The 501,460-nt window shown below is 38.7% G+C and overlaps 32 protein-coding genes, 1 long non-coding RNA gene and 5 other non-coding genes across 62 annotated transcripts; 20 read left to right on the forward strand and 18 right to left on the reverse strand.

Moving 5' to 3' along the window:
- The first annotated feature begins 42,522 nt into the window (after nt 1-42,522).
- Nucleotides 42,523-50,131, forward strand: LOC122976023 (polyunsaturated fatty acid lipoxygenase ALOX15B-like). The gene is made up of 14 exons (XM_044344270.1): nt 42,523-42,672; nt 43,039-43,243; nt 43,365-43,446; nt 43,563-43,685; nt 43,777-43,880; nt 45,237-45,403; nt 45,649-45,792; nt 46,000-46,203; nt 46,457-46,543; nt 46,758-46,927; nt 47,069-47,190; nt 49,075-49,175; nt 49,435-49,605; nt 49,732-50,131. Exons 1-14 carry the CDS (start codon nt 42,523-42,525, stop codon nt 49,909-49,911), a joined length of 2,010 nt encoding a protein of 669 aa, XP_044200205.1. The 3' UTR covers nt 49,912-50,131.
- Nucleotides 50,132-51,867: 1,736 nt separating this feature from the next.
- LOC122976616 (hydroperoxide isomerase ALOXE3-like) lies at nt 51,868-55,664 on the forward strand. Its single transcript, XM_044345196.1, has 8 exons — nt 51,868-51,876; nt 52,651-52,854; nt 52,997-53,083; nt 53,185-53,228; nt 53,782-53,903; nt 54,001-54,101; nt 54,363-54,533; nt 54,710-55,664. The coding sequence occupies exons 1-8, from the start codon at nt 51,868-51,870 to the stop codon at nt 54,887-54,889; spliced, it is 918 nt and encodes a 305-aa protein (XP_044201131.1). The 3' UTR covers nt 54,890-55,664.
- Nucleotides 55,665-66,648: 10,984 nt separating this feature from the next.
- Nucleotides 66,649-73,063, forward strand: LOC122976022 (polyunsaturated fatty acid lipoxygenase ALOX15B-like). The gene is made up of 13 exons (XM_044344269.1): nt 66,649-67,238; nt 67,378-67,459; nt 67,570-67,692; nt 67,784-67,887; nt 68,802-68,968; nt 69,199-69,339; nt 69,547-69,750; nt 70,002-70,088; nt 70,303-70,472; nt 70,617-70,738; nt 71,300-71,400; nt 71,523-71,693; nt 72,449-73,063. Exons 1-13 carry the CDS (start codon nt 67,010-67,012, stop codon nt 72,626-72,628), a joined length of 1,881 nt encoding a protein of 626 aa, XP_044200204.1. The 5' UTR covers nt 66,649-67,009; the 3' UTR covers nt 72,629-73,063.
- Nucleotides 73,064-80,215: 7,152 nt separating this feature from the next.
- On the forward strand, nt 80,216-87,301 carry LOC122976021 (polyunsaturated fatty acid lipoxygenase ALOX15B-like). Its single transcript, XM_044344268.1, has 14 exons — nt 80,216-80,408; nt 80,795-80,996; nt 81,130-81,211; nt 81,322-81,444; nt 81,536-81,639; nt 82,557-82,723; nt 82,968-83,111; nt 83,319-83,522; nt 83,774-83,860; nt 84,075-84,244; nt 84,389-84,510; nt 85,072-85,172; nt 85,867-86,037; nt 86,783-87,301. Exons 1-14 carry the CDS (start codon nt 80,229-80,231, stop codon nt 86,960-86,962), a joined length of 2,037 nt encoding a protein of 678 aa, XP_044200203.1. The 5' UTR covers nt 80,216-80,228; the 3' UTR covers nt 86,963-87,301.
- Nucleotides 84,327-90,688, reverse strand: LOC122976025. Its single transcript, XR_006400786.1, has 3 exons — nt 90,525-90,688; nt 90,293-90,450; nt 84,327-84,516 (listed from the first exon to the last, which is right to left on the reverse strand). It is a non-coding gene; the product is annotated as an uncharacterized LOC122976025 (long non-coding RNA).
- Nucleotides 90,689-91,689: 1,001 nt separating this feature from the next.
- On the reverse strand, nt 91,690-98,312 carry LOC122976617 (1-phosphatidylinositol 4,5-bisphosphate phosphodiesterase delta-1-like). Its single transcript, XM_044345198.1, has 13 exons — nt 98,194-98,312; nt 97,674-97,806; nt 97,082-97,310; nt 96,168-96,369; nt 95,385-95,529; nt 95,131-95,283; nt 94,840-95,020; nt 94,522-94,659; nt 93,744-93,860; nt 93,452-93,603; nt 93,190-93,322; nt 92,515-92,664; nt 91,690-92,323 (listed from the first exon to the last, which is right to left on the reverse strand). Exons 1-13 carry the CDS (start codon nt 98,310-98,312, stop codon nt 92,232-92,234), a joined length of 1,944 nt encoding a protein of 647 aa, XP_044201133.1. The 3' UTR covers nt 91,690-92,231.
- A 1,963-nt stretch (nt 98,313-100,275) lies between these two features.
- On the reverse strand, nt 100,276-123,788 carry LOC122976595 (rho guanine nucleotide exchange factor 7-like). Of its 2 annotated transcripts, XM_044345162.1 has the most exons (22): nt 123,371-123,788; nt 120,960-121,043; nt 116,750-116,834; nt 116,226-116,350; nt 115,749-115,953; nt 113,503-113,594; nt 111,026-111,120; nt 110,648-110,743; nt 109,661-109,783; nt 109,382-109,520; nt 109,101-109,160; nt 108,474-108,620; nt 108,218-108,304; nt 107,580-107,658; nt 106,911-107,047; nt 106,555-106,779; nt 106,317-106,410; nt 105,839-105,928; nt 105,159-105,317; nt 103,695-103,791; nt 103,435-103,489; nt 100,276-103,014 (listed from the first exon to the last, which is right to left on the reverse strand). In XM_044345162.1, the coding sequence occupies exons 1-22, from the start codon at nt 123,533-123,535 to the stop codon at nt 102,892-102,894; spliced, it is 2,562 nt and encodes an 853-aa protein (XP_044201097.1). In that variant the 5' UTR covers nt 123,536-123,788; the 3' UTR covers nt 100,276-102,891. The 2 variants fall into 2 exon arrangements, with proteins under 2 accessions (XP_044201097.1, XP_044201096.1); XM_044345161.1 differs by lacking the exon at nt 105,159-105,317 and having other exon boundaries at nt 123,371-123,786.
- Nucleotides 123,789-126,647: 2,859 nt separating this feature from the next.
- LOC122976649 (protein-tyrosine kinase 2-beta-like) lies at nt 126,648-143,756 on the reverse strand. Of its 2 annotated transcripts, XM_044345228.1 has the most exons (30): nt 143,472-143,756; nt 143,024-143,375; nt 142,222-142,400; nt 141,783-141,870; nt 141,564-141,643; nt 141,363-141,425; nt 140,818-140,872; nt 140,543-140,683; nt 140,207-140,278; nt 139,962-140,063; nt 138,647-138,764; nt 138,378-138,420; nt 137,995-138,026; nt 137,781-137,828; nt 136,782-136,876; nt 136,567-136,648; nt 135,137-135,237; nt 134,809-134,924; nt 134,402-134,502; nt 134,141-134,230; nt 132,358-132,562; nt 131,691-131,790; nt 130,895-130,942; nt 130,147-130,272; nt 129,782-129,814; nt 129,357-129,381; nt 129,048-129,088; nt 128,795-128,929; nt 128,522-128,602; nt 126,648-127,914 (listed from the first exon to the last, which is right to left on the reverse strand). In XM_044345228.1, exons 2-30 carry the CDS (start codon nt 143,225-143,227, stop codon nt 127,687-127,689), a joined length of 2,832 nt encoding a protein of 943 aa, XP_044201163.1. In that variant the 5' UTR covers nt 143,228-143,375; nt 143,472-143,756; the 3' UTR covers nt 126,648-127,686. The 2 variants fall into 2 exon arrangements, with proteins under 2 accessions (XP_044201163.1, XP_044201164.1); XM_044345229.1 differs by having other exon boundaries at nt 143,024-143,756.
- An 818-nt stretch (nt 143,757-144,574) lies between these two features.
- LOC122975992 (inosine-uridine preferring nucleoside hydrolase-like) lies at nt 144,575-154,844 on the forward strand. Of its 3 annotated transcripts, none has more exons than XM_044344213.1 (8): nt 144,575-148,273; nt 152,226-152,406; nt 152,654-152,833; nt 152,984-153,095; nt 153,182-153,318; nt 153,576-153,653; nt 154,138-154,254; nt 154,343-154,844. In XM_044344213.1, exons 2-8 carry the CDS (start codon nt 152,227-152,229, stop codon nt 154,493-154,495), a joined length of 957 nt encoding a protein of 318 aa, XP_044200148.1. In that variant the 5' UTR covers nt 144,575-148,273; nt 152,226; the 3' UTR covers nt 154,496-154,844. The 3 variants fall into 3 exon arrangements, with proteins under 3 accessions (XP_044200148.1, XP_044200149.1, XP_044200147.1); XM_044344214.1 differs by lacking the exon at nt 144,575-148,273 and adding an exon at nt 148,282-148,499; XM_044344212.1 differs by lacking the exon at nt 144,575-148,273 and adding an exon at nt 150,981-151,096.
- Nucleotides 154,845-156,652: 1,808 nt separating this feature from the next.
- Nucleotides 156,653-159,462, forward strand: LOC122976659 (inosine-uridine preferring nucleoside hydrolase-like). Its single transcript, XM_044345247.1, has 7 exons — nt 156,653-156,851; nt 157,100-157,279; nt 157,426-157,537; nt 157,624-157,760; nt 158,018-158,095; nt 158,584-158,694; nt 158,781-159,462. Exons 1-7 carry the CDS (start codon nt 156,672-156,674, stop codon nt 158,931-158,933), a joined length of 951 nt encoding a protein of 316 aa, XP_044201182.1. The 5' UTR covers nt 156,653-156,671; the 3' UTR covers nt 158,934-159,462.
- Nucleotides 157,218-165,274, forward strand: LOC122976657 (inosine-uridine preferring nucleoside hydrolase-like). Of its 4 annotated transcripts, none has more exons than XM_044345246.1 (8): nt 157,218-157,279; nt 161,196-161,380; nt 161,467-161,646; nt 163,496-163,607; nt 163,697-163,833; nt 164,021-164,098; nt 164,191-164,307; nt 164,534-165,274. In XM_044345246.1, the coding sequence occupies exons 2-8, from the start codon at nt 161,201-161,203 to the stop codon at nt 164,684-164,686; spliced, it is 957 nt and encodes a 318-aa protein (XP_044201181.1). In that variant the 5' UTR covers nt 157,218-157,279; nt 161,196-161,200; the 3' UTR covers nt 164,687-165,274. The 4 variants fall into 4 exon arrangements, with proteins under 4 accessions (XP_044201181.1, XP_044201179.1, XP_044201178.1 ...); XM_044345244.1 differs by lacking the exon at nt 157,218-157,279 and adding an exon at nt 159,621-159,695; XM_044345243.1 differs by lacking the exon at nt 157,218-157,279 and adding an exon at nt 159,932-160,448.
- A 205-nt stretch (nt 165,275-165,479) lies between these two features.
- On the reverse strand, nt 165,480-169,860 carry unc50 (unc-50 homolog (C. elegans)). 2 transcript variants are annotated; one of them, XM_044345249.1, is made up of 6 exons: nt 169,744-169,860; nt 167,858-168,132; nt 167,502-167,622; nt 167,187-167,326; nt 166,504-166,611; nt 165,480-166,127 (listed from the first exon to the last, which is right to left on the reverse strand). In XM_044345249.1, exons 2-6 carry the CDS (start codon nt 168,123-168,125, stop codon nt 165,991-165,993), a joined length of 774 nt encoding a protein of 257 aa, XP_044201184.1. In that variant the 5' UTR covers nt 168,126-168,132; nt 169,744-169,860; the 3' UTR covers nt 165,480-165,990. The 2 variants fall into 2 exon arrangements, with proteins under 2 accessions (XP_044201184.1, XP_044201183.1); XM_044345248.1 differs by having other exon boundaries at nt 167,858-168,129; nt 169,740-169,859.
- A 425-nt stretch (nt 169,861-170,285) lies between these two features.
- Nucleotides 170,286-177,578, forward strand: LOC122976487 (NADH-ubiquinone oxidoreductase 75 kDa subunit, mitochondrial-like). Its single transcript, XM_044344992.1, has 18 exons — nt 170,286-170,414; nt 171,585-171,661; nt 172,187-172,278; nt 172,762-172,869; nt 173,031-173,107; nt 173,235-173,316; nt 173,554-173,684; nt 173,836-174,021; nt 174,230-174,364; nt 174,482-174,596; nt 174,712-174,857; nt 174,994-175,122; nt 175,249-175,378; nt 175,464-175,624; nt 175,736-176,066; nt 176,175-176,309; nt 177,024-177,096; nt 177,303-177,578. Exons 2-18 carry the CDS (start codon nt 171,589-171,591, stop codon nt 177,392-177,394), a joined length of 2,196 nt encoding a protein of 731 aa, XP_044200927.1. The 5' UTR covers nt 170,286-170,414; nt 171,585-171,588; the 3' UTR covers nt 177,395-177,578.
- Nucleotides 177,579-178,642: 1,064 nt separating this feature from the next.
- Nucleotides 178,643-187,237, forward strand: zgc:110699 (uncharacterized protein LOC325371 homolog). The gene is made up of 9 exons (XM_044345000.1): nt 178,643-178,799; nt 178,915-179,028; nt 179,802-179,858; nt 180,001-180,074; nt 180,714-180,852; nt 181,326-181,419; nt 181,792-181,863; nt 182,418-182,548; nt 186,226-187,237. The coding sequence occupies exons 2-8, from the start codon at nt 178,977-178,979 to the stop codon at nt 182,524-182,526; spliced, it is 597 nt and encodes a 198-aa protein (XP_044200935.1). The 5' UTR covers nt 178,643-178,799; nt 178,915-178,976; the 3' UTR covers nt 182,527-182,548; nt 186,226-187,237.
- A 4,152-nt stretch (nt 187,238-191,389) lies between these two features.
- On the forward strand, nt 191,390-229,161 carry creb3l1 (cAMP responsive element binding protein 3-like 1). The gene is made up of 13 exons (XM_044344997.1): nt 191,390-192,589; nt 204,164-204,296; nt 206,191-206,277; nt 217,117-217,271; nt 217,390-217,471; nt 218,059-218,261; nt 218,826-218,972; nt 219,434-219,492; nt 222,279-222,347; nt 224,984-225,086; nt 225,291-225,453; nt 226,551-226,719; nt 226,813-229,161. Exons 1-13 carry the CDS (start codon nt 192,479-192,481, stop codon nt 226,847-226,849), a joined length of 1,518 nt encoding a protein of 505 aa, XP_044200932.1. The 5' UTR covers nt 191,390-192,478; the 3' UTR covers nt 226,850-229,161.
- Nucleotides 229,162-229,560: 399 nt separating this feature from the next.
- Nucleotides 229,561-233,026, reverse strand: harbi1 (harbinger transposase derived 1). 2 transcript variants are annotated; one of them, XM_044344999.1, is made up of 7 exons: nt 232,930-233,026; nt 232,169-232,334; nt 231,841-232,043; nt 231,531-231,618; nt 231,196-231,403; nt 230,930-231,105; nt 229,561-230,325 (listed from the first exon to the last, which is right to left on the reverse strand). In XM_044344999.1, exons 2-7 carry the CDS (start codon nt 232,331-232,333, stop codon nt 230,125-230,127), a joined length of 1,041 nt encoding a protein of 346 aa, XP_044200934.1. In that variant the 5' UTR covers nt 232,334; nt 232,930-233,026; the 3' UTR covers nt 229,561-230,124. The 2 variants fall into 2 exon arrangements, with proteins under 2 accessions (XP_044200934.1, XP_044200933.1); XM_044344998.1 differs by having other exon boundaries at nt 232,867-232,968.
- A 120-nt stretch (nt 233,027-233,146) lies between these two features.
- On the forward strand, nt 233,147-241,343 carry atg13 (ATG13 autophagy related 13 homolog (S. cerevisiae)). 4 transcript variants are annotated; one of them, XM_044344993.1, is made up of 18 exons: nt 233,147-233,293; nt 234,060-234,140; nt 234,498-234,578; nt 234,744-234,863; nt 234,947-234,993; nt 235,629-235,772; nt 235,904-235,944; nt 236,366-236,462; nt 236,623-236,730; nt 236,899-236,992; nt 237,167-237,265; nt 237,747-237,830; nt 238,705-238,814; nt 238,896-239,049; nt 239,223-239,300; nt 239,411-239,518; nt 239,676-239,804; nt 239,918-241,343. In XM_044344993.1, the coding sequence occupies exons 2-18, from the start codon at nt 234,072-234,074 to the stop codon at nt 239,993-239,995; spliced, it is 1,641 nt and encodes a 546-aa protein (XP_044200928.1). In that variant the 5' UTR covers nt 233,147-233,293; nt 234,060-234,071; the 3' UTR covers nt 239,996-241,343. The 4 variants fall into 4 exon arrangements, with proteins under 4 accessions (XP_044200928.1, XP_044200929.1, XP_044200930.1 ...); XM_044344994.1 differs by having other exon boundaries at nt 235,632-235,772; XM_044344995.1 differs by lacking the exon at nt 237,167-237,265 and having other exon boundaries at nt 233,148-233,293.
- Nucleotides 241,344-242,810: 1,467 nt separating this feature from the next.
- kpnb3 (karyopherin (importin) beta 3) lies at nt 242,811-256,730 on the reverse strand. Its single transcript, XM_044345084.1, has 26 exons — nt 256,555-256,730; nt 253,822-253,902; nt 252,815-253,007; nt 252,475-252,577; nt 252,290-252,386; nt 252,101-252,205; nt 251,027-251,149; nt 250,658-250,778; nt 250,452-250,539; nt 249,939-250,045; nt 249,476-249,600; nt 249,168-249,257; nt 248,864-249,037; nt 248,562-248,780; nt 248,281-248,364; nt 248,058-248,190; nt 247,185-247,306; nt 246,919-247,015; nt 246,445-246,617; nt 245,886-245,997; nt 245,597-245,652; nt 245,314-245,436; nt 244,831-245,050; nt 244,484-244,712; nt 244,230-244,371; nt 242,811-243,913 (listed from the first exon to the last, which is right to left on the reverse strand). The coding sequence occupies exons 1-26, from the start codon at nt 256,630-256,632 to the stop codon at nt 243,827-243,829; spliced, it is 3,282 nt and encodes a 1,093-aa protein (XP_044201019.1). The 5' UTR covers nt 256,633-256,730; the 3' UTR covers nt 242,811-243,826.
- Nucleotides 256,731-257,558: 828 nt separating this feature from the next.
- LOC122976541 (semaphorin-5B-like) lies at nt 257,559-298,119 on the forward strand. 5 transcript variants are annotated; one of them, XM_044345088.1, is made up of 25 exons: nt 257,559-260,031; nt 270,196-270,251; nt 279,720-279,908; nt 283,437-283,536; nt 283,773-283,818; nt 284,223-284,285; nt 284,410-284,508; nt 285,534-285,747; nt 285,846-286,131; nt 286,224-286,359; nt 286,643-286,850; nt 287,052-287,259; nt 287,994-288,111; nt 288,290-288,474; nt 289,065-289,208; nt 289,426-289,573; nt 290,123-290,348; nt 291,979-292,200; nt 292,306-292,476; nt 294,571-294,720; nt 295,041-295,076; nt 295,600-295,811; nt 296,001-296,113; nt 297,715-297,776; nt 298,034-298,119. In XM_044345088.1, the coding sequence occupies exons 3-24, from the start codon at nt 279,764-279,766 to the stop codon at nt 297,731-297,733; spliced, it is 3,249 nt and encodes a 1,082-aa protein (XP_044201023.1). In that variant the 5' UTR covers nt 257,559-260,031; nt 270,196-270,251; nt 279,720-279,763; the 3' UTR covers nt 297,734-297,776; nt 298,034-298,119. The 5 variants fall into 5 exon arrangements, with proteins under 5 accessions (XP_044201023.1, XP_044201024.1, XP_044201020.1 ...); XM_044345089.1 differs by lacking the exon at nt 298,034-298,119 and having other exon boundaries at nt 297,715-297,777; XM_044345086.1 differs by lacking the exons at nt 257,559-260,031; nt 297,715-297,776; nt 298,034-298,119 and adding exons at nt 264,981-265,245; nt 265,330-265,438 and having other exon boundaries at nt 296,001-296,165.
- LOC122976543 (voltage-dependent L-type calcium channel subunit beta-4-like) lies at nt 297,889-333,218 on the forward strand. 4 transcript variants are annotated; one of them, XM_044345090.1, is made up of 15 exons: nt 297,889-298,132; nt 305,967-306,259; nt 308,195-308,278; nt 316,148-316,318; nt 316,589-316,711; nt 316,872-316,999; nt 319,539-319,615; nt 320,105-320,124; nt 322,351-322,431; nt 323,556-323,614; nt 324,097-324,206; nt 324,475-324,626; nt 326,305-326,400; nt 326,969-327,154; nt 327,412-333,218. In XM_044345090.1, exons 1-15 carry the CDS (start codon nt 298,018-298,020, stop codon nt 327,673-327,675), a joined length of 1,959 nt encoding a protein of 652 aa, XP_044201025.1. In that variant the 5' UTR covers nt 297,889-298,017; the 3' UTR covers nt 327,676-333,218. The 4 variants fall into 4 exon arrangements, with proteins under 4 accessions (XP_044201025.1, XP_044201026.1, XP_044201028.1 ...); XM_044345091.1 differs by having other exon boundaries at nt 327,415-333,218; XM_044345093.1 differs by lacking the exons at nt 297,889-298,132; nt 305,967-306,259; nt 308,195-308,278 and adding an exon at nt 311,065-311,476 and having other exon boundaries at nt 327,415-333,218.
- A 3,137-nt stretch (nt 333,219-336,355) lies between these two features.
- LOC122976798 lies at nt 336,356-336,474 on the reverse strand. Its single transcript, XR_006401056.1, has one exon. It is a non-coding gene; the product is annotated as a 5S ribosomal RNA (ribosomal RNA).
- A 365-nt stretch (nt 336,475-336,839) lies between these two features.
- Nucleotides 336,840-336,958, forward strand: LOC122977962. Its single transcript, XR_006402175.1, has one exon. It is a non-coding gene; the product is annotated as a 5S ribosomal RNA (ribosomal RNA).
- Nucleotides 336,959-338,737: 1,779 nt separating this feature from the next.
- LOC122976379 (OX-2 membrane glycoprotein-like) lies at nt 338,738-341,602 on the forward strand. The gene is made up of 5 exons (XM_044344835.1): nt 338,738-339,077; nt 339,551-339,715; nt 339,819-339,848; nt 339,954-340,025; nt 340,535-341,602. The coding sequence occupies exons 1-4, from the start codon at nt 338,771-338,773 to the stop codon at nt 340,001-340,003; spliced, it is 552 nt and encodes a 183-aa protein (XP_044200770.1). The 5' UTR covers nt 338,738-338,770; the 3' UTR covers nt 340,004-340,025; nt 340,535-341,602.
- Nucleotides 341,603-344,112: 2,510 nt separating this feature from the next.
- Nucleotides 344,113-344,231, reverse strand: LOC122978283. Its single transcript, XR_006402450.1, has one exon. It is a non-coding gene; the product is annotated as a 5S ribosomal RNA (ribosomal RNA).
- Nucleotides 344,232-344,649: 418 nt separating this feature from the next.
- Nucleotides 344,650-349,151, forward strand: LOC122976368 (OX-2 membrane glycoprotein-like). The gene is made up of 6 exons (XM_044344818.1): nt 344,650-345,794; nt 346,531-346,872; nt 347,363-347,653; nt 347,730-347,759; nt 347,866-347,952; nt 348,128-349,151. Exons 1-5 carry the CDS (start codon nt 345,737-345,739, stop codon nt 347,913-347,915), a joined length of 771 nt encoding a protein of 256 aa, XP_044200753.1. The 5' UTR covers nt 344,650-345,736; the 3' UTR covers nt 347,916-347,952; nt 348,128-349,151.
- A 5,048-nt stretch (nt 349,152-354,199) lies between these two features.
- Nucleotides 354,200-354,318, reverse strand: LOC122978401. Its single transcript, XR_006402562.1, has one exon. It is a non-coding gene; the product is annotated as a 5S ribosomal RNA (ribosomal RNA).
- A 365-nt stretch (nt 354,319-354,683) lies between these two features.
- Nucleotides 354,684-354,802, forward strand: LOC122978516. The gene has a single exon (XR_006402673.1). It is a non-coding gene; the product is annotated as a 5S ribosomal RNA (ribosomal RNA).
- A 162-nt stretch (nt 354,803-354,964) lies between these two features.
- LOC122976339 (ETS translocation variant 5-like) lies at nt 354,965-363,964 on the reverse strand. 2 transcript variants are annotated; one of them, XM_044344773.1, is made up of 13 exons: nt 363,861-363,964; nt 362,121-362,186; nt 361,909-361,993; nt 361,454-361,501; nt 361,216-361,266; nt 359,647-359,755; nt 359,291-359,554; nt 358,922-359,199; nt 358,686-358,751; nt 358,528-358,596; nt 358,233-358,384; nt 357,747-357,848; nt 354,965-357,154 (listed from the first exon to the last, which is right to left on the reverse strand). In XM_044344773.1, exons 2-13 carry the CDS (start codon nt 362,166-362,168, stop codon nt 356,921-356,923), a joined length of 1,506 nt encoding a protein of 501 aa, XP_044200708.1. In that variant the 5' UTR covers nt 362,169-362,186; nt 363,861-363,964; the 3' UTR covers nt 354,965-356,920. The 2 variants fall into 2 exon arrangements, with proteins under 2 accessions (XP_044200708.1, XP_044200709.1); XM_044344774.1 differs by lacking the exon at nt 363,861-363,964 and adding an exon at nt 363,283-363,484.
- Nucleotides 363,965-370,161: 6,197 nt separating this feature from the next.
- Nucleotides 370,162-372,841, reverse strand: LOC122976618 (gamma-crystallin M2-like). The gene is made up of 3 exons (XM_044345199.1): nt 372,824-372,841; nt 371,212-371,454; nt 370,162-370,501 (listed from the first exon to the last, which is right to left on the reverse strand). The coding sequence occupies exons 1-3, from the start codon at nt 372,839-372,841 to the stop codon at nt 370,229-370,231; spliced, it is 534 nt and encodes a 177-aa protein (XP_044201134.1). The 3' UTR covers nt 370,162-370,228.
- A 3,629-nt stretch (nt 372,842-376,470) lies between these two features.
- Nucleotides 376,471-381,437, reverse strand: LOC122976382 (gamma-crystallin M2-like). The gene is made up of 3 exons (XM_044344839.1): nt 378,588-381,437; nt 378,220-378,462; nt 376,471-376,921 (listed from the first exon to the last, which is right to left on the reverse strand). Exons 1-3 carry the CDS (start codon nt 378,594-378,596, stop codon nt 376,646-376,648), a joined length of 528 nt encoding a protein of 175 aa, XP_044200774.1. The 5' UTR covers nt 378,597-381,437; the 3' UTR covers nt 376,471-376,645.
- A 311-nt stretch (nt 381,438-381,748) lies between these two features.
- Nucleotides 381,749-383,994, reverse strand: LOC122976380 (gamma-crystallin M3-like). The gene is made up of 3 exons (XM_044344836.1): nt 383,541-383,994; nt 383,144-383,392; nt 381,749-382,077 (listed from the first exon to the last, which is right to left on the reverse strand). Exons 1-3 carry the CDS (start codon nt 383,553-383,555, stop codon nt 381,799-381,801), a joined length of 543 nt encoding a protein of 180 aa, XP_044200771.1. The 5' UTR covers nt 383,556-383,994; the 3' UTR covers nt 381,749-381,798.
- Nucleotides 383,995-384,084: 90 nt separating this feature from the next.
- LOC122976377 (gamma-crystallin M3-like) lies at nt 384,085-385,160 on the forward strand. Its single transcript, XM_044344834.1, has 3 exons — nt 384,085-384,237; nt 384,469-384,735; nt 384,827-385,160. Exons 1-3 carry the CDS (start codon nt 384,229-384,231, stop codon nt 385,103-385,105), a joined length of 555 nt encoding a protein of 184 aa, XP_044200769.1. The 5' UTR covers nt 384,085-384,228; the 3' UTR covers nt 385,106-385,160.
- Nucleotides 385,161-387,205: 2,045 nt separating this feature from the next.
- LOC122976621 (gamma-crystallin M3-like) lies at nt 387,206-388,982 on the forward strand. Its single transcript, XM_044345202.1, has 3 exons — nt 387,206-387,217; nt 387,472-387,714; nt 387,889-388,982. The coding sequence occupies exons 1-3, from the start codon at nt 387,206-387,208 to the stop codon at nt 388,159-388,161; spliced, it is 528 nt and encodes a 175-aa protein (XP_044201137.1). The 3' UTR covers nt 388,162-388,982.
- Nucleotides 388,983-390,549: 1,567 nt separating this feature from the next.
- LOC122976383 (gamma-crystallin M2-like) lies at nt 390,550-391,437 on the forward strand. The gene is made up of 3 exons (XM_044344840.1): nt 390,550-390,598; nt 390,765-391,007; nt 391,108-391,437. Exons 1-3 carry the CDS (start codon nt 390,590-390,592, stop codon nt 391,375-391,377), a joined length of 522 nt encoding a protein of 173 aa, XP_044200775.1. The 5' UTR covers nt 390,550-390,589; the 3' UTR covers nt 391,378-391,437.
- Nucleotides 391,432-395,239, reverse strand: LOC122976381 (gamma-crystallin M2-like). Its single transcript, XM_044344837.1, has 3 exons — nt 393,588-395,239; nt 393,240-393,482; nt 391,432-392,019 (listed from the first exon to the last, which is right to left on the reverse strand). The coding sequence occupies exons 1-3, from the start codon at nt 393,594-393,596 to the stop codon at nt 391,744-391,746; spliced, it is 528 nt and encodes a 175-aa protein (XP_044200772.1). The 5' UTR covers nt 393,597-395,239; the 3' UTR covers nt 391,432-391,743.
- Nucleotides 395,240-395,365: 126 nt separating this feature from the next.
- On the reverse strand, nt 395,366-402,813 carry LOC122976355 (protein boule-like). Its single transcript, XM_044344797.1, has 11 exons — nt 402,618-402,813; nt 400,746-400,910; nt 400,462-400,553; nt 399,964-400,018; nt 399,786-399,861; nt 399,326-399,486; nt 398,901-398,972; nt 398,731-398,766; nt 398,550-398,645; nt 397,916-398,008; nt 395,366-397,498 (listed from the first exon to the last, which is right to left on the reverse strand). The coding sequence occupies exons 1-11, from the start codon at nt 402,636-402,638 to the stop codon at nt 397,358-397,360; spliced, it is 1,008 nt and encodes a 335-aa protein (XP_044200732.1). The 5' UTR covers nt 402,639-402,813; the 3' UTR covers nt 395,366-397,357.
- Nucleotides 402,814-422,921: 20,108 nt separating this feature from the next.
- LOC122976330 (DNA-binding protein SATB2-like) lies at nt 422,922-456,003 on the reverse strand. Of its 5 annotated transcripts, XM_044344745.1 has the most exons (14): nt 455,920-456,002; nt 453,930-454,066; nt 451,733-451,922; nt 442,632-442,877; nt 440,040-440,225; nt 436,521-436,647; nt 435,977-436,100; nt 434,693-434,795; nt 432,232-432,282; nt 430,882-431,414; nt 430,566-430,778; nt 430,230-430,382; nt 428,142-428,333; nt 422,922-425,630 (listed from the first exon to the last, which is right to left on the reverse strand). In XM_044344745.1, the coding sequence occupies exons 4-14, from the start codon at nt 442,831-442,833 to the stop codon at nt 425,004-425,006; spliced, it is 2,511 nt and encodes an 836-aa protein (XP_044200680.1). In that variant the 5' UTR covers nt 442,834-442,877; nt 451,733-451,922; nt 453,930-454,066; nt 455,920-456,002; the 3' UTR covers nt 422,922-425,003. The 5 variants fall into 5 exon arrangements, with proteins under 5 accessions (XP_044200680.1, XP_044200681.1, XP_044200683.1 ...); XM_044344746.1 differs by lacking the exon at nt 453,930-454,066 and having other exon boundaries at nt 455,920-456,003; XM_044344748.1 differs by lacking the exons at nt 451,733-451,922; nt 453,930-454,066; nt 455,920-456,002 and adding an exon at nt 449,846-449,934 and having other exon boundaries at nt 442,632-442,844.
- Nucleotides 456,004-456,691: 688 nt separating this feature from the next.
- On the reverse strand, nt 456,692-494,887 carry LOC122976327 (potassium voltage-gated channel subfamily H member 3-like). The gene is made up of 15 exons (XM_044344735.1): nt 494,559-494,887; nt 482,472-482,705; nt 482,191-482,322; nt 480,386-480,531; nt 479,271-479,529; nt 478,088-478,245; nt 475,976-476,183; nt 473,993-474,370; nt 473,379-473,578; nt 472,056-472,305; nt 467,635-467,849; nt 461,532-461,806; nt 459,291-459,400; nt 459,035-459,087; nt 456,692-458,008 (listed from the first exon to the last, which is right to left on the reverse strand). Exons 1-15 carry the CDS (start codon nt 494,632-494,634, stop codon nt 457,220-457,222), a joined length of 3,483 nt encoding a protein of 1,160 aa, XP_044200670.1. The 5' UTR covers nt 494,635-494,887; the 3' UTR covers nt 456,692-457,219.
- Between the last annotated feature and the right edge of the window lie 6,573 nt (nt 494,888-501,460).

Genomic DNA, 501,460 nt, shown 5'->3' on the forward strand with positions numbered 1-501,460 from the left:
TCATGTTCTGAAACTGAAGGCACAGAAAAACCGTTTGTGTCCAAAATCCATACTACAGTCTACTTCTAAGCAGGTTTTGAGTATGTAGTGTGAACTGCAAGACATTTTTAATAAATTGTGAGTGTTGGTGAGACAAGTCAGACAAGAAGAAAGGAAAAGAACAAAATAAGTATTTAATCTTTCGACAGATATTTGGCTTTTTGTTGAATTGCCAGTGATTAGTTTAACTGTATCATATCCAACATTTCTGAGGTGGATTAAGACACCAGTATACTCTGATAGACGTGCTTGTCGGATGGTCGAACAGCGTCTGAACCGCACCCCCCCACCCCCCCTCACACACACTTCCCCGACGTCAGGTCCAGTGTGTGGAGGTGAGAAAGTTGGCGGGGTTTAAACTTCTCTTCCAAGCTCTATTTTTTCATTTCCTACTCAACCCTTAATTGGTCCAAAAGTACTTTTAACACCATTTCTGATACGGCGTCGGAGCACACACGTTTACAAAAAGATCCTATAATGCCCTGACTCTCACACACACACAGACAGATCCACACAAACAACCCCACACACACATACACCTGTCAGCTGTTAAATATGCCGAACATCTATCTTCCTCCAGCCCCATCACAGCCGTATAGAAAGCAGGCTAATAGACCCATGATTACAGAGCACATCGCCCCCCTTTCTTGCTCTCTATCAGTCTCTATTGCTCTTTTTAAACCCCTTCACCTCCCTCTCTGCCTCTCTCTCTCTCTTCACATCTTCATTAGGAGTCAGACAGATGCAGAGTTTCTATACTGATAGTTTCAACTGAAGCTACAGATGTTGAAGCCTTCAAGTCCTCTATGTCCTGTCCTTTTCCCACAAATCCCTTTTATCCTCCACACCCAGAGATTCAAGTTGTCATAGTTATCTTCTGGAAGAGAGACATTCGGACCAATGTTGACAGGAAGAGACATCTTAAGAAGTAATAGAGACGTGTTCATTTGATCAATTGATGACATGCATGTTCTTGAAACTGGTTGTTATTTCTTGCTGTTCCCAGACTGTGAACTATTGAATGCTAAGTGAGATTAGACTATGAACATATGTGTCAACTTTAAAAAAAAAAAATCTACAGTTTTCAGGATGGCATTTTTATTGTTACAATGTTATGTGTGTTTGTATGTGCACATATATGTGATGTAGCATGTGTAGGAAGATATTTACTGTGTGTATGTCTATATATACTTACATTGTTACCTTGTTATACATCTTTAATCTATTATTATATTTGTTCTTGATTTTTTTTAGTGCTGTTGTCTTAATATTGCTATTGTCTTTACTTTTGTTTCATATTTTTATTGCCTTGTGAAGCACTTTGTAACATTTGTTTTGTGTGCTTTATAAATAAAATGTATTATTGTTACTATCACTGCTTTATTTTAGTTTTAATATGTGCTTTGGCATTTTGTTTAGCAGCACAGAAAGCTAATGCTAAGAAGCTCTTAACAGGGTGTGTGCGCGCTCTCTCTTAAGCGCTGCTTTGGGAAACGCTTGTTAAACCCTCATTGAGAAACTGGGCTCTGGTTGATTTGATGACACCTGGTTACTGGTTGTAAAGCCAAGTGCATGTTAAAATCAGGTGTTACATTCATGATGACACATTTACTGACCATATTGAGCAGCAAACGCTTCCCCGTATTCAATGTAAATACTGTTACATTGAATATGAGCGTATATGGATATGAATATAAGGTTCTCTCAGCAACAACTGCAATACTGCACTGAGGTTAAGGCCTTCTCTTTCAATTGACGGCCACCATTAAACTCCTCATTAAGAACAAACTGCAGTACATGAGGTGAACCTCACTGACTGGCTATTTGATTTGTGATAAAAGGCTAAACATCAGCTCACAGAGCAATTTAACACTCCAACTCCAGAGCCTTTATCATTATTTCTCTGACATCTCTGGGTCACTGAAGTCTCCGTGTAGTGATGTGTACTCTGTGGCCTTGCCTTGACATGAGTCATCTGGATAAATGCTGGTGTGAAGGTTTTTTTTTCTCTTTCTCTCTCTATAACCTGTAGTTTGTTCTTTTGACTGAGCTGATCAATGCGAGCACAGCTGCTCTTAATCACAGAAAAGAAGGTGAGAAGGTTATTATTTCAGTCATCATGTTCACACTAGATCGGCCCTCATTGTCATTTTTGTTTTGTGCTGAGATGTAGTTACTTTCTAAAAGGATTTGTATTGTATGGTAGTCTGTTGGATTTAGTCAAAAATAACATGCTAGTGCTTGCTAATGAGATGGATATTCAGCTGCAAGTCAGAATATTTTTGCAGAATCATAACTGAAAAGGTCAGACCTTTTAAAACAGCTGATTTCAAAATATTTACATAACATTAAGTCAGGTGGACATTTAATACCCAGAGGGGACATTAAGTTATCACAGGAGCAAATGTGATACACATAAAACTTTACAACAAATATTAAAACACCTGAACAAATGACTGACAAATGCAGTGTATGAATGAAAAGTGTGGAAAATATTTTGTTTTTCTTGCTTTATGTGTCTATAGACATGAATTGTGTGATCAACAATCAGCGGATCTCGTTCTGTCTTTGTAAAAACGTTTTGTGATGCAGCAGCAAAGTCTTTAGATTCATTAAAGTATTACAAGCAGATAATTATGGAATAAAAATCCCATCAGATGTGATAATGTATTCATTGTGTGCCACTCTCTGATAAGGCATACAGTTTAAGTAATGAATGTTTAATAAATCATTTACTAATTATTATGAGTAATAAGACATTCATTAAGACAACTTCTGGGTTTTCATGTTTTCAACAACTCCATTGGTGGGTGTTTATTCACATGTGGAATGAATAGCTTTGTCTTTTTTATCTACCTTAGCTCTTTAATTTCTCTCTGCTGAGAATCTGAACAAAAACCTGTTAATTAATTAATTAATCTATCTATCCATCAGCTTTGACAGCTGCAGAGTAGATGGCTTACTGACTTTGAACAAATACACAAGCCAAATGGTTTTTTCATAAATGTAAAAATGGATACCAAAAATGTTGTTCTTAGTGGCTCATAATGGGTGTATTTACATGAATAAATGTAATCTTGTTAACTGTTATCAACCCAAACTCAAACCGGTTAGTTAGTGTAGTTAGTTTAGTATAGTTAGCAGTTAGTTTAGGTCCACAATTTGGAAAACAGCTTATTACAAAGTGGTACACAATTTTTATATGTATAAACATGAATAAATTATTCACTAACGGTTAGTTAAGTATTAGTTCCAACTCAAACCTCATAAGGCAGACAGTCACTATCAGTACACAATGTGGAAAGTTTACTTTGTTGACTTTATTACAAAGTTGTACCCAGGTATAACATGGTATAAACATTACTAAATGATTACTAAAATGCAATTAACTATTATATAAGGCATTAGTTACAACTTAAACTCTTTGGTAGTTACGAGGCAAACATCACTAATTAACATGTGCACATCGTGAAATTTGTTGTGGCACCAAGCTTACATGTTGGCTGATTCAAGTGTCATATGTACACACACTGTACTACTTTATGGCCAAAATATAAAGCTTTCTGAGTGATGTGTTACAGTGTTACCCATATTAAATACAGCACGCTGTAGTTAACTAAATATAAAAAGTACTTAGTCAAAGCAGATCCTTTGATGCCAACACCGTTACCACACATACGCACGCACGTGCACACTCGTAATTACCATATGCTGTTGTGGCGTCTTTGTATTCAAGGCCTAACCTGTATAATAGGTGTCACATTAGCAAGACAACAAATCAAACCGTTCTTCATTTCCCAGGCCTCTCCTCTGCTCCACAGCTGTAGGCCTCTCTTTGTTGTCAGGGGAGTTTCTAATTAATATGATAAATAAGATGGCGGGTTCGACTCCCCGATGCTTTTTAATTGGAGGAAGCCTTGAATGGCACACGGGCAGAGGCAGAGATTAGCGGGTTATTTGTGAGTGTTTTGTAAGAGGAGGGGAGAGAAAGAGAGAATTTTTAGCCTCGCAATGATTTCCTGCCTCATTGTGATACTCAACTCAATGCTCAAACGCACACACACACACACACACACACACACACACACACACACACAGCAGGATTTGATAGACAGCTGACAGTCTGGTTGCATGAGCTGCCATGTTAGCGCTTCCTGACAATCAAAACCACATTCACGTAGTTCCGTTTCCCCATCGGCTTCAATAACACACACATCATTTACTCAAATCCAACATTTTTAGACCATCTGCAAGTGCGCCAACATGCAAAAAGTGAATATTTACAAGAATGTCACAGAAAGTAAAGCATATTTACTGACTTTGACTACTTTTTGTTCACTTTTTTTAAGAAAGAAGACAGAATTTGAACACAAAATTTCAGTAAAATTGGACATTTTCAACTTTTACTTTTGTTTTTCGTAATTTTTTTCTGCAGTGCATGATAAGTGTGTGTGTGTGTGTATATCCTTCATGGTATACTATACACCACCTACGGAACAAGAAAATCAGTCGAATATCTGACAGCTTTGCCTCGAGCGTCTACGTATCACCAGCCCACTTCTCCTCGACACACACACACACACACACACACACACACTACTCTGATCTCCTCATCCTCAGCTAATCCTGCTCCATCTAAATCAGAGCAAACAGCCCGGAGGGGACTAACCGCTGTGTTTTTTTGCGCCCATCTAATCCTTCTCTCCATCATTCTCATCTCCTTCTTGTGTCTGACAAGGCTCCTCAACATCAGTGGAGATCAACAAAACCGCGTAAGTGTTTGTGTGTGTGGAGACAGAGAAAATGGTGAAACAACCACAGCGATCCAAAGGGATTTAACTCCAGTTTCTCCAGGCCTATTTTTGTGTCGCGTGTCAAGACTCAACAACTAAGAAAATCCTGTCTGGCTGGACAGTCAAAACCTCTCTATCTGTCTCTTTCTGAGAAATTAAGAGCGTGGATCTCCAGAATAAATTCCTCTTCCTGGCACCGCTGACGGTGTGAGAAAAGGAGGAAGGAGGAGAAAAGGAGGAGAAGGGGCTGAGACAAAGAAAGCAGACGAGTGGGGAGAAGAAGATAGGAAACGAGGGGAGATTATTGGATGAGAGAGGAGATGTAAGAGAGCATGTCATGAGAGGAGAGAGGAGGCCAAGAAAATGGAAGAGTGGAGAGAACAAATGAGGAGAAAAGGAGGATGAAGGAAGAAATGGAAGAGGAGGTGATGGAAAGACTGGACTGGAGAGGAGATGAGAGGAAGAGATGATAGAGAAGTGATGAATATGGAAGGAGCGACAAAGAAAAGAAGAGAAGAGATGACGAGATTATTGGACGACGGAGAAAAAAGGAGGTGATGGAAAGAGAGAGCAAGAGGGAAGAGGAGAGGAATATAAAGAAAGGAGAAAAGGGAGAGAAAATGAAAAGAAACGGAGATGAAAAAGGAGGAGAGGAGAGCTTTAATCAGTCCTTTAAACAAAATTACATTAGGAAACTTAATGATTTCATTGAACAAAAAGACAAACAAGCATTTGTCTTTTCATCAAGAACACAAAATGAGTGATTCTTGAACTACACTAAAGTACATCTCCAAGTCTCCAAATACAAACAAATTCACCCAGCTTAGACAACATTTCATTACATGCATGAGTTCAGCATCAACAGACACATTTGGATCCTTTTAGTGTGCCGGATGCTATAATTTTTTTACCAGGCCTATTAGGAAATTGACTCAATAAACGAGATACTTCAGAAAAGTACAAGAGGAGAAGAGAGTCAAAGAAGAACAACCTGTGAAAAACAGCTGACAGAGGGGATGTAAGAGAGGAGGTGATTGGAGGAGAAGACAGAAGAAGGAAAGGGGAGGAAAGACAAAAATGAAGAGACAAGGGGAAGTTAAAAGAGAAGAGGGGAGGAGGAACAAACAAAGAGAAAAGAAGAGAGATTATTGGATGACAGATGACGATGTGAGCAAAAAGAGATAAAAAAAGAAGAGAGGACAAAAAATATGAAGAGGAGAAGAGAGGAGAGGTAATGAGTAGATAGTGAGAGAGGAGAAACAGAAAGAGGAGAGGAGAGACAAAGAAGAAGTGAGGACAGGAGAGAACTAGGTGAAAAGAAGAGATGAAGAGATACTGGGTGAAGGAGAAGACATGAGTGAGGAGCTGATGGAAGAAAGGAGGCACGACAAGAAGAGTAGATAAAAAGCAGGGAGGAGAGGAAGAGAGGAAACAGGAGGAGAGGAGACACAAAGGAAAGATGAGAAGAGAGGAGGAAACAGAAAGAGAGGAGAGGAAACAAGAGGAGGCAAGAAGCGAGGTGATGAGAAAAGAGATGAAGAAGAGAGCAGAGGACGTAAAGAGAGGAGAGGAGAAAAAAAGGAAAGGAGGGAAGAAGAGAAGAGGGGAAGGAAAGTAAGGAAAGACGGAAGAGAGGAGAGGAGGAAAGACAAGAGGACATGAGATATAAGGAGGAAAGGAAAGGAAAGGAAAGGAAGGGAGAAAGGAAAGGAGACATAAAGAGGAGAGGGAAAAGACACACACACACACACACACACACACACACACACACACACACACACATATACACACACGCACACAGTTGCCACTTTGCCACAGCAGCATTTAAAGCTGTAATGACAGGCCAGAGAGTGATAAGAGACTCTGAGTGGAGAGGCCACTATAGCTGCTCTCCTCTCCCTGCTAACAACTGTAATTATCCAAACTCCACACTCACTACTATTGATCTCTCCCTCTCCCTCCACCCTCCTCCCCCGGCCCGAATGTGTGTATGTGTGTATGTGTGTGTGTCTCTCTCTCTCTCTCTCTCTCCCTGACAGGGTGACAGTAGAGTGCGTCCCTCTCAGCACAAGAGTTGTTCACACCTGCTGCCGGTAGATTTGGAGAGCAGCGACAAGGACTTGGACAAATACGTGACAGCCGCAAAACACAAATGTTGGTCCGACGTTCCCCTCGCCGTGTGTGTTAAGCACGAGTGTGTGTGTGTCTCTCCATCTGTCTCTCACACCTGGTTTGGAGAACGTGGCTACGGCTTAGCAACAACGGTGTCATCACATACAGCGTTGTGATGTGTGTTAATGTGTGTGAGTTTTTCCAATCGAATGTCCTCACAAGGATAGAAAGATTAAGGATGTGGATAGTTCTTGTTTCTAATTTAGCTTGTGTTTAGGGTTGAGATATGAATGACAAAGTTTTAGTTTTACATATTGTCTCGTGAAGGTTAAAATAATAAGTTGCTGCATGAATGAGGATCAGTTTTTTCAACTGCAACATGATGATATTTTGTGATTTGGAGCCCTGAAATGCATGTTACAGGATTACACTCCAATTTTCATCTCATTTATGACCATTTGAGCCACAAAAAAGTATCATTCTTTTCCTGAGCTTTCAACCGTATTACACAATCTTCATCATGAGATGGATTTTGCTCAGGGTTCATGGAGATCAATCTGCTGAAATACAAGATCAGTAGCTGCAATGATCCTAACCATAAAATCCCCAGGGCGTGCTGGATGTGCTGGCCTACAAGTCAAGCATGCAAACTCCATTCACTGATGTGATATATTTGACAGCCACGGAAAAAAAGCTAGTAAGTGAACTGTGAGTTTTGTCAAACTACTGTCTCTACAGTCATGAGAGAACTTTGAAGCTTACAGAATGGCTCCATGCAGTTTTATTACACTATATATGCAAAAACAGATCAGATTGATCTCTAACATTGTAACATAATGTTCAGAGGGTGTCTTCAGCCATTAACCTGACTGTACGGTTGCACTGTTGCACTGGGAGACATGTTCCTTCATTACGAAGAGTTTGGGCACATTAGTTTGTTTAAAAACGGCTCCAAAGACTAATAAACATTGATCACATTTTCAGTCTCAGAGAGTAGTTCTGTTTACAGAGCTTCACTGGTTTGCTGTGCTTACATATGACAACCTCTGACTTTGTGCAATACATTGTAAAAAACTTTAGTAGCAGTCACTGGGACGGTTTGCAGCTGAATGTGAAGCAGTCGGGATAGAGTCAGCATCTCCAAATCTTAGGACATAGTGCTCTGCCAGAAAAAGGTGGACTGCTCCCTCTGGGTGGGGAGTGAGTTGCTGCTAATGCTCCGCTAACGTAACAGTGGGGGTGGTGGGCAAGTAATGTAATCAGTGTATGCCCGAAGACCGTGTAACACCCGTAACGTCAACTACCACGACAAGCCTACCTGAAATTAAGAATTGCTGTGTTTTCGTTAGCTTAGAATGAGCCCTTTATATCTAAATAGGGAGCGGGTCCTCTTCCATGGAGCCCTCCATGTTGCACCGCCATGTTTCTATGTTAGTACAGAGGGGAAAAAAACCAAACACTGGTTCTAGAGAGGGTCTTTTCCCCTTTCAAACTGTAGGTTCTCCTGCATGCTTGGAATGGGAGGGGAGATGTATTCAGTTGGTTGCAACCTCACCGTTAGATGCCACTAAATCCTAAACACTGGTCCTTTAAGATATTGTATTTCCTCAGGTTTGAAATCAAGCCCCAGACAATGCCTTTTTTTTTTAAATGACCTAGAACTTTTTTTTTTTTTTTTATCAGTTTCTTTTAGCCCATCAACATTCAAGATACAAATGGTGCTTTTATTAGGTAGAGTTTCTATAATCTATAATTTCTCCTTTTTAGCTGCTTCAGGGTCAAGGCAAACCCCAATAGAGATCCAAGACATAGAACATAACCAAATATGACATAGACAATAGGACACAAACAAACAAACAAACAAAAAAATCCTCACACATACCCTTGAAACTTCTCCACACATGCTTCATTGAGCTGATTACTCTGCTCCCCCCCACGGCGTAAACAATGGCCATGAAGAATCACATACCAATGGTGTCCAACATTTAACAAGACAATCTGGTACTTCATCAACAATTTCATCATAATTTGATAATAAAGTTGAAATAAATATAAAGGGAACGAGGAAAAGGGAAGAGAAAAAAGAGAAACAAGTGAGAAGGAAGGGTGATAGGTTTGAAATAAATAAAGTATATATAAAGCACCTACAGTATACACATCCTCCCCCAGTATCTCATAAACACTAGGACACATTATCCCGACATCCTCACATATCCGCTCCGTTACCCACCTGTCCATACACCCACACACATACTCACCCAACACTCTCCCACCCACATATCCCCATCGTATACATTTTCATCCATTCTATTGCTGTCCCTCCATCACGAACCTACAACCCATTCATACTCCTCCTCCTCATCATCATCATCTACCCCAACCCCTGTTAGGATGTCTGGGCTTAGAAGACGAGAAATAAAGAAGATAGAAAAGGGATATCCGTAGACCTAACAAAATTGCCTTATAATAATGGGCCAACTTATTTTATGACTTCCACGGTTTAAACATAAAAAAGGTCCACAGTTAACTTCTCAGCCTATTACTTTAATAATAATGTCCTTACTTGAATCTGATGTTTTTCTTGCATTTCTTCATCTTCAAACTCTTAAGGAGGGGACAAATGTTTCTTACGGAGCTCCAGTAGGGCCTCCTGTGGTGTTGCAAAGTCCATTCTCTCCTCATGAGAGGTTTTAGACACCCTGGTATCTAATGGTAATGCACTGTGTAGCATGCTAAAGCTCCAAAATCATTGAAATCAGGAGATAACAAACTACCTCTCTGACACTGACCAGAGATAAAGACAGTTATTTTTATTAGCACTTAAGGAGAGACATAAAGGGAAATTAATTTTTTGTCAAACCACTATAACCTTGTCAAATCCTTCACATGAGCTAAAATATAATCTGTTCGCCAGATTTGTTAAGTGGTTTGACCACCTGCTGTGCTTTTCTTTGGTTTTTCCTCTTTTAAAAAGGACACTTTCAAATTTAATGAAACATTTATTTTACCTTTTGATTTCTTCTTCTAAGCACATTGAAAATAAGTTTACTATTACTAATTAGAGAGGTACTCCCCTAACTAAAAAAAACAAACAAAACAAAAAAAAAAACAACATAAAAACAACAAAGCTTTCATGTTGGCTTTTAATGAGGAACGCTAAAACACTAATAAGTCATTATTAGAGGAGATAAAGGTGTACAAAATGTATTTCCCGCTGAGACAGACTGGAAGAAGAAAAATAACAGTGAAATTGAAAATGTCAGGGATTTAAGTGTTGAAACTAATCAGGCGAGCTGTCATTATAAAGGCAAGGTTAATAGCTGCTGACAGAATCACCTTCAGCAGACACCAAGATAAGAAAAGGTCTTTTTATTAGCACAACTGGGGCACACACACACACACACACACACACACACTCACCCACCCACCCACACATATACATACAGTATATATAGTTGTGTATCCGAGCAGCACACATAAATGCTCCACACATTCACAGAGGATCGATGTGGGAGCTCCAGTGGCCGTGCATCTCCTGTTGTAGCCATATATGCACCGTCAGATAGCGCCATTCAGCCGGGGGAAGGATTTACAAGTCGCGCTGTGGCCTCGACACCCAGACAAAACCCCTCTTTTGTTCCCCCATCACCTGTTCCAGATTTATGACGTCCAATTACAAGCGCGGATGCTAACAGTATTCCCCATTAGCCTATCAAATGCTTTAGTGGTGGTTCCCTCAAAGGGTTATCTGGCCTTTCAGCAGGGGCATAACCAATTTATGGCCCCCCCAAGAAGATCTGAACAAAAGACCTCCCTGGCTCTGCTTTTTGTTTGCCTGCACCGCTCCCCAAGACAGGTAATTAACAGGGAAGGAGTTTGTGGTTAATTTGTGAGATAATTATCTAAATTAAACTGCCTTTCGTCACACGGGGCTCTATCTCTCTCTCTCGCTTCTCTTACTCGCCTGTAATCTCTCTCTATCACTTGATGAGGGTGGTCAGGGTATTGTGCCGCTGTAGAAACAAAACCAGTAATGACATGTTCTTCTTTCTTTCCTTTTGTTTTCCTTGCTTTGTTTTGCTTTTTCTTTGTTTTTTAGTCAGAGAAGGAGTAAATGAAGAGGGTAAAGGAGCAGAGAGAGAGAGAGAGATATTTAGGGACACAGAAAAGAGCGAGAGATAACGCAGAGAATCAGTTTACTTACAGACTTTACCAGATGACAAAAGAGAACAGTGCCATTAACACACACTATAATCTGATCTGCGGCGGCTGTTATTTATCAGGTAGCTCTGAATAGCGGCGCTGATCTGTGAGGCACCGTTTGCCTCTCAGGAAAAGCTGGCTCAGGAGATCAGATTACTGAGGCAGGATCTGGAGTGGAAATCCAGTAACATCCAACAATTATTCAAGTTTAACATTTCGACAGCTTTGCATGACTGATGATAGTCCTGTTAAAACCCTTAAAAAACCATTGTGTGCGCCCACATTTGACATGAACTCTGCGACACATTTACTGCATATGTTTTAAGAGCTTAAAGTGTCCACTGCTCACCTGGCTGAAAGAGTCTCCACACAGTAGAATCGGACCTCTAATTAAATACAAGCTTTTTCATAGCATCATTATCTCTGAAGTATCGCAACTGTGAGTATTTTTAGCCATGCTAGTGTCATAAAGTGTTGCCAGGAAGCGAGTGTTTTACATGTTATTTTCACAGTGTAGCCTGAATATTCTTCAGACTGTGGTGTTTTTCTTTTGGTTGTCTTTTTCTGCTTTGACTGGCAGGCAATCAAGACACTCCCCAAATACACCTGAGGCGCATCACACAATTAAGAGAGACGCGTAGGACTGGACGGGCACTGATAAGCGTTCTGCTCGGGCGAGAGATGGGCTGGCGAATGAGACCGGGACCTGGTCATGGAGAACAGTGGACAACCACTTGGATGTCTAGCACAACAAACAACTGGGCTGGCGTGGACAACACAGCCGGTGACTCAGAGGAGAACAAACTATCAGGCAATAAGGAGCATGGACCAAGGACATCTGAAAGGATGGGCATGCCAGCAAGGGGACAGTCTCCCCAACCAGGAAGAGTGTGCTGGTAAATGGACAACATCGACGACGCCCCCACAGGTTGCCCCTCTATTATTGCTTGTGCAAAAGAAATTGTTAAATTGTTGCTGCCTCTTTTAAAGACATATAAAGACACTTTTACAAACAGAACTTTGCTCTTTGTGTGTGTGTGTGTGTGTCAAGACTGGGGTCTTAAAAGTAATCAGGTAGTGTCTACTTTTCGACACTAGTGACATGCAATGTTGGATGTCTGTTTGTCAGTCTACCACTTTGGGCCAGACTCAAATATCTCCACAACTATCAGATGGATTGCCATTTAATTTGATACTGACTTTTCCTCTAGTGCCAGCATTAGGTTGACATTTGTGGTTTTAAGTAAAATGTCTCAATAACTATTGATAACGACTCATTTATTAATCATTTCAGTCATTTTTCAAGCAAAAATAGCAAAAACTTGATGGTTACAAGCTCTCAAATGTGAGAATTCACTGCTTTTCTTGGTCTTACATTATAAACTAAATATCTTTGGGTTTTAGATTGTTACTCGGACTAAAGAAGACATTTGAAGACCGTAACCTTGGAGTCTGGGAAACTGGGATGGACATTTTTCATAGTTTTCTCATGTTTTATAGACCATTAATCAATTAAATAATTGTTAGTTGCAGCCCTGCATATTTTTGCATGCTAACAAAATTACACATGCTAAACATTAGCATGTCAGCATGTTTTTTGTGAGTGTGTTAACATTAGCATTTAGTTCACAGCACTACTATACAACTCTTAGTCTTGTTTAAAGATGTTTCCTCTTTCTCACTGTCTCATAAATTACATCCCTTATCCTGCTCCATAAGGCTACTTTACCCTTGAGTGTGATCTTGTGTCAGGAGTACACTAACAGTTTCACATTGGGGCTCATAACTGGAAGACAGATATACATTTAACTTTCATTCTGTTTGCCTGAAGGCAGCCTCTGACTGAAAGCTGGTATCTAATTAAAGAGTGTGGAGATCCTTGTATGAAGAAGTTCTTTGTTGTATTTACACAGAACTCAATATTTTGTCATGATTGTTTCATTTATCATGACCAGCTGTGTTGACTTGACCCTCCACACTCTATATATGTGAGCAACTATCATTACATGCCGACTGAGCTGGTAAAGCTGAGCTCTTGCAGTCCATCCCTTATTCAAACACATACATGAACTCTGTTGATCGCTTAGCCAATTCTTGAAATACAAAAGCATAAACCTGACCAAGAGGCAGTGGTATCAGATCAGAAAATGGTTTTATTTTTGTAACTTCTATGTATTACTGTTTTGGGAAAATGATGTTGTCTTGCCGATATTGGGCACCAGGTCAGGAAACACTTAGATGTGTAGTTCTGGAGGACAAATACAAACGTGTTTTGTCAATTAATTTGAATGACTTGTTGGGGAGTTAATGAGCAGAAGTCTGGACAGTTTGACCAAATTTGTCAGTATTTCAGACAGTGTTGAAGATGAAGAGAAAGAAAATAGAAGGCAAATACTGATAAAGAAGGAAACACACTGAAGTTTTCAATAATAACTATCAGTGTTAAGTGCAAACTATTCAGTGTTAAGCACTGAATAGTCAAAATTCTCATTTAATTGACAAGATTATGTTAGTTAGTAGGCACCCATGCTAACTGCACCCAACCTCCTCATCCCGATGGGCTACTGTACATTGTTAAATCCCCAAGAGTTGCAATGTAATGTAGAGAAAGGTATGTGGAAATTTACACATGCATGCTACTAACTTTTTCCTCTGCAAACCTGTTCTAAAATACAGATTTCCTTATTTACACTGCAGCTACGACATATCTGAAACCTTGAATCTGAATCAGCAATTTACCCCTTGATGCAAATCAGAAGCAGAATCGCCTTTTTGTGAAAGCATTACGTGTGAATAGGAAAGAAAAAAGTAATGTGCTTTCATTATTTTTTATCCATGTTTTCTTGCACGACATTTTTGATAATGCAAAAGCGTCAGACCTTTCTGAGGTAAAAGTCTACAGTTGGTAAGCTACAACAAAAAGTTTGCAACAGGCTTAGTCACGCTGCCCCTGACTTCTTCAAGTGTACTTTATGCTTTAACATGTGGCCACCAGAATCACACTGAAGCTCTAAATGGACACATAAAGCTGCGGGTAGGGTGTTATTGCATTTTAAGTTAAGTGACCTTTTGATGTTGGAGAAATCACTTGACAGGATTTTAATGAACAAACTAATGGACACATAACTACAGCAGGAGCCCATCTGGGTGCAGCAGCAGTCCATCATTGTCGAGAAATCGGGGTGGACAGATCGCATCAGCATGTATTTGAAAAATGGATTTCAATCACAGTTTCTCAAATCAAACTTCAAGGCTGGAGTAAAAAAACTTTTTTTTTTTTTTTTTTTGGAAGAAATTTTCATTAGAATTGGCTATTTCCATGCTGCTTTTCAAATTCGATACATCATAATTTGCATAAAAGTGCCTGGATGGAAACCCAGCTAGTGTGTCTGTGTGTCTGTCTTACTCTCTCCGTCCTCATCCATCCCTCCTCGCTTCCCCTCTCTCTCTCTCTCTCTTTCTCTGTACTGTATGAAGGAGGGATGATCGCTCCCTGTCACATCTGTTGGCACGTTGCCATCAAGCCTTGACAGGAAAATAACACTCTTCAGGGAAAATAATACACTCGTTCTGCCGTCGGCGCTCCCAGACACATGCCTTGGCGTGTGTGTGTGTGTGCGTGCGTCTAAAAGCCCTCGTCGCTGCTGTCAACCTGAGTACAAAGGATCACTTTATATGATTAGTATGCATCTCTGAAAAACATATTGAACAAAAAGCCCTGCCCCGAATGCTGCTCCACGCCAATTAATGGATTAAGAAATTATTTTGAGGCGAGGCTTGTTGTGAGACAGCTATGATACGTGGCTGGAGAGGCATTTCTGTTATGGTTATTGCCAGCTATAAGGCCCGAATACATTTTGATCATACAACAGCAACATATACAACCAGATATTTGTCTTTACTGAGTGACAGGGCCTATGAAACACCCCTCGGCTCTATTTAAAGCTATGAAAAATGACTTTGTTCCTCTCAAAAGGTTGTCCTTTCTGACATTAAACTCCCTCTTGAAAAGCAGTATTCGCAACCCAGTATCACGGCAGTTTGTGAAATAGTCATGAAATTTTGTCCATATTTTACATGGACATGAATTTTCCATTTTTTTGTGACACTCAGCAAGACTTTCAAACTAATGTATTTCAGTTGGAAGTATCTTTCATGTCTCCACCATGTTTTTTAGGACGTCATTTGTCCGTGCTTTCCAAAACTGTTATTAAAAAATAATTATGTTTTATCGCGTGACAACATTGTGGTTAAGGTTAGGTTTAGGTACAAAAACCACTTGGTTAAGAGATGGGAAAGATCATGGTTTGGGTTAAAATTGTCACCTGAAACGTGGTTGGAAGCAGGAAGTGAACAGTGGTCTCCTGCAGCAAAGTCCACTAAATCCACTTTTTGCAAGTTACGTCTATCCATCCACCCAACCCGCCACCTCTGAATATGGAAATATGTCACCTTATATAGACTGAGTGTGAAGAAGAAGAAGAGCATGTAGCTCAAAACGTCACTTGTGGATGTCCCATGAAACTGCATCTAAGGAAAAAAGGGGAGCTACAGTGTGAAGACTTTCTTTTTCACCTTATATAGACATCATCTGAACTGCGCCACTTGACAGGCTCTTTGAAAGTTGTTACGAAAGTGTCATGAAAAAAATGGAAAATTCGTGTCCATGCACACAAATCTATAGATTACATTTCATGACTACTTCACAAACTGCTGTGACACTAGGCTGGTACGCGAGCTACTATGTAGATTCAAACCGGCAACCTTCCAGATCACTTCAGGCTATGCCGCGTCCGCCACGCATCACCATCATCCCAGCACCTTTCAGAGGACAAAAGCCACTTTGACACGGCAGTTAACCCAAGCCTGACAGAGCCCCGGACCCCCTTTAACCCTCTGCTCATCCAGCTCTCAGTCCTGTGTTAAGAGCTGCGTTTATAGATTTTGGAAAAAAGCTGAAAATAGAGATTGAAATCGACTTGGCCTCGAGAATGACATTTGATTTCTTACTTAGTGGCACTCCGCTTTAGGTCTGCATGTGAGCGTGTCTGTCTGTGTGTGTATCAGGTGTGGGGAGGAGGGGATAAGTGCTGGGTTTGGTGTCTATTTAAAACTCAGAAATGTAATCAACACATTTTTCATCATTCATTTATCTATCAATTATTTTTTCTATTAATCATTTAGTCAATACAATTTTCCCAGAGTTCAAGGTTACATCTTCCATTTGCTTTATGGTCCAAGCGACAGTCCACAACCCAAATATACTCAATGTGCAATGATATAAAAACACAGAAAAAGCAGCAAATCCTCACATTTGAGAAGCTGGAACAGGAGAATATGTGGTAATTTTGCTTGATAAATGACTTAGACTATTTATCTGTTGTCAAAATTGTTGATGTATTTTGTTTCGCTGGACAATTAATAAATCAGCTCATCATTTCAGCAGCAGTTTGTGCAACATCAAAAAGAAAGTTAAATGTAAAAAGTCAGAGCAAAATTCTGCATACTTAAAACACAAATCCAAAAAGGATTATTGTGTTGCTCCACTTGAATATTAAACATCAAATCCACAATCATCAGTGCAGACCAGGAGTTCCAAACTGTATAGTATAGTAATATAAATGTAAATTTACAAAGGATACTAACAGTTGGCAATGAGGAGTTTCTTAACATATTTATTTAAAAAGCTTTGAGAAAAAGTTTACAAAATTAGTGGGAAGTTAATCCCAGATTCTGGGACCTCTCAGAGAAATTCAGAATTTTAAGTTGTAGAAAATGCAGGCTGGTCCAGGTTTGGTAGTTGTGAATGGTGCTAAGAGATAAGAATTTTTTTTAGCAAATTTCAGATCAGACTGGAAAAGATATATTTTTTTAAATTCAAAACTAGTCTGTAAAATGATACTTAAGCCACCCTGCTTCTTGCAGTAACTCAGATCAAACAATCATGTGTTATATTGTGTCCTAATAAAAGAAAATAATGGACCAGGAGTACCATTATCTTCTATACTGGAATACCTGAGAGTGCATTATTGCTCTTATACCATAGCCACTTTAAAAAAACTGTCTGTTTGAATACCAGTATTGATTCTTTAAAATATTGCTTAAATGTTGCATCAGTTATAGCTTGTATAATGTATTTCTGTGTGTCTGTATTGTAATTACTCTGCTGCTACTTCTGTCTGCTCTGTAGAATATGAATGAATATGCATGTAAATAAGCATAAAAACCAACATCAAGACACGGTCTGTGCTTTAGTTCTGAATATTCACAAACATGCGCCTATTATTTTGCACTCTTTGCATATCCTTAAAGAAGGATCCTTCCTCTGTTGTTCATCTATGTTTAAGGTTTTTTTTTAATTCATGTCAAGGGTCTGAGCACTCTGTACAGATTGTAAAGCCCTGTGAGGCAGATCTTTGGTTTAACTGTTTTAACGTTATTAACATACGCAGCATAAAAATATCAGTAACAGTACTTGTTGCCTACTGCAGATTGAGTATTGATTTAGGACCGTGGTTAAACTGTTGGCTAGAATTATCGTTTGATGTGTCTTCATATTCTTCCAATCAGAAACTTTCCATTATAAAGCAGTTTGATCCAAATCGCACCACCAACCACACTGCCCTTTTTTCTACAGCACTAACACACAGGATAAAAAAATACATCTGCTCATGTAATTAGAAATGTATTTGAAAAGACTTTCTAATGGTGTAAGTGCACGATGTGATACCTGGTCAAAAAGAGAGCGTGTAGAGTTACATCAGCCGGCTGATTGGTATTCTATCCATTATAGACCCTGAAGAGAGCTCAATTCTCAATTTCCACCCAACAACATGGAAAATGGCAGTCCATTTTCCTCCGCTAATGCAAACAACATAGCTCCTCTAAAATCAATGTAATTGGCTCGACCATTTAGTCTGACTGAATATCTTGTGTAATGCTTGTAGTGGTGTGATGATGGCAGGTAGTTCCTTCATAGTGAGGGGGTCTGAGTGATGGGGGGGGGGGGGGGGGGCACTGACGCACGGCTGGTTGGGAAATCTATTTAAGTGTATACAAAAAACAGATTTGCATTCATGATGCTTGTCAACTGGGCAGCTGGGAAGTTGACGTGTCACTTAGCAGATCAACTTGAATCAAGGTTGGAAGTTATTTGTTTTACAGTTAGAATAAATGTCAGGTTTTTGCCAGTTTACACACAATATTTACTTAACCGAAAGCTTTTACATTTACTGCTAAAGACACCAGAGGAACCACAACTAACCATTATCTTCAATATAGATTAATCTGTCAATTATTTTTGTGATTAAATGCTAAGTTTAAAAAAAAATCTTCAAATCTTCAACAGGTTTGTTCGACCAATAATCTAAAATCCAAAGTTATTCAATATTCAATTATATAAACCAGAAAAGAAGCATTCAGGAAGCTGGAACCAGCAAATATTTGGCTTTTTGCTTGATTAAATGACTACAATGATTAACTGTCAACTGTTTATCAATTAATTTTCTGTTAAGCGACTAGTCAGTTAAAATCAACTAATTGTTTCAGCTCTAAGGTTAAGTTTCATAGTTAGCATGACTGTAATTAGCATAGTTAGCATAATTAGATAGCAACTATGACTAAAGAGTCAAAGAAAAAGAAACTTAAACTTAAATCAACAGATGCTCTTTGATCGACAGGTGATTTCTGTTCTGCTAAGTGCACTGGAGAAAAAAAAATCCCCACAATGTGAGAGCTTCAACCCAAAAATGGATGCACACAATTAATAAATCAAAATAGTGATCCTGAGTGTGACGCCTGTACAGTACAGGGGAGCACAAACAAATAGTGCTTGTGAATGAGGCTACGTGCCCTTTCGATGTGGTCTCATGAACACTTACACCTTACTCTTGCTAATAAAAACACTGACTGTATATTTTCTTGTTATTTGGGGGTTGTGATGACATTAGCATAAGTTTACATTGTACAAATGACATAAATCTGGTGAGTTTTCTCCTTCTGTTATTTTTTAAGAGTCAAGATCCTTAAATTTGACTGTTTTTAGGCTCCTTGGTCCCAAAAAACATAATTATATTCTGGCACTGCAAACAAGATTCTGAATATTAGAGAATATATCATTTAACAGAGAAAATGAATGGACGTAGAAAATAAGACATTTTACAGACTTTTCTGACGGTTGGGGGAGATTTTCCACAGGTTTGTTTTGGATCAGGTCCAACATTTTGTTTCCCATATTTTAAAAATCCTAGCTACTCTGCTCTTGTTCATACTGAGTCTATTTTAACAACATACTGTTGCTCTTAAATACAAACAACTCATCTTCCTGCCAACCAGCAAGTTCAACCTTGATTTTTCCACACAACAGGAAAAACTGACCATGCACACCTCATATGCTCATTAGTGTTGGAATTTTCTTTCAAGTGCACTACAGAATAAAAAAATTAAATCATCCAGCTGAATAACCAATAAATGCTGTAAAGTAGATGTACAATAAACTAGCTAATTATGAGTCATGTGACTTCTTCACAAGCTCAGATTGCGATTAGACACTAAATATACCACAAACAAAAAAATGCAATAAAGTGACCTTTTCCACTTCATCTGAGAGCGAAGAAAATACACAGAATACCAGAAATAGAAGAGGAGTGAGTCACTTACTTTTAGGAAATTGCCAAAATTGGGTTAAGGAAAGTGTGTATGCCTCCTTGTGTGTGTTTTACATAAAATGTACTTGAACCCAGGCTATATTTGTCGATGCATTAGAGGCAGAGAGCGCCTGAGCGGCTGCTCTGTGCTGCAGGCCCTCTCACCAGGATCTGTTTGTCAGCTCCCATGTTTACTGCGTGGAGAATGAATGCAGAATGCTGGATATCCATCACATTAACGCGGTTTGATAGCAGCCTGGCACTTTGAGGCAATTCAGTCCACAGGAAGGCTCTCGCATCCCACTGGTCCCTGCTTTTTTTGAAAATGGTTTAAAATGCTGCACGCCACTTATGTTTGCAGCTTTATTTTTAAAACAGTTTCAGTGTAGTCGTGTTGGTGGTAGATTTTGCTGTTATACTGAATTCTGCAGTAAAGCTGTTTGTTTTGGCTTTGTTATTGCCCTTACCTCTTTAGTGAAATATTAACGTGGGCCTACAGAGCTGCTTTTAACATGCATTTATCTAAACATGAACTGGATGAAGTTAGGGCCAATTAAAAATCTCATCTCTCATCTTCTTGATTCTGAAAATCTCAAGTCTAACTGAAGATGCACAAACTGATGACTTTCTGCAGGTGAGGACATCATCAGTGACCATGAACCAATTAACACTTTCTTCATTGTACCCGATGTTGTCAACACCCAGGTTTGCATTATATTAAAAAGCAACTATAATAACGGAATGACTTTATTTGTATAGCACAAAGTGCTTTATAAGGAAAATAAAATGCAAGCAAAAACATGCAAAGAAATCATAAAGATGTTGCTACATACATGAAAAAAAATGGCAAGAGTGCAAGGGTAAAACTAGAAGAAATATTAAATATTCACAAAGACCTTCTCACAAAAGAATGTCTTAAGAAAAGATTTCAAAGAAGTTAAAGATATGTGTCGAATCTAGAGCTGCAACGATTAGTCGATTCATCGATTAAACAGAAAATTAATCGGCAACTATTTTGACAATTGAATAATTCTTCTCAAATGTGATCTAGGGGCTTTTTAATCGCAAAAGTCCCCATTAGTCAACAGCCAAAACAATAACCAGCAGAGTTTTATCCTATGATATACGGGGATCCACAAGCACAGAAAGAATCAACAAATCAGTGATTTACAGTATTTTGGTGCAAGGCCGTTAAACAGATTGAAAGTCGGCAGTAAAATTTTACAACCATCTTCTTCCACTTGGTCATCTTAAACAGATCTGCATCAAAAATCACACCAACATTTCTTTCTCAGTTTGCTTGATGTTTTATTTCCTGTAGCCTACCCTGCTGTTTAAAAAGCTGCTGAAACTTGCTGGTTTAATGTTATTAAACTCTAGGACATTTTTGGGACATCCAGCATTTGGTATCATTGAGGAAGGCTTGAGGTTCGCAGTGAAACATCCAACAATTTTTACCTTTGAGATCTCTATATTTAACAAAGGCTCTAATCTGGATTAACCTCATTTATTAGGCTAGCCAGTTCACATAGAACAGGTTATTATGTGAATGTAGAACATGTACAGATCTAATATTTGACATCTAGGCTCTGACCTCTTCACTCCCCACCAGGAAACACCAACCTCAGCACAGCTGGAGCGAGGAGTGATGATATTACCTCTGAGGAACTTCACTACAACAACTACATCACAGGCTCACTTAGTGAAAGGACAAAGCATGCAGGATATTTTCTGCATGTTGGCTTAATTCAAGTTTAACATGATACAACTTTAAAATGTTCTACAACAAATTTTACTATTACTTGTTGATTTTTCTGGAGTATACTAGAATGCAAGAAAACCACTTTCACACCTTCACTTGTCATGCTATGTTATACACTCTATGTTTTTTTTCATTATGTTAAATTGATTTCATCAGTTATTCAAGGCCTGAGCAAACTCCATCCTCTGATGAAAACCATGAGATGTGGCTGAAATCTTGTGCAATCATATATATGTGTTTATAAATTCAAAATTTATAAGCAGAGTTACCAGTTTGCAGATTTTTTCCAAATATTATATTATTCTTCAACTTACTTCCAACAGGAACTTGCTTTAAATAAGCTCATATTTCCGATCTTTTTTGCTCCTGATCTGGTAACTCAATGGACTAATATGTGAACATTAAAAAAAAAAGAAAGAAATGTATCACAGGACAATAGAACACTTTTCTTAACAGATAATCTAACAGCAAAACTGTTCACATTTTTCAAGTCTTGTAGACTTTTTTTCCCTGCAGCTTTTTGGGGTGACAACCATCTTATTTTTCTCCTCCTGTCTTTACACCCAGTTAACCTTAGTCTCTGCAAGGAGTGAAAAATACAGTCTAACAATCGAGTCACATTTGAGAACTGAAGCTAATGGCGCATCAACAGGTTGAGACTCTGAGCTCACATAATGGCAGTCTTTATTCCACTCAGGCTCGTTTGGCCATTATGGTACAGTTAGTCTAAATAACAGCTGAAGAAATGGCATAATGTGCGCATAGTGAGAGCAAGTGATATTTCCAACCTGCTTATTCATATTTTAATCTCTCTGCCTCTGGAAAAAAAACACCCATACAGTGTGTCGTGGAGGCTGTTTGCTTTGTTTTCAGTGTGCGACCAGAAACCAATAGTATGCATGATTAATAGTTTACAGTATTTAACTGTAGAGTAAAGCTCAGTGGTCCTGCGGTGTGAACATGAACATTTCTCAATTAATATTCAAATCTTTTGCTCTGGGTTGATGCACATAGAGCCAATAAAAGCAGGAAGTTATTGTGTTTGTAAACTCTGTTTTATGATATTAAAAAAAAAAGTTTATGGATGCTCTGATTTTCAGGTTTTTGACATCAAAATGAACCAAAATTACAAGATTAATCAGATCATGTCGCTAATTTTGTGTGGGTGTTACATTTTCTGCATATTTCTGCAAGAGATGTTATTGTGAAAATTAAAATATTGTCTCCTGTTTACAATTTTTACAAACATCTATTCAGAAAACTGAATCAGATATCAAATTATTGCCAATCATATCAGTCTTAAAATATGAATTATCTTTAAAAAAAAAAACCAACATTCAATAAACACACGTCAAATGAGAAGGAGGGGTTTTTTTGGTCTCAAATTAAATATTAAACTACGGTTGCTTACTGTACGTTTAATTCATAAACTGAGCAAAGTAAACAACACACTAAAAGTACTCAAACGTTTGACTCGCCAAGTCTCACACAGTATCACAGACATCCTCCTGATGTGACATTATTATGTCCTCCAGCTGTATCCCACAGAGGCACAACAACCTGTCAACCGATACAGTGAAGTGGGACAAACGATCACATCACGGAGGAAATCAAGAGGCTTTGATTCTTCTGCACACGGTCAGTTAGTGTCGGTAAGGGGGGGGACTGACAGGAAAACTGCTGTTTGCAGGAGTTTATACACACAGGGGTACAGTTGTCAAGGCTTCAGTGGCCTCACTGTGGTTTAAATGAGTGGTTTTAAGGTGGATATCAAGCTTCCTCTAGTGGAGAGTTTCCAAAGTGTCTTACTGAACGAAGCCCTGCATTTCATTTACTGCAAGTCACTTTCTCAAGTTACAGAAAGAACAATCTTGAGCACAAATATCTGTTTATCCAGCTACTGTATGATGAAACCTGTAGCACTGTGATGAAGTTTGTGGGCTTATTACTGGTGTAATATCAACTATGGAGGTCTGACCGCTTACTTATAGTAGATTTATTTAACTTAAGTTGTGTTTTTACAGCTGATAGTCTTCAAAAATGGCTAACAAGTTATATTTGGACTTCTAGTTTGTTTGTTTTTTATTTTCAGCTCGTCATGATATTGTAACTTGGCCAAATGTACAAGGTTGACAGTGATTGGTTGGTGGTCAGTTCTTCAATAAAGTTTGGTTAACATGCACCTCACATCTCTGGTGTCTTGGTTATAGTAAGAACACAACATGGCGTCAGAAGTGAGTGGACTGCAGTAATATGACAAAATGCAGAGTTAACAACCACCCACTGGACTTGACTTTAAGTCGGGTAACATTTCGGAAAATTGGGGAAGATTCAGACAGAGGAAAAAGATGCTTAGGTACATTGTTTTTGCATGTTGTCACAGAAGAAGCGCTAGAAGTGTACAACACATTCTCCTTCACAAATCCGGATGAAAAACAAAATTTGGCGGCCGTAATGCAAAAGTCTGAAGCGCACTGCAATCTGAAGAACTTAACATATGAACGATACATGTTTTTCCACATCTGTCCAGGAAGATGTAACTATCAGTCACTATGTGCCTGAACTCAAAACATGAGGAAAGCTGTGTGAATTTGGTGTTTTGGAGGCGTCCCTAATCAGAGACAGAATATTGTGTGGGATCAACATTCAAACATCTTAGACATTGCTGAGGGAAGTGGACATCTCTCTGGAAAAAGCCATAAGCATTTGTCAAGCATCGGAAATGACCAAGGCACAACTGAGACAGATGCGTGAGGAAGACAAGCATGCACAGGAGAGCAAATATGTGGATGTAATAAAAGAAAAACACAAAGCACAAAAGACAGTCAGACGGAAGGACAAAAGACATGCAAATGCAAAAGGTGTGGAGATGAACATGCACTACCAGCTGTCCAGCATTTGGCAAACAATGCAAAAGCTGTGAAAAAATGAACCACTTTGGTAGGATGTGTAATGCAAAGAATGTGCATGCAGTCACCATAAGTGTTGCTAGTGATGAGGAAAAAGAGCTCTTTACTAGTTAAGTTCATTCGGATGAAACAGACAAGAATGACACAAAAAATAGATGAGTGGACAGCAAATGTGAAAACGGAGAACAAAAGACATGAACTTCAAACTTGACATTGGTGCTTAGGCAAATGTCAAATCATTCAGCCTGTTTAAAAAAAGCTGAGGAGAACACAGACAATGAGAAAGACAAAAGTCAGACCGTCAACCTACGCCGGACAGAGAATTACAGTCAAAGGAAATGCTCACATTCATTGTGGTTAAGAGGATGGTAAAGCCAATACAAGGCCTGAACGCCTGTGAAGAAATGGAGTTGAAGCAGTCAACAAAGATGTCCACACAGATGATTCATTCTCTGAATATAAAGATGTCTCTCAGGGCTTGGGCTGCCTAGAAGGACACACAGTAAGACTATAAGACTAAGAGTGGGGATTTCGACACATCACATCAAGCCCATACTATCCACAGTCAAATGGATCGGCAGAGAGAGCAGTTCAAACTGTCAAACTCATGCTAAAGAAAACACATGCAGATGATGGAGACTACTACTTTCCCTTACTGAACCTCAGGGACACACCATTAGATGATGTAGGAGCATCATTTCAGCAACTAAAAAACAGTTACTTCCAAACACAGTAACCAAACCAGAAATACTGAAACAAAAACAGTATTATGACGATGGTGTGAAACTGCTGGAGAAGCTCTCCACTGGATACAGTGTGAGAATGTGGCAAGAAGGAACCTGGACTCGTGGAGAAGTGAAAGGAGCTGCTGCACCAAGTCATACTTAGTGCAAACTAAAGTATGACTAATGAGACACACACACACACACACACACACACACACACACACACACACACACACACACACACACGAAGAATGAGACTGAGACTGAAACTGAAAGCATGACACAGGATCAAGATCCTGACAATGTCACAAAAAAAAGTCACCTGTCAAACATCAAGTGGGAGAATAATTAAGAAACCTATAAGATGGAGAGATGACTAAATGTTTGTATAAAGGTTACAAAACATAAGGAGAAAAAAGTTGTGTTCCAAGTATTTTGTTCCGCAAAACAAATAAAAAAGTCACGAAAGACAAGTGTCACTTTTTTTTGTTTTCTTTTTCTTTTTGTTTCTTGTTTTCTCTGAAAAGTAAGTTGTTGTTTGATTGTCTTTTTTATTTTTTTTGAAAGAAGGGGATGTCATGATAAAGTAACGCTCTGCAGAATAATGATATCACTCTTCCAAATAAACAAGGTTGTCAGTGATCGGTTGGTGATCAGTTCTTCAGTTTGGTTAACATGCAGCTCATGTCTGTGGTGTCTTGGTTATAGTAAGAACACAACACAGCTCACTTAAATTGGAAAGAGGGGGACTTGACCTCAATATCTGTCCTTTAATCCTGCAGATTATCTATACAAGTCAGATTGATTATATTTACCATGGGTAATATGTTTCAAAATTGTATTCCAACCTTTAAAATTCTGCACTATATTATATATATATATATATATATATATATATATATATATATATATATATATATATATATATATATATATATATATATATATATATATATATACATATATATATATATACATACATATATATATATATGTATGTATATATATATATATATGTATATATATATATATATATATATATACATACATATATATATATATAATTTGTACACAAACTTGTACACAATATAAAACAATGCTGTAAAGTGTAATTCAAATGCAACAGATGAAATTCAAAGAGAGAAAATATAAATTCAAAGAGAAAAATTATAACTTGTTCAGGTCCAAATTTGCACTTACATGTAGGAGAAGTGAAGGGAAAAAAAAAAAAAAAAAAAGACATTTGACTGTCATGGCGGCACCACCATCACTGGCTTCCTGTTTGCTAGACTGTGCTGCCATCTAGTGGAGAAATCAGGACTTGCATTTTTTTTTCTCATCACTGTTTTCTACTGTAGGATGTCAATCAGGGAAGAAGTGTCAAGTCAATTTGTTGAAGCCATTTGTATTCATCTAGGATTGTATATACGTACCGTTTCTACATTTACATTGAAATTAATTTTGTCAATTTGTGTTTTGATTTGATTAGAAAGACAATGAATCTCATCATGGAGCAACTAGATCGTTGCAGAATGAACTGAATGAAATTGCTATGTTTAGTAAATACATGAGAAGTCATGACTTTAAATGATCTAAAACATATATATGCATCAGCAAACGAAATCAAAAGTTACAAGAAGCATCCATCAGTAAACAAATGTTTGTTACATTAACATGTAGATCAGAACAGCTTCAACCTTGCAGCCACAAAAGACTCTTTTAGTCCTCTTACTTCTGCCTCTCATTATAGCAACAGGTTCTGTTGTTCAGAAGCATTTAACACTCATCAGTCTGATACTGATAAATTGTAGGGATTGTTTGGAGCGATGAGGTCTGGAGCACACTGTTACAGTATTACAAAGGAAGTTAAAAGGGTGCAGCAACTAACATTTGAAACTTGCAGCAGATCTTCTGTGGCAAAGTTGCACATCAGAAGCTAATCATATATTATCCTGGAGAAATTGCTGGTCTAGCAGCTGGCAGCTGTCACTTCAACAATGTCACGGCGATAGGTTAGAGAGGATTTGATCACATGAAGGGTTTCATACAATCACTATTATTAAATCTGTGAAAATTGCTACTCTACAAACGTTTTAAGATTCTAGTGTGAAATAACAGAATAACTATCAGGTTGTTCACATGAGCAGTGACAGCCGACATGGCTGAATAGAAAAGACCTCCACCTACAGAATAATCACTACAAAATAACCACTTTTTGCACAATTGCATAGAAGAAGAAGATGAAGCCCGTTTGGAGGAGAGATTCAACAGTTACAATAACTCACCCTTGTTTGAACATCTACCATTCGTAATCTGATAACTGAGAATCAACACTAGACTAAACAATCAAGCAGTTATCATCTTCTCCAGCATTTCCACCACCAGCAGCACCACCCGTATACTTGGAACTGTTAGTTTGTCAAAAACATCAAATCAAACCTATTGGAAACAATGAACTTGTTCCCTAGCTGATTTTCACCATGACGCAAGTGTTCAGTAAGATGCTCGACTGTCATCAAACTTCAAAAAAATTCAGATTGTATCAACGCAACAGCAAAACATGAACTAAAAACGTTTGCACATCTACATCTGCAAAGTGGGAAATTACAGGACTCAGAAAAAGAAAAGATGGCTACAGAAAGCATTTTGTGATTCATCAGACAAAAATTTGAGAGTCGCTAAGATCAAAAACGTCAATAATGAAACTGGAATCAGAGTCATTTGACTCCTTTCACTTTGACTCACACAACAGCAACAATAACAACAACAGATTGGTTTGTTCAGTCTAATGCAGAACAGTTAGTGAGCAGCTCAACATCCCATCATAAGATGCTAGAGCACAAGGTGAGGTCATCAAACCTCTTTTTGTCCAACCAACAGTCCAATACTCCAAAATATTTAATTTACTATAATGTAAGACCAAGAAAAACTGCAAATTCTCACATTTGAAAACCCAGAACCATCAAACATTACGTAAACAACTGATTATTAAAATAGTTGCCGATTATTTTTCTTTCAGTCCAATAATCGATTAATCGACTTATCGTTGAAGCTCTAAATGTTCCTTTCTTTTATAAATTGAAAAGGTCCAAAACAAACCACTTTTACTCATCCAAGCACTGAACTGTATTGGTTTTATTAACTGAATATTATACTTATAATAATCTCTCCCTCTTTGTCTTTCTCATTCAGCAGGCTGGGACTGTAGTTCTTTTAACTATAGTTCAAAGTAGCAACACATAATTATTCAAACTCATTTATCAACTTTAATTTCATAAAAAGGACTTTCCCCTGAAAAAATGTTTTTTTTTAATTTTGTCTGAGTGGAACAAGTTTCTGAATATTGAAGGGTAAATTGTGGCTGAAATCACACATTAATGTCAGGGGCTTGTTGGGTTTTGCTACCTAAAAAGAACCTCAAGTCATATTATTCTAACAGCACATTTACTGTTTTAAACATTTGAGAACAGAAATTAGAAGAAGTGGAAAACATGTGACTTTGTATTTTCTGTAAGGAGTTGGGTTGTGGGAGGGTTGCCATGGTGTTGTGGAGCCAGCAGACGAACTGTCTCTGCCAACATGTCTGCATTAAGAAGGGTCAAACTCATTCAAAGACACGCCCCCACACAACGGCATATGCTGTACGTCACATGACTGAAGAGTGCCGGAGCAAGAGAGCGCATAACTGCATATAGATGTACTCGCAGGGGTGCTGTTAGAAATTCTGGGCACCAGACAACAGCACAACAACAACAGGCTGACACCTTCAACCTGACAGCTACCCTACAGTTTCTACTTATCTGTACTACTTTAAATCTAAACATGAAGTCTCTCATATCTTTATGTCAGTCATACTGTGTTTTAAGAGTTTTTATAATTGTTTGTGTTTGTTTGAAGCAACCCTGTCTCAATTACATTATGTTTTTAATAAACAAAATGAGCAAAGGTGCAAAATTTTCACCGACAGCGTATTTCATTAATAATATCCAGGAAAATATAATAATTCCTGTCCAGGAGGCAGTTACATTTCCTCCTAAACATGCTTGGCAAAAACAAATTTGTAAATATAAACTTAATTTCTTGGAGATAGGTTTGGTTTAATGTCATCTGATGACAACCTATAACCTGATATGAGGTTAACATCTGGAAAATAAACGTCATAAACCGTGTTTCGTTGCGCACGTTTACAATTTCTCTTCATCTGATTTCGAGGAATATGAAACTTCCCGTCTGTTTTTCTTAGCCACCCCTTTTCTTTTATTCCTTCTTAGCATTAGCATGAACTTGAACAGTCTAGTCTTCTATGTTATAAGGAGTTTTAGAGCCCCATTATGGTCTTACTCTGACAAGAGTTGTTATGTTTGTTTGGTACGAACAAGGTTGAATTACAAATATCCAGAAATATCAGTGCTGGCAGTAGCCTGGAATTTTTGCCCTCAAATTAAACATACTTCTCTGCTCTCGCTCTCTCTGGTGACTAATGACTGAAAGTAAAGTGAGGAAATACTCACGAAATATGCAAAAAGCAGCACTTACATCATGTTGGCTCATCCACATTTACTGGATGTAATTATCCGTATCAAATAGCATGTCAAATGTGCCCAGTTTTCATCCGCAAAGTTTGGTCCGGAGGGTGCACCATATGACAATACAAGCGTGTCAATGTCGACAGAAAGTGTCTTCTTAATCAAGCGCCTGAATATCAGCTTCTTAAGCCTGATCACATTTCACCAGGCTGATTTCCAGACAGCAGTTTGGAGCTCCTACCATTATCACATCTACCTCTTTCAAGTGTATCTATGCAGTGATATTCATATTTTATGTAATAAATGTACAATAAAATGTGTCATTGGGTGACACAGACATCCATTAAGTCCAGTGATGACAGCTGTTTCCATCCTCAGTCCATTTCTGTCCTTTCTTTTGGTTAAAGGGTTAAACTTTGCAGACAAATTCCTCCTCACATACTAAAGTGTTGCTTCATTGAAGTTAGCCAGCGCAATTTGAGCAGAAAACATTCAGGTATCCATGACTTTGATAGGAAAGAGTCCTGTTTTTGCTCAGTGATACTTTGGTGTCATCCCATCATGCTGCTGATGTTGCAGGTTTGTTGTCACCTCACAACCTGCATCACTTGTCATCCAGCGTGTATCGTCTTTTTCTTGTCATCCTCCAATGTTTAGTAGGAAATGGCATGAGGAAAAATGTCTCGATCATGTCACATAATCTTCTGAAAGAAGGAGAAAATCTTTCCCTGGTAAGGCAAGTGTGCTGAGAAAAGTGATCCATACACACCTGTTGGTCAGCCAAGAAAATCCAATTGAAGTTTGACTTTTTTGCTGAGAAAAAAAGGACTGAGAGGTGTGAGAGTTTCAGCAGAAACAGAGATGAGGAGGTTGACGGAGAGAACAGAGACAGAGAGGTGGAAGATGGAGAGTTGAGGAGCATCCTGCCGTCTCTCAGCCAGGAGGATGAATGGAAAGCCTGCCTCTCTGCCTCCTTTTATATTCTCTCTTTCTCTCTTCCCCTGCTGCCTCGCTTTGGCTTTTACCCTGGCTTCAATGTGTGTGTGGATGTGTGTGTGTGTGTGCATGTGTGTGTGTGTGTGTGTGTGTGTGCGCAGAGAGAGACCTCTTTCAGAGCAGCAGGAATATATTATAACCCAAACAAAAGGAGCTGGCTTATTGTTTATGAATTACCAGCCTTCCAAAGCCAACAAAGGCCCCTATTTTCATAGAAAACTCCATTTTCATTTCAGCTCCATTTGATTACCAGAGCAAAGAAAATAAAAAGGCCTCTCCGGTCGCAACGTCCCAAAGGGATTCATTCCTCCTTCTCCCGCTCATTCAACGCCACTGAAAAGGTTTCTTTATTGCTTTCTTTTCAGGACCAACGTCAAATGGGCTTTTAGGAGTAAACCAATGACAAAAAATTATTGCTTGGCTATTTTGTACAATAACAGGGCCGGGGGAAGAGAGGAGTCCTGTGTTGTCTTTGTCATCTTTCTTTCCCTTTTCTTTTGCTCCTTTCTGCTATTGGAGAGGAAAATTGCAGAGGCTGGAAATTAATGGCAAGGCTTTGAAGGGAAAGAGAGAGAGAGAAAGAAGAGGGAGACACAATGCAACAATACAAGTCAAATCTAAATTATCACTAGCTATTGAACACAGTGAAGAGACAGAGAGGTACTGTATGGCTCAAGAGGACTTCGAGTGTGTGTGTGTGTGTTGTGGGAGTGATTGTACCTTTCACAAAACAGAGACACCTGTTGGTTCCATGGCCAAAAACAATTCAACCCCAGTGACTCGCTGTCATTTCATTTACAATGGGCCTGTCAATAGAGAGTGTGTGTGTGTGTGTGTCTCTGTGTGTGTGTGTCCCATTCACCATTTCCAGACCTTTAGGTGTGTGTAGAGATGCAGACAGACTCAATTACTGGTTCACTACACAGTTCAGATCGCAGATCCTGGCTCTGATCTTCTCACTAACATTTTATACATTATTATAAGATGTTAGATTCTGGCTCCACAAAGTCTGACTCCCATTCAAAAAGCGTCAACTTCTCTCTAGAAATACTAAGTCAATCAATTTTTTCAACGAGTCATTATGGTCTTAATCACTCAATTCAGGCCCTCTAATAAGTGTGCTGGTGGTCATTTTGGAAATTATTGCTCCGTTAATAAGATTTAAAGACTTTTAGTAGCTTTGATGTCTGCCATGTGTGCGTCGACGGCTGTGATTGCCACTTCGCTCGCCTGCTGCTCTACACAGCTCCAGGACTCACACTGAGATGGATTTTCGGAGCTTTTGTTTAAAGAATAAACTATTTTTTCTGCAGAAATGCTCTGTTAGCACAGTTTAGCTAAAGTAGCTAACGTTAGTCCGAATGCACACCACTCTGTGTTCCAGTAAGCTATCGTTCACTTCCGATCCAAATTTGCTTTTCAGTCATTTCAAATGAATTTAATGTTTACAACCCTGCCCACATCATTTCCTATTTCTTAAATGAATCTATCAAATGAGTTGAAAGGTCATCAAAATGTCTGCTCTTTCAATCAAGTCTTTCTTCTAAAAGAAACATAAGTAGAGCCCATAAAACCAGTAGTCCAGTCGTAAACCAGGTACAATCGAGATAACAAGAACACTTATTAATACCACATATAGTACATGCAAAGGCCTGATCAGATATAATTATCCAGATAACGTATCCAGACTTCCACAGTAGCCGCTGCTCAGCATAATTACATAGTCTCGCTTTAAACACTGGTGCTTACTCTACGCTGATTCTCTGATTGGCTACCTGGCTAAGTGGTTCATTTTGTAATATTTTACCAAAAATACATGAATCTGGGATGTAATTATTGTATGTAATCAAGTTTTGATATCGTTTAGATTTTTGCATTTAATTTGAAATATCCACAACTGCTTGTCCAATGGGCAGATGACAGAAAAACTGAAGCCTGTATGAGCACTGAATAAATTGTAAAATATGAGGAAAAAAAATTTTAAAAATGAAAGAAAAAAGATGAACAGTGTCGGCACAAGTTGACTGTAGAAGATGCTCTTTCATCTTTTGCTTTGCCTCCTTTTTTTTGTCCGCCTGGATGAATATTTGGCTCGAGACAAAAGGTGAACCAATCAATTATTCCTCTTGCAGAGCCCCGGTGCTGTTGTGAAAAGCGTTGACATTTGAGCTTTCCAGACGACATCTGCAAATTTATATGCCTTCCATTGTGCGAGGCAGCCAGCCCTGTATCAAAGGCTGTAAAAGGCCTTGTCAATTTAGTAAGGACAACTCCACAAAGACTCCTTTCTCCTCTGTTGTTATGGGAATAATGCTTTTCACTGGTGTCCTGCCAAAACCTCCAGTTGGCAATTTGATCATGTGATGTTATTGATTGCATTGATAACAGACATCTACCATGGAAACCATCAAACTGTCTAATGCATTTTTGAAATGTTTCAAATGCATGTGTGGTGATCAGATTCAACAAAAACTTCTGTGGAGGCTTTGCAATTAATATGTACATCTTTCAACATACTGTAACTGCCTGAAACCATTGGTAATCATTGTCAAAATAAATTATCCACTTCCTGTGCATTGGTAAAGCAGATAAAAACAATAATATAGTTGACATAGTTGACTATTTTGTCATCCTTTTTTCCATACTGTAATTTTGCTATCTTGGTCTATTCTGTACACACTATTGCATGTCTGTCTGTTCTGGAAGAGGGGTTGCTCCTCCTCCTAGTAATGTACAATATTTCCCTTGTAATGAAGTACAAGTATTAAGTATGAAGTTATTGACTGATTGGGCCACAACACATCACCTCAGTTGTATGATTAAATATTACAAATGCTGTGTACCATACCAAAGGCATAGATATTGCACTATGGAAAAAAAGAAACAAAAACCTGTCATGACCTGACAGGACAAACAAGTCAACTACCTCTCACTCCTATTTTGGAAAGCAGCATATGAGGCTCTTATGGGTCCATTTTTCCATGAAACTTGTGCAACAGTATATCACAGGAACATATTGAGTAAGTGAGGGAACTAAACTGACAGTTAACGGACAAGGAACAACGAAATTAATCACAAGAAAACTGAGTAGGATACAGGTGAAAGACTGCAATGTTGATTCATTTGAGAACCTGAAATCATCCACTAAAGTCAATAACCTATAAAAAGTTATTCTGTTTGTGAAAAACAGTCTTCTAAAAATTACATATAATTAATTTGCATCAGCAAATTAATTATATGATCAGATTCAACAAAAACTTCTGTGGAGGCTTTGCAATTAATACGTACATCTTTCAACATACTGTAACTGCCTGAAACCATTGGTAATCATTGTCAAAATAAATGATCCACTTCCTGTGCATTGGTAAAGCAGATAAAAACAATAATATAGTTGACATAGTTGACTATTTTGTCATCCTTTTTTCCATACTGTAATTTTGTTATCTTGGTCTATTCTGTACACACTATTGCATGTCTGTCTGTTCTGGAAGAGGGGTTGCTCCTCCTCCTCCTAGTAATGTATATAATATTCCCCTTGTAATGAAGTACAAGTATTAAGTAACATAAAATGGGTAGTAATACTCAAGTACCTCAAAATTGTACTCAAGTACAATACTTGAGTAAATATACTTAGTTGCTTTCCACCACTATGTAACTGTAACCTGATCATTCCTCAGTTTGTTGGCACATTACAGTATTGTAGCAGCTGCAGCCTGAACCTTTTCCTCATTTTTTTGGGCTAGACAGTAAGAATGTGTCAATAGTGTATTACTGTGTGAAAACACACACTTCACAAATGTAACACACCCATCAAATTCTTCTTCCAACTCCCAACAAAGTTGTTAATAACTTTTCTACTATACCATATCATCTAGTTGTAGACATAAAAATTAACCAAGACTAAGTAACTTTGCTCCTCTGTAGCGTTTTTTTTAAAACTAATTTTACTGGTATCTGAGTTCCTTGAATTATATACACGTCTTCACCTGCAGAGAACAGACAGATCAATGGAGAGGTGCAGTCTTTGAGCAACAGCAGCTTCAAAGTTTGATTTTAAAGTCTAAACATTAGTTAGCAAAACTTGCTATATCAATCTTGTCATATCGCTATTAACCATTTCCTCTTTTTTAAGATATGACCAACCACATTTACTGTAGCTGCGTGATGAGATTAGACTGGGTGAATAGCACAATATAGGTAAAAAACTTCTCACTGTTCCCTGTGGGGTGATACCAGATACATATTTCATTGGCTTATGATGCGTATACCCTCGGTATGTCTGGTAACTAGCTTGAAGAGTGCTGTTTTTTTTTTTTTCTTTCTCCAATAAACACTCCAAAACAATCTGATACATCCACATGACCTGAAACCTTTTCTGTAAATCACATGAAGTTATTGACTGATTGGGCCACAACACATCACCTCAGTTGTATGATTAAATATTACAAATGCTGTGTACCATACCAGAGGCATAGATATTGCACAATGGAAAAAAAGAAACAAAAACCTGTCATGACCTGACAGGACAAACAAGTCAACTACCTCTCACTCCTATTTTGGAAAGCAGCATATTAGGCTCTTATGGGTCCATTTTTCCATGAAACTTGTGCAACAGTATATCACAGGAACATATTGAGTAAGTGAGGGGACTAAACTGACAGTTAACGAACAAGGAACAAGGAAATGAATCACAAGAAAACTGAGTGGGATACAGGTGAAAGACTGCAATGTTGATTCATTTGAGAATCAGCAAATCAGCAAATTAATTATATGATCAGATTCAACAAAAACTTCTGTGGAGGCTTTGCAATTAATATGTACATCTTTCAACATACTGTAACTGCCTGAAACCATTGGTAATCATTGTCAAAATAAATTATCCACTTCCTGTGCATTGGTAAAGCAGATAAAAACAATAATATAGTTGACATAGTTGACTATTTTGTCATCCTTTTTTCCATACTGTAATTTTGCTATCTTGGTCTATTCTGTACACACTATTGCATGTCTGTCTGTTCTGGAAGAGGGGTCGCTCCTCCTCCTCCTAGTAATTTATAATATTCCCCTTGTAATGAAGTACAAGTATTAAGTAACATAAAATGGGTAGTAATACTCAAGTACCTCAAAATTGTACTCAAGTACAATACTTGAGTAAATATACTTAGTTGCTTTCCACCACTATGTAACTGTAACCTGATCATTCCTCAGTTTGTTGGCACATTACAGTATTGTAGCAGCTGCAGCCTGAACCTTTTCCTCATTTTTTGGGCTAGACAGTAAGAATGTGTCAATAGTGTATTACTGTGTGAAAACACACACTTCACAAATGTAACACACCCATCAAATTCTTCTTCCAACTCCCAACAAAGTTGTTAATAACTTTTCTACTATACCATATCATCTAGTTGTAGACATAAAAATTAACCAAGACTAAGTAACTTTGCTCCTCTGTAGCGTTTTTTTTAAAACTAATTTTACTGGTATCTGAGTTCCTTGAATTATATACACGTCTTCACCTGCAGAGAACAGACAGATCAATGGAGAGGTGCAGTCTTTGAGCAACAGCAGCTTCAAAGTTTGATTTTAAAGTCTAAACATTAGTTAGCAAAACTTGCTATATCAATCTTGTCATATCGCTATTAACCATTTCCTCTTTTTTAAGATATGACCAACCACATTTACTGTAGCTGCGTGATGAGATTAGACTGGGTGAATAGCACAATATAGGTAAAAAACTTCTCACTGTTCCCTGTGGGGTGATACCAGATACATATTTCATTGGCTTATGATGCGTATACCCTCGGTATGTCTGGTAACTAGCTTGAAGAGTGCTGTTTTTTTTTTTTCTTTCTCCAATAAACACTCCAAAACAATCTGATACATCCACATGACCTGAAACCTTTTCTGTAAATCACATGAAGTTATTGACTGATTGGGCCACAACACATCACCTCAGTTGTATGATTAAATATTACAAATGCTGTGTACCATACCAAAGGCATAGATATTGCACAATGGAAAAAAAGAAACAAAAACCTGTCATGACCTGACAGGACAAACAAGTCAACTACCTCTCACTCCTATTTTGGAAAGCAGCATATTAGGCTCTTATGGGTCCATTTTTCCATGAAACTTGTGCAACAGTATATCACAGGAACATATTGAGTAAGTGAGGGAACTAAACTGACAGTTAACGAACAAGGAACAAGGAAATGAATCACAAGAAAACTGAGTGGGATACAGGTGAAAGACTCGAATGTTGATTCATTTGAGAACCTGAAATCATCCACTAAAGTCAATAACCTATAAAAAGTTATTCTGTTTGTGAAAAACAGTCTTCTAAAAATTACATATAATTAATTTGCATCAGCAAATAAGATTTGTAGAAAAATAATGCTGCACTGATCATGTTTTTTAATCAACATAACAAGGAAACATTTATTCTGAACACGTAAAATGTTTAGTCAACATATTTTATTTGTTCCCTCTGTAATATCCACTTGTAGCAACTACAGCATAATTTTTATTGTTATGCTGGGGCACCTCAAGGCACTTGGCTAAGTTTAGGGAAAGCTTGAGGTGTTGGTGAAATATTGAACAAGACTAAGTCAAAACCTAGTACATGGCTGGACTGTGTACGGTCAATGTGTGAAATCCCAGTCAGTGAAAGGGAAAGTCAGTGGTAGTGTCTATAATGTGAATTCCTTTATATTAAATGTTCATCTGCAGTTTTCTGTGGTGGTCCCAGTAATATTTGCTGGTAAAGTGTCCTGATGTAGCATCACATGACATGATTAAGCAACATTTGAGTAAAAAAAAAACAAAAACGTTAAAAACGAAGTTGGAAGAACAATACTTTCCACTCATATCTTGGGATGTTTAATATGAAAGAGAACTTATTTTAATTCTAACTATAACTATTCTAATTATCTATTAACTCTCCCTGCTCGGTCATCTGTTTCTCTCTGCGGATGTGTCTCGTTTGTCACTCTGCATTGAGTGTTTTGTCAGAGTGATTGTTATTTGGGGTGCTTTAACTGTGCAAGCACCTTTTTTTTCTACCTCTTTCCCAGTCGATGATCATGGAGGCTGCAGTGGAAATTACAAATTAAGTTTTGACAGCATTTTGGGTGCAAATTCAGGAGGCTTATCTATGCCCGGTTACCACAGTTACAGTCAAATCAAGTGCACCTTCAGAGCAACCGCCCCACACTAAACTGATTTAACAGCTACATGAGTCGCATGTTTTACCTGTAAGACTTGTGTTTTAATGCTGTTGTTCATTGATTGTGATGTGTGAAGTGCTTCTGACTTGACACAAGGATTATCTGTGGCTCAGGTAGTATGAAGGACATTGCATGAAGTCAACCTTTACGGACGACGTCCAAAAAGAGAACCATTGCTCACAAAATGGCACAAAACTGCAAGATTAAACTTGACCAAAGAACATGATAGGAAGCCTGGCAGTATATTCTTTGGTCACATGAAATCAAAATAAATTAATATGGATCAGATGGGGTCCAGAATGTTTGGCATGGACCTGGCCAGGACCACCAAAGTGACTGCATAGTGCTGACCGTGAAACATGGAGGTCGGAGTATGCTGATATGGGGCTGAATGAGTGCAAAAGGTGTAGGAGAGATGACATTTATAGATGGCACTATGAATGCAAGTTTGTATATTCAAATACTGAATGAAAAGATGACTCCAAGTCTCAGGGAGGATTGGCAGGAGAGGAATTTTCCAACATGAAAATGATCCCAAACACACTGCAAAAATCACATAAGAGTTTTTAAAGGAGGAAAAAGTGAAAACTATGACCTGGCCAAGTACGTACCCTGACCTGAGTCCAATAGAACACCTTTGGAGTATTTTAAAGAGGAAGGTAGAGCAACAAAACCACTCCAGCAAAGAGCAGCTGAAAAGAATTATCTGTGAAGAATGACAGAACATCTCTCCACAGATTTGGGAAAGACTGGTATCATCCATGCCCAGGAGGATCCATTCTGTCATCAAAAATAAAGGCGGGCATACAAAATGTTAAAAAAGAAAAGAAAAAAAACAAATGCTGCATACCATACCAAATGCATATAAAACAAAAAATCCGATAAATAAATCAAGAAACAAAATTAATCTAAAGGCCTAAACGCACTGGAAGCGTCTGAAGTACACCTATTGTTTTTAATGGCCGAACACGCACTAAAAGCGTTATGATACTCTACATTCTAAATAGAATGTAGAGTATCTGGGAAATCTCTTCTCTTTCTAATAAACCATTTTTAGACACTTATTTCAAAAGTTAATTAGTAGTAATTAGTACTAATTTTATTTAAACTGACTACAAGTTTCCTTTTGAGCATCCATAGTCTCAACTTCAGTGATAGACAATCTGGTTTGTGGGAAATGTTGGGCACATGTCCAACATTTCATAATTATGATTGACAACCGTAACCACCCCCATAAAAATGTATGTATAAAAGGAGAAAGTAAAGCTCATTGCCATCACTGTAGAAACCTCATCTCAAGGAATCTCGTCATCACACAAAAAGAGGTAAGAAATATGCTGCTGTTAATAATTTCATATAATAATAATTTGTTGTTGTTGGAGGCACTTGAATACTAGGAATAATATACACCTACTGTACAGTGTTTATGTTGTTCAGATCCATGGGAGAGACATGGAAAAAAAAAAATTACACAGGAGGAAAAAAGACAGACTTTTGCATTGGTTTGCAAGGTGTTTGATATAAATTGAAAAGTAGAAACTTCAATATACAGTCGATAAGTTACATAAAGTACTAATAGCTCAATCCCAACACAGAAACAAACCTCTTTTTAATCAATCTTATGGCAGTCTTTTAGGAACACAGACAGCCCCTTCACAAAACAGACACATGCTGCTGTTTTGATATCAAAAGTCAGTAATTTTTTGCACAGTGATACTGTTAGCTGAAAGCTGCGTTAACAAAGATGGGAAATACTTTAAACTAAGTTAATCACCTCAAGCATCATCTAATAATGTACAAGGTTTTTTAAACTGTTCAATATCATTGTTTATTTAACTTTTCCCTTTTTTGTGGCCTTTAACAAACATAATTTCCCACAAGCCCAAGACCCTTGCAGGTTAACGTCACCCACTTGACTGACAGCTGTCCCACTGCTAAGAGGAGCCGCCATGGAGAGGTAAACCAGTCATGCCATTGGGTGAATTAAGTGGGCAGACACCTTCTTTTAGTAATCCTATTGTTTGCAATTTCACATACTAAGGGGTCTCTATCTATCCTTCTCTTGACAAATTAACCACTAACAATTACAATACAGTCCTAAATGACATTGATGGCAATTTAAAGAGATGGGGCATGCTCCCTACCTCCTTTCAGTCTTTCGGACTTTCACTCATTAAGACGAATGTATTGCCTCATATCAGTTTTATCAGCTCAATGATACCTCTAGTCCCACTGGATGGCTACTGGAAGAAGATGCATTCTGTTATCAGCACTTTTTTGTGGGACAAAAGAAAAAAGAAAAAAAAAACCCGAATCAAAGCTTCTACTTAGCAAAGACAAATTATCAGGAGGTGTTAATCTGCCTCATTTTGAATGGTACTCACAGTGTTTTGCTCTGTGTCCACTTACTACCAAGCTTACTCCAGAGCCTTGTGTGTCATGACGCCCTATTGAAGAACAATTAACATATCTACACTACCAAATTTGACATATTCCAACATGAGATAGTGAAACAGGACTGTATAGCATAAAGTCCAGCAATTTACGACAAATTATTTCCTCAATCGCAAATTTTTCATAACTATTCCAATTTTCCTTCCACAGTGGGGTGACAAAGGTGTTCATACTCTCCAAGACAATTGTAGGGCAACAAAGTCTCCATGAATTCCAAGATTTACAAAAGTCCTATAACCTCCCAGGAACTTTTTTCTTTTTTTTTTTTTTAATCTAGTTGTGTGCAGCAATGCGTGCTCAATGGGGCACTGATTTGGAAACTCACCCCCTTCATTTAATACTTGGCACCAAGTGTAAAAACAATGGTATTGTCTCTGACTTCTATACATTTATAACTGAGGCCTCATATAAACCTTTTCCACTTAACAGACTCTGGAAGAGAGATATTAATTCCTCAGATCTGGATTGGCACACTATATGGTCAAATATATCCCTGTCATCCAGAAATCACAGAAACCAACAAAAACCATCAAATTATACACTATAAATTTATTCAGAGGTCTTATCTCACACCTCGAAGATTATAACAAATTAAACTCAGAGCTAATCCATATTGTGACTTTTGTCTAGACAATACCATTGGCACTTTTCTTCATATGGCTTTGCAGTGTCTGGAGGTTAATAGATTTTGGCAAAATGTCTCAAGTATTATGTCTATTGTTATTGAGAGAGCTATCCCTTACTCACAGGGTGTGCTTTTACTTAATGACACCTCCTCTTTGGAGCTAACTACAAATGATAGGCACAGCCTTTTGTTAGCTGGTCTCACAGCTGCTAAAAGAACAGTACTTGTTGCTGGAAAACACCACATGCACTGATGGTGAGGGAATGGCTCTCTTCTTACCAGGCTATTGCACAGCTGGAGCTTTCTACAGCACAATTACATTATGCCAAAACACAAAATAATATTTGCCGGTCAAAGCTACTAGATAAAATTAAGGCAAAAGAAACTGTTGTATTGCACTTTGTGTCACTTTTATGATTGTAATGGTGCTTCCCCTTCCTTATACAAACAATAAATAAATAATTGATCAGAGAGATAAACAAGCCAAAACCAACTGGTAACTAGCAGCTACAGCTGGTAGTGAATCACAAATGAAAATGTACATTAGCGTCTTCCATCAGAAACTGCTGCGGTCACTCAGCTCGTCTGAAAGAGGTTTGAGGGTGGCTGTCAATCACAGCTGTCAATCATGATGTCACACCCCCTTTTTATACCGTCAAATAACTAATTAAAAACAAATTCATCAGAAAAATGAGCACTTGAACATAGATTAGAGCGATAAGAACTACCTAAAATGACAGAAACCATCTTTCAGAAAAATCTAACATGCACTTTAATTTTGTAGTTTGACCCGTGACCCATCCGCTCACATGATGGGGGCAGGACATATGACCTGTCCTGCAACCTGCCACAATGGGGAATTCGAGACATTTTGGCTTCACTTTTGGGGAGCTGTCATAACGTCCATCTTCATATACAGTCTATGGTAAGCATTTTTATTTGGTATTTAATACCCACTATTTATATACTGCTCATTTAGTGCATGGACTACTAACTTGGGTCAGAAATGAAGATGAAAAGGAACTGTACATGGGACACTCTCAGTTTGAGGGCCTGTATTTTTTTCTACTCATATTTGACATATAAATTGCACATTTAGGTTTTGTCAGTCTGTAAACATTTGTGGCACTTTCATTTCAAATATTTGAGACAGGACTCTTACTTTTGTTGCTGCTGGTGAAACACAATCAAAATATTTCTCTGGATAACTAAAAAATGTTCTCGGCAAACTGATTTGTTTTTGTTTGTTTTTTCCTGCCCACATTAACCGTGTTCCTCCATGTCCCGTCTGGTGTGCTGTAATGTTTGGTTTCATTGCACATTACTCCTATCTGTCAGATTACAAAAATAATAATAATAATAAATAATAAAGATTTAACTTGTATAGCCTTTTCCTGATGAAAAGAATTCAAAACCATACATGTAATGAACATAATCTGTGCTGACATGAGTTACTGTAAGTTTTTTTTCATTCCCCACCAGGTTTCAACTGCGCTCCAGAATGGAAATGTATGAATATAAAGTGAATGTAATCACTGAAAACATAAACCATGCCAACATTTTCAACATCTACATCAGGCTGATTGGAACAAATGGACAAAGCTACCACTCCTGCATCTGCAACCATAAAGGGTTGGTACCCTTCTACAAAGGAGCTGTGAGTCCTGAATTAAGAAGCAAAATTGACTCATTTGGGGTATCAAGGGTTTCCAAAGTAAAAAGTACCTTTGGAACCTGCAACTCTAGTATAGTGTTTAGTCCCTCTCGGTGAGGATGTACTGGTGATACTGCTGGGCGCATGTCATGACTTTTGACTTTTCCCATAGCTACAAGGTTACACAGTCTTTGCCACCATTGATCCGCCAATGCAGATTTCTTAAATATTTACCATGCATAGGAGAGAAGTCCTCTGAAACTGAATCTTTTATAAGGAATCCTTTGTAACATCAAAGCATCATAAAAAAAATAGGAACACCAAGCAATCAATTCAAACAAATTTTCTGTTTTTATACTCTTTCTCCAGGTGTCTTTCTCTGTGTCCTCTTCTACTTCCCTTGGCAAGCTGCTCATGATTGAGCTAGAGCTACAGAAACAGCCTGACCCTTCATGCACTGAGGACTCCTGGTTCCTCTCTAAGGTCCAAGTCAACTCTCCAGAGGGAGACATTTACAACTTTCCTGCCTACCAATGGATTGATGACAGAAAGATTTACCTCAGAGAGGCAACTGGTTTGTGGAAATCCACTTTGTGTCCTCACTGACAACACCATTTCAACCACTTTAAACCTTGGCTTGGTTATACTGTTGAAATGTTGCAGTCATTTCATATGTATATTCTCTTTTTCTTCAGCTCTGAAAGACTCTGAAGACATTCATCATCTTAGCGGGAAAAGTAGGAAGAAGGAGCTAAAGCAGAGAAAGGAGCACTATCGGTGAGAAGTCTGACTTTGCAGCATTGGAGTATTGTAGCACTATGAACCACAGATTTAACATATACTAAACCTCCATACCACCACTCATCCATGTCCTCCTCTCTACTGTCTCTCAGCTGGGATGTATATTTAGAAGGAATACCCCACTGTGTAGAAGCAGACAGCCCTCTTTGTCTGCCCTCTGAGGTCCGTTTCTCCTTCACCAAGAATATACAGATGAGATTCAATGCAGTCACAGGGTGAAGTTCTTATATTCTTTCCATTTATTTATCTGTCAAAACAATTTTAAAAAACATTGAAATAGTGACCCCCTTTGTTTATGTTATCTAGGATGATATGGCTGAACCTGGAAAAATGGTCTAACTGCAAGGACAACTGGACTAGTATGACTTATATTAACGAAGTGTTCGATTCCAGTAGGACGGATATATCAGGTACTGTACCATTAGGGATGGTTAAAGGGGACGTATCATGCACATTTCCAGTTCTATATCATTATTTTGGGGCTCTACTGGAATATCTTTGCATGATTTACAGTTCAGAAAACTCCTTATTTATCTTATACTGGCTCTTTATGCAGCCCCTCAGTTCAGCCTCTGTCTAAAACAGACTGTTTTAGCTCCTGTCTCTTTAAGGCCCCCCTCCCAATGAACCCACTCTGTTCTGATTGGTTAGCTTCCAAAAGTAGCTGCTCAGGGAGACTTCCACCAGCTCTGGAGACTTTGTAAATAAACTATAGTAGTAGGATTTAACTTCTTTTTCTTGATCTTCACTTAAGATGTCAGCTTCTCAAATAAATCTGTACATGTTAGAATGGAAATCTGATCCGAAATATGCGAGTAGACAACATGAACAATCTTAGCGACAAAGACAGAACAGCAGGTGTTTCACATCTTTATAAAATGCAGCAGAGACGATTAGGGATGGGGTTTATGGAGTATTTTATCTAATCCCAATCCTTTTAGAATCTTCAACAATTCCACCATCTTAGCTGTGTGATCATTAAAGTGAATTGAATTTAGCTGAATTTGCGACAGTCAGCTACAAATGAGAAGCTGCCACCTACAGTAAACTGTATGTCTTTCTATTGTTCTTTGCTTATAAAAAAGAGTGAGAGGAGAAAAAAGGTTAGATAAGAGAAGATAGATTTGTTAGCGTCAGAGCTGAACAAATCTGGGTATTTTGCTGATCACAATCCAAAACGGAACTGACTATTGAGTCATCTCTAGAGAAGACAGTCAGTGTACATATAAAATTCAGTTTCAATTTCAAATTTAAATTTGCTTGGCATGAATATCACAACAACATATTATATATATATATATATATATATATATATATATATATATATATATATATATATATATATATATATATATATGCACACAGTATATCCTACGCATATGTGTGTGTGTGTATGTGTGTGAGAGTGAATGCATGCATATTGGGCAGCAAGACATACCCTGTCTCCTTCTACTGGGACTATTTTTCATTTTGAGAGGTCATTTAGCTCTTTGAAATCGGAAATGACAGAGTTGACCCTCTTAAAGTATATGTTCCTTATTTCATTGAATGTTTTACATTGTAGAAGGAAGTACATCTCTGTCTCAACCTCATCTGTTTCACAGTGACCACATATTCCATTTTCTTTTGGTTGCCATGATTTTTTGTGTCATACTTTTTTGATTGCCAATTTGTGGTCACTGAGCCTGTACTTGGTTAGGATATAAAACAGGACCTTCAAAGAACCTGATAAACTGCCAACTGTAATATATTACATTATATTACAGACCGTGTTCAAAAGCTTTGGAGGACCGACGCCTTTTTTGGCTACCAGTTCCTAAACGGTGTCAACCCCATGATGATCCAGCGTTGTACAGTCCTGCCTGAGAACTTGCCTGTCACTGATGACATGGTTTTCCCCACTGGTCGGTGGACATTAGAGGATGAAATGCGGGTGATTACCTCTTACAACTGATTATTTTTCATTAATTTAATTATTCATTAATAGAAACAATAGTGACATTTTTAAGAGACAAGCAACAAACCTGTTCCAGTTAACAAAACATCAAATTACTGTAACCCTAATTGACCCTCACCCTTTCACTAGACCTTTATAGTGGATCTCAGTAATTCATCATCTTTACTAAATTTATTCCAAGGTGTTGTGTAGGATGACAGTTATTCTGATATTTCCAATAGAAAGGAAACATATTCCTGTGTGACTACAAGCTTTTGGGTGGAGTGAAGACAAACGTCATCGATGACAAGAAGCAGTACCTGGCAGCTCCCCTTGTCTTGCTCCACAGAACTGATGATGATGAGCTGATGCCCATTGCTATTCAGGTGAGTTGGAAGCTTGGATCTCCTGGCTTGCTCAGTATTTATTAATTACCCACATGGGAATCATGACATCATATCCCTAAAATATAAAACATTTTTTAAAAAGCAAACATAAACTACTGTAACATGAAAAGTTCTTAAAGCATTGTTATGGATTATATAATCAATCAATTTAATGAATCAACCATGTTTCCCTTTTGTTTCCTACAGCTGAAGCAGAAGCCAGCAGAAGACAATCCCATCTTCTTGCCTACTGACTCTGAGTATGACTGGTTGACAGCCAAGATTTTTGTGAGAGGCGCAGACTTCAACATGCATCAACTCAACGTGCACCTGCTGCGCACTCACCTGCTGGCTGAAGTTTTTGCAGTGTCACTGCTGCGCAATGTGCCCAAAGTACATCCACTGTACAAGGTAAATGAGATGAGAGACTGAACTTCTGGTGTTCTTCCACGAGCCAGGTGTAATCTGTTTTAGCTGCACCATGGCATGTTGTGCTATGATCTAATGCATGCTGTTGTGCTCCTGCTTCCAATTATTTCCACTTGTTAATGTGTCTTCCCAAGTTGAAGCCAGCTGTTTTTGTGTTTATTTTGCATGTGTAAAGAATTCTGTCTATGCAAAACAGACAATTCTAAATATTAAGGAATATCCATTTTTTCCTCAGCTCCTCATTCCTCACACTCGTTACACTCTCCACATCAACAGCTTAGCCCGACAACTACTTGTATCGGATGACGGAGTTTTCACAAAGGTAAGAAAACACCAACTGTACACATCAGTGCGGACGAGAGAGCTCATCTCGCAGCAACGTGAAAAAAGTCAAGCTAATGAAGAGAGCATCTTGACCAACTGAAAATACTGAAAACACAAACATGTTTTAGACTATTGTTCATTGAGCTCTCTGGGGCATATATCACCTTCTGTATTTGCTCCCAACAATATTTACACATTTTGCTGTTTCCTAGTTTGCAGCTTCTGGTGGAAAGGGTATGATCACAATCATGAAGAGAGCACAGTCCTCACTGACCTACAGCTCCCTCTGCATACCAGATGACATCGCTGAGCGTGGACTGGACTCTGTACCAAACTTCTACTACAGAGATGATGGACTCAGGCTGTGGGATATCATCCACAGGTAGTGACAGGGACTTTTATTGTCGTTTCACAGGTGGGGTCTGACACTTATCTATGATGAATTCTTATTAGGGGGATTGAATTGGAATCATTTATTGAAGTAAGGATGTGATATTACAAACCGTATCAATGTGTCTTACAGGTTTGTGCAGGGACTGCTCAAACACTACTACAAGAGTGATGCTGAGGTCCGGGAGGATTCCGAACTGCAGAGCTGGATTGAGAACATTTTTGAGCGTGGATTCCTTCTCCAAGATAGCACAGGTGCACCTAAACAAAATCCTGACCATTATACATGGTCTTTCCTGCCTATCTAACTCAAAAGGTGGGCCACCTTTGTATTAATGGCCGCCACCTTTGTTGAAAATTCCAGCACGTGATGTTGACAGAACAAAAAAGGCGGGACTCAGCTGCGAGGGCAGGGTTGATTTAATGACTAAATTTATCAGTTTATCAGATTTGTGTAGGAGTTGGGAGTTTTTTCTCCAGGGAAAGGCCAAAGGTGCACTTGCAAGGTCCAGGTTTTCTATGTTGGGGGGAAATTGATGCACCATCTTTCTTTTTTAAGTTGGAAAAGAAACAGTACATAGTGTACTGATGGGTGGATAACATCTGTGGTGTGTGAAATGCGGCAGGGAGCTGCTAATTTTTACAACGATCTGTATGCTGCTAATGTGTGTGATTGTGTGGATGTGTTACTTAAGGATATCTCTAAGTTTGTATGGAGCAAAGGACTGAGCTGGACTCTCCTGTTACCTTTCAAGAGCTGACTTGGCAGTCCCTGAAATGGCTTCTGATCATGCACAAGGGGTTGATGGTCTGCCTGTGACTGGTGTATAGACAGGTCAACCAGTCATACTCATTTTGGCCGATTGCCGATGCCAATTCTAATATATGCACATATTTTTTTCCACTTGGCTGAAGAGACATTTACACATGCAATCATAGATTTTACTAAGTGCAATCAAGAAAGAAAGAAATAACAATGTATGAAGGAAGAACTTAGGAAGATTGGTGTTCAGGAGCTCAGCATTAAAACTCTAGTGAACCTGCCTGTGGGTTGAGCAGTAGAGTTTTCTTTGAGTTTATAAGACAGATTGATTAATGGGTAAGATAGAAGGTGGCGATAATGCACCTACTACGCTGGTTGCACACTGCCGTTACAAACCAAAAAGGAGATGTTTTTTCAAACAGATTGGTACATCTTGTCAGCTGAGGTGTTTCCTATCTGTGCAGCCGAATACAGCAGGTCCTCTGCAGACTGATTTCACCCCGACGGTCTCGGTGCTTCCTCTGCAGGCTCCACTTCACTCAGCTGCCTGAGAGACCCGCTGCTTCTTCCCACTTTAACCCGAATAACAAACCGGAGCTCCGTACTCTGGTTGGATCCACACAGAGCCAGGGCTAGCTGGGAAGCTAGCGGAGGCTAGCTGGCTTTGCTTCCCTCCGACCATGCTGCGGTTCTGTCGGGCACCTGAGTGAAGTAGAGCCTGTGGGGGAAGCACCAGAACCATCAGGGTGCTGATATTACCATGAATCCCTAACTTATAGTACATACCCTCATAAGCTTCTCGTGCAAAAAATAGCCTTCAACGCCTACAATAAGGATTGCTATACAACACAGCTTATAAACAAGTCATGAATGACATTTTCAGGACCAACCAGCAGAGCTTCTGCACAAGCCCCAAACAAATACAAATCACAGACAAGCAGCAGCAACACAACAGCTTCAGCATCCAGACAAACAATAAACAACAAGCTCCAAACCATCAACAACAACACAGCAAAGAGTTAAAAACACACAGAGAGCCACTGCAGGACAGGACAAGTTCATTTTCTGTCATTTGTCGTTTTACCAGAGTGTTTCTTTTACCAGAGAGGTGTGTCCATTCACAGTTTTGTTGTGCTATGACAATGCCCACATCAGAATGATACTTGCTCATTTTTAATCAAAGGATGCCAACTTTCACCTGGTTTACCTTCTGTAGGCGCTGTTTCACTCATTTCAGGAAGCTGTGAAATTGGGGAAGACGGTCTCAAAATTGAAATAGACAAGTATTAAATCAAAGCCTCCTCCACCTTGGGGAGGCACTAAAAGGTGTATTCTGTTCTGTTTAAATAATGTTATTTATTCTCATGAATCTTCAGGAATTCCCAACCATTTCAGCACTGTTGCTGAGGTGGTCAAGTTTGTCACCATGGTGATTTTCACCTGCTCAGGCCAACACTCTGCTGTCAACTCTGGACAGGTGAATCCTTTCATTCATACCATGACTAATTATAATGGCTTAATTATTGTGAAATGGTTTACTGAACTGAGGAGGTTTGTTTTAGAAGCGTTAATGTGAAAATACATAAAAACATGCTGCATTTATTGTCCTAGTTTGTCATATAACATGACTAAATTAATAATATAATAACTATCATTAATTGACCAGCATGATCATAGTGTTACCTTTCAAATAATCATTATTAATCAGCCATTCATCAATCATGCATTTGTTGCAGTATGACTACGGTGCTTGGATGCCCAACACTCCTACCTCCCTTCAACGGCCTCCACCTACCAAAAAAGGGACAACAAGTGAGGAGACCATGCTGCAGACGTTCCCTGACATCAGCACAACAGTTAACGGCATGAGCACCATGTGGCTCCTCAGCAAGCATTCCACTGACTTTGTAAGTGTCCACAGCTGAAAATGTATATTTGAAATCATATTTATGTGTTTACAGTACTTTCAATGCTTTGTCATTAGAGTCAAATTCCACCCATTCCACTATAACCTTTAAATGCTTAATCTGCAGGTCCCTCTTGGCCATTACCCAGAGGAGCATTTCACTGAAGAGATTCCCTGCAAGTGGATTCGTGCTTTTCAAGAAGACCTTAAACATTTAAGTAAAGATATCAAAACCAGAAACAAGAGTCTGGACATCCCATACACATACTTGGACCCAGCAGTGGTGGAAAATAGTGTGGCCCTTTGAATATCAGAGGGTGTGACCTCTGGATTAGCTGTTGGTCAAATTCAACCTCACATTAACAATTAAGGAGGCATGATAAAAATTAAAAAAAAATCTTTTTAAGCGTCTTACAAGTAATTAAACTTAATACTATATACTTATGAGTTTCATTTTACCATTTTTCTTATTCTTTTCAGTGTCAACACAAGAATCAATAAATCATGTATTTTTTAACCTCTATGAATATTTTGTAGCTGCATTTAACCAATACAAATAGCATGATCTGTATTTGAGCCTGTCTGTTCTGAGTTGTACAAAACTAGAAAAAAAACAACAAAAAAAAACAGTGGTTTGTGCATTTGGTGATTTCATGTATTTGTATTTATCTTTTTTGGTAGTGGTGTTCACTGTTTAATTTCAATTTAACTTTTTCAATTAATATATCTACCTTTGAATATCAGAGGATGTGACCTCTGGATTAGCTGTTGGTCAAATTCTTAAGTGGAAACAAAAATGTTTTTAATGCAGCCTCATTAAATTGTGATGAAAAATGACAAGCTGCATTAAATAATAATCCTCTTCAAGCCGCTTACATACATATAAAATGTTCTTACAAAAACAAAACCTGGTATTAATCTAAGTACCTGTGCGCTATTATATGTGCTACATAGTCATCCTTAAAAACTATAAACTTAAACGGTTAATGATATAAGAAATAAGCATGCAAAAAGGTAATATCAATGTTAGAAAAATAGCATGTTCTGTACAAAACGACATAATGCTATATTATTAAATAATTAAAACATGTAAAACAGAAGCATACAATACAACGCGCAAGCAACACATACTGTACATAAATAACAATAATGAATTATAAGTAACTGGTGATAGCAAGATAACAAGGTGATGACAGCAAGGACAGACCGTTAATGAACCATGTGTTTTTTTAACCATTAAGAATGTTAGATCATTTTATCATTTTAGGAATAGTGTGTACTCTTATGTGCTAAGGTACAAACGTGTATTGTGCGTGTCTGTTCTGTCATGTACCTATGGAGATTATTGTGTGTACCTTGTATTTTTCTATATGCTGCCCTTCAGGGACAATAAAGTATATCTTATCTTAACCACCAATAAAGGCTAAGGTTTGCTCTTTTGTACATGTATGAAGTAATAGTTCATATTATGAATGTGTTGTGGCCGCCTGCAATATGCTGATCTAAAAATAACTATGCAGTATGTTGTAAATTTACACTTTCAGTCTTTTCACATGACATGATTTACCCTCTATCAGGGTTTCTGCTTTCCCCAAAACATCACAGACAGCTGGAGTCTCAAAGAGAGGAGAGAATGCCTCCCTTCTGCTTAAGAATTACAGTGTGACCTCAAGGTCCAGGCTTGACCCAATGCAACGAAATTTGTAACCCCTAAAGATGGAAAATACCATAACAGGAACAAGCTTCCAGATAAAATTACATCTGTCACAATAAAACTGAAGAAGATGATAAGTGAAAGACACGTACTCATTTGAGATCCTGAAATCATCCACTGATTTCCTAAATGCTGTTGCACTGATTATGTTCTTTAATCAACATAATGAGGAAACATTTATTTTGCAATTATTTGTTCCCTCTGTAATATCTGCTTGTAGCAACTAAAGCTTTTGCATAGTATCCTGCTAATGCTGGCCTTACACCACACAACTTTTCACACGATTTCACTGTTGCAGACAAATTTTCAATGTCTGAATAAAATCATGAGAGTTTTGCCAGAGTTGTGGCGTCATCTCAATCATTTGATGTAAGGTGGTCAAAAAAACTTAGTGTGAGTTATCTTAAGTCAGTCTTTTTCTTGTCTTGATGTTCAGATAAAATCAAACATGTATAATATTATCATATTATCACTAAATATCTTTAGTCATCTGTATTCATTTAGCAGTGGTGTACCACTACAGCAAGAACATTACCACCACTGCAAGAGATGAAGACTGTAATTTAGCCTTAATGTTATCTAAAACTCAAATGTAGTCCAGATGCTTTAGAAGTAGTGATTATATAGCAATTAAAAACATTTTTACCACTAGAGCTTCAACTTTAAACACATCTGCTTAGATCCAAACAGCGACAGATATGGGACAAAACTAGAATTATTGCTCAAAGCACAGCTGTTTTAAAATTACAGAGGAAACACTGCATTCTGCATTTCTTTCATGGATACTAACAATTCAACTGGGAGGTAAAATATTTGGAACAATCTTCCATATAATGCACTCCAGTACACCACCACCACCCACTACAACCTAAATAATAAACATAAAATAGAATTTTCACCTTTCTGACAATGTCAATAAAACCTGAAAATGTATAAGCTTTGTAAAAGTAGAATTAATGGTAGAGCTGTTGAATTGGATTGCATTAGATTGCACAGGTGTTCCTAATAAAGTGCTTAGTGAGTGGCAGCCATACAGTCTAGTCCAGATTTTTAAGCTAAGAAAATAGTTCATGCTAAAAAAAATAAAAAATAAATAAAATGCTGTTTTTAGCAAGCAATCACTTTCTGAAAGGTAACCGAGAATCAAAATATAGAACAGACAATAATAATAAATTTCTTCCCAAACATTGAAAGTCATTTCATTACTATTGCCAGTATGCCTCTTCATGTTGCTTCCTCTTAATAATTTCATCAATTCCTCTTACATACTGGCCTCTTCTCTCAGATACAGTATTGTTCTCTCTTTCTGTTCCTGTTCATTTTCTTCTGTAGCTGAAGCAGAAGCCAGCAGAAGACAATCCCATCTTTTTGCCCACTGACTCTGAATATGACTGGTTGACGGCCAAGATTTTTGTGAGAAGCGCAGACTTCAACATGCATCAACTCAATTTTCACCTGCTGCGCACTCACCTGCTGGCTGAAGTTTTTGCAGTGTCACTGCTGCACAACCTGCCCATGGTACATCCACTGTACAAGGTAAACAGGATAGAAGATAACTGATTCTATTGTAGTTTTCTATTTTTTCAGTGCAATACAGTATTTTATCCTGCTTATGTTTGTGTCTTTCCAAATGGCAAAAATATAAGAATTGTTTTTAAGATTTCCCTCTTTTCCTCAGCTCCTCATTCCTCACACTCACTTCACTCTCCAGATCAACTTCTTAGCCCGACATACACTCATATCAGAAGATGGAGTTTTCACAAAGGTAGGAAAATACCAACAAACTGATTAGACCTATTTTATATGATTTTATATCACCTACAGTATTTCCTTCTAGCAATATTTACACATTTTACTGTCTCTTAGTTTGCAGCTTCTGGTGGACTCAGGCTGTGGGATATCATCCACAGGTACAGCAGTACAGGCACTGTCTACTGTGCGTTATGTTGATTTATAAAGATATTGTTACAAAGTCCTGCTTGTTTTAGTGATGCGTAGTTGTCCTACTATACATTAGTATGGTGTATGTATGTAAAGAATACCACCCAGTTAAAATACAAGCAGTCTACATGTATTTAAACATTTATGGGTTCCTGACAAGAGAAAGACAATCTGTAATCTGTAAATTGTTAAGGATGACCAACACGACCGACAAGAACACTCCTCTTCAACACTACCATAAACATATGATGAAACAAACAGCCACAGCCCCAAACACACAGTGCAAACACTTTTTTTTTTTTTTTTTTTACTTTCATCAACTGCTGAAACACTCTAAATTTAATCCTCTATAACCTATCTCTCATTAATTAATTAATTCTTACAACACAAGGAATGGTACTGGTACAGAGGAAGTGGGCTATTAAATTGTCCCAGGAAAGACTTACTACTACAGTGTCTGGTATTAAAATGCATAATTCAAGTAAGAATGTGATATTACAGGACTTATCCATATTCTTAAAGGTTTGTGCAGGGACTGCTTGGACACTACTACAAGAATGATGCTGAGGTCCAGAAAGACTCCGAACTGCAGAGTTGGATTCAGCAAATCTTTGAACATGGTTTCCTTTCCAAAGATAGTGCAGGTGCACTTAAACAAAACAACAATAATGAAAGTGCATTTTGGTGTTTACATTAACATTATGCATTTAATTGGGTAAATTTATTCTCTTTAATCTTCAGGATTTCCCAGAAATTTCAACACCGTGGCTGAGTTGGTCAAGTTTGTCACCATGGTGATTTTCACCTGCTCATGCCAACACTCTGCTGTCAACTCTGGACAGGTGAATTCTTGTAATTTATTGCAGAGATGCCTTGATGACATTTAGTCATTTTCTCTAAACTTGAGAGAGATGAACTGAGAGGTGAGCTGTGGTCAATAAATGACATTGGATTTTGAGGTTTGTTTGGAATCCTTGATATAAAATTACTACAATAAAAAAATAACATGATGACACAAAAGCTGACCAGCATGATCATAATGTTTCCTTTCAAATGATCATTATTAATCATCTATCAATAATGTATCAATGTATTCATTGCAGTATGACTACGGTGGTTGGATGCCCAACACTCCTACCTCCCTGCAACAGCCTCCACCCACCACAAAAGGGACAACGAGTAAGGCCACCATGCTGCAGACGTTCCCCGACATCAGCACAACAGTTCACGGCATGGCCACCTTGTGGCTCCTCAGCAGGCAGTACTCTGACTTCGTAAGTGCCCACAGTTTAATGAAAACAGGATACCTTAACAGGAATTACATTGAGGCTCTAGTGGTTTCACTACAGCCAGTTTACTTTATTTAAATGCCTGGAAAAAAAAGCTTTGCCTGTAAATCTTCCTTTTTTCACATTATGATTTAAACATTTTTGAAAAATTTTGTATTCAGATCCCTCTTGGCCATTATCCAAATAAGCACTTCACTGAGGAGATTCCCCGCAAGTGGATTCATGATTTTCAAGAAGACCTTAAACGTTTGAGTGATGATATCAAAGCCCGAAATAAGAGTCTGGACATCCCATACACATACCTGGACCCAGCAGTGGTGGAAAATAGTGTGGCCATTTGAATATCAGAGGGTGTGACCTCCTGATCAACTGTTGGTCTAATTCACTCACATTAACAATAAAGGAGGCATGATGAAAAAATCTTTCTTTAGCTTGAGCTGATATTAAGATGGAAAGCAAAAATGTAATGTCATGCAAACATCATCATTGTATGCCATTTTTATGCAGCTGTATTTCATTGTGGTGTAAAATTCTGTTTAAGCTTCTTACATGTGAAATCTTCTTACAAGAACTAAACTTGGCATTATATACTTATGAGTTTCATTTGACCATTTCTTTAATTCTTTTCAGTCTCAACACAAGAATCAATCATTCATGTATTTTTTAGACCAACCTCTATGAATATTTTGTAGCTGCATGTAACCAATACAAATAGCATGATCTGTATATGAGCCTGTCTGTTCTGAGTTGTAGAAAACTAGAAAAAAAAACAAAAACAAAAAAAATAGTGGTTTGTGCATTTGGTGATTTCATGTATTTGTATTTATCTTTCTTACAAGCCATGTTCACTGTTTAATTTCAATTTAACTTTTTCAATATCTACAACAAAAATCTTATTAAAATGTCACATACAGATTTTGATTGAAGGGTTTCACATTTTTCAAATAAATGTTGAAGTCAAATAAACCAACTGCTCAAAAATTTATGTCAGTTTCACTTCTCTCCTGTGACGTTGTCCATGGTCCTGACACATCATCATGTAATATTTATTGCCACAAAAACACTGAGCTAAACAAGTCACAAGCTTTCTTTTGAACTTGAACTCATAGAAGAAGAACATTTCAACAAACAGTCTTCTTGAAGAAAATCCGGAATATAAAGCTGCTGGACACCAGACGTCTCCTACGTCACTGTAAAGTGTGTGACTTTCAGACGAGCTGAGATGTCACAAAATCATGCTCGTACCTACACATCTTAAACTCTGATTTACAATGAGCAAAGAGAAACTTTCCCCCATCAACAGATGTATGTGAAACAATCTTCTTGTTTCAAACTCTGCAGATTCATCATTCTGCATAGTGAAGGTCACACATCCAAGTGAAGTAACAACAAGAGTTTTGAATGGAGGGCAACTGTGAAGAGCATGCAGGCTTTGTTCCATGATTCTGCCACAAGATGGCACCCTTTCCTTATAGGAGCAGTGTCCTCAATGATTATGTATGTTTGTATGTATGTATTAGTTTGTTTGACTCTATGAAAATGTGATTCACCATTTTCCAAGTTTTTTATTCTATGTAAGCATTGTTTAATGGACAGAAGTATGTCATGACATCATTTGACTCATCTCAGTTTAGAGTAAAGGTGGTGTCTTACAGTAGTTTCCAGCATGAGCAACAAGCACCAGATGACAGCGCTTTCAGTTCAGCGGCTCCTCTCTCTCTAAATGGTCAGCCAAATCAAGTCCTACTCTCTCTCTCTCTGCGGCTGTGCAGACCTTACATCACCTCTGTGAAGCTGGTTTCTCCATACCACTGAATGACAGGAAAGATTTTGTTTCAGAGATGGTTCTTAGCAACAGAAAACAAAAAGTTATCTGTTGACTCTCTTCACCTGCTCTTCAAGCCAAGATTCCAGTCAAACATGACACTTAAGCTGTGAGCAGAGGGTTAATTATAGGCAGCTAGAGAGCACAGCTCTCACAAGAAGTCAAATAATCACTTTTATATTGAACTGAAAATCTAATAAACTATTCATTTGATTGATCTCAATCAGTCACATCATCAATTCAAGAATTTACCATTTTTAATTTTACAACACATGTTGATTGTTTTGGGGACATAATGCATTTATAGGAAGTGAAATCAGTTTGGGAAGGGGCAATAGGGAGCTGAGGTGAAACTATAACTTCCAGGAAGTAGTAAAAAAAACCAAAAAACTCAAAATCACTTTGAAATATGAAATAACGCAAATTACTACAAATCTGTCACTGGAACAAACTCAACAATATGTTTTGTGGATTCATTGATACATGTTTTTTTCCACTGTCCAATGTAATTGTTTATTTAACTGTTCCCTTTTTTGTGGTCTTTAACAAAAAATTTCCCACATGCCCAAGACCTTTGTGGCTTAATCGTTACCAACTTGACTGACTAAGGCCAGTTGAGTGGCTACAAATATAAAAATGGCTGTACTGTGAGTATTTTTATTTGCTATTTAATACCCGCCATTTTCATACCACTCATTTAAAGCACAGACTATTAACTTGGCTCAGAAAACTATTGGAAATATTACATACACCATTTTAACTAGAGGCTACAAGAGGACACAGTGCAGGTCAGGACCAGTTTTCTGAAACAATGGAAAAGGAATTGTACATAAGACACTAACAATTTGAGGGCCTGTATTTTTTTCCTACTCATATTAAATGGTTTTGACATATACATGTAATGAACGTAATCTGTGTTGACATGAGTTACTGTCATTTTCTTTTCAATTCATTTCTTCTCCCCAAGGCATGAATTTGCTACAGTTGACTACAACTGAGAAGCTGCCACCTACAGTATACTGTATGTTTTCTATTGTTCTTTGCTAATAAAAGAGAGTGAGAGGGAGAAAAAAAGGTCCGATAAGAGAAGATAGATTTGATAGTACAGGTGCACCTAAACAAAAACCAGACCATTATAACAATACATGTGGGTATTAAGAACTAAGATGTAATGCAACATAAAGGTAATTTTACCAACAAAGTTTGATTCAATTAGTAAACTTTAAGCAGGTATTTGTTCAGAAAAAATTCCAATGCATGACTAAGACACATTTCTTATGCATTTTCTCAGCATACTAAAATATATAGCCTACTGTACTACAAAGTTCTGATACAGGTACAGTACAGATCAGTATTGAATACTGAAAAGATTGAATTCTACTAGGACTACAAATAATGATTATTTTCATTATTGTGTGTAGGAAATCATAATCAGAAGTGTACTGTTGGAGAAAAGACTGTATTATTATAATAATGTTTTGATGATTATTAATCTAGTATAGAAATGTATTTCAACTGATCAATTTATGTCCTTAAAGAACATGACTCAGTCTTGACTCTGTCTATTGGCCTTTAGCCTATATGTTGTAATCACATTATTCTCTTTTTAAGCAAGATGTCTCACCCGGACGTGTCACCAAGACGTCTCACACCTTGTTCGTGTAGGCAATGTCTAGTTTGTTAGGAAAGAAGGAACAGAAAAGGTTATCTTTAGATACACAGTGACCCTGATTCTAAGAAGTGATAGTTGAGGAAGGGGAACTAAATGCAAGAACTGGAAGTTGTACAAGACGGGCATGACGCCACATATGGAAGTATTATTAATTATCTTTGAGGAAAGCGGTGTCTGTAGACAAAGTATGACTGCAAACAAGGTGTTTGTGTGATGGTTGTGTTGGGCGGAGGCTGAAAGTATAAAATGTTTGTATGAGTCTATCAATGTGCTTCTCCCTTGCTACGGAGCTTGGGAGGCCTATATGCATATACTTTATTAAATCCAGTTGGACTGCAGGAAAATACTGCATCTCTGGTATTTAATTGCCTTTGTCACCTGACTAGACAGGCTGACTTTTCAGCTGCAGAAATGTATTAATTGATTGTTGATTAATTGTTTAGCCTATAAAATGTAAGATGAAAGTGAAAGATGCCTGTTGTAATTTTCCACAGCCCAAGGTGACTTCTTCAAATGTCTTGTTTCTGACCAACAGTCCAAAATCCAAAACTATTCAATTTCCAAGCACATAAAAACACAGAAAAGGAGCAAATCTTTGCAGGTGGGAAACTGGAACCAACAAATATTTGGCATTTTTGCTTTAAGAATGACTAAAACGATTAATCAATTATCAAATAGTTGCCGATTATTTTTCTGTCGAACGACTAATCAATTTATTGACAAATCTTTGCAGATCTAAACTCTGTAAACACACACACACAGATCTAAAACCTTATGTTCACATCATAAAATATCAATAAATGTATCAAATGCATGACTTACACACCTTCATTTATATGCTTGTCACTGAAAAAATATCCCTCAAGGCCTGCAATACTATAGTTATTAAAATTCATGCAACACAACCTGACAAGAAGTCGTGAATAAAGACATTTTCAGGACCAACCAGCAGACCTTCTGCACAGGCCCCAAACAATCACAAATCACGGACAAGCAGCAGCAACAGGTGATTTAACAACCAAAGGGGTTTTCTGCTGTGTTTAAATTTATACAGTAGAAACCGCTTATAGTGATCACGGTTACAGTGGTCAACTGCTTATGGTGATCAAAAAGCTTGGGACAGAATCATTCCTCTACAAAATTTATGCTGTAAGCGTAAAATATATGCTTACAGTGTTCATTCTGGGTCTTTTCATATGACACGATAAGCAGCTGTGACACCATTATTGCCTCATGGTAACCGGCAGTAACCCATCTGCTTCCAGCTGGCTACCCGAGGCTGGTGCTGTGTGTACACTGAAATCATGATGGAAACAGAAAGTCATTTTCTCTCATTGACAAACGCAGTCTCCTCGAAGCTTATGACAATAAAAGGGGGGAAAGAAATCTAAGGAAAGGATCACTGCTCTCTTCACCTGTTCAGCTGCCAGGGAAAAGAAGGAACTCGTCATTGACAAAAGTCAATCAATGCTTCAAAAATTTGTGCACACTGCATTTGAAGCAGCTGTACTGTAGTTTGAGACAGTCAATAAAATTCAGCACATCGCAAAGCTCTCCATTTCATTACTTTATATTCATGTAGGCTAATAAATATACAAATGTCAATTAGATGGTATTCTGCATGAGAAATAAAGAAAAACAAAATTGGTTATAATAATCATCCTAACTTTTTACATACCCTACCTGGTGGTAGACATAAAAATTATTATTTTTAATGAAGACTACATAACTTCTCCTCTGTAGCGTTTTTTTCAACTAATTTTACTGGCATCTGAGTTCCCTGAATTATATACACTTCTTCCCCTGCAGAGAACAGAAAACAGAAAATATTTATCTTGTCATAACTATCCATTTCCTCACTTTTTATATGTGACCAACTCCATTTACTGTAGCTGCATGATGAGATTAGACTGGTTGAATAGCACAATATAGGTGAAAAACTTCTCACTGTAGAAGCAGAAGAAGAAGAACAACAACAACAAAGAAACAAATCAGCTGCTTCATTTCCTTCAACACATATTCCATGAAACCTGTGACAGGGTGATGTGCAATAAGTTAGTGAACTAAACTCACAGTTAAGGAACAAGTTACAAGGAACAGAAACCCACCTTCCAGATAAAATTGCATCTGTCACAAGAAAGATCATCTGTCACAAGGAGATGATGAGTGAAATACAGGAATTTGAGAACCTGAAATCATCCACTGAGGCCAATAAAATGCAGAAAGTTATTCTGTCCTCTAAAAGTTACAACTAATTTGCATCAGCAAATAAGTTTTGTAGAAAATTATCATGTTCTTTAATCAACATAATGAGGAAACGTTTATTTTGCAATTATTTGTTCCCTCTGTAATATCTGCTAGTAGCAACTAAAGCTTTTGCATAGTATCCTGCTAATGCTGGCCTTTTCAAACGATTTCACTGTCACAGACAAATTTTCAATGTCTGAATAAAATCATGAGATTTTTGCTAGAGTTGTGGCATGCTCCTGTCATCTTGATCATTTGATGCAAGGTGGTAAAAAAAACTTAGTGTGAGCTTTCTTAAGTCAGTCTTTTTCTTGTCTTGATGTTCAGATAAAATCAAACATGTATAATATTATCACTACATATTTTTAGTCTCGGCTCATGCAAATAGTGAAGTTCAATGATGTGAATATTGGCAACCAACAAGGGAGCACTCTCTCCAGCAGCAAATGGGAAGCAGCAAACTGGGTAGTTACTGTAATGGCTGAAAAAACTCCTCAAATGCCATCACACACACACACATGATAGACAGTGATCTAACAATGTTATGATTTGGTGTTTAATTCGGCGTGTATCTGATCTACCAACCAGCGCGTATTTTAGTGAGAAATTTCACTTTTGTAACAGTTCACCTCTCATTCCCACAGTCTTCTCCCACTAAAACAGCGCAGCTGACCAACGGAGGCTGATAGTGAGTTGAGGCGACAAAAATCCAAAATAATGTTCGTACAGAAATACAGTTTATCTTGATAGATTATATTAATACCAAACTGACAAGAAGACTGTCGACATATGACACCTTTTATCTTGTGTTTCTAGAGTTGTGTGTTTTTGTGGACATTTAAAGAATTGTTAATATATCATATTTCTTAAAGGGAGTTTGGTGTAATATTTTCCCCAAAGAGTGAAGGGAGCTTCAGTTTAATTCAATATTGCTAATATTTATATTTTTTAATGTTTTGTCACCACTACGGAATCACTAGCTAACTGCTAAAGTATGATAAGGTTGTAGTTATTGTTTTGATTAATGGTTTACAGCCTAATAATGTGTGTTTGTATTGATTACTGATGGTGGCTGATTGTACTCACTTTCTCACAGCAGTATACAGTAAATGGTTGCCCTTTGTGGGTGTGTTTTTAAAGCATTCTCGTTCTCCATCAGCTTCCCTTTTTAGAACAACTTTTCAAACGATTCCACTCACACAGACAAATTTTCAATGTCTGAATAAAACCGTGAGAGTTTTGCTAGAGTACTTTCTTAAAAAGATGTGCTTGATGGTTTTATTAATTACTCGTGATGAAACTTGAAAGCTCAGCATTCTCATTTCCTTCAGCTTCCCTTTTTACAAGGCACATGAACAGTTTTTCATCTTGTAAATTTCCACCAGAAGCAGGATGGGAAATAATCTCAAAAGGAATCTAGTTGTAGTTTTGCAAATAGTGACCCTGCAAGATCCCCAGTCTTTGCAAAATCTGAGTTTATGACTAAAAACTCAGAGACTTATGACAAACTTTAGTCCTCTAAAAGTCTTTTCAAAGTCTTCTAGTGTATGGTTGGCATAACAGACACCCACTTGGCAAAGAGGTCAGTTTTGGGTCCAGGAGTGAGGCACTCTCCATGTACTCATTCACCTACGTAATTTGAGATTAAAGAAGGGTTGTTTTATCCAAGAAATTAAAGAAAGAGCTGCTGTGTGTCTGCAGTGTATTTACTGGTTTTTCACGTATGATTTCATGCTAGTTGGAGGAGTTAAACCTGTGACTTTCTGCCTTTGTCCAGGCTGCTGCTGTTTCTACGGTATTTCGTGCAGTTTGCGCGTTTTCAAACAGAAATACTCCAACATCCAGCAGTTGAAGGTGCTGTGTCCAGTTAATGGTTGAAGGTGGTTTCTGTAGGCAGCTGTATAAACTGTGAAGCTGTTTTAAAGGTGTAAAAATACAATTACAGGACGACACTGTCTGAAATGTGATTGTCTTAGTTGATATTATCTAAGAAACGTTAACCCAAATATATTTTTATTTGTAAAAAAAAACCAAAAAAAACGTTAAATGAAAATGAGTTAATAACAGGAACAATCGGCATGTAGTGTCTGTTGTTTCTCTTCACAGTTGTTGTTGTTCAGTTATAACTGAATGAATTAATTGATTTACATTTTCTTTTTGGCTGTTTTTTCAGAACAAACCACTGCACACACAAAGGCAGCTGTGACCAAAAGTGGCCTCTGTTTCTGCTCCATTGATTGGTGTTTAATTCGGCGTATAATGTACTCAGTTTCTCACAGCAGTATACAGTAAATGGTTGCCCTTTGTGTGTGTTTTTTAAACTACCTTCCTAGAAAGATGTGCTTGATGGTTTAATTGATGACTCCTGGTGAAACTCGAAAGCTCAACATTCTTGTTCCCCTTCAGCTTCCCTTTTTAGAAGTCACATTAACATTTATTCACCCAGAAAAAGGGAATAAGGCGACGCCTTTTATCTTGTGTTTCCAGAGTTATGTGTTTTTGTGGACATTTAAAGAATTGTTAATATGTCATATTTCTTAAAGGGAGTTTGGTGTAATATTTTCCCCAAAGAGTGAAGGGAGCTTCAGTTTAATTCAATATTGCTAATATTTATATTTAGTAGTTAGCTAGTGATTCTGTAGTGGTGACAAAACATTAAAAAAAGTATGATAAGGTTGTAGTTATTGTTTTGATCAATGGTTTACAGCATAATAATGTGTGTTTGTATTGATTACTGACGGTGGCTGATTGTACTCACTTTCTCACAGCAGTATACAGTAAATGGTTGCCCTTTGTGGGTGTGTTTTTAAAGCATTCTCGTTCTCCATCAGCTTCCCTTTTTAGAACAACTTTTCAAACGATTCCACTCACACAGACAAATTTTCAATGTCTGAATAAAACCATGACAGTTTTGCTAGAGTACTTTCTTAAAAAGATGTGCTTGATGGTTTTATTAATAACTCGTGATGAAAGCTTGAAAGCTCAGCATTCTTGTTTCCTTCAGCTTCCCTTTTTACAAGTTACATGAACAGTTTTTCATCTTGTAAATTTCCACCAGAAGCAGGATGGGAAATAATCTCAAAAGGAATCTAGTTGTAGTTTTGCAAATAGTGACCCTGCAAGATCCCCAGTCTTTGCAAAATCTGAGTTTATGACTAAAAACTCAGAGACTTATGACAAACTTTAGTCCTCTAAAAGTCTTTTCAAAGTCTTCTAGTGTATGGTTGGCATAACAGACACCCACTTGGCAAAGAGGTCGGTTCGGGGTCCAGGAGTGAGGCACTCTCCATGTACTCATTCACCTACGTAATTTGAGATTAAAGAAGGGTTGTTTTATCCAAGAAATTAAAGAAAGAGCTGCTGTGTGTCTGCAGTGTATTTACTGGTTTTTCACGTATGATTTCATGCTAGTTGGAGGAGTTAAACCTGTGACTTTCTGCCTTTGTCCAGGCTGCTGCTGTTTCTACGGTATTTCGTGCAGTTTGCGCGTTTTCAAACAGAAATACTCCAACATCCAGCAGTTGAAGGTGCTGTGTCCAGTTAATGGTTGAAGGTGGTTTCTGTAGGCAGCTGTATAAACTGTGAAGCTGTTTTAAAGGTGTAAAAATACAATTACAGGATGACACTGTCTGAAATGTGATTGTCTTAGTTGATATTATCTAAGAAACGTTAACCCAAATATATTTTTATTTGTAAAAAAAAACCAAAAAAAACGTTAAATGAAAATGAGTTAATAACAGGAACAATCGGCATGTAGTGTCTGTTGTTTCTCTTCACAGTTGTTGTTGTTCAGTTATAACTGAATGAATTAATTGATTTACATTTTCTTTTTGGCTGTTTTTTCAGAACAAACCACTGCACACACAAAGGCAGCTGTGACCAAAAGTGGCCTCTGTTTCTGCTCCATTGATTGGTGTTTAATTCGACGTATAATGTACTCAGTTTCTCACAGCAGTATACAGTAAATGGTTGCCCTTTGTGGGTGTGTTTTTAAAGCATTCTCGTTCTCCGTCAGCTTCCCTTTTTAGAACAACTTTTCAAACGATTCCACTCACACAGACAAATTTTCAATGTCTGAATAAAACCATGACAGTTTTGCTAGAGTACTTTCTTAAAAAGATGTGCTTGATGGTTTTATTAATAACTCGTGATGAAAGCTTGAAAGCTCAGCATTCTCGTTTCCTTCAGCTTCCCTTTTTACAAGTTACATGAACAGTTTTTCATCTTGTAAATTTCCACCAGAAGCAGGATGGGAAATAATCTCAAAAGGAATCTAGTTGTAGTTTTGCAAATAGTGACCCTGCAAGATCCCCAGTCTTTGCAAAATCTGAGTTTATGACTAAAAACTCAGAGACTTATAACACACTCTCTTTAGATGTGAGAGGGTGTCAAACTTTAGTCTTTTAAAAGTCTTTTCAAAGTCTGTTCAAAGTCTTCTAGTGTATGGTTGACTTAACAGACACCCACTTGGCAAAGAGGTCAGTTTGGGGTCCAGGAGTGAGGCACTCTCCATGTACTCATTCACCTACTCAATTTGAGATTAAAGAAAGGTTGTTTTATCCAAGAAATTAGAGAAAAGGCTGTAGTGTCCTACACAACAAACAAAACTAATCTAATTCTCAACATTTAATATAAATTGCTGCAGTTACAAACTGCTAACAAACCTGACAGGACTTGGGTATTGTCTAAAAACAGATAACATGTTGGTCCACCACTTTGGTGGACTGACCAACCAACACTGTCATCCCTATAGCCATGCCGCTAACTTTTAAATATTACACAAATGTCTATGCATTCCCAGTGACTTGGGCATTAAAAATCAAGGATTAAGGTAATTTTCAATTTCTTTCTGCTGTAAATTGTGACCTAGATGTTTTGACCACAGAAAAAAAACCTACTGTTCTACTGTGTAAATTAAATAGAGTGTAGAGTATCTGGGAAATCTCTTCTGTTGCTAAGAAAAGATTTTTAAGTTCCCTTTTGAGTATCAATGGTCTCAACTTCAATGGTAGTAAATCCATTTTCTAGGAAATGGCACATGTCTGTGACCACTCCCATATAAATGCATGTATAAAAAGAGCAAGTAAAGCTCATTGCCATCACTGAAGACACCTCATCTCAAAGGAATCTCACCATCACACAAAAAGAGGTAAGAAATATACTGCTGCTAATAATTTCGAATGATAATAATACTCTCATATATTTATTCAAGACACTTGAACACTATGAATAACATACATTTACTATGAGTGTTTATATTGTTCAGATCCATTGAAGGGACATGGAAGAAAACATTTTATATTGGAGGAAAAAGACAGACTTTGCATTGGTATGCAAGGCGTTTGTGTTTAAACACAGTAAACTTGGGTGATATAAACCATACTGATTGCAATCGAAAAGTAGAAACTTCAATATTAATCATCACCAACTTGACTGACTAAAGCCAGATGAGTGGCTGCTAATCCAGATATGGCTGTACTGTAAGCATTTTTATTTGGTATTTAATACCCACTATTTACATACTGCTCATTTAAAGCAAGGACTATTGACTTGGGTCAGAAAAATATTGGAAATATTAAATGCACCATTTTAACTAGAGGCTACAAGACGATACAGGTTGATACAGGTCAGGACCGGTATTCTGACACAGTGGAAAAGGTATTGTACATGGGACACTCTCAGTTTGAGGGCCTGTATTTTTTTCTACTCATATTAAATGGTTTTGACGTATAAATTGTGCATGTAGGTTTTGTCAGTCTGTTAACATTTGTGGCACTTTTAATTTCAAATATTTGGGCCACGAGTCTTATTGTTGTTGTTGCTGCTGGTGAAACAATCAAAATACTTCTCTGGATAACTCAAAAATGTTCTCGGCAAACTGCAAAAGTTTTGCAAGACAACACACAAGTAGGTAATTTTTTCCCCTCCCACCTTTAATATTTTCCTCCATGTCCCGCCTGAGGTTCTGTGATGTTTGGTTTCACTGCACATTATACTTATCTGTCAGATTACTAAATAATAATCATAAATAATGAAGATTTAACTTGTACAGCTTTTTCCTGATTAAAATAATTCAAAACCTTTATTTGATGAGATACATGTAATGAACATAATCTGTGCTGACATGGGTTACTGTAATTTTTTCCATTCCCTACCAGGTTTCCATTTCACTCCAGAATGAAAATCTATAAATATGAAGTGATTGTAATCACTGAAAACATAAACCATGACAACACTTTCAACAACATCTACATCAGGCTGATTGGGACAGGTGGACAGATAGACACACACTCCTCCCTCCGCGACAATACAGAGTGGGCACCCTTCAACAAGAAAAACAAGAAGACAGGGTCAAAGGTAAAAACTACTTACTACTGGAACCAGCAAGTCTACAGTATATCATACTATATGTTTAAATGTTTATCACTTACCAACACTTTTGTGACCGTGCAGTTTAGTGTTTAGTCTCTGTTGATGAGGGTGTACTGGTGATACTGCTGGGTGCATGTCATGACTTTTGACTTTTCCCATAGCTACAAGGTTATACAGTCTTTGCCAATGACCCAACAATGCTGATTTACCATGCATAAGAGAGAAGTCCTCTGAAACTCAATCTTTTGTGAGGGAGCCTTCTGTAACATCAAACCGCCATAAAAAACAAAGAACACCAAGCAGTCAGTTCAACCGAAAAAATTTCTCCAGTAAAGATCATCTCACATGTATTTAAACTCTCTCTTTCTCCAGGTGTCTATCTGCTCTGTGTCCTCTTCTACTTCCCTTGGCAAGCTGCTCATGATAGAGCTACACAAACAGCATGACCCTTCATTATCTGAAGACTCCTGGTTCCTTGCCAGGGTGCAAGTCAACTCTCCAGAGGGAGACACGTACAACTTTCCTGTCTACCACTGGATTGATGACAGAAAGGTTTACCTCAGAGAGGCAACTGGTTTGTGGAAATCCACTTTGTGTTCTGTACATCCTCACTGACAGCACAATTTCAATCACTTTAAACCTTGGCTTGGTTATTCTGTTGAAATGTTGCAGTCATTTCATGCCCATATTCTGTATATTCTCTTTTTCTTCAGCTCTAAAAGACTCTGATGACACTCATCATCTTAGCAGGAAGAGTAGGGAGAAGGAGCTAAACCAGAGAAAGGAGCACTATCGGTGAGAACGCTGAGTTTGCACATATTGTTGCATTATCAACCCCAGATTTGACATAAATCTAAACCTCCGTACCACCACTCACCCATGTCCTCCTCTCTACTGTCTCTCAGCTGGGATGTATATTTAGAAGGAATACCCCACTGTGTAAAAGCACATAGCCCTCTTTGTCTGCCCTGTGAGGTCCGTTTCTCCTTCACCAAGTGTATACAGATGGGATTCAATGCAGTCACAGGGTGAAGTTCTTATATTCTTTCCATTTATTTATCTGTAAAAACAATTAAAAAAAACATTAAAATAGTGACCCCCTTTGTTTATGTTATCTAGGATAATATGGCTGAAACTGGAAGGACTGTCTAACCGCAAGGACAACTGGACTAGTATGAATCAAATTGACCGAGTGTTCCACTCCAGGCGGACGGATATATCAGGTACCATACTATTAGGGATGGTTAAAGGGGATGTATCATACACATTTACAAGTCTACATTTCTATTTTGGGGCTCTGCTGGAATATCTTTGTATGACTGACAGTTCAGAAAGCTCCTTATTTATCTTATACTGGCTCTTTATGCAGTCCCTCAGCTCAGTTCAGCCTCTGTCTGAAACAGGCTGTTTTAGCTCCTGTCTCTTTAAGGCCCCCCTCCTGATCAACCCACTCTGTTCTGATCGGTTAGCTTCCAGAGGTTGCTCCTCAGGAGTAAATAAACTGTAGTAGTAGGATTTCAGTTATTTTTGTCGTCCTTTCCACAAAATGTCAGCTTCTCAAATACATCCATAAATTTTCGAATGGAAATCTGATTCGAAATATGTGAGTGGACAACATGAACAATCTTAGCAAAGAAGACAAAGACAGACCAGCAGGAGTTTCACATCTTTATAAAATGTAGCAGAGAAGATTAGCGATGTTCGATAGAATTTTATCTCATCCAAATCCTTTTCAAATCTTCAATCTTCAATTCATTAAAGTGAATTGAATTAAGTTGAATTTGCGACAGTCAGCTACAAATGAGAAGCTGCCACCTACAGTAAACTGTATGTTTTCTATTGTTCGTTGATAATAAAAGAGAGTGAGGGGAGAAAAAAGGTTCAATAAGAGAAGATGTATTTGTTAGCGTCAGAGCTTAACAAATCTGGGTATTTTGCTGACCGCAATCCAAAACAGAACCGGCTATTGAACCATCCCTAGAGAAGACAATCAATGTACACTATATAAAACAGGACCTTCAGAAAACCTGGTAAACTGCCAACTGTAATATATTACATTTAAGTAACAACAAATAATATCATTCCATAGCCGTGACTTGGTGTAACACCTTGAGGTTCAAATTTGTTCTTTTTCCAGACCGTGTTCAACAGCTTTGGAGGACCGACGCCTTTTTTGGCTACCAGTTCCTAAATGGTTTCAACCCCATGATGATCCAGCGTTGTACAGTCCTGCCTGAGAACTTCCCTGTCACTGATGACATGGTTTTCCCCACTGGTCGGTGGACATTAGAGGATGAAATGCAGGTGATTACCTCTGACAACTGATTATTTTTTATTTAATTATTCATTAATAGAAACAATAGTGACATTTTTAAGAAGAGATAAGCAGTTAACAAAACATCAAATTACTGTAACCCTAATTGACCCTCACCGTTTCACTAGACCTTTATAGTTGATCTCAGTAATTCATCATCTTTACTAAAATTATTCCAAGGTGTTGTGTAGGATGAGAGTTATTCTGATATTTCCAACAGAAAGGAAACATATTCCTGTGTGACTACAAGCTTTTGGATGGAGTGAAGACAAACGTCATCCATGACAAGAAGCAGTACCTGGCAGCTCCCCTTGTCTTGCTCCACAGAACTGATGATGAGCTGATGCCCATTGCTATTCAGGTGAGTTGGAAGCTTAGAGCTCCTGGCTCGCTCAGTATTTATTAATTACCCACATGGGAATCATGACATCATATCCCTAAAATATAAAACATTTTTTAAAAAGCAAACATAAACTACTGTAACATGAAAAGTTCTTAAAGCATTGTTATGGATTATATAATCAATCAATTTAATGAATCAACCATGTTTCCCTTTTGTTTCCTATAGCTGAAGCAGAAGCCAGCAGAAGACAATCCCATCTTCTTGCCTTCTGACTCTGAGTATGACTGGTTGACAGCCAAGATTTTTGTGAGAAGCGCAGACTTCAACATGCATCAACTCAACATGCACCTGCTGCGCACTCACCTGCTGGCTGAAGTTTTTGCAGTGTCACTGCTGCGCAATGTGCCCAAAGTACATCCACTGTACAAGGTAAATGAGATGAGAGACTGAACTTCTGGTGTTTTTCTATGAGCCAGGTGTAATCTGTTTTAGCTGCACCATGGCATGTTGTGCTATGATCTAATGCATGCTGTTGTGCTCCTGCTTCCAATTATTTCCTCTTTTTTGTGTCTTCCCAAGTTGAAGCCAGCTGTTTTTGTGTTTATTTTGCATGTGTCAAAAATTCTGTCTATGCAAAACAGACAATTCTAAATATTAAGGAATATCCATTTTTTCCTCAGCTCCTCATTCCTCACACTCGTTACACTCTCCACATCAACATCTTAGCCCGACAACAACTGATATCGCATGACGGAGTTTTCACAAAGGTAAGAAAACACCAACTGTACACATCAGTGCGGACGAGAGAGCTCATCTCACAGCAACGTGAAAAAAGTCAAGCTAATGAAGAGAGCATCTTGACCAACTGAAAATACTGAAAACACAAGCATGTTTTAGACTATTGTTCATTGAGCTCTCTGGGGCATATATCACCTTCTGTATTTGCTCCCAACAATATTTACACATTTTGCTGTTTCCTAGTTTACAGCTTCTGGTGGAGAGGGTATGATCACAATCATGAAGAGAGCACTGTCCTCACTGACCTACAGCTCCCTCTGCATACCAGATGACATCGCTGAGCGTGGACTGGACTCTGTACCAAACTTCTACTACAGAGATGATGGACTCAGGCTGTGGGATATCATCCACAGGTAGTGACAGGGACTTTTATTGTGGTTTCACAGGTGGGGTCTGTCACTTATATATGATGAATTCTTATCATTGGGGAGATTGAATTGGAATTATTTATTCAAGTAAGAATGTCATATCACAAACCGTATCAATGTGTCTTATAGGTTTGTGCAGGGACTGCTCCAACACTACTACAAGAGTGATGCTGAGGTCCAGGAAGACTCTGAACTGCAGAGCTGGATTGAGAACATTTTTGAACATGGATTCCTTCTCCAAGACAGCACAGGTGCACTTAAACAAAAACCTGATTATTATAACAATACATGTAGGTGTAAAGAAAAAATATGTAATGCAATGTAATGGTCATTTTACCAACAAAGTTTGATTCAATTAGTAAACTTAAAGCAGATATTTGTTTAGAAGAAAACAATGCACATATAGATACATGACTTACACGTGTTCTTTGCATACAAAAATATATACAGTACTACAAAGTTCTGATACAGGTATAGTACAGGTCAGTATTGAATACTGAAAAGGTTGAATTCTACTAGGGCTGCAAATAACGATTATTTTCATGATCGAGTAATTGTTTAACCTATAAAATAAGTTAATAAAAGATAATAGTGAAAGATGCCTGTTGTAATTTTCCACTGCCCAAGCTAACCTCTTCAAATGTCTTGTTTTGTCTGACCAACAAAATCCAAAATGATTCATTTACAAGCATATAAAAAACACAAGCAGTAGGCTAAATCTTTGCATCTGAGAAACCAGCATGAGTGAATGGGGCACTAAAATTGTATTATGTTCTGTATAAGTAATGTTATTTATTCTCATGAATCTTCAGGAATTCCCAACAGTTTCTGCACTGTGGCTGAGTTGGTCAAGTTTGTCACCATGGTGATTTTCACCTGCTCATGCCAACACTCTGCTGTCAACTCTGGACAGGTGAATCCTTTCATTTATACCATGACTAATTATACACTCTATCATTAACTGACCAGCATGATTGTAGTGTTACCTTTCAAATAATCATTATTAAATCAGCCATCATCATGCATTCATTGCAGTATGACTACGGTGGTTGGATGCCCAACACTCCCGTCTCCCTTCAAAAGCCTCCACCTACCACAAAAGGGACAACGAGTGAGGAGACCATGCTGCAGACGTTCCCCAACATCAGCACAACAGCTCAGGGCATGGCCACCATGTGGCTCCTCAGCAGGCAGTCCACTGACTTTGTAAGTGTCCACAGCTAAAAATGTATATTTAAAGTGGAAATAGACAACTTTCTTGCTATAACTTATCATTATAAAGGTAAATGTTGATTGCTCAGTGAAATGGCTATAGAATATTGACACCATCGCCGTTTAGATTGGTTCCCTATAAGCCTCACATTCACTATGCAATCCTGTCTCCCACCGGGTACGATCTCTCGAGAAAATGAAGGCTTGATTATGGCACAAAGGAAGTGCATAAACCATTGCGCAACCAAAAGAGGAAGAGGATAGTGCTTTTATTTTCCCCACTAGCTATGGGTAACTATCATCAGTAGAACATGAGCCAGGAGCTACAAGGAAGCCAGGACCAGCCAGAAACATCTATCGATATCATCAATCTATAAAATATCTAACTATGTTTGTTTTTGGCTGCTAGCGTTGTTGCTAATGCTAGCTATGCTAGCTAACACTAACATTAGCAGCCAGAAACAAACAAATGATCCATTGTCCATTTGATAAACTAAACAAAGAACATGCTTTCTTGCAGTGACCTTTCTAAAATGAGCAGTGGTGAAAGTTGCTACAGTATATTCTGTTATGATCAAGGAGTTGATAAGCAGACAGACGGTTGTCTTTGCATGCAAAGTTGTCTGTTTCCACTTTAAATCCTATGTTTTCAGTAGTTTCAATGTTTTGTCATTACAGCCAAATTTCAACCTCTTTTGCCTTTAAATGAGGCTGAAATAAATGATTGTAAACATATTGTTGATCTGCAGGTCCCTCTTGGCCATTACCCAGAGAAGTATTTCACTGAGGAGATTCCCTGCAAGTGGATTCATGCTTTTCAAGAAGACCTGGAACGTTTAAGTGTAGATATCAAAGCCAGAAACAAGAAGCTGGACATCCCATACACATTCCTGGACCCGGAAGTGGTGGAAAATAGTGTGGCCCTTTGAATATCAGAGGGTGTGACCTCTGGATTACCTGTTGGTCAAATTCAACCTCACATTAACAATTGAAGGAGGCATGATGAAAAAAAAATAAATCTTTTTAAGCGTCTTACAAGTAATTAAACTTAATACTTATGAGTTTCATTTTACCATTTTTCTTATTCTTTTCAATGTCAACACAAGAATCAATAATTCATGTATTTTTTAGACCAACCTCTATGAATATTTTGTAACTGCATGTAACCAATACAAATAGCATGATCTGTATATGAGCCTGTCTGTTCTGAGTTGTAGAAAACTAGAAAAAAACAAAAACAAAAAAAATAGTGGTTTGTGCATTTGGTGATTTCATGTATTTGTATTTATCTTTTTTGCAAGTTGTGTTCACTGTCTAATTTCAATTTAACTTTTTCAATATCTACAACAAAAATCTTATTAAAATGTCACAGATACAGATTTTGGTTTAAGAGTTTCACATTTTTCAAATAAATGTTGAAGTCAAATAAACCAACTGCTCAAAAATTTATGTCAGTTTCACTTCTCTCCTGTGACGTTGTCCATGGTCCTGACACATCATCATGTCATATTTATTGCCACAAAAACACTGAGCTAAACAAGGCGCAAGCTGTCTTCTGAACTTGAACCCATAAAAGAAGAACATTTCAACAAACAGCCTTCTTGAAGAAAATCCGGAATATAAAGCTGCTGGACACCAGACGTCTCCTACTTCACTGTAAAGTGTGTGACTTTCAGACGAGCTGAGATGTCACAAAATCATGCTCGTACCTACACATCTTAAACTCTGATTCACAGTGAGCAAAGAGAAACTTTCCCCCATCAACAGATGTATGTGAAACAATCTTCTCGTTTCAAACTCTGCAGATTCATCATTCTGCATAGTGAAGGTCACACATCCAAGTGAAGTAACAACAAGAGTTTTGAATGGAGGGCAACTGTGAAGAGCATGCAGGCTTTGTTCCATGATTCTGCCACAAGATGGCACCCTTTCCTTATAGGAGCAGTGTCCTCAATGATTATGTATGTTTGTATGTATGTATTAGTTTGTTTGACTCTATGAAAATGTGATTCACCATTTTCCAAGTTTTTTATTCTATGTAAGCATTGTTTAATGGACAGAAGTATGTCATGACATCATTTGACTCATCTCAGTTTAGAGTAAAGGTGGTGTCTTACAGTAGTTTCCAGCATGAGCAACAAGCACCAGATGACAGCGCTCTCAGTTCAGCGGCTCCTCTCTCTCTAAATGGTCAGCCAAATCAAGTCCTACTCTCTCTCTCTGCGGCTGTGCAGACCTTACATCACCTCTGTGAAGCTGGTTTCTCCATACCACTGAATGACAGGAAAGATTTTGTTTCAGAGATGGTTCTTAGCAACAGAAAACAAAAAGTTATCTGTTGACTCTCTTCACCTGCTCTTCAAGCCAAGATTCCAGTCAAATATGACACTTAAGCTGTGAGCAGAGGGTTTAATATAGGCAGCTAGAGAGCACAGCTCTCACAAGAAGTCAAATAATCACTTTTATATTGAACTGAAAATCTAATAAACTAAATTCATTTGATTGATCTCAATCAGTCACATCATCAATTCAAGAATTTACCATTTTTAATTTTACAACACATGTTGATTGTTTTGGGGACATAATGCATTTATAGGAAGTGAAATCAGTTTGGGAAGGGGCAATAGGGAGCTGAGGTGAAACTATAACTTCCAGGAAGTAGTAAAAAAAAAACAAAAAACTCAAAATCACTTTGAAATATGAAATAACGCAAATTACTAAAAATCTGTCACTGGAACAAACTCAACAATATGTTTTGTGGATTCATTGATACATGTTTTTTTCCACTGTCCAATGTAATTGTTTATTTAACTGTTCCCTTTTTTGTGGTCTTTAACAAAAAATTTCCCACATGCCCAAGACCTTTGTGGCTTAATCGTTACCAACTTGACTGACTAAGGCCAGATGAGTGGCTACAAATATAAAAATGGCTGTACTGTGAGTATTTTTATTTGCTATTTAATACCCGCCATTTTCATACCACTCATTTAAAGCACAGACTATTAACTTGGGTCAGAAAACTATTGGAAATATTACATACACCATTTTAACTAGAGGCTACAAGAGGACACAGTGCAGGTCAGGACCAGTTTTCTGACACAATGGAAAAGGAATTGTACATAAGACACTAACAATTTGAGGGCCTGTATTTTTTTCCTACTCATATTAAATGGTTTTGACATATACATGTAATGAACGTAATCTGTGTTGACATGAGTTACTGTCATTTTCTTTTCAATTCATTTCTTCTCCCCAAGGCATGAATTTGCTACAGTTGACTACAACTGAGAAGCTGCCACCTACAGTATACTGTATATTTTCTATTGTTCTTTGCTAATAAAAGAGAGTGAGAGGGAGAAAAAAAGGTCCGATAGGAGAAGATAGATTTGATAGTACAGGTGCACCTAAACAAAAACCAGACCATTATAACAATACATGTGGGTATAAAGAACTAATATGTAATGCAACATAAAGGTAATTTTACCAACAAAGTTTGATTCAATTAGTAAACTTTAAGCAGGTATTTGTTCAGAAAAAAATCCAATGCATGACTAAGACACATTTCTTATGCATTTTCTCAGCATACTAAAATATATAGCCTACTGTACTACAAAGTTCTGATACAGGTACAGTACAGATCAGTATTGAATACTGAAAAGATTGAATTCTACTAGGACTACAAATAATGATTATTTTCATTATTGTGTGTAGGAAATCATAATCAGAAGTGTACTGTTGGAGAAAAGACTATTATTATAATAATGTTTTGATGATTATTAATCTAGTATAGAAATGTATTTCAACTGATCAATTTATGTCCTTAAAGAACATGACTCAGTCTTGACTCTGTCTATTGGCCTTTAGCCTATATGTTGTAATCACATTATTCTCTTTTTAAGCAAGATGTCTCACCCGGACATGTCACCAAGACATCTCACACCTTGTTCGTGTAGGCAATGTCTAGTTTGTTAGGAAAGAAGGAACAGAAAAGGTTATCTTTAGATACACAGTGACCCTGATTCTAAGAAGTGATAGTTGAGGAAGGGGAACTAAATGCAAGAACTGGAAGTTGTCCAAGACGGGCATGACGCCACATATGGAAGTATTATTAATTATCTTTGAGGAAACCGGTTTCTGTACACAAAGTATGACTGCAAACAAGGTGTTTGTGTGATGGTTGCGTTGGGCGGAGGCTGAAAGTATAAAATGTTTGTATGAGTCTATCAATGTGCTTCTCCCTTGCTACGGAGCTTGGGAGGCCTATATGCATATACTTTATTAAATCCAGTTGGACTGCAGGAAAATACTGCATCTCTGGTATTTAATTGCCTTTGTCACCTGACTAGACAGGCTGACTTTTCAGCTGCAAAAATTTATTAATTGATTGTTGATTAATTGTTTAGCCTATAAAATGTAAGATGAAAGTGAAAGATGCCTGTTGTAATTTTCCACAGCCCAAGGTGACCTCTTCAAATGTCTTGTTTTGTCTGACCAACAGTCCAAAATCCAAAACTATTCAATTTACAAGCACATAAAAACACAGAAAAGGAGCAAATCTTTGCAGGTGGGAAACTGGAACCAGCAAATATTTGGCATTTTTGCTTTAAGAATGACTAAAAGGATTAATCAGTTATCAAATAGTTGCCGATTATTTTTCTGTCGAACGACTAATCAATTTATTGACAAATCTTTGCAGATCTAAACTCTGCAAACACACACACACACAGATCTAAAACCTTATGTTCACATCATAAAATATCAATACATGCTCCTGTCATCTTGATCATTTGGTATAAGGTGGTCAAAAAAACTTAGTGTGAGCTTTCTTAAGTTAGTCTTTTTCTTGTCTTGATGTTCAGATAAAATCAAACATGTATAATATTATCATATTATCACTACATATTTTTAGTCTCGGCTCATGCAAATAGTGAAGTTCAATGATGTGAATATTGGCAACCAACAAGGGAGCACTCTCTCCAGCAGCAAATGGGAAGCAGTAAACTGGGTAGTTACTGTAATGTTGTGACTTGGTGTTTAATTCGGCGTGTATCTGATCTACCAACCAGCGCGTATTTTAGTGAGAAATTTCACTTTTGTAACAGTTCACCTCTCATTCCCACAGTCTTCTCCCACTAAAACAGCGCTGCTGACCAACGGAGGCTGATAGTGAGTTGAGGCGACAAAAAAAACAAAATAATGTTCGTACAGAAATACAGTTTATCTTGATAGATTATATTAATACCAAACTGACAAGAAGACTGTCGACATATGACGCCTTTTATCTTGTGTTTCCAGAGTTATGTGTTTTTGTGGACATTTAAAGAATTGTTAATATATCATATTTCTTAAAGGGAGTTTGGTGTAATATTTTCCCCAAAGAGTGAAGGGACCTTCAGTTTAATTCAATATTGCTAATATTTGTATTTTTTAATGTTTTGTCACCACTACAGAATCACTAGCTAACTGCTAAAGTATGATAAGGTTGTAGTTATTGTTTTGATCAATGGTTTACAGCATAATAATGTGTGTTTGTATTGATTACTGATGGTGGCTGATTGTACTCACTTTCTCACAGCAGTATACAGTAAATGGTTGCCCTTTGTGTGTGTTTTTTAAACTACCTTCCTAGAAAGATGTGCTTGATGGTTTAATTGATGACTCCTGGTGAAACTCGAAAGCTCAACATTCTTGTTCCCCTTCAGCTTCCCTTTTTAGAAGTCACATTAACATTTATTCACCCAGAAAAAGCGCCTGACACCTTTTATCTTGTGTTTCCAGAGTTATGTGTTTTTGTGGACATTTAAAGAATTGTTAATATATCATATTTCTTAAAGGGAGTTTGGTGTAATATTTTCCCCAAAGAGTGAAGGGACCTTCAGTTTAATTCAATATCGCTAATATTTGTATTTTTTAATGTTTTGTCACCACTACAGAATCACTAGCTAACTGCTAAAGTATGATAAGGTTGTAGTTATTGTTTTGATCAATGGTTTACAGCATAATAATGTGTGTTTGTATTGATTACTGACGGTGGCTGATTGTACTCACTTTCTCACAGCAGTATACAGTAAATGGTTGCCCTTTGTGGGCATGTTTTGGGTGTGCATTCTCGTTCCCCGTCAGCTTCCCTTTTTAGAAGTAAAATTAACATTTATTCACCCAGAAAAAGTGAATAATTCTCTGTATACTATGACGTCCTCTTCCTGTCAGCTGCTGTGTGTCTGCAGCGTATATACTGTTTTTTCACACATGATTTCAGGCCAGTCGGAGGAGTTAAACCTATGACTTTCACCTTTATATAATTATCCAGGCTGCTGCTGTTTCTACTGTATCTTCTGTTATCAAACAGAAATATTCCAACATCCAGCAGCTGAAAGTGCTGTGTCCAGATAATTAATGGTTGAAGGTGGTTTCTGTGGGCAGCTGTATAAACTGCGTAGCTGTTTTAAACTTAAAACAGCTACAAAAATACGAGTGCAGGACTACACCTTTTGAAATGTGACTGTCGTAGCTGATCTGATCTAAGACACATTAACGCAAATATATTTTTATTTGTAAAAAAAGAAAAAAAAGTTCTTAAATGAAAATGAGTTAATAACAAGAACAATCAGCGTGTAGTGTCTGTTGTTTCTCTTCACAGTTGTTGTTGTTCAGTTGTAACTGAATGAATTAACTGATTTACATTTTCTTAGTTCTACTAAAAACTCAGAGACTTATAACACACTCTCTTTAGATGTGAGAGGGTGTCAAACTTAAGTCTTTTAAAAGTCTTTTCAAAGTCTGTTCAAAGTCTTCTAGTGTATGGTTGACTTAACAGACACCCACTTGGCAAAGAGGTCAGTTTGGGGTCCAGGAGTGAGGCACTCTCCATGTACTCATTCACCTACTCAATTTGAGATTAAAGAAAGGATGTTTTATCCAAGAAATTAGAGAAAAGGCTGTAGTGTCCTACACAACAAACAAAATTAATCTAATTCTCAACATTTAATATAAATTGCTGCAGTTACAAACTGCTAACAAACCTGACAGGACTTGGGCATTGTCTAAAAACAGATAACATGTTGGTCCACCACTTTGGTGGACTGACCAACCAACACTGTCATCCCTATAGCCATGCCGCTAACTTTTAAATATTACACAAATGTCTATGCATTCCCAGTGACTTGGGCATTAAAAATCAAGGATTAAGGTAATTTTCAATTTCTTTCTGCTGTAAATTGTGACCTAGATGTTTTGACCACAGAAAAAAACCTACTGTTCTACTGTGTAAATTAAATAGAGTGTAGAGTATCTGGGAAATCTCTTCTGTTGCTAAGAAAAGATTTTTAAGTTCCCTTTTGAGTATCAATGGTCTCAACTTCAATGTCAGTAAATCCATTTTCTAGGAAATGGCACATGTCTGTGACCACTCCCATATAAATGCATGTATAAAAAGAGCAAGTAAAGCTCATTGCCATCACTGAGGACACCTCATCTCAAAGGAATCTCACCATCACACAAAAAGAGGTAAGAAATATACTGCTGCTAATAATTTCGAATGATAATAATACTCTCATATATTTATTCAAGACACTTGAACACTATGAATAATATGCATTTACTATGAGTGTTTATATTGTTCAGATCCATTGAAGGGACATGGAAGAAAATATTTTATATTGGAGGAAAAAGACAGACTTTGCATTGGTATGCAAGGCGTTTGTGTTTAAACACAGTAAACTTGGGTGATATAAACCATACTGATTGCAATCGAAAAGTAGAAACTTCAATATTAATCATCACCAACTTGACTGACTAAAGCCAGATGAGTGGCTGCTAATCCAGATATGGCTGTACTGTAAGCATTTTTATTTGGTATTTAATACCCACTATTTACATACTGCTCATTTAAAGCAAGGACTATTGACTTGGGTCAGAAAAATATTGGAAATATTAAATGCACCATTTTAACTAGAGGCTACAAGACGATACAGGTTGATACAGGTCAGGACCGGTATTCTGACACAGTGGAAAAGGTATTGTACATGGGACACTCTCAGTTTGAGGGCCTGTATTTTTTTCTACTCATATTAAATGGTTTTGACGTATAAATTGTGCATGTAGGTTTTGTCAGTCTGTTAACATTTGTGGCACTTTTAATTTCAAATATTTGGGCCAGGAGTCTTATTGTTGTTGTTGCTGCTGGTGAAACAATCAAAATACTTCTCTGGATAACTCAAAAATGTTCTCGGCAAACTGCAAAAGTTTTGCAAGACAACACACAAGTAGGTAATTTTTTCCCCTCCCACCTTTAATATTTTCCTCCATGTCCCGCCTGAGGTTCTGTGATGTTTGGTTTCACATTATACTTATCTGTCAGATTACTAAATAATAATCATAAATAATGAAGATTTAACTTGTACAGCTTTTTCCTGATTAAAATAATTCAAAACCTTTATTTGATGAGATACATGTAATGAACATAATCTATGCTGACATGGGTTACTGTAATTTTTTCCATTCCCTACCAGGTTTCCATTTCACTCCAGAATGAAAATCTATAAATATGAAGTGATCGTAATCACTGAAAACATAAACCACGACAACACTTTCAATAACATCTACATCAGGCTGATTGGGACAGGTGGACAGATAGACACACACTCCTCCCTCCGCGACAATAAAGGGTGGGCACCCTTCAACAAGAAAAACAAGAAGACAGGGTCAAAGGTAAAAACTACTTACTACTGGAACCAGCAAGTCTACAGTATATCATACTATATGTTTAAATGTTTATCACTTACCAACACTTTTGTGACCGTGCAGTTCAGCGTTTAGTCTCTGTTGATGAGGGTGTACTGGTGATACTGCTGGGTGCATGTCATGACTTTTGACTTTTCCCATAGCTACAAGGTTATACAGTCTTTGCCAATGACCCAACAATGCTGATTTACCATGCATAAGAGAGAAGTCCTCTGAAACTCAATCTTTTGTGAGGGAGCCTTTTGTAACATCAAACCACCATAAAAAACAAAGAACACCAAGCAGTCAGTTCAGCCAAAAAATTTCTCCAGTAAAGATCATCTCACATGTATTTAAACTCTCTCTTTCTCCAGGTGTCTATCTGCTCTGTGACCTCTTCTACTTCCCTTGGCAAGCTGCTCATGATAGAGCTACACAAACAGCATGACCCTTCATTCTCTGAAGACTCCTGGTTCCTTGCCAGGGTGCAAGTCAACTCTCCAGAGGGAGACACGTACAACTTTCCTGTCTACCACTGGATTGATGACAGAAAGGTTTACCTCAGAGAGGCAACTGGTTTGTGGAAATCCACTTTGTGTTCTGTCCATCCTCACTGACGACACAATTTCAATCACTTTAAACCTTGGCTTGGTTATTCTGTTGAAATGTCATTTCATGCCCATGTTCTGTATATTCTCTTTTTCTTCAGCTCTAAAAGACTCTGATGACACTCATCATCTTAGCAGGAAGAGTAGGGAGAAGGAGCTAAACCAGAGAAAGGAGCACTATCGGTGAGAACGCTGAGTTTGCACATATTGTTGCATTATCAACCCCAGATTTGACATAAATCTAAACCTCCGTACCACCACTCACCCATGTCCTCCTCTCTACTGTCTCTCAGCTGGGATGTATATTTAGAAGGAATACCCCACTGTGTAAAAGCACATGGCCCTCTTTGTCTGCCCTCTGAGGTCCGTTTCTCCTTCACCAAGAATATACAGATGGGATTCAATGCAGTCACAGGGTGAAGTTCTTATATTCTTTCCATTTATTTATCTGTAAAAACAATTTAAAAAAACATTAAAATAGTGACCCCCTTTGTTTATGTTATCTAGGATAATATGGCTGAAACTGGAAGGACTGTCTAACCGCAAGGACAACTGGACTAGTATGAATCAAATTGACCGAGTGTTCCACTCCAGGCGGACGGATATATCAGGTACCATACTATTAGGGATGGTTAAAGGGGATGTATCATACACATTTACAAGTCTACATTTCTATTTTGGGGCTCTGCTGGAATATCTTTGTATGACTGACAGTTCAGAAAGCTCCTTATTTATCTTATACTGGCTCTTTATGCAGTCCCTCAGCTCAGTTCAGCCTCTGTCTGAAACAGGCTGTTTTAGCTCCTGTCTCTTTAAGGCCCCCCTCCTGATCAACCCACTCTGTTCTGATCGGTTAGCTTCCAGAGGTTGCTCCTCAGGAGTAAATAAACTGTAGTAGTAGGATTTCAGTTATTTTTGTCGTCCTTTCCACAAAATGTCAGCTTCTCAAATACATCCATAAATTTTCGAATGGAAATCTGATTCGAAATACGTGAGTGGACAACATGAACAATCTTAGCAAAGAAGACAAAGACAGACCAGCAGGTGTTTCACATCTTTATAAAATGTAGCAGAGAAGATTAGCGATGGGGTTCGATACAATTTTATCTCATCCAAATCCTTTTCAAATCTTCAATCTTCAATTCATTAAAGTGAATTGAATTAAGTTGAATTTGCGACAGTCAGCTACAAATGAGAAGCTGCCACCTACAGTAAACTGTATGTTTTCTATTGTTCTTTGCTAATAAAAGAGAGTGAGGGGAGAAAAAAGGTTCAATAAGAGAACATGGATTTGTTAGCGTCAGAGCTTAACAAATCTGGGTATTTTGCTGACCGCAATCTAAAACAGAACCAGCTATTGAACCATCCCTAGAGAAGACAATCAATGTACACTATATAAAACAGGACCTTCAGAAAACCTGGTAAACTGCCAACTGTAATATATTACATTTAAGTAACAACAAATAATATCATTCCATAGCCGTGACTTGGTGTAACACATTGAGGTTCAAATTTGTTCTTTTTCCAGACCGTGTTCAACAGCTTTGGAGGACCAACGCCTTTTTTGGCTACCAGTTCCTAAACGGTGTCAACCCCATGATGATCCAGCGTTGTACAATCCTGCCTGAGAACTTCCCTGTCACTGATGACATGGTTTTCCCCACTGGTCGGTGGACATTAGAGGATGAAATGCAGGTGATTACCTCTGACAACTGATTATTTTTTAGTTAATTATTCATTAATAGAAACAATAGTGACATTTTTAAGAAGAGACAAGAAACAAATCTGTTCCAGTTAACAAAACATCAAATTATTGTAACCCTAAGTGACCCTCACCCTTTCACTAGACCTTTATAGTTGATCTCAGTAATTCATCATCTTTACTAAAATTATTCCAAGGTGTTGTGTAGGATGACAGTTATTCTGATATTTCCAACAGAAAGGAAACATATTCCTGTGTGACTACAAGCTTTTGGATGGAGTGAAGACAAACGTCATCCATGACAAGAAGCAGTACCTGGCAGCTCCCCTCGTCTTGCTCCACAGAACTGATGATGATGAGCTGATGCCCATTGCTATTCAGGTGAGTTGGAAGCTTAGAGCTCCTGGCTCGCTCAGTATTTATTAATTACCCACATGGGAATCATGACATCATATCCCTAAAATATAAAACATTTTTTAAAAAGCAAACATAAACTACTGTAACATGAAAAGTTCTTAAAGCATTGTTATGGATTATATAATCAATCAATTTAATGAATCAACCATGTTTCCCTTTTGTTTCCTACAGCTGAAGCAGAAGCCAGCAGAAGACAATCCCATCTTCTTGCCTTCTGACTCTGAGTATGACTGGTTGACAGCCAAGATTTTTGTGAGAGGCGCAGACTTCAACATGCATCAACTCAACATGCACCTGCTGCGCACTCACCTGCTGGCTGAAGTTTTTGCAGTGTCACTGCTGCGCAATGTGCCCAAAGTACATCCACTGTACAAGGTAAATGAGATGAGAGACTGAACTTCTGGTGTTCTTCCATGAGCCAGGTGTAATCTGTTTTAGCTGCACCATGGCATGTTGTGCTATGATCTAATGCATGCTGTTGTGATCCTGCTTCCGATTATTTCCTCTTTTTTGTGTCTTCCCAAGTTGAAGCCAGCTGTTTCTGTGTTTATTTTACATGTGTCAGAAATTCTGTCTATGCAAAACAGACAATTCTAAATATTAAGGAATATCCATTTTTTCCTCAGCTCCTCATTCCTCACACTCGTTACACTCTCCACATCAACAGCTTAGCCCGACAACTACTGATATCGCATGACGGAGTTTTCACAAAGGTAAGAAAACACCAACTGTACACATCAGTGCGGACGAGAGAGCTCATCTCGCAGCAACGTGAAAAAAGGCAAGCTAATGAAGAGAGCATCTTGACCAACTGAAAATACTGAAAACACAAACATGTTTTAGACTATTGTTCATTGAGCTCTCTGGGGCATATATCACCTTCTGTATTTGCTCCCAACAATATTTACACATTTTGCTGTTTCCTAGTTTGCAGCTTCTGGTGGAGAGGGTATGACCACAATCATGAAGAGAGCACTGTCCTCACTGACCTACAGCTCCCTCTGCATACCAGATGACATCGCTGAGCGTGGACTGGACTCTGTACCAAACTTCTACTACAGAGATGATGGACTCAGGCTGTGGGATATCATCCACAGGTAGTGACAGGGACTTTTATTGCGGTTTCACAGGTGGGGTCTGTCACTAATATATGATGAATTCTTATCATTGGGGAGATTGAATTGGAATTATTTATTCAAGTAAGAATGTCATATCACAAACCGTATCAATGTGTCTTATAGGTTTGTGCAGGGACTGCTCCAACACTACTACAAGAGTGATGCTGAGGTCCAGGAAGACTCTGAACTGCAGAGCTGGATTGAGAACATTTTTGAACATGGATTCCTTCTCCAAGATAGCACAGGTGCACCTAAACAAAAACCTGACAATTCTAACAATACATGTAGGTGTAAAGAAAAAATATGTAATGCAATGTAATGGTCATTTTACCAACAAAGTTTGATTCAATTAGTAAACTTAAAGCAGATATTTGTTTAGAAGAAAACAATGCACATATAGATACATGACTTACATGTGTTCTTTGCATACAAAAATATATACAGTACTACAAAGTTCTGATACAGGTATAGTACAGGTCAGTATTGAATACTGAAAAGGTTGAATTCTACTAGGGCTGCAAATAACGATTATTTTCATGATCGATTAATTGTTTAACCTATAAAATAAGTTAATAAAAGATAATAGTGAAAGATGCCTGTTGTAATTTTCCACTGCCCAAGCTAACCTCTTCCAATGTCTTGTTTTGTCTGACCAACAAAATCCAAAATGATTCATTTACAAGCATATAAAAAACACAAGCAGTAGGCTAAATCTTTGCATCTGAGAAACCAGCATGAGTGAATGGGGCACTAAAATTGTATTATGTTCTGTATAAGTAATGTTATTTATTCTCTTTAATCTTAAGGTATTCCCACCAGTGTCCGCACTGTTTCTGAGTTGGTCAAGTTTGTCACCATGGTGATTTTCACCTGCTCATGCCAACACTCTGCTGTCAACTCTGGACAGGTGAATCCTTTCATTTATACCATGACTAATTATAATGGCTTGATTATTGTGAAATGGTACTGATCTGAGGAGAGGAGTTCGTTTTGGAAGCCTTAATATAACATAAAACATGCTGCATCTAACTTAACTAATAATATAATAACTCCATAGTTCAACAATAAGGCTTGCCTGATTGCCCGATCAGGCAAGTGTGACGCATGAAACAAACATTCCTCAGGTTTATGTGAGCACTGTCAAATAGAGGAATCAGGTCATTTTTCACTGCCATGAATACTCTCGAGAACGAGAAACATTAAAGAGGGAAATCAGTAAGCTTGGAGTGGAAGAAATGAGTCTAAAAAATGTATTTTCCATCAGATTAGGGAGTCTATTCCATTATTTGAAAGAAACAGTCCAATGTCCTTGTTCTGATTCATTTACTTAAATAAAGAGAAGATTAAACATGACAATTAACTTCAGTCTTTGTTATCTTTGTTATTTGATAACTACTATTAAATAAAACTATTTGTATAGGGGCAAGTAAAAATTGCCTTCAGGCAAGTAGATTTCTGACCAAGTTGCTGGACCAGGCAAGTGGAAAAAAAAAACATTAACTTTGAACCCTGCACTCTATCATTAACTGACCAGCATGATTGTAGTGTTACCTTTCAAATAATCATTATTAAATCAGCCATCAATCATGCATTCATTGCAGTATGACTACGGTGGTTGGATGCCCAACACTCCCGTCTCCCTTCAAAAGCCTCCACCTACCACAAAAGGGACAACGAGTGAGGAGACCATGCTGCAGACGTTCCCCAACATCAGCACAACAGCTCATGGCATGGCCACCATGTGGCTCCTCAGCAGGCAGTCCACTGACTTTGTAAGTGTCCACAGCTGAAAATGTATATTTAAAGTGGAAATAGACAACTTTCTTGCTATAACTTATCATTATAAAGGTAAATGTTGATTGCTCAGTGAAATGGCTATAGAATATTGACACCATCGCCGTTTAGATTGGTTCCCTATAAGCCTCACATTCACTATGCAATCCTGTCTCCCACCGGGTACGATCTCCCGACAAAATGAAGGCTTGATTATGGCACAAAGGAAGTGCATAAACCATTGCGCAACCAAAAGAGGAAGAGGATAGTGCTTTTATTTTCCCCACTAGCTATGGGTAACTATCATCAGTAGAACATGAGCCAGGAGCTACAAGGAAGCCAGGACCAGCCAGAAACATCTATCGATATCATCAATCTATAAAATATCTAACTATGTTTGTTTTTGGCTGCTAGCTTTGTTGCTAATGCTAGCTATGCTAGCTAACACTAACATTAGCAGCCAGAAACAAACAAATGATCCATTGTCCATTTGATAAACTAAACAAAGAACATGCTTCCTTGCAGTGACCTTTCTAAAATGAGCAGTGGTGAAAGTTGCTACAGTATATTCTGTTATGATCAAGGAGATAAGCAGACAGACGGTTGTCTTTGCATGCAAAGTTTCCACTTTAAATCCTATGTTTTCAGTAGTTTCAATGTTTTGTCATTACAGCCAAATTTCAACCTCTTTTGCCTTTAAATGAGGCTGAAATAAATGATTGTAAACATATTGTTGATCTGCAGGTCCCTCTTGGCCATTACCCAGAGAAGTATTTCACTGAGGAGATTCCCTGCAAGTGGATTCATGCTTTTCAAGAAGACCTGGAACGTTTAAGTGTAGATATCAAAGCCAGAAACAAGAAGCTGGACATCCCATACACATTCCTGGACCCGGAAGTGGTGGAAAATAGTGTGGCCCTTTGAATATCAGTGGGTGTGACCTCTGGATTAGCTGTTGGTCAAATTCAACCTCACGTTAACAATTAAGGAGGCATGATAAAAAAAAAAAAAAAAATCTTTTTAAGCGTCTTACAAGAAATTAAACTTAATACTATATACTTATGAGTTTCATTTTACCATTTTTCTTATTCTTTTCAGTGTCAACACAAGAATCAATAAATCATGTATTTTTTAACCTCTATGAATATTTTGTAGCTGCATGTAACCAATACAAATAGCATGATCTGTATTTGAGCCTGTCTGTTCTGAGTTGTACAAAACTAGAAAAAAAAACAAAAACAAAAAAAACAGTGGTTTGTGCATTTGGTGATTTCATGTATTTGTATTTATCTTTTTTGCAAGTTGTGTTCACTGTTTAATTTCAATTTAACTTTTTCAATTAATGTATCTACAACATTAATCCAATTAAAACGTCATATACAGATTTTGGTTGAAGGGTTTTGCTTTTTGCAAACAAATAAATGTTGAAGTCCAGTAAACTGACTCTGCTCATAAATTTATGTCAGCTATAGATTTATACAGGGGAGGAACATTTTGTTTAGACAGTGTTTTGGGGTTGTTGTTTTTTTTTAACAAAATCAACAAGCAGCAGCTCTGAAAGATTCTGATGACACTCATCATCTTAGCAGGAAGAGTAGGGAGAAGGAGCTAAACCACAGAAAGGAGCACTATCAGTGAGAACGCTGAGTTTTCACATATTGTTGCATTATCAACCCCAGATTTGACATAAATCTAAACCTCCGTACCACCACTCACCCATGTCCTCCTCTCTACTGTCTCTCAGCTGGGATGTATATTTAGAAGGAATACCCCACTGTGTAAAAGCACATGGCCCTCTTTGTCTGCCCTCTGAGGTCCGTTTCTCCTTCACAACTATTCAGATGGGATTCACTGGAGCCACAGGGTGAAGTCTTCAAATTCTTTCCATTATTTATCCATCAAAACGATAAAAAAAAGAAAAAAGAAAAAACACGCTAAAATAGTACCCCCCATTGTTTATGTGATATAGGATAACATGGCTGAAACTGGAAGGACTGTCTGACCGCAAGGACAACTGGACTAGTATGAATTATATTTACCAAGTGTACCGCTCCAGGCGGACGGATATATCAGGTACTGTACCATTAGGGATGGTTAAAGGGGACGTATCATGCACATTTCCAGTTCTATATTTTTATTTTGGGGCTCTGCTGGAATATCTTTGCATGATTTGCAGTTCAGAAAACTCCTTATTTATCTTATACTGGCTCTTTGTGCAGCCCCTCAGTTCAGCCTCTGTCTGAAATAGGCTGTTTTAGCTCCTGTCTCTTTAAGGCCCCCCTTCCGATGAACCCACTCTGTTCTGATTGGTTAGCTTCCAGAAGTTGCTCCTTGGGAGACTTCCACCAGCTCTGGAGGCTAAGTAAATAAACTATAGTAGTAGGATTCACTTATTTTTCTTGTTCTTTACTCAAATTGTCAGCTTTTCAAATACATCCATACATGTTTGAGTGAAAATCTGATTTGAAATATGCAAGTGGACACCTTGAACAATCTTAGCAACAAAGATAGACAGAACGGCAGGTGTTTCACCTTGAGGTTGAAACTTGTTCTTTTTCCAGATCGTGTTCAACAGTTTTGGAGGAACGACACCTTTTTTGGCTACCAGTTCCTAAACGGTGTCAACCCCATGATGATCCAGCGTTGTACAGTCCTGCCTGAGAACTTCCCTGTCACTGATGACATGGTTTTCCCCACTGGTCGGTGGACATTAGAGGATGAAATGCAGGTGATTACCTCTTACAACTGATTATTTTTTATTTAATTCATTCATTAATAGAAACAATAGTGACATTTCTAAGAAGAGACAAGCAACAAACCTGTTCCAGTTAACAAAACATCAAATTATTGTAACCCTAAGTGTCCCTCACCCTTTCACTAGACCTTTAAAGTTCAGTAATTCATCATCTAGGAAAGAAGGAACAGAAAAGGTTATCTTTAGATACACAGTGACCCTGATTCTAAGAAGTGATAGTTGAAGAGGAGGAACTAAATGCCAGAGGTGAAAGTTGTATAACAGGAAACGGGTGTCTGTACACAAAGTATGACTGTGCACAAGTTGTTTGTTTGACTGTTGTGTTTGGTGGAGGCTGAAAGTATAAAATGTTTGTATGAGTCTATCAATGTGCTTCTCCCTTGCTACGGAGCTTGGGAGGCCTATATGCGTATACTTTATTAAATGCAGTTGGACTGCAGGAAAATACTGCGTCTCTGGTATTTAATTGCCTTTGTCACCTGACTAGACAGGCTGACTTTTCAGCTGCAACAACTGATTAATTGATTGTTGATTAATTGTTTAGCCTATAAAATGTCAGATGAAAGTGAAAGATGCCTGTTGTAATTTTCCACAGCCCAAGGTGACTTCTTCAAATGTCTTGTTTTGTCTGACCAACAGTCCAAAATCCAAAACTATTCAATTTACAAGCACATAAAAACACAGAAAAGGAGCAAATCTTTGCAGGTGGGAAACTGGAACCAGCAAATATTTGGCATTTTTGCTTTAAAACAATTAATCGATTATCAAAATAGTTGCTGATTATTTTTCTGTCGATTGACTAATGGATTCATTTACTAATCTTTGCAACTCTGAACTCTGAAAACACATACAGACAGATCTAAAACCTTAACCTTAACCTTAATGTTCACATCATAAAGTATTAATGCATGTATCAAACACATGACTTACACACCCTCATTTATGCTTGACATGCAAAAAATATCCCTCAAGGCCTGCAATACTATAGTAAATTACTAAAGTTATTAAAATGTATACAACACAGCTTGAAAACAAGTCATGAATGAAGACATTTTCAGGACCAACCAGCAGAGCTTCTGCACAGGCCCCAAACAAACACAAATCACAGACAAGCAGCAGCAGCAACATGTGATTTAACAACCAGCAAACACAACTTATTCAAAGCCTCGGCGGGCTCCACAGACAGCAGCAACAACACAACAGCTTCAGCGTCCAGACAAACAATAAACAACAAGCTCCAAACCATCAACAACAACACAACAGCTTCAGCGTCCAGACAAACAATAAACAACAAGCTCCAAACCATAAACAACAACGCAACAGCTTCAGCGTCCAGACAAATAATAAACAACAAGCTCCAAACCATCAACAACAACACAGCAAAGAGTTAAATACACACAGAGAGCCACGGCGGGACATTTAACCAGCAGGAAAGAAACTGAAGCGAGCGAAGAGACAAATATACAGACACAAAGATAGAGAGGGTGTATTTGACTCACGTTTTTGAAGTCCATGTTCTCGTCTTTCACAGGAATGAAGTTTCATGAATGAATGAATGAATGTCCCACTGCACTTGTTGTTTTGACAGTCTTTTTGTTTGCTTGTTGACAGACGTCCTTCATGTCCTCTCTTCTGTCCGTTTCAAACGGCAGGTGAGCTGGTGGAAAACAAGCTAACTTAACTTTGTTTTCTGTTTAAATTAAGTTAAATTTCTATTGTTTGTCGTCTTACCAGAGTGTTTCAAGCTTCACAGTTCCGTTTCTTCTTCCAGAGACGTGTCCATTCACAGTTGTCGTCGTGCCATGACAATGCCCGCATCGAAATGTTTGATAGTTGGCTCATTTTTAATCAAAGGTTGTTAACTTTCACCTGGTTTACCTTTCTGTAAGCGTCGGTAAGGGTGAAATACTCTTTTTGACCGCTTACACTGGCTAACATGCAACAGCCGTTACAACCCAGAGGGGCGCTGTTTCACTCATTTGAGGAAGTTGTGAAAATGGGGAAGACCGCCTTAAAAATTAAATAAGAGACAAGTAAAGTATTAAAAAACTGTTCTTCTTTGGGAAGGCACTAAAGCTGTATTCTGTTCTCTTTAAGTAATGTTATTTATTCTCATGAATTGGCTAAATTGGTCAAGTTTGTCACCATGGTGATTTTCACCTGCTCAGGCCAACACTCTGCTGTCAACTCTGGACAGGTGAATGCTTTCATTTATACCATTACCAATTTTAATGGTTTAATTGTTGTGAAATGGTATACTGAACTGAGGAGAGGGGTTTGTTTTGGAAGCCTTAATACAAAATACAGACCCCCTGGGGTCAGCTGAGAAAAAAAGATCCATTAGATTCATAATCTGTGCCCTCGAATTACGAATCCATGTCCACGGATTTGTAAACTGTGCCCTCGGATTTGCAATCCAAACGACTTTTTTCTTCAGATAACATAGATATAAATAATTTTATTTCATTAATTTGTGGAAGGTTTCTTTCCACACGCAATCCCACTTATGAACACTTAAATCAGACATTTGATGACAGGAATAACCATGTAGGCTATAAAAATATTCTGCACAGTGAAGCTAAAACAACAGAGGGAACAAGAAGGAAAACACATTTTTGTGTGGAGGAAGGACACTAGGTAATTTTATTCTGTGGAGCAGTTGAAGTGACTCAGCCTGTGTGGGTGGTTCAAAGTGGTTAAATTTCCTATTGCATGCACTGCAGACTATTAAACTTTGTTATGGCATTGTTATATATTATTGAACAGATGTAATTACTCGGTACCACTGGATTAATAGCCTAAAAATTAATCTAACAATAAAACAGATTGAGACAGGTGTTCATGTTGAAAACTTTTATCTTCATCTTGATTCACGAAAAGATAAATAAGTAGTCATTATGATGTTACATGAAAAATGATTCATACTTGACTAAAAGTACTGATTAAAACAAAGCACATAGTTTATCCAGAATTCATAAACTGGTCATTTGAATAAAGAGATTTTAATACACAATATGTTAACTGACCAGAAATGAGGGACACATGTTGTCTACAAAAAAAAAAATCAATGCCATCACTAGTGCAACTCATACAAACCAATTTAAAAAAGTTTGAATAATAGTTCCTGTAATGTGATTCATATGCAGCATTGTGAAGTGTGTGTATGTACAGTATTTGCATGCATGTACCCACCTACCAACACTACTAATATCCAGTTGTAGATGGAGAGTTTTAGTTTAAACTGACACTACTGTCCCATGAGAAGAATGTAATCTTTCTGCTTAAACTACTGGATTAAGCCAACAAGTTAATTATGGACTACAGCTAAAGAGCATTTAAAAAAAAAAGAATACAAAATTCAACTAAAAATAGCTAAAACATAGCTATGTGATGGAAGTCCTAGTGTCCTGCAACGAGACAAAGCTAGGCGGTAACATTTTATTCAACATCGAGGACATTGATGCGCACGAAGAGTCCAGCTGAGGGGAGAGGGTCTCCGTTTTTATCAAGCAGAGGCACATGTCTGTATCCTGTATGGGAGCACAAAGTGGATGCAGTCAGAAAGGTGAATATGAAGAGCTCTTTGCGCAGCGAGTTCTCTATACTTGAGCAGAGAAGAGATATCTCTGATAATTTATGAAGTAAGAAAACATGGAGCTATTGATGGTTTTGTATATTTGGGTTACAGTGTGAAAAAGGTTGCAAATGTCCATGAACTCACCCATTTTTAAGCTGTTGAATGGAAGTGTGTATTGTGCAACAAACTCATTAGCAGACATGGAGTCATGGTCTTTCACAACAAAGCGCACCAGTGCCAGCTCTGGCACGTGCACATCAAACTGGAATTTTGTGTTCCACTTTGGGTTAAAACCTACAATGGAAAAGAGTAGAAATATACCGTCAGTAATCTGACATCTCATGGACGTTCTGTGTCATTATTTTTCTCATGTTTAGCGCATTCCAGGAGTTATTTTGTGCTTCTTTAACCTGCTTCGTCTACCTCAGAGGCTTCCCATATCTCCCAGAATGCCTTTCAACTACCCCCAGAAGGCGAGCCACAGTCACCTGACTCAAAATGCAACATTTGTTTTGTGTGCGCAATTGCATTCTGGTCCATTGAGGCTACTATTGGTATATGACATGTTCAAGCATGGCTCTAGAAAGAAACCATGCTGTTAAATTCTAAGTCATATGATATTTCCAGTTCATGTTTCAGAAAAATATTGAACTTCACTGTAGCTGTGTTGTGGCTATGTTCAGCTAAAAATCAGCTAGAATTAGGAAAATACTACAGCAAAAGTATAAAATGGATGCAGGAACACAAAACGCGTATATGACAATTATCTGATTTCGTAAGCTGCATTGAAAAATAATGTTTTAAAAGTGAAGTAAGTACCATTGTTTTCAACATGACTGGTCTCTTGCACTTGTTCATCATCTGGCACTCCGTAGACCTCCACTTTAACCAGCGGGTCAACAATGGAAGATTTCTTCTGGTTCACTTTGGGGAGCTGCTGGGCTGATATAACCTGGTGACAGGTGGAGATGCATCACATCAGATAATATAGATCCTTCTCGATATGAAGTTTTTACTGAATAGGACACAAATGCTTGGGAATAACACCTACAGGTGTATCTCTTCACAGTGAAAGCCTCACCGTGATATAGAGCATCTTGTGCTTGGGGTTGAATTTTGTGGATCTGTCCCTCATATAGGCTGGTTTCAGGATGTAGCCGCTTTTCCCATTGATCAGGAATCTGCCCTGGTTCAAATCCATGTTCTTGCAGGTCGTCTGGAAGTTTAAGGCCACTGGGAGGGAATAGATAAGATGATGCATGGACAGTGTAAAATACATAATTGTCTCATTTTCCAATGGTGATTGCTGGATTATCAGACAGGACTGTGTATGTGACAGGTTGTAATCTCCTCTATGTGTCAGCATTATGTACCGATTTGGCAGCCAGCGTTCCACAGGGGTACTGGGTTGTAGTTGGACGAGTTAGTCCTGGTGCCTTTTGGATAGATGCGGCTCAGCTTGTCCACATTATGATGGATGTAGGCATTAGCTGTTGAAAACAAGACCAAATAACAGAGTTTCCACTTTCTATTTGGTAACACAAGATACAGAATACTGACACTTGATCCTGAGAAAGATACCATTATAACTGGAATCACAACAGAAGGACAACAACTGTTTATGAGTGTTTCTTTCTTGAGTATATTTAGAGTTAATGGTGTATGAGTGGAAATAGGATGAGTTGAAGTAACATGACTTGATATTTCTCAAAATAGCTCTACAGATTTTTTTGTTTTTAAATGAAAATGAGACATTTAAAAGTGTAAATTTGCAAATTTAGAATAAACTTCCACTTATATATTATTAGAAGTGTTAACACATATTTAAACAATTAGGCAGGTTTTTAAAATTTAGATTTCCCATACTGTAGATTACATTTTATTGTTGTGTAACTATATTTTAATTTACTAAGGGATTAGGCCAATATCTTGACTAAAAGGTAATTGTTGCCATGGAAGAAATTGTGTTTACACGGTTGTTTCCAGCTCAGCCATATATGTGAGCTTCATAATAAATCAAAACGAGGCTTTCAAGAGACAAATTTACAGGAATTTTACAAAGCACCAATAAGAAATCTACAAAATATCCTCACTGGTATCTTCTTAAAATAAATCATGACACTAAAACACCTGTCACAATGTTTTCCTCACCCCATTTCTCTGCCAGATCCATGGCCTTTCCTTCCTGGAAGGAAGACATCTCGTAGAAGCTCTGGTTCTTTCTGGCATGCTTAAAGCCGTGGAAGTGGACGCTCTCACAGTAGATCACCAAGTTGGACAGCTCTTTCGCTAGATTCTACACATTAAATGGAGGCAATACAAAAATAAATATCTGATAGTTCTAAAAAAACATGTTAACTGAGCCAATTCATTAACGTTCCCTTGATGTCACCCCCACCTTCCTCTTTTCTTCCTCCTCCAGTTCATCCTCATCACTGAACTCTTCCTCCTCCTGTTCATCCTCATCACTGAACTCTTCCTCTTCCTGTTCATCCTCATCACTGAACTCTTCCTCCTCCTGTTCATCCTCATCACTGGACTCTTCCTCCTCTGTCACATCGGTGTCCTCATCAGTGGCCGCCTCAGTAGCAAAGCAGGTCTCCAGTTTGTTTAACCTCTTCCCTTTAATCAGGAACTTCCGCTTTAGCTCCTGGAGGTAGGCAAGCACATGGAAACATTGCAGCTCTGTGAATAACTGGTATCATCTCAACCATCTTTCAGTCTTGACAAGTACCAAAGGACAAAATAAATAAAGAAAACCTCAGGAGAAGGGAAGTTTGTGGGCATTCCTTCCCCCAAAGGAGAGGTGACGAGTGCACTGCCCAGGATGGAGGTCATATGGTGGGCCATAACTCTCTGCTGCTTCACACTGCAGTGGTTCTCCAGGGAGAGGATCACTGGGTAATCGGACGTCTGGGACAGGAAGACCAGACACACGGAGAGAGCAGAGGAATATTCACTGGAAATTTTATGATAATACTTGAGACTACTGGAAACTATAAAGATAAACACACCTTAAAGGCATACTCCTTGATGACTTCGATCACGTCTTTGAAGAGGATCTTGGAGGTGAGTGTGTGGCCATGAGAGATCACTGGCTCGTCATCTGATCCGTCCCAGCAGTCCAGCTCCACACAGCGGCAGCCCTTCTTCAGAGCACTGAGAGAGTCACAGCTAGCATGAGGTGACTGAATATCTGAACCAAAAATCGTTCTATATAGTGATCAGCATTTTTACTCTACTGACTTGATTTTAAGATGCATTATGGAGGAAATTTCATCTGACTACAAAATAATACTGCACATGCATAAAAATGCTTAAAAAGTCAGTGTAAATTGCTTTAATTTAAATCATATAAAGCTCAAATCTCATACTTTGTTCCTATTGGTGGAATACAGAAGTGGGTTTTTCTGCATCTCAGTCTTCATCTTCCACACCTCCATTGTGCAAATTTTTTTTTTTTTGGGGGGGGGGGGGGGGTGATGCAGTGGTTTGTTTCTGACAGGCATATTTTTTTACTAATTCTGGACATTTCTGATGTGAACATGTTGAAATGCAGCGCACTCCTAATCATTAAAAGACATGTGTTTGCATGAACTTAACAGCATCCTCAATCTGCCTAAGAACAGGTGCTCAAACTGAGACATCCTGCAGCTCTCATCCTCCTCCCACAGAGTGAAATGTTGGATAAATATCTGCAGACTGCAGTGATTTTATCAGTATATAACAGCTACAGCAGCTGAAACGACTGGGGGACTTCACGGACAGATTCTTAAAGGTGCAATGAAAGCTGTTACTTGATATAAGCCTCGGTGCTGCTGGGCCCTTTGAGCTGATCCTCCATGAGATAGGTGTTATGCGAGGAGGAGATGAAGTAGTGGTTGAGAGGCTGGCTCATGTCCTGGTACACCTTCTTGTGCTCTGGATTGAGGACCAAGGCCTCAGGATTTTGCAGGTACATGAGGAAGCCATCTTTGGACAGCAGCTTCTTCTCTTTGGCTGAATGAGGACAAGGCGGGAAAATAGTAACAAGGCATTTATCAAAGAATCAAAGTATGTCAGAGATATAATGACTCCCTTTAGAGGATGTGATTTCCTCCTGTGCTCATTTCATATTGGAGTCTAAGCTAACAGATCCTTGTTGAAGAGACAGTACGCACTAAAAAGTGAAAGAGCACAAGAGGCTCTGCAAACCCGATTTAACATGTCGTCATCATGTATGTAAAACAGAGATCTAATACATTACTTATTCCTAAGAGCACTGCTGACATAAAATACAGTGTTATCATTCTGTTTTGCATAGTTTTTAAGTTTATCTTGAAGGTTAAAATTAATAGCTGCCATTCAAAAGTCTGGCTGGTTAGCTGGCTCCTCAGTGTTATATTTGACTTGGAAAATTCTTTCTTACAGTCAATTTCTAACTTGTAGTAGCACATTAGCATTTACCTACTGAAGTTACATGTTATATAAATTTTTTGTGTTATAGAAACCGGTGTTTAATGTAGAATTATTTACATTTTTTGTTTTTTAGACACCAGATTGATGCTGCACACATACACAGAGGGAGACAAAAAAAAGAAAAAAAAAAACCCACCTAAACAAATGATTCTAAATTTCTAAGAATTGAAATACAAATGCAAAGAAAACACAGTCTCCATCACTTCCTTACAACCAGAAACAGAAATGTGTCATCTCAAAATACGTTTCTAACCTCTTTCATCCGGCTCATGCTTCTTAATAATCTTGTGTGCGTCAGCCAGCGTTGTTTTCTCTCTCTGTTCTTTCATCAGGAACTCCACCAGGTTTTCAGGGCTCATGAAGCCTGTGGTTGTAGCATACCTTCTGTAGAGCACCCCAATTTCCTTCCGTTGGGTCAACAGGTCATAGAAATGTTCGATCTCTTCTGCAGACAAGTATCCAGATTTTGATTTGTTGGACTCCTGTATGATGGAGATGGACTATGGAAGTCAGTTCACACTTCATATTTAAATTGCTATAAACTTCATATTAAAAGGTGACACACACATTTATTTTTTTATTGCAGAGAACTCTTGATAATTACCACATTTCACCCAAAATATCAACTTAACAACGGTTTTCTTTTCAGTGAGAGCTCTGCCTAGCCACTTTCAAACAGATTGGATTATTTTAGTTTAGGTGAGAAGACTTAAAATGTAATTTGGTGTTAAATTACATCCACTCACTGACCCTGCTGCAATGACTTATCTGTTTTTAGAGCTCCTTGGGACATCTACAAGTGATTTTGATCATTAGAAACCATCAAAAAGCTCTGAGGGCTTCACCTTGAAGAGTGTTTCTGCATAGTTGTCGTCCACTTCGATGTTTATCAGTTGCAGGAAGTTCTTGACCTCTGACTGACTCCACTTGTCATCTTTGTTCTTATCTGACTTCATCAGGCCGGGTCGTCCTCCATACCTGACAAACAGGGAGAGAGAAACAGCAGAGAGTAACGTTCAACAGGTTATACGCTAGATTTCTGCAAAGCTGAAACCCATTTTACACGATCCATATGTCAGTTGACTCAAACATTACTCTCTTGCCTCCTCTTTAACCTGCATTTATCTCATCAGACAATTCAGAATGAATGTCAAACCATGCCATGTTTTGTCAGGTAAATGCAACCATGGCAGGCTGATCAAAAGCCCCACACCATGCAAAGTTTCAAAGCATTAAACATGAAAACAAGTCGAGGTCTACGCTGTGACAACAAAGCATATAGCCTGACCCCGCACAAGCTTATGGTCACATCTGCAACAAGATGTGCAATCATGCAAGTAAGTGCTGTGCAGCCTACCCAGGAACTCTGCGCTCATGTCTATCATCGACTGGCTCCTGGCAGGGGAGCCCGGCTCCTGGAGTCCTGGCTCCTGGAGTAATTCCACAGATCTGCTGGTTTTTTTCTTTCTTTGCAGACGTTTCATGGTGTCCTCAGGTGCTGAAACACTACCAGATTCAGACCAGTGCTCATAAGGTGCTGGGACTGACCAGTGTGTGGGAGGGTGAGTACTCTTCATCTGTGTCAGGCCTCCTTTTATTCAGTCAGCTGACAGACAGACACAAACTAGAGCCACTACATTTTGTCAAGTGTGCGTAATGCTGGAAAGAGTGGTTTAAAACCTCCTTTATCTTAAATGGGATATTACCAGTTGAGAATTAATCGATTAGCCTACGTCTAGGGCAAATAATCTAATAATCAGTTATTTGGTCTATACAATGTCAGGAAATTGTGAAAAAGTCTCTCAGTTTCCCAAAGCTCCAGATGCAACCTAAAATGTCTTGTTTTGTCCCGACCAATAGTCCATAACATAATAAAGTAATAATCATAGAGGACTAAAGAAACCAGAAAATGTTCACATTTAAGAAGCTAGAACTGTAGAATTTTTGCATTTGTTCTTAATTACCAAAATAGTTGGTGATTCATTTTCTGTTGATCAACTATTCATTGCAGCTTGAATTAAATCGATTAATTATACAGTATATACAAATCACATTCAGTTTATATATCGTGCAATAAACAAAACTGTCAGTGACTGTACATACTGGACAAATTTGTGTACATATCTACATGTACTGTACATAACCAACTATTCACTTAAAGTAACTTAGTACATTACCAATAGTATTTGTGCTATATACATAGTTCACTGGGATAGTTTGACCTGTATAAAGACATCCGTGATTCGAGGGCACAGATTACAGTTCATAAACCGCACACACTGATTTCTGAAACGAGAATACAGATTTACACGTGGATCTTTTTTATCCCAGTTGAACCCAGTGGGGGTCTGTACAAATAACATAAAAACCTGCTACATTTAATGTCCTAGTTTGACATGTAACATGACTAAACTAATAATACAATAACTCTATCATAAACTAACCAGCATGATTTACTGTTACCTTTCAATTTAATTATTATTAATAATCATTAATCAGGCTCCTCAGCAGGCATTACACTGACTTTGTAAGTGTTCACAACTGAAAATGTACATAAATCATATTTATGTGTTTACTGTACTTTCAATGCTTTGTCATTAGAGCCAATTTCCACCCTCTATAACCTTTAAATGAGGCTGAATAAATGATTTTAAACATATTGTTGATCTGCAGGTCCCTCTTGGCCATTACCCAGAGGAGCATTTCACTGGGGAGATTCCCCGCAAGTGGATTTGTGATTTTCAAGAAGACCTGAAACGTTTAAGTGAAGATATCAAAGCCAGAAACAAGAGTCTGGACATCCCATACACATACCTGGACCCAGCAGTGGTGGAAAATAGTGTGGCCCTTTGAATGTCAGAGGATGTGACCTCTGGATTAGCTGTTGGTCAAATTATAAAGTGGAAACAAAAATGTTTTCAATGCAGCCTCATTAAATTGTGGTGAAAAATGACAAGCTGCGTTAAATAATAATCCTCTTCAACCTGCTTAAATATAAAATGTTCAATGAATGTTCATGAACACACCATGTAACCAGCCTCCTTTGCACATCTGGTTTTCACTTTTTTATAGTTTTAAATCTTTTAAATATGCTGTGCCACTTTACTTACCACAGATCATTGTGTTTTATCATGTTCAATGTCATGTGCATATTGAGATTATGTGCCTATATTATGTGAACCTTATATTTTTCTATATGCAGCTGTATGCAAAACTTGAGCCCGAGACCAATTCCCGTCAGGGACAATAAAGTACATCTTATCTTAACCAATAAAGGTTCAATGTTTGGTTTGTGCAACTGCTACTTGTATTTACCCTTTTTATAATATATAGAAACATTATTTACAAACAAAATATATGTCTTGAATTTTAGTGTTTTTTTGGTATAAGTATGGTTTGAATGTTTGTATATTTTTATCTGAAGAGAAATATAGATCATGAGATTCATGAGATTCAACATTTTATTCACAGACAGACAAATGGGTGAAATAAATAAGAGGGGGGGATGATTCTTGTCGTTGTAACTACTGTTATCACCTTCATCACCGTAACATTGAAACACACAAAATATTTACTGTACATCAGTCACTTTCAGTTAAATACATAAGTTAGAGTCATACTTCATTCTATAGCTTACAATTGTGTGGTTTCTAATTTCAGTGACATTTAATTTGCAGGTAAAGTCATTAGGCTTAATAGCTTTAGCAAAAGAATATTTCTTCTCCCCAAGGCACGCCTCCTGACGTTCATGAGAAATACGCTGCATTTCTGTACAAATCATCTGTAGTGTGATCAACCAGGTCAAGTATAGAAAATAACAAGTGTTATAAATCAAAAGCAGTTGTTAAGAATAAAAACACAATCACAAATATAAAAATAAGAAATCATTCTGCAGTAAGTTGCATATTGACATCATAAAAATCATGTGTTGTATTGCTTGGACTTTGGTCTTGAAAAAGAAAAGAGCATCGAGCTGGCGAACTGTGAATATTTTGTTTAGCTCCTGAAAGTTACAGTAAGAGGAACTAAAAATGCACTACGATTGTATCTTTATACCATTTCAGTGACACAGTGCTCTCTTCCTATATAACGCAACACCTCAGTATCAGTTCAGTAAAACCAAACTGGCCTTGTACATATTGTTTTAAAAACGTATTAGAAACTAAAAATGCTATTTGCAGATTTTATTTAATGACATATTTTTCTGATCATGTATTTTAAGTTGTAACTGACAGCAGGATGTTACATTAAGAGTTTTTATTACTTTTATAATACAGTATGCATATTAGAAACTGCTACAAGACATGACCCTACATTACTTCTGACATGTTTTCTTGTATATTTGATTGTTAAAGTTTTCCCGTTTAACTTAAAGCTACAAGAAACTCAAAATTGTTAATTGTGTTGTTTCATTACTTAAATTAACTATATCTTCATCCAACAAATTGCCGGTAAAGAAGTTCAGTTCAGGTCATTTAATGGTTCATCTGGATTAAACATACAGTTTATGGGAGGAAGATTCCTCTGTTAGTGTTATGTTGTGTGCCATGTTTGCATATTAGCAACTTAAGCCATGTGGATTTGTTGTGGTTTGAGGCTTTGAGGTCATCTGCATTATTTCTGTGGTTTTCTAGTAGTAGGGTTCTCTCTTTAATCTCTCTCTATCCTGGCATCTGGACATATTACCTTTTATTTTATATTTTCTCTGACTTCAAATGCTTTGGGAAGTATGTCACATGCATAACTATATTTGAAAATAGTGCAACTCTAAATCATGTTTCCTGCATCTTTAAATATTGCTTTGAGGGTCAATCCGCAAGAATATGAAATCTGAAAGTCGAGACTAATTCCTGAGAAAATCTCTCTCCATCTTCCTTTGACACTAACAAGATTTTCCATTTACTCCACATTTAAATCATCTACACTTTTAATTAGATCAGATCATTGCCGAAAGTCAATTTATCTTTAGCTTTAGTCTCCACACAATCATTTGTATGCAGAAGTGGGGTAACTGCCACAGTATAATCAAGAAATTAATCAACAAGGATGTTCAAATTTAGTCCAGTTCTCTGTAACAACTCACTTGTAGTTCATCCATCGGGGTTTAAAAATAAAAATATATATATATTATTCAAAATAATTAAAGAACAAAAAATCTTTGCTGCCTTCTACATATCATATGAAGTCTTGCTTTGGCATGTGAATCCATAAAGTAATATAGCAGTCTGTTTAATCGTAGCTGTTATAATGTTCAAACCAAAATGAGAACTTCTGTTTCAACCTGAAAAACACACAAGGTCGCTCACAGTAAGTGCTGGTAAATTTAGGTTTAGTTTAAGATGTAGCGACTGAGCATGCTCACTGAACTAGAAACACAATGCCCTGTTATTACATTTTGTATTTATACCAATAGATTCTGCATGTAAGCATGTATCCGAAAATATATTTTAAAAGATGCGGATTTAACATAAAGTATCACATTTCAAATTGAGACAAAATTGCTGCTATTGACTGTGAGAAGTGTGAAAAAATGTATATTTCAATTTCATTCACATAGCGCTCTGATATCTTTCTGAAATGTATAAACACACGTAGCGTTCTTATTCATGCACCAGGTCAGTAAAATAATACTGAAATATTACACTTTATGCTCATAATCACGATGAGGATTGAAAGATGACGTTACAAGTAAACAATAGAAGTGATTCTTCTTTCAGTGTTCTGAAGATTGAAAAAGAAATGGAGACAAACAGGAAGTGATGTCGTCATGCCTACCAGCTCATTTGGTTTCACAGCTTTACGGTCAGTTGGGATGGTTTTGCTGATGGCTGGCAGGCAGCTTCTCTTGGTCCACACTTTGGTACACAGGTCACTGAGAAGGTCAAAGCAAGTGGAAATGGTGAAGAGATGTTGAATAAGGGCATGAAATATTGGCAGCTTCTGTCCATAAATATCATTATTGGCCATCAGATCCCACATAGGTGGAACAACGGTTCATTAGTCATTTGGTCATTTAAAAGTCAGAAATTGGTCTTGTCCATGATGATCAGATGTGTATTGATCTCAGAGGTTAGTCTCATCCCAGGTTGGATCGTTCATGTTCTTCAGAACTCTCCTAATGATCCTCTCCAGCTCTTTCCTTGCTCGCTGCTCCTCCTCTAGCGTCCTCTTCATCCTCTTGTTGTCCTGGAGGAGGAGAGGGAGTGAGAAGTACAAAAACTGAGTATATATTTGTAAACATACAGGCTGGTGATGAAGATAGAACCACAAGTTGACTGTGGGCATACAGTATCAATTAGTGATGTAACATTTCTGCAAATGTATGTTTTACTTGTTTAAAAGGTGTTTGCTAAATTGCTCATACTGTGTCCTTTACAGCTGGATTTTATTGCACTTATAGCAGCAAGAATTGTCATCATCAATAACGACCCACTCACTGTACATTATCCCTTACTTAATTTATAATGCTGAGATGGTTAGAGATGCATTGAAACCAATAATATCATCCCTATCAACACCTCTATGTGCTCTTGGACCTCAGTTTGAACCCTGTAACGTCGGACATTTGAACAGCAAACTCAGGTTAGGAATAAATTGCAGACTCACCTGTTTGAGTTCCTGGACCTCATCTTTCAGACTGTACACCGTGTCCACCAGACTCCTGCAGGATCAGAACAGCTCTGCTTTACTTTAACACACACATACTGCAGCACGATATTGACAGAGTTGTACCACTGAGTGCTGTATTATTTTATTTTTTGTTCTTTGTCCCCCCAGGGATCACTATCACGGCCTAAATTATCAGCGTTTACACACATTAAGTATACACCACACACTGAAACACACCTTCATTTCTCGTCTCTCACCTCTCCTCCATTACAGTTTGTCCATTGCTCCTGGTCTCCTCCACGATAATCTTCTCCTCCTCTGGGAACAACATATGAACATCCTTCCTGCTGGAGCCTGATCGAATAATGAAAACAGTGTAAGTTATTAACCCTCCGTCACACACCACACGACAAATACACAAACACATACACAAGCACACAATCATACAATCATTTCATTTGATGAACACAGGAGTCAAAGAGGAATGACGTTACAGAGGGGCTTAGACACTAATGGGGTGCCTGACAAACTACAAGCAAGCCAACACCGGATGATACTGAACAATGCTGCTCAGAGACAAAGTAGAACTTTAGTCAAAAAAAATGGTCAGTATGAACACTTTTTCTGAAGCCAAGTGCAGACCAAGAAGCTGTACCAGAACAAGGAGGTCTGAGATCAGTTCTAGTCGAACTGTGGTGCAGTTTGTGTGTGTGTGTGCATGTCATGATAACATGACTAAGCAGATAAGTTGCTTTAGTGACGTATGAGCAGAGAATTTGGTGCCCTGCAATAATTTACCTCCTTGAGAATTGTTGTTTCAGCTGTACATACGGTGCCTTTGAATTGTTCAGTATTTATCCTGCATTCATCAAAACGGTGCCACCACTGTTTCAGGATGATGGTGGTAAACGCCTTCATTTTTGATGGGGGAAGTATTATGCTAAATGTAGAGCTGCAATGATTAGTTGATGATTAATTAGATCGTCAGAATATGAATCTGCAACAGTTTCGATTCATTGTTTAAGTGATTTTTTAAGCAAAAATTCACTGATTCCAGTTTCTCAAATGTTAATATTTTCTGTTGTTTTTATTCTTCTATGATAGTAAATTGAATACTTTTGGCTTTTGACTTTTGTTTGGACAAAAAAATAAAAAGTCACCATAAGCTCTGGGATCTTGTGATGGGCGTTTTTCATAATCAGCTGATATTTTATAGACCAAATAATTAATCAATTAATCAAGAAATTAATCTGTAGATAATGTTGATAATCATTAGTTGCGAACTTTAAGGAGAGAACCAGCAGAAAAACTGAAAGCTGATATGTGATAATACACAAAGAGGATTTTATGTATAAGTACATGTCGCTGCATGTTTTGTTAGTGTTGGTGCTATTTTATGGTTCACTTGCTCATCACTCTGTATGTTAAATAACTGGTAATCAGACTATCCTGTTATCTTTGTCCACCTGCTTGTTTTGTTTGCATGCAGTCGAACACACAGCCATTAAATATACTGCTCTATGGGGCAAATGCTTACTGAAGAGTGAATCTGCACTGGCTGAGACACAAACACAAACACTATGTATGCACATAACACACACATATACACACAGTAGGTGAAAGATGCGGACCAAAATATGGATATAGAGTATACATCTATCCCTACTTGTGAGCTAGCTGGTTTACCAGTATGTCTGTGGTTTGTGACACCAATATCTTACGAGAAAATGAGGCAGTCCTGTAACTATGGGCGGTCCACAGACTGTCATAATCCGAGTCTTCTGATTGGTCAGAACATGGCAGGTTTCCAGGGAAACCAGCGACGGTGAGGCTGGTGTCAGCGAGCACATGGTTGTGCATGAGGTCAGTCCCTTGCCAGGCTGTACCATAAAGTAACCAGCAATAAATGGGGGTTGGAACAAATCAAATTCAATGGCGTGATGGGAGGAGTTCAATACATATTGAACGGAAGTTGGGGTGTGGGACAAACCATATTAAAATGTGGACCGAAAAATTAAAATAAAAATAATTTTGAGATTCAAACCAAATACCAAACACAGAAGGAAAAAATGGTTGGGTGGGATAAACCATATTGAATTTGAGAAAAAAATAAAGAGATGCATGTCAAGCCACACAGGAAATCAGTGAAAGATGTAAAGATGTGAAGAGACACGTTGGATAAAAAAAAGAAGAAAAAAGAAGAGAAACAGGAATGAAGGGATGACATAAAAAGAGAGAAGAGAGAAAAACATTGTTAGAGCTGAATAAGAAACAGTGGTTAGCAACAAGACAGATAGCAGTGTGTGAGCATGTGTGTTCATGACGACGTGTTTATGATGCTTTTATATACAGTATAAATGTACTGATGTGTGTGTGTGTGTGTGTGTGTGTGTGCACTCACTGGAGTTGAGAGTCTGCCGTGTCTTGGCGCTGGTACAGTAGGCCTCGATCACTTTCAGTATCTGAGCGTCCTCCTCTAGAGCTGCTGTACCTGAGAGACAAGAGACAGGTGAGATGGTATAAAAAGATGGAGAAAAGAAAGCGTTCAAGTCTCCGTAAATGCAGCCAAATGAGGACTTACACACCCCTTGGCAGTCATATTAGATTTGTACAGTGTTGGATTTTTGTGGAAGTAAAGTACATATATTATCTTTTAAAGCCTGGATTTCTACTGTAGACCTATGCAATTTGGTATTTAGCCTGCTAGTGAATATTTGAGGTATTTTAATTGTTAGATTTGTTGAAAATGTGACTAGAATGGACCAGTAGCTGTCTTCAGTCTGTGATATGAATTTTTGCAAACTTTACCAGTTTCATTTAAGTTTATTATGAAATGAAAAATAAAATAGTGTATTTCAGTTTTTGAGTTGCCTACTTACTCTTTCTGACGGTGAAGTCTTCTTCTGAGGGTTTCCTCTCCGGCTTCCTCTTAGGGAGCAGCTTCTTCATGTTCTTAGGACTCTTACTCATATCCTACAAACAAAGACACATAAATGTGTAAAGTAATTTTAATTCCAATTTCATAGAACTCAGAACACAGATAAGATTTCAGCACAACATACAGTAAACCATAAAATATAAGTTTGATTCAGTTTTTAGTATGCAGGTGAACAGTACGTCTTTGTTGCTGAGAGCAGCAGAGGGCCGTAGTGGAGGCGCTGGGCGAAGGCAGCTCAGGCTCCAGGGTTTGGGGGTACTTGGTGGCTCCAGGGGCCCCCACATGGGGCTGCTGCTGAGGGTTGTCCCAAATGATGAAGGATGGGGAAGGGTGTGGTAGGCATTTCCACTGCTCCCTGCACGAGACTCTGAGTGTCTGGAAGGAGTGACGGGGTGGGAGGGCAACTGGGAGGAAGAGAGGAGTGATTAAAGAAAGAAAAGAGGAGTGAAAAGGGAGAGATAAGGGCGTAGTAAGGTGGATGACGATCAACTGACTAACTGGTCAACTGACTTCTTTAGAAAAAAAGAAGACTTACTGTGTGACAGACAGACTGAGTCCTGTGCGAGTGTCTGTGCGTGCCTGAAGTGTGTGTGTGTTTGGTGAGAAGGTCCAGCCAGTCTTGTAGATCCTGCTGACTGTTGCACGCCACCTGCATCCGCTCACACTGGCCGCCTGCACAACAACACGCACACAAACAAATGTATAAATGTACACGAAAGCAGGCACAGGCCACACAGACAAACACACAGCTGTCACATGTGATCAAAAGACAAAAATGGGCAAGTTTGGCAAGACTTTGTTTGTCCAAAGACTATTTCTCATAGTAAGCTAGTGATTTCCTACATTTCCTGTAATGCCTTTGCACAATATGCAGAGAAAAGACATGAACTTCTAGCTTGTGGTCTAGCTCGTGATTGATGGCAATGATGTAATGTTTTTACCTCATTGAGATGTTTTCAGGTGGGGTTTCTTACTTGACTATTATGTTGCACTTTTAACAGCTACAGATTAAATTATAAAGAAGTATAAATTTAGGCCAATTGGACTCTGCCTGAAAACCAGTTCAGCTAGGAACCTTGTAGGCGTTCAGTGTGAAGATACTAAAATCATAGTGATGTGATCTTGTCTTTCACAGCGGGATTCTATAAATGAGCTCAGTAGGAAACGAGAGGGGTCTACAAGCTAAATGAGAGCGAGGGCTGACCGGATATTTCAAAAGCATTCCTCAGGTTTTCTCCGTCTTCTATTCTGGAGATGAGCATTCCTGACAGAGGCATCTTCCCCTACAGAGACACAAACACACAAACACACAGCGTTAATTACTGGACTAAAGAGCAGAGCTAATAATGCACACACATAAAACTTTTCCATATCTACAGTGTAAACATGATTTGTACTGTATGTAACTAAAGTGAACATACAATGGTGTCATTTCCACCAGGACATTTCTTTGAACTTTAACAGTTTTAGTTTGATTTGCTGACTAAAATCTGTCTAACATTGTCCTCGGACTGTCTAGCTGCTAAAATCCAGATGAGACAAGAGAGATAAACATATTGATATGCATATCTGGGTCATCCTTCAAATATTACTGTGTGCTCACGGCAATAATCTTTAATGGCAGCAGCGAGAAATTTACAAATGCTTTACTGACTTTTTTTTAGGGCTGAAAAAGCAGTTTTGCATCTTCTGCATGTTTGTTGGGTAATTTAATCTGTATTTTGATTTACAGCACAGTTAAGGTTCTCCAAAAAAGATGCTGGAATTGAACATCAATCACAAAATAGGCAGTTTTTGAAGACCTTCTGACTTGATCTAAGTTTCACCTCATGAAAAACGTACCTGGTAGATGAATCCGCTCATCCTCAGGCTGGCAGAAAGCACGACTAGAGTGTGAGGGAAGAGCACGAGGTAGCGTTCATTTAACTCCTAAAAGACAAAAAAAGTATCTCTTACGTACTCTTCTATGGTCACTCGAACTCAACAGTCTTGTGTATAAACAAACACGCCCTCTGATAAGTGTGTCTTTTATCTCATAGACAGTATGGATTTGAGAAAGATGGTCTCAGTGTGTAATTGAAGTTGCTGTGATCAATACCTGACAGTTCTGAGTGTGGACTGTGGCCTGGGACATGTGGAGAACAGGGCCGAGGGTTTTGATGTCATCCCCCTCCCAGTTTCTGATTGGCTCTGTTAAAATCTGTAACTCCAGGTCCTTCTTCTTCCTCACCTCCTGGCACTGAGCCTGGAAACACAAACAGAAACAATCAAAGAGACATAAATGCACAGAAAGTCAATGTGATATTTCTGTTGCCTGTTAGCTGGTGTGATTACACATAAAGGTCCGGACGCAGGTGAATTTGAACATATTACTATAAGCTACTGTCAATAATGCTTCATTGAAATAATAAAGGAAGTCGTGCCTTGCTCTATGACATACAAATGTCTTTCCACACTATTCGGGAACAGTTTTCTTTTGTTTCAATACAGTTACCCTCGTTTCTAAAGAGTTCCCTTCACATTGGTAGTTACCAGCAAAAGTTCTTGTTTTGGCTTTTAAAGAATAAATTCTGATGTTTTATAAGAGCTAAATGTGGTACAGTAGGTGGTAGTGACTGTGAAACAAAAAAAATATTTTAAAAGCATATTTAAAACCTCATCTGTGTGTGTGTGTGTGTGTGTGTGTGTGTGTGTGTGTGTGTGTGTGTGTGTGTGTGTGTCTTACTGCAAGGGTTTTAAAAGAGGTCATAGAGGCGTGGAGGTCAGCTCTGTCAGGGTGTTGGTCCTGAAATGAAAACAATATAACAATAAAACATGAAAATGAGTCCTACCCCTCACGCCATCATGCTTGTTCAGAAGAAACGTAACACTCATCAGTTGATTGGTAAGTCTCTGTCAATTAATTTTTATCTGTGGTTTTCCTGGATAACATCAGTCATCAGTTTTAATATGCAGTACTGGAGTAAACCAAAGGAGGCACAGACAGACAGAGAGATTCTGGCTAACCTCCATGTGTCTGTCCAGTTCTTTGAGCAGGGTTGGGTATCTCTCCAATCTGGTGAAGGGTTTACTCAGACTGGTGGTCAGAGTCAGGATCCCCGGACTGGACGCCCCCTTTGACTCCATATACTCCCCTAGCTCCTCACTATGATGCACACACACACACAGACAAGCACACAAAATGCTGTATATTCAGACACATATGTTTTTATTTTCTCTTTTGGGCAGAGAGTTTTGTTTTAGTGGTTTACACAACCTGCACACACACTATTTCTGTGACTGTACCTGTGTTGGGTGAGTACATTGACAGCAGCTGGATGGGTGGAGCAGTAGGCCACGTAGAGGATCTTCATCTGGGGCATCAGACTCAGGAAGAACCCCCCTATCCTCTGCTGGCTCTCTGGAAGTCTGCACACACACAAGTGACATGTTACGCTCGATTGCAGCTGGCATATTTTATTACACATATAAAGATTTGAATACATGATAAGTGTGAGGATTAATTTAGTCCTCCAGGATTCAAAATGTATAGAATGAAAAAGCAAAAAAAAAAAAATCACAGAAAGGCTGCATTTAAGATTATCTTGGTTCTTCTTCTACTACATTGATAATTTGGTGACTAAAATCAAATAATTTATTATAAATACTAAATAATATTTGTGTATATTTTCTCTGTTTGTTGACCATCTTTTAAATTTTCTTTACAAATTATCTTAAAAACTTTGTTGCCTGATCTCTGCTGCCCTTTGATGGACTGCACTGCACTGACTGTGTTACTTCACTCTACCACTAGATGTCTCTGTTGCTATAATAACTGACTACATTCACACTCAAAGTATTGTTAGGTAAACAGGATGTTAGCATTATTGTGTGGGTTTAAGAGGGTCAAGTTTGGGACTCTTTCAGATAAGTGAACGGAAAGCCAATTTGTATTTGTAAGAATTGTAAGTGTCCTGAGACAATTAATGTGTCAGATAAAAGGACAAAATAATTGCTGGAGTACTGGAGTGAAACTGTATACATATACTATTGACTATGCTCTATACAATATTTATCTATGAGTTACACATGTAGTAGGAAACCTGTTGTTACTATATCACAGTGAAAAGCTTCTAAGAGAGCTTCTAATGTTTAATATATCTTATGAAAAAAATGTTAAGACTGTCAGACTGACTTTCAGCATGCAAATTTATAACACATTTCAAAAACGTCCTGTTTTAAGCAGGTACTGTAAGTGAATTTGTAACAGACAAAAAAGAGGGGTGTACTGACTTTGTATGCTCCTCCAAGGACTGAACCAACATCTGCTGGAAGGTTGAGATCTCCTCCAGATTTCCCTGAATGTGACTGATGTCAACACTGCTGAGTCTGCATTGACAGCGGAGAGCAGCAGAAAGAATAGTACAAATAAATCAATATATTTGCCAAGCTGTAATATATATGGGACAGTCATTTGTGTACAATGAATTTGCTATTATGTGTATATGTACTAGTATATAATATCCAGTATGCATCTGAGACTGTATATTTGTGTCTGACATTCTGTGCAAGTTGGACAGCTTCTATTGGTATTACAATAGATATGCTGGTGTGTGTACCTCTGAAATCCTATTCTGTTGAATAAAACAAATGGTGTAAAAATAACTCCACCTGTCTGTCGGGTGGAGTGAGCGCAGGTATGATCCCAGGAGACTCTGTAGCTCCCTCGAATATTCACTCTCTGCTTCCAGGATGTTCTGTAGGACCTGTCAGAGACACACACACACACACACATACACACACACGCACATGCACGTATGCACACACGCACACACACACACACACACACACACACACACCCACACACACACCCACACACACACACAGTTCTATATTATTTATAGCGGATGATGTAATGCATGAGTAATGGAAAAGGATATAAAAGCAGTTTTACTGTGTATTTTTATCCATAAAAATCTATCTTCCCATAACAACAAAATTTATTTTACAGGTCTCATATTTCCCTTTAATTTCATAGAAAATAGCTGGTATTTAAGAGTTTTGACGGTAAGAAGTAAAGCTGAAATTAGTTGATTAATCGATGATGAGTGATGGAAAATTAACCTCTTTTGATGATCGCTTTACTGTTTTACTGTCTTTACTTTTAAAGCAAAAATGCCAAAAATGAAAATAAAATGAAAATTGTTTTATATCACTGTAAACTGAATATATTTGGATTTGGACTGTTATTCGTAATTTTATCATTACAGAGGAATATATTAATCTTAGAGTAACAAGTCCTACTTATAAATTAAAATGGGTTAACAGACTCTTCTACTGGAGATTTCCATAAAATGTGTTAAAAATGTGAAATGTCATGAACTTGGTTATCAGCTTGACAAAAGCAACCTCATTGTCAGCCACTAACGTCACAACAATCTATGACAACCTATGTCAGATAAGACCCAAACACAACATCTGGTGAGTTGAAGTGACTCCATAAACTGTTGATTTGTCACTGGGTGGTGTATTTTGTAATAAGCTAATGGAGACAGTGATCAGATCCTGTTGGGGCTGTAACACTGGCTCAAGTAGCTTTCCATGAGTTGATTAGACAGGCTAATTGGCTAATTGGCTCTCAACAATATCAGAAAGCTCTGATAATGCGGTTTCTGATAATGAATATAATATGTAAGTAAAAGCTGAACAACTCCAAACACTTATCTATAATTCATTTGTACATATTTATTTTTGATTTAAAATGTGTATCTCTAAGAGGACACAGAGTGGATGTGAGTGCAGGCATGAGCAACAAGAATATTGTGAAAACATGAGTATTTTCAGACCTGAAACAAAAGCATACACAGACCACACACACACACTCACAAATAAAAAAGCCCAAAAGCCTAAAGCATGCATCTTATTTTTATACGTGCTGCTGTTGTGAAGCTTTTTGGGTAAAATCCATTGAGGGAAGGCAAAAACGCTTTTATTTATAACTTTTTCTTTGACATTTCTGTCTGGGAACAGCTCTGACTTCAGGCGGGGTCTGTCTGTATGTGAGAGAGACTCAGGTACCCCAACCAAAGATGGACTGCCTAGGGAGATTGTGGCAGCTTGTTGCATTATTAAAGCACACACACACACACACACCAACAGCAGCAACCCTGGGGCAAGGCTGCCCCAGAAACCACTGGAATGGAAGAAATAACCTACATTACATCTGCTGCACTCTCACACACACACACAGACGGGGAGCCATGCATGATCCACAAATTATAACATGCTCACACACACACACACACACACACACACAGACATAGCAATCTAGTGTTCCCCGGTCATTAATTGGATGTGTGGATGAAAAATAATTGATTTTAACAGTCTAGAAAAGCAGACACACATGTGACAGTCATCCATTAACTCGGTTCACTCCATCAGTCTAATCCCTAAAACTGTGCCAGGAGACATTGAAAGTGTCTACAGTAAAATGGAGATATTCAACTTCAAAGTTCACACTGTTACCTGTGAATTTGCCCTCTGCATTTTTAACAGCTGAAATAAACCAGGCACGGACGCAAAGCATCACGTAGGCGGGGCGGAGCGGTTTTCTACCTGCTACACCAACTCTGTCTCCATCACCGCGTGCATATTGAATTTTGCCGAGTGATAATGCAGTTGGTTATGCAGGATTTGGAAGTGTAGGGTCTATTAACTGGTACTGCATTAATTAACTAGATTGTTTTAACTGCATGATCATGGATACACATTGATTTGATTGATTTATTTTAATGTAAACCCCGCAAGGTTCCACTGCTGCATCATATTGTCTCTTGTACAATGAGGTATACCTCATTTAGAATGAGGTATGTAGAAAAAAAAAAAAAAATAGACCAGCTGCGTAAAAATAGAGATGAGCTGCACTGAGCTGCTCCTATGTGTATGCTGACCTAAATTTATTTCATATATTGAATCCTAATTATAAGAGTAAAATTAAAGTGAGAACCTGTAGATTTTCTTCTTCTTTCCTCACTTGTTTTGGATCATTTTTGGTCATCATAAAATAATAAGCACAGTACACACACACGCACACACACACACACACACACACACACACACACACAGTATTTTAAGAGTGTGATGCTCACCACGTTGTAGTAGGTTTTACTGATGATAGTGGTGTCAAAACCTTTAGGGGGACTTCTCAGTGTCCCAGACTTTGGCTTGTCTGATGACTTGTCTGCAAAGCAAGAAAGAGGGAGAGAACAATTCAAAGACCATGAACAGATGGACACAAGATCAACATGTAAGATGTTACATCAAGTTATACTGAATGTCTTCTGGTTTGTCGTTCAGAGTGATGTTTTGATTTGGTTTGGAATAAAAAAAAGTACTGGGAAGTCAGCTTGAGCAGAAGAGGCGAAGGTAAGTGAGCAACCTATAAACCTCAGACTTTATAAAAAGGATAGCATAATTAGCTACATTGTGTTTTTTAAAAGGAAAAACACATCTTTGTGAAGGTTTTTTCACTGTCAGACAGAAATATAAAAACGATACTAGATTTAAAATTGAATGAAAACAGAATACAATAAAGATTAAAAAAAAAAATACATTAATACAATTTCCACTGTACTGTGGTGCACTGTTGTGTCTCAGAGCAGAAATCACAACTCATTACAGCAGCTGAACTGTCATCTGAATTCAATAAAAGACAAAAAAAAAATCTCTCATATAAAGTCCTAACGTTTTTTAACTGCTGGACAATGTTGTGGCTGTTACATCTACTGTATGTAGGACAGCCAATGATTGAATGCTTTAATTTACAGACTCCACAATGTCACATCATTTCACTGTCCTGGTTATTGTTATTTCTGCATTGTTTGGCCAATAATGACACATTCTGTCATATCCTCCAGTTCACTATTGTCCTTTGCAAACATTACAATGTAAAGCCAGAAGACTAATAAGCATTCTCTACATCATGGGAAGCTTAATGTACTTTTTAGATCTATCTGACTGAGTACATAAAGTAAAGAGACATTCTTTTCCTTGCTTTTCTTTTGATTTTAACTCAAATTTCAGTCCTGGAAGGTAAGCAATTGGTTCTTCAAATAGGAGTGCAACTGCTATATATGCTATTGTTCTTTGCTTTCTGTCGTTGTGACAAAGGCTCAGTCTCAACAACAATGATTTGCGTCAGTAACCCAAGATAACAGACACGTGCTGCCTCCCATTCACCACTATTAACCTGACAAACAACCACCACCATCATACTGTAAGTTTGGGTTTCTCAAGTGCAAATCCGCTATCTCACACATCAAACAACTCCCACTGGCCATATGGATTTGCTGCCATTCCTCAGTGCACTGGTTGTTGTTTTCATCTCTAAACTTTAGGTCAGGAAGTTCCTTTCTATACAGCAGCTCTGCAACTTCCTGTCTTTGTGTGCTTGGGAAGCTTCCTTCCTTCTTTCCTGCGTTCTCTCCTCAGAAAGCTGCACAACTAAGCAACACAATCAAACAAGCCACAAGGATATGGCTCGTGCAAACACAGGGGGCAGCAGCTAACACCCTCATGGACTCACAGTGGTCAGTTTGAGGTCAGACTGAGAAATAAATCTAGCTTTTCAGTACTTCCCTCATAGTTTATATGAATCATTAATAAGATCTAAAAAATAAGAGGAACAACCTTGCAGATACCAACCTTTCCATAAATATGTTACTCAAGTTATTACGTCGAGTAAAGCAATTATCTCATATTTCTGGTGATAACATGTGGTTTGTGCATAATATCTTGTTTTCTTATCTTTATTCACATTGTAAACAAACCTAATACTTGACAAAAATCCATCACAAAGGCTTAAAAATGCCTTCTCTGCATCTTCTCTCAAAGTACCCACAGACTCGTGGGTAATATAAACTCAAGGTCTTCGAATATAATGCTTCAAATTTCCCTTCATTTGCAAGATTAGCGGACAGGCTGCTTCAAACAGCCTTTAATAAAGTTAATTAAAATCTGTAATCCTTCATTCACATTTCTGATCTAAACTTACAAGCAAAAGCTGCACACAAATTAGCTTGTGGCGAATTAGCAAATTAGCTATGTTTCAAGGATGTGTTGGCCAGTTTTCTTCCTTAAGAAATCATATTACAAGTAAAAGAGTTCAGTGAGTTATTATCTGTAAGAATAGACCTGCAGGAAGTCTGTTTGTTTATGTGTATCTGTGTGCGAGTTTTCTCTGTGACACTTGCACATTTTCAGAAATTCATATAGAATGATATGGAGTTTATTTTAATATATGATACAGTATCCAGTGGTATGTGCTTTATCTCCCTACTGTTTTGAACAATGACAGTGAAAATACTGATGCTGAAGGAATAAGAGCTGCACCCACCGCTTCCTTTCAGCTCCCGTACATAGTTACTGGGAAACCACCCAGTCTTGCCATTGAACGAGCCCTCCCACCAGCCCCCCTCCTCCTGCCTGCTCACACTGATGATGTCGCCCTTAGAGAAAGAGAGTTCGTCCTCATTGGTCTGCTGGAAGGCAAAGCGAGCCTTAACCAACAAATGGCCACACCCACTGCCCTCCGACATGTCCTGGGGGAAAAGGAGAACAGGGAAAACAGAGGTGACTTAATTTGTGCATAATGTACATGCAGGATATATGAAAACAGATAAATGTCCGTTTATTTACAAGTTGTGGTCAGAGAGGAGCAGCGCTCTACAAGAGCATGCTCCTCAGAGGATGATATCTGAGTTTTCATAACAGACTAATATCAGCTTTGTCTATATCTAAACCTGATCTGTGTTTGCCTACAGTGCTGTCATTACTTGTGACATGTGTTGGTGTCGTCACCATGGTAACTCACCAGGCTGCGGTACTGAGGCTGCAGCAGTTTGGAGGAGCGACTCTGAGTGTTCAGAGAATCAAATGACTTGATCCTCAACGTTGAGGAGTGTGGCACGCACACGCTGTCTCCAGGACCACCTGATTCTGCACACAATGATTCAATTGTCATCAACAGTCTAGTTCAACAATTAAAATATCTTGATGATATTTCTTGATGAAAGATACTAACAGTAAACCTAAAGAGCATTACTGTATTAAAAGAAAAAGTATCCTGTATAAAATAAACTATAATATTTTCATTAGTTGTCCATATGATACTAATACATATTAATTAATATTAATATTAATCAGAATAAAACTATAAACATAGAACAAAAACTATGTAAGGTGGACAAAAAATGGACAAATTCCTAAAAAAGAAAAGAACAAAAAAGACTGTAGACATGAATTTTGAAAAAAAGACAAGACACAAAAAATATAAACATAAACAAATACACACACACACACACACACACACACACACACACACACACAAAGTGTTACCTTCAGTCGCTTTGTTAAGGGCAACCAAGGAGTTTAGGACCTTGGAGAAGTTCAGTCCCTGCAGGAGGTCATTAACCTCAAAAGGCTAAAGGAAAGCAAACAGAATAAAGAATATGGAATCAATTTTGGAACAGCAATAAAGCTTTGAGGAGGGAGAGAAAAGACGAAACACCTACACACACTCATAATAAATTTATAGAGCGTGACTTCCTGACATTTCCATGCGTGCATCTCCCACAGAGATGTGCTGATGAATAGAAAAGGATGTGACGCCCACCACTACATCACTGCTTTCTGTTTGGAATAATAACATTTACTGAATGCATTAAACCAAAAAAAATCATATTTTTTTAGAAATGATGGTTTTGTTTCTTCTTATTTCACATTATGTAGATGTACTTCAGCCTGAAAATGAAGAAACCCTGAGTTTAGTGGGGGTTTTACATCCTTGCTCCAACTGCAGTCTGGAGCAGGATTACTCAAAGTCTGAGCTCCCCCTTGTAATCTCTCCATCACACACACACACACACACACATGCACGCACACACACATAATCAAAATACCTCTGAAGCCCCTAATCTTGTGTATACAACACATTGACAGACTTCTACATTCCCAAGGCGTGAAGTTGGAGCTATTTGGGACATAACAGTCAGTCAGGACATTTTTAATCAAAAACTATTTCACATTAAATGGCGAGAGCAGATAAAAATAGTAAATCTACACTTCTGAACAGATTGGATTTCTTAAATTTAACGACAAAACTACACTGTTCTTTGATGTCGCCTTCCTTTCAAGCATCCACTTAGTTTGATTTAAATACACAGGCTGATTAGTATTCAAAGCAGTATGGACCCAACTGTGTACAGTAATACACACTTTCACCTCTCCAACTGGCACTAAACCAAAATACATGATGACTTTGCTGCAGTAGAAAAGTACCAGTGCTGATTCGTTCTTTTACATTAGCTGCTATCAAGGTACAACAACGTATCAATGGTCTTGATCAATCCTGAAATCTGAAACCATATGTGGCATGTCAGAGAGGAAAATAGCTTCTTACATAACAATCTTACAGTAATAGCTCACTAATGGAGCAATAGTGCATTTGATATTGAAATTTAAGATGGAACTACATTGATTCCTGAAATAAAATTGGTAAAATTTTGTGACATATTTATCATTATGTGAGCAATGACCTCAAGAAGCCCAGTAAGACAGAGGACATCTCATCCTATGCATGTCTCTACTTCAGCACATAAATTAATCACAGTCATCAGAGTCCGATATTATAATAGATTATTTATCATGAAGATTATTTCCTTGTCTTTCGGAACAAATTTAAATGAAGAGAAGATACTCTCGTCTGCAGCTGTGGGAAGCAGGGAGCACAAACTGTAATCACAGCATGCTTGAAACAAACGTCTGTGATTGGTCAGACACCTTACCTCATAATAGGGAGCGCTTGATTTAATGCTGCAGAGAAGACATCCCACCCGATTAAGTTTAATTATTGGCGGAAGCCAAATTCAATTGTTATCTGATTAATTGTGCAGCCCTCACAGAGTCAGAACTCATCTCCAGTCTTACTGGCACTTGTCGTCCACTCTGTAATCCTCCTTTATTGGACGGACAGCCTGGCTCGCCTCGGCTTGTCCGATGACTGTCTGGGAGAATTACTACGCTGATGTCGGTCAGCCTGCTGGTAATGGAGGCCTTGGCTTCTAGCTACATGGCTGACATGCCTCTAATCAACCTGATTGGAAAATCCACTGGCTGCCTGACGTGTTGCATTACATCAGCCCACACTTCTCCTGTCTCTCTCCTATACTATAAATTCAAGATTTTTGTTTTTTTGAAGAGCCATCCATCATGGAGCTTTTCGGGAGGTCCAAATAATTTTCCTAGTTTGGAGCAAAACCTTGTTAAAAGCCTGCAGCCCAGAACTGTGTTGCATAATCTGCTGTTTTCCATTATGATTTCATGGCTTTTTCCATGGCTAAGATCAATAGTGTGTGTGTGTGTGTGTGTGTGTGTGTGTTTGTGTGTGTGTATGTGTGGTGTGATTTCATACTACATTACTCACAAGTCCTCTCTTCACACCCGCTGTCGGGCAGGATATGACCTGGCTTGACACACTGTAGTGCAAACACACACACATACACACACCCTGATATGTGTTATTTTAGTCTGATAACAGTATCGGTATTTTTTAAATAAACATGCAGCAGCCAAACATTTTGTACAGTCCTGCACTTTGATTTCAATATCCTCAAGTTGATAACAACTCTGCAAAGTGTTTATTGCTTCCTGCAGTGATTTGCCGTTATTCAAGTCAAAACATTTTTGCAAGAGCATTCAAAACATAACATGATATTAAAGCTCTAGTGAAAGCAAGGATAATAACAACTACAGCCTATAATCATTACCATCATCAATAACAATATTCATGCACAATATCATCAGCCACCTCAACAATGTCCCTGCAAAACTGATCGAAATATCTCATCCAAATTCATTTTAGTCACAAGACTCCCATAGACGACCGCAAATCACAAATAAGCTTGTAACAAATAAACAAACTGTATCGTATCTCTCATCTCAGAAAGGCAGTGGACTATATTTATCTCAAATACAGGGACAACACCTACCAAATATATTCTTGGGAAATGAAAAAAACAGCATGTCCATGCTTATCTCTGCCTCTTGTTTCCATAACTACAAGTGAACCATAACTGATCCTCTGGCAGCTTTAATACATTTATGCCTGCAGTTTTGAAAACAGACGTACATCTTTTTTGAAAAGGCAACTAAATAGTGCAGATTGAACAAAAGCTTTGTATAATAAATTCATATTAAATACAATAATTTGTAGTTTCAAGCTTATGTTGCCTAGAGAAGACTCTTCCTTATCTTTATGGTACCACTCTCCACTAAGGTAACATTTATACAGAGATAAAATAATGGCTTTATTATGGATATTAATGCATAATAGATAATTTATGAGCCATTAATAGGAACAACTGTTGGGTTGCTACATGGGTTGCTTTAAATGCTAAATAGAGAGATAGGGCAGATCTTCACAATATGGCAACCCAAATGTTGTCATTTTATGCATTTAGCTGATCTATAAAGCATATTGTGTACTTATCATTAATAAACCCATTAGTTACAGCTTATAAACTCTTTATACATGTTAGAAAGTGATAGCACAAAAACTAACATTTTTTGTAAAGATAAAAGTAACATTGGCTTATATTAGTGTCTATTTTCCATATGAGAATCATCTGAAGCCTCATATAAGCGTCACATCAACTTTTAATTGCATTTTTAATTGCATTAATTTGCATAAAATGACTATGTGGACACACACCATCACTTAGATTGAAAGCACATTTGAAGGGGATCTTTTCACACCTGACTGTTGTTTTAACCCTTACATACTGTTCATATTCTGACCCAGCTTAAGTATTCCTTTATAATTAGTTTCTATACCTAATATTGAACCACAAATGTATTTTGCATCCATAGATATCTTGTCAGTCATTCATAAATGGGTGATTGATCCTTCATTAATGTCTCAGAGGGCAGAGAGAATGTTTTCTTTAGGTTTGACACTATTCCTTTATAGAGACAATACAATCACAATCACACTATATTATCATGTTATCTAAAACAAGAGAACATAACAGTCATAATTATTTCTATTAATTGAGATATATATATATATATATATATATATATATGCTGTCATTATGTTACTTATGGATGGAATAATAGTGATAATAAATGATTCTCCTTTTTTCTGGGGACTCCCCTCAAAGACTACTAGGGGTCCCCGAACCCCACTTTGAGAAACACTGCTTTAAAAAGTAAAATGACTGAAACAACTAAACACATCCACGTTGTTTGTATTTTAATGGCTCAGTCATAAATAAATTTCCCGCCACAGCTACATTTACTCTTAAATGTGACTTCTCCAGGTTGCTCGTGAATACAACTGTTGCTGTCTCGTGCCGTTGAATGGACTAACGGCTAAAGAGTATCAACAGGTGTAAAGACGTCACTGATAAACAGTTGGCTTCATAAGCTTTAAGTTAACCAATGCTTTAAACGATAAATAAACAAGTTTAGGTATTATGTCATCTGTTTTCTAGGCTTCATACCGTCTAAGTGCATTAATAAATACATTATTGATAAGTCCACTCACCTCTACACCGAAAGCCCCGCAGCCGTTTATAAACTCGGTAATGTTCCTCTGACACTCGCTGTCGCTCCTCGGTTCCTGGAAAAACTACACACAAAAAGTGACAAAAATGAGCTGCAAACACTCAGCCGACGTGTCAGCAAACTGTCGATGCAGGAGGTTTAGGATTTTCCCGCAGGAAAACAACCTGACGCCGGGCGTTGCTGACTGTTGCACTTGCTGCTGCTTAACGTCATCAAGCCTGCCAGAACAATACGTCACACTTCCGGGTTCAACTTTCAGATTAAAACTTTAATTAAGCGGCGCATTAATACATTTTAATTTCAAATTGTTCTTTTTCCATAAAATTTCATTCATATATTTTTTGTAGTTAGTAGTAAAATGAATTGAGCAGTTACAAAAAAAACCCTCCTCTGTGTCTTCATTTGTGCCAGTTACCTCCAAGTCTCCTGATAGGGATAGTTTGTATTTTTCGAGGTGAGTATTACTTGCAGTAGATGGAGATACTGTATTACCCCAAAGCAGCACTTTCTGACCAAACAGCTGAACCACAGCATAATACAGTGCTCGGCATGTGTAGGAAGATGAGAAGATGTAGTGCCAAAGGACAGGGCTGTCTGATGGCAAGGTAAAGTGGTGAAAATATTCTAAATATAGCGCACTCTTAAACTGATATTGATTTTTTTTTTTAGGTGGGGCTTTATTTAGGGGGCTAAAATATGTTTTGCTGCTGGCCCCGTCCACAGCAGTACATTGATTAGCTTCTGTCTGCTTCTCCAAACTGGGAGCATGCAGACCCAAATCTACTGCAGGTAATACACTGACTATGTAAAAGTGCCTCAAACAATCCCACTTCAAAAAATACAAACTATCCCTTTAAGGTGGTATATTTTTCATTTAGTCTAACAGTTGACTAACTGTGAATCTGTTACTATAGAGGTAAAATCAGAAGTATGATGTGTGAGCCATACTGTAGCAGCTGGCATGTTAATGGCCTTATTTTGAAAGCAGCATTGTGTCATTGTGTGTTGAGTCTTAGCTGACAGAAGATCTACAGTCTCCAAGGGAAGCTGGATAAGCCTTAAGAGGATATGACGTTTGCAGGTTCATGGTCCTGTGTGTGTGTGTGTGTGTGTGTGTGTGTGTGTGTGTGTGTGTGAGAGAGAGAGAGAGAGAGAGAGAGAGAGAGAGAGAAATAAAGAGGACCATCTCTTTGGCACAATCTACTTCCATCACTACAGTCAACAACAATTATCATTACTCAAAAAGCATCTGAAAAGGACTCTAATTAGCAAAGATTTATAACACTTCATTAGTTTCATTGTAATGTATCACAACTTGTTGTTTTTTTCTTTTTTAAAGTATGACTATTGATATCTATATAGGGGACGTATCTTCATAAGCCATTTTTGGCTTCCAACCTCTCCTGCACAATGTTCAAACTTATAAAATACTCTGAATAATAATGTGTGTCTGTCATGTTTTTTCCACAAAAAAAGTTAAATTATCTTGTTAAAATCCTTAAAATAATGTTCTCCTTCTCCATTATTAAAAACTGTAGAATCTAGAAAAATCCATTCTCAGTGTGTGCGCACATCACACTTGTTTAAGTTAAATATTGGACCAGGATTGGCTCCAAACGAGTTGTGATGTCACAATGTGTGATGGCCCAACACTCAAAAAGAGATTTTTTAACTTTCAGCAGATGAATGTGAAAACACTCCTCTAATATCTAACATCCTTCTGCACAGTGAAGCTCACACATTCAACTGTAGGAACAAGAATAAAAACACATTTTTGAGTGGAGGGGGTTTTGAATTCAAATTTTTGGCATGCAAAAAAGCCTATATGAGCCATGGGTCTAGCTATGGACTGATTCAATAAGGTAGCAGGCTATTCACACTATTAATCTGGTTACCAATTAGTTCTGGTGACCAGTGGACCAAAACATACAGTCCATTCAGTCATAGAATGAATAAGACATTAAATAGAAGTAGTTGTAATACAGTAGTCCTTTTAGCATTAGCACAGAAGTATTGTTGTTATACAGTAAATAGTACGTCTATCAGCATAGACTTATAATACAATAATGTAGAATTCACCCTTTGACTTTAGATTTATTGAAATTAGAAGAAAACACGTTGTCAAAGTAGAAAAAACAAGTCTGAATATTTGCTAATGAATGATGTTTGGAAATTGAGGTTTTAATAGCCATCTTTGTTATTATTTGTTATTCTATTATTATTGCAAATACTATAATCTAAACCTCTGGATCCTTAAACTCCGTTGGATGAACAGGCTGATTGGATTTATATATTTCTCATGAATTTTATCTTCTCTTCAATTTTTTATATACTGAATATATTTTTGATCTTGTTTTTTTCCCCCCTTTCCACATCCCCCCATCCACTTACTTTGTCCAGCGTCCCGGGTCTGAGTCGCTCCAGCAGTCTGCACAGCACGGCTCCATCCTGTAAAGACGTTTGGAGGAAAGCTTCTGGATCAGAAATGCTTTTCTTGGGAGACTCCAGGACCCCCAGTGTTATGAGCCATGTTACCGTCTGTTCGGCCGAATTCATGCCTGGGTCTCTAATGTCATAAACAACAGCAGCAGCAGCAGCAGCAGCACTCTGGATGTCTGCGCTATCCTTCTTGTGGTGCGTCCGAAATGAGACAGGAGAGTCAGCCCCGCCTTGTCTGAACGTTACAATCAGATAGAAAAAAATAGCTATGGATGTGGAAATGAGAAATAAAGGTGTTTCCTTCCTTTGACAGCTCCGTATTGTCCCGCACTGCTCTGTCTCACACTGCTCTCCCTCTCTCAGCGGATGTTGGCATCACTTTTGCACAACTGTAGCAGAGGCACTAGTGTCAAGTCAGATACTGCAGAATACAACTTCCTTTAAGAGATTTCACAACTAAAAACCTGCTCGCAAGACCATTGTTTTCTTATTCTTCGTCCACTATTTTTATTTTCAGTGGTGGAAGAAGTACTCAGATCCTTTACTTAAGTAAAAGTACAATACAGAAATGTAAAGAATACTCCATTACAAGTAAAATTCCTGCATAAAAAAAATCCCATTCAAGTAAAAGTACATTAAGTATTAACAGCAAAATGTACTTAAAGGATCAAAAGTCAAAGTAGTCTCCTCATTATGCAAAATGGCCCAATTTAGAATGTCATATTTATATCTATTTATCATACGTATAGTTTATACTGTATACATGTTAACTGATTAATTGATGTGTAGCCTACATGTAAGCCATTTATGTTTGCAAAGTAGAGCTAATTTTCACGCTGTATACCGTTTAATAGTCTAATCTATAATAATGCATATATATAACAAATTGATCATATCTTTTACATATAAAATCTTCATCTGAAAAGTAACTAAAGCTGTCAAATAAATGTAGTGGAGCAGAAAGTATAATATATCCCTTTGAGTAGTGGAGAGGAAATATAAAGTAACATCAAATGGAAATACTCAAGTAAAGTACAAATACCTCAAAATTGTACTGAAGTACAGTACTTGAGTAAATGTACTTGGTTACTTTCCACCACTGCTTATTTTATATGTTTTGGCAAAACAAATGTCTGTACATGGCATGCCAATAAAGCAAATTAAAACTGAAATTGAAGAAAAATAACTCAAATGTCATATACAGCGTACAGTGTTCAAAATATATATATTCTTTAATGACAAAAGGCATAAAAGGGCTAAACAAAGGAAACTTATGGTTTACAACACTATTGTAAAATAAGTCATATATTATTCATGGTGCCATATAGGTTCGTAAAAAATATTTTTAGTAATATAAATCTATGTATTCATCAATTTATTTAACAACATTTCTCCTCCATACATTACAGCAGTCTCCTGAATCAGAAAATAAAGAAAACTTGTACCCTATATGTTAAATGTTATTTTTATCATTCATTAACAATAAATGCACTAAAAATTAATTAAAGCTTTGGCCAAGAAGGTTTTGCATAAAACACTCTCAGGGAAATTTGTGAAGAATCATTTTTTAAATTTTTTATTCAGTCACAGGTATCATTATCCACGATGCTAACAGAGGATGGTCTGTTACTCAGGCCTGCAATATTAGAAATATGATTATTATAATTATAATTAGCACTTTTGTTCAAAGGCGGTCATTTTTGCCCTTTTATCTTGAAGGCAAAAGCGTCCACTTCCGTTTTAAGCCTGGCTATTTTGATGAGTTTGACTCAGTAACAGCAACACATCACAGGACCGTCCCATTGATGACTAACAAGCTAATTAAACCATACAGCAGGCTAATGACAGACGACAGGATCTTATCTGATGAAGTCATAGATTGAAATAGACCATTAAAGTCCCAAATGGCTTTAAATGAAATACATCCAGCACATTTATCTCCATTTCCATTGACATGTGGGGCTATTGTTTTCAATGGCTGAAGACACTAATTCAAGTACAAGTACTTATTAGCATGAAGTAAAATAAAATTAAATAATGAAATTACAATTTTGATATATTTAACTGTTTTCTACTCTTCCTCTTTATGCTCTTTCTTAACTATTGTCATTTTCTCATGTCTGTTCTGACCATTTCTCACATTCATGTGAGGTAACAGTCAATGAGTGTAATACATATTTTGGTTAAAATAGTATGATTCATGTGTGTCCATTAGTTTCATGTCTCACCCCGTCACACTAATGTATTTCTGCACCAAAACACTGTACTGTTCCTTTAAATGACATCACTAATAGGAAATGACATCATTTAAGAGTTTGAAGAAGACATGCTGGTGAGTTTTGATTTTCTTTCGGAACATTGTTTGATGCATTTTTCTTTCAAAACCTTCTCCGTCAAGCATGACATTTCTACCTCATCACTGAAAAAACATGGGGGACAACAATTTTTAACGAAATTTTCAAAGATGTATTTGTATAAAACATGATTTCTTCATATTTTTACATATTCTTCATGCTATGAAATACAAAATTCTCCGTTTGGTTATGATCAAAAATCTTAAAATTTCAAGGTCCAATCTGAACAGTTTCCATGGAATGACCCGGACATATACGTGCAAACTCCAGGCTGAACTCCATTAAAAAATATACACAATTAAAATATGTGGCTGATTTATCCACATGGGAGGCCTGAATCTTATTACATCAGTCACTTTACAAGAATGTATTTTCCATACTATTGTACGTTATTAGGCTAGATGTTCATTTCCTTAGTGAAACAATGAACAATGACAAAGACGGAGTGTTTTACGTCTAGGAAGCACTGTGTGATTTTATGGAAAATCTGTGCATGATGAACAAGTGTTCATACTGTAGGATGAGTGATAAACAATGTTAATTCACTTTTTGCTACTGGACTAAGGACGCATCTTGTATTATACACTTTGCTGCAGAAAACATGTGTCTCAAGAATTAAAGGGTTGTTTTAAGTGCTCAGGACATGCAGCTTGGTTTTCCAGTTGCAACACAAAGAAATGTCCCTGCAAAATGGTAAAAGAACCAGACGCAAATGATTCAATCTATTTAAATCAGTCTTGCAGTGTCATATAATGAAGTCAAGCAGGAGAAACAACCGTCAAAAGACAAGTAGTTAAAAGCAGTGACACTTTGGCTGTTACGGAGGAACAGTATGTATGTATGGGATGGATTATTATTATTATTAAGAGCCACTGCATTTTTGAGGGTGTGCTTTTTAATATTACTAAAAATAGAAAAAACAAAATAACATTTCACAGTAACATAAAATTAGACAAGCAAGCACACAGTGCAGAGAAAGACACATTTATTTTCTCTGCTAAACAGTAATTTTCATGATGACATTATGGACACATTTTTAAACACCCCTTTGATCCAGACTCAAATATCTCAACAAATAGTGATTAGATTGCTATGAAATATTGTACAGACATTCATGAATGTTCGTTTCTTTGGTGATGCCCTGACTTTTTCGATCATAATTGATCATTCTTATAGCACTCAATTGTTTTAATCATATTGTGATTTAAAAATCCAAATTTTGATATTGATATAGGCCCTATAACAGATTTGGATACAATATCAAATAACAAACTGTTACAGTTCTTTGTTTTTCCTCCTTCCTGTCTGTGCAAGAAATTATCGTCTGTTTAAAGAGTTTCTTATCACTCATAATTCAAATTTAGTTTGAAGTAATCAAAGAATCTTGTTGACCTCACTTCTCACAAAGTCATATTTAGCTGTTGCAGATAGTGCAGACTGAAATGTTTGAGTTAGTCCATCTTTGAATAAATATCATTAGACACAAACAGTGAAATTAACTGAAAATGTCACTGGATACATAAATGTTGACACACTGTCTCAGAAATAACAACAGAGGTACCGAATGTTGTAGTAAAAATAATAAAAACAAAGAATTAACAGTAATAAAACAGTAGTAAAACTTTACTACGTTTATACAGTTCGATTTGTTTAGCTTGTAAGAAACGCTCAGTGTAACTTACCATGATTCATTTCTTTAAGAGAAAATTCACATATATTATATTATCTTTTATTAGCATGAATACAGGGAAGCGCTGCAGATTTTCACAGGAACAGATCTGATGTTAAAACCACAAAACCTTCTACTTGCTTTTCTTACTTGAAGAAAAACAGATGCATCCTCCTGCTGTCCACGGTAAATTCCACATCCATTTGATCACCAGTGAACTTGTTTGCTCCTCATTCCTCTGAATTTTATGTATCTTCAGAGTCTGGTTTGGGCTTGGCCAGGTTGGCTCTGACTCGAGCCTGGTCCACTGCATCCAGCAGGTTTTTGGAGTCGAGTGCCAGAGTGTGACTGGCTGCCAACATCTGCCGCTGGCACTCCTCCTTCAGCGATGTGACGGAGTTCTGCTGGGCCAGTCGCATCTTATTGATGAGCTCTCCTAGATCCTTGTTCAGCAGTTTCTTTGTGCCCTCGATCTGAAGAGAGAAGGAGAGAAGATCACATCACAATCAAACTTCAGTTTCTCTGTGGTAGGAACAGCTGGAAAAATGAAAAAGACTTCAAGTACATAAATGCTGCATTATTTTTGTTTATCCTCTGATAAAAATCCATCTTGATTTTCATGCTGGTTTTATTTGTGTAGCCCAAAATTACAAATTTGCCTTTGAATGTAAGGAGGCTTTACATTCTGTACAGTATATAACATCCTTATCCTTAGACCATCAATTTGAATAAGGAACTCCCCCCCCAAAAAAAACCTTTAATGGGGAAAAAGTGGAAGAAACCTCAAGAAGGATGTTGTGTGTATAGAATAAACAAAATTGAAGAAACACAACACAGAAAAACAGGATGACAAAATAATAGATGGACTGATAACATTTGAAGAATCTGATCAGGGCGACGTCAGGTGCCGCTGAAAAGACACTAATGTAACTGTGTTAAGATACAGTATTTGAAATGCTTTTCTGTGTCCTAAATGAACAGACAGCAGGTACTGTTGGCTGCCTGCATGCATGTACATTATCATAAAAAAAAAGATGGACAGATAATAATTGATACAAAGAGAGATGAAGTGAGGCTTACCTCTGTTGTAACAGAGCTGTGCAGAGAAGGCAGGATCTCATCAACACTTTGAATCAGGCTACGAAGAGTGATACCCACCGCCTGAAGGTGGACGAGGGAGGGAGGCAAGGAGAAGTGGAGGGTGAGGCAGAGGGAGGGAAGACAGGAGGTGAGGATGATTAGAAACTTTAAAATGGAAACACCCCTTAAAGCATTAATCTATTATTAAATATTCTCACTCTCTTCATCATAAACTCTGCACACACACACACAAACACACGGTGATAGACATACTTTGACGGCGTTGGTATACTCCGAGGCCGGGAGCCTGTTGACATCATTCTTGAGCTGGACCACCTGTTTCACCATCGCCATGACGCCAGTGTAAACCTGATCACCTGATCGGTCCAGCTCAGCTGTGGCCTGAGACTACAACCCAACACAACACGACCAAATTTAATACAGAGCTCCACTTCAGTACAAAAGATGACAGCTCTACAAAACGTTTTCTGACCAATTTACAGTAGAGAAGTCTTTTTTATTTTACCTGTGTGTCTGCAGAAGGCATGGGAGGCTTCACTGGAGGACCTGACACACACAGACAAAAAGAAATACATACAAAGCATTTGGTGAAAATGATGCATCGTTGCTTCTTTATAATCTAATATTTCTTTCACATTGTAAACGTTTTACAGTTTCTTATCTTGAAATTTTCCTACATGGCACCTACATGCTGTAATTCATATTTCAAAAGGGTTTGTTGTGGCTTAAACATTACAACTACAAGAGGTTAGACATAGTAAAGCATGTTTAAAAAGGATTTCAGCTGACGTTAGGCCTCTTCAACTGGACTCACCATTGTTTGGGGTTTTCTCAGGAGGCTGCAAATAACAGAGAGAGAGAGAGAGAAAGGATTTATAACTTTAGTAGGTTTCAGTCTCAAACTTCAAGTCAGGTCAGAGGTCAAGTTACTGCTGTAAATTGCCTTTTCTGTAGTGGAAATGCTGAAGACATTTAGCCATCTAACTGAGTGAATCAATTGCGTCTCAGACTGGTTAATTGTGGTATAAAATCTTGAAGCACAGCTTTAAATGTTGAAAAATATTTAAATGATGCTGAAATGAAACCTTAAAAGAGGTTTTTCTCAAGTGTTTCTTGACTAATTTAGGACATACAGTATATTAACAGGTGTTTTCTGCCCTCTAGTGGTCAGAAATGTTTAATACAAGCTATAATATATCTCAAATTTGCACAAAAGGAAATAAAAAGACAATAATGTACCTTGGCGCATGAATCTACTCGCACCACAGGATCCTACAGAAAAACACAATGTCACTTACATGTGAAGTTTACAGTGAAAGCAGAGTTCAGCATAATGTACTGTATGTGAAGAAGTCATTTCAGTAAGATATGTGAGTATGAGTATTAATATGAGTTCTGTCATTGTAACATTATTGAATATTTCATCATATTTAGTCAAGCACATGATCTTTACACATGTCACTTTCGCTGTTTCATCACACTCATAAGACCACAAACAACTTTCTATACTTCCTTTGCCGTGCAGAGGAAGACATGCTTTACTGCTCTGCTGTGTGTGTGTGTGCATGTGTGTCTGTGTGTGTGTGTGTGTGTGTGTGTCTCACCAGTTGTTTCTCCTCCTGCTCCAGCCACTGTTTATCCATCAGCATCTCTTTTCTTTGTCTCTGTAAAGTGTCCTCAACTCGCGATCTCTCTTTTTCCCACACTGGCCTAGTATCCCTGTCTGCTGCCTACACATACACACACACACACACACACACACACACACACACACACACACACACACGACTTACAAAAGGAAGTTTTGAAAAGCTAAAATATGTGCTCATATTCAGTCATTTTTATAATATGTAACAGTATATCTTGGTGGTTTGTATAATCTATTTGGATTTTAAAATCCTCCTCTTTGTTTAAAACATGGAGTGGTTTGTTCAGCTTTTACTCAGTTTTTAAGAAATTGTTCCACGTCCAGTTTTTACACTCTGGCCATGAAGGCTGTAGCTGCAGCTGACGTTGCAGAACGTGACTCAACAACAAACTTCCTCCTTATGTTGTGATGTTATCTCGAAGGTTCAGTCATTGTTCTGTATGTACAATATACTGATACTGGTATAAAGTGATTGTGTGCCAGCATTTTCACCATTTGCAGTATTATTCAGCATGATTTCTCTCTGTAAGGGTGCAGGAAGTCACAGCAGTGGGTTCAAATAGCTCAGTTACACCCACCCAAATTTGATCAGTTTTTATGGCATATGTCCTTGTTTGTATGTGTGAGTGCACATTTATCTTTACGCATTTATTTATGTCTGCTGTGTGATTTCGGGTGTGTGTATGAGAGAGTGTGAAGCGCACCGGTATGCGTGAAACCCGAGGAAGGGTGTTGCCTTGTATTCTGGATGGCTGGTGAGAGAGAGAGAGAGAGAGAGAGAGAGAGAGAGAGGATTCATTTTTTTATTGTAATTTATTAAAGGAGATATGAGGTGGAAAAAAAAAACAATTAGAGGTCATCATTGCCAGTATGGTTGTAAAAAAAATCATTTTGATCTTTATTTGAAACTCTTTGGTTGAATCTTAACTTCCTCAGAGGTAGTTGCAAATGCTACTGGAGTCCACATTGAAATAAAATAAACATGTAAATGAAAAAAGAAATTGAAAATGAAAACAATCTGAGCATCAAACAAACAAAATGTTGACCATTTCAGAGTTTAATGCACATAATGTTTACTCCATCCCGATCATTTCATAATTCTTTGGTTAGATAATTTGCTTGCCTGCTAACTAATAAGGTTGTCAAATCATCGCTGTCTTTTAATACAGCTAGTGAACAAACAAACTAAACTGGAATTAGAAGTGAAATTAAATACTGAGGATCATTGTGAAATAAATATATGATGGCTTTGTATTTCTAGAGAGAAAGTAAAGTCACTTCAATACAGTCTGAGTTGTCTTGGAACCAGCAACGAGTGACCACAAGAAGAACTGCATCTAAAGTCACTTAAGCGTATTCCCACATTTAGATGTGGTGGTTGTGTGCAATGTAAAGGCTTCAGTGTATTCAGTATTTCAAACATACTGTGCAAGAACAAAAGGATATCTGGTATTTAACTGTAGAGCTTGACTGAGTTGCACCTAATAGTGTGTGTATTACCTTGGGTGGAGGCTCTGTGTGTTTGGGGCTGAGCAGAGATGGGTCGGAGCGTGACATATCATGCCTCGTGTCAACCTCCTGCTCCGTTCTGTGGATCTCACTGTCACACACACACAAACACAGACATCAGTTAGTGTGTGTCCAAGTGTCAAATGCATAAGGAAAAATAATATTTACAGTGTAAGAATATATCTTGATTTCACTTTTGCTTTCTTAAGAGGAACTTCTGTATTAACTGATGACATCTGGCTAATAAAAACACTGACTTATTGGTTGTATTTCATTGGTGCAGCACATGATTGGTTCACCCTCCATTATTATATTGAGCATGACATGAAATCCCATCATGCAAAGCTAAAAGAGCAGATTTGAGTCTCTGAAAGTGGCTATTTAAATCTCAGAAATATGTGTTCAGAAACTATGACTTTAAACTTTCATACCATTAGAAGCATTAAACGTCATGAGAATGAAACAATTATTACAGACTGACAACTTTGAACATTCCTGTTTTTTACTTTTAAAACCACAGTTTTACCATCAAAACAACTTTAAAACTTTCAAATCTTAGTGGAAGAAGGATGAGAAAAAAAAAGTGAAGATAATTGCAGGTAAGATGGGTATTTTTGCAGCAGTGATAGTGTGTGTGTGCAGGTACACGAGTGTGTACCTCAGGGAGCAGACGAGCTCGCTGAAGCTGGGCCGGGCTTCTGGCCTGTAGTTCCAGCTGTGGGTGAGCAGGGAGTAGATGGTGGGCGGGCAGAGCTGCGGTTTTGGGAGTCGGATCCCCGACTCGAGCTGATTGATCACCTGCCCGTTCTCCAGCCAGAAGAACGGCTGCTGGGCCATCGAGAAGATCTCCCACACACAGACACCTGGGTGAACACACACAGGTGATAAGCTGTATTGGCTTGCATCATAGTTAAACAAATCTTAACAGTTTTGTCTACCCTCATTTATGTACAGGGGCGGATTTAGTGATTTGCCCCCGGCAAATGCCATCTTGCTTTATTTTCACCCTTTCTCTAACTGGGAATGTTGGTATTGGCTTTGGTAGAAGAAGTACTCAAAACTTTTTTCTAAACTAAAACTATCAATAATAAAACTATTAATACCACACAATAAAAGTACTGTAAAGTCCTGAATTCAAATTTTTACTACAGTTATGTGTTTTGGGGGGCCTTTTGTAAGATATTTTGGGGTACAATGAGTTAGAATAGTAACATAATTAAGTATTTTTCATATATAAACATCATAATAAATCTACAGCTGTTTGGGGCCCTTTTAGTCGGGAGCCCCAGGCAGTTGCCTACCTTGCCTAATGGTAGAGTCCCTCGTTGTTTATGTATGGAGTCTAGAGAGTGCCAAAAAAACAAGAAACTCCTAATTGCTAATTCCCCCTTAGCTTAGTTACTGTTGCTACATATGAAAAGGGTTTCAATCTAGTTTAATACCTTTGCAGTTTACAGTGATAACAGTGGCAAATTTATTACACCGCTTGAGATTTGTAGTATTATTTTGGTACAATGAGTCTCTGATTTCACACAGAAGTAAACAAAAGCAGGCTGCTCATTTTTGTCAGCAGTAGCTAATGTTAGCTGCTGTCTGAGTTGGTGTAAAATTGGTTTCCGGCTGACTTTTTCATGTTTCCTGCTAACTGGTTTTAAAACCACAAAAACTAAAAGACATGCTAAAAATCTTGAAGCTAAAGCTACATGTCCCATGCAAGAAGTTAGCATCCTCTCCAGTTGATGAACATAACACTGTTTTGAAAAAAATATTTGAACAAGCAGAAGAGAAGTTAGATTGATGCTTTGCTGTTCACATATTAACACTGTATGTTTTATGAGAGAAAAGACTTGGATGAGGATTAAAACAATGTGTCTGTCAAACATGACACTATATCAGGGAACATTGGCTGCGATTGCTCTACTTCCCCAAAACTAGATAAAGATCAGGACAGAGCCATAAACTCTAAACATTACTCTAAACTCTGATATAGTGTTACCATTTTGGCTCCTACTAGGTGGATGCTCCAGTCCTGAATGGGGCTTTTGGGTTTTGGAAAAGCTAAAAAAACAACACCAACCTCCAAACTCTTCAGATACTGAAAGTCCATAATACTTCATGTATAATCTACAGTCTATGATTATTCTGGTGGTACATACATTTTTTTTTAAAACACTTGAACTACCGTTGGATGTAATGCAGTTCACCAAAACATACAACCTCAAAGTCATGAATAGCATTATATTGTCCTCAATGAAGGATCACAGGTGTCAAAATATGTTTCTGTTTCAGATACAGAAAAGACTGAAGAAAAAGACACGAGAAAAAAAGTTTCTATTTTTATCACAAGAATCTAGCCTCCAACATGCAGGCCACAGTAGCTTCCTACAATCACATATAAGATGTGCATTGAGAACATTGTTGAAAACAAATGTTTTTCTCACCAAACATCCAGACATCACTAGCTGTGGTAAAGCGTCTGAAGTTGATGGATTCTGGTGCCATCCATTTGATCGGTAATCGACAAACCGAGGCTGCACAGAGAAGAGAAATAGACAAAAAAAAAAAAGAGAGAATGGAGGATGTCTTTATGGTATGCATGCTGTATGCAATTACACCCAAAATAAACTTCTACCTCTTTAACAAAGGTGCTGACCTGAAATGTTGACCACAAACACTGTATGCAATTGTGAATGTTTTTGTACCTTTGTAATACTCTTGATCATCAACATAGCGAGACAGACCAAAGTCACCAAGCTTGACGCACTCAGAGGACGCCACCAAGATATTTCTAACGGCTATATCTCTACAGCACACAGACAGAGCAGAAACCACAAACACCAACATTAAATATCACTATATACATAATTAGGTCAAATGTTACATATTTCAATAAATATTTTACTCTCTGCAGAATAACAAGGCCATCCAAGGCCTATTTTGTAAATACACTGGGACAGAAATGGCAACAGTAACTTAATGATACAATACTTTCTTTCCTGAGATGCCCTGGCTTCTACTTACAGTGAAATGCCTTTTTTTTTCTTTTTTTTTTACTTTTTTCTTGTAAAAAATGTATCACAAATAAATGAGGTTGCTTGTCTTCTCATACCTGTGCACCATGTTGAGGCCCTCCAGGTAAGCCATGGCTTTGCAGATTTGTAGACAGTACAGGATTAACGTTGTAGTTGAGATGATGTACTGCTGCTGATTGAGATAGTTCCCCAACTGCCAGGATGCAAAAATGTCTACTTTAACAAGATATTTGACTATTTTAAAGTGGATTTTTCCTATGCATGATATCACCATCCCAAACTATGTCCACACAACTACCTGCAAATTGAGCATCTAACATGAGCAGTTTAACTATTTTATGATGACCTTGTTTTACACATATACAAATCAGCCCTACACACACACACACACACACACACACACACCTCTCCAAGTTCATAGAGCTCCATGATGATCCAGACAGGATCAACCTCAATGACTCCGATTAGACGCACAATGTGGGGATGATCCAAATTTTTCATCAAGCCTACAACAGACAGAGCAATGCACCACATTTTTATCATTCATTTATGAGACAGAAAATAAATGAAGGTTAACTGACAGGAGACAAAAAGGAAAAGCTAAAAAAAAAGCTGCTATAATCAATATTTTTATTTTAACACTGAATTAAATGACTGTCGCTCATAGTGCTAAAACAACAGAGACTTATCACCAAACTCTGTAATTCTCCTCAGCTCTACAGTGCATTGTAGCCTCTTCTAGTTCATTTCTGGCGGTGGTTTTGCGGCACATTTACTGATGGGTTCTGTTTCACAGCTCTCATCAACCTCATTTAGCAGCAGCAGGCAGCTGTTGAGCTGTGAAACTGAATCAGATACGCTATACGCTACCTGACCACAAGGCAGACAGAGCAAAGTTAGTGACTATCTAGCTTCAGTAGGTGAAGAAAGTGAAGCACTTTGTTGCTAGGGCCCAATATCTTTTTGCTCAGGAGTCGATGGGGACCAAAAATAGCCAAAAAGAGAGTGAATACTGGACTTATATTCATCAGTTATAGAAACACTACTCAAAATGAAAGCTAATGTTGTTTGCTAGGTGTGCAAAATTCTTTAATGCAGCTTTAAAGTACATTTCTGTGAGAAGTGTAGCCACAACTAATGACCGTTCTTCTCCACCATCAGACCTAACTGTTCACTTTTTGCTCAAGAAATTTCAAAATAAAATGACCATAAAATTTGAACCGAGTGCATGAAGATGTTTGATTTTAACTGTTCAACGGCTGCTAAAGCTCTGAGAAAAGCAAAATCATCAATACAATTTTCATTATAAGCCACGCCTGTCTTGATTTTATTTCAAAGTTTTCAAAGTGACGCATATTATTGCATGTCTTGCTCGAGGGCATTACAAACTGTGTCACACAAAATTACTGGCAACTTCAGCTAAAATAACTTCTTTCTAGAACTAAACTATGCCACTCACATAGGAACGATTATGTATGACTCTTGTCTAGCCCGCAGCCCCCAGTCTGACTTTTTTCATGAAGCCACAGGCAACAGGAAGTCGATTACAGCAATCTTCTGACTAATGCAACATGCAAAACCCAGAAATGTTTCAAACGGAGATATTGCACTATGCTATATATTGTACTTTGATATTGCTTGTTTCTTTTTTTGTATTTCCTGTGAATAAAACAATGGTACACTAAGTAGTTTGCTACTGCAGTGATTTAACTTGTAACCAGTTAAGGTTTCCTGTTATGATCCTCCATCAGGCTTTGCAGCTGTTTCACAAATCTTTATACAAACCCTGATGTGCACATTAGTGGAAATAATCACAGCAACAGCTACATACTCACTAGCTTCACTGAGAAACTTCTCCTTCACATCAGCTGAACAGTCCTTGCATGTTTTAATGGCCACACGGATCCTCTCCCCTGTCTGCAAACACACACACGCGTGTACATTACGTGAACCACGACTGGGCACTATTCTGTGCATTTAGTAAATGCAGAGGTGACAGATTTTATTTAGATCCCTACAGTGATGTTTGAGAGTGAACAGGTGAACTCACTGGGCTTTTATAAAATCCATCATGAACCTCCCCGAAGAATCCCTCGCCCAGGATGCGACCCACAACAACATGATCTCTGGAGATCCCGTACTTCTCTGAACATACAAACATAAAGAAACTGAGGGATGGGTTAAGTGGATACAAATATGTTCACATTTTTGATGAAACTTCTAACTATCCAAGTAAAGAAATCCTTAAAAAGGATTTAATTTGTAAAAATGTGTTTCTCACATTACAATAAAAAACACCAGTTTAACACCAACCATAATCTTTTTTTTTAATCAACACAACTATAAATGCAGCTGTACAGGTGAGTGACATATGTTAAAGCTGGTAAATTAAAGAAGAAAGAATTCAGGTTCAGTGTTTGGAAATTCAAAGTATCTTAAGTCATTGACAGGACAGGTTCACACCTTCTGTATCACACTCTGTATTTGTATATGTTGCAAATGCATTTTTTGTAAATTATTTCTGAGGAAAGGTTCATCAGTATATATACAGCTTTAGGTTTCCTGTCTGCTTCATGTAGGCAGTTCTTCAAAATGAAAGACAAATGTTGTGGTTGAAGCTGAAACCTGGTGGCAAGCATGACAGAATGAACATTATGCTTACAGACAAAAAACCAAAAGCTACATGCAAAGTTTTTTTACTGACTGTCACGGGGTTATTAGTTAAATTCCAGGGTAATTTTGAGTGCAGTTTTGAAAGTTTAAACTTTCCACTCCTGTTAATTTAGAAAATTCCAAATTTTGTATTGTTTGTCATATGTTGTAATGATTGTTCAACACATTTCTTTCTCAAAGAGGAAGAGAGCAACATGAAGATGATTTGGTCCTGTTTCATGTTTTTTTTTTTTTCCATTACACCTCATCACCTCATCTGATAACCAAAATAACATAATCACTGAAATTTCTTATCTGATTGCCTGGTCAGGAGCATTAAGTAACAGCAGATATGGGTTTCTGAAGTATTTTCAGGTGTCAGTAAAACATGACTCACCAGAAGAGTCTTCTGTTTTCTCTGGAATCTCAGCATAAATATCTGAATCTGAGGTTAAAGGGGGCAAAAAACAGAAGAAGAAGTTGATTAGTCTGCTAAAATTAGCAGGATGTAGAACAGCAGAAGTAAAAATTAAACATGCATACTGAAATGGAACAAAATGACTCAAACGCCTACACCTGATGCATCTGTCAAAATCAGTCATTAGACTTACTTGTTCCACTATCAGGAACACTGGAATCACCACTGGAAGAGAGAGAAAGACTTTTAGGGAGCGTAATGTAACAGCTTAATACTCTTAAACCAATAATATTACCAATAAACAGAGGAGTATGTGCTCTTTGAGTGCAACCTAACCAGAAAGCCAATTGCTATTTATTTGTGGCTGTTTACATTTCTCCTTTATTATAAAGCAACCAGTCAATGATCAGCATTATTTAAACATCTGTGACCTTTGGTCCAACAGAGGGAAAAAATAACTAGATCACAAAGGGTGTGAAGAGGGAGGGTGTGAAGATAAAAATATGTTTAAGAGGAATTTACTTTCCAATATGTTTCATTTTTTTAAATGTGTTTTCAAAGACTGAACACACTCACTGTTGTGTTGGGATGGCAGGCAGTTTTGGTCTTGTGTCTCTCCCTGTAAAAAAAACAACCCTTTTGTTTATCTGAAGTTTTTGCACTTACGTCTCCAAGGCTTACTAAATAGAGAGACTAGAAATTAAAGGAACATTACAGATTTTTATAACCAGGGTCATATTTTCATATTGTTGGGCATAAAAACTGCTGGATAGTTTAGCATCTTCTGATTGAAAAGAGCATATTTCCATCTTTGTTACCAGGAAAGCACATGATGCAAAGTGTACCTTTGCTGGGCCTGACAATGTGCGAGGTCTCAGAGCCGCTTTCTAGCCGACAGTAGCCGTCGATCAGGTCAGCCATGTTCTCTGCTACAGCTAGGGACGAGGTTTTCACCGACAATGGCTAAGAGGTTAAACACAAAGGATATTCATATATGTGCTCAACTCACATGTTAACCTCAGAAGTGCAACTCTGAGGCCAGAGCATATTACTGCATATGAAAAGCATCTCCTGACTGTGTCAGTCAAACACATAAAGGCTTGCACCTGTCGGGGTATGCTGATGGCTTATTTTAACCACATAATTCTTTTTTATTTATGAAGTCATGTAAATCAACATTGTGCCAAATCTCACACCTGCAGCTATCAGATCGGTCATTTCTGAAGACATTGCACTGACACCAATACGTTTTGCAAGCAAGAGCGAGAGACATAAATGAGAACATAAATTAAAACTCATAGATCCATTGTTTTATAAATGTAAATTAATGGCTAAAGGCTGGCATCCTGTGGTGGATTTGCAGGTGTTAATGAAGGAGGCTGTTTGTATCACAACCTGATTAGCATGGTGAAATTTTTAATGAGCAAGATTAAAACCTACTCTCTTAACAAATGAGGCTCAAACCATCTGCAGATGTATATCTATGAATATTTAACATTATGGTTTTGAACTGATGATGAGACAGGATATGGCTAAAAGAGAAAGTGACGAGAGTAATCATAGATAGGTACGTATATAAGTGTTTGACTAAAAGGTCCAACACAGCTGAGCCTTGGTAGCCCCCCAGTCCCAATGATGGTGCCCAGAGTTCCAATTTCAAGACGGCCATTTTTGGTCATTTTCTTTTTTTAACACCTCCTTTTTTCTTTTGCTTACTCTTACTCTTCCTTCCTATTTCTGTATTTTCTCTTTCAGTTATAAATACGCTCATATACATACACACTGCTATTGGCAGCTATAACTGGCTTGCATTATAATATCTGTTGTTATCACTATTAATATTATACTGTATTTCTTTCACATTTTCTTGCTTTATGTTTCCACCTCTGTCTGTGATTATGTACTGTCACTATGCACCAATAATAAAAAAAAAGAGTAGGCATAAGTAAAGAATTAGCACTAAGGTAGTTTGAGCTTCATTTTCCCCTACAGTGTTTTCAAAAGAACACCCTCGGTCACTCTAGCTTTTTGACAGACATCTGCATTTGAATGGGTTAAGGTTCAAGTTAAAGGAATAGAAGATTGATACCACTTTTATATCTGTATGTTAAAAAAAAGAAGCTACAACATACTGAAAACAAGGGGAAACAGCTAGTTTACCTGTTTGGATCCCTCTATTTGGACGGTGAGCAGAGCCTGACCGTCACTCTCTGCAGAGGTAGAGATACTCTGCACCTGAGAGTATTTAGCCATACAGGAGGGCTGGAAAACAGGCAGAGACAAAGATGTTAAAAGTAGAAATAAAGCAAGAGTAAATGGCAAATGGCTGTAGAGTAAATGCAGTACAAAAGTTTATAAAATCAAGAAATCTCGGAAAAGCTGAGAGAAAGAGAGAGTGAGCTCACGTTTAAGTCTTCACTTTGTTGACTGATGCCGTTAGGACCAATGACCAGTTCTATTGCTACATCCCAACCAAGCTATGGGCACAAGAAACACACACACACACACACATGCCTGGGTAAAATGTCTTATTTTGACATAAGAATACTATTAGTAAAGATATCTCAGGAAATCATTCAACTTTTGTGGAGGGATTTAACTGCAAAACAGATCAAAGTCAGAGTGGTCAGAGGAATTTCCAAACTTTACTAGAATACAATCTGGTTGGAAATGCTGACTGCTTCAATAATACTAAATTTAACAAGAAAACTAACGTGTGCACGCATCAAACTCTCACTCACCACTAGCTGGCAGGCGAAGTTCTCCTGTGTGTAGCTGCAGAATTGAGCCAGTGTGCTGAAGAACTTGGCAATGCACTCGTCCTGTTTCAGAGTGGAGTAGCCCTGGAACGTGTCCTGGATCATCCGACGCAACCGCTTAGGCTGATACACGTTGCACAAAGACAAACAGCAATCATTTAAAGTTCATTGTAAGAACTTTAACACATCTTTAGGGCAGAGAAAAGAGACACTCAAAACAGGAAAATTACTTTACAGCAGTTGTTTTGACTCTCTACCTTAATATTGTTGATCAGCTCTTTGGGAAAGAACAAGTCCAGCCCCACGTCCTTCCTAAGGGAGGAAAGTCAGACCACAGTCATGAAACAAACACCCCTTTCCAAAAGCATACAGAGCCAGGATTCAAACCCTCTTATTGCAAAGCTTCATTGCTAACCACTGAGGCACTGTGCTGGCCATCAGGTTTGAAGCTCTCTCATGAATGTAAACCAGCTGAATGGCAGAGATGCTCATTTGTATCTGCTTGAGTATCATCCAATCTATGTTGGTTGTCATTTTAACCACAGACCACTTCTGGTCAGTTCACTCTTATTTCTCAGGCCTGTGATTCCTCTCCGTATAGATATCTTTGTGGTATACACACAGTGGTTAGATAGCTACTGAGATAAAGTATGTGTGCTGCAGTGGATGTCAAAGGTTTCTCTTCTGTTGTTTGATGATGCAGTGTAACGGAAGTTTTATTACAACAAAATATATATAAAAGGGAAATTGCCTAAATGGAGGGTTATGCAGGCATACAGTAGAACAATCATGCTTGACTTACTCTAATAGTTCAAAGTTGGACTTTTTCTCCAGTCCATTTGGATTCATGTCTTTGTAGAATCTCCTGTGGGCAAAATAAGTGAACACAGTGTTTATGAATGACTCAAACACTGCTCACAAAGAGACCATTTCCAGTTGTTGTTCTATTTTCTTGGATCTGGAACACTGAGAGAACAAGGGTGAGGTGGTGGTTGCTCAGTACCTTATTTCCAGACAGCCAAGCTGTAGGGCCATCCCCTCGCTGACCTTAGAGGCGTACCGCTGCATGTATTCACTTCGCACCTGTAGATAAAACAGTCACACATCTGCCGCTCACTACAGCCGTTATCTAACTGACTTCACTTTGCAAATATGTTCTCACCCACAAGTTCTAAAACTTTGCAAAGGTTAATGTACACACACATACTGACGTATTACTGACCTGCTGGTAAAAGTAGAGCAAAGTGGTTCTGTCATCATCGAATTTCTTGGTGAAGTCTGATGGGATGTATCTGATCCTCAGGTCATATCTGGACAAACAACCATCACTTGATCTCTGTTGCCATAAGTCTACATTTACTTAATTACATAAATGTCTTGTATACAAACACAATGTGCTATGACGATTAGTACTATATATAGCACATGAAATATTAGCATGGACATTATCAAACTAATGGCTGGATTTCTTTTCAGTTTCTCTAAGGACATTCATGGCCCACAGAGGATGAATCCTAGTGATCCCCTGCCCCTACCTCTAGTGTCACCATCAAGAAGGTCATTGTAGACAAGATATTGGACTATTCAAAGTAAAAATATGATATATTTCAAATATATGTGCTGTAAATGAAGCGCGACCAGACAAAGACAGAAGTACTGACCTCCACTCAGCCTCAAGGTGCTGCTGCTCATAGCGCTGGGTGAGTTCAGACACAGTCAGGTCTGGGTGTAGCCAGTGTATCTCTGAGGACTTGAGGTGATTGAGGAGGAGGCCATAACAGTGGTTGTATTTTATCTCTGGACCCACACAGCCGCTAGACAGCACCGCATTGATGATAGACTGGGACATAAGAGATTATACGGTGAATTTGAATAAAAATCATATTGATAGTTGCAGTATTAAAGCCTCATCTACCTAATATACTGTTTTCTCTGCAATGTCTGTGTGAGTGTTAGTAAAGTGAAGTTTAGTACAGTGGAGTAAAGTGGAGCATATAGCGGTATATATAATGCAGTGAGGTACAGTAGAGTACAGTTGAAACAAGACTAGTAGGAAAATAAAATACAGTACAGTAAAGAGTGGAGTGCAGTGGTGTACAGTACAGTAAAGTACAGTGGAGAACAGTAGAGTGCAGTATAGAGTAGAGTATAGAGTACAGAGTAGAATACACTAGAGTACAGTAAATAGTACAGTATAGTACAGTAGAAAGCAGTATGGTAAAGTACAGTAAAGTACAGTGGAGAACAGTAGAGTGCAGTATAGAGTAGAGTATAGAGTACAGAGTAGAGTACACTAGAGTACAGTATAATAGAGTTGATTACAGTACAGTAGAAAGCAGTATGGTAGAGTTCAGCAGAGTACAGAGTAGAGTACACTAGAAAGCAGTATGGTAGAGTAGAGTACAGAGCAGAGTATAGTACAGTAAAGTACAGTAGAGTACAGTAGAGTATAGTAGAGTATACCCTGACGGTCCATCCCTCTACACAGCGGACCAGTTTGAAGTTCTTGCCCAGGTTAGAGTTGTTGCTAAGGAAACACACTTTGATGATCTTCGTCGGGAAGATGTTGTCCCTGGAGAAAGTTGTCGTGGGAGACGCGTCCGAGAAGTCTGGCTGGCTGGTAGGAGACATGCTCCTCCAGGACAGGGTGCTTGTGTCCCCAGACATCACATACACTCAACACACAGTGTTGCTACGGCATATATACATACACGTTGTCACGCCCACACACACCATTTCATTCGCTATCTGTTCCTTCTCTCTTAGTCACATCATATAAGCACATAAAACACATATATACATGGACACATCAAAGCTGGAGACAGACAGGAAATGGACACAACATGATCATGCTGTTGTATTTGAAGAATGTTCAAATCTCAATAAATGATCCGACGTCTGCTGTACTCACCAATCTTGCACAAGCTCCCCCGCTAAGCACGAGCAAAGTACTGTCAGTCTTTAAAACTGAGGACAAGTCGATGGCAGCAACACACAGCCTTCATTTAACTTTGTAAAGTGCGGATTTGATCGTTTGTTCTTTCTTTGACAGCTTAACCGACCCAAAAAAACGTATCTGAAGCTGTACTCTTGAAGAAAAGACACATCAGTAACTGAAAGAGGAAATGGTACTAAGGGAACAAATAAGGAAGTTGAAGCGCCGCTAACAGAAAAACTGATAGGACTGATGCAACTACGGTGTCAACCCCCCCACCCCCCCGCCAGTTTCACATGCAGTGGCACAGTCCAGCGAAACCTCATTCCACCCCCTCCGCTCAAAGATGGGCATGGTTTACAGAACTCTCACTTCCTCTCCCAAAAGTTTTGATGCGCAAATGCAAAATACAGGTGATTTTCTTTCTCTTTTTATATCAACTCCTTTCAGTACAACAAGCACAAAATGGAAAAACAAAATACAACCATCCTTTAAAATCTAAATTAATATGTCGATGTGGTAAATTTCACATGTTCTTTTAAATATGGCTAGCCCAGCTGTAGGGATGGAAATGTTGGTTTGGTTCAGACTGAAATATCTCATTAACTGTTGAACTGAGTTTGATGAAATTTTGTATAGACATGAATGGTGTCCACAGGAGCATTTTCCGTCATGTTTGTTTGACCTACTTCTGACTGTCTATGTCTGTGTCATCGTGTGGCGTGAAATAGTGAAATATGTCTATGATCATCAGTTTATTTTGGATGTAATGTAACAAAGACTTTCGCTATGAGAAATACTGGCTGGGAGGTAAATCAGCTGAGCACGCTTGGCCTGCTAGTGGATCAAAAGGAGACCACATTCTTGCCTCCCCCGTCAATGCTAGTCACTCGTTGACATGCAAGAGCTGTCTACATCGAACTGAGATGTGTACTTTTCTCTCTAAATGCACTTTAATGCACTGTTCTAAGTGCTAGTTCTTTTTTTTGTTTTTTTTCTCTTGGGATTTATATGTTTTAATAATTTTTTTAAAGGGAATTTTTAGATAAACAGTATATCTTTATCCTTTCTGTTGTTGTTGCATTGCTGTGGGCTGGAAGGAACAGCATTTTGTTTTTTTGTGTATACAAATACACAAGAAAATGACAAGAAACTAAATCTTGAAATCTTGAAATCTTGAAATTTTGTAGTGGTCAGACTAGCATTTGACACAACAAGTGCATAATCGTAAATTTAAACTAATTAGCTTGGAGAAATGTGATTTTAGGGTTATTTTGGGTCATACAGTCCCAGATAGCATACGGAAGTGGGCCACTTCAGGCAATGATGTGGCATCGCTGGCCTTCTTCTGGCCCAGATGAAAATGGATGTGAGCCTCAAATGACCCACATGTAAAATAGCAAATATGACCTAAATATCCCAAATCAAATGTGAGCCTTTTTTGGTAAAGATGCGGTGCTCTCAGGTATGTTTATTATGGATGTGGGCCAGTTCTGGTCTATCTGGTCTGTTCTTGGTTGACATATGGCTTGCTAGTGGCCCAGATCTGGGAAACAGGAGTGGATCACCCAACTAAGTGGCATCATTCCACGCAGTATGTGGGCCAGGTGAAAATGCCAAAAGTGTCAGGTGTGGGCCGGATCTGGGCCATATCAATTTTGTTATCTGGGGTACTATCAAATTCTTGTCGTTACTCTGCACTGTGTGGTATTCCTGAATTAAAAATGACATTTCTCTGAGATGGAAAGCAGTTATGCAAAAATGTGGCCTACATTTAGTCCCCCAGACTCATGTGACATCAACTTAACCTGTTCAGAAGTAGTGAGACATAGGTGGAAGTCTGACCATGAGGCCGTTGATGGAAAATCCCCTTTGGCCGTCTGGTTTCAGATTCCACCTCAGTGGTTTTGTTTTGCTTTTGTTAAGTTCAAAGCAGAGTTAGTTTGAGCACTGTTTGAATGTGTGTGGTTTGTTTTTGGGTCATGAATGTAGAAAAAAATGAACACATGACAACAATAAGCACTCTGTCATTTTCAGAAAACAGCGTATCCTCCTCAAAGTAGTCTACTATCTATTAGAAAAATGAGAAAGGAGAAAATAGAACTACATTGTTCATCTGGTTACCCAATTAGTGACTATACATTTAATTTTTGCTAACATTAAATTGGTATAATCTTAGCAAGCACCTAACAGCCACAAGAGAGCATCCTTCACTTGTGCTTGCAAGTCAGGTTTAAAGATTATTTTTGGATGACTGTTTTCTCTTGAATTACACATCAGTGAATACTAGCGTTAGTCTGGCCTGGTCTATACCTACACCTTGTTTATCCCACTTGCATTTCATGATAAATAATGGCCTTCTATCTAAAGCACATAACAATTGAAGTTTATTCAAATATGTAGACAAGTTGATTAAGATATGTTGGCTGCTGAGCCCCAAAAGACAGAGTGGTTATGTTGGTTATCTTAGCTCAACCCAAGTGTGTTTCTAAGCTGTAGGTTGCTGCAAATATACTGTATTTTGTTGCCAAGCTGTACTAAAACCTGAGACATAATAGATGATTTGTTACATGCTGTTTTCAGGTACTTTTTTGTGATAAACCCTGAGAGGAGAACAATGGCCAGTCAGAGGAAAAAATGCCCAAAGAAGACAAACAAGCTGACCGTGAATCCCCATCACCACGCAGGCTTCATAAAGGGAAGTTAAATGTCCTTCTTGTTTAAAATTTTTCTCTCTGTCATTCAATTGTTTCTCTTTATCTTTCTCTCACCCTGCTCAATTTTCATGCTTGTTTCTTTCTCACTCAGGACATTTGTGTTATCCTGCAATCTGTTTGTTTGTGCTTTTATATTTTTTTAAACAGTAGTTTGCAAAGCAGCTGCTGTTTAGACTCATGACTAAGTTTTGCTGGCAGCTCAAGATATTATAATTAACAGATTTACATTGACTCATATTGAAAGGGCATGAACCTTCAGAATTAATTTTTCAAATACATACTTGAATATATTTGGTATATTTGAAAGCTTCTGAATAAATTTTCAGTTCCATAAAGCTGTTACTTGTCATATCCTCTTTTGTGATAGATGTTAAGGGTTACGTGTATCAGACCAGGCGTACACGTGTTTTTCTAAAGTGATCTAAGGGTGATGTGATGAGGTGGAAATTATATAAGCTGAGAGACAGAATCTTTTAGTAAAACATTGTTTGATTTGGTTGATAACTAGCAGCACTTATTGTGTGTGTTTTTATGCGTTTGGTGACGAAATGTATGGAAAGACTTATGGTGAGCAGGCTGACTTGCAATTTGCATACAGACAACATAGAGGCACTGATGATGCAATCAATAGCTTAGTGCATATGGTCACGTAACACCAGGAGAAACCAAAGGCCTATGTTAGACTATTGTTTGTTGATTTCAGCTCTGCATTCAATACCTTGCAGCCACACATATTACTCAACAAATTAAATCAGTTCAGCGTCAACCCATTCATCATTAGGCGGTATCATGCATTTCTTACCAACTGCACCCAGCAAGTCAGAGTGAACATAACTGTCTCTGAGCTCACAACCATCAGTACTGGAGCGCCCCAAGGGTGTGTTAGCTCACCTGTGCTGTTCACTCTCTACACAAATGAATGTACCAGCCATACTGAAAATGTACACATTATTAAATTAAATCTGATGACAATACCATTCTGGGGCTCATGCAAACTAATTCTGATGTTCAGATGTATAAGTCTATCATCCATAACACCATCTTATCCTCAACACAAAAAAAAACACAGAGGAAATGGTGGTTGACCCCAAGTCTTTCAGTGATCATTCACCAGTGGTCATCCACGACCATATCATGGCGCAGGTGGACTCCTAAAGGTACCTGGGCATCAAACATGGACAACAAACCAGAGGCTGCACTTCCTGAGAAGGCTCAGAAGCTTCGGTGTGACCCAGGAAGTGCAGCTTCTCTTCTATCATGCAGTAGTAGAGAGCCTCCTGCACTATGGTATCTCTGCATGGTTTGGTAACTTGACAGTTCAGTCAAAGGCCCAAATCAACAGACTAATACAGACAGCCATGAAGATTATGGGAGTTCGTCAACATCTCAGTCTTCAGGATATTTTTCAGCAAACCATAATCAGACAGGCACAAAAAATCATCTCAGATCCAACTCATGTTCTTCACCCTGACATCAGCTCCTCCCATCAAACAGACGGTACAGAGTTATCTTAAACAGGCACAACCCTTTCAAACACCCATTGATTAATCGTTTTTGTGTGATTCATTTTATTATTCTACATACAATTATTAATTTACATAGGAGTCAACATTGCATAATATTATTCTTATTTGATCCTTAGTTGTGTTACATCTTGTAAAGTTTACATATGAGAGATACAAACTAATAATTGATTATACATATCTGAGATATCACTGCCGACGATGGTTTACAGTCCAGTGATGAATTATTGATATGGATGCTGTAGAGAGCCGCACAGCCGCGCGTAATGACTGTTTTGGCTGTTTGAGAACCTCACCGGTGCAGCACAATCTGTGAAACTGCGGTGCAGCGAATTGATATGAAAAAGGGCTGATTAAGGGCGTGTCTTTATCCATTCATGGCTCATTGTAGGAGTGTAAATGAGGCTCGTGCACGTGCGCCTAGTTCCACAATGAAAACACAATTTTATAAACCTGACAAAAAGAGTGTGTCTGCATATTTCTGGCTTTGTGCGTGCGTGTGAGTTTTACGCACGTGTAAACGCCTTAATGTTGCAAGGTTAGTGAGTGTTTTAAAGTCTGTTTAAAATGAGAATGTTGACGAGTGAAAAGGAGTCCAAAGCGTCTCTAGTTACTGCAGAAATAGAAAATGTCAAACTGCCAAATACCACTGTGACAAATGATCAGGAGCTCAATAAGATAAAAAGGCAGTCTTATAAATGCTAACTGCCGGAGAAAATATTTTTTGACCGCTTCCAAGAGCCTGTTAGGAGAGTGTGGAACTGGTAAACTTAAAACAACGTGTATTAATACTTACACTGTACGGTGTTCAGCTTCTTGTGCTGCTTATCACATAGCGCTAATTGTCAGTTAATGTTAGTTAACGGGTTATCTGTTAATGTACAGATAATCTGTTATCTGTTAATACAGCCTTTATTGCTTTATTGCTATTATTGTCACACATTAACTTTATTGCGGGGGCAGGAGAAATCTTGCTGATGTCCTGCGTCATGACGGAGACACCGGGAAATGTCGTGTCTGTTTACATGCTGCGTCACAAGTAGTTTTAAATGAGGAAATCTGCAACTTCCTTTTAAGGGTACAACGTCCAGTTCAAAACAGGGCATGCCAAACTGTTTGGCCGTTGTATAATCCTTGCCCTTTTTGGCTTTTTGTTACAGTTCAGAAAGTTTGCAATAACACAATAAAGGACATATGACAGTAAGCAAGGGGAGAGGAAAATATCATGGAGAACTGAGAGGTCTTAACACTTGTTTTACTGAAAAACTTCACACATCAAAGGGACACGATACTGTATATGAATGCCTAGTGTGATATCCTGTTATTCTTAGCGCAGCATATCAATTTTTCTCACGTACAGCTCAACCCCTTGAGCATAGATGGCAGAGCATTGTTAAAATTTGATAGAATAAGGTTGCGTGTAAAGACTAGAAACAGGGTGCAGAGGCAGTTTCCGCTCACAAAAATCCAAAGATCCTGTTTTCATGAACGAAGGCCCAGACACCTTGACGCATGACTAAATAAATACCATAGTTGCTGCATTAGTGGTTAACATTAACCCATGAAATCAGTTCAAAGAAGAGCACTGCTGCACTACTGCATATTGTTGGCTAGTAGGCTACTCCTAAATATAGCTTACAATTCCAATAATACATTGGGTTTATGTGGTGTCCATTAGTGAAAAGTGAGAATATAATGATAGTATAATACATGTCCGCTATGATATTGCTTTAATGACCTTACAGTATTCTTGTTGGGAGTTATCCTTAATAATTTTTCCAATGTTCATGCAAGGAATTTAACTTGAATAAAATTTTGCAGGCTATGCTACGTAGTTTCCAGAAACATTAACAAACTACTCTTAACTATTTCTATCAGTAAAACCTATGCAACCTGGTATCACACCAAAGCATGTAATACACCTGCTGGTCCACTGTATCAGTGACTATGTTTACACGCACAAAATATTCAGGTTTTTGCCCTTATTCCAAAAAGGACAATATTCCCACTAAGCTGTTTACATGGCTATTGAAAATGAATATTCCACTAATATTCCCGTTTACATGCAGCCGTGCATACTCTGATCAAAATAGGAATAGGAATAGGTATGTACAGTATGTAAATAATATGTGATCTTAGCTGTTCTGAGCACAGTTTGTATACAAGTGAAGACACTGCACTTTGGTCTGGATGAGACACTTGTTGTATATGAGTTGTGCGCTGACTTTATATGTCCTGTGATTCTTAAATAGTCTACACAATTACAAATTTTGCCTTAAGTGTTTTTTTTTCATTATTTATTTAACCCTCTGGCATGTTTGAATGTCCAGTGGAAGGGGAGGGACTTTGCCTCTCTATACATGCCTGTACTTTTCATGCCTAGACAAGGCAAATGTGACACTGACACAGTGTCCTCTAGTGGATCAACAGGTGTATTACATGTTTTGGCATGATACTGTTACCTGACGTGCTAGATGTTATGTTACACAGAACCATCTGATAAGTCGTCCTTGGAAACTGTTTGGAAAAGGGCAGGCACTTTCAAAAAATACTCGGCAGGCGATTGGATGAACCATCTGTCTATCACCGTCTATCACCATCTTACACTGCAAGGCAGCTGAATTCATGAGATAACGAGATCAGCAAGAATCCTCAAAGGACACTGACAGTGGTTCGGACACATTGAAGCCTAACAAGATGGATTCTCGCATGACCTTGTAATGTCATGATCTCAAGAATCCAACTGCCTTGCAAGCTAAATGATACTGGTCTGACCTGTAAACTTGAGAGTCCAGCTGAGGGCGATACAGCCCAGTTTGACAAAGTGGACGATAAAAAGCTTTCCCAGTCAATGAATTAATAATGACATGTCCCTGCAGTCACTTGATGAAATCAATTTGAGATGGGAGTTATGGGTCATTGAATGAATAAGTGCATTAACACAATTTAGGCTCACTGCAGACTATTTCTGAACAACAATGAGCCACTCTTCAAACTGTAACTTACTAAAGTAACACTACTTAAATCAATAGTATATTTACCTGATTTGCCTCTTCATATAATGAAATATTTTTTACATCACATTTTAGCAGTTATAAAACTTAAGACTTTATGTAAACTTTATTGAGACTAAACAAATTATTTTGAGTGTTATGTTATGCTCTTAAATTTGTTTTCAAATGGAAACATGGATGGTTTATCAATGCTTTTTAGAGGGCAAGAAAACAACCATTGCACACACATGCATCAGGGTGTGCCTGTGCCTGTTGGGCAATATCTGGTCTTTAAAAGAAGGGAAGTCTGCAATAACTGCTTCACTCTCAAAGCAGACAACAGACATCTATCGCTGTCCGCTCAACAGGTGAGGATTTTACATAATTTTGTAATTTCAGACCATTTTGAAGACACAGACATTTGACATTGTGGGTATCAAGATGAGTTCAAGTACTGAGAGGGTTCATTTAAAAGTATAATCCAAAACAATAGTAATAAACAGCTATTTCTGTCATCTGATAGCATTATAAAAATGTTTCAAATGTCTAACTGCAACTCTTATATATGGTTTGAATTACTTAAAAAGGTCTTTTAATTTATTTTTTCTTGGAAGGGGAGGGACTTTGCCTCTCTATACATATACTTATTAACAGCTTATTTACAGTGGCTGAGAGAGCTCAAGGCACCACAACTTAAGAAAACACAGGAAAATATATGTGTTGTGCATCATTTGACACACATTATTAATGCATTTTTAATGATAAATTGATAGTGTTATTAAATATGTCTCATTAGAAAGTCATACCTATAGACTAAAGGTAGATTTAGTAAATGTATGAAATGTAAAAATGTATGTAAAAGTATGATTCAAAACAATAGTAATAAACAGCTATTTCTGTCATCTGATAGCATTATCAAAACATTTCAAAAACATGTCAAAACATGTCTAACTGCAACTCTTATATATGCTTTGAATTGCTTAAAAATGTCTTTTAATTTAATTTTTAAAAATCAATTTAATCTTTTAAGCAATAAAAGAATTATTTATAACTCCACAACCTTGCTGCATGTCACGGTAGGTCAAACATTTATTTCATGACAAATTAACATAGTTCAAAACCACAGTGCGGTACTTTCCAATCTGATGTTATGGTGCAGAGCCTCTAAGGAATAATTAATTAACTACAAGGATGTGTTGAAACAGATTCTTATGAGGCATATTTAATAACACTATCAATTTATCATACCTGTGTTTTCTTAAGTTGTGGTGCCTTGAGCTCTCTCAGCCACTGTAAATAAGCTGTTAATAAGAACAGGTTCAGCTGGTGTTCATCCTCCTCCAGCATGTCACTTCTTTTGTCCTTTTGAGTAGCTCTTTATCAGATAGACCGCTTCAATGGACGGCAGAGGTTACTGTCGTGGAAGAAAGTGTGCGGTGTGCTTTATCAGGAACTACACCTCTACAAGTGTGACTCTTTTTGTGTGGTTGAACATAGGATGAAGAAGAAGTTGATCCTTGATGTAGACACAGGGGTGGATGATGCTATGGGCATCATGGTGGCCCTTGCCGACCCCAATACGGAGATTTTGGGGATCACCTGCTGCCATGGCAACACAATTCTGGAGAACGTCCTCAAGAACACTCTCCGAGTCCTGAAAGAGTGCAACAGGCTGGATGTAAGTAGCCCTTGTACATGGTTGTATCGACTGCTTGGTTGTGATTGGCTGATTTGATTTAGGGGGTTTGTTGGGGTTAATATTAGGGTTAACAACAAGGACTGGGTGACATCCCAGTACATAAGCAGTCCAGTATCTATATGCTGGTTTTCTACTTTTGGTCATTTTCCTGATTTAACTAAAGCTTTGGAGATATGACCCATACATGATGCTACTGTATATAAAGCCAACATATCATACTCTACAGATCCCTGTGTATCCTGGCTGCTCATGCCCACTGCTGGCCCGTAAACAATATGCTGGAGATTTCCACGGGAAGGACGGGCTGGGCGACGTCCCTGATCCAAATGCTCCAGGCCTGGAGCTGCTGCAGAAGAAGAAAGCTGTGCAGGCCATGATCGATATTGTCAAAGAGAACCCTGGAGAAGTGAGACAAACATGAAGACAGTCATTTATAAATGAATAAAGTGAATGAATGATATTGACTGCATTAGATACACAAGACACACACACACACCACGCCATTAAAAGATCATAGAAGAAGAAATATGTGTTGATTTGTTGCTGCTGTCTAAAGGTGACTCTGGTGGCCACGGCCCCTCTCACTAACCTGGCTGTCGCAGTGCAACTGGACCCTTACTTCCCTCAGAGACTGAAGGCACTCTACATCATGGGAGGCAACACTGAATGTACGTTACCTGTCAATCACTTCAAAACATGCTCTCAATCTGTTCGTCTGGATGAGTCTTTTATTCTCCTTTTGTGTGATCTGCAGCCAGAGGTAACACCACAGTATGTGGAGAGTTTAACTTCGTGGCTGACCCCGAGGCTGCCTACATTGTGTTGGACCGCTACACCTGTCCCACCTACATCGCTACCTGGGAGTTCACCTGCAGAATGAGCCTGCCGTGGGTGAGGCTGAACACACAACTTGAAGATCTTTAAATATAATTATACACAATCAGCATTATCCAAAGATTAACCCAAAGTTGGTCCAGATTGATAAAGCAATACAGTTTCAGCTAAATAACGGGGTAAAGACCTCCTTACTTTACTATATATATTAACACAGAATTTATGTTTAATATATCATGTGAAAATAAATCAAATAATTCCCTTTCAGAGAGCCTTTATTTGCATAGTGAACACTCTCTGTTTTTCCTCCTCAGTCTTTCTGTGACCAGTGGCTGGCCCAAGACACTGAGAAGGCAGCCTTTCTGAAAAAGATTACAGCCCTATCCTTCAAGGTAAGAGATTATAATGATATGAGGGGGGAAACATATCATTTACCTTTCTGACAATTGTCAAGAAGCATCAGAAAATGTCTGCTTTTAATACTATGTCATTAATTATAAGGTAGCAAGCATGGAACCTCAATCTCAGTAGGGTTACTATGCAATGACTATTATGCAGTGTTTTTACAGCACAACTTCAAGGTACCCAAATGTTCAAAACTCCATTAAAATTTGCTTTCTATTAAATTATGAATATACAACATCTCACATGTGTTTACAAAGGTCTTTTTGGGGCTCAAGCAGAATGCCCCCAGCAAATTACAATTTATTACAACTAAAATCGTGAAAAGTGCAAACAAACAGGACATATTGCAGCAGATTTTGTTATGGGACTCACAAATTCAAATTTCTGGGCACCGCTGTGGTGCTTTCAGTGTCATTTGATTCTGTGTCACAACATGTCTGAATGTCTCTTCATGATGTATTGTTACTGCAGAGAGCTCAGTCAAAGGACTATCAAAAGGAGATCATAGCAGGCAAAGGGTTCAACTCCTGTGACACCTACGCCATGGCTGCCGCCATCGATGACACACTCATAACAGAGAGTGAAGAGGTGAGAGACAACTGCTTTTTATCTGTTTACATTACAAAACATATCAGTTCAGATCATTTTCCAACAAATTCTCATGTTCCTCCTCCAGGTTGCAGTGTCCGTGGAGTTGGAGGGGACCTACACCCGAGGCATGATGGTGCTGGACTACATGGAGCTGCTGAAAAAGAAACACAAGGCCTTCATCATGAAGAAAATTGACTCGGAGAAGTTCAAGCAAATGTTGATGAATTCATTGAAGTAGAAAGATATTTTAACAAGCGAGAGCCATGAATTTTGTTCACTAAAAGAAAAAGCAAAGCAGCATTTTTTTCCTGTTTTCTTTCTTTTTTTTCATTCATTTTTCAGCATTTGTAATGGTTTTATCATTTTGTCTACAACTTGACAGGTGCATTTACAGTCAGCGAGAATTATGTGAGAAGTGAAAATGTATTTCATTTTCACGACTACATTTAGAGGTTTGGTTAAAGCAGTTTCTATATCCTCATGGGATGAGGTCTAAAAGCAAAATGAAACTTGTGGAAATAAATTGCTTCCAGACAGCCCTTTTAAGTGGTTTGGACACAAAAGGGAACTTGAAGCCTGACAAGTTGGATTTTCACATGACCTTGTAATGTCATGATCTCAAGAATCCAGCTGCCTTGCAAGCTAAATGATACTGGTCTGACCTGTAAACTTGAGAGTCCAGGTGAGGGCAATACAGCCCAGTTTGACAAAGTGGACGATAAAAGGCTTTCCCAGTCAATGAATTAATAATGACATGTCCCTGCAGTCACTTGATGAAATCAATTTGAGATGGGAGTTATGGGTCATTTAATGAATAAGTGCATTAACACAATTTAGGCTCACTGCAGACTATTTCTGAACAACAATGAGCCACTCTTCAAGCTGTAACTTACTAAAGTAACACTACTTTAATCAATAGTATATTTACCTGATTTGCTTCTTCGTATAATAAAATATTTTTACATCACATTTTAGCAGTTATAAAACTTAAGACTTTATGTAAAGTTTATTGAGACTAAACAAATTATTTTGAGTGTTACATTACGCTCTTAAATTTGTTTTCAAATGGAAACATGGATGGTTTATCAATGCTTTTTAGAAGGCAAGAAAACAACCTTTGCATCAGGGTGTGCCTGTTGCACTCGCAATATCTGGTCTTTAAAAGAAGGGAAGTCTGCAATAACTGCTTCACTCTCAAAGCAGACAACAGACATCTATCGCTGTCCGCTCAACAGGTGAGGATTTTACATAATTTTGTAATTTCAGACCATTTTGAAGACAGACATTTGACATTGTGGGTATCAAGATGAGTTCAAGTACTGGGAGGGTTCATTTAAAAGTATAATCCAAAAAAATAGTAATAAACAGCTATTTCTGTCATCTGTTAGCATTATAAAAATGTTTCAAATGTCTAACTGCAACTCTTATATATGTTTTGAATTGCTTAAAAAGGTCTTTTAATTTATTTTTTCTTGGAAGGGGAGGGACTTTGCCTCTCTATACATATACTTATTAAAAGCTTATTTACAGTGGCTGAGAGAGCTCAAGGCACCACAACTTAAGAAAACACAGGAAAATATATGTGTTGTGCATCATTTGACACACATTATTAATGCATTTTTAATGATAAATTGATAGTGTTATTAAATATGTCTCATTAGAAAGTGATACCTACAGATTAAAGGTAGATTTACTGGTAGAATTACTTATTGCGCAGTGCTCTCATTTCCTGCTCTGTATGGCAATATTTTCATACACATATACTCTGTTTCAACACGTCCTTGTACTTAATTAATTAATCCTTAGAGGCTCTGCACCTTGAACTCAAATTAATCTTTTAAGCAATAAAAGAATTATTTATAACTCCACAACCTTGCTGCATGTCACGGCAGGTCAAACATTTATTTCATGACACACTCATTTTGTGCAAATAAACATAGTTCAAAACCACAGTGCGGTACTTTCCAATCTGATGTAATGGTGCAGAGCCTCTAAGGAATAATTAATTAACTACCATACTGTGTTTTGAACTATGTTTATGTTTATTTGCACAAAATGAGTATATAATAATAATAATAATGAATTCTACCAGTAATTCTACCTTTAGTCTATAAGTATCACTTTCTAATGAGGCATATTTAATAACACTATCAATTCATCATACCTGTGTTTTCTTAAGTTGTGGTGCCTTGAGCTCTCTCAGCCACTGTAAATAAGCTGTTAATAAGAACAGGTTCAGCCGGTGTTTATCCTCCTCCAGCATGTCACTTCTTGTGTCCTTTTGAGTAGCTCTTTATCAGATAGACCGCTTCAATGAACGGCAGAGGTTACTGTCGTGGAAGAAAGTATGCGGTGTGCTTTATCAGGAACTACACCTCTACAAGTATGACTCTTTTTGTGTGGTTGAACGTAGGATGAAGAAGAAGTTGATCCTTGATGTGGACACAGGGGTGGATGATGCTATGGCCATCATGATGGCCGTGGCAGACCCCAGTGTGGAAATTTTGGGGATCACCTGCTGCCATGGCAACACAATTCTGGAGAACGTCCTCAAGAACACTCTCCGAGTCCTGAAAGAGTGCAACAGGCTGGATGTAAGTAGCCCTTGTACATGGTTGTGTCGACTGCTTGGTTGTGATTGGCTGATTTGATTTAGGGGGTTTGTTGGGGTTAATATTAGGGTTAACAACAAGGACTGGGTGACACCCCAGTACATAAGCAGTCCAGTATCTATATGCTGGTTCTCTACTTTTAGTCATTTTCCTAATTTAACTAAAGCTTTGGAGATATGACCCGTATAAGATGCTACTGTATATAAAGCCCAACATATCATACTCTACAGATCCCTGTGTATCGTGGCTGCTCACGCCCACTGCTGGCCCGTAAAATACATGCTGGAGATTTCCACGGGAAGGACGGGCTGGGCGACGTCCCTGATCCAAATGCTCCAGGCCTGGAGCTGCTGCAGAAGAAGAAAGCTGTGCAGGCCATGATCGATATTGTCAAAGAGAACCCTGGAGAAGTGAGACAAACATGAAGACAGTCATTTATAAATGAATAAAGTGAATGAATGATATTGATTGCATTAGATACACAAGACACACACACCACGCCATTAAAAGATCATAGAAGAAGAAATATGTGTTGATTTGTTGCTGCTGTCTAAAGGTGACTCTGGTGGCCATGGCCCCTCTCACTAACCTGGCTGTCGCAGTGCAACTGGACCCTTACTTCCCTCAGAGACTGAAGGCACTCTACATCATGGGAGGCAACACTGAATGTACGTTACCTGTCAATCACTTCAAAACATGCTCTCAATCTGTCTGTCTGGATGAGTCTTTTATTCTTCTTTTGTGTGATCTGCAGCCAGAGGTAACACCACAGTATGTGGAGAGTTTAACTTCGTGGCTGACCCCGAGGCTGCCTACGTTGTGTTGGACCGCTACACCTGTCCCACCTACATCGCTCCCTGGGAGTTCACCTGCAGAATGAGCCTGCCGTGGGTGAGGCTGAACACACAACTTGAAGATCTTTAAATATAATTATACACAATCAGCATTATCCAAAGATTAACCCAAAGTTGGTCTGGATTGATAAAGCAATACAGATTCAGCTAAATAACGGGATAAAGACCTCCTTACTTTATTGTATATATTAACACAGAATTTATGTTTAATATATCATGTGTAAATAAATTAAATAATTCCCTTTCAGAGAGCCTTTATTTGCATAGTGAACACTCTCTGTTTTTCCTCCTCAGTCTTTCTTTGACCAGTGGCTGGCCCAAGACACTACGAAGGCAGCCTTTATGAAAAAGATTTCGGCCCTATCCTTCAAGGTAAGAGATTATAATGATATGAGGGGGGAAACATATCATTTACCTTTCTGACAATTGTCAAGAAGCATCAGAAAATGTCTGCTTTTAATACTATGTCATTAATTATAAGGTAGCAAACATGGAACCTCAATCTCAGTAGGGTTACTATGCAATGACTATTATGCAGTGTTTTTACAGCACAACTTCAAGGTACCCAAATGTTCAAAACTCCATTAAAATTTGCTCTTTATTAAATTATGAATATACAACATCTCACATGTGTTTACAAAGGTCTTTTTGGGGCCTCAAGCAGAATGCCCCCAGCAAATTACAATTTATTACAACTAAAATCGTGAAAAGTGCAAACAAACAGGACATATTGCAGCAGATTTTGTTATGGGTCACAAATTCAAATTTCTGGGCACCGCTGTGGTTCAGTGCTGATATGATATGATGTTTCTATGTCACAACATGTCTGAATGTCTCTTCATGATGTATTGTTACTGCAGAAACCTCAGTCAGAGAACTATCAAAAGATCATAGCCTATGATTTCAACCCCTGCGACGCCTACGCCATGGCTGCCGCCATCGATGACACTCTCATAACAGAGAGTGAAGAGGTGAGAGACAACTGCTTTTTATCTGTTTACATTTCAACATGTCAGTTCAGATCATTTCCCAAGAAATTCTCATGTTCCTCCTCCAGGTTGCAGTGTCCGTGGAGTTGGAGGGGACCTACACCCAAGGCATGATGGTGCTGGACTACACGGGGCTGCTGAAAAAGAAACACAAGGCCTTCATCATGAAGAAAATTGACTTGGAGAAGTTCAAGCAAATGTTGATGAATTCACTGAAGTAGAAAGATATTTTAACAAACGAGAGCCATGAATTTTGTTCTCTAAAATATGATTTTCTTCGATTTTTTTCGTTCATTTTTCAGCATTTGTAATGGTTTTATCATTTTGTCTACAACTTGACAGGTGCATTAAGAAGAGTTATTTCATTTACCATAAAGGGTTTGATTTATTTGGTAACATGTCCATGTGAGGAAAGGGAACTTAAAGGAAGGAGGGATAGTGCAATATAAAAATAATATACAATGTAAAAATGAGACCTTTCCAGCTCTAGCACATTTGAATGCTGAAAACATTTGGTGAATAAAGCATGTATACTAGAGAAAACTGTCATGTGGACTTACAGTGAAGCTCCCACCTCGCTGTGTTTTGTCTATTTTTCTAATTTCCCATCCTCCATATCAGTTAACCACGAGCAAAACGCATAAAAAGCCTGCACAAGTAGTCTGCACAAAACAAGAAAGGAATTAATATAGATTTTCAGGTGGCATTCATATGTTAAAATCTTCGATGAATGCAGTCTGAGGAGTCAAAACATTGTTATGTAACTTAAACAAATCACATTTTATCCTTTAAACTTTTTTTAAGCATGTTTGCTTTGACCAAACAACAGCTTAAAATGTTCAAGGACAGATGCTTGTGATCATTTGTGTGTTGCATAACCTTCCCACACTTACCAGACTTACGCAGCGAGAAGTTTAACTTTACACACAAAAACACACTTGGAAAAGGGATAAACCTGCATGTGGCTGAATCTTTTTTGACCGGTAAGTTCATCTCTTTGTGCTCTGCCAGATTAATTTAGAACTGATCAAACAAGTCTGCTTGTGTGTTTGTCTGTATGTAGCCTAACTGTTTTTGTGAGTTTGCCACGTATCATAACATTTGGCAAATCCTTGTAAACTTAGTCACTGACTGGCACAAACCAGTACCTTCTCCAATCACTTCGGCAGCAGAGGGAGGAGGACAGGGTGGAGGACTACCTGCACAGAGAGCAGCTGCACACACACGCTGTACAGTGCCAGAAACAAGTTGTGATGAGGACAAGGAAAAACTATGAAATCAGGAGATAAACGGGAATAATTATCAATCGGGATGACTCAGCTCTGACCATGTAGATACACATGATAGATACACGCTCAGGTTCTTAAACAAAAACCAGATATCCCTTTAAACAAAGTGATAAACTAATGCTTTCAGACCCAAGTGTATCAAAAGGGATTGTTCAGTAGGTCATCCACTAGTTTCCAGCACAGGCATCCCTCTTTCAGCATACTCACAGTTTACATGCAAAGTCTGTGACCTTGTGCACCAAGTGCACGTTATCAGAGAGTGTCAGGATTCTCTGCACACATCAAAGACCTCCCTTCAGCTCCCCTCAGCTGTCTAACAAATAGGGTGGAGTGTCTGGCCAGAGCTGATTAAGAGAAGTTTATGGATTGTACTTCACTCATTGCTGTAGTTTCTGGACTCTTGTTTCATGTTTGCTGGTTTACTCTTTCCTGTACGTCCATGAGAATGTGAGTAATCAGTTATTATTTTGTTATTACAATTAGTGTTGCAGTAGTGATATAGTATTGTACTGTCTCATGTATAGTGACGGGACTGGAGCCTCATTCACTCATCATGACTGAGGTCTCATGTTTGGTATTAAGTAAACCAACACCTCCTTTATAGGGATCTTCTTAAGTCGGAGCATGAAAGTTAATTTTTGACTTTTGATTTGTGATTTGTAACAGTTTCAGAAGGTGTCAAATGATGTTGTCCTGCTAACAGGGGCTTAAGGTCAGAAAATGCTGACTGTATACACTATATGTCATTCTGGAGGGCAATTACAAGTAATATACTTATTTAGGTGTTTAATTTGGAGGACTTGTTGAGGTTGGGGGGACATATCAGCATCACTTCAGTGTCTTGTAGATTTTCACATCAGCTCTGGTAACAGCTAATGAGGATCCAAATAAATAAACAACTAGTCGACCCCAAGAAACAATTATGGAGCAGGTGTTGACTTAAATTAAAGCCCTTGATTAATTTATGTGCTGCAGCTGCGTCTGAGTGTGCTGGAGGACGACATTTACAAATGTAAACTCACAGCCAGATGGGTGATTTGGGTCACGTTCAAAGAGGAAACTGATTTATGTTCCCGTTTGAAGACCTGGATTATTTATCATCTCTCAATTTGAAGACTATGTTGTGTGCAAAACGTGGGAATATTGAAATTTTATCATCTTCTTTATAAAAATCCTCCCTTCCTTTTCTTTCAGATAAGATGAAGAAGAAGTTGATCCTTGATTTGGACACAGGGGTGGATGATGCTATGGCCATCATGGTGGCCCTGGCAGACCCCAATGTGGAAATTTTGGGGATCACCTGCAGCCATGGCAACACACCCCTGGAGAACGTCCTAAAGAACACACTACGAGTGCTGAAAGTCTGCAACAGGCTGGATGTAAGTATGTTCTGGCTACAGCTTGTATATGATACAGTGATGACTTCCTGTGTATCATGCATCATGAAGTGAAACCTGTAATACAGATCCCGGTATACCGCGGCTGCGCAGAGCCCCTGCTGGCCGGTAAACTCCACGCTGGAGATTTCCACGGGAAAGACGGGATGGGTGATGTCCCAGATGCAGATGCTCCTGGTCTGGAGCTGCTGCAGAAGGAAAAAGCCGTACAGGCCATGATCAAGATTATCAGTGAAAACCCTGAAGAGGTGAGTAGATAGTTGCTTGTTGTCATTTTCTGTTTTTGTCCTTTTGGATATTTGGGACAATATGGATGTCGCTACAATTTATTTAATATCTGATAATATAGGGGAGAACGGGGTAACATGAGCCACTTTTTACATTTGGTGATTTTACTGCAATAATCAGTGTTGGTACTTGCATATACAGCCACATGCATCACAATCATCCCATAGTCATCACCCTAACAGTTATTTTTAATTAATTCACTGCTGAGAATTAAGAGTTCAAGGCCAAATCCTTATCTGCCTATCCTCCCTGGACATTCCCTCTAAGGTTACAGTGACTGAGTCCCACACCTCACCTTTGATAGTACCTGTTAGGAACATTTTCACACAGGAAGCAGAGATCATAAAGTCTAACAATGAGCTTTTGACTATAAGTCAGTGTAACATAATCTTAAGACAATAACATAAGTGTATATGTTTCCATTTCAATGACAACGCCCCCATGCACAAGGCACGAAGGGTCACTGAATGGTTTGATGAGTGTGAAAATGATGTGAATCATATGCTATGGCCTTCACAGTCACCAGATCTCAACCTATTTGAACACCTATGGGAGATTTTGAACCGATGTGTTAGACAGCATTCTGCACCACCATTATCAAAATGAGGGAATATCTTTTGGATGAATGGTGTTCATCCCTCTGGAGTGAGAGGGACTTGTAGAATCAATGCCAAGGTGTATTGAAGCTGTTCTGGTGGCCCAACACCTTACTAAGACACTTATTGTTGGCTTTTCCTTTAATTTGCCACCCATCTGTATATACAGTTTGTGTGTGGCTTAAACTTAACATCAGTCAACAATTACGTATTTATTCATCAACATTGTAACAATTGTAACAGTGATCAAACATTTACATGAACAGGGTCTCTAGTCTCTAGAATATCAGAATATAATTTTTGGGGGTAAATTGAGCCATTGACTCAACTTGCCCCAATGTCACTGGCACGTTTTACCCCACAACTTCCATTTTGACAAAACTGTTTCATACAGTGGCTCAGATCCACAGTTATGCTAAGTTTATGACCTTGTTTTGTACCTTACACTGACTTACTCACTTAAATTAACATGTAATAATGTCCAAAAATGTATATTTTTTAATTAAGATACAAGACTGATAACTTTAGTAACATGATGAATTCACTTGGCATGACAAAAATCTTTTTTTTGCTCTGTTTTGCTGACCACTCTCTCCATGTCCAAGATGGATTGAGTAATGTGAACTATACTTTCTTAATTTGTGATCACATGATTACTTTTTCTTATGGTTACCTAGATAAAGGGGGTGGCTCATTTTACCCACTGGCTCTATTTACCCTGTTCTCCCCTATTGTAAGATTTATGATTAATTGGCCTTTTTGCCCTTGTTTCATTTTCTATGTTTCTAGTCTTTGCTATATGCTCTAACCTGGATGGTGATGTATATTCTTTGGGTTAGTTAAAGGTGCTCAGGTGTGCAGAGACTTTTTTTCAACTTTTTAAGCAGAATATTAACAGTAAATTAAAATATAGATTTCTCATTTAACAATACTGCAAGTATGGATTGTTTAGTGATTTTAGCTACTCAGTGGTTTAATAATCTGTTCTCTTTTCCCATATGAAAGTTTAGATGTTGTAAAGGGTAATTCTTTTTCATATAATGGTATCCATTATTTATATATTTAGTAAAAAGAGCATCTGATTTGGATTAATCTGATTGTTAACTGACTTTTCTCTCTTTTGTCTCTTTGCCTCACCAACTACTACAGCAGATGGTACATGATCAATACATTTAAAAGCTGTACTATTCTTTCTTGTGTTCTCTGTGTTCAGGTGAGTCTGGTCGCCACGGCGCCCCTCACTAACCTGGCCCTCGCTGTCAAACTGGAACCCTCCCTCCCTAAGAAACTGAAGGCGCTTTATATCATGGGAGGAAACACTGAATGTATGTTACCTGTCATACATTTTAAAACAAGTATGTTTTCTTTGATTCAGAATTATGACTGTGTGTTTCTTCTCTTGTGTGATCTGCAGCCAGAGGTAACACTACAGTATGTGGAGAGTTTAACTTTTTGGCTGACCCTGAGGCTGCCCACATTGTGTTGGACTGCTACACCTGTCCCACCTACATCGCCACCTGGGAGTTCAGCTGCAGGAACAGCCTGCCATGGGTGAGGAGGTTACCACACATCTGTAATTTAATGATGATGACCAGAGACACCAAACCTGAAAAAGCATAGAGCCAACAGTTTGAAACTGATAAAATAGACTTTAATAACACATAATTTCCTTATTTTAGTGTTGTGAGTATGAAAAACTGCTTCATTTATTTTCTGTCTTTGTCTTTTTCCCCCTCAGTCTTTCTGTGAAACTTGGCTGGCTCAAGACACAGACAAGGCTCGTTTCGTGGAGAAGATTTCCCGGCACACCAGGAAGGTACGAGTCTCTCCTAGGTGTGATATTTCAACAGACTGAGCAAGAATTTAGAAGAAATGTGTCCTCTTCACGTTGAATTGTTGTCTGTGCAGATGGTCCAAACTGAGCGGTATCAAAAGGAGCTGGTGGCAGGACCTGGGTTCAACTCCTGTGACACCTATGCTTTGGCTGCTGCCATCAACGACACTCTGGTGACAGAAAGCGAGCAGGTCAGAATGCTGCTTTTATCCCTTTAACATCAGATTTCTTCTTCAGATATGTCTCGATAAGATGTGACAAAATATACAGAATCTGATCAACACACTCCAGATGTGAAAGTATGACTAAATAGTTAAAATGCAGCACAGGTTTTCTGCTTCCACCAAACTCCATGAGCAGAAAAACTAAAAAGCCAGATGTCTCAGTCAGACACAACTTCCTGTGTTCCTCCTCCAGGTTGCAGTGTCAGTGGAGTTGGCGGGAACCCACACCCGAGGCATGATGGTGCTGGACTACATGGGCCTGCTGAATAAGAAACACAAGGCCTTCATCATGAAGAAAATTGACTCGGAGAAGTTCAAGAAAATGTTGATGGATGCACTGAAATAGCTTCTCTGAGCCACAGTATTATACTTTTTGCAATATACTGTTCATGCCACTCTGAAATACCCAAAATACAGTATTATGCCATTAATATATGCAGACAACATAAACAAGTGATACTGCATTCACTCTGTAGCATATGTATAACACACTATAGAAATGGGAATGTCTGTCAGTCCACCACTTTTTTCCAGACTGAAAAATCTCAACAATGATCACATTGATTGCCATGAAATATTGTACAGACATTCATTCATTCATTCATCTATGTCCCCCTGAGGATGAATTGTAGTAACGTTGGTGATCCCTTAACTTTTCATCTAGCACCAATGTCTCATTTTTTCGATTGGTGGTTGTTGTCTGGAAGTCAACAACTGCTTATGAACTCTATGCAACTATAAAACAACTATACATTCTCCAGTTTCTTTCTTAAAAACTTAGATGAGTCAGTACATGCTATGTGTACTGTCTCACAACTCAGAATGTTGTGGGAAATTTGTAATGGCTTCCAAAAAAGCTCTTAATTATGTCAGACCTTTTTTCAGGTATAGATGCTTCACCATGAATCTGCATCATAATGTGAAACAAACATCACTGTAATCCTGTGATATTCTAGCACTGAGGATCAACAGTGACACTGTCAGACTTAAGCATGTTACTACAAAATCCAATAAAGAACCATCCCTACAATACAAAAAACATCCAGATCTTTTAAAGCAAGGTGTGTACTGCTGGGAGGTTGAAACAATGCAGATTGGACCAGCATTAGGAAAGCATGGATCAGATTTATTTCACAACATAAGTTAATAAAACTTTTTATTGAAAGTGCTTTGGAATGTACACTTCAAGAAAAAAAATAAAGGAAAAAAAGTCTGTATTCCATGTTCCTCCACTTTTTTAAGAAAACTTATTGAAACAAAGCATTTTTTTTCCTCTTCAGAAACAGTCCTCTGTGTATATATTACAACCTGCCAGAATACTATTTACAAATCATACAAAAAGAACTACAATAAAAGCTGTAATCCCGTCTGTCCCCTTGTTTTCTGCAACCAGTTCAAACACATCACTGTTTACTGACTTTGGAGCTCCAGCTCAACATAAAAGCCAAACAGAAAATCAACAGAGTCAACCAGCATCAATCAACCCAGTGTCCCAGTTTACTGAGAGTCAACCAGAGGCCAAGTCCTTCTCAGCCAGATGTTGACTGACAGCATTTGGAAACTGATTTGTTGTCACCTAGATGTGAGTTGAAAACAGATATTGAGTCAGCCTGGAGCCAACGAGTGTCCGACTTCAGAGACAAACCGGTTCTACTGGACTCTGTACTTGTAAAACCAGCAGAGGCCTTGAGTGAAATTCCAGCCCAGAGAGACGGAAAGGACGTAGATGAGGATGAGGAGGGCGAAGGGGTAGAGCAGCACCACTGTGTTCTGCAGGAAGGGTAGAGCTGTGTAGATAAACAAACAAAAAAGACTGTTTACACAACCCTTCTGACAGATGGCAGATTACATTACGCAACTATTCAATTTCAACATTTACTGGCAGAAAAACATAATTACACTCATCTCTGTTGATTCAAAGTTTTAATTCTGATACACTTGTGGCCACACCTGCTAGCAGTGTATTAGTTCAAGAATGGTTTTGACCACTAGAAGCAGCATTATCAGCCTGTGTCCAGCTTCTCTCAAGATATATTCCCTGAGTTTCAATTAAAGCACTGCACTAACAAGGTGACATACTAGAAATTGTCTATTCACTGGAATATTGCTATTTCTAGAAAAAACTTCAAAAGTAATGTAACTTTAAATGTGACGGGGACTTACCGTTGTACCCCAAGAAGGTGATGTAGAGATAATAACCAATGGCTATCAGCCACAAAGTGTTGCCTACAAAGTATCCCAGGAACCAGTCTGAGTTAATCACCACGACATCTGAAAGACACAAAACAACAAACTGTAAACAGAGACGCCAACATCTGATAAGTTTATGATTTTGTTTAGAAATTTTGTTACATTTAGTGATTTCTCATTATTGTTAAGTTTTAGTCTTCTGTTGGTTGACGAAATGTAACAAGGCACTGTTGGTGTATCATAGTGTGACGGATACATTTACGCTTTTGGTTGATTAAAATTGCAGCAAAACACACTGCAGTTGCTGTCTGGTTGGTTTCAGGTGTTATTCTCATCTATCACTTGAGGAATATGACTCCAGGTAACTGTTCTGACTCCAGACCATCCGTGCATCCTTAGTAACTTTTCATCTGATTACTTAATCTCTTTAAGTATCAGTTGTGAATATTAAAAAACATTTAAAGTTTGAACGAACCATGTAAAATAAAAATATATATACACACACAATAGTTGAAGTAAAATACTGGTCCAAATAACATTTTAAGACCTAAAATGTTGAATTTAACAACAAAAAATGCTACAATTATATATTTATATATCTATTTATTTACTTTCACACATGCTGATAAAACTCAACTGAGACAGAATGTACTCACGGTTGATGAAGAAGAGCTGCAGGAAGTGCAGGATGACTAGGAGCGGGTAGAAAGCATTGAGGTGAACATCGAATGCATAGCCCCACTCGACATCAAAATTCCTGCTGGGATGCTTCAGCAGGTACTTGTTGCTGATTACCCTGGAAAAGACAAAACAAATAATTTTTCACATGCAGTGAAGAGTCATACAAGTCCATACAAGTCTGAGTCAAAGAAAAAGACTTAAGTATGCATCAAAAAAACCATCATCTCAGTTACAGTAAGTGGAGTAAATGTCATTCATTTCTTCTGCAAGCAAACAAACCTCCTACTCACCACATGAGGGTTGATATGAGCAGACCGACTCCTATGCAATCAACAAAGACCACCCAAAGTAGCAGCTTCAGTGTCTCCAGGACTCCCATGTCCAGCACCAGACCAAAGCCTATTGTCGACACTGCACAGAAACACAGGGGGGGAAATCATAACAAATCCATGCTCACACCTGAAGTTCAGTTATCATAGGATCAGGATTTGACGACATTAAGACCTTAACAAATGACACGCACTATGCTGTTTAAATGGGAAGTAGAAAAACCCTGAAAGAGAGGAACGGAAATGAATAACAAATATCATCATGATTTGACCAAAATGTGTTTATTGACACTGTCATATTAAAAAAAGTGACTCACCGCATAGCCAGATGCTGAGCACGACCAGGAAAGCAGGATCGTCCCTGGCCCACTGGTCCTTGGTCTGTTTCCTGTAGTGAAAGTTGCGGTAGACTCTCTGCGGTGACGTAAACAAGTAAAGCATCTGCCACAGGGCAAACTCAAAGTCCATCTGTCTGAAATGGAGCAGCCGCCGCAGATACTTGTAGCGTTTGGCGCCCGCCGTGTGGCGTGCAGCATCCCTGGAGCCGAGGGCGCCGTTGCTCTGCTGCGTAGTGGTCGGCAACATGGTGCTGAAAGTCAGATTAGAAGTGTAAAAGGAAAACAGGGAGGTGAGAACTGATGAAGGTGAGAGCATGGGAGATGAAGGAGGAAAAAAAGGCTGTAGATTGATTTATGCATCCTGATGAAGTAGAGCAAAAATAATCTGAGACAAAATGCAGATAATCTATTATAACTACAATAAAAAAATACACTTCTGTGTGATAAGAACATTTGGGGATTGTAACAGCATTTCTACAGCATTACATGTGAAAATGTCTGATGTTCATGTTGATGTTTTGTCCTATTCTAACAGTAATATTACCCCAAATGTCTTTGTAGCTGAGCTTGTAGAAGAGCAAACCAATCTTTACAGTGACAAATGACAAATATAAAACCACAGTGAGTACTGTACACTGTCATATTTAGTTAAATCAGGACAGCAAAACAATATTTCGTGTACTTGTTATTATATCTCTATTTTCATTCTTTTAAAGCACCTTAATTGTTATGTATTATGTATTTGGGCCATATATTGACACAAAATGGGTTATAGGATCATGTACAGCTTTATTTCCGGTGTCCAGGTTAATGTCAAAGGGTGATTTGAGTTTTTGCTTTACTGGCACCTCACCTCTTCCAGTTAGTGTTCAGTCTGCTGACACTGTTTCTGCTTTTAAATCCTGTCTTAAAACACATTTTTATAGACTTGCCTTCTCATCTGATAACTAGTCTTAGTTGTTTACAGCTGTTGTGCAACCACACGATTCTCAGTTTATTTTAATACTTTCACTTGTTTTACCTTATTTATTTGTAAATTTCTTTTATAGTCTTTTAATGGTGTGTTGTACTTTGCTGTTCTTGTGTTTTTCTTTTTTATATCTGAAATTGTCTTTTATGTTGTCTATAGAAAGGACTTTGTGTTCCTAGCTTGAAAAGTGCCATACAAATACTACTATAAAATCTACTTTATGGACTGGCGAACATTATTTATAGATGTTTATGGTTCCCAGACAATGAATCTTACTGTCTCAGTCTCATGCATGGGTCGCAAGTATGTTCTTTCATTTTATAAATTAAACGTGTAAATTCTGCTTGTTATTATATGGTGCTATTGAAAGATTTTATAAAATTAGGAAAAAAACCCAAAATAAAGGAAACAGCGGAGATACAGACTAAACAGTGGAGCTAAATTACTATCATACAAAACCAGTCCTGCTACCTATATATATCCAAATGATGCAGTCCTGTACCTGCATTTTTATGATATCCTTTTGAATTTGTATAATAATATAATAATATCAGTAATATGAGTTATCTCCAACAGCAATGCCTAACGTTACTTAGCAATAACAAACTGACAACACAGGAACAGAAACTGTTACATGCTGTCATGTTGCCTGTGTTAGAACCTTCATATTAGGTTTATTCATAAATAAACATATTAAATAATCTCAGTTTCACGTCAGTAAACGTTGATATATTTATTTCCTTTCGCTGTGTTTTCTGCCAGCCACAGTTAGCATAAAGCTAACCAGTTTAATAATGAGAAGGCCTGGTCAGTCTAATTTGAAACGGACTTGAAAAGCTGAACAGCTGAACAGCTAAACAACAAAATGTCTTATTTCTGAAGAGTATTTACCTGTTTTTGCTGTACTCCTTCACAGGAGAAAGCACCAACTTTTCTAGCTCGTTTATGTAACTTAGCTGTTTGTAGATGCTTCCTGAACAGAACTGAACTGTCGCGAAAATGAACACGTAGAAACTTCCGGTAACGCGCGGTTCATCTTGGGAAATGTAGTTGATGTTGACAGTAAAAAAATACAACCAAAAAAGCAAAAGGAAAGAAAGAAAGAAAGAAAGAAAGAAACAAACAAACAAACAAACAAACAAACAAACAAACAAACAAACAAACACACACACAAACAAACACACAAACAAACATTGAAATATTAAATAATAATAATGGTAATTCCATTATTACTATCTTATTATTATAACTTCAGATATAAATGACTTTTAACTGCATTAAATTGTATTGTGGTTAATGGCATGTTGACAACACTTCAGATATAAATGACTTTTTTTTTTACTGCGGTTAATATGTCATTTATATCTGAAATGTTGTGAACCACATTAACCACAATACACTCTTGTACAGTAGGTGGCGGTATGTATGCACCTTAAAGTTGTTTCTGATGTGCCAGCAATACGAGGGAAGAAGAAGAAGTGTTACTTCCGCTAATACGCAATAGCCATTTTACTGGTAGTAAGTAAGATCACCGCTGTTCTGGTCCAGAAGGCCAAATAGCGAAAGGTAAGAACCAGAAACACATTACACACTCATAAACGTTTAAGTACCTGGTTTATTTAATAAGTAAGATAAGTGGAAAATGATTTGTTGGACGTTATAACCCGCTGCAGCGCCCGTGTCCTTGAGTAGTACTCTGAGCTAACGCTGCTAGCTTGCAAAGCAAGGAGTCCTCACTGCAAGGTCCGTGCTAACTTATATAGTATCTCCTTCTCCCATACACTGTAATGACATAACATTTATATCTTATAGATGTTTCATAAATTATGCTTTAGTTTTCTGCGCGTTATCGCCTTAAAACGCATCTTGATTGAGTGAAATTAACACTATGTTATTGTTGATTGTTGTTGTCTATCTATCTATTGCAATTTTTGGATAGAACTGTAACAAATAGTCAAATCTATTTGACATTTAACAGAAAATCGATTGCAACAACTCTGATAATTCATGTATTGTTTTTGTCATGTGTTAATGCCAATAAGTCACTTGTTCCAGCTTGTTAAATGTCAATACTTCCCTTTGTCTTTTCTCTGTTGGTAAAAGAAATATCTTTGTGTGTGACTGACTGTTGGTTGGACAAAACGAGACATACAGAGAGGTCATGTGCAAAAAATCCAAGAGTTATACAAACCTTTGAAGAGCACTGTGTATTCTCTGCAGGACAGAGTTTATGTGAGGACAAGTTGACAACATGACTAATTATGGGGAGTGCTTAAACGAATAGTTGATTAATTAATTAGTTCATCCACAGACAATTGATTGATACAGTTTTGACAGTTGATGAATTGTTTTTGTCATTTTTTATGCCAAAAAGTCACTGGTTCTGGCTTTTAAAATGCAAATACTTGCAGGTGTCTTGGTTTTTTTTTATGACAGTATAAGACTGTTAGTTGGATAAAACATGTTGATGTCTGAGAAATTGTTGGAAATTGCTGTTGCTCTTGTTAATCAATCATTTGGTTTAAATATTTTTAGTTTATTGTAATGAATAGTGTTTGGTTTGAATACTGTTTGGGTTCAGAAATACATTTTCTGAATTGAAGATTTGGTCTTCAAGTGTCCCAAAGCCAACTCAGATTGCAGGTTTTTGAATGGCGTTTGGTACATGGCATGTCAGAATGAGGCATGTCAGAGCTCATGTATTGATTGTTTTCATTGTCTGTTTTCTTCTCTCAGCATCATGTTGCGACTGCCGAATGTCGGCCGAGCTCTAGCCGGAGCCGCCAAGGGCAACCTGGCTCCCTCCAGCACTGGTAAGACCTGAGTGAGTGATAGAGAGAGAGAGAGAAAGAGAAAGAAAGAGAGAGAGAGAGAGAGTGAGTGAGAGTGTGTGTGTGTGTGTGTGTGTGTGTGTGTGTGTGTGTGTGTGTGTGTGTGTGTGTGTGTGTGTACACACATCTGTGTGTATGTGTGTCAAGGTCAACAACAGTTATTCTTTTCAGTGTGACTGAGCAGGGTCTCTGTGTATTGTAGTTTCGGAGTACATTTTGAAACTCATAGTTTCACAGAAGTATTATTTTTATTATTCTTTTTGTAATGTTTTGTTGCAGTATTTTAAATGCAGAGTATTTGTATTCAAAATCACTAGTTCTAGCATAGAACAGTGTTGATTAGTGAAAATTTACCCAAGGATATTCATACATGTAGTTGCAGGTCTATATCATTTCAAGAAATATCTTGGTTACACTTTTGTGGAAGTATGATATATTGTTAACAAATTCTGTTGGCGGAGGTTTAGATTATTTCAGTAAACTTGGCCTTTGTGCATTTAATTTCAGTGCGTACGTCAGTGCGTGCTGCCAGCAACATGTTGGAAGTGTTTGTGGATGGGAAACCAGTGGAGGTGGAGCCCGGAACTACTGTCCTGCAGGTAAAAACAACAGATTATTTTACTGCAGATACTGTCCACACAGTATTGTATTAGTACTGACTCTTAATATGGTCCCATGTTATATTCTGTTATCTATGCATTCAACAATAGGAGCTGTTGTGTTGTCCTGCCAATAATTTAGTGCAATAATGTGGACACAGCCAAAGATGTTACATCTAAACCTGTTGTGTATTTTGTGGTCTTGTCTGCCTTATTTGGTCTTTTTAGGATTTCCCACCACATCTTGACATGCTTTATAATCATTGTAATCAACATTAATGTCTTTGTTAAACATAATTTATTTAGTTTTCACTCTTAAGTTTGAGGACCTGGCATTACCAAGGCATAATACAAGGCGTATTGTGTCATGGTTGACAGTTTTTGCAGTTGTGTGTGACTATGTCAAATAAACTAAATTAAATCTAAAAAAACACTCTTGTTGTTTTCTTGTTTTGGCTGACATCTGTTTTGTTTCCCCATCAGGCCTGTGAGAAGGTGGGAGTCCAGATCCCCAGGTTTTGTTACCATGAGCGCCTCTCGGTGGCGGGGAACTGCCGCATGTGTCTGGTGGAGATTGAGAAAGCACCAAAGGTAATAGAGTGCACCTGATCAGTTAGGAGGCAGATAGGTTGAAAGATCATCAAACTTAGCAACAAACACTGAGATAAGAGTAGATGCTGTAGGGCAGAAATTGCTGTAAATGCTTGCAGTACTACTGTCTCATTAATGTGTGTGTTGTCATGTGCCCTCAGCCGGTGGCAGCCTGTGCCATGCCTGTCATGAAGGGTTGGAACATCCTCACCAATTCAGAGAAGACACGTAAAGCCAGGTACAAACTTCAGCGCTCACCATCTGGTTCCATCCAAATTCAAATTCAAACTTTAAGCAAGATTTCAAAATGTCACAGAAGTTATTGTAAACAGGCCTGATGAACATGTGTGTTTGTGTGTCATCAGAGAGGGAGTGATGGAGTTCCTGTTGGCCAACCATCCACTGGACTGCCCCATTTGTGATCAGGGAGGAGAATGTGACTTGCAGGTAACTGTGGACAACTGTACAGAAATAACCCTGGTTTAGGATAAAAAAATTATAATCATGACTTGTAGATTAAAGGGACAGTTCACCCAAATTACAGTCCCACATCCCCTTAGTGTTATCTAACCATGCACATAGTTTTCAAGGTACTTAAAATAGAGTTGAATGGAATTTAGTTTGTGCTAATTACAGTTTTACATGTTGTTTACCTCGTTAACACTCCTCCTGCTGTGCTCCTAGGATCAGTCTATGCAGTTTGGTTCAGACCGCAGCCGTTTCACGGAAGGAAAGAGAGCAGTGGAGGACAAGAACATCGGTCCGCTCATCAAAACCATCATGACACGCTGCATCCAGTGCACACGCTGCGTCCGGTGAGAAAGAAACAAAACATTCTTATTTATACCCACCAGAATAATTGTGATAATCAGATAGCCTGCTGACAAATGACAAATACTGAATTTAGATTAAGTATTAGACCCTCTAACAGTGTATTTGGGCATATCTGCATGTGTTGTTTTGTAGTTTTGCCAGTGAGATTGCTGGTGTTGAAGACCTGGGAACGACAGGACGAGGAAACAACCTGCAGATCGGGACGTACGTGGAGAAGATGTTCATGTCTGAGCTGTCGGGCAACGTTATTGATGTCTGTCCTGTCGGAGCACTCACCTCCAAACCCTACGCTTTCACCGCACGACCATGGGAGACCAGGTAGGGAAAAAAAAGTGAAACCACAGATAAACTAATATAATAACTGCCATCATCATACAAATATCTGGGTTAAACAGGGTTCCTACTAGTCATCGAATTTGTGATCCTGAGCTCTTTTCCACACCAGGAAATATGAGTTTCAACAGAAAAGGCACTTTCAGATTCTTAATTCGTTCATCTATTTCTCCGTCTTCTGCTCTCTTTGTAGGAAAACCGAGTCAATCGACGTGTTGGACGCTGTGGGCAGTAACATCGTGGTAAGCACGAGAGGAGGGGAGGTGATGAGGGTGATGCCCAGGCTGAATGAAGACGTCAATGAAGAATGGATCTCTGACAAGACCAGGTAAGACACAAACAGACCCAAGTTAGAAAAAGTGGTTTTAGGAGGTGCCATGTTTCAGATTGAATTTAAAAAGTGAGAATTCTGTCTCACTAGATAAATAATATTCTGGCTTCTCAGGTTTGCATATGATGGTCTGAAGAGGCAGCGGTTGACTCAACCACTGGTGAAGGATGACTCAGGTCAGCTGACTCCGACTTCCTGGGAGGATGCTCTCACTCGTGTTGCTGGAGCAGTAAGTCTGCTTCTTTACTGGATCTTTCTGTTTAGGCCTCTTTCTATTAATGACTCTGTTCATTTGTGACATCTGAGGCATAAATCTGTGTGTGTGTGTGTGTGTGTGTGTGTAGCTGCAAGGTGTGCAAGGCAATGAGGTAGCAGCCATAGCAGGAGGGATGGCGGACGCTGAAGCTCTTGTCGCCCTCAAAGATCTCCTCAACAGACTCAACTCAGAAAACCTCTGCACTGAGGAGCTCTTCCCTATGGCGGGGGCAGGGTAAGACTGTGTGTGTTGTTATAGCGATTTATGAGTAAAACAAAGTATATGCTGTACAGTCACCCACACCCACAGTCTCTTTAGTCGTGCAGGGTGTCTCCAGATTTATCAGCTGACAGTTTTTTTCTCTCTGCAGCACTGACCTGCGCTCCAACTACCTCCTGAACTCCCGCATCGCCGGCATCGAGGAATGTGACCTACTGCTGCTCGTAGGAACCAACCCGCGCTACGAAGCCCCACTTTTCAACGCCCGAGTCCGCAAGAGGTAAACTCACTTCATATTTATTATTTCATTTCCCCTCTTGGAAACCTTTTTTTCCCTAGTCTTTGAAAAAGTTGCAGAACGATTTGTAACTTGCCTTCCCTGCTCCTCCTCCTCTTCTTCTGTCAGCTGGCTCCATAATGAGCTGCGTGTTGCCATGGTGGGTCACCAAGTTGACCTGAGTTACACATACGACCATCTGGGAGAGGAGACCTCAGTACTGAAGGAGCTGGCGAACGGCACACACCCCTTCTGTCAGGTAATGGACAGACAAGTTTTAGTTTAGAGAACCTTTTTGTGCTGATTTCCTTCTTTAATTGTTCCTGTCCTTTCCTTGTCTCTAGGTACTTTCATCTGCGAAGCGTCCAGTAGTGGTCGTGGGCAGCAGCGCTCTGCAGAGAGAAGACGGAGCTGCCATTCTGGGCGCCGTCTCCACCATCGCTCAGAACGCCAGAACCAGCAGCGGAGTGGAAGAGGGGTGGAAAGTCCTCAGTGTCCTGCACAGGTACAGTCACTGTCACAATGACTTGATTGGGAGAAGCAGCAACTTGCTGAAATGCTTTAATTTGAGCTTAAGCTTTCACTAATGTGTGTGTGTGTGTGTGTGTGTGAGCAGAGTGGCCAGTCAGGTGGCTGCGTTGGACCTGGGCTACAAGGCCGGTGTGGACGCCATCAGGAAAAACCCACCCAAAATCCTGTTCCTGCTGGGAGCTGACGGCGGCTGCATCAGCAGAGCCGACCTGCCTAAAGAAAGCCTCATCATCTACCAGGGTCACCATGGTGACATAGGAGCACCAATGGCAGACATCATCCTGCCTGCTGCTGCTTACACCGAGAAAAACGCCACTTATGTCAACACTGAGGGAAGGAGTCAACACACCAGGGTGGCCGTCACCGCTCCGGGAATGGCCCGAGAGGACTGGAAGATCATCAGAGCCATATCTGAGGTGAGGAGGAAGTCACACAGCAAGAGCATGTACCAATGTTCATACGGCTTATTTAAAATTTACCAAGAGCTCAGTTATCGACAGGATCGTCTGTGTGTTTGTTCTCAGCTGGCAGGTTTGTCGCTGTCCTACGACTCCCTGGAAGAGGTGCGATCCAGACTAGCCGAGGTGTCTCCTAACCTTGTCCGTTACGACGATGTGGAGGGGGCAAACTACTTCAAACAGGCTAATGAGCTTGCCAAGGTACACACACACACACACACTCAAATTTCCACACAGTCATAATTTGGAGTTGTACAGATCACAACGTCACATTTCATTTCAGTCTGAATGGTCAGTTAAAAAGCGCACCAGTAAAGCAAGAGATAAGTCAAAAATTACAAGTTGAAATCCACATTTACACCCTGACACTTTTTCTACAATTCTGGTTCACTGTAGAGTCGTTGATGCACGTCTTTTTGAACATTTGTATTCATCAAAAATATATCTTTTTGCATTTTATTGATGACTATGTATTTGTGTTTTTCACTCGTTTCTCCGTCTCCGTGTGCTGTGCTGTTAATTTTCAGTTACATATGATGGTGTAAATCAAACCAAGCGTGACGATATTTGTTAGTTTTTAATATTAGAATGTAAATATGATTTCTTGTCCGCTTTGGTGTGGCCTTTTTTGCTGCAGTTCGATCTTTAAAACCCAAGTAGCAGACACAAAAAATACATCTTCCATTACATCCAATAAAAAGGGTGAAATCTGTACCTGCCCTGCCTGTTCAACTTTAGATGAATAGGAGGTTACTTAGTATTCAGAGGGTTCAGTTCTTTTTTTGAAACAATATTACTCATATAGTAGTCATAGCTGCAAAATCCTGACTGTTTTTGAGGCGGAGAGTTACATGAGTCGAAGTTAATAAGAAGAAAATCATCATTGTCTGTTTCTCCTCACTCTGTTCTTCTCAGGCTGTGAACCAGGACCTCATAGCAGCTCCCCTGATCCCTCCTCAAATTACAGCAAAGGACTTCTACATGACAGGTATTATTTACATTAGAGATACACTGACATCTTGTTAATAAATAAACATGTTAAGCTTGCTCAGCTGACTGTATTCAAGCCAAGACACATTAAATCTAAGCTTCAGTTCTCCTTTTAACTCAAGGTTGCATTTTAAAGGTCTTAAAATGTTGAATTTGTAGGTTTTTTTTCTGGTAAAATATTCTTGTTTCCCTCTTTGTGTTCAGACTCTATCAGCAGGGCTTCCCAGACGATGGCCAAATGTGTCAAAGCCATCACAGAAGGAGCCGCCGCCATCGAAGAGCCTTCAGTTTGCTGAACAACCAATAACACCCACATACATTTCAACGATTAACTCCTCGTTGTTCACTTCTCTCTAATTTAAAGTTGTCCTTGATGCTTGTTGTATACACTTAAATCGTTTTCACTCCTGAGAACGTGCTTTGTTGAATAAAGCTGAAAAACGTATGAAATATGAATAAAATCTTACTGTCTTTACTCCAGTTTGAGTCATATTCGTTCATTGTGTTAAATATTTAGAGTTTGTGCTTATAGTAAGGGCTCACAAGTCATCTCTGTTCTTCTCTCTGAGTAATAGGTTTTGAAATTTCTGATGTTAAATGTCATGTTTTTTGTTAAATTGTTCCTTTCATCCCTTTAGATTGTTTAGCTTCAACACAAACATCATTTTCAGATTAGATGTGATAAATTAACAAGTTAACTTTGCAAAAATGCGATGTGTGTGTATATAAATGGGGACAGACTATTTTTAGTTAGACTATTACTGCTAGTTATGTTGGCTCTGTTCTATCATCACCTGATATCTTTATAAGTAGAAGCAAGGAACACAAACAGTCACGCTCACTTAGCTGATTTACCATTTCTATTCTTTAAGGCTAAAGCTAAGCTGGCTGGCCGAAAGCAGTATCAATTTCATGCAACTAAGTAAGTGTATTCCCTTAAATGTGGAACTATTCCTTTAAACTTAAACTCACTTAAACTGCTGGTGAGACTCTGGTGTCCTAAACTCAACCCAAATACTTTCAAAAACACCTCAAAGAAAGAGTTCAGCTCCAGATAAACACAACTCAAATTCACAGGCTTTCTGTTGAGTCTCAACCCAAATTTTTTAATATTTGGAGGCGATATTGGGTCCAGGATTAAACATAAGCCTTCCATGAATGGTTGTAAGTCATAAAAGATACTTTTATTGAGCTCTATGGCTCATATACAGACGTTGAGTCAGATTAACCGTTATAAAGCCAAATCAAATAGTCAAACAAATGTGAAAAAATGTCTAAAGAAAAAGTGGAACATTAATAACAAAATAAACTGAAAAGGAAATAAGGGGGGATATAAGGATAAAAGGCAACAGAGTCTAGGATAATACCACGCTGTCACCTTAACCCATCAAATTCCTGGTATCGAATGATTATAAGTCATCGAAAGTCCCCAAAAGACTATATATCTGTGTCCAGACTGGATCCAGAGTGTGATACTGGTGTCTGGAGTTGGACACACTTCCTCCAGACAAATGGCTCTTGTCATGGGGAGAGAGAGAGCGCTTTTAAGCAAACAGACGCAGAGAGGTGCACACACTTATACACACACAAAAAGAAGACAGTCCCATCTCTTCCTTCCTTGTGTGCTCGGTGTCTGAGACTGAACACAGTGGGTTCATTATTTTACTCCTCTCCATTTCTGGAAATTATTTCCACTTAAAGGTCAGTATAATTGCAACCGACAGTGTAGTAGTGCAACCTAGTTTGTGCATAGTTTTATATTTCTGTTTTGAGTTGTTTTGCAACTTAACTCTACCTCCTCTGCTCTTCTCTGTAGGGTTTTCATGCGGGGACGGACAGCAGGACAGACCGTGGACTGATAGTGAACCCAGCAGGAAAATGGTTCCAATTAAACTCCTCATTCTGGGAGCTCAAAACACTGGAAAAACAGGTAGACTACAGACTGCATGCAGATGCAGAAAATGCACAGAGATCCAGGCAGAACAACACAGGTGGAGAAACAGGATGGGAATGTGTGTGAAAAGCTTGGATTATGCAAGAGTATCAAAAATTCAACATATTCTCACATCTGTTCAAAGAGTAAACAGGATGTCAGGTTTGGGGTTGAAATATGGTCATGGTTTATAACTTTTCGCTAAATAAGGAAACCTTCCACAAGTCTGGAGTTGACCCCTTGACATGAGCATTGAAGTGTATCCAGCCACCGCTTGTGACCTCCACTGCTAAGCTTTAATGTCAAACTACAGCCATGTCTCCATACGCATCTCATCAGATCTACTCGAGAACAGCTTTTTCATAGATGTGGCGTGTTTTTATTTTAACATCATTTCAAAATATTTGACAAGAACAGCCTGATGTGTTTAAATGCTCGAGCAAGCTGAAATAAACCATCAGTTTGTCCAGCATAAAGGAAATACAGTTAGCCCTCGTACACCAGACACAAAGTCAAACAAACACATCCAGACTCTTTGCACCCAAACACAGAGAAAGCAGCTGTGGCATTTTGTTTGAACAAGGCAGGAAACATTACTATGAGGATAATTTTCAAAGTGGCGATGACTGTGAAGGAAACATGCTGCAGATCAGATGCAGATTACGGTGTAACTCAAACTTCATGTGTGTGTGAACCAGCAGTGAGGTGGCTGAGAGAAAGTTTGCTGTGTTTCTGGCAGTTCACTCTCCATGTCTGTTTTCTGTCTCCAGCACTGTGTGTTCGTTTCATTACCAAGCGCTTCATTGGTGAATACGACCATAAAAAGGGTAAGACTGCAGTAAGTATTTATTGCAATAAACATTTCTGACACTGAAAAAAATAATTAGAACAATCATTACTGATATTACTGCATCATTCTGCCTCTCATTGACATGATAAAATGTGTAAAATGTGGCTGTTTTACCACAGAGGTGACATACAGATGCAGTCGGGTGGTGGACCAGGAAACTGTTGATCTGGAAATTTTGGATATAACTTGTAAGGTAAACTTTTAGCTTCTGTTTGTAGCTTTGTAAGGTCACAGTACACAAAAGATATCTTTCAATAACAGTGTTAGCATTAAAGGTGCAGTGTGTAAGATTTAGTGGCATCTAGCAGAACGGACATGGCAGAAATGGAATATAGTATCTATAAGTATGTTTTAATTAGGGTATAATCACCTGAAAATAAGAATTGTTGTGTTTCGTTAGCTTAGAATTATCCCTTTATATCTACTAGCCTAAAACAGACAAACCAAACAACATTTTAATATAAACATATAAATAAACATATAAACATATAAACATGGATTACAATGTGTTAATTAGTAAAGGTGCTGATATAAATATTTTTTAACTCTTAAGAGAGCCAGGCTAGCTGTGTCCCCTTGTCTTCTGTCGTTATGCTAAGCTAAGCTAATTGCCTGCTCGCTCTGGCTTCGTATTTAGCCTACAAGCATGAGACTGGTGTCAATTCTCTCATCTAACTCTTGGCAAGAAAGAAAATAAATGTGCTTCCCAAAATGTCATACTTTTTTTGTTTTTTGTATTTTGTTCACGCTACAAAATCTGGTGAGTGATCTGACATGAGTCAGCGTTTTCCACATCGTCACTGTATGATACATCAATGAGGTTTCTTGACAGGAGAGCTGTGTGGCTTCTCTGGAGTCGTCTATCCGCTGGGCTGATGGTTTCCTGCTGCTGTACTCCATCACACAACGTCTCACCTTCCAGGAGGTCCCACGCCTCAAGAAACTCATTGAACAAACCAAACAGAGTCTGGGTAAGGAACTAACTTACTAACTTACTACTCACCAGACAGTTACGCAGAAAATATAATGTCTGCATCTAATTATACTGTATATTTGTGTAATACTCTGTGTAAAGATGACTTGGAGACAACAAAAACAGGACTACAAATAACTACCATACCAGAATGACTGAACCAGCATGATATTATCTCCACAGGGACAGTGTGTTCACTATGTTTGCTCTTAAAGTCTAGTGAGTCTCTGTTCTAACTCTAAGTCTGACATCTGTCTATTGTCACCTTTACACACACGCACACACATACACACATACATACACACACACACGCACAAATGGCTGCAGACATGTATTCCATGTTTGGTAGGCCATCCTATGTTCTGTAGGTAGCATGTTAACAGCAAAATCCCTGCACACCATAACATCATCGTTTAGGTTTATTGTCACTTCATTTAACTGCGTGTGTGTGTGTGTGTGTATGTGCGTCAGTTGTTCCTACAGTGCTTGTAGCCAATAAAGCAGACTTGGAAATCGGCAGGGAGGTGACAACAGAGGAAGGACAGAGACTGGCCAAGGATTTAAGGTTTGTTTGTGTCATCGGTTGTGATTATTAGCTTAGACAAATACAAATGTGTAATTCTTTCATTTCTTTTTTGTATTTAATGTACTGTGCATATTGAATATTGAATATGAAATTTGAGACAGATGTCTATATTACTACCAAATGTCTTCACAGTATATATGTTGATGAATGAATTACATATTGTATGTTTTGTTACTGTTATTTAGATGAAGATGCCAATGTTACGGACGACATGTACAACTAATTACCTTCTGCTCAGTTTGGAGTTACAGTTATACTATATATGGTTTAATATGTGAAATACTGTAAATTAAACTAAAGTGAATGTGTGTGTGTGTGTGTGTGTGTGTGTGTGTGTGTGTGTGTGTGTAGGTGTGGTTTCAGGGAGCTGTCGGTGGCTGAAGCTGTTTTAGCTGTGGAGGCAGCAGTGCTTCAGCTCATTAGGTTTGATTCAGCAGCGTTATAACTTACTTCACACAGTTTGCAATATGTATAAGAAAAGAATCCACACACTCTGGTCTGTATAATACTCATTTATTGACGCTGGATGTCAGGTTTCGCTCCTGGTCTAATTATTTTTAAGCAACCAGAGGCTGCATGCTAACACTTAAAGGTACCCTGTGAAGTTTTCTTTTAAACAGTTTCTCACCAAAACACATTGTCTGCATCCTTGAGGTCCAACAAATGCATTAAATGTATTTGATTCCTCATCAATTATTTGAAAAGCCACTTCTTTGCTGCAACCACCTGTAGATCAGCAAAATAGCATGAGAATTGCTCCAGAGCACTACAAGTGGTCAAAAACTCTCCAGGGTACCTTTAAGCACACATGTGCTCCTCTAAATTCCATACCACCCTAATTCAAAGCAAATTTTTAGTGTTCACATTGAAAAAAGGACAAAATTAAGTATATTCAAGACAGTTTCTATGCTGTTGATGAACTAAAGCATGATGATAAAGCGTGATGTTTGTGATGTTTTGCTTCTTGTGTCTGATAGGCTGGTGTTGGATCAGCAGCGCCCTCTGCCTGACCGTCGCTCCTACATGCTGACTGTTCGCCACGCTCTGACAAGGAAGCTGACCCGCTCTAAAACCATGCAGTGGTGACCACAGCAATCAGACAATTAATGTTGGTGTTGTCTTTTCTGCTGTTTCATTTCTGTTTCATGATGATATAGCCATTGAAACATAAAAAAGTAGATTTTTATACCTCTTATCATCATGGATACAGAGGAAAACTATCAGTGCTAAACAGTACCAATTTAAACTAAATTCTGACAAGGTTCAAGCCATTTTCTGTATATATGGACCAGTTGTGGTGTTTTCATGCAAGGCTGGCCTTCTGGTTACATGGTGTTTTGCCCTTTTTGGTCTCCAAAATCTGAGGCCTAAGTTTCACAAAGGATTGTGCAAGAAAAGTGCACATCATCACAAAAAAAACCCTGCCAAAATGAGTGCACTGTTGATCAAAAATAAAAGGGGCTTTAGGGTGCAAGGTGCCTGCACTGAGGATTTATTTTTGTTAAATCTACTGTAAGCACAAACGCTGGGAACAAGAGCATATCGGTAGCCCCTGAGGTGCAAGTAACACCCTGTCTAATCCAGAAGTAGTCTGGAAAAGAGGGTGAAGCAGGATGAATAAATTAGTTATTAGTCTGAGTAGTCAGAGTTGGGAGAGCTTCAGTAATGGCCCGTCACATCAGATCGTCTCATCCAGATGGTTTTATGGACCCAGAGAGTCCAGGCCGGCTTTTTCTTAGGAGGCAGCTGTTGTTTTCTGAGAGGTGCAGAGTCCCAAAGTGCAAATTTACAGCAGCTCAAATATACTTTTAAGACCAGATGATGTTCCTTTGAGTTCAGACCCTAAAATCCCTGTCACCTAATGATGCACACTATTCTATTTTAGAAGAAAATGATATCTGTGCAGCTGGGCTACAAATAAAATACCTGTAAGTACAATAAAAGTATGTTTGTTATTTTATCTGTATTAAGAAGAACAAATTATACCCAAGCGGCAACCTACGGGGCTGAAAAATGAAGGCAATGCGGAAGTGCTAAAAACCTGCATTCTCTATAATGACCAGCAGGGGGCAACTCCACTGGCTGCAAAAAGAAGTCCGATTGTATGGAAGTCTATGAGAAAATGACCCTACTTCTCTCTTGATTTATTACCTCAGTAAACAGTTTCCTTATGAGTTTATGGTCTCAATCGCTAGTTTCAAGTCTTCTTCAATACAGCATGATGTTCATTTTGTAAATTATGGTCCCATTTAATTTAAATTTGACGATAAAACAGGGTATGCTTTAGGGCGTGGCTACGTTGTGATTGACAAGTCGCTACCACGGCGACAACATTGCTTACGTAACGTAACCATTGCATATAGGCGAAGCTGCTGCCATTGCACAGTGTGTTTTTAGTTCACTGAACTTAATTGTAACATTGTGGTCAATTAAAAACAGTCTTGTTCAGCGTTTGGTTGTAATAAAAGACCCATAAATAAGTCGGATGATCAGTTTTTTCGGTGAGTACATTTTGTTTTAACGGTTTTAGGCCTGTTTTTCGCTAGCGAAAATTAGCATTAGCATTAGCATTATCACTGTTAACCATAGATTGTAAATGCACTGTGCTAACCAAGCTAGCGCTATGGTCAGCTCCACCCTCTCGTCCGTATATGGTCACTTCTGGCTCCAAAAATCAAACATGGCGACGGCCAAATCCAAGATGGCGATGGTCAAATCGCTACACTGGAGGCTTCAAAACAGAACGGCAGTTCGCAAACCAAACGTCACGGTGACTACGTCCATATTTTTTTTACAGTCTATGATAACACCCCACCACATTTGTTGCAACTCGAACCACTTGCAGAAAATGTAGATATGGTGCAGTATTTAATATTTTATGGAGCCTCTAAGGAGACGAGCCAAAACCACAGGTTGCCGGTGCACGCAGGATACAATCGGATTAGTTTCAGTTGCTCATGTTGGAATAATATCTCGTGCCCTAGTTTGTTATGTGCTTCGCCCTCCAGTAGATGGAGGCACTCACTATCATTTCATCAGGTGCAACACAGACTCACAGTATATCAGGTCATACAAAAGCTGTGAGCTACCTTATCATTGCAAGTTTGTTTGTATAATTTGACTGTTTAAACTATGATTTATACAGAGATAAAAGAAGAAATACTAAGGTGGTCCGTCTGTTGTCCAGTAGGTCATCCAGCCACTCAGTCGTTAAGTAAACCAGTTAAATTTGCCCTTGTTGTTGTGTGTAGATGATGTAACAGAGTGTAAAGAAAGAGGCTGGCTTTGATTACAGTCTTGGCTTTCCTCAACTCGGTCTCTGTGTTTCTCCCCATGTATCTCCTTTTTCTCTGAACTTCTGAACCTTATGATCAACGAGAGGCATTTTGAAAAACAGAGACAGAAAAGGCAACAGAGTGAGAGACAGAAAATATGACAGGCTATAACAGGGAAGAAAAACATTGGGATACTTTGGCAAAATACATCTTATGTGTATTATGTGGGGAACAGAGAAAGAAAAAGAAGAATAAGTGCTGCTTCATTTCAGCCACACTGAGCCTTGACTACACTACAACCCACTGCTCTATCTCCAGCCACTTGTAAAGGCATAATGGGAAAATTGACTGTGTATTTACTGTCCACCGCCCCCCACACTCTCCACTCCCCACTGACTCTTATTATACATCACATACTCCACCCAGCTACCACCAACCAACCACAGACACCCCATTGGGCTTTATGTAGAAACACAGGGGAAGATTTACGATCCATCAAACCCCATTTTTGATTATATATTTCACCACTAGCCATTTCATGTATTTGGATTCTGTGATTGCCTTCCAATATAGTGGTTTTCATTGTTACTGGTATAGTCCACCTGCTCCACATGGGATTCAAATTGCATAACCACACACACTTCTTTAGTCTTCTTTGCTGCAATTTATCCTCTCAGTCTCCCAGCTGGTCAATACACGCATTTTGAACAGAACTCAGGTACCTGTAGTTTTAAAATGCACTTGCTGTTATGCACCAGTGTCACTTAATCAAGCAGGATTGAAAGCTTAAAGGATTTGTCTGGTGATTTTCTATATTTTTCTAATTGTCAAAAGCCTGATATATCTTATCCCCCTGTGCCGCAGACCTCCGTTGTTGTCCAAAAACTATTAAAAACACATCAGTGTGAGACACACTGCTGCACTGTGACATGTCAAAACTCTTCATGGCAAAGGAACATGTCACCCAGCGCAGCGGTGTGGCTCATTGATGTGTTTTTAATAGCTTTTGGACAACAACGGGAGGTCTACAGCACAGAGGAATAAAATATGTCAGGCTGTGGATACACAGGATGGTTTGGCACTGCATATGAGATTTCTTGACAGTATGAAAAATATAGAAAATTTGCTAGTCATATCCGTTAAGCATGATAATTATTAGTAAAGTCATACCTTTTTACCACAAAAAAAGGAACATGTTGCTTACATTGGGGGGGTTCCTGCTTTGGGCTGCAAAAAGTCTGGTGTTGTCCTTTAATGTTAACAGAGTGCTTGGAGGTAGGAGTCATTAGGATCAAAGTATGAATTTATATTCAACATCATGAATGGCTGCTACAGTGAATATGCTCCAGCCTCTTAAGCAGGGAGTGAGAAAGACAGATGACGTGAGGACTTAATTGTCTGGTGTGTAATTGTGTGATGGAGAGTGAACCCATCACTGGTTCACACAGACACACATAAACCGTCTGCGTTCTCCACCTCAATGCTTTGATGTTGCCGCTCTTCTTAACAGTCGTGCCAGCAAACCTGAGTGGATGATCTGTGAGCGACAGACGGACAGAGACAGAAGAGGATGATGACAACAACGACGAGAGGCGATGACATCACATCGGTCACCAAGGAGATGAAAGGTCAAAACCCCAACTCAACCCTGAGAATAGAAGATGAGTCATACCTGCATCACTACACCAACAGCCAATCAGAGAGCCCCCCTGTCACAACCTGCATCAACAGATGAACAACCAATCAGAGAGCTATTGCATTCATACCAACAAAACTCTTCTAAGTTTCAAGTTTATGAAATAACACATTAATCTCAAATCCCGGTCTTATTCAGAATTATCACTTCATATACAGAGGATGAAGAAATAAGATTAACATCTGTTTACTATGTAACAATAATCCTGGACTGTGTGTTGTGTCCAAGAGGAGGTGGACATTCAACTTTCCATAAAAGCTGGCTGATGTTTAGATTTGCTGGTCAATGCCAGTTTCTAATTAAGTTCATGCTACCTTGCAGGCAGCTGTTTGTTTCCATTTAGTACACAACAGTTTGAAACTCAAGTTGATTTCATGCTTAAGTGACCAAAATATAAACTGATGCTGGCCTTCAACACTATTCAACAATCTAAAACTCATTAAATACGTCATTTAAAAAAAAAGGTTCAGCAGTAATTTAAAGTGCATGTGATCTGTAGTAGATCATCGGAACAGATATGCTCTTTAAAACTGCAATAATCAGTACTTTGCTGTTGTTGTTTGATTACTATGTGTAATATGAAACCCACAGTGAATTATCACCACCTCTGTAGTCCCGTCAGCTCTTTATGGCATTTTAGTATCTTTTACATCATTGATCAGAACAACTTAACTGTTTTTGTTTACTCGCACTGCTCTCATCAGCCCTGTTTCCAGCTGCAGCATGCAGCTGCTTCCAGTGAAAAAGTTCTCATAAACCAACTGTTCACTATCTACCCTGCAACAAACTGTAGACAGACAAATAAAACAACATGCTGGTGGACATAGGGAAGCTGTTAGCAGCTAAAGAGCCATATTTTTGTCAGGTGTTGATGGAGAACAAATAAGAGTGAATACACATTTTACTGTAAGGTGGGCAGACACGCAACTCCAAATGAGCTAATGTTGCTCTGTGTCTGCTGATCAGGCAACTTAAAACATTCACCATAACAACTTTATATGACAATGATATGTCAGTGTGTTTACAGCTTACTCTACTGCCCCCAAATGGCCAAAAAAACAAATCAATTAATGCAGCGTTAAGATTTAATTCCAGTGGATTTGGCGACACCTGTGGTGACTGGTAGTAACTGCAAGTGTGCTTTAATAGATAAATAATATCCAAAATGGGGTTTGATATGATAAAAAATCTAAAGGATCATAACTTTAACATTATATTAGTTTTGGGTTTCATTTTAAAGGTACAATGTGGTGTTTTCAGCAGAAAACGTTACGGTTTCGTTTACATTCAACATTTCCTTCTTGTGCAATTATTGATGCATTTCTCACCTTATGTAAAACCTTTACAAAGCCTTTTTGAATGTTCTGAAATCGGCATCGTTTACATCAGCTCATTACATCAGCTTACAAACAATGTTCAGTGGTTAAAAATTCCTCAGGGTACCTTTAAATTTGAAATATTGTAGTCAATGGAAGGTCACCACAGTTATACAACATGTGTGTGAGAGAAAAACAGAGACACCCTGTCCCCTGGCGTGGGACACCTCTGTAAACTGATATCTGGAGGGAGAAAGGAGACAGAGAAGAGGAGGAATGTATGATAAGAAAAACCAGGAAGGGACTGAGAAGAGGTCAGGTGGAAAGAGGTTGTAAAGTAACAGGAGAACATTACATAACAGTCAGTGACTATTGTAAGATTAGGAACATAAAACATAAAACACACGAATACCTGATGTTAATCACTGTTGTCCAGTATGACAAAGGAGTACTGTCTCTTAACCTCCACCACACCCTCTCCGCAGTGACCCTGATTTGAACAATACAGCCAGAAGTAAATCCATGACAAGATCCAGCAGGCCTACAGCCTGGACACTGTCCTGAACGTCTGCCCTGTTTCCAAACAACATTCTTGTCTTTGGGTTTGTGAAGGGGATCAATTCAAAAGGCTCAAGTCCAAATGAAGTCACCGATGTTAAACTGTCAGGTTAAGGTTGGAGGTGTTTTCTGATTTTATCAAGTTAAATCTGAAGTCATCAACTTTGTGAGTCCAGCAGCAGTCCACTTGCAATCTTTGTCTCGTCTTAAATTCTGGGTTGAAATAATAAAATCCTGGTCTGAATTCAGTCATTGTAGCAGCTCTGTGAGGCTGCACTTAGGCACAGCAGTTTAGCAGATATACTATGTTTACTATCTAGACTATCTTGGTGGTAAATGAAAAGTCATTGGGATGCATTGTCAGGGAACCTTGACTGTCTGTACAACATTTTGTCTTGATCCATTTCATGTTGAGATATTTCACTGAATCAGTGAAAACTTTGACCTGCTGTTGCTAGAGGAAAAGCAGGTAAAAGAAGACAGCACCAAGTTTTTATTGATGCAACCTTTTGACCCGCAAGCTCTTAGGAACTTGCAAACATCAGTGGGTGGACAGCCTCTCCTTTTCCTTTGTTGCTCTTTGTCTAGCATCTGCACCATTCTAGTGTTGGATGTGCACACTATCCATCTTTTTTGAAAGTCAGAACGTCACCAAAGTCATTAGGAGCCAAACTCTGGACACCATGAATATCTTCCAAATTTCATGCCAATCCAGACATTTCACTAAAACACAAAAATATCAACCTCAAGGTGGTGCCAGAGGAAAAGTCAGGGGATCACCAATGTCAGTTAGGCTTCATCTTCTGGGGAACATGAATGTCTTTACAACATTTTATACAGTTCAACAGTTGTAATATTTCAGTGAAAGTGAACCAAAGTGGCGGACTCATCGACCGACACTTGAATCTGTTGAACCTCTAGAGTAGCTAAAAGGAAATGAATCACTAAAAATACTTGGAAATTCTCTTCTTACATGTCTTTTTCACTGAAATCTACCCAGATTATATAACAGGTCAGGCACGCACACACATACAAACGCACGCACACACACACACACACACACACACACACACACACACACCTCTGGTACCTACGACACAATGGACAGGGTTGCTCTCTTTCAAGATTGTCCTCTTTCTCTTCTCTCTGTCTCTTGTCTCTCAGAAGAGAAACAATCTGGTGCAGGATGAGAGGGTCGAGCAATCAGCAGAGAAAGACATATCCATTTCATTCCCACTTTCCTGTGAGTGTGTGTGTGTGTGTGTGAGAGTGTGTGTGTTGTAGCTGCAGGCTATCTCAGGGTGTCAAAACAGTCTCTACTGTGTCTTGTCTTTTCTTTTCACAAACAAAAACACATTCTTCAGCATGGACACCTATCACAATACGTCTTTCCCAAAGCTCAAAGGTGGATCACAGACTCAACCTCATGTTTTGTCATTAATAACAAGCTAAATGTGTTCAGTCTCTCTTAAGCTACATTCAAAGTATTTTACAATCTAATCCCATAGATTAGATTTCCATAATATGATAAAATAATTCAAACGGCAGTGATTCCCTCTGGCCTGCAGGGGGTAACATTACACCCCCGGCACCATCTGCACACTTGTAAAAACTCCAGTGCCTGTCGGACAGCTGACTACTGGACTTGTCTTAGCAAGAAAAGCCCAGGTGGAACTAATAACATTAACGAGGGCTCAGTTCCATTTTAGTGTCCCAGGAAGCCGAACTGCTGAGCAAATGAACCAAACATGGCAGGTGATTTCACTCACAAGTTGGGCTAGGAATTACATGAAGCCACTCAACTCTTATAAAAATAATAGCAGGAGAGTGACGGAGATGTACACACCCACACAGTCCTGAGAGGACATCTAATTAGACAAAATAATTCAAGTCACCTGTGTGGGTTCACCTACAGGGCTTTTAATGCAACAATAATCCAACAAATTTCCACTTAACAAACTACTGTAATGAAATTTAAATGTAAACCAGACAACAGTGTGAATGAAGATGTCATATTACATAATAATAAGTTGAATTTTCATTATTTATTGTTTATATTTTTCTGTATTTTGATAGATACTTTGTTACATAGTTATATACAGAGGTGAAAAAAAAGGAACAAGATATTTTACTTATAACATTGTGCAAATAAACTGTTACAAGTAATATTCCTGCATTCAAAACTAAATAAACGTATTAGTATTATCAGCAAAATGTTCTTTAAGTATCAAACGTAAAAGTGATAATTATGAAAAATGGCTCCACTCTACTTTATATCATATTACTGAATTACTATTACAGATGCATTAATGTGTAAACAGCATTTTATTGTTGTAGGTAATAGAGGTGAAGCTAATTTGACTGAACTTGTTGGACACCCTCACAAATCATCTTGTTTTTAGAGCCTGATCATATGTTCTGTATAGAAAATGTGAATCTGCAAAGTAACTGTAGCTGTCAGATAAGTGTAGTGGAGCATAAAGTACAATATTTCCCCCAGAAATGTAGTGGAGTTGAGGTAAAAAGGTGCATAAAATTGATTTTTTTTAGTAGAAGTACCTTAAAATTATACTTGAATCTACTTGTGTAAATGTACTTTCAACCATAGATAATATATTAAGATAGGATCTGACAAAAAATTATATCTGCATATTTTATTTTATTTACTAAGCTTTATTTAACAAACTAAAGTAACTAAAATACAAAAAAACTAAATACAAAAACTCAGACATATATAATATACAATAAATACAATGAGGGGAAATTGCTGAAAAAAGAATTAGATGCTAGAGACTGTGTGATGCTTGGCGATGCTTTTTCAATGTGCTTCAAACATTCTTGACCTCTTTATCAGGTCTTTGATTTCAATGTATATTTTTAATAAGATAATTCAAACAAAAAAACTTGAAATGTGGGGTAGATTTGCAAAATTGCCTAATAATAAATAAATTAATCATATTTTATGGGAGAAAGGAATACTGCCTCTAAATATTTCTCCACATCTTTCCAAACTTCAGCAAAAATTCACCACAAGTGTATTAACTCTTCTTCTTTCTTTCAATAAATGTTATCTAAGTCAGTAAATCTTCCAGTCATACTGTTATATTCAGTCAGTCTGCATTCTCTGTTAAAGCTGCACTAGAATGAAACTCCATCCCAGCGACTATTAGAGAACTGGACACATCTGGTTTATTTAGAGCTCATTTAAAGAAATGGTTAATTAGTACTCAGCTCTGTCAGCACTAAAACTCAATTGCACCTTACTGTCCTCAGTCTGCCTGTGCTGAACTTCCCTTGCTGTCTGCTGTCACCTGTTGCTATCATACTATTGCCAGCCTGCCCTCATGTAGCTGCATGTATGTCTTATGTCTGTTATTCCGCTTTGCATGTTTCTGTTAGTGTCTAATAATGCGGCATAATGTGGCCTTATTGACATTAATATTAATGTTTATTTCATGTTTGTTTGTTTTTCAAATGGTCAAATCTATTTAACAGTTAAGTCGTTTTTTTATTAACTATTCATTAAAGTAAAGATTGTAGATTCCTTACCGGCCTAATTAGCTTACAACCATGAGTGACTGTCCCATTTTACCTTACCAGCTGTCCTATTTTACTTGAAGATGTTATCAGAGTGAGGTCCTGGTTCTTGATGTGTTTGAAGGTCCAGAGTTTCTAAAGTATTTTATTTGACAACATATTTTCTTTACAGAAATATAGCAGAGATACATAACAAATCCTAAAAGTAACACTTAAGCTAGCTTTCAGAATTCTAGGGTTTCTTGGTAATCTACCAAAAAGTGTCCCACATTACTTAACTTCATCCATTATATTTTATGTTTGGGGCGTGCTCGTTATTTGACGCCACGGGGGCGGGGCTTCACTGAATATTCATTGGCGTGCGGGAGAGACACCGCACGCCAGGAGAGAGGCTGCTGCTGCTGCACGCACACAGCTGGATGGATAGCTGCGTCTCCGCCGAGAAGGATGTGAATTTTCCGCATTTTCAAGTTTGTCACTATAAGAAAGCAGCGGCTGGACTCGGCTCGACTCACGGGTGGTGTAAATAACGACTGGACCCTAAACACAGCACGTCTGAAAACAAACTGCTTCGTTTTAATGAGCTGATTTTAAGAGATTTGACCAGAGAGCGACTGTCCATCCGTCCGGTGAGCTGCAGACAGACACAGACAGCAATGATGGAGTCTATCTTAGACAGTTTAACCGCAGAGAAACTCTATCCGTCCGGAGGGACCAACCTGTTGGACCTGGAGGAACTCAGCGACGGAGATTTCCTCACTAATGTGGTGAGTCCCTGCGCTAATTGCATTCATTTACCCACCTTGTCTTTTGCTTTTCATTCATTGATAATTGATAAGTATAAACTGTCCAGCCGTGCTGTCTCTCTGCTGGAAGTCAGCTGTTTGGATTTAAAGTCAAAAATCAAACGAACCTCTCCTGCCTGTTCCGCCCGGAGCCGGACCTTAGGAGGGCGGTGTGTAAGAGATCCTGACTGACATCCGGGGCTCGTGCCCTTTGTGCGTATGTGTGTGTTTAATTACGTTATGGGTGAGACTGGGAACACTGACTGGCGAGTTACTGGTTAACTTGTGTGTGTGTGTGAGCTGACAGGTGTTGCAGTCCTCACCTGTGTGTGTGTGTGTGTCCTGAGCAGAATCTGGCTTGTGCACAGCTGGTGTGTGTGCATACACTAGACTATTAATTGACCAGTGTGCAGTAAATACAGTGGCTATTAGTCTTTCTTACTTTTCAATTAACTCTTCAAGTGTTTGCTGTACTTAATTGTTTAATACAGTTAAGGCACATTTCTTAATTTTGCTTCCAATTACCTCCTATAATAATGAATGTTTTAATCAACTCAACCTGTAACTAAAGCCTTAATTAATACTGGAATCTGCTGGATAATTGAATATTTTAATTGACTTAAGCTACCTCACAGGTCTAGTAGGAAAAGCACAGGTGTTGCTAATAACATTAACAATGTTTCAGCCGTCCCAGTGAGCCAGTATAGACCCTAAAATTGAAGCAGCTAGATGGAATTCAGACATCATTAATTGTATTATTGACACATGTGCTTTTCCGACTATGACATATCAAAATGTCTTCGGTGAAAAAGGCCTATTCTTGGAATTACATAACTAACTTTTAGTTAACTCTTATCAAACTCTATCTATATAAAATGTGTCCTGGCAATGCGCTGTCAAATCGCAATTATGCATGCCATACTTACTGCTGTTACCTTAATTAAATCTTGTTCAACTAGCTGAATGCTGCTGCAAAAATAATCTCTCTCACACACACACACAGCTTGTTCACTTATAACTCGGTTTTGCAGTTTAAAAAAAAAAAAATCTCCCAGAGTGCAAAGATGGAGGAGACACATACAAACTGAAGAAAATGTTAAGATAATTAAATCCTCTCTCTTTCTCTCTTTTCGACATCACTAAATCCCCCTGAAAAAACCACCTGTTTCCACCAATCCTCTGTCCGTACCCTCATCCAAAAACAACAGGTTACCGGGGGCAACAGCTGCATGCATCATCCCCCTGTTGTAGCACCTTGCGTCTTTTAATTTCAGCAGAGGAAGACCCTGTGGCTGTAATGACACAGGATGTGGTTGACAAGAATCATGCTTGTTCATCAGTGTTAGACAGGAAATAAGTATTTGTTAAAGAAGAAAAGAATCATCATGGAGAATTGACAGTTTATTGCCAATACAGTGACTATACTGCATGTAAACACAGTCAAATCTAATTGCAACGAGAGGATTGGTACCAGCCCTTAATTTATGCATTCCTCTTCATCCCACCCTATTTCCAAGTGTGCTGTGGGTGTGTCGTGCCCCTCCAGCCACAAAATGCCAAAAAGTACAACGACTGTGCCCTCTGTTGCACGGCATGCTTGACCGAGCTTTGCACTCTTAATTTACGGAAACAGGGAAGACAGACTAAGAATCATTTCATTGCAGCACACCGAGAGGTTAATGATAAAAATCACAAAGTCAATGGCTGTTAGCAGGAAGTATACTCTTGTCTTACTGTTCTATCACTCGCTGTCTCTTTTTCCACTCTGTGTCACTCCCTCTTTTCTTTTCTTTTTTTTTTTTTAAACAGTGCAGGTTTTTAAGCAGACCTCTATTTTAGTCAGTGAGTCAGTCGAGCAGTCTGCTTGTGGTTTGTACCCCCACCGTCTCTGTTCTAAATAAAGTTGTCCACTCTGCTGTGAAGCCACTAGGCTGGGCTGTACCACTGAGGACATGGGAAAGTATGGCTGATTGGCCATACTGCTGGATGGCATGCTTATACATACTTTCATGCCGTGACTGGACCAAATTTAAATGTCTCCTTCGTTTTAAATGTGTTGTATGGACAGATGCCGATCATGTACAGCATCACAGACCTCCCTCTGTCACCAAAGTCTATGTTACTGTGATAATCTGTGAATTTCTCTTTCTCCATCTTCAGTTTTGTGTCCAACTCTGGTGTGAAGCTTTCATTGCAGTGGTATGGAGGAGGATTGGGTGTTCATGGGAGCGCAGTAGTGGCTCTCAGCCTCAGCAGTGGACACTAGCTTGTGATCTACTTTGGCTTTTTGACTGCAGACGATGTCCTAAAATTAAATTACTTGCTATATGGCTGGCAATATAATATACACACTTTCTCATTCAAGTAAACTGGAAGGTGTGGTGCTGTACATGCATGACATTAGCCCTAATACAAGGAGGTAAACATTTATTTGAAGTCTTGTTTCTTGATTATCACTCTTAGCTCACATTGAGTTTATCAGAGCTTTTTTTTTGGTGCAAACTGTCACTGCATCTAGAAATGATGCTAATAAAAGCCGTGACAGTGACTCAACCCGTAAAGAACCAAAACAATGAGCTGAAAAACACCATAAAGTAGAGTCTGGTGATCATTTTCTGGTTGGTTTGCCACTATGATCGACCCCTTTAATGTTCACATAGTCATTTCATCCAATGTTGATCTACAATTGTTGATTAAAGCAGCTTCAATTTAAGGAGAAAGAGAAAAATAGAGAAAGTAAATTAGAGTAGAATAGAGAGAATGTCGATATGAATCTGGCAGATGCACAGATGAGTCGAAAGTACTAAAGTTGGCGGAGACCACTGCCACACTGGACATCAGTTTTTTATCATGTCTTTGATCCACAGACAGTTAAAAACTGGTGGACACAGTGACATTAGCTCAGTGGCACAGTGCAGCAGGGATTTACACACTTCCTGCTCTGTGTTTTGTTTACATCATGTGCACCAGATGGTTTGAACAAAATATCAAGGATCACGCATGGATAACATCATTCACCACATGCTGGGAACTTCGAACAGGTTGGAGCAACTCTGCAGCTCTCTCCTTCATCCTGGAGTAACTTCCCACATTGAGAAAGTTTGAAAAAGTCTAAAAAGTAAGAAGAAATATGGGTCAGTCAGGACTGGTTTCCTGCTCCAAGATGTTTGATAAATACAAACCCAGAGTGTGTAATCATCCTGAACAAATGCAGAGGCAAATGCCACGGTAACCACGGTAACCACGACTCATTGCATTGACATTTCATTAACTGGAATGAGAATTACTTTGAAACGCATCTGAGGGCCAATTTCAAAACATGTTGAGTATGAATGGAACAAAAAGATCCACATGAATATTGGAAAGCTTATTAAAACATGTGTAATGAATGTTAGCGCATTCATTACAGGGCTGCAACTAGCAATTATGTTCGATCAATTAATCTGCCAGTTATTTTCTCGATTTTATTGTTTTGTCTATAAAATGTCAGAAAATAGTGAGTTCGGAGTTATCCAATCAACAGTTCCAAGCCACGTTATTAAAAACACATTTGACTTAGAAATTCTGCAAATTCTCACACATATCTCACTGAAATCAGAGAATGCTTGGCTTTTTTGCTAGAAAAATAACTTCATTATTAACTTTCTATCAAAATATTTGCCGGTTAATTGATTAAACATGTAATTGTTACAGCTCTAATTCATTATATATTGAATATATTAGGGATCAGTAGGTGCACACACACACACATTTAAAGACACATGCACAAAGTGAGGTCAAGTAAGGACAGTGCAGTGAGTTCAAGTTGCGAGGTAGTCAGCATGTATTCTATTTTATTCTATTCTACATTACTCTAGCTTACATGTGTATAAAAAGCTATGGGGGGGAAGTTAGATAGATATTTCGGCTCTGCAGCTTTCCGCTGATGCACACAAACACACACTTTCTTGTTCTCCATCTATTTTTTTTTTATACACTTCCTACTCTGCTCCTTCTTCTTCTTTTCTTCAATCTACTGTATTCTTCGTCCATATTCTATTCTGTTCTATTTTATTCTATTCTACTCTCCGTTCAGACCCTGTACTCCAGCTTTAAAGTGACACACCCATCTCATTTGCATGCTGCTTGCAGATTGGCCGCTGAGCTGCCTGAAGGAATGTGAGCAGGCATGCAGCAGCGAGTGTGTGTGTGTGTTTGACTGTGTGAGGAGGAAAAATACTTCTTCTTCTGTTTTACTGGGAACTGTAGCTCAGTTCACTTCTGTCTCAAGACACACACACACACACACACACACACACACACGAACCACCTCCCTCCTCTCTCACTTAAAATGTAGCTCAAGTGAAGCCAAATACATCCAACCCACAGCAGCCACTATTATAGCGGCTTGTCCTACCTTTTTTTTTCTCAAGTCGCCAGCCAGTGCGGAGACGGAAGGGGAGTTCAGACGCACGTTCCAGTTCAAAACACACAAACAAATTCCTTCCAGTATTTATAATCCACAAAAAAAAGAAATAGGAACTAATGTCCTTCTGAATATAACTGAAAAAAATAGATGTGAGTTCAAAGCATCAATGCAATCCTACAAAATAATGTTCCTAATAATATTCTCTTTCATGTCTTTCTTTATTCTTTCTTTCCTCCTATGTGACCAACGGGTTCTTGATCTAAAAAAGCTTTACTTGGCTCAAGAATCAATCGTGGTTTAGAAACCGTCCTCATTCAGGCTTCCAGTTATAAATCCCTCCTTCATGTAGGCCTCACTTCCTTTTATTAGGGGTCCAGTATCATGTGGGCCTCTGCCAAGTAGCTTAACCTGAGTGGAGGGGGGGGGGGGGCATATATCAAACTGAATAAATATAGTAAATTGGCTCTAACAGCTACACATCACCACATTGCCATTTAAAAAAATCTGTGGCAGTCAGAATTGTAGGATAATGATATTTTCAGGTCTCTCACAATTGTACTTTCACTTTTCACTGCAAAAAAAATCTTCATCTTAACCAGTCATGTCGTTTTTTATTGACTTTGAATGTCTTATTGAAAACCAGTTGAAATGTCTGCCAGTGGAGCCTTAAGATCACATCAGTGTTGCATTTTGCATATTTTAGCCTAATTTACTATTGAATGTGAACTGTTGAATGTGTGTCTGCCTTTCAGGAAACAGTTGATTTAAGGTCATTGAGCCCATGATATGAAAGTGAACTTGGTGCATGGAACGATGCATTGCCAAAAACAATCATTGTGATGGAGAGAGTTCAAGTCTGTATTGACTGATTGACTTCTAAAGAGTGAAATTCATGGGTGGTTAATATAAAAACATGTAAAACACTTGTACAGTCTTTTAAGTGTAACCGATATTGACACTCATTTATAGAAAAGTCCTGAAACAAGGGAGAGAAAGTCAGGAACAAACTTATTTCTCCACTGGCAGAACATTTACTTCATCAAAAAAAAAAAAACCTGTTCTAGCTAACTATTCAATTCAATTCAGTTTTATTCATAAAGCGTCAAATCACAGAAGTCAGGGCACTTTTCACACAGAGCAGGTCTAGACCGTACTCTTTATTTTACAGAGACCCAACATTCCCCTGTGAGCAAGCACTTGGCGACAGCGGCAAGGAAAAACTCCTCTTTAACGGGAAGAAACCTCAAGCAGAACCGGGCTCTAGGTGGGCGGCCATCTGCTTCAACTGGTAGGGTAGAGAGAGAAAGGGAGAGGGGGACAGAGACACAGAGAATCACAATAATAACAATTAACAAAAATAATAATAATAGAAATATGCGTAATAAATGATGTCGGTCCCAGCAGCCATGGTCCATGGAAGTCTGCGATCCATAACTAGGGGTCCATGACCCTTATATTCATTAGTGTAGTGTTTATGATATGGCAGAACGAAGCTATTGCTTAAGATTGTGGCTAACCTTTACAAAAGACAGCAGTGATGCAGCAAATATGTGAAAATCATTTCATGTAGAGAGGAAGTCTGTCTAACATAATGGAGCGTTTCCTTCAGTCTGATATAAGAATGCAGCATTTTGATTTCTCCAGTTGTATTCATAGTGCCTCAGAATCACCACATCTTCAGTAACTCAAGTTAAAGTCTAGTCCAAACAGTTCACATTTAACATTTGCATGGAAAGTAAGCTCACATTTTTCTTTATTTTACCTTTTTAGAGTCATAAAACACCTCCATAATTAATGACAATCACAGCTTATGGCAGCAGAAATTTTACTTGAATAAAATGTACCCCCGAATCGGAAACCAGCATTTAATAGCAACCAGAATCACAAGAGATTAAATCCAAATGTTGCATGATGCTCTTAAGACTGAAGACACTGTGCTATTGATGCAGTGATGCTCTCTTTCCAGTTGACTCCTGTTCATTGCTGTATCAGTAAATGTTCTTCCCATGCATGTGAGCACACGATCCATCAGCTGTATGATTGTTAAGGAGCAGGAGGTGGTTCCTCTCACCAACAGATTATTACTCCACTGGTATGAAGGGAATGACTGCTGCAGCTCATTGGCAAACCTGCAGGTGTCTCTTAATTCTTATGATCCTCCAAACTTCACATGCAGACCAGTGTTGGTGATTTGGTCTTTTTCTGCATATTTCACCTGAACTAGAGCAGCAGCCAGATGAGTAGAGAAGAGAGAGATGTGTTTAGACTCAACACTGTTAATTACAGGCATAACTTAGTCACTCCCTGCATTTATAATTACTCCTCACGTCTGTCTTTCCCAGCTCTTTCTCTATGTGGTTTACACCTCAGCCCCATCCCCCCCCTAACAACACAACAGCACTGAAATACTCTATAAAAACCGTCAACTGTTTTCCTTCCCAATACGACTCTTTTCCCAGCATAGAGGGAAGTGTTAAGGTAATGAAAGGTCTGGACCTCCGTTCCTCTGTTCACACTGACAGCAGCTGTTCCAGCATCTAACACTGAACCACCCTGAGCTCATTAACTCTCTGTCCTAATAATAACAGCTCCTATTTCTATCTCTCTGTTTATCTCTCTGTTTCAAAGCTGTGCTGTAGAGGGGCAAACATGATGCAAATATAGGTGTGATGTGGATTAGTATCACAATGTTCTCAAACAAGAAGAAAGTCGGCTGGATGCTGACCTTCTCTCCGAACAATAGACTGGTCAGAAAATCATTTTATCTGCCTACATAATTAGACTGAGCATTCATAGTCTGTCTGATTATTCAACACTGCAGCTACCACAGCAACAGTTTCATGTGGTCAAGTCATCCAGTGCTTTTCCATGAATGACTTTTCTTATAATATTATGTCATTGTTAAACCCTTAAAGGAGACATATCAAGCACATTTCCAGGTCTATATTTATGTTCTGGGGCTCTACTGGAATATCTTAGCATGATTTAAAGTCCATAAAACTCCTTATTTATCTTATACTGGCTTTTATGCAGTCCCTCAGTTCAGCTTCTGTCTGCAACAGGCAGTTTTAGCTCCTGTGTCTTTAAGGCCCCACTCTTGATGAGCCCAGTCTGTTCTGATTGGTTAACTCCTGGAAGCCTCTGACGGCTCAAGAGGCTACGTAAACAAACAGTAATAGTAGCATTTCACTTCTTTTTCTCTTTCTTTACTCAAAATGTCAACATGTTTGAGCCCAAATCCAATCCGAAATGTGTGAGTGGACAATGCAAACAACCTTAGTGACAAAGATTACGTAACAGACAGCCATTTGTGGGCATGCGTGAACGATCTGACGTCAGTTCAATGGGGAAGTAGAGGTAACATTGCAAATGGAGCGTTCAGAGCAGGCTCAACTCCTGGCTTTTGACTTGATGGCAGCATTTTTACATATAATTACCTCAGGTTTTGGGGCTTTCACCATATTTAACATAGACATCTGACATTATAACTGTATAAAAATTACAGAAAATCACAAAAACCATGTTATGTCCCCTTTTAATAGCTTTTTATAGACTGAATCAGCCCTTGAGGGGCTCCTCATGGCTTAGGGGTTAAAATGCAGACCATAAACTGCAATGTCAAAGTTTTGTGTTGCATATCATTTCCCTTCTCTTTCCCCTCATTTTCCTGTCATCTCTCTACTGTCAGAATTGCAAAAATTCAACCAGACCGTGATCGTTTGTGTATTAAATACTTGAATGGAATTGCCAGGTGCAGTCATTTTTTAAAATTTCTGTTGCATAAAGAAAACGATTTATTTTCGAGGCCTTATCAAGGAAAAGGTTGTACATAGTCGAGTGACAGACAAATGACTGCGGAGGGGGAGGTGTTAATTATAAGGTAGCAGGAATGTTGGGAACGTCTGATCATTTTAATGATTTCTTTTTTGGCTGTTATGGTAACAGACACAGAGCAGTCCTCCTCCAACTGATGGCTTCAGTGCATGGTTTGATTTCCAAAGAGAGATACAAGAGATGCCAAAACTGTAAAATAATAAAAAAACAAAACATGTCTTAAATCCATCAATCAATGCCTTATATCTCATATTTAGTGCCTTTAGGGTTTGTCTGCATGAATCAGTCGACAAATTAGCAGAATTTCTAACTGACAGATTTCTCTCTGAGTTAATGAACTGAAACAGGAGAGTCTGGGAGATGTCAGTGAAACTGTTTCTACATGTCTAGTCCTGAGACTAGATATTCAGCCAGAATAACTGAACATGCCTGCATAGGTTTAGAAAAATATAAACAGCGCTATGGGTACACGCCAGGTGATGGGGGGGAAAAGAAAAAGATTAGCCACAAACTTGGCTCTGCGAGATGTAGGTGAGAGCTATATCACAGGAGTGAATAGCTAACCAGAGCTAACATGACACAACAGGATCACTAATAGTACAACTGGAGCTAGAGTTATATAAGTCTATGCAGTAAAATGATAATAATACAGTAAGCAGAAAGCAGCATAAAAGCTAATACTGTGCGGCTACTTTGAGCTTATTTCAGAGCATTCATAATTGTTTCAATTACGGACCTTTCTCTTCTTCTTCTCTTCCCATATGTCTCCCATCATTATCCCAATTTCACCCACATTTCTCCACGTAGGAAACTTTTCGCTGTTTATTTTTGGGTAGCTCAGTTTAAATGTGACCTATATTCCTTAATGGAGCCGAGTTAAAGGGGTAGTGTTAAGGTTATTTAAAGAGCTATTGTTCCAGCATTTAGTGAAAACAAAGCTGCTTTGTCAGTATTATTTCTGTGCGTGTGGGTGTGTTTGTTTATAATTGAGTGAGTATTCACTTATGTGTGAAAGAGCAAGTGAATGCCGGAGCGCTGAGTGTATGTGCAGAGCACACACCTTTTTGGAGCATTGTGAGACTTTGTTCAAATACAAATATAGATATGGCTCCTTTCCATCTCTGTTTGTGGTGAAACACCTCATAGTTGTGGAGTTGGATAGATAGTTTTTTTCTATATGGTTAATATAAGATTGCATAAAAGATGGATGCATGCATGAAAAGGATGCGAATACAGAGAGTGAACAAAATGACAAGAATAGTCTGGCACACTGTGCAACTTAATGGATTAATAAAGCCATAAACTGTTTCCTTAGCTAAACTAGCGTAAAGCTGCCATTTTTAAACACTACATTTCATTTTATTAGTATTATTATTGTTGTTTAATTGCTAAATAGCTATTAATCCTCTATTAGTTTTCCTAATTAATTTGTTGCAAAGCTTTTTGTGGTTAAGCCCTAGATCTCAAACTTTCCTCTCATCTCACTGTTGATATTTTCAAAACTCACCACAGTTCACAGCTGAGTTTCATAACATCATCAGTTCCTTATGTCATGTGCTTCTGTTATTTTAACCCCCATCTGTATGTCTTCCATATGTGTCTGTATGTGTGTGTGTGTGTGTGTGTGTGTGTGCGCTTTCTCCATGTGCTTTCGTTAGACAGCTGTGTGTGTCCCAGTGTGTCACCGCAGACACAGTTGACCTCCTAAAGATAGTCACAGAGGCGCACACACACTCAAAAACACACACGCACCAAAGAGCAGGCACACGCTCTAAGATAATGCATGTGTGATGGTGTGAATGTTATTTAAAGTCGCCTTGTTCGAACGCTATTTCAAGAATATACACACCAGCAGTGATCCAGTGACTCACACCTACAGAACGTATAGTCCTGTACGGTTGAGCCAATACAGTTTGTTATTTTTTTTTTTTTAGGGAATCTCCTTTTTCCACGGATAGATTTTATGTATTATAGTGATTTATAAGCGCTGTGGTGCTGGGTAGGTAGCGTGCAGTGGGCTTATCAGAGCGTTGTCACTGAAAACAGCTGTTTTCTGCTTGATAAGAGAGGAGTTTATGTGATAGAAAACCAAAACAGAGTTGACTTCTTTGGTTGATTCGTCACTACGAGCAACGCCTTTTACATTACTTCCACATTTGATCCATAGTCGATATAAAAAATCTTGTCGTTAGCTCTTTATTTATTGTCGCAGTGGTGTCTTTACTGTTGCTACTGGACTGATTTAATCCTCTGTGACATTTCATGCAGTTTTTGGAGAAGAGCTTAAGCTAATTTCCTGGAATAAAACATATAAATCATTTTTTTGTATTTGTTGTTAATTAAATCAAGTTATTTCTGTCATAGTGTCTGTCTGAGAAGCCTCCAGTGGTTGGAACTCATTACTACTTGTGCAGTAATGGGTTCCAACCAACCCATCTGTGTGTGTGTGTCTGCTTTTGTACTGCATTGTGCATGTTTGCTTAAGACCAGGGTGACTCATATTGTGTGTGTATGTGTGTTTTTTGTGTGTTTAAACCAGTGAAATCAAAGCACCATGCTGTCCCAGGCTTCCAGAGCACTGTCTCTCAGCTCAGTGACTCATTCATCCAGACTGAGGATGAATCTATCGAAAGACCAGCTCATCAGACATGTCGACCCATTTTCCCTCTTATCTTTTCATGTCGCCACGCCATGCAAAACCGTGTATCTCCAAAACGTTCACTTTTCGTGAGCTAAGGAAAACCAGCTTTTTTTTCCAGCTTTGTGGCAAAGCATTTGTTGATAATCCAATGGGTTTTAAGGGCGGAGGTGCTTCCTGTGTTATCTTTACTCCCAGTAACAGTCCAATGCACCTGCAGAGCAGCAGATCCACACTAAGGTCCTTGCATGTCAAGTCAACTCGTGTACCTTAAAGACTCGTTTTAATGTCTCTTGTCCAGCATCTGTGATGTTAAAAACATCAGATTTTCACGCAGTCCAAGAAATACAAGGTGTGCGTCAGTTAGTTCCGTTATATAATCCTCTCCTGCGTGGCTGCGGAGGCAATCACAATGGACAGCAGAACAGGAGGATCCACCAGGGTCTGGTTCAAAAGTAGTTCATTAGTTCATTGCTAGCACTAAACAATAGAGATGAGAGTGTCCTGCTGTCCCACGTTTCCATCACCCCTCTATATTTCCATTTCTGTTAGTTTTGTAGTCAGGTCATTTTGAGGCAAGTTTGGAAAAGTTTTCTAGCTGAATGTGCTGTTATCCCGTGTTTCTGTGCATACAATGACGCAATGATTTCTCCATGTTTCTCTTCATGTGTTCCAGCCTTTCTCAGGTGACCAGATGGACGACTTCAGCAGCGAATTATTCAGCAGTTTCTTCGAGGACCATCTATTAGAGCGACCCCTGCTGGCAGACAGATCTTCACTCTTACACATGGACATAGACAGCAGCCCAGGTCACTTCTTCTTTCTTTCTTCTTCCTTTTTATATTAGGAAAAATGATCATAAAAAGAATATACAGTATGTGCCACTTTCAACACAGTTCCCCCACAGTATTAAAAAAAGGAAAAAGTGTTAAAAAAACAAAGAATAAGTCTGAGATGTTACTGTTCCTTCCAATAACATCTCATCTGCCATTTGTTGCCAACCACTGTCTTGAAGATGTTTGCTTTGAAATGGATTTAGACCCAAGAAACTCTGAGTTTTCCTCTCCACCACTCATAGTCACATCCAGATGACCCTCCCGTTTCCTTGGATAACCTCCAACAGTGCAGCAGCCAGTCTGGGTAGAAAAGACCCCAATCCCATTATTTGGTTTTATCCGAAAGCCAACTCTACATAGAGACCAACTGTATCAATTTGTTCCTTGGTTTGTACCCGACTCAGGATTCTGTCAGTCGAATCAGATTTGGCTGTTCAATATGAAGATTCAACTATTTGTTCCTTTTTTTTTTCATAAAGACTATCTGGCTATCTAATATCCATTGGCATGAGTTAAAGTGATAATTTCGACCACATTAACATAGTCAAATGCAACAGAGTCATGGGAACATATTTTTGAGTATTTAAAAATCAATAAAAGACAGCTGCATATGATACAAGATTTGACTTGCGGCCTATTTGAATTGCTGACATATAATGTGAGGTTACCATATGGATCTGTTGGAATAATGAGACAAGCAGCACACATGTATTTCTGTTTAAATCAAGCTCTTATAGGCTATATTATAATTTCTCTTTAAACATAAAAATGAATAAACATGGGTACATTTTTGCATTTTTGTAAGCTTCTATCTGTTTCATCTTGTTATTGTAACGCACACTGACTGCTGGACTCGAAGAATCTCAGTCAACTGAGGGGTCTCCGACAGATGATTCGTCTCATTGAGTTTTAGGGGGAGCAGCCTTAGTCATCTCCTCAACTCACTGACTTCCAAAAATCCTGTCTTTTAACCAGCAGGAAACACACTGGGCTTCTTCTACCTCTCACATAGCAGGTGCTGAGTCCGAGAAGAGTAAGACTGGCAAGTGGCAGGTTCAGGCTACACCTGACTGAGCTACCACTAGGCACTCACTTTCAAACAGAAGCCAGAGCTGCAGGAGTGGGAACTATTATCCCGGCTCAGAGTTACTGTTGCTTCTCTCGACTGTTTAGGCTGTCGTAAAGGTCTCGTCAGGCTCCTCGCTTCCTGTCAGGTGTTGCCATGGTCACTAGTGCAGCAAAGACCCCTGCAGTGAGATAGTTATGATTGTAGGAAGCTGTAAAAAGATTATTTACATTCATAAATGTTTATGTTTGCACTGTGAATGAGCCAGTTGAGGAGATTCTTCTCAGTTCTGCCTCCCTATTGGCCGTTTTCAACTTTTATCCAGGTCAACTGCATGGATGCAATTATAAATATTCAGGAAACCGTTTCACATAAAGTTAATGTCTTGTCATGTTATGCTTGTGCACCGCTGGGCATCATAAAATAGCCAGCAGATTTTTGCTATCTAATAACAACAAATGATCTAATTGGGGAGAAATGTTTTAGGGAAATTCGATATGAGGAGCAGAGTTTTCCTTGCACTCATGGCGGTCATTAATTCGGGCTTTTATGGCAAAATATGTCATAAAATGAATCATTGATGCATCCTGTGAGAGAACAGACTTTTCTTCCTTCATATCATTAAACTTTTCAACTCTTGTGGCTTTTTCCATAACTGTCCTGTCATGTCTAAATAAAGCTGGAAGCAACGTTTACATCCGAATGACAAAAAAGCCGTTATTTTAAAAGTTAGATAAGAAATAGATAAGAAAGAGCGACGTTTCCTATTCCATGTCTGAAAATGGCTTTTTAATCTTACAGATATTCAAGCAGAGCACAGCTACTCTTTGAGTGAAGACTCCGCCCCCCAGAGCCCAGCCCTGTCAATCAAAATGGACCAAGAGTCCGGTAGGTCACTAAGTTTCATATTTACATAATTTCGTCCTAGCTATTGTAGTTTATGCTCCGTTGAAAAATGCTCAGTCAGCCAAAACTCTGCTGCGGGTGTTTTGTCTGGCTCCTTATCATGATGGCTGGCCTCAACATTTAACATGCAGTTTGACCTCTCTGTCTGTCAAATAGTATACAATCTGATTGGCTGACTCCTCTGTCTGCTATGCAAAATGTGCGATAATAGGCCTAATTTGTTATATATTATATTGCATGTAAGACGGGCCTGTTGGAGCAAGTCGCTACTGCAGTGCAATATGAAAATAGAGAATATTTCAGCTCCTGCTTTGCTTGTCTGTCTTTCTCTTCCTCTCTGACTCATTATCTCCTCCTGTCTTCCTCCTCTCCGTCTGTGTCTCTACCAGGCTTCCTCTCTCTCCCTCTACCTGTCTCACTCGCTGTCTGTCTGTCTGTCTGTCTGTCTGCATGCTCCTCTGTTCTCCGTTTGTCCCGGGGATCCTGCTGTCTGAGCAGCAGGATCACAGTCTGAGCAGTTTTCCTCCAGCTAAGCCCTGCCCACCTAACACACACACACACACGCAGACACACACACGGAGACTCACACTACGCTATGACAAGCATATGGTTTTGAGTGTGCAGCTTTAGCCGAAGCCAACGGAAACTCTCTTTCTCTCTTCTGTCAGGTTATCTCTCTCTCTCTCTGTCTCTCTCTCTAACTGTCTAACTTCCTATTTTCTATCTTTCACTCCGTCTCCCTTAATCCAATTAAATCCTCTTTATTGGCATGAATATCAGATTACCTGCATTGCCAAAACACCACACCGAGCAGAAAAAAAAAGCCTAGTTCACATCAAAAAACAACAGTTTGGCTTGTGTACTGGCAATGTGTTGTATGTTTGCAGTTCAAAACTGTGAACTGGAATGATTCTTCTTATAATATTTTGTTTCTTTAGAGATAATAAAATGAATGTCAGACTGTGTTTAGAAAGAAAAAAACCAGTGTAAGATAGAATCACTCCAATGAATGTAAATATACAACTTAGTTTTGATTTCATGTAATTTTTGTCTGTCTGTATTTACATAGCTGTCATCTCAAGCTCTCATATGGAGCATGTATATCATACCAATTGTACCCCATTCTCTTTTTCTCTCTCACACACACACACACACACACATACACTAGAAAACACACAACTCATGTATTTGAATCTATTCCAGCGTATTTGATATTGAACTTAATCCAAAATTCTTGACTATAAACTTTGTGATAGTTTTTGATAGTCCGCTAGATTCTCTTCTCTACTGTCGTGTATCTATTGCGCAAACGGACCATTATGTATTTATATATTTGCACTGACATGTAGTTTTATGAGCTATATTTATGTTTGATTTACGTTTGGTGGTGGTTTGAGGAGCACTCGTGCATGAATCGTGTGTACACACAGGTTTGATCTTGAATTGTGCATGCAATTTAACAATTATAGAACCTGTGTGGCATTCATCAATACTTGCATACTTCCGCCTTGTTCTTAGGTAAGATCAAAAAGTTTTAAAGCACCTTAGATCACATGTAAGCCAATACGCACAAAAGCAAACCTGCGTTTTGTGCTGTGAAATATTAATAATGATGATGAAAAAGCAATTTACTTTATGAAAACACAGAAGAAAAATGTTCTACAAGTATTTATTCATTTAATAATTTTAAATGTTTACACTTATTATAGATAATTAGGTCTAGCCTAACAAAATTAGCACACACACACACACACACCTGTCCAATCATTAATTATGATAGCACATGCCATTAATTATGATCGGTCATAATATATAAAGTAGTATACAGCTGTGGTCAACCGACTCCGCAATTGCTTATTTGCTACTGCATGATGCGTTGACCAACCAAGCCTCGAGAAGAGAGCGAACATTTAAAGATCGAGCAGCTTTGTTTACTGACAGTGATGAGTGGCTCATGAGGCGTTTTCGATTACCGAGGCAGATTCTTCAAAACCTGTGTGCCGTTCTGGAGCCTCAATTTAGATCAGAGATAAAACGATCTAATCCCACTCCACCTCATCTGCAAGTACTCACCATTATCGGTTTCCTGGCTACTGGGACCTTCCAGACAGAGATCGGTGATAGGTCTGGCATACCACCGTCAGTCGTGTGCTCCCCGAAGTTCTCCAGGGTATCATCCAGTTAACACCAGTACATTCAGTTTCCATATACCGCTGCTCAGCACACCCAGATAAAAAGGGATTTTTATGTCGTTCCTGGACTGTCCAGTACTATTGGAGCAATCGACTGTAGAAAACAATTGAACTCAATCAAAGGTAAAATTCAAGTGTTTTTTTTTTTTAAATGTGGAACTAAATGAAGCAATCAACTTAATTAAATTAAATTTAATTAAAATGGATTGATGCTTACCATTGTCCTCAGAGCTTGCTAGTTGATTCTGGGGTATGCTGTCTGGTGCTGACGGGATGTTTCCTGGCTGTGGTAGGTCACTGTCCAGCAGACTATCAGACTGCACCCCCGAGAAACAAACCTCTCCAATGATGGCTCCAATGCGCTCATCCATGACTGTTGTTTTGACAGATTCCTGGCCATCTCCTGTGGCTGTAATAGTACGCCTGGAAGCAGACAGTCGTTTTTTGGTGTCTATTTTCAGATCAAACCATTTTCTGTTTTTTTTTTCGCTAAGAGTTCTTTCTTCTGCACATACATCATTAATTGCACATGTGATCCGTTGCCATGCGTTGCGCTTTTCTGGACCTGTGACCTCACTGCTCACACTTGGACATAAGATTTTTTTCTCAACGAAACTTCATTTAGTAAAGCTTCTGTCTCTGCAGAAGAAAAGTTTTTCCTTCTGCTGCCCTTAGATGGCATTTTCCTTTCTTCTTTTGTCTGAGTTTAACGTTACCTGTCAAATTGCAGTGGTTTGTTGTTGGTTTGTGGTTTGCACACCGCACTTAAGTTTGCTGCCTTTACATAGGTTTATTGGGGCGTTTCCTTATGCTAATTGCAAATTGCCTGGCATGCGCATTTAAGATCAAATGCAATTCATGATTCATTTACTCAGGTGGGTAAGAACAGACTTGGCTGTCAGCACCAGTTCATGGATCCCATGTGGGATTTTCTTATTTTCCTCTCATTGCTTGGTGCTAGAACAAATATAAGCGAAAAATAAGAAAACATTCATGCATGAGGCCCATTGTTCCTGGACTTAAGTCCAGTCTCGACCACTTGAATGCTGCAGCGCTCTCTGATTTGAGGATGGAGGACTGTATGTCTGATTCCTTACTGCATAGTTTCATTTTCAAAATTTCAGATCCACTTCACTCACACTTCTTCTGATGGATTTTTAGCGACCGTTCTGGCATGGGAAGTATTTATGCAGCTGTAACTGAGAATCTGATGGCACTTGATTGTTGTATGGGACCCTTAATAGGGTTTGGAGAAAGCAGCTTTGTCTCAGTATATGTACCGAAAACACAGGTATTCAAGTGTAATCTCCAGAGGAGCATAATGCAGACTTGAGAAGAGAAGAACGCTCTGGCTGAGGCCTTTTCAGCATCCACTGAGAGCACCACAGTGAGAACAGCTGCTTGTTTGTCATGATGAGTCAGGTTAATTAACCACCTGGGGATATTGGAAGTTGTTGACCTTTCATAAACACACTCTGCTCAGAATGGAGGAATTTGTGGATGATGGTGTGTTTTGTTGGACACGCACATAGACAGCATATTAAAATGTATCCCAAGTAGAATTGGCACTAATCACTGAATGGTTCCTAGTCTGTTTACAGGAAGCTGCAGATAAAGACCCTGCAAAAGCTGCCACTTTGTCCAATAATGAATCATTTATTTGATGATAACATTTTTATACTCCTACAATAGTTGATAAAACATGAAAATTAAACCCTACCCATGGCCAGATTAACTTGCCTGAGGGCCCCTGGGGCAAAAATCTGTTGTTGGGCCCCTGTTGCTGCCAAGTTTCCATTGAATACAGAACACACAGAGACCCAGAAACCAATCAGTACCCATACTCAAATACTACCTGACCCCATTATTCAGGAAAAGGCACCGTGTAAGCACTATATAAATTCAAGTAATAACAGTGAAATGAAAATAATAACATATGTAATGCCAATTCCCAAACAAAATTGTTATCAGAGCACCAGAAAGCATCTGCCACACAGTGCACCAAGCGTTTCTGGGACCCCTGGAAGTCTCAGTCCAGCCTTGTGTCCACCAGGGCAGAGGAGCTGGAACAAGGATAAACATGCGTGCAGCCAGAAATACTCCAGTAATCGTGTATGTTTGTGCAAAGTTGATACTACTGGGCTTGTTCTTGATGTTAGCGATGGAGAACATAAACATGGTGCTGACACTAACAAACCGGACAGCAGCACAACAAACCAGTGGACATTTCACAATAGCAGAGTACGGAGGTCTTCTCCAGCCATTTTAAAAATGCTGATTTGTGTGTTTTGTAGCACAGATTTACATATTACTGAAGTTTTGAGTCATGTCTCCTTTTCTTTTTCTGTCTCAGACTGTCTCCTTCTCCCTCATGGCCTGTGGTCTTTACACACAAGTCACAGAGATGCTGTTTTTTTTTTTTACTACAGCTCCTACTGCGCTGCTCCCAACTATTGTTTTAATACAGCTGCTGTCCCACTGAGATCAAACACAGCCGCCACCTCTCCTCCATTAACCCCCTGTGACGACTTCCAGGAGCCTTCGGTCATTAACCATCACTTTTTACACCATCGCCAGGACTTTTTTTTTTTACCTGAGTTTACATCATTTTACCTACACAGGCACACTTTCTTTTATTAACAGCATCCAAAAAGATAGCAATATGTACCATGAGACTGTCAACATCCAAGGTGAAAGAACGTGTACCTTTTAAATTTGAATGGTTTGGTATGTGACTGCATCTTCCTTCACTTCATTGTCTCTCATATCATTGTAGAAAATGTCTCCTGCTTGGCCAAGGAAAGGAAAAAGGAAAATGATCAAAAACTTGTATTCTTTTTAATCAAACTTCTCCCCAACTCTGTCAAAAGTTGTGTCATTCTACCTTTTGATGAAACCACTAGATGTACGGGAGAATCTCCCTGTCCATTAGCCAACAGCTTCTGGTACTCATTAAAGAATAGTGGTAGAGGGCTTCCAATCAAGCCCTGGCTTAACGAGGGCAGGAGGCTTAACGAGACTCAGCCTTAGCAGCAGGACAGACCTCATTATGGGAGGCCTCTGAGGGTCTTACTTTTAGAGAGGATGAAGGGAAATAGGTAAGTGGTGGATCTACCCCAAAACTGAATCTACCTGTTACTTCCCTTTTTGAACTTTTTTTGATCTTAAGTCCGTGATTTTCTTCTTAGTAATAGATTTCAGAGTCACCATGTTAATCAGCAATGTGTCAGAGTGATCTGAGTCATTGCAGAGAATTGGAGGATGAAATGAGTGTAACTTACTTCATTCTGTGGTCTGGGATAAGTGTTGTGTATGGAAAAATTTGGATTAAAGCAAAATTGTAGCCATTACAAATCTGGTATCGATGAGCTGTTTGTTGTTAATACCCCACTGAGAGTAGGTCCCCTGGAAGCTGATGTGGTTTTTCTCCCTTTGTTTATTCAGCGTTTTCATCCAAAGCAAGATATCTTGAAAGTTACTAACTAGGTTGCCATGATCATATTTGACTCATCATCGCTGACTCATTAGCTTGTTTGAATCAAAAGAGCACATGATTATTTTATCAGCTGCAGCTGTGATTCTCATGCTATGACACTGCTGTATTAGATCACAAAACAATGAAATGATTAAGAGGATAATCGTCAGTTTATTAGCCAGGTAGATGCTAGGTAGTTGTTGCAACTTCCTGCAATTCAGTTGACTATATAGTCATTTACTACCCGCTGGTCTAGGAACTGAGCTGAAACGAACACCATAAATAGTAATAATTTTGCTAACACTCACTTTGGATTTTAGCAGGATATCACCTGTCATACATGTGGCCTTTGTGCTCTGGCTATTGAGTTAAAATAAACAATACAGCTGATACTAATAGATTAAAAACAGCTCCACTGATCTTGCAAATCGACTCGGGACTTCTCAAGTAACCACCACAACAGTTACAATCTTGAGATCAGTGTTTATTTCTCTTGCCGGCGGCACAGATTTGTTTTAGGATGTTTTTTGGATGGATTCTCTCTGTGCTGATCCCCGCCGTAGTGATGGACAGGATAACGAGAAGAGCTACTGACTCTGACGGGCACGCACCTCCATCCCCCTCTGCTTCCACCCAACACACACACACACACAGCTTGTAAACTTCAGAGCATTTTACCAGTGCAATGTTGCTAGGAAACCAGGAGGTGATAAAAATGACGTTAACTCCTAACATACACGCGCACACACACACACACACACACACACACACAAACAGCAACACAGCAATCCTTGTCTTGTTAAACTGCTACTGCTCTCTTTCCATACACCATGGGAGCCTTTTGTATATTTATATATGTGTGTGTGTGTGTGTGTCACAAACATCAAAGTGTCTGGTCTGGTGTTCGTGTGTTATTCCACAAAAAAAAAAAATGCTGACTTGATGAAAAATCACACAGTCCTCCTTCTCCACCTGCACACTTTAGTTGTAATTTACCTCTAAAAAGTTACGACTTAGATCACGGCTTCACTTTTGAATTTAAGGTTAAAGATGAAGTTAAAAAACTCTCATATAGACTGTTTGGTGGACTAATGAGGTTCCCTTGGAGCAGTAGCTAATCAGCTCACCTTTTAAAATGGCCTTAATTCAAAGCACACATAGTTAACCTTTAACTCTGGCAGACCAAAGACTATAAACTCCTACTATGAAAAACTTTATTTTGAGGAACAATGTGTAAAAAAAAAATGTAAACAAGGTACAATTTACACTAAATAATGTGCAAGATATCTAGATAATTTCCATTTGATGTAATGGTGCAGCCATAAAACATGTTGCCTGATGAATATGTACATATATATATATATACAGGGCTTTATCCATTTAGTATTGTTGTTCGACGAATGTTCAAAATTGATCCTGAATTTTAGAACAGAGTATGAGTCAAACTGCAAAAAATTCTGGACCCTACAATTCCCAAAAGGCAACTCGATATCTTTGCTCATTTGACCCTGTCCTCCGTGAAAACACCCACATTTTTCATAACTCTACACGTCCAATTTCTGATGAAAAATGTCTCAAGTCACCGCTCTGAGATTTTCTCGCGAAAATGAATCTGTAAGGAGGAAGGCCACCTGGTAAGTTATGAAATGCTGTTGATTGCAGGATTCTGTCTCATCAATGGGAATTAAGTTAGCTGGATAGTGTGCCGAGTAAAACATGAAGTTAATCTAATCTGAAGCATGGATGGGAAAAACAGCTGTTCTAGCTGACTAACCGCGGTTAATCAGCTAACTTGTAATCCTGTTTAGTGAGACATGTTGTAGGAGACATGACCCTGTCTTGGCAAAGGTGTTTCCTCAGACCTTTTGATAATATCCTGTAATGCTCGTTGAGAAGTCATCCAGTGGCGGCTGCGAGAGGTTTTCACACAGTTTACTCATCCTATGTTCGAAGTTTTGGAAAAAAACGGCAGGACAGTGATTAAATGGATTTATTTTGTTCGAGCATTACTTTTCTGTTCTTCTCATTAATGTGTCACTGGAGAATAGTGAGGATGTGTCACTGAAGAATGGTGAGGATGTTAGCTCCACAGTAAAAACAGTCCCTGTGTTTTATTAGTCAGAGGTCATTTTAGGAGGTTGGCTAGTGTTGGCAGGGAGGACCGGAGCCTCTTCATCATCATGTCCACTACAACACCAAATACACCAGGACTGTCAGTGACTAGCTTTTCTGCAGACCTGCAGTGGCACTTAAGTTCCTAAAAATACTTTATTCAGTTACCAGTAGACTAAACAATGGAGTACCTGTTAGATGCTCTTAGAAATATATCCACATTGCGTTTGGTGAACCTTCGTTGAAATTGTACTCTGACCTCATTGTAGGGTCACTCAATAATGCATATTTTCTACAGTGTTTAAAGTCGGCAACTGTTGTTTCTCAGGAGGGATACTGAGGACGAGTTGCTGGTTCAGCCCATCTTTTATTTCAGGGTAGATACACACTCACTGGAGACAAATTATGCACCACGGTTGCCAGAGCGACGTCGTCCAGCAGTCTGTAATAACCAGGCTTGTCAGGAAGTGCTCAAATGTTTTGGGGAAACTCTTTGAAAGTGGGATTTATAAGCTACCAGTTACTTCCCATTGGAAGACCTACAGCAAAGCCTCCCAGAGGAGAAGTAAAGTTGTTTACTAAAGTTGCTCAGAAACTTGGAAACTTCATTCTGCTTTTTAAAAATGGCAAGGAGCATTTTTAGAGAAGAATTAGGGTTTTTTATTATTAAAATTAAAAAAACAACAAAAAAAACAATATAGTACATAAAATGTTGCACATACAGTATGTATACTTATACATAGTACTCCAAATACATGTACAAATATAATTTAGAATATACACATGTGCTTTTTCATGGCCATATAATAAATATAATAATTATTCTAGTGATTTATGACCAAGGACACCAATAATCAATAAATAAAAAATCACATATTATCTTGTACCAGGAGATCCCTTGATATTCAAAACATGTAAGTGCTTGTTATAGCAAGTTAACTCCTTTATGGTGAATATGAAGGAGAATTCAGTTTCAATTCACTTTTATTTATATAACGCCAAATCACAACAGAAGTTATCTCTGGGCACTTTTCACATGGAGCAGGTCTAGACCGCTCTCTTTAAGACCCCACGTTCCCTCATGAGCAAACACTTGGCGACAGCGGCAAGGAAAAACTCCTCTTTAACGGGAAGAAACCTCAAGCAGAACCGGGCTCTAGGTGGGCGGCCATCTGCCTTGACCGGTTGGGTTGAGAGAGAGAGAGAAGGAGAGAGAGAGGGGGGAGAGAGACACAGAGAAGCATAATAACAACAATAATAACAACAACAACGATAATAATAATAGAAATATGAGTAATAATAGCAAGTGTGGGTGTCATGCAGGACCATGGGGGTCCCCAAAGTCATGGTCCATAGAAGCCCACAATCCATAACTAGGGGTTCATGACCCTGATCCACAGCATCCTGTGAGATGTGAAAGCACAAAAACTCCGGGGAAGAAGCCAAGTTAGTGACATGCATTCATGATAAATGAATGAATATAGATGGAGAAGGGGAGTCCCCTGGCAGTCTAGGCCTGTAGCAGCATAACTAAGGTCTAAGGCAAGCTTGGCCGGCTCTAACTATAAGCTTTATCAAAAAGGAAAGTTTTAAGCCTACTCTTGAATGTAGAGAGGGTGTCTGCCTCCTTGACTTAATCTGGGAGATAGCTTCACAGGAGAGGAGCCTGATAGCTGAAGGCTCTGCCTCCCATTCTAGTTTTGGAGACTGTAGGAACCACAAGTAAGCCTGCATTCTGGGAGCGCAGTGTTCTAGTGGGGTAATAGGGTACTATGAGCTCTTTAAGATATGACAGTGCCTGACCATTAAGAGCTTTATAGGTGAGGAGAAGGGTTTTAAATTCTATTCTGGATTTTACAGGAAGCCGGTGCAGAGGAGCTAAAATGGGAGAAATATGATCTCTTTTCCTAGTTTTTGTCAGTACATGTGCAGCTGCATTCTGGACCAGTGGTCTTTAGAGACTTGTCAGGGCCAACTGATAATAAGGAATTGCAACAATCCAGCCGAGAAGTAGCAAAATGCATGGACTAGTTTTTGTGCGTCTTTTTGAGAAAGGATGTGCCTGATTTTTTGCAATATTGCGTAAGTAAAAAAAAAAAGGCAGTCCTTGAAATTAGTTTTATGTGGGAGTTAAAGGACATATCTTGATCAAAGATGACTCCCAGATTCCTTACGCTGGAGGAGCTGGAGGTCAGGGTAATGCCATCTAGAGTAGCTATATCTATTAGATAATGTGTTTCTAAGGTGTTTAGGGCCAAACACAATAACTTCAGTTTTGTCTGAGTTCGGTAGCAGAAAATTGCAGGTTATCCAGGTCTTTATGTCCTTAATAATAAATGAAGCTGCAGCATATTTGCCTCCTGACACACCAGTATGGCCTCTATGCAAGTATTAAAGTCTTCCAAGGTCCACTCAGTTCCTAGTATCTGAGACCTGGCTTCATCCAGGTCCAAGGTATTCGGTCATTCACGATGCCTCAGAGATCTGCATGGATCTGCAACCAGCTCTAATCATGTGGCACATCATAATCACCACAGAACATTTCAGTGTAGATGAACACTGGGGAAAGTGTGTTATTTGAGGAAAGACGGAAAGTGTGAACTGAGAAGTGCCTCGGCTGCTCATGCCGCTGCCAATGTTCTTTCTCTGTTTGGATCTATTCGGGGCGATTGCATTTTGGATTGGGTCTAATAATCCTGTCCAATTTAAGCTGTCTATCTGTAGCTCTGTCTTTACTATTCTAATTAGATCTGACTGTCCCAGAGTCCTATTTGATTTAGCTCTCTTTTTTCATTTAATTTATACTTGTCAGGTAAAGGTAGGTTTAGTCGATTTCATTAAAAATTGGACTCTGGACTGTTAACAGGGTGATTAACTAATTTTATAAGTCCTGTGTTCCAGAGTGATTCAGCAAGGACCTACAAAATACTGCAGTCACCTATCACCACATGGACACATTTAGCTTCTGTGTATCACAAAATGTCTTTTTGATCTACTTTATATGTGGATTTTACTGATCTGCTCTTCTGTCTTTCTCCATAGAGTTTGAATGGAGCTTCAGTCAGGACCTGTCGGCCATCTTGGTGAAACAGGAGGAGCCAGATGTGGGTCAAAGGTTAGATCCGCAGCCTCTGGAGGGCCCGCCTCTCATATTAAGCCCTGCCCCTCCGCACAGAGGATCGCCATGGAAACACACGGTTAGCATCCATCGGGGGGGGGGCTGTCCCACAACAACGAAACACTACAAATGATCATGTCGCTGATGTTGTCAGTTTATGAGCATTATTGTTTACGCGTTTGTGTGTGTTTCCGTAGGAGCGCAGTCAAGACGATGTGAAGCCAGTAGCGATAAAAGATGAGCCCAGAGAGATTGGACAGTACCTCAGCCTGCCCAGCGGTACACACAGCACAGACAGACGCACAAACACATACACATGTTTCAATGGTATCACAATTCAGCAACAGTTAGTACCTGAAGAAACAAACGGGTTAAGTTCTCACAAGGCAAACCTGTCAAATCATAAGGATGCTTGCAAGTTTAACCAATCACTGCCTAAAATAATACAGTTGTTGCAAATAAAATCAAGCCTCAGCCTCAAAAAAAGCAGTCTGAGTTGTCTTCTCAGGCAGAGCTTACTCTCAGGCTGTGAAGCGCTCCAAACCATTTGATTAATTAGAGCTTATTGGGAGCCATTGCAACCTGACAGACCAAACTCAGGGCAGGAATGTCCAATTTAAGCTGTCTGTAGCTCTATCTTTATGCCACAGTAATCACAACAAAGCAGTGTGAGATTTTTGGATTAAATCAGTACATTTATAGTGGACATATTTTCTGTGGTTTCACTCACAGAGCAACACAAAATGAAATCTTTACAACAAAATCAACAGGAGATACCAAAACAGACATTTCACGTATAGCAAATGTTTCAAACACGCTATTAGTTTCAAGCAGAAGCACTAATCCAACACCCTGCTCCTCTTCAGACGACGCTCTCCAGCTCCCGCCCACTCCTCCCAGCAGTAACCATGGCGACAGTGACGGCTCCCTCCCCCCTTCCTCCCCACACCTCCCTCTGCCACCGTCTTCCCCTCAACCACAACAGAGGCCAGGAGGTCGTGCCTCCTCTTCCTCCTCCTCCTCCTCTTCCACAGCCATCTCCTCCTCACCTCTCCTCACTGCTCCACATGTGAGTCAAATAACATATCCGCTCTTAATTTTAGGCTTGGTAAATAATGAGAAATGAAGCTGAACTGTGCTGCGGTCAAGAAATGGTTCTAATGCAGTGTTTTAGGGCCTATTTAACTTGCACTCACTTGTTATTATACTGTAAACTGTAAAATATAATAGGTAGGGGCTTTATGAAATTATAAAATGTATTACCTTTTGTTTACTTGATTGTAGAGAATTAGCTTTATCCTAACTGCAAATACTTTGTAATAGAAACTTTGGCATGTGAACCAGCTGTCATCCTGGGGTTAAATCAGCCCTATAATTTGCTGACAAAATAGGGTCTATTATTTATTGTAATTGAGAGAATTCAGTGTCCAACTATTGTCTGTCTCATTCAGCAGCTTTTCACTGAACAACTGATTACATTTGCACTAATGCTATAATGTCATGCTTTATGACTAAAGGTTTATTAGACTCTAGTACTACTCAAAGAAACGACCGACGGGTCAGTCCTCTGCAGGATTTATTTCCACATAAATTGCTGATAATGGTTGTAAATGTTAATTGTTTCATTGTGCAGAAGCTGCAGGGTTCAGGACCCCTCATGCTCACAGAAGAAGAGAAGAGGACCCTGGTTGCGGAGGGTTACCCAGTCCCTAACAAACTTCCTCTCACCAAGAGTGAAGAGAAGGCACTGAAGAGAGTCCGACGAAAGATTAAAAATAAGGTAAACTGGTATGCAAGAGAGTAACTGGGCGGGCACCTTCTCTATATAGATAATTGAGGTATTTAGGGTGATTCATAGGTAGAGGACAGATGGACAGATAGACTCACAGCTGAACTGAACATCTGATTTACCAAAAAAAACTCCCATCTATTTACAGAGTCAGTGACTGGCTTCGCCTTCTATTCTGAGAGTGAAGCAGAGCTTTAAGGTTTCAGCTCAGTTCAATTTCTCAGTCGGCTGAGCCAAAAAATTAAATTATGCCGGTGATGCTGAAACAGAAATAGTAACAAGATTTTACAGCGTTTAATGAAACAGGAACTGAGCTCCACCTGAGAAGATAATATTTGATGTAAAGGTTGTTGTTTTTTTTTTTCAATGAATGTAATTAACAACCTTCTTTATGAATTAACAAGGAAAAAAAAAAAGTATTAATAATGATGTTTGCCTGTTTTTCTGCCCAGATCTCAGCTCAGGAGAGTCGGAGGAAGAAGAAAGAGTATGTGGAATGTCTGGAGAAAAAGTAAGGCTTGGAAAAAAAATCTTTGTCCCTGTTTTTTTCATTCCTTTTCCAAACCTTTTGGTTTACCTTTGTATCTGTCTGTCACTTTGTGATTTCTACACCCTTTTTTCTCATTATAGTCCCCTCAGATGGTATTAAAGTATGCATACTACAATATATCAGTGGCCATTACTATTTAGAGTCCAACTAGAGCTGTGAAATTAATCTAAAATGAAAAAAAAAAAAGAATCCATTCAAATTCTTGAATTTATAGAAGGTATCTTTATACCTGGTCCGAATGGCCACACTTGAAGATGGAGCGGAAAGCCTGCTGTCGTATCTTTCTCTTGGCTGCATCGCTCACGCCTGCCCCGAGCTCCTCTCAAGAGTTCAGTGTCCTCAGCACGTCTTTGTAGCTTCGACGCAATGAATCGTAACAAACGGGGATAGCGGACAGTCTGTTCTCGAACGCGTTCACGGCGTCGTGCTCAGCTGAACGCACGAAAAGTGACAGAAGGTAGTGAAGAATGTTAAAAAAAAAAAAAAAAGAGAGCTCGAGAGTGAAGATTACACCCCTGCCTCTGCACACCTGGCCAGTGGATTAATAGGCATTTGGTGCTCCAGTGAGTGTTTACTGCAGCAGGATGGTGTGCGGTCGTGATAATGGTGTGGATCAGTGATGTGTTTTTTAATTGTTTTTGAACAAAAAAGGAGCGCTAGCTTATATCAGGAAATACTTGTATGTAGGATGAATTCTTTGTAGATTTGTTGACTATCATGGAAGTATAGAAAATCACCATATTTATCATTTAAAGCTTGGTGACTGGATGTTTCTTTGGGACTTAGACTTTCATTGAATCAGGACCGAATCACTCAATAAGTGTGCTTGGTTCTTCCTTGTGTCGAGCAACAAGGTCAGAGCCAAGACACCAAACATTAATACTGTGCATATTCCACATTCATGCACAATCTATTCCATGTGAACTGGCGACCTTAACTGTTATTCCGACCAGTTTCATGTCCGTCCAACTGTTGGAAATACTCAAACAGCTGGTTACATACAACGTCTACGCAAAGAATCGACGTTTTTCTTCCCACCTCTCTCCGCTAATTGCTAAATTTTGGTCAGAAGGCAGCCATGGTCAGCGAGGTTCTCCCAGATTTGACCTTAACCATAGGCCTTTTTATACGTAATTGTGTGCATCACTACCACATAAAAAAATGCCACTGACCAAAGAGAAAAAAAGACAGAGTTGTGTAACGCTGAAGTGAACTTTGCAGTTGAAGTTTAGTTAAGAGCTAAAGTCCGTCTCTTAAGAGCACGTTTTGTTTGTATTTAAAGATGTTCCCAACTGGCTTGAAGCTGAGTGTGGTAAGAGACGAGAGGTCTGCAGGGGATTAAACTAAAGGCAGCAACCAATCAGATTCGTTTGAGGTTGGATTCAGATAATCGCATGGTGTGAACACGTCCAGATGAGCACATAATACTAACAGGAAGTATTTCATCAGTCCTCCCTCTTCTGATTCACTAAATAACATCAAAAGTGAACAGAAACTGATTTCGCTCTTCTTTCCTTTGTTTTTTCTGTCCATTCCTTTCTATGGCAGGACTCCAATAACCTGCTCAACACATGGGTCATATTCAAGGAGTCCCTGACAGGCAGAGCGCAAGAGAGATACAAATGTGGGCTCGCTAGCAACGAGTAAATTGGTGCAGTCAGTTAATAAGCACACAGAGGTTCATACAGGTGGTAGTGTAATGAATCCCATCAGAGCAGAGCGATAGTTGTGTCCTCGTTCAAGTTCATTTAACCGAATCGACACATAGAGAGGTAAGAGGAGGTGTGTAAAAGCAGAAATCCTTTCCTTTATATCCTCTCTGTGTTTATGGTTCTTTTTGGACACAAGGACGGGATTATTTGGATGATCCCTCAGAAAGAAAGCAGCAGGAGGACTCGCTGAAAGGAATGTGTATGAATGAGGCGCATTCAAACCGAACGCAGTACGAGATCAGGAGGATTATGAGATAACTAAGAGATTAGCAAGATGTGGACTTGATAATAGATCAATAGGATTAGCAGGAGATGACTGATAGAGGGAGAGAAGGAGAGAAAGGGATGAGGGGAAGACACAGCTGAGAGCAGAGCATCTCTCATCCTCTGTGTCTTGTTTTTTTCTTCTCCTCTTTGGCTGTGTATCTATTTGTTTATTTTTTTGCAAAAATATGATTGAAATGGAGAATGCAAATGTCAAACAAAAGTTGGCAATAAAAAGTGATTGCAACACATTGTGTCAGTTAAATAGATAAACAAGCATCCTCGAATAAAATGATACATATGTTGTCTCTAATATGAACATCTCCACCTTAGATTTATGACCGTGAGTTAGCACATAATATTGCTTTTAATTCTTTTTATACAGTCATTTCAAACTGGTTTATGAGAATTATTTGGCACGTTTTAGGTTCATTTATTTGTTTTTGTCTTTAGATGAAAGCATGAAATATGACCGTTATCTGACATCGAGGAATGATAATAGTATGTCCGGCTAACTTATGGAGCCTTGAAGTCTTAGAATAACTTGCAAGGAGCTAAAAAGAAAACCTTTTCTGATCGACATAAATCAGTAGCCAAACCATCAAAAAAAACCCTTGATTCTCTTGAGCTTTAAACGTACAATTAGCTTGACATTTGGATGGAGTGAGAGTGAGTGATAATGTTTCAGATCAGAGGGACATCAAACGTATGTGCAGACCTCAGAGGTTGACGAAAATCTTGCGTCTGTGTGTCTCTGTGTTTGCGCATCAGGGTGGAGAGTTACACGTCAGAAAACAGCGACCTGTGGAGAAAAGTAGAAAACCTGGAGACTGCCAACAGGTGAGGCTTACACACACACACACACACACACACACACACACACACACACACACACACACACACAGGCACGTACACACTGGCTGACATTGCTGTCGTGCCTCTGAACAGACTGAAGCTGTTGTGTGCTGGCTCCAAACACTTAATTACACAGACCCAGCATTTTTTGTAATGATGTTTGGATTAACATCACTGGAAACAGCAACGATTGTGCAAAGAATGCAGCCTGACAAGCTGAGAGCTGAATGATCTGAGTTGCAGCAGGGCTGCAGAAACTGGATCTCATCTTTCTCCAATCTCTCTCCGGAGAAACGACGATGGGTTGAACTGCAAGCAGCAAAACTGACTGAGGAAGAAAAGTTTTAGTCCACATTCTCTTATTGCGTTTACATTTCAGAGGTATGGTATAGTATTTATGGTCTATATGTATAAAATTTTCAGAGCCTAGCGTATATATATAAAATGTGTTACACTGAGAGAATTTACTAAACAGAAATTTAAGCAAAATTCAGACTCACCGAGCTCCATTTGTCTCCTCTGTTATTATAACAATATGAAACCAATCTGCTATTATCCTGCAGTGGGGTGGGTAGATGGGGGTGGGTGGGTGTGGTTGAGGGTCGAGGGGGGGTCTGTCTCTATGTCTGTCTGTCTGTGGCGGCCGCAGTCTGTCATTAAAGCTGCGAGTCAACAGTAGCTTTCATCATGGAAGGCAGCCCCCTCCCTTCTCACCACACACACACACACACACACATATACACAACGCTGATGAATATGTCAAACCACCACACGGAGGAACAATGAGTTGGCACAAATTAGGGAACATGAGTCAGCACACTCGCTCTCATATAAAGTTCAGAGTGTGTGCGGGTATAAAAAAAAAAAAAAAAAATGTTTTTAACTGCTCTAAATTTAAGCTCCTAGTTCCTGAAAATGCCTTAAATGCAGTTATTAGTGGTCATTTTGTTCACCATGCAGAGGTTTCTCTGTGCAGCAGAACTAGGTTACTGCTGCTAGTTTATTAGTTGCACAAGTATGAGCTTAACTCTAATTCCATGTTACATTAAATATGTATCAAGGAAGTCTTACATTTGGCTTGCAAAGATATGTATTGTGTGTTCTTTCAGGTTTATTTGCAGAGTCAGATTAGAGGATTGATATTAATCTAATCTCTGTGTGTCAAGTAAAGGCACTTGATAAGCTTATTTTAGCTCCAAGATTGGAGGCAGGAGGAAACAGCTAGCCTAGCTCTGCAAAAAAACCAACAAAAAAAAAAACATACCTCATAGCAATTTATTGATGCAGTTTCATGTGAGTTTGACATGAATTGATGTGCTGAATATTTACACACACATTTATTCACTCAGTCAACCGGCACGACCTTTCTAAGTGCTGTATGTTTAAAGAATCAATAACTTTAGCAATAAATCATTGTGGTTTTTACATCAAAGACCTGCTTGAGTGTGTGTGTGTGTGTGTGTGTGTGTGTGTGTGTGTCGGTGGTGATGCTGCTCAGTATCATCCGATATAAGTTTATTGCAGCTGGCAATTCTGCGGCATGTGATAGAGATCAGTGTGGAAATCTGAAACATTAGATGTAATAACAGACTGGGCGGACGGTTACCGACTGGTTCGCTCACTGTTTAGTTTAATTTAACTGATTAAATGGTCTCTGGCGAACTGTTTTCTCTGAGCGGGCGTAACTGGCTCTTTGTCTCCACTTAGTGGTCAGAGTTTATCCTTACAGCCACTGACAGCTCATACCATCAGCACCCTGCTCTCCAGATCCCACTGACATGCTGTATTCAATTCTATTCTTGTGGTTTTAGTGGTGTACCCCGTCCAACTCTGCTCCGCTTTGTTGTTAACGTGCTCTCTTTAGTTAGTCCGGCCAACTGACGACGCAACGCTCAATCGGGCGGTTAAAGTTTACTTTAAAATAAAAACCAACCCAATATTGAAAACCACGCGATGAGAGAGGAATTCTCTGTAGATTTTTACGTGAAATAAACTGAAAGTCTGAGTGCGTGTATGAGTTTTCTTGTGGTTTTCGATGGCTTTACGTGTTTAGAGTATACTGTATTTAGTGGTGGGTGGAGAGTTAAGTCATGTGTGTGAGTTCACATGGAGTTAAACGCATATATTCATGAGAAGAAGAAGAGCAAACCTATAAGGGTTCTTCTCCCAATATCAAAATATAAGAATTTAACCAATGTTACTTCCTCGAGGCTCAATTCAGAGCAAGAAAATGTATCAACCAAACTTTCTTCCTTTAAATTTACTCTCAGAAACCAGTTTAGGTGTGATTTAGAGCTCAAGCAAGCAAATATAAAGTCACCATAGCACGCATATCAATGTAGGAACACAATACATGCAATAAATGATCAATTTCCAGCTTCCAAGGTCAAATAATGTTTGATTTAAAAAGAAATAAAATGCTAGTAACATTTTCCACCATATTCCTGTCAGCACACATTGATCACATTGATGAGGTATCGTTAAAGATACAAGCTAGCCTGTTTCATAAGTCAATATGCTTATGAAACAGGCTTTGTCTCTACCTGTGAAATCATATTTCTTCTTCTTTTCTTGCTCTTTAGTGTCTCTTTTTCTCTCTGTCTCTGTGTGTGTGTCTTCAGATCTCTCCTACAGCAGCTCCAGAAGCTTCAGTCGTTGATTTCAGGGAAAGTTGTTCCCCGTTCTTGTAAAATGGCCTCAACTCAAACAGGGACATGCCTCATGGTAAATATCGTTGTAAAGCTCTTTTCACGTACATCCATTTAGATCTATTTTTTAACGTTAGTTTCAATTTAAATTTGTGTAAATGGATAATAGTTTATGCATTTGACTGGCAGATGTATCCTTCAGGTATTTATCCATGATGCCACATTGTGTTATTATTGTGTTATTTATTTATTTGAATGTTTCATCCCTCTCTCTGCGCAGATGATGGCGGTGTGTTTTGTCCTGGTGTTGGGCTCCTTCTCTCCCTGCCTCTCTCCCTTCTACTCCCTCGCTCACAGCTCCTCTTTGTCCTCTTCCTCCTCCTCTAACTCCCCCTCCTCCTCTCCTTCTCCTCAATCAGCGGACCTCTACACCACCAGTCAGGGTAGGTCTACAAATATGCGACTTATTATTCAACATATTGAAGTACTTTTCTTTAATTTTGCCTCGTGTAGTTCTCCTTAAGTAAGCAGTTTAATACATTTCTGAGATTTCTTTTCAACAACCATCAGAGAATAACAATGAATTTGTTGCATTTAGCACTTAACAAACAGAGTCATAACATTCAAGAGAGGAAAATACAACTCTGTTTTTTTCCTCTGTGTTCTCGTACATTAATAATAATAATAATATCGAATGGAAAAGTATGAATAAAAGCACATAAAGACGGAGGATGGTTAATGATCCCAGAAGTTGACTTTTCAACTTACAATTTATTGCATAGCGCAGGATAAAACGAGAAGGCCTGACATTCATTTTGAGAATAACTAAATGTAGAAATTGCAACAGTCTATTTCTCTTTAAAAAAGAGCTCAGAAAGAGTGCAAAAGTTACATTTTTCACTGCATTCCACTTCCTTAAAAATTCCTTTCCTTTAACCACAAACCTTTGGGGAACCCCCTTTTAAAACCAGAAGTTAGGCTGCCATCATGTTAAGTACCGCTCAATTCTGCCAACAGCCATCCTCTGAGTGGTTAGAGGCTCAATCTGGCTATATTGCCCTATAGCTCCAGACATTCATTTTCATGACATGTTGGTCAAGAGGACATTTTTTGCCCCGACTGTGGCATTTAGAAATATCTAAACCAGATTTCAATGCAATGGGTTCAGTAATTGCAGAGATATGTTGCTCTGGACAAGTGTTACTGTGGTGGATGAAAAGACTCATTAACAAACCATGTCTTTCTTTTTAATGACACAATCCCAGATAGTAAATGCTTCCACAAATGTTCCCATCAGGCTTTTGGAAAAGTTGCAAATAGTTACGGTTTTTAAGTTTTTGAATAATCTTAAAACTTGCAGCTAAACTTCACATTTCAGGAGTGTTCAATTATTTCTAAAGCATCATATCTTTTTTTTCTTCCATTTTTACAAGTATGTCAGGGTGTTTAGTGTTTAGCATGTTCATAATGAAACAGTGATTGACAGTTCCACATGACAGGAGAATGAGAATCGGTGTGTGTGTGTGTGTGTGTGTTGCAGTCCGTTCCCGCAGCCTGCTCTTCTATAACGAGGGGGCTCCACTGGAGGAGACTTCAGTGACATCAGAAGGGGAGCGGCTACAGTCAGAAGGCCACTCTCACATCCAGACAAGCCGTTACACAGCTGACGCCCACAGCAACCAGACAACTGGGCCCAAGTTAGACCGCAGGTACAAACTCTCACTTTGTCTTTTTTTTTTTTTTTAGGCTGCATGTTAAATTTAGTCTTCTCAATGTGAATTTCTCTCTCTTCTCCTCCTCAGAGAAACAAAGCCAGACGGAGTTTCAGAGTTTTTCTGACAGACAGCCTGACCCTTCCTCCCATGACTTCTCACCTCAGACCCCTAAAACCCCCCCCTCCCGCCCCCCCAGAACCTTCAGACTGCTAAACTCAGCGGGCATGTGATCCACTTCGCACCATATCAACACTTCCAACTGGACCAAAACCTGTGTCTGCATTATTCTGTCATCCAACCATCATCTTCCCTTTTTAGTGAGTGACTTCATCTCTTTCAAGACATCCGACACTGCAGTCGTCAAATCCTCCTTCAGCTGATGTCCTGCCTGTAACTTGTGCTTCAACTCTCTGCTTAAACCTGAATATACTTGATTTTAAAGGGACTCTTATTAAATCTCATTGGAATTTCAATCTTTATGCATTGAAATTGCATACTGGATAATTTTAAATATAATACTAATCCATTCGTATTTAGTTTAGACAAAAATGGAGAGTATTTAGTGTAAAATTTATAAGAATATTTTAAAGATACGTCACCTAGGAACACATAGGGCCTTAAATAAAGAGCCTCTAGACATTATAACTTAAAGATGCATTGTGTAGCATTTTAATATAACTAATTCTCCTCCATAAACTACTCGATACACAGAAACAATGTCAAAAAAAGTCCCCCCAAAAATTTGTAGCATCCACAGCCGCTTCTAGAGCTTCAACCTTGCTTTCTCTTCAAAACAACGGAAAGCAACATCCTTTTTGCAAGAGTAAGCAAAGAGCCTCATGGGAAATGCGGTTTTGATATTGAGAAACGTAAAATGATACACGTTGCACCTTTAAGAATCAGAAGTATACTGTATATTGACCTCGACTGTGTGATTCTAGTTTATGTTAGCACACGGTGCTTGCATTTTATTTCCAAGGCACTCCAGATGCACTACATCGGATCAGTGCACCTGAATGCAACTTGTGTTGCGACTAACAACTAGAAATAAAACTAAAAACTAGACATGCTGATGTAAATAAATGCATCCTTTTTAAAAGGAAGTTGTGCCGTTCAAGTGCCTTTCACTCACCTCAGTCAAATATGACCAACTTGGCCTTACATGTAATGCCCATATATGGAAGTATAAACCTGGAAATGTAACTGTAACTACATTACACACTTTGTGTTTGAAGCAGGGCTGGCCTCAGCCTTTTGGTCGCCCTGGTTTAGATTTTGTCATTTCTCCAGTCCTTGTTTCCTTCAACGCATCATAAACAAGCTGAATGTTCAGGATTTATCTTTGCAAAGATTAAATTATTTAACAGGCAAATGTCTCTAATTGTGGGGCAAAGTAGTAAAAGCTTTTTAGGTGGGGACCTCTGGACAAGAAGGCCAAATTGGCCACCTATGCCTCATGAGCTGTGAGTTACAACTTAGCATTTAATGAGTTTTCCACTTCTTGAATCAATCTTCGAAGTTAAAGTTAGTTTTTTTTATCACTTCCAAATCTTGCATCATTTTGAAGGGAGACCATATTTTCATAAAGGGGTTCTGACAGAGGTTGGGAAACATGACATAAAAGTATTTTTATGAAATTTAAATTGTATATATAATATATTTGCAGCATCAAAAAAGAGCATATTTAATTTATGCAACAAAAAAAAAAATAAATGTACTGAACTTGTTTTTAAGGTTAGTTTATTGTGTCTTGTTTTTCTAAATAATGTTTACAAAACACAAAAAATACAACTTATAATATATTCTGAGCATCAAAAAAGAGCATATTTATTTTATGCGAGAAAAAAAAAAAGCAATTGTTTGTTGTGTTTTGGCATTTAGGATGATGTGAAGGTTTACATGATGGTGTGTAGTTTACATGCTGTTCCATGGAGTGTAAAACTTTGACATGATCTGTCTGTCTGTTTACTGTAATACAGTGTTTATGTTTCACTGCTGTCGCTTGAAAACCTTTTTTTTTTTTTTTTTGTTATTCCTTCATGATTTAAAAATGTCATGGATTTAAAAATCATAATTTTTTTTACCCTCAACCTGTAGTTTTGGACTTGTAATGATCTTTTATTGACCCCCCAAAACCCCAAAATTTATAACAAACCAACTGCAAATTGAGAAATTGACAATAATGCTTAAATTAAGATATTATTCTGTCATATTTGCATCCTGTAACCTGTGACCAAGAAGCAGAGGAAACATCTCAACATTGATGCTAAATGTGCTCATGCGACAGCAGTGTATGTTGTATTTATTCCTGTTTGTAGAAAGTGTGTGTATATATTGATGAAGCCAATCAGGGGACTATTACATTCCAGGAAGTAAAACACCACTAGCTTTGTTCTCTCCACAGTTTAAAGGAACACCTTTAGGACATTTTTTTTTTTTTAAAAAAGTCTTTATTTCTTGACCACTATTCTGACAACGATTTTAAATGTTGTGATATTCCTTCAAACAGACATTTCGCTGCCCCGGTCCAAATCTGTAAGGAAATAATTACATCACTTCTGACTCAAACACTCAAGACATCCTACTTTGATTTACAAAAACTCGCAATTAACAGATTTCCTGCTTTTCTTATGTGTCTCTGTATCTGTTTCATTTTGTGTCCCTAAATGTTTGGTTTGATATAATCTGTGATACAAAACATCATGTGACTGCAGCCCGTTGCGCAAACATCCCGTCATTCTCACCCCCCAACAGTCTTAATGCATCAGTGTACATAAATAATGACAACCTAATGTGCAGTTGTTGTAAATAAGGGCCTTGTTTTTTGTATTGTGACATATTCCAAGATTTTAACCTGTGGAATCATGTGGGAAAGGGAAAAAAGGGGAATAAATTTGGGTGGAAAAGGGGGAAGGAAAAAAATTTAAAGTGGGGAGGGATTTAAAAGAAAATGAGGGAGGGTCACTTTTTCCACTTGTAAAGAAACCTGGACGACACAGTAGCTAAACACAGTTTGAATAGTTGTAAAACATCAAGGAGTGCTTGATTATTCTGACCTCAAAATGTCTGAATGGCCTGAGAGAATAATCAAGCACTTTGCAGGGAGTTCAGTTATTTGAAATGTGTTTGGATACGTTGCTGTTGTATCGAGTTTGTTGTATAGCGTCTTGCATGTTCCTCCATATATTACTATGTTATCTTAGTGTAGTCAGTAGAGTAGAAACCAGCAAAATATTAAAAAACTGCATCAGCAACACCGTGTCTGTGGACATTCTTGTCTTAAATGTGACTTTTAATGTCATTTATTTGTAAAAGTCTTGATTTGCTCTCGTCCCAGTTGACTTAGTCTTTAGTAAACTGACTCGAGATCAGTAACACTGAAGAGTCCACTCGGGCGGTTTAGCTGAAATGTTTGAGTATGAGCTGTTTCCGGAGGTCCTCTGCTTGGCTGTCGCGGTCTTCGGGTCTCTGTTCGAGGCTCTCGGGCTGCTCCAGAGGGTCCGTCCTCTCCAGAGTCCAGGCGTCTAATCCAGACTGCAGGGAGGCGTTGTGGAGAACACAGCAGGCCAGCAGGATGGACGAACTCCTCTCTGGAGAGTACTGCACAGAGAAGAGGAGACAACAGAAGGTTAGTAAAGGATGACACACAAGAATATGCCTTATTTCTGTTTGGGTGTCCAACTTTAAAAAAAAAAAAGCATATGTTTAATAGGTTTAAAATACAGATTCATTTTAACTGCCACATGTGAGTGGTATAGTGTGTGAATGACCTCAAATTCAACAACCAGTGTGGTACAGGAGGCCTAGTCTGCTATTGTTGACAAATGAGAATTATTTGTCTGTATAGTTTATGCCAAAAAAACTTCCTTGAGAACCTACTACCAAAGTATATTGTTCAATCAATTAAATAAATATATGTTATACATATTGAACTACAAGTAATAATAAAATTATATATTTGTTTTCATGAGGCTGAATAGTATTCTTGATTCAGTGCAAATTGTTCACTGGCAAACTGGTTCTTCAATTTGGTTTTCAATCCATTTGCGCTAAAATAATATATATTACCTGAATATTTATATTCTTTTCTACTTTCCTAACTGTGTAATACACCTCTCTATATTCCATAATGTTCCAGGAATTTCATTACAGGAGGAGACCCAGAAAAAACATAGATGAAATAGACTAGAATAGAATAAAATACCTGTAGGTATCCTTTGGTGCCGTCTAAACATCTGAATCTGGTCTGGATGGCTCTGAAGGTTCTGTCCACTATCTCATGTGTAGCAGTGTGAGCAAGATTATATCGAAACTCTGCAGGGGATTCTGGGCAATCCACCGGAGTCATCAACCACTTCCTTAGAGGATAACGACGGTCACCTAGAAAACAGAAAACCTTTATCTCCTGTCTTCTATACCATCTATGTTGGGTGGACTTTATTTATTTGAAGTCTTAAATCTACGTCTCACCCAGCAGCCAGCCCTCCGAAGTTTCCTGCAGCTGTTTGTGGAGAGCAGATCTTTCTAGAACATCAGTGTCTTTGAGTCCGCCTGGCCAGTGTGTTTCTGCGCTGAGTAACAATCCTCTGGCGTCACAAACCAGCTGACAGCCAACAGAGTGAAACCCCTTCTTGTTCACATATGACGAGTCTTCGCTGTTTGGAGCTTTGATAGCAACCTGGAGATGAAGGGTGAGGAAAATGGAGAAGGGGTGGGGTAGGAGGGGTGGGGGGTTGGGGTCAGTTTGGCTGTTACCTGCTGTACAAAGTGATGATGAAGTGTTGAAACAATATAATGTACAAAACCTGAACACAGTCCAGAACCCCCAGAACTCCCGGGAATCCTGCCACCCTCTGAAACTCTTGGAAGGACTGCTCTCTGCTGGAGGGATCTCTGTTTGGGAAACATTATTATTACTGTTATTGTACATCTACTTCTTTTTTTTAATTGTTTCTTTTATTCTGGATAAAGCTAAATGTATTCAAGGTATTTTGATGTGAACAAAAGTAATATTACTCTTTGGAACCACAAAGAACCTGATCTGTCTCTTGTTTGTTTTGCCAATAGGCTACTACATGCTCATAATCACAACAGTTAGGCTAATAAGTATCATGCCTGTTGAATGTGATGAACTGGGGAGCTTTCTCCACAAGGGCTCTGGTCACATTGGACACACATCTTGACATTGATGCCTGGCTGATGCCGATAGTATCTCCCATAGACGTCTGGAAAGAGCCTGATGTGTAGAAGCCCAAAGCAGCCAACACCTGGACCTCAGGGCTGATGGCTCGAGACCGTTGGGTGCGTCTACACAGAGACTAACACACAGAAATAATATAAGAGAAACACAACACAGTACAGAGTATATGCAGATTTCAGAAAGACACAGAATAGTGAACTGATGCATGTGTTCATTCAAAACTGAGGATCAGAACATACTCACCTCCCTGAGAAACTCCACCAGATACAGGATAAACTCTCTGGGGAAGCCAAATTGTGTGAGGAGGAAGTTGTCTGAGACAGAGTCCAGGTCAAAGCGGTCCAGGGTTTTATGGCCTCGACCATGTAGGAGCAGATCACAGTCCAAGATGGCTATAGAGATCGCCATTCTGTGTGTGATAATAAATTTACTGTCATGATGCCCTCCACTTCTGCCTCCTCCTCCACCTAGCATGCAGTCCCCCTCCCCATCCTTGTCTGTCAGTGTGTGTCTAATTGCAGGAGTGTTCTGTATATTTGTTCAGAGAATGTGAGTACAAATACAGACATTCTTGCTGGCTGAAGGTGATGCCTTTCTAACGTATTTTATTGTATATAGATAAAGTAAGAGATATTCTCTTGACTACTGAGTTTATTGTGTCTGTTGCATTAAGGCAGGTTTACCCCTTTCAATGTAACCAATAAAATTTGTACAACAACCAAAATAACTATTCTCATGTTTTAAAGCTTATTAGTATGCAGCTAACGTTATCTATAACTGAATCATGCAAACAGACGTGCTAACTAGTGAGCTAGCTACCTAGCATTTGAGCTATCCTAATTTCAGCTATGCGTGCTCGCTTATAGAAACAACTCCGTTAACTTTACCACTCTAAATTAAAGCATTATTCAGTTTTTTTCTTTATTAAATTAGGCGCTTACCTTCTTCACGTAAATCATGCAGCTTTTGTCAACCAAAACAACCCACAGGCACACCTAACTTACCATCTATACACGCAGATTCGGCGCAGTAAGTGGGATTATGTGTTTACGTACAGATTATTTTATGGTAAACGTTATGTTGCTCTAAAAATCCAAATAGTATTTTATATTATTCTTTAACGTGTTATTTGCTATTTTTTGAATTTGTAAATTTTATAGACGTTTACAGAAAAAAATAAACGAAAGTGTGGTTGTGAAAGTGCTGCTATCCAAACACGTCGACATGGAGAAGATAAACAGAAAAGTAGCACCGCCGCTGTTGACGTTGTGTACATCTGAATTTTGCGTATAAACGCGGCTTTACACGTCGTCTTTATTACTTTGATCTGTATTCTATTGAAGCAATATCGTCAAGGGAAAAGCTAATGTAAGTTTTGCTGTTTTGTGATGAAGTTAAAGTGCGTGGTGTCTAGCTAGCCAGCTAACATTAGCTCCAGGCTAGTGTTGGCCAGCGAGTCACCTATCCTTGCTTTTGTGAAACGTAACCCTTAACTAATGATCGATTAAATGACTATATTGCTCCTTTTTAATTTGCCAGTTGTTGTAATGTACCATTTAAAGTGGTTGTCAGTGGCCTGTAGTTTAAAATGACCTCCAAATCTTACTCGGGCAATTTCAAGTCAACGTGGAGGCCCCGCTTGTTAGCTTCTGACAAGAACAGTTGTTTTAAGGAGGGTTAAAAACAATTGTGTTATGAAACAGTATTTTTTCGTATTACGACCAAATTAGTAATTTCTTTTTATATTTTATTGCTTCCACGTGGTCATTGTTAAATTGCTAGTCAGCAATGCACTGTAAATATGGTCAGATGTGCTTGTTTTGGTCCAAATTTGTTGTATGTCTTGGTAAAAATGCGTAAGAAACATAAGGAGTTTACCGTAGTTGACGTTAATCCACCTTTTCTCTGTAATTATTTTTATTGGGAATATGCAGTTAAGTAAACATGAGTTTGGAAGCAGTGGGAAAATGTATATATGCTCATAACTGTACAATATATTACTGTAAAAATGTGTGACTCTGACTACATGTTGAACTTTAGTATTAGTCTGTAAAATAGGTTTCTTTTCTCAGTTGACTGTATTACAGTCATTGTTTTCTGTCCATGCCTAATGGATTTTCATGTTTGTTTGTAGGGTCCTGACAACATGGACAGTGACCTGAGTCCCCAGGATAAAAGAGACTTGGACAAGTTCATTAAGTTCTTTGCCTTGAAGGTGAGAAGCTTTGATATCACACATGACTGAGGAAAAATATAGATGTAGCGTTGGTGACTATGATATTTTGAATCCTGGGGTGCCTTTAAGTAGCCCAAAGTCTGCCACACAAAGTGTTGGTTCATAAGAAAATATTTCCTTACTTGGTACGCAGATTGTTTTGGCGCTATTTGCCCAGACTTTGAGATCTCTGGAATTTCTGCCTGCACATCCTGTGATAAACGTTATTTAAGTTGCTCACAGCATTGAAAAAAATCACATTTAAACATCAGCAGCAACATATGTTTCCACAAAAAATGTCCCTGTGAGAAATATTCAGTTCAGTAGTTTTTTAACGTCCTGTTTGTGTGTTTGTAGACTGTCCAGGTGATAGTCCAAGCTCGTCTTGGAGAGAAAATCTGCACTCGCTCCTCGTCATCACCTACTGGATCTGACTGGGTAAAATAATTGAGTCATTCTTTTATATTTTGCTATTGTAATGATTGTCTGGATTTAAAGTTCACTGTAAATCTCCACATACCTGTAGCTAGTTTGGATTCCTTCCTCTATGAAAATGTATGAGTGTAAATTTAAGTAATTGTCTATTTTTATTATTTCCTCCAGTTTAATTTGGCCATCAAAGACATCCCAGAGGTGACTCATGAAGCCAAGAAGGCACTGGCTGGCCAGCTTCCAGGCATCGGGCGCTCAATGTGTGTCGAGATCTCCCTGAAGACGTCAGAGGTAAAACCTTTGACCCTAACAGCTGGAAATAAATATACAGTTATTTTTCAGTCAGTTTTAATGTCCTTTTCTGTCTCACTCAGGGTGACTCAATGGAGTTAGAGACTTGGTGCCTGGAGATGAATGAAAAGTGAGTGGATCTTTTTGCCTTCGCGCCTGTTTTGTTTTTAATAATTTTAGTGGACAAATGTTTCAGAAAAAAAGAGGTTTGTCAGAGCTGCCAGTGTTTACACCTCTATGAGGCTGCACAGTTTGCACAGGATTTATCTGTTGTAATGGAATCAGTTGCCCCAGTGTTTATGCGGTAATGATTCATCATGTGCAGCACTTGTGATGACTGCTTCTCCCTGCCAGGATTTTATAAGGATTAAAATATTGCTGTCTGACACCTCTACTAAACATGAAGCTCTGTGAGTCAATGAACCGTAAACCGAACAAATAAATCACAGTCTACAACAGCTAATTTTTAATCAATATTTAAAAATTGAAACTTGGCTTCAGTGCCTCCATTGTGAGAGTCGTCTCCATATAAAAGTATCTGTGCTGTGGGGTTACTGCAGTCTGTTGGGTAGAACATTGTGCACTTTTGTGGTTTTATTTATAAGGAAGTATGGAAGGAAAAAAAAGGAAATAACCAGCAAAAACAACAGACTACTGTGTCCATAAAAAGTAACAAACTGTAGAGATATTTCTAACATTGAACTGACATTTATCTGGACTACCACCACGCTGCTGTATTGTAATGGGTATTTTCTGTCTCTACTGTAGGTGCGATAAGGACATCAAGGTGTCGTATACGGTTTACAACCGTCTGTCTGTCCTTCTGAAGTCTCTGCTGGCCATCACCAGAGTAACACCCGCCTATAAACTGTCCAGAAAGCAGGGACACGACTATGTCATATTGTACAGGTGAGTGGACTCACAGCAGGTTTCTGTCTTCTTTCTGTCTGCAGCCAGCTACACTGCTTTCACTTGTGCTGTTTTTAGTGAACACTCAGTCCAGTCATCTAAACCTAAACATTTCTTCTGTTTGTATCTAGGATCTACTTTGGAGAAGTCCAGCTGAGTGGATTAGGGGAAGGTAACTGAAACCTCAGCTTCTTGACTGACATGCTTTAATCACTGAAAACAAGACTCGGAACTAAAAACCCCGCTAGAAGCTGTGCTGCCCCATGTGACTTTAAAACTGACAAAAACAGGCCTCCACATGCTTCCAACACCAGTTAGCAAGTTCCACTGTACACAAGTTTATGCACCCACAATGATATACATATTTTACAGTAGACATTACAAAACTAAGGTTTTTGCACTGTGTTCTACTTGTGTGTAAAATGTCAAATGTCAATGTCAAAATGTCTATTTTTAAAAGGACTTGAAAACATTTTTATTTATTCCTGTCACTAACTCGTGCAATAAATGCATTTTAGAATATGTAATAAAACTCACTGCATTCCATCAGCTGATATGCTTGTTTACTGAAGTTTATTGTTGTCTGTTTTAAGGTTTTCAGACAGTCCGTGTCGGTGTTGTCGGTACTCCTGTTGGCACAGTCACACTTTCATGTGCCTACCGCACCAACCTGGCATTCATGTCTAACAGGTAACTAACACACTATATTGAATCCAGTCTTAAATTTATTGATTACTAACTATTTCTGAAAGGATTGAAAATTGAATATGTTTGAAAATATGACTTTTTTTATGTTATTACTCTTGACAAGTCAGAATTAGTGAAACTACTGTTGACATGTCCTCTGCAGACAGTTTGAGCGGTCAGCTCCCATCATGGGGATCATTGTGGATCACTTTGTGGATCCTCCCTGCGGCAGCCAGCGTCCTGCAAACATGGGACAGCCCTGCAACTACAGGTAGTTTTATGGAAATGCAAACTGTCTTATTAAAATGTGCTCTTGTCAGAAGACAAAATGTGAAGGTTAATTCTCCATCTGTTTAAAGCTTTGCTGCCTTCCTGCTAGGAGGTCAGTAGGATGTAAAAAAGTTGACTCATTAAAGTAAATTATTCTGTGTTTGTCCAGAGCTCCGGATGACGAGGAGGGAGGACAGTTTGCAGGAGTTCAGGATTCACAGGAGGTCTGCACCACCTCCTTCTCCACCTCCCCTCCCTCGCAGGTAACAGGACGCACTCACTCGCTCATCTTTACTGCTTCTTTCTTTAACCTGTGGCTTCTTCGCTTCATTTTCATACCTGTTTTTCATTTCACTTTCTCTTTTCTCTCTTTGTCTGTTTCCTTTCCTGTTGTCTTTTTATTGTATGTTTGTGTGTGTGCGCGCGCTTTATCTCAGTGTGTGTGTACACTGAGTCCTTCTCCCTCTAAACTGTCCAAGCCCCTCCCCCTGGACAGTCTGCAGTTCCCATTGGCTCCTGGACTTGTCACTCACACTGTGAGTCTACTCTGGCCACTGTGAGAGTGTGTCTGTGTGTGAGACGCTGTGTGTGAAACTGCACACAATGGATTTCTTTCTTTCCTTTCTGTTGTGGTTGTATTCATTGGTTCATAGAACAGCTGTGCTGCAGTTTGTTGCTTGTTTCCATCACACCTTCAGTGTACAGTAGCTGCAGGGTTGATGTCAGTGTGTGTGTGTTGATCCTTTGTATGTCAGAGTTGCATTAGAAATTTAAAGATGAGTTATTTTGTGCCACCATCACTTTTGAATGCATTCAAACTTCCATCACTTACACATGTAGAGCTTCACTTACTATAGCTGTAATGTTAAAACATTAATTTTCAAGAATGTTTTCCATCATAATGTTCTTAATATACATAACATCTACCATAATAAAAACCCATAAGCCATCTCTGTAATCCATGATATATTGTAATTAATATAAATTCTCTCATTTTCTGTGTGTGTGTGTGTGTAGCTGTATACTTCCAGGTTATGCTACCAGCCTCCCGCTCTAGCAGGAGCTGCAGAGCTTTGTCACCCTGCAGCCAATCCAAACCAGGTGATGCATCAATCAGTCACCAATCAATTCACTTCACCTTCAGGTCCATAGTAGAGCCTGACCAGTACATCAGCATAGCCAATGTTACTGACTGATTTTTTTTTTAATGTCAGCTGATTAGTAACAAGAAATTAGATCATGATATTAATATATATCTTGATTATAGTACAGTTTTTGGGTTTGAGCTAATCCTGCACATTTAAATACCTTACAAATCCTAATATATCCAGAGATATTAAAGGATAGACACCTCTGTTTGAATTTCTAGTAAAATCTTTGACAGTTGACAAGTTTTATATAATCTCATACTAGTATACAATACATTGTGACATTACCCAAATGGGCTACTATAGTTTGTTCACCAGAAAGCACTGACAAGTTGATCCAGCTTCTTTTAACTCTCAAATATCAATATTGGCCTCAAGAACTCTGTATCAGTTGGGCTCTAATCCATACTCCTCAAAAGAAAATCAGAGATAAAAACAATCTATATTAAAGATTTTTGGCCAAAAATTTTAAAAAGAGCTGTTTATCAGTTAGGTGATTTAAGAAATAATCCACCCTTGAATTCTGTTACACTGTTAGACATCGTTTTTAGTGATGAAGTGTTATGTTTTCAGTGTATTTTAGCCATTTATAAGCACTCTGCTGTATCCTTGGTGTTAAAAGGGGAACAGAATGTACTATTATAATTTCTGTGGGTCCAGTTTTGATTTGATTTATTAGGTGTAATGTATCCTGAAATAGTAGATATAAATATTTACTTAATGTTGAGAACAAGTTCTTTAAAAATAATTAACTTAAAAATTAAATAATCTAATTAGTGATAAGAAGTCTAATCTGCTGTAACTCTGCACACGTTTTTCCTCTTCAGCTATTGCATGCTGGGAAGGAGGGCGGGGTTGTGTTAGTTCCTGCCCAGCCTCCTCATGCAGCTGATGCCCATCTGACTGTAGACCATGTCCCCAACACACCTGGCAGCAGGTAACACTCTGCTGACATCACTTCAACTTCAGCACCTGCATGTACAGCAGAATATAAAGTTCACTAGATCTTTCTCCCCAGTGGTGACGACGACGGCCTGACGCAGAGCGGAGAAGGAAGGAGCGATGGACGGAGGGATGAAGGGAGGAGGAGTGTTTCTCCTTCTGACCCTGTAGAGTCTCTCAACGCATTCACGAGGAAAGTGGGAGCCTTTGTCAACAAACCCAACACACAGGTAAATAAAATATAGTCTTTTTCCTGCTTTTTTTTAAACTTCCCAAATAGTGATATAAACACACAGTTTTCTGACTTGTCTCCTTTGTAGACCCTCCAAGCTAAACCTAATTTAACTTCAAGAAGGAAGCCTTTTGTCTGTGTGACTCCTGTTTTCATGATGTGTGTTTGCAGGTAACAGCAGCCAGTCTTGACCTGCCGTTTGCTGAATTTGCTCCTAGAGGCCTGGACTCAGAGGAGAACGATCCCATGGTAACTGGACATATAAAACACTCTGAGTTGTATTCAAAAGGACTTAAAACATCTGATAGATAAATCTGAGTCTTACGCATACGGTCGATATTTTCTGTGTGTGTGTTCAGGTGCAGCCTCCAGACTCTCCCCCCTGCCCGTCCCCCCTGCAGGCCAGCCTCCACTCTCAGGGCTCCGAGGGATCAGGGCAGCAGGACGATTTCGTCATGGTCGACTTTGTACGTACCTAATGTTGGATTCTCTTTATCACTTCTGCTCGCTGCAGTCTAGGAATTTGTTTGCTTGAGATTGAGACTATGCTTTGTTACATAAAACAACAATAAAAAAGATTCTTTAAATGTTTAAGAAATTGAAAAAAATGTCTCGTATCTGTAGCGGCCAGCCTTCTCTAAAGACGACCTGTTGCCGATGGATTTGGGCACCTTCTACAGAGAGTTTCAGAACCCTCCACAGCTGGCCAGCCTCTCACTACACATCAGCTCCCAGTCGATGGCTGAAGACCTGGTAACACGCTTTGCTTTTAATTCTGATTATGATGTTTGAAGGTTAAAAAAAACCTCAGCAAAGTCCTGCAATGAATATTAGTGGTAACAGTGATTTGTGTTTTCTGTCTGCAGGACTCACTGCCAGAGAAACTGGCCGTCTACGAGAAAAACATTGACGAGTTTGACGCTTTTGTGGACATGCTGCAGTAGAAGAAAACTGGCTGAAAGGAGAGAAGGACTCATGTATGAGGGAGGACTGAATGGATGATGACAAATCAAAGAAAAGAGGATAAAAAAAGAGAATGAAAGGGAGAAGCAGACTCAAGGCTCTCTAGTTGTTTGTCCTGTGAGAATCACTCAAACTAAATCACCATGTTTTAATGTGAAGCCCATCCCCTCCCCCTCCCCCTCCCTTGTCCACCTCGCTTCCCAGCTTGTACAGATCACCCTCTTCACTGTAAATACCGACTCATCTCCTCTGACACTGACACACACACACACATCCCCCTCTCCAGTCTGGTAGTGTTAATTCAAACTTGAGAATCTGTATTTTCTATGTGGCACAAATCTCTCATTGTCAGTGTTTAATCAGAAAATCTGATTATCATGTGGTTTTCTGTCACTTTAGACAGCCATGCAAATCCAAGGACAGACTGCCTGCACTCATGATAGTTTTTATTAACCCTCTCCCTGCTGAACACTACCAGCCTCTGGCCTTTCTGATCGTATCTGCGCTGAAGGTGACAGATCAGTGATGCGACTTTAGAGATCAAACTGTTGGTGTGTAACGGGCTGAAACTGAAAATATTGAAAAGCTGGTCTTGGCAAATAAATTGCACTTAGCCTCACAGTGGAAGAGTAAATCCTCTCCAGGTAATACTAGTCTTTTGCTTATGAGACTAGAGTGTCATAATTACACAACTGACAGTCTTGGTGGCAACTTCAAAGAAATCCCCCCCCCCCTAGCCAGATTTTCCCAGCTGGTCTGGGGATTTAAACTGCCAACCTACATGTTAGCAAATGGCCCCGATGGAATTTAAAGTAAATTAATTGCATCCCTAATGTGTTAAGAGAAATAAACATTTTCACTAGCCAGTACTACTACTTACACAACAGCCGTGCAGTAAATCCTGTGTTTATGAAGGTTATAATGTGGTAAATTGGGGGGCCGTAGTATGTGGTGCTGTTGAGATGTGTTGCATAATATTTAAAGTTTCAAATGGGGTGGACAAAATATTAGAAACACCTCAATCTAACAACTCAACAGTAACACAAACTACAGCTTCAAAATGACCATAAACTAAAACGTATAACCTTAATGAAAGTAGATGTGTTGCAGGGCTGCTGCATTAGTTTTCTACTAAACTGACAATGTATTTACTGTAGGATGTACGACATGCATTATGTATATTTTGGGATAAACACATGTCCAAGTGTCAACACAAGGCGACAGGTCACCATCCATGACTGTTTGAGTCAGGTTGAAAGCTTTAATTTAAACTTTTTGTTGCTGTTGGTCTAGATGTCCTAATAAAGCATGGCTGCTCTGTTGAAACAACTGGTTTTCTGTCAGTATTAATGCCTGTTGTCTTCAGTGATCAAATAGCATGATTTATCAGGAACATGTAGATCTTAGTTTTGCTAGTAAGACATGGAAAAAACGTTCTGATCTAGTGTTCTGTAATAAAATGCTAATTTTGACTTTATGGACTTTTAAGCCTATAGAAAGGAAGAGTTTGATGTTTAGGGAAATACATTTAACCACGTTCTTACTGAGGGCAAGATAACTTGTTGAGATAACTTGCGGTTGTTTGGGAAAACCCTAATTGATGGGGGAAGCAGACTTTTCCATAACACCTGTTGGCTATTGGCTTAATAAAGACCGAACGGGGGGGAAAAGGCTAACCTAGCTATATCCAGGTTACATGTGGTTGCCAGACAACCAGCAGATTCCAGATAGCACATAACGTGTAAAACTAGAATCGATCGTTTCGGTTGTTGTACAGTACAAAAAAAACCCCACAAGAAACTGCTTTGAGAGCTGTAGAGTTGCTGATAGGGTTTTTTTTTTTTTTTTTTAAAGAACCTTTGGACAGTTCAAATCTTGGTAACCTCCGGGGCTGAAAAATGAAGTCAAACGCGGAAGTGCCAAACACCTGCATTCTTTCTAATGGCCATCAGGGGGCGACTCCACTGGCTGCAAAAAGAAGTCCGATTGTATGGAAGTCTATGAGAAAATGACCCTACTTCTCTCTTGATTTATTAACTCGGTAAACAGTTTCCTAATGAATGTATGGTCTCAATCCCTAATTTCTAGTCTTATTCAATACAGCATGATGTTCATTTAGTAAATTATGGCCCCATTTACAGTAAAACAGACGAAAAAGCAGCGTGGCTACGTTGTGATTGACAAGTCGCTACCACGGCGACAACGTTGCTTACGTAACGTAACCATAACGTATAGGCGTAGCTGCTGCTATTTCGCACTATGTTTTCAGTTAACTAAAGTCAATTCTAACATTTTGCTCGCCGAACAAAAGTCTTGTTCAGCGTTTGGTTGTAATAAAAGACCCACCAGTGAGTCGGATAATCAGTTTTTCCCGGTGAGTACATTTTGTTTTCACGGTTTTAGGCCTGTTTCTCGCTAGCGAAAATTAGCATTAGCATTATCACTGATTGTAAATGCACCGTGCTAACCAACCTGGCAGCTAGCGCTGCCCGCCACCCTCTCGTTCAAATATGGTCACTTCTGGCTCCAAAAATCAAACATGGCGACGGTCGAGGCTTCAAAACGGCAGTTCACGAACCAATAGATGACTACGTTCATTTTTTTTTTTTTTTTTTTTATATACAATCTATGGTTCGGACATCAGGATGATAGCTTAGCATAACACTGGGAACGAGTAAAGCTTAGTGCCTGCTGGCTTCATCTCCTCGTCCATAGAAAGCCAATAAACGCATTTCTCAAAATGTCCAGCTATTCCTGTAATAAAAAAACAAACAAACAAAAAAAACAAAACACTCATTTTTCAGAATTCTCAAATGGAATTTTATTGTTGGTAGTTTCTGGACTTCCATCACATACCTGCAGGGCTGCAAAGGGTCAAAACCATGTGAGAGTATGGTATAGCACGCGTTTTACAAATACTCTACATTTCAAGTTCCTCCAACTTGTCACGCTTTGTGGCTGTGACTAACTACAGGTTATTGCGCTCCTGTTCTGAGAGCCCCTTACCCTGCTACCTAAAGGGGCTGAACCGTTCCGCAAACATCTTCATTTCATGTCCTGTGAACAGCTATCTGGAAGGCTATGAGGAAAGCTGCTAAAATTCAATGTCAACTCTCCCAGACAACGATGATGTAAATTCACTAACTATTTATATTTTCTAGAGTTAGCCACTTAACAAACATGCCGTTACTTCGGAAACATACCCTCTGAGCTGTGGCAGACAGAGGCCGTCTCCCCCCAGGTAACACTGGGAACACGGAACGAGAAAAGAAATAAAATAAAAATACAAAAAAAAAAAAAGATTCACAGGAGACAGGCAGTGATCGCCCTGTGTGCATTTCCATTTCATTCAACTGCTCAGTCCACTAGAATGTCCCGTCCCCATTTCCCCCCATTATGGCCCCTCTGAGCCTGACTGTCCAATGAGTTTGTGTTGGGCGACGTGGAGAATGGAGTCCCTCTGGGCACACATCAGGGAATGGTTGGAAACAAAACGTCCAGATAGAAGACATGTGACTGCGCTAAGACAGGGACGACTTCCTTGGATACAGGGTGAAAGTCTTTGAGGTGGATGGCCAATGTCCTCCATTGTCGTAAATATCCAACCTGCTCCCTCCAGTCGGCTGAATGTAGTTGGAGGTTGTATAATAGTAGGGTGGAGGTGGTGACTGGGGGGGAGGGGGGGTGAAGCCGGCGTCCATACACACTACAGATCAGAGCAGGAGGAAGAAGAGGGAGTGTATGGAGATCCAGGGGCTCAACTTTTCTTCATGGGCTTTTTAAAGAGCGGGGAGGTGGCCGGGGTTATAGGCTCAGGCAGTATTCAGTAGGTCCTGTATGGCTTTCTGCTGCGTCTCGTTCAGTGTCGATACACACTGTGTCCATAATCCTGCTGACACCTGGGGAGGGGGGACAACAACAAAATGGTCAAACTCTGGACAGTGTCACACACATTTTATTCATTTATATCCACTGAAAATCTCACACACTGGAGAGTTTTTGCTCCTAAGCACCTGTCAATAAAACTTAGTGTGCAAGAATTTGTTCAGGCTTATCCTAAATTCAAACTACTGTCAAAATATGGAAAAGAAATATTTGTCAAATGCAAAATTCCCAGTGTCTAAGTGTGTATAAGTGAGTTGCATTCTGATTAATTTGTCAGTGATTTTTTTTTGAAAAAGTGATAAATTTCTTGGCAGCAGAGTGACGGCTCACCTGTACTTGACGGATGACATTTGCCAGCCGTTTGCTGCATGGGTCTTCACTCTTCACCGATTCATTTGCAACACCATCTGCGATGATGAGGAAAATTTTGGGGAGGTTGGAGTTGTCTGGTCCGAGGACGATGGGGTTGTTGCTGTGGAGAGAGAAAAAAAAAAAAAAAAAAGTCAGCAGGACGGAAATAAACAGGAGAAAGCTGTTTCTACATTTCCTGGTTAACGAGGGGCTTTAGGTGGTGGCAGTCATACCTTTCAATCAGGTCACACAGGAAGTCAAACGTGTGGACGGCCTCCTCTTTGTCCTCATTGAGCGGTAGCCAGCTGAGCCAGTGGGGAAGGATCTCATTGACATTGACACACTCTGGTCGGAACCTCATGACCTTTCCAACAGCGGAGATGCAGTTCTCTGTGGCGTTGACGTTCTCCTTGGAGCGCGAGTCAGCTGCCTGGATGACTCTGACCAGCAGGGGGATGGCCTCTGGACCAGGAAAACAGGGCGGACACAAAGACATTTACATTTAGCTACCATCTACAAGTTTTAATCTGCCAACAACATCTAAATTATATGATTCCCGAGGATCAGTACCAGGCCATACCTGTACAGAATGGGCGGTAGCTCTCTCCTCCATACTGAGCCATGACGCCGACACCGTAGGCGGCCGCCTGCCGAACCTCGGGGCTTGTGTCACACAGCGACTGCAACATCGGCCGCAGGAAATACTCAGCATATTTGAAAGACGAGGGGCTGCAGTGCTCCACCACATCGTCAAAGATGCACAGACCCCACTGTCTGTCAGCCCACGGCCTGTTGGGACACTAAAGCAGACGCAAGACAGTTTAGTCAGTAACTGTTTAACTCTGTGTGATGTGAAAGAAGATCAGAGTGGGCCATGTTCAAGACTGTTTGACACCATCTACAGTAGTGGTCACTTATTTGATACTGGCCCCAATTCAACTTTTAGTGAGGATACAAAGAAAATTGTACATTTTGCTGCTGAACCAAAACCGTGAGCACCGTCTGCAGGTCATTGAATCAATTAATAATATAATATATGAGCACAAACCATGAAAGTACTTACTATTAGCTGGACAATGAGCTGCAGCAGCTGTTCAAACCAAGGCAGCACCTTCTCCTTGTAACTACTGAAAACTGAGTGCAAGATGTCTGACACTTTGGTCAAGATGTACACATCATTCTCATCCTGAAAAGAAAAAAAAAAAAAAAAAAAAAAAAAAAAAGGAAAAACATTAGGAGAGCTGGCACACTCTTACATTATCATTCCCACAAGATGGGGTTTCATGTAGCATTTATTGGGCATAAAATGACCGCTTTAACTCCTTGAGTGATGTGAAAATATTTACCTCATCTTGTAACGATTCCTCCACCTGCTCATCATAGTCTTCATCCTGTCTCTTAGCTGTGAAGGACAGAAGTGTTCTTGTGAGGATTATGTAGTATCATTGTCTTTCTGTAATACTTTTCCTGAGTTGGTAATTGACACAGGGAAATAAATAACGTGGAAATCATGTGAGCTGAGTTCTTTGTCTGTCCCCGAGGCTTCTTTGAAGAGTAGTCTTGATTTGTATAAAATGTATTTATCAAAGGGAAAATTTTAGAACAAAATAATCTATGATTGTGATGATGCCTCACCCTGTCTGAGCTCCTGATTCTTAAAATGTTCCTCCAGCTTCCCTTTCAAGATGCCTCCCAGCTCCTCAAAATGCTCGTTGTTCAGACAGCCGTCTCCCATCAACTCAATACACTATAAACAGAAACAAAAACACCAACATCAGTCAGACAAAAAAAAACCTGGTTCTTTAACATTAGATTAGATATGTTCCGACATTTTGTTACACTGGAGATGCTAATAATCATATTGTCCATCTATCTAATCTATTGAAGGGACTAGTTTAATAGTATATCCAATGCTGCTTCATCCAGTATTTCTTTAGTTACTCTGCAGTTTTTCCAAATCAACTGTTTCTCTGTCGGTTTCTAGCTTTCGTTTGATTTGACATCTATTTCTATTTCTTTCTAACCCTAACCCAAACTGAAAGACAGTCAACCAAATTCCTCCCTTAAATAATCTGAAAATAACTTAACCTCAGTCTACCTCTTTATTGTTAACATAGTTCCCTGTGCTCTGCCACATTTAGCAGGAACATTTTCTTCCAGGAAATAAATGACAAAAAAGGCTTTGGTTTGTTACCTTGGCAAAAGAATGCATGATTTCTGACAGGACGTCCGAGTCGGGCTCTGTGCCGATGGCCTTGATGAGGGCATCGCACATGAAGAGCCACATCTGGGTGAGGTACTCTGGTCCTCGAACCCGTGCGCACTCCAGCAGCAGGGGCATGGACTCAGCTGCTGCCACCCGCACACGTGAGACAGTTAAGGAAACAACAAACCCCATCGTCTAGCTCCTTTTTCTTTCACATGGCTTAAAACTTTGGCAGCAAAAGAGCTTTAAAGTAATTGAAATCAATAAAGTTTAAATGTCATCGTGTTGGCTTTTGTTGCCTGGTGGACACACTTATTATACTGGATGTTAGAGGACATTAGTCCAGCCAAAATGTTGATGATGATGTTGATTGGACTGGAATTTCAAGACAAAGCTGCTTTGCAGTTTCGGCCATTATTCATGGATCAAAGTTCAAAAAGGCATTGTCTATGAGAAGGATATCATCGTGGAAGTAGAACTTGAGTAGAGGAACCATCAGCTTCACCACCTGCTCCGTGTACTCCACAAAACCCTCCTTCAGCTCTTTGGCATAACACACCTGGGGGGGGGGGAAAAAAAAAAAAAAGCAGATCAACCTCAGCATCTAGATTTAAACAGTGGCTTTACATCCCTGCCCATTTTATGTGTATGATTAAAACTCAAGTGTGTAGGATCCTGACAGTGCATCTCAGTATCATTCCTCTGCTGTAGTGGACTGGGCTACTCACCAGCATCTGGCAGGCAGTGGCCTTCTCCTCCAGGCCGGCCGTCTTGATGCCAAAACTCTGCTGGTCTCCCAGGTTGACAAACTCCCAGCCATCATCCTCCGATATGTTCTCCATGTCCTGGGCTACAAGACACAAAAAAGTTTTACACATCTTTCATTTTGGTTTTCATTCAGCGACCACTGCTATTACACTGTAAAATGGAGCTTATGGTTATTACTATCATTTTATGTTAAGTGATAAATTGCAACACCCTGGAAAAAAAAGAAACTTTAAGTTCCGATAAGTGTAGAAACATCCAAGTGTTTTTAGTGAAGTTGTTCAGAGTTTCTGCCAGAAAAGTTGTTAGGCCTGGCGGGGGGGTGAAATCAGGCCCAGCGGGCTGCCGGGCTTGCAATACACTGGTGGAAACCCTGCTGGTCTTCACACAGTCATAATATGCATAAAAAGACTCAAATGTGATACAGGTTTAATTTCTTAACTCATTAACTACTTAACCACCAAAATTTAATCAGCTTCAAACGTGGTCATAGAACATCCATTAGCTCCCTGCTGTTTGAATAATTTTCGTCCAAATGAACCCACTGCTATAGTGCTTTTAAAATGGCCGTGGCATCACACAAAAAATACATTTTCTGTTTAAAAAAAAAAAAAAAAAAGAAAAAGTATGAAATTACATCACAGATGTCAAGGACAAAATGAGACCAGTCTCCTTACAACAATGTAATGTGGTGCATTTTCTCCATAGAACTGTGTCCTAGTATACAAGGTAAAATACCTTCATTTACCAGAAAACAGCCAAGACTCGGTTAGTTATGTGGCCAAATGTAAGCTGCTACATCCATGACTGTTGAAAACCTCTGTTGAGTTACTTACTGTCAAGGAGGGCCACCTCAGGCTTGATGGAGGCCGTCTTCATCAGGGGGCCCATCACCACAGGCAGGTACTGCTGAAACTCCTTCCCCAGGATCTTGCACATCCGGGCCCAGGCTGAGATCATGTACGAGATCTAAACCACAAAACATGACAGGTTGGCTTATGCAGCAACAGAACTATCATGAAAACGGTTTGGTCCAAAGTTACATTCAAGTCTTTTTACCTGAGGATCATCATCCTCCAGGTCATTAAAGTCTGTCTGGGTCTTGAGGAGCAGCTGCATGACAGCAGAGGCGTCCGGCATGAACTAGAGAAAGGACAGAAAGACATTTGAAGACAATAGTTGATGTGAGTGAATGTGAAAAAGCAAGATCATATTTTTTTTTGGCCCATATTGGTTGGACAAAACATCCACTACAGTGAGCATGAAATAAGTTCCCTTATAGGCAGCCAATCTTAATTTAAGCTCTCTGAATAGTTTGATGACATCCTGTGCAGACGTACCTTCTCCTTGCCGACAGCCAGGCCGATGAGGCTGATGCACTCTATGGTCTTTCCACGAAGCAGCCGCAGCTCCTTCTGCACAGCGTTTTCTACGATGTGTTTCAGTGAGGGCATGAACAAGTCGTAGTATGGCACAAACTTCTCCTCAGCTGTGTCAGCCACCGAGGCAATGGACGTCACCACCTGCTCCAGGACCAGTTTGGTGCCCTTCTGGATCAACTGGGAAGAGAGAAACACCAACAGTGAAGACTCCTGACAGCCATGAAGGAGACTTATACCTTTGTATGGATATTTGTTTATACCTCTTGCAGCTTGGCAACCATGATGACGTGGAGGTGCTGCACCAAGCTGTCCAGATAAGGGATGAGCAGTGATTTGGGACAGTCCTCTGTAAAGTTAATGAGGGCGGCGGCAGCGTGCGCCTGCACCCGAGGGTTACTCTGGTCCTCCATGGTCTGAAGCAGGGCTGAAATCACCTGGAAGGGAGGAGGATGCAGGGTCAGAGTGTTCACAACTTTTACCCAAAATCTAATAAACATAATTTACAGAACATGTAGCCATCAGAAAATATATCAGTTTTCAGAGATCACATTTAATTGTAGTTACCTTATCGTGAAACTTCTTTTGGAAGGTTGGGGCAAAGTCTGTGGCCATTTGTCCAATAGCATTGCAAGCAGCATACCGCACCCTCGGGTGCTGAGGAGGGAAAAGGAAACCAAACTCAAAACCACCATACAAGATAACAACTGCTGCGCACACAAGTCCTATAACATTCCTGACCAGACAAGAGTAGAATTTGAGAAAACAAAACAAAAAAACCCTCTATTGTCACTATGTAATTATAAATAAGTGTAACATAAGGCATGTGCTGTATCTTTGTATAAAACAACCAAGTTTGAAGTTGTGTGTCTTACAGGGTCGGAGCAGAAGAGGAGGACGAAGCTGACGATCTCATTGAGGATGGCCTCCATCTGCTGGTGACAGCCCTCACCAATGGCCGACAGAGCCATCAGCCCGGCGTGACGGTACTTCCAGTCAGCTAACAACAAACACACTCTGTTGATCTCGTGTTCACACTGACCAATTTTTAAAAATAACAAAAAAACCCTATGTATATTAAGTTTTGGGCGCTTCGTAAGCTTTAAACTTGCTTCATAAACAAAAAAATATTTCTTTTGGTTTAGGTAACATGTTTCTGCCTGATAATACAGCTACGTCTGCACTACGTTATCACAGTATTCACAGTTATGGTTGACTTTTCATGCAAATGTCAAATCTCTGCAAGATGCAAATCCCCAATATCAACCTTGAGATAGTTTCAGTCCAAATTTGTGTGAGGCTGTTTAAATATATTCAGTGTGCAATGTATTTACTTACAGTTCTGCAGCATCTGCATGATGTGCTGTTTGATCATTGGCAAAATGATCTTTCCTCCCAGACCACAGGCGATTCTGTCCAGAGCACTTTCCCCAGCCACAGCATTACTGATGGGTGACAAGGAACAAATCTCTCAGATGACAGATAGACACAGTGTATGACCATACTGAAGAAGCACTTTGCATCAATGAAGAGACCCCCCCCCCCCCCCAAAAAAGTGCATTTGCAGTTTTGATCCCTCAGCTTCTCTCCTCAATCTAGATGTCAATATTTATTAATCTCCTATTTTAGTACTGGTGATGTATATGGTTCAAGAAATCTATCCAGAAAAAAAAAAAAAAAAAAAGTAGCAGTAATGCTTTAGATCAAGAAAGTACAGGAGAGTCAACCATTAGGGGAACTACAAGGAACTAATCTGTGAAATAGGTGGGTGTCTTATTCTCACAGGATAGTTGATCAAAGGTGGGGATAGCATGTTTGTTTCTGAAGTGATAGTGATTTACCACACTTTACCTGTCAAAGTCATCGTCCTCCAGCTCATCAGCCATGGCCCACTCGTCGTCTTCCTCAAGGTCCACCATCATAGCCAGCATCTGGGGCACTGAGCACACAACACATAAATACTACAACTGCCTGGAGTATTTTACTTTTATTTTTAACTTAATGAGTTAGTAGAGGAACAGTAAGACAAGTTAACGGATGGTGAACCAAATTCTCACCACTCTGAGCCACAATGGCAGTGTGTTTCCTCAGCATGGCTGCTGCAGTCTCGGATAAGGTGACAATGACCTCCAGTGCCAACTGCCTCTGCATGTTAGTCAAGTTGGTGTCCGCGCACAGCTGAGGAGACAGGATGATCACGTTGGTCAACAGGTGCAAATAGAGCTTTCAATAAAACAGGTTATTAAATTTATAATACTAAAATATAATAAAAAACAGATCTATATGCAAATATGACTGTATTAACTGAACTGTATTTAAAAATATTAAGAACTTTTAATACACTTATGAGACTGCGAAGTTTTAGGCTTCATTTGTGTATCAAGAGCAGTAAAGTGATATTTCTGCAACAAGGTGTTCCTACTCACCTTCAGACAGAGCTGCAGAGTGGCCTCCAAGTTAGGTCTCAGGTATTTTGGCGCTGTGTCTGCAATTTCCACCAAGGACTTGAGCACAGAGTCGTCTCCCTGGTAGCAGGACTCATTCACTGCCTGATCAAAAATAACAGAAGCTGGGGTTAATGTTGCCATTGCATTCATTCAGCAGTGACTCGCTGCTAACACTGACTTTACCACAGTCTAAGGCCTTAACTTCCATTTCAACTGCTGTGAGTCAGTGAAAAAAAAAAAAAAAAAAACCTCACCAAACATTGTTTTAGTAGAGCTAGGGTTTTGAAACATTTATTGCTGTCGTGGAATAACTACAGGATTTAGGTTGTCCAATATATCAACATAGCCTAGATTGATGCCTCATTGTCTGGTGAGGAGAAACATGTACTTAACTTACTTAATAATTACAGGTGGAAAGAACAGCTACTGTTCTGTTTTTTTTTTCCCCTTTTCTTCCTCTGGGTTCGTATTGAGTAATTAACTTCCTTATTCTGGATTCAGTGCAAACACTGTCATCTCTACATAGCCTGACAAGGAATGATAAGACACGCTACGCTTCTCAGTAAAAGCAAACAAGCTGCAAGTAAACACCACAGCTGTTACTTTGAAGTTCCATCCTCCATTTGCAGATAAGTTTCCTTATTTATTTTTGACATACTGAGTTTATATAGTCATGAACACAACATGGGGCGAAACAAGACCCAGACAAAACCACCCTATATACACACACACACACACACACACACACACACACACACACTCTTACTTTCTCCTGGACCCATTACTGTATGATCTAAGCTAGCATTAGCTAATGCATATATATCAAACTCTATGGGTAATACAACATTTAGCCTGCATTAATGGGACTGCTTAAAAGCCATTACTGGAGCAAAGGATTACATACAGGCATCATGTAAAACACTGCTCTGGCCAACCAGTTCCTCATAGTTGTGTGAACCCTAAGATAGCATCCATAACTAATGTAGAGGGCACTGTACAAAATGATTTGATGCTCTGAGGCAGTTCACATGATAGAGAGAGGACTTATCTTACCTGCAGGATGCCCGGTAGCAGGTCAGCAAAATGCTTCAGCAGTGCTGTATTGCTTTCATTGGACAGAACAAATGATGATGCAGCTCGGGCCGCCAGGGTGCGGATCTGAAGGATAATTTTCAAAAAAATTAAATGTGCAATCATATAAATAAGGAAATAAACTGCCCTACAAATGTCCTAAAATCTTACCTGTGGGTTTGCCTGGTCCTGCATGCACTGAACAAGCATGCGCTTGATAACCTCCATATAATGCTGCTGCTGGTTGCCAAAGATTCCTGGGAAGTTCCTAAAACAAGGCATAGACACACACATCAGCTACCGTATTTCATCCTACACACCTAAATAAAAGATCTGAAATAAAAGCAGGAGCTCACCAGAATATGTGCAGGGCAGCTTCTCGCAGGCCGACATTGTCAGAGTTGACAGAGTCAAACAGGAACTTGAGCACCTCTGGCCACTGGTTATTCCCATCATCATCTAGATTAAAGACACCAAAGATTATTAATGGTCAGAATTTTGTCACAATTCAGTTATATAGCAATAGTTAATTGTCACCCAGGAAATAAGCCTGTCCCCCAGCCTTGAAAATCTCCCTTTCTCCAAATGTTGGCAGGTATGCAAGTGTAGTTTAGAAAAGAAAAATCAGTCTGCCTGCAGCAAAAAAATCAGATCAGAATCAGAAGATGTAAAGGAAATCTTTAGAAGGAGCATTACCGATAAGGTTGCGGGAGAGCTCAGCTGCAATGTCGCAGACCTTCTTGCGGATGTTAGGTGAAGTCTCCTGTTGGATGCTGGTCAGCAGCTCTGTTTTGATGGCTGTCTGCATCTCCAGGGTCAAGCCTGGGTAGATCTCCTCGAAGGATGATGACAGCAGCCGTCGCAGAAGCACTGCTGCCATCTGTCTGACCTAAAAGGACAAAACATGGGTTTCAACATTATATCATGCTTTTCACCACAGATCCAACATGAAAGTCCTTGACTTAACAAATGTGGTGGGAGTAAGTGAAATGTTTAGTCACTCTTTCAAAAAAAAAAAAAAAAAACCCCACAGTGACAAAACCCGCAGCATCTTAGAAAGGCAGAGTCACTCTCCCCGGGCCAAGCACCTCTCTGCCTGCTCCCATTTCAAGACTCTAAAAATATCAAGCCTGAAGTAAAGAAAAGGCGAGGAAGCATGAGGGACCAAGCAGCTGGTGGATTCAGAGTAAACATAACCAACTAAATGCCAAATCTGTGACTCACAACAAGCCTTCGTGTCAGGGTGGTGATGGCCCACATGTGATGACCGGGCTACATTCTTAAAATGCCATCGATGTTGCACCTTGTCAAAGCAAAGATATTGCTGTAATGCGGGCAGGATTCCCATTACGGACATGCTTTACCTAACTTTCCAACACTTCCAAATGCTTTCACACTAAATGTTCTCTGTTCCTGGTACAAACATGTTTTATATCCGTGTCAGGGATAATACTTAAGGCACTTAACTGATATTATCGATTGACTGGCAGGTGCTATATAATCTCAAACATAATTCCAGTGCAGGGTTTAACTACCGTCCTAAGAGAATGCATACAGTACATTAAACCCTACCCATGAGCTTGACTGACCACAACCAAACCAAAAAGCTGACAAGATTTAAGGTTTGTGGTTTTCCTCTGATTCAGGCTGAAAGGATAAAATGTCTCATGCTAAAGAAATTTATCAGTGTTAAATGTACAAACCTCCTCTGCAGCAGATGCATCTCTGATGGCCTGCAGCAAGAATGTGATCTTTGTCTGACCCGGGATAGTGTCATAGGCTTCCTGCAAAGACAATTAATGGACAGTGGTAAGAATGAGACATGCCATTTGGTGAATGCTTACAGATGCAAATACCAGAGACGCACAACTTAAGCCACGTGGAAAATGAGAAAGTATCATATTCACTTTGTTACCGTCAAAGAAATGGCATTCTGCACATGCCTGTAATTCTACACTGATACATTTCCTGCTGAAACAAATGCTAAGGCTAAACAAAATGTTTAGAATTTCATGAATCAAAAATGGGTTTGGCTATTCATAAGCGCATTTTGTTAACTGCATGTTTATTGCTTGTCTGTAAGCAATCAAGTTATAAGTTAACTTTCAAAAGACTACTGCAAATCTGTTTATCTTTAAGGATATAAAGTCTTTTCAGTGGTGAAAGAATAATCAGGACATAACAAAGCTGAACTTGTAATTTCATTTATTATTAGGACAAAGTAAGATAAGATCTGTCATATAAAGTCACGTGTTTGGGGTTTAGTTTCACTCCTATACTCTTTAAATCTAGCAGTTTTTCCTGATCCAGTCTGCTTTGCATTGATATCAGAGCTGAAATGGTGGCCTTTGTTGTGTTAATGTACCGATACTGTCAACACCCTGAGGCTACTTTACTTTAAAGCTTTCCACAGGCCACTGGAAGGCTTTTTGTGAAGTATCTGAAGTGTTGAATAATCATCACCCAAGTTAGAATCTGATAAAAATGTTCCTACGTTCACATTCAGACACTTATCAGATCGGTTTTAAAATATAGAAAGACAAGAAGCATGTCACTGATGGGGAAATTTAACATAAACAAAGACGACTGTTCTGATGCACATCGTGTGCCGCCTATTTGTTTTGATCTCCACACTGTTCTAAAGCTGGTTCATTAAAGCCACATGAGAAACACAAATGCACATGATGCTCTATGGGGATGGACTGAAACCTTGGATGTGTGCTCTGAGGAAAATATCACCAATGCCCATGTGCAAGTGGCGCTTGCGGTATACAATAATTGTGTTTCTTTCGTCAAAGTGAGAGAGAAACCCTGTTAACAGCCACATTTCTGCTGGACAAACATGATCATGTAGCCATAAAACCCCTTTAAATAGTTTTCTTGGTTGTTTTTAAGCATGCACATTTGCATGACAAAGATGTCAGGGAAGGGAGGAGTATCAAAGTGGCAGCAGTGTGGTGGGGGAGAAATCTGATTATTGACCACCCGCATTTGATTAGAAACTGGCTGCATGGCCATATCAACTAAATGTACTATTACAGTGCAAATAAACAATGGGAAACTCCTGCCATAACATGATTAATGACCATAATCTGCTTTTTTGTGGCCGAGTATTGTCATTTACCTCACATCGACTAACATTCAAGTTTTTACTAAACATTAAGTAATCCATAGTATTCTATGGACAAAGTGTCATCTTCAACTACTATACTGGGCTGTAATAAATGTACCCAGGGCTACGAAAAAGCTCTGTCAATGGATTACACAACTTATGCATGCAACCAGCTCATCCTCAGACACTGCACAACCTCAAGACTGTTGCAATGCTGTACTTCATGGCTTGCCGTCCATCCCACCATGTCTTTAATAGCATAAACTAGGGATCTGGATACCTACAAATGTTTAGTAGCTGTTGTCTTTAGCTGTTAATATATGGGTTTAACAGTTCTTTGCGGATGGATCAATTCCTATTATGTGTGTAAGATAGAAAGGGGAGGGTTTCTATAAAAGGATGAATTCCAGTGAGCTTAGCATCGCGGCAGACAGTCTGTGTTTTATAAAGAAAAACGCTGACTGCTAGTGAGAGGGGGAGTGTGATAAGATTCAACCACCTCATCCAAAAGTCGGGTGCTGAAGAGGGAAACCGGTAACAATGCTTTGACCGCGACAAGCGGCTAATCGTGGTGGGTGGGAAAAAGTGAATAGGCCAGCTAGACTCAGCCGAAACAAATCCTCTGGGAGAAACTAATCCAGAGAGAAGGGATGATACCGAGACGAGCTTTCGACATGACGTGGCTGAAAATGAGATAAATAGCCTCATGAGTGATATTAAACCAAAAAAGGAAGGCAAGAGCACGTTGTGTTTAAAACACTTTCACTGAAAACGAATGAAGGCCACTGCTAATCCATCTCGCCCTCTGAATGAACTGGCTTTATAACTCCTTCTTTAACGCTACCCAGCGTTGTCTTGTTGCTCAGCAGTGTACATACGTGACATACATTTAAGTTTATAATGTCAGACTTCATATGTTTATTAATCTTTAAGCAGGCTGGCTAATGAAACTAGCCACGTAGCTTCATGCTACTTCCTGCACTCTAGCTAGATGACTAGCTTCACTGTCAGCTGAGCAGAAATTAGTATTCGTTTGCCCAACAAACGGGACATTTCACTTTGAATCAAACCGGACTAAGCGTGACACAAACAAACGAACAACCACACAGTGTCACGGCTGTGTTCGTATCTTTAGGATGTATATTATGTCCACATAACTACGCAACACGGCGAAGGTAGTTAGCGTTAGCTGACTAGTACTCGGCGTCGGCTTCACAGCGCACGTGGGCTACAGAGCTTGACGGTTAGCTTTCGGTTAGCGGTGTTTTCTAGATTCGGGTGAACTTGTCACCAGTGAAAACATCTCCGTTTCACTCTCTCTTACCTCTGCTTGTTTCCTGATGTTGTTGTCAGGGCTCATCAGGTTACCCAGCAAGAGGTAGAACTGCTGCTGTTCCGCCATTGCAGTGAGTGAGAGCCAAAAAAAAGGACCAGCCGGGTGGAGAAGCGGCGAGTTGAGCCCGGGCCGGCAGACCCAGTGTCGGTCACACAACGCTGCTAACGGCCCATTGGCGTAATTCATCAACTCTACTGGCCGTTGATTGGCCAGGAGACCTCTCGCAAACACACCCTATTGGCTCACACGGATTCTCGGCGCCTATTGGATGGAATCGGCACAGGAAAGTGAATGCGTTGTTCCTATTAGCTCATAGTGAATAATTGAAGCGCGGGAAATTATTCAGTTAATAATAATGAAAATGAAAATGATGAGAATGTAATAAAGCTATAATAACAATAATAGTAGTAAAATAGAGCGAAATAAAAGCTGGATTAAAAAAATGAGATAAAATAGATTAAAAAGACAAAAAAGATGAAATACAATAAACTAGATTTAAAAGCAATAATAATAATAATAATAATAATAATAATAATAATAATAATAATAATAATAATAATAGAGTTAAATAAAAGTTAGATTAAAAAATACATAAAATAGATTAAAAAGACAAAACAAAGACAAATAAAATCGACAAGAGGGATACAAAATATATAATAATAAATCACAGATAAAATAAAATAGAGAAAAAATTTACATCAATGCTAGGAGCAAACATATAAAAATGTCTCCCCTTATATTTTGAATATAAAGACTCAAAAATTGATTTTATTGTTAATGTGATGATTATAATAGGTAAGTTTTTTTCATCCTCAAAGAAATTAGCATTATTTTCTCTGTTCCTTCATGATTTCACATATTTTTTTAATTCTCTAAAATCTCTTCAAAAGAGTATTTGTACAATTGATTATTAAAATTACATTTTAGAAAACACACAGAATTGCCTTAATTAATTAATTAATTAATTAATTCTTTTTTCTTTTATTTACTATTCTTTTATTTTATTGTATTGTCCTTGTCAATATATTTTGTATTTCCTGTTACAAGACTTGATTATCTTGATCAATCATAATGCTTAACATTTGGACTGTGGTGAAATGGAATGTGTTATGAAGATAAACTTTCATAAAAAATAATACAAAAATGTAAGTCTCCCATACCAAACATAGAGGCTAGGTTAAACGTATAATAGTAGTTTTACACCAAAGTTGTAAAAAAAAAAAAAAAAAAAAAAAAAGGTAGTTAACATTAGTATCTTTTTAAAATTATCATATCAACATTTAGAATAGTCTCACAAAGTCTCACAAAATAGGATAATTTTACTACAGCACTTATGATGTATATATGGTTATATATATATATATAATGAATAGCACAGTGGTAGTGCTAGTCAAACTAGAATTAAACCTGACCTTTTTAGCTGTGTAGTGGTTAAAAGAGGAAAATCAAACACAGATTTACATGCATAAAATTGTCAAGAAATATCAGCAGGCTGTGAAAGAAAATAGATAAAAACTGCAATAAAGCATACGATTCAGCTTTGACTGATTTTTTCTTTCAAGAACATTATATTTTGAACATAAGCTACTTATGATTAGGCTTTAAATACAGAAGAAAAGTGTTTTTCTTTTTGTAACTATTAAACCTTTAAAGAAAGGAGAGTGAAATTGGAAAAAAAATGTATATTGTATCTGCTACTTCAAACACCTAATTGAAGGTAACATGCTTATTTTGTGATATTCAATTATTATTAACATTATATTAAATTAACATATTCCAGATGTGTTTTTATGCATCATTTTCACATTTTTTAATGTGTTAACTGAGTTTATATATGTTTTATATGATTGAAATATAAGTTGTGTTTACAGCTCAACTATAGTGGGATGTGGTAAAATGACAATCTGCCAGTAGATGGCAGCCAAGCTTTGTTCGATGATTTCTGCAATTCATTTTTCCTATGAATTCAGCAAACCTCTGCCAATAAAACAGTTTGTATGTTTGCAAATGAGATACATCAAAAAGCTGCAACAGATTTAGAAGACATTTGGTGGACAGATTTCTTTGACAACATAAACAGATGAGATGTTTGCTTTTTCTTTTTGTCAATATCATTATGTAGCCTATTTGTTGTCCAATTTATGTCATGAAGTGCGGAGCAGATGGACTCAAACGCAGGGCATGGCAGGAAAAAGGAACTGAAGAATAAATTTATGAAACAACTCAGGAACAGGACACAGAAGTTCAGGCAGGCGAGACTAAACTGACCAGAACAAAACTGAACCGAAACACAGGACTAAAATACAAACTGAACTAATGAGGGAATGGAGAACAGGTGACTAGACAGAGAACAGGCGAGGAGCTGATTGACTGGGGAAATCACAGGGAGCAGGGCAAGTCTAACGAAGCTGATGCGGGGCAGGTGTGGAGCACAGGAACACAGAAGGGAAACAGACGACCAAAAAAGCCGAAAAATACAATATAACCATGCACAAACTGTCCCAGAACTCACATGAACACAACTTAAATAAGTGCACAACGGGCACACACACCAAAATACACTTAAGTATACATTGCTGTTGACAAAAACATGAATAAATCAGTCTATTAAGCAGAGTGGCTTGCATATTAAGGCTCATGTAACAACAGAAATCAGACTAAAAGACAACTCTGGCTCTGAATACAATAACTAGTGTTTCAGTTCACTTCAGCTCTTAGTTCCTATGAGAGTCAATGTAGAAAGCAACAGTATCTCAAGTGGTCCTTAAATATAATCTGCAGCCTCTCTTATCTGTCCTTCTCCCCACAGTCCAGTTTTAACAACAGGGAGAAAAGTCTGAGAGCATCTGGTGGACAGGTGGAGGGACATAGAGCCAGACTGTGACAGAACCATGACAATCTATTGTTCTGTCCCAACATTTACTTTACCCAAACATTCTCTGTTTCATAAGACCACTCAAGGTTTCTTTTTAAATTTTTATTTATTTGTTTCGGTAAAGCTTTCAAGGGTTTGTCTTTCTTCACTGAGGATGGTCTTATTGGAACAAAGAGCTGCAGGAAATCAAGCATTAAACTTATTTAGTCTATAAACACGGGCTCATCATCAGTCTTATTGTCTCATTTTAATGGTGGTTCAGGCTTTGTGAGCAGAAAATACCTACTCAAACATTGAAATCCTAGACTCTTATTTACTATTATTGGTGCTTACTTTTCAGATATAGAGAGACACACTCCTCTTCTATAAGAGCCATTACTTTCACAGAGTTTATTACACATTTGGTCCACTCTGCACGGTCTTGGCAGCACCCCTACTGGTCTGAATTATAACTTGCTACTGTTCACAGAGCCGCAGCAGACAGAGTCCAGACCTCTGGATAGCGGGCTGAAGTCAATCTGCACCATTCCTCTCTCAGAGACCTGACAACCTAAATCAGCAGGGATCCCATGATGAGTCCCAAGTGAAAGGTAAGATTGATTTAGGTGTATTAACTCTCTGTGCATGGATCAAATAGCGCACTCATTATCATTTTTCCAATTAGTTCTGGCGCTGAAAGAATGAACACAGAACTCAATTAAGAAATAATGGTTTTATTATTGCAGAATTTTCCGGATAACACATTTGAACTTATAGAATATTTAACATATACAGTGAGGATCCACTGTATAATTCATCAAGCAGTATAGTTTGGTAGTAATTTTTTAAAGGAAAATAAGCAAGTAGTGGAAAGAAAACCTTTGAAGTTTGAAGTTGAAGTAAATGTGACCTTTGTGGTTTTTACATTCACAGAGCGGCTTTACTTTTTTCATATCTCACAGGTAGTTTATTCTATCATTCCAATTTTTCATGACTTTGTCAATCAATTTGTTACTAATGACTTCACATCATTGTTTTATGTTTCTGTTTTTAATTAGTGCTTTTTAAAAAGACAAGTGTATTGGGTTCCCAGTCAAAAGCACCCAATTCTGCCATTGCAGTTTTAATAGATGGAACTATTTACTGAGTTCATGTTTGGGGGGGGGTCGGGGCACTCTGTCAGTCATTTTGGAAGCTTTGTGGAAAGATTTTACTTGGGATAAAAGCTGCAATTTGTATTAAAGAAAAGTATGTATTTTCCTCTCACACAATATGCAAATTAACTGTAACTTTCCTAAAATAATAATAATGATCTTTTTTCAGATGACATTAATTACACAACTAATAATGTTTTGATAAGAAATAAAGTAACATGATGATGAAGGTTGTTTCTTACAGTAGTTTATTCTTGGGGTCTCCAGGGACCCCAGTCAGTAGTCCTTGTGTGTTAAATATGTTGGTAGGATGAATGTTAACAGTCGCAGGTCGTCTGACAGCAGTTAGTGGTGATTTGAACACATCCCTTAAGATTTAAGTATCTTGCCAGTATGAAAAATGTGCAGTAATGCTGGTGTACAGTTAGGTTACATACATGGTTGACACAGCAATGAAGATTTTAATTTTTAATTTCACCAACATGTCTGCTGTTTTGCATATTGAAACAATGCCTGTATTTAACACTTCATCCTCATTAGTCAATAGTCATTAACATAAAACAATCTCACATGGTGGATATATGCTGATAAACAAATTAACATTAAAGATTTCACATTTTGTTGAGATTGATGTACCTCTTGTTTGTGTTTAAGGTGGCGGTTTACAGAGATGCAATAACTAAATTATAATAATAATTTGAGAATATGAGATGCGATTGGTTTATATATATGTCTGTCTGCCCAATGTCTCCCAAACACTGTCAGTAAGTATTTTGCTTCATCCAACACATTTGGACATGAGAGAATGCTGTTTAAAACTCAACGTAGATAAAATATAATTTCCATATCATCTATTTAGGGCTTCATACAAATTTCAAACATGATGATTTAACAACTCTTTAAATGCTGGGGTCATGAGAATGATTAGCAGATTATTGCCCTAAAATGTTAAGAAACCTCTCATTAAGCAGTGAGTCACTCCCACATTATTGTTGCTTTGCAATCATCAACTTTAGCAAGCAAACTTCAGTTTCTGCTCACTGTGGGACTGTCTTGGCAAAGGCGCTGTTGTTGCTGTCTCTTACTGACATCACTACTCCTACTCGACTGTATTTCTTTTGTTGGTGGGACAAACAACAAGGGGCTGCTTCCATCACACCCACACGGCACATAACAAATGATGCACCCAAACCTCCAAATATTTTCAGACAAATAGTTATATTAAAGGGCCAAATTTTTGGATTTGCATGTTGTAGTATGTTTATTACAAATCACATGTAACTGACAAACACTTTCCATAAGATTATTTTACATTTTTGAAAAGTATGGACATCAATTTGAGACTCTACTTGAGATAAGTAATCCATCACAGTGAACATCACGTCTTGTTTTATTTTTGTCAAAGTTATTACTCTTATCACTTGGTTATCGCTATGGTTACCTGGAAGGAAGGAAAAACACATTAAAAAATGTAAAACTCTGTGACAATTTTGAAAAGTAGTTTGCAAACCATTACAGACAAACACAGACCAGACTTATAGGAAATATTAGATGTATTTATTGTTATTTAATTTATTTAAAGTACTATTTTTATTTTATTTTCCGCCACATTGTAAACATCGGCTTAAAACCTCCCTCAGAGCTGGATGGAAACAGAGCTGCTAAGAGTCTTCCACTACATACAAGGACTTAATGTTGCTAATGTATAATCCCCTAAATGGAAGTGCCATTAAATCATTAAACTGGATGCCTGAACATGTTACCCACAGACCTCCACAGTTTCACATGTTGACAGGCTGAAGTGGAAAAGGAGAGAAAGATGGATGAAGAGAGAAAGAGTAACTTTAGTGCTGAGGGGCTGATGGACAGGCGGCTGGGTGTTAAGGTTTACGCCACTCACACAGCCCACAGACTCTGAGACTGTGTGATATTGCTTAACCTTTATTTATTCAAGGAAGGTTATTAGAACTTCATGTTTTTTTCTTGGAAATCTCAGAAAGCCACGGTCAGTGTATGAACATTTAGTGTTTTGCACCTTTTGTTCAGGCACCATAACATTTGCTGGGCGAGAGCAGATAGGAGGGGACTTATTAACGTTCTCAACATTTTCTCAGCTAGAGTTTTAAACCAATAATGTTTCAATCACAAGTGAGTGACAGGATTTGTACGGAGTTTTAAAGGTACGATGTGCAGTCACGACAGCCAGCAGTTGTTGGTTGCAAAATAGCTCAAAGGCTAATTTCTCCTAAAACCACAATCTCTCATTTTTGCATTTCTATTTCTACACAAGTAAATAAACAAGATATGAAGTGTACACTAGACAGGTTTGGAGTTGTCAGACAACAGAGGGAATACATATTTTTTTCATTTGGATAGAGCTTGGCTTACAGTTTCCCCTTGCATCCAGTATTTGTGCTTAACTACGCTAAACCTGCAGTATCACTCTTCAGTGCTGGAGGTAAATTTGAAATAAATGTTATTATACTGCGTATATTTCTCATAACTTTTTATGTTTATTTCCCAGACTGTCAGTCAACTTAACCTAAATGCATATGATTTTTCATGCACAAATTACCATATGTGTCCTCACTGGGCTGCTTCTCTAACCTCTAAACTGCTACTACCCCCCATTTCTACTTGTGTGTGTGTGTGTGTGGGGGGGGGGGGGGGGGGGGGGGGGACTCCTGTAAGCACAGTTTTATTGCTCCAGCAGAAAAGTAAACCTGCAGTGACTGCGGGGGTTTTCAAAAATCAACACAGCCCGGCTTGTTTAAAATGGAGCAACCCGAATGTTTGAAGTATTAAAAGTCAATATTTCTTTGTGACACACAGACCTGTTTCACAGTGGAGCGCTGTGTGCTGGACAAGGCATCCATTTAAGGCTGTGACGTGGGGGGTGGGGGTCGGGGTCGGGTGATGGTTTGGGGGGTTAAGAGTTGTTGAGTTACCACTGTAGGCCTCATTTGCAGCAGGTCATGGATTAATGGAGATCACTAGAGATGAACTAATATGATATTCTAGTTCAATACAACACATACAGTAAGCCCAGGACTTCATAATAGTACCCTGTTTCCTACAAAATATTTGTCTATACTACGAATTTACATTGAGGGGAAATGTATTAATTCGTGCCTAGATTACGTTCACTCGCAATACTTTTTTCTAATCCAGGAAGTGTGATGTTCTTATACTGTAGAGAAGTTGTAGGGATGGACGTCAAGGTGGATGGTTGGGCATACAACACACAGGACTTGTGGTGAACTTTAAGCAACTGAGGCCTACTTGGTTAAAGTTTGGGAAAGATGTTGTTTTGGTCAAATGTTGAAAAAGCCAAGATCATGATCTTTCCCTGGACTTGTTTTGAGTTGCCTAAACATAACCATAAAAACATTAATGATGCTTTAGTTGCCAGGAGCAGATGTTGGAGGGAAAACAATAGTTAATGTTGTGATGTTGTACATACTTTCAGTATGGACATTTTCTTGTCATCACAAAACTTTATCAGAGCAGCATAAGATTTTTTACAAAATGTATTTACTATTGCAAATTAATTATATAGGTGACTTTTTATATACTACTACAGGCACAAGCAATACTTTTTACATAAAGCTGCTACTATATATATTTTTATATTAACAATAGATCAAATAACTATGTGTATGTGAAAGGGGTCACTGAATTATTACCAAATACACAGTTCCCCTAAGCTCTTCTGAACAATTTAACATCTTTTAGCTTGTTGTTTTGGTTTTAAGGTCCTCAGCTTTACTGTTTTGGTTCAGTCTCACAGCTCTCATCAGCACTGTTTCCAGACAGCTGCTGATTTCAGCAAAAAAGATTTGAAAAACCAACTGTGCGCCACCTGCCAAAAATGGAAGACAGACACAGTTGACAACAAGCAGGTCAGCATCTAATTAACCAGATGTTTCCCACAGGAGTTGGTAAAGACAAGCATTTTAAAGCTGAAGACGTAACTTAAAAACTTTTTTTTTTAATATCTGGCAAAGGCAACACATATACTGACTTTGTAAGCTGTAAAAGAGAGTGAGAACCAAGAAAAAGAATGCCTATGGTTCAAAGGATTGATTAGCAGACACACTATTTCAAAAATTATACTATTTTGAGGCTGAAATGATCCTTACAAAAGAAAGGCAATCAAATACACACAATGCAAATGTAACAGAAATGCTCTTAACAGCTACTTGATTTTAACCTAATGTGCCTTGAGGTGGACACAACAAAGATTATTTTGGCTTTTCAAAAGATATTGGCACTTTAAGGCAATCACAGATGTCTGAATGAGCTCTAAACCAATACTTTTAGATTTTCTGAACCACACGAGGTGATGTAGAAGTTACTATCATACTTACTCCTTTTAGTTGATAGCTTGTTGGTTTTCTTTCAGACCCCCTGAAGTCCACTGTCCTTTTTGTTGTTCAAACCTGGCTATCTTTCACTGGTCTTGTTTTTGCTTTTGCTGAGCACTCCCCTGCGTCTCCCTCTGCCTGTAATCGTTCAACCTCAGCAGTGACAGGAGGGCTGTAAAAACAGAGCCGGAGGAGGTCATCCTGAAGTTTGCACAGGAACGAGACATTCATCCTCTCAGGGGGGTTTGGTACTCTGCTGTGGTGAGACTGAGGCTGAGAGAGATGAATATCCTGCTCTGTAAAGGTTGGTGATGAGGCCTGGAAGTGTTATTTGTCTCTTATGCTCTGCTGGGCACACAGGAAGCTAAACGATCCTGTCGTTTTTCAGCGGATATGATTTATCGGCGCCATTAATTTCCAAATGGGAGGTCACCCCTTCGCCTTTTCAGATTGACATCCACTTCTACAGCCATGCCTGACTGGTGTCTCTGTCAGCAGTAAGAAAACCAATCATATTTTCTGCTTGTTGACACAGAGAACTCAGTTGTTTCTGTGTGAAAATGATACTAGCATTTTCAGGTGTTTTCAGGTGATTGTCAAGTGTTTCAATGACTGCAGATAGAAGGCTAGAATGGAGAGAAAACTTAATTTTGAGCATGGAGGTTCATTTTTGACCTTGGGAACACATACTGTTACTTTGATGAAATATTCCAAACTGAAGGTTCATTTACTACTTCAGAATAGAAAGTAAATTAATGCTTTTCCTTCTAATATCTAAATTAGTTTTGGGGATTCTCCTCTGTTTTCTATAGTGGATTATAGACTAATCCTGAATGTTTACAGTATATTTATAGAAGGAAAACCATTTCGACACACTCAGGGTTTTTCTGGTATTTACTTTAGTCCTCCCTACAATTCTCAGTACTCACTATCAATGCTGCATTCGGAGTCAATACACAACTTGAGCACGCCAACAGCTGTGTTGGCAAGCTAAAGTAAACATCACGAACCAAAAACCTTTTAGGAATGAGGAAAAGTGTGAAATTATGCAGTGGGATTTGAGTGAGCCTTGAGGGCCCAAGATCATGAAACAGGGGGTGGATGCAGAAAATCTAATGTACTAGTCTGTAGTTATTACTATGTTTGTGAAAAAATAGTCAGAGAGGTGTTGATTCAACTATGTGGTAATTTCTACAGTTAGAGAATGTATGACTTTGCTGCCCAGTGATACCAGCACATAGACTGCACCAATTTACACCAGGAATCTTTGTATTTTTCTATGAACAATAATTAGAAATCTGTGAATAATGGCTTATCAGATTGAATTATACTGTGGTAATTTGTCCTGAAATCAGGCTAACTTCACTTCTAACTACCAGCTACTTTTACAATTTTATCAATGTCACGTGCTTTTTGTCATTGGTCGTCATTGACACACTCAGTCAAACTTATCAGTGAATCATTTGAACTTTTCTGGGGCCGTTATAGGTGACTCTGGAGGCCAGATTGGATTTCTTTGTTTAGGCGAACAAATGTTTGTCTGCGTTAATGGCGTTTGCTATTGGCTCGGTCTCCTGATTCATTTGCACGTTGATGATACTGCAGCTGTGTTCGACCAACATCAAGGGTCATTTAATTAGGATTCTTCTCAGTATGGAAAAGTATGGAATTTGATTTTAGTAATTTCCAGGTCTGGATAAGGAAAGGATGGAAAAATATTTGTGTTTCCAGACTATTGCTCCTATTTTGTTTTCTAAAATATAAAATTCAGAATTTCTAAAAAATAAATTTATCATACAAGCGTTTTTCATGGCATTTGGAGCAGGCAGCCAGTGAAGCCAAAATGTTCACCACTGTGTGAGAGAGCGCGGGAATGCAAAGCAAGAAGTATGCTGTGTGACTGGATGCAGAGCTTCCTCTACGCCTGTACATCACAGCCTGCAAAACAGCTCTGCTCCAATTGCAAGGAGTCGAAGTCCAAGTAGTTTGAAAGAAAATGCGGCAATATCTTTGTGTGCTCGTAGTTCATATCATTTGTCCAAGTCCAGATATAATTTCATGGTGTTGAGCTCCTCCTGGTGGTTATTGTTAAGTTACATAACGTCCTTTGCACCAGTTTCTATTCTAGTATTTTAGTTGCTGCGTAAGTGAAGCTAATGTGCAGTTCAGCGTTTTCTCTCAGTTAAGTTTTGAGAATATATGCCTGTGAGTATTACAAGTTGATTTGTTGTATATTAATGATAGTTGGATAACAAATGTATCAATTTTTAGTTGTTGTCTGCAAAGATATTAATATGTTTAGCAGAGTTAGCATCTTGCTTGCTCATGCTAAGCTGTTTAGCTAACTAATACCCTGGCTGGTTTACTAGTCGTGCTCAGGCTCACTTCAAATTGAACTGATATTGCCTACCTGGAAACATGTTTTTTCATTGTTTTAATATGTTTACAGTTGTTTCATTTGTCAATGAGGTTGCTGTAGAAATGTCCCGGAGAATGTATTATTCATCTTTGTGTGTTATTTTATCTTTGTACTTACCTATAGTGTTCCTGTAATACAAAAGGAAACAAATAACCATATGGACAACTACGGTAATTGTAATCAGATGTATTTTGTTTATATATTTTGTTTCAGTTTTACAAAGAGAGGATTCAGTGAGACATAAAGAACACTGGAAAAACATGGAAACTAAGCAAAGAACCTAAACTAATTCAAGCCTCAAGTCTTTATTGGATCAACTGTTAGCTATCTGACTAGTTTGGCACTGACTCGTCAGGCGAGGACAGAATACTTTGAATTGCATATATGCATAGCATCACAAAGAACAAAATATGAAGCTTGTCTGTACATTTATGAGTTATGCAGGGACGTAGTTATCATAAAAGTAAACAATCTTTTCTGCGTAAGGAAACCATACCTTTATGGCTGCGTTCATCATTGTTTCCATGGACCCAGTGAATAAACAAGGCTATTAAACATTTTTCAACTCATTTTCGGTTCTTATTTATAAAAGAGATCAAAAAATATAGATGGAAACAATTATATATATATTATTTATTCAATACGTTAAGAGAAAATAATGAGTATAGGTCGCACTGGTTAGTTAACTTCATCTTTGGGCTGAGAAGTTTGACAGTGGAACGTCGTCCAACTTTCTACATAGGAGTGTGTACTGAACAACCATAACGGATAAATGCAAGTATCCCGAGGGCTGTCTTGACAATCCTAAATATAAAGCCTGGTTGGATAAAGAATCTAGATGGGAAAAGTAAGCTAGATGCAAACTGTGTAAAATCGTTTGACATCTCCAACATCAGGGAGGTGGCAATTGTAAACCATATGCAAAAGCAAAAGCTCTGTTGTCTTGTCACAGTGTCCTCTGCACCCAGGGGCACAATGTCTTTTGGCCCAACCCGATGTGAGAACAAGACCCACCAAAATTTTAAATATGTGGCTGTTTGTACTCGAGAAGTCTTGAAATTTGAGTCTGGAAAAGTATGGAATTTTGAAATGGAAAATGTGCAGCTTTGTTTAATGATCAAAAGATTTAAAACTGACATCTGAACACTCACCCTGCTTTTTGACTTTATATACACTGATTACTGATAGTTTAGCTTGGAGTCTTCAGCAAAAATCATAATATAGTAAATTATAGACCAACTGTCCAAATCCCAAATGTATTCAAGTTACAGTGATATAAAAAAGAGAAAAACAACATTTTTTTAATATTTGGCAAGCTGAAACCAGCAAATGTTTTGCTTTTGCTTAATAATTGACCTGTTAAACCAGTGCTAAACTAAAAAACAGCAGCTATCCAATATGTGGCTTTTTAGATAACTAGTATAACTACTGTGCATCCCATGTAAAGTCTATTTCTGCATCAAAATAAACATAAATTCATGAAGGCAAGAACTTATTTTTGAAATACTGAAATACAGAAACCTATATTCCCTTCAGCTGAAGCTTTAATGTAACCTATAATAGGCTTTATGGGTAAATGATACTAGCATTTTTTATCATTAACCAGTATACACAACTATAATTTTTGCAAATATGCTTCAATAAAACTGAGTTAAAATGTGTCATTAATTGGCCTGAAAGTGTAATTATAGCAAGTATGTCTGCCACTGTAGGCAAGGCTGTTTGGGATTCGTCTCCAACAGAGAAAGAAAATGAAATGTTTGACATTTTTTGATAAAGTGTGTTACAATGAAGTGGGAGGCTCCCATAGATCATACCACCCTCAGCTTCCGTGTGATTTGCACTGCAGCCAGCAAGCGGAGTTAGCAGCAGCTTAATTTAATGATTATCAGTTGGTGGTGAAGTTTCCTCTGATTCTTATGTTGTTTTTTTTTTCATTTTTTAAGCAACGTTTACATTTTGGTTTGGTTAAAAGTGCCCTGTGGAGTTTTCTGTTTTTTAACCAAAACGCATTATGTGTGTTGTGTGCATTTCCATCATCACAATTATACATTGTGATAAAATGTTTGTTTGTTGGCAGTCTTCTTCTTCGCTGCCTTTTTCTTGTGCATTGCAACATTACTTTGCATGTTACCGCCACCAACTGTCAGTCAGTGATATCAGAGATAGTGATATGTATCGTGTTGCCCCCATGCTTATGCACTTGGATGTGTTTCCTTGTGTGTGTACATGATAAAAACAAAAATAGGGATTCACTGGTAAAAACACTGATCCATTACGCCTCTAGTCGTCAAAAACTTCACAAGGTACCTTTAAGTAGTTTTGGCTTGTTTTTAGTCAGAGATCAACTTTTGACCCAGCATTTCGACACTACTTCAGATTAGTGCATCGGTCTGAAAAGTCTATTAGTGTAAAAAGGTAAAGAATTAACCTGTTGTCAAGTGATGAAAAAACTTGAAAGTGCACCGCTGAGCCCTTACCACCTTAATCTGACCCCATTTTAAACCCAAATCAGGACCAGAGGACGACCTCACCTCAAAATTTCACTAAGGAGTAAAGCTGGCTCTCATGAGGATAATAACACAAACACACACTCACGCAGGGCAGACATCCCCTCTCTATTCAGAGAGTTAACAGTTTGCTCTGCGCAAACAGGAATGCTTTGCTCCCCCCACCTCCTCCATCACACACACACACACCCCTTTACTCCCCCCACCTCCCTGCACACAGTCTGGTCAGCGTGCCACTGTGTGTCGATGTGTAACAAGTTCTCTCTCTCTCTGTTTCTCTTGTTTCTCATACCTCATTTCTTTCTCTCTCTCTCACCATGTGAAGCGTTGGGATCCGTGCCACTCGTTTGCCTCCTGAATCAGTTTGGTGATGATGAACAAGTAAGTTTATTTTCCTGTATATATATTTCTGCAGTGTGTGTGTATACATGCATATATCCCATGTGGAGGTTGGCTGTTTCAGTGCAATTACTTATTCTTTTGTGTTGTCCTTTTTTTGTCTTTGTGTCTAACTCGCCTGCTCTTTGTGCCTGTTTTCCTGCCAGTTTGTCTTTTTCCTCTCTGCACGCTAATTTCTCCTTTAATGATCTATAATATGACCCTCGAGGCTCGACCTCTCCCTCCTCCCTTTTCACTCTCATCCTCAGCCTATATCACTCTGCCTCTGACTTGAGAGACTACATGTAGCGTGGAGAGACATTGTGTTAATATTGGTGGGGTGGGGAGGGGGGGTTCAGGTAATGAGTGGTGGATATTTCCTTTGTTCTGTTTGAGGCATGAGTGCTAAAATTGGCATGGTGTAGGAGAGAAAAGCAGAGGGGAGACAGAGAAGGATGGGAGAAAAGTAGAGACAAGCTTCCCAACCCTGGATCAATAGCCTCAGTCTGGATTACAAAATTATGTCTGAATGTGTGTTATTTTTTGAGCCTGACTATTAAATAGATGGACAATTGGCCTTTTGTCCAGCAAGAGCCACATGTTGCACAGATTGTAGCCTCAAGCAATGTTTAACATTCCCTTTCCCCCCTTTTTTTAAGAAGAGTGTTCCTGGGATGCTAATGTGTTTTGATCAGAAGCAGCTGGTACCTGACAATTTATATGTGAAAATTATAATCATCCTGTCCTTTCCTCCACAAAAAAATAATTGCCAGCAACAGGGCTGGCAGCCCTCTTAGTTGATTACACGACTAATTGGATCTTGGTTGACTTACACATCTTTACTTGATTAGTCATTTGTATGGTATTTTTTATAGAATGAGCTCTTAATCATTACCAGAAAATAATAGCTATATCTCTGGCATCACTATAATCTTCAGAAATGTGCTTTGTGTGATTGTAATAAGGACTAGATTTAATGAGATCCTTCCCCATGATAGCAGCATCAATTAAACGCAACTCAAGTCAAACACAGTCTTAGTTGCCACTTGTACCTTTTTGTACTGACCAGTCATGCAAAAAACACTTAAATATTCATTTTTAATAATAAATGCAAGGGGAGCTTTAGCACACAAAGGGTGAACACATACTGTAATTATAAAATCCAAATGTCTCATTTTTATTCCACTACTAACCATTAAAATTACATGCACTTAAAGATAATAGCTTGAGTATTTTTCCTCCATTAGCAAGAGCCCCACAAGGGGTTGAAAGTAATGTATAAACTGTGTTACAACATAATAAAACACCCTAGCAAGGCTCATTGTGTTATTTCTTTAAGATTTTGTCAGATGTCAGTCTTGAAACCCAACAGCTAATCACACATGATTGTGGACAATTATGAATGAAGGATGCTGCCTGAGCATGAAAGTTCATTTTTCAGTAGTTTGAAAAGTTATCAGTTGAGCTAAGTATCCAACAGAACACTGGTCACATAATAACAGGTGGTCATATGGGGGGTAGATTGTAACTGCTGCTGGTCTTTGGTGTGGTGTTTGATCATGGTATCATTGTATTCTGGATACTTGTATGTCTGTGCAGTATGTGAGGGAATATAAGCATCAGGTAAGACAGGTTAGAGGTGTGGATTTGACTGTTTGTGGTATGATAATGTACACACTGCATGTGTCTCTCAGTTCATATACAGTCGTCATGCATACATGCATCTAGTCCATTTGCACAGGTCCCTTTCTTTTGCATGGAGATAGTCAGTTGGTGTATGCACTTGGGGGTCATGCAAACCCTCTCTTCCATGTTAAGGGAGATTGTAGCATCTGCATAGCGTCTCATGCATTGATTGCCACACTTGCCAGAGTTTAAAATACAATTATTGACTATTCAGATGTTGGATTAATGCAAAGTTTATGTTTATATTTGCAGCTGTCAACCTAGCGATAATCATCCATCATTGAAACCTGCATTAATCAGTTAATCATCTGTAATAGTTGATATTGCTAACGTGTTAGCAAACCATTGGTGGACAAAAAGTCCAACATTCACTCTTCTTCATGCTCTATTTTGGACTCCACCAACTGCTATGAAAAATATCTGTCTCTCTACTTGCTCCGTAGGGCTGAGAGGAACTGCAGAGTTGGTGATAATTCTCTGTGGGTTTGTCTGTATGAGTTATCCCTTTCACATTACATATAGTCTTTTTAACCCATTGTTCATATACTGTAAAAAATATTGTTTAGTGCCGCTTTAACTACTTCAAAAAGTAGGATATTAATATATAGAATGGAGTAGAGATTTGGGCTAAAAGCAAGAAAATTGTATAATAATCTAGATTTGGAACTAAATGTACCTCATGTCACTCTTTATTTTAAGACAACACAACTGATGTTTCTTTTTTTTAATCACTTTCCTTGTGTATTGATTCATGTTGTGGGAAATGGGCGGACAGAACAGCAATTTTCAGTCACGTCTACTGACTGAAGAGATTTCCTTCAGGGGGAAAATGAGAAAAGCTTTGATAGTGGAGGATTTGAAGAGAATGCAGAGGTATGCATTTGGTCCTACGCCCTAGTTGTGCTGTTTATTCCAGAGAGCAACAGAAATGGAGTTCATGATACGAGAACAGAGGGAGACAGAGAGGAGAGCGAGAGAGGGGAGATAGGAAGAGAGGGATCAGTGCAGCTGTGTGCCTCTTTAGGATTCCTGCTATCTACCTCCTCTCACTGGGGCCAAACCGGCATCATTAGGTTTGGCAAATTACCCGAGCGGCCATTGTGGCGCGGCCATGGCACGTTAGTGTGTCTTTTTAACTGTGGCTAAACTCAGTCTATTCACTTGTAAAAGAGAGAAGCCATTGGCAGATAGTTGGCAGGTTGCACAGAGAGGCCATTCACCCCGGTAGGAAGGAGCTGAGAACACTGCCTCGGAAATGGTCCTCTCTGAATATTTTGATGGAGAGTCTTTGGATGCCCTCTTAGTGTCCATTTGCTCCAACTGACAAATCTCCATGAACTGACTTCATTGGTAATCAATATTACTCTCTACAGGTGAGAGCTCAAGTGGAAGCTGCTACTGTGTCAGTCAGAGAGGGAGGACAGAGATTTTTTTGGGGGGGGAGGGGTCGGGGGTTGCTTTTAATAGTAGCAGTTGTTTTGTGAGTTCTTTTTAATTTAAGGAGGAATTTGGAGTTTGGAATCCCAGGTTTTTCGGTGTAGGGAGGTGGGGGAATTCGTTGTTTCTTTTAATGATATTTGGATGGAGTTCAAGTACTCGGATGGAGAGTTTAAATAAGAGGCTGATATACAAGGGTCACAGACTGGACTAACTCCTTTTATTTTTGAGGCTATTGAGGAACAAATTACAGCCCTTCTGAATGAAGAAATAATTACTTGTAATTAATTTCCCTGTCATATATCACCTCAGTAAAGAGGATTTGTCTGGATTTTAATGAAGCTCACTTAACACATACACCCAGTGTCTCAGCATGCTCATTTTGTAGCCTGTGTAATCCTGCTCGAAGCGCTGTTAAGCATTTGCAAGGTCTTTGTGCAACTTCTGTAGTCAGATCACGACATATAATTCACTATAATACTTGTTTTGTAAGAAATGACCAAAGAGGTTTTACTCATCCTGACAGAAAAAGAAACAACATCTTCACAGTGTCAGTATGGCTGCCCCTGTTGGTGCATTCAAGCTTAGTAACCTTCTTGTCGCATCGGCCACAAAAGAGTTTCCTCCATGCTTTACTCTGTCCTCCATCGAATTAACTCATTCATATATAAGCATCAGGTTGAAGATATGCAAGTGACACACACCACGGGAAGGCCATCTCTTAAGCTTCTGAAAAGACTGAAATGTTCTACTGCTTCAGTTTGTCTGAAGACAAAGCCAGAGTGCTTGAATAGAAAGTTCTTGAAATACAGAAGAGAGACTCACTAAAAATACACAAGTGCCATGTTACTTTAATTTTGTATGCATACTTTAAAATCTTCCCTGTTTTTTAGGATGTTGCAGGAGTGGTGAATGCAATGATTAGTGGGATGTAAGGATTGGTTCATGGCTCTGATGCATGTTCTCAAAGACGAGCTCTGGCTTCAAGAATGCTCAACATGAAACTTATTTGGATTCTTTAAAAAAAAAACATGCAGTATCTTCAAGAAATGGCGGTTTGCAGACAAAACAAGCAACCAGGAGATTTTCTGCTTTTTCTCCCAACACTAAAGTCTAATTACTGGCTATGTTTGGTCCTCTGAAAGAAAAACGGAGTGCTTGACAAAAACCACCGCAGTGTGTAAACTTTGTACAGCCGTAATGAAGGGCTGCAGAAACACCACTACTCTGTCCAAACACTTGTAAATGCGCCACCCCAACATTTACATTGAAGCAGAAACTCTAGAGGCTGCAACTAGCTCTATTGTTTCTAACTTGTTAAGACAGATACTTGGGGGCATTATGGCAAATATATTGGTATCTGTATATATAAATAGGTACCAAGGAATTGCAGTATAGAAATGTAAAAGAAAATGCCATATGATGAATGTTCCAATGGTAGCCTTTTCACCATACAGGGTGTGTATATTGTTTAAAATGAAGGAATTGCAACAAATCAGGTGCTAGTAATAAATGTCAAAGTGGAATAAAGGGCAGGTTAACACTCCATATATGTACATATATGGTGTAAAGAAGAAGATGAGTGTTTGGGCAGAAATGGTGCAGTGAGCTGGTTTTGTTGCAGGGTTAGTTTAAGTTGAAAGTGATGGAAAACAGATCCTTCTCTCCCAACACAACTTATTTTCAGTCTCAGAGTTGGTTGGCTGTAGTTTCTGGAGATCTATAGTCTGTGAATTCCATGAGCATCGTAACCTTTACTCCAGTTGTATCTGTTCCCAAAAGTGCAAGTGCATATCTTCAACCGTTAGTTTCACCAACTTGAGACCAATTTGATTTGTGTGTTGACATGCAATCAGTGCTTAAATGCATCTATATATCAGTTTAAACATCCAACACATAGATATATTTAATGAATCTTGACCCAACAGGCTGCAGTATGATGATGTGGTGCAATGTGTTGTTTATTGTGCAAATGTTATATTTATTATAAGAAATTCTACTAGTATTAGGCTATAGTTTGGTAACTGCTTGCATCAAGACATCCCGTCAGGTATACGCATGCTCCCTCCAGTGTTTTGAGAGGGTGTGAAGCATGGTGTGAACATCCTCTTTTGAATCACATTTGTGGGTCACAAAAGCTCCAGTCCTTCCAAATAGGCCACTCTTTATTACTACTGCATTCCTGCAAGTAGAAACAATTTTAACAATTTGAAAATTCTTGTATCTACCTTAAAAATAAAGAGCAAAGCCAACAATTGTCAAGGCCATAGTAACAATTTGTGAGATCATGGATCCATGGATAAGGATATAAAAGTTTTACTCTAACAGCAACTGTTAATCTTTGTGCTCAGCTTTGAGGTTTTCCTGCAGGAAAACAAAGTGATCAACATGTTTAGGGTGAAGCACGATGCACCTATTCATCTCTTAACTGTACTACAAACTTTCAGCAATAGCATCTGTTATGCAGTCTGTGTTTTCTCTGAGCAAGGTGAAAGAGTCCACGTGATGTTCCAGTGAGCTCTCACAGAGACACAAGTAAGCCTACTGAGGGAGAAAACTTGAGGGAAACAGAGCTGCAATGGATAAAGTATACACCTGTCATATTTTTGTTTATAGATACAGTTAAACCATGTCTTACTTAACTTTATGCACAGTGGCTCAGTGGTTAGTGCTATCAACTAACAGCAAGGAGGTCCTGGGCTGAAATCTTGGCTGTGTTCCTCTGTCAGGGGGTCACATGTTCACTCTGTGTTCCTGTGATTTTCCTCCCACAGTCCAAACACATACAGGTCACATGAATTGGAGGCTCTGTACTTCTAATCTCTTCACAGGTTGTTAAGGCTTTATAGTGTTTTTCCAACACAGGCAGCTACACGAATGAATGAATGTTCTGACACGCTCACGGCTCCAGGAAAACACGGCTAGGCTTGAATGTTTGCCACTTTTACTTCCTATTTTCTAGTCAAAGCTCCTGAATCAAAATATCTTACATCTCACTGGTCACACTTGGCAGAAAAATGTGTTTAAGCTGACCAAATGTACACAAAACTCATTGACACATTGTGATGTGATCATTTAAGCCACATTTGGAAGCATTAAAGGAGCACTTGGTCAACTCTGTATAACACCAGCTGATGCAGTTAGTTGATTAACTGATTAGTTTGCTAATTTTAGTAGTTCATTTTGCTAATCTTTTAATATTTTGAGTTATGTGCTTATTTTTTGTGTTTTTATTATTGTAAAGGGGATTTTTGGGGTTTTTTTAACAACTGGTCAGACAAAACAAGTGACTGTGGGACCTTTGTTAGACATTAATAGGTTAAATAATTCATTAATAAGTCAAAATCAAGGTTTAGTGTAGTTAAGCGTGTTAGCATGCTAACAGTTGCTAATTAGCAATAAACACCTGTCATTAGTTTTGCAGGTACTTAACATTGACTGTAAAAAATAGTGGACATGGCCACTGTGACATCACCCATTGGTTTGTGGACTCCCATTTTGAAGCCTCAAGTTCGCATTCTGACCATCACCATCTTGGATTTTTGGAGCCTATTTGGACGAGAGGGTGGAGCTGACACTAACACTATCTGCTGGCTTGGTTAGCACAGTGCATCTACAGTGTATGTAAATTTTTTGCTAGTTTTTGCTATTGAAAAACAGACTTAAAACCACTAAAACAAAATGTACTTACCAGAGAAAACTGCACATCCAACTCCTTAAAGGGTCTTTTAGTACAACCAAATGCTGACTAAGACTTTTTTATGCAGTCAAATTATTACAGTTAACTTTGATGAACTGAAAACACACTGAAATAGTGACGGCTACGGCCACGCCTGTACTCTGTGAATCTGGGGTTAGGCCATGGTTATGTTACTTAACCAACATTGTCGCTGTGGTAGTGACTTGCCTGTGACAGCACCCTCCTGTCACTCAAAGCGGCCATGCCCTTAATTATGCATAACTTTTACCCTTAATCAAATTTAAATGGGTAAGTTATATAAAAATTCACCCCCCGTACAGTTGTCATGATTGGGAAATTATACCAAAAACGTTTTTTTTTTTTTTTTTTTTTTTTTTTTTACCAGGCTGTAAGTATGTTTATTTCTGCTGTAAAGTTGGGTATTTTAACATGGGGGTCTATGGGGATTGACTTGCTTTTAGAGCCAGCCTCAAGTGGCCATTCAAGGAACTGCAGTTTTTGGCACTTCTGCGATGGCTTCATTTTTCAGCCCTGGAAGTTGCTGCTTGGTATTTAGTCATGAACTAAAGTATTGGACACATTTAAACTTTGCCCGCATGGTAGTGCTAGAGCAAGTCAGGGGGCCAATTATGTCTGTATAAACTTTCAGTGCAATTACTCTAATTGAACATAAGAATTGTTTTTTTCTATCTGTTTGGGAGGCACTGATAAACTATTTTCATTTAGGTTAGAAGACTTGTTCAAATAAGACCTTGTTTTTAGCTACAGCTGATCACAGAGTGAGTATCTGCATCCGTACATTTCCTAGTCCCACCGAAGAATCTGTCTGACGTCTACTGCTGCCTCCCTCTCATTGTACTGGATAGACAAATCCCAGAACATTAGGCCTCTCACTGGCCAGCCTTTGCATGATGAGAGAAGCATGGCCACATAACAAAAGGGAGGCCAGCGGTGGAGGCTCTGTTCCTGTCGCTTCATTAGGCAGCAATGTTAGACCCAGCAGGTTGAAAAAACCTCTGCCTCCACACACATTGAATCCTCCCAGTGAGCAGTAGACAGACAGACATTCATTGCTTCCATTCTCCAGCTCTCACAGCAGCTGCAAGGAAACTGGTTTTAGGGTTAAAAGAAAGTGGGGTGGTAGAAGTAGAAGCTGCTATGAAAGAATGATAAATCTGTTGGCCTGTTGCTTAGAAAAATATTAGTATTTTTGTCAATAAATGTGAGTAAATGTTAATCTTTCAGCACCAACAATTTGTAATCAAGTGTGCACTATAGTCCAACTTCTCTAAGACCTTTTCTCTAAATGTGAAAGTCATTTAAAATATCAATTTTAAAGGTTAATCTGAGCTGAAATTTGAACATAGACATCGACTTCCGATTTCAACTTCTTTCGGCTCTTAGTCTTCAGCTGTTTGTTCTATTGTACTTGCAGCACTTATATGCAAATTTATAATTCACTTGCCTATAACAATTCCTATTACAATTCACCTGCTCTCAGCTTCAAATGACACTTTAAATCCTTCAAGTACATTTTATACTATTTTAACCTGTTTACAGTGTCTACACCTGCAATTTTCAAGCAAGCAGACACTTTTAGAACATTTCTTTTTCTGATTTATCCTTATATTGTCAACATTATAATACAAATTGTGCACTAGCCCAGCTTATTGTAGTCTAAGACCTTTTCCCTTACTGTTTAAAATTTGAAAGTCATTTAAAATGTGTCTGTTGGTTCATCCACAACAAAGCTTTGATATTGCATTATGTTCATATGCTTTCCCCCCCCAGAAAAAGACACAATTGCACATGTGTGACATGTCATGTTGACCTCAATGTCTGTATGTTAGCAGGCACACAGTGTGGTGAGAAAAGAGCCCAATTTGTCAGCTGTATTTTACCTGTTGAATGGTTTGAACACAGCCTTCTAGTGACCCCTGTGTCTAGTTTCTCTAATCATCATCACCACCAGATCATCATCTTTGAGCAGATGTAATGTACATAAATGGATTTTGATGGTGACACAAAGACCCTTCATGTGGCTCACAGTTCAAAGTTCACACCCCCCTGTTTGGCTCTGGGCCCGGGCTTGTCTTTGAATGGGTCTCCTCAGTCATAAAGAGTGCTGTTGATGGCACCCTTGGTTTGAGAGTCGACATTAGAAAGATTGGCGGTTCTGGCCTTTTGAGATGAATTAGCCATGACCGAGTCATGCTGACAGTGAGGGGCTGGACACCCAGAGCAGACAGAGCCAGCAGAGGGACCGCTGGGCCGGGCAACTGGCAAAACTAATTTAGATGGATGGACAGGCGGGTAGAGAGCAAGAAAGGATGTGCAACTGAAAAGTAGAGTTGAATGAATATGGATTTCCAAAGTTGAATGAAAATGAAAAAAGGATTTATAAATGTATCTTACACTTGCATCAAAATTCTGTTAAATCTCTGGGGGTTACAAGTGCTACAGAAGCAATCACTTTTTTTCTTCTACTGATGATTTATGTGTCTGTTATGAAACTGATTCTTACTTTTCATCAATTTAGGTCACAAGACTGATTTTATTGAGCTTTTTTTCAGGAAATTTCTGTCCTTACAGTTTGATTTTCACTGGTCATGTACTTAGATTGATCGTTGTGTCCTCTCCTCCAACAGGTGTTTCCCGAGGACCTAATCGAAGACTGGATGTTGTTGTAACTATGGTTACATCTGGGTGGGGGGTGCGGGCCCTCTCCCCCTGTGGCCTTGTGCTGGTCATCTATTCGTCTGTGTGTCTGTCCCAGCAGCCTCACATCAAACCTGCAGACTGCAACAGAAAGGAACATCCTGTCATCTTGTACCAAGGTGAGTGCATCAATACCGTCAATATCAGTTTATTTAAGCTACACAGCTCCACCACCGCCATCCATCCATCCGTATGTCCGCCCGTCCACCCGTCTATCCATCAAGCGATCCATTCATTCATCTATAGAGAGGGAGGAAAATAGATGAATTTAAGAATATAAGAAATTTGCTAAAGTTCAAAAAAATAAACATATACTGTTCAAATATGTACTGATTTTTTTCTTTCTTTCCTATCAACTGTGTGTGTATCCATGAAATGGGTGGTGAGCTACTTCATACAATTGCCTGTACAGGGATAAATGAAATTGTACTGAATTGAGCTGAATGCTATGGAAGCTAAGAATGGCTGTGCAATTATATTTTTTTAATGCCATTATCTCGAGATCATGAGTTAGTTTGAGTGAGTGAGTTTGTTATCTTGAGAAAACAAGCTTTGTTATCTCAAGATAACAAGATAATCAACCTGTTATCACAAGAAAACAAAAGGTTGTTTGCTCTTATTATTTATAATGTTTATTGGAGAGCAGGAGCGCCATGCCAGCTTGCACAGATGGCGTCTTAACAACTGTAGCAACTGATTTAAGCTGAAAATGTCAGATCAAGGAGTACCCATTATTATTAACAGCACCTTTATTAATGACATCTGTGTCATGGCCAAATGGCAGTTTGATTAACATGGTCATAATTAAGTACCTCACGATACCTTTCAAGCATTTTCATTTTGTTAGACTTAATGAAAGAAAGGAAAGTGAGGTGGGGAGACGGAGTAAGAACCAACATATGGCAGATTTGAATTCATGTCCTTAAGAGCCACCTGAAGACTTCCTGTGCTTGATCTAAATAGTTGAACTATCCATGTGAGGGAGACATAGAGAGGAGAAGACAGAAATAAACAAATGAGAATGAGCTCCACCCGTGATAAATCTTGTGATAAATTATCTCGTTATCTCAAGAAATCAGCCTTTTGTTTTCTCAGGTAACAAGATAAATTAACTCATGATGGCAAGATAACAGCATTAAAAAAATAACTGCAAGCACAGCCATTCTCGGCTTCCATATAATTCAAATTTATAAAGTATATATTTTTCATTAGTTACATAATTTGAAATAATCAGCTTGTTCAACAATCAAGTTGATGTGATATGTGAACTGGATTGATCTCGATTCATTGAACCTCATAAACTCCTCATTCCTCTGTGTGGAAAAGGTTTGGTTGGATCACAAAATCTTCCTGATTCTAAATAGTGTTAAAGAAGTCCATATGAAAATGGATTTATAATACAAGACTGTGCTCACAAACAGAGCAACAAGAGCAACCTAATGTGACACATCCACAATTTCAGTGTTGGTAGGAAGTTAAAAGAGTTTCCTGGTTGCTGAGAAACATTAGGTGGATGCTGTTCAATTTCCATATATATATTTCCTGTGCAATTCACTAGAGCTTTATGCACATCTCCTACACAGTATGAGGCTTTGTTTTCTAAATGAGAGTCTCAGTTTCTAATTCCACATAGTTAACATAGGGGGTCAGACAGAAGGTGAGTAATTAGGACAAGACTGCTGCTGGAAAGCACGCAGTAGACTTTCATCATCATTTCTCCTACTGAGCTGCAGGAATAATATTTGCGAATATGAGTGTGTGCTGGACTGTCTGTGGGTTTTACAGGTCATTATGTACACAGGCAAGTGCACAAAAACAATTTGGAGTTTATGGCTCCCTCTGAAAAGCATTGTTGTTCAAGTGATGGTTCGTGTTGGGGAACTGAGACGTGACAGGAATGATGGTTTAGTATTGTTTCAAATAACCGTCTTGACTCAGCAGTTTGTCTTAACCTGTCAAAATGTTGCTTCACATTTTATACAAGATTAATAAAGAATATTACAAAGCATGAGGCTTGTTTTTTATGTTAGTCTGGCGGCTAAAAGCTGTCAGGTTGCATGCATCTGCATTAATGTGCTTTATGTGTCACGACTCGCAATGGGATACACTGACAGTTATAGGTGTTAATATTTTGGAACTGTGCTTGGCAATTCATCATTTTACCACTTAGTACTCTGAGATGTAATGGTTTATATCAAATTAATATATCCACTGAATGTTGTGTCTGCAGTATGGCCTAATTGAATGCTCTTCTTCGGCTGTCTAACAACTATGAAAGAGGCTTTGATGATATTATCTTGACTGGGTGTCAGCTTCCATTCAGCTCAAAGTGTTCGCCTGCTAAACCGCGCTGTTACTGTATTGGATACATTTGTCCCACAAGTTAATGTCCAATGAAAGCAACCAGCGTTCATTTAAGTGAGGCACCATTAATTTGCTCTGAAACCTTGCAGAAAGGATCGATTTGTTGCATGAGGTTTGTTCACAAGTAAAACAGATGTTAAAGAGCCACAGAGGTTTGTTTAGTGTTCAGTTTTGTTTAGCTGTCATCCTGCCAGGGTGGAGATTTTAAAATAAAGTCCAATTAATTTTAATTAAAAATATGATGATGATTTCAACCAGCTGCACTTTTATGTTCACACCAAAAACCTCATGAAAATCAAATGAAAAATGAGCATCAGTTTTTTTAATTAGAAAGGGCTTATTAAGCAGGAGAAGCCACTACTGATCAAATGTCAATATCTGTCTCTTTATGTCTATAAATTATTGCTTTTCAAGTGTCAAAGAGTCAATTACTCTTAACAGGCAAAATAAACTTCTCCTGACTTTAAACTGCTCAGATCTTGCAGTGTTTTACCTTCAGACACATTAGAAAATCATATTTTGACATTTTTTAGTTAGTAGAGGTGACACAATTAGTCAGTTAATCAATTAGTCAACAGACAGAAAATTAATCAGCAACTACCTTGATAAGATTCATTGTTTTAATGTCAGACTACACGGTTTCAGCTTCTCCAACACAAGGACTCACAGCTTTTCTTGGTTTTAAAGCGCTGCAAATCTGTAAAATCTCTTTGGGTTTTCGACTGTTGGTCAGACTAAACAAGGCATTTTCTGTCTCCAGAAACTGACAAATATGGCATGACAAACCCAAATTCAAGCTCTAAAACAATGTTACGAAACAGGAAAAAGAAAGAAAATGAATGATTATTCTTTCATTTAATCATTCATTCACCTGCAGGCAGACCTCCTGACTCTAATTATGTTCTGCGCCCCAATTTTTTTAAACCAAATCTATGCCCTTAGGCTGTAAAGTTTTGAATCCTGGGACTGAGCCTCCTTTCTGGCAGCAGGTTCAAAGGCTCATGGGAGTTTGTGGAGCTGTCACACCACTGGATCAGGTGATTCACTGGAGAGAAATGTGACACATTAGTAAAAACACAGAGGGCTTAACTGAGGCTGGAGCTGTGAGCCAGGTACCATTTGGTGGAGGAGGATTCCCACGCAAACACTGGATAATGTTTTTTTCGCCTTTTTCTTTCTCTCCTCTTTATCCTCCTGCTTTTCTGTCTATCTCATATTATGGTCCTGCATTTCTTCCTCTTACTTTACATTTCTCCTCATCCTCTGGTTTTTTCTCTTTCCAGCATTAAGGCCGTGGATGTCAGAGTTCTCCCAACCAGGAGTGAAGGATTTCTCCCAGCTGGCCCTCGACCTGAGTAGAAACCAGCTTGTTGTAGGAGCAAGGTGACAACACTTAAAACAGTGTTCAGTCAACATTTGTTGGCAGAATAACGATGTTTGTAAGAATGTAACAGTAGAGATAAATTAAAGGAAAATAGAGACAATACAGGATCTTTTTTTTCGTGCATGACAACACTACAAAAAACAACCTAAATACACCAAGAGCAAGAGTTAAATTCATAACCAGCCTATTAAACTGTCTGCTGCTTTAACTGCAACTTGAAAAATCTCTTTTACAGAAATTTCCTCTTCAGACTGAGTTTGAGCAACGCCTCCCTTATACAGGTAAGAGTTAGCCAAGCCAAGCGCTTATGTTAACCTAGAGTGAAATGATATGTTTAAGATTTTAGTTCATTTTATGTTTTTTATACACTAAAAATTACAATTTATAGAAATGACCTTATTTATAATGCTTTTATGTCAAGTTTTGTATCCTGAATTTCCTTAAATTTACCTTATAGGGACCCTGTGGAGTTAGGAGACCTAACAAAAATGAACAAAAGTAAATTTGTTTGAATTTTTGAAAACTGCCTTTTTTTAAATCCAATTTTAGTTTGTAGCAGTCTTCTTCTTCCCTGCCCGACACGACATGTCTTTTTTCACATTTCCATAATGTATGTAAATGTGCTTTGTGCTGTTAATATTCATCAAACTAAAGTCCTAAAACTGATGTGTTTTTTCCCCCTCAGGCAACAGAATGGGCACCGGATGAAGATACCAGGCGTTCTTGCCAGAGCAAGGGGAAATCAGAGGTAGTGTGCTGTTTCCAAATGTATTGATTCATTGGATGGCCAACTGAAGTGGCTGTTTATATTTTATCAATGAAAGAACATTAATTCTGATGAAACAGTAAAACTGACTTGCATTTGTCTGCAGGAGGAGTGTCAAAACTACATCCGGGTTTTGTTGATCAGTGGGAGGACGCTCTTCACATGCGGGACCAATGCTTTCACACCTGTCTGCATAACCAGGCAGGTTGGTACCAGGGGTGTTGGCTGGACTGTTAACCATCAGGGGCTGAGCCCAGATTCTTCTCCATCAAAAAAACTTTTAAAAACATACTTCTAAATAGACTGTGTCCATGTGTTTTTTCCTCGCATGTGAGATGCTACACATTGCTTAAAAATGTGAAAATTGGAAAAGGAAGAAGGGTTTGGATTTGATTTACCATATAATCTGTACATGAATATACCAGCCACTTGAATGTCTCAAACCAAAATGAGCCTCATATCAGATACCTACTGGCTACAACTTTATGTTCTATCTGAATCACCTTTATTGGCCAAGTATATGAACACATACAAGGAAAATACACTTAATACCCTTTATTAAATTCCTGCAAAGTCTTCACTACAAATATATCAGTCTGAACAGACATGGATGTAAACTGCAGCTTAACTGGTTATACAACTGTGAAGCATTATTTCTAGTTTGATTAATGGATTAATTGCTCAGACAATATAATGTCAGAAAATAGTTTTGAAAAAGGCACATTACAAATTCACAGATCCCAAGGTGTCATTTGATGTCTTTAAATGTCTTCTTTTGTCCAACCAAAATCCAAAAATATTCAATTAGCAGTACATGACACAAAACAGCAAATGTGCGGCATTTGTTCTTCATAAAGAACTTCATTAATTGACTATCAAAACAGTTTTTTTTAATTAAACTTCTGGTGATCAAATATTTGATTAACTGTCTCATCATTTGAGTGCTGAAAAGAGGTTTTTCTTTGCAATATATGCTAATGAAAAAGTGGTTTTGGTGGCTTTATGATCTCAAAAAATGTTGGTATAAATACTAGATGTATATGGAGAGATTAATTGTCTTGATTTGCTTAATCTCTGCTTTTTGAGTTGAACATTTTTTGCATCAGCTCTGTATGTTTGGGGAATGCTATTAGCTCATAATTAATCATTCTGTCCTGACAAACCAATTTAAAGATTTGTATTTATTGTGCATTCAGTTATATTTACATCCCTTTTCATTCTTTCTGTCAGATTGGTAATATCAGTCAGGTATTGGACACAGTGAACGGTGCTGCCCGATGTCCCTATGACCCTCGCCACAACTCCACCGCCATGGTAACGGAGAAGGGCGAGTTGTATGCCGCCACGGTGATCGACTTCTCCGGACGTGACCCTGTCATCTACAGGAGCCTGGGGAACATGCCGCCACTGCGCACTGCCCAGTACAACTCTAAATGGCTCAACGGTAAACAGAGCACCACACTGGTTTGTCATTACAATTGAACTTTTCCGCCTCGTATTGACCACAGTATCTTTTCTTCTCTCCCCTCGTGTGTCTTCTAGAGCCTCATTTTGTGTCTGTTTATGAGATTGGTCGCTTTGCGTACTTCTTCCTGCGGGAAACTGCTGTTGAAAATGACTGTGGGAAGATGGTGTTCTCTCGTGTGGCCCGGGTGTGTAAGAATGATATGGGTGGTCGTTTCCTTTTGGAGGACACCTGGACCACCTTCATGAAGGCTCGACTCAACTGCTCCCGCTCAGGAGAAATCCCCTTCTACTACAATGAGCTGCAGAGCACTTTCTACTTACCAGAGCAGGACCTGATCTATGGCATCTTCACCACTAATGTGTGAGTAATGTGTGGTAGTTAATATCTACCAGTTTTTTTAGCAAAATTCCTTCGAAATCTGACTGTGATTAAATCCTCCCTGTCTCCTTTAGCAACAGCATATCAGCTTCTGCTGTCTGTGCCTTCAACCTGAGCTCCATCACTCAGGCCTTCAATGGACCTTTCCGCTACCAGGAGAACCCCCGCACTGCCTGGCTCTCCACCCCAAATCCCATTCCCAATTTTCAGGTAACTCTCATGTATAGATTCTGAAAACAATATTCCAAACTGCATCCACATAGCTGTTTTTCTTTGACACCATGTTGTTGATAGCTGTGAATGTTAGACAGACACTCAATTTTGTCCTTCCACAATTTCCCAAACTTTTCTTCAAGGCAAAGTAAAAGAATTTCTTATATCCATGAATCAGTATAGCTTAGCACACAAGGGAAATTCTATCTTAGCTCCATCAAATATATCTCCTAACAACAACTGACAACCTGACGTTAAACCCTCCCTCCTGCATCCTCAGTGTGGCACTCTGGAGGAAGGCGGTCCTGGGGGGAACCTGACAGAGCGCAGCCTCCAGGATGCCCAGCGACTCTTCCTGATGAACGACGTGGTCCAGCCGGTGACTGTCAACCCCCTCCTCACCCAGGACAACCTGCGCCTCTCCAAGCTGGTGGTGGACATCGTGCAGGGCAAAGACACCCTCTACCATGTCATGTACATCGGCACCGGTGAGCAAGAGGGGAGAGAGCTGGGGCCGACTTTGGCCAAAAATAAAATAGATTCAATTAGTTTCCTGAAGAAAATTAGTTTGTGAATTATTAGTTTGACCACCTTTTTATCTGCTGCAACAGACTAATGTTTTTTTTAAAAAATGAATCCAGATTATTTTCAGTCCAGTTCTTTTCTCCTTGTTCGGCTTGTCCAATCAGAATACGGCACCATCCTGAAGACTCTTTCCACGACCAATAAAAGCCTTCATGGCTGCTACCTGGAGGAGCTCAGGATCCTCCCTGAAGGGCAAATTGGACCAATCAAGAGCCTACAAATCCTCCACAGTGACAGGTCTTTGTTTGTGGGGCTTGATGACCGACTGGTGAAGATCCCATTAGAGCGCTGCTCCAGCTATCCAACCGAACGGTACGATCCTTATCGACCTCATGCCTGCAATAACAAATATGACGTCAACTTTACCCAAAACTTTTGGTTTCAAAGCGGTTTCTCTTTGTGAAAAACAAGAGGCTGTCACATAATGAATAGAGGATTTGTAGACCTGTTTTATAATTGATATGAATACAAGGAAACTATTAGTGATTGCTTTTGGAAATCCAAATCTGCAGTCGATCATTTAGTAAAAGTTGCAGTTTAAATCTGGGAGAGTGCTCAGTCTGTCGTCTTGCTGCTGCTGGCAGTGAGTGTGCAAATGTACTTGCTCAACTTGAAAATACTTAAAAAGATTTATGAACTGGGTGCCATTAAAGAAACAAACACATGTGGGTGTCCAAGTCTGAAAGGCCCGCTATAAACGCTGACAAAGATGATTATATTAAAGGCTTCGTTTACTTTCCCTGATGAGAAACTGCTTTTGAACTGCCAGTCCATATTTTGGCAAGGTTTAGACATTACTTAAGCAGGCTATTAATGAATTTCTTGACAATGAATGCACTACTAGACTATGTTGACAAGTTTCTGAAGTATAAATATAGTTTCTCATTATTTATCAGCTCTGCTACTTGAAACAGATATGAAGTCCTTTCATACAGACAAAACACAATTATTGACTTAAAACACTGAATATTTCATTCTTAGACAATCCTGCTGACTTTTGACTGTAGAAATGTGTAGAAAACTAACTCACTCCAAACTCATATTAGTCATTGCATGGAAGCTCGGGACCCTTATTGTGGCTGGGATCACAAACAGAAGCGCTGCACGACCATTGAGGACAGCTCCAACATGAACCAGTGGACCCAAAACATCACAGAATGTCCAGTAAGACACACACGCAAACAAACACAATTAGTTGAATGTATTGGTATTATACTATAGAATATAGTATGATTTTCCTGAGGTTATTGTTCCACATAAAAAAATTGCCAAGAGCATTCATTCGATTTAGGCAAATATGATTTCTTCATGTGCATTTTTCCCTCTCAAATCCTCTCTGTAGGTGAGGAACCTGACCCAGGATGGCGGTTTTGGCCCTTGGGCTACATGGCAACCCTGCAACCACGATGACGGTGAGGGCTCCGTCAGCAGCTGTGTGTGTCGATCCCGCTCGTGTGACGGACCCGTGGCCCGGTGTGGTGGGGTCGATTGTAAAGGCCCAACCATCCAGGTGGCAAACTGTTCCAGGTACACGCTCTTACACAGAGCATAACATACAGTATATATTATGTGGATATTCAATATCTCAACAATAACCCTTAAATATAACCAAAACAGAGACATGTAGTGTGAAAACAACAAAGAGTAAACTACATTATGTCACTATCAATTACTCTAAGCTGCTAGTATTCTGTACTTCATAAAAGAGCAAAACTGGCCTATTAACATCGTTTTTTAAGTCCCTCTTAAATGTAAATTTGTTTTCCCCTTATTCCCTGTACTTCCTTCCTTGTTCCTACTGGGGTACGTTGGGTGTTTTGTATTTACTCTTTGTTTTCCTCCTCAGCTGTAAGTGGGGTTGATGGAGGAGGCGAGTGACCATCAAGAGAGTTTTATTTGAACCTTTGAATACTTTGTACTTTTACTTCTTTGCATGAATAGCTAGATTTGAGGACACACTAAACAACACAAAACATTGATTACAAGCTGCTTGAGTCCAGAGATGTGCAGCACATGTTTTATTAAATGTTGATTTCAGGGATCATACATTTCTCTCATGGATTCATAAGTCACGTGTAATAGTATTTGCATTTCCAGTCTCATGTTCTGTTCCTAAGGAATGGTGGCTGGACTCCCTGGTCTTCATGGGGCCAGTGCAGCAGCAGCTGTGGTATCGGTTTCGAAGTGAGGCAGCGGTCCTGCAACAACCCCTCGCCTCGCCACGGTGGTCGAATCTGTGTAGGCCAGGGTCGAGAGGAGAGGTGAGGAGGGGTGTGAAGATGAAATCATCATTGCTAGGAACATCATCATCAGCTATTATTACAGCAAGATGAAACATCATCACTTTATTATGAGTAGAAACCTTGCTAGGTGCTGAGAAGAGAGATATTCTTGAAACTTTTAGGCTCCCTAGCCAATAAAAAAATATTCTTTGATAAAACCAGACACCAAGTCTAACTGAGGTCTTTGTGTTTCCAGGCTGTGCAATGAGAAAAAGCCATGCCCCCTGCCAGTGTTGTGGACAGCATGGGGACCCTGGGCTCACTGCAGCGCTGAGTGTGGAGGAGGGGTCCACTCCAGAACCAGAACCTGTCAGAATGGAAACAGCTGTCCTGGATGTGCCACGGTACTGTGCTGCTTGTATAGCAGATTTATTAATTAATTTACTAATTTTCTTTCTTTCTGACCTGATCTCATTCCACCAGACTTTTACTTATATGGCTGATTTATCTACTGTTAAAATGACCACAAAACACTACTGTCACCAGTAAGTCATGGCCTTTTAACACAGGATGAGTTTCAATACTTTAAATGGAACATTCCTGCCATATTTATTTAAATCAGTCCTACTCCTCCTTGTTTATTTTTCTCTATAATGAAGAAATAATTTGCACATTTTGTGTGGAATAACAGATGCTTAAAGAGTAACTTAACATCTCCTGAAAATCTGCAAAAAAACTCCTTTAATTTCTCATCTTGATCAACAATAAGACATTGCAATTTAGTAAAAAAAATATGATTTCTATTTTATTTAGTGTTTATACTATTTATTATAACTTATGGATTTAGTAGATAAAGCAAAACATGCAGTAGAGCAGACAGCTGTGATACAGTGATGGGTTTAGACTTTTCATCTGCAGTAATAGTGATAGGCTTCATCCATCCTGTTTTTCAGGAGTATAAGGCCTGCAACCTGGAGGCCTGCCCTGAGGTGCGCCGCAACACCCCTTGGACACCCTGGATGCCAGTCAACGTCAGTCAAGATGGGTCACGGCAAGAGCAGAGATTCAGGTACACCTGTCGGGCGCTGCTACCCGACCCCCAGCAGCTTCAGCTGGGCAAGAAGAAGTTGGAGACCCGGTTCTGCCCCAATGACGGATCTGGAGCCTGCCAGACTGACTGTGAGTACTGGAAATGAGCCGGGACACACATGAGACTTGTTTGTCACGGTTAGAGATCAATAGAGTTATGATGTCAGAGTCTGAGTCAAAGCAATAATAGGATTGATGCCAGATATACACACACTGCATGCATAACATAGAGCTGGACCAACATCTCTGATAAAAAAATTCATGACCTCTATCACTTCTATCAAACAGTTATGACCACTGTACAGAACACAAATAATGATAATGATGTGGATCAAGGAGTCTTGTGCAGACAGAGTTTCATGAAGAGAAAGAGGCAGATCTGAAGTCCACTGTCTGTCTCCATGTTATAAAGAAAGTGTCAGGTCTGTAATAAGCTAGCAGCAATGTAATGGGACTCTTGATATCAATATTTCAGAGCTTCAGTCACACTCTGTAATAGCAGTTCCAAAATGCTTTCAGCTTGACAATAAGCCAGGAGATTGAAAAAAAAATCCAAATCATCATTGCATGGCATGAGCTGGAAGCCTGGAGTCACATTCTCCTCCAAAAAGAGATGCATGATTTATAAACTTCTTCTGAAACATCCTGTAGATGCTTTCTGATTCTCTGTCCATTATAGCGTGTATGAGGGACCTAACAACTTTCTCACCTTTCTCTCTGCAGTATTGTTAGCAAGCTGCAAATGTAGCCATGTTTTCCTCTTCTTGTCAGTCGCCAGCAGGAGTCTTTGATTGTTACCGTGGAAACACAGCTGGTGTGGTGATTACCTGCTAGACTGCAGGTGTATCCAGATGCCACCCTAACCTGGGGATAGGGTGGCAAATTAGACCCATCTAATATACTGTATTTATCTGTCTGGACTTTATACAGTTCTGCTTGTGCCATAGCTCCGTGTTTGCCACAGTAAACACAGCTGGTTTCATCAAAAGCAGAACGTAGTCAAAGTGTCAGTGTGTTTATGGCCATCAATCAGCAGATTGATTAAACATCATTGAACTGTTATGGGGATGCAAATGTCCACTACCTCCATCCCTTTAGAGACCTGCAGGCTTTTACTTTCTCCCATGGAATCTGGATTGTTTCATGCAAAAATATTTTTTTTACTCAATAGGTAAAGAAAAATAGGTAAAGCTGACGTGGTGAAAATGTCATCTTGTTTCATCCCAAGTTGTGTGGCTGCTGTCGACCTCTCGCCTCTAGGAAAAAAAGTCTGAATGAAATGTTTCTGCTGGCCTCAGCTGAAGCCTCGGGAGGCACTCCTGATTCATATGTTAATAATTTGTGATTGTGGGTGCAAATGTGTGTGTGGGTGTATGGAGAAAACTATTTCATTTTTCAAAGTGACCCACATTACACCTTGCTAATTAATGTTTCATAAGAGGTTTTCTGTCTGCTGAGTTTGGCAAAAAAAAAAAGATAAAATTCTGCAGTTTTTGTTTGAACTTAAGAAACTGAGCATTTCACTCATTCAGCAGGTTGTGTCAAAAGATTTTGGGATCAACTTTCACTCTTTTCTTTGATTGAAAGTTGTTTCTTTCTCTGACTCACTGCTCCTGTAAATTGCTTATCATGTGAAAGGGGTTGAAAATAATCATTAATGCTTGTTAATGGTTCTTTTATGTTCTAGTAATGAAAATAACATGTTTTCTGTGTTTTTAAGCTCTGGTTGAAGACTTGGTAAAGACCAGTGGCCGAGCTCTGTCTCAGCCCCAAGGTGCCCGCTGGGGATCCTGGGAAATGTGGTCCAGCTGTTCCCAGCAGTGTTCCAGAGGCTTCCGAACCCGGAAACGTAGCTGCTCAACGGCGGAGGGCAGGACCAACCCGAGTGCCTGCATAGGATCCCCGGTGGAGTATCAGGACTGCAACCCTCAACCGTGCCCAGGTAACAGTGACATTTTGGCTAGTTTGGTCAAAATTAATTGCAAAAGCAGAATATGTACATTATATTACATAAATAAAGTTTCTTATGTGTGTGTGTGTGCTCCAGTGAGTGGGGCCTGGTCTTGCTGGGCCTCATGGTCCCAGTGCTCAGCCAGCTGTGGGGGCGGACACTACCAGCGGACCCGGACATGCAGCAACCCGCCCCCTGCCAACGGAGGAGACATCTGTATAGGCCTGCACACTGAAGAGGCCCTCTGTAATACACATGTTTGCGAAGGTATGACAGCTTATGTAAAACTATCTGAAGACATAATATTCATATCACATCATATCTGCTGCTATGCTGATGACACTCTGCTTTATGACACATTAAAACATAAAGCGGAAAAAAAATTGTGGCATCTGGCTGCATTTAAGCCTTTACCCTTAGGGATATGTAAGAGCTGTAATTTCTACACATTTCCTCTAAAATGGATGTAAACACTCAACCCTCAAATTAAAGATGAAAGGCAACACTTTAACCTCATAGTTGTTGTTTCAATAAAACTGTGATTGAGTCAGAGTGCCAAAACAAAACTGTTCAAATACTCACAGGCTGCACTGTATTTACTGTATTTATGTAAGCCCACTTTACTTTTTTCTCAAATTCAATTAGTGGACCCCATTACATTAATAATATAAACAGACCATCAGATTTATCTGTAGTATAATTAATGAAATAATAATTTGACAAGACACATTAGACAAAGCTGCTTTTTTGGTACAGCCATTGGGGCGCAAAAAGTGGAAATATTCCAATTGTACACACAGTGGTTTTAATTACTTTTAATTTATTTTCACAAAATTATTGTATGTAAATTTGGCCCTTTGTTGTCATTTAAATACATAATTAAAATCATGTAATGTTAAGGTTTTTGCATAATGCTTACTTAAACATTTTGCCTGTGTTAAGCACTTTGTAACTTTGGTTTGTGCTATATAACGTTTGTTGTCATTTATCATAATTGCTACACCATACATACACTCCATTGATTCACTGTGTCTCCCTAGATCAAATAATGGTGTCTGCATGGACACTGATGGGAAATCTCATCCGCACAGCAAGTAGTGAATCAATATTTGTGTTGAGAGGGCAAACAGCATGTTTGTTGGAGCCTATCCCAGCTTGCTTTGGCTTAAAGTCAGAAAATAAACAGAAAAAACAATGAATGAAATAGCCTCAAATTTTACCACCGACACTGACAATAGATGCAACTTGTGTGTACTTCTATTCCTTTGGTCTTTTAGATCAGTGGTTCTCAAACTTTATCATGTCAGGGACCCTAAACTGACACAAATTAGACCACTGACCCCCATTTGATAAGATTTTATTACAGAGAGTGTATGAAAGTTACTTATGGATGGAATTATAGTGAGAATAAATTATTCCCCTTTTTGCTGGGAACCTCCTGGAGCCCCCTCAAGGACCCCCGGACCCCACTTTGAGAACCAATGCTTTAGATAAGTCGAGACATGGGAAGCAAATTGGTGTAATCCACTTCTCATCCATTTTACGGTTTTGTTCAATGAACAAAGTAACCCCAGCAGGCAAACAAAGAGGCTTAAATGTGACTGTTGACTGATGATGACCACTGTGCTGTGGCCAGCATTTCTCAGCCTGCACACTTGGTGACCAACCACACAGAGTCTCTGGTCAGCTGCTTGATTTTGTTACTGGCTGAATGTGCAGTGAAGAGAATTATATTTTGTGTCAAAGTTTCTCATCACAGCTACCTCTTGCTGCCTTTGTCGGGCAGCCAACACGCAACATTCAGTTGACCCCAAATGGAAAATCCTCTCATTAACCACTTTGATTGTGGAAGTTCAGTGACCTCCTCTTAAAATAATCCAATTAAATTCTAGATAAATACCCTTTTTAAAATTGTGTGACTTTCTTTTGAAGTAGAGACATTTAATATTGCTTGGCAGTGACATGCTGGTGCTGCATCTACACTGCAGGAAATAAAAAAGAGGATATTAATGGACACAGAAGCAGATCCAAAAACATAAATTTTCATGCGAAAAATTGATTTCCATCACTGTTTACTGCATCTTATATTCATCTTTATGCAAACATTTATGTCAGCCTATCAATTTTTACGCATTTTTTACAATTTATGGTGCTTCTATTGAAGCTTTGTTTATAAAAATGTTTAAAAACAGGTGGATAGACACAAATGTATTATTTACTGAATTAGAACATAAATTTGAATTTGTAAACTGTCTAGTCAGAAACCCAAAAGCTATTATTATTGTGTCCTTGTATTGTTTGTTTCTCTTTTTCAATCTCAAACATTGATTATTTCTGTCCACTCTTTACTTCGGTCGTCAGGTTGGGGTGAGTGGACAGAGTGGGGGGATTGTGATGAAGGGGGTCTGCAGCATCGCACTCGTCGCTGTGGTGAGGACCAGGAGGCTGAGGCCAGTCTCTGCCAGGGCAACATCACCCAGTCCAGGCCATGCCAGCCTCATGAGGTGCCAGGTAAGCACATCGTCTTACTATCAAACAACAGGAACAAGATTGCTAATACAGTAAATTGCTGCAGACTGTTGCTGATATAAGCTCCAGTTAGATTCACACAAAGGTTTAACGAGACACACTGTAATGCTGACACGTTCACTCTGTGTCTGTAGAAATTAAAAAGATGGATTAATGAACATGTCAGCATTCTGCTTACATCGAGAACAGTGAAGCCTTTGAGAGAAATTCACTGGTCTTGTAATTTTTGTTGTTTGATCTTTTGGAGCTGTAATGATTTTACTGTCTTTCTGTTTTATTTCTGTCCGTCTGTCTCTCTCCAGTTATTTTACCCGGACAGGAGGACCAGGGCTGTGGAAGTATGTCTTTCCGTTCTTTCCCTCCAATCATTATAATTTGTTCCAAACTTGCTCAAACTATATGTGTGCTCCTCAATTCCCAACAGAAAATGTGCAGGCTTTCATGCTTTGCCACTCATGTTGCATCTAAAGCAAATCTATGACACCTTGGTCTCAGAGTTCTCCAGAGTTCATGTTGCAGTGTTACAAAGTTATTGACTTTCTTCTTGGCCTGTTGTGTACCACACAGTTAGTCAAATATTTATTTTTGTTTGGCCCCATGTGGCAAAGTGTGAGGTAGTTATTGGCCATTTGATAAAGTTAGATAGCAGCCAGACAGTGACATTAACTCCCAGTATGATGGAGGTTCTTCCTTTCCCAAACGTCTAGTAGCAGGGCCACAGAATGGTGATGATGTTCAGCAGTATGTATATTAATCTGTACTTCCTAGACCAAAATCTGACATTAACTGTTCAAACTGTGGATATTAAGTGTGGATATGCCCTGCTGTCTTCCTCTCCTCTCCCAACCCTCTTGCTTTTAGCCTTTACCTTGTTCCAGTTGGTAGCTGTGGGTGCAGCCTGTTTCTTTGCAGCAGCCCTGCTGTCAGCGCTGGTCTATTCCAACTGCCACCACCTGAACCGACCATCAGCAGAGTCCGCAGTCATCCACCCCAGCACACCCAACCACCTCACCTACAACAAGCAGGGCAACAGCACGCCAAAGAATGAGAAGTACATCCCCATGGAGTTTAAGGTGGGCTGCTTTAGTTATTTAATTTTGTATGAATTCTTGGTGCAATAAATTCGTGCTTTGATCTTTACATTATACCCTAGATAAAATTGAGGGAGAAACAAGAAAATAAAACAAAAGAACTGAAAAGTGATGCTGTATTTTGTGCTTTCATCTGAGGACGACAACGTTCTTTTTGTCTCTACACTACAGACGCTAAACAAGAACAATCTCCACGTGAACGACGAGACGTGCAACCACTTCCCGTCCCCACTGCCCTCCAGCAACATGTTCACCACCACCTACTACCCTCCCAGCCTGAGCAAGTACGACTTCCACCCAGACTCCCCCTGCAGGACCTACATGCACAGCTGAGAGAAAGCCCAGCTCTAAAAACATACCAACCCCTTTTTATTCGCCTGAATTCCACCCTGAAGTGTTTTGTTATTAAAAAAAAGTACTCAAAGAGTTTGAAGGATTATTTAGTTGGTCAACATAGTCATGGTAAAGTAATAAGGACAAAGTAATGTGAACAAAACACAAAAATCATCCTTGTGTTCCAGGCAATTTTTTAACATATTTGTTTGTGAGATCTTTAAGAGTTGATTCACCTAAATTACACTTAACCTTTATTGGTATCTGGCCATGCAGATAGATTTGATTTTATTTGCCCGGATTATGAGATATCCAATTTTTCTTTTGTGATGCTCACAGAGGTGAAAAAACTGTTTCATTTTTATATTCTGAGAGAACCAAAACTAAAATTTCCATTTACCTCAATTTAATTGAGAATGCTAGAATCCTGGACAAATAAAACCAGAACTATCTCCATGGAGAGGTAGCACTAAAGGTAAGTAAGAGACCTTTTTTTGTAATTTGGGTGAACTGACCCTTTAAGGCTTCAATAGTCATGTCATTTTCATTCCCTTTATGAGGTTCTTGTCAAAGCTGGCAAGCTAATTGTTTGCTTATAGTCTGCAAAATATGGTTACTTTTTTTTGAGGCAGAAGAAGAAATTACTGTTTAATTGGTCGCATAGACACTGAGCCAATCATCAACAAGGAGCTGCGTGTACTCAGGTCGACTGCAGTCCTTTTTTTTTCACTGAAAATTTCAGAAGAGATCTGTGTGCAAGCTACAATAACATGATTGCAGAGGCAGGTGCTAGCACACATCAACCAATGCAAGAGGTATGCAGCAACCGTTAACGCCTGAAGGAAGACCCATTCCTCCACTTCACCCCACCCTGAGGTGCTCCATTTGTGCTCAGGGCAGTGTGACAACAGGGTACAACCCAGAGCTCCAGGGCTTCAACTAGACTTCAGACCTTGTATGAACCTGGGTTTCCACTGGACTGAGAAGAGACTCATCTTTTGACTGTTGTTTTGGGGACTTATTGCATTTTTGGCAGGTGACTTCAGAGGAATCAGTAATACTGCATACTGTTCTATAGGTAGCTTGGACACTTGAAGAATGGGTTGCCATTTGCAATGAAGAAAGTTTTCTGAATAAAGACTGGTATCTATGAGTAAAAACCAGACAAATGATGTGTTGTGAGAAACTTTCACACATTTCTCCCTTCACTTTGTGTGAATGGAGCAAAGAAACGAACAGAGACCTGCAGATTTCTGGCTTATTTGCTTTAATTTTCATGTTTAGCAGAGTCGACAATAGAAAACAACACTGAAGACATTGTTGACAGGCCTCACTTTGTACTGTACATTGTTAAAGATACAGGTTTGCTGACTTTTGTATCTGTATCTGCTGAAACAAAATGATGAATTTGAATTTTAAAACATGGGGCATTTTTTCGCCATTCATACTCCTATTTTCTGGATGTTAGTGCATTAAAGTTAATACACAACAATCACCAAATATACAGTAATACAGCTTTGAGCTAAGAAAGCATTGTGCTTGTATATTTCAGAGCCTGTCACAGCACATGAACATACCATAAATCAGCCAACTGCAGTGCCATGCAATGATAAGGTAACTTTGACAAAAAAAAAAGTAACTTGTCAATATGTGATGGATTAACTTGCTCAAGCAGGTTTCAAGTTTCTACATTTTGTTTTTCATACTGTGCTGACATTAATAGAAGACAATGGCTGCAATGACTTACATTGAGATTTGTTTTTGATAAAACATGCTAAATACCTTGTTTTTCGTCAATTAAGGAATGCAAGGCAAACATGACTTTTTCTGTGGACTATAACTATGTTTATCACTTATGCTTCTAAATACAGGAAATAATGAGCAAATTTGGAAAGAACAAGTCAAAAACACATTTGCATGGATTTACTCTGGGTGCTCCAGTTTCTGCCCACAGTCCAAAAAACATGCAGGTGAGGTGAACTGGCTACTCTAAATTGTCAATAGATGTGAAAGTGAGAGTGAATGGTTGTCTTTCTAGATGTGATACATTTCACATTTCTGTTACTTGTTTCAACAAACTGAGGGCTATGTTTTACATGCGCCTTGTGGTTTACAAATTCTGTAATGTCTGAATAATTTCTGAGAAGTTTCGTGGAAAAAACAATATAATTTGGTGCAAATTATTTATGAGTGTCCTTGATAGAATTGCTCTGTTTACAGTGAATCTAAGTAAATATACATTTTCCTTTATTACTGGAAACTTTATTTCATATATATCTTTTTCATATTTGTTACATGCACACTGTAAATGTGAACATGCTTGCCTGTAGAAAAACTTTTTTGCCTGTTCTGTTTATCTGTTGTACACTGGCTGACAGACTCTTTAGGTTACACTAGAAATTCATTGGAAATTCATTGAGGAGAGGCGTACCGACTGAACGCTATCTCTATTTTACATGCATTTAGTACCAAATTACGTAGTTCTTTCCAAGAAACTTATTGAAAATTTCTTGTAAATTACCATCTCGTAAAATATAGTGTCACCACAAGCTCTACTGCTGAAAAAGCCCAAAATAGTAGGTTATTAAAGCCACTATGTGTAGGATTTGAAGATTGCGGTGACTTGTAGTGGTGGTATCAAAAAAGTCAACCAAACATCCCCAGGAATCTGACAAAATTTCACTGGGAATGTGTCATTTTTCTACCAACATAAACGTACATAAACAAACTACACATAGGGGCTTTAAATAATGTTAAACCTTTAAAACAAGTTCAAATATTTACCATCTAGGTTTTCTGTTACATTCCATGACAGTATTGGTTATATTTAAGTTAGTCTGTGCCGTAAAATGTATATTGCATATCTTGTGTTTCTAAAAATGTAAATACCAAGAAATGAATTCAGGTGTTTCTCACCATTTGCAGTGTTATGTAGCATGAAACAAACAGCCCTGATAATATGTGTTTGGGTGCTTGCATACATGCATGGGTTACCCACTGACACTCTTACATGAATATACAGTACACGTTTGTTTTAACTGTACAAATATGTTTGTATGTATTTGGCCAAGACAATAGAGATATTCATTTAAAAGGGGGCATCCTCACCCTGTGGTGTGACAAAGAAATATACAATATACATATCTATCACAGTTTGTTGATTGGTCACTAAATGGATTTGTTTTGCTCCCAAAAATACACACTTCTTCTGAATATAATTGATGTGAATTTGACGACACACTGCCTTTTGGACACTGTGAACTTTTGGTACTCTATATTTTTGTATAATGTACACTGTAAAAAATCAACATGAATAAATAAATATTGGTGCCAATATCTTGATTTTTCTGTAAATATTATGAAGTGCATTTTCACAGCAAAACTAGAAACTAGCCCATCATTATATTTTGGTATTTTTAATCACAAATCTGAGAAGCACTTAACACTTTCACTGTAGCTTTAAGACTCAAAGATCTAACCTAAATTTTAATTAATTTTAATTTGGACTCATCTTGGTCCAGCATTGCTCTCCTGGCGACTCCCACATGCGTTGCATCAGTGGCAATAAAAAGTCAGACCCTGTCCCCCTACAAAAACATGTTTTTCTGTCATACTGTGGTTGTCTCAGCCACTATAAATGTTAATAATAAATCTGAATTGTGTCACAGTCGAGGCACAAGTCCAAATGCTGAGAAACCACAAAGTATCAGTATTGCGCCTTGTAGCACTTTCTCTATATTTGTTTATGGGAAAATACCAGTGTGTTATTGCTTAACTGATCTTTGATTGTGACACTATGCCTAAATAAAGGTATAAAAACATTCTTAAAGTTAATGTTTAATGAAGAAATAGCATGTTCCTGTACAATTTGAATGATTGGCAACTCACTTCTTTTTAGCTCCACTGTACACTGGAAATAATCCAGGTGCGACATCATGTATCATAGGTTTGACCTACTTTCCAACTCCCAAAAATACACAAACAAAAATAGGCACAAAGATGGAAGGTTCATAGCCAATTCTTTGTCCAGTCAGAAGTAGTTTAAAGTGGATTTTTTTTCCCCTTTTAAGTGGACTGACTGATGCACGAGCAGGAAGCCAATGGTCACAAGGTTGCTCCTCTTTTAGTGACTTCACTCCCTCAGCTTCCCTGGTGTCTTTAATAATAGACATTGCCTGAGAGGATGCAGGTAAATCATCTGTACCTTGAGATCCACCATTTTTGTCCTGTATAGCATGGTGATTACATTTCCATTTTCCTTGTAGGAAGTTCACAAGATGATGAATAATAGAGCAGTGGAAGCACCTGGCAGAGAAAAGGGCAGTTCTGAATGTTCCTTAGATGTAACCTGAAAAACTAAGTTACCTGTGCAGTTTGTTATTAATTTATTCTTTTAGTTATTTATTTCAATCAGTTTGATAGTATTGGGTTTTAGGGTATTACATAGTATTGGTATTATTAAAATCTGCACGCTAACCTTCAAATATCTAACTTTTGGCCCATTTTTTTCCTCTATAGTAAACCCTCAGTCCCTATACTATAAATAGACACAAGGGACCCATGTGGTACATGAAGACTGCCCATGAGGACTCCACTTGTAGCTCTTCTTGGCCCTGTGAGTGACCCACATAACCACTCCTATATGGAGCCCACATGGACATATCTGCTGTCCTATAAATGTCTTCATGTGGGTGATTTCTGCAGAATGTGATGCAGATGTTGTATTAATGCTCTCAGACTAGATTTGTTAGGAATTTCAGAGAAAATCAGATATGTTGCCTGACTGCTCTTACTTTGCTGCAGTCTTTGTTGGATTAATTCTTCTGTGAGATAATAGGCACTGTGGGCTCAGTTCTTGGAAATCCTGCTTTCTATAGTCGAGGCTGTAATCCTGTTTGTGTTTCCCATTGACAGTGGCCAGGTGGTTCAGCAGCACAGCCTAATCACGGCAGTAACAGCCAGTCCCTTTTTAGAAAAGCTGCACCTCAGTGCCAGAACAACACACACTTGTATGATTAAAGGTGTAAAACACTCTTCGATGCAGCATCTGCAACTGTCTTTCTGCATGGATTCAGTCACTCTGAATAGGAAAAGGCACATATAGAAAATGATTGGATTGTAACAACTGTATGCAATTGACTATCATATATATTTTATGGAAGGTGCATTACACTGATCAGATGACATCATATGTTCAATAAAAGACCATTGTCAACCCATCTACAGCCAAATGTTTTAAACCAGTAAGTTCTGACATCATTGCTCTGAACAGACTGCACTCTAGTGTTTATTGTTCATAGCCCGGCGAGCAGCTCTGCTCTGCTATCTGAGAGTTTAGTCTGCTGGTAAAACCACTGGGTCCCCAAAATAGACAACCCTCATGCACTCACGCTCTACATTTATTTATTCATTCATCTGAATTTCTTTTTTCCCTCCCATTTAGCAACAGTAAAAAAAATGGAGCAAAAGTCCATAAATATTACACATGACATAGAGGATGTACTCATTGCTACACACGTACTCAATGCCAGAATTCCTGCCAAATGGTTTTATATTCATTTAATTATTGATGAGGAATGTTTTTTTATGAAAAAGTGTTTTTTAAATGTCTCCCCGCAGTTCTGTAGTTGCTTTTCAAAATTCCTTATCCAATCGTTCAATCTCAAGTCTTTCCTTTACCACATGCAACCGCAGCTACGGCTTTAATCCCAACTTTACCCATCTTGTAACATATACACCTTTAAGTGCTGGGGGTGTAAGTTATGCCTGAGAGGTTTTCTTGCTCTGAGGATTCAGGGCAAGAAAATCATTAATGAACTCTTCCCTGTCAAATTTTACTCCTGCTTTGTTGGGGTGTGTTTCTGCTCCATTTCCCCTCCTGCTCTTAAATTAGCCATTAGCATAACTTAATGCTTAAACATAGCTGTTCCTAACCTCACACATAACCATCACCATATACCATAAAACATAACATTTTCTGCAGTTAAACAGTTTGCTCCTGTTTGACAGTATTAAATGCACCAGACTAGAAACCTTGGCTTGTGATTAACATCTTACAGTGCTGACCAGTTACTCTTTATCAGTCAGAAAGTGGGCAAAACAACTTAATCCTCCTTCTTTAAACTTAGTTAATCCACAACATTGACTTGTTAGGAGATTTGTTTGATCAAAGTGTCCCTGAACACATGAAGACATAGTCTAAGTCCCTGAAACAAAGCGGGCCCCTTTCATTAGTTAAGATGGACGATATAAAAGTGCTCAGACATTGTTTAGAGAGCTGTTGCCATGACATTTGTCATTTCTGGGACTTAAATCACTGGTTTCTTCTGTTTAATCCATAAATTAAGTTTCAGAATACTTTTCTTATCTGTACCAGTGGACCATTATGGTTTATCCATGAGGATGTCTAAAGGTATCAGGCAACAAAGTGGTTTATATGTGGACCTTTCTTCCATGTGCGCAGGTTCAACAGACTGCATGAAAGAGGAGAAAGTTATTTAAAGCATAGTGACTAAGATATTTGAAGGCTGTCCATACAACTGCGTTATCTGCCAGGTGAGTGCAGAGATGCTCAGGTACCACATATGGACCACTAAATGTCTAAGAGGTCAGACTTAGTAATGGAAATGGATCGAGGAGCTCAAATAGTAACGATCCACTGCAAAGTGCTCTTGGTTATTTTTGTCTGCCGGAAGAGTCGAAAAGAAAAATTAGGGCAACAAATTGCTCCTGTATTGGCTTTGCAGCATCTCTATCTACTTGACATGGAAGACAACAAAAATGTTCCTAATATTTTGCCCCACTTATGTATGTCAATGGAGTGGACAAAATATTAGGAACACCATTCAATATAATGCACCCCAGTACTCCAACACCACCCACTATGACCTTAATAATAAACATAAAGTAGAATTATCATCTTTCTGACAATGTCAACAAAAACTGAAAATATATAAGCTTCACAAAAGCAGAATTTATGGCAGAGCTGTTTTGCTGGATTGCATTAGATTGCACAGGTGTTCCTAATGAATGAATGAATTTACCTGGAATATATTCATCTATTCTTTTACAAAAATACAAGTTAAAGTGATTGCTCATTTTAACAACAGACCCCTGCACAAAAGACTGTATGCAGTGTTCTTCAATAGGATGTGTTGTTTCAGGTATCTGTGATACAATATCACCATCTAGACCTGCAGCAGTGAAAACACAACTCAACATGCACAAGCAAGTGACTCCAAAATATATCACTTTTATGTTGATAATGCTGACATCTGCTGGGCAAATGGAAATACAACAAGAACAAGAACAAGCTGTATCACTGTGGGCCCCCTTAAACTAAAGTTAATTGTAGCAACTGAAAGACTCCTTTAAACACTGAGAACCTATTTTGTATCAATAATTTTAAAAAACACCACATACATTTCTGTATATTTTATATAAAAATTTGATTTTTTCAAAACAAAAAAGAGACATAAAATAAAGCAATAACACATGTGCATAATACATAAAACTCAAATGACATATTTGAAGTCATGAATTCAATCTGTATGCAGTTGTTGATGTAATGAAATGCTTTTAGGCCATCTGATATTGTTGCTGTAAGTGCATTGCATTCTGCATGTGAGCTATGTAATCAAAACTTCTTGCAATGCTGAGCTTATAATAATAATAATATTGTAAGGAAGACAAATCACCTGTCATATTCAAATTATATTCAAAGACACCACAGATCATAAAGATGCTTTCACTGATGCATGCTGACTTTTGTGAAAAATACACAGCATTTGACTTGCAGAGGAATCCAGAGGAATAGATTTTTATCTGTGATCTCAACACAAAAGACTGAGATAAGCTATAATAAGCTTATTGGAAGGGCTGTGAACTGATGAAACAACAACTGAACTGACTTTTTCCTGAACTTGAAGCATTTAGAAAAGAAGAATGGGAAAAATCTAAGAAGTTTGGAGATTGTGACTTCTGCAGATTCCCGGTAACCAAGGCAAAGTGAGCAAATGCCCCTGGGGCCTCTTGGGGCCTTGAAAGCCCACTAATCACTGCATGTCACTTAGTTTTGGGTAATTTGTAATAATAATTTCTTTTTTTATTTTTGAGAATTTGCACAACTAAAGTACCAGATCATCTAAGACAGTTTCTGCAGTATTGATCTTAAGACCTCAGTTGATATTGTGCTCACATGTTTATTCCTAAATGAAGTTGTGTTTAATCGAATAACCACAAACAAACTAATATACAGAAAACCTGGGGCCAGGCAATTCAGTTAATTCATCCATGGTCAAAATAAACCCTTTTCACAACAGACATTTGGCCTGTCAAAGCAGAAAAAGTACAGGTTGAATTAATAAAATGAATGATGACTGCATTCCTATTAGGTGCAGGCTTTGGTATTGTGCATAATTGCTCACTGGGACAATTAATGGAATAGAGCCATCATTAGAGTTATTATTAACACCTGTGCTTTTCCCATGGATGCATTAAGGAGAGGGCTTTTCCTGCTTTGACATGTCAAAATGACAGATGTACATACAGATAGCCTACATTAACACAATTAATATGTTTGCATAAACATTTGCATATTCATAAACTCTGGAATTTTTAATGAGGGAGAAGGAGCAGATGTCATTTCAAAGATTTTATCAACATAATTGGACTTTTTTTTGGCGGAAAAACCATATCAGACAAATTATATTCAAAGCAGAGTACTTTATATACATCTAAGACATGTCTGGAGGAGATTTTGGAGATTGCTCTCAGTAGGAGTTATCATTTCACTTATCATTTCGACCATTAACAAGACCAACAAACCGTATTGGCCATATTTGTAGACTTGCTTCTCCTGTAAATGAGGTGGCAATCTGGATCTATTGCTTTTGAAAAATGAAGAATTTTGGACACATAAATAAAACACACTATCACCACAATAAGGATCTAAAATTGAGATGTTTCCTTAGTTTAACTGTTATTATTTAGCTTTGATAAAATTTGTTGGAAATTACATATGAATTTTATTTTTGGTTTGTTCTTTTGGCTGGATTGATGTGTTTTAATTTAACCACAAGATGGCGCCATAATGTGTAAAGCAAACACAGGTAACAGGTAACAATACAGGTGACACAGATAATGTGATTCTATAGGATCCTATAGGATTCCTTGTGATGTTTGGAAATGTATGAAAAGTGGTTTTCAACCCAGTATTCCTGTTTGGCCCAAGATGAAGGCGTAAGTCGAAATGTTGGGCTTTGATTCAGCACAATAGGCCCTTTTCACAGCGGACATCTTGACATGTTGTAGAATAATAAACACAGGTGTTCCTAAACATGAACAATGGCTCCACTCAAGTGTCCCAGTAAGACATGACAGTGTGACAGTGAGCCAGCATGCACAACAACACCAGAACCCTGAAACTGAAGCAGCTAAATGGAATTCAGCCATAATTAATGGCATTATTTACAACTGTGCTCTTGCTACTGTGACATGTCAAAATGTCTTCTGTGAAAAAGGCCTATTATGTTTAAATAAAGAGGAAGTCTGTGTGCGGTCCTGTTCCTTCAACCATATTTGTAAGATACCATTTAGGCTATTGTACCATTTTTAAATAATCATTTGTAAAATTGTATCATTAATTTCACCCAACTGCATATTTGAGCCTGAAATAGCTCTTTGTTATGTCTAAAATAGTCACTTGATGCCTCTTTAAGACAGTTACCCTACTCTTCAGGCTAAATTAAGACTCCCTCCCCCCCTCTTTAGTTTCTAAAATAGTTCCGTCCATCATTCATTCAGGTGCACCTGGTTTTGAGTGGGGCGAGCGGCAGCAGTGTCTACCTCCCAGCGCGCGCAGCAGGAGCAAAGCGGAGCACCTGTCTCGCGGTGGGGAGCTCAGGAAGCGGTGGCTCGCGGGCGCTCATGTTCTGCTGTGTGGTGTGAAGCTGGAGCACGCAGCCCGGAACCCGCCAGCCCTCCGCTGGGCTGGACCGGAGCAGCCAGCCCTCTGGACCGATGTCCTGGCCGAAATGTCCCGACACATCTACATACGGAACAAGATTGGCGAGGGCATCCAGGCGCCCATCTTCCAGGTAAGCCAGGTGACCTCCAGCTGAGCTTCCAGGCTACTTAATTTCTAAATGTGGCAGTTTCATTACTTATTGGCAGCATAGAAAATACTTTAAAACCCTGAACTGTTTACTATCTAGCACAGGATACTATCATAAACATCCTTGTTATCAAATTCTACACCATTTACTAAAAGGATACTAGCAAGAAGAGATGACAAACTTACAGCTTCACGCAAGTGGAATATGTTGGGTGTCGTTAGTTTATACATATAATTTTAAAAAAAGAAACTAAGAATATAGTCAGAACTTTTGTTGTTAAATACCCATCTATGTAACATGAAATCAAGATATTGTAGAGTATTTGTACTGTATTGTAGAGCTATTATTAAATAATAAAGTATACATATCTTAAAAAACACATTAACATAGAATTATTACAATTTGATGACTGACTCCTCTGATCAGTTTATTTGCATCATAGATTAATAATTAAATGTATACCAAGTTTTTAATTTACAGTTGTTACAAATATATATGACACAGTATTATATATGGCAGAGATAGACATATAAACCCTTTATAAACTGTTTTATTGTCTCCTGCAAAGTTTAGAGTAGCAAGAGGATGAAAAGGAAGCATCATACCTGCTGAAAGTCTTTATATTTAATATATATTTATCTCTATTTTTCCTATTTTTTTCTTGTGAAGATTTTTTATTTCTGGAATAATACATGTGGTACATTTAGAGGCAAAAGTGGGCATTATATTAGAGATTATAATGGTTATTACTCGGTTAAGTGTAATGATATTGACTGAATAAATCCTCAGAATAGAGAGTCAGTCTTGCTCTTCATGACTTAAATGTGCACATTCTACATATCTCTCAGTTACAAATTGCACCTCTGCCCTGATTTCTTGCAATATAACACATGGTTCCACTTGATGTTTTAAAACTCATACATCGACCATGTTGTTCCTTGTCTCAGCCTACTATGCAGCATTTATTTTAATAGGCTATTAAATGGTACAGCTGGTAAACTGTTCCCACAATCTCTCTCTCAGTGAGCAATAGCAGGTCAAAATGAACATTGTATAGAAATGAAATGCTGGTAGTTTATGTCAAATATACCAGACTATTTATAACTAATTGTTTTAAATGTTCTAAAAGATGTACTATATGTTGACAATATGAAATTAGGATTATTTTGGCAGATGTGTTAGGTCATAGGCTGGTTCACTTGGGTTGATAACTTATTTTTCCTCAGCTCAATTGATCATTGGAGGCTACTTGCTGATATTAAGGGTATTCATAGACTTTGCTAACTTTATCCTTCATCTCTCTTCTCTGCTTTTTTGCCGTTGGCTTGAAGTGAGAGACAGAAAGAGATTGCGACCCAGATTAATGGCCCTGTTTCATAAATTCAGGGAAGTAGGCTCTGACTTCTTACCGGTGACATTGTCATTAACTCTGGAGATTTAAACAGAAATGGGGCAAATCACTGGCAGATAATTAATTTCGCTCTCTGGAGATGAACTCTGCTGGTATATTTGGACTTTTTGGAAGAGAAAAAGAAAGAAAGAAGGAGAGAGTCAGGAGATAAGGAGAAAAGTAAGAAGGCAAGACAAACATATGATGAAAAAACATACAGTATAAGGCACATTTGATCATATTACATGTGTCATCTGGGTGCTGTGGCATTCATACTTTGACCTACTTGTACTGTTGACATAAAACCACTTAAATCATGCTGGAAAATCACATGTCTAAAGTGCATTTAGATTCATTTAATTTAAACTGCATAAAAACAAAAAAAACTGTATTTTCATGTGGCCTAGTTAAAGATCTTATAAATGAAGTTTTGCATACATGAATGTATGCATGGTGTATTAGCTTAATGTGGTTTTATCAGTATGGAAAGTGTTTTGGCTGGTTGAGATCTTGTTTTTTCCATTCAGGTGAACCGAGGGACTTATTCCAGGAGGAGTCGCCTCAAGAGGTCTGATGGCAGCACCACCTCCACCAGCTTCATCCTCAGACAGGTACTGAAACACCAAGACACACCTGAGGTTTAATGTAAACATGCGTATTACGTTCTTAATGAAATATAAATATTTGGGAATCTTTCTTTCATTTAATGAAAGGATTTGTTCAAGTCTTATAATGGCTTCACTTTCAAAACCAGGATTGTAAAGTTGTTTATCTATTTAACAAAAAATATGATGAGAAGCACCTGAATAAATATTTAAATCAAAGACCAACACAGATGGTTACATACTCTAAAGAATAACTCAAATAAAGGCAGAGAAACATCAGTTAAATGCCTTTTGAAAACAAATTGGTTTTGATATGACATTCAGTGAGGAGAGCTGCGTAAAAGTTGTGATAATCATAGGAGTATAAAGGGCAGAGCGTGTTGTAGTGGTAAATTGATAGACTCATTCATAGTTTCATAGTTATTTATAGTTAATCATCTGTGCACAGTTTGTGGTTAAAGGTGCCCCCCCTCCCCACCCCACCGTGGAGTTTGTGACCACTAGTGGCGCTGTACTACAATCTTTTGATGAGCATGTTTCTATACAAGCACATGAATTCATGTACACGACACGACCACAGCGGTGACATGGTACACTTTGGTGTCGACTGCAGAGGGCGGTAATTTGCCGCCAGTAGAAGGTTGCAATGCACCAATAAAAGAGGAGACAAAGAAGATTGTAAATGATGAAGGTTTTAAAAAATTGTTTTATACTGAGCATGATTTGAGAAGTGAGTCTCACTCTATGACATAGGAGAAAAAACATGGGACATATTTTTCTAATATGTAAAATACAAAATGCCTACAAACATGTTGCATTAGAAGTTAATTCATGTCTGTTTATTGACAGGTTATCTACTTTTTAAATTTATTCCTATAACACCGTCTCAGTAGAAACATCACAGATTTACGGATTAAAAAGATGTGTTGTGGCCTATTTATTATTTCCTCCCCATAATAAATTATTGAAGTGTCAGCATAGGTGTTTGTCAGAAAACAGATGAGCTTTTAGACTTATTTATGATGCCCACCTGCAATATTTTAATTCTTACTTCTCTGAGTAGTTTTAGTGTGTGTTATTTCACATCCTTAGCTTCCTCTTCACTTTCCAGGTGGCCACTAGTGTGATGTACAGAGCTACGTACTACGTTGTGCCGTGGGGAAATGAGGGAGGTGTTTGCTCTCTGCTTCAGGAAAGTGTAGGCTGCAGATAGAGTGCATTTTGTATAGTGACTGTATTTATAACTTAACATAGCAGATATATATATATATATGTGGAGATGATAACAGTATGTAGTAAAGGGTTTGATTAAGATTGGCATAAAGGAGAGTGTATACAGTTAGCTGGAATACTGTAAATTGTGGAAGGTGCCAACTAAACCCTGATGACCTGCCTATTGTTTAAGTGCAGGTTTTAATTCAGAGGTTTGCACTGATTTTAATGGATATTTCAAACATGTTTTAAGAGGTATTAATCATGAATCATTTGCATGGTGGCTTATCAATGAGTCTGACAGTAAACTGAGCCTATATATATGAGAGTTCACTGTGGATTACATCACATCTCGAGTAATGTTTAATTCTATGAGGTTATGGATTTTACCACTGAGGTCAAGGAAAGGTAAAGTGACTCATCATATCTCCTCCCAAGTTAATGCAAGTACAGTTTTCAAAATCATGAGAAAAATTCAAATTCACTTTTATTGCATTGATTCAAATGATGGTTCTGTTTTCGTAGATTGAAATCATACATTTCGAAATGATGATGACAAAGTAAAAGATGTAATGGTGAAAGGAATCCTTAATTCTTTGTCACCAATTATTTTGATAATTCATTGTTTTGAGTCATTTTTTAAAGAAAAAATTAAGAAAAAAATGTCCAAATTCTCTGATTCCAGCTTCTGAAATGTAAATATTTTCTAGTTTCTTTAGTTTTTGATGATCTTTGGGTTGTGGACTCTTGGTTTGGACTTTTGAGGACGTCATCTTGAGCTTTGGGAAGCAGTAATCAACATTTCTCACCATACTCTGACATTTTATAGACCAAATGACGAATCGATTAATCGAGAAAATAAGCGACAAATTAATTGACAATGAAAATAATCGTTAGTTGTAGCCCTACACTTTTCAATATAATGTACTCCAGTACACTACCACCACCCACTATGACCTCAGTAATAAACATAAAGTAGAATTATCACCTTTCTGACCATGTCAACAAAAACTGAAAATATATAAGCTTAAGTGAAAGCAGAATTTATGGCAGGTGCACAAGTATTCCTAATAAAGTGCTCGTGAGTGTATTTTGGTCCCGCCTTCTAGTGAGTCTGGAATAAATAAATTCAGTTATGAAAAATTGAAATAATAAAACAAATTGGGGCAAATTGGTGGCAGAGACAATAAAACACCATTCCTTTAAATACATATATCAAAATATATATAAATATAGATTCATTAGATTTCCTTGTATAAGCAGAATCAGATTCAGTGTATTTTCTGCTCTCTCGAGATTAAATAAGCAGAGTGAGGATGAGAGGTAACAGGGAAATGGAGGATGCTGCTCCCCTCTTTTACGCCTACATCCCCCTCCCCCGATCCCCGCTACCTCCCCGCACTAAAAAAAAAAAAAAAATCAAGGAGAGCGCTCATCCAAGCTGAGTGGACAGCCAGCCAGCCAATCAGCTCCTTGCACATTGGCTCTGTCATCAGGCTTGGATATTGAGGAAGGATCCACTGCTCTGCTGCTGCCGCTGCTGCCTCTGCTACTCGCTGTGTATATGTATATGTGTGTGTCTGTGTGGGTGTTTATGCGTGTGTGTGTGTGTGTTTGGAAGCCTGATGAAATGAAATGCCAGGATTGGGCTACCTCCAGGGAGAGCCTCTCCATCCTATAATGTGAGCCAGCCAGCAGCACTGTGGGATCAGGGAGAAGCTGCATCCATCAAGCGACGGGCCTCCGGAGGACCAGGCGTGATCCAACGGGAGGGGAGATATTTTTAAAAAAAAAATTATCCTTCTCTGCTGTGGAGAGAAGGGATTGTCGTCATCCCCCCATCCATCCTTTTTTTTCTCTGTGGTGCCCCCTCCTTCCTCCTCCGCCTCCACTCTCATTTTTTCCCCCTCATTCTTCTAGAGGCGCTCGTTGGAATATCAAACCTCCATGTATGACAATTTGTACCTGCATGGATTTGAAGACTCGGAGGCGGTGAGTGTTTGGATGTGTGTGTGTGTGTGTGTGTGTATGTGTGTGTGTGTGTGTGTGTGTGTGTGTGAGAGAGAGATTCTTCTTTTGTGCTCTCCTGGTGTGTGTTTATTGATGGAGGTAGATCAGTGTGCACACACATACACACGTAAGAGGCCTTTGATGGGTAAGCCAACGGTACAGCGTAGCGTGATCGTGGGCTATGCTTGGCTGGAAGGGGGTTGGGTGGGTGGGTGTTGGTGTATGTGTGAAGGAGGGGGGTGGTGGTGGTGGTGGTGGGGGGGTGCACATTAGGCAGATGGCTTCTGATGTCTGACATTCACACAATTCTGTGTATATTCCTCTTTATATGTATGTATGTGCATGTGATGTACGGTTCTGTATGTGCTGTATATGTGGATGCAATCTGCCTATAAGCCTGTAAGAACCGATGGCAGGAAACCACCAGAGCCAGGAGGAGCCATTTAGTGTTCATCACACTGTGTACCTCTCAGAGATGGACCGAACCCTGATTCAAAGAGGAAGATGGAAAGATGTTAATTACCCATTTCTCCCCTAAGGCCCATTACACGGCTCCACTCAAATGATAAATTCTCATGTTTCACATTTTTACATTCATCATTCCTTTTTTCTTTCTTTTTTTTTTTTTTTTGTAAATGCAGCCGAGCATTTCCTATCCAAACCTGCGACTACGTGTTGTATAGGCTCTGCCGAGGCTCGGAGAAACATGCATCGTGATGTCATTAAGTGGATTCTGATGTTGATGAGTCACATGCTGAAGCTACTCCATTGGATAATAGCTCGGATGCTACAGTGCACCCTAAAAAGCTTCCACACAGATACAGGAAATGATGTTCAGAATGACTTGTTAGTGTAAAAATGGACGTGAAATGGTGTTGATAGAGCCCACACAATTTATTATTCTATAAGTAGTGTAGTCATACTTGCTTTAAAAGGGCAATTCCAGTAATTTGGTGGATTTGCAAGAGACAGGTTATAAGAAGAGTAATTCAAATCAAAGCAGCAGAGGTGGCAATATGTCGAATTTAGTCTTTAGTATTGGGTTAAGCCCTCAAAAACACTGGATCCTACATTTCCCATGACGCAACCCAATTAGACCCTCCCTGCCTAATAAATGACCATATCTTCACGCCACATCCCCGGTTTATAATGCAGGCTCTCTGTTATAAATTTGACATATCCCTGATGACATCACTATGACATCATCAGGGTTTGTCATACAGATGTTTTCACAGGCTTAGTAGCCCTATGACTAATACACTGATGTGTAAAATTGGTGAAATGCTCCTTTAATAAAAAAAGACCCAGATGAATTCATGACCAGTCCAGCAGAAATATTTACATTTTTCCCGTTAGAATGTATCTGTTTGCTCTGTTTGAGTAAACAGATACAAGCTTAACATTACCTAAAATGAAGAAACTATTTTCGTTCCCCACTATGTGATTAGATGCACACATTCCAGATGAGCAGCGTGCTGAAGTCAGGCCTTGCTACTGCTAGCTTGTAAAAAAAACGAAAAGTGCTTAGCTGTGATGACTAGCTTGATTGATCTTCTTGAGACTAATGGTCTTCCTTAATTGAATCATCATTAGTAGCTGATTGTTTAGATTAACACAGCAGAAGGAAGCGCTCAGTCCAGTTGTGTCCCAGCAAAAAAAAAAAAAACCTTACTGGAATTCTGACTGTGCGGCAGGATGAATTCCAGCACATTTCGAGGCGCTAAACTGAGAAAAAAGCCCTGACTGTGCACAAGAAAATGGACTACAAGGGAAAAAATCAAAACACAAAGTACCATTTCTGATATCCCCTGTAGGTGCCTATGTTGAGCAAAATGATGCAGAGATAATTTTTGAATGACAACTCATACTTTTGCCTGTGAATGTTGATATGCTTTAACATTTTCATTTGAATGAATGACCACAGATGTTGCTGTGTATAATTTTGGTTTAAAAAAAAAAAGATTTGAGGAGATGAATCTCACTGCCAACAATCATGTATCACATGTAGGAATAATGACATCAATTATTTTACAATTATATGTCCAATTTTAAAACAGATTCTGCTTCTGTTATGTTGCTTATACTAAACATTCTGCACTTGTTTGGACTCTGCACTAATATCTCATTTTGTAAAAGTTGCATCTGTCTAGAGTGCAGTTTGCTATTTCTTCAACTTTCAAAATAGCAGGAACTGTTGTTCTGTTGTTGTTTCTGTTTAGCCGATACTTTAATGTTTTCTTTTAGGTGTTGAATCTTACTTCTAATGATTTATACTGCTCTTGAAATTTTTAGATCTGTGTTATTTGGTGTCACCACGCTCAGATGCCAGTGGACACATTTGAAAATGTTGTTTTATAGAGAAATTAGCTCATTGAAAAAGCTAAATGAATGACTGTCAGCCTTAAAAGACGTGGCTGACTACTATTTTATAGCAGCAATGATGAGAGTACAACTTCCTGTTGTCTTAAACTTTCTCTGTGATCTGTGGTTTTGTCTGTCAGTGTGATGATGCACATCATGGATCATGACATACTGTAAATTCTCCTGTAAAAGTCAAATAATGGACAGATGTTCCATAAAAGTCAAATATCAATCAAAAAATCATATAAAGATCAAATATACTTGTTACACAGGGTGAATTTCACATTTGAGTCTCTAATAAAGGTCTGGTTGTGTCTTCATTATATATGTATATATATGTTATGTCACTATTCTGTTAGACGAGTATAAAATAGTCATTGTCTCAATGCAGCAGCCCAGGAATTACTGTTAGCTTTGGTTAGCAGGAAGCATCTAAAACCCACAATCAAATCATTTTTCAGTGTTTATTATGTGTGACTGGCTGAAGTAAAAATAAGTGGAGAAGTCGGCCATGTTTATCATGTTACAAGAGAATTTGCCATTGTGTTGTCTGTGTGATTATTTATGGAAGCCAATTTATGCCAAGAAAAGAGGAAAATTACAAATAAATCAAAAATATGACTTGGTCAAAATTATATTAAACTAAATTTTTGATTTACCTTCTAATAATTTTGACTTAGTATCTTATAATTTTGACTTATTGTCTGATCATTTTGATTAAGCAACTTTACTATGTCCTAATGTGCTGTCAGTATTTTTATTTTTATCATGCATAAGTTTTCATCGTTTTTTATTTTCCTTGTGTTTAATGAAGCGATGCCATGGATGAGCGTCGCCTGTGAGCTAATTCAGGCAGTCCAACTCAAGCTGCTGCTCCACTCACAGGCCATACTCCCCTCACTGTAACATACAGTATATCCAACACACCCTTATAATCATGGCAGAGTATTTAAGCTGTGAGTGCTTTCAAACGCCTCACCTCCACCCCAGCATCCACCTGTAGGAGTTTATCCTCCCCTAGGGGGAAGTTAGTATCATCGCTCCCCACTCCCTGCTGTGTGAGATCAATGTTTCTTTGTGGGGAGCGACAAGGTCAAAGCCTAGACGGCAACATTTAAATAATAATCTACTCCACGTGAGTTGGCTGACTGAAATGGGCTTCCATATGCGCCACCAATCAGGAGATTGTTTCTGAAAAGAGGCATTGATTTTGCCGCACAGTTAAATTATTGGGAAATGTCAAATTTAAGTTTGGATGGACTGTACTCTGTGTGCCAGTGTCACATTTCATAATCATATGGCATCATTGCAGGAAACAAGCCAAAGATTAAAAAAAGAAACTGCCAGTTCAAAAGATGCTGAAACCCGTCTGCCTCTTTCTGGGAACGGGGATCAAACTCATCACCATTCAGAATTGTCAGGAAGCGTGAGATTGGCTGTGTGTAGTCATATAAACTGCTGACGGCACAGGAAAAAAACTCCACTTTGTCTGAGATGCTCCTGGCAGTCTGCTCTTTTCATCCATTTCACCTGTTCTGCATTCAGAGTGCCAAGCCACCACTCTGGACTTGGCACTACGATTGCAAATTGATGTGAACCCCAAAACCTATGTCAATCTTTTTTTTTAAGTTGACCTTATTGTGCTTGGCAGTTGTAATCCTTTCTTTAGCTGCGACCGGGATGAAGCTTCAGTGCATCGTTTGTTTAGAATGTCATCATGTGTCTGTATGAACCTATGTGCTTTTTCTTTGTCTTTTCAAACAGATGGTTTAGGTCTTTCGGGTTTTGAGTGTAGTTTTTCTCATGATTCCCCTCTGCTCTCTTATAGTAAATGGGTTTTCAACAGTGAATTGACCCTATTAGGAGCAGATTGCTATTGTTAATCTGCATTAGCCATGCCTTGATCACGCATTTATAGTCCTGTGGCCATTTCCTGTTGCTCTTAATGGAGCTTTGCTTACTGTATTGGCTCGGCAGGGTGAAGTTTTACAGCAACTCTTACTGACAGGAAAGTCTAGACTATTTTTAACTGCTGCTAGCAGGGCTGTAGTCTGGTCTCTGTCTCGAAACTGATCTTGCAGTGTTTTCTCATTGTCTCAGACCTCAAACACTTCCAATATCTGTCAAAGATCTCCAAATAGTCAAGTCTATGTTGCCAGTAGCCAAAGATGAAGCCGATGGCAGAACTAATGTGTATAATTTGATGAATATGAAGGACCGCAACCCTAAAGATGTGAGTTTGTATTCCAGCTGTACAGCTTCAGTAACCCATTGGGTGATTTCTGTTTGCAGGGCTCAGCTGATTCGTATACTAGCAGACCATCAGACTCAGATGTCTCTCTTGAGGAGGAGCGGGAGGTGCAGGCCCAGGTCCAGAGCCAGAGCCCAAGCCAGAGCCAAGGACCGGGACAGAGCCGTCAGGAGAGGGAGCAGCAGGCCACCATTCAACTGGAGAGAGCCAAGGTAGCATATCCTGTCACACTGCTTAGCCAGTCTCAGCATTAGATACACTGGAGTTAAAGATACATTTTGCAGGGCACTCAAAGCTCCTTACAAGTCCTGATAATTAATAGTCAGCAGCTGATAAAACACTTGAATAGTTGGCTACCATCACTGACATAAACCTTTATAGCATCTATGTGGGTAAAATTGGTTTCACAGCAGGGCACTAAAATACTTGAATATGTTTATTCTCTGTTACCTGCTGAGTGTAACTGTGTCTCCGACCTCCAGACCAAGCCTGTGGCATTTGCTGTAAGGACCAACGTCAGCTATTGTGGTGCACTGGATGAGGATGTTCCAGTACCAGCCACAGCCATCTCCTTCGACGCCAAGGATTTCCTCCACATAAAAGAGGTTCATGTGTGCTTTTTTTAATTAAAGATGACAACTACTGCACTTACTGCTATGTAAAGCTCAATCTGTGGACTTTTTTTTTTTGCTCCATTACTGATGAACCATTTTTCCATTTTCCTGGTGTTTTGTTCCTTTTTTGTTTTTTGGTTGTCGTCCTCAGAAATTCAACAATGACTGGTGGATCGGTCGGTTAGTGAAAGAGGGCTGCGAGATCGGCTTCATCCCCAGCCCTCTGAAGCTTGAGAACATCCGGCTCCAGCAGGAGCAAAAGAGAGGACGAGTCCAAGGGTAAGTAACGGAAAAACATACTCGTCTTGCTGTTTGTCTCATAAACTATGCATTTTATGGTGTCTCATGAGTCTATGTAAATTAATAATAGAGGTAACTGTTGGTAATTTCTGTATATCATTCTTTAAAATTATTGGGAATTATTTAGTGTACTGAAAACTATAACAAATCATAAAGGCCACTTAAGGAGTTTTATAGAGAACTAAATCAACCATGAAAAGGTTTTTTGTGCAAAAGAGACACATTTTTACTTTGCTTATCAGGTCAGGTATCAGATATTTTTTGGTCAAAAATGAAAGGGAGATAAAATTTACACAAAAATAAGTTTGAACTAGAGCTGAAACAATTGATAAATCAGTCAGTCAATTAACAGAAAGTTTGATTGTTCCAGTAATTTTTCCAGCAAAAATGCCAAATATTTTCTGTTTCCAGCTTCTGTCATGTGAGGATTTGCTGCTTTTCTTTGTCATATATAACAATAAACTGAATACCTTTTGGTTTTTACTAAATTATCTGATATTTTAGTGACAAAACGCTTTATTGATCAATTGAGAAAATCTGCAGATGAATTAGTAATGAAAAATAATCATTATTTCCAGTTGCCAGTTTGTGCCCTGCATCCAAATAGAAATATTATAGACAGTATGTATATATAATAAATCTTTTATGTTGTCAAAGACACAGTCGGTGACTGATACATGATTCATCAGACAGTATAGATTCTGTCCAGTAACTTTTTGGTAAAAGGCTAATAATCTCTCACTCTATAAATCTTTCTATGATTTCTTTTAAGTTCTACTTTGACACAGGTCTGCTCATGACTCATGCCTATTTACTCCATCTCTTCTACTCATACAGACAGTGAAACAGTTTCAATAGCTGCAATTAGCGGTCCGATCAGCCTCCTAGTTTCCTTGAGTGTGTAATGTGTCTTGAAGGTTCTGTCATCCAGAGTTTGTACAGTAACTCACACGCACTTCCTCAAGCCTTACTGTTGAGTTTAATACTAATCTTACTAGACTGAAGTGCTTCAGCGTTTCACTTACTAGTTTGGCCTCTGTGGCTTTTTGTCACCAAAGCCTCTCAGACAAGGAGAGACATTTGACTCCCATAAAGCACAAGTACATTTTCATTGTAACTAAAAAACGTTGGTTTGTGTGAGATATGCTGCCTTCCAGGGGTGTTGGAAAGTCTGAAATTCTGAAAAAAATAATAGTTTGAAAGGCCGTATAAGACAGACCTTAGAGTCAGAGCTGAAAATGTCAAATAGGAAATGACAAATAGAAAAGAGTTGATGTATTTTGATATCAGATTTCCTTTTTTTGTATCTCCTTTTTTCTTTTTAACATTTATTTATGGCCTGATTATCATGTAAAATGTTTTTTAGTTTGTTTATTTGTTTTTTTTTTTTTTTACCGGATTATGCACTTATCTTGTTTTTCTACGTTCTTTTGATACTTTCCTAATTTGTCATATAAAACATCTTTGAGTATCTTGAAAATAACTTTAAGAATAGAAGTTTATTATTATTATTATTTATTATATTCGCTTTCAATTTTCCTTGTGTGTGAAATTATTCTGTGTTGCTCTACTGGTTTAATTCTGATGTCAGACCAATCTTGAATAATATCTGCAATGAAAAAAGCAAAAACCCTTCTAAGTTGATACTGTTTCCTTCAATTAAGTTATTTTTAGCCGTGCTCATAGCTCAACTATTGTCCCCAGTCGTCAGGGGAGCAAATTTTACATAATCGAAATGAAAATCTCACGAGCATTTTAAACTTGTGGATTATGGTCTTATGTAACGTGACTGATCAGCTGTAAATTTCAGACTTCCATCGTCCGAATGGAACTCAGCATAACATCTGGCCTTTTCACTGCATGCTACTCACATTTTCTTGTCTTGTGTAAAGCCAGTTCAGGTCATAAGTACACGTGGACCATGCAGGATACTCCTTACCAGACCTACTGTGACCTGATTATTGATTTTGTTGACCAATAGTCTCATATGTGATTTAGATGGAGATCTGGGATAGGAGGATGAATGCTTGTGCGCATAAAATCAGAAAAAGCAAAGAAGGAAATGACTTCATAATCACAAACTGAAGGCCTTCATATTTTTAAGTCAAATGGAGTGAAATGTTTCAACTTAAATGTATGACCTTTATTATTATTATGTCATGCACTGCTGATATCAGTGGATTTGTTGCATGTCCAGCCTGTATTGACAGCCTTACAATTTTTGCTGCCAAGTGGATGATATCAGATATCAGCCTGACTGTAATCATCCCAGAAATAATGATTTGAATAAATTAGACATTTTGCAGCACATTTATTTTGTCTGGCACAACTTGAACTCACCTTTTACCTTTCTGTGATCTATTCGACCCTGAAACACACAGGAATTGTTAATATTTTTCTTCCAATGATCCGTTTAAACCATGGCAATTTTCTTTATTTTTTTTACTTTTCCTGTGATTTTCCACATTAATACCATGGTGTGTTTCTGTCTTTCTTTATCCCCTCTTGTCTTTTCCAGTAAGTCTGGAGGCAACTCTTCTTCCAGTGTAGAGGATGAGGTATCAGCCTCTATCCGACCCCTCATATCCTCGGCAGGTGAGAGCATCGGACAGGGGGAGAGGGCTGTTAGTAGCCAGCTGCCAGCTTAGAGCCAAGCTTCCTGAACCACAACAACATATAGAGAGAATAAGACTCTAAAGCCTTCCCATGTCTCTGCATAGAGCATAAGTTCACTGCGTAGAGTTGTTGTTCCCATGATCCTCCTCTTCCTCCAGTTGAGGACTGCAGGCGTTCTGAGACTGGGGCTTACCACAGTGTGAACCCAACGACAAGACTTTGAACCCCCCCTGAACTGCACTCATGTGACTTTGTGAATATAACCATAGGACAATAGAAATACTTTTTATGTGTTTCATATTTATCTAAATAATGCCGGTTATCCTTGATAGGTTTCATTTGCTAAAAAAAATAAATAAAAAGATGCAAAGTTGATTATGTGAAGCATGTTTCTGAGATATTCTGGTGACACCTCCCCCAGCAGCAGCCACTGACGACACTGTCACTGTCTTCTCTCCCCTCCTACAGGAAAGCAGAAACAGAAAGTGGTAAGTTGGTGACGGTAAAAACCTCACTCATTAACCATCCACTGGACTCGTGTTGCTGCCATCATAAAGTGACAGGAACTAGTAGCACTGAAACAGGAAGTTACAGCCTCATGCCATATCATAGGGAGCACAATACTTCAGCACTACTGAAGTATACTGTGCCAAGTCATCACCATTACTGTGATGCCAAAGTAATGAAGACTTCCTTTAGACTTATAGTTTTGATATGAAGTTTTTGGGAAATTACAACTAATTTTATACATTCATCATTGTAGAACATGTTTTCAGTGTAGTGGATACCAGACTAAAAATCAGTATTAAAGGAAAAATTAGATATTTTGGGAATTATTTGCTGTCCTGCTGGACGTTAGATGAGAAGCACTCTCATGTCTTTATGCTAAATTTGAAGCTACAGCCAGCAGGTAGTTAGCTTAGCTTAGCATAAAGACTGGAAGCAGGGGGAAACAGCTAGCCTGGCTTTGTCCAAAGTTTAAAAAACCCTCTACCAGCACTTCATTGGCTCACTTATTAACAAATTATCCCTCTGGAGGAATAAATGTTCTCACAAGATTTGAGGACAATCTAAATGTTAGATTATGAGATATGTTATGTGCAAAGAGGAAACGTCAGGAGGTCACCACAATGATAACGAAACATATTCGTCCTAATATGAAAGTTGTGGAGAGAGTAAAATAAAGAGTACAGTCTAGACTTGCTCTATGTGAAAAGTGCCCTGAGATAACTTCTGTTATCATTTGGCACTATATAAATAACATTGAATTGAATTGAGATTTTCTTGTAACTACAGTAGGACTATTTCAGTCATTCAGTATCCAATCAAACAGACAAATGTTTCTTTCTGTTCCTGGTGATATGGAAGCAAAGAAAAGGCCGAAATGATCTGAATTTTATAACCAACTAACAGGATGCTGAACTGTGAAATTAACCAGCACTGAATGTTGAAATTCAAATACCACTAATTTTACATAAAGAAAATGATTTAATAAATAAGATGATCGGCAGTTTAATCAATCATAAAAAATAACCATTAGCTGCATCCCTAATTTAATTATATGTATTTTACGTTCAGTTCGTTTATATTATTTAAACTTTGCATACTATTTAACTTTAATTTGGTTTAAATTCCCATTTCAGTGAAAATTTCAGTACTTACTTTAAAGTTGTTGTTTTTTTTCTTCAAAATCACAAATTTCTAGAGTTTATTTCAAGTCTCAGTTTAATTCAGGTGTCCAATCTGAATTTCTGAACCCTAAGAACAAAGAAAAGAAACAAATTAAAAAGTTTTTGAAAATGCAATACTTGAAATAACCTGTATATTTCAAAGAGGGAATTTAAGCCACATAAAATCAGAAATATGGCATTAAAGATAAAATATTTCAATAAGTGTGCATCGTTGTGGGGCAGTGTATGAGTGAAACAAGACTGCCATATTCTTCAGCCCTGGTCTGTTTATCTATACATGACAAAGAAATACAAAGTTAGTGTGTTGCTTTAGAGATACTATAGGAATGTGATCTACAATTCGTCATTTTTTTTTGTTGTTGTTGATTTAGGTCATATTTTGTCCATTTGCCTGTCAGCTCAGCATCTTTAAATAAATTTACATAATATCTAGTAATATGTAGTATTACCACTTTGGCATGGCGTGGTGTTGTTTTTCTACTTCTTATTGTAGTATTTGGTCTGGTGTAGTTTTAATGGGTTAGACTGTAGTTTTGTGACTATTTTACAACATTGTGTACAGTAGTCATATCCATCCATCTATGTAGCAAATGATAAAACATTTATTATTTGGTCAAAATGTAATAACATGTTCCTCTAAATGTGTTGAAATTACAACTAAATCTGTTAATGAAGTCACTTACCAGAAGACTAATATAAAGTATAACAATAAGAAAAATAAATAGTATGATAATGAATTACAATATCAGGGAAATTGTAGCAATCTCAGTCAAGACATATTTTCTTTTTTATTACATTTTGACCTTTAGTACGTTATCATTTGCTACATGCCCCAACATGGCAATATACCAGCCTCCCATTTAACACATCTGATTGTAATTCAAGTTCATCTGACTCTGCAGTCCATTACAGCTGTCTGCTCTGATTGTTTAACAGTGTTTTTTTTCTGTGGAGTTATTTTGGGTCCATTGTCTTGTTCTTAATGAGAAAACTGCCGCTGACTAAACATCTTTGCATTAACAGACGGAACACATCCCCCCGTATGACGTGGTTCCCTCCATGAGGCCAGTAGTGCTGGTGGGACCGTCGCTCAAGGGTTATGAGGTGAGCTGTGGTTGAAAAGAGAATCAAAAATGTCCACTCATACTCATCACTGATTAAGAGCTTTTGTTCAAACACCATAAATAGCAATGATTCATACCCTCATTCATTATTAGTAATGAAAATCAGAGCTACACGCAGAAAGGACAAGATCACTGAAAGGAGATGAGTCCTACACGTCTTTCCTCGAGTCCCCCAAAATAGCTCGCTGTTGGCGCAGTTAAATGTGAGTGTGTCATCGCCCACGTAACATCCAGATTTCAGCCAGACTAATGAGGAGACTAGGAGGTCAGCTGAAAATATGTTGTGTAATTGGCAGATTTTGGCTTTTCTATGAAGAGTGTCTTCCTTTAACTGTCTTATTTCTTCCATTACTGTTTATAAATACATGTACACAGACTGCACAAAATAATAGTTATTGACATGTATTACACATATGATGAGGTGTATCCACAAATCCATTCTAACCCCAAAGATGAGGGTGTGGATATAGCAGACAAAGACAAATCAATATGAAAAGAGATGAAAATGCTGCTGTGAATAAATCTGGATACATTTGAGCATTTAAAGTTGTAGTTGTAGTAGTTGATTAATGTGTCCACCACTTGTTAAGTTGAGGTATATAAAGTTAAAAATGCAATGGATGCAATTAAAAATGCACACCTACAGTAGATAAAAGGAAAAACTTACACAACAATAAACTAGTAAAAGTACAAATCCACAATGGAAAGGTTACTCAACTCCCAGAATAGTCGCTGTGGTTCATTCTTACATCAGATCATACATCATTTTGGTTTTTAGCAATAGAAGTAACGCCATCTGTCTTTTTCTCCTGGATTCGCCTAATGGATGGGGGCTTATTCATATTTAGGATCATAAGGACTTGAGCCTTTCCTGGCATGCATTAGGTATGAAGAGAGTGATCAGTCTCCATAGACAGACAGATTTACATGACCTTTTCCCCATATTGCAATTACAAGTCTTCATTTCAACGATTCGATTTAGCTGGTAGGGGAAGGCAGAGGACTTGCAAAAAATGGAAACTCCACAAAGAAAGAACCAGAGCTACATGCAGAAAGTTTAGTTTACTCTTGTGACTTACCAACATCTTCTCTTCTTCTGTGCAGGTAACCGATATGATGCAGAAAGCACTCTTCGACTTCCTCAAGCACAGATTTGATGGCAGGTAATACAAACCACTGCATTTTAACATGTTTAAATTACATTAAAAAAGAATTAGAGTTGCAATCACAGAGGTCTTATAAACTGTTGTGCAGCATATATTGATTTAGTTCTGAAATGAAGCTGTATTTGAGTATGATTATTTTAATAGCCTAAGAGGATTGTGCAAAAACAGCTTTTTTACAATAGAAAACATTATAAAAGAGCTTGAGATAATATATTTATTCAGTGTGATGATAAAAACAATGGAGAGACCTATTTTTATTTTACATCCACTATTTCAAGAAATGGCAAAATTTACAGTTCTTTGTTGTATTTCCCCTATAAGCCAACCATGAGGAAACGATCAAAGCTAGCACTTACTTTTTCAATATTTACTTTGTCCGTATTGTGGACAAAATACAATTTTTTTGTACATCTCTGAGGATCTAACTGCATCCATGTGAATCTGTTTTCATGTTGTTTTTCTTTCTCTTGTTTTAACAGGATATCTATCACACGAGTCACTGCAGATATATCATTAGCCAAAAGATCTGTTCTCAACAACCCCAGTAAGAGAGCCATCATTGAAAGATCCAACACTCGTTCCAGCTTAGGTAAGAAATGCCACATGCTCCACTGTGTTCAGTTTATTTTCAGTGTAGTCCATACAAAATGGAAAACAAAGTTGCTTTTTTTTTACATTGTGGGCAGACGGGGAAAAACATAAAAACTGAAGCTAACCAAAATCACCAACATTTTAGAGTAAAAAGTTTTTAAGAATTAAATGAATGCATCAAGTTTCTTTTGGTAGAAACTGATAGTCTTTACAGATTCCGTCATGAACACAGAGTTGTGTATTTTAATCGTATCTTGTCTCTTCAGCTGAGGTGCAAAGTGAGATTGAGAGGATCTTTGAGTTGGCCCGCTCCCTGCAGCTGGTGGTGCTGGACGCTGACACCATCAACCACCCAGCTCAGCTCCTCAAGACCTCCCTGGCCCCCATCATCGTCCATGTTAAAGTATCCTCGCCAAAGGTACTGTTTGTTTGGAGGGCAGGTTTAATGGAAATCGATGTTCGAAGGCAAATACGGTACCCACACAAATCCAGTTTATTTAGTGGGTATGGTGGATTAATCAGCCTCAACATCATGTCAAGCTTGGACAAAACAAAAGTTAGCATAAGAAAATTGTTACTGTTATATGATTTCCACAGCTATTGTCCCACAGCAGACTCATTCAGTTGGTGGAGACAAACAACAAGAACACCTAGACATGTTAAGAAAGAATTCCAGCATTTAAAAGGTAACAGTCTCTATAGGTTGATATTTTCCCTCCACTGGTATAGAAACTCAGCACGATGTTCCCTCTAAACCAGCATGAAGTACTGTACTTTAAAGCCTCTGACTAGAGTGTAGGAGTTAGTAGAGGCTTCTGCACCAAGTTATCTGCACTGGGGCACCTTTGCATGGAAGAGAACGCCTGCTGCACTTTCCCTCTACACTGGGACTACAGCGATGACCACTCAGACACAAGAGAACCTCTCAAATACTAGCAGAGATCAGTAAAGATGAGTCTTCAAATTTGGATTTAAAAGGTGCATTTGTTTAAGGGCAGTGACACACTGGTCAGGTGGATTTCGCATTTGTTCAACACACACATGCCCTCCTAGCATGGAAAATGCACGCTGTGATACAGCTGACCAGTAAAGCTACAAACAAACAAATCAGAAAGCAACATTATGACCTGCAAAACCAGACTGCAACCTCATTCTGACCAGGTAAACAGGATTTTAAAAATACTAAGTTCATGAGTCCAATTCTGCCACATTTCGAAAATTCCGAGCAGAAATCAAAACTTTATTTGGATTTTTCATATTTTATACATTCGACTGTTCATAGTTTATATAAATTCTATTTTCTAACATGTAGGTCATCAATTTTGTGGCTTAAAAGTTGTCAAATTGGAAATATTTGAGCCTATATTGGAATCAAGTTAATGTTCACCATCTTTCATTTTTAATTTTAGAAGGTAAAACTCCCAAATTCGCAGAGAAAATGCAGATGACAAGAGTTCAGTGTCCTCAGCCCAAATTAATGTGCACATTAATTGTGCAAACCTATAAAAATGATGCAACTGAAGGGTGTTTTTTCACCCGCAATTATGCTGTTACATTAACATGGACAAGCATACATTAGGTGGGTTAAGTGAGGCTATTTAAACAAAATGAACTAAGGTAGGCAATGATTGAATTAATAAAACAATCAGTTCACTTTATCTCAGTCCCATAGTTCATAAAAGAGAAATGATGTACTGATTAGAGAAAAGATATTAACTTCAAATCATCATAATTAATTACCCTCTAAAAGTAGAAAAATAAACACCAGAGTCACCACAACTGTTAAGGTTTTGGTTGCATTAACCAGTGCATCAGTTATGTTATCCTTTCCTTTATTCAATCTGCACATATGTTTATACCTAAGGATCCTTATTTCATTCATTCATGCTGACAAACAAATGAATAGCTCTATTAAATCAATGCACACACAAAGAACAAAATCACAGAGAAAATCATCTCCCATTGCTTGTTATGAACTAGAACTCATCACATGATGAGGAGGCTACCGGGTGACCTGAAACGAGTGCACCCATAGCTGCAATGCTTTTGGATCAGTGTAACTGGAACATACTGTTCTTTCCTACTCTGTCATCCAGGTTCTGCAAAGGCTAGTCAAGTCCAGAGGGAAGTCCCAGAGCAAACACCTGAATGTCCAGCTTGTGGCAGCTGACAAGTTGGCCCAGTGTCCACCAGTAAGTGGCCATCCTCGTATACTGTAATGGTCAATGGATTGCTGGCTTCCCATTTCCTCAGGTTTTTTTTATATGACAAATAATGTAACTGGTTTACAAATGATTCTGCACTCAGAGACAAATGTCTCCTGAGTTCAAATAAGATTCAGATATATTTTTTGCATAAAAACAAAATAACTATTTCATAAATGTATTTCTGGATTCACAAAGCACCTGCAAACAAGGAATTGCTTTCATTTAATTGAGGTTTTAATGGGATGTTACTTACAGCAATCTAGAAGAATTTATTAAGTTTTCCCCCCACAAAATGTTCTAAAACATCATTTGACATAATTTGAGTTCACATTATTTCAACCAACTATGTGCTTATTCGGTTAAAATCAGCCCCTTAATCCTAAATCTTGTATTTTAATTTAGCTTCTTGTATCTTTATATTATATAATCACATTCTTTACACAGTACTTAGTAAAACTACGGGACCCACAATGTCAGTGTGAAGATCATTTAATCTTATACTCATCATTAGCTTCATCTTGCTTTCCTCCCTCCCACCATCTGCTGCTCACAGGAAATGTTTGACATCATCCTGGATGAGAACCAGCTGGAGGACGCCTGTGAGCATCTCGCCGAATACCTCGAGGCCTACTGGAAAGCAACCCACACCTCGATGGCAACGCCCCTAAACCCCCTGCTAGGACGCAACCTGGGCCCCACCACCCTCACCCCCTACCCCACCAGCATCTCTGGACTGCAGGTACACATCCACTAATCCCTTATGGGAATATTAGTTACTCAAATTAATCATGTTTTTTTTCCTTAAAGAAGGAATTGTTCTTGGTCACAGTAATCCTTCCTCTTCTTCTCGGCATTATAAGCAATCCAACACAGTCCAATTGAAATGTCATGATAGGAACACTGTGGTTACACTGGCTGTTTTGGGTATTTTCAACCTAATTTTTAGCTAGTGCTGTCCCAGACTTACCTGTGCCTGCGGTATGTTCATGTGATTAGCAGAGCCAAAGAATGCGACAGAGCAACCACACGGGAGACCATTCTACCCCAAACGAACGACGCAACTTGATGACATCAGACGAGAACTACCACAACGAGCGGGCACACAAGGGACGCAATCGCATGTCATCTGGCTCACAGCATAGCAGAGAGCAGCAGGACCCCTACCAGGACTACCAGGACCCCTATCAGGATGCATACAAGCCACACCGCAATCGAAGTTCACCGGGCAGCTACAGCCATGACTCCCGGCACCGGCTCTGAGCCCACTTCTCTCATCAACGGGGCCCAAATGCCCCAGATTCCACCCGAAATAAACGCTGCAATGGAGCCAAGACGGTCCCAAATTGTACCTTTTTTGTTTTTGGTTTGCGTTATTTTGTTTTATCTACCTGGCTATTTTTCTCTCTTTCAAGATCTAATGAAATCACGTTCAGGTGTATGTTTTTGGTCAAGCTGCCAGGGTAACCCCGTCAATCAACAGCGCAAGTAGTCAAGAGGTTCAGGATGCCAATATTAACTAATCCCTTTCATTTCTGTATTTTTTCTGGGACCTTTTGGGATTGTACTAACACAATGCTCAGCAGACATGCAGCGCAGATTGTGCTTGTTGCCTGTGTCAGCAAGCTAATTATGGATAATGGTCAGATGGTGATGGTGTATGGGCTTCTAAGTGCCTGGGACATCACACCAGGTCGAAGGGAAGTCCACTGCACACAGACTGCTGAAGGCTGCTGACCCCTATCTTGGGCCATGTATAAATCCTCTCACCATTTAGCTTATTGCATGCTGATAGATGATCAAACTCCGCATCCACTTCATTGATATTTTGTACCTAGCATTCTGGATTCTCCTACGATGAGGTGTAGATACGGAGGTCCAATTTTCTAAATCACCTGATTGTGGACAGGCGGTTGGTGGTGGGTTTGTGGGAGGGGGTGGGGGGTGGGTGTGCAGATGATATCTGGCTGCTAGTTTTGAAAACTGGTGCTTCACATTCCCAAACTATTTTGCTATTTGAAAGTCACTTTGAGCAAGGCCAGCTTTTCTGTAGCATAGCTTTAGGCTTTCATTTGGGTGAAGACCCTCACCGTCATAAGCAGAACAGATTCTGATGGTACTGGGATCAGATCTCAGTCACACTGTAGGAGAAGGCAATACAGCTTCTGTTCTAAACAGCTAGCACTTAGAGAGTTAGAGAAGGCAATAGCTGTGAAAGTCTGTCAGATAGTGTAGTGAAACACAATAGCAAAATACTACTTGAGATGCCATTTGATGTTGTTGAGATGTAGACTGGCATAAAAACCAACGCTGTGAGAACCTATCTAGCAGTTTGGGATCTTCAGTTTGATGTTTTCGCCCCTGCCAGCGTGAATAATAAGATTGGGAGCTGTTTTTTTGTGTTTGATAGACCTAAAAGAGCATCTGCTGCTTTATTAGCATTGAAATCAAAGCCGTATAGAGGTAAAACAAGCATACAGTACAGATGTTGGTTGCCAAGTCAACAGTAGTACAGTAGTTCAATGGTCTGCCTCATGCGATTGGTTCATGGTCATTGAAGTTCCTTCCTGTGGTTTTAGGGGATTAAAACATTAAAAATGTGACGTGGCAGGATCGGTTGCATCATGTTCATTCTCTGTGTAGCTGGCATGCTGTCCTGACTGCAGAGCATGTTTCCTCCAGACGTAAAATAGAACCCTACTGTAACCAAGTTGATGTTTGTAGAAGTATAAGGCTCCTTTCTCAAAGAAAAAAAAAATTAAAAAGAAAAGAAAAAGATGGCCCAAATTAATGATGACTATCTCTGGAACCCTGAGGTTTGTAACTCAATACACAGAAATGGTTAGCAGAATAGTGTTGGTTTATGTCATTCAGGAACTAAAGTTTTAAAGAGTGTCAGTGGTTGCATGACTCAAAAGAGGAGCCATCCTAATGATAATAGTTTCTATTAATTCAGAATTATGTTATATGGTAGAAAGTGCACTAAAACAACTGTCTCTCACTCACAAAAAGGTTCTGTTGTGATAACACAGGCGAGAGTTTACCGAACCCACATGGTGCTTTGTGTGGAAACAGAGCTGCTGTGGTTGCTAGTAATGTTTATAAGGCTTGTTATCTTTATCCTAGTTTACTGTACATATCTTATTCTCTTGAGATATCAAATTATCTTGTGATTATGTCTTAATTATCTCAATATCTTCAGATCACAAACAGTACTAGCTAGCCAATTTTAAGCCTAAAACAGATGTTAAATTCATTGTGAATTAGGCTAAATAGAACATTAAATTGAAATAGAAGACTTCAGTCCAGAAAAATCTTGAAATGTTGTCTTGAAAAAATGAGGTTGTTAAGTTGTTGGGATAAAAGTCTTCAAGAATACAGTTTTTCAACAGTTTGTCATCTCAAGATAACACGATAGTGAGTCTTTAAATTTTGGCTGCTCTTGGCTTCTGTGTCTTGACACAGGGATCTTTTTGGGATGATAAAAACTGAGTCAAGTGTGTCATCTGATTCATGTGTTTCCCTGGCTGTGTGTCCGTGGTTACCTTTGAAGCAAATGCACCTAAGAGATGAGAAGAAAGACAAAGTATAATGACAAACAGGTGTCAGTTCAAGCAGCTTGTTAGCTTGCTTTCACTAGACTTTGGAGGACCAAACGTGACATTTAAATGACTACCAAAATTAACTGATAAATATGAAAAAAATCAGAGAAATGAATTTTAAAAATTAACTGAACAAATGAATTTTATTTATTTGGTTAAGAATTTGAAATTCTATCCATAAAATACTGAGATAAACTCTAATAATGTGTAACATATTAAATACACTTAATTTTTTATTATTACTATTTTTTTTAACCATTATTCATTCACCCAAATATGTCAAGTTTGGTCCAAGAAAGACCCCAGAGACACACCACCAGGGAAATATAATTTTTATGGGAAAGAAATTGCAGTGAAGTGTGGGATTGTTTTCCTGATGTGTTCTCTGATATCAGATATGTACTGTATAAAACCGAATAAGTTTTCCTTGGCATGTTTAGACAAATGTTGAAGCTATTCTTAACATTTAGACCCTTTCCCTTCTGACAAAAATGATGTACAGTACAGTAGTGACCGCCGCAGCACCAGATTAGGTTGGTGCTGTAAAGACCGTGAATGAACCTCTAACAAAATGCTCTGCAAATAAGTAGTGGCTTGAAAGAGGATTAAGTCCCTTACATATAATGAGTTGCTTTTTTGTCCAAGATCTATACAGAGTGCTATCTAAATAGTTAAGATCTGAATGACAAGCTTTTTAATTAAGACTGTGAATCACAACTGTGAAAGCAAAAGATAAGTTAGGAGCTGCTGCTTTTAGGTTGATTTCCATTTTTTAATTCAAATATCTCTAATATTCTATCATAAAGAAGTAGAAACCTGCTCATAGTATGTGAAAAAGTAAGTCAACAATATATCTTGTATGGAGGAAAAAGTTGCTGCACTGACCACAATGGGTCACAAGGTTCAAGCCTGTTGCATGTAGTGTGCAGCAACCACAAGATGGCAGCACAAGAAGAATTATTGCTTACAATCAAAAGCCCTCGAGTGGCCGTAGGAATTATGACTCATGTTCGTTGGGAGAGGAGTAGAAAGTATGTATATAAGTGTGACGTTTAGAGACACAAAAGTCTGCAGAAGGAGGGAGTAAAGGTAGTGGATGATTCAACAAAAGGTTGGAGTCTGATCCGCTCCCCGTTTTCCTACCAACAGTCAAGGTTGGTTTGTTTTAAGCATGTCCACGATCGTTCCATAACCTTTTCTAAGTAGTTATTTTAACCTAAACCACCATCTTTCATCAGAGAATGCTTATATGTGTCGTTCTGAAAAGCAACTACAAACGATATGTTTTGTTGGTTAATTTGGAGAACTTGACTGATCTTTAAATCAACCCTAGAACATTGATATTGGATGATTATGCAAAACCCTGTGTTACATTCAGTGCCAGCGTTTTTCAAATTTGTGCATGGCAACTACAGTATGTCTGGGTCTGTGGCTTAACGAGAACTCTGGTCTCCTAAAAGAAAGTTGGAAGTTTTATAGGCTGTGTTGACCATCCACCAAAACTTTACCCTCCACCTTGGACACACTAAATCCTGAATCAGTATTGAACACTGTCATCAGATGTAAATAGTGAGGTCATGAGGTTGCTGGCAGGACTTTAAACTTTTAATCTTGATAATATGTATGTTAATTACTAAGAAAACTAGGTGGAAGCCACTTCCTGAAAGTGCACCATCTGTTACTGTCACGCTGGGTGGCGAATTATTTACTTGAATCCTCAGAAAGTAGAAATAGATTCTGTCCTATATAAGAGATATGTGACTGTGATCAAGAATTTTACAGTCTGACACAGTTTCGAGACGTTTTGACGGGACCTAATTTGCAAAGCCTAATTAGAACAAGTTTCAAAGGAGAACATGGCCGAACCTTCCTCCTCCTCCTCACCTCCCTGACAACGTAAAGCCTGACCTGACATCAAAACACTGAGCAGATGTTTTCCCTTGATGCAAAGCAGCTCTTAATTTATTGATTTAGATTGGAAATAAGATACCATTTTCTCTTTAAAGATAGATCATTTTGTATAGATCTGGATAAAAGGGGGGAAATAATTTTGAAAAACTTCTATAGCACAAAAGAGTAAGCAAGGTGTTTTTTTTTGAGAAACTGTTCCTACAATGTGAATATGGTATATGGGCCACATTTATCTCTTTTGGAGTACACTGTTTGTTTGTTTGTTAATGGACTGAAACACCAAGACTGCAAATGGAACTAAGTGTTAAAGTGCATATGCTACTGTTTACAAGCACGCTTATGTCTCATTCTGCCCCATAGCATAAATCCCATTGGTTGATTGAACAGGGAGCCATTTTCCATTTGAAATCAAACCAACCAATGTTGAGCTGGGCTGCTTGAGACAATCAGAAGGGATTTCCAGACCAGCGTTGCACCATCCCCGTCTTTGTTAATGCCCTAAAATGATTAGAAATGTCCTTTTAGAGTCGTGGAGTTAGATCAGAAAATATAACACCACGCTCACTTACAGACCTCAAGAACGTCCCGGCTTTCTTTTACTTTAGTTCCACCTTTATCTGTGGCCAAACTTTTGTCTCAAAAGTGAAATTCATTACTAATTTTATTTATCCTGGATTTAAATCTCAAGGTGACCACAAAATACAGAACTTAATAGGGAGGATTTTCTTTGGTAAAATGTAAAACAAAAGAGAAAAAAAAGAAGCAAAAGAACAAACATTTATTCCAGTAGAAAAGTAATAGATGAATATTTGCTGGCGATTATTTTTATAACAAATAAATGTACATAATGTCTTTGAGAGATGCTATTTGCTGTATACATGTGCTGAAATGAGATGACGACCTACGTGGGACACTTGGAACAACAGCAAGGTCCAGCATACAAAGTTTCAGTAATGTGCAATACAAAACGGCATGCTGTTTTAAAATGAGGAACTTCATGTACTGTACTATGCAACCGCAAACTGTGTACATCGCTTCATGCTGTGGCTTCTCCAACCACCCTTTTCCAAGCAGCTTCATCTGGACTTTTAAGGGAATTTTGTGTTTTATCTTTTTTTTTCCTGTGGAAGATGAAAACCTAAGCGGCTAATGCGGTATTGCATGCATAATATACCATTCTAATTTATAAAAAGGAATTAAAGAAAATACATGAAATTGGAGGTGATTGTGTTTAAGGCAAAGCTACAAGTGACTTAAAACATTTCTTTTTCCAAATAAAAGAGTCGTTCTAAAGTTGTAGACAGGATTTTTTTTGTCAATGTAATGAATGTTTGTTTCACACAGAACCGTATATTCTGTTTATGGTTTTATATTCAATTTGTGGTCTCTGTTGAATTTTAAATCATTAACAGAGAAACTGGCAACTTTTAGGGATTAGGGGGCATTATAATAAAATCACAAAGTACTCTTAACCAAACTATAACCAAACCTGACATCTAGTGGTGAATAGCAGGTACTACTATCTCCTGATTGCTGCTCTACTCCTTTATATGTAGATACAGTCAAGGCAGAACAGTACAATATGTAGTTGCCTATAATTAATAAAATAAACAGGAGTATAACTATATCAGAGAGGTGCCATGTCCATTTCTAGCACAGTATTAGTATCAATGAGTTTCCAATAATGATACAATGCACAAACATTTTAAAGACATTATTTTATTTATCTGTATGGAGGACCAAACCTGCTGTTAATGACGCCTAAATGCATCAATAAAATCAAATTACTTATTATTTTATTTATGTATTAACAATAATTGAGGAATATATTATTAAAATAACTGAATCAAAAACTGAAGGCAGGCAACTGTGAGAATGAAACATTGCTCTATTAAATTAAATCTATTAGGAACTATAGTATCTATAAAATATGTGCACCATTTGTCTGCAATTATAAAAATAAATGTATAAAATACTCTTAACACTCTTTAGACCACAACCTAGAAATACTGTGTAAATAATCACGTATCCATAAACTTTCTGGAAGAGAGCATTTATTTCATTTTGAAAGAATTTTTAGTTGTGATACTTTGGGTAACACTTCTATACTTAAATTGATTTTTTTAGTTTATTATTTTTATTACAATGTTAATATATCCTGTTTTATTTTGTCACTGATACACAGTCATGTTGGTACAGATACAGATGAAGGTACAGCCTTGTTAATTTTGCTAATTTGTGATGAGATATTAGAGTCCACTACTAAACAGAGTTTCACTTATGATCTCTGTCATATAAAAATCTATTCCAGCAAACGCAGATGTAATGAATATATTACAAATGATTCAGCGGTCAACTTTTGGCAAAACAGGGCCACTATTGTATTTACAAAATATGTTTTCTGACCTAGCAAATGTAGATATAAAAGTAAATAGTGACAGTAAACAACTCGACTGGATAAAGTCTATTTACATGTGTACCTGCCTCATCCAGACGCTGTAATTGGAGTATCTGATTGACCACATGGGGTCAGTGTTTGTCAATACAAGATCTGCTCGCATTTCTATGGAGCCCTTGAAGTTTTCATGAGGAGGTGTTAGGGAGATTTTTCTTTTTTGAGATGAAAATATACAGTATAGTCCATGGCAAATAATAATAATAAATTGTCTAATCACAGCTTTGGGGGGCAGGATCATTGGTGAAGCTTGTCAGTGCTGATACCAGCTGATGACAGACAACCTCTCACATCAATACAGTTTCCTGTGGGCCATAAAAATGATAACATATTTACTATCTATAGGCTGTATTTCGTACAGACATGCTCATAACTGGCTCAGTTCTCACAATCAGTATACTGGTGTTGTCTAAGAAGTTGCAAAATTAACCTTGGGCCAATTCTAACTCAGTTTCACATAAGATAATCACTCATAGACATACTGTAGGTCTAATGGTTTGACTGCAGTTGCACAGATTATGACTTCAAGCCCAGAAATAAAGAAAATTTGAACAATTATCTGCAGTGTCTACGGAGCCTCAACCCTCAATATGTTTGAAAGCCCAAAACAAATGTTTAAGATTGTAAATTCATGACTGTGTGTCAACCTGTGAATTTTTAAACTCAACAACAAAGGTGCTTGAGATGTCAGGTAGCTTATTGACTTCATTGAAGTAGTGAATTCGGTCCTCAATCACTACTTTTTAAAAGTCAACCAAACAATGAAGATAGAAGATCAGGTGAAAATATGAGCCTGTTAGTCGCTCCGTTATCCCATAGCCTTGTAGGTTCAAGCCAGCACCAGTTACTACAAAATTACTTTATTTTCACCTGTGACGTCCCTCTCTCTTTCTCTCTCCTATTTACCTTTCTCCAGTTCTCTCCAGTTACAATGCTGTTGTCTTTATTCCAGGAGTGCTAGTGTTAAGAGGCCCGTCAGAGCTCATCGGCTGCACCTGAGGAGGGAGTTGCCTAAGGATATAAAAGGGCTGCTGTGCTATGCTTGGTTAAATATCTTTTTGCACCTTTCATTAGTGTGTGGACTCTCTCATTTGTTGCAAACCCTGAGCCAGGTCTGTAACACACTACACAGAATTAACAATACAATCCTTGAAATGGGATATTTTTGACCCTGTTAAACTGTCAGTGTGATGCTAAATCAATGAATACATTTCAGTTAAAGTGACTTTGGTTCTTGTCTGAGTATGAATGACATTTAAGAACACAAAAAGTTGATATTCAGTCTTCAAGGAGAGTGTCTGTACCCTTGATGTTACACTTGACATTTCATTAACAGACATTTTCTTTGGATCTCCATTTACTTGGGGAGTTTCTCTGCTTCGGTTTCTTCGTCTGCACTGCAGCTCCCAGTGTCACCAGTGTGATGAGCAGCAACACAGACAGCAGTTTTATGTGGAGTGGGGTGTTACCCACCCTTGTGGTTACTGTGTGACTTTGTTGAAGTTGTGGGTTCAACTCTGAGCCAATCGGCTGTGTAAAACTTTAGCTCACTGAGTTTGACAGCAACAGTTAAGTTTAAAAGTTAAGGATTCAATCCTGTCTTGAGACATTTATAAAGTTAGCAGCTGTATTTAAGGTTGAAAACATTTGATAAAGCTTCAACATTTATGGCTCACTGTGTTAAATTCCCTCTCAAAGATTTGAAGGTTGTATTGTATTATTGGATTTGAAAGGGCTGTGACTCTCTATCTATCTATCTATCTATCTATCTATCTATCTATCTATCTATCTATCTATATATATACAAACACACACACACACACACACACACACACACACACATTTGGTTAAAGTAATTTAGTCTGAAGATACACAAATGAAAAAGCAGATAATAAGTTCTTCATTTCCTCCCTCTTGTTGTGTCTACATTAAAGAAGCAGCAGCGTCCTCTGCAGTTTGTACAGAGAAGTGAAAAAGCTTACAGCACCTGGTATTCCCAGGCGGTCTCCCATCCAAGTACTAACCAGGCCCGACCCTGCTTAGCTTCCGAGATCAGACGAGATCGGGCGTGTTCAGGGTGGTATGGCCGTAAGCGAGAGAGACAGTCACACACACACTATTTATGCATGATGTAACGTCATGTATTCTGTTTATATGTGTGCTGATTGTATATGTAGCCTGTAGATTGTCTAGATAAAACACATCTTACTAGAAGACTAAATGAGGCTGTAACAGCTGTAACTGCGCGCTCCTCTCCATGTCTCAGCTGCTTATCTGTACACATTATTATATAACACACAATCTTCATCATTCTTGTTAATGTTGGGGGATTGTATCACTGGAACCAGAGGTTCCTGCTCAGAAAATACACTGATGTCTTTATCTACATAAAGCCACACAGATGTTCATGATGCTGATGATCGACATCAATAAAAGGCCTGTTTGGCAATCGGTTTTTCGCTTACGGCCATACCACCCTGAACACGCCCGATCTCGTCTGATCTCGGAAGCTAAGCAGGGTCGGGCCTGGTTAGTACTTGGATGGGAGACCGCCTGGGAATACCAGGTGCTGTAAGCTTTTTCACTTCTCTATGCAAACTGCAGAGGACGCTGCTGCTTCTTTAATGGAGACACAACAAGAGGGAGGAAAGGAAGAACTTATTACCTGCTTTTTCATTTGTGCATCTTCAGACTAAATTACTTTAACCAAATGTGTATATATAAACCTGAGTCACAGCTATTTTCGAATCAAATAATACAATGTAAGTACCTGGGTATGGTTGCATGTTGTATGTAGCATGTCATCAAGTTCTCTACATTAAAACATCATTAGGAAATCATTTTTCTTGTAAACCTCTAGATGATGCTCCAAAATTATTAATAATCCCTCAGTCCAATGAAGAAGAAAAAAACAATTAATCAATGCATGTGTCTTTAACTCCATCGATGAATGATATAAAATCTAAACTAAACCACTCTCACCATATCAATAATAAATTATATTATAAGCCATAAAGACAAATTACTGTAACATAGTAGCATCTGAATCCATATATTAGTGAGAAAATGACTAAAATGATGATAACCAGGTGTGTGCTAAACAATTTAACACTATTACTGTAAAATAAACATGCAAATACTGTTTATCTTAATCACAAAAAGCTTACAGCAGACTCTCTGGCTCAGTGTTTTTCATGGTTTCATTAAAGACAATAAAGTTACCGCTGCTGTGCCAGGCGTGCGTAAAATGCGCACAGCCCCTGACTACAGGTATTCACAGGTACTCAAAGGAAAAAAATCTTACATACATGACACATATATTATATATTACGCGACATTCAGTCCTGTTAACTTAAACTGAACTGACAGCTGTCTCCATCATCTTCGCCTCGCACACAAACCAGTGACCCTGGGGGTGTTAAAGCCGCATCTTCCGCAAATTCAAAAACGAAACAAACCGGATATCACCGTTACTCAGACTGAATGGATTGTTTCTTTATATCGTGGGACTCAGAGACGTTATACGCTGTTTTATATTACGTTTTAGAAACAAATCAGTGATTGTTACTGATTCATATGTAGACCTATATTTATTCTAGTGATAACTAAAATAAATAACTATTAACTATTATTTTGACATTGATACCAACAGAGATCAGTATAGTTGAGTTTAAACTTTCAACAATGATGACACAAGCTGCAGTCATAACTGTCCTTTTTGTTTTGGGAGTCTTTCCAAAAGGTAAGAGAGAGATGTTACAGTAGTCTGTACTTTTACAGAAGTCATTTTTCTGCTGACATTGAAGGAGGATTCCTGTGTATTTTTAACTCTAACCCAAAGTGAATGTTTTGTGAAGAAATATTCAATCCTGCTGTTTTATTCTTGTTTTCCACATTCAAAGTGTGACAGGTGAATGTTTCTTGCTGGTGACAATTTTTATGTACAGCAAACTAAGACAAAAAAGCAACATGCTTTATTTATTAGGAACTTAATTATGATAAATAAGTCTCAAAAACAGCCACATATTTACCTGCCTGTTTTCAACATCCGTGGTCACCACAACCAACCAGCAACACATTTATGAGTTAACATGAAGCTTAAAGTGATTCACACTCTTTTTCACTTTTAACATCACTGTTCAGTCTCTATAATAAAGTTTAGTACTTTACCTGCAGCCTGTCCTACTTTGAAAATTGCTGAAATAAATCATATTTTATCACTGAGTTTCCCCATCACACTTTAAATCATTTTGAGCAGTTAAGTATCAATTTATAACATAAATTGTATTGAAATGTTCACATCAACCTAAAGTTCACACACAGTTTAAACACCATATTTCTTTTCCTCCATGCAGGTCTAACAGCTGTGATACAAACACAGCAGACTGTGATGGCAGCAGTAGGAGAAGATGTCCATCTCAGCTGTCAGCTCATGCAGTCTAAAGATGTTTTTCAGGTCACATGGCAGAAACTTTCACCTGATGGGAAGGAGAAGAATCTTGCCACCTACCACAAACACTTTGGAGAAACAGTGAATGATGGTTTTAAGGGGAAAGTGGAGTTTAAAGATGCTGGACTGCAGAACTGCTCCATAGTTATCAGGAAGGTGATGGAGCAGGATGAAGGCTGCTATCTCTGTTTGTTTAACACGTTTCCTGATGGTTCTCTGACAGGCAGAACCTGCCTCCGACTCTATGGTGAGCTCCTTTCTTCACTTTTGAAGACATATTCATGGTGAATTACAGTTTTGATGGCAGTTAGAAATGATGGCTGTTAAATTGTCTGCTTGCCATCACTTTTCCATGAAATGCAAATACTTCAAACCACTAAAAGCATGTTGTACATACTCTGCATTTCACACACTTTGCATCCAAGTGTCATAAAAGTTTATTTTATTCCCAAATGTAAGAAGACATGATGATCATGATATTTAAATTATATTATCATTATATAAAATTCCTCAGTTTGTGAAATGAAATCTAGGAAACAGAGACAACTGCTCATCATAATGTCCAAGAACCAAAAGATTTCTTAAAATACTTGTTTTATTCAGTCTAAAGCCCAAATATATTTGATTTATAATGTTACAAAACAGGAAATCAGAAAACTAGCTGATTTTTTTTGTAAGAACTTGCTCCATGTGATATTTTTTAATATTTTGTCTTTGCAGAGCTGCATGAACCCATTCTACAAATCAGAGAATCAAACTCTACTGAAGAGACAGTTGTGTCCTGCTCGGCCACAGGTCGTCCTGCTCCCACAGGAACTCTGAATGTCCCACAACGAGACCGCTACTTCTCTCACAACAGCACAGTCAATGTCACCAACACCAACGGTACAGTCACCGTCACCACTACAGCTGTGCTGTCTAGTTTCCATGGAAACAGTGCACAAGTTGGATCTCTGTTTTATGATTCTGATTGGGTTTAATTTTTCAGGTTTTAATGATGAATCTGGATCCAATAAGAGTAAGTTAACCTTAAAGTTGTCTCAACTCAAAATTCACATTTAAACTGTAATTGCTTTATGAATGTTTAGTGTTCATATCACATTTTTCCCCCTTTTTCTCATAGATTTCACTTTAATCGGTGCATTGTTCATGGTAGTGTTTGAGTTGCTTTAGTCGTCACTGTCGTGAAGAACAGGTAATTTCAACTTTCAACTCAGTATCTGTCTTGTTGTGATACAAGTGTCTCACAGTTAATATGGTAATAATTTATTGACATTAAGAGGAAACACAGAGCTTAAAGAATCTATACAGACAACACCTATAAATAAATAATATATAAATGTTCTTAAATCCTTCAGTCTGTCACACAGGGATGCCAAGGAGATATTATGATTAAGACAATTTCATAATTATTCACTTGTTCATATTTATTATTAATTGCTTCTTCAGAAAATGATTTAATCTGTCTTCTCTCTATTTTAGTATTTAAGTTCCTTTCTGTCTCTATATCTCTCTAACTAATGGGTTATTTATACATGAAGCTGATTCTGATGCACTTTACTCTTCATGGTCCATTGTGTACTCATAGTCAGCCTGTTTATCCACATAACTGTTAACTGTCAGAGTAATTCAGTGATAGAAATATGTATGACGAATTGTATCAATGTGAGTGGAAATTATCTCATGTCTTGTTTTTATGTGAAGGTTACGAAACAGCTTTAATGAAACAGGAGAACGAACATATCAGACAACAAACATCTCAGGAGGAAAATCCAAGGATAAAACATGAAATGCTACTTTTGCTGAGGAGAAAGTTGGAAAAGAGGCTATGATCCCCGCTAACCCGATGTGTCATTCATAAAAACGTAGAACCAAATAGTCAGATGTGTACAAGTGTGTGTGGTTAATCTGTAGCAGCCTGGTGTCGTTTTTAGCTGATTTAATGAGGGTAAACACAATGAACAGCTGTGCATAATGGCACTGCAGGGAATTATTGAACTGAAGCTTTTCATACAGTATAAAGCAACTGTGGACAACAGATACTGTAAGAATCACCCACATTCATTTACAAATCAAAACCAATTCTTTAACAACATTAAATGTTATTTTCTGTGACGATTTTGGTTGGAGAGTGTTTAATTGAAATACCTTATTTATATTTCAAGCTTTATTCTGAATCTAGGGAACATTCCCTAAAGGTTCTCTGAAGGTTATTTAAAAAACCCTTAGGTAACCTTCAGAGAACGTTCTCTAAAGGTTCTGTAAAGGTTATTTTTCCACCCAAAACTACGTCTAAAAAGATTCTCTGTAATAATTCAATTAAAATTGATAATTAACTAAAACACATGATGGAAAATATTGTCAGTTGAGTTGAACTGTAACTAAACTTTTGTGTAAGTGCAAGTTAACACTCCTGCTTAGATCAGCAGGAAGTCGGTGGCCTGCAAAGCGAGCTGCGGTTTCTGCACCAGATACAAACACTCTGCACCCCTGACCTTGAACCGTGAAGTCTCGAAAATGTTAAAATATCTTATATTGTTAGAGTATTATAAGAATTTTGTGTTGTGCAACGCAAACCAAAATTACCCAATAGTTTGCTGATGTTCTGGTTGGTGACTACATATGGATTTTGAGATGTTGATGCTTTAAGATGAATGATATAAAAGTGGAGGCCAAAGAGGTCTCGGGGCTTTTTTTGCTTTTTTTTTTTTTTTTTTGCTTTTAGGCCTCTGTTGTGTTTTAGCTCCGGCTCCTTTTTTGTCTTCTGGCCTTTTTGACTCCTTTTCAATCATAGTTGTTTCTTTTTTGACTTTTACATTCAAGTATTTGTATTTTACTTTTTACATTTTGTAATATTCATTTTTGTAAAAACCAAATAAAACTGGTTTGTATTTTTATACACTCCAACCAAAGTTCCTGGCTTGTGCTCATCTCTGAGGTCTTCTGAGTAACTCTTTAAGGTAAGCAAAGATGCCTCCCTGAGATATTGCTGACATGAGATCTAAATTTATTTATATTGAAAATTTATAATGGAAATTGCTAAGGATCAACATGCAATATTTATTAATTAACAGTTTTGGACAGGTTTAGATCTGTTGATAAGCTAACTGACTAAGCTAACTAATTGAGAAGCTCACTTTGAAAATTTGCGTCAGGATTGAACCCAGACTCAGACTGACTGTGCAACACAGTGAGCTACAGATTGACACTGACACAATGTTTTCATGTGATGTTTTCAGTCCTCGGTGGTGCGGCTGGATTGAAGCCACAGTTTCAACAAAGTCAAAAAGTGAGCAAACAGTTCAAGCTACTGGAGCAGGTCCCTAAAAAGGTATTTTGACAGAGAATCTAAATCTTTACCTGTTATTCACTTATTTTTTTTAAAAAGCCAGTACTCTGAATTGAACCCACAATCTTAAAGCTCAAGTGCAGCCGTCTAACACAATGAGCCACAGAGTAAAACTGCTGCCAAGAGGTTTGACCAAAGGTTTTCAATCTTAATCAAGGCAGCTGGTCAAACCAGGATTGAAGTGACAATCTTAAAAGTTTAATGGCACTGTTGAACACAGTGCACCACTGACTCAGATGGTATAAAGATGATGTCATTAAATGTTTTCAATCTTCAGTGGTGTCTGACTTTTAATAGATCTGAGTGATTCAGGTTTGAACCCACAACTTCAGAAACTTTAAATAGCTGTCAGACAGACTGAGCTACTGGACCAGAACAGTCATACCTCAAGATATTGGCTTTAAAAAATCTCCAAGCAGCTCTGGCTTGAACCTTCAAACCTTTGAGTGGCATATTTTAAAACAGTGAGGCTCAAGGGTCAAACCTTTACCAAGAGTTTTACATCTTAAATACAGCTGCTAACTTAAAAAAACAAGTGATCAAGTCAAGTTTTGCACTGCTGATTGGCTCAGAGTTGAACCCACAACCTCAACAAAGTCAGACAGTCACCACAAGGGTGGGTAACACCCCACTCCACGCAAAACTGCTCGCAGTGCAGACACCTGTTTGAACAAGCGGGACCAGTTTGTCTGTAACACCTGGCAGCCAGGCTGTGAGGTGGCTTGTTTCAGTGAGGCAACATTGCTGTCTCCTGCTTGTTCATGGACTCTACAGGTGCAACTCTTTGTGCTCTTTAACAAAACATTTGAATTGATTTAGCATCACAGTGTCAAAATCAACCTGTTCCAAGGGTTATGTCTTTAATTCTGCTGGGGTGGCGAAAGTTACATCAATGTACAGTGAGCTAAAGTTTTACACCGGCTGAAAAAATGTTCATTTGAGGTTTTCTTTCTTCAGTCAGAAAGTTACCAAAAAGGTGGGTAACACCCCACTCCAAGTAAAACAGTGTTGCACAGCTACGTTCCTTCAGCAGCACCTTTAGGCCATTTCAACCACCCACCACTACAAAATCACATATTTTCACTATGCAGGCAGAATTAACAATACAGTCCTTGAAATGGGATATTTTTAACCTGTTAAGCTGTCAGTGTGATGCTAAATCAATGAATACATTTCAATTAAAGTGACTTTGGTTCTTGTCTGAGTATGAATGATATTAAGGAGACAAAAAGTTGATATTCAATCTTCAAGGAGTGTGTCTGTAACCTTGATGTTACATTTAACATTTCATTAACAGACTCCATTTACTTGGGGAGTTTCTCTGCTTCGGTTTCCTCGTCTGCACTGCAGCTCCCAGTGTCACCAGTCTGATGAGCAGCAACACAGACAGCAGTTTTATGTGGAGTGGGGTGTTACCCACCCTTGTGGTTACTGTGTGACTTTGTTGAAGTTGTGGGTTCAACTCTGAGCCAATCGGCTGTGTAAAACTTTAGCTCACTGAGTTTGACAGCAACAGTAAAGTTGAAAAATGAAGGGTTCAATCCTGTCTTGAGACATTTATGAAGTTTGCAGCTGTATTTAAGATTTAAAACATTTGATAAAGCTTCAACATTTATGGCTCACTGTGTTAAATTGCTACTCAGAGGTTTTAAGGTTCAAGCCAGAGCTGCTTGGAGATTTTTTTAAGCCAATATCTGCTGTTGTGGATTGCTGCGATACTTATATATGTACTCTTAATGTTTATATTATGTACTGTGTTAAAGCAGTGTTAATGTTGGATTAGGGGGCATTCTCTACAAATGTATAGAAGGAAAACAGGAGCATCAGGACAACCAAAAATCACTTTGAAACAACATGATCAGTCTTTTATTAGTGCAACTGTGTTCATAAAAGCCCAGCAGCACCCTCTGCAGTTTGCAAAGAGAAGTGAAAAAGCTTACAGCACCTGGTATTCCCAGGCGGTCTCCCATCCAAGTACTAACCAGGCCCGACCCTGCTTAGCTTCCGAGATCAGACGAGATCGGGCGTGTTCAGGGTGGTATGGCCGTAAGCGAGAGAAACAGTCACACACACACTATTTATATATGATATAACGTCATGTATTCTTCTATTTATGTGTGTGCTGATTGTATATGTAGCCTGTAGATTGTCTAGATAAAACACATCTTACTAGAAGAGAAATGAGCCTGTAACAGCTGTAACAGCGCGCTCCTCTCCATGTCTCAGCTGCTTATCTGTACACATTATTATATAAAGCACAGTCTTTATCATTCTTGTTAATGTTGGGGGATTGTATCATGGAATCAGAGGTTCCTGCTCAGAAAATACGCTGATGTCTTTATTTACATAAAGCCACACAGATGTTCATGATGCCGATGATCGACATCTATAAAAAGTCTGGCTGTCAGGGGATATTTCGCTTACGGCCATATCACCCTGAACACGTCTGATATCGGAAGCTAAGCAAGTTAAGCTCGGAAGCAGCGGGCCTGGTTAGTACTTGGATGGGAGACCGCCTGGGAATACCAGGTGCTGTAAGCTTTTTCACTTCTCTTTACAAACTGCAGAGGACGCTGCTGCTTCTTTAATGGAGGCAGAACAAGCTGGAGGCAAAGATGAACTTATTACCTGCTTTTTCATTTGTGCATCTTCAGACTAAATTACTTTAACCAAATGTATATATAAACCTGAGTCACAGCTATTTTCAAATCAAATAATACGATATGAGTAACTGGATATGGTTACATGTTGTATGAAGCATGTACATCAAGTTAATCCCTCAGTCCAATGAAAAAAAATCAATTAATAAATGCATGTGTCTTTAACTCCATCGATGAATGATACAGAATCTAAACTAAACCACTCTCACCATATCAATAAAAACGATATTATAAACTATAAAGATAAATTATTGTAACATAGTAGCATTTGAATCCGTATGTTAGTGACAAAATGACTAAAATGATGATTAACAGGTGTGTGCTAAACAATTTAACACTATTTCTGTAAAATAAACATGCAACTACTGTTTATCTTAATCACAAAAAGCTTACAGCAGACTCTCTGGCTCAGTGTTTTTCATGGTTTCATTAAAGACAATAAAGTTACCGCTGCTGTGCCAGGCGTGCGTAAAATGCGCACAGCCCCTGACTACAGGTATTCACAGGTACTCAAAGGAAAAAAATCTTACATACATGACACGTATATTATATATTACGCGACATTCAGTCCTGTTAACTTAAACTGAACTGACAGCTGCCTCCATCATCTTCGCCTCGCACACAAATCAGTGACCCTGGGTGCCTTAAAGCCGCATCTTCCGCAAATTCAAAAACGAAGCAAACCGGATGTGACCGTTATTCAGCCTGACTGGACTGGTTCTTTATATCGTGGGACTCAGAGACGTAATACGCTGTTTTATATTACGTTTCAGAAACAAATCAGTGTATGTTACTGTTTCATATGTAGACCTAGGCTATATTTATTCTAGTGATAACTTTTTTATTTTGACATTGATACCATCAGAGATCAGTATAGTTGAGTTGAAACTTGCAGCGATGATGACACAAGCTGCAGTCATGACGATCTTTTTTGTTTTGGGAGTCTTTCCAAAAGGTAAGAGAGAGATGTTACAGTAGTCTGTACTTTTACAGAGGTCATTTTTCTGCAGAAATTGAAAACACCGTGGAGGATTCCTGTGTATTTTTAGTGTGCGACAGGTGAATGTTTCTTGCTGGTGACAATTTTTATTTACAGCAAACTGAGACAAAAAAGCAACATGTGTAATTTATTAGAATTTTAATTACGATAAATAAGTCACAACCAGTCATTGTGCAGTCATGACAATCTTTTTTGTTTTGGGAGTCTTTCCAAAAGGGAAGAGAGATGTTACAGTAGTCTGTATTTTTACAGAAGTCATTTTTCTGCTGACATTGCAGGAGGATTCCTGTGTATTTTTAACTCTAACCCAAAGTGAATGTTTTGAGAAGAAATATTGAATCCTGCTGATTTATTCTTGTTTTCCACAATTAAAGTGCGACAGGTGAATGTTTCTTGCTGGTGACAATTTTTATTTACAGCAAACTAAGACAAAAAAGCAACATGTGTAATTTATTAGAATTTTAATTACGATAAATAAGTCACAACCAGTCATTGTGCAGTCATGACAATCTTTTTTGTTTTGGGAGTCTTTACAACAAATTAAGACAATTATTTATTATTATTATTATTATTATTATTATTATTGTTTAACTAAGACAATTAAAAATGTAACATAAATTGTGTTGAAATGTTCACATCAACCTAAAGTTCACACACAGTTTAAACCCCATATTTCTTTTCCTCCATGCAGGTCTAACAGCTGTGATACAAACACAGCAGACTGTGATGGCAGCAGTAGGAGAAGATGTCCATCTCAGCTGTCAGCTCATGCAGTCTAGAGATGTTCTTCAGGTCACATGGCAGAAACTTTTACCTGATGGGATGGAGGAGAATCTTGGCAGCTACAACAAACACTTGGGAGAAACATTGAATCCTGGTTTTCAGGGGAAAGTGGAGTTTAAAGATGCTGGACTGCAGAACTGCTCCATAGTTATCAGGAAGGTGATGGAGCAGGATGAAGGCTGCTATCTCTGTTTGTTTTACACGTATCCTGAAGGTTCTCTGACAGGCAGAACCTGCCTCCAACTCTATGGTGAGCTCCTATCTTCACTTTTGAAGACATATTCATGGTGAATTACAGTTTTAACTTGTTTCACATTGATGGCAGTTAGAAATGATAGCTGTTAAATTGTCTGCTTGCCGTCACTTTTCCATGAAATGCAAATACTTCACATCACTAAAAGCATGTTGTACATACTCTGCATTTCACACACTTTGCATCCAACTGATATAAAAGTTAATTTTATTCCCAAACGTAAGAAGACATGATGGTCATGATATTTAAATTATATTATCATTATTTCAAATTCCTCAATTTGTGTAATGAAATGTAGGAAACAGAGACAATTGCTCATCATAATGTCCAAGAACCCAAAGATTTCTTAAAATACTTGTTTTATTTAGTCTACAGCCTGAATATATTTGATTTATAATGTTATAAAACAGAGGAAATCAGCAAACTAGTTGATTTTTTTTGTAAGAACTTGCTCCATGTGATATTTTTTAATGTTTTGTCTTTGCAGTGCTGCATGAACCCATTCTACAAATCAGAGAATCAAACTCTACTGAAGAGACAGTTGTGTCCTGCTCGGCCACAGGTCGTCCTGCTCCCACAGTAACTCTGAATGTCCCACAACAAGACCTCTACTTCTCTCACAACAGCACAGTCAGTGTCACCAACACCAACGGTACAGTCAGCGTCACCACTACAGCTGTGCTGTCTGGTTTCCATGGAAACGATGCACTAGTTGGATGTGCAGCACGACTGCTCTCAGTCCCTGAAATTCAGGTGTTCAAGACGATTCCTGCAAATGGTGAGAAACACTTCCAAAACCACAGATTTATAGATAGATTATTGTTTTATGATTCTGATTGGGTTTAATTTTTCAGGTTTTGATGATGAATCTGGATCCAATAAGAGTAAGTTAACTTTAAAGTTGTCTCAAGTCAAAATTCACATTTAAACTGTAGTTGCTTTATGAATGTTTAGTGTTTCATATCACATTTTTCCCCCTTTTTCTCATAGATTTCACTTTGATCGGTGCATTGATCATGGTAGTGTTTGTGTTGCTGTAGTCGTCACTGTCCTGCTCAGACATAAACACAAGAACAGGTAATTTCAACTTTCAACTCAATATCTGTCTTGTTGTGATACCAGTGTCTCACAGTTAATATGGTAATAATTTATTGACATTAAGAGGATACACAGAGCTTAAAGAATCTATACAGACAACACCTATAAATAAATAATATATAAATGTTCTTAAATCCTTCATTCTGTCACACAGGGACGCTGAGGAGATCAAGATGCTACAAAAACCAATCACAAACACTTATGATTAAGACTGTTTCATAATCATTCACTTGTTCAAATTAAATTCACTATTAATTGTTTCTTCAGAAAATGATTTAATCTGTCGTCTCTGTATTTTGACATTTAAGTTCCTTTCTGTCTCTATATCTCTCTAACTAATGTGTCATTTATACATGAAGCTGATTCTGATGCACTTTACTCTTCATGGTCCATTGTGTACTCATAGTCAGCCTGTTTATCCACATAACTGTTAACTGTCAGAGTCATTCAGTGATAGAAATATGACATATTGTAATAATGTGATTGGAAACCATCTCATGTCTTATTTTTATCCAAAGGTTCAAAACACCTTTAATGAAGCAGATCAGGAGGAAAATCCAGAACTCTGCAGAAATTTATATTTCAAGCTTTATTCTGAATCTAGGGAACATTCCCTAAAGGTTCTCTGAAGGTTATTTAAAAAACCCTCAGGTAACCTTCACAGAACGGTCTCTAAAGGTTCTGTAAAGGTTATTTTTTCACCCAAACCTACCTCTAAAAAGAGTCTCCATAATAATTCAATTAAAATTGACAATTAGCTAAAACACGTGATGGAAAATATTGTCAGTTGTACTGAACTGTAACTAAACTTTTGTGCAAGTGCAAGTTAACACTCCTGCTTAGATCAGCAGGAAGTTGGTGGCCTGCAAAGTGAGATGTGGTCTCTGCACCTGATACAGACCTTGAACTGTGAATTCTTGGAAATGTTAAAAATATCTTATATTGTTAGAGTACTATAAGAATTGTGTTGTGCAACGCAAACAAAAATTATCCAATAGTTTGCTGATGTTCTGGTTGGTGACTACCGGTATATATGGATTTTGAGATGTTGATGCTTTAAAATGAATGATATAAAATTGGAGGCCAAAGAGGTCTCAAGGCTTTTTCCTTTTTGGCTTTTTCTGCCTTTTTTATTGTTTGTTTTTGGAGTCTTGCTGCTTTTAGGCCTTTTTTGTGTTTTAGCTCTGGCTCATTTTTTGTCTTCTGGCCTTTTTGACTTTCTTTTTAACCTTTTTGACTTTTACATTCAAGTATTTGTATTTTACTTTTGACATTTTGTAATACTCATTTATGTAAAAACCAAATAAAACTGGTTTGTATTTTTATACACTCCAACCAAAGTTCCTGGCTTGTGCTCATCTCTGAGGTCTTCTGAGTAACTCTTTAAGGTAAGCGAAGACGCCTCCCTGAGATATGGCTGACATGAGATCTAAATTTATTTATATTGAAAATTTATAATTGAAATTTCTAAGGATAAACATGCAATGTTTATTAGTTAACAGTTTTGGACAGGTTTAGGTCTGTTGATTGAAATTAAACTGATCCACCTGTGATAAAGATATAATTTCAGTGTAGAATCTATAATAAGAATAATTGATTGAAAGGTTCACTATATGTGTTGAATTGGTATAAAATGTTAGGGTCAGGGCATTAAAGCCGCCCTATAAAACCAGCCTAGTGCCCTCAGCTGACAGAGTCAAGTTCCGGACTGATGATTGGCTCAGAGTTGAACCCACAACATCAACAAAGTCAGAAAGTCACCACAAGGGTGGGTAACACCCCACTCCATGTAAAACTGCTTCAGTGCAGACACCTTTTTGAACCACCAGGACCAGTTTGTCCATAACACCGGGCAGCCAGGCTGTGAGGTGGCTTGTTTCAGTGAGGCCACACTGCTGTCTCCTGCTCGTTTATGGACTCTACAGGTGCAACTGTTTGTGCTCTCTACTAAAACATTTAACTGATTTCCTACTAAACAAAGGGGAAACAGTATCTGACAGTAACATACTTGGTTGTCAGGATGCGTTCCACCTGTTGTAATGGACAAATTTAGTGATATCAGTCTGGAAATCACAGAACTACGCTGGTCTGAGGAAAGGCGACAAAATTATGAATTTGAGAGGTGTGTGACCTTCCTTTGCTACTAAACACAGGGGAAACAGTATCTGACAGTAACATTCTCAGCTGTCAGGAGGCATTCCCCCTGTATGATGGAGAAATTTAATGATATGAGTCTGAAAATCACAGAACTCCGCTGGTCTGAGAAAAGAAGTCAAGATTGAGAATTTGAGAGGTGTGTGACCTTCCGTTGCTACTAAACAAAGGGGGAACAGTATCTGACAGTAACATTCTTGGTCGTCAGGATGCGTTCCCCCTGCTATGATGGACAAATTTAGTGATATCCGTCTGAAAATCACAAGACTTAGCTGTTATGAGGAAAGAAGTCAAGATTATGAATTTGAGAGGTGTGTGAGCTTCCTTTCCTACTAAACCCAGGGGGAACAGTATCTGACAGTAACATTCTTGGATTTCAGGATGAATTCCCCCTATTGTAATGGGCAAATTTAGTGATATCAGTCTGGAAATCACAGAGCTACGTTGGTCTGAGGAAAGATGACAAGATTATGAATTTGAGAGGTGTGTGAGCTTCTGTTCCCACTAAACACAGGGGGAACAGTATCTGATAGTAACATTCTTGGTCGTCAGGATGCGTTCCCCCTGCTATGATGGACAAATTTAGTGATATCAGTCTGAAAATCACAGGACTTAGCTGTTATGAGGAAATTACTCAAGATTATGAATTTGAGAGGTGTGTGAGCCTCTGTTCCCACTAAACACAGGGGGAACAGTATCTGACAGTAACAGGATGCGTTCTCCCTGCTATGATGGACAAATTTAGTGATATCCGTCTGAAAATCACAGGACTTAGTTGTTATGAGGAAACATGTCAGCAGTATGAACTTGACAGGTGTGTGACCTTCCTTTGCTACTAAACACAGGGGGAACAGTATCTGACAGTAACATTCTCAGCTGTCAGGATGCGTTCCCCCTGATATGATGGACAAATTTAGTGATATCAGTCTGAAAATCACAGGGCTCCACTGGTCTGAGGAAAGAAGTCAAGATTATTAATCTGAGAGGTGTGTGACCTTCCTTTCCTACTAAACAAAGGGGGAACAGTATCTGACAGTAACACTCTCAGCTGTCAGGATGCGTCCCTCTATTGTAATGGACATGTTAAGGGATATAAGTCTGAAATTCACATAACGTAGCGTTATGGGGAAACAGCTACATTCCTTCAGCAGCATGGTTGCACTTTTCTTTAACCTTTAGGCCATTTCAACCACCCACCACTACAAAATCACATATTTTCACTACGCAGGCAGAATCCTTGAAATGGGATATTTTTGCATTTCAATTAAAGTTCAGTGCAGACACCTGTTTGAACCACCAGGACCAGTTTGTCCATAACACCCGGCAGCCAGGCCATGAGGTGGCTTGCTTGCATGAGGCCACACCATGAGATCCTCAGTCTCTCGTTGAGCTTTTTCAAGTCAGTCACACTTCTGAAGGTTGAACAACTCCAATGAAAACTCTCCTATACCATCTAGTTGTGAAGCTCACTGTGTTAGACAACTTCTTTGAAGTTTAAAGGTTGTGGGTTCAATCCCGTTACTTTCAGACACACTCATGAAGATTGAAGATCCAAACAGCTCTGGCTTCAACCGTAAAACCTTTGAGTAGCATATTTTAACAAAGTGAGCCACAAGTATCAAAGTCACATCAATGTACATTTTCCTTGGGTGGGTGGATGGATTAACTGGCTTAGTGGTTAGAGAAAAGGGCATGTGTCCTCAACCCAGCCAGATAAACCCTCCCAACAAGAAAGTACACCCCCTGTCCCTCCCAAACACCACCAGACAGCCTCCAGGTGTCATTGTGCACAAGAGATAATGTCCCAAATTACAATAACAACAATTGTTCATGAATTGTTAAGTGTAACATAAAGGCTGCAGAAACAAGATGTGTTTGAGATGTAAATATATTTTATCAAATTTTAAGTGATTTAGCATCACACTGACAGTCTTACAGTGTCAAAATCACCCTGTTCCAAGGATCATATTGTTAACTCTGCCAGGGTCACGAAAATATGAGGATGAAAATGGATTTCAACTTGTGCTTTACAAGAACAGAATTTCTTAATCATACTTTCTTTGGCATGATGCATATGCAATTATTTGATTTAGTATTTTCCAGGGGTGGTGGTTAGGAGCCTTCACTGGCTGAGTGGTTGTAGAAAAGGGCTGGTGTTCACAAGGTTCCTGGTTCAAGGCCCAACTGAGACAGGTGAACCCCTACAAGGCAAAAGACAAGTGTGACCACACACAAGCTGTACTCCCTCCATGTACAAATGAGTTATTTTCATGAAATGTTAAGTGTATCATGAGGGGTGCAAGGACAAAATGTGTAAGAGATAAACACCTAGCCAACTAACCTGAAGGATAGCTCACTGGGATGAGTGACAGGTAATATACACCTGAGTACATGGTTGTTGGTTCAATCCCCGCTGAGGGATAAAGATCTTCTTGGTTGTTCTGTCTGTAATGTTGGTTTACAAAGTAATGATATTGGCTCCAACCAAATACAGAGTACATATATCTAAGTATAAGAGTGCATATAAAGTATAAGAGTACATACATAAGTATCACAGCAGTCTACAACAGTATGTAGACACTGAGTGTCATTTGAGAATTTTGCATTTTATCCCGATAGGCAGGCGGTGGTTTTGTGTATTAATAAAGATAGAACATAATAAGCAACAAACATGCAATGGCAAGAGACTTCCAACATTTTTAAAAACTTGTTCGCACCTTCATTCATCAGTAAAACTTCAGCTGAGCAGGACTTTTTGCTGCATAACCCCCTGCATACGGACCTGTGGAACATCGGGGGAGGACAAGGCCCTCCCCCTTACCCACCCATGTGGGACACACTTGAGTTTGCTCCAGTTACTGATGGAGGAGAGGGAATCGAACCAGCCACCTCATGTCCGCAGACATATCTGAGATCTGTGTTGACGATGCCATCACTCCACCAGGTCCCCTTCACGCTCACAGATCTTCTCTAAGTGCTTTTAAACTTTTCTTCTGAGTCATCACTTTCAAAATTCACTGACAGAGTTGGGATCGAACCCACAACCTTAAAACTTCAATACAGGTGTCCAACACAGTGAGCCACAAGACGAGATCATATCCAACTCTCTTCATCAGAGGTTTTCAATCTCCTGCAGTGAGGCTGACTTTATGAAGAAAAAATCTGTGACAGAGTCAGGATTGAACTCACAATCTCTAAACTTCAATGTTAATGTCCAACACAGTGAACCACAAGTTCGGGTGGCCAACAACAGTTTTCACCAGAGCTTTTCCGCCTTCAGCAGTGTGTCTGACATAAAACATTGAAAGTCAGAGTCAGGATTGAACCTATGACCATAAAGCTTCTGACAGGCTGTCTACCACAGGGAGCCACAGGGCCAGATGGTGTCCACCAATCTTCACCAGAGCTTTTCAATCTTCAGCAGTTTAGCTGATCTGATTAGCTCTGGGTTGAACCCACAACTTCAACAAAGTCAGAAAGTTACCACAAGGGTGGGTAACACCCCACTCCACGTAAAACTGCTTCAGTGCAGACACCTGTTTGAACAAGCAGGACCAGTTTGTCCGTAACACCTGGCAGCCAGGCTGTGAGGTGGTTTGTTTCAGTGAGGCCATGCTGCTGTCTCCTGCTCATTTATGGACTCTACAGGTGCAGCTGTTTGTGCTCTTTAACAAAACATTTGAATTGATTTAGCATCACAGTGTCAAAATCACCCTGTTCCAAGGGTTATGTCTTTAATTCTGCCTGGGTGGCGAAAGTTACATCAATGTACAGTGAGCTAAGTTTTACACTGGCTGAAAAAAAATCAATGAATCAATGAATACATTTCAATTAAAGTGCTGTAGATTGCTGTGATATTTATATATGTACTCTTAATATTTATATTATGCAGTGTGTTAAAACAGTGTTAATGGTGGATTAGGGGGCATTCTCTACAAGTGTATAGAAGGAAAACAGGAGCATCATGACAATGAAAAATCACTTTGAAACAACATGATCAGTCTTTAATTGGTGCAACTGTGTTCATAAAAGCCCAGCAGCGCCCTCTGCAGTTTGCAAAGAGAAATGAAAAAGCTTACAGCACCTGGTATTCCCAGGCGGTCTCCCATCCAAGTACTAACCAGGCCCGACCCTGCTTAGCTTCCGAGATCAGACGAGATCGGGCGTGTTCAGGGTGGTATGGCCGTAAGCGAAAAATCCCCTGACAAACATGCCTTTTATAGATGTCGATCATCAGCATCATGAACATCTGTGTGGGTTTATGTAGATAAAGACATCAGTGTATTTTCTGAGCAGGAACCTCTGATTCCAGTGATACAATCCCCCAACATTAACAAGAATGATGAAGATTGTGTGTTATATAATAATGTGTACAGATAAGCAGCTGAGACATGGAGAGGAGCGCACAGTTACAGCTGTTACAGGCTCATTTAGTCTTCTAGTAAGATGTGTTTTATCTAGACAATCGACAGGCTACATAAACAATCAGCACACATATAAACAGAATACATGACGTTACATCATGTATAAATAGTGTGTGTGTAAGTGCTTCTCTCGCTTACGGCCATACCACCCTGAACACGCCCGATCTCGTCTGATCTCGGAAGCTAAGCAGGGTCGGGCCTGGTTAGTACTTGGATGGGAGACCGCCTGGGAATACCAGGTGCTGTAAGCTTTTTCACTTCTCTTTGCAAACTGCAGAGGACGCTGCTGCTTCTTTAATGGAGGCTGAGCAAGAGGGAGGCAAAGAGAAACTCTAAGGGGGGATAACGAAGGTTTTTGTACACACCTTAAATTACAAAAATGCTTTTGAAATGATCTGCAGTGAGGAGAAAGAAAAGAGTAAAATAGTTTATTGTATCAGTAAAGATCAACAGAAGGCACACATACAGTATCTGAGGGTAGACGTCACACCAGTGTCAGTAATCCTTTCTCCAGCCTGTCATGTGATCACATAGCAAAATATACCATTACATCCATTGCAAATCTGCAGGACTCAAAAGGATAAGGTCACTCCACCTTGGAGAGGCTGAAATCGATGCAATACATTAGCAGGCTAAACTCTGCAGCTCAAGCAAATGCAGCATTTTGCAAAAATATATTCATATATAATTATACACCTTTTCTACACATTGAAGCAAATCAACTATACAAAATGCAGAAAACTATCTCGGTACAATAACTGGTGAGCTGTTTGTAAGAAAGTCCATGCTTAATAGAAGCATCATCGTGGCAGTATTACAGAATCAAAAATAGTAGCAGTACCTTTGTCATAAAACAGTTATAGGAAAAAACTTACAAGTCCATATAATGCCAAAAATATTAGCTTTGAAAACAAGATAAAGTACACAAAAGACATTTCAATATACATGTTTATAGGAGGACTAAAACATCTGGAAAATACGTGTGTCCCTTTCAAGCAGTATAATGTTTACTCCCCCACAAAAAACAATTATAAGTAAGTTAGTAAAGGAGTGCCATGGCTTGGAGATATTTTTTGGTTGAAACACAGATCCCAGAGTTTACGCACGCAAGAACTACAGCGACGGCCATGCTACACATTACAACAGAGTATTAGGGCCACTGTGACAAAGAGTTTTAGAGTAAAATTCAAATACTTTGAGGAAAAAAAGTCATAATTTTATGAGCTGTCTGTCTCACCTTCCAGTCCCAGCTATGTGACCTCTGTGGGGTCGTTATCAAGGTCATAATTTTAAGAGCTTAAAGCCATAACTACAAAAAAAAGCTGTAATATTTTGAGAATAAAGTCGCAATTATAACATTTTTTGTTCTCAAAGTGACATTTTCTCACAAGATTACAATTTAATCCAAATTTGTTCTCGTAGTATTAATGACACTTTATTGTAAATTTATGTCTTTTCCCTCAAAATATTATGACTTGACCCACTTTACCCGTATTATGACTTTTTCTGGTAAAATTACTACTTTATCCTTGAAATATTGTGACTTTTTTCCATAACATTCTCACTGTTTTGTAGTGAAATAAAGACTTTAGTTTTGAAATATTACCACTTCTTCCCCCAGGTAGAATTACTACTTCTTAAAGGTGCAGTGTGTGGAATTTAGTGTCATCAGAATGGTATTGGCGGAAACTGAATATAATATTCATAATTTTGTTTCAATTAGTGTATAATCACCTGAAAATAAGGATCGTTGTGTTCTTGTTACCTTAGAATGAGACCTTTATATCTACATAGGGAGCGGGTCCTCTTCCTTGTTTCTACAGTACAGCCCAGAATGGATAAACAAAACACCGGCTCTAGACAGGGCCTTTCGTGTTTGTCCCAAGTTTCATGGCCACTGTAGGTTCTCCTACATGCTTGGAAGGAGAGGGGGAGGGTGAGATGTATTCAGTTGGTTTCAATCTGCAACTTCACCACTAGATGCCACTAAATCCTACACACTGGTCCTTCGAGATTATGTCTGTTTCTGGTAATATTATTACTTTTTTCTCAAAATATTACAACTTTGAGATACAATTTTGAGATCACAGATTTTTTGTTTGCTAACAGTGGCCCTAAAACCATCGTAACATATTAAACCAAATCAGAGCTGCAGTAGATCTGGACAAAGAATTGCATTTTTGCTGAGAGAGTGACTTCAAATTAACAGTCCCAGAGATTTAGGTAGAATCAGGATTTCGTAAGCAAAACTTTTCTGTTACATACGTAATGTGGGTGTACATTTTGAACATCTCAAACACTGCTCAGTAATTTCAGGTTCCTGCTGTTTAAAATATCTCATGTTCACTCCAGCTGCCAGGCTGTTGAGTCTAGTACGGGTAGCTGTCAGGGAAAGCCAGTCCCTGGATGCACTGCTCCCCTCCTTCGGCCAGGTAAGGACCCTCCTCCTCGTGGCTGGGCAGAGGGAGGCCATCCTCCTCATTGGTCGGTGGGAGGGCGTCCGGGTCGGCCTTCAGGCTCGGCCTTTGGTTGTCTGGGAAAGCCATGGAGAACAGCGCCTCGGGGTTGCACACAAACTTGTAGACGTACCTTTCTCCAGCCACCTGAAGGAGGAGCCAATCAGAGGAGAGAGGAATTAATGATGTTCATTTATGCAACTTTCAAGCATTTAATGATTTTGTTGAAATGAACAACCATATTCAGATTTTGACTTGTAATATGACAGTGTTCTGAATTATAAAATATACTAGCACTTTTTTATTACCTTATATATATATATATATATATTTGATCACTGCATCACCTTCAAGTCTCATGAACCCAGCATGCATTTTTGATTGATTATATTTGTTTCAGGCTGTAGCCCCACCTTCAGGCCAAATTTAGTTAATGACCTTGTAGAAAGTGAATGATCTGTGTACAGATTATTACTTCTCTCTATAAGTCTGTTCTATATGAGTGCTTTCTTTCTGTTGTAGATTTTTGAGTGTAGTTATGCAAATCTATGTAGAATAAAAAAGTTGGCAAATTCATGTAGATCAGATTATACAGTTCCAAATATGAGGAGCAAAACTTTTAAAAAATAAAAATCCAACTAATCCCATCAGCAACATGATCATTTCTAATACTTCATTATAAATGAGTACATATGGATAAGATAATAGAAGAAAGAATTTAAACATGTTATTCCTTTACCTTCTGCATGATGCCCTTCTCATAGTAGTACCTCAGTGAGCGGCTCAGCTTGTCGTAGTTCATGGCTGGCCGATTCTTCTGGAGCCCCCAGAGCCGAGCCACCTGGACACAACGCAGGACAAGAGACCCTCCATAAAATACCCAGCTGGATTTCATGTTTTTTTGCCCAAAATATAACGTATGATTATTAGATAGCTCCCTGCTTCTTAAATAAATGTATATTTTTTGTTTATTAAGGCATAAGAAAGGTTTAATCCATCTTTTTGCCTCAGTTTCATTTCAGTCCTCAGTTTAAATTTAATGAAAGGGTCTTAAGCAAGACTAAGTCCCATTTTTAACTATTTTAACAGTGTTTATTTAACACAAAAATCAATCCTTTTAACCCTGCAACGTTCATATCCTTCATGTTCCTCAAAGTTTAATAAATTTTTTTAGCCTGCTTAAGCCTTTCAGTATGTTCCTTTCTGGGGTTTGCTGATGACTGACCTCTTCAGGATCGATCAGTTTAAACTCCATGTTGCGTCCCGTCCAGACAATCAGGTGTCCGTTGGCTGGGTTGTCCAGCAGCGTGAGTAGGAACTGCCAGAGTTGCAGCGAGCCACGGCGCTGGTATGGCAAACCCTCCTGCTTCACTTTACCTGGTTACAGAATCAGACAGGACATGATGAGAACATCCACATGTTTAGTTCTATTCCTCCTAAAATATCATCAGTAATCCTTCTGAGTTCAAATTCTAGTTTCAAAGTCAACACTGGCTAATACTATCTTGATTCAGTCTCACCTTCCAGTCTCTCTGGCACAACACAAGTATCATCGTAATACAGATGTGGTTCTCTGTCACGACCAAATCCTGTGAGTCAAAAAGTAAAACGTTTTTAGAAAAGTTAACATTTGTTCCCCTGAGAAACTCTGCAGGCTCAGACGACACCACAAACTCACCAACATTGCTATTCTGGTACAAGACTGAAGACTTCCCAAATGATGATGACTGGCAGGTTTGAACCTCTGGAGGACACAAAAGTAAAGATGTGTTAAAAGTTTCTATTGTAAGACTTAAGTTAGACTTTTATACTTCTGTAAAGACAAAAACATACATGTAACATTATCAAATTAGATTGTTTGTCTTAAGTCTCAAGTCCTTTTAAAATGATTTTCAAGTCTACACACAAACACACCTGAATCAAAGCCAAAGTCCCTTGGCTCTTGTTTGATGGTGACGTGGTTGAAGGTGGTCTGGGGCCGGGCCAGACCCGGACCAGGTGGCCCTGGCTCTGGGTATCTTGGATCCACCAACTCCTGTTTGAAACCTCGGGTGCCGTGGGGGACCAGAGGCTCTGAGAGGTGACGCTGGTACAGTGGGCGGCTGTCACGGCTCGAGGGGGGGTACGGTGTGTTGGCTGTTTTCTCCGGAGGGAGGAAAGACAAACATGGCTCTGAAAGCTGCCGCTGAAACCTGACGTGTGGAAGAACAGCAGAGAAAAACGGCTTTTTAGTAAATGTTTGTTTCTATCTTAAATCACATAAAAATATGAATTAGAACTCACCTTTGTTCTGTGCTGAAAGATCCAGCGGGGCAGCTGATGGGGGGACGTGGCAGCGCAAACTGCTGGCTTTGGTTGGCCTGTGGGAGGCTGCGGTGGTGTGAGGGGCTTAGGGAAGAAATGTGGTTATTGGTCAGCTGGGGATTGGATGGGTGTAACTGCCTCTGTAAGGGTGGAGGTCCTGAAGGATGGGTGGCACCACATCGCACTGCAGGTGAGGAGGCCGGAGTCACACCTGTGAGCCCAGCTGGCTTGTTGTCACAGGCACTGAAGAGAGAAGAGACGACAGGAAGCATTCAGAGTTGTCATTCTGATATTCTATCTAAGAAAAAGAAAATCCTTAAATCTAGTTTCAGTACCTGTAACTATAAAGGCACATGTCAGCGTGAGGTGTTCTGCAGGGAGACAGGTCTTTGGACGGACTGTGCTCTTGCTTCACTTTGCTGACAGGCGGTCCATGAAACATCACTGCAAGCACACACAATCACTCATGAATAATAATTATTTTGCTGTGGAGATTAAACAGGTGTTAGATTATAAATGTACCAGCAGTAGTGACGAACGTCATCCTGAGCAACAATTTTCTGAAGTAAATTAAAGCCACTGTGTGCACAATTTGTATGTGATTATAACTTCTTTCAATGATTATTTTCAAATCCTTCAGGAAAACACATCAGATTGAAATAAACCGCAATTATCCTATAAGTGGTTAAAATAGTTTTCTACATTTTTTGTAAATGTGAGATTAAAGTTCCATTATTGAAAAAACACTTTCTTCTTGCCTCTTGGAGCATCTAGTCATGCAGATATTTTAGTTTTAATTGCTGATTGGTCCTTGTTACTCAACAAAAATACCTTTTGAAACAGCATTTTCCCCCCAAAATAGTAAAAAAAATTCCAGGAACGGTGAACAGTTGTAATAAGCCTGAAGAACACCAAACAAATAAAAGGACCTTCAGCACCACCTGAGCAGGTAATTATTATTATACTATTAATGACTAACAGCTGAAGAGCAATCTCTACCTCCTATTTTCAGTGATGTTTAGTCCAGGTTTCTCACTACATACGCTAATCTCATATCGTCTACAGTATGTTTAAACAACCATTTAACTCTCTTTGCAGCCTTTGGTCTTCTTCTCACATTAGAGCAGAAGAAAGAAAACAAGCCTCCTATCTGATCTGAGCCTTCCTGTAATCTGCATCGCAGTGACGCCACTAATGTTTCCATCCACAACGCAGTTGCTGTCAGCTTTATTGTCTGAAACCGGGAGTCATTCTGTTGAGGCAGCTATCAGACGGCAATAAATACAGAGTGGCGTACGTGTTTGGAAGCAGCGCCAAATGCACTATTTCTGTGACATCATCATTTTTAAAAAAAAAGTACAGGCAGAGTCCCTGGGATTCTTTTTTTTTTTTTTTTTTATAGCCCCCACATTTCCTGCATGCGCCACGTGCTAGTTATCATTGAGCTGGCACAGAGCCACTGCTGGCTTGTTTGAGGGTCATATACTGTGTTCACAATAAACTTGAACACTATAAACACACAACAGCAGCTTTCTGAAACAGTGAAAATTAAACCCAAGTCGTAATAAATCACAATTATCTTTTAACACAATCACACAAGACTTTGTGTTTAGCTGAAGTTGCGTATGGGACATGACGCAGCAGTTATCTTTGTTAATATCTCTCCATTAAATGAACTACTTGTGAGTCATGTGACCTCTTGTTTGAAACTAGACCAATAAAAGCATAGAAAACACACTGCAAGTCAGAGCGCTGCTTGTTTCACTCTGCTCCAGTCTTCAGAGACAACTCATTAGGAGATGGAGGCATAAATAAAAAATGTGTGTTATTCCGCAAAGTGTTCGCTCCCTGTTGTACAGCTCTGAGTGCTCTCTATAAATATTAGACGAGAAACAGCTACTCACAGTTATTGGACTGGAAATCTGGGACAAACTGCTCATCATCAGGAACCTGAGCTGTCAGGGGGGGAAACAAGAAGAAAATTAAAAGGATTCTTCTCATCAAATATTCACCACAGAATCCCTTTGTGCAGCACATTCCTGAAGTTATTGTGATTGTTTTTCTTCAGTTAGTGATTTCCTACATTTCCCAAAGTGCATTTGGTCATGCAGTGTTCAATGGTGATTTTTTTGCAGGTCTCACCTTCTGCGATCCATATTTCCTGGAGCTGGATCAGATCTTGAAAAAGTTCTGTAAAACATCATTGTAGAATAAAATGGTCATAACATTATTTAACATGTGGAATATCTGTAATACTCTACCAAGTGAAACAGTGTGATACTTTTACAAATTTAACAGCTGATTCTCTTTACTTGGGACAGAAACTAAAAGTGTAACATACCTTTTAGCTGTAGGAAATGTGTCATAAATCTGTAGAACCATTTAAACTATATAAAAAAGTATAATTTCTTACTATAATTATATGACTTTAAACAATAAGTAGAACTTGAATTAGATGTGGTAGTTTCCCAATATGTTTTGTCTATAAATCTGCATTACTAACTACACAAGCAATTCCTTCCTTCAGAATAACCACTAAATGCTGACACAGTAAACACTTTTACATATGGGAAAGATGTCGTGATGAGCCAACCAACCTTCTGTGTCTTGAGCCAGCCCCGTGTCCACAAACTTCCTCTTCCTGTCGCTAGGACATCTCTCCGCTTCCTCTGTGTGACATTTCTACAATCACAGATTTAACAGCAGAACTGATTATGAGCTTAAATTGCAATCATGAATTTAATCAGTCCTTCGTCTGCTTTTCCAAAGAAGGAGAAATATAACTTGAAATATAATGTGTCAAACTCACACTCTCTGGGACCACAAAAGGGACCTGCTGGTCATAAAAGCCGTCCATGTTGAAGGAGTCTTCACCCTGGAATAAAAGAGGGGTTGGTGTACAGATTAAACAGCAGTTAGAAAACATATTTTTGAAGAAGTTTGAATCTATTTCCACAGAGAACTGACGCTGCTAACCTTCTCCTTCCATATAACCACCATCCCTTTCTTGTGTCTCTGTGTGTTTGTGCTTTTCTAACCTCAATGACCTCACAGGAAGGTTTACAGTGGCTGTAAAAGCTCTGTTGTCAAATGATAGCGTTATGCAACCTCTTGCAAGTTTAATCTGACGTGAATACAGGCTGCAGGGAGAAGCATTCTTTAAAAGATGTTTGAATGGTTTTGAGGAGATAAACAGAAAGCAGCTGTATAGACCAATAAAACGTGACGTCTTTCCCTCCTGCTTGCGCAGAAAGCTTAGCTGCAAGCCAGGTTGGTGATGACCTTACTGATTGTAGACTAGTGGGGTATTTCCCAAAATGTTGAACTGTTCCTTTAAAACATGCAGCCACACATAACACAGTGAATAGATTTTAACTTCTAAAAGCATTAAAGTACGTGCCAATAATTACATAAAGCCTTAAAACATTAAAGTAACTTATTAATGTTTGAAAATATCTGTGTGTGATAAAACAGTCTCAACTCAAATGTCCACTTGCCAGCTTTATCTGAAGGCAAATAATAGAACAGCTAGACCAGTCTGGTAAGTTCAGAAAATTACATCACTTTACTGTAATGCAGCCTTAAAAACCAGGAAAAGAAAACACTAATGCCGTATCATGGTATTATGATATCCAAAATCTATGACGATATGTAGTCTCATATTACAATATTGATATAATATTGATATATTGCACAGCTCTATTCCAAAGCATACCGTAGTGTGGTTTTCTACTTTAAGTTAGTAACTAAATAGTAACAGTAAAATGGGTTAAAACTTGGAAAACACTGGTATTTGGTCAACCACGATTTTAATTCCTCATTGCCTATTAAACACAATTAAAACACATTCTGTAAAAGTGAATCCACCTGCACTAGTGCAGTATGATGGTAAAATTACATTATGAGCGAACTCTCTCATACCTTTAACAGCAGACATAATTACAAGAATAAACAGCTCTCGCAATAACTACCTTTGTTTGAGAAATATCCTGTTAATTACAAGCCGAAAGTTGTAACAGAAGTTTGCTGCATTTGCTGTTTCGACACCAACACAGAATTAAATCATATGACTCCTCTGCTCGGGTGTTTTCCGCCCGGATGTTGACTATAAGCAGCACATTAAAATCAAAGTTTTGTGAATGGAGTTTGGCGTGACGTCCTTGTTTTTCTCAATGAACTGAAACTTGATCCCCGCAGGAGGAGGAGGAGGAGAAGGAGGAGGAGGAGGAGAAGGTGGGGGGGCCACTGGCTCACCATTGAGAAATTTGCCAGAGAGCACAGAGAAAGATTCACGATGCTAACAGGCCGTAAAGACAGCTGCTGCAAACGGAAATGCCGCTGTGCACAGCGGACAGATGCGGGGAAATGGACGCAGTGTTGCCTTTGATTTTCAGAAAATGGCGTTCGCCTCTTAACGCGTATCTGCTCCCCTCACTGCCTGTAACAAACCGCGACGATGCGGCTGATGCACTCAAACAAAGCAGAACAAACCCCGCACATGTTCCCCTACTGTTTTATTAAAGTGATAAAATAATAATGCAGGACTCACTCGGTAAGTGAAGTTTCTTGGCAGTATGAAAAATGAGCTCGACGCAGATTTCCTCCCCTACATCCCCTGCAGATCTGTGGATTTTTCTCAATGAGGAGCTCTGATCGCTGGATCTAAACCGAGCCCTGTGCTGCCTCTCCCATTGGCTGTTACACAAATCAATCAAAGGACTAGCCAATCCCGTTTGAGACTGCTCTGACGCCCGTCCCTTGCGTTTTTTATGAATGGCTGCGTTTCATTCATGGATCCACAGCTCTCTTAAAGGGCCAGTACTGAACTGCCACACCATTATTTAATGGGTGAGTCAATAAATAAGTTCAATAAATACATTCAAACTAATTTAAAAAATCCTAAAATTAGCAATAAATAATTGGGATAGTTTAGGTGATTTAATATTATTTGTTATAAATACTGAATTCTATTAGATTACATGAATTATTAATTGGTTATTGCATTGACATAATTATATGTATATATTTAACAATGAAATTAATAATATGATCTATAAATACCATTAAAAAAAGAACATATTATATGATCTATTGTTTTTAAATTGGTGATTATTATATGGTGGCCATCTCTCCTATAGGTTATAGTTCACCTTAATCTTTACTTGCAAATATGATTTGGCATAATGACATAATGGCACTACACTATGGCACCAATAATTGGCAATTAAGAGGACACTTGCAATGCAATATTCATTTTAATCTACATATACAGTCACTGATTCCTGCAATTATTATAAATAGTATTAATATGTATATTATTATGATTAGATAATTGGAGATGTCACGCTGGGCTCTGGGAAATTGTGATCAGCATTTTTTTTTACTATTTTCTGCCATTTAATATATTAAACAATTAATCACTAATTGATCATGAATATAATATCTAGTTGCAGCCTCAAATAAGACTAAACGTCATGTAAAGTGGGACATAATCCCTTCAAGTTTCATCAGTTCATCTTGGACTAGAAGTCATTTTATTGTAGGTGGCTAGAAACACTATTGAAAAGCCACTGACTGCATTTTCTATCATGTTGCCAAGCAGCTGCTGTAGCTCTCTCCAAAAACTGTATCCTGTGAGATTTCCTTGGCACGTGCAGACAGTTGTGTCTCCAAATCAAGTTAGACAATCTTTTTTTTCTATTATTCAAAGAGCACATAATACTTAACTTTGAATGAAAGCATCAAGCTCCAACACTTGGATGCAGAAGGTTTATTTTCACCTATAAAGTTAAACATATACAATACAAGCTGAGTGAAACGGTGTTGAAAAACACACTTTTATGGAACATTTCTATTTTTTGTGTTTTTTTGAACAACCTCTCTGTATTTTTTTAACCTCTGACCAAATGCAAATGATTTGACTTGCATCCATTTCTACAGCCAATACCAACATACAATTTTATGAGAGGCAGACATTACATATTTACACAGTCTCTCCTGGAATCACCTAAAAGGAAAAGGGTCAAGATACTTTTACTGAAGTGTAGAAGGACTGGACTTCCTCTCCTGAGACACACACATATTGCAGTTTTGTAACTGTTGCATGTTTCATCGACTTAATCCAACATCACACATGACTGCTTTTAAGTCCATTTCTCTCAGTGGGTGGCAGAACAGTTTCTCCAGTTTTAATCCCACTTTGATCTCTTTCCACTTCATTAACAGTCACACAGAGAGATCACAGAGTGTGTCACCTGATCATGTGTTAAATCTGGTATTTAGTGCTTTCATAGGCCAGCATTGAGGTTCTCATACAGTACCTCGTTGACCACTGATGACTCTTGATAGTGGATGGAAATCTGAAATAAAACACAGCAGTTATGAACACTGTGTTAGAAAAATAGACACAAGAACACCAAATGTGTAAAGTTCATCAGCAGCCCAGCACAATGCAACATTTCTTACTGAGCATAGTCATTTCAGAGCATCATCCCTGATTATAATCATTCAATGAATGAATTATGATGTAACATCCTGCCTGGTTATTGAAACATGTTCAACCAGTAGTGCAATCTCATTGTTGTGTTGAGAAAGACTCTGCAGACTACAACACCAGCAAAATAAAGATTCAGCTATCATTTAAATCTGCCTTGGGTTATTTTTTGTATTGGAAGCCATGCACACTTTTTAAAGGAAAATGTAGCAAAGAAACATGTCCATTTCCTCCATGCAAACTAAAAAAATATGCAGAACTAATTGGAAACATGATTCTGCAACTAGGAGCTTTTGTTTTGCATTAAATCTATTCAGAAACTGATTTTCTGGACGGTTTGGGAAGTGATGTATCTCTAAACGTTAGGAAGTGATGTAATTCTAAAGTTTCCAAATCTGAAACAATGTCCAACAGCTTTTCTAATAAGGTGTTCACAGGACTTCCAATTATCCACAGCCTACTTTAAATTATATCGGCCTGAAGCTAGAAATTCACCCACAATTGTACTAAACCACAATTTAAATTAAAGTCACATTTTACAAAAGACCATCTAGCCTTGAACTAGTTAATTAGAAGACAACCAACAGTGTAAAACATCTCTCAATGCCACTTTAAAGATTGTTTTCCTCTTAAATGTCAATATAGAATATGATTGCAGAGCATTTTATTTGCAGTGAGCACTGGAAAACCCACTGATAGACTTTGCTTTTCAAAGTAGGCCTAAAAGTCTCTTCTTAAGACTTCAGACTGACTTGTTCAGAGGACATTTCTTTGCAGGGTGCAGCGACTGTTTGTCTTCTACTTACAAACTGCTTAATCAGCATCGGGGAATGCCAGTACGGATATGTGTGTGTGATAAAAGTTTCTAGTTCAAACATCAGCTGAGTGCAGCAGTTCTGTTACTGATTTGCAACGTCTCATGTTTACTTGGTCACCACGTGTCTACTGCTATATGTAGGCCTACATATCATATCAATGATCTTTAATTCTTCCGTTATGGCAGATCAACAAGTATGATACAGTAATCTAACTGTATCAGGAAATTAGACACTGCAGTCTTGTAGTTTCTTATCTAATGTGTTTGCACAGGCACGTGCACAGACTTTTGACCTCTGACTAGATAAGATGCCATCAATTCTCAATTAAAAGTGTGCTTTAAGCCCATTAACTGCATTTGAGTTCTTATTCTGCCACCACAGTTAACACACACAAGTCAAGCACTCTGTGGAGGGAGCAGCATGATCCAGGTCTCCCAGACCTGCCTTCATTAGTGACGGCCAGGTAATGATAGTGTTTGTCCTAAGCTCCGGCATTATGTGTCACTGTTGTGAAATTAAACCACTATTAAAACATCTCAATGCAGCAGCCAGCATAACTTAGGCAATAGCCCAACATTAAGCTTAACAACAAACAAGTTAGTCTGGTGTAAAATAGTGTCGTCAATGAAAACAAGTGAACTTTGGTAGACCAGTTAGTTAATTTGTCAGGCAACTGAAACAAATAAATATGCATTGCGTGGTTAATAGTCTATGCAATCATATTTGGATATATCTCCTCTCCTCTCCTCTCATCCTGTGTCAGCAGCTCCTCTGTTAGCAGCAGTATTCAGGGTCCAAGGGCTTTTGGGGGAGACAGGCTATAAGATGTCACCGTCACGCCCTGCACTTAAATCACACTCTGCCAGCCATCTTTAAGGTGGTATGACTCCCTCTTCCTCTTCCTCCTCTTTCCGTCACACCTCTTTCTGCAGTTTCCTCTCCGATCCAGCTGAAGCAGGACAACAAGACTGATAGTATTAATTTTTATTCTCTCACTGGTTTCCACTCTGAGAAAGAGTCTGAATTTATTGGTGAACAGGACTCAAAGGCTAACTTGATGAACTTTTACTTCCTGAGTGTAAATGTGTAGATTTAGATCTAGTTCAGGTTGATTTTATTCTTAAAAAACTGCAGGATTTTTTCTGATGAGACACAGTTTGACAGTTTGATCGATTCCCTAGTGATTGTAAAATCGATCAAAGTTGCTCCGGTTGGTCCCTCCACTCACTGTGCGTGTGTGTGTGAATTCATGTATTCAGTTATCAGTACCCTTTTTTTCCTGCTTGAGCACCTTCCCCCCAAAATGTCTGCATGGCCCTGTGTTTACATGTTGTGTTGATGCTGTTTTTCCTTCTGCTCCTTACTGTAGTTTGATTAGATCTTTCTCTGTATCATTTTATGGCTTTGCTTTACTTGCTGACATTTTAAACTTTTAATACTAAATATGATATCCTATCTTTTTCTGTTTCCAATTATTCATTGCATTGCATAAAGATTTTACACAGTAACAATGCAAAGATGCAGCATTGCAATACATGGTGTGCACCAGTGGAAAGGGAGAAGAAGAAAAGGAAAGCCAAATAGGGAAATATATTAATATATCATATATTATCTTGTAGTTTTGACTCATAATTTCTCATAATCTGCAAAATTATGACTCTAAGACACTAAGTATTAGTTTTGAATAGTTCTCAACTTTTTCAACTCACTTTTTAGGGAGGGTTTTGACTTTGACAAAAGTTTCAAGTGAATGGGAAGGTATGTCCAAACTTTTGACAGGTACTGTATTTTAATTTCACAGACAAGAAGACTCATAAAGCCACATTATCACTACTCAGTTTTAAACCATGCTTATATGAATCATAATGTTGACTTACTAAGTTGATATAATCAGATACTGATGAGAATTTCAACTTTTTTTTCCATTTATGCATTTACCTATGAGCTACTGTATATACATAAAGTCCTCCTCCTGTGTAATGGGGCTCTTGCACCACCGGGTGTCTCTTGTGCTTCATACTCCATACTTTGTATCCCGATAGTTAAATGTCTCTTTTACTCATGGAAACATAATTTTCATTTCATCACTCAATTTTTAACCATTTATAAAAGGTGTCTTCTTAGAAAGTGCTACTGAAAGAATGAATCTGCTATTTTAAGACCTGTTTCAGTATTGGTAATATGGATGTTGCTGAAGCAGTTGAGTTAAATAATAAGAGGTCCAAAAGTGGCTTGATAGTGTATATTAACAATCTAATGAAGCTGTCCAACACACTATTTTTATTTTAATTTTGTTGTGCTGTGCATCAGGGGGTAATGTTCTGCTCTGCTGTATTGTTTACGCTGTCTCTGGCACAGTCTGCCTTCTAAGAACAATGGCTGCTGGCATACCATTGGTCCTTGTTGGTGAATCCTCCTGAATCATCAGAGAGCTTTGTCAGCCTTTTTGTTTCTGGGCTTTGCCATCAGCCACCAGATGTTAGTACCCACAGCTCACCTCCATATAGCCATCAGCACTCAACTCACAACCATGCACATGGGAATGTCACTGTTCATATTTGAAAAACAACCACATATACACAGATATGCTTCAACTGTTTTAGTTTATTGATAATGTCAGACCATTGATGAATCATATCATTCCCCTAACTGTATCAGCTTAACCCTTACAGTTTATGGTCTAAGCCTAATTAAAAATTTAACTATTGGCTTGGTGACCAGTGGATGAAATACCTTGGAAAAACTGCTGACTGGTCAAACACAACTTGAGCTTTTGTGTTCGGTGATTGTCTAAATTTTGAATGTCCACCTATACAACCAGACAAGAAATGGCAATTCTGCAAAAACCTGGTTTATGTCCAATGACAATGTTTTTTTAAGCTCTCACTTTCTACAACATCTGCACATGCCAACTACAGTATGCTTAATGTTAGGTAAAGATTGTGTTTATGGCACATATTCTACACAGCAAGGGTTAGTCAACTAAAACACTTTGTTAATGTTAAGGAAACATTGTGGTTACTGTTGATTATAACGTTAATTGCAAGTCTTACCTTCCGCCTTGCTACTGAACGTTGACATTGGACGTAAATCTTAAGGTGTGGAAACATCCAATGTGTACATAATTCCTTGGTACTGACCAATGTCAGTGTGTTTGCTTACACAACACTTTGGTTCAGATTAAGATTTCATCACAGCTACCATGGGGATTCCCATTAAATTTAACTATATTCATGGTCCCAAGAGGAAAATTAACTGTACAGTATCTAATGCACTGTTCCTGTTGATCACATGACCTTTTGTCTAACATCATAATTAGGTCAAAATTTCTCCTTGACCAGCACTTGATGCAGAGAATGTTGTCTAAAAATTGTGCATATTCGTGATCCTCCGAGGATGGATCTGATCATTTGTGTAGCCCCTTTAGACCCATGTTTAAATTTTTAACAATCTAAAGTGTTACTTTTTCATTATGATTTGTTTTGTAACCACAAGAAATAAAACCACACTCATTCAGCTGCAGTTTGCCTACACTTGTGTGTTTATTTGCAGGAGAGTTGATATTGGGAAAATGAACGGAGGGAGTGGTTTGGTTTAAGATGTGGTCTACAAGTCCACAACACGTCTAATGGAGCCTACAGATGGATGAAGAGCCCCCCACTCTGTATGCCTTCTGTATTCGCCCTTCTCCAGCAGGTACTGGCGCCCCCTGTAGTTTGGATGCTCATAGAAGACCCAGACGCCGTCCTGGACATGAGCTGAGTGAATGTCACGGAACTGCCAGCGGTCCAGCAGGTTGGGCAAGTCCTCGCTGCACTCGATCATCTGGCCGTTAAAGTCTGGACGTTCGTAGATGCGGATCCTGTGCCTGGTTGAAGGCTTGAAAATAAAGAATATTGATGAGAAATGTTAATTGATATGTATCCTCCTTTGTCTCCAGGACAAAAACACAAAAACAATTCCACCTGTGTTTCAGCTTCCAACTGAGGCAGTAAAGTTATGTTAACTTTAACTGAGCTACACTCTCCTACCATATAAACTTTTATGATGTAGAGTGTATTGTCAAACATATTCAGCCATGCAATGGGTTGTAAAGCTCTGGATTTTCACGTAAAATCTGAAAAGTACTTTACCAGCTTTACCACCAACAGTGCTCTTGCCACAGTTTACTCAGCACACTACACAAGCTAATGAAGAGAAACACTGCTCAATAGTGCTACTAGAGGTCTAAAAACTCCACAGGGTACCTCTAAATTTGCAGGTGAAATTGCAAAGATACCCTGCTGAAGCAGTGTTTTTCCCTTCTTCCTAATTTTATTGTTGTCAGCTCTCAATGTGAACGTCCTTGCCATTGCCAAGGTTGTCATGGTTTATGTTATCCTCTCCAGCCGCAAAGATGTTCTGACAAATCAGTTGTGCAACAAACTTTCAAAGATATCTTAAACAGGAAAATGACCTCAGAATGCAAAGTGTTTTCATCTATAAGAAGACTGATGTATGCCCTAAATAACCAACAGCTTCACATTCAGCTATTTCTTTGTAACTGATACGAACGCTAGACAGCCATGCACAAATAAAACAGGACTTACATGTCTGATAAGGCGACAGGAGCGGATGGTGTCATTGAAGCCGTTCCAGCTCTGGTAGTTTGGGTACTCCCCCCTCATGAGGACATACTGGTAGCCCATGTACTGGGGTCTCTCATAGATAACCCAGGCCCCACCCTCAACCCGGATGGAGTTACAGCGGCTGAAGTGGGAGCTGAGCTCGGCACAGTCACTGCTGCATTCATAGTAACGACCCTGGAAGTTTTTGTCCTCGTAGAAGAAGATCTGCAAGCAATACTCTGAGTGAGAAGCTGTCTGAGCTATAAAGTAAGTACAGCAAAAAACACTGGTGCTGCTTCTACTACAACTATCACTACCATCTACCAGTAGCATACAGAAGTACAATAACACTACCACTAACCCTATCTTCACTACCACTAATTTAGTAGTACTACCAGAGGAGGTCCATCAGGGCCTTCAGGGCCTTCTGTGTAGGCCCTACCATTTTTGAGAGGTGTAATATTTATTTAATACAATATTAGCAATTATAATATTATTGTTAAAATAATTTATAATAAGTTATTGAAGTTATTTATTTGCAATGCTTGAATTTGCTGCTGTGAGATACACTGTATGGCCTAATTTCTTCCTTTCAAAAAATCTTTGTTTTTTTGTTAGCTGATTGTTGAGCAACATGAGCGAATGACTAGGCCATTAGGAGGCCAGTTTGACAGTTTTGCTAATGCATTTGTCTTAGTGGGAGAAATAAACAAGTTTGCCTAGTTTTAACTTGTTGAGCAAGTGGTTTGAGCACATGAGTTAAAATATGTCGGAAGGTGATTTTTTAATGGACTTATTTTTATGTTGAATTAATGATGTATAGTTTGCATATTGTTTTGATTTTAGTTGCTGGTGATGAGTGAGCTTTGTCAATCTGACCATTGAAGGCCCATTGAAGACCCCACAGTCCGCTACTGAGTACTACAACTACTTGTCCAAAGAGAACTTCTACCACTACCAGTAAAACTTAAAGTTAAACTTAATAATTCTAGTTTATTTCAACCTGAGTCTTATTTTCTTCTAAAATTGTGACCATAGGATATACACACTTTCATAAGCATTGGATTCATTCTGTAAGAGAAATAGAGCAAAAATATCTTTGCACTGTTTGATGAAATTTGGTCCCATTTCATCAAGCTGTAATTGAAAAAAGAGGATAATATACTGTGGAAACAATCACGCACTTCATATCAGTTGTGAAATTTTCCAAACAGAGCTATTCAGAGTGAATAGAGAGTGAAACTGTCCCCAAGTGTGACTTAACTATTTCCAAATGATACATTTACATTTTGTACAAATAAATATGAATTTATTGTGAGATCGGTCACAAACCAACATTAAGAAATTTAGTGATTAAATTAATCTTGGTCCACTAAAATGAAGATTATTGCATTGAAAAACAAACTGCATTTATTCTGTAAGTCCTGTGTTTTCCGTCACTCAAAAAAAATACAGATATTGTAGCTCGCTTGAAGATATAAACAAAATTTACAGTTAAAATATGACTAAAATGTATCATTCAGAGACATTTAGTAAGAAGCGATCCACCAGTTAGTATCATAGTATTAGTATGTTGTACAGTGGCAGGACTTACCTTCCCTGTGCGCTCCATAATCACCTTATGTTCCTCTCCTCACCCAATCAAATTAAAGCCCTTCATTCACACCGCATTACCGATGGTCCACTTTTATATAAAGGGTGATGAAATGCATTGCCAGTACAATGATTGTCATTCAAATGAGCTCCCCATTAACTTTGGCAAATTAGCTGATGCTGCAATTGTTTTAAAGTACATGGCCTTTATATGTGGCGATGCAGAAATTTGGACTGAATGCTGTTCGACTCTAGAAAAAGATTTAGTTGAGTTTAGATTTATAGCATTGAATAATGTTTTTCATATCACTTTTGTTGTTATCATAGATAATATGTATTAGATACTATGTATATTATATATCATGGTCATAGCTATCCTGTGTCAATTTTTTATGTAATTTTTGTATAATTTTTGTTGCTTGTTTACAGCCTGTTAAATGTCCGATCTATAAATCTATGATGTCACTCACCATTTAAACACTGTCCTTCTGTGTCTTTAATTCATTACATTGAAGAATTTTCATCATTTTTATTTTTAAATACATTTTTAAATATACTATATCCTGTGAACTGTTTACAGTTTACAGAGGATATTCTACAGTATTTCAAGGCTATAAAAATGTTTTCTTAAATTTAAAATCTTCATAAAGCTAAAATTATATATTTATATATGTATTTTGAGTTATGCTAAGCTCTAGAAAGTTAGCTTTACAATACAGTATAATAATATAATTTAGGCCATTGTAACATATGTAATCATTGCAATGTATCAAACATCTACTAAAAATCATATGTTATAATAATAAATTACCCAAACATTGTTTATCATATAGCTTAATCTCTGCAGTAGCTTTATCTTAATTTGTTCACATTTGAGAAGCAAAATAAGTACTTGATATTGTGTTTAAAGAATGCAACTATCTGAAACACATTAAATATGTTTCATAATACAGATTTTTAAAGAAAAAGATGAAGATGGGAAATAAATAGTAACCAATTATGTCAATATGTGTGTTCAGCCTTGTTACTTGTTACCTTCAAAGTTTGACCTCCCCCAAACCTTCAGCATAAACAAATTCCAAACCTTGAGGGAAAAAAATGTAGTATACTGAAAATCTGGTACAATAAAGTAAAAAAGTATATGAAAAAATGTATGCATTGCTGTTTTCTTGTTGGATGTTTTGAATGGAGCTTGCAAACACCCTCCTAAACATCTTTAATATTTATATTTATATTTATATTTCAAGGCTCCTATACAGAGGGATTTTTGTCGAAGACAGCATGTGGTTATAAAATATTGTAGTATACTTGTAAAGTCGTGATTAATAGTAAATGGGCTAAAAACATTGAAAAACACTGGTTTTTCCATTAAGCATGAGTGATTTCTCTTAACTTACAGTCCTATTATGCAGCAGGACCTGATGGTGTCATTGACGCCCAGCCAGTGCTGGTAGGTCTGGATACTCTCCCGGGCTCAGCACATACAGGTAGCCCATGTAGTTTGGTCTCTCGTAGATTACCCAGAATCCTCCCGGCGCTCTGATGAAGTTGCAGCAGCTGAAGTATATGTGCAGGTCACTGGAGTCATTATTTAATTTGTGGACTCAACCCTGGAGGTTTCTGTTCTTAGAGGGTGATCTGTAAAAGGAATACAAACAAACTTTCAAAACATGATTACATATGATTTAGACTCACAGGTCAGTCTAAACACTCTGCTCATAGAGACTGAGGACAGTCTCCCAGGTTTCATTGTTAAAATTGTGTGAAAACAATTAGAGAGTTTAAAAAAAACCTGGGGTCTTTAGGGTGGTGCTTCATATTGGGACAGTGATACGCAGTTCACTACGGAGGAGAATTGAATTCCCAGTATGTTGTGTCCTTGACAAAATGTAAGGGATGTAGATTTGTTAGCGGCCATTCTTGCTGCCATTCAAGCAACTTGTGTATTTAGAAATCTCCAGACACCAGTAGGTGGAGATCTCTGATCGTCTGTTATCGCCAGACTACATTTAATTTAAAGGACCAGTGTTTAGGATTTAGTGGCATCTAGCTGTAAGGTTGCAGATTGCAACCTTTTGCCCTCAAACCTCCCTTTCAAGCATGTAGGAGAACCTACAGTGGCCACGAAACTCATGAAAATGTGTAAGGCCCTCTCAAGAGCCAGTATTTGGTTTGTCCATTCTGGGCTCTGTGGAAGAGGACCCGCTCCCTATGTAGACATAAAGGGCTCATTCTAAGGTAACGAAAACACAATTCTTATTTTCAGGAGATTATACACTAATTGAAACATACTAAATATCATAATCCATTTCTGCCAAGTCTGTTCTGCTAGATGCCACTAAATTCTACACACTGCACCTTCAAGTGCATTTTATATTTTCCTTTTTTTTATATACATGTACATACTTTGCACACATTTATCTGTGGGCCTATAGTCTGCATTGAACTGCATGAAATATGTAGGACTAAATATGTGGAATAATGCATTTTTATCTATGTGAGAAGTACCTTCTCCATAGTTAATATCAATAGGCTTGGTGACTTTTATAAAACATTAAAGCAGCCTCATTCAATATTCTCTTTATACAAAACAACAACAACAAAACCAAGCACATGGTTTGCTTTGTTTGAACTGGATTATTCAATCAGCGATTCAAATATTTATCCAGGCTTATCACATTGTTCTGAAACAGCGAATCCAGTTTCTCTAAACAATGCAAACACAAAGTGCAGAGCGTCCCAAAAGCCACTGGGTGCAGCAGAGCGTGCCGACAAAAACAAGGGCACTGCAGGACATTTGGTGCGATATGAAACCATTGAGCTGAGTCAGTGACAGAGCAGTAGGGGAGGAAGGCTCCAGAGTCCAGGGACTTTACAGGAGATACTGAATGATGGTTTCATACAGTGCATAACTAATAAATATTTCAGAATCTAATGAAACTGGACCTTCAGTAAGATTTTGTCAAATTTAATTAAGTAATTAAGTACAAGAATTGTATATCTGCCAACAAGGAAAATTAAATAGAATTTGTGAACAGTAACAACGGTAAAAAGACATTTGCATTGTGGAAACAAAGCAGTAATGCATGGATCAACGTTGTTTTACATTATTTTTTATCTGTCAATCAAGCATTATCATCAAGAGATATACTGCAGATATTCACGGCCCCCAGAGGATGAATCTTACTGTTTTTGGTGACCCCAGATCACAATGATTTACTGAGGAATTCATGCTCCTCAGCAGACAAACCCTTTCCAATTTGGATAGGCCATTATAATTATTTCTAATAGACCTACTTTGACCTTATTTCTGAGAGAAATTACTTGATTAAATTGACTAAAAATCCTGAGACTATGAGACGTTTAAAGGGTCACTTCACTGATTTTACTTGTCAGTGTCACTTTACCAGCTAGTAAGGAGTACTCAGCTTGTATAATATAATGTCTTCTGTAGCTTTATAGCAACACTAAATTATTGGAGTCCCCCTTTTCATTGTGAGAATGAGAAATATGTTTCATTGATAGCATAAAGAAAATGCATGATCAGTTAATTATGTTGTAAGTAAAACCTAATCAAGAAAAACAAAACAAATATGAGAACCATTTCTTAATATAAGATAATGAAGTTCTGATCATGAGAGAAAACAATTAGCCTTATTAGCTACCACTGCTGCTATAGTCTTCCAAACTAACTGGTCAACCATGAGACATATTAACAGAAAATCCACAATAACACAGTCAGAGTTTGCTTCTTGTTTATTTATTGTTTCATATCAGTTTGGGCATCTGGAAAGCTCAATCAATTTCTGGTCAAAGCTAAGAGTTAAAACTCTGTGATCCTGCGGAAGGAGCCGACACCAGGTGAGGACGCCCCCCAGTCGCCGTGCTGCCTGTACTCGCCCCGCTCTAGGAGGTACTGGTGCCCCCTGTAGTTGGGCAGGTCGTAGAACACCCAGGCGCCATCGGTCACCACACAGGAGTAAGCCTCACGCAGCTTGTAAGTATCGTACACTGAAGGACAGTCGTCAGAGCACTCGACCATCTGCCCTCCAAAGTCTGGCCTCTCGTACAGCCTCAGCTTCCACGCGCTGCCATAAACCTAGAAACACAAGACAAATGTTTTCAGGGAAGCTCTCACATTTTTCAGTTTCGGTACCATTACCAAAACAAATCCTTTCTGAATACTTTACTTTGGGAAATATAAACATTTTTCTAGAAATGTTACATGTTGTCTGAACTTTAGCTTAAGTAAAATTGATGAAAACTGGTAAATTTTAATTTTAGGAGCTATCTGATCAAAGAGTAAGTAAACTGTGTATCTGACCAGACATTAAATGCCCATTTTCAGTACTTGAGTTTCAGTTTTTGATGCTATGCTATGGACACATTTAGATCAGTACCGAAAAAGTATTGAGATTCAGTACTGAATTTGATAATTGAAGTTCTCTCATTGCCAAAGGTGTTACAAAAACCCCCCAAAAGTAAGAAACTTGGAGGTTTTCAATGCATTGAAAGTGGAAGTACTGTATACCTTTTTAAAACATCATTTTACAAGTACTTATACAAGTATAGTTATAATGAAGATTATTAAAGCTGCATTTATCTTTTCTGTTTTAGCCATTTGGGGGCAGAACTCTACAGATGATATGGCTGACCTGCAAAGCAAAATATTTCACAACTGGCTGACACAGAGCAACATTAGCACTCATTTTGAGTTTCTGACCTCCTGTCGATGGTTGTTGTTGTCAATTGTTGGTGTTAATATTCATTCACCTTTTAGCTCTGTTTCGGACCAATTCCTGAGAAATATATTCAGCTCTTTAGCTGTTAAATGTGCTGCTATGTACAGCAGCTAGTTGTTAACTTTGATGAAAGTGTTGATGAAAACAGTTGCCTGCTGCCTCTGCAAAGAAAACTGATGAGGGCTCTGAGAACCAAAAGGTAAAGTTGCAGGCCTTAAAACCAAAACAATATGATGAAAGATGCTAAAACGCTCCATAGATCTGAGGGGAACTGCAGAGTTAATTCTCTGTAGGTTTGTCACTATAGTGACCCCCTTCAAATTGAAACAATTATTATATAAAACCATTAATTAGTGCAATGTTAAACAAGCTTTTGAGCTTGTATATTCCCCTTTAACATCTTCTTGCCAAACTTCTTCGCAAAAACTGCTGGATGCAAATTGCTGCCAAATATGCTTGCTATTTTCTGCTTGTGTAGGCTGTTGGCTTAACAGTGTTCCCACAGCTTGTGCCCTTGTGCATTCCTGTCCTGCTGTTCACTGCCCAAACATATGTTCTGACACTTTTCTATTACCAGAAACATTATATTTCAAACCTAAAATCATCAGTTTTCCTCGCTATAAATGCTTGAAGAAACCTGAATGAGGGCTCTTACATTCTTTATGGTGCGGCAGGATTTGACGCTGTCACTGAAGGCCATCCACTGCTGGTTGTCGGCATATTCCCCAGGACTGAGGATGTACTGGAAACCCTTGTAGTTGGGTCTCTCATAGATCACCCACACACCGCTCTCCACCCGGATGGAGTTGCAGCGGCTGAAATATGTGTTCAGGTCGGCGCAGTCGCTGCTGCAATTGTAGCAGCGGCCCTGGAATTTTTTCTCCTCAAAAAATGTTATCTGTGTCAAAGGTAAGAGGAAAGATTAGCTTCAGTTAGACAATGTGAGCATTTCATTCACCTGGATATCTTAAAAGGAAAAAGTGTTTTTAAAAAGCATACAGATTGTAGTAGGTTTTATCTTACCTTCCCCATTTGGATGCCCTGTAAAACTCATTCTTTGCTGCAGCCCCATCAAAGTATTTATCGATAAACAAAATGTGCAGAGTGTGGCAAGTCTTTGATACCCAAATGAGGTAGATTTACATATCAGCAAAATGGCATGGTGCTGTTTGATTTGCCTTTGTTCCAGTCTGATGATGACTCTGTATCAAACACATGCTGGAACAGTGAAGGCAGCAGTGTCCTCAGAGCAGAGCTCTGGACACTGATACAGCAATGTTAAATAATACCTCCTGTATTTTATTGACAGCTGCAAATGCTCTGAAATATCTGACTGGAAATATTTCTGACATTTAACCACTGTCACTAGAAATTTATACAAAGAGGTGGAATATGAAAGAACTCCAATGGCAAAACGTTATATACATGGTTTATTTTACATTGTTTGAAATGTTAATATCTGTTGGAATCACTCTCTGCAGAATAAAATGTTTACTTTCTAGATTTGTTAAAGAGCATTCAATGTAGTTTTTTCATATAAGAAATATGACTTTATAATATAGTGAAAGCAGTTCCTCTGTGGTATAAAAGCTTCTTTATTATAGCTTCAGCAATTTTGGACAAACTTCCAGGAGACCGACAAATTTGGTCAACACACTGTACGTAGCCATTCCAGGTCATTTTTGATTTGCGTCAAAGGTGCTTTGTTTTTTGTTTTTTTAATACACTTTGTTTCTTCATTTTTACTGTGTTAATAGCGGTCAGTTCGAGAAAAGCAGGTAATATTTTAGGGTGATAGAGTCAAAAATCCAGCTCACACTCAGGCCTGTAACTGTGAACTGTTTTTTATGTCACAACAAAATTGTCAAATTTTAATTACACACAAACTGCTTTATATTCTTAGTTTTGTGAGGAAATATTTTATTATTTCTTTTCTTCCTCTCCCACAAAGTTGTTGCAATCTTAACAATAATGAATGAACTTTGAAATACCTCTGATGGCTGATGCGAAAATAATCTTGTCTCTGCATCTCCCTAAGCATGATCAAAAGACTCTTTTGAACTTACAGTATACTGTGTGCACATTTACAACAATTCCCTTTAATACCACCATCAGGTGACATTAAATTTTGCACAAACGTTTGAGCCCTTTTACCCATCAACAAACATCTTTCCCATAGACTTCTGAAGGTCAAGAGGAGCTCGGTAAATGTTGTCTGCCAATGAACGCACTGACTTTCATGTTTTGTCAACAAAGGATTATTGCTTCTTGTACAAATTTGATCCAGTTTATAGATTCCACATATCACTAGTAGTGTGAAAAGCACAACATACTTATTATAACAGGTTCAAACTAAGAGGTGAATGGGGAGTTTTCAATATATTCTCTAACTGTCTTTCTAATTCAGAATACAAATAAAACAGACCTAATCACTTATGGATCATTAAAAAAACTACAATATACTGTGTGCAGTGCACTCTACTTGATGTTCTGTTTGGATATATTGCTTTTATAATAATTTATTGTTTTTTAACATTTGGGGGCTTGCTGCAAATCACCAAAATGATATTCACCTTTGTGGACATTGTCAAGCCTTAGCTGCTTTCAGCTGAGGTATCAAATTAAAGACAGTGAAGAAATTAACCTATAAAATCTTTCCTTTTATCTTTTCTCCTAACTATATCTGTCCTTGTAATCTAGTAGCTGGTTTGCCAAAGAGCAAGTGGTTCAAATCCTCCTGGCAGGACCGATCCGTTGCATAAGTCAACCAAACGCCTACTTGGGACCCCAGTCGCCACCAGAGGGCCCCCAAGAGCGCTTGAGATGTCCCACAAGACAGCCTGAAATCTTCTTTCTTTGTGATATATTATGTCAGTGATAATCATACAAAAACGCAACATGATGCTAACGGGCTGGCCAATGAAAACTATAGGATTATACAGTCAACTGTATGATTGAAATTGACAATTTGTTGGTTGGAGCTTTCATCATAAAAAATATCTGAATTTAAGTAGTTTATTTTGGATTTTTTTCTCATTTTTCTGTACCTTTTGCACATCTGTACATAGTGTTCAAAAATAATTATGCAGCTTTATATTTTATTCTTGAACCATGATTGTTATCTTATTACAGGTTCCTCTCTTCATTTTATGTCATTATTTAAGTATTTATTTAATATTTTCTGTACATTTGAATATATATTTTTTTTATATAAGAAGGAAACTTTACTGATTGAGGTTCTGTTTGACAAAGTTATTTGATTTTAAATGTAAGTTGACTATTGTTCTGCACTTTTGCATGTTGTAATTTTTTAAACCAAAAGTAATTAAAGTGGTTAACTTGTTTACAGTAAATGCATTATCTGCTGATTTGTTTTGTTACTTTTCAGTACACCATGTTCAGTATGCCACATAGTACTGTATCACTTTGAATAATATTAAAGTGCAAATCATCACCAGACCACTCTTGTGAGTTTGCTACCTTTTAAAATTAAAAACCATAGAAGTGTAAAAACATGCCAGGCTGACATTGGTATGATGTAAGCAACACAGCTACAACTAATAAAATTGATAATGGGTGTGTTGGATTTATAGTAGGTATGCAAATGATCAAGCATTGACAATAGTCAACAATATTGGAGGTGCCAAGGTGATCGGGGGCCCCCAAATCAAATTCTGCTTAGGGCCCCATAAAGGCTTGGGCTGGCCCTGCCTGCTAGCAAACATTTTGGACTAAAACAGAGAGCTGATAACATTTCTTTATGTTTTTAACACTGTAACAATTTGAGATTCACTGCAAATGAAATGTACAGTACAATTAAAGGCATTATTGTTATTGTTGTTGTTGTTATTATTATCATCATTTTATTATCTTATCCTCTATGTCTGTTTCTTCTTCTCTTTGTTCATTCTTGCTTTCAGTCTGAAACATTTTCATTGTCATCTGTATTGTGGAAACAGATATGCATTATTTATGTATTTAGTGGTTTTGTAGGTTTTAGCCCCTTGATAACAATTCCTGTTCGTTTTTTTTTCAATGGCTCACTCTCAAACCCAGTTAGGAATTTTCAAAACTGTTTGCTAACATTAAGTGAAATGAACAGTTGCAAAGGCCTGACCACTAGGAGTCACAATTCACTCTTTTAAAATGCTTGTTTTGTACTAAAATGACAGCCATCAGAAATGTTAGATTTCAGCTTGCTTTATTTTTCCATCTAGTACATTTAGAGTTTGAACTAACAGGAGTCCATGATGCGCCTGATGGAGCTGAACCTAGACATGTTGCTCATTCCCATCTCTTGGAAGTTCCTGTACTCTCCTGGCCTCAGGTACAGCATCCTGCCTCTGAAGTTGGGCTGCTCGAACAGCAGCCAGTGGCCGTCCATCACGTGGCAGGACTGGCAGTCAGGCATGCGGAAACGATCCATCATGTTGTCGCAGTCGTCCACCAGCTCGTGCATCTGGCCTCCGAAGTTCTCCCTCTCATAGATCCTCATACGGAAGGGTCCTCTGTGCTGTTGATTAAGAAACAGCAGAGAAATGATTTTAGATTTCAACCCAACTTTTACATTTGCACATAAGAGCTTTTACAATATATACTTGTGTAATGAGACTGGCATACAGAAGCCAACAACAACCATGGTTGCAATGATTTGGTTTTATCACATCATCTCAAGAAAACAACCTTTTGTTTCTTTTAAAGATAATTATCCTGTCATCACTTTGTTATCCCAGGATAAATAACAGTTACAATAAAATTATTGAAGCCTGGGCCATTTTTCAAAGCTGTTAAAATATCAATTTTACTAAACTGGACAATGCTGTAGGTGTTAAAAAACATAAAGCATGTGTGCATAAAACATTTGTAGGACTTATTTCTGCCATTTTGAGCTACTACAAATAACAGTTATGGCAGCCATATTTGCACCAAAGTCTGAGCAGAATCGTTGTACCGCTGTGGTCTGAACAAACTGAAAATTGTGATGAAATATTCTAAACTCAAGGTCCAACAACTAATTTTTCCATGACCTTATCTCACAGCCTTCAACTAATGGTACCTGCTCAGGTGTCATCATGCAACCAAAAGTTGGTACTTAGCTTGTGTGATGACATCTGAACAGTTCAATGTGTCAAAGAAGGCTTTGAAATACAGTTGAAAGCTCTCAAATGCTTGTTAGTGTGCCTTGAGTTCAGAATACTTTATTACAGATATCTTCCCAAGGTCAAGAATGAGGCTAATGCTTGATGCTTATTTAGATGTGTATGTAGCCTTTTGTGCAAGACTTTTGCATTTGCTTTACTTATAAATTAGTGCTGTCGACCAATAGAAAAAGCTGCCATCCAACATGAAGGAGGTTGCCCTTTTAGCTCAGTCAGTATTATAGAATTATTTTTATAAAAATTATAATTATAATTAATTATTATTACTAAAAGGTTTGAGAGTTTTTCTAGTTTGTGTTGTTATTAAAGAAGCATTTTAGCATTGCCTAGAATTGCAACAAGGTGAAGGAATCTCACTCTTGTAATCTCTGGTGTAACTAGGCCCCAATGCGTCTGAGTGTATCAAACTAGTGCACCTACCATGGGGATCATGCGAGAGGATCTGATGCAGTCGCTCATGCTCATTCCCATCAGACGCTGGTTGTCTGGATACTCGCCCCTCCTCACCAGCATCTGATGACCCATGAAGTTTGGCTTCTCGTAGACCATGAAGAGGCCGCTCTCCACCTTGCAGGAGTTGCACCTGCTCAGGTAGGAGGTCAGCTCAGGGCAGTCATTGCTGGTCTCATAGGAACGACCCTGGAAGTTCCTGTCCTCGTAGAAAATGATCTGCAAAAAACAATGAGAAATATTTTAAGAGAAATTAGATATTTGTTTGATGTTTGTTTGATTTATCAATATAAAATCCACTGTATTAGGCAGTGAATTTTCAATTTAAAAATGTTTAATGTTCTCTAATTTTGAAAGCTTCACTTACCCTCCCCATGGTCATGATATTTGTGAACAAATCTCAGATGTACAGCTTCAGTGGACCCTTTCCCTTTTTATACATTTCACAGCCGCACTGTTTCCACGTGGCTTGTGCTGAAACCTTTGACTCATCACTCTATATTGTGGCACACTGCAGCACTATAGTGTGGCAGTCTTTACCATATATCAGAATCTGCAATAGTTATTGTTGACAGAATATTGTGTTTTATGCTATCTTCCAGCAAGTTCAACTATTTACTAAATATCCCTTCTGTAGTGTGAATCACCAGATCTAGGGATGAGACTGAACTTAATGGTAACACTAAAGGTATTCAACAAATTGTAAGATACATAATGAATTCCACAAGACAACAACAACAACAACAACGACAAAGCATTGGCCTTGTATCATTTGAAAATTAAAAATTCAATGTATGAATAACTTGGGTGGTGTTTTGCTTCTGGTATGGCCTGACATGACCCCCTCCACTCCCCCACCCCCCTCCCACCCCAACCTACATTCAACATACAATAATAACTATTGGGGTCTGTTGTAAAAACTGAATGCCGGCCCACGTGAACCTCATGATGAGTCATGATGTTTCACACAAAGGTGTGCAAGGTGTGCTGCGGCCGACGGTCAATATAAAAGCGGCGCTGGGTTGGCAACAGCAGCAACAACTCAAACCATCACCATGGGCAGGGTAATAGTCATCCTATGTTTTCTTAAATTTTCTAATTTTTTAAATTTATCTCCTTTTGCTGTTGCTGTAAAAGTATTAATCAACTGATTAATCAGTTGTGCAAGGCAATGGTTCTCATTGGGTATATAGAGTAAAATACATAGTAACACTTTTCTAGCCAAATAATACATTTTCTAAAGTCCTGTATTGGTGGGTATTGTCATTTCACAACTGTATGTTTTTTCACTGCAGATCATTTTCTACGAGGAGAGGAACTTCCAGGGTCGTTCCTATGAGTGCAGCAGTGACTGCACCGACATCCACATGCACCTGAGCCGCTGCAACTCCTGCAGGGTGGAGAATGGGTGCTTCGTGGTGTATGACCGCCCCAACTTTGTTGGTAATCAGGTCTTCCTGAGGAGAGGGGAGTACTCTGATTTCCAGCGCATGGGCAGCATGATGGGCATGATGGGAATGGCCATGATGGACACCGTTCGCTCCTGCCGCATGATCCCTATGGTAAGATATTTAGTTACATATGCTTTTCCATTGTTTTTAACTATTGTTGAGAATCAGTAGACTGATATCATGTCTTGTCTTCCTCCAACAGCACAGGGGACAGTTCAGGATCAGGATGTATGAGAGGGAGAACTTCGGAGGCAAGATGCAAGAGCTGATGGAGGACTGCGAGTCTCTCCAGGATCGCTATTACATGTCTGACTGCCAGTCCTGCAACGTGATGGACGGCCACTGGCTGCTGTTTGAGCAGCCCAACTACAGAGGCCGTATGACCTACGTGAGACCCGGAGAGTACAGGAACCTCAGAGATATGGGAATGAGCAACATGACAAGAATCAGCTCCATCAGGCGCATCATGGATATATGCTGATTGTCAGTATTTTAAAGAAGCTGTGGGTCAAAAATAAAGATCATATTTTGAAGTATCTCTTTTGTTTTCTTTGTATTGAGTAAAACTACATGCTTTACAATTTAGTCAGAGGTAAGATTTAAATCTTTAATTCCCATATGAAATCCTATATATATATTCATATATAAACTCACCACTTTTTCTCATTGGGCCTGGTTTGCTGGCGCATATACTTCATGGTACATATTGTTGTAAATAATTCATAAAACTTGAAAAAATCTGCTTTTCATTCACAATAACTTTTTAAAGTGATTTTCCAGTTGCAAGAATGTCCTTGAGAATGACTCACAGTAAAGTTTGATGCAAGCTGTGAAAACATTTGAATTATGTTAATATCATAGCTACAAAGCCTATGTATGTATATATATATATAGTATATATAGTTAAATCCTCTGAACAGTCAACTCATCGCACACTGATCCTGAATGTTTGGGTGGCTCGACATTCCCACCATTTTTACACCTGTTCCTAATTCAGCAGTGCCTCATGATGTAATGCATGCTGCTGCTGCTATTGACAGGTTGCCCAAAGCAATTCATACACTGCTGTAGTATTTAGTGAGCACAAAAATAACATTTAGGCATTACGCATGATAGAAATTCATCAGAGCTACCTCATGGTTCTACTTCGAGGTACACAACCATAGTTTAATATGCATCAAGTTGTTTTTTTTTTAAATAAATGATTACGAACTGAATCTTGAATTTAGGCTTCTCAAGTAGTAGTATTAGGTGCATGTATCAAGGTAAACAGACCTATATAGAAAAATGTAAAAGAATAGTGAGAAAAATGTTATTCATCATAGGATTATTGTAAAAACAAATATGGGCCATGCAATTCTAAAAATGTAGTATGGACAATTAAATATTACCAATCAGGAGAAAGGTGATAAGAGGCAGAAAGTGTTTCACACAAACTCATCAGCTACAGTAGTTGGGTGCAGCCTCAAGGCCTCTAAATGAGTTCTGCTTTTGAAGAGGGTCTATGCATAGAGGATATTGTATTACTGTACAGATTGTAAAGCCACCTGTAAATTTGTGATTAAAAGATAATGATTATGCATATTTTGTGTGCATTTCATCTTTGTCAAAACTAAAAACATAAGGTCTTCATATTGAAGAGAATATCATATCACTTTGAGAGTCATTGTGTGAAAAATGTTAAGTTACAGATATATTTGGGTGGCATGATTGGTTTTTGGTTCTCTCATCTGATACAATGTTCATTAAAACCCACAATAACAAACATTGTAGTGACAAATTTTGTATTCTTGGAGCCTTACCAGGGCTATGTCATATTATAGGTCATGACATCACAAGGTTTATTCTCTTGGGAGCATGATTCATTGCAATCTACCTATTAGATGCAAAGCTGACATTTTGTCTTAAGGGTGGCACTAGTGGAAAGCTATGGGGTATCCAAAATGGGAAAGGTTCATCCTCTGAGGAGCATTGATGTGCTCAGAGAATACAGCAAGCTGCCTGTTAGATTTTATACAAATGGGAATTTTGGCCTGATGGTGACACAAAAGGAAAGATAAGTAAAAAAATGAGGATATTTCCTTTGGCCAACACGAATATCTACAGATAACTAAGAGGCCATGCAGCTACTGGGACAAAAACATTGTCACAAAGATTCAAGCTAAACTATTTGAGCAGATGGAGAACACCATCAATACTGATCCTCATGTGCAGAACCTTATATCAAAGCATTTAATCTTGTCTCAGTCTAAATGTCAACACTGCTCTGTAAACATTAATGTGTCCTACTGTATAATGAATATAATGACTCCAAAATGCATAGGTATTGCAATAAATTCCGAAAGCACTTGACGAGATAACATAAAGAGTTTGCTTTGTCATTGTCAAATCCATACCACTACTGTTTAATCTAACTGATTGCAGTGTTCATGGCTTTGATGTATAATACAGTAGGGACTTCCATGCTGATAAGCTGACTCAGTTATTTCATACAATTGAGGGGCAGATTCTTTCGATGTCACATGATGCATAAAAGGCAGCGCGCCAGTGAGAAGAACAACAGAAATCAAATAGCGTGACCATGAGCGGAAAGGTAATGAAGGATACAGACTGCACCAGCCAGAGCAGGAGACAGAATCTAACTAATATATATATACACTGCCTCAATCTATGTCATAATTTTATGCTATAAATTGTCCAAAATATTGTACTGCATAAATCTGCCATGCAACACAGTGTGATTTATGTTACTACAATTTCTTATAATTCTTACGATAATGAAGTCACGTGAATATGCAGCTCTGGAGGTTTTCAAATGTTGGACCCAATCTGTGTCTTTCTCCCTAGATCATCTTCTTTGAGGAGAGAAACTTCCAGGGCCGCTCGTATGAGTGCATCAGCGACTGCTCTGAGATCGACTCTCATCTGAGCCGATGCAGCTCCTGCAGGGTGGAGAGCGGAACATTCATGGTCTATGACCAACCCAACTACATGGGCCAGCAGTACCTCCTGACCCGAGGAGAGTATCCTGAATATCAGAACACCATTGGCTTCAATGACTGCATTAAGTCCTGCCGCATTGTCCCTGTGGTAAATATATGCACGATACTATCAACCTAGGAGAGACAAAGACAGTCAATGATGTAGAGGAACTGTCTGATGAGAAATGTTTGGCTGCTGTCTTACCAGATGAGAAGATTGATATCAATTTCACCTCTGCAATTCATATATGTAACTCCATTTTGACATTTTGTACTTTTACAGCACAAGGGGCCTTTTAAGATGAGGATCTACGAGAGAGTGAACTTTGAAGGCCAGATGCATGAACTGACTGACGACTGTGAATCCATCCAGGATCGCTACCACATGTGTGATCTGCAATCCTGCAATGTGATAGAGGGCTACTGGTTGATGTTTGAGAAGCCAAACTATGAGGGCAGGATGTTTTATCTGAGGCCAGGAGAGTACAGGAACCTCCGGGAGTTGAGCCGTGACGATATGAAGTTCAATTCAACCAGACGCATCACAGAGTCTTAACTGTCTAATGACTTTTATTCAGCTAATACATTTTGCAGATGCTTTGTTTTATGAATATTAGCAAGTTGTCAAAATGAGAGGCAAAAAAAGACCCCTGTTTTTATCCTGAAACTGTGATTTGTGCTTTGTTTGCATGTAGTTCCAGTTGTACTGTACAATCCAGCCAGTGAATTTACCTCTTACTCTGTGATGTGCACAATAAAATGATCTGCTGCATATTTGTGTGAAATGTTTCCAAATGCAATTACATGACAGACTCAATCAGAAACTGTTACGTATGGTATTTAGAAAATGTTTGAATCCACTAATGCCCAAAATTTGGCTAGAATACAAAACACTTGTGCAATTTGGGATAAAGTATACAAAGAAAATTTACAGCAACCCATATCTGACTACACAGCACTGAGGGCAGGTAACCCTATATTTCATCCCTGTTTAATATTTTTTGTCAGAAATGAGAGACTATATATGCAGTCTGTGGTAATTTCTAATGTGAAGTAAGTTATATTAGAGGATGATATCTGTGCAGAACTACAAACACAACTTGTAAAAAAACAACAAAAAACAACCCATAATGCATAACGTATACATTTACCAATACTTCCTATATTTTTGTTAAAGCAATTGAAAGGCTGCTATTTTTGCAATTACTGTGAAAAAAGCAATGAGCTGAGAGCTTCCCATTACAATGAGCTTTAATCAGTAACACTGTGCTGCTGCACTAACATTTTACATTCACTGCAGCGATGTTCAGTTGGGTGTCTCCCAAAGATTTTCACATTTTTGATTTTGTCTGAATCAAAATTTTTGTCTGAAACAAATCAAGAAATTTAGTAGGAACTTAACAGGAGTGTTACTATTTAATCTTGGTTGAGGTTTGATTAAACCAAACAGTAATTTATGCATATTGTATTTACAATGAGAATTTAACATATATCAAATATAAAATTATTAGTATTTTTAGGGGGAATTGTATGGCTTTGTTCCACAGTTGATAGTAGAGAAATGACAGGAAACGAACCAGGTACAATATAACATCTTTTTCAGACAGTTTAACAAGGTATAAAGAATAAATAATCATAATAAACCTGATAATAATAATGTTGCAGTTGTACACTGTTAGTGTATTTTAAGTGCACACTGCACAGCAGAAATGCACGTGCGTGTACATGATAGAATACTATTTTTAAACATGTGATGGCACCAGTGATTTCCAGATATACTTCATGACAGATGATTAGTATGTGAGTGTTTTACAGTTCTTGGCTTTTTGAAACATGTCCACTGATGGTGTACAACATGCACTGAGTGCACTGACAGTATACTCAAACGTATCACTCTTTGATGGATGTTTGATGTGTAAAAGCACAAACTATTTAAATATACATCATCCGACAGAATGACACCCAGATTCAAATTAAATATATTGATACAAGCGTGTTTAACAGCTGCTTAGACTTGATGCTCTCAATTGAGCAGCTCTACTGTATAAAATCTGTCACGTGCAGACTGTATTGAAATAACATTCTAGAGCTGAGCCCATAGAGAATATCACAATATGGGGGATTGGAGCCAAACAAAAGCAAAACTGTAAAAAAACTAGTGACCGTGTAGAAACAAATTGTAATGCTGACATAAAGAAACTAATGGTCTCTGAATTGTAAATCATATAAAAGCTGCTGCTATGTGCAGAAGCAAAGCAGTGGTTGTGTTCACTTCACAGGATTTCAGAATATGCAGAAGTATTGGTTTTACTATGTTCAATTAAAAATGTTGTATTAATGTATTATGTATGTATGTATGTAATTATTATTTCAGTGTAATTTAATGAAATGGATAAGGCAATAGATTTGACAACCTTGGTCATGCAGTGTGTACATCATCTGCACAACCATCTGCATTAAGAAGGATAAAATAGATTTAACATTTTAAAATGTTGCATGTTCTGTTGTGTAAAGATACTAAAGTTTGCACACACCTTCCCATTCACTTGAATGAGAAAGTGTGTGACTGGTACTGTACTTAAATCTGAGATGATGAAATAAACTTTGGACAAACAAATATGAGTTTCACCTTTTACTAATTACAAATTTCACACATTACTAATTACGGTAGCCAAAACCCGAAGTTAGAATTACATAAACTCATTACATATTATAATAATTGTTATTTCATATTTTCAGTTTTTTGTAGATTCTCTGAGTGTTTCATCAACAACCAAAGCAAATTCAAAGAGTGTCCTCTGCTCAAAGGAAAAGAGCTGATTTGCTTTGTTGACCACACAAAATACAAAAAAAATGTTCTGTGAGAAAAAGCTGACGAGCCTGGTCATTGTCCTGAATCACAATGACACAGGTCATCCATGGGTTATAAAGGCAGCATGGAGCCCACGGTTGCTGCTACAGTGTGACGAAGGTTAGCCGACACAATGGGTAAGGTAAGGCTGCTTGTTTTACTGTGTCTTTTGCGCTTCTGCGTACCTGCATGGATTACTCAACCGAAACCAGTGAACCGGAAGCAGTTTTTCACGTGGTATAGTATGCATATTTTCCTTTATTTGAACCAACAATGATCTAAATACCCTTCAACTGATCCGCTTCCAGATCATCTTCTACGAGGACAAAAACTTCCAAGGTCGCTCCTATGAGTGCAGCAGCGAATGCTCCGACCTGCATTCCCACTTCAGCCGCTGCAACTCCATCAGAGTGGACAGCGGTGACTGGATGGTCTATGAGAGACCCAACTACATGGGCTACCAGTACTTCCTGAGGAGGGGAGACTATCCTGACTACCAGCGCTGGATGGGATTCAATGACTGTGTGCGATCCTGCCGTATGATCCCTATGGTGAGCCTCACTCAGACAGTTTCAGTGGGCCTTATAGGTGTTTCTATTGATAATCCCTTACCAGTCTAGAAGCTAATAAATCACCTTGTCTTTTCTGCAGCACCAAGGTTCTCACAAAATGATGATTTACGAGCGCCCTGAGTTCGGAGGCCAGATGATGGAGCTGACTGATGACTGCCCCTCCGTGTACGAACGCTTCCATCTGAACGACATCCACTCCTGCAACGTGAAGGAAGGCTACTGGATCTTCTATGAGCATCCCCATTACAGGGGTCGCCAGTACCTGGTGCGCCCCGGTGAATACAGGAGGTTCAGTGAGTGGGGAAGCATGAGTCCTAGGGTGGGCTCCATCAGACGCATCACTATGTGAGCAAAGCTGATGTCCAGACACTGTTCATGTGAAATATTGTCAATAAAACTACCCAAATAACACTGTCCTGCTTTTTTGTTGTCTTGAGGCTCTTTGGTTTGAGGGGTTCAACAGGTTGAAAGGTTTGCTTTGGTGCAAGTTTTTAAGTAGAGGAAGAAGTATGGGTTACAAAATTGACCAGACAATTATTGTAAGCAATAATATTATTATATTTCACATTTTACTCAAAGACACTCGAAGATGAGTTAAAGAACAAATTCATGATGGCAACATACTATATTAAAATGTTTTGGATACAGAAACACACACAGTTAAAGCCCAGCATGTTTATTGAGAACAGAGAGAGGAAGAAGGTTCAAAAGACTTCTAGTTGAGGTCAGTGATTCGCCTGAGTGAGCCGATCCTTGGACTGGCGCCACCCCAGTCGCTGTATCTGCGGTATTCGCCAGGTCTCAGGTAGTAGTTTCTGCCCCTGTAGTTGGGCTGGTCGTACAGCAGCCAGTGGCCATCAACCACAATGCATGAGTTGATGTCAGACATACGCAGGCGGTCCTGGATGTTGGGGCAATCGTCACTCACTTCCTGCATTTGGCCGCTCATGTCTGGATGCTCATACAGCCTGATCTTGAAGGTGCCACGGTTCTGCAGGAAGAGCAACATTTATGAGTCAGACAGTTTTGTCTTAATAGTGTGCAAAAACGATTTTGGGTGATTCTGAACACATGCAACAGGAATAGTCCTTAAGTGTTAATTCCATAGACTATAAAAATAATGAACATGGCCACCATGACGTCACCCATTGGTTTGGACGAGAGCGTGGAGCTGGGAAGGAGCTCCTCAGGGTCCAACTACAGCACCTCATGCACTGCCGTGGTAGCGACTTGTCAATCACAAGGTAGCCATGCCCTAAAGCATATCCTGCTTTATGGTCTATTTTACTCTGAATGGGACCATAAATTGAGACCATAAACTCATTGGAAAATGCTTACTGAAATAGTAAATCAAGTGAGAAGTAGGGTCATTTTCCTTCTTCTATACAATACAATTTTTTTGGAGCCGGTGGAGTCGCCCCCTGCTGGCCATTAGAGAGAATGCAGGTCAAAACTACCCACTTGGTTAATTCCCACCTATCTTGTTGCAGGTTAAAAGTAAAAGGTTTCTTTTAAGCTGCACAGAGTGCTGGATAGGTGGAGTTTAACCAACATGATGTTTTTGCTTTGGGGAATTTCTATCAAACACATTACTTCTTTATTGCAGATGTTGAGGATTAGCAAGCCCTTCAAACTAGTCTCCACCCATAGTTTTGTTTCTAAAAACTGTCAATACTGTACCATTTATCATTTCGTCTTTCAGCAGTTTGTTCAGTGATAACCAGCAATGTTTTACCAGATTAGAAACACAAGTTTATTGCATTTCAGGTTTGAAAGACTTGGTTTTCACAATCTTCAAGGAGAGCATGCAATTATTTATCACAGTGATCACACATACTTAAGTTGCATGCATGCCACAAATAGACAAAATAATTGTGTATCGATATGTGTCTGAACTAATATATCGTGTGTGTAGACAAACAGTACATTAATGTTAACCTATTTACATATCCTCTTGCATTTATTTTCTGTATTTTGGCATATTCTTGCACATATATACATACTCTTTCTCTAGCTAAGCTTTCATGTAGAGGTAGTAGTAGGACTGACTGTTAAGATTGTGTTTAATTGCTTTTGTTTTACTTTTCCTTCTTTTACATTATTCAGTTTTAATGTATGTATTACAGCTTTTTTTCTCTAGTCTATTGCTTTCACACCGCAATACATCAGTATGCTGTGACACTTCCTTCAAAGCAGCTGAACGAGGCTTACCATGGGAATCAGACGGCAGGAACGGATGCTTTCAGCGATGCCAATCATGCGCTGGTTGTCTGAGTATTCTCCTCTGCGGAGGAAGAACTGGTGGCCCATGTAGTGAGGTCTCTCGTACACCATGAAACAGCCGCTCTCCACCTTGATGGAGTTGCAGCGGTTGAAGTAGGGGAGCAGGTCAGTGCAGTCGCTAATGCACTCATGGTGCCGACCTTGGAAATTTCTGTCCTCGTAGAATATGATCTGCAAATGTTTGATAAAGCACTGATTAATAATCAACTCCTGCTACATGTCAAGGCCTGCATGTTTAAATTTTGCATTTTCAGTAACAACACATAATGAGCTTACCTTTCCCATTGTTCTTTTAGTGGGGGCCACACTGATGCTCAGTAGATGCCCTCTGTGCCGCTGTCCTTTTATATTAAGTAGCTGTGTGATGGCACAGCATAAAGTATTGTCATCCGAATAGGTTTTATAACACAAATCTCGTTATGTATAGCGACGCAGCAGTGTGATGATGAGTTATTGTTGTCCAGTTTTCACATGTTCATCACTATTGATCAAAACACCACAGTGTGCTAGTGACCCCAGGGGTCACTGATCACAGTATCAGCAAAACAGGCATTATTTGTGTGCTTTTCATTCAAAAAGATTCTATATGTCAGGGCCGGAACAAGCATGTTTTTGGGGCCCTAAGTGTAACTTCCCTCGTTTACCTCCACACTGTAGAAGTATATTAGCTGTACATGGAAACTTGAGGAGCTGCAAATTATAGTTGTACAGAATAAAAAGAAATAAATAAATGCAAAAAACAAAAATGAATGTCAAAAGAATAAAGGAATTTATGTGTAATTTCCTTATTGGGGGCCCCTAGTGGTCACGGGATTCAAACTAGCTAAATTCGTTTATATGTCGGGATGACTGTCCTTTACGCTTTTGTGCACTTTTAGCCATTTTTTAAAATTGTTTTTTATTTGCAATGGTTGGTTACACAACCTCAAAATATTTAAACTGTGACATTTGGACCTCTAAAGGTTTGACTTTTCTCTTGCACCAGGGTTACTAATAATTAAGTCATGTGTCAGTTCTGATTTTAATTGATATATATTGGGTCTTATTTGACATTTGCTGATGATTAAGAAAAATAATGTAAACAAATATCAAACATGAATATATTCTCTCGTATAACTATATCACTATAGGATAGGGTAAGACCAAGATTTTTTTTTTTTTTATCTACACAGTAACCAGAATGTATGTTTTTAAGTACCCATTGACCATGTTTTTGACAGTATGTGATATTTATGCAGATATTTATTACTTAACACATTTAGAATCATCTTGATTTACTCTGCATAGTCTATTTGTACATGCTGTCAAAATAAAGCCTTTTCCCTTTGTTGTTACAGCTGTGGCATTATAGAAATTCAGTTTAAAAAAATGTTCATATTGTTTTAAGTTTTTTACTCATCTGGCACCAGAGCAACTACAACAAATCATTTCATGCACTGGCTCATCCTATTTATCCCAGTTGGGATAAGAAACATATGCTGCAACTTGCCAATGTTTGCTATGAATGAGCCCCTCTCTCTGGTCTTTTATGGCACTGCATCCATGAAATACATCACATGCAGGCAGCTTTGGAAAGGTGCAACACTAACATTCAAACAGGCAGCTGACAAGAGTGTCAACTGTATTTTCCTCTCTGTCATCTGAAATGCATATGAATGTAAAACACAGCCACTACACCACAGGAAACATTTATTTCCATTCAAGAACTGGGAACAAATTGAACTAAAAATATGTATATTTAGTTAACACAAAACATGTGTTTGCAGTACTTGCTGCAGATTTTCAGACTTCTGGGTACTTTTAGGAACATTGATAAAATGTTGAGAAATTCAAATTCCATTTTACTTTTTCTTTTGACTTCTTGGTTTTATAACTTTTTATGTCATGTGACATCACTGCAGCATACATATTTAAATAGCCCATGTTGTGCTGAAAAAAACAATATCGATACTTGCTTCTAGCTTATATTACTGAATTTATACAAATATTAATACGGTTTATTAAGAGAGTCGAGGCACCAGTAATAGGAAGAAAATGTCTCAGAACCCAGAGGGTTAAGGCAGGCCTGTTTAATATTTTAAAACGCCGTTTGAACTCAACAATATAACGTCCAGAAGTGGAGCACCAAAGGAACTTTTATAACACTATAAAAGTAACAGACCGACTAATTTACACTGACAAATGGAATGGAACAAAGGATAGCCACGAGAGAAAGACAATTCTCCAAAAATTAAAATCAGTTATTGTACACATATTTCCTACTTACTTACTCCTTCAAGGTACACAATTATGTATTTCTAATTAACTTTATGAATGACATAACTAACAAATTCAAACTGAGATCAAAAAGTCAAGTTCTGAGAGCAAACAGCAACAAATATATATGCCGAATCTGCACTAACAAATTTTCTGTTTTCTGAGATTCTGAGCACTTGAACAATGTAAAAGGTTGCTTTCAAACAACTGTTAACAAAATCCTGTTTTACATTTGGTGCTTCCAGGTCAAATCCAGTGGATTTTGCAAATTTTGCATAAGAAGAATAAAAAACTTCCAAATCTGAGTGAGTAGCTTTGAAGACAGCATGCTGCAGGAGCCCTTCTGCTCACTCAAATACAGTACAGAGACAAAGTTTCTCTGGAGGCACTCACTCTTAAATTGTCTTGTGCTTACCCTGCAAGCTTTAAAATATTGCTCAAATTTTTTAAATACTACCTTCATACTTTTGTTTTTAGTGAACCTCCATGAACTTCCAAATATAAAATAATAATTTTTGAAATAAAAAACTCCTGAGTAACCACAATACTCATTCATGGATGAATCCTGCTGTCAGAAACGGCTAAATATACTTCAACATACACCAAACAATCAGCCTGCTTAATATAGAATATACACAAAGTACTGTGGTCATGTTGCTGTAACATCTACTGTTTCAACATTACAATTCAAGTCTGCAGGGTACAGCTGCCTATTTATTAGTGGCTGTAAATTATCAGTGCAGAAGGTTTCACGCCACATTTTTTCACATCATCATATCGAAAAACTATATAAAATATTGTTTTTAGGCGCTGCTCTAACATGAATTGGCTGTGGATCAATCAGTGTGGATCAGGGTCCCAACACCGATTACCCCACTGTTAACTCTTAGCATCCTGTTTCACTAATCAGTGAGCCTGATTAGCTTAGCTTATTTTTTTCATATCCTTCCACATATAAATGTGATCACTGATACACTGAGGATGGACAGCATTGCTCCATTGAACAGTAAGGTAGAAAGAGAACAAGCTGACATGGTAATAAATAAACAAAATAGATCTCTGCTATTCTCAGATACATCATGGTACTTGTGTCTGTGGAGGTTTCTGAGATTTATGCTGTTGTAACAATGCTATGAAACGAAGAAAGGGTTCAAGTTATGTTCAAGTCAAAATTGAGGGATGGTAGATTTGAGCTTCCTGTTTGTTGCAGATTTTTAGCAATGTTTCAGTGAATGTTTTATTATTAGAAATGATGTACGGGTTTAAAAATAGAATTATTCAAAGTGACTTTGTTTTTAATATTGTAAATTTGTAAGGTTTTAAGACTAAATTGAGTATTATCTGATAAAAGCTGAACAAAAGAATTCAGGTTTGAGACTTTGGTGGCACAATGTACTTAAATTTTAGCTGTAATCAGGAGCAAATGTATTGTTCATTCACCTCCAAGGTATTATGTCACAACTACTACAGAGAAAGCTTGATTTATATTATTGCTAAGTTTATGTGTGTTAATTGAGGAAAAAATTGTGAAGAGCAACCACTGTAACTGTAATGTACAGTATGTAATGTGAGCCAGTGTAATGTGGACTCAACTTCAATCATCCAGCTGGATCAAACTATCAGGTGAGAGCTGCAAGTTTTCCGTAACATCTGTGAGGCCTACAAGGTGAAAGCTTACCTTGGTTGTGGAGAGTTGGTGGGAACAGGTGCGACAGACAAAATTATCATCTTAAGAAAGAGGCTCTGAAATCCCATGAAACACGACAACTCTTGAAAAGCTGTCTGTGGGTTTAGCCTACATAAGAGGTTGTGTAAAGCATGGAGGCGTCTAGTGGCTCTGTTGCTTCTGGCAGGCAGTGATAGTCCTTGTGATGGGCGTAGCGGCGGTACTTTGGCTTTAGATGGATCCGCGAGTGTGGAAACATCCGATTCTGTGGGGAAAAAGATGACATTATGACTCAGTGAAGGTTTGTAGAAATGGAGTATACAAACATGACAAAAATGCTGATGTGACAACTGAAAATGAATGGTTACGTTTGTTTTGTCAAAATTATGTTTTTGTGTTTTAATAAAATGGCTAGATTTCATCATACTTTTATTATTATTTCTTAAACTAAGTAAACAGCAGTGCCAACAGCAGGCTGAACAAAGCTTGTCTGATGTTGCTTTGATAAAGTTTGATGAATAAAAATGTATGTTTGGTCACTTTGTCTTCATCTTTGCAAAGGTGTTGTAGTACAGTACAGAGACTGTACATCACTATTTGGTAAGTTAACTAAGGCGAAACTAATGCAAATTCATGCACTGTACTGTAAGTTATCAGTTATTTCAGCTGTTTCATTGATTACCTTTCCAGGGTCGCGTTGTGGAACAATGGGTGTCATTCCCTCTGTTCTCTGAGGATACACAGAGTAAACCTGCTGCACCGAGGGCTCTACATACTGCAAAATTATGAGAACATGCCAAAGTGAGCTCCACTTCAGAAAAACAAGTTAACTAGACACTCACATAACCAGCAGAGTCACAATGAAACGCATGTTGATTTTATATGTATTTATGTGAACTGTTACACATCATCAGAGCAAGCAGAAGAGGAGGCTACATTCACAATCAGCAGTTTCATAACACACTGAGCACACACGCTGTCCATCAGCAGAGAAGTGGATCATGCTATAGTGCAGGAGAGGTTTGAGAAGTTTCCATTGAGATCTGATCACAAAGTGTGCAGAATCAAGATAATGAGAACTCTTATGAATAAATGTATAAATGCAAAGGCCTGTGATCAAATGCCATTACCCAGATAATGTATCCAGATACATATTGCATGTTAATACCAGGTGTAACTGGGGTCATAACCAGCGTTCTTTACACCTGATAATTGATCATTCCCACTGCAAAATTTACAAATTGACATAAACTAAAAAAAGCAATTCCTCATGAGAACAGATTCCCCCTGCAGCTGCAGTTAAACGACCACCGTACCTCTGGCATGGTGTCCTGGACAAAGCCTCCATCAGTGGGCTGGTACAGATATTCTGACTGCTGGGGGTAAACGACTGGACTGGAGGGCATCGGTGACTGGACAAGATAGACATTAACAACAGATCAACAATCTATCAAATTCTCCTGAACTTAAAAGAACTTAAAGCTTTATTTTACCTACCTGGACGACATTCCATTGATACTGGTTTGGGACACACTGGAGAGGGAGTGAGGTAGAAATAGAGCAGACTATTATGTAAAGTTCAACCACCTGCTATTCTCATTCATTAATAAAAATTGCTATTAAGCAACAGTAAACTGCTAATCGCTACCATCTCCACTGGAACTGACCTGGTATTGGTGATATGCTGGTTGCTGGTAGACAGGTTGATGGGACTGAGGGAGTATCACTGAAGGAGTATGCTGCAAGAAGAAGCACAACAACATCCAACATTACCTGGTCGTACATCTTGGTGCTCCCTTGACTCGCAACCTTCTACTTCACCAACCAAATTTTTTGAAAGACAGATTTGTTTCTTCTATTTTTATATTTATTATTGCCTCTTTTTAAATGGGTGGATAGAAACAGAAGTGGAAAGAACAGCTAACTGGTAAGTGAGCCAGAAAAGTATATTGTGTTTGTGCAACAGTGTTTTTGATGTCAACTACTGCAATACTTCAAGCGACTAGCATGTTTTTAAATGTCCAGTCATTTAATATTGATATATACAGTAGGTCTTGTGCATTATGTGTGTGTGATATCAGCGAGAACTGACCGGCCAGTGCTGGGCAGGAGGATTCGTGTTGGGGCAGTGGAAGTAGGCCACTCCGTTGTGGTAGGTGTAGGGGTAGCCTGTGGAGGTGGTCAGGTGCAGGGTCCCGCAAGACATCGGCAGAGGCATGGCATGGTTGGGGCCGGCCAAAGGGACACTTTTAGCTGTGAAAAGAAGGAAACCACATAACAGTAAATCTGGATCTTTTACTTCTTTCAAAAAATGTCTTAGAAAATAGACTTATAGAATATCCAATTCAGGGTTCATATTGTGGCCCTGATGTAAAACATTTTCAATTACTTTTTAGTGCTAGTCCTAAAAACGTACCTTATTAAAGTGGACCTTGTAACTGTGGCAAAGACCATCATAAATAGTGAGTGAATTTTCTTATCAAACTGCTATTAATTTTATTGAGCCATGAGCCATTTGTCAAAGGTCGTTCAGCAGCAGACTGTTGACTTACTTTGTCCTGAAGGTTGCCGTTTGCGGATAGCCTGACCAATGCTGAGCTTCTTGTCTTTGAAACAGATTCCATTGGCCTTAGAAATCACATTAGACAATTAAATCTGGTAGATTAGCTGCATATAAATAATGTAGTTAAAATTTATTTTCATTATACAGTCATGTCCAGCTTTACTTACATCATGAAGGATTCTCAGTGCATCTTCTTGGGACTCAAATGTAACAAACCCATATCTGTTCAGAGAGACAGAAACATAGCTCTCTGTATGTTGCCAAAACACTGATTAAACCCAAAGACGTTTTAAACATAGTCAAGATCACAAGGTCTCCAAAGATATGAAATATGTGAGGCTTATTAAGTGCAAATGGGCATAAAATGATGCCTAATATATCCATAATTTTGCTACTCAATCATGGTTTGCATAGCAGTGAGATTCTGCTCTTAAAAACAGAAGCAGCCACATCACTGATCACATGTCTGCAAAACAGAAAATGCACATTTTACATCACTAAAGGGGATTTTGCAGAGCTTCAATACTGTTAAAGCAACTTTGTATGTTCAACAATTCTTCTCTCACATACAAAGGTGAATAATGTCAAATCTGTGAATAAAACTCAAAGTCATGGTCATCATTAGTCACTAACTGTATATGGGGAAGCAAATGAAATTAACTCACCCCTTTGACATTCCTGAGCGATCTATCACAATCTTCACCTCTTTGACTGCACCATGCTGTGAGAAGACGTGTCGCAGGTCGCTCTCATTAACCTTCACAGACACAGACACACGTTTTTGACTGTGTCCTCGCCACAAAAGAAACTGGTAGCTGATAAGATTTCAGATTATTTACAGCCAGCAGTAGCTATGTGTGGCAATAACCAACAAACCCAACAAACCCAAACCTGCATGCTTGTAGGCTATCAGAAATGTGAGTCAATCCTGCAAGTTTGCAGCTCTCACCCTGTAGTCAATCCCCCCGACAAAAATCCGATTGGGGATGACAGTGCCATGGCGGGGGAGGTGGTGGGTCGGGCTGTCACTATTGCTGCTGCTGTGGTTTCCAGGTGTTGGTAAATCAGGGGTGGAGGAGCTGCTGCCGGTCTGAGATGGACAGCAGGATGTCAACTTGAAAAAAGAAAACAACCGTAAATGCAAGGTAACGTGGCCTGGTTCTGGGCCAGCAAGTGGTAACTACACTCTTCTTCTCACACATATTATCAGCAACGTGGGATGAAGTGCTGTACTTTCCCACCAGGAAGTAACCTACCACTAGAAGAGTAGTGAATGTCATTTTATGCACAAAAGAACAACAAAGCAAAGAAAAAAAAGCTTGTCTTTGAAGAAAGTGTAAAAACCAAAACCTTTAACAACTCTGTCATTTCATTAAAGTTCCAACAAACTAAATAATAAACAGTAAGACCTTCAATCTTTCAAGTCACACATAGTTGACACACCTGCAGCCAGTAGATAAAATCACTCTTACAACATGAGAAAAGGTGGTGGTGGTTAGCAGCTAGACATTTCTCCGTTCTCTATTTCTCTGTTACGCGTCGTCAGGTTAGGCTTACCCATTGTTGTTATATTCGGGGCTAACCCCCTTCACTTTTCCAGCAGTTGGGGAAAGGACAGACGAGACATTTCTTGGTCTTGAGAGGCCGCAGCATTTATTAACTGACACACTGTAGCCTGTACTGTACATTTACTGCCAGACCGACTCACGTTTCGAAAAAGCGCCGCTCAGAGACTCCCAAACGCTATTGATTTCCAAATTAATGGATATTTGGCATTATTTTTGGTATTTAAAAATTTTTTTTTTTTGCCTGGTGGGGGTCTACGTTGGCCTGGCGGCCAGCCAGGCCTGTACTATTACAGGGGAAACAATGGAATCTAAATGGTTACTTTCCTGTCTGAAAAAATATCAAAACTTCATAAAGTGACATAGTAATGGTCCTAGATTACAACAGCTTTTTGCCTGGCTAAAAATCTCAGTTTTTGATGCCGGTAGCAAGGGGCAGCACTACTTTTTCATCCTCTCATGTTAGACTGAGGGCAGACTGGACACCACAATGACTCACTATTGCCTCTTGAGGTACAAAGTGGTATTACAAGACAGGATGGGCCGGGATATTCTTGCTTATAGCACCTTTAATTGTACACTCTATTTTAAACCATGATTTTATTTCAATGCTGCACCGTCACATTAGAGCTTTAATGTTAGTTAAACAGTAGTTAAATGCTAACTGTACTCACCACAAATGTAACATTAAATTAAAATGATGAGTAAACAGTGACATCTAATAAATCATAAGAATACAAACCACCAAGAATAACTGAATAAATCCCACCAAAAATGGATAGTGTAATTTACTGGATACAAAATTCAATTAATTATTCTTTCATTTATTCAAGACCCTTTTCAGCTTAGTTGGATGGTAGCTTTGACAACAATGTGAATCAGCACGAATATTTATTCTGCCAAAAAGTTCCAAACTGTTTTGCAAAAGCTTCTTAATCACCAAACATCAGTATTTAATTAACCACACAGCAAATTTCAATAAAATCCCAGCTTTTCTGATGGTGATATTTAGCAGGTTGAACCACTTAACATTAGCTGCACAAGCTAAGCTAGCACTTTCTTTCTGGGCTGATTTTTAGAAATTGAGATGAGAAGTGTGAAATGAAAGCAGCTCATAACTTTATAATATATGATTAACTAATCTCACAGTAAATAAAACATAACGTTAACTTAAGCGCAACGTTTTAATTAACTACGTAGTTTAGGCGTCTTGCTAGCAAGATAGCAAACGATAAGTTAACTGGCAGCTCACTCACGTTTTGGCTCTCTTCTTCCATAGCCACATTTATCTGGTCAACGTCTTCGCTTTAAAAAAGTTTTATGCAGGTTACAATCCCAATTGAACCATAGTCGATTAAAAACCTCCAGCTTTGCTCCGTGCCTCCCCCTGCCTTCCTCCACCGACTGTGTGGCGCTCTGGACGCCGACACTCACCCCGCGGTGCCCCGCCTACCAGGGGTCACACATCAGGTTCAACCATGGGCCGCTTTCTCCTGGGGTTGTTCAGTTTGTTCATCGTGTTTAGTTTAATTTATTTCTTTTAATTTAATTTAACTTTTACTCAATTAGGATTTTTGATGCAGGACTTTTACTTGTAATGGAGTATTTTTACATTGTTGTTTTGGTACTTAAGTAAAGGATCTGAGTATTTTTTTCCACCACTACATACACAAATATGTTATAAAATATTGTTATTTTATTGTTATATTTTTTATGTCTGCAACCCTGTTAACTGTGCTGCTGCCTGTCTTGGCCAGGTCCCTCTTGAAAAAGAGATTTTTAATCTCAGTGAGACTTTTCCTGGTTAACAAATGTTTGGTGTTGCACTTAGAGACAAGAGATTTCTGGTTGATTGAAAGTACTGTTGTTGTGTCCTTAGAAAAAAATGGCATCAACACACCATTTCTGTTAGACTGCCACCTAAATGTGTTTGTGAAGAACAAATCTGTTATGCCCAAATAGGCTAAAGTTGTGGAATTAAAACTGAATTGGAATTCATTAAAAGTTAATTTCTGATGGGTTAATTAGACTTAATTTCAGCACCTTGCACTGTTCAAATAGCATGGTGCAACCATGTTATTGATGCCTCACATCATCTGTGGGCAGTAGGCTATTAGATGTGACAAAATTATATTCACTGGGATTTTCACAAGCTTTCTAAACTTCAACTTACATCAAGGGGCAAATGTTTTTTGCTGTAGGACTGGATTTGGCCCATGAGCCGTCATTTGCCTACCACTGCACTAGGGGAAAAGGCAAAATGCTACGTTTTACCTGTTATCCAGCAGTGGTTTGTATCTCCAGATATATTTTAGTAAACCTAGATATCTGCTGAATGCCCAGAACCATAACATGATTGCTGAACATTTAATCCATTATTTCCACTAATATCTATAAGAAAATTGGTGGAAATCTTGAATTGCAACTGTTGTTTTGTCCTAGGCATCTTTCCTGCCAGAAAGTAGACATCTGTGAGCTGATGAAGGCACATTTGGAGATTAAATTTCTAATTACTGTGTGTTTACAGCTTGTACATTTATTGTAGTAAAGGGTCAAAGCAATGCCATCATGGTCACAAACATTTCTCTCATGTATAAGCTCCATGCAGTTGAACTGTGGAGACATGGCCACCCAGAGGCAGTGCTGTGTAAAAAATCATTTTAAAACCAAAAATGGTTTTAAGGACCAGACAACGAAATATTGTCCTTTTAAAAAAAAAGATTAAAAATTATGCCTAAAGGTAAATTAAGCTTCATTTACTGCATTATGTTACAAACTGACAGAAACATGTTCTTGACTAGATTTTGATATTGAATATGAAATATGAAATACAGGTCTAAACTTAAACTGTGGTCAATGCTGGTTGCACACATGTATATATTTACAAAAGGGATGGAAAATATAAGAAGTAAAGAATTCAACTGTCTTGTGAAGAGCCAGATGTGTGCAGTATTATAAACGTCCCACACCACGGCGCCATTTCTCTATTACAGACAGTCTTTATTCTTGTTGTACTGTATATCAAATCAAAGCCGATTATTAAAAGTTAGACCTTGGAAGTATTCACATATTTGCATGTTTCTTTGTTGGCTTAGTTTCCTGCTTTTCAAACTTGACACATTTGGTGATGTCAAAGCTTTTGCAAATTGGATCTAAGGATCTGTTTACAACTACAAACTGTTTTCCTTTTTACTAAAATCAGCACATTTTTAAAAATCATTTACTGACCCATTTTATTCAGAAATTACAGTTATTATAGGAATAACTGGCCCACAAATATTAACCACAACTGTCAAAATTGTCTTGAAATCATCTTCCTGTGAGTGGCCAAATAAATTAAATTGGCAAGATTTTTTTTTCCATTTAATATGTATATTTTTGGAGGCAGTTCCCTTATGATTATGAGATCCTCCTTCCTAACATTAGGAAAGGGGTGCCTGGATTACTTTGGACTGATAATTAATAGATAGGGATTTAATGGACAGAGACATTTCACAGGCAAGAGAGGCCTCAAGGAATTCATGTACAATATATCCATGTAAACCAGTTGGAGCTTCAACTTTTCTCTGATCCTTAAGCAGCCGCTTTGGATGTTGCGTACAAGACTCACAGAGCTGTAATTTCTTTATGATTGGCGACAGAGTGCTCTGAAACACTGTCATTTGCATCTTATGCCCCCCACCTCTTCCTCCTCCTCCTTCAGACCACAACAAAGTGACAGTACAAAGCCTACAAAGTGTTTCCAACTGAGAGAAAAGAGACCGACTGATAGCTGGTAATATCAGTAATGAATGAACAATGTGTAAAACTGTTCTTAGGTTTTCATACAACACGTTCTTACTATTGTGAATACATCTTTTAAAACCCTGGACAAAAAGCTCAGGATGTGTACAGTATTCCCTCTCCGCCCGTCTTGCACATTTCCCGTCATTGCAACCTCTTTTCTCCAAATTGTTTGTCCTCATCTTAGTAATGCAGGCCACACCATTACTTGTCATTCATTTAAAGCTTTTCTTAATTGCCGGGTAAATTTGCCAACGAGGTCTGACTGTGCAAAATGAGAAGGGCATGTTTGATAATTATAGCAATTTACCAGCTAAAAGTCCTTTTATGCCTCACAAAGATGATTTAAGACACAAGTGCTGTCAGGGCAACTTGCCTGACTGTTTGAGTTTTCACTTAAAACAAAAGAGATTAAGTTATCAATGTGTCTCAGGGGTTTATGTTCCAGTAGTTTTTAGTTCTGCTCTTTGTATTGACTTATTTCTAGCTTGATTTCATGTTAATATTGTGTATTTCTTTTTATATTATCATTATGTTCCTCTTGTGTGAGTGGCAGTACTTGGGGCCATTTTTTCTTAGGGCAAGATTGTGAAAAGTCTTTGTACATGGACACAAACCCTTGAGCTTTACTTCATGTTTCAATACAAAATTTTGTTTCCAGTCAGTCATTTCGTCATGTTCCTTGTTTATCTCAAATGTCAAGATGTGAGTAATGGGGCTCTGAAGTGAGCTTTTAGCTGAGGAAAAGGACCCAAGCAGGCCGGGCGGCTATGCCAAACACTTGGGATGTTTTTTTTATCAAAATTAGAATTCAGGTAAATTAGCCTCAGTGTCTCCAGAAGTTGGCAATGGTTAATGTCTGGACTGTTTCGCGAACAGCATTTGTTTTGTGACAGTAGGGGTCTGACGTTCAGGTTTTTGGACTTAATGAAAAAGTGTGTTTTCTTGCTTTTGATAGAGCGGGGGCAGCAGTTTCTCTCTGCTTCCAGTCTTTGTGCTAAGATAGGTGACATATGACAACAGGTCCTCCAAACTTAAAGGCCCTGAAAACTTATTTTCTCAATCAGCTTCTTATTGTGAATGATGGGGTCCTACATGAACACACAATTTTCTGCCAAAGGTTATTTTGCTTCAGAGATTTCTATATTTTTTGCATTTTTATATGTGTTTCATACTGGTTTGAAGTGAGAAATGCATTGAAGTTATCAAAATATACTCAAGATTTGAAGCCAAGTTCTCAGGGGCTTTAATGTTGTGTTGTTCGTCATTTCCTTCCAAAATGACACACACTGTATTAGTCATCATTTGTCATTGCTTTCTCAAAATTTTACAACATTTGACTGTTACAAATATCATATGAGTATTTACTGAACAGATATAAAAGAAATCGAGGTCAAATATCAGGTCTGACACACATTTCCCACAGAGAAAAATGGCCCTTTTACCTCAGTTGGTCAGTCAGTCAGACAGTCGTGGAGACAGAGGTTGATGAAAAATGAGCCATAACAGAAGGGTTCGACTCTGGCTCTGTAATTACTCTACAAATCTCTGATTTCCCCTCCTTCATCTCTAGACTATTTATAGCTGCTGCATTCCTCTCGGAGAATAAAATGATCTCTTTGAGACAGTACAATGCCAGAAATAACAGGTTTGGACAAACATTTGCTGAGGCGTGGTGGGCCTGGCTGACCATTACTGAGTTCCACTGCGGTTTCAGTCTACTGTTTTTCCCCCTCGTACATTTATTCATCTGTTATTCTAAATGGCAGTGGGTTTGCTGGGGGAGGTGTGGAGGGGTGGTGGCGAGCAAGATGTGATGGTTCAACAAAAGAGCTTGTATATGAACTGAGATGAAATCACTTTGTAGTCCGGCAGAGCACAGCAAGGTCAGCTGTTTTCTTACAAGCAGGGAGCGGGCAAAAGAAAACAGTCATAAACACACACCTTCATGTCTGTGAATACTCAGGTGACTACAGGGCTCAGACCTCCCTCTTTGTGCTCCATTTTGTTTATGTTATAATCATAGGACTTCGCTGGCAAATATGATCAACTAAGACATGTGGCTCTGAGTGTGAACATGATGTGCAATCATGCGTGTGTGTCTTTGCATGCGAGTGTGTTTAGGTTATCAGAGAAGGAAGGCTTTCCTACTGGCCGTGCTTCTTGTCAACTTTTGTTGATCACGACAAAACAAAGATTATATGTAGCCTGCGTAGCATCCAGGCCTCGTATCCAACTTATTCCCACCAGTATTCATTCAATGCTGCACTGGGAAAATGAATAAAGTAATGATCCTTTTAACCTTACGCCAGTGGACCAGATGACCCGCATAATTTATGTTATGTTTTTGAGTAGTAAGACCACACTCTTTTCATTATCGTATAGAATCCTCAGAGGAGTTTTGGTTATCCAGATGTTATTTAGGAGATATATTCAGTTATCCTGTATGTCTTGAATGATCAAACCGACTCATAAAAATGGAATTATAGATTAAAAAATCAGTACTCTTTGATCATCCAAATTATTGTTGTTTTCCTAAGAAGTATCAGGAGGAGGAGGACTGATACCACTCTCATGTCTGTTAAATATGAAGCTGCAGCCAAGACACAGTTAGCCCACTTTAACAGCCATAAGACAACAATTTGTCTTTTTTACTCATTGGTGTTTGTATGAATTAAACAAATTAGATGTAACGTATTAATTTGTGAGTTTAAGAGGTGATTTATTTTATCTTAAACAGTATTTTGACTGGTTAAAATACATTTGAATGATCAATCTGACTATGTAAAGTAATGTAATTATGACTCAAAGTGCATGTCTGCATACTGTATCTAAAATGTAGTATTCAAACAGCGCTGCATACTGGACCAACCAGCTCATGTCAGATTGTAGATACTGTATAGTGATCATAGAAAGTGTCACCAGAGCCTAAAACCCCTTCATAATCATAAGAGTCTAGTTTAGTCAGTCCAACTCCTGTAAAGTTATTCTTCCGTTAATGTCCAATCCTATACTGTTTTTGCTTCTTTTAATTTTGTTTAACCTTATGTGCTGGTATGTATGGCAAAATGCCATCTTCTCAGTGCCCAAGAGATGGCAGTGTAGCATGGCTCAGATACAGTATGATGTCTTGTGAGTGTTCTCTATGAAACCCAGTTAAAACCCTGCAAGACTTCAGGTCAGAGTGTGGTGTTACTTCACAGATGTAAGAAAGAAAATAAAGAGAGTGAGGATGATAATATAGTAGTAGTAGGAGAAGCACAGGTGTTATTAATAACATTAACGATGGCTCTGTGTGACAGTGAGCCAGCATGCACAATACCAGGAGCCTGAAACAGAAGCAGCTAGATGTAAATCAGCCATCGTTAATTTTATTGTTTACACCTGTGCTGCTGTGACATTTCAAAGAACCAGGGAGATAATGCTCTGAGTCTTTCTCTAAGCGCTCACTGATGCTTAATTTAGCCCATTAAGCTAAATGATGCTTAAAAATAATGTTATAATAATGACATTGTCTCAATCTGTCATTTTACTAATCAAATTGACAGATTTTATTCTCCAATTGGTATCCCAGTGGTATCTAAGAATATAAAATTAGTGTTTAGTGTTTCCTCCAAAGCTGCTCTTATCAGAGAAGCAACAACATTTAAAAAGCAGTGGATGTGTAGACATACACTACATGACATTACACTACATGCATTACTGGCAGTCACATAGACAACTAGAGTCTATAAACATGTGTCGGTGACATTGCATCATATCTATATAACTACAATATATCATCTCTCCTCTGGCTTTCTGTTTGTTCTTTTGTGAAAATGCTTCACCACAATGGTGTTGCATTCCACAGCAACACCCGATGATTTCTCTAAATGTAGACATATTATTTAGGGTTTTATGTGCTGGGGCCCTGGCTATAGTTAGTGGGTGTGCACACACACTGACCTATAATAGAGTAAACACAGTCAACTGGTCTCTGGCCAGAGAGCTAAAAGTGAAGCCAACTCTCCTTGCTGTTTTCTTTTACCTCTTGTAGTTCCTTTATTGAACATAGCAGGTACAAAATTGTGATGTCACTGCACCCACCCATCAAGTCAGGTTCTTTGACATGAAGTCAGTCCAGCTGGAGATAATTATGTGGCTCCCACTACACTAGTCATTGGATTATTTGATCTTGGAGCTTAACTGGTAATGGTTATTATCATTATTATCAGGGGTGGAGTTCCTGATTGTTCTCTCAAAAAGGATCAGGATGTTCTATCAGTCTAATGTTACTTCCTTATTGACTATTGACCCACAGTATATGACTGGATGACAGAGGAGGAATGATTTGTTGTAATTACCTAAAACTAAACTGAAAAGCATTGTTTCACTGACCTTTTCTAATTGAAGAGTAGATTCAAGTAGAAGGTCATTTGGGTCGTCCAAGCAGCACTCTGAAAATGACTCAATTTTTGCCACAAAGGAATGCAATATCATCCAGCAACACACTGCATTGGCCAATCAAATGCATGCAATCACACACGCCTGGTAGATTACTTTGTAGTGACCATGACAACTTTACAGAGTTGTAAAATTCTCTCTTAGTATATAATATTCTCTGTCTGATTTTTAATCCAGCTATTTACTGTTTGCTTAAGTTCCACCATCTACCACCACAAAGAGTTGGGTTTTGATGTCTCGTAGAAGTACCTCATGCTTTACTTTGCTTTCCAAAGAATACTAATTGACCGCAATCGCATGTGGGAAGCTGGAAAAGGTTCTCATCCTTGCATTAACACTTGCAACTGTTGAAAAGTGGTTGAAAATAACAGGCTACCGGTGACACCTCGTGCCATGGAAGCAGCACATGTCTGTTTGCAGCTCTCAACAGGACAACAGTAGAGTTAACAGTGACAAATACTTAAGTGCAGAGACAACTGGACATTCCTTACTGGGAGAAAAATACTGCACCACAAGACGGGAACAAGATGTGTTTGGGTTTTAACGCATGTTTTGGATTAGTTCGAGCTAAAATGAGGTGTTAAGTTGCTTTTTAAAGAGAAACTAAATACCAGGCTTAAGGGCAAAGTTTCATTGCCCTCTCTGGTTGAAAGTTCATTTTTGATACATGACGTGATGATGAGCCTACAATGATGGTCCTTACCTCTAGAAGAGCTGATGGTACCAGAACCTGACTGTTAAACTTTTTTAACGTGTTTTAGCTCTGTTTTCTATGACTGTTGTATTGTATTATCGTATATATATATATAAATAGAGGTGATCTCATTTTCCATTACACACTGTATGCTGCTGAAATCAGGCCTAAAAGTCATTAGGGATCAAACCAGAGAATTGCCAATTGTAGCTGTACTTATTTACTAGTTTCTGCTTCATGTGACATTTTGAATAAAACATCATTCACGAGGGAGAGTGACAAAGACCGAGGGGATGACAAGTCAAGTCCTTCTGCTATCATTTCGGATGCGGGATCATGAATTATTTGGCAGCAAGATAACACTAATTTTGCATTAGATTCACGGCCCAGTGCACCTGCAGATTTTCAACCCCAACACACATACACACACACATTCATTTGTTGCCCAGCCCCTCCTGACACCCTGTTGTTTGTGTATAGTGAATGTAGGTCAGAAATGTGTGTATGTGTTTGTCTGTCTGTCTGTGTGGTGTGTGTGTGCTTACTGTATGTGGCAGCAATGGACACATAGTGTGCTATGGAGGTCTCCTGACACAACTACACGTATGAATCCACACACACACACGCACGCACGCACACACACACACACACCATCCAGCGGTAGGTCAGTTTAATATTTCATTTGGCTGATGGACGGCGTCTGCTGCTCTGTGAGCCAAACAACATTACAACACACTAAGTGACTTAACTCTAATTAGAGCTGAAAATCACATTAAAGCTGCTCTGTGATACAGGAAGTAGCTCACCTTTTCCCATCACTCGTTGCGGTTGGGTTTGTTTTTGAAGTGCATGGGGACCTGGCAGCTACAGCAACAAACACGTAACAATAACTAGGTGAAAATAATGACAAATCAAGAGTCAGAATTTTTCAGAAGTTTGGTATATTGTGTGTTTATAGTTTTTTCAAATTGTTTTTTCTTTTTTATCCAAATTACACTATTACTGCTTTGTGTTAATCCGCAGAAAACACAACAACGCTAATAATCACTCATCATTTTTTTGTCCTGCTGTTTATAGGAATAAAACAAAACCTTCTGTCTGTGATCCTGTGCATGTGTGTGTGAACGTGTGTGTTTATGTGTATAATTTATGAATGATGAGGGAGTAAACAGCTTCCACTTTGGTGACATGCTTTTGCACTTTGAATGCACATGGGTGTGTTTGTGTGTCAGCGTGTGTGATTCTGGTGTATCAATTAACAGCCTGTTTATGTGTATTCTGTTTCTTTGTTTCCTTCTTTCTTCGTTTCTTTTTCTTTTATTGGCCTGTTGGTGGCATTAAAGGGAAGGTCAAGGGTCATTTTGTCATAGTATGTTGTAATGCTGTGGTTGGGTGCTACCATGCAGTCAGTAGCCCAACATCTGCTCTAATAAGGCCTAATTATCTGGACATTGTGGAAACACACACATGCATAGAGTCCAAAAACACCAAGCTTTCTCTCCTCCATAGATTAATGGGAATACATTGTTTTTTAATGTGATTTAAAATGTGACTTTAATGTGACTTCTAACCGTGATGTTGATCCTGATTGAAGAGGAAAATCTGCCATCACATCACTATAACAAACACAAAACAATAACCGCCATTTCACTATATGCAATGTCAGCGACTGCTATTTTGGCAAATGAAAACAATGGAAAGTGCCAGTGGCTTCCCACAGGCATACAGTATGCACAGATAAGCATTTAGGAGAAGATTTCTTGCACAAGGAGTCAGCAGTGAAAAACAGAAAGGTGTAGAAGAAGCAAGAAAAATTAAGGACCATAATTCTTGCAGCGCAGCACATCATAAAGTAACAATTTGGTTTGATGTCCTGCTGCGATTTTGGGGGGTTTACTGCACAGTACTTCTGAAGACAATCGAAATACAAATAAAAACTTGGTGCCAAAGCCTCACAACTTTAGTATATGGAAAGTCTGAGGTCATGGGTTAATTCCAGTAATCTACATTAAATAAATGAATTTGAAATGAAGTTGAGAAGGTGTTTTCTTCTTCCTAAACTAAACTTGGTCCGATCATACTCTCCCTATTTGGATGAAAATGTCTTGGAATGCTACTTTAAGCATCCATGTTGGAAACACGAACTTTTAAACCCCACCAACCAGTCCCCCCCCCCGTCCCTCCTCCCCCATGCGTTCCCCTGCACAGCACCATGCTTCACCCATGGCGGGAGTCAGAGATGTCCTTGTTTTCTCCTCCCTCCATCCCTGCATCCCTCGCTGTGTTTGCGCTGAACAGATGCCAGTGCTGGGTAAAGTCCTCTCCAGAGGGGCTGCCAGCAGCATATTGGTTTATAATTAATGAAATTAGGGCCGCTGTCTGCCGAGGAGGCTTCGGTCCCAGTGTAGGATAGACTGCTTGCCTGCCAGGAAGACAGACGACTGGGGAGATCGAAGAGGACAGACAGAGCGGGACAGACAGATGTAGCTGGATCACTGTCGATCCACTGTCGACTATAGGACAGTAATCCCAGAAAAAAATACCTATTAGAGATCTGAAAGTTGACCGAAAATGAGTCACCTCCCAGATGACACCAACAGTGTGCCACAATAGCATCATGACAAGACAATTAATTAATTAATGAATGGAAACCTAACATAAATCAGTGTATTTATTAAAAGATCTCTGTTAATCCAGTCAAATACTTTCTGAAAAAACACAAAAAACACAAATATAAAGACTTAACAGCATAACTAGTAGTTGGTTCAAAAGGAATACTGCAATTCCCTATGGACTTAATAAAATTAAATTGTTATGCTATACGAATACAGATGCATATTAAATATTGATACTTGAATTAATAATTTGGTACGTTTAGAATTAAATATGCAACATGGCATTGTTTTGTGCGGATTACTTCATTTATCAGCTGAACTCCTGAGCTAGACGTCGCTGTGAAACAGTGACCATGGTCTCTGAAGAGAGCAGATGTGAGAAAACTAATAAGAACCCTAATAAAAGAGTGCAGTCAGTGTGTTTCTTAGCTCAGCCATAGGCCTTTTTCACAGCAGACATTTTGACTTGTCATAGTAGTGACTAATAACGTTAACGATGGCCCTGCTCTGTTCGAGTGTCCCAGTGAGCCACTGACAGTGCAACAGAGACACTGACAATAGCAGGACCCTGAAACTGAAGCAGCTAAATGGAATTCAGCCATCATTAATTTTATTATTTACACCTGTGCTTCTCCTACTGTGACATGTCAAAATGTCTCCTGTGAAAGAGGCCTATTATGTTCGTCCTCTAGAAAATAAAATCACACAGTTGTGTCCGTGTGTGTTTCTGAGTTTTTGAGAGAGTCATGCACAAGCAAGGCCGGTCCAGGAGTCATGACACACACACACACACACACACACACACACACTCCTTTTCATGCCCACTAACCTTATTTTAGTCACTTGCGAGCTCTCCTCCCCTGGTTAATCCAGTTAAAGCTGCTCAATCCAGCAGCAGCCGTTAATGCTCTCCTGCTGTGTCCCGATGCAGCTGAACCTTCTCTCCACCTGAATGTGACATGATACTGCGGCCACATCATTTAAGCACCGAGCATTTAACCTTTACCGCGCTTATTTTGTTCTACAAAGTCAAGCTTCCACCAAACTTGCAGTGGATACTCTCAGTGGATGAATTTGAATGATTTTGTTGACCTCTGGACCTTTTCTCAGTGTAGCAGCTTAACTCAGTTTCATGATGTAAATGACTTGGTTGATCAGTTTAATGTTTTCCATTCATCAGTTTTAGATTACATTGCTCCCATTAGGGCAATGTCAAGGTGCCAGTCAAATCCATCACCTTGGGTAAGTGAGGATACAACTAAAAAGAGAATGTGGAAGAGCAGAACGAAGGTGGAAGAAAACTAACCTACAAGTCCACCTCCTTTATATAAAAGAGTCATCGTCTTCTTATACTTCATTAATCAAAAAAGAGAGACTTATGTATTTTACAAACCTCGTAGCTGCAAAAATGTATAACTCTAGAATTCTGTTTAGCACCATTGATTCACTTGTAAGCCTTGCTCCTTCAACTGTTTCGGCCTCCTCTGTCCATGATAAATTCTTAGCTTATTTTGTTGCGAAGGTTAAGGGTATCAAAGCCTCTATAACGCCTCCCACCTCATATGTAACTTCGCCAATTGCCTCCTCCACATGAATTTACCCCTATTTCCCTGAATAATCTGTTGATATTGTGCTACACATGCTCTTATCCTCCTGTGGTCTTGACTCTCTACCCCCCAGATTGTTCAAAGAGGTATTAGAAGTCATTGCCCCTTGTCTTCTCTCTATTGTAAATGAGTCTCTGTCCTCCGGTTTGTTCCCAGACTATTTCAAACAAGCCTGTATTCAGCCCCTTTTTAAGAAAGCTGGTCTTGATCCAACACTCCCTCATAATTACAGACCAATCTCTAAATTACCCTTTGTCTCAAAAATGGTTGAAGAGGCTGTTGCTAAACAACAACTGGAAATAGTGGAAGCTAATGACATTCTCGACCCATTTCAATCTGGTTGGTTGTCGCCAGCTGCATGGTACTGAAACCGCTCTGCTGAAAGTCACTAATGATATGCTTATGAATGCAGATTCTGATCATCGCTCCATTTTTTCCATGTCCATAGATAGATCTCCAGTATTGTTCCAGACATCTACATGTCCAGAACATATATAAAAGAGTCCCTGTTTCAGTCCTACATCTTGGACGATATTCTGAGTTGCTACTACTTATCTTGTGGAGGTGCTGAGGTGTCAAGTAAACCCTGTGTATGAGGTTAAACTGTAAGAGTTTGTGTCGACTGTTATAGGAGAATGATTGAGAGCTATTACAATCAGCTTCCATTCAGAGTCCTGAAAAGCATAGTCAATGTCCGTTTCCCATTTAATCTTTGCATTAAGAACTTAACTGTCTGTAAGGCTCATGAGTCTGTTAGATACTCTACACTGTGGCCTTACAGCTATCAAATATTGGATGTCACTGATTTTTTTTTTTTATAGTTGAATATGGACAAAACAGAAATCTTGGTCATTGGTCCAGACCAAGTTTCAGGGAGTATTAGTCCATACCTCAGGCACTTAGCAGGAGATATAAAACCATCTGCTAGAAATATTGGTGTTGTGTTTGATCAAAATCAGATTTTTGACCATCACATTAAGAAATTTGTTCAGTCTTGTTTTTTTACAACTCAGAAATTTTGCCAAAATCAGTTCAGCATTTCCTAAGAACATCGTAGAGCAAATCATCCATGCTTTTATCTCCTCCCGCCTGGATTACTGCAACTCCATGTTTTCTTATTTAAGCAAATCCGCAATTGCCCGACTTCAGCTGGTTCAGAACACTGCAGCCAGACTTTTGACAAACACGAAACAAAAAGAGCATATTACCCCCATTCTGGCATTCACATTGGCTTCCTATACGCTTCAGAATTCAGTTCAAGATCCTCCTGATCACATTCAAAGCCCTCCATGTCTTGGCACCCTCTTGTCTGAACTTATAACCCACTACTCTGCACCAAGATTACTCAGATCTTCTGACCAATTGCTCTTACGTGTCCCACGGTCCAGACTCAAAACAAAAAGGGGGACCGTGCTTTTACCATTTTAGCTCCAAAACTATGGAATCGCCTCCCCCTCACTGTCAGGTCAGATGAGTCAGTACCACATTTAAAAAAAACTTTTAAAAACCCACTTGTATAGGCTGGCATTTTTATAAGTTTGTTGCTCTACAATTCCTATTGGTTTTATTTGTCTTTTAATCTTGTTTTGTTTGTTTATATTGTTTTTATTGCTGAGTGTCTGTTTCCGTCTTATAAATTGTATTTCTTTACTTGCTGTTTTCATGCTGTGTACTATTACGCATTTTTATTATCAACTGTGAAGCTCTTTACAACTGCTGTTTTGAAAAGTGCTATATAAATAAAGTTTTAATTACTTTCCTGTTGCATGATCACAAGGGATCGCAATGGATTGAAGAGTGTATGATGGATTAAGTATCAGAAAACAATGTGAAGGATCAGGGAATTAGCAAGAGGGGGCAGGATGCTGGTAATTATTTTCAGTTAGGCTCACTGTTTTTTGGCTCTTATAATTCCTCTGTGTCAAACTTGCAAACCAATCTCTGGAGCTGATGATAAATATTAATGTTTACTCCCTTCAAAGTAGAGAGAAACAATGTGAAAGTGTAACAGTGAAGATAGAAACAAAGAAAGAAACATTGGCTTGGTTGACAGGCAGAGGATTCAGTAAATGTGCATATAGGTATGGTAATCGTTTCCCGGCTCGATTATATATCTGCTTCACCTTCTCTTTGACTTTCAGCTGTCATGTTGATAATGCATCTTGATTGTCTCAAAACTTCACTGTTATGACATTTGTGTTCGATCACATTATAAACAGGCTGTGCGGCTGGCTGGCAATGCTGAACCACTAACTGTTCTAATTGTTAGCAGACTGGACTGGAAGTATGTGCTGCCTGATCTGACGACTGTTTGTGTGTGTATGTATTTGTGTATATGAACTCACCAGCATATATCCATGTGTATGCATATTTGTTTCTTTAAATATAATATAGGCCTATGCGTATATTATATTCACCACTATGTGTGCATGCTTGTATGTGTGTGTGTATGTATTGATGTGTGTGCTTGATCTAAGATTGTGATTACTACTCTAAAGACTTCCTTTCTCTGTTTACATCCCAGTTAAGCTTCAAACACTCGTGATTAGATAGAGGAGAGACAGAGAGGAGGGAGGAAAGGAAGGAAGAAGGAAATAATGAAGGAAGGAGGGAGAAGAGAATGTAGAAGAGAGTCTGGTCTGGCAACAACACTCCATCACCCCACCAGCCAATCATATTGCAGTGTCATATCCACAATAGGGTAGATTAGAGTAAATTGTTTTAAGAACACAACCAAACTAATACTGATCAGCATACACACTTGTAATATCAGGACTATTTAAAGGTAGCTTTTAGCCTAACATATAATGGTATTTAGCCATGCATGATGGGTTTATTTTCCCAGGTTTTAAGTGGGGGTGAATAGAAATTTAGATTCAACAAGTCCTCCAAACTAAATAAGAAAATACAGTTTGTCAGTGCCCTCCAGATTTTAACAAGTGTAATTTAATTTGTCATTGCCTTACAAAACCAACACTGTTTTAAAAAAAAGCATTTTCTAATCTTCTAATCACCTCTATGGTTAAGGTTTGGTAAGTTTATGGAGGCAGAAAACAAATTTGCATGGTGAGACACCACCAGAGGTAAGTGAAAAAATGTGTCTTTTCATAATTTGGGTGAACAAGCATTGTTATGAGTATGCCTCTAATCTTACATCTTATTCTCAATTATATTTGATTAAATTGTCTTGGAAGTATTTTCCATGACCTGTCAACAGAGTGGAAACAACTGTGATTAGCTGGTCTGCAAGGAGAGAGCCCTCAGATTGAGAACAGCTTGCACCCTTCACCTAATAAAGGTTACAAAATCGTGACTCAAAGTAAACTTGGAAATGAATCCAAACACACCCTGTTCTGTCTTCTGCGAGGGAGACAAGGCACCAGTGCTGAGCTGTGGGCCCATGGCGGCACCGTGGAGGAACAGCTGGTGTTAATTCAACCCAGTAATGCTTCAGCAGGCTGCAGTGGGAACCATTGGAGGAGGGAAGGAGCGTGAAATCCCAGACACCTGGTGGCTATTTCTGCACAAGAGTCTGCAGCTGGTGTCGGGAGACCACAGCCACCAAGCCAGCTGTGCTTCCTCGACGAATCCATTGGCTTACACTAGCGTTAGACTGATATTAGTGTAAAGAGGCGTAAAGAATTTAGCTGTGTCTGTCCAGTCACTGTTGTCCACCTTTGACCTATTGTGGAAATGATCTGTTTTATGCTTATTGATTTTCTACAAGATGCTCTCAGTCTGCACTGATTCAAATACTTATGGGATTTATGTTTAATATTAATGTGTTTATTGTTATCATGTCATTTTTACTATTGTAAAAAAAGGTACAAATTTGCAAGAACTGCATAAAAATGTCACATGGTGTCTTCTAACAAGATGGTTTCATCACAGCCTGTGTGTTGAGAGGGTTTTTTGGAAATTACCAAAGCTGGAAGTGGTGGAAATGGTGTGAAATCCTGGGTGGTGAAGCGAGCTCACTGTGCAATGACACAATTATTTACAGAGCGTGAATTAAGCCAATGTTGTCTTACATAACCACAGATTGCCTTAATAGCTCATTGACTATCAGTAGGTCTGTGCTGTGGTCAAAGCTCAGGGATGCATTAACAGGAACGATGCTGCAATATATACTCAAGCGAATGCTCAAGCAAAATAAATTTGTACTGTGCTTTCACTTAGAGTTTACCTTTGGTGAACATGGATGTCCAAATTTGCATATTTTGTGACGAAATATATTTTTCAGCGTTACTTAAATGATAGTTAAACTTTTGTCTGGAACTGTGTTTGAAGTGTAAGTTTAGGCAACTAATAGACCTTGGTCAAGGTTGGAAAATCAGCATTGTTGTGATTAGATATTTAAGGAAACCAATGTCGACCACATGAATTGGCGTCCTTTTGTCTGCTCTATAAGATTACACTGCTTCCTGCATTACTTGGTTGCCTTTGGATGTATTTCTTACAATATGAGCAGTTTTTCATGAAGAGACAGGACTGACTATCTATTGTCACAAGCAGGTGAAATAAGGTTCCTTCATGTGGTGTCTCCCTCCTGGCTCCTTCTACAATGGACCTTACAGTGCCCTTTTCTTCTTTTATCTCCTGCTCACCTCCCAATTCAAAGCACACCACAAAATGTGGTGTGTTGAATGCAGGCATTTCAAAGAGCCTCTTCATACAAAATGAATGTGCATGGAGTGTATATAATAAAAACAACGAGGGACCCAAAACACTCCCCTGTGGGACTCCATATGTTAAAATGACCTTGAACCTCAACTCTCTGAAATGGGGTTAAATATGAAGCAAACCACTTGATCACAAACCCATTATGACCGCTTCTTAAGTAGCAGATTGTGCCTGACCGCTTTTTGTAGACCATTTCACATAACTTTCCAGAATCCTGTCACACCAGCTATACACTGTAGTCTATTAAGTGCAACTGACAAGTTGAATGTCTACAGAAAGAAACAAGGAAAAAACGAAAAGTTTCCCTCATGATTGAGTTTGACAGAAGTTCATCAGTTGTAATTACAGTAAACAATGCGCCAACCAAAAATAAGATGCCCATGCTTAAAGTTGTTCCAAAACAGAGACTGAACACTCTAATGTAGCTTTAAATTTACTTGCTGGCAAGTTGGCAAATTGCTTTTTTTTTTTTTTAATATTTACAACAATTATAACTTTTAACTTTATAAATGGAACATAAAATGATCAGATGATCCAGGCTTTTAGAAGTTCAAGCCCTATTAGTCTTTGATTGTTTTTCATTTTCCTCTTAAAGGGATTTGCTTTGAATGTCTTTGTGTAAAAAAATGTTACTAGCTCACGCTATTTAGAGGCACACATCAAAACCCGCCGGTCCACCACTAATTCAACAGAGCCACCATAATTAAATGTTTGTTTTTGAAGGAGATGTGATGTGGTTGTTTTCTGACTTGTTTCATCTTTGGGTGATTGAGGGGTGTTTTCACCATCTGTGTGTATCATGAAGTGTAGATGTTTAGTGTTTCCATTTGTAGTTGATGATAATATACAGCACCTTTAATACTTGCAAGCAAAATACAATGCAAACACATTCAATGAGACATTTTGAGTTTGTCTTTTGATAACAGCAACATTTCCAGTATTTTAATGAAATTGTCCTAGTGTCTCAAGTGATCTAGATTAGGATAGAAATTGATAGAAAAAAGATATAGACATATAAATCATGATATAATTCATTTTACTGGATCCTCCACAACTTCTCCATCTTCTGCTATGTGATGTTCTTGGTTTTATTGCAAATACATCAAACAAGTGTCAGTATATCTGTCTAACAAACCTGCTGTGACTCTATCTGTTTGAGCTGCTGCCAAATGTAAAGCTCTGCATTTTCACCTTTTCAGTATCTTGCTATAATGCATCTTGAGTTTCAGTCTGTCTTGAAAGCCTCTTGGATGCATTTATACTAAGATTTTTTTGAGATCTGATCTGTCCAAGATGCATGAAGACGGGTGTCTGAAAAATTGAAAAAGAAAACAAAATTTGAAAAAAAAGACAGACTTTTCCTTTAAGTATGACGACAGTAACATTAAAATATCCCTACAGGCATGATGCGAACACACATAAACACACACACACACACACACACACACACACACACACACACACACACACACACACACACACACACACACACTTGCTTAATGAGGTTGCAATGCTTCACTGTACCCTGTTTGTTACATACATGGCAATGCAATACACACACACAGAGGTCTCCAAAACATCACACACAGACACACACCGTGCCACGTGTTGGCTTCACTGATTACCGTGTGTTGCGTTCAATGGTGTGTAAAGTGCTGCCGCTGCGAGTATTAGCCTGTTTATCAGAGTGTGTATTAACGTGCTGCAGCGCAGGGGCTAGGGGGGGGGATGACACAGTGTGTGTGAGTGTGTGTGAGCGTGCTAACGGGATCACAGGTGTGTTTGCGAGCTCCACAGAGAGCCTCCTACCCTCTTCCATAACCCTTACGCCCCCATCCTGAGCATCCTGGGTAATATCAGCCCATGGAGCACCTGCGTCCCTATCCCACAACACACACACACACACCTCTAATGGCCCTTTATCAGCCTGCCATACGGCTCTAATAGCCAGCTGTGTGAGCAGAAATCCAGTGGACCGTACCAACAGTCACTGATGCAGTTGTAAAATTAGATGTGAGTAAACTATGATCTCCAATTAGTTTTCAGCACACTTCAAACAACCCGATGAACATGGAAAAAACTCTCTCACACACACACACACAGGACATTTTACGCTTTAGCTGTGATTTTCTTCAACATAAGTAGTTTTAGTAACAATATAAAACGTACTGATACTGTATGTCCCATCAGTATCCAATTACTTTTCCATAACTTTTCATCACTCAGCCTATGATTTACTAATGTTAATTGACCTATTTGTTAACTTTATTTATGTTATTGCCCCCCAAAGCTCTACAAATCAAATGCCTGTTCATAGATGGTTAAGGTAAAGTAGAGCCATGTTAGGTTAGGTGATGGTCTTAAAATCTTAGCAAAAGACACACAATTTGTACACAACTTGAGATGAAGACTCACCTAAAAAAAAATCACACAAACTGCTGTTCAACAAGGTTCCTCTTACAAACCTAACAGTGTGGCTGTGTCTCACTTTTCACGCATGGAATCAGCAAGTGTTCACTGTCTCGTAGAGAAGAAGTTGACAGATGGAGATACAAACAAAAAGAGGCCCATTAGTTTGACTTTCACACATGGCAGTTGCTAAATTGTTCCAAATCGTTATCAGGTGCTCTGGCAAGTAAAGACGACGTGAAGCTGCACAGAGTTGGCAGGACTCGTAAATTAATGCCTCTAATGATTCCCAGAGAGAAGAGGACACTTATCAGCAGCTAGTGTGTAACAGATATGTGGTAGTTTAATTGATTACACATTGTATTGGTCACACTGATGTTGTATCAGTTTTGTTTGTCTTGAATATTAGCTATATAGTATGTATATATGTTTATTTTTTTATTTCAACAAGACAGCAAGAGCACCTCTGTTGTGTAACAGCCAGTTTAAGGTGCATTTCTTCATACATTTTGATCTCACATACAGTGTTCAGGAGTTACATTATGTGTCGTATAGGAGATTTAAATAGACTAAAATAAGTCTGTATCCCCCACCCATGTAATTGCACTGTGCTTTTTGCATTTTACAGCTACTGTTTTTACATTATATGTCTGTGGTTAGGCTGGTATGGACTTGGCATTTGACAGCTGTTCTTTTTATAATGTTTGTGGTTGGAGTTTAGGTATGTTAGGACTAAAGATCAGGTGTGGAATGACAACTATTCTTTTGCATACTTTTACATAATAAGCTTTCCTCTTTCCTATGTGTGGACTTTTCGATTACAATACATAAGAGTGTATGTACTGTAGGTGTACTCTTGAGCTGCATGGCACAAAATTTCAATCAGCAGATGAATTTAATTTGAATTAACTGAATTCAGACAGTATTGCATAAAGGAAACACAGGATGCGCTCCCACACCAATAGTCAAAACAGATTCAAGAAGACTGTTCCCAACATGATGTTTTACCTCCTGGAGATTATCTCTGTAGCAACTAAAAACAAATGTAATAACTTTTTCTGGTAAACAGACAATTCTGTCTTTACCCATATCATGCAGCAACTGGGCATCTGTGTCAAGGACGTGCAGACCTGACAGTGACAATTACAACAGGAAAAAACCTTGAAAATGGGTAAATCACTATCTGTTTGACACACACCTTATGCAGGTACTTCTGTTGGATTTATCACTGTGCTGTTGCACACTGACAGCAGCTTTAACTTTCTGAAGAGCTGATGCACTTTCAGAGGTTTTCAAAAGGCACAAAGAGCAAACTTTCCACACAAATACTTTGAAAGATCTTTATCAGACTTTCATGTCCTGCCCACAACAGAATCAAAGAACAATGGTTAAACATCAAAGTGGAACAAATCAGAAACAAACTTTGTGCGCTCCATTCAGGACAGATGACTGTTGAACTGAAATAAGCAAATAATCAGTTTTCATACCCTGTTCCTATGTGAAACAAAATAATTACACAAAACAGTGTAAGTGACAGTGGTTGCATCCCACATATGATGACAGATTCACTTTTGCAGGTGGATTGTCAACATTTACATCAAAACTGCTGCATTTCAGGTCATTTCTCTGCCAGTCTGTTATTAGAAATAGTAAATATAAGAGCCATTCTTTAAAACTTAAGATGTGTAACACTGAGTTCAGACCTACTCGTCCTCTTTTTTTGTCACATTTACAAAAACATTTGTCGTCATATCAAAGAAAATAATAGCAAAACTATAATTACAATAATACTTAGATTTCAGTAAATATAAAGTTAGTAATAAATACTAATAGGAGGGTATTATTAAGTTGATTTATTGTCCATAAAGGCTTAAGTGTCTGAGTTTCACATAGAGCTCAGATGATGCAGGAACCTCCAAAAGCATCATGGGAAGGACACTGGGACAATAAATTATATATCTAAAAAAAAACACAGAATGTAACATTGGCTTCAGTTTGGATGGAGGTTCTAGTGTTATTGCCCTGCATGCCTTTATTTCCAAAAGGTGAACAACCTTCTCATGAGGTACTACTGCCTAGTGTCAGCATGTTTATACTTGGTCCCAATACGATTGCATCTCATTATAACAAGAGGGCATATATGAGCCAGTTTCTACCTCTAATCTGATGGAAGTTCCCCTCAGGCTGCAGCTTTCAGTATGTTTTTATCTGTGTATTTGTATCTAATTCCAGTATTTAACCCAAAAAAATCTTTTCAGTGTCGTTTGGGAAGATTTTCCTCAACAGCTGCAGTAGGGCGAGTTTGTACCGTTGACAGTAGAGTCCAAACAGTTTGGTATTTGGCATGTTCTCAGACTGTTGTTGCTGCAAATGTGGGCAACAACAAGGCAACAATTTCAGGTTTGTTTGTTTAATGGCCTTCATGTAACATCTTGTGAGTCACAATGGAAGGTCAGATGACTCAAATGTTCCTCAAAAAGAGTGTATATCTCTACACAAAGCCACAAAATGAAGCCCAAAAGCTGCCAAATGCCACACTTAGAGTATTTTTGGTCACAAACAAAGTTTTTTTTTTTGTGAGAACAAGTCAAATTCAATACTGTCAGCCTACTGTAACTCCTACAATATAACCTGCCACACCCTGTGTTAAAAAGAAACTCACCCAAAATCTATGCTTTGAGTATTATACACTCTAAACATAATAAACAAAAACATATAAATAAAAAGGTGACTGAAGCTGTGGTGAGCCTGAATTTAGTTAGTTAGAAGGGATTCCAACATTGAAAGATTTTCATGGTGGAAACAAAGCAACAAAACATCCACAAAAACTCCTCAAATCCCTCCTGCAGCACGATCCACTTCTCCTCCGTCCATACATATAATCAGTATGGATATGCATCATTTTGTCAGAATCTTGAAAAAGCTAAATACACAGCTGTGTGTCGTACTTCAACAAACCTGGTTTTCGGAGCAGAGTGGATTGTGCAGCGTGAGTGATTTCAGAATTACTTTCACCTTTAAAGCCTGCAGGGATCAAACTTTTTGGAAGATTTTGGTGGGATTACTTCAACTTGTTTTAATGCAGAAAACGCAATTTACAAGTGGGATTCAATATCCTAAAATACTGTCTAGAGGCAGCATCAAACCAAAAATACTGGCAGCATCTGAAGATATCACCTTCAGATCTGTTTTCAGTCAAACCTAACATAAATACTTGTTCCACAGTTCTTCAGATATTAACGAGCTCTGATCATCAGCTCTGGTAAAGGTGATGATGACAATAGTGATGATAATGTGGGTGTGTATTCACATGGGGTGACACACAGGTTATCTGTGTGTGGGCTTCACAGTTTGATAGTGTCCTTTGCGTCCATCTAATCATGATCTCTCCATCTTGTTTGTCTGCTGTTATCTCTGCTGCTCTGCAGAGTGGGGGCTGTCAAGACTGCTGTATGGGGACAGAGAGGAAGTTGCTGGTGCTGAGGCTTTCCCATCATCCCCTTCTTCCTTCTCTACCTCCATTTCCACATCTCTCCCTCCTTCTTTGTCTTCTCCCTCTGTTCTGAACACCCCCACTGATCCTCTCCCGTCATCGCTCGACTCCTCGGACGCAGACAGCCCCTCTTCCCCTTGGAGCTCCACCGTGCAGACGCCTCCCTCGCTGGGACTCGAGCTCTCCCGGTCGTCCTCCCCTGGGCCAGACTCTCTGGCATGGCTGTGATGCTTGACATTGTAGCGCTGGTTCTGGAAGAACTTGACGATGGTGTGTTTGGGCAGATCCAGCTGGGCTGACAGGGTGTGGATGGCTTCCTGGTCGGGGTAGAGCCCCACGTCGCCAATAAAGCTTTGCAGGATTCCCAGTGCCTCCAGGGAAATCCGTGTCCGCGAGCGGGCCTTCTTTGGTCCTCCGAGGCCAGGGCTCATCCCTCGTTGAGAACCGTCCTCTGAGCCTTGCAAGACCGGCAAGGGGATGGACTTTGGGTCCTCATGAATCGGGGATGGGGTTGTCAGAGGTGGCAGGGGTCTGTGGAGAGCCTGTTAAAAAATATAATAGATTTATATAAGACAAATAGATCTTTGTAACGATGTTACTTACTGCAAAGTAAGTAAAGTTCACTCTTAACCTTGGAAATGGATTGAAAAAACTAAAAAACTCAAGGCCTTCTTACTGTACTAGCTTTTTCAGGGCTTTTATCCTCATCTCATGGTCTTCATCAGTGGATGGAGTTTAGTCAGTTAGTGTTAAGGTTACATATGAACACCTGTTCGTATTCAAGGCCATATTCAAGTTAAGATGACAAATGAGTCATTTCTATGCATCCATCTGCTGATGAAGACTGTAAGATGCAATTGAAAGAGTTTAGATTTTTTTAATGAATAAACTTGGTCAGTGTCATAAATTATAATACCTCAGAATGATGTGAAGCACTGTATTTCTGATAAAATGTTTCCTTCCTGCTTCCTGTCTCCCTGTGCCCTGCTGTCTTTGCTACAGTAAAGATGCTGACTATGTTGGACTTGGTTTTTACTCACATATTCCCACAGCACCTCTGTTATGTACACAGTTTAAAACATACTGGTGAGGTTGGTAGAAGCCTTCCGTCTTCTTGGTAACGGTCTTGTTTGTTGGATATTTTTACTTTTTGTTTCAAACAGAATGTGGCTTAGCTGGCTTGTCGCAAAACAAACTAAATGATCAGTTGGGGCCGCCATGGGGACCTCAAATGAGCATAAAAAATGGAATCACATTTTCCACTACTTTGAATTTTGCACATCTGTGCACAACAAACAACACATTCCACCTCTGTAACATTTTTCTTTGTAATTCATTCTTCAACCATTATTACTGTTGGATATTTTATTATATATATATATATATATATTTTTTTTTCTTGTTGCACTTATTAAAATTTTAAGTGATTTTCCCCTTTTCTGTTTTTAATTAGTTGATTGCTGTTCTGAACATCTGCACATAGAAGAGATAATTTTATAACTGACAATGATGATGATGATGAACCACATGATAAAAGAAGGATAAATTAAATCAACTACAGTTTTATATGATCTTTCAAACATGGCCGAAGGGAAGAAACAGATTAAAAATCACTGTTAAACATACCAGAATGCCTCATCTGCAGGAAAAAGCTTTCAGATCCTGCAATAAAGTGCAATGCACCATTGTTGCGATACTAAATACTTTTTTGTCTTTGAATAATGACAAATTACTTCAATTTTACTTTTAAACAAAACTACATACATTTAAACATTTAGCATCCTGTCATTGTGTATTTTAAGTTCAATATTATCTGCAAATCTGCACAACAACATAGCAAAACAGCTGTTTTTTTTTGATTGAGGGAAGGCACATATTTCACTTAGAATTGATGATAGTTTATGTTTTAATATAAATGCTATTTAAATGTTCTCTGTAGAGTGTTGTATACTGACCCTGTTGAAGGCCACAAGCTGAAATGTGCTGGTCTGATAATAAAGTTGCTCTTTATAGAGTGTTGTATATAGTGTTGCTGGATTTGTGACCCCCTCCTGATAGTTCATGTTTGTCACATATTTTACATCTATGCTTTTTGCAGAGAAGGTTGTACGTGTATGTGTGCTGTGTGGGTGGGCATCTGGGGTGCAACATGAAAAAAAAAAAAAAAAAATCACTGTGGTTTAAAAAGAACCACAAGTGCAGACACTTCATTTCTCAAGATTCAATAAATCAAGTGTTTGTAGAGATTCAACAGTTTTATCCAGCATTTCTGTCACGGTCTATGTAATCATTCTGTGTAATTACAATATAGACATCAAACTCTCATCACCGCAGTAATAAGTGAACCACTCAGCTCCTTTGTCAGTGTCCCTCTGCAGAATCATTAAGGGAAATGTAGTACAAGCGGAAGTGTGATTGACCAGCCTCCATCACCACCATGCAAGCTCAACTCCCAAATTCATCACACAAACAACCATACTACTAGAGCTTATTAACAGGGCGGGTCGGCCAGCACACCCAAACACAGGAATCCAACGCCATAAATCTGTGCTCCATCAAAATTAAAGGACCTAAATAAAGATAATGGCAATTCCTTTTTCTCTGCTTCAATAATTACAGGGTATGTTCTGAATAATATTGAGGTTAGGCCAGACTGCCGAGCATTTTGGTTTCAGGGTGAGGGTGGGATGGAGGAGTGTTTAGCAGGAAATGTGTGGGCTGGTCATTTACCACTTCTATTTTCAATGACTTATGGGACACAAACATGACAAAGACGAAGGCTGCTGAGAGGAGCAGGTGGTGGGATCAGACAGACTGAGGGAAACAGAGGAAACTTTTTTTTTTTTTCTGTACACCAAAGAATCACACGCTGCTTTTCGCATTCTCTCACTTGTAAAAACACTTTGATTTTGTGTTTTTTTTGCTTGCACATGGCTGCGCTGTGGTTGAGAGTGGTTGTGTATTTTTACTGTAGAAGGACAAAAAAAAAAACAAGCTTTCTGGTGTATTCTACAAGAGCACTAAACTCCGCGTACTGGCTAAAATGTTTGTACCTGCTGGTCTGGGATATGAAGGATGGTTTGGAGCCTGTCGTTGTGCTGCTGCCTTGACTCATCTTCGTAAACCTGGTCTCGGTCGGTCTGCGGTAACGCCAGGAACCTCCGGATGGTGCACAGGTTCTCCCACAGCGTGCGGTTCTCAGGGCTCGGGCTTTCTTTCCACCTGAGCAGCTCGCACAGCCAACCCTGAGAGAGAGAGAGAGAGAGAGAGAGAGAGAGAGAGAGAGAGAGAGAGAGACGGTTCATTCCTGTTGATGTTCCTGAAACTGAAGGATTTCGCGGCAAGAAACATCAGCAAGTACTGAAAAAGAGACTTGGTCAGCAGCGAAAGGTAGTAAACGTTCTCCTGATGAACACCCAATACTACTGAACTTGACATATTTGAGAAAATGTTAGCTGCAAGATGAGAAAAAAGTTTTTCTTTTATTTAACTGGCAATGACACCAAGTTATTTGAAATTCTACACTAAAACACAATGTTTATTTAGTCCTATAATAGAGCAGAACAGAATATAAAAGTTGTTTCCTGAAAGGAGAAAACAAAAGAAAAAAGCAGAAGGAAGAAGTCTGAGGGGAGCAGTGTGTGTGTGTGTGTGTGTGTGTGTGGGTGTGTGTGTGTATGTGTGTGTGTGTGAAGATTGGATTATCTCTGCTAGGCTGACCCAGGATCTGCCACCAGCTGTTGTTTATGCGCAGCCTTCAGCCTGGAAATTAATGGTAATAATGTGATCATCCCTCCATCATCTTGTCTATCTTTCCCTCCGTCTTGCATCCTTCTGTTCCTCCGCTCATCCCTCACACAGTTTCCTGCTTTATCATTTCGGATTTCTGCGTCTCTCTGTTTCTCTCACACATTTTAAACTCTCTCCGTCTATATTTGGTAATAAATTAGTTGCATGAAGTTAGTTAAACATTTTAAGGCATTTTAACTTGTTTTGAAATCATCTTCTTCCTCTCTCTCTCTCTCTCCCTCCAGTACACTCTGTGCTTTGATCTCGCCCTCCATCGCCCGCATTGTTTATCCGAGGATGGAGACATGATGGTATGCCACAGCGGGTAATCAGATACCCTACATGCCCACACACACAGTCACACACCTCCCTGTTACACACTCATCAGCTCCTTCAAACATCATCAATCTCGCCTAGGAACTGAACTGTGTGTACAAGTATTTATCACAAGAGCTTCATGTGCGCAAACTTATCTTTTAAAAACATTGTTAAGCATGTCAGCGAGACCATAAACAGCAGCGGAATGTTCAGCTCTTAAGGTGATGAAGGAGTTGGTTAAAAAATAGAAATTTGGGGAGAAAAACGGACATTTTTGTGCACAGTGGACATTTCTTTTAGATGATCATTTCAATGAGAACACAGGTCAGACTGTAGTTGACCACCTTTTATTTAACCTTTTGCTATACATCTCTATATTCATGGTACACACTACATGTCTTTTGCACAATTTGAGATCTGAGGTAATCATATTTTTTTTAAAAACCAACACAGAATCTGGCTTTGTGCCTGTCAAAATGGATCATCTAGTTTGACTGCTAGACAGATCATGACCTCGTCCTGAACCGTCCTGGAAGCTACGACAGTTTAGATGATCAGTCGAAAAACAAGATGTGCTTAAATTCGGAGCACCTTGGAGATAAGCCTGAGACAGGAGATGATATGAGTATGTGATGAGAGTGCAACAGGAAACCAGGGAGGCAGCAGACACACACAAGGGTGCAGCGACTTTTTGTGTGTTCTTGTTGAGTATCGTGATCAGTCATTCAATTTTTTTGTGCAGTCCCACATCAACATCAACTAAAAAACATTAAGTCCTGTTGTTTGCTTTAGCTCCTGTCTTGTACATTCATTCAACAAACAGCATATTTGTATGCGTTAGCTCCTATCTTAAAGCAAGTTTAGGCTTGTGTGTTTTTTGCAGCCCACCCACATAGCAACGTGTACTTTTCGTTTTCACAACAGTGAGCTGAGAGGACATTTTCGGATTTGAGAGTGTAGTTACAGTAAGGTGCTGTAACAAAAAAAAAGCAGTGCATCTTTAAGCTGTTAGAAATAGTGGTTTCTTTTCTGACCTGACTTTTATTGGCAGCCACTTTGGCAAACAGAGCTTGGGACACCTTTGCCCTCTTCATCTCCTGCTGGATCTCCTCATAGATCCCTGACGTGATGTTCACCAGGGAGTCCAGCTTCAACGGCAGCTCTGCACCAGACACGCTGCACTTAGTCTGCACAGAGGGGCACATAAAAACTGAGATGAAACTCAGTGGAGGCTTTCCTGGTAACGTTACACTTTGATGAAAAATAGCACTTTCAACAGTTTCAACAATTTCCCTTTTGTCAGATTTGCAGTTAATATAAGTTTGGTGACCTGCAGCATTATTACAAAAATAAAGAGTGGAACATTATACCTGTGTGTGTCTCTGTGTGTTGGTGTTGGGGATGATGTTGGTGGTGTGATTGTGGTTGGTGTTAGTGGTCCTCTCTCTCTCCTCCTGGTAGATACGGTCTCGCTCACCCTCCGGCAGGTTGAGGAAGTTCTGCATGGCCTTCAGGTTGACCAGCAGCGACTGTGACGCCGAGCGAGGATCCTCTTCCTTACGAAGGATCTCTGACAGCAAACCCTGCAGCCACACACACACACACAGAGTTACTAACATATAGGAAAATATTATCATATTATGTGGGATAGTTTTTGATCCACATTAAGATCATATTTCAGTTTACCTGTGTGCGATTAAAAGCCACGCGGGCAAACACAGCCTGGGAAACGCTGGCTCTCTTCAGCTCGTTCCTGACTTGCTGGTAAATGTCAGAGGAGACTTCGGCCCCTGAGCAGTTGAGACCAGGCTCATTAGTAGCCCCGGGGCCCTTGCAGGTCCGTGCGATGGGCGGATGGTTGAGGAACTGCTGGTTGACCCCCTGTGGGTGCTGGTGGGCAAGCAGGCGGCTGACGGCCAGCTGCTGGTTGATGAGGTGGGCCATGGCGAGCTGCTGGCGCACGAGCTGCGGGGAGAGCTGGGGGGACAGGAGCCCGCTGTGGCCCAGGAGCGGTGGAGCCTGGGGACGCAGTGGAGGACTGGGGTGGTGCTGGCCGGTGGGGTGAGGCAGACAGTGAGGCTGGGTGGAAGTCGGGGTGTCCCCGAGGCTACTCTTGATGGGAAGAGCTCCAGGGCCGCCCAGGCTGCCCAAATGGGTGGGAGAGGGTAAGAGAGAGGGAAGACGCTGGCTGAGGATGCTCAGGTCCAAATCCCTCTCCACTGTGTCAACAAACACACACACATACACACACACAGGTTTGTGTTATTATACTGTACATCTGAAGAGCTTTTTGAGCCTTTAACCTTTTAACCTGCTGTACCTACCAGTTGAGCTTTACATCTTCTTAAAGTCATGTACTGTGCCATTTAAACCCACAGAACTTTTTATTTATAGTTGAGTTCCCAAGGTTTCTGAACTTTTGTGAAATGTGATGTGCAAGACATCCAGAATATTTCCATTTAATGTCAGGGCTCAGCTTGGGTTTGTTTCATTTAACATCGTACAGCTTCAAGAGTGGAAGAATAAAAGCTTTGTAGTCGGGCTCTCAACTCTGAAAGCAGCCTAATGTCCCTGCAGATTTCACATCTAAAACAGTTGACAGGTCTTAGAAAGTTGATAGTGAGCTGAACACACAGCAATTACTAACTGGTGTGCAACTACTACAAAAGCTTTGCCTTTCCCAGTCCATCTCTGTTGGAGTGAGATGCCCCAGAAGCTGCAGACTATAAATGCATAACAGTTCAGTTCAAGTTTTAAATAAATCTGATTTTATGGGGGAAAAAAAGTACATTTGTCAACTTTACTTCATTGTCACACAGTGAACTTACAACATCCAACTACTAGCCCATGCTATTAGCCTTCACTTTAGTTTTCCAAAAGCAAACATCTAACACATTTGTTAGTGGAAAAGCGATCAATTCCCCATCATTTGGTCACTGAGGGCTAATAGCTGACCCTCAAACATTACTACATTTTATCACATTTTATGAGTACATTGTATCACTGGAATATAAAGAATATTTCTGCATTCTGTACCTTTTATATCAGATTTGTCCTGCGCTGACCACATCTTCTCGATGTATTCACCTGAGGGGAAAATATCACAGCTGTAAACATATTTAGTTATCTCTACACTGATCACTGATACATTCAAAACTCCCACTTGGACACACACCTACAAACATTTACGCATGCTGCTTCAGCATAAATGATCTAAATGAGGTAATTTTTGGTGGTGATTAATGAGCCTAAAACAGACTTAAGTTGTAATTTCAGCTCTCCTTCAGTCAAGTCTTCCTTTCAGAACAACAGGTAGGTCCAGTGGTGCGAGGGATGATCTCACAATGACAAAGTCGCACTATTTGCACTCAGATAAGATTATCAAATAACTGAGGACTGTTCCTCTTTCTGAACTCTTTCTGTTCTCCTGGATTTTAACAGTCTTCCTCACAAAGCTGCTTCTTATTATGCCTCTACTGGGCTGCTTTGGGAGTCACATTTTAGGTTATTAGGGGAATAAAAGTTGAAGTGAGGTTTGGCAGGGCATTAGATTTTTACCTTCTGTGTATGTGTGTGTGTGTGTAGAATAAGTGTAAGAGGAGCTCTTATTTCTGGGTTTTGGTGGTGTGTGTGTGTGTGTGTGTCGGGGGGCTGCTGCTGTTTTCCATTAGGAGTTAAGAGCATTTAGTTTTGTCATGTGTATTAAGGGTGACATTAATGTGAACCATGTGTGACAGTTCCTTCCTACTGAGAGCTGTCACTGGCAGACGTCTCATGCAGCAGATTAGACACATGCAGGCCGACACGTGGGCTCGTGCACATGCGGGGGGTGGACAGAAGAATGGAAAAAACTTAATTAAAGAAGGATCACATCTGAAGAAACTAAAAAAAAAAAAAAAAAAAAAAAATCACAAAAACAATGGCGGCCAGGCAGGTGAGCCATATTAAGTGGAGTTGTGATTAGCAGTGAGTGTCAGTGTTTAAAGAGCTCTGACAGTCTCCACCTTTATGAGTTTTCAAAGCAATGTGAGGCAAATAAAGTGTAAACAGCTGAGCGGTTGATGGTTCAAGTGTAGGAGAGTTGGTCGCAAAAGCTGTAAAAGTTTTTTAACAAGGCAGGAGAATTTAACAAGGAAACGCATGCCACCAAACTGCATCAGTGGCAGTGAAGTGAAGCTCACACATGGACTGACACTTAACTGAACATCGTAAACCTACAGACTGGAAAAAAAAAAAAAAATAACCACAGAGGTGAAGCAACACCTGTGACAAACTGCATGCACATATGAAAGCAGATTACTGTGAAAAATCAGGATAATGTGTTTACATGCATCACAATAGTCTGATTACAAGAGTTTTTCACCTCTGTGTGCATTGTGCTTTCTAATTCTGTTCATATTTTTCATTTATCTGTAGTTATATTTGGACAGTTTTGGGTTTAAATGCTGAGATTTTGAGATATCTGTCTGATATTTCTGTCTCCAACCAAATACAGTGAAAGTGGGACGTCACGGTTAATCCAAAGTTTTCATGGGGGACTATTTCTTCAGAAGGAAGTTTTACAAATGCAAGGAGAAGCAGAAAACTTTGAGACAGACTTCTCAAAATATGGACAAATAAAACAAAAACTATCAGCATGGCTAGACACCACTAGAGGTAAGTCAGAACATATGTTTTGTGTTAACTCGGTGAAGTAAATTTGGATTTATTTAGATACAACAATGCAGATACAGATATTTTTTTTTACATTCAGTCTGTAGACATTCCTTTCTTGCTGCTGGATATTTCACATAAAAACTGATTTACTGACTTTTATAGTGTGTGGACTTTTATAGTATGTGGACATTTCTGAGGGGTATCGTCTTTACCTTTTTGATACTTCTCCTGCACACACCTGAGACTTGTTGTATCCACAGGTTTTTTTTCTTCTTTTTTACCAGTATTTTTCTTTTTGAATAAATCTTGCTAGCCGCACTAGTCTCATTTCTTTATCATTACTAAATTAATCAGACTTATCCACTGCAGGACATTTTAATGTGTCATTGCAGGAAAATCACAGGTGTAACTAATAACATTAACGATGGCTCTGCTCCATCAATTACTGCAATGCAATTCAGTAGTTATTAATGTTATTAGTTACATCTGTGTTTGACAAGTCAAATGGTCAATGTAAAAGAAAGGTCAATGCAACTTAGTTTCACTGCACACCCAACAAAGAGTGCCCCATTTTTAGTTTGGGAACCACTGCTTTAACATCTTCAAATGCATCCTCTTTGCATGCTGTTGTCTCTATAGCAGCCAACAAATATACTTGACAGCTGAGCAGCTTCACTTTAGCACTCTAGGGAGAAATTGGAGAGTCAGGGTAGTTTTTTCTGGCCACAAATTGAAAAAACATTACAGATTCCCTTTGTGCCTTAAGAGCGTCTGCTTCATTCGAGGAAAAATCTATAAGTTCAGAAATATAAACAGAGCTTATGTGAGGTGTAAGAGTTACCTTTGATGCGCTTGTACCTCTTGTACCAGCGTCCAAACTCCTGGCATTTAGAGGTGGAAACGTTGGCATAGTAGGAACTGTTGACTATTGCTGAGATCATACTCTGACAGAGAGAAACAGACAGAGGGCGCGTTTTAGAAATATCACATTTGAGAGGTAGAATTACGTAATTACCTGGAAACACGTCATCATGATATTGTACCTAATTGATTCTTTGGAAGAGGATTAGGACCACATCCTCGAAAAAGAGCTCTGACTTTGATCCAGAATTTAATGAATTAGAAATCTGAAGAGTTCTGACTTTTCTGTACACTAAAAACTCCTCCTGTGTAGTCTTGGGAGTGGCAGTGCCTTGAGACTGGTGAAATTGGGAAATCTCAGCAGCTGACCAAATCATCACTGATTTATTAAAAAAACTCTTCACTCCCACTCCCTTTCCCATCATGCACTGTGGTCACTTCTACAGAGCAGAAGATGCACAAAGGCAGCCCTGAATGAGCGGCGAAAGCTCGACATGGGAAACACTACAGATTAAAACTCACATGAGTCAGGCTGCAAACACACACCACCCACACACTTCCCCTAATCACTAATTACATCATGACTAAGTCGTGTGTATAAATCACAAGTCGAAATGACACACTCGCAGTGTGTCTAATGACTGCAGGGTGTGTGTGAGCAGGATAATTGAGGTGTGCGTGTTTGCATCCTTTCCCATGGGACGGTATCGATATTTGTGTGTGTGTGTGTGTGTGTGTGTGTGTGTGCGAGGGAGCGAGAAAGAGAAAAAAAGAGATTACACAGTGCGCTAAGTGTGTGGTGAACTGATGATGAAACCACATGTGTTTAGAGAAAATACTTTAGCAGCATCTCAGCTATCGGTGTGTGCGTGTGTTTATGTGTGTGTATGCGTGACAAACTGAATCAAACCAAGTTAAATATTTAGATGCAGAAAATGAAGTAAATCTAATCTCCCTTTAATTGCTTCTTGCACAAATATTGTAATGTAAAAGGTCCTCTATCATTTCTAATCTGTCAGTCAGGATACTGGAATCTATTGTAAATAAAGTAAAATTATGAATGAAGACTCAAAGTTTATGTTTAATTAACAATCAAACAACTTACTTGGATGATTTGATGTTTTTTTTTGTCAAATAACATGAATGAAAATGTCAAAAATTGTTATTTCACCTCTCTCGGTTCGTCCCAGACATTCTGAGTGAATACAACAGGTGTTTGAATCGGAGACATTATGTAGCTGCCGTAGTGCCGTTGAGCACTCACCTGGGAGAGAGGACACTCCTTGGCCAGAGCGCTCTGGTTGGTCTCTCTGAGCAGCTCTTTGAGGGCGTTCCTCACCGTGGCGTGGGTCCACTGCTCTGACGGCAGCTCCTCCAGCCGCGCAAAGCTGCACATGTGAAAGGCTTCGTTATAATACGCAGAATCAAACTCTTATTCGCTTACAGTACAGAGCAGTTTTATACGAGCTGCAGCTGATCCTGATGAAGCCTTCCTCACACCGCAGCCAGCCTTCCTCATTCCATTCTCATCCACCAATCAAAATCCCCATTCCTAAGTCATCTCAGCTCTCCTGCTGTGCTGTTTGATTGGCATTTACTCAGAATTGATACAATTACACTGCTTGTCTATGAGAAAACCTTAAAGTCTGTTGGTTATTGTGACCCTGACAAGAAAAAAACCATATTGGTTTGGTTTCTTAAGGATGGAAATCTAAATTAAGCATCACTCCAAACAGGTTAATATTGCTCAAAACCCCATATAATTTGAACTTTATAAACAGTACACACACACACACACACACACACACCTGTGCAGTAGGATCCGCAGCGTAACCATGTGGTAAACATCCAGCAGCATGTCAGCCACTGTTGCCTCTGGAGCGTCTGTTAGGCAGTGGATGGGCATCGGCTTCCACCGTCCCACTTTAATGATGCCTGGAGAGAACACACACACACACACACACACACACACACACACACACACACACACACACATACAATGCATGCTGCTCAATGGCTGTTTGAAAGTCTAGAATTGAAATGAGTTTTCACGTTGTTGTGTTTTCTTATCGCTGATGTAAACCTGCTTGTGTCGTGTGACCCATCTGTGAAGCTCTTGCAGCATCATATGGGTTCAACATTCCCCTGGCCTTCCTTAAACCGTGACTGGAAGTGCAAATCTAAACAGGGCTAATCGCGTTAGGATCTGCTAAATCAAACGCAGACTCTGCCTGGCCTTGGCTTGCCAGCCTCAATCGTGTGTGTGTGTGTGTGTGTGCGTGTGTGTGTGTGTGTCTTCATCGCATGAGGATGGTGGTGATAGGGGCAAAAGAACAAAGGCTGTTCTCTTTGGACTCTACAGTTGATTAATTAGAGGAGAAATGTAAAATCAGCCTCAACATTAAAGACTGAAGCAGGCTGTGAATGAGAGCGGCGTTTTGATGTTGATGTGCTGAATAAACACTGTGAGGTCATTGTTCTCTTGTCTGACTCCATTTCTTCTCATAACTGGCAGATATTGTGCATCCTGCAGCTGTCTTTTCTTTTGAAATAATTGTTAATACTTTGACATATCATCCCCTGGTTAGTGATTTATGAATTTACAAACATACTTAAAACTTTTCCTTTGAAATTACTATTGTCAGCACTGATGGATATTTTATGAGTAAACAGGGAAACATTAAAAAAACTAAATATATACTTGATCAAATCTCTTTCTAAGAACCTAATTTACTCTTTTTTGTCATATTTATCTGGTCAAACATATCAGTAGAGTCTTGCTTCCTTTTTCAGTTGTTACTGTCTGTATATATTAAAGCCTCTAAGAAGGTGGCCTCACATAAATATATGGATGTTGCACCAAAGCTTAAAATAAAAATTATGATGTGATAAATTTAACTTACTCTGCATAAATAAATAAAACCACTTAGTACTGGGTTTCGGAGGTGCCTGACCCCTGTTTTCTAGCAACCCAATTAGGAAAAGTTGCAAAATGTTCATTCTGAATATCTCAAACATAAAGGGGAGGATGATGTACAGTATTGTAATGTGAGCTGTTCAGCCAATCACATCACTATGACAGAATACAGTAGGAGGCTTTCTTAAAAAAAAAAACAACAACATTGCATTGTTGTTGAGTTGTTCAGGGGCACCTGGTTGGTACAAGTAGCCACTTCATATGAGAAGATGCTTCATAAATTAAGGATTGAAATGTACCGGTTGCCTGAAAACTGCTTGTGTTAAGTCTACAAACTACTTGTGAGTTACAGTGGCCTTACGGCACATTTCAGTATTTCATCTACTTTTCTATTATATCCACTCATAGCAACTAAAGCATGATTAAAGTTTTTATGTTTGGACAAATCAAAACACTTGGTTAATGCAAGGGAAAGTCAACGCTGACTTGAAGCATTTCGATTTCAATATTTAACAAAAATCATGCCTTTTCGCTAACCTTTCCTAATCAAAGGGCTTTAGTAGCCTAAACCGCTGGTCTCTGATGTCCTGCACTTTGTACGTCCACCATCCACCCAGACCAACTCCCTACAACCTCTGTGTCATACTTGACTTTTTTAAAAAATGTTTCCAGTGAACATAATCCACGTAGCAATTATGTTTCAAAATGTATTGGCCAAAACAAATTAGTAGCATATAAACATAATTTCTAGGAGACAGGGATGTCTGTAAACTAGTTTCAAAACATCCACAGTGAGCTGGAGGGCATTTGGAAATGCTGTAAAACTCAAAAAAATGTTTAAAATAAGTTAGCTGAGATAAATTGTCCAAAGTGTGGTATGTTTTTTAACATAACGAACGGGTTTATGGAATTGTGGTTCCTGAAAAGTGGTTCACAAGCCTTAAAATATATAGTAAATATTTTTAAAGTGAGCAATATCAATGAATGCTTCCCAAAACATAGACTTAAGTTAAATTTAGGTTAATCCGGTTGCCCAGCAATTAACCTAAGCCCATGTTAAATCCAGAGAGGTAACCATATACTCCAAATAAGAAATAGCTTCTTTTTAATTAGCCATAATGCAAAACTTAATTAAAGAAAAACCCCTGTGCCAGTTAAGAGTTTAAAAATACTCCAGCAAGCCAAAGTTATGCAAGATGCAATTCAATCGCAGAAGAAAATAGAAGAGACTCTGTATAATTTTGGTTGTGACCACACTGGGGGAAAAATGCATGACTCCAGCCAAAAATTATTTATTTGAAAAGAAAAGACTTATTTTACAGAACAAAACCTAGCCATTTGGCAGAGGCGAGGGGGGTCCCAGGGCGTCGTCCGCTTGGTTAGAGAGTGCCCTGTGTTTACGGGACACACCAAGAATGTCAAACTGCCCTACTCTATATATGTGTGTGTGTGTGTGTGTGTGTGTGTGTGTGCGTGTGTGTGTAAAGGCTGTTGTTTCATGGTTGACTGGATGTCGTCTGCCCTCGTGTTTTGATCTCAGTCTGCACCAAACTTTCTCCAGTCATTCCTAGTATTTCCATCATACTGCTAGGTGGACGGACTGAACCACATCAGGAGATATTGCTAAATAAAGCAGACAGATTTATCTTCAAAATACCTTCTTGGTGAATATCTTACTCACTGTATTTGTGTGGCTGACCCCACCCATCTGGAAACCAATTTTGTTCTATTCAGCTGCTGCTGGAAATAATTAATTACTCATGAATTACCGAAGAAAGTGGTCAGAAGCTGGAACATGTGATGTTTCCCGTTAGCACATAATAATGGAAAAGATGTGATGTTGATGAATTTTGGTCAACAAATGAGTATGGGCTTTGCCAAACCATATGAATAATTAGTATTGTTTTGTTTCTATGTTCAATTGTTCAATTTCTATTTGTCATACACAGACTAGGACTTTTGAGTCATAACTATGGTCTGTAGACAATACACAGATGTAAAATCTATGACGTCACCAAAGTGGAGGAAGCTTGGGTGGAGCTGAGGTGGGACAAACTAGTGGAAACCACTCAAGCAAAAATACACCTCTTACCCTTCCTAACCCTTCTCTTAATATATGCAGAACTGATTTCAAGGCAAGTAATCAGCTATTCATCCTAACTTCTTGTGGATAAAAGTTAAAAATTTTGTATTTCTAGACAAATATTGAGGATTGTTATTCACCTTGACACAATAAGAGTACTCGATTCAACATTAAATTGCCATTAAAAGGAACTGGAGGCTTAGACACAAGAAATTAATAATCCTTAGACGTGTTCACCATCTTCTTTTTTGATCGATGCCCATTAAAACTCATATTACATATACAGGAATATTTGGATGTGAATATACACACACACACACGACTTACCACGTGCCTGTACAGCCGAGTTGTGAGAGTATCCCAGGGCGACCAGCACCGTCTCTACCAGCTGCGTGAAGAGGACGTCCTTACGAACCAACACAAACTCAGCGTGACGGTCGCCGCGCCCCTCGTAGTCGCCGGCTACGCCCACATCTGCATGCTCCACCACGCAGTAGACTGGGATCATCAAACCTGGCAGACACAGAGGGAGAGAAGAAGAGTCAGAGGAGAAAACCTTGTAAACTGATACCAAAATAACCAAACAGAAGTCATGGTCGAGGTTTTGTTAGTTCGGATCAGTCAAAGTTAAAAACCTCTTCTGATGTTTCACACAACATTGAATTGTGGGGAAATAGCAGTATTTCCTAATCATTTCTAAAAAGTTTCCTGGAAGAACAATGTGGAGACAGAGTTCAATTGGTGCACTTCCAATTAATTAATCATAAGTTAATTCCAAAACATTGCTTGTGTAACCTCAAGAGTCTTTTAGTCAGTGCACAGCATGTAAAAATTTAAAGATTGTCTACAGGCAAGCATACAGTTCATCATCATTTTGGTTTAAATGGAGCTTTTCTTTCAAGGAAATTCCCATTTTCCATGTAAGTGGCACATTACATGGTTCTTTCCAGGAAACTTGATAAGAAACCAGTAAACCATAGCCTCACCCATAACGTTTACTGGTGAGAAGAAGCAGCCTTTTGACTGAGAGGTTGCTGATATAAATCTCTGCATCAGTTTGGAGAATGTGGTCGGAGAGAGACAAGGTGAGATCTTTTCTAATCTTTTGGCAACTACTGTCAAGATGGTTTGTTGTGTCTGTTTACATTTATATCGTGTTGTTTTCCGTCTCTAAATTTCTATCTGTCAAAACACGTTGGAGGATTTTTGAGTTCCTTTTTTGTCATCCATGTTTCTGCGTTGTGAATAGGATCTGTTAGGATCTCATTTCCTACAGAAACTAGGCCTGACAGCAACAATTTTTCAACTAATTCTGGCTATTCAGTGACGTAGTGTATCAGTGTGGCCGCACCCTCACTGCTGCAGTATAGCTGCTTGGTGGTCTCAGTAGAAGACTCTGGTTAAACTGGGCAGCTGCCAGTATGAGTGTAAGTCAGTGTAAGATTGTACAACTGTATTTATGTTTGCACCGCATATTAAAACCCACAAGGACATGTTTCCAGATCTGCTCTAAAAGCGCTGCTGGACATAATATCTATATCATTAAACACTAAGGAGGAGTAACGCCATAACAGTGAAATTGATTCCTGTGAGTTGGTCTAGACTCAATATTGGGCAACTACCGAGAGCTCCTCTAAGCCTGGAACCCTTCACACCCATTCAGTCCAGTGCTCTGTCCCAGAGGAGCTGCTAATTAACGAGCTATCAATCCTCCTCCTGACGAAGCAGTGACAGATCAGCCCGAGCCAAACCGCAGCAGCATCAGGCACGCTATCAGCCAATAACCCGACCGCTCAGTGCGTGAGGGTGGAGGAAGGCAACCCAGCAGAATGTCTGCGTGTTTGTGTGGTGGAGTGTGTGTGTGTACTGTTGCAATGTTTGTGTGATGATGCGTGATGATGTTTTCAACTGCATGAGAGAATAATGGGCATCTGTGCATGAGTGTTTCCTGTGTAGGTATTGTGTTTGGATTGTGTGTGTAGGCGTGTGTGTGTGGCCACCCCACCCATAGATGGTAGACACCAACATCATCCACATGTCTCTGGTAGCATTAAGACTTCTGTCACACATATTAAAGTCTAACATTTTCGCACATTGTGAAGAGCAATAGTATACTGTGTTCCTTGCTTAGTCATTTACATACTGTACATACATTCCTAAAGTAAATGTTACAGAACATGTATCGACAAGGACAAACTTGGGACAAATGTAAGAGATACACAGTGATAGTGTCTATTGGTGAAACATTAAATTAATCTGACAAATCTGCCAAATATTCTCTGCCTCTGGCTTCTCAAAATTAAGGATATTTCTCTGTTTCATTCACTGTAAACTGAATATCTACATGTACAAAACAAAGCATACGAAGGCATTTGTGTGTCCTGAGTGTGCACACAAATACAGCAACGGTGGGCTTGACTTGATGCACAGCTGGGGATACCGGGAATGATCAGAGAGGTCAACTTTAGCTTTAGCAAGTCAGCTTTATAGCTTCGTTCAGGCCAAATCTAAAGCCCAGAGTTTGGCTTGGTGCTGAGCAGGTAGCATACAGTGTTTTTTTTTGGTTTTTTTTGTGGAAACAGCCACCTGAGTGCCTGCATATGAAAATGACACTGATGAAAGTGGTGAGAGTCAGCCAAAGCAGTAGTTAGGGGCCTTAAAACCAAAACACTGAGCTGAAAGACACTAAAACTCTCTGTATGGTGTTGAGAGGAACTACAGAGTCCAGTGATAATTTTCTGTGGGTTCATCACTACGAGCGACCCCAGACTGCTCGGTGTAATTACATATGTAATATACTGGCTGAGCTGTCAGCAGCTTCAGTCCTAAAACTCTGGTCTTTACTTTACACACTAAAAATTACTCAATTCTTGTATTTAAGCAATGTATGAAAGCAGTATGTGTGTGTTAACATCCCACCTCCTAGTGGTCTCAGTGGTGTGCCGTTCTGTCGGCTTCGTGGGGCTGCCGGGCTGCCGTTGACCTCCAGACGGCTCAACTTGCATGGCGGGGGGCCGCTGGAGGCGGGACTCTCCCCTCTCTCCCCTCTCTCCTCTGGGCTGACGCTGTCCCGGAGGCTGGGGCTCTCTGTTCCCCCTCCCGCACCTCCTCGCTGCTCCATCTCCCTGCAAACTCCAGGAGGAACACCCAGCACAGAGTGTGAATCTGGGAGAAAACAGAAGAACTTGCTTTGGTACTGTCAGGTCATATCAAGCGTCGTTTGACTATGCCAACATAAAAGAAAAATGTGCCTTGTCTATCACTAAAAACAGATGTTTACATGCATATTTTACCTTTCTGTTTAAGGTTTGAGTTACAGAGTGCATGCAGCTACTACAGTATATCAGTAACTCTCTTGAATAACTAAAAAAAACAGCTTTCCTACAGTGTATCTGCACACTGTATATCAAATATATCATCTTTCATACTTCGCCATTGTTGACAGACTGTTCTCTGTGGCTTTGTTCTTTCCCTCCCAGCCAATACTGAACACATTTTTTGTTATTTACAAACAAGTAAGGCAGGGACAACCACAACAGACAGTCAGAGGCATCTGGGACGAATCACAGGTCTACGACACTTCACTCATAGACTAAATACAGACACGTATATTATCCTTTGTTTAGACACACTGGAGTACACAACACGTTATAATGACACGTGACAGTACTGTATTTATACTGTAGGTGAGGTATGACAATTTTCAAAAGTTTTCCTTATGTTGTACTCAATGTCACACGTGGTCATTACTTATGCTAATGACATCCATATTTGGCAAATAATTCTGAGAAAAATCAACATACTGGTCTTTACATAACAAACATGTTATTAACATCAGCTACGAGTCTTAAAATCATGAAGAAAATTCATTTTTCCTCATTACTATGCAAAAATATGCAGCAAGGTGCTCCAATGTATACAGTAATCAAATTATCTCATTTACATGAGGAACCTGTGGTGTAAATATGATGTTCCTGTTGCTGAGCTACCATGATGATAATAACAATGATATGATTTAAGCTTTGATATTATATTTATTTCGGTGTAAACTGAAGTAAAGTAACATGAAACAACATGACAGGACATAAAATATGACTGGACAGTGTGACACAGTGCAGCTTAATATTAAAGGACATGACAGGACAAACTAGGAAAGGACATTACAATACATGACATGACGTCGAAAGATAAGACCCAACAGGTCACAGTATTACGTGGCATTTTATAACACTATGTGCAACATCCATGACATAATATACATGTCATCACATGATATGAGAGATGATGTAACACAAGAAGGCTCAGAACAACAAAAACTGAGCTACTCAGTATCTGTTTTCCTTCTTTTCCCTTTTCTTAATATGATGGAAAATGTAGAAGAAAACACAGGGAACCAAATTAAAACATCATGTTTACATGTAAAAAAAAAAGAGGCTTCTTTACACTGGTTTACACTCTGCAGAAAAACAATATTTGTTCTATGTTTAAAAGTCAGCAAAGCCTCAAAAAATACTAACAGTAAGCTCAAAATCTGCAGCATCATGCACAACTAAACAATCTTTGGGAGAGCTGTCTGCTCTCTCTGCTTTGTGTGTTTTTTCCTCGCTCAGTGTGGTTTCCATTGGTATGACCGTAAAGTCGGCAGCGACACATGAATCTCAACCCAAAAGCGACACATGATTATAATAAAATGCACATGCAAAATTCATAGCTGCTGATAAAAATGCGCGTCCAACACAAACAAGAAAAAAATAAAATTAACACAATATGGAGCGCAATGAGACGCTCCCTCACTTTGCTTATAAGGGAGAGAAAACACCCACTGCAGTCTGTCTCTCTTTACTGCCTTATGTAATTTAAATATTTGAGCATTTGCACTCAGATTCCATAGATACCGTGAAATATGTAGAACTGGATAAAAACAACTTGCAGGAAAAGAGCATGTAATAAGGAGAAGGTTATGCATTTACCTTCATTAAGAGATTCAGTCAAATTTGGGAGACGGTAGTGTCCAGTTTGTCTGCTTCACTTTTCTGCATTTGATATATTTTGTCACAACTTTCCTCTTTGTATTCACTTCACAGAGGTATCGGGATGTGTTTAGCCTAGTTTAGCACAAAAAAAATGGAAGCAGAGGGAAACTGCTAGCCTAGCTTCATGAAAAGTGAAAAAATACATCTTCCAACAAGCTGTCTAATCCTGTTGGACACAGTAGGTGGTTCAGTCTACACCAAAGCATAGACTGAAAGTCATTTTCAATCTTCAAGAGGTAAGCAAACTTTTTGACTTCAGAACAAGAGGCACAGATAAATGGTGAAGCCAACATACTCTATATCCACTAGATGCTGCTTCCAAGAAGATTGGATCTTACCCAACACACTTGTCATGAGCACCATGGCAAACACCTTGCATACTTTCTTCCTGGTTTTGTCCCAATGTGAAACGCCAACCTCCCTTTACACTTTCGTCCCTATCACTGCTACCTCTCCTGTTGTCCTGTGGAGGGCTGCAGACAAACATGACAGAAGATTCACTTGAACAGCTGCTGCTGCATTTAGGGGCGGAGGTACCATGAAAGCAGTTAATATTGACATCCAAGTCGTAATTATGACTGAGAAACTGATGTTTCTGAAAACTTCAATATATCCAACTTGGTGCCACTGCTAAGTAATACAGAAGTGCCTGAAAAAACAAACATTAATGCCTCATGTCAGCCAAAGACTGTCATTAAAAGTGGCTTTAAAAAAAAGGTAATTAAACTCACTTTTATGGTTATATTGCTACATTATCAATGCACTGTTTTTTTTTTTTTTTATAAACCTCACATGACAAACTGCAATCATAAAACTGTCTTGAGTCATCCAATCATGTGAACGCTCACAGGCTGTAATCATGGGAAAATTTCTCATCCATATGAACAATGTGAACAAAGCATTAATGTCCTTCCAGATAATACCTCTGTAGCGACAAGGACAAGGATCCCCCAAACCAAGAACATGATCACCTACAAACACTACCGATCCTGTTACTGAGAATGTAAAACCAAGCCAGAACCATTGTCAGGAGTTAAAGCCAAAGTCTCAGTGAATTTTACTCACCCTTGATGCACATCTAGAACATAAATACCAACAATTGACAGCAGTATTCATAGTGTGCACCCAGGCTTTCGTCCCCTAGGACCAAATTAGGATTTTCTAGCCCCATGTAACTGACCAAGATAGTGGCAAGCAGTAAATCCAAACTCCAACCTTTAAAACATCCCTCAGAAACCCGTAGGAGACACTATGTCTAATGTTTTTCTACAGTATACGATTAAAAAGCGGTTTTATTTCTAAAAACACCATTTCTGCTGCTGATGCTGTCCCTCTGGGTGCAGCTGCTCAACCCATGCCGCCTTTGATAATTTACCCATCAATCCTTTATCGTAAAACAGATTTAATGATTACTGAGCATTCTCCAGTCCACCAAAACCAAAAAAAGTTCCCTAAAAAATCTGTTTCCCCTAGTAGGGCTTAATTTCACTCCAGGGAGGAAAATAACTACGTGCTTAATTTCCCACACAGTCATTTTCTCAAATCAACACACAGCAACAAAACAAGGACGCAATCCAGATTAAATGCATTCTTTTTTTATTCATTTTTGCACGCAACTGATTTGGTCTAACCTCACATACTGGATCATATTATCACTGATACAATAGAAAAGTATACTGATTACATTGGATCTAAACATACAGTAAACTACTCCTTTCTTTCTCCTTCAATTTGTGTTTGCTCTGTTTCTAATAAACACATTTTTGGAATATTTGGGGGGGGGGATAATGGACCCCCATGCCCTCCTTCATATTTTTTTCCTCTAACCGGAGCAATATTTAAAGCCATTAATGAGGAGACATAAAATGTGAAAGGGTAGGAAAAAAAGGATGGTTGTGGTGTTTGAAAGAAACACAGAGAAATGTGCAGACAGTGTGATAATGCAGAACAACAGGGTGCGACTTCTTTCTTTCTGCACTACAGTGTCTGATTATTCATGACTCAGTGAGGCTCGCCAGGTATTCGCTCTGCTACACTCTGCTGTCTCAAAAGTGAACTATTTGTTTAGTTTGTCTCTATTGCAGCACATTAGATTTGAAATGAATTGACTGAGATTAAAGTGCTGACAGTTTTAAGGGTGTTTTGGTCCATATTGGGTGACCCGTGTAGGACAAGGATTCCAAACTTATTCGGCTTCTTACTCCTTATAACAAAGCAATGTCTACTTTCTATATAGAGCTACAACTAATGATTATTTATTTATGATTAACAGTTCTTTTCCTGATTAATTTATTGATAAAATGTCAGATAAAAGCAAAAAAAAATTCCCAAGAGTCCGACATGACATACTCAAGCAGCTTGTTTTATTAGATTAAAAGTGCAAAACACAAGAGATATCAGTTTACTATCATTGTGTGAAAAGGAAAGGTATCAAATCTTCACATTTGAGAAGTTGGAACCAGAGATTGTTGTTAAAAATGAGGCCAACCAAGAAGTGATTTTCCCAGTTTTGACTTGAATCAATTTAGAGACTGGAAAATGTAAAACTACCAAGAAACTCACAAGAAAAAAAGCAAATATTACTAATATTTCCACTCTTAATGATCTCCCTACCCTTCAGATTTCTTGTGAGGTCCCGACCACCAGGTTGTGAATGACTGGTATAGGACTTGTGGCCCCTTTAGTCCTCCAATTTTAGGTCAGTACAGGAGGACACTGATCTACTCCAACACAAACATACAGACAAGAAAGCTCAGGAGGTTTTATGTCCAAACAGTGGAATATTCTTGACTGCACAGTCAGTCACCTGATCCCAAACTTACTGATCACATGTCTCACTGATGAAGACCAGACTGAATGCAAAAAGTCCAAGCTAAAAGTGAAGATAGCTGCATCACAAGGGAAGATAGATAGAAAGTTACTGCTGATGTCATTGGGTCCAAGACTTCAGATGTCATGGACTGCAAAAAATTGAGGCCACATATTTAATACAATGAGGATCTATGTGAAAAAAATCATACACTGCTGTTTATTTGATGTAGATATAATCACCCTCAATTTGGAGCTGAAAGTCAGCACTTTGACCTCATAATTGTTTCATTTGAATTCCAATGCGCTGGAGTGTCACTGTCCTAATACTGTACGCAAGTTTTATTCAGTAAAGTTATCCCATTGATTCAGTGAATCTGCATCTTTGAAAAGGCCTTTGGTCCCTTATTTTGAAGTTAAAGACTCATTTCAGATCAAGGTCCACAACTTCACCATAGAAATCCTTTTATTATGACCTGGCATTATACATGGCTGGCTGATCTATTCAATCAAGGCTTTTCAAGTAAGACATTTCATCCTGTTGTGTATAATAAAAGTGCTAAATAAAGGCACTTGAATGGAGTTGAATGGAGTGAATTAATGTATTATTTTATAATTTCTATTCCCATTCTGTTTCATACAATATATTTAATATTTTTGACTTCATACTTTGACTTTACACTTTGCTTTAAGGTTTAGACATAACATATCCATTTTCAGAGCAAAGTGTTTATTTTCATGCCAAACTAACAGAGAATAATATAAATCCTTTCATATAATCAATACAGTATAAAGAGTGTAAAAAAAGGGAGTGTGACTTGCTTGATTTATCAAAAGTGTCTTTCTCTCACTCACAAACACAAAACCACTTCAAGCAACACATTCAGAGGGTGCACAGCCAGGAGACCACACACTCCCAGCACAGACTCCGCTCACTTTAATAGCACACATGGAGGCCAAATGTACAGTCACACTCAGTAGCCTCCGACTGACACATAGAAACACACAGAAAACCCCCCATTGGCTGCAAAACAGAGGATTCATTTAGGCAGGTCTAATTTAAAAGGAGTCTCTTAAAAGGTCCATAATTGTATTAACTGTTAATTCTCTAAGTGGAGATACTAAAGTGGGTTTTGATGACACCTAAGTGCCTTTGAGGTGGTTTTAGGGATTTCAAGGGGTTCTTGAGTGGGTTCACATACATCACACAAAAGATGTAGACAGACTAATCTCAGTCTGATCAAGTGAGATCTCAATCTACGGCTTAAAAAATGACCTGATGGGAACAACCAGTCATTTTTAAATACATGGCAGAGATAAACTGCAGTGCTTTGTTGACATTCTTGTTCACTGTGCGATAAAGCTGCCTCACAGTGAGCCCTTACTACACACTGAGACGCTACAAACTTGTACTACTTAAATTAGTAGTTGATGAACTCCTACGCAAGGAAACACAGACAGTCAATCTAAGCTAATTTAATCATCAAAGCAGGCAAACAGGTAAATGCTGCATACAACACAGCAACTAGACATTAGATTATTAAAGGCCAACATCTACTTTCAGACAACTGGCATCTGTCCCATCAAGATCATCTCTATTTTGGGGATCATGCCCAGACTCTCAGATCATGCAGGTAAATGCAGTATATTAAACATGAGCATGTATTCTCATGGCCATAAAACCTTTTTTTTTTTTTAGAAAACTGTCAAAAACTGTAGGACAACTCCTCTCTCACTCAAGAAAAGCAATTTTTTCTAATTGTGCAGCCTCTTAAATCTTAAATTGTGAGGTCAAGATGTAAACTTTACTGTTTATTTCCTTTTTATTCCACTAAATTCAATTTAAAAGTCTATTTTCTGTCTTTTCTTTCCCCTCCTATGTAAAAGAGTGACATATTAGACTGTGTAGATTTAAAATGATATTCATTATCATCATCACTGTCATCATTTTTATAGTGTACTTTACTACTATAACCTTAAACTGAATGAAGAGGATACTAAAATATATTATCATATGAATGATGTATGATATAAGTGTGCAGCCAAATGTTGTTCCTGAACTCCTCATTATGTTATATTTTTATTATCTTTATCATTAAATGGTTTAATTGATGCTGAAGCAAACAACTTATTTCAACAGCCCCTACATGGTCTTATATTGTAATGATGGATTTAATTAAATATCTCTAAATGTGTTACTTTCTCATTATTCATTGATCACCATCTGTAAATATACACATATATTCATCTTTAGGATATTCTGGTAAATTTGGCGTATAAGTGATCACTTACTTTTTTTGTGGTAAAGTCTTTAGAAATGATTCAGTATACTTGACTCTCCTCTGTGGCAGTTATGGAGATATTAGCTCTACAAACAGCTTTTTCACCTGACTGGTCTCAGCAGGACAAACACAGCTGCAGCTAATAAAATTAGGCTAATAATGGGCCCGTTTGATTCAGGTGTGCCAGTGAACCACCACTGACAATATATGCCAATGAGCACTGATAAAACAGTCTCCCATTGTTAATTCTCAATGGCCAAACCCAAATCAAACGTAGGTTTACTCATTAATAATTTTATTAGCTGCAGCTGTGTTTAATGACATCTAACATCTGTGAGAAAGGGGTCAGTTAAACTGTAGGAAATTGAAATAAAGAGCAAGGTTTTAAAGAAAGGCAATAATCACTTTGAAGAATTTTGAACTGAGTTTGTCTTGAAGAGAACAAAACTTGTCTGATTTTTTTTTTCTTTTCTTTTTATCAACTTCCTGCTGGTTGCTTGGGGGTCATGATAAAAGTGCAATAAATAGTTTAAAATTGTTTGGTTTCCTAATAATTGCACATCTTACCTGACAAAAGTACATATAACACATATACAAAGACTTATTTTATTGTTTATGTTATCTATGTGCATGCTGGGATAGACCCCTTAACACTTACAGAGGCTTCAAATCAATTAAGTTATGATCAGTGACATTCTTTCCAGTTAACAGTCAATGCATCACCATTAGTGTCTTTATGTTTTTAATAGGTGTTGTATACCTTTAAAATAGATTATAGAAATCTTGGGAGTCCCAGAAGCATAGAAATTCCACTGAAAGGTGATCTGATAAGTCAAAATCATGCAGTAATTGAATACATAAATATTAGTTAAGTCACTTAAATTAACTGTAAAACTATAAAGCTTTGTCTTAACCTCTTAAGCAAATAAATAATATTGAATGTTAATCTCTTATCTATGATCAGCTCTTTTTCTTTTTCAGTCTTACTTCTCTATTTTCTCTATTTTGATAACTAAACATTCTCCATTTTCCTCTTAATATCAAACTTTAGTAATGATCCTTTCCTTGTAGACAATAGGATTTATTATAAATGACTGGTGACCTCTAGCGCCAATCCAAGCACTGTGTAAACAAGAAAGGATGTGACATGAAGAGTTAATATTAAGCTTCCATCACATACAAGTTAAATAACTGTTGTGTTACGCTACATAGCTGCTAAAAGAGAAAATGAGTCTCACTGAAGTGATCTGAAAACCACATAAACAATATCTGTACTTTTTATACTGCAAAAGAAAAACATTAGCACTTAGTTGTGATGTCACAGCTGTCAAAAATAACCAGTACTGTCAAACTAAAAGTAACATTTTCTAATATAGGATGACATCTGATCAAGTAGATTTTTCAAACCATTCAAACTTAAAACAGAATCAAAAACTAGTTTAAATCTTCTCTGTAACATTAAATGATCATTTAGCTTAACTTGAAACATCTACATCAAGTGTAATAATGCAACAACTTGATTGTCATGATCATTATCTGCTTTTTCTAAAAGAAAATATAAAGTTTTCACATCATATCTAATGAAAAGTGACAGCTCTATTTCTGTATCACTGCTCTGAATATCTATTTTTTGTCATATAATGACAAATGACTGTGAATGTCTGCTTTTTATATCACATTTGGTCATGGTTACGTTAAGGTTTCACTTACTTTAATGTAAAAAACATCCATTTTAAGTCCACAAGTCAAAAGTATGGCATACATGTGTATGAATTTTCCATGAAACTATGCTTGTAAAACTATTTTAGCAGGACATTTTATTAGTTTTTATATGTAGTTTTCAGTTTGTTGCTACGTACCTGCAGGTGAAGAAAGTTTTCAGTAAATGATCACTCACTTTTTAAGACGTCACCGTGCTTGTTGGGGAATAAACTCCATCCATTGGTGAAAATGAGTGAATCCAGTCTGAGAGAATATGAGTTTTCCAATGTTTTCCTTCAAAAAAAAAAGAAAAGAAAAAGCCAGACGAGGAGCTCGAGGAGGAGATAGACAGACAAGGAGTGATCAGGACGGACTGCTGCTGCTGGCTGAGTAAAGAGCAGTAAAATGACACATGTAGAGGAAGAGGGAGGGAGATAGAGAGCGAGAGAGGGAGGGAGGGAGGGGGTAGATGGGGGTTTGGGAGGGAGACCCAGAGACAGAGTGACATGCATTAAAAATAGTCACTGTCTTCAAATAATAATAATCTTTACCCTTAACCGATGTAAAGCTCTGCAGAATACATTGAACACAGTAAGGATTGGAAGGAGTTACATGAGGATAAAATGAAAAACTTCTTTTTCCACTGTAGGAAGCCAAATGAATAATGTGCTCACAGATTTAGAAAGGACAATTAATTAAGCAGATGCTGTGATTTAGGAGAACAAGGGGACAGGGGGGGAAAAGTGGAAAGAGTGTGAAGTGAAAAGTGATTTATGTCAGAAGTTCATCATGGTAAAAATGCCACAATTCTTAAATAGAAGTAGATACTACACTGTTTTCTTAAGTAGTAGGTTAAAGATGTGTATGGATCATAAACTGCGCTGAAGAGATGCACAGAACGTTTTTGAGAGTTACATATTGTCAGAATATGAGTCTCAGACAGCACAGAATTGAGAGACTGATTGTCTGCCCTCTACTGGTGGAAATTAATCAAATTAAAGGATTGGAAGGGACAAAAATATGCTCCTTCCTTCACTTCAATTAACCATGGCCCTAACTGTAACACTGCCCCTTTAACTTTAACTGTTTTTGGGGTTCATGACCCAAGAAGAATGTGGGAGGCTTAAAAAGTCCTGTCTCCAAGGGTTTCTGGTTAGATTTCAACTTGTATCTCATTGCTTTATAAGATATCAGTAGTCTGTAGTTCTGGAGGAGATAAAAAGGCTGTTTTCAGATGTAATAAACTGCAGCAGGAAGTGAATATAATGTAAATCACCTGATTTCCTTTGTTGGTTTTGAAGTCATTATCCATACTTCTGAGTAAGTGTAGATTGTTAATCTTTAACCAGGCCTTTATTGCATATTGTTGTGTTCAAATGTATCTATTGCTGGTGTGATGCTCTTTTCTTATGCTTGTAGTATTTTCTGCCGTCCTTATCTTCTTTTTTGTAGTTTTGTTTTTGCGTTTATTGTTCTGTACACAGGAAATCAATGCAACTGCTCTCATTGGACGTTAAACCATATTAGTTACAGAGAACCATTAATTTCTATAAATGGCATGAAAGACTCTCAAAGTGTGTTAATTTTTTTGCCATAGTAGCACAACTTGAAAGATTTGGCATTTTTATGACCAACTGAATACAAAAATGCAAAGATTTCACAGCTTAAGAAGCCAATCGTGTAATAATTTATTGGTCACAGATCACTGAACTGTCAACTTAAAGGGAATACTGGACCTCAAATCTCCTTGTTATGAAATTTAGACAAATTTTAACAAATTTCTCTTTTGACTTTTCTCTCCATTAAAATAATAATATCCAAGAATATCCAAGTAGGGCCTTCGTTTTCAAATATTTTTAGGAATTTATGGTAAGTAACTAGTATTGTACTGCCAAATTTTGTCAGAATAAAGAAAACGTATATTATACATACTTATATATATATATGTATGAATTATGATCTCATATATTTTATGTTAAACTTTTACAATTGTTTGTTATTTATTTAGATCCCCCATTAGCTACTGTATTGTAACAGTAGCTTCTCTTTCTGGGATCCCCATAAGTATTTTTAACAATACTTCAATAACAGAAATAGATCAATACACACCTTCATACTCACAATAAGACTCACAATACATAACACAACCACTAAGACACACAACAACCAACTCAAAACCTGTCTAATACATACGATACTTCTATATAATAATTTCATCATCTTAAATAATTGAGAAAAGAAATCACTTAACAGCTCAATCCACTAAATCACAAATAAAAAGGGGATGGATGGCTCTCTACACCCAAAAAACAAAGTCATATAATGTTCTACACTATTCCTTATGTAAACAAATACAATCTTAACTTTTTGTTAAAACATGTTGTATTACTTACCGAAATCAAAAAACTTGGTAATGAACTCTGTGCCACCATTGCTCCATAATTAACTGTTCCCTCTATTAAACTAACTCTACACGGAGGCAACAGAAAACGACCCTCTGATGACTGCCGAGTGGAATAATGATGTCTGTCTGAAAAAAAGATGATAGCTTACTATAAAGTACCTCTGCGGTTTTAGTTATGATGATATTTCTAATACAGCACACTAGAGACCAGAGACTTAACCAAGCCAAATCATTATTTTATTGTACTTACTCCTCTTTGATGTGGGCAGTAAAGAGCAATGTGAGCTGCTTTGTTCTCAGCTACCTGTTCAAATGACTTCCTGTTGTATTGGATCAAATCACCGAACAATAATCTCACTGTGATAACACTAATGCTCGCACTTATTGTTTGGTTAAATAGTTAGGCATGAATTTACTGAAAGCTTGCTGTAAAGGAAGACAGGGTTTTTCCCATTTAATGGTTCCTTGTTGAGTCAGATTCAAACTGTCAAGAGCACTTATATAGTGGCGTTGTACAGTGTGATTGTAATGCTTCTGTTTTCACTGCTTATGAGCAGACAGATACCCAACACAGCTTTAATTTTCTGCTTAAAAAACCCAACTTAACCTAAATAATAGAGAGAGGAAAGTTTCAGAGAATTTATTTCATACTTTCAGTCTGTCCATCACTTATATGTTTGTTTGTGTGTCTTTCTAAATAGCAGGCCTGGTGTTCACCAACAGTGTGGTCAGCATCTCTTGATTTATTTTAGATGGAAGAATAGTCACCTATCATTACTACTCAGCATGTCTGCCTTCCTGTCGCTCCTCCTCTGTGGTTTGTGTGTATGTGTGTGTGTGTCTGTGTGTGCATACTGCCAACACTTGTCTGTCCAACATCATCTTAAGTATCTTTGACAGCTCACCACAAGTCGCTCACCATGAGAAAGAGGTGTGTGTGCGTGTGTGTGTGTGTGTGTGTGTGTGTGTGATGGTATGCATTGCAATTAGAGAGTGCTTTCACAAGGCTCCAAAGAAAACAAGCCAGCTCTTATTACCTGTAACAGCAAATATTGATTTTGTGGCGCTTTATATGTTCTTGCTAAAGCATCAGTGTAGTGGAGGCTGACAGGAAGTGTGTGGTGGAGGACACTGTTGACCAATTATTTATTTGATTTCAGGACCCTGGTATTTGGAGGGTACTGTTAAATGAGCCAAAATTATGTTAAATTTACTTCTTTCTTTTTGACAAAATATCTTTTTTCTTTTTCTCCATGTGTAATTCATGTGTATTAAAGGATTTTCATGTTCTTTTACTTATTTTAACATTTAGTTTCTTTGTAATACAAGTATCACATTAATCAGATTTAACTAAACTGCTATATTGTGGAGCTACAAGTAATGATTATTTTCATTGTCGATTAATCTGATGATGGTTTTCTCGAGTAGTCATTTGGTCTATGAAATGTCAGAAAATTGTGAAAAATTGAAAAATGTGAAAAATTCCCACCACAGTTTCCTTTCCAAGATCATCAAATTTCTTGTTTTGTCCAAAACCAAAAATGTATTCAATTCACATTGATGTTAAGACAAAGAAAAGCAGCAAATTCAGACATTTGACATCAACTATTTTGCTTGAAAAATTACCTATAAATCAATAATCAAAATTGTTTTTATGATTCATTTTCTTTCGATTGCTTAAATGACACAAAGTTCATCCGACTCAAGATAGAGATCCTTCATTGCTTTGACTTTTCACAGAAAACTAGAAAACCTGTGAGCTTGTTGTTGTCTTTTCACTGTGTTAATGACATGTAGATAATGGCCTCACATCAGTTGTCCCTAAATCTAACCTACACTATAGACAGTTAGACAGTTATCATATCAAAGTATGCAGCCAATGTGTTTTGTCCACATCATTTAAACAAATGTGTTTCTGAGACATTTTCAGTGACTTTTAATTACGATCTTATGAAGTTGACAAAGGTTTCGTAACTTACAGTTGGAAGACTGTTGTTGGTTCGTCCGATCGAATCATCACTCTTTTGAAGAATGTTTCTCCATGTGTATCCCATAGTGTTGGTTATAGGTTATATTTAGGTGTTGCAGAGATAGCTGGTTCAGTTTAAGGTGAGGGAGAAAACAGATAATGAAACAACACCGATATCTAGTGGCCATTATTGGAACTGCACCTTAAGACCATTACAAATCACCAACCCTGCCTCAGTACTGTGTGCACAGGATAAAAAAGCAGCATTGTTGTCCTTAATGAGGAGTATCTGCTGCAGTGATTGGATGGCATCGCTGTCACTCTGACTGGCAGCCGCTACCTGCATTTCAAACAGGTCAGCCTGTGTGTAAGGAAGTAAGTAAGTTTGTCTCAGCGCTGCTATTTATGATCAAAGTTTGTTGTTGCATACAGAAAGCTGTGCATGAGAAGGCAAGAGGCCAACTAACTCCCAGTCTGTCACAGGTTTATGCCACTACAATGTTACATTTATGCAACAATCAAGACAATGTATATATATACAGTACCAGTCAAAAGTTTGGATGCACTTTCTCATTGAAGTGAATGTACTGTATGTCAGAATATGTTTGTGCATATCTGTGAGTTGTGTGTTTACAGTTTTCTGTAAAGAGGTCTGGGTCTTTATGCAGTGTAATCACTGCCTCTTTCTGGAAAACATGACTAGTAATGGAACCACTGACTCAGAGTTTGGATCTCATTCTGAAGACAAAGCAACTGTCTCATTTATAGAGGGCTGGGCAATTATAAAAGGGAACAAGGGCACATATGAGTACACACAAACCCACACATACATAGTATTTATGTTACATAACACACAAATTCACAGCTAGATTGTAAAACTCGAAATATTCTGGTCCTTTAAGCTTGTTCTTATAGTTGTTGGGTTTGGGCTGTGGGCTGGTACCATTTTAGGCTGATTACTTTGTTCCAAGTAAATATAATGACATAAAGTTACACAATTCATTTGCATACTTATCTGTACAAAGAGTTGATTATTAAAAGATCAGTCTTCTTGCTTTTATATGCAGAAGTATGCAGAATCCTGTCAAACAAATCAAACTGAAACTGTAAAACAAACTTTTATTATCACATCTGTTTACAGCTGCTTACAACTGGTGCTCATGATCATAGTTTATAATAGTTTCAAATCAATGTATTTACATTGTAACTCACATGCCAAACTTTAGGCAAATGTTTGTCATGCAGTAACTTGTGTGGCATGCTGGTCCTTTTAGTCCCGTGCTAGTGTCTGCTCCTTCGTTCAGACCGATTCATACTGGTCCTTCATTGATGAAGCTGAGCTGGTCAGTGGGCTCCCCCCACTCTACCTCCTCCTGCAGGTTCATGAGGGGTTCCCGGGAATGTGGGGCCATGCTGGAGGGCTGGAGAAGAGGCTGGAGGTGAGGCTGGGAAAGGGAATGTGGATAAGACCGTGACATGAGCTGGGACTGGAGCTGGAAGCAGGGGGGGACCTGCTGTTGGGAGAGGAGCTGGGACTCGGACTGGGACAGAAGCGTGAGGCGGGACTGAGGGTGGGACTGTGTTTGAGGCTCACTACCAGGTCCTGATATGTCTACCAGAAGGGGAGTGATGGATGAGAGGTGGCTTGATGAAGACAGAGAAGGGATGGAGGAGGAGGAGTAGGGATGTGGCATAACCGTGTGCTCATGGGGGGAGCTGTTGAGTGACGGGGGAGCTGAGCAATGAGAGGTCTGGTGAGGAATTGGAGGATTATAGGAGGTGAAGGTTCGGGAACACTGAAGTGGATCAAACTCTACTTCCTCTCTTCTACTGCACCCTTCTAATACCTTCGGCTGAGGAGAGGTTGGTTCAGGTACCAGGATGCATGGAGGATGTTCGTCTTCTGAACAGTCCACAGGTGCATGTTGGGTAAAAAGGGGCAGGGCTGGGGAGCAGCTGTCTGAAGAGACGCTGGGAGGCGGAGTCATGGCGCTGGGTATCAGCAGTGCGGAGGGGTTGTGGAAGAGGGGTTTGAGAAGACGCGTCATTTCCTGCAGCTCCTGACTCACAACGGTTACCTGACGGGAGAGGACGTTCATCTGGTTCACAAGAAGGAGAAAAAAGAAGAAATATTACTGGTTTACATGTCACTTTGTCCTCAGTGAGTGGGCCTTAAGTAGTTAAGTCTTTCCCGACATGTAGGACTAGGAATAGAAATTCTGTGTTTCAGTTCTACTAAGAAGGTACCACATATTGTTACTTAAGCAGATCATCTTGTCAGCGTCATCAGTTAAGTAATAATATCCTGTATTTTTAAGGCTTCTATTGGTACTGAGGAAACCAGTAAATTAGATTAACAGCACAGAAAACATGCTTTTGTTGAAATTTATGGTTGCAAGCAGGGTCTTGGCCCACTTTTTTCTCTCCTCTCTGAATATAATTTTGCAGAGATGCAATGTTTTTAACTGCTGTGCACTCTGTCAACAACATGACTCATCTTCAGTAACAGCTGGTATGTTTTACACAGCCACACAAAGCTCATTTAATAGAATGAAGAAGCTACAAACAAAAGTAAATGTATGAACCTGTTTAGCCAAATTAGGAAGGGAGAAACCTTATTGTTCACACTGTGGAAAATGATCTTTGGTTTCATCATGCAGCACCGAAAAACAACACTAAACAGGACATTACTCACTGCACTAATTAGCCATAAATCTTAAAGATTTGGCAAATTTGACAAATACTTGTTCTTAATTTTGTCTTTTTCTTCCACAGTAATCAAAGGGAACAGTAGCAGTGTCTATAAAACCCTAATAATACCCATACCAAGATAAGATGTCTTTAGTCTTCCATTTACTGCACTTAGACACAGAAAATTAGAGGGAGCACAGTTAACCCTTTAAAGTTAAACACAAGTTTAAATTTTAGGAAGATATCTACTTTAATGAGCAAGTTAACTTACAATAACAATAAATATGTTATGGGATTTAAATCAGGGGCCACAGACAATTTTAAAGGATTTTGTTAAAGAGAAAGTCAGCAAGAGTATTAAGGTAATTGTTTTTACATTCCCAGTAAACAATATTACAGTTTTCTATGCACTACCATAGTACTACCAGCCTTACCTCATGCTTTAGCTTAGCAATAGTCTGCATGGTGTCACCCTCATCATGGGCCCCTGTGGACATATACAGAATCACACATATACTGAATGAACAAGGACTTCAACAGCTGTATAGATATATAGATTAGTGATTTGTTCAACTATATTTCTTTGCAATCTACAGACTGAGGTTGATAGAAGTTGTTCTTTTTAATGGGATCTGTTATATAATACTGTATGTTATGTGTTACTATTTGTGTGTGTGTGTGTGTGTTCACCTGAGGTAGCTGAAACAGGGCTGGGTAGAAAACTCTGAGTTGCACTTGGAGAAAAATCAAACTTCTGAGCTGAACCACTCTGGTTTTCTGTTTCTATCCCATCCACAAACCTGAGGAAAAAAATATTGAGGTATCAAAAATGAGAATTCTGGTTTGTAGAATTACAGTATGGGAATAAAGTGATGACTTTAATCTCATTCCGGTTAGTATAATGCACTGTCCCAAACAGTTGAACTGACAGATTTCAGAGAAAGGGGACTTTTGTAGGGAGATATTTAGTTGAATGTGAAATTTCTCTTTGATAAGGAACAAAATCTGAGCAGTCTGCATACTTGACTTTGCTGACAACACTTTCCCCTTTAAGGCTTGCTGGTTAATGAGTGAGTGCGAGACAATAAGGCTGAACTTCCACATGATGGCAGCAGACTATAAAACATTTCTACCCTATAAAACTAATGACGCCAAAGTGAAGATACTGTGCAAACTACAACTAAGCTGTATGCTTTAGCGCACCGTGACTTGGTTCGTTACACATCCAGGCGGGTACAAATGGCTTTTCCTTGTTTGAGACAACATACAATATCCCTCATATCCCTTGTGACTTTACATTATTCATAAACACAAACTGGACATGGTTTAATCATCACAGCAACAAAAAAACTACTCATCCATTCACTGAGTCCAGCATCAAGTGTAGTATACCATATGAACTCTCTTCTTCTGTGGTGTTCAACGACTTTGTCAGAGGGCTGAAAAGCTAATAATAACCTAAAGTATATAACCTGGCTGATATATGAAGATTTTTATATTTCTACAGTAAAAACCTTTGCTGAATCCTCATGGATGTCTAAACTTAGATATTTAAAATCTGCAAAAGAAATTTAAATGTTATGTTTCTCCTGCAAGTGGGGAAATCAGCAGGTTTAATCCTTTTGGGAGCATGAATTGGCTCAGCATATTTTATGGTAATTCTGTGGTAATTTTGCCCAAATTGTGGTGCTAAGATGAGATTTCGGGATCAAATTCACAGTGTTCATCCTCTGAGGATGCATATTTCATCAATCTGGCAAGTGTCCCACCACTGAATGACTTAGCATGTGAAACAGGCAAATATGTAAACAGTTTTATGAATTAAATTAAATATTATTTACTCAAGAACTTGGTAACTTCATTTTCTGTGGTTGCATTCTTTTGTATATATAGTTACTTTACCAGGACATCACAATTATCAAAGCTTCAGCCAAAGCAAACACATTTCATTTCAGCAGAGAAAAATGTCTCAGAGTGACCTGCTTCTGCTCTTTGCAAACTTTACAAAGTTCACCGCTATGTCAAATTCAATCTCACGACTAGGATGCTGCACCTGCCTGTGGATGGATCATGGCAGAGAGCACTTATGGAAATGTCATCCAGCTGTCCACAGTCAGCGCTGAGAGCAGAGTATGTTCGGGAGAAGCTGCACACACCTGCATACTAATTACCAAGCAGACTCTGATACAGAATTGAAACCAAAGCTGTGTAAGACTAATCTCTGCTTCATTCACTCATTCACTGTTACCTCCACGCAGCATATTTTACATGTCTGTCATCTCAGGAGCAGAAGCAAAGTATTGCTTAGTGAGTAGATTTTTTAGGAAAAAGCAGTGTAAGGTAAAAGTAAAGGTAAAGTCCTCCAGGCATCTTTTGTGAAATCTGTCAAAGTCAACCATCAAAACAACTGAGTTCTGGTTTCCAGCAAGGCAAAGTGGATGCTGAAACACTACAATACAAAAATATACAAAACAATGGATCATTTTTTTATTATTTAATGTTTGTTTTTCTTTTTGTTATTTGTGTAATATTGTTCTTGTTTCTCCTATGTGTCTCGTTTAGTTGTTGGTCTTATGACCCTTTTTTTCTGCACAGGTGTACAAATGTAATTGTCCTGCTGTTAGTTGATTGCATGTTTGCTTTAAAAAGAAATCTCACCAATGCTGACACAATAACACCATTTATGCATCTGTGCACCCTCTCACAGCCGAACAAAAAACAAATCTATTCCTCCATCCCAGAGTCTGCCACCACATCTCCAGGGACTCCATGCAAATTAGTCTGGCGATGGTTTGCATTTATGATTAATGTCAAAAGTCACAAAGAATGCAAGTCAAATTCCCACTGAGGATTACTCTCTAACACCGACTGGACCCTCTAGTCAAGCTGACACTAAGTACTCAGCTGATAAATCAATGAATGGTTTCTTACCGAGGACTGAGCTCTGGCTGCAGGCAGCTGAAGCTCACCACAGGGATCTGCAGGCCGGGGGACCGAGCGAGAGTGCTCGCCGGTCTGAAAGGTCTCGGCGGCAGCAGTGGGGAGCGCAGAGGGGAACGCAGGGGGGAACGCAGGCCTCGGCCCAGCCTGCCCAGCGGAGGCATCTTGGGGAGAGGCGAGTGTTCCCCCTCGGACCCTGACGCCTCCTCGTCCTCCTTGATGGAAGGAAGCTTTTTCATGATTCCTCCGTTGCTCTCGCAGTCGGCCTGAAGAGTTAGAGACATGACAAGATACTAAATCATTTGTTTGGAACAGCCACACAAAGATAGAAAGCAGTAGAGAAACATTACATTATTAACCTATCTCTCTCTTTCCCTACCAAAGACAGGCAATCATGCCAAAAAATAAATAAATAATTAAATCGATCCCTCCATTTTCTGACACATATCTGGGGCCGGGTCACTGTGGCAGCAGGCTGAGCAAAGTAGCCCAGACTCTAATTATCTCCATAGCAACTTCCAGCTCCGAGACAAATGGGATAGATATAATTCCTCCAGTGCCAATTAGATGTAGCTGGAATAACCTCCACAGGCGTGCAGGAGAGATCTTGATCAGACATCCAAACCACCTCCTTTCAGTATGGAGGAGCTACTTCCAGATGTCTGAGCTCGTCATCCTGTCCCCAAGGGTGAGCCCAGAAACCCTGCAGGGTTGATCTTCTTTCCGTCACTAGCCAAAGGTCTTTACCATCAGTGAAGGTTGGAGCATGGATCGACTTGGTAATCCGAGAACTTCGTGAGCTCCACCTTCACCTCAAGAGCCCCGAGACCCTGGAGTACTTGAACAACTCACTCTCAGTATGAAGAGGGGAATCCACTGTTACAACCTCATACTTGGGGGTTCTATGGTAGATATTCATACCTGCTCACAGATTAGTTTACCTCAACTAAACATACAGGTCAACATCTTCCCAAAGTCAGTTCTGAGCAAACGGCATCATTCATGTATATCGACCAGATCTGTGGTTTTGTCCCAATTCCATACAACATACTAAAAATATATTCTTTATTCTTAACTTTATATTTGTAACACTGTTTTTGCAGTTAGTATACAAGATATACACAACATAATACAAACAGGAAACAATGTAATACATTTACCATCAGACATCAAAAGCAAAACTGATTTCCAAATATCTCTCTGGAACTGTCACTGCCATCTGCATTTTATTAAATTTATTTCAGCGATGGGTGCCATCTCCAGTTCCTTTGTGTATTGCTTTGCAGCACACAAACAGCACACCCAAAAATCAGGTTTTTATTATGCATACAGTTGCAGTTGTCACTGTTTTTGTCACTTTTCCAGTGTGAAAACACAACATTTACCACATCTCCCTAGAATTAGGGTGTAGAATGGAACTGGGACAAAGCTTGTGATTTAATGAGAGGTCTGGAAAAACTGAGCTGAGCATCACTTCACTTTCTGACCAGATGGAGGGGCTGCAGAGCCATTGAACGCATCACTGAGAGTGAATAGTAGCCATTCACAATAGCTGCAATGGCGCTGATATCCATTCAGATTATCAGCAGCACCGTGAAGGAGTGTTCTCATTCAGAACCAAGCAGGCATTGGCACCATTCACTCCTAAAGCCTTTCTGAAGGTTTTCTATGATCTCAGATGAAAAATACAGATTATCTTTTTGGATGTTTTTCAATCCTATCAAGTCATATTTTAACAGATTGTGCTTTTAAAGTAAAATTCCTGCAGTCACTATGTTATTACTGGTGGCTGATTCCTGTATTTGGAGAGTGTTTTCCTGCACCTTCTTCCACTGACTGTAATTTTAAAGCTTATTAAAACACTGGCCAACAAATCCCATTTTCTCTCTTCTATCTTTTTTTACCCTTCTCCTCTTTTCCCTTGTCACCACCGCCCTTCCCTTTCTCTCCCCTCCATTTGTTGTCTTCTCCATCCAGTCTTTGGCTCACATGGCCGGCTGGTATTTTTAGATCGCAGAGGTTTAATTTTAGCAGAGGTTTGCCTGGAGGGAACCGGAGCGGAGAGGGGACTGTTTGGAATTTCAGTGTGTGTGTGTGTGTGTGAGCAGCACGTGCTACCCTTGATATGCAGCACGCCACAGTAAGGGCATCAGACAATTATGTGTGTGTGTGTTTGTGGGTGTAAAGATGGAGAAATACATGTGTGTGCATGTGAGAGATGCTGCATGTTTACTATAGTCACTCTACATATGTGTTTGTTTGTGTATGTATTATGCATATGGACGACGCTGCATGCAGAATGTAATGTGTGTGAGCATGTGTGTGTGTTTGAGCCTGTATTCCCATTCTGTATCATTCTGCAAGGACAAATATGCTGTGTTATGAGAGTGTGATAATGCATGTGTAAATATCTGCAGTGTGTGTGTGTGTGTGTGTGTTGTCTGCGTGTCAGCACGTGAATGCAAATATCAGCGAGGTTCTTCCTCTTCCTTCCCCCTGCAGCTGCCTTTCATCCTGATGTTTTCTTGACTTGTCTCCATCTGGTTGTTGCTCTATATTTATCCAGCCAGGGATGACCCCTCCCCTCCCCCACACATCTGACAGCAATATTTTTAGTCCCACGCTGGCTATATGTGTGTATGAGGAGTTATATTTCTCTAGGGTTGTCAAGTGTCAGCTGCAAAATTCCTCGTAATCATGAGATGAGAGATAAGAATGAAAGTTTGGTTCAATTGTTTTTTTTTTTTGTTTTTTTTAATTTTTTACATAAAGTAAAACTATATTGATGTTATACAGTATGCATCATAACTTCAACCACTTTCAAATTTAATTTTTTAAAACTGTTTTTCTTCTATGTGAATTATTTATTTTCCCCCCTGCACTTTCCTTTGTTAAATTTAGAGTTATTTATTACTGCACTTACACTGTAGGGCGAATTAGAGTAATGTGGGACAACTTCTGCAATTGGCACTTCAGCAATATATTTTGATACACGCCAATAAATTATATCCACACCCAATACCATTCTGAAATCCCCAAGGTGTTTTCTAATCAAATCAGAGAAGAGAATGTAAATATTACACTTGGAGAAAAAATGGCGAACATAAAAGTGTTCCACTGGGAGGCCGAGGGGTTTAAATCACCTTAATTCATACAATAAAAACTTCTCTGTTCAATAACACTCAAAACTAAAGTGCCCACATTTGGTCATTTCAATAATTACAATGTTTTTGCTGTTACAGGTAGTATAGTAATGTATAATATTATTTATTATGTGTACTATATGTAATGTTTTCACTATATTACAGCATATTTTGAGGCATACATCATAAATACAATTCCATAACAATCGGCAACATTGCCTCATTTATGAGAAATCTATATCTTTAACATTAAATTACTCAAAATCCCTTGTCACTGACCTTTGACTCACAGCAATTACTTCCTGTTGGAAGATTGCATTGCCCCAATCACATCACATATGTGGAGTCATGTGATTTCAATTACATGACTTTCCAGGTTTAATTTGACAGCAGTTCTATTCAGCTAGCAGCATTTGGTAGAAAAAGAGACAGATCTATTTAAACTTAGGCGTCCCACATTACACTAATTCACCCTACTATAACTTTTATATCTTATCAATATTTTTGTAAATTCTACTCTATTCTTGAACTAATTTCACTTTCCTTCTTCATTGTGTTTTAAGTACTGTTTTACTGGATTTCTTTGCTTTATAGTACTTTCAATTGGCTCTGTGTTTGAAAGAGACTGTACTAAGAAACTTGCCTTCTCTCGCCTTTCTATATAATTTTAGGATTTCATTGTCATTCACTTTCTTGATGAGAGTGAGATGAGAAGATTGACACCACTCTCGCATTTGTCCATCAAGTATTTCACTACAGCCAACAGCCGGTTAGCCTAGCTTAGCATGAATATGAGAAGCAGTGGCAAACTGCACCTGGCCAAGAAATAGTCAAGCATGTAACCCCATAAAACCACAACTTTTTACAAATGACGTTTTTACACTTTGGTTTGTTCAGAGAATATGTCAAGGTGCATTTAGAATTAGCAAAAAGTGAAGGACTTCCCCACAATCACAGTGTGGTCTTGAATCTTTAAGGTGTGAGTGCACTAACTCATGTCATAGACCACATAGTCCAGCCAGAAAACACACAAATCAATCTAGTACTATGTAAGTACCCTAAGTATTTTTCATGCCGATATACCATGTTGTCCCTTGATATTTTTCCTGGATCTCTGCTCTAATTAACAAGCTTACTCACAGTGAAAATATGACTTAGTTATTTCCAGTATATGCTGGTTATTCATGTGTACGCTACAGCTGAGATCCATCTGTAAATCCCTGGCATCTGTATCGTCCATGTTTAGCTCATGTCTTTATCTGTTGACTGTATCTCAAGCAGAAGCCGTGGCTTCTTCCTCACTCCCAGCCCAGATGGCTAATCCTTTTTCAAGTGGAAAGCCGTCACTCCGGCATTGCGTAAAATGTTGGGTGGAGGAGGTCACTGCACAGCTGAGACTAATCTAAAAAACAGAAGGACTCCACTTGTGGCTCTTACCCAGAATTTTTCTTTAAGGCATTTAGAACATGAGATGATTCATCTCCAAAATACTGCTAATACCAATAATAATGATAATAACAAACTGGAACATTTTGTTTACAGGAACATGAAGGGTTAGACACCAATCATATGTTCATATTAATCATATTTTAATATTGCTCATATTGCATTCAAACGGAAGTGATTTGCTGCTTATATACACATCATCTGGACCTACTGTGCTTGAAAACAGGAAGTAAAACTATACTCGTTAAAAACCATTAGTATCTAACTATAAAGTCATTCTTAACAGCACATTAAGTAATCAGAATTTAAAGTGTTGATGAAAACACATTAGTGTTTGCACCACTGAATCCATTATTTACGATGCACGGACACCTCTGTGTACACTATCAGGCCAGGTCATAGAGAATAATTGACTTTTGTTTGCCCGAAGATGTGCATTATTTTCAAATGAGCACACTGATGGAGCGGCCTCATCACCATTCTTAATTATTATTCACAGTCAGAAGGTTAATCAGCACTGTAATAGGAATTAACTTTGTTGGTTAAACACCTGTACAGGATTAAAAGACATGAGACCATTTTTAAGACATAAAAAGGTCATTGACAAGAAGACGGGTAGCCTTCACCAATTGACTGCATACTCTGTAAGTTCCCAGTAGTTGGAAGAATAACGAAGGAGTGTGAGGACAAATAAGATAGATAATCTTAGTTTGTACACAAATTTAATTAGTGAAATGTAGGCTCTAACATGGCCCTAATTAATTAAACTGTTGTTTGTTGCTATTTGTGTCTTGGTATCTGCTCGTGATTTGATTGCAGACAGTCGGGGCGAGGGGAAGTGAGTTGTCACCCAGTTGAAGGAGTTAAAGCATTTGAGAGTCTTGTTCAAGAGTGAGGGTAAGACGGAATGCGATATCAACAGATCGACTGATGGTGCGTCAGCGGTAATGTAGGATTTGTATCAGACTGTTGTGGTGAAGAGGGAGCTGAGCCTGAAGACAAATCTCTCAATTCGATTGATCGATCTACAGTACGTTTCAACCCTCAACAATAGTAATGAGCTTTGGACAAAGACCAGAAGAATGAGATCACAGATAGAAGCAGTAAAAAATTAGTCTTCTTTTGCAGGTTGGCTGGGCTCACTCTTTGAGATAGGGTTGGGGGGAGATAGGATGCCTCCTGGATATTTTTTCAGAGCATGTTCAACTGGGAGGAGACTCAGGAGCAGACCCAGAACACGCTGGGGGGATTATATATCCCATCTGGCTGGGGAACATCTTGAGATCTTCATGGAAAATCTGTTATTTGCGGCTGGGTAGAAGGACATCTGGAGTACTCTGCTTACTGTACGGTCTCCAGTACATGACAGAATATGCTGATTTATTGATTTTTGGTGACAAAAATTTCAATTAATTGTTTTTGTTGACTTACATTGTTCCAAAAATGACGTACCCTCAATCATCATGTTTTTAACAGTGTTGCTAAAGTATGAGCCATCACTATACCTCCATGCTGTGTCCTTCTCGGAGGTTGTATGTCAGATCATGCTGGATCTCGGTGATGAACTTCTGGGCGTAGTCAGGATACAGGCAGAGCACCTCGCGAAGACCTTTGAGGCTGATGTACTGCAGGTCACAGTAAGTCAGGGCCTTCACACAGGCGTTGGTCTTAATGACTTCCTCCTGTGTCAGATAGTCAGAGCCAATCAGGTCGCCCCGACCTGGAAAGGGGAAGCACAAGTGAAATTACACAGACAGTTACATTGTATTGACTTTAATGGAACAGATCTTTCTCAGCCAGAGTAATTTGTTTTTCAGCACCTTAATAGTATGTATAGCATAATGGTCCAGGATCAGGTCTACCCAAGTATAGACATAAATGACTAGTGTGGTATAAACAAGCTTTACAATAATGTAGTCAAGTCACACTGCACTATACCCATCGTATAGTGTGGACCACACTGATTTCAGTGCATTTGGAAGCTCATATGTGAGATATATTGTATTGTAAGACATTTATTTCATGTTGCATGTTGTGGTGTTTCCTTAAAGGTACCCTGCGTAGTTTTTGACCACTAGTAGCGCTATAGAACAATGATTTTATGGGCAAGTCCCAATTTTGTTTGGATTCATCTCACAAACAAGGGAGCTAATGTATTAACAAGCTATTCCTCTAATCTCTGTTGACACATTTGCAGTGAAAAAGTCCGATGGAAAGTAAACATGGATGAAAATAATGCACAATTTTAATGTTTTTTTAAATTGGCTTTGCTAATGCTTTATGAGAAATCAAATGCACTCAACACATTTGCTAGACCTCAAGGACACACATATAAACATAACTACTGTTTACATACAAGAAAAATCCACAGGGCACCTTTAATCCAATATTTTTTATATCAGCACACCAGGGACTGTATTATTGTGTTTATACAATGACTGCACACAAAAGAACCAAAAAGGAAAAACTGAACATTTCATTCATCATCATTTTTTGGCTGAAGTGGTTATTCTCTTTGATTGGTTAGGTTCTTTATCTGTTAGTATTCTGTTGTTATGTTCCCTGTAAGTCTAAAATAGAAAGGCTACAATGCATGAGGCGTGCCAATATGAAGGATAATATGCAATGAGGGTTACTGAGCATAACAGAGGACGCAGAGGTTAATTAGCTTCCATTACAAGAACATACTGCTCCCCTTAATAAGCACAATTCCCCAAAACATGAATATGCTTATACTTGGAACACTGGCAAGTGGCCATAGTATGAGTTATTACATATAATTACATATATTAATTATATTATGTAGGGTATTAAAATAACACGCTCTAAAGCAGAGAGATTGAAATGTTTGGTTTGACTATTTTATATTAGTGTTATAGTATACACTTTTGGATACAGATGGTAGATCACAAAAGAAGGTTTGTATTTTTAAATGTATTCTCTCTCTATCTCACTGATCTCCAGAGCTGTAAATCCAAAGTGGCAATGCCAAAGCAATTTGAGTGTGTGTGCAGGTAGGAAACATTGAACAAATAAATATAAAATGTGTGTGCACTGTGTGTTTCTATATGCACAGGAGAGAAAACTAGACTGTTAGGATGTCTATCAGAGAGATATGTGAATATGTGCGTGCGGCTTTGTTTCTAGGAGAAAAATATAACACAAAGACACACAGGAGGGAGAGGAGGAGCCTGTGTGTGTTTCTGGGTGTTTCAATATCCACATGCATGTGCATACACACCGGGTCCAACATGCTAATGAGTTTACTTTCCTTTGTAGGCAGCAGTCACTTCATTATTTATTATTTACACCAGTTAGAGCATTAATATAAAAACCAGTGTTGCCAATTTGCTCCCTCTGCTTTATATGATCCTGCACTGATTCCAGTGTTGGTTGTGAGTCTGTTTGTGTTTCTCTATTCTGTTTCATCCATGTTACACAGAATGGGAGGAGCGTTAGTGTTGTAGGACACAGCTCTGGAGATGTTCTTATTCTGGCAGAGGACATTGAAGAAGGCTTCTGGTTATAGCTGCTCTATCAGCTCACCTATTATATTAATACAAAAAAATGGTGTTTTACCTTGTGCATTAGTTGCTGTAATATTGATGGTGGATGGTGGGTCTTGTTATTTCTCAGTCTTTAGTAGTGCAGTTTTCTTACTTTTTATGTTGTTTTCTTTTCTTTTGTTTTGTTTCATTATGTCCACATATTTATGACGGTTTGCTGGTACAGTATTGTCAGTAACTTGAGTATTTTTAGATTATTGATCTTGACATGGGTAGACATAATAAGCTAAAGCTCACGCCTTTTTGATCAATAATGTTTGTTTGTTTGTTTGATATCATTTATTGTGATTTATCTATGCACTGTATATGTGTATTCTTTTGTAACACTTTAAATAAGGACCATATAATAATTTTAAAAAATTAATTGTTTTGTTGTGAATTTGCATTGTGTGGTTTGTCACTACCCCTCTCTCTTTTTATTATTAAAAAAACATTATGATAACTAAATAAATGGTAACTTAAAGCTGGACTCATCAGCATTTATTATATTAAAAATGAATCTAATCACGAATGTATAATCTGAAAGATGTAGTTCAATGTGCCGAACCCACAGTTATTTCAATCCCAACTCTTCAACTCCCCTCAGCATTTAAGCTTCTTTTAGCTCTTTTGGTTTTCGAGCCCACAACTCTGCTGACATCGACCTCCTTTCCAAATGCAGCAGGCAGCTGTGTTCATTGAAAAAGCTCTGATAAACCCACAGTATGCACACTACCTGTCCAGTACCAAACAGCAGACAGACAAAGTTAACAACTAGCTAATGAACATAGGGGAGAATTTACTTTAGCAGCTAAAGATACTTTTCTCAAGAGTTGGTGGAGAACAGAGCTAAAAAGAGAGTAAATTCATCAGGTGGCCAGAAATGAATGCTAATACAGGCAATGGTTTGCCAACACTTTAGCCATAACAACTTTATAAAGTGATAATATGTCATTGGTGTGTTTACAGCTTGTTCCCCTGCCTCTAAGTGGCCAAAAAAAATCGATTAATGCTGCTTATAGATTTCCTTTAGGGCTTCAGGCTGCTCTCCAAACTGTTCCATCAATTCCTGGGTCACACTCCATCTTTCATTTGATGGGGTGTGAATTGTTTGCCCTCAGGGACAGTTTAATATGGGGATGATTGCAGTTTATATCAGTGCTGGGTCGTTCTTCTTCATTGTGTTCCTCTTCATAAAAGCTGTCTTGCTAATATTAAGTGTTGGATGTGTAATAACTTCCTCTATGGTAAAAGCCCTTTCTCAGATTCTGCTCATAATGCTGCAAGCAGACTAAAACAGACCAAAGAGGAGAGTTCTAACAATCTCCTTATTTTAAAGTTTTTCTTTTTGCTTATTAATTAAAAAGCACTTCATGGTCCTACTTCGGCATATTTTGAGAATTTTATGTCTCTTACAGAAACTCATTTTTATATTCTGTGGCAAAATCTTACAATCAATGTTTAAAACTGTTTCTTTTACATTACATTACATTTGTACATTTGCATTTTTATGTTTTTTTAAACAAAACGTTTTTGTGTACCTTGATGTATTTCAATACCTATAGAGGGTGTAGTGGGGGATGGACTTTGAGAGAAGCCCCAAAGTGAAGGACTTTCTGAAAACTGGGCTCCAGTGGTAAGCTTTCAGGAGAGATCTCTGGCACTTAACATAACAATGACAGTGCTCTTTTTTTCTAAGGCTTCTTGAACTTCATTACTTATTTCAAGGAGTGGCTGTGGCATAGGTTGCCCTTCCTGCGCTCCATCTTCTTCCTGCTGCACTTTGTCGTCAACGCTGGTCTCTGAGTCACTTTGCTGCCGGAATCTAGGAGGGCTTCTATGGTTTGGAGTCCAAGACAGAGAAGCCCTTCAAGATTCAGGTAGCAAAATGACTCATGCTCACTCAGACTGTAGGCACAAACAGGAGGCTTGACTCAAAACTCGAAAACTTAATTACTTCCTTAGTTGGCTCCATTTTGAATCGTAGGCCAGTGATGACATCTAACCCTGTTGTGGGAAAGTCACTCAAAAGCAAGAACAAGTGAGGATGGATAAACAGACTGGTGCTGTCCATGGTGCTGAACCAAAACAGTGTTAGCTGTTAGATATGGTGTGTGTTTGGCATGTTTTGTATTATATAATATTATATATTTTTGTCTAATGTGTACATTTCTAATGTCAATATATCAGCATAAACTAAAATATATGTACATCATAATATTTTTTCCACTTTAAGAAGCTAAAATGTTAAAACTGCTGTTACTTGTTTTTTTGTTCTTTTGTTTTCCCATAATGAAAATCCTACATTTCTCGTGTTATAAATTGTATAAAAATTAAAACAAAAGTATTAACACATATTGGTTGAACTTTTTGTTCTTTACCCAGAATGGCTAGCACAGTGTTGTCCTTCAGCACCTCCATGGAGCCGCAGCATACGAAATAGATGGCCTGGAGGGCGTCGCCCTGGCGGATAAGGAACTCCCCTGGAGCACAGAAGGAGGTCTTAATGATGAGGGAGAGGGAGCGCAGACACCCCCTGCTGGCTGACTCAAAGAGCGGCAGCTCCAGAAGCTCTTTATTCAGGTGCATGGCGATGTCAGCCCTCAGCTCATCTGGGAAGTCCTTCAGCAGCTGCAGAGAGGATGAGAATGAAACATTTGACCTCAATGGTTAAACAAAGGCACAAAAAAACACCAACAATCGGGCTTTTATGGCTGCAGACTATAGATAAATCCCTATCTCTCTTTTAGCTTTAGTGGCTTTAAGAGGCTTCTTTCCTTTTTATGTCACCATTTGAATGTGACTGTGTGGGAAGGTGAAGGCAAAATTAAACATCTTACTCTCCAATATAGTCAAAGCCAACTGATAAAATCCCTGAGGGATTTTTTTCAAGTTTTAAAATTTATGCAGCCCCTCATCTTTGTACATTTACTCACATCTCACTCACAAAAGCAAATTAACTGTATAGGGTGAATTGCTGCTGTAGCAAGAGGAAAAATCTTTAGGAAAGGAAAGTTGTGGATTATTAGCATAAAGCATTAACGTCTATCCATCATTATGCTATATCTTTAAAAAGGATTATCTAGATTTGGAGCCATGTTAAAACACACCAAGAGTGAGTTTAGTGTCCATGAGGCCATTAATCCATTAAATTAAGATAGCTACCCCAGAGTGATTGAACCCAAAACAAAACCCTAATCCTCTGGATGACTTTGAGCCATTTCTTTAGTCTGCCTGGAGGGCAAGTTGCCGGATTTGCACTTTCAATTTTAGAAGCCAATCCAGTTGATCCCATTGTAACTGACAAGGTCAATCCAAGCTGCAGAGGTCATATACCAATCTCAGAAAGTTAAAGGAACAGTCGAACATTTTCAGAAGCATGCTTTTATAAGCTTTTTCCTACTAACAACGCAAGTTACATAACACTGATGTTGTAAGATTGACATTAGTGTCCAGAATTAGCCTAGCATAAGGATTGGTAGCATGCATTGTAGCTAAGGGAAAAGGGGAAAAAATACACCTTCTAGCAACTCTTTAAATGTCTTATCACTTTTTGTACATTTTTGTGACCAGGGAACATTGACTAAGCTCTGAATTCATGTCCAGCTCCATGTGTTCACACCATTGAAGTGGCAAAGAAACATACTCAGTTAAACACAAGTCTTTTCTTCACTGGTTTTAATGGTGCAATGAATCCCTCTTACCTCACTGACGTCAATACCATTGTTGACAGACCAGGTCGTCTGGAAACACTCCATCATGCGTTGCTCAAGAGCCTTGGGCAGCCGGTGCACCCGGATGAAATCCTTCAGATCCTTTGTGCGGGTGTGGTAGAGGGAGCGGCGTGAGTACATCCGCTGGATGATGGCAGTCACATTACCAAACACCACGGCATGCATTAATGCTGCGGAGGAGACAGACAAAGAGATGAGAGTACAGATATGCATGATATTTGTAGGAAAAGGGGCAGTTTAAGGTTATGTTCTGGTGAGATTAAAACAGCTTCAATTACTGGACAAGTGGCAGCTCTGGTCAAAAGTGGAGAAATAAGTGCTCTCTAAAATGAAGGCAAGTACAGCCTCACAGAGCCACTAGTGTACTGTACAGTCTTCCTTGGAGCATATTGGTTATGTAAACCTACATTACACTTTGCCTCTATGCTCTGTACCCCATCTCAAATTAAAGCTCTACCACTGATCATGTTCTCAGTTTAGGGACTTTGTACCATATAATCATTAGTCTAGGCTAACACGTTTTCCTAAACATTTTCAACAGTTTTTCTTGCCACTGACTGGTTTGGAGTTGAGGTTAAGCCCACCTCCAATCAACATGGTGCAGATGGAGAAGATCTTCTCAGAATCCGTGTTGGCTGAAACGTTGCCAAAGCCCACACTGGTCAGACTGCTCAGAGCGAAGTACAGTGACGTCACATAGGAGCTCCGGACAGATGGACCGCCGCTCAGCGTCGTCCCCGAGCCATTTGGCGTCCTCGCTCTGGTCCTGCTACCGTTCCATTGGCCTGAGCCCAGCAAACCCGCCCCATTCAGTGGCTCCAACCCCGAGCCATTCCACTGGCTGTAATTGGTCAGTCCTGCTGTCACAGTGCCTTGAGGTGAATCAGAGACGCCCAACAGGGAGGTCAACGGTGCCAGGAAGTACGGTGTTCCCAAGCGTTTGGCCAGTTCATGGAGCCAGCCTGGTGGGGGAGGAGGGGCAGACACGAAGAGTTTGTCAGTTTAATGAGAATGCATCCATGCTTGTTAGATGACCTTTACTGGAAGGCTTCATTAGCCATGGTAACAAGGCTGGAAGGGCAGAGTAATTATTTCAGGGTTGGTGTTTGTGTCTTATAGAGGAGTACAGGACAGACACTGCATGCTAGCATTTCTGATAATGTCATTTTACTCAAGGTGCAAATTCATCTAGTTTTTTAATTTGTCTACTTCGTGTCTATTATATTGTTATTTTAAAGAAGTGTCTGAGAAATTACACTTATTATTATGCGCTTATAGGATTTTAACTGTAAGCTGAAGAGAGTGTTTGGTTGAGGGGTCAAAGTATCCTCATGAACTTCGAAGGTTTCAGTATTTTCAGGTTCACAACTTTTCACACTGCAGTTATGTTGTTATGTGAAATGCTAAATGGATCACATTTATAAAGCACTTGTCAAGCTGCAGACATCTACCTACGCACACACTCGTACACCAACTTTGGTGAAGCAGCCATAATCAGGAGCAATTTGGGTTTAGGTGTCTTTTGTGGATACCTTTTCTGTATTTTAATCAACCATTTTCATCCCCCATTCCTGCTCTGTTGTCTCTTCCTGTGTCACTCCACTTTGCTGATTTTAATCACTTGAACAGGGTAAATGCCATTATCACATGTACCGCGCAGTATTGTTGTTACCGGTGAGCACAGTAGGAGGGGAGACACATCACCATAATTAGAAGTGTTTTCTCAGTAAAAAGGACACACACACAGACCTCATGCTGAGCATATACATTCATGCTCTGGTCTGGATCGGTTAGAATGATACAGACAATCTTTGTTTTAGTCTCTATCTTTGGTGTTGAGCACTAACTGTTGTGGTGTTTTTGTAGGGCACTTCCCAGAGGCCACATGTAAAACATTTTTCATCTAATTTTCTGTTAATGAAGGATGGGCTTGTGAAGGCCCCCATGCTATTAGCCATTATTTTTAGCCACACTAGCGACAAGGCTCAGATGGATTTTCATGAAATAGACAGACAGTCATGGTCCCCTGAGGATGAATCCTACTGACTTTGGTGACTTTTCATCTGGCGCCCCCATGACTGAAATATCTTGACAACTATTGAGTGGATTGCTGTGAAATTTCAAAAATAATTTGGCCTCTTATTAAAAATACTATGCTTGCATTATGGCTAAATAGTGTTCATGGGATTGGAGGTGAATCCTTTAACAAATGCAAAATTACGTGACTGTTACCACAATCTTTTCCTAACCTTAACCAAGTGTTTTAAGCCACCTCATCTTAAACATTGTTTATTTTCCTGATCTTTAACCATACTGCCTGCAGGAGATTAGTTGGTCATGGGGTTTAAGGTTTGTCAATTTAATGAGCAAAAGCTTAATAGATTGGGTTTATAGACATTGTGTGAAAGCACAGTATGGCTGCAGGGTGATTAAAATAATTAATTGCTACTTTTATTGAGTAAAAATGAACCATTACAGTGTTTTAACACTGTCCCTCTGTTCCTTCCATCAAACAAAACCACTTAAATCCCCCAGTGACGTTGTGACACATACACACAGACACTAACCTACGTCCCAGGAGGCGATGCTATTACTTTCGATCTCACTGCGTCCGATGAAGTACCAGACACAGGCCATCCAGTGGCCCAGCAGGGCAAATGTGGACATGAGCAGGGTGAGGACCACAGCACTGTACTGGGAGTAACGATCCAGCTTTTGTAGGAGGCGCAAGAGGCGCAGCAGGCGCACCGTCTTTAGCAGGTGAACCCCAAAGTTCTGGGAAAGAAGAGAAGAGGAGTCATGGATTTGAAGGTATGAGCACATTTTACACAAAATATAAAAAGGTGTGGCTCACTGGGATGGGATTAGTTTCTCCAGGATTGGCAGACTATTTCCTGTGACTTGAATTAGGGATCGATCAGGTTTAATCTTTAAAACGTTCCCCATCAGGAGGCAGTTGAGTAATTAGAAATTACCCATGCACACTAAGAATTTTAATCAGTCACCTTGATGGTGAGCTATGATACTGGGGGACCTGCTAAACAATTGCATTCATGGTACAGGAAAATAGTCGAAAACTCACATGGCTCCAAGGATTGTCTGAACCTTGAAACTCAGATGGGATAACAAAGCACCCCAGGAGTTATCTAATTTTAGTTGAGACTTTTACCAGAACAGCTATTCAGAGAAAATCACTGCTATGATCATCCTAGACTGCATTGCACCTTCATTGATTTTCTTCCTTACATCAGTTTTAACTTCGGACGCAATTCCCTGCTTATTTTACTGCCCCATAAGTGGTCCATTAATTGAAGCCGCTAGCTTGCTTCAACACAGCTGATAATGAATTACACCACACTCAGACAGGATTTACTTCTCTGGATATCTACTTATCCATTCAGGGGATTTAAAGGACCAGTGTGCAGTATTTAGTGGCATCTAGCGGTAAGCTCGCAGATTGCAAACAACTGAATACCCCTCCCCTTCCAAGCTTGTAGGTGAACCAACAGTCACCGTGAAACTCATGAAAAATGCAAAAGGCCCTCTCTAGAGCCAGTGTTTGGTTTGTCCACTCTGGGCTACTGTAGAAACATGGTGATGCAACATGGGGGCTCCGCGGAAGAGGACACGCTCCCTATGTAGATAATAAAGGGCTCATTCTAAGGTAACTAAAACACAATCATTCTTATTTTTAGGTGATTATACACTAATTAAAACATACTACAAACATACTTCTGCCAAGTCCGTTCTGCTACATGCCACGAAATTCTACACACTGTACCTTTAAGTCTGCACAGGTGTATACATATCTCTGCTTTACACCAGTAAAGTATAGACAACATGCGCTTCAAAATGTAACATTGCAAAAAGCTCTGCTTCCTGTTAAACCAATTACACCAACATGCAGCAACATAAAACACAGAAAAGATGTTTTCTGTTATGAACCATCTTCTACAGTTTTGCTGAAATTGTATTATAAAATTGCCTAACATTTCCCTTGCTATTATGACAATTGAATCATCTTTTGACCCTCCAGCTTTATTTCCCTTTCTCTCTAAAGTGAACAGTGTTCCAGTATCTACTGTATCTGCTAAACAGCCAGCAGGCTCTGCACACAACATCATCTGGCTAATCTACTTGCCTCCACGTGCAATTTGTCTTAAGTGTATACATTTATCAGCTTAATTACCAGCTACTTAATAATGAGTTTCTTGTCGAAGCTCAGACCTTCAATTTTCCTCCCTTAAAGCCACTATAGCAAATAGTGAGAGCAGGAAAAGACAGGATTTAAAGAAAATACTGGGCAAAAAGTGTGTGTGAGTGTGGTATGTGGTGTGTTGTGCCTTGGTGTGTTCCATGTACATCTGCAGGCTCTGTCATGGTCTTGTTAAATCAATGGTGAGCGAAAGTCGAACAGCAGGAGAGTGCTATCGATAAAAGACTGAAGTCTTTTACAGCAGGCAGAGCCCATGGAGACTTTGCCTATACATCTTACATACAGTACACACATATACACAACTGTACAAATGAAATTATAATAAATCGCACATAAAGCACACAGAAGTGCAAGCACAGTCAAACATGTACGATTTATGCACTTCCCCATCTCTCACATATACACAAATGAGCACACGTTATATAACAAACTATAAATTATGTTGTATAGCTGTGAGACTCACCACACTGATATTGAAGGCGTAGAGCAGGTCAAAGGGCAGGGCGGCAATGAGATCCACAAACAGCCAGGATGTGACATAATGGATGCAGATGGAGCGGGCATCATACACAACCTGACCAGACGTGCTCACATAGGTGGTTCGGAAATTCAGCACAATATCTGGGCGCACAACACACAACATATCACTTCAGTGAACACAGTCTGGAAACAATGAATGCTGTTTAATTGTGCTAATGCTTGAATTTTTTAAAGTGTAATTGACTCTCCTTGAACCTGTTCCAACATGCATCCTGGATAATTACAGTCAGTTTGGTAGAAGTGGAGAAGTATTTAAAAGTGCTATTTAAAGCAATAGTTTGTCATATTGGGGAATATGCTCATTTGCTTTCTTGATGACTATTAAAAGAGACTTATCATGCTCATTTCCAGGTCTTTATTTATATTCTGGGGCTCTACTGGAATATATTTGCATGATTTACAGATAAAAAAGAAATGCTTTATTTATCTTATTCTGGCTCTTTATGCAGCCCCTCAGTTCAGCCTCTGTCTGAAACAGGCTGTTTTAGGTCCTGTCTCTTTAAGACCTCCCTCCCAATGACATACTCTGTTCTGATTTGTTAGCAGCTCCGGGGGCTACATAAACAAAGAGTAGGAGTAGAATTTTAGTTCTTTTTTTTATTCTGTACTCGAAATAGCAACTTCTCAAATATAGTATATAATATGGTGTAAGTGGACAACTTGAGTTAGGGGCTTTTGACTTGGCATTTTTACATACATTCATCTCAAGTTTTGGAACTTTGACCATGTTTAAAGCTCACCAAACGACATGTTATAGCTCATTAATTTAGACCATACAACAAACAGAATGTAAAAACGTGTAGTTTTACAGGGGGGTTTCATGTCGGACTATTTCTTGGTCCAATACAGTGACTTCCTGTGGTTGTGTAGTCACTGTGAGGTTGCCAGCGTAGACTCCAAGAAGTCACTGCACCTGGCCAAAAGGATTTTATAACCTTTGGGCAAAGTCAGGCTAGCTGTTTCCCCCTGTTTCCAGTCTTTGTACTTAGCTAAGCTAACCGCTTCATATTTACCATACAGATGTGTGAGTGGTATCGATCTTCTCATCTAAGTCTCAGCAAGAAAGCAAATAAGACTTTTCCCCCATGCCTTTAAATTAGTCTTACCGATAATAAAGAGAATCTCCACCAAGATATCACTGACACTCGGGGGGTTTCGTGCTCCTGAGCCGCCGTCCTCTCGTACCTCCACCGCAGTGAAGCAGACATTGTAGGGAACAGTGATGGCAACGTAGAAGGTGGCCAACAAGATCAGCCAATCCCAGCCGGCCTTGAATGCACCGTAGTGGAGGAGGATGAAACGGGACTTCTGGACGTCCGCAACTTTGTACTCGGGGACCGGGTTAGCATTGGCTCCAAGAACACTCTTGTTATGGTGTATAGAAACACACTCGCACACATTACTAATCAATCAAAGCACAGTGAATACAGTAATAAATCTTACACAAAATAAGTATAGACAGTACATGTGTCCATATTTTGTATTTACAAAGTAATCATAAAATATAATGTGTTCTTGGTGGCAAAAATGTTAAAAATGACGCAAACTGATGCAAGAGGAAGAAAACCTTTCAACTATGATAACTGATCAGGCGGCCCCCTCAACAAATTCAGCTGATTAATGAAAACTTTTCGTGCAAATTTCTTCCCTCTGAGGTCCAAAGGCATTCAGATTAGAGCAGTTTGCTCATTTTGTTTCATCCCAGTCGCTTGTATTTACGTTTTAAGTTTTCATCTTATTGACTCAGAAGTTTATGCAAAGGCTCAGCTGTGTGTTTAATCTGCTAACACCTAATTTATATTCCTCCGTATCAAAAATACATTCAGTGAAAGACTAAAAGTTTGAAGGCCTTGCTAGTTCCTCCTGTAGGCTGAAATGTTAATTAAACCCCTGCAGTACGAAAGCATTGGGCAGAACAAACAACTAACTGACGATGTTGCTATACTAGAGTGTTACGAGTACTGTAGCTAAAAACATAAATCTGGTCTGGGGGTGGCACCAGAGGAAAGGCCATGTGGTCATGAAAATCAAAAAGGTTCATCTTCTCAGGGGCATGAATGTGCTTGGCAAATGTTATTATATCTGCCATTTAGATTTTGAAATGTTGGTCTGAGGTTAATCAAAAATAAATATCAGCACTAGTATTATGCTTTAGAAACCATGTAAAGATACTTGATAACTAGAGCAAAAGATACTAAACACAAGCCAAAGCACGTCTCACATTGTTGATCTTGAGCTTGCTCTTGGTCTTGTCCTGTTTCTGTAGGTGTCCAGACAGCTGGTAGAGGACGGCCCGACTGCGGCGGCGCTCCATGTTGAAGCCTGAAGGGCGGCTGATCTGGTGGATCTCCAGACCGGTTTCCTCATCTGAAAACAAGGACATAAAACTGAAGAGACACATAGACATGTGGCAGAAACTTTACAAATCTGTGGTTCTGAAACTCATGTCTAGAGAGGATGTAAGAGCAAAATGAGAGAACTGATGAGGAATATTTTAGTTATTGGTTTAACGGTTCCAAGTCACCTTCCAAGCAACAATGTCAATACTAATAATAGACAAATGGGTGTCTGGGATCTAATCTTACCATATGTTTATGGTCATTTTTGTGCTTTTGATTTTGAATCATAATTCAGATTTAAAAGCCCATATCATACATTGCGCAATCTATGAGGGTATGAAGGCATTACAGTAGGTTGTTGAAGCCATACTGTATATTTATTCCTGCTGACTGCTCTGGTGAGTCATGATAACACATCAAATGTGTAGAGCAGTGCTTCAGAATCCCTAAACTCAACATATTGGAAATCAATTGACAAAATCTTCTGCTGAAAGCAAAGATTTACCACTTATCCCTCAAATCACCTTGATATAAAAAACAGACATCTGCTGACATACCCATTCATAATTTAGGTGCTCAGGTGTTGGTTGGATTTTTTGTCTGAATTTACTTCAGTGAAATACTACATAATATATAATAATCGATCACTTACTATCACTTATTGAAAAGTAAGACTGCTGGAAAACACCTACGTTATGTATGTACTGTACATGTAACACAAAATTAAATGTTGTTATGTGTTGTGGTTCTCATCAAGCACACTAGAGTATTGTGAACAATGCTTTTTCATTTAGGTTTATACAATAAAAAACAGGCCGCTGTAAAATACTATCAAATTCTATACTATTAAATTACCTACTATAACTTAAACAGTAAATACACTGTAACATTAAGTCTTTTAATATTAAGGACATGTGTGTAGAGAGATTGGAGAGTCAGTAGTGATGTCACAGACGTGGGTTGAGTCTGCCTCTGTGACTTAATCCCCAAAAGGGTGAATTGTAAATTTAGTTGTTTTGAAACTGACCTTACTTATCTTACCTAACCATCCCAAGGATTACCAAGCAGTCCACTGGCAGCAGAGCATTTTCATACCAAGCTTCACTACTGCGAAATAATTTACCACACTCAATCAGAGAGGCAAAAAACCACTTAGACCTTTAAATCAGGACTAAAACCCAACCTACAGTTAAATAATTAAACCCTGTTTGAAAAATCTGTACTTTCTTTAGTACTGGTTTCTGTCTTGCCTTGAATTTTTCTTTTTCTTTTATTGCTTATATTGTACATCATTTCTTCTAAGGTGCACTACCTCCTTGTAAAGTGTAGTGGTAGTGTAGTGATTTTTCACTTTCAATAAACATACTTATTTACTTACGTTATCTCATAAAATGAAACCTAAAGAGAAGATTAGACTCTCCAAAACCTAATAATGTGCTACTAAATGAATAATCTAGGTTGTATATGCATTTTTTGCCTATCACATAAGTATACTGTATGTCTGTCACGCACAAATGCATTTGTGCTCCCAAACCCCCTCCTCATTATCAGTACCAGCAGATATCATATTGTCTACTGGTATTGTAGATTTGTGACCCAGCTGCACAGACTTGATTGGATCATTTCATGTGAATTATAGTGGAATTGAACGATGCTTCAGTCTCCCTTCATTTTGTCATTCTCTTACCAGTGTCAGATTCATTGCCATGGTCGTGGTCCTTATTTTCTGTGATGTCCTTTTGTGAGACCAGGAACAGAACCACCTCGCTCTTCTCGTTCTTTATGGGTACGATATCCAACAGACACCAGAACTGTGAGCCTGTCCAAAGAAAACAGATTAGAACATTTCAGCCTGAAGAGAAATACCCCTGCAATCTACAAACATATCAGTTTGACTGAAAGATAATATATCTTGACAGCATTAAACATAATTAAATTGGACAATATCCCCAGGGTATCCAGTCTTACCACTCTTCTTGTACAGGATGATCTCAGTCTTGAACTCCCGACGTTCATCCAGAGCTTTCTGCATCTGCGAGGTGAGGCGGTCGCTGGTCTCGCTGCCATACAGGAAGTGACACATGCAGCTCTTCTGCATCAGCTCGCCACGGGCGAAGCCGGTCAGCTCACAGAAGCCATCGGAGCAGTAAACTATGGGATACAGGGACTGGACCTGGGCATTCCCCAAGACAAAGTTACTGTCTGGAGGGGAGGAAGGATGGGATGGCAATAGAGGCAGGAGAGAAAACAGAAGAAAACAGCAAATTTGCACATTGATTAATCAATTATAAAAATAAATAGCTACCAATTAGTTTTCTGTCAATAATAGACAGATTAATCAACTAATCATTGCAGCTCTAAAATCGACAACTTAAATCTGACCATATTTCCTTCTGGGACCACATGTTGGTTCATGTTTAAGGGCCATCAGGATGCTAACATGGGATGTTTAGCAGGTTATGTCCACTATCTTACATCCAACATTTGCTAATTAGTACAGCTGAGGCTGACATGAATGTAATTTGTTTTACAGGTATTTCGTTATAAGCTTATTGGACAAATTAAACTTTTGATCTGATGATGGCACCTAAATGAAAAGTCAGGAGATGACCGCTCATCAGAATTCATCCTGTGGAGAACATAAACATCTGTCTCAAATTTCAAGGCAATTGTCCATTCAATAACTGTCACGATTTTTCAGTTTGGAACAAAGTTTTTGACCAACCAACAGACCGACCAACTAAAACTGCACCTGTCACCTTCAGCTGTTATTACGCACTGACACCAATAAGTTTTATGAGCAGTAGCAATTGCTTTGATGACTTTTTACCCCAAGTTTATCCTCTCAAGCTACAGACAAAGTTGACCTATCGCTGTGATTGGTGGTATTGTATCTGCAGACACATTTGTATTACTGTAACCTGTTTTATAGAAGAAAAAAAAAATCATCTATATTTTGGGTAATGTGTAATTATAACAGTCTTCTGAACAGACGCTAGCAATGAACATTGATCACAGATACAGTAATAAAGGGCAATGTTCTTTTTAGAAGAGATATAATGTCGATATTATCTAAGAATCAGGCCTCTTCCAGTGTAACTAAATATGCATAAATAGTTCAGCAACTGACATAGATTTTCTAAATGTTTAGTTAGATTAACACTATTATAGAAAACGCAATACTAATTTCATCATCATCTCTTGCTAGGATAATATGTTCTAATATGAATACAGAGCTGGAGTCCTGCCAGTTGGCTTTGTTTTGTTAGCTTGCAACAACTAAAACTATCATGAGACTTGTACACAGGCACTTTGCTGCAGTTGTTTTACTACACCTCCAGTCATATTCACGCTACATGCTTTACTCAACAATAGGGTCATCACCTACAATTTCCCTAAGATGTCATGTTAATTCATAGAAAACATGATTAAAATTTTATGCATAGCTCTCCCTTTCTTTCACAGCATTTGCTCTCGCTCTGTGTTCGCCTCTACATTCAGAAAAGGCTTTGGTGTAATTCTGCTCACTTTGAAGAGTTTTCCTCCGGGAGATTTTAACATGCCTGCTGCTTTTCAATGAACTTCGTGTCATTACCCTTTCTTTATCTCACCCTATTGTTCTCTTGAAATAATCTTTTCCTTTTCTTTGTTCGCCCTGTGCGTCTTCCCCACCTCCATCTGCCTCTCTGCTCTCTCTGATATTTCAATCTTCAACAGCTTTTTTATTTAATCAGACATCGTATGAATTTTAGCTACACAAATAAACTGTTTGTAGAGCTTAGAGTTGCCAGGTTTAGATTTCAATGTAGCATGAAGACGTTTTTTTATGTTCACAGCCTTGGGCAATACTTAACATTGCTCATAAGAATTTTATTGTGCAGAACAGAAACAAATGAAACCTGTGGCATCCTGTAGGCTATATCAGAGAGGTAATTTGGGATCTTCTCCTTCAGAATCACTTTACCCCCTCTTATATGCATATTATACTCTTATATGTATATTATGTAACTAATTGCGATATATCTGATATACCTATTTGTCATCTTAAAGCAGCAGAATGCTGTTTCTTCTTCACTTGGTCCGAGTCTATGTATAAGGACATGAAGATGGATGACATGTGGTGCATTTATGACCCCTACAGTACAAATCAGCCATGATAGGCACAATGAGTCACCCCTCCTTGAGGAGCTGCTCACCCACCAAGTATATTTGGGGTTTCTGCAGAGTGTAAGTGTCCTGTGGTGCTTTAAATGTTGCTTCAGTGGTTCTTCTACCCTAATAAGCGTGAAATCAACTCATTTAAAACCCCTATGTGTAGACTTTTAATGTGATTATAATGTCTTTCAAATCATTCTGATGGCATATATCTTTGTTAGAAAAATTAAATAATGCTGGTTGAAACTGATGCACTTTTTGTAATGCAAAGTGTCTTTTATATGAGAGGTAACAAACATGGAAATTTACAAAGTGGCTTTAATGATCTTTACTATATGTACAACATTACATCATGAATGATCGACGACTGCATGCTGTCTAAAAATAGTTCAATCTGCCTTCAAAAGCAAATATTAGCTGGACAATTTAAAGGATAAAGGATAATTCTGGTTTATTGCAACTTATTTTTGTAGCTTTGGCCGTCATTTCTATCAGTTATGATAACTGACCCTAACCCTAAACAAGCCGATCCAGGAAGTCTGACTGTAAGCTGTGGCCATTTACAACGGACAGCGTGGGTTTGTCTTCATTTTCTCTGCTAAATAAGTTAAGCGTTCTCAGATTTCAGCAGTTAACTTGGTGAATTCAGTGTTATCATAAGCAGAACTGCAGGGGCACAAATTGAGTGAAAAGACATAAAAACTGAGAACAATCAGAAATAATAGGATTCATGTATGGATGACAATATTCCAATCTATTAATGGATATGGAATGTAAAACACAAAAAAAACAAAAACGTGCATGTGAGAATATGTAAGCCGATAGCCGGGCTGTGATATAAGAAGGGTCTCTGACAAATGGAATTATGGGGACAATCTTGAATAATTCATTACGAAAGTGAGTTAGGTATGATAGGTGACTCGCACAGCCAAGACATTTATTCCACTGAGATCGTTAAAGTCCATATATAAATGAATCTGGAGGATTGGAGCACTCTCTTTGAAGAATGTGAGCAATAGAGCAGGCTAGTAAATGATTGAATGAGAAGGAGAGAGAGAGATGAATTAGTAGACACAGAGAGAGTGAGATTGCATGAAAATGAACTGAGGACAATGAAATTTAATAATTCATGTGTTAATAAAGCATTTCCAGTGTAAACGCACTTGCCAAACCTCATTGTTGCACCACTCAGACAAGAACTACAAACTGCCTTTCAATGCAGGAGGCTTATGGGAAGTCATGCATTTCCTCTGAGGCAGTACAAGAAGATATGAATCACAATAAAACAACTGACAAAATTAAATACCACAACATGTGTTGTGTTTAAAAAGATACATTTGTTCACTGAAGCTCAGATTAACGCACATCCACACATACAGATTGCATTTATACCTCTTACAATGTTTCTGTGAGGAAGAAATGAGGTAAATCTCAGTGGGTGGAGCTTAATAGCCATAATGTTTTTTGAAGCACAAGTTAGTTAACTTGCAAATTTCAGCAGCGAAGAAGAATATCTTTAAAAACACACACACAGAGACACACACACACACACACAAATAACAGTTACTTATTTTATTTTAATTCACTAAAGTCTCCCTCCACTAAAAAATGTGTTTTTCTTCTTGTTCCTACATGCTTGAGCTTCACTGTGCAGAGTTTGACAGCAGAAGGTTGTTTTCCCATTCATAGTCAAAGTAGAGTGTTTTATATACAACTTTAAAACCTGTCTGGCGGGGATCTGTAAAGGAATAGTTGGACATTTTGGGAAACACGCTGATTTGTTTTCTTGCCAAGAGTCAGATCTATATCATGTCCATTAGAGCTACAGCCAGCAGTCCGGAAGCAAGCAAGGGGAAACAGCTATCCTAAATCTCTCAAAAGGTAATCCAATGTACAAAAATGTTGTGGACTATTTCTTGGCAGTGACTTCTCAACATGATGACAATATACTCCAGGAAGTTACTGGCCGAGTAATAGCCTGGCACATAACCAATAAAACCTTTAAAAGTAATTGAGGTAGCTAATTTGCATACTGATGAATTATGATTATAATAAAAAATAGTAATGAATAATTCAGTATCTCTGTCATTTAATTGCATAAAGTTTTAAAGTACATTAAGGGTGTATTGTTTTAAGTTTCTGACATTAGTCAACATGCGTGTCGGCTTTGTTTGTGTGTCACTTTTACCCAAACTGATCATTTTTCCTTTTCTACATGTACATGGTTTAAATGGTTTTGATATGACAAAGGCATATCCAATTATACATGCATGTATGTATGTGAGAATTGTGTCCCCACTGACCACAACAAAACAAGATAAATAAGTAAATGCTGCCTAAAAAGGTTTTCACTGCTCAATACATCATGGCAGGCAAGTCTCAACTGTGTGTCAGAGGCAGCTGTTTTTTTCTGCTCAGCTTCCTATCCAAATGTGCAGCCATTAGAACAACAAACCACCATGGGACTTGAGATGCAACAAGTGTGACGCTGCATTACTCACATCAAGCCAGATGGATTTGTACTGACAACAGCAACCACAGTGTCACCGCCTTGTTGTCAATTGCACCAGGTGTGTTAAATAGATGTAGAAATGAATGTAATAACATCTGATGATACAAGCTGCTCCGTGAGGCAGAAGAGGAGGGAGGCTGTCCGAGATTTTGAACACAAGAATACTGCAGCTGGAAAATTTGAGGAGTGTGACAGCATATAACAGGATTTGATGAATCATTTCTCCCACAAAAAAATTGCCTTGTACTTTTGCAATGATTAACCGGTAGAATAGAAGAATATATTAATATTTAACAGTGAGCAGTGAGCCCATTTTGGAAAACAGCATACATGAGGCAAACGTAGTACCTTTTACGGGGCCTCTTACATCAGAGCTTTTAATGTTAAAGTAAAGAAACTGGTTTCTGGATTTTCTTAAACACAAAGAACCATTATCGTCACACAGAATCAGACTTCTGGAGGTCGGCCCCTGATTTTGGACGATATTCTTTATGGATCTGACACAGGGTCACTGTCATGTTAAACTGAACTGCCATTTCCTTTGTCAAGTCTGACATTGTGTTTGGGCTGCTTATTTTCTCAATTAATTAATTGGTAATTTAATCTATGACATGACAGAAAATGGTGAAACTCCTAAAGCCCAAAGTGACGTCCTCAAATGTCTTGTTTTTTCCTGAGCAACAGTCCACAACCCAAAGATATTCAATTTACAATCATAGAAGACTAAAGAAACCGTAAAATGTTCACATTTGAGAAGCTGGAATGAGAATTTTGGCATTTCTTCTTAAAAAATCACTCAAAACAATTAATAGTTGACAGTTAATTTCCTGTCAATCAACTAATCACTTAATTGACTAATCTTTGCAGCTCTAATTGTGTTCATGTTAGCTGGTTTGTATAGGAAGTGGGGGGCTCTTCTGTTTTGCCTTAACTAATCACTAATGAGTGACATATTGTATCTATTAGCCAATGGCGTTTTATTTTCAAAATGGACTCTGTGAGTAATTTTTAAATAATTTGCTCCTTAACGCTAATGATGATCAAAAACTCCAGAGGGTACCGTTAACATTTTTCATGACAACTGAAGAAATATGAATATATAAGAGTTGTTATTCTACAGGTAACAGTAAATCTCTACCATGCTTGTAGCCATATTTGTTGCAAATTCTGTCACTATTTTTCTGGATTTGGAAGAAGACAGCCCCATTCCCCAATCCCACATACAAAGCTCCAACTGGTTTGGATGTTTTCCCACCATGGAAAAAGGTTAGAAAAGGGTTTTCCCTAAACTGTTGACACACAATCGGCAGCATACTGTTATATAAAATATCACTGATGCTGTAGCATTAAGAGTTTTCCTTAATGGAAAAAAGGGGACTTGCCCAAACCATGAAAAACAGCCCTAGATTACAAGTATACAAAGTATAAGGGCAGGTTGTCCACACACTGTACTTTAGCTGTATTTACAGTTGTATTAATGGATAGACAAATTATGTTGAGCAAATATATTTAGTACAATGTACCTATAAAATTGCATATGTTCATATAATAGCAGCACAGACCCTCATCAGTGAGCTGTGTTGAGATGATGCAGCAGCAAGAGCCTCATACAAGGCCTAAATGAGATCTTTTCACCTGGATATGTGATGTTTTCTGCTACTACACTGTGTGCAAGGTTGCAGTGTCCGTTATGTGGATATAATGTTCAGCCCCATACTTACATGACCATTTCCCCCCAAAGACATGATCTGGTTTCAGAGAAACAGTTCCTATCCACCCTTATTTTCCTTCTACTCTGGCCTCACGCCGTGATCCTATTTTCTCTTGTTGTATTCAATTTCTGCACATTCCCCAGGCACAAGGCAGGCCTGTCACATCCATACTACAATCCAGGTGTAATAACGTGCGAGCAGAACTACAAAACCACTCAGACTCAGCCCCTGAGCGGCATAGGGAACCCAGATAAGCCTTGGTACTGAAAACACTGGCAACGACAGCCCGCCACAATACATTCACCATCACGCACAATATGTAAGCCAAACACACATGCACAAACATGTTTGTTTATAGCACTTTTTAAGGGAACTGCACTGACATTTATTCCCAGGTGGTTTATACCTTAAATTGGACCATAACTGATCAAAATAATGTAATATTGTAATGTAATGTAATAACAGTGTGCATGTTAAAATTCTGACTTTACCTTACTAATACTAATATATTTCTTAGAAAGTTGATGTAATATCAAATGGCAGTGCAAGTTTGAAGAAGACGATTGAAGATGGTTCCCCCAAAAAAGTAAGTCCATGCCAAAGAAATGAAAACATAAGCTGGCAAACAATAAAGAGATGGACACTGACAAACGGAAGATTCCTGCATGCAGGATTATTTGTTAGAAGTGTTAGAAGTCCTAAACCTTAACTGAAAACATAAATCTGTCCCTTTAAAGTCACTGCTCTGTGTCATTCGTTCACTTTTGTACACTTTTTTTTCTTATGAAAGCATGAAGATGTATCCCAGCCCAACCAAAACTACTGTATGACCCCCAGTAAGTAGAGCAGTAGTCATGACACAAACGAGTGAGTGATTCATGATTTTACAAGCAAGGAAATAATCATTTTACAGGCTAAACAATCAGTTATTTAAAAGTCGATACATTAATGTAATAAAAATGGTTCCGGCACTAGCTAAATATCACCAGGATGTTTTATTGATCTGTGAATAACAGGATCAAGTTTTGAAATGAGCCAGTTTTTACATTTGTGTCCCCAGATGGCTAGTTTTTAGGGCGCAATACGCTTCAGAATATTACACTGTATTACATGGAAATATGCATATTTTAAAGTGTTTTTATGCCCAAAAGGAGGAATCACCATAATGTGACATGACATGCAGACATCAAGTCACAGCAGTTTAATTTATATGAGAGTGCTGTTGCCCCTCTAATATTTACTACATTTTTAAAGAGGTGATTCATTAAAATCAGTGACCTTTGTACTCATATATATGTATGTAGTGGATTGAGATATCACTGGATGAAAGAAGGGGTCTAGCTTTCTACTGCAAAGTAAAAAAAAAAAAAAAAAAAGAAGAAGAAGAAATTCCCTGGAGTCTCCCTGGTTATCGTGCTGCATTAATTTTGTATGTTGAAGATGGTAGATCCCAGCTTCTGACCTGAATATACTGTTTTGCGCAGCTGCTTTTTAAAACTTAAAGTCAGTCACAATGGACACCTACAACAAACACAAATGTTAAACAATGTTTGTAGCTCATATTTCATATTCATGTTCCTAATATTTCATATTATAGTAGTCCATTTTGGAACAAACCAACACAAGTTTTTGTCACCATGAGAGTGTGTAAGATTTAGGGGGATCTGTTGGCAGAAATGGAATATAATAATCATAAATTTGTTTTAATTCGTGTTTAATCACCTGAAACTAAGAATTGTTGTGTTTTCATTAGCTAGAATGAGCCATTTATATCTACATAAGGAGTGGGTCCTCTTCCCAAGTAGGTCTATCTGCGGACTCACGGTATCTACATGACACACCCACTTTACCACATGACACACCCACTTTACTACATGACACACCCACTTGGTTAGGTTTAGGCATGGAGGGGTGTGTGTCATGTAGCAAAGTGTATAAGTAAGGTGTAAGGTTTAAGGTGTGTTGTGTAGGACTGCAAGACGACAGATAGACCTTTCTCTGTCTTCCACAGAGACACCATGTTGCACTGCCATGTTTCTACAGTAGCACAGAGTGGACAAACCATACACTGGCTCTAGTGACTTTCACGTTTTTCATAAGTTTCACCTCCACCGTAGGTTCTCCTACAGTACACACTTAAAAAGGGGAGGGTCATTTAGTTGGTTGCAATCTGCATCCTCAGCTCTAGATTCCACTAAATCCTACACATTGGTCCTTTAAGAGCTGTCCTTAGTGCTCCAGAGTGGACATTTCTCAACCTGCAATTTTTTTTGTTTACTTTTTTTTCCTGGTATTTCTGGAAGTCATTAGTGTGATGGTTTAACATGGCATCACAAGTCTTTCCTAGTCCATTTTGCTTGGTGTGTTTTGATTCATGGAGGCCTTGTCTAAACTGAAAAGAGACTCTTTTCGACCCCTCAGCATGCACACACTTTCTTGGCAGCACTCCTCAGACAGCTTTCTACAGTTATATAGTTATTTGGTTAGAGAAGCCCCTCATTAAAATTCCCCTACTGTGTACTCTTACTGCAGGCCTGCCAGAGGTCAGGAGCAAGAGTGTAATCATGAAGAAAGAGCTCAATGTGAGTGTCACTCCAGACTTCATTTTCTCACATGTGGTTGTCCAAGTGTGAGAAACTGCTGCTTACCAGAAGTCATCATTCATCTATTTATACCAGCAAAAGTTGAATTCACTGTAGTTGGTTCAGATTATGGGTAACAACATTTTACAATATACAAACAGGCATAATGTTAATACTTCAACTGATGAACAAATCACAAGCGATTAATATTAATGTATTATTGTATATATGTAATGTATTAATGTTTATTAGGGTTCATTATTTTCTGTCATTTTTAAATGCTGTTTTTACATGTCCCTTAATTTATAGTAATTTCCCTGGAGTAATTTGCAGGTATTTAATGGTACAACATATAAGAAAAAATGGAAAAAAAAGTGTTAAGTTGGTTTAGTTGATATTACATTTGGGTTTATATGTAGATGTTAATTTGCAAACATTTTGAATAAATTAGATTCCTAATAATTCTGTAACAGATATAAAATACTTCAGTGTGTAAATTTGTGTGTCAGATTACATTTTAGCATATTAGATTCTAATTATCCAATTTCCCATAAACTGCACTACACTTTGAAAAAAGCATTATAAGTTACACAGATTGTTACAGTTATTGAAAAAATGTCCTGGAAATTACTGTAATAGAGAATTAACCCAAACATAATGATTGGGAATTTATCACCTAAACCAACTTAACACTTTTTCCACTTTTTCTTATAATTTGTACCAAATTGCACCACCCTTTTTATAGAATATCCTAAAAATTAAGTGTTAACTACCTGAAAATTACACTTCATTTCCAGGAAATTACAATTTTTTCTGTTCATTTAATCATTAAAAAAACAAGCAATAATGATAGCAAAATGACCTTTTTCAACTGTAAACTGCTGTGATGTGTGTCCTCTTGCAGAGGAAAACATATCTTTTATGAATAAAGCTTGTGTCATTTGCAGAAAGCAGAGAGTCGAATGTTTTCTTAGTGGTTGTTGGGCTCCACCAAAGCTTGCGACCAAAACTGTTTGTTATTCTAATCAACAGAATCTGTAGGCTTGGCTGAAGAGTGGACAGTGTCCCATATTTTGAACTGGAGCAGGGATATTGTTGTGCTAGCGCTGGAGGCATTGGATCTGTGACACAGGATGAGCAGGAGGAGAAGAACTCTCCAAGTCTTGATGAAGTGGGTGAAATCCCTGCTCGACTAAGAGAGTCCTGTGTCTAATGGATCTCCTCATGCCTCATGCAGCTGCTTTGCGGTTGCATGAAGTGATCAGATTCGTGGCTTGTGCAATCTGTTCCACTCTCATATTAGAGCAGAATTGATTGCTGTTGACACAAAATTAAAAAAACCTAATTAAATTACAGCTATCTCATGAAACTTTGCCTTCAGGGGTCATACAGAAAACATCACGATGCTACTAAATATTATTACACAGTGATGTGTAATAATATCATTTAGCATTTTGGAGTAGAAATTCTACAACATAAATATAGTTTAAACTGAATTTACAGCTTTGGTTCAGAAAATAGACAGAACCTGTTCCTCCATGTATCCTTCATCCGCACTCACTGCTGCCTGTTAGTTTGCGCCTTCAGGACTGTGTTATGTAACAGTGTTAAGCTACAGTTTGCATATTGATTGACCGTCATTTCTGTATGTGTTTACTCTACGTGGACTTAATGCACGGACTGATGTGCAGGGTTTTGTGATGTATTTTGGGTGAGAACTGGTGAATAATAATTATTATATGGGTAAGAGTCTCTTTAACTGTGACAGTCTTATTAAACAATGTGCTCTGTCTGACTCCCTTCTGTCTCTTCCGCTCCTGAGAATTGTGTGTTACTGTGATGATTTTAATTAAAACTGAATCTCGGAGTTCTTTAAAGGAGCTCAGGTGCCATCTGTATATATTAATGAATGAATCCGTGTTGCCTTTAGCTGATGTAACCGTTTGAAATGTTTTGCTCCTATTGAGAGAGTTTTAAATGGTAAAGAATATCTCATTCCTTCACAGTGCTGTAAGGAATGAGCAAAGGGGGCAACTGAAAGCTCCATACTTACTGGGTGTCAACTGCTTTGAGCAAATTTAATTGGAATTTTGTTTAGAAAACCATTAAAGCATGCAGTATCAACTGATGATAAGGGGCTTAAAGTGAGTCCTTGTCCCAAAAAACCTCAAGTGCCTTTGAAAATTGAGTTTAATCTAATTACCACACAGCAAAGCTGGGACCAGGTAGTATTCCAGCACATTAAAACTGTGCACACTGCAGAGAGTAGGGGGAACAGGGGTTAATGAAGGCCCTGCAGCTAGTTTTTTCCACCGTGGGCCCTGTTAGCAGGTTACTTCAGCCATGACAAGTGAAGTATGATTGTGCAGTAAAGGCTACAGCATATTGAATCCACAAAATATTGATTTGAAATGGAGCCTTCCATTAATTGATTGACGGTTCCCAGTTGCATAAAGGTGGTGACTTCAACCAATGCTTCTGAATGGTAATTAATACACTGACTCAGAGCATCAATGAATACATATGCATTACCAGGGGTTCAGTACATTGCAGCACAAAATATTATCACCATCAGGAAACCACAAATTTGCATTAGAAAATTAATAACATGAAATTATTTAGTTTGGTTTTTGCACAGTCTGTTGCCAGTGAATGTGGGTTAAGTATTTTGTCACTTACTTTAACATATATATAAAAAAAAATCTAATGAAAATAAACTCTCCTCATCTGAATTTTGTGCATACAGTGACAAAAGTGTGTCATTTATTTTTGCATCGGGCTCTTTAGAGACCAATTCATCTCTAAACTGTGAGCTCAGGTGGGCGCTTCATGAATCCAAATATGTTAATCACTGGTCTGAGCTTTCATTCATCATAATTCATTCATCAGTCAAAGTATCGGCGCGCTTTGCCTGTAAATGTCTTCAGATGTCCTCAGTTCTCATTAAGCGCTTTGGAGGTGGACTTTGTATTTTGTTAGATTAGTTCAAATATTGCTCTATTTCATTAAAGAGTCTTCCGAGTAAATAAACACCTTAAAACATCCATTGCGCAGTTTGAATTAAAGGCTAATTCAAGATAACAATTGCACTCACGGGTCCCATCGAAACGAGTGGCGATGGTATCCAAGAAGGTGTTCTGTGGCGCGATCAGACCCCGCATCACCGGCATCCGAGACCGGGTGGAGCCGCGTCTCTCCCGGCGCTCCGAGCCATGGCTCTCAGCGGCGGTAGACACGAAGCCCGGTAGGAACTTGGACGTGGCCCCCGGCGCTCCTCCTAACCCCTGGAGGAGGGAGCCGAGCCGAGACACCCGGGACTCCACGGTCCAAAACTAACCAACGACCACCGAGCAGGTGATCCAGGCTAAGTGGAGGAGAGAGGAGCCACTGGAGGCTGGAGGGGAGAGAGGACGGAGGGATGGAGGGATGGAGGGACCGCGGAGAGGATGGTCACATTTACGCACGAATGTGCTGCAATGCAATCCCTCTCTCCTCCTCCCCTTCCCTCTCTCTTTCTCTCTTCCTCTCTTGCACAAACACTTTTTTTTCTCTCTTAACATTCCCCTCTTTCAGCAGTGAGGTAAACCACGCTTTTTCCAATCGCTCTACCCTTCGCCCCCCACCCCCCCCTTTTCCTCTGTGCCAGTGCTTCCTCTTCCCTCTCTCTCTCTTTGAAATCCTTCACCTCTCACCCTTTGATGTTCTGATGAATGCCTGTTTAAAGCGGGGAAATGAAAGTGTCATATTGTCTTTTATTTCGGGTATTGCTCATGAATTCATTTATTATCTCCAGCACAGCCTGCCATGTTTCACACGTAAAGCTGTAAAATCTGTCACTCCAAGAACAAAATGAATCATATACAGTGAGAATGGACAAAAGATTAAAACATCAATATTGTGATGAATATCATTTTTCACACCTATAATGTTATATTCCACATGTGCCTATGTAATTTCTTCACATGTTCAATGCATATACTGTGTACACATTTTAACAAGGCTGACAGTAGCTGACTATGAACTGGAGAAAGGAGGTTCAAATACAGTAAGCTTTTATAAGAGACCTTGTCAAGGTTTTTCAAAAATAATGAATAGACCAACACACTTTTCTGAAAGGTAGCTTAGTGTTAAATCTCAAAGGGCCCACAACAAAACTGTTTTGTTTAAGGTGTAATGTGTTTCGTGACTCGACTCATAGTTCTCGACTCACACCGGTTGTTTTATCCCATTACCTACAACACCTCCATGTGCGCTTGGTGGAGAGTATAATTTGATATGTGTAGCTATATGTACTATAGGGACTACTGTATATTGATCAACAGCCTGGGTTGTTTGTCTTTGAGAAATGCTCTCATTTGATTTAAAGGAAATGAAATTGAAATATAAATAAAAAATTTGATGCTTTTATCATGGCGTAATGCTGACCACAGACAAAACTATGCATTTGTTTTCTAATTTTACACTTAAAGGCATTCAGAATGAAAGTCTATATTAAAGGATTTCATACAGCAGGTGTACCCTCTGCCCTTCCCCTTTGGCTGTGGCCTCAAACTATCCTGCAGTGACTATTTTTATTCAAACAGAAAATCCTGAAAGTGGATATTTTCACATTTATTTTCACGGTAGCTGCCTCAGATTTCCTAAAGGTCTTGTTATTGCCAGCTGTAGAAAGTAAGTAAACCTCTACTTTACTACATTTTCAAAAGGCAAATATCGTACTTTGTCTTCCACTTAATTTATATTAAAACATACTTACCCTGCACATCAAGGTTTACATGCAAAACATGATCATTCTACAAAACTAGAATTCAGTAATGTAACACTCTGCCTATATAGTGCTTTAATCTGGATACTTTAAGTACATTTTGCTGGTAATATTGCTTGTATTAGCAGTACTAGAGTATTTTTACACTAAGGTACATACTTTTACTGAGCTAAAAAATTTCAATTTCCTCACAACTAGTAATTCCAATTTTAGTAAGAGATTTTCTGTAGAGACCTCTGGTTTACATGACATTAACCATCATTATCACCAAAATCACTGTTGGTAATTTATATGTTTATATGTTAGTAAGTAAGAAAGCAAACCAGTGGAGTCAACGATTAATTCAAACCTTTGTTAGAGAATCTCGCTGCTTCTAAAACAGGTTCAATATACAGTGAGGAGGAATAGACTGAAAGCCCAGAGAGCTAGTGTCTGCAGATAAAACTAAGCTAAGTTAAGCTGTCTATGCCTGCCAATGTCTGGATTTGCTGCAAAGACAAAGGAAAGATGCAGGAGTTGCTGGTGCACAAAGCCATCTGCAGAGAAGAACAGGAAGAAGAAGAAGAGGTGGAGAGCTCCTCATTAAACCACTGCAGCAGAACGGTGTCAATCAAATGGGGGGATATAAGGGGGAGGGAGGAGGGTGGTGGATGGGGAAATGTCCAGTTTTCTCAGGAGAAATCAGTTCCAAGTAAGTTTCAATGATATCAGTGCAATTATCTGATCCAATTATGATCCTGAAGGTTAAAAAAATACACCATGTTCTCCTGTTACCATCAAACTTGAGGCCACTTTAGGAGTAAGGAAACAGTACCATCTACAGGTTATAATGCGCAAACAAAACTACATTAATGGACGATTAAATTTTTCAAAGTTGTCTTAAAACAATCAGTCAGGCACCCAAATTAACACTGATATGTGTGTTTCTTGCTGTAATCATTCCTCCTGTTCATACTGACCATTAAAAGATCCCTTCATGATGCATTTACAATGTAATGCAATGGGAGAACAAAACCCACAGCAACTTTATGTGAGGATATTATGAAGCTTCATCCATCCAAATCACATACAGTCAATGTATGTGGTAAAAAAAAAAAAGTGTTACCTTACATAATTTCCCATAATTGGTTTAACTGGTTTTCTTTAGACACCAAAGGAATACAATCTACATCAGGGCTCCAGCCACAAGATCAATGCAGCAGTTCAAGGTGTGGATTCACAGGCAAAAAATGTTGAGTAAAAGCAAAGCTTGGCAAAAACACACACTGGAGGCAACTGAGAGAGAAAGGCAGGGAGGATGGCAGATGAACAACATAAATAGAAAATGGTGAGAATTCATGAAGTAAGCTTCTGTAGAAAGTGGCTTAATCAAACTGGTCATTGACTTTGTTTCCAGCCCCAGCTGGACCCAGGGTAAGACCTCATAGCGTTTGAGATTAGGTGAGCATTTGGCAGCTTCCTCAAACAGCTGCTGCAGCTCAGTCCTGTCAACAGAATAACACCAGGTTATCACCATGAGCCAAATAATTACCAGTGTGGACACCAGCCCTATAGATAACACAATATCCTGGAGACAGACTTTATACTGAACAGATGGATTTGATCGTTGATGAGCTGCAGTAAAGAGTGAAAAGTCTTAGTCGATATTTCAAAACCTCAGCACATTAAATAAAAAATAATAGCACTACCAGTAAATGAGAATATATTTTTTATGATATGGGTGAACTGACCCTTTAAAGTACTGTAGTGATTCAGTACTAGTCCAGTATTGGCAGAGACCTCATCTAAATAAACCTTAAATTTGAAGCCTCTTGCATCACAGTGGTACGTAGGTAAAAGTTGTATAAAGCTGTCACAAAATGTATTCATACATCAGTCCAACCATCCACTTAACATGATCTATTTTGCCTTTGTTTTGACATGAAAGTATGCTTTCATTATGAGGCACTCATGTTGAAATACTCGGTTATATATCAAGACGAGTGCAAATTAGTGCTTCAACACTGATAACAGCCTAAAATAAGGAGCCTAGAGGATTTTCACAAATTCATGGGAATCAACAAATTCCCATGAGGTGTGAATATTATGACATGTTACATGATGTGGTCTAACCATTTAGGATTCACATCCACTGTTCTCCAAGTATTTTTTTTAACATTAGGCAAATGGATGTAAAGCTACATCTCTATTCTATGAACAAAAAGCATGTTTGATCAAGGCACTCAAGACAATATGTGCGTCATTTTACAGCTGAATTTCCTGAGACTTAAGTGCAGCACTTTAAGAGGATGTGTACACCCAAATTTGGTACAAAGCGATCTAAAATCAGCTACTATCAAATCATAAACTGGCATTTCTACTGTTAAAAGCAAGATTTTCAGCCAGGAGACTCAAGTTTTTAGCAATGCAAGTGATGTGACTCTAGGGATGGCGTTGTCAGTACACCACTTTGACACCACTTCGACAAATATTGGATGGATTCCCATGAAATATGCTGCAGACATTCATGCTCCATCTCAGGCTGAATTGAACACTTTGATGATCCCCTGACTTTTCATCTAGCGCCATCATCAGGTCAAACGTTCAGTTTGTCCAATATGACCAGACACTTGCAAGACTAATGACATCCCCATAAATCTCAGCTGTATTTTTGTTTATGCTAATTACCAGATATACAGTTGTAAACAAAAGTTTGGGCACCCCTTGACAAATAACTTATTTTGGTGATTTTTTAACTGAAAAGATGTAAACACAGTCTTTCTATGATACGGGAATAACACAATATTTTCAGCAAACATTAATGTGTAGATACTTTTTATGTCATAAATTGAACAAAAATAAATAAATAAATAAAAACATCATGGTGGCGTGTGCAAAAGTTTGAGCAACCTAAGACTTTTTTGCAGCATCTCAGCCCTTTACCCTTCTAATGTGTTAAAAAAGGGTTTACACCTTTAGTGTTCGCGGGTCAAATTTGATCCATGTTTGAATTCATTAGCAAGCACTGAAACAAACACTAATTATCATCCAGTAAAATGTTTTATCTGCTAAGTGACTTATCATTAATCAATAACCATAATATATATATACTTGCTTTGATATTTTATGTACCTTAGACTACATTTAACTTACAATGTACAAATTATTTTTAGATTAAGATAGGCACAATTTATTTATTTTATTGCTTATGATGAACAGAACAGGCAAATAAGACCATGAGATGATCTGATAAACAAAATAATTCCCAAAATAACTTGTTTATATTTTCTCATACATTAAAAATGTGCATGCTATGCCAGGTGTGCAGTGAGATGTGAGAAATAAAGCACCAGAAAGCCCCAGCCTATATACTGCTATACAGCTGGGGAACAGGAGATGTGTATCTGTGTCTGTGGCTATGTGTGTGTGTGTGTGTGTGTGTGTGTGTGTTTGTTGTGCCAGGTGTGTGGTGAGATGTGAGAAATAAAGTGCAAGACAGCTGCAGCCTATATACTGTTATACAGATGTATCCATATATAGTCAGGAGATGTATATGTGTGTGTGTCTATGGGGGGGGGGGGGGGGGGGGGGGGTATGCATGGAATCATATTTGCTGTGTGTCACTCTACAATTGAATTCAAGTCATGAAACATAATTTTAATATTATTACACAATATTATTATACTATTTTCATTACTATTATTTTTGTTTTGTTGTAATTTGTTATTCATGATAGTTTGGCAACATTTACTATGTATTTCTCTGCATAAACAACCCACAATAACTACCAGGTTAAATTTGACCCATAACAAAACAGATTTTTTATGGGCATTAAAAAAAAGAAAAAAAATGTGTTTTATTGTATTCAGCAGGCCATTATAGAGGATGTAATGAAGACTTGTTTTGATCAGAAAAAATTAAAAATATATTTCACACATTTTTTGACCCTAACACAATGATAGGGTTAATCATTTTGTTAGGCCTGAGGCATGTCAACAATTGTCATTAGGAAATGTTAGCTGGTGCCAATTTCAAAGCTTTACAAATACTCTGACTCTGACTCTTCAAACCTTGTACGAACACTCAGCAGCCATGAGTTCCTCCAAACAGCTGTGTAAGACTCTCAAAATGAAAGTTATTGATGCCCACAATGCAGGAGAAGGCTACAAGATAGCAAAGTGTTGTCAGCTTGCAGTTTTCACAATGTGAAATGTTATTAAGAGATGGCAGTTGTGAAGGTCAGGATGAGATCTGGAAAATCAACAAAACTCTTGGAGAGAAGTGGTCATATGCTGGTCAGGAAGGCAAATCAAAACCATTCATTTGACTGCAAAAAACCTGCAGGAAGATTTAGCAGACTCAGGAGTGGTGGTGCACCATTCCACTGTGCAGCAATGCACAAACAAGACCTTCATGGAAGGCATTTCATGAAAAGAACACCTTTCCAACTGTTAAGCATGGGGGTGGATCTATCATTCTTTGGGGTTGTATTGCAGCCAGTGGCACAGGAAACACTGCATGGCTGGAGGGAATAATGGATTCTTCTAAATACCAGAAAAGAGAATGACTTCTGCAACAGGATAATGATCCTAAACATACCCAGAAATCCACTGTGGATGACCTCAAGAGATCACCTAAATATGTTATTTGTCAAGAGCTGCTCAAACTTTTGCATACATCTGTATCATGTTAAACTAAGGTTAGTGGAAAACATTATTGTGGTGACCCCTGCTGTTTCCTGGTCAGCATTGCTCTTATGAGTCACCTAAGTGTTTGATTTGGTCCACAGGTGGGTCATCAGTGCTTAACTGGGGACACCTGGGCCTTTATTTTACTTTGCTCACATGCACCTCACAACTTCTGAAAACGGTGTGTCTCTCTCTTTGTCGTGGCCTTACGAGCCAGGTTGTGACATTATATACTTGCTAAACATCATATGCTGCTCGACTCTTGTTTGAGAAATGGAGACAATATATTTGGGAGTGTATGTTAAGGTCGTTCAGGACTTTATCCTTTATGCAAACACAGCAGATCCACATACACTTCCCCTGTGCTATCTGGTTTATCTCACCTCTCCTGTACTGGGATGGAGGGAGAACTCTCAGAGACTCACCTGTGCACATAAACCCAAAAGTACATGCATGGCTAAATACCACTAGAAGTAAGTGAGTATGTTCTGTATGCAATGTGTTTACAATTCTGTTTCACTGCACAATTATGTATGTGGAGCTTGTGATCACGTGATTTGAGTC

This window comes from Thunnus albacares, chromosome 24, assembly GCF_914725855.1.
Source record: "Thunnus albacares chromosome 24, fThuAlb1.1, whole genome shotgun sequence".
Classification (NCBI taxonomy): Eukaryota; Metazoa; Chordata; class Actinopteri; order Scombriformes; family Scombridae; genus Thunnus; species Thunnus albacares.

Bases quoted from the DNA above. Each gene is read 5' to 3' on its own strand.
- LOC122976617 (XM_044345198.1), bottom strand. From the start codon at position 98,312: ATGAAACGTCTGCAAAGAAAGAAAAAAACCAGCAGATCTGTGGAATTA. The intron at 95,284-95,384 runs GTGTGTTTATCT...TTCCTGTCCCAG, and splicing joins TCAAGGAGTATGCCTTTAAG to ACGTCCGATTACCCAGTGAT. The intron at 95,021-95,130 runs GTTTTCTTTATT...GCCTACCTCCAG, and splicing joins CAAACTTCCCTTCTCCTGAG to GAGCTAAAGCGGAAGTTCCT.
- LOC122976383 (XM_044344840.1), top strand. The intron at 391,008-391,107 runs GTGAGCCTCACT...TCTTTTCTGCAG, and splicing joins CCTGCCGTATGATCCCTATG to CACCAAGGTTCTCACAAAAT.
- creb3l1 (XM_044344997.1), top strand. From the start codon at position 192,479: ATGATGGAGTCTATCTTAGACAGTTTAACCGCAGAGAAACTCTATCCG. The intron at 192,590-204,163 runs GTGAGTCCCTGC...CATGTGTTCCAG, and splicing joins GAGATTTCCTCACTAATGTG to CCTTTCTCAGGTGACCAGAT. The intron at 217,472-218,058 runs GTACACACAGCA...GCTCCTCTTCAG, and splicing joins GTACCTCAGCCTGCCCAGCG to ACGACGCTCTCCAGCTCCCG.
- LOC122976377 (XM_044344834.1), top strand. The intron at 384,736-384,826 runs GTAAGATATTTA...TTCCTCCAACAG, and splicing joins CCTGCCGCATGATCCCTATG to CACAGGGGACAGTTCAGGAT.
- LOC122976659 (XM_044345247.1), top strand. From the start codon at position 156,672: ATGAAGAAGAAGTTGATCCTTGATGTGGACACAGGGGTGGATGATGCT. The intron at 157,761-158,017 runs GTGAGGCTGAAC...TTTCCTCCTCAG, and splicing joins GCAGAATGAGCCTGCCGTGG to TCTTTCTTTGACCAGTGGCT. The intron at 158,096-158,583 runs GTAAGAGATTAT...TTGTTACTGCAG, and splicing joins TTTCGGCCCTATCCTTCAAG to AAACCTCAGTCAGAGAACTA.
- LOC122976021 (XM_044344268.1), top strand. From the start codon at position 80,229: ATGAAAATCTATAAATATGAAGTGATCGTAATCACTGAAAACATAAAC. The intron at 82,724-82,967 runs GTGATTACCTCT...TATTTCCAACAG, and splicing joins CATTAGAGGATGAAATGCAG to AAAGGAAACATATTCCTGTG. The intron at 86,038-86,782 runs GTAAGTGTCCAC...GTTGATCTGCAG, and splicing joins GCAGGCAGTCCACTGACTTT to GTCCCTCTTGGCCATTACCC.
- LOC122976023 (XM_044344270.1), top strand. From the start codon at position 42,523: ATGTATGAATATAAAGTGAATGTAATCACTGAAAACATAAACCATGCC. The intron at 43,686-43,776 runs GTGAAGTTCTTA...TATGTTATCTAG, and splicing joins AGATTCAATGCAGTCACAGG to GATGATATGGCTGAACCTGG. The intron at 46,544-46,757 runs GTAAGAAAACAC...GCTGTTTCCTAG, and splicing joins ATGACGGAGTTTTCACAAAG to TTTGCAGCTTCTGGTGGAAA.
- LOC122976649 (XM_044345228.1), bottom strand. From the start codon at position 143,227: ATGTCTGGGGACACAAGCACCCTGTCCTGGAGGAGCATGTCTCCTACC. The intron at 141,426-141,563 runs GTACTGAGCAAC...TTTTGCCCACAG, and splicing joins CTTGGCTGTCTGGAAATAAG to GAGATTCTACAAAGACATGA. The intron at 138,765-139,961 runs GTAAACTAGCTG...TTAACCTCTTAG, and splicing joins AAATAGAGGGATCCAAACAG to CCATTGTCGGTGAAAACCTC.
- LOC122976330 (XM_044344746.1), bottom strand. From the start codon at position 442,833: ATGGAGCAGCGAGGAGGTGCGGGAGGGGGAACAGAGAGCCCCAGCCTC. The intron at 436,648-440,039 runs GTAAGTCGTGTG...TGTTCTCTCCAG, and splicing joins CTCGGCTGTACAGGCACGTG to GCATCATTAAAGTGGGACGG. The intron at 430,779-430,881 runs GTAAACTGAAAT...GTGTGGCTGCAG, and splicing joins TGGCTTTTAATCGCACACAG to GGTTTGCTGTCAGAGATCCT.
- LOC122976487 (XM_044344992.1), top strand. From the start codon at position 171,589: ATGTTGCGACTGCCGAATGTCGGCCGAGCTCTAGCCGGAGCCGCCAAG. The intron at 172,279-172,761 runs GTAAAAACAACA...TTTCCCCATCAG, and splicing joins CCGGAACTACTGTCCTGCAG to GCCTGTGAGAAGGTGGGAGT. The intron at 174,365-174,481 runs GTAAGACACAAA...CTGGCTTCTCAG, and splicing joins TGGATCTCTGACAAGACCAG to GTTTGCATATGATGGTCTGA.
- unc50 (XM_044345249.1), bottom strand. From the start codon at position 168,125: ATGTTGCCGACCACTACGCAGCAGAGCAACGGCGCCCTCGGCTCCAGG. The intron at 167,623-167,857 runs GTGAGTCACTTT...GTTTCTGTGCAG, and splicing joins GCTCAGCATCTGGCTATGCG to TGTCGACAATAGGCTTTGGT. The intron at 167,327-167,501 runs GTGAGTAGGAGG...TGTCTTTTCCAG, and splicing joins CTCATATCAACCCTCATGTG to GGTAATCAGCAACAAGTACC.
- LOC122976368 (XM_044344818.1), top strand. From the start codon at position 345,737: ATGATGACACAAGCTGCAGTCATGACGATCTTTTTTGTTTTGGGAGTC. The intron at 345,795-346,530 runs GTAAGAGAGAGA...TCCTCCATGCAG, and splicing joins TTTGGGAGTCTTTCCAAAAG to GTCTAACAGCTGTGATACAA. The intron at 347,760-347,865 runs GTAAGTTAACTT...TTTTTCTCATAG, and splicing joins TGAATCTGGATCCAATAAGA to ATTTCACTTTGATCGGTGCA.
- zgc:110699 (XM_044345000.1), top strand. From the start codon at position 178,977: ATGGTTCCAATTAAACTCCTCATTCTGGGAGCTCAAAACACTGGAAAA. The intron at 180,075-180,713 runs GTAAACTTTTAG...GTTTCTTGACAG, and splicing joins TTTTGGATATAACTTGTAAG to GAGAGCTGTGTGGCTTCTCT. The intron at 181,420-181,791 runs GTTTGTTTGTGT...GTGTGTGTGTAG, and splicing joins AGACTGGCCAAGGATTTAAG to GTGTGGTTTCAGGGAGCTGT.
- LOC122976621 (XM_044345202.1), top strand. The intron at 387,715-387,888 runs GTAAATATATGC...GTACTTTTACAG, and splicing joins CCTGCCGCATTGTCCCTGTG to CACAAGGGGCCTTTTAAGAT.
- LOC122976355 (XM_044344797.1), bottom strand. From the start codon at position 402,638: ATGGAAGAAGAGAGCCAAAAC. The intron at 400,911-402,617 runs GTGAGTGAGCTG...TCTTTTTTCAAG, and splicing joins TGGAAGAAGAGAGCCAAAAC to TTGACATCCTGCTGTCCATC. The intron at 397,499-397,915 runs GTAATCAATGAA...TTTTCCCCACAG, and splicing joins CACAACGCGACCCTGGAAAG to AATCGGATGTTTCCACACTC.
- LOC122976379 (XM_044344835.1), top strand. From the start codon at position 338,771: ATGGCAGCAGTAGGAGAAGATGTCCATCTCAGCTGTCAGCTCATGCAG. The intron at 339,716-339,818 runs GTACAGTCACCG...TTAATTTTTCAG, and splicing joins CAATGTCACCAACACCAACG to GTTTTAATGATGAATCTGGA. The intron at 339,849-339,953 runs GTAAGTTAACCT...TTTTTCTCATAG, and splicing joins TGAATCTGGATCCAATAAGA to ATTTCACTTTAATCGGTGCA.
- LOC122976380 (XM_044344836.1), bottom strand. The intron at 382,078-383,143 runs GTAGGTGCACTA...CTTAATCAACAG, and splicing joins CCTCTCGCATGATCCCCATG to CACAGAGGACCCTTCCGTAT.
- LOC122976541 (XM_044345085.1), top strand. From the start codon at position 279,764: ATGGTTACATCTGGGTGGGGGGTGCGGGCCCTCTCCCCCTGTGGCCTT. The intron at 284,509-285,533 runs GTTGGTACCAGG...TCTTTCTGTCAG, and splicing joins CTGTCTGCATAACCAGGCAG to ATTGGTAATATCAGTCAGGT. The intron at 292,201-292,305 runs GTAACAGTGACA...TGTGTGCTCCAG, and splicing joins CAACCCTCAACCGTGCCCAG to TGAGTGGGGCCTGGTCTTGC.
- LOC122975992 (XM_044344213.1), top strand. From the start codon at position 152,227: ATGAAGAAGAAGTTGATCCTTGATGTAGACACAGGGGTGGATGATGCT. The intron at 152,407-152,653 runs GTAAGTAGCCCT...CATACTCTACAG, and splicing joins AAGAGTGCAACAGGCTGGAT to ATCCCTGTGTATCCTGGCTG. The intron at 152,834-152,983 runs GTGAGACAAACA...TGCTGTCTAAAG, and splicing joins TCAAAGAGAACCCTGGAGAA to GTGACTCTGGTGGCCACGGC.
- kpnb3 (XM_044345084.1), bottom strand. From the start codon at position 256,632: ATGGCGGAACAGCAGCAGTTCTACCTCTTGCTGGGTAACCTGATGAGC. The intron at 248,365-248,561 runs GTACGTCTGCAC...TCCTTTCTCTAG, and splicing joins TGGCTGTCGGCAAGGAGAAG to TTCATGCCGGACGCCTCTGC. The intron at 245,437-245,596 runs GTAAATATTTTC...TTTTCTTTTCAG, and splicing joins AGGAATCGTTACAAGATGAG to GATGAGAATGATGTGTACAT.
- atg13 (XM_044344993.1), top strand. From the start codon at position 234,072: ATGGACAGTGACCTGAGTCCCCAGGATAAAAGAGACTTGGACAAGTTC. The intron at 236,993-237,166 runs GTAACAGGACGC...GCTTTATCTCAG, and splicing joins CCACCTCCCCTCCCTCGCAG to TGTGTGTGTACACTGAGTCC. The intron at 239,301-239,410 runs GTAACTGGACAT...GTGTGTGTTCAG, and splicing joins CAGAGGAGAACGATCCCATG to GTGCAGCCTCCAGACTCTCC.
- LOC122976339 (XM_044344773.1), bottom strand. From the start codon at position 362,168: ATGGACGGCTTTTATGACCAGCAGGTCCCTTTTGTGGTCCCAGAGAGT. The intron at 358,752-358,921 runs GTGTGTTTGTGT...TGTGTCCTCCAG, and splicing joins GGACTTTGGCTTTGATTCAG to AGGTTCAAACCTGCCAGTCA. The intron at 358,597-358,685 runs GTGAGTTTGTGG...TTTGACTCACAG, and splicing joins GTACCAGAATAGCAATGTTG to GATTTGGTCGTGACAGAGAA.
- LOC122976327 (XM_044344735.1), bottom strand. From the start codon at position 494,634: ATGCCGGTGATGCGGGGTCTGATCGCGCCACAGAACACCTTCTTGGAT. The intron at 478,246-479,270 runs GTAAGACTAATT...TTGTGCGCCCAG, and splicing joins GGAGATTCTCTTTATTATCG to ATATTGTGCTGAATTTCCGA. The intron at 467,850-472,055 runs GTAAAGAACAAA...TCCCCTTTCCAG, and splicing joins CACTGTGCTAGCCATTCTGG to GTCGGGGCGACCTGATTGGC.
- harbi1 (XM_044344999.1), bottom strand. From the start codon at position 232,333: ATGGCGATCTCTATAGCCATCTTGGACTGTGATCTGCTCCTACATGGT. The intron at 231,404-231,530 runs GTTTTGTACATT...CTTCATCTCCAG, and splicing joins GGGTTCTGGACTGTGTTCAG to GTTGCTATCAAAGCTCCAAA. The intron at 230,326-230,929 runs GTATTTTATTCT...TTCTCTGTGCAG, and splicing joins GCACCAAAGGATACCTACAG to TACTCTCCAGAGAGGAGTTC.
- LOC122976618 (XM_044345199.1), bottom strand. The intron at 370,502-371,211 runs GTAAGTCCTGTT...TTTATTTTCAAG, and splicing joins CCTGTCGCCTTATCAGACAT to CCTTCAACCAGGCACAGGAT.
- LOC122976381 (XM_044344837.1), bottom strand. The intron at 392,020-393,239 runs GTAAGCCTCGTT...CTCTTCCTGCAG, and splicing joins CCTGCCGTCTGATTCCCATG to AACCGTGGCACCTTCAAGAT.
- LOC122976543 (XM_044345090.1), top strand. From the start codon at position 298,018: ATGCTTCTAAATACAGGAAATAATGAGCAAATTTGGAAAGAACAAGTC. The intron at 306,260-308,194 runs GTAAGCCAGGTG...TTTTCCATTCAG, and splicing joins TCCAGGCGCCCATCTTCCAG to GTGAACCGAGGGACTTATTC. The intron at 319,616-320,104 runs GTGAGAGCATCG...CCCCTCCTACAG, and splicing joins ACCCCTCATATCCTCGGCAG to GAAAGCAGAAACAGAAAGTG.
- LOC122976616 (XM_044345196.1), top strand. The intron at 53,904-54,000 runs GTGCACTTAAAC...TTTAATCTTCAG, and splicing joins CCTTTCCAAAGATAGTGCAG to GATTTCCCAGAAATTTCAAC. The intron at 54,102-54,362 runs GTGAATTCTTGT...TATTCATTGCAG, and splicing joins CTGCTGTCAACTCTGGACAG to TATGACTACGGTGGTTGGAT.
- LOC122976657 (XM_044345246.1), top strand. From the start codon at position 161,201: ATGAAGAAGAAGTTGATCCTTGATTTGGACACAGGGGTGGATGATGCT. The intron at 161,647-163,495 runs GTGAGTAGATAG...CTCTGTGTTCAG, and splicing joins TCAGTGAAAACCCTGAAGAG to GTGAGTCTGGTCGCCACGGC. The intron at 163,834-164,020 runs GTGAGGAGGTTA...TTTCCCCCTCAG, and splicing joins GCAGGAACAGCCTGCCATGG to TCTTTCTGTGAAACTTGGCT.
- LOC122976022 (XM_044344269.1), top strand. From the start codon at position 67,010: ATGTATTTAAACTCTCTCTTTCTCCAGGTGTCTATCTGCTCTGTGTCC. The intron at 70,089-70,302 runs GTAAGAAAACAC...GCTGTTTCCTAG, and splicing joins ATGACGGAGTTTTCACAAAG to TTTACAGCTTCTGGTGGAGA. The intron at 70,473-70,616 runs GTAGTGACAGGG...TGTGTCTTATAG, and splicing joins CTGTGGGATATCATCCACAG to GTTTGTGCAGGGACTGCTCC.
- LOC122976595 (XM_044345162.1), bottom strand. From the start codon at position 123,535: ATGAATTCGGCCGAACAGACGGTAACATGGCTCATAACACTGGGGGTC. The intron at 113,595-115,748 runs GTGGGTGCAGCT...CTTGCTTTGCAG, and splicing joins ACGGGAGCTGAAAGGAAGCG to ACAAGTCATCAGACAAGCCA. The intron at 103,792-105,158 runs GTAAGATATTGG...TTATTCGATCAG, and splicing joins CAGGACTGCCTCATTTTCTC to GCTCCAGCAGGAAGGATGTT.
- LOC122976382 (XM_044344839.1), bottom strand. The intron at 376,922-378,219 runs GTAAGAGCCCTC...TTGTGTTTCTAG, and splicing joins CCTGCCGCACCATAAAGAAT to GTTTATGGCAGCGCGTGGAA.